General features: G+C 38.4%; 3 protein-coding genes, 2 long non-coding RNA genes and 1 pseudogene across 12 annotated transcripts; 4 read left to right on the top strand and 2 right to left on the bottom strand.

Moving 5' to 3' along the window:
* Positions 1 to 14,131: 14,131 nt before the first annotated feature.
* LOC311606769 lies at positions 14,132 to 75,527 on the bottom strand. Of its 2 annotated transcripts, XR_014782431.1 has the most exons (6): positions 74,718 to 75,527; positions 66,820 to 66,960; positions 64,104 to 64,202; positions 36,628 to 36,815; positions 21,252 to 21,340; positions 14,132 to 15,049 (listed from the first exon to the last, which is right to left on the bottom strand). It is a non-coding gene; the product is annotated as an uncharacterized lncRNA (long non-coding RNA). The 2 variants fall into 2 exon arrangements; XR_014782432.1 differs by lacking the exon at positions 21,252 to 21,340.
* A 21,406-nt stretch (positions 75,528 to 96,933) lies between these two features.
* Positions 96,934 to 185,431, top strand: SCN9A (sodium voltage-gated channel alpha subunit 9). Its single transcript, XM_084798168.1, has 26 exons — positions 96,934 to 97,938; positions 100,703 to 100,821; positions 101,134 to 101,223; positions 101,741 to 101,869; positions 103,208 to 103,299; positions 104,254 to 104,466; positions 111,545 to 111,608; positions 112,761 to 112,902; positions 114,010 to 114,216; positions 117,515 to 117,802; positions 121,459 to 121,830; positions 125,157 to 125,286; positions 126,203 to 126,441; positions 128,006 to 128,179; positions 128,521 to 128,877; positions 133,260 to 133,736; positions 145,199 to 145,319; positions 153,673 to 153,827; positions 156,861 to 157,034; positions 160,225 to 160,347; positions 170,594 to 170,875; positions 171,567 to 171,620; positions 172,390 to 172,527; positions 177,096 to 177,200; positions 177,438 to 177,708; positions 180,987 to 185,431. The coding sequence occupies exons 1-26, from the start codon at positions 97,681 to 97,683 to the stop codon at positions 182,177 to 182,179; spliced, it is 5,967 nt and encodes a 1,988-aa protein (XP_084654294.1). The 5' UTR covers positions 96,934 to 97,680; the 3' UTR covers positions 182,180 to 185,431.
* On the bottom strand, positions 99,914 to 222,015 carry LOC311606770. 2 transcript variants are annotated; one of them, XR_014782433.1, is made up of 6 exons: positions 221,878 to 222,015; positions 181,033 to 181,212; positions 114,037 to 114,148; positions 109,375 to 109,434; positions 104,246 to 104,375; positions 99,914 to 100,696 (listed from the first exon to the last, which is right to left on the bottom strand). It is a non-coding gene; the product is annotated as an uncharacterized lncRNA (long non-coding RNA). The 2 variants fall into 2 exon arrangements; XR_014782434.1 differs by lacking the exon at positions 109,375 to 109,434 and having other exon boundaries at positions 99,915 to 100,696.
* Positions 222,016 to 222,281: 266 nt separating this feature from the next.
* Positions 222,282 to 374,255, top strand: LOC311606763 (sodium channel protein type 1 subunit alpha). 5 transcript variants are annotated; one of them, XM_084798173.1, is made up of 28 exons: positions 222,282 to 222,410; positions 224,603 to 224,740; positions 292,810 to 293,122; positions 315,836 to 315,956; positions 318,237 to 318,324; positions 319,974 to 320,102; positions 321,962 to 322,053; positions 322,598 to 322,867; positions 326,173 to 326,236; positions 326,705 to 326,846; positions 327,427 to 327,633; positions 329,202 to 329,486; positions 330,384 to 330,731; positions 331,960 to 332,092; positions 332,855 to 333,093; positions 334,526 to 334,699; positions 335,786 to 336,142; positions 337,257 to 337,739; positions 346,369 to 346,489; positions 348,134 to 348,288; positions 350,649 to 350,822; positions 352,508 to 352,630; positions 360,242 to 360,523; positions 362,892 to 362,945; positions 364,419 to 364,556; positions 366,987 to 367,091; positions 368,427 to 368,697; positions 370,979 to 374,255. In XM_084798173.1, exons 3-28 carry the CDS (start codon positions 292,859 to 292,861, stop codon positions 372,154 to 372,156), a joined length of 5,997 nt encoding a protein of 1,998 aa, XP_084654299.1. In that variant the 5' UTR covers positions 222,282 to 222,410; positions 224,603 to 224,740; positions 292,810 to 292,858; the 3' UTR covers positions 372,157 to 374,255. The 5 variants fall into 5 exon arrangements, with proteins under 5 accessions (XP_084654299.1, XP_084654295.1, XP_084654298.1 ...); XM_084798169.1 differs by having other exon boundaries at positions 330,384 to 330,764; XM_084798171.1 differs by having other exon boundaries at positions 222,303 to 222,410; positions 224,606 to 224,740; positions 330,384 to 330,764.
* A 16,546-nt stretch (positions 374,256 to 390,801) lies between these two features.
* On the top strand, positions 390,802 to 466,735 carry TTC21B (tetratricopeptide repeat domain 21B). The gene is made up of 29 exons (XM_084798176.1): positions 390,802 to 390,933; positions 394,222 to 394,351; positions 394,431 to 394,541; positions 398,794 to 398,960; positions 399,387 to 399,509; positions 403,833 to 403,990; positions 406,368 to 406,452; positions 409,329 to 409,427; positions 410,812 to 411,004; positions 411,390 to 411,487; positions 411,818 to 412,018; positions 416,868 to 416,997; positions 419,221 to 419,378; positions 421,290 to 421,511; positions 422,137 to 422,375; positions 424,169 to 424,241; positions 424,421 to 424,531; positions 425,256 to 425,394; positions 429,728 to 429,834; positions 437,061 to 437,249; positions 438,422 to 438,532; positions 440,460 to 440,541; positions 446,203 to 446,353; positions 446,545 to 446,706; positions 449,749 to 449,944; positions 457,359 to 457,583; positions 461,287 to 461,407; positions 464,792 to 464,859; positions 466,232 to 466,735. Exons 1-29 carry the CDS (start codon positions 390,913 to 390,915, stop codon positions 466,307 to 466,309), a joined length of 3,948 nt encoding a protein of 1,315 aa, XP_084654302.1. The 5' UTR covers positions 390,802 to 390,912; the 3' UTR covers positions 466,310 to 466,735.
* On the top strand, positions 452,160 to 456,280 carry LOC311606768 (DNA-directed RNA polymerase II subunit GRINL1A-like; annotated as a pseudogene). The gene has a single exon. The product of its transcript is annotated as a DNA-directed RNA polymerase II subunit GRINL1A-like (transcript).
* Positions 466,736 to 481,369: the final 14,634 nt, after the last annotated feature.

The raw sequence follows: 481,369 nt of genomic DNA, 5'->3' as shown, positions 1-481,369 counted from the left end.
TTTCACTGTTTTTCTTGCTTCCTTCTCTCATTTTTGTTGATTTCTGCTACTATTAGTAGAATATCTTTCTTTATGCCCACTTTCTATTAGTCTGTTCTTCATCTTAAATTCTGTGCAGTAAAAAATTAAGTTATTTTTATACTTTCTTCATGACTAATATGTGTTAGGAAAAATATATGTATATTTAATTGCATCCTAACATGACAATGTGTTATGTTTGTTTTCATTCAATTCTATATCTTCTTTATAAAGACATATAAAAATATAAGACTTTATTAAACAAACTTAATTTGTATTACATAGACCGTTACCCAGTAAGTTCAGAACATGCATTCTTTTAGAACCTGTGGATAATATGTCAAAACTGAATATCTACTGGTCCATAACATAGATTTTCATGAATTTCAAAGAATAGGTATCACATAAATCATTTTCTTTGACCACAGTGAAATTTAGGTGAAAATAAACTTTAAAATGTAAGTAGAACACACACACACTTAAAATAACCAAAATAAAATATTTTATAAGTAGAACTAGCAATGTTTCACTTAAATATGTTTTTAAATGTCCTATTGTATATAGATTTACTCCACTAGCCTGTACTTCATTTACAGAAGTATAACAATACTATATCTTTTCAATTTTCTTTTAATGCTTCTCCTTTGATCCCTGAATTTGTTCTGTTTAATTTCTATGTTTAGAATTTTCCTGATTGTCTATATATGATTGAATTATAGTTTAGATACATTGTGGCCTGATAACACAGTGCGTGTGATTTCAATTTATTTAGTCACAGTTCATTTTTAGCCAAATATTGATCTATTTCAGAACCTGCTCATGGACACGCAATAGCATGTGTTTTGTCATTGTGGAGTGGAGTCTTCTGAGTGTGCCCAATTCCTGTTCACTCAAGATCAGCTGTGGTTTTGCTGATTTTGCTTTTGTTAATTTTGTTGGTTTCTGAGAGGGGAATATTAAAATTTTCATTCTCCTGTTCTTTTCAATGAATTTTACTTTGTTTTGAAGTGCTGTTGTTTGACACCGCCAGCAAGGCGTAAAGCTAGCTCTCCCACTCTCATGCCCTCAGGGCTGGCTCATCTTCGCCCACAGCATCAGGGCCAGTTCTACTGTGCTGCCCTGGAGATGTGCAGGGCCCGTGCTGCAGCAGGCAAGAGACATGGCCAGTTCTCCCACGTTCATGACCCCGGTGAGGCCTCAGTGGCATTATAAGCCAGGACTCCTCCATAGTCTCCAATGGAATCACTGGCTACTCACATTAGGCTCTTCTTTATTACCCTTAAGTCTCCAGTTCAGACTTTCTTCATCACTCCCACATCCTTCATTTTTTTTTTCTTCTATTCCATGTGTCCTTCACTTACTTGTCCCTCTTAGAGGTGCCTGGGGTCTCTGAGTGACTGAGATCATCTTAGGAGTCGTCTCAAGCATGCTAAGACCCAGCCATTTATTATGGCACAGGGCCATGGTATGTCCCTTAGGCCTTCAAGGTGTAGACCTTGTGGTCAGCTCAGGCTAGGTCTTCAGGTTCCAGGGCATCAAAATGGCGGCCATCTTGAGCTCACTCCTAGCCAAAGCCAGCCCTTGTGGGCCCATCAGGGGTCATCTGTTGTAGGCTCACTCCCAACAGGGGCTGAAGTCTCAGGCAGGATTCATCTCATCTCCAGCTTGCTTCCTGCCCTGGGAGCCCATCCAGGGATACATGGAACTGGACTGGTGGGATTCTCACCAGCTAGCTTTTCTCAAGGAGTCTCAGGCTACTAATCATTCAGATGTCCATAGGTCAGAACACTGAGCATAGACATAGCCTCTCCCCTCTCTGCCACCTAGGGACGCACAGGTGACACAGCAGCCACTCCTACAATGCCTCTAAGGGCAGGGTTGATGTTTATTTTTAAAGGTTTGTTTTTTATTTTAATTATTTTCCTTTTACTTAAAATAGATACTTTTCCACCTTTTCACGTGCCCTACTGTCCAAATTGACTCCATTTCTGGCAGTCTTTAGAAAACAATAGGCTTCTAAGGCATTACACTATACTATACTATATTATATTATACTGCACTGCATTGCACTATCCTATACTATACTATAATAATGATAAAGCAAAAAAAGTAGCACATCAGAGTTAGACAGAAGAAACTGAAGAAAAAGAGCCCAAGAGAAGCCACAATAATAATAGGCCCACCATTTTGCATACACTCAAGAATCCCATAAAAACACTTAGCAGCCAGCTATAATATATATGCAGAGGACCTGGTGCAGACCTGTGCAGGCCTCATGTATGTTGCCTCCATCTCTATGAATTCATATGAGCTTTGATAATTTTAATTTAGAGGTCCATATTTTACTGGTGTCCTCCATTCCTTCTAGCTCCTCTGCTCCTCTACTGGATTTTTATACTGATTTAAACCACCACAGTTAGAAAAACTATGAACCACAAATTTTCTCACCTCACAAAACTGCTATCCAGTAAGGCAAAAGTCCATGAAGAAAGTGATGTAATACTATTTCAACCTTAACTATGAATGGAATTAAATATACTATGGTTGCTAAGTTGAAAGCACATTGAACTTGACCCAGTTTTAACCACACCATAAACATCTATATACAAATAAAGTGCCAATATTTTTAACATTTTTTACACAAATGTTTTTCTTCTCTCACCCCAAATTCCAATTACTTGAATCCTTTTCTCAAAAAATCTCTTCCTTAGTGTCCAAGCCAAGACTGAGTACTTGACAATTTCTTATCAAGAATATTGATTGAGTCTTAATGCCCTCAAAGGTCCAACCTAGCAGAACTAGAGAAAAGATGCTTCTCAGCTAGGTAATATGCTGCTAGTTAATGAGCCAAGCTACCCCTACATGACAAACAGTTACAATTTATCAATAATTTGCATACAAACTGGCATTATGCTACTTGGGGTGATAACATTGCCCAAAGAAATGTAGACTATCTAGCTAACCCCCAAGTACCAGGCTTGTGAGCCTCCTTTGGAGTTGTTGGTGAAGGGAACCCAAGAGACTCCCAGACCATGTAGGCTATTGCTGTTTCCCTTTGTCACTTCCCAGAAGTTGAAAGTTAAGTTCCTATTGCTGAAGATAACCAGAACTTAGAGCAGTGAACTTGGAGGAATGGTGCTGGAGCTGACCCAAAGCAACATCCCTGAGCACTAGCATTTGCAGTGTTACAACTTCATATCCATGCCATCCGGGGAGGAAGGCAACCAGTATCCTTTAACTTTTTGTGATGCCTAGGAACCACCACAATGACAAGGATGAAGAGATATCCCTAAAGCACAACAGCATCACTTATGTCTTAGAGGTAACCAATAGCTCTCTGCTTGGATTTAGGGCCTGCTCAGCAGAAAGATAATCATTCCTGGTTCTATGAACAGAATCTGCCTCCTATAGCGACTGAGGTCATTGATTTTAGAAGAGAAACCACCACTGCCGTTTTCCAAAACCATTTTAATTCTGAACTGCATTATAAATACAAATCCCTATACCCTACAGTCAGTGCAGCTCTACCTCTCATCAAAGATTCTTCTTTCTACATCATCAAAGACCTTCACAGAATGCGACAAAATGCAAAAAGCAGTTGGTCTCAGCCCTGGTGGTACCTTTAGCAAACTATGCTTCCACCCAAGGCTCAGGAAACACTGCAGAAGGGATGAAATGGCTGCAAGAGCCAGAGGACCAGGAAGTCCACAGGGAGATTGTTTTCTAGATATGACAGGAAAGCTACACTGACGACGTTATCAACAACATGGATGCCACGAAAGGATCTGAACAATCACAACATCAATTGACATGTCAACATGGATGAGGGAGTTACCACAGGGTCTCAACCTTAGACAAAGTGCTATAGGCAATTAACAACTGTTGAGGGAAGAAGATAAGCCTTCCTCAGAGATGAGCCTAATGGTTATCTAATATCAAAGTGGCCAGTCCTAGAAACATATACATACAATCAAGACTAAATGAACTCAGACTGTTATATTTATGCTACATATATTATTGCAACATATCCAGGTGTAACAATGGGAATTAAAGAATTTGAGGCCATAAATTTGGGAGGGAGTTGAGGGTGACGTGAAAGGGGTTGGAGGGATGAAAGGGAGGGCAGAAATTATGTAAGTTCATTTTAGTTAAAAATTTAGAGAACAATTAAAATAAAACTTTACAGTTAAAAAAAAACTCAGCTGTATCTTCTGAGGAGAAAAGGAGGGCTGGGGGCAGAGGGTGGTGGGGAAGTGAGGTGACAGGGAGGAGACAGGAGGGTAAGGAAGCTGAGATCAGCATGTAAAATTAATTAATTAATTAATTAAAATAGTCTATGAAACTGAACAGAATTCTTACTGGGAGACAAAATTACTAAGAGAGTTATTTATTCTTTCAACTGAGTGATAGGTATTCAAATTAATGTAAGCTCTGACATATTTAGGACAAGTAAGATCCCTCAAGAAGAATGCTAGTTTAATTAAAGGAAATGCATTGTTTTAAGTCACAGGAAGTGGCAAAGATTTAGCTCTAAAATGCTGTATTTCTCCTTTCCATAGTTATTAAACACCTTGCAATGCCTTCACACCACTTTATGCTAAAGAAAGATATGAGTTTATCAAATTCATGCTAATATTCTATTGAAATATCCCCCCAAGTCCATTAAGCCAGCGTCTGTGTGGCTCTCCACTGCAGCAGCATTTGATGCACACAGAGACCCTCTCATAAATAATGTATAATTATAAACAGGTGGCCATTTCATGCTCTCTTCACTTAATGCTATTCCCAAATACACTCTGAGAGAAGTAACTGGATACCTTCATTAGCTATTGATCTACACAGGAAGAAAGTACGATTAAAACCCTTGCAGGAAGGCATGTGCATTAGCTTGAGTCGACCTGCATTATTTTCTTCAGAAGGCTGCTGTGTATTGTAGCAGTAATAAAAAATGCAACACTAAACAGAGATGTGAAAACATTTTGTAGTCGCAGGAATCAAAATCCAGAGTACTACTTCAGAGAAAGTGAGAAGCCAGAGCTGCTCTCACAAACTTACTTTATAATTGGATAAGCAATTCTGGGAGAAGCTTCAGAGCTGATGTGTATCTAATGAAACAGTGTAAAGGCTATGAATCCATTCTCATCTATTTTCTTAATGCCAATGACAAGAACCATCAAGTGACTCCAAGCACCTTCCTGGAATAACTACCTTGAATCTTCAGCATAATTATATTACATTTTTATTATGTAAGATGAAATAGAGAGCACTACTTTCCCAACCAGAGACTGTGTATTGGATTTCAAATATCACGTCCTTTGGATACATCTCAATGATCTCAGGTTGTTGGCACAATTATCTAAACTGAATTGCTACAACTGGCTAGGATGAAGACAGATATTTGCATGATTTGGTTGTATGATGAAGGTACAAAGCTCTTGACCCTTTATACACATATTCAACAAGAAAGGAAAATGTGGCATATTGTCCTAAGCATATCATCAATTATTAAATAGCACTTATAGGCATTTGTATGTCTGATTTCAATGTTGTCTCTCTGTGTACTTCATTTAGTTCTGTACTTTTGTGTGTTGATGACAATTGTATTTGATAACAATTTTTATCAATATTCCCTCTAAAACATTATATATGAGCTTATTATTTTCTCTTAAAGAGATTAGAAATAATGTTTTCTTCTAGAAATTCTGGTTCTACATTGCTAAAGACTTTTCTATAATAACTATCTTTGAGTTGTGTTCTCTACTTCTTAGTTATTTTTGTTCAGTTTTTTTGGTTTAATGCGTAAATAATAAACATACGAACATTAAAAAACAAAAAATCATACTCTCAGCTGTCAGAGTGAAGGACATCATCACTGGGGATTCATTTGTTCATTTAATGATAAAGTATGAATTTTTAATACTGCTTATGAAGGATTAGCTATAACAGACATGGATACATCCCAGGAAAAGGGAATAAAAATGGTTAGAAGAAGGAATAAAAAAATGTTTAGACACAAGAATACGAAATGGCAAGAGTGAGCAGGAGACAACAGAATTTAAGATTCTTTCTTGTACATTAAAGGATTCTATAGATTTGACTTATATGCTATTCTATACTATGCCCCAAAGGAAGGATCAACAAATAACACAATAACATGCTGAATTCAAGAGTGAAATGAAATAGAATACTCAATAATATAAAATTCACATTGTTCACAGAAAGTGTATGTTTTTGTGTATGTGTGTGTGTGTGTGCATACGTGTGCATATGTATGCACATCTACATGTTTGGGAATGGTTGAGAAGCTGCAAAGATCAAGTGTTTTCCTCGATTTCCATTTCTCTTTTAATTTTACGTTATATTTATGAATTAATTTACACTTTTGCATGTGTGTACACCTACGTGTGGACATGAACATACTACAGCACATGTGTGGATGTCAAAGGATACACTGAGTAAGTCAGTTCTTTCCTCCCATTATGTGGGACCTGAGGTTTGAACTCAGGTTGTCAAGTTTAGCAACAAGCACCTTTAAGACACTGAGCCACTTCATGGATATTCTCTCTCTCTCTCTTTCTCTCTCTCTCTCTCTCTCTCTCTCTCTCTCTCTCTCTCTCTCTCTCTCTCTCTCTCTCTCAAGCTGAAGCTTACCAACCAGTTTTGACAGGTTAGATGACAAGCCAGCAAGTACTAGGGATTCTCATTTCTCATCCTCTGCAAAGCTAGGATGACAGAGTGTGCATTATGCAAGCTACTTTTTACCTAGAAGGTAGACGTCAAACTCAGGTCCTTGTGCTTGTCCGGCAGGCAGTTTACCACCAGAGCTATCTTCCCAGGCTATGTCCAGCAGTTTGTTAAAACTAACATTCACAGTAGAAAAGAAGCAGGAATATAGCTCTTACCCACAACAATTCTAGCCAAAACACAAATGACAGAATCAGCCAATTATAACACTAAACTAGGTATTACAAATTAAATAACTGTGGGCATGAATTAAAGGATCCTAGAATATAAGAAGCACTTTCACAACCTTGTAACTTCCTAGAGATAAAATCATATTACTCAATATGAGAAAATGACCTTCATGGCTTTCAAGGATTAGAACATACAGAAGAGATCAATGAATTAGACTATAAAAGGAAAACACACATGAATTTAACAGAGCAAACCAGGAAAAAAAATCCCACTATCTCAGTGGTATAATGTGAAATAATCTAATGATACCATCAAAATGAAGATAAGCACTTTGCACACGAAGAAATGGTAACTGAATTCATTCCCAGTAGAGCTATGTTACAGGGAAGGTCAGAAAGAATCCATCTGGTGGAGAGCACAGGACAGAGGACTGAATCTGAACATAAACAAGGGCTAGTAAAATTGTGAACACATCTGTACATGTGAAAGACATGCTTTTCAGTATTTAGAAAGTACTTATTTTGCTTCCTCAAGACCTAGCTATTCCACTCCTTGGAATATACCCAGAAGATGCTCCAGCACACAACAAGAAAATTTGCTACACCATGTTCACAGCAGCCTTATTCATAATAGCCAGATCATGGAAACAGCCCTCAGTAGAAGAATGGATAAAGAAATTGTGGTACATTTAAATGATGGAATACTACTCAGCTATTAAAAACAAGGAATTCCTGAAATTTTTGGACAAATGGATTGAACAAATGAAATGACCATAATGAGTAAGTTAACACAGAAGCAGAAAGACTCAAATGGTATACACTCACTTATATCTGGACACTAGCCCAAGGGGCATGTCCCATGAAAGTCTTCACTAACCAGGAAACTGGGACAGAGGAGAGGACATCCAATTGGGACTTTAAGTGAGAGAAGCATGGGAAAATGGGGAAATAGAAGGATCCAAAGGGTCCTAGAAACCTACAAGAAGAACATTATGATAGGCAGATTTGGGCCCAGGGATCCCACTCAAACTATGGCACCTGCCAAGGACAATACAGGCAGTAAACTTCAAACCCCTACCCAGATCTACCCAATGGACAGGACATTCTCCACAGTTGAGTGGAGAGTGGGGTCTGAATTTCACATGTAATCTGGTGGCTTATATTTGACCACATCTCCTGGATGGGGAGACCTGGTGGCACTCAGAGGAAGGATAGCAGGCTACCAAGAAGAGACTTGATACTGGATGAGCATATACAGGGGGAAGAGGTCCCCCTCAGTCACAGTCATAGGGGAGGGGAGTAAGAGGGAAATGGGAGTATACAAGGGAGGGGATAACCATTGAGATGTAATATGAATAAATTAATAAAATAAAATTTTAAAAAATTTAACATTGGTGGCTATGGATATAGTAAAGTGACTGGCCTCACTTTGTGGCTTTTTTTTCCTCCGAGGACCTCAATTTGGTTCCCAGCACCTATGTGGCAGCTTACAACCATCTGCAATGCCAGTTCCATTGGATCTGACAATCTCTCTGCCCTCTACTAGCACCAGGCTTGCAGGTGAGAAACATATATATTTAGAAGAAAACTCTCATGCATGAATAAAAGTAAATCTTAAAATAAAAATATAACAATATGCAGTTCTATTTACATTTCTAATGTACACAGAGAGAGATGTTCACAGAGTGACACAGAGAGTGACAGATAGCCTGGGATCTATTCAAGTAAGATGTATGCTATACATGAAGTAAAAAAATATCATTTATTATCTGTCACAAATCAAAGAAATAAATGGATTTGTAGAGTACCATCTAAAAATACATTGGATACTATGCCAACATAAGGGATATGATAGACTCTTATCAATTAAAAAATTTTTAAATGGCACTTAACAAAACAGAAGAAATAGAAAACAAACATCAAGATGATAGATATGATGGTATATTATACATTAATTAAAAAGAACTAATTAAAGTCAGTGAAACTGATCCAAACCTTATATGATACAGATAGGTATGATGATTTGTGCCTGTAATCACTACACTTGGGAAGAAAATACACAAAGATTGTGATTTCAAGACCAGCTTGAAGCTATGCAGCTAGTCACAGTCTCAAGAATAATCAAGAATTTAAAAAAAAAATAGAAGTAGGATTAAAAATATATTAACAGAACAAAAGGTCAAATTTTAATATGCAAACAATAGTCTAAAGAAAGTGAACAAATAAGGATTTAAAAATAAGTGGAGGGGCTGAGGAGAGCACTTGGTCTATAAAGTGGTGCCACAAGAGCATGAAAGCTCGTGTTGAGGCGCAACATCCATGTGAAAGTAAGGCATGATGAGTCTGCAATTTATCCTAGTGCAAGGGAGGTAGAGACATGCTGGGAGCTCACACGCCAGCCAGTCAAACCAAATCAGCCATCTCCCAATTCAATGAGAAGGTGTGTTTTAAAATATAGAGGGAGGAGCAGTTGAAGAAGAGAAGAGACATCAACATTTGGCTGCAGTACACACACACACACACACACACACACACAGAGAGAGAGAGAGAGAGAGAGAGAGAGAGAGAGAGACAGAGACAGAGACAGAGACAGAGACAGAGACAGAGAGACAGAGACAGAGACAGAGACAGAGAGAGACAGAGACAGAGACAGAGACAGAGAGACATACACATCCATACATACACATGAAATTATATACAGCAAAACTGGTTATGTTTTAAGGAGAAATAGACAACTGAACAGAGTCTTGACAGTCCAGTCCTCCTCCAGTACTGAACAAGACCAGACAGTCTGAAATGATAGAAAGTGATAACTAAAGTGATGTTAGAATAGGGCCAGCAGCTGCAGGTCACACACCATGTCCAAGCACAGCTGAAGCCGTCTCTGAAGTTTGGTACATAACGCAAGTCTGAACACGTATTTTAAAAGACTGAAGAACCTAAAATGTGTCCTTTAGTTATTTCTTTATATAACTTCATGTCATCCACAAATATAAATGTTCTGTTCTTATGTGTATGATCATAGTTTCTTAGTGTTACCCACATACTGCCACTTAGAATCCCAATACTAAGTTAGATAGACATGACAAAAGTACAGTACTACATTCATGTAAATATTACAGTAAAAGCTCATGATTACTACCACCAGTTATAATGTTAGATTGTGTCCCCAGAGATCGTTGAATTGTGGTTAGATACATTCCCTCTGTAACAACACCACTGAGAATCTGTCATTAAGGGAATTTCTATTATGTGAAAATTTTTTATACCTACTAAGAAGTTGTGATGATTTTCATCATTCATTCTATTGGATTATCACAGTAATTAGTCATGTATACAATCATTCACGTTGACCCTCCTTACAGCCCCAGGATAAATTGTGTCTGATCAGGTACATGCTCCTTTAACATGTGGTTGAACTTAGTGTAGATTCATATGCTAGAAATCTAATCAGAATTTTTTATTCCTGTACATATGGAATACTGACCAGTAATATGAATTTCTCATTGTTCTTTTGTCTAAATTTAGTTTCTGACATCAAAAAACTAAGTGTATAAGTTATCACTGAAATTTTTGGAATAATTTGAACTAGATTGTTTTTAGATCTAAATTATTATTGTTATATTTCTTTTTAAAACATACACATTTATATTATTACATATAAATAAAAAACCACATAAAGCAGGAGGAACCAATGAACAATCAGGAATTACATAAATATTACATTCATAGTGATTTGGCTATTTGTATTTGGGCAACTTGAAGTAAACATCTTTCCTATCTTGTTGGCTCTAAAATTCTGAATGAAAGTTCATATTTATCATATCTCATCTCTACTTAAAACATCTATCTAGACCTAAGAACATCTTAACCCATAACCAACTAAGCTTAATTGTAAGTCTAAACTACCTGATCTTCAACCCCATCAGAGACTTGAGAAGAAATAAAATTAATTACCCGAGTGAACCAGAAGTGCAGGTTAGCAGCTTCCAAAATGAAAAAAAAAAATGACGTAGACAGCTTACTGCATGAAAAGTCACCCAAAATTTTCTATAATGTTGGAGCATCATCTTCAGCCATCTGGCCCAATAAAACTGACAGACATATTTGTGAGGCAGGAACTATTGAGTACTTGCTTACCTGTCCATCCAAGCTTGCCCATTTTTAGGCAGAATTCTGTCTGTGGCAGAAACAAGGCTATTTTGCCCAGTGGCTTGTTTGCCACATTTGAAGCCATCTCCATAGGGAGGTTCTTTGATGCTCATCATCTTCTTTGATGTAGGCTACATATTGCCAGGTGTTAACTTGTCAAAAAATTGTTAGAATAATATAAACATCTTTAAAGGCCATATTCTGTAGGTCTCTGAGGCTTTTGAAGACCTCACCCAACTATTTTATCTTATATATCTATAGAATCAATATGTATCTGTTAAACCAAGGATATATATTCTTGTGATACCAATAGATTCATAATTGACTATGTTTTCAGAACAAAAGAACTAGACACTGATGCTGGCTGAGACCTGATAGGATTCAATCCTCTCAGCAGGCTGGATACTGACATCCTACATCCTTCATGTCCCAGCCGCAGTCACTTCAGTCGCTGTTACCCATCAGAACTGGACAGCTTTGTAGAAAGCTTCTGATACCAATTGGTCCAGCATTTCAGACTGTCCCACACAGGACTCCTATTAAGCCTGGAATTTCTCAACCTTTAGAAACTGGACCACAAAGGCTATCCCTGGTTGTCTTAGCATTTTCCAAATTTTATTTGGGCCCTTTCAAAGATATTACTTGCCCTAAATTAGCCTGAAGAAACCTTAAGAGAATGATGTTCCATTTCCCTTAAGGGGGGTTTCTGTTTGCTCTCTTAGACTACAGATATTTATTCCCATCAGGAGTTGGTTATAAGTTATTACTGGTCTTATACAGAGAGAAAATTAGGTTGAACCTAGGGATGTCTCTCTTTTCCTTTATCTTTCTTTTGTTGGTAAGGAGATAAGAGCTGAAAAGAAAGAAGGGGGATATAGAAATATAAAGGGATGAAAGAACAAAAAGTAGATTGTTGAATCTACTCCTCAACTAAAGGCTTTAATTGTTACTCACAAATAAGATTATTTTTAACTCATTGGTATTGAATTTTGTATACTGATGCAAAATCAGGTTAATTTTGATATATTGGTATAGAATTCAATTTAAGAGTATATATATAATATATATATTACACACACACACACACACACACACACACACACACACATATATATATATATATATATATATATATATATATATATATATATATATACACACACACACACACACAAATAGGAGGTATTGTACCCGTCCAAATCATTATATCCAAACCTTGAAAGTGGTATTGCAGGCTGTTTTGGAAAATTAAGTAATACAAGCTAATTGTTAGTTGAGCAAATCATGGTCATGTCAATTACTATATCTAATTTTTAAACTTTTGTTTGTATTCATCCAGAAAACCTTCACTGGTGCAATTCTATTTCTTACTACATATGTTCTTCATTTCTTAACAGTTGAGCTATTTCTCTTTTCACAACATCTTTAACACTATGGAACAAAATGAACAGCATAGAGAGTCTCCCTTTTCAAGGAACTTTGGTCTATCTGGTTGTACTAAAAGATATTACACAGTGTATTATTTTTTAAAATGTATTAAGTGTGGTAGAAGTTCAGAATGTTATGATAATGAGTAGAAAATGTTGGACCTGACCTTGGAGCTGAGAGTTTGCTTCAACTGAGAAATAACTAGTGAAAAGAATAGGTAGACAAAGAGAGGAGTTGCCTTCTAAGCAGAATACACCTTGTGGATAAAGCCTCTGAAATGGAAACAAGTATTCCATGTTAAACGACTTCTCTGGAATTCTCTGCAGTCAAAGAATGCAGTCTCAGCAGTAGTAGCCAACATTAAAACCTCAGCTCTAGATACTATTAATTTTGCAGCACAGTTATTTTTTTTCTTTTCAAACATTAATTTTAAAGGTTTTTACATTTATTTAAGATAAGCCCATACCAATAATATTCAGTAAGATGATACAAATAGATAACACTTTCAATGTAATGAGCATTGATGGAATCCTGTGCCAATGTGTGCCAAGGTATAAACATTCAAAGAACATGGCTACATATTCATTGATCATTAACTACTAGTTCCATTAGCATTCTCTGATATTTACATGTATGTGGTTTTACTTAATCCTGATAGACTCATAGAGGTCAGGTGTTACTGTTCTCGTGGTTAGAGAACTAGAGCCTAGAAGGTTTAAATAACACTTAGGGTCCACACACTTGATGCACTTTCCCAGCCTCTAGAGTCTATTTCCAATATATTCTTTTTAAATTTTTATTTTGGAGGCCTAGAATTTACCTAAGTGGAATAGTATTTACTGTGCATTTTAAGGAATCTAAATTTCATTCCAAAAATTTTTATAATAAAAATAATAAATAATGAAAAATGCTCCTCAATGTAAACCATGAATATATTTCTCCTTGTGTACATACAGTAATTTTGAATTTACATGCTTAGAATAAACAAAGTAACATCACATTATCTTGCAGTTTGTCATTAGTTACAAACCTAATTTACTAAAAAAAAAAAAAACAAAACAAAAAACAAAAAAAGCTAAATGACTGAGAGAGAAAAATTAAAGAAAATAAGCAGTCAAAATTGAGACATTTTTATTTGAATTTCTGAGACCTAAATGTCCTTGTCAATTCAATGTGATGATGTGAATCATTTACTGGGAATGTGTAATGTGTAAGTCTTCCACAACTTATAAAGCTGATCAGCAAGGCTTCAGGGAGCCAGTGCCAATCATTTCAGCCTTCCATTACCATCTTCTCCCTTCTCCTCCTGAGGTTGCTGAGCAGGGTGTCATCCCTTAACAGAGGACAAAGTCTGAAGAGGTTAGTAAAAGCAATTGTGTTCACTAGGTCAGTCTGATGGAGCATATTAAATCGCAATATACCACAAGCCTTAATCACATGACAAAGTAATGTGTCACCTAAAGAGTAACAGGGTCTCTGGACGATATGGAGACAATGCTGGCCCAAGCTGGACACCAGTCTTTTAAAAAAAATACTTTATTAATTTATTCATATTACATCTCAATTGTTATTCCATCCCTTGGATCCTCCCATTCCTTCCTCCCTCCCGCTTTCCCCCTACTTCAGTCCCCTATGTCTGTTACTGAGGGGAACCTCCTCCCCCTGTATATGCTCAGGGTATCAAGTCTCTTCTTGGTAGTCTGATATCCTTCCTTTGAGTGCCACCAGCCTCCCCATCAAGGGGACGTGGTCAAATATGGGGCGCGAGAGTTAGTGTGAAAGTCAGTCTCCACTCTCTATTCAACTGTGGAGAATGTCCAGTCCATTGGTTAGATCTGAGTAGGGCTTCGAAGTTTACTGCACGGATTGCCCTTGGCTGGTGCTATAGTTTGAGCAGGACCCCTGGGACCAGATCTGCCCATCATACTGTTCTTCTTGTAGGTTTCTAGGACCCTTTGGGTCCTTCTTTTTCCACATTGCCCCATGCTTCTCTAACCTAAAGTCCCAATAGGATGTCCTCCCCTCTGACCCACTTTCCTGGTAAATGAAGACTTTCATGGGGCATATCCCTTGGGCTAGTGTCCAGATATAAGTGAGTATGTACCAACCTACCCAACCGGAGTGCTCACGTGCTGACCTGGACATCAGTCTTGTGAGATGTTTTCCTGGTTCTCAACTTCTGATTTCCCTTCAGTGAAGACCAATAGTCTAGAGACTTACTACAAACAGCTAGATCCATTGCTTGGTAGGCTCTTCCTGTCTCCTTCCAATGCTCCTAGGATACTGCCAATTAGCGAATCCATTCTTTGGCCTCCAATTCTTTATTTTCTCCCTTTAATTGAAGAGTCATAAATAATGCCAAACTCTAGAGACTGCAGACTCTTTTCCTCAAACTGCTTGCACTCTTCTCGTAATGATTTATCAGGAGGAAATTACTCTATTTGCTCATCATTGTTGTTCAATGAAGAGTTGCTTCTGTTGCAGAGATGTCAAGCCGAAAGGTCTCTGTAGTGTTTCGTTGGAATATACTCTCCAGCCTGAATAGAGAGAAGCTGGTAAGCAAAGGCAAGTGAATCTATGAGCTTGAGGCAAGCCTCTTATACACAGTAAGTTCCAGGACAGCCAAGGCTACACAGAGAAACTTTGTATTGGAAAAAAACAAAGAGAATGAAAGGAAAGAAGAAAATTATTGAAGATACATTGTGAGATTGCAATGTATGTTTGTGACTTGGTTTTTTTAAATAATGGGGAAAACCAGAAAGAAATTGACAATGGTTTTTTTCCTTTTAAAGATATAGTTATCATAAGATACTGTGTTCTATATATTCATTTGGGTTAGCATTTCATATTTTATAATATATAATATGAATTTAAAACATGATGTACACAAATTTTAATGGTATTATATACATATTTGAATTTTTGTAAATATTTGAACTTGGCTGTCAAATAACAACTCAAGCTCAGTATATATAAAACATTATTTATCATATTTCTTCATTAAATCTACTTTAATGAAGTAGATTTTGTTTTGTTTTGGATAAAGAAAGTTTTATATGTGAACCTATCAGCACCACTTTTACACTGGCTTGTCCTGGTTACCTCTGTCTGCTCTCGTATGTGAATCCTACAGGACCTTTTTTCTCTCCAGTATGCCTGAACAACCTATGGACCCTTACATGCTGTTTGATCTTCACATCACTGATTTCTTTGTCTTTAGTTTTCTTCACAGTGCTCTCATGAAACAATGTCTTTTTATTCCAGAAAAAGTCTCAGTTAAGACTGGTTCAGGACTCTGTGCAGCACAGATTAGTCTTAAACTCATTCACCTGTCCATCCCTGTTTCCTGAAGATTGCGTTGGCATGCATGCACTAGCACACATGGTCATAGTTTTCTTTCATAATAGGAGTGCTGCTTCTAAAAATAAAATCTGCTGGTGACAATATGCTTTGAAAACATTTGACATCTCTTTTTGAAGCAGTACTGACAATTTGGCAAGTAATACTCAAAGCCTTTTGGGACATCATTGCTTTGTCCTCTTGTCTCATCTTCCCAAGTGCATCCTGTCATGTGCACAGAGCTGAAGTGTTCTGAAAATTCACTAAAGAATTGTCACAGTGTTCTCTTTGCCTGGAATTCCTTATTCAAATTCAGCCACCAAATTCTTCCACAACCTCTTTGTCCCAGATTAAGCATCATTTTTTTTCTGAGAAGCCTCTGTTCATACTCAAATTAAAATTACAATAAAATATGACACATTGTTCAACAAGGGGAAACTCCAGGCATAATGGAATGTGCACAATGGGAATCTAAGACATCCTTTACAGAATGTAAAGGAAGCTTTAGAAAGTGTCGTATACACGGTCTTCAAATTGGGGTGGCCATGTGTGAGTTAAAAGGCCAAGTACTCCGTCCCAGGAAAGAGCAAGAGCAATGTGCACAATGTGCACACTATGGCCCTGACGAAAACCACTGAAGCTGTAACAGTAAGCGCAGAGTTAGATATAAGCAATGTGTGACATAGACTATTAGGAGCTGAGATAGAAATAAGGAATATATGTGTTAGGCTTTTGTGTAAATATTCCAACAGAAAGAAAGAAAAAGAAAAGGGAGGAGATGAAAAGAAGGAAAGATGTGGAGGGGGAGAGAGAAATTTTAGGGGAAAAAATACTTGTTCTGGTCTGCTTTCCTTTCTGTATGCTTAGCTAGGAACCACCGACCTACATTGTCTGCCATTCATCCAGATACCTTACTTTTAAATGTGTGTGCTGTGCTATTATTTCTTATATACTTGTGATGATAGGTAAAGTTGAGCAAAGAGGGAACATACAAATTTTGGCAACAGCACTCATTGCTAATTTCTAAAGCTCATCAAAAATACAGAGATTCTCTTCAATGCCCCTTTACAGCTCTCCGTTCACTTATGACTCAGTTTCTTTGGTTTCCCCCTGTCGTTCAAGAGCAGTAATGAACAGGGGTAAACTTAGGGATGGAATTTGATGTTTTCATTGTTTAGGGCAGGGGGAGACCAACATTTCAAATGGTCAAATTTGGAAATAATATTCAGAAACTCGCTCAGAAGGTAGCAAAGGCCTAAGCTTGGCAATCAGTTCTGAGACAGTGAGGGCACATCTCCAAAAAAACAAGCCTCTACCAAGGATGCTACTACCATTCCTTCTTGTCTTTCTCTTCAAACATTGATTCTATCCTGGGCATCCACTTTGCTGTATGCCATATCTACCTATCTGAGTCTACCTCATACCTGTCAAACCTCAATTTGCTTTTTCTCCCTTCTATTTTTGTTGTGGTAGAAGAAGGAAAGAAGTCTCCAGAAATTAAACATTTTTAATTTGAGATTCTTTACTTGAAAACTAATTTATAGTTCTTAGAATTTTTAATTATAATTAGAGCTTCAGATTGAAAATTTAAAAAGAAACACTTTCCCTTGGAGGGGAGGCTTAGTGGCACTCAGAGGAAAGGGAAGCAGAGTATCCAGATGACGTTGTGATCACATTTGTGGGGGAGAAGGTCCCCTTCTTTCACAGATCTGAGTGAAAGAGAATGAGTGAAAAAGGGAGGGAAGGGGGAACGGGAAGATACATGTGAGGGGATAACAATCAAGATGTAATCTGAATAAATTATTTTTAAAAATAAAAAAGAAACATATTCAACCACCTAGATTCATTCCTACTCTTCCCCAGTTTTCTTCCACCTTTAAAATGTATGCATATATATCTTTGATTTAGTGTTTTCTTTTAAATACAGAGAGACAAAGATGATTCTAAGGTTAGACAATCTATGACTCGAGGAAGCTTTATTTGTCTGGTGTGTGTGTGTGTGTGCATGTGTCTGTGTGCATGTGAGTATGAGTGTGTGTGTGCACGTGTGTGTGTGTGTGAGAGAGAGAGAGAGAGACAGAGATAGAGATAGAGACAGAGACAGAGACAGAGACAGAGACAAAGACAGAAACAGAGAGAGACAGAGAGACTCCTGATCATGTGAAAATGTTTAGAAAAAGCTTGTCAGTGCTAAAACATTCCATACAACAATTATACAATAATCACAAACTACTCTAAACATCTCACCGGGGCAGGGGGTGGGAGAATATTCAAATCAGATATGTGAAATAAATAAGCTGAAACTAACATCTTGAAACTAACTTCTTGAAACATCACTAATGTATATGGTCAGAAAGTTTGCCTTTATGCCATTTGAAGATGGATTGTAATATGCTTTTGTTAAAATTTTGGGGCAACATATTTTTATCATATTCATTCTCCTCCTTCAGCTCCTCCCACATCTTCTCACTCTACATATCCCCAGAACTGGGAAAGAGAAAATCAATTTTCTCCAATGGAAAGACATTGAATATATCAGCCACAGCCCAGGGAAGACCCCATCCCAGGTATTAGGGCCAACACTAAAAGAACTCCATATTCTTTTATGTGCTTTTGTTTGTTTTGGTGAAGATGAGTATAAGTTTGACTGCCAAACATTTCTGTCCAGGCTGTTAATCTAACCTATGCTAGTCACATCTTTTGAACACCAGGTGGCAGTAAGTGAAGCAATTATCAACAATGAGCAAGGGAAGTTTGAACAACCTAAATTCAAAATATATACAGTAGAATTTTTAGTTTGATACAATTATATACCATTGGAAAATGTTAGCTCTCAGTAACTTTTTGGAATATTTAAACAACACATAAGTGTGAGTTGCTGGGATTTCTGTTCTGTTTAAATTTTAATAGACAAGTAAGAATTGTAAGTCTATTTATGGAGGAGCAATGTAACATTTTGACCTGTTTACACAGTGGGATGTCAGAGTAATTAAACAATCTATTTAAACACACACACACACGTGCACATACACACATGCAGACACGCATACATATATATACATATATGTTGCTAGATTGTACATTATAAAGCAAATATTTCTGATCATGTGCTTTAAAGTCAAGGTCTTATTCATTTCTACGACCTTCATTCAACTTAGTATCCTTTGATGATGTCTTTTAACTTCTACCAGGTCACAGGTTTCAGTGGAATTATACTTAGTTTTACATTAACTTAGATTGTTCCATATATTCATGAAAATAAATAAAAGTGCTAACGAATAAAATACCTTGATAAAAATTTAGCACAAGTGTTCCCATTTGTATAGGAAAGAACTAAAATAAATAGACATTAAGGGACCTGTCAGAGACGACGGACAGACCAGGAAATGGCTTTGGTACTGTGCTCACCACACTCTGATGTGAGTTGTTTCCTTTAATATACTTAACCTAAGTCAACAGGTTTATTTGTGAATAAATGAGCTGATGACAGGCTTATGGACTTGGGGTTTATTTTTTCTTTTTTCTTTTACAGATATCTAATTCTATTTTCAATTCAGACAATATTTTCTGACTGTGTATACTGTCCTTATGAGGTAGAATAGCAAACTTTCCTATGGTGATAACATGGACGTATATTAAGCAGATGCGCCTCAATCAAGCTATGTAAGTCAATAGCTCTGCTCCTCATTGACTGTACCTTCAGGGGAGACAGACCTCTTCTGTTTTAAGAATGCTACATGGGGTAGAAAATGGATGGGGAGGATATGTGTACAAGCTCTATTGTATGGAGGATATTAATTAAAAAGCATTTATAAAATAATTTCAGTTACTAACTAGCAAAATGAAGTTACGCATGGTGGAGTTTACTTAGGAGAAGTTCTATGACTCTGTGCCCTCTGAGAAACAACTACCAAACTTCCCAAACAGACTAGTTTCAAAAGACATAATAGTTAAGTTCACTCTGAATGGATTGTGAAATAACCAGATCCTAACCATTCCTTGGTGTGTTTGTTTTATTCGCTCTTCTATCTCTCTGATATTGCCTTTATCAAGCTAATGAAATCAGCAATCTGCTTGGTTTAGTGTCTGCTTTTGTCATCACATTCATATATACGAGAGTCAAATGGTACATGCTCACTTATATCTGCATATTAGCCCAAGGGATATGTCCCATGAAAGTCTTCACTTACCAGGAAAGTGAGGCAGAGGGGAGGATCCTATTGGGACTCTAGGTGAGAGAAGCATGGGAGAATGGGAAAACAGAAGGATCCAGAGGGTCCTAGAAACCTACAAGAAGAACAGTATGATGGGCAGATCTGGAGCCAGGGGTTCTGCTCAAACTATGGCACCAGCCAAGGGCAGTCCATGCAGTAAACTTCCAACCCCTACCCAGATCTAGCCAATGGACAGGACATTCTCCACCGTTGAGTGGAGAGTGGGGTCTGACTTTCACATGAACTCTGGTGCCCCATATTTGACCACTTCCCCTGTGTGGGGAGACCTGATGGCACTCAGAGGAAGGATAACAGGCTACCAAGAAGAGACTTGATACCCTATGAGCATATACAGGGGGAGGAGGTCCTCCTTGGTCACAGTCATAGGGGAGGGGAGTAAGGGGAAAATGGGAGGGAGGGAGGAATGGGAGGATCCAAGGGATGGGCTAACAATTGAGATGTAATATGAATAAATTAATAAAATATATTTAGAAAAGCATACTTCACTGCCAAATCCTTGGAACACTGCCTCCATTTATGTGGACTGACTCTATGTTATACTAAACTGTTAGAACACTGACAGGAAGGCAGAATCGCAGAGGGGCTCTCACTCCTGTCATGCCTGATATACCTCAGTCGCCAGCCAATGGTTTTAGCTTTCTGGATACCAATGTCTCATTACCTGGTTAATTTAACCTTCAATAGCTTCAGCTAACTTCCTTGTATAAACTGCCAAAGCCATTAGAGTAATGTGTCTTAGCGTACATCTTCTTTTACATCATAGCTCTGGAACAGAAATAGCTAATGATCAAGTAACAGCCATGTGCTTTGTGCTGAGGAGTGCCATTTTGGCTGTCATTTTATAGCTGCTAATCCCCATCCCTCTCCTCTGCCCCTTTTTCTTCCATGCCTTGCTCATCAACCACACTACCACTGCAGTACAAAGGCTGTATACTAGATGAATGCAATCTGTGATCTTTCAGGTAGCCTCCTGACTTTGTTGCAAATAATCTCTTTTCATTGGGCCAACCTCAAGATGACTTTTCACATGATGGTTTCTATGAGCATGAATGGTCCAAAGGAACTCTTCTTTACTCTTCCTACACCACGGCTCTCTCCAGATTTGGCTCCTGGTACCTGTCCTATACATATACAATCCTCGGTGGTTTTCTATTTAGGAATTTACCTGGAGTACAGTGTAGGTTCTCTGGGCATCTTTCTCCTCGATTTTTGCAGAAACCATGCTTCATTCAGGCTGTGTTCTGCTTCTTCCCTCTGGAAATTAAGAGTAAACTCCATTCTCTGTCCTTGTTCGAAGATGGGCATCATGTACCATCCTCTTTGACGAAAGGGTTGAATCTCAAAGGGGGTCACTATTACATGTCAATGAGCAACCTAAAAAAAGATTTTATCTCAACCAGTTTAATATAAGAATATTTAAAAAGGAGAGTTGTTTCTTGATTTGTGATTGAGATCTGCCTTGACTGTGACCACTCAATTATAGGATGTCTGTAACAAGAATATGTGGGAGTAAATCACAGTTCAAAGAGGAGATACTCTTGCTTCTAGCTGGGTCACTGGAGCCTTAGTGGGGATGATGGACCTTGGTTCCTGAACAGGAGTTATGTGATAGGAGTTTCCTAGAGAAGACTATTTTACAGGGTTTTTTTTTTTAGCACATCTGGAAGGTGTGCATAAAGGCTATCATCTGTATCATCCCTCAGACCATATAATAATTAGCTTCTCAATATCAAAAACAAAAGCAGTTTCAACTCAGGAACTCACAAGGGGGCCTTTGGAAGCCAAAATGAAAGCCCAGTATTTTTATCATGAATCTCAGTGACCAAAGCTAAAAGTAATTTTTAAATCTTAATTTTTTTCTGTATTAAAAAATATTTTTATTCACTCAATGTGTATATGTGTGTGCACATGTACACACACACACACACACACACACACACACTATTGTGTACTAATTAGTGCATAAACATACATTCCACATTATAGGTAGGAAGGTCAGAGGACAAAATTTGGGATCCAGTCCTTTCCTTTCCTTCGTGAATTGTAGAGGACAAAACATAGGTCCTCAGGCTTGGTGAAGCCACCGTTATATGCTGAGCAATCTCAATAGCTCCACTTTTCTGAACAAATTTATGAAAACACTGTAACACTTATGTACTATTATGTTTAATATGATATATTAACTATTAATATAATGATGCATTCTTAGAAGATTTCAGTGGCAAATAAGTTTATATAAACATCACCAAAATGGGCCTCCAAGTTAAAATGTGTGATCTTCTATTCAAAGTATAAATACATTCCTTCTGAAGTCTCTGATGGGGTTGAAGACCAGATAGTTCAGTTTTACAGTTAGCTTAGTTGTTTAGGGGTTAAGATGTTTTTAGGTGGAGATAGATATTTTAAGTTGGTAATGATCAGATATGATAGATATTGATTTACATTTGGAATTTTAGATGCATCAAGATAGGAAAGATGTTTTCTTCAAGGCTGCCAAATACAAATAGCCAAAACATTATGAATGTAACATTTATATAATTCCTGATTGTTTCATGGTTCTTCTTGATGTAAGTAGTTTGTTGTATATATGTGTAATAATATAAATGTATATGTAAAAAAAATTAAAAAAAAAAGAAATCTGATATGTTGATAGAGTGTTTACTTCTGGATTTGATTCTCAGTCCCATGAAAGACTGAAGAGAGACAGAGACTATATTTATTTTTAATCCCTACTCCTAGCTATTTAAGTTTGATATTTATAAAAGTACAGAACATAACATATAGGTTTTTTATTACATAAGAACTAAATATATACCAAAATAAAACTCACAATCACAAAGGCCTACAAATTTGAAAAATTCATGATATTAAAGATGCCATTGCTTTTATTTACATCTCAGAAATTGTAGTGGGGGGGGTTCTTTAAAGGATAAACTTCATACTTAGCAATAAAATGACTCCTAATGACATACTGATACACCCACAAATCAGCGACTTGCTTCAACTCTCACACCAGAGAAACTTCTTCTGGCAATAGATGGTAATTAGCACAGAGACACACAACTGCAAACTGTGCAGAGGCTGATAGACATTGAAGGTGCCATTCCTAGATGAGTTGTCATCATCACAACCATCCAAGCCCTTCCCTCAAGACTCAGGAATAGATGTGAAAGATTGTAAGAGGCAGAAGTGGTAGATAGCAGTACCAAAAGTGGGAGTTAGATACAGGGTCTCACCCCTAAGCAAGAACACATTTACAATTCATATGCAGCGGCATAAAGAAAATCACTGGATATATCAACCATATTTTGGTGTAGGCTGCACATCCCCACATCTATGAATAGCTGGCCAAAACAAAATAAGTTTCAAGTATTTTTTTCCTATGGACTTTTTGTTTGTTTGCATCCTTAATTTTGCATTACTGTCCTTTTGTGTTTATTTGTTCTGATATTAGTGGGTTATATCGTTTTTTGCTCTTTGAAGGACAGAAAGATGGCAAAAGATCATATAGTTGGATGGGTAGGGAGGTGGGAGTGACCTGTGAGGAGTTGAGGAATGGAAAAAGAACGTGATCAAAATATGCTATATAAAAAGTTTAATTAGAAAGAAAAATAAATAAATTCAATACTTACTAAGTAACAACTATCAAACAAGCCCACATTCATACATATAGAAAATTGGATTACTAGGTGTGTGTTCATATTGTCAGTTTTACTTAAGTCTCAAGCTTCTGAAGAACTCTCGAACCACATGCTGGAAATATACAAATATTGAGAACATTGTATCCTGTTTCTCAAACATGCTTTGTTTTTGAGATGTATTGCATAGATCTGAGATTGATTGGAGGTCGTTATGTAGCCTAAGATGACCTTGAACATTTGATCTTCTGGCTACTAGCAGCCAAGTAGTGGAATTATGGGTGTTTTGTACCATGCCCACTTTCTGTAATGCTGAGGCCTGAACCCACATTTTATGCATACATGACAAGCATCAACCCTTGTTTCATTTTTATTTTCTTCTGTTTTCTTGTTCTCCTGTCACATTTATATTTTTTCTATTGTGAAAAGAGGACATATTGAAGAATTTTTTATGTCCTTATTTTGATAATCATATTTTGGTTTGTTTATTTCTCAGTCTACTCCTATTGATTTATATTTGTACTAGTCTTAGCTCATATTTGTTTCTCTGTACAGATGGAAAATTTTGTACATGATTGGATGCCAGCCAGTGTGAATTGTACATCGTTAGATGCATTATAAATGGTGGATATTATCCTAGCTACCAGGTAAGTAAATCAAAATGAGTTCCTTCTTTTTAAGACTTGCTTTTAAATGTGTATTTCAGAACATGAACTTGCAGCTATCCTTACTAGGTGTTCTCTGTTTTTCATAATTCAAACTTAACCCAAACTTTTCCTAAGGTTCTCTCCACAATATCTACGTGTGGCACCAAACCTTAGTATGGGATAAATTTTCAACATACACTGTAATATTCAAAATAATGTTTGAGGAGATTGTATGTTGAAATAGACAGAAGTGTATGGCTGGCAAAAAGTAACAATCACACAATATCATCTATTAGTAACATATTACAGAATATTGGAGAAACAGAAAATGGTAAATTAAATAATTAAAATGAATATAAGTAGTTAAAAGATGAAAAGAACTAGGAAAATAATGAATTATACCCATCATGCCTTTGTGAGAACTAATTAAAATATCCCATCAAAGTAGACAAACAAAAGAAGATTTTTGTTTTCAAAGAACTCTTTGAGAGCTGATGTGTCCTGGTAAGAGTCTGTGTTCTTAATGGATGATTTGAATAGAAATATTTGAAAGAAATAGGTAACCTATCCCATGTGACAATACTTCAGTTGTAAGAAAAAGTCGTAAAAAGATGAAAGAAGAAAATGGTAACTAATACCTGGTTTATATGAAGCTTTTCTACTCTCCAGAAGCTAGTGTTGGTACATATGATGAGACAAACCCACTGCCTGAACCAAAGACTTGAAAGAGATAACTATGAGAAGGGAACACTAGCTACAATGTACAGAGAGAGGCCATAAAACACAAGAGCAAATCAAACAAATTTATGAATGAAATGAAGGCACCACACCAAGGATATAGTAAGGACACAAACATAAGAAAAGAAGCACTGCATTATGAAAGGGCAGATTTAAAGCAAATACTTGTGTTGTTCACAGTATGAATGAGAGGCAAATACACATCTTTTAAGGCATAGTATTATCATAGAAATAGGCTGGTTGATCAATGGAATCAAACCTTGAATAAAGACCCAGAAATAAACTCACATACTTATGGACAATTGATTTTTAACAACGAAGCTAAAAACGTACTGTGAAAAAAAAAAAGATAGCATCTTCAACAAATGGTGCTGGTCTAACTGGATGTCTAATTGCAGAAAAATGCAAATAAATCCATATTTATCACCCTGCACAACACTGAAGTCCAAGTGGATTAAAGACCTTGCCATAAAACCAGATACACTAAATCAGTTAGAAGAGAAAGTGGGGAAGAGCCTAGAACTCATCAGCACAGAAGACAACTTATTGAACAGAACAGCAATAGATCAGGCTTTAAGGTTGACAATTAATAAATGAGACCTCATGAAGCTGAAAAGCTTCTCTAAGGAAAAGGACACTGTCCACAGAACAAAACAACAGCCTAGAGACTGGGAGAAGATCTTCACCAACTCTACATCTGCCAAAAGGCTAATGTCAAAAATTCATAAAGAACTCAAGAAATTAAACTTGACCAAACCAAATAACCCAATTAAAATGGAGTACAGAGCTAAACAGAGAATTCTCAACAAAGGAATATTGACTGGCTGAGAAAAAACACTTTAAAAAATGCTCAACATCCCTAGTTATCAGGGAAATGCAATTCAAAACGACACTGAGATTCCATCTTAAACCGATCCGAATGGCTAAGATCAAAAAGGCAAGTGACAGCACATGCTGGCAAAGATGCAGAGAAAGGGGAACACTCTTTCATTGCTGGTGGGAGGGCAAACTTGTACAGCCACTTTGGAAATCAATCTGGTGTTTTCTCTGGAAGTTAGGAGTAATTCTACCTCAAGTACCCCTCCTGAGAATATACCCAAAAGATGCTCCACCATACAACAAGGACATTTGCTCATCTATGTTCATAGCAGCCTTATTCATAATAGCCAGAATCTGGAATCAGCCTAGATATTCCTCAACCAAAGAATGAATAAAGAAACTGTGGTACATTTACACAAAGGAATACTACTCAGCCATTAAAAACAAGGAAATCTTGAAATTTGCAGGCAAATGGGTGGAACTAGCAAAGATCACCCTGAATGAGGTAACCAAGACCCAGAAAGACACACATGATATATACTCACTTATAAGTGGATATTAGCCCAACATAGATGTCCTCTGAGATACTCCACCCAGTGGGGGATCAGAACAGATGCTAGGACTTGCTGCTGAACTCTGGGTCGAATAGTGATAGTGGTATATAAGGATGGAGGGATAGAAGGACCCTCTGGGTTCAGGAGCCCCACAAGGAAACCATGAAGGCTGGAAGATGTAGACCCAGGGTGGCCTGCACAAATTGATGTGCCAACCACAGACAATGCATGCAGCAAACCTAGATCCCCTGTTTGGATCTAGCCAAGGAAGAGCTCATTCTCCATAGCAGGTCATGCCTCTAACATGAACACCGGTACCCCAAATTTGATCACTTCTCCTTGGTGGGGAGGCCTGAAGGCACACAGAGGAAGGGAAAGGAGGCTATCAGGATGAGGCCTGATATAATGTGGCCATATGGTGGGGGAAGGAGGTCCCCTCCCATTAGAGGTCTAGGGGAGGGGAAGAGGGGGAAGTGAGAGGGAGGGTGAGGAGGAGAAGATACAACTGAGGAGATAACATTCAGCATGTAATCTGAATAAATTATAATATTTTTAAATATAGAAAAAGAAAACAATGAAAAAGAAAAGCAGAAATCTGAAACACTGACCCCACCAACACCAGCAGGGACTGCATGGCTTGTGGGAATACAAGGGGTATGGCCTCATTGCAGCAGTTTGTCATTTTCTTACAAAATTAATCTCTCTTAAATTACAGTGTAATGGTAGTATTCTTGGTATTTACTGAAAGTGTAGAAATCTTATGTCTACACACACACACACACACACACTTCATGTATTTATAGATGATTTACTCAAAATTGTCAATGCTAGAGAGCAATGAAGAGTTAATAAACTTTGATAGATACAGACTATAAAATGCTCTTCAGAGCTATAAAGAAATGATCCGTTATGTGATATTAGCTTCATCAACTTTAGTACATGCATCATGTTGGTAAAAATGCCGGTAATGAAAATATTCTATGCATGTCTGGGAACAAGAGGTTTGGGGGAGGGGAAGATCTCTCCTAGGTGTTTCTGAGAACCTGGAATCGCTCTAAAATTAGAATTGCAAAAAAAGAGGAGTGTGACATTTCTATTGCAATTGAACTTTTCCTACATCTAAATCATCCAGGGAAAAGGTGATTTCTCCAGCATGTAGTTCTGAGAATCACTGTCAAGTTAACTAGTTCTCCAGAGAGCAATCTCAAAAAAAAAAAAAAAAAAAAAAAAAAAAGTAAGGTTTTGTACCATTTTAGTACATTTTTGTCTATCATGGATGTAGTATCCAATTCTCCCCTTCCTTCAATCGCTGGGTATTGAACTGAAGCTCCATTTACACTATAGAAGATGGGGGAACAAGGTGCAGTGCTGCAGAAAAAGCCTTACCCACAGGAACTCTTCTGGCCTGCCCTGAGCTTCCTGAAAGCTGGGTCCTGAAGTCCACCATGTCTCAAAGCCTACCATCCTGGTTTCTTCACTTGGTGGATTTTTGTTGTTGTTGTCATTGTTGTTACTGAGTCTCATGAGGAATACAAAACACAAGCACAGACACAACACACACACACACACACACACACACACACACACACACACACACACACACAAACGCGCACGCACGCGCACACACACACCACAGTCCCTGAACTCAGCTCTGAAATTCACAGTCCTTGAGGCAGATTGCGCATCCAGGTGAGTGCTCCTAACTCTGGGAGAAAAAAAAAAAAACTTGACTGTTTTCTTCCTCCTCACCTACAACAACATCTACAGCTTCCACGCCCCCCTCACAAAAAGAATATACGTTCTTTGCTTATCTAGAAGACTGTACCCCTGGCTTATAAAGCACAGGAAAAAGGGCACAGCCTAAAAATGGTTTTGAGTACCACCACCCAGCTCTAGCAAAGACTAACCCTATAAGAAGGGACAATTCCAGGCCTCAACTTAAGGCCAGGGAGGTGCTTCTCTGCACTCTCTCCCCAAGCTCCAGCCCTCTGAAATTCTTCTCCACCTTGGAGTTTTTCTCGAACTCAACCTGTCAAGCCACATAAAGTGGCTTCTCGGAAACATTAGCAGATTGCATTGAACTGGAGAGAAGGAAGGAGCTAGAGGAAGGAGGGGCGAAGTGATGAAAAGGTTCTTTTAGCTGCCTGCCAAACGGGTGAACACTCGCATACACCCCACCCAACAAGGCTGTCTGTGCGACGGTCCCTCCATCTAGAGCACAGTACAGAGGTTGCTGCATCCCCAGCATCACCGCGCCCAATCGCAAGATCTCCGCCCAACGCCGTCTGCAGGGTTGGGAGGAGGGAGCGAGGGGTGGGGACCCGAGACGCCAGGGAGCATCCAGGAGGCCCAGCGACTCTGCTGGCCACCGAGGGCGGGGTCCCTTGGTCCAGGGCAGATTGGCAACCGACTTCATGCAGGCATCTCTGGCTCTCCTGCTGTGACTGTTGGCTTTTCAATCCTGCCCGTTGCTCTGGCTGGGCTGGGCTAGCCTTAGTTTCCGTCGCTGGTTGTAGCAGGCACTCATAGCAACAGGATTTCAAAGAAAGAAGCAGAGGCAAGAAAGAAGTCTGGGGAGAGGCGAAGACTTCCCTTGGCTCAGACTCTCCGCAGGTGCACACACCGGGTGGGCATGATCCTTGGGGCCAGGTCGCAGGTCAGTGAAAGTCTTTTTTCCCCTTCCTCTCTTGCCCCTCCCTTGGGTGTGGCGGAAAGGGAACTTAAGGGTCTTCCTGGGCTCCCTTCAACCGCCACACCCACCTGTGTCCGTTTTCACGTAACTCGGATTTAGCTACCAAGTATTGCGCCACCAGGAACACAGGAAGGTTGAAAGGGGTGGGTGGTCCGCGGAGAACAACTAGTTCAGCTAGAAATCTCGCCCCCACACCCCTGCGGATTTTGATCCTACGGGTTCTGGATTAGTGCAAAGGAAAGGTAGCGATGTTTAATAGTCTTTTATTTCGCTCTGTCTACTCCAGCAGAGTTGCTACATGGGTCTCAGTACCAAAGCCAGCTTATACTTCTTGACTAGCTACTAAAAATAAATAAATAAAAGGCATATGCTATATAGCTTGTGACTACAAAGATGAGGATATAAACCCAGTTTAGCTGTCTTACCTAGGAAAGATCAGAAAAGCCTCGCATCCAGAAGCGCTCACAAGCAAAAAATGGACCAGCCCCTTTCTCAGTTTTAGTTCATTTTAACTTTATTTATAATAAAATTGAATGTCATGAACTCTTAGGATGAATTTTTTTCTCTGCATATATGTGTGGTGTGAATACATATATGTGAGGCTAAGAAAATTTACTAAACAAACAACAAACACTAATTCCGTCTTTTTTAAACATAGGAAAAAGCTTTATACGGCTTTTTGTTTTGTTTTAATATCCATAGTAAACCATCTGAATCCCAGCAGCAATTTTCATCAGAACAAAGCTTGGGGAGTTTTTTTCCCCCCAAAGCTAATTTAGAAAAGATAAAGACCAAATTAACATACACTTTTCAAAAATTATGAGATTTTTTTGTTGCTGAATGTGAGTTGGTGGTGAGGCAGGGGTCCTTTTCTACCTAGAAACATTTTCTTTTCTAGCTACCTTCCTGTGCACTGGAAAAAGACATATTTTTCTTTCTATTTTGGTCACTTTCATGTACTTACACTAGAGTTTTCAATCTTATAATTTAAAGTGATTGTAATTTATTCTTAAAATATAATTTAAAAGCTACTTGTATCTGACTGTCATGCATGACAGTCCCACAATTGTTAGACTAACTAACTCACTACAAGACGCCAGGCAAAATATGGCATTTGATCTAATGGATGATATAACAACCATATTGACCATTGATGCCAATTTTGTTCATGGTAAAAATTTAAAAACAGCTACAGTTGTTTAGAGGAGGATGTCCTTTTAGAAGTAAACCATTGTGTATTTGGTGCACAGTGATCCCGGAGTTCTGTGATGCAGAGCTGTGCTTTCAATGTACCTGATGCTGCTAAGGAGAGAGCTGAGTCAGGTTTGGATGTCTGCCAGAGAGATCCAATGCCTCCCTACCCACCCCCCAGGCCCCAGGGGAGACTCTGGTAAACATGGGAGCCATCTAGCCTTAATGCTTCTGGGGCGGGGGATATGTGCTACTTGTTGCTGAGCTGATTTCACTGCAAAGAAACTCAGAAGAGGAATCAGTACAGTTCATTCACTTTGTTTAATATGTTCAGCTCACTTTGTCCATGGCAAGGGAAAAATCATTTTGGTTGTTTGCATAGATAATAAAAACATAGTTGATATACTTGCATTATATATGCACATGACTGCAAAGTGTGGGAAGGATTTACGTGGTATTTTTCTAAAATTCGTCAAGACTCCTACAAAGGAGCTAATGTTTATTAATGTAAATAGACAGATTTAAATGGCCCAATGCTAATAATACTTATTTTACCTAAATCTCTGACAGAGATTTCTAATGGGTTTTCAGCTGTTTCTAATCTGAATAAGTGATTAGCCTTTCATTCAGTGTCAAAGTTGCCTTTGAGTGTTCAATCTCCCTCATGACCTCATTTGCTTCTGCCTGCCTCTAGAAAGATCTGCTAGTCTTCTCTTCCTAATGTGCCTCTATACCATAATATTTCTCTGATGTATCTCACCCACCTGAATTTCTGTCTACACAGCCACCAAGTTAGTTCATGTCAGCCTCATAATTTACTTGGAATCATATTTTAGACACTTCTCTCTGCACTTCAATGATTCTGTAATTTATTCTCCTTTCAAAACAATATCATCACATGTATTCTTAAAATAGTCACTGCTTCATGGGAGCAAAAAATTAGTTAAGCATGGAAACACTAAGTCTGGGTAATAGCAACTGCAAATCCCTTTGGCATGCTGTTTCCTCTCCAGCTTCTCTTATCTGGATCTTCATTCTAATTTCTACAAAACTCACCATCTTCCTTTCTTCTGTCTCTTCCTCCTCCCCTCCCCCCATTGCCTCCCTCCAAGAACACACTCTGTCTCTGTCTCTGTCTCTGTCTCTGTCTCTGTCTCTGTCTCTGTCTCTGTCTCTGTCTCTCTCTGTCTCTCTCTCTGTCTCTCTCTGTCTCTCTCTCTGTCTCTCTCTGTCTCTCTCTGTCTCTCTCTGTCTCTCTCTCTCTCTCTCTCTCTCTCTCTCTCTCTCTCTCTCTCTCTGTGTGTGTGTGTGTGTGTGTGTGTGTGTGTGTGTTCCTACTACACTGATATTTTGGTATTTTAGTATCTGGAACACTGGAAGCAATATCACTGCCAAAGGACCTCAAATACTGTTTCTGTTTTCTGTTGCCTGTTGTCTGTTTGTTTGTTTTTGTGGCCATTTTTTCCCTCAACTTAAAGATCCCTGTTTCCAGAAGATTATTGTTGACACCTTCTCAAAATAGGTTTACTTTTGATCCCTTATTCATGATTTAGAATTTTCTTTGTTCTCTCTATTGTATTTGCTATGCTCCTTAGATATTTTGTAGAGTTACACATTAAAACAAAAACATCTTTACTATTGACCCGGGTTCTAGAATAGAGCTGCCATGAACAGTAGAGGGATTTATATATTTATGTTAATAACAGTGCACAAATATATGAATAATTTTACCATAACATTCACCATTAATAGAAATGTCTCATCTTATATTTCAAAATTGTAAATAATCAAGTATCTAGGATGTTTATTACACTGTGCTGTGATTTTGAAGAGGTGTGATTTAAATACTCTGAAATGCAGTCCCATTTTCCTTCAGTGTTGGCAATGATGTGTTCAAAGATACATACATTATAATGTATCCTTAGGAAGGCCATGAAAAATGGATTAAAATATGAATTAAAGAAAAACTGGAATAAATAAACTAATATGACTTTTTTTTATAAGTGAAAACTAGTCGATAGTGATGATTCTATTAGACAAGGCTTTAAGGGTTTGAGACTCACTGAGGTCACTGTTTAAAATATTAAAATACTAGTTTTATAAAGTACAGAGACTTTGGTGAACTCGAGGCATGGAAATCTGCTGAGATGGTCCTGAGATTCCATATGATCTTAATGTTTGTTCCAGGTACTTGAGGAAATTCTCTTACAAATATATGGTACTTATTTAGGAAGGATCAGGGAGGGGGCAGAGTCATGGAGTTGCATCCCTAACATAGGAATCAAGGTAAATGCTTCAACAATGCTAATACTGGTTAATGATAATGTGATATATAAATAATTTTATCTATATACCAACATTTTTATATAAAACAAGCATCTCTACTCCTTCACTTTAAAGACTAAAAATTCCCTTTAAAATATTAAGTAGATAAGGATTATTGAGATGGCTCAGTGGTTAAGGCCACTTGCTGCTCTGGCACAGGAACCAAGTTTAGTACGAAGCACCTACATGGAAGCTCCCAGCTTTCAGTAACTCCATCCTAGAGAATCTGATACCCTGTTCTGGCATTTGAAGCACTGTATGTATATAGTGCACATACATATATGTAGGAAAATGCTTATACATATAAGATAAAGGTAAACTTTAAAAAAAAAAGCAAACAAGCTTTGGTGTTAGTATTTTTTGTGAATTTTGTTAGCTTTTAGTTGCGTGACTAGCTCTGATTAATGTGTGTGTGTGTGTGTGTGTGTGTGTGTGTGTGTGTGTGTGTAGTGAACAGTCACTTGGTCATTGGTTCGGGTTTTATTTTTCTCTGTTAAATTTTTGGCAATGTTTTATATTAAGGGAATACATATAGTCCATGAATTGTCACCAGGTATGTTGTGACATTTATCAATACTCCAATTTAGTTTTCTTGAATTGTTATGCTGAATATTTAAGCCAATATTTAAGATACCCATTGCTGTTATCACTGCCTCACAAGTATCTGATTCTCAAGTTTGTTTCTTTATTGTTCTTCTTATTCTCTGCACACTGTGTCTTCAACCTAATAAAACCTTATACTGGAAATAAGTAAATAAAGAAGACACACTGCCATAATAAAGGGTTAGAGTAGATCTGTGTGCTGACTGAAGAAGGTCTTCAACTTCATATATGACAAATGATCTAGCTTATTCTTACATAAGAATGTCTAGCATTTAAGAGTAAAGTACAGTCATACTCGCACTTGACCTGGCAAATGGATTTTATATAATTTTATAAAATACTATTTATGAAGATTTATGAGAGAGCATTGAAATATGTATGCCATACTTTTATGGGATCTCAGAGATCAATTTTTCAGTGTTGCTATTCTACAAAATGAAATTTCTTCACTGAAGATTTTATTTACTCTTTCTTCTTTGCATTACTGGAAGGAAATGGCCTTTAGCAACAAGAAAAGCTATCAGCCCTTGGCGGCTAAAAAAGTAATAAAATTTGGATGCTTGAAAGCCTTGTGGGTGGAAAGGATAACTGCCAGACCATAATAAAGAGGGAAGGAAGGGGAAGACCTTGAGTTGTGCCAGAAAACAGTCTGACAGATAAATGTGGATTTCCATAATGTATAGAACCAACGTCTTTCTATCTTTAAAGCCCTACTGAGCAAATGGTTGTTTTCTGGCTTTTTATTTATAATAATAATTCATTATAAATTAAACACGCTGTCTTTGCTTATTTAATATGGTAAATATAACTTTTTGGATTTTTAAAAATTATATAACAGAGACAAAAAATCATATATTGTTGTTTAAAAAACTTACCATTCATTGTAATTTTTTGAAAGTTATTTTGTCTGTAAGGGTTGATAGTACTGTGATTGTTCATGAATTTCTTTAAAATAACTACTTGGATTTTTAAAGACAAAGCTTTCTGACTCATTTATCAAAAATACAATAAAATTCAAGCATACTTATAAAATTTTTACTTGTATAATTTAGAGGAAATGAGTGCATATTTTAGCACCACATTCTGAAATAAAGAAATGCCTTGTTTAATTCTTTTTACCTTTTTATGCCATGTGCTACATTTCTTTTTTTTTCTCATATTGCTTTATTTGGTCAATTTTTTTTCTCCTTTATTAATTTATTCTTGTTACATCTCAATGGTTATCCCATCCCTTGTATCCTCCCATTCTTCCCTCCCTCCCCTTTTCCCCTTATTCCCCTCCCCTATGACTACATTTCTTATTATAAATATTTGACATACTACATACTCCATTTTCAGTTCAAATAATTCAAACAAAAAATTGAGTTTGTAAAGGAAGGTTAATAATATCAGACATTTTCATTCAGATATAAATGCAAGGACATTTCCACTGAGGTTTTTAATGAAATTTTTTGTGTATCACTATGCCAAGCTAGACATCATGGTGATTACATAGTGGCTTTTAAAAATTGGCATAATTTCACTGACTGTAGTCCGTAACAGTCTTGCTAGTTGCTCATGAAGTACACATTTTTAATCCAAATTAATTAGGATAAAATATAACATCATTGAGGGCCAATAGTTTAGAAAGTCAAAATGAAATAAATCTACACTGTTTCAATTAAATGTCAACAGATAAATCAGATAAAATAAATGTTTATCATATTTAATGCATTGATTCAAATTCTATTAAAAATTATCCTTTCAAGTCTATTGAATAGTACTTTCTTAAGAGCATGGAATAAGGATAATATTTTAAATATAAATATGTCCTAAGTAGGATAAATAGAATGTTTTGTTGACAAATTATGCTTTTACTTTCTCTGGTAACATAAAATTAACATTCCTTCTAGAGAAGTATAATGTGTCCAGTTTTTATTAATAATCCTTCCATGGAATGAAATGTTTCAAGGTAAAGAATTTGTTTTTCACTCAATATATTACATGTCTTTTATTATTTTTAATTTTTTTTTAATTTTTAGGACAATCCATTTGTGAAAAAAATCTATGACTATTTACGGTATATTATACTTAATAGCAGCAGATAAAAGGTAAAACAATCACAATATATTTCCTTTTTTGCATTCTTCTCTCATACATCCCTACCTCAGTTTCCCCTCTCTCCTTACCTCCCAACATGCTCCCCGATCTCCACTTTCCTACAGATCCACCCTTCTTCGATTTCCCTTCAGAAAAGGGCAGGCCTCCCAGGGTTATCAATCAAATATGACATATCACATTACAATTACTCTAGGTACATCTTCTCATATTAAGGCTGAACTAGGCAATCAAGCAGGCCAAAGTGATCCCAACCAAAAAGAGCCAAAAAAAAAAAAAAAAAAAATCAGAGACAGTCCTCCCACCCTCCCACAAGAATCCAAAGCTACACAACCACAACTTATATGCAGAGGACCTAGGGCCGAATTCTTTGGGCTCTCCGATTGTTGCATCAGTCTGAGCTCAGGTTAGTTGATTCATTGGGGTTTCTTGTGATGTCTTTCAAACTCTTTGGCTCCTACAATCCTTCTTCCCACCTCTTCTTGAGGATTCCCTAATGTTTGGCTGTGGATCTCTGAATCTGTTTCCATCAGTTACTGGATGAAGTCTTGCTGATGACAATTATGCTTTATCATTTCATTGGCTTTTTCTTTTTCTTTTTCTTTTTTCTTTTTGTAAGTCGCGTTTGGTTCTATCCTATCTCTGGGCTATCCAGCGTCTGGTTTCTCGTTCTCCAGGTATGGGTCCGGAGTGGGTTCCTTCTCATGGCATGGGTCTCAAGTTGAAGCAGTCACTGGTAAATCACTCCCACGAATTCTGAGTCACCTTTACTCCAGCACATCTTTCGGACATGACAAATTGTAGATCGAAGGTTTTGAAGCGGGGTTAGTGTCCCAGTCTCTCCAATGGAAGCCTTGCCAGAAGATGGCCATTTCAGGTTCCATATTCCCCATTACTAGGAATCTTGCTAAGATCATCCTAGATTTCTGGGAAATTCCATTGCAGTAGGTCTCTATCTTTCTTCACAAATGGCCCCCAATTCCAGTTGTCTCTCCCAGCACCCTCTCCCTCCATCCCCTAATACTTCATCTCTCCAGTTCCCATCCCAACAAGCCTCAAGTCCACCTGTAAAATCTAATTCCCTTTCCCAGGGAGATCCATGCAGCCCCCATCCCTTGAGCCCTCCCAGTTAATTAGCGTCTCTGCGTGCGTGGATTGTAGCATGGTTATCCTTATCTTTACAGCTAATATCGACTTATAAGTGAGAACATACTCTATCATTCTATGTCTGGGTTACCTCAATCAGGATGATTTTTTTTCTAGTTCCGTCCATTTGCAACATTCATGTAACGTGTTTTTAACAGCTGAGTAATAGTCCATTGTGTAAGTGTACCACATCTTTATCCATTCTTCTGTTGAGGGGCACATAGGATGTTTCCAGTTTTGGGGCTACAGGATGCATGTTTTCATGAGGTTTCTCAGCTCCTGATAATTCATGTAAGGAGAAAAGAAATAGCACTCTCAGGGATCAACTGGGATCAAATTCCTTTTGGTCCCATCATGTCGTCAGACAGAATTTAAAAAGAAAATTATTGGGAAGTCTATGCAAAGTGCCTCTGTAAATCCTGATTACATCCATTTTCTATTCCAGAATCATTGGATGCTAAAATTCCATTAAAAAAACTGTGTTTACTATAGTGACATGACTTTGTATTGATTTTTGTGTTACTTTCTATGTGATTTAAGTTAAATTTAATGTCTCAAACTCATTTTCACCCTCAGGAAAGTCATTAATATCTACTTTTAAGGACTGCTATTCAAACTAGTTATATATGTCTGTACATGGCTAGAGGATAGAAAAATATATATTCAGCCAGTTTACTGTATGTACATGGTAAATGGGCACTCAATAGTAATAATTATGCATTTGGTAAGCTAGTATATTATAATAAGGATGTATTATGATTATATTTGAAGTATAAATGATAATAGAGCTAAAGTTTAAATTTATATTTTCAATTTTAAGTAGATTCTGACAGTGGGGAGGCATTTCCCTAGCTATTTTAAAAGTCAATGACAACTTTTTAATTTCCAACTTAGTACTATTTTATTTTGAATACCTTTAAACTTTCAGTTGAATAAGTATTTGTGGATAGGTCATTGCTAAGCATTTTATAAGAAGTATCTAAAGATTTAGTAGGAAAAGATGGTTGATTATTGAAAATCAAGAACTTGACAAATGACCCTCATTTTCTGTTGTGCTTTAGAACAAGCACCATCATAACTCGGCATTCAGTGATCTGTCAGATGGTCTACTAGCATGTTTTGTAATAAATAACTACTTATTGATATTGCCCTTGTTTGTCACAATATGGTCTCACTGTGTAGTGTAGGATGGACTGACTCAAAATTACCCTGCTTCCACCTTCTCTGTGCTGGGATCACAGGGCAGTGTGTGTGTGTGTGTGTGTGTGTGTGTGTGTGTGTGTGTGTGTGTGTGTGTGCTGTATATAGTGGTGAGGGTGCATGTGTTGAATGTGTCTTCACAAGTCTGTGGAGGTCAGAGGTATACATTGCATATTTCCATTTGTCACTCCCTAGCTTAGTTAACTATTTGCAACAGTTTCTTTCACTGAACCTGGAGCCAACTGTTTCAGGAGGGCTACCTGGCCAACCAGCTCTGTCTGAGATCTGCTTGCCCTTGTCCTACTTACATGGCGGATATAGACTCTGCCGCCATGCCTGGCTTTTATATGGTTACAGGGAATCTGAACTCATGTCCTTGTGATTGCATAGGAGACATTTTATATAGGGAGGAGCCATCTCTCAAACTGTTATAACCACTTTTTAGATAAAAATGAAACTTATTTTTATGTGTTTGTGACTGCCTATGTTTATGTGTGAGTATAGTTATGTGTGTATCATCGTGCATGTGTGGAAGTCAGAAGACAAATTTTGGAAGCCAGTTTCCCACCATGGGTGGCAGGGGCGGAATTAAAGTCATCAGGCTTGCATGATAACTGCCTATATCTGCTGAGCTATTACATTATCTATAATATTTACTCTCTCCCTCTTAAGGGACATTTCTGAAATTTCTATATGGAAATTTCTCACCAATAAATGGCAGTCAGATTTACTCTACTAATTTTCTGTATGAAGTATAACTGAATTTTCAAAGAAGTAAATAAACTTGCTGGTCGTGGATATAAAAGTTGTCACAATGTCCATTCATATGATCCACAAATACAAATTAGAACCTTGAAATGTAATCATTAAATACAGCCAACAGTTGAACAGATAGCTTTCATTCACTGTTTTCTTCAGAAACCCACAATTATTCTTCAGTTACAGAAAATGATGGGCTATATACTGCAGGAAATGGGCTAGCACTACTACAAAGATATTAGGAAACAAGCACATAATAATAACCTTGTTGTTAGGGTAGACATGGGTGACAACATTTCCATGTTGCTGATATTCTGATAGTCACTGCATTGGTTTAGTAGTCTTACAAATGATCTTATTTACTCTGAGCAGAACATCTGAGAATTTGTAGCTGTTCCCTTCGGATGGACACAGCCATTCTTTTAGGTAATAAAAGTAAGATGTAGAAATTACTCAGCTCCAGTGGCTCACAGACTTCTAAATGTTAGTGATGTGAATATTTTTAAGGTAAAAAAATATGTGTGGGGTTAAAAAGTCAGCTCAGCTGATAGAGTCACCTTCCAACAATGAGGACATGAGATCAACCACTAGAACCCACCTAAAGTGAGCTGGTGGTGAAGGCCTGTGATTTAAATCTCAGCATGAGGCACATGAGGACCCTAGGTGTTACTGAAAATCCAGTCTACTCTAGTTGGTGAGTTTCAGTCCAGTGAGAGACTCTGTCTGAAAACAAACAAAACAACAAAAGACAAAACCCAATCTTTTAAAAGGCATAATACCTGATAAACCAACACTCAAGGCTTTATCCTAGTTTTTACATGCAGACACACACACACATACACACACACACATACAAACACATTTACATACAAATACACACACATTTATACATGCAGACATACACACACACAAATGCATACAACTGTGAGACATGTAAACAACCTTCCCTGTATGTATGTATGTATGTGTATATATATATATATATATATATATATATATATATATATATATATATATACATATATATGTGTGTATGTATACATATATATGTGTGTATGTATACATACATATAATGGATATATTCATCACAGAAACATAGAAACACATGAGACTGAAACTGATTATTCTATAACTATCATACTGAAGAAAAAGGAAAAACAGGGGTGATAAAAAAAATGGTTAATGTAGCCAGGCAGTGGTGGCACACACCTTTAATCCCAGCACTTGGGAGGCAGAAGCATGTGGATCTCTATGAGTTCAAGGCCATTCTGTCTACAAAGCGAGTCTAGGATGGCCAAGGCTACACAGAAAAGCCCTGTCTCAAAAAACAACTCAATTATAATACAGGGTTTACTTCCAATGCTTTGAAAGTGCTGTTGCAGGGTGTTTAGGATAAATAAGTTATAAAAGTTGATTGTTAGTTGATAATGTCATGGTCATGTCAATTGCTACTCTATTTTTATCATAAGAATATACATCTTAGGTGCAACAGATAGATATGATTCTTTAGAAAGATAAGGTAAAATAGATAAGGTCTTCAAAAACCTCAAAGGCATACAGAATATGGCATTTTAAAATGTCTATTGTTATTGTAAAGATTCACTGACAATGAGACAGGTTAACTTCCAGCAACACGAAGCCTACCTCAAAGATGATGATGAGTATCAAAGAACCTCCTTATGGAGATGGTTTCAAATGTGGCCAACACACTACTGAGTAAAATGTCCTCATCTATGCCACAGACAGAATTCTGCCTAAGAAAGGGCAAGCTTGGATGCAGACAGAGTCAATGGCCAAACCCTTCCATGACAGAGTAAACAAGTCCTCAATAGTTCCTGCCTCACAAATGTCTGTCAGATTTATTGGGCCAGAAGGCTGAAGATAATGCTCCAACATTAGAGAAAGTTTTCGTGACTATTCAGGTAGAAAACTGTCTCTATCATCTTCTCATTTGGAAAGCTACTAAGCTGTATTCCTGGTATAACCAGGTAATCAATTTTATTCCTTCTCAAATCTCTGATGGGGTTGAAGACCAGATAGTTTAGTTCTACAATTAAGCTTAGTTGTTTAGGGGTTAAGATGTTTTTAGGAAGAATGGGAGGTTACAAGAGATGGGATAACCATTGAGATGTAACAAGAATAAATTAATAATAAAAAATTTTTAAAGATGGTTTTAGGTATAGATAGATGTTTTAAGTAGACAATGATGAGATATGATAGATATTGATTTACATTTTAGATGCACCAAGATAGGAAAGATGCTTTCTTCAAGGTTGCCAAATACAAATAGCCAAAACACTATGAATGTAACATTTATATAACTCGTGATTGTGGTATGGTTCTTCATGCTGTAGGTAGCTTATTGTATATATGTGTAATAATATAAACATATATTTTAAAAATTAATAAAAAGAAAATTGGTTAATGTTCATCTTATACTTGAGGAATGCATTTGACTTAAGCTAAAATTGAAATGATAAAATTTGAAAGGAGTTGCTGTATACTTGACACGTTTTCATTTTACTCTACCACTCTTACAGAGCAGTGGCTCTCCACCTTCCTAACACTGTGACTCTTTAATACCATTCCTCATTTTGTGGTGACCCCAACCATAAAATTTTTTTCTGTTGCTACTTCATAACTGTAATTATGCTACTTTTATGAACTTTGAAAATATGTGTGTTTCCTGATGGTCTTTGGCAACCCCTGTGAAAGGATCATTCAACCCCCAAAAATGTCATGGCCCAAAGGAAAGAAAAGAACAGTTTCATTTAAAGAAATTTGTATCTTGAAAAGTAAGAATTTAGACATTTTAAATTAATGAAATATAAATATTTATAATACTAAAAATTTCTATACTCAAATGTAGCTGAAATCATAGTACTTATTCTCACACAATCAATTATTCATGTCAATTAGTGTTTCTTTAACATTAGTAATTCAAAATTACTCTTCAGAGATTTGAAAATATTTTTAGAAAATAAATTTATTGTACATCATGGTTATAATTGTGTTTGCAAATTTTTTTAAACATTTCTTATGAATAGAATTCAAGACAGCCTGGACCACATAGTGAGAATTTGTCTCTCACAAAACAACATAGAGTTTGACTCCAGAATTCTGTGATATATCTTATCCACTTAAGTAACATTGAATTTATATCTAGTCCACCCACATGTTTAAGGTTTATCAAACCTATAGTGAGACATAACTATTGGAAAGAATGTTAGAATAATGTAACCATTTTTAAAACAATATGGCTTCCCTAAAATATGTCTCTGACTCCTTTCCTTGCTCTTGGGACTCTTTTCCTCCTGTTTGCATTGCCTTTTTCGGTCTCAATATGAGACCTCAATATGAGGGCCTTGTCTTATTATGTCTTGTTTTGTTATGTTTGCTTTCTGTTTTGTGGAAGCCTGCTCTTTTCTGAAGGGAACTGGAAGAGGAATCTGTCTGGGGGACAGGTAAAGTGAGGTAGGGAAACTGAAAGGAGTGGAAGAAGAGAAAACTGTATTTGGGGTTTACTGTCTGAGATAAGACTATATTTTCAATAAAAATATGTATCACTCCAATCCTCGGTTTCTATCAAAGGAATTAACGTCAGAACGTCAAAGAGATATCACTCCTCTATGTTCATGAAGATCAAATGGTGAAGTACCAGAAAAGTCATTTCATCAAAGAAATTTGGCCTATGCTTCCAAGTGAGAACATTTAGCCTAAAAGAAATAAGAAATAAATCCTCCCACTTCTGGTAGTTTGGATAAACCTGGAAGTTATGCTAACTGAAATAACCGGGAGGGAATTAACCGCATGGCTCCATACACATGACTCTGCTGAGATGACTAGACTTCATAGGAACAGAAAATAGGGAATTAGTAAAGTGAGCCTTGGGGAAGTGCAAATTATGAGTTGTTTTCTGTAAGTCTATGCTTGGATTATTTTCTTGTAAATTTCTGAAAAGTTAGTCATAGGCAGATGACTCAGGAAGTAATGTGCTTACTACCAAGCCTGCCATGAACACTTGGACTAGTTCCCGAGGACCCACTGCTGGCAGTAGAGAACTGAGTTCCATGTGGACTGTCCCTTGGCCTCCACAAGGAAGCTGTGCCTTCTGCCTTCCCAGACAGAGCCACATTTCCTTTCAATGTTTGTCTTTTGAGGATGTCGTGCTTGTGTACAATGCAATATGATGATGATAGCTAACCTCATTCCCCCTCTCCAGACTCCTGCCACATCTCCCCCAATATACCCACCCTCTCTCAATAACCTACTATGCTAAGTTAGAGCTACCCTTTTGTGCCCAAGTTATAGGGCCATCAACTGCATCATGAAAAATATACTAGTGTCATATCCTTGGATATATATATTTTTTTTTCCTCAGCAACTATCCACCACCATGGCTTTTTATTAGGATATCTAGGCCAGTGGAGCAGGTCTCCAATGCAACAAGAAAGCAGTTAGCTATCCAATAGCAGTAGTGTTACCATTGTACCAATAAGTGCATCTTCTATGGTGGGTTAATATTTTAGCATATAGAGTCCAATGCTACATAAGACCAGTGAAGCCTTTTCCTCAAGCAGATTATGAAACATCTCCATGTACTATGGAATCTAGCCAGCAGCAAGGAACTTTCCTAACCGTTTTGAGATTAGTTCTTTATGTCCAGCAGCCAAGGTGTGTGGTATCTTCAGGAATACAGTAAGTGATGGCTAGTTTTTGCCCTAACATATCTGGGAAGATGAAACCTCTGTTAATAAATTGCTTTGATCCGATTGAGCCTGTAAGCATGTCTCTTGGACATTTTCTTGAAAATGATGACCTAGCTCACTGAAGACAGTATTGTTTGGCCTGAGTTATATAAGAAAGGTAACTGACATGAGCCTGGAAGCAAGTCAGGAATTAGTGCTCCTGCATGGCCTCTGCTTCAGTTCCTGCCTCCAATTTTCTTCTTGAGCTCCTACTATGGTACCATTTCCTTCAATAATAGACTATAGTTTGTAAGCTGAAATAAGCCCTTTCGTCATCACATTGCTTTTAATCATGGTATGTATGACAGCAACACAAAGAAAGCTAGAGCAAAGCCTTACCATGCAGTTATGGTGGGTAACAAAGGGCAACAGAATTAGCCTGTGTTATTCAGGAGACCTCTAGATGCCCCCTGGCCAATAACTCACAGGGAGGTATCCCCATGGCTTTTATTTAATAGCCCATGTTTTTGGGGAATGGCATTATCCACCCAAGCAAGGTAATTACATTCAACCTTCTGTACATTGTATTTTGGAATTCGCTCTACTACCCAACTTGTTCTACACTTAGAAAAGCCCAGCACTTTCTGGTTCATTTTAACCACAACTGGACTCCCTACACCAGGGTCATAGCATTAAGCTTTCTTTGAATGACTGAGTGCACATATTTTAACATGTACTAAAGTTGGTGCATTAAAAAAAAAACGCTGAAATGCAAATCTTTTCCTAAAAGTAAAATGTTCACCGAAAGTTACTAAAAAAACTGACCTACAGAAGGCAGCTGAAACCTCTTAGGGCTAGTGATCAATCATTCAGCACCATTTGGCTAGTCTCCAGAATGTGCAGGACAGAATTTGGCATCCAGTCTCATGCTGATGCCACTGAGGTTTGTGGGGAAGAGGCCCTGGCAGAGATCCCAAAGGCCTGGAGAGGGTATGCCCCAGGCGCCTCAGACTGGCTTTCAGAAGGCTTGTATCTGTTCTAAGCATTTTGGAGTTTAACACAGTCCTTTAATTTTTTTCCTAAATATGTCTGCATTGAAACGCTATTTGGGCATTATTGCAGACATTGTAGACTGCACTGGACAAAATGTGAAGATTCAATATTAGTTGTTAAATATAATAAATAAACCCCCTCCCCCATATTTGTATTATGAGAAACACATAAAGAAAAACAAAGCAAGAGAGAGAGGAAGTTAAGTTGGTCAGAAAGCAGAGTCAAAATTATTCTCAGCAGCTTGTTTGGTACTGAGGCACATCAAGGGACAAGCTTGAGGAACAGAGGAATGTGCCTCATTTTAATTCAATACCTTCTGGAGATTGGTAACATAATCAGAATAAATGGTTAATAAGCCCTTAATTCTCATGAAAAGTTGGATTTTGCCAGTTTGCTTTGTTGTATGCCAATATTGTGTATTCCCTTGCACCTCTAATGGGTTGAATTCTTGAAAGCTCTTGTTTCTGTTTGGGAAGCAAGAAATTAATGTGACAAAGGTGAGAATTGGGGTACCTTTAAGTTTCACACTCCAGACACTAAAACAGTGTAAGAGTATGGTAATGATTTATATGTTTTGAATAATTTTTCATGACTGTTCTGTAACATACACATCAAAGAATACTTCTAAACAATAACCCCCCCCCCAAATACCTGTGTCTCCCCAGGCTTGACTTATAGGAGTGACTTGGAATCCTAATTGCTCTTTATAAATGTCAGGAAATGTTTCTTATAGGAAAAATTAGTGAGTTGCATTTTCTTAATTGCTAGGAATAATGAATATTTTTGAGATATGTCTTGGACAGTTTTGTTTTTTCTTTTGAGAATTTTCTATTTGTATCCGCAAGTCCATTTTTTGAATCAGTTAGGGTTTGTGTGTGTGTGTGTGTGTGTGTGTGTGTGTGTGTGTGTGTGTATTTTGAGCTCTTTATATATTCTGTATATTACTCCTTTGTCAGATGGTAAAGATTCTCCCTCATTCAGTGGCTTTCTCTTCACTTGACTGATTGTTTCTTAATCTGTGAAGCTTTTCAGTTTTATGATGTCCAATTTGTCAATTGTTGGCCTCAATTTCTAGGCAAATGGAGTCTTACTAAGAAAGTCCTTTCCTAGACACACATGGTATATACTCACTAATAAGCGATGTTAACCATATAATATAAGATAACCATATTACAATCCACAGACCTAAGGGAGCTAAATAACAAGGAGGATTCTAAGAAGGATGCTCAATTCTCATTCAGAAAGGCAAATAAAACAGACACTGGAAGTGGTTGAACAGAAGGAACAGGATGGGACCCTACCATAGATGTCTCCTGAAAGACTCCACCCAGCAGTAGATTGAAGCAGGTGCTGAGACTCACAGCCAAATGTTGTGCAAAGCACAGGGAGTCTTTTGATAGAGTTGGGGGATAGAAGGGCTCAGAGGGGACAGGAGCTCCCTCTGAGCCAACAAATCTGAGTGGATACAGAGACTGAAGTACCAAACAAGGAGCATATATGAAGAGGCCCCCTGCTTAGATTTAGTAGCTAGGCAGCTCAGTCTCCATATGGGTCCCCTAATATGGGGAGCAGGAGCTACCACTAACATGGACTCTGATGCCCAGTCATTGATCACTTCCCCTGGTGGGATGGTCTTTCCAGGCCACAGAGGAAGAGGATACAGGCAACTCTGATGAGACTAGGGTCAGATGACAGGGGAGGAAGGTTCCCCCTTTCTGAAGACTAGGGCAAGGGGATCAATTGAGATATAGCATGAATAAAAATTTTAAAATAATTTACATATTTAAAAAGAAGATTTTCTTCTAGCAGTTTCAATGTTTCAGGTTTCACATTTAGGTCTTTCCTTCAGTTGGAGATAATTTAGATGCAAGATGATAGATACAGGTCTAGGTTTTATTCTTCTATATGTGGACTTCCAATTCTTTCAGCACTATTTGTTAAAGATGCTGTCTCGAATGTAGGTCTTTGTAGAATATTAGATGGTTGGAGTTATACATTCACTTGTTTGGTTCCTCAATTTTATTTATTGTTTTATACATGTCTGTTTTTATGCCAGTATCATGTTGTTGCTATTACTATAACTCTGTAAGATGTCTTGAATTCTGGAAGAGCAATCCCTCCAGCCTTGCTCTCTTTTCTCAGGATTGTGTTCATCCTTTTCTGAGTAGGATAAGAATTCATTGTCCTTTGTCTAATTAGTTAAGGTTAGGTACTCTATTTCCTAATCTGAGCTACTAAGGGTTCTGAGCAGGACTACTAAAGTTAAAATCTATAATGAGAAAAATCAAAAGGCTTTGCAGAAAATGGACTTTCAGTTATACTTTCATGAGTAACCATTTAAACAAATTAATGCAAAAAATGAACACTGTCTTCTTTCCTTAAGTGGTAAGAAACCTAGAGCTGCCTATCACTTATTGTCTTTGGCAACACAACATGTGATGGGTAGTCTTGGTTGTTGACCTGATACAACTAAAGAGAGAATGCCTTTGAGAAACTAATGGCCTTGGTCAGACAAACCTATAAGCATGTCTATGGGGCATGTTCTTGATTGTTAATTGAGATAGGAGGGCCTAAAAAAAAAAAGAGATAGGAGGGCCTAGTCTTAGGTTCATGTTAAGAAAACAAAATCAAATCTTCCTTTCTTTGGTTCTCTTAATTTTTAATAAAGTCACTATTTTTTCACTCCATTAATTTAGAAGTAACTTTCAGGGGGAAAAAATCTTACTAAAACTAAAACCTGAAGGTTTTTCCCACAGACACTTCTTATCTGCTAGTCTTTGTAGAGTTTAATTTCCCTGTCCATCAACATCCCATACAAGGGCTAGAAAAATGGTGACTGATAAAATGTTTATAGTGCAATGAAACATAATATATAAACACCATCTAAAATAAAGCATTCGAAGTGCTAATTAAAGTGGAGATTTTAGGATAGCTTAACATTTTTTTCTTAAGTGTTTAGGTGTTCACCTTACTTCAGGATTTAAGTCCCCTGATATTTTCTGGGGAATAAATTCAAGGAAAGGGGAATAAATTCAAGATGTTTTCTTCTTGTGGGCCTTTCTCCTCCAATCTTCCATATCTATTTGTGTCATCTTTGTTTAGCTCACATTCCAGTACACAAGGTGGTGAGACTTTATGGGTGCAGATTCTGATGTTACCAGGAGACACAATCTCACAGCAAACTCTGTGATCTTCTAGCCCTTACAACTTCTCAGGCCTCTTCCACTGTGGTTGTTCAACCTTAAAGCCTTACTTTTGAAAATAAAAAAGGTGATGTTTGCCAAATTAGCCATTTCTGATAAATAATTCTCATTTTGAGTTCATTAGTTTGAGAAGTACAATACTGATTATAAAGTCAAATGTCAACAATTAGAAACATTCAAATAAAATTTTTAAATGGTGATTATTGTAGTTAACCTACAGATGACATGCCTAAAAGTAGAGACTCTAATTTGGTACCTAGCAAGACTCAATTTTCATTCTATGATAATGTATTTTTATAATCAAAAAAGCAATAAAATTTTAAAGGAAATAGCAGTACATAAAGATGGCATCTCTATATGTCTTTTCCTCTTTGAAATTGTACAACTTGGACACTAGTTAGCTTAAAAAATGCCATATCTTGCAATGACCATATCTGATAGAAATAATCATTTTGATTATTGAATCAATTTATGAAACCAGAATAAATTAAATAGAGATTAAGCCTAATATTGTATATATCAATATACAATGTGCAATCAATATTATATATGGGAATAACAAAGATGGTATCTCAAATAAGTAGGCTGGAATATTAGTTAATAGGTATTATTAAGACACATGGGTAGCATGTCAGTAACGTTAAATTCAGATAACTATCTCACCAATTGTTATTCCAGTGTGTGTTTCAGAATTACCAAAATCATATGTCACACTGCTGAAGGCACAAACATCCCCTGACACATTATTCCTGGATGGTATGAATTGATAAGTGAAATTTTGCAAAATTTCTTATTTAGAATTTAAATACAAATACAGTTTTGATCTCACAGTTCCAGTCTTGGTTTTGGTTGTTGTTTGTTTATCTGTTGGTTGGTTGGTCTGTTTGGGGGGTTGAGTGATTTGTTTTACAAATGTCATGCCATGAAGTGAAATGATGCAGAAGAAGATAATGTAGCTCTGGAAAGCAGCCTGAGTGTTGTATAGTAAAGGACAAGAAACCATATTTCAGTACATTTATATAATAATAGGATATGAAGCTGCTGTGTAAAAAAATGACCCTGTATGTATTAATGCAGAGATATTTTTAGGTTATAGTTTGTTTCAAAGATCTATTTTATGTTTCCTTTTATGTATAGGAGTGTTGTCTTAAATTTTATCTGGGTACCTTGTGTGTTATTGATACCGATGGAAACCAGAAGAGGATGTCAGATCCTTTGGAACTGGAGTCACAGCTGTTTATGAGCCACCATGTGGGTGCAGAAAACAGGTTGGAATTAAAGACAATTAGACTCTATCTCTATGTGGGTTATGAGAATTAAACTACTCGGCAGCTATCCTTCCAGGCCCTGCAGTCTGTTTTTAAGTAGGTTCACATTTTTCTTAATTAATTACTGTCCTTAATTTTCCATCAAGTTTGATTCTTTTTTACTTTTCTCACTAGCTAGATCATACCCTGTGCGTGTGATACAGCAATTCCACGACAGTTGCACACCCACAGGACTCTTGTGTTGAAAAGATATTTACACTCATATAGAATGATAAGACATTAAAAATTCATTTTCTAATAATTAAATTTAACATAAGAGCACCTTTGAAGGTTTAGACATACCGATTCCACAGATTCCTCCTACCCATCCCCCAAACCTAAGAACTCCAATCATCTCGTCTTCTCCTGTCCATAGTAGAGACAAATAGATCAGCCAGGGAATTCTCCACCAGCATTGCTTCTCTGAAACCACAGAGTCGGGAAATGTAATGAGAGTGCTCAGCTGAAGCAGACCAAGAGCCTTCCTAATGGGTAGCTGTGACTTGAGAAATCACATCCATTAGATAAGGTGATTAAATATGCATCAGTCCTCTGGAAGACAGTCATGCAGATACCGCAGTAGCACAAGCCCATGTGCTCCATCTAAAAGGAACATGGTTTTCCCTTGATGTGTATCAGTTGTTGAAAGCTGCTTTTCATGACAAGTCACACAGCTGGCAGTTTTCTGTGAACTAGGAAGTGAATGTGACTGTGACTGTGTCTTAATAAAAAAAAAAAATCACAAGGGAAATGTTTCCGACTCATTCATCCCCAGCCTGACACGTGGGCTTTTGCTCTGAATTACTGTTGTTTAGTTTTGTGCTGTGTTTTAAGATAGGATCTCATGTAGACCAGGCTGACCTCAAATCTTGTGTAGTTGAGGCTAATATTGAACCACTGGCCCTCTTGCTTCTGTCTCACAGGTGCTAGGGACCCCCATGACATAAGCCACACCTAGCTCTGCTTTCTTTGTGTTTTAGGCACTTCTCATTTCAAGACATTTTGTGAAATGCTTTTCCCTGAAATCCTTTGTGTTCAAGAACTGAACTTTTGAAAAGCTTAGGATTGAATATCTGAATTATATGATTACAAAAAAAAAATAGAAGTATGCTGGATGCAAATTAACACTCCAAATAAACCCCTTTAAAATGTTTAAAAATTTAGCTATACAGAAATGTTGCTATCAAAATAGCACTTATATTTCCAGTAATTTCTCCCTTCTTCTCATGTTAGTCCACTTTCTGCTAAACCCTTTAAGAAGTAATGCATGCACTTAGACTTTTCTTTTTAATTAAATAACATTTTTTGCTCCTATTGTCTATCAGCAATCATCTGGAAAATGAAAGACAGAGAATATGTTTTCCAGTTAGAAATCACAGACAATCCCAGCATGTGAAAAAGTATACTCATAAAATATAGTTCTATATCCTCATCTAAGACAAGTTCCAGATAGATCAATTTAATGTCTTAGAAGATAATAAATTGCTTAGGGCAATTGTCATTTAACGTATTTTGTTAATGATTTCCTAAACATACCTCCATCCAGAGCAATTCTTTTCTTCAAAACAAAACACCTCCCTGTTATTTAATCTGTAAACCCTAAAGGTTATCAGGCATGACGGGGTAGACCGCTGAGCTCTGGCATTCTTTTGTGTGCTGGGTCAGTTGTAGTGATGCTTTCTTTTCCAGGACCAAGCACAGCACAGGGGCAGGAAGGTGGGAGATCTGACAGTCAGATGATTGACATGATATGGCCGGGGGTGGGGTTGGGGGTGGGGGAGCATCTTCACTGGCCTGTCTGATAAGATCCCTGTTTGCATAAAAATCTCAAGTCCTTCTTCAAAAATGTATAGCTAGAAAAGAGATAGAACCCACTCGCCATACTTCATACTGCAAGGAAATTTACAGATGCTGCAGCTGAAACTATGGTTGGGTAAAGGACTTTATGTTCAGTAATGCTTTAGCTTGTGGAAGAGCAGGTTGTGTGAAAAGCTGGGAACAGAATAGGAAATCTCTTGACTGAGGTACAAAGCAGACTGCTCATGCCACTTTAAAAAGTTCTTTCATCTTTGAAAGAATATATTCCCCTATATGCAACATAAGCTAACCTCAAGTCATCCCAGATTCCCAAGTGCTAGAATTTTGGGCATATTCTACCATGAAAGTCTGAAATATTTCCATAAATATGACTACCATAGGCTTATATATTATACTATCCCAATTGTCTGCATAGATTTTTCATAAAATTAAGTCCTAATTTGTGATGTACAGATGATGTTCTACTCTGTGCTGTTGGTGTCGTCTTTGACATTAGAAGTAACTTTTAAAAAATATGGTTGTTATAAGATAGTGAGAAAATCCTCAGAACACTAATAAAATACCCTATTCAATGCAGAAATTAAAGCAAATTGTAATGACATAGAAAATATTTAAACATAATAAAGCAAAGAAAGGAATTTCTGAATTGTGTGCCTTTTTTCTGTTAGTATTATTAGGGGATTTTGTTTTGAGTTATTTCTGATTCTTATGGTCCTTTCTTTATAAAGTAAGAACTATAGAGAGATAAATTAATAAATATGTATTGACCAGATCCTGTGTCCCATATCATCATGCAATATAAGGTTGAATAAGGTACCCATGGGCAGAAGAGAAGGTAAAAATGTTGAATCTCTTTGGAGACTTAAAAGGAAGGAGTCATGAATGGCATCTTGAAGGATCACCATGAATCCCGTCTGGGGCAAAGCTTATACCTCAGGTTTAAGGGTTTGGATGGGCTGGAGGGAGAGCGTAACTGTGAATGAGGCTGAGATCACAAGTTCAAGGCCTCTCTGGTTAGTCTCATACTCTTTGAGAACACCACGGCTGACTTGTAAATAGAGAACTGACACAGTTGCCCTCTTTAGTTGCCACTCTGATGGCAAAGTACAGCTAATTGATATGAGAAAAGGAGACTCAAAATCTACAGTCTGGGAGACTCTGATGATCATTCAGAGAACAGAAGGACCAGTGGAGAACCAAGTGGAATGATTTTGTGATGACTTAGAGAGTATAAGCCACAGGACTATTTAAAGATGTTGACTGAATCCTTGAGCCCCCAAGAAATGAATGGTATTGACCATTTCTAGAAGTGGCTATTGATAATAAAGGTAGTAAAAGTCTATAAAGAATCATAGCTTGCTGAACTTCAAGGTCACAGATAAGCTTGAAACTAGCTGCTTTCACACGTATATATTGGGTGGCTTTTTTCATTCCTGGTTTGTAGGAAACAATCCATACAGCAATCAATAAACAATTACATACAGACAAAGGTGACATATTGCTCACCTTCTGTGACTCATGACTGATTGCTGCCTGGGCTGCTTTCTGAGAGTCGCAGATTACCAGTTTAGAAGCAAGAAGAATTTTCTCTATGAACTTTTACAGAGCTTAGGTGCCCCTGATCTTTCTGGAATCTGTGGCTTAGTCCATATGAAATGTATTTGTGAAAAGTTATGAATGCACTATGTAGATTAAATGCTGGAATTTTGGTAGGCTAGAGGCCATGAATTCTGTTTGAAGACCTTACCCAAAGTTCATAAACGTTCTTTCTTTCTCGTGTTCTCATGACTCCATTATCCTTGCCTGATTCCCTCCGTCTGGAGCATATGCAGGATAGGCCAGGAGAAGGACTATCTGTTATTCAATTTGGGCATTTCAGACACTGATTCTGATGTTTATTTAACTTGTTTTCATGTATTAATTACTTCACATAAAGCCTTAATGGTTTGTAGCTCTAGAAAAAAAATGATAGAATAGTACCAATAGTGCCACAGGCATACTTGCTTTCAGTGTTAATTGGTTGGAGATTTTAACTCACACAGAATTCAAGGATTTTCATCTCAGCTGGGACCATCCTACATAGCAATTTAGTAAACCAGGGGAAACAAAAGCCACTTGTACATCAAGTGCATCTTCTACGAGGGAAACTGGCTTCCTAGACTTTGGGACCCAGTGTGATTGCCTACATGAAAAAAAATCTGTCTTTGGGTATCAAAGTCCTTCTGAGAGCAACCATTTGTTAACCCCTGGACTTAGCACAATGAATTAACATTATTCTCATCTATGTTTTTAAGGAGTCACTTGATTTGATAATGTATTTTATTTTTAAGCACTAGTTGGAAGTGTATATAGAAACCACAGAAGACTAAAAGTGAAAGTTCCTGGATGAGATAAAGCAGGGGGTCTGGGTGTATGGAAAGAGATAGAAAAGGGACAAAGAACACTACCTGAATATTTAGATTAGTTTGCAGTACTAGAACATCTTATGTTCTCAACTCAACATTGTAGTGCAAATTTTGTAGTGTTCCATACACGTGACAACACATTGACATAAAGAAAAGTGACAGAGACATGGATGACTTGGTCCTACTTAGCGTTCCTTACTTAGTTTTCAATTTAAAATACGCAGCATTTCACAAAAACAGAGTTCTACCCAATGTGAATATGACTAATGCTGTCTCAAAGCTACTATACAAGGACTAGAGGTGTAGCCCAGGGATAGAATAATTGACTGGCATAGACAAGGCCCTGGGTTTGAGCCACAGTACTGCTAAAACAATAAGAGCAAATTATGAAGCAGAAATCTTTCCCCCTGTATGTTCATGTCTGAGTTCTCCTCTGTTGGACTTTTAATGTATTATCAGAAATGACGTGCCCTATCACAAGGTCTTACGTATCCCATGCCTGTTCAGAGAGCAGATTCAGAACTTAAGCCATGCTACTGAAAGAACGAAGGTAGGTCTTCTTGCATCTGTACCATGTTTAGTAACTTTCCAGTTCCTTTAGGTGTTAAATAATAATGGGTGTCTCTGCAGTCCCTTAGGCCGCTAATATGCTTGGCTTTGTTGTCAGGGTAGCAGCTGAATAAGATCTCTCACAAACAGGTGATAATTTTTTTCCAGCCTGAGCGAGCATCTCACATTCATTAGAAGAAATGCCTCCAGAGGCCGTCGTCACTGCATGACATAGCTCAACAGGGACACGCCTCGCAGTGTGCAGTGCCGTTTCTGTAGCATGTCGCTGGATGGTTTTATAGCATTAAACACCCCAGTATTCCCCCCAGGACTTTCCTGAAATGCACAAAGGGTGTTTAGTTTTCCAGAGGCAGCAACGAATGGTCTATGAGAAATGCTAAGTCATAATGGAGGAGAAAATCCATGAAAGCAAGACCTTTACTATTAAACTATGAAACGAAGACTAGACCCGAGTGATGAAAAGATTCTTTCAATGAGCTATTCGGTTTTTAAATGTGCTCTGATGAAGCCCATGGACATTTAGGGCAGGAGAAAGAATATGAGACAGGTTATCAGTAACTTTGCTTTTCTGGTTTGTTTGTTTGGTTTTTCTTTACAAAGCAGCAAGACAAACTGCCTCCAGCGTGGCAGACTGTACTGCAAAGGCTCTGAGATGCAGGAATATGATATGCTTATTACTGCTGGCTATTGTAGGGTCCTGTTCTCCTCCCCTTGGGAATTTTCAAGACAGATGACAAAAGCTACCCCTTCTGCAAATCTCAGGAGCGAGGTCGTGCAGTATAGATCTTTCTGGCATTTCCTGAGAGCTGTTTGGTTCACAGCACTAAGAGGACTTGGTGAGGATGCTGGGATCCTGTGATCTGTTCAGTACTGTTGAGCAGTAGAATATTTCATGCGTATGTCTAACATGCTCTTTTCTTTCTAATGAGATGAAATGTTTAACGTCAGGAAGATATTCCCATGAGATAAGAACCAAAAGAAGACACAGAATAGATGTCATTGTGGTGGAGGGAGATTTGGTAGAGTTTGAAAATAAGACTGAAAAAAAATGAAAATAGGAACTATGAACAAAGTGTAGTGGCTCATCCATGTGACCCCATGTCTTAGTGCTATGTTCCTGTGACGAGTCATCATAAACAAGAAACTCTTACAAAGGAAATCAGTTAGCACTGTCTTGCTCTTAGTCTCCAAGGTTTAGTCTATTGTTATCATGGTGGGGAGTATGGCAGCAGTCTGCCAGGCAAGGTGCTGGAAAAGGAAACTCGTGCTTTATGTCTTGATCCTCAGGCAACAAGTAGAGGGAAAGCCTGGGCTTGCCATAAGCTTTCGAAAATTCAAAGCCCACTCCTAGCATCTCTTCCACAAAGACCACACCCACTCAAACGAGGCCACACCTCCTAATCTCTCCCAACAGTCCACCAACTGGGAATCAAGCATACAAATGTCTGAGCCTATGGTACCATTTGCTTCTACACCCAGCCTTAGATACCTCTTTAAACTATATAGTCTGTGGAAGAACCTGGAGAGAAAACAAAATTAAGGTATTTATTCTGTGGCAGTGGGCTGTCTGCTGTTCCCCTACTCTTCTAGACACCCATCTTACATAGAAGCTGTGATATTTTCGCTCCTGGAATAATTGGGGACATAGTCACAATAAAGGCAACTCGAACCTAATTTATCAACTTTATGGCATTTGAAATGTGGACAAAATTTGCTTTTGCCTGGAGAAAAAAAAAAAAGAAATGCTTACCAAGGTAACAAAGGCCATGACTCAAATGCTGTCAGACAGGAGCCTCTGCTCCACATCCAATTCAGAGAAAGCGGGCTTAGTGACCTCCTCTGACATATTTTGGACTTTATTATCACAAAGCACATCTATGACATTGGTTGATGGAAATTTCCATCTCTTGGCTTGTTTGAATTTGGTTTGTATTTTAAGTGGGGTTCTCAGAAAACACACATGAAAAATATACCCAAAAGGAGATTTAAAATAAATCAGATATTTTTAGAAGATTAAAAAAATTCAAGTAGCAAGAAATTCAATTTTTTTCTGTTGCACAAGATTTAACTAATAGTGACGAAGTGCTGACGTGATGACTCTTTAAGGAGCCGAGATGAACCTTAAAGCTTGTGCCCTGATTTCTTTTGAACAAGTGCAGGACTATTAAGTTCAAAGATCTTTAAAGTCAAATACCTTCAGGACCTTTCTAAACAATGTAGGAAGCTGCAGCTCTTAAGCTTTACAGGAGGCATCTCACCAATGGGCTTTATTTTGTGCTAACTCCTAGGTGACAGTTTATATATTTTCTTTACCAGTTTGATGTTCACCAGCTTCAGAACAAATAACGATTACTATCAAGCTCTGTAACTCCAAAACCATTTCAAAATGTGTTCGTTTCTTCTGTGCCACGCTGTAACAGGGTTAATAGATTTTGTTTCAGGTAGCTACTTCTCTGCGCCATGTTAGTTGTTGACTGGTAGAGGATGCTTCTGGAGATAACACATACAATGAATAGCTAAAGGAACACTTGTGATTTTTCCCCATGGGAAAATCATATTTTTCTACATGAATGGATATCAACCTGTGGCTTGAGACCCCTTTAGGGGTTGAAGAATCCTATCACAGATGCTGCTTAAGACCACTGGAAAACAAAGATATGATATGATTCATAACACTAGCAAGATTACAATTATGAAGAAGCAGTGAAAGTAATTTGACGGCTTGAGGCGGGTGATCACCATAACATGATGAGCTGTGTTAAAGGGTTCCAGTATTAAGAAGGTTGAGGACCACTCTTCTAGACATTTCTTCTGGACCTTAGGTAGTTGTATGACGCAAGCATAGCATTGACAGCATTTTAAAGTCTTCTGCATATGGAGTATATCTTGAGTTCTTCAACTAATTATATTACAAAGCACCCATAGTAAGTAGAACATTTATATGTAACAAACACAGTGATATCTGGAGAAGATGGGCACTGTTGTCATTTTCACTGTTCAGAAGAAGCTCAGGTTTAGAGATATAAAGATCCGCTACCTCACATGACCGGGAAGTTGGAAATCAAGTAAAGGTCTGCTTCATACTGCCTAACTCTGTATTGTAGCCCTGAAATTCAAAGACTTCCTCTTGGGTGACTTTCATTAAGGAAGAACCCCTTGAAAAATAAATAAAATGTTTCTTGTTTTAGAACATACATCTGACAGGTATTTTATACCTGTCAACCCTTTAATATAAGTCCTCATGTTGTGGTGACTCCTCAACCATAGAGTTATTTTTTGTTGCTACTTCATACCTGTAATCTTGCCACTGTTATGAACCATAACATATATATCCCTGTTTTTCAGTGGTCTTAGGAAACTTCTGTTAAAGAGTCTATACATTCAGGAACTTATATTTAATACACCAGACATTGCTAGTTTTATAAAACATTGGTGGGATGGGTAGATGGCTCAATAGTTTAGAGTATTACTGCTCTTGCAGAAGACCCAGGTTCAATTCCCAGTAATCACATGGCAGCTGCCAAACATCCATTACTTCAGTTCCACAGAATCTAATCTCATCTCCGTGGGCACCAGACATTCACGTGGTACATGCACATTCACATAGGCAAAACACTCGTACATATAAAATAAAATATAAAAAAAAGAATTTTAAAACATTGATGTATGAGCCAGGTGTGGTGGTGCAGCACTTGGGAAGGTAGAGGTAGGTAGATCTCTGTGAGTTTGAGGCCAGCCTGGTCTACAAAGTGAGTCCAAGACAGGCAATGCTACACAGAGAAATCCTGTCCCCAAAAACAAACAAAAACAAATCACAAAACCATTGGTGTATGTAAAGTGAATTAAGACTGTGGCACTTCTATGGGAGAGGGCTCCATGCTTTGTTTTCTTTTCATAATAAAAGATCATTTAGAAATATGAGCTGCCATTAAACAATAATTTTGTTCTATGAAACTAGGGAAACATATGACAAAAATGTGTGACTGTTTTCACTTCAACAACAACAAAATTACCTCATAATAATGTAACTTAAATAAGATGGGTTTTTTTCTACACTGTGCTACTTGGTCAATTTTATAGATTCCAGAATGTTTACACAGGAGAACATTCAAATTAATGTTATGTTGAAAACTGAATTCTAAAATCCAGTGTTCTCTGTTTACTAAAATCATTTTTGCAATGTAGAGATACAAGTCATTTGGGACATTTTCCCAAGAGTTTAGTGATGGATGCATTAGCTGAACCTATTAAATAATGTTTGATTTAAATATTTGTAAGTACAGTCTATTGTATCCATAGTTAAATATTCATACCCTAGATGAACCATAAAACAGTTTAATTTCTAATTTTTGTCTTTAAATTTTTCCATTTTGCGCATTATTTTTTATTTGTGTAATGGAGTCTTAATTTAGAGAATGTATGTGCTCCTTTTTTATTTTTGTTATTTTGTTTCTAAGAATGGATGGTTAGAAATTGATGGAGACTCCAAATATTGAACACACTGAGTGTAAAATCTCCACGGGCTCTAGTCAGTTTTGAGATTCATGATACTATAATTAAAGTTGCGAAGTTTGAGACCTTTAATGGCAAGTATTGAAAATATGACCATATGCTCATTATCATATTAAGACAGGGCAGGGAAACTAAACGCACTCATTGAGCATTGCTAACACACAGTGGGTACGGCCAAGTTTGTGCAGAAAGCCAACGCAGCTGAATCCATCTCTCTGCTGCTGGCTGAGCAGAACAATTTTGCTATTAACTGAAATGGCTTTCATTTCTTGCAAAAACATGAATTAATTTGATGATTGTACTGAATGACTTTAAAATGAGTGCAACCTGCTGTTATTCCTAGAAGGTTTATAAATGTTCACGTGGCTGTATATATTTTTCTTCTGTAGTTGAATGACATCATTGTTCTCCAATGTCAGGTACAATACCAACACAAATTACTTTGGAACAACACAAAACAAAACTATTACTCTGCTATTATCTGATAATTTTTATGGCGCACTAGAGTGAATGCCCGGGATACTTCCTGTTCTCTGGTCATGTTATGTGGCGAGAATGTTTACAAGGCAGTAAAACAAGCCCTAATATTCTCTTTGTAAAGGCCTAGACCTTCCTCACAGCTCCTGACTGAAATGACAAGTTAAAGTTGTTGATGAATGGTTATGGTTCAGCTTCCTTGAGACATAAACTGTTAGTGAAAAAAGCAGTAAGACAGTAATATGTGGAGGAAACAACAATTCCTGTCTGTGGCTATCCCCTGTTCTCCTCCTGGCATTGTACCATAAACAAAAGCAGTGCAACAGCCACTAACTATAGGAAACCTTCTAGACGTTTTGTAATTGGATCTATCATTTTCCCCATCACAGCTGTGAGTTACGAGTTGGTTCACAAACCAGAGCTCATCCACTCCCTGGAGCTTTTACCTTGTTCCTCTGTGGAATTTTAAAAGACACTCAAGCAGATATTTTTGTAGGCTTGTGACTTGGTGTTTCTTCCTTCTCCTTTCCCACTACCCCATCTCTTTCCCAGCCAACTACATGTCTGAAGTTTCTAATTATTTCATCTCATGCGTTATGAAGTGGAACTCAAGTCTCAAAACTTGACTTCAAGTCTGAGCTTCATTTTTACTGTAGCAGGACTTTCTGGCCAGGACCAAACTTTATAGATCTCAAGGCCCTGTGTCAACCTTTGTTCTTTTAAAGTGTGTGAGGGTTGTATTCATTTTCTCTTTCAGATCATTGGTGTATGTGAAGGAGTTATGGAAACATAAGTTAGTATACTGTCTTATATTTTTTATATTATAAGTCAGAATGTCCATTATTGTTAGAATTTCATGCCATTATATCGCATATATGCTCAATTATCTAAGTTTTAATAGTTTTCATAAAAAGACAAATTAATTAGGAAGTGTTTCCAAAGAAAATGATTCCACAGTCAATATATATATGTATATATATATGTATATATATAATACACATATGCATATATGTATATGCATACATATGATCCTTCAGGCTATATGTATACAGACAATATACATGTGTAGATATACATATACAGATATACAGACATATATATGAACGTCTATCAAATAATGAAAAGACAATTTAAAGAATAACAAATACACAGCTGGTATATTCATAGTAAACATGAGTATATCCAGAAATAAACATGTTATTATTGGAAAGCAACGTGTGTAAAACCAGAAACTTTTGTCTTATAACAGAGAAACAAAGAACCAGCAGTGGTTGAAAGAGGGATTAAGACTGAACCAGAAGGATTAGTGAAAACACTGTTTGGTAATGCACCTGCACTTGTGTTAACAAGCCAAGTTTAGATACCAGCGTTGGAAAAAAAAACATATATTTGACTAAATATATATTATACTTTCTTAGAGTATATCATATGAAGTTTAAGAATCTCAAAATTCTGTTCTGTTTCCTTCTTATTAATTAGAACATTTTGTCTTCATTTTCATTGTGCAGACATCTTTCTCGTTTGTTTTCTAGTCCGACAGCTGTGAAAGTATAGAATGAAAAAAATGGCTAGGTTCTTTCTCTTCTAAGTTGTAGAATACAAAGTTTACTTTATTTTTTTTCTCCTTTATTAATTTATTCTTGTTACATCTCAATGGTTATCCCATCCCTTGTATCCTCCCATTCTTCCCTCCCTCCCATTTCCCCCTTATTCCCCTCCCCTATGACTGTTCCTGAGGGGGATTACCTCCCCCTGTATATGCTCATAGGGTATCAAGTCTCTTCTTGGTAACCTGATATCCTTCCTCTGAGTGCCACCAGGTCTCCCCCTCCAGGGGACATGGTCAAAGGTGAGGCACGAGAGTACATGAGAAAGTAATATCCCACTCTCCACTCTACTGTGGAGAATGTTCTGACCATTGGCTAGATCTGGGTAGGGGTTTAAAGTTTACCGCCTGTATTGTCTTTGGCTGGTGCCTTAGTTTGAGCGGGACCCCTGGGCCCAAATCTGCCTATCATAATGTTCTACTTGTAGGTTTCTAGGACCCTCTGGATCCTTCTACTTTGCCATTCTCCCATGATTCTCTCATCTAGAGTCCCACTAGAATGTCCTCCCCTGTGTCGAATAGGGCTTCCTCAAGACCCAGCTATTCCACTCCTTGGAATATACCCAGAAGATGCTCCAGCACACAACAAGAAAATTTGCTACACCATGTTCATAGCAGCCTTATTCATAATAGCCAGAACAGAAACAGCCTAAGTGTCCCTCAATAGAAGAATGGATAAAGAAACTGTGGTACATATACACTATGGAATACTATTCAGCTATTAAAAACAAGGAATTCCCAAAATTTGTGGATAAATGGATTGAGCTAGAAATGATCATAATGAGTGAGTTAACCCAGAAGCAGAAAGACTTAAATGGTATATACTCACTTATATCTGCATATTAGCCCAAGGGGCATGTCCCACGAAAGCCTTCACTTACCAACAAAGTTTACTTTAATTAATGAATACAAAGCACATGAATACTGAAGAGACAGAAAAATGTGTATCTTAAAGAGAGCAGCTAGCTATTGTCAGAGTGTTGTTACAAGAAAGAAAGGCTATAGAAGAGAATTCTTATGGGCTGGAGCAATAGCTCAGTTGGTAAAATGGTTGCCTTGCAAGCACAGGGACCTGAACCATATTTTTTAATGTATATTTATTTACTATAACGTACTCACATTTCATCCCAATTGTTATCCCTTCACTCTTATCTTCCCATTCCCTCCCTCATCTGCCTATTCCTTTCCCCTAGACCTTTGATGGGGGTAGGCTCCAAGCACAACTGTCTGGCTACAGCCTATTAGTTATCATCAGGATAGCCTGTCTCCCCTTCCTCTGTGTGCCTGATAGCTCATCTTTCCAAGGGGCAGTGACCAAACATGGGCACTAGAGGGCATGTCAGAGGTCAACCGCCCCCCCCCTACATGTAGAGAATCAGCAGTCTATCTGTTACATGTGAACAGGGGGGGTTGGTTCTCTGCATGCACTGTCCTTGGTTGGTGCCTCAGCTTGTGCGCGCCACCCTGTTTCCAGATCCGCAGGCCTTGATGGTTTTCCTGTGGGAGCTCCTGCCCCCTCCAAGACTTTCCATAACCCAACTCTTCCCTATAACCTTCAGCACTCCCTCCCAGACTCCAGCTTTGAGTCCCAGTATCTGCCCTGATTCCACCACTGGATGAAGTGTCTCGGAGGAGATCTGTTTTGGGCTAATATTCATTTATAAAAGAGTATATACCATGTTTGTCTTTCTGGGTCTGGGTTACCTTACTTAGGATGATCTTTCTAGTTCCATCCACTTGCGTGCAAATTTCAAGATTTCCTTGTTTCAATAGCTGAATAGTATTCCATTGTGTAAAGGTACCACAGTTTCTTTATCCATTCTTTGGCTGAGGGACATCTTGGTTGTTTCCAGATTCTTTCTAATATGAATAAGGCTGCTATAAACTTAGTTCAACAACTGTCCTTGTTTTACAGTGGAACATCTTTTGGGTATATGCCCAGGGTCTCAGGTATATAGGTGGGTCCTAAGGTTGCACTATTCCCAATTTTCTGAGAAAGTGCCAGATTAATTTCCAAAGTGGTTGTACAAGTTTGCACTCCCACCAGCAATGGAGGAGTATTTCCTTTTCTCCCCATTGTCACCACCATGTACTCTTACTAGAGTTGTTGATCTTAGCCATTCTGGTAGGTGTAAGATGGCATCTCAGAGTCATTTTGATTTGCATTTCCTTGATGACTAAGTATGTTGAACATTTCTATGCATGTTTCTTGGCCATTCAATATTCTTCTGTTGAAAATTCTGTTTAGATCTGTATTCCATTTTTTAATTGGATTATTTGGTTTGGTGGTGTTTAATTTCTTGAGTTCTTTATATATTTCAGATATTAGCCCTTTGTCAGATGTAGGGTTGGTGAAGATCTTTTTCCAGTCTGTAGGCTGTTGCCTTTGTCTATTGATAGTGTCTTTCACCTTACAGCTTTTCAGTTTCTTGAGGTCTCATTTATTAATTGTTGTTCTTAGAGCCTGAGCTATTGGTGTTTTGTTCAGGAATTTGTCTCCTATGACAATGAGTTCTATGCTCTCCCCCACTTTTTCTTCTAACAGATTTAATGTGTCTGGGTTTTTTGTTGTTGTTATTGTTGTTGTTGTTAAGATTTTTAATCCACTCTTCACAAGAGCCACAAATAATATAAAGTGTCTTAGTGTAACTCTAACCAAGCAAATGAAAGACATATGTGAAAAAAAAAGTCAAGTCTCTGAAGAAGGAAATTGAAGGAGACATCAGAAAATGGAAAGACCTCCCATGCTTGTAGATTGAGAGAATAAACATAACCAAAAATAGCCACTTTAGCAAGAGCAATCTACAGACTCAATGCAATACTATCAAAATACCTATGCATTTTTTACGGACCTTGAAAGATCAATTCTCAACTTATAAAAAAAAAAACAGAATAGCTAAAAAAAAAAAAATACTGTACAATAAAAGATCTTCCAGGGGAAACTCATCCCAGATCTCAATTTTTAATATAGAGCAACAATAATATAAACAGCATGCCACTGGCATAGATAAAAACCCAATAGCCTTGCATGTTTTCAGCAAGAGTTCTGCCAGTGATCTGTCTTCAGCCTGTTAAAAGTGATTTTTTGTACTAATAATTAATTCGTCTTTGCAATGGCAAACTTTATGATAAATATATTTATGGATTGGGGACTAATTTAGATAGATGGAACCTGATCTTTTATTGTTAATAAACGTCTTGGTTTCTAACTAGAACCTTTTGTGTGAACGTTTATGGGCCTTCTCATTAATCTTTTTACATTCATTGCACTTGAGGGGCAGGCATATATGACAGTATAAGGACATAGAGATCAGTTATACTTTAACATAGATCTAAGAAATGTGATTTTGCATATTTTTTTAGTTAAAGTGAGGAGGATACAAGTTACAGATCAGGTCACTGTCACTAAAGGGCTATTATGAAGCTAATGAGTCTTTTCTATACCACAGTAGATATCTGAGGGTCTGTGATTACTTGCCCATGCCCTTAAGGAAGTTAGGAACAACTCGCCTGTCATGTTAAATTTGATTTTTAAAGAGCAGTGGGCCAGCAATTTGCTTTTAACAAACCAACAAAGTGTGGCTTCCAGCTTACTGGTGGGCAGGCATTATTGAATTAAATTTCTCGGGATTGTTTTATTTAATTACAAGAACAGCTCACCAAACAAGCTAGTCACTGATTGAATTTCTAAACTCAGGTCTGTCGACTCAAGCCAAATGAGTCATCAGGAAAAATCTTCAGTGATTCAGTGATGCCAAGACCTTCAATATTCCAAGCCATGGACCCCTGTACTGGAAGATTTTGTACACACATAAATCCCTTTCCCAGTGTTACATTTATATATTTTTCTATATTGGACTGGGGAACAAGTCTTAACCTCAGTTTTGCCTTGATTACCTATGACACGATCAGCTTAGACAAACCATCTGATGCTCTAAATGACACCTCAAAAGGACTGATTTCAATTACCTTAAGTTTCATTAAATACGGAAACAGTTTTCAGCGGGATCAGTGTGTTGTAGAGTGTAGATTTGATCTCACTGCCACATACCATTGTAAATGATGAAACTAGAATGAAGAAAGAAAACATGACCTATAAGCAGAGTTTCCACTACTTGTTGGCATCAAAAGTTATTGAACAGAACTTTTCTAGAATGTTCACCAGCTTTTCCATTATGTTCCTTCCCAAATGAAAACTTCATACATTGCATTTGTGCCCCATTTAAAAAATTTACTTGTTACAACCTTTAAAAAAGACTAAAATACCAAAGATCATCCTTAGCATGAATATGAAGCCAAGTCATTCATCCTTGAGATATAATCAATATGGAAAGAGTTCATTATCTAACTTACATTTGCTCATGGGAAATCACAAAAGGCTCTTAAAACAATGTTTAGTGTTTTCCCTTTAAATTGAATGATGCATTTTAAAAGATTTCCTCATCTAAAAAGGCCAATGGTTAAATTTTAATGTTGACTTTATTGAACATTGTCCCTTTCAGAACAGTGAGTTTGAAAATTGCAGGCTGAGATTTGCATATCAAATCAAGATGGTTAATAGCTGTTGAGGCTCAATGGGGAGTAATTAATGTAGTCTGAGAGTATTTGGATTTTCATTTCTAAGCCATAAAATAGATTTGAGTGGCACATTACTTATTTCATTACTGTGACAATGTACCTGGCAAAAACAGCTTAGTAAATTCTGTTTGGTTGACAATACTAAAGGACACATATCCATCATCCATCATGACAGCGAAGGAGAGGTGGGAGGACCAGGAGGTGGCGGTCATGTTGTGCCCACAGCCAGGAAACAAGCAGTGATTCATGCTTGTGCTCAGCTTGCTGTCTCCTTTTCATTTTAGGCCAGAAGCGTAGCTCAAAGTACCACCCATGTGAACATAGGAGTCCATCCACACTACAAGTAACCTAATCTAGCTAATTTTAGACAGACACACGAGAGATTAGTTTCATGGTAAGTCAAGATGACAACAAGGTTAACCATCACATGGGAGACTGAAAGAAAAGTGTCAATTTGGAAGATTCATTTGCTTTAATATAGATATTTGTATATATAAGACGTTGACTGCTGTCTCTAGGTGGTATGTGGAAACCTTATTTATTACCTTTAATGGGGGTACATACTTATAACTCATACATATATTATGAATATTTATGATAATGTATACTTATAATTCCAGGACTCATTATTCAGGAGTGAAGAGGAGGTGAGGGCACAAAGGAAAGGTTATGAGTTTGAAGCCTGTCTAAGCTACAAAGAGAGGCCAGAGGATAGTGTGGTCCTGGAAGTAGGTAGACTCTCTCTGGGTTCATAGGAATAATCCAAGGATTCTCTTCCAAGTAAAATTGCTGTTTTTCTGTGTCTCTGAGCATCCTTTAAGCAGTGCCGAAGTTATGATCCTCTCATGATTTATGACAGTATCACAGTTGTTCAAATATAAGGTTGTTTTATAGGCCTCTGCCTTATAAGCTTATTAAAATATGGCCAAGAAGCAGAGAAAAATTGATGATGGAGTACCTGACCCTAAGTAGAACAGATATATCACCCACTCTTAGTCACTGAAAACATTGCAGAACAGTGGACAGAAAGAATATAAGAACCAGGGGGAAGGGAAGAAACATAACAAAAAGACATGTGGACACAACACAGCCGCCACACACATGAATTCATTGCAGCTGGGATTATCTACACAGACCCTCATGTGATTGGATCAATGACCACTCATCATGAATGAGGGAGGAGCCTGTGAGACCTCACCCTTCCCTGAAGGACAAATGGCAGTAAATGGTTGTTGGGGAAGCAGCTCTCATTTTTGTCAGTGGTATGACTCTGATAGGATTCCTTTGCTGCGGTGCATAGCCTTCCACCCAGGCTTGTGCAAATATTGCCAATTAAACTCATTGTCCACACACAAATAAAACATGAAGGTGAGTGAGAGAGTCATGTTGGAAAGAAGTGGTTCAGTGAGTGATGGATGGATATGAAAGAGTAACAGGGTTATAATGATAAAGTTTGTTATAGATATGTGTGAAACATGGTATTATAAGTACAAGCAACATATTAAGTATCAAGTACCAAGTGGTAGAGCACTTGTCCAGTGTGCAGAACACCCTCGGTTCCTTCTCTACTACTTCATACACAGAAACTAAAAACATTTTTAATTATCATAGTTAAAAAGCATAATTTGTCTTTAATTTGTAATGTATTTATTTTTATTTATATATCAACCCTTCTCCCAACTAAATGGAGAGCAATTTACACTGGTTCTCCATCAATGTTTCCAGTGAATATCTGCAGTGGGTTGACTGATTTGAATTTGAGTGACTGCACAAAATCACTAGTACACACCTAATCTGTCTGTTTGATGTGTCATTTGTTCTCCAACCTGTCAGCCATCTTGTGGTATAAAATCATTATTAAGGTACTAATATTTAATCTGAGGCTAAAAAGGAAGGTGGGAAAGCATAATTTTCCGTTCTTCCTTTCTGGTATTATATGGAGATGTGATAGCCCATCTTACAGCTCTCTAGCCTGAGATAACTTCATCTCCGCTCATGAGGAATGCCAGACAATACCATTTCCTAATTTTGCTCAAATTATCAATCTACTGCCACAACAAAGTACTTGGACCTAAGGGCTTAAAGGGGGGCAGGGATTGTATCTTACAGTTGTAGATGCTGGAAGTTTAAGATAATCTGGTCCTGTCGATTGAATATCTGGCGGAGGCCCCTCCGGGATGCATCAGGCCAGCACCACGCAGCAGGAATACCAGGGGATGCACACAGAAGAGATGCAGTAAAATGAGACCTGGAAGTCAGGGATCAAGTTTGCTCTTGTTATAGTAATACATTTTTTTCCTTCTGATTATTCTTCTTGTGAGAACAAGTCTTGTTATGTAGCCCAGGCTAGCCTCAAAACTGTGATTCTCCTGCTGCAGTCTCCTGAGTGCTGGGATCATAATTGTATCATCCTGCATAATAAAGAAAGAGGCTCCTGCCAAGTACATTAATCTTATCTAAGGGCAGAATTCCCAGACTTGCTTACTATGTGCATCTCTTAAAAGTTTTGCCATTTTGTCCACCACCATGTTGGAGAGTGAGCCTTTGGCATATAAATGTTTCCAGAATAAACCACATGAAACTCATAAGAGACTAATTACCTAGAATTCACTCATAAAAAAAAATGGATGGGGGGTAAATATCAGAATATACATTTCCTGTTAGGTTTCAAATAAAGGACCAAGTATATAGATGTTTTTGTTTTTTATTTTCAAAAAATACTCTTATTATGAAATAATAATGATTTATTAAATAATTGTTTGTAGGTATCATTACTTTTGAGAACAAATTCTGATATATTAAAAACTTCAGAAAAGTAAGAGCAATTTTAGTGAATGCTTTAGACAAGAAAATTATGTTAGAGATTGTCATCAAAAAAATTCTTTTCTATATGAGGTTTTCTATATGAGGTTTTCTGTATGAGGTAACTGGCACCAGGGGCAGCTGGGTCACCTCCTCATGGTCTCAGGGGTAATAAAAGTGTGAGGCGAACCATAAATATGAATGCATGAGGCTCACACCACATTCTTTCTGCTACATTAAGATGCTCATTATTGACTAGAGGATCCTGTGTTCTGCACTTTGCTTCTCTGAAATGAACATTAAATAATAAATAGCTTAACATCCATACTAATTTGATGGTGTTTTCTTTTTCAGCTTTCTACATGGAAAGGAGAAGTCTTGTTAGGTTGTTGATTATTACACTGTAGAAGCATGTGTTCTGTGCCATTGTTAGGTTACTGATGAGTCAAACTGTAGGAGTGTGTTCAGAAGCCATTTGCTAGGAATTCAGAGGATATCCTCTAAGGATGGCGTAGTGTTTCCACAGTTGGCTCAGATGCCTACTTAACTCTCAATAAATGTGATATAGCATGCTAGTAACACTATCAGAAAGTTACTTCTTTGGAGTTTAATGTTTTAAATGGCGTCAACAACCTGTGTAGACCTTGGGCCGTATATAGGTTACAAAGTGGAGTTGGCACAACCTTGTCTGACAAAAGTGACAGACATTTAAAATGGTGCCATAGAAGATATTAAGGTCCCAATAAAGCATCTGAACTGAAAGAGGCATGAGTAAATATAATGTCCTGACGATAGAGAGAAACAAAAAGGTAAAATGTAAAGTGTCCTCCTTCCTTGTAAACTTAATTGACTTCAGATGTCGGTGTTAATGTCAAGAAAAAAAACTATTGACATAAAAGGGTTACTTTACCCAAGGAAGAAAAATTAGTGTCTCCTAGCGTTTGGTTTAGACCTGGCATTCCAAACCATCCTGTCTCTTTGTCCCATGAATAGATTTGTGTGCCACAACCCCTGCTTGGTAGATCAAGGATCTTCCAGTCTCTTGGAGAAAAATATTTACTGTGCCTTTTTCTTTTCCATGACAACTCAGTCCTCAGTTAATTTATCAGTTCTTTTCCCTTGGAAGTGGGTAATAATCACACACCAATATACTATTAAGTCGCCATGCTCATGCCCATAGTGGCTTCTAAGATATAGAGGACTGCTAGGAAGCAAACGCTACATCAATAAGCCTTGCTGATCACATCGACTACTGGTTCTAAAATCTGGATGAAAATATAAAGAAAAACTGAATTTCCACAGTCTCAGTCTATCGTTTCAAAGTGGAGCACCTTGTAACATAGAGAGTGAACACAGCCAGAATTTCCTAATTCTAATTAAACACAGTTACTAACATAAACATCTTCAGTAGTTTGGCTGATGGAGCTCAGGAGCTAGCTTATATAAAGCATATAAGATATGAATTTTTGCAATACTCCAAGCAAAATTTCAAAACTTTATTCCTAAGATGAAAAATAACTAGATAAATGTAGACTGAAGAATACTTCACAAAACCAATTATCTTCAAAAGAATCAAGGTGGTAAAAACAAAGACTTGTTAAGGAGGAGAAAGGCAGAGATAGAGGGCTGGGGAGGAAGGGGAGAGGGAGAGGGAGGGAGGAGGCTAGCAAGATAGAACAATTGAATTTTAAAAAACTGGAGAAGCTCAGGTTAAAAACTTCAACCTAAATAATAATGGTTTGCTGATATCAATTTTTACTCTTGATAATTAAGCTATTTTACATAAGTGGTAAGATTATAAGAAGAAGGTACATGGCATTATGAGAAATTTTTATACTATCTTTATCCTGCCTTGAATAGCTAAAGTTATTTCAAAGTAGAGATTGTTTTTTAAAAAAAAAAAGTGTGAAGACACACTGCCTAAGGACCTGGACTCAAGTCCCAGTTTACATATAGTGCAGTCAGCAACTGCCTATAACTCCAGTTTCAGGATATGCCCTCTTCTGGCCTCTATGGGTGCCACACAAACCCCATACACATACACACATAAAAAGGCATATGCATAATAAACTAGTTAAAAATTAAAAGTTTGGCATCTGAGGAGATCCTCAGTGAGCAAGAACAATTTCTGTTGAATGCAGAAGGAATGAAGTTCAGGTCCCTTCCCCTGAATAAAAAGACAGGAAAAAGGCACACATGTCCCAAATCCCAGCATTGTGTGGAAGAGACAGACTGATCAAAGAACTTATTGACCATTCCCCCTTGCCAAAACAGCAACCTTCACTTTTATTGAAAGACCTTAAGCCCAAAAATAATGTGGAAAACAACAGATACCCCTTCCGGCTTCCACATGTGCACATATGGGCATTTGCTCCAGATACATACATACATACATACATACATACATACATACATACATACACATATATGTATGTATATATGTATACATATATATTTTATTCCATACCATACATTAATAAATAAAATATTTAATGAAATAAAATCTTGTAGAAGAGCCAACAGATACTGGAAGGCTAGAAATTAATGTATACATGTGCAGCTGGTGGCCTGTGATACTAACTCCTATTATCATCTGCATATAATAGATATTGCATGATAAAAATCAGCTGAGAGTTCTAACTCTCTATGACCTGGGAGAGGTACAAATGCCTGGTGGCTCACAAATGTCCTATTCTTTCCATGGGGAGTTTTAAAGACTGATAGTGGCTCATGAGAATTATACCTATAAATCCTACAATTTTTATAGGCATACCCTTATATAGCTACAATTCCAACACCTACTCTTTGTGGTGTGCATCTCTTTATATAGGGATGGATGTCCTTTGCTTCTTGAATTACTGCATAATTGCTGAGACTATTTGGTTGAAGTAGTACATTTAAAGCATGCTAACAGCAAGCTCTGATGTGTGCTGGGCAGAGAGTTTCCCAGTACTCCACAGAACTCTGTCATCCCTTTGTGTTGCTCTGTGGGTTGTGATGCAATGATGCCTGTGTTCATTTTGTTCTCTCTGGTTAATAACATTTGTAGAAGTAATAATTAAAACAGCAACAACAACAATAATAATAATAATAAGTGCTTGTTGAGGTCTCCTTGGTCCAAATATAATTTTAAGTGATTTTGTGCTTAACATTTAATTCTCTGGATTATTTGTATACCCATTTTGCAGATGAGTAAACAGAAGCATACATTTAGGTAACTTGGTAGGGCAACAACTTTTTCATATTAGACACTAGATTAGTAAGTAGGCAACCCAGCTTGTGCTTTCCAGACTGAAGATATTTCAGCTCACCACATTCTCTTGTAATCCATCTTATCCTTGCTATATGCCAGGGAGCTATACCAAACAAGCACTGAGAATTGAATATGAGACTTTCAAGGTGTAAATGGTGTAAATGGCCCTCAGATGTAATTAGATTCTAAGCCTAACTTCTCAACCAGCAGGGTTGGAGCCTTCTAATTCTTTGCCAAGATGGAGACAGCCAGCCTTTTTATAGGGTCTTTAGCAGCCTTCCTGGCAGCTATCCAATTGGCATCCATACCAAGTGTCTTCTCCTTCCTCAATATCCCCACAGAAGTTGGTGAGATGTCTCATTTACATGATACAAGGCAAATAACATGATTCATTTAATGCATTTTCAGTATACCCTGAATTTCCTGTAGTCCCATATGAGTTCAATGAATTACAGAAGTGTGGCAGTTGTCTACTTTTCTGCCATAGTAATATTAACTTAAGTGACATTCATCACTATGAACACACACACACACACACACACACACACACACACACACACACACACTTACACACATTTGGCTGTCTAAAACTTATTATCTCTCCTACAGATTGGCTTAAGGTATCACTGAAAGCCTGAGTTAAGAGTCACTGGGCCCCGGGCTGGCCAAATAGCTCAGTGGGTAAAGAGACTAGCCTCTAGGCCAGAAGACCTGAGTCTGATCCCTAGAACCCATGTAGTGGGAAGATAGAGCTGACCCCTGCAAGTGGGGCTTTCAGTTGACATGACCTACAAGTCAGTTAAGCTCCTTCACCTTCACAAAGTTTTATTTCTTTTTTAAAATTTTATTTTATTAATTTATTCACATTACATCTCAATTGTTATCCCCTCGCTTTTATCTTCCCATTCCTCCCTCTCTCTATCTTTCACCCCGAGGTTTGTGACAGAAGAGGACCTTTTTCCCCACCTTAAGGTCACAGCCTATCAAGTCTCAGACTGGTAGCCTGCTTATCCTCTTTCTGAGTGCCACCAGGCCTCTCCACCAAGGGGAAGTGGTCAAATATGGGGCACCAGAGTTCATGTCAGAGTCAGTCCCTGCTCTCTTGAAACTGCTGAGAATGTCCTGTCCGTTGGCTGGATCTGAATAGGGGTTCAATGTTTACTGTATGTATTGTCCTTGGTTGATGCAGTAGGTTGAGCAGAACTCCCTGGGTTCAGATCTGCCCATCATGATGTTTTTCTTTTGAGTTTCTATGACCCTATACATCCTTCTATTTCCCAATTTTCCCATATTTCCCTCACCTAGAGTCCCAATAGAAAGGCCCTACATCTATCCTCATCTCCTGGTAAATGAAAACTTTCATAGGATTTGGGCTAGTGTCCTATTATAAGTGAGTATATACCATGTGAGTCTTTCTGAGTCTGGGTTAACTCACTCAGGATGATCATTTCTAGTTACACACATTTGCCCATAAACCTCAGGATTTCCTTGTTTTTAATAGCTGAGCAGTATTCCATAGTGTAAATGTACCACAGTTTCTTTATCCATTCTTTGACTGAGGAACATTTAGGTTGGTTCCAGGTTCTGGCTATTACAAATAAGGCTGCTATGAACATGGTTGAGTATATGACCTTGTTGTGTTGTGGAGTGTCTTCTGGGTATATTCTAAGGACTGGAATAGCTGGGTCTTGAGGTAGCCCTATTCTCAGTTTTCTGAGAAAGTATCAGATTGATTTCCAAAGTGGTTGTACAAGTTTGCACTCCCACCAGCAATGAAGGAGTGTTCTCCCTTTCTCCACATCCTCGCCAGCATGTGTTGTCACTTGAGTTTTTTATCTTAGCTATTCTGATGGGTGTAAGATGGACTCTCAGAGTCATTTTGATTTGCATTTCTCTGATGACTAAAGAGGTTGAGCATTTCTTTAAGTGTTCCTCGGCCATTCAATATTCCTCTGCTGAGAATTCTCTGTTTAATTCTGAGCCCCATTTCTTAAGCTGTACTATAGAGCAATAGTAATTAAAACAGCATGGTACTGGCATAGAAATAAGCTGGTTGACCAAGGTAATCAAATAGAAGACCCAGAAATAAATCCACACACATTTGGACACTTGATTTTTGACAAAGACGCTAAATCTATTCAATGGAAAAAAGATAGCATCTCTAACAAATGGTGCTGGCCTAACTGGATGTCTACATATAGAAAAATGCAAGCAGACCCATATTCATCACCATGCACAAAACTCAAGTCCAAGTGGATTAAAGACCTCAACCCATAACCAGAGACACTAAATCTGTTAGAAGAAAAAGTAGAGAAGAGCCTGGAACTCATTGGCACGGGAGACAACCTCCTGAACAGAACTCCAACAGCCCAGACCCTAAGGTCAACAGTTAATAAATGGGACCTCATGAGGCTGAGAAGCTTCTGTAAGGCAGGAGACACTGTCAGCAGAAGAAAGTGACAGCCTGCAGACTTGGAAAAGATCTTCACCAACGCTACATCTGAAAAAGGTCCAATATCCAAAAATATATAAAGAGCTCAAGTCTTATTTCTCTTATACATGTGAGTAGTCTGAGTTTACAGAAGCCTGAGAATAGAGTCTAAAGGCTCTCTGAGGCTGCACTTTTCATATCTCACGATCAGACAGTGCCCAGATGACTCGTGTGTGGTCTGGAAAATCGAGATCACTGAGGACAATTAGAGGAAAGACAAGCCTGAAAATGAAGGGGAAGCGTGAGACTCGCAGCAGATGTGGAATGATATCAGGAAGGAAGAGGTGTAGCGGGAGTTAGAGGGATGCAGGGGAAGGACCAGCTGATTGCTCACCTCCCCCACGCCCACCCACGACTAAGCCTCTGTCTAGAGTCCAGGTCAGGCGTCTTTTCTGGGTGCCAAGGCAGCTCCCAGGTGGCCAGATCTCTATGATTGTTTACCTGCCCATATTTCCCAATAGACTGCAAGCCCCAGGGGACAAGGACTAAAAAAGTTTCCTTTGTATTTGTGTCCCCAGCATCTGGCTTTGGTTTTGGTACATAGCAGATTTTTAAAAACATTTTTTTGCCACCTCCCAAAAAAAAAAAAAAAAAAAAAAAACGCAAGAAAAAGTAAAATGCATGTTAAACTTGATAAACTTGATATGATACTTTGAGATGTGATACTGAATTTTGATATATATCTTTGTATTCCAAACCTCTATGTATTATACCTTAAATATACACAGCAAATTGTTATTGTTGTTGTTTTTAATGTTGTTAGCAAGGCATAAAGACACTGAAGGCAATTTGGAGGCAGTGTCAGGAGGACCACGATGCATTCAACAGCATTCTATTCCATAAATAAACAAGTGTTTTCTGAAATACAAATAAAGTGAAACAAATGTTTCAAAGGAATCTGCAGAGTCACACAAGCTCCAACATTTTGTCATTCATTATAGGTAAAACTGAGTGGGCGTGGCTTTAAATCACAGTTTCTGTCACTTTGTGTTAGCAAGTTGTGGAACAAGGAACTGGCAATGTAAGCATCCAACTTCTTGTTATTCATTTTTGCTTTAGTGTTTGACTTTAATTTTAAAAAGTCTTCAAGGTGAATCCCATTAGTTTTACTAGCTGGCTACTATAATGGGATTTTAAAATAAATTTTAATGCCAATAATAACCCTGTGCAATTTAATATGTTACTACTTAATTTTCAGTTGCTAAATCCCTTTCAAAATAAGACTAATTTTTAAAGCCAGCATTTAATATAAATTACATAGTAAGGCAATTTGTGGACAGAGAAAGTTAAAAACCTTTCTACTTTTTTGAACCACACAGAAATTATATTAGCAATAAAACCGTGTCAATGTAAAAATAATTGAAGATAAAAATGAAGGGATATACACTTTGTTTATATGAGAAAATAGATAAACGCATTTATCTATTTTGTGCAATGTTATAATCCAAGTCATCACTACCTGTTTCTCCAGCTTTGCTTCCGTAACATCAGCTCATCTTTGCATACACACAGCGGCGTATGTGATCCAACCAATGCCTTCATTCCTTGCTGCATTTGCACTCTTTTGTTTGAGATCATTTCCTTCTGCAAGCAGAACTATGTTTAGTTCATTGTGTATTTTAGTGCAGGAATGAATGTAAGCTTAAAAGCAAACTGAAGTGTTATATTGAGGAACTCATGGGTTACTTATATACTGATTGATACAAGCTGGCCTAATTCTAGACTTCTTACTGCAAACTTAAGTTGGGGATAATTTTAGGTAAGGTTTGCGATGGTTGTTGAATTTATGACAACAAAATACATAATACAGCTGTTAATCTCTAAATAAAGTATATGAGAAATATTGATCATAGATGTGGCAAAGAGTAAAGTAACCATAAAGGCAATCAGTCTGAGGTATGAAAATGCATGTATTTAAACAAGCATAAACTCTTAGACAATATGCTGTTGGATCTGCCAAGATTACAGCTTGGCTCTCTCCATGTGGAGTAGATAATATGCTATTTATTTTGATAAAAAACAAAAAAGAAATTTTAAGAATGGATAAAGAAACTGTGGTACATATACACTATGGAATACTATTCAGCTATTAAAAACAAGAAATTCCCGAAATTTGTGGATAAATGGATTGAGCTAGAAATGATCATAATGAGTGAGTTAACCCAGAAGCAGAAAGACTTAAATGGTATATACTCACTTATATCTGCATATTAGCCCAAGGGGCATGTCCCACGAAAGCCTTCACTTACCAGGAAACTGAGACAGAGGGGAGGACATTCTAGTGGGACTCTAGATGAGAGAATCATGGGAGAATGGCAAAGTAGAAGGATCCAGAGGGTCCTAGAAGCCTACAAGTAGAACATTATGATAGGCAGATTTGGGCACAGGGGTCCCGCTCAAGCTAAGGCACCAGCCAAGGACAATACAGGCGGTAAACCTTAAACCCCTACCCAGATCTAGCCAATGGACAGAACATTCTCCACAGTAGAGTGGAGAGTGGGATATTACTTTCTCACATACTCTGGGGCCTCACTTTTGACCATGTCCCCTGGAGGGGGAGACCTGGTGGCACTCAGAGGAAGGACAGCAGGTTACCAAGAAGAGATTTGATACCCTATGAACATATACAGGGGGAGGTAATCCCCCTCAGGAACAGTCATAGGGGAGGGGAATAAGGGGAAAATGGGAGGGAGGGAAGAATGGGAGGATACAAGGGATGGGATAACCATTGAGATGTAACAAGAATAAACTAATAAAGGAGAAAAAAAAGAAATTTTAAGAGAGCGAAATAAAACATTAGTCAAGAGGTCTCACAGATCCTTTATTGGCTATTCAATGCAATGTTAATCAAATCATGGTTATAGCCACTAGTATTTGTAGCCTGAAGCTGAAAATCTCCAGTTACCCGAAGGGTTCCCAACTCTAAGAATCACTTATGATGCATTTTATTTACAGCTACAGTGTTCAAGCACTAGTGGCCCAAGAACTAGTTTCTACTAATGCTAAATTTAGCCTTTGTATAAAGTCACAAAAGATATATTGTAAAGAAGTACATGGTAACTGCATTATATCTTGATGAACAACAATCAAAATGATTAGTCTAATCTGTTTATATTAAAATTTAATTATTGATGCCTGGGATATAGCTCAGTAGGTAAGATAACTGAACTATAAGCAGGAAGACCCAAGAATGCCAGCATCTACATAAAAGCTACACATGGTTGATAGTGCCTGTACCATTGGAAAACAGATAGATCCTGAGAGCCCATTGGCCAGCCAGGTGGCTGAATGGGCAGCTTCTATTTCAAAGAAACAGCACGTCTTAACGAATCAAGCAGAGAACAATAGAAGAAGACTCAATATCTTACTCTGATCTCTTCATTTGCATACTTACACCAACGCATTACACATGCACACGCATGATGAAGTTATCACTAGCCAGCAGCAGCCTTTGGAAATTTTGAGGATGTATCTTTCAAACTCTGTAAAGAAAGAAGGACATATATTCATTCTCCTGACAATTTCCATTTGTACCTCCTGTCTTGGTACTCCAAATGAAGAATATGCAAATTATTGACAAACAATTCTTATTTTGAATAAGGGCACCATGGTTCTCTGGGATGAAGTCAGGTGTGGAAATGAAACCATGACAGCACAAGCAGTGGTCTCTCTTTCCTCAGGAGACGTCATCAAGTGTTCAGATCACAAAATGTAGCTATTTCCCTTATTTACAACTCCTAGAACAGATAAAATGTGCTCACACTTGGCTTCAGTGTTACCCACCTCCTCCCTACAATCTCCAGATTCAGTTAGACACTATCTTGGAATCTCTTATCTAAATAGCCCAACTAGTGAGTGGTTAAACTGCACTTACATTTTTATTTCAATATATTGATGTGATGGCTACCAAGATGTCAGATTTTTATACTTGAATATCTGTGTATATAGCTGCACTGCTCACAATAAGCAGGAGACGGACATAGAACCAGCCTAGAACTTGTTAACTGATTGACAAATAAGGAAAATATGGTGCAGACGCACAGTGGGATTTTTATACAACCGTTACAAAAAGAAGAAATAATGACATTCAGAAAAATAGATGACATGGAAATCATATTTGTAAGTGAATTTTAAAAGACTCAAAAAGATAAATACTCGATGATTTTTCTCATTTTCAGAATGCTTGTTTATTTGTTTGTTTGTTAAATGACTCCATGGGGAAGTGCTTTTATATTTCTTCCTATAATGTGACACCAGTGCATTATTGGTAACACAGAATTACTAACTCATGTGTGTAATCCACACTCATATCTATGCAATCACCTTGATCTTATATCTTTCTTTCCATCTGTTCAACAACACCTGTGCTTGTCACCACAAAAGGTCACATATCAGGTCAGTCCCAAAAGAGATTGCTCATTTCCTCACTTCAGCTTCTCCTGTAAATTTGCAACAAAACTAACCAAATAGTGTCATTTGTTCCTGCCTTTCCGTGAGGCATACATTTAAACTTACATGTGTGAAAGAGGATCATCAGCAGGGAGAGATGTTGGAGTTGGGAAACAGAAAGTCTAATGCAATATACCTAATGAGAAGGAAGAACTTGGGACTAACTGGAGAAGAAAGGTAACCAGCTGGCATCGGGAGGGGAGTGGGGGAAGTCAGTTGGGGAGGAGAAGGATTAGGAACAAAAGTGACTTATATAGTACATAGGCATATGCCATAATGAAACTCATTATTTGTATACTATCCTAAATTATTATTAATAAAAAATGAAAACACAGGGAGGGGGGAAAGGAGGGAAGGAGGGGGAGAGAGAGAGAGAGAGAGACAGAGAGACAGAGAGACAGAGAGACAGAGAGAGAGAGAGACAGAGAGAGGGAGAGGGAGGGAGAGGGAGACAGAGAGGGAGAGGGAGAGAAAGAGAGGAAAGGCTGGAATTCACAGAAACTGACATTCTGTGGTCACACAGGACAGTGTCATCAGTAATCTGATTGTAGCCACACTGTCTCTGTACTTTGTTCCTGGTGATTGCCTAAACATCTTGGCACGAATGGATTCGACATTTGTTGTAGAGCTATTGCCTTCCTTTCCAGGAGATTAGGGAGGAAACCATACTATATGAAGAGAAAAAAAAAAAACAATAATCTTGCAATCCCATGTGGGTGTGGAGGCTTGGTGAACAAAGGACCCAATACCACTATTTCCTTTGGTCCCAGTGTGCACAAGAGTGTCAAGCTTCACCTGAAAGTGGTTTTCCTTCTCATCCTTAATGTTACCAAATGGAACACCTCACTTCCAGCCTTCCACAATGATGCCTTTTCTATCACTGGATTTAGGAACTACACATAGAAAAGATGTGTAAGGATGGAGAAAAAAATTAACTGCAGTGCTGACAAATGAAGCTTTTGTGTTTATGCAGTATATCCTTGGCTGTCATACTATCTCTGTCACTTTGCTCTGATGATGTCAATAGGCACTTGGGTATCTGTAAAGTTACCATTTGAGTTTAATATGTTTCTTTCAACTGGGTTACCTCAGCTCCCAAAGTAACACAAAACCCAGAGTGACGTTTGTACTCTGACAGCAGAAATGTAATGGCTAGCCCAATAAGGATCTAATTTAGCAACTTAAAATTATTTAGTATATTTACCACAGATGAGTTAAGCTGTTCCCATTCTAAAAAGAAAAAGCAAAACAAAAGCAGAATCCCTTACCACGCACTCTTCAGCCCACTGAGCCGTACAACTCTCCAGTGTAATTAGGACTCAGACATTATGACTCCAGTCAAGTTCTGTTTATAAGATGAAAGCTCATTCCTGACCCAGGAGGGTGCACTTCTAGAAAAGTATCTTACCAAGTCTGAAGACTTAAAGCATTGATCAGCATTTATAATGGATCTCCTATTGATCAAAGCAATGCAACTTTATGACACAAAAATAAACGGTTTCTGTATTAATTGTAACTTTTCTTAGTGAAGAGTTTCAGTAATTGTGAGTTGTCACGTGCATGCTTTAAATAATGGTAATGTGATCACTGATAAACTGTACTGTTACAAACACGGTGCATTAACTACAACATCTTTTGTGTTTTGTTTGTCTCTTTGTTTGAGACAGGATTTTATGTAGAACAGGCTAACCTCCAACTTTCTATATGTTACAGGCTGCCCTTGAACTCATGATCTTCCTACCTTAGAGACATGTGCCGCCGTGTGACGCTATTAACTTTCATATATAAATTCCATTCTAGGATTTATTATTGCACAAAGTTTTTGCTTTAATTCTATATTGGAAAATATTTTGCCTGTTTATTTTACTAGGTCCTTAGGAATTTTGTACAATATATTTGACCTTATTCACTTCCTTCTCCTCACAGACACCTTTGTGCTATCTCCTCAAATTTGTGTCATCTTTGTTTTTTAGAACCTGTCAAGTGCAGTAGCATCTTCCCAGCATTATGAAATCAAGCCAGGAAGTATAACGTTCCTAGATTTGATTCTCCATGTTCTATGACTCATGTTTGACTTGTCTTGAGCAATAGGGTTTTAAGGTCAAGTTGTAGTGTTTAACCAATAGCATTGGCATTATCTTACAGTGTTTGGGGGCCAATACACAACAAATAAATAGCCCGTTTCAAGTACTGAGTTTTTTACTCCTTATGTTGTGGTACCTAGTAGAGGCATTGTCTGTTCATTATAGGGTAACTCCACTGTAACTATTTTGTATATGTGTGTTTTAGGAAGCTTATACCGTAGCTGGCATATGTATGTTTTTTTCCAAAGGTCTTCAGTGTTAGTTATGCCCTCCTGTGTTCACATCTGTGCTATGACCTCCTGTCTCACACCCAATTTTACCCTTCCTGGCTTGCCTCCGGTCACGTTTTTTTTCTTTTCTTTTTATTTTTATATTTTATTAATTTATTCATATTACATCTCAGTTGTTATCCCATCCCTTGTATCCTCCCATTCCTCCTTCCCTCCCATTTCCCCTTACTCCCCTCCCCTATGACTGTGACTGAGGGGGACCTCCTCCTTCTGTATATGCTCATAGGGTATCAAGTCTCTTCTTGGTAACCTGCTATCCTTCCTCTGAGTGCTGCCAGGCCTGTTGGCCCAGTGAAGAGTGCCAGTTTTCAGATTTGCTCATACAGCTTGCCTTGACCAAGTTCACATTTTTCTTATATTTTTTTTATTTATTTATTACATTTTATTATTCAGATTATATCCCAATTGTTATCCACTTACTTGTATCTTCCCATTCCCCCTCCCTCCCTCTTTTACTCTATTCCCTCCCCTCTCCTAGACCTGTAATAGAAGGGGACCTCCTTCCCCACCATATGGTCACAGCATATGAGGACAACTCTTGTCCCACATGTTATGTTCTCTCTCTCTCTCTCTCTCTCTCTCTCTCTCTCTCTCTCTCTCTCTCTCTCTCTCCTTCCCTTCCTCTCTCTCTCCCTCCTCCCCTCATTTTCCTCTCTCTTTCTAGACATGGATGAGAGAAATGAGAAGCAACCATGCCAAAGCCTGAATATTTTTTTTAATTCATTCACTTTAGATCTCAACTGTAGCCCCCTCCTTCATCTCCTCTGGGTCCCACCCTCCCTTGCTCATCCTCCTACCTCCTACCCTCATTCTCAGGATGGACCAGCCTTCTTCCCCTATCATCTGACGGAGGAAGTGATCAACAAGTGGCACCAGAATCCATGTCAGAGGTAGACCCTTCTCCCCATATTATAGGACCCACAAGGAGACTGTTCTGCCTATGGGCTACATCTGAGCGAGGGTTCTAGGTCTTCGTCATGCATGGTCCTTAGTTGAGCATCAGTCTCTCCAGCCACCACCCCCAGTGCCCCAAGCCCAGATTTGTTGGCTCCATTGATTTCCTTGTGGATCTCCTTTCCCCTCCAGGTCTTTATATCTCCCAACTCCTCCATAAGACTCCCTGTGCTCTACCCCAAGTTTTGGCTGTGAGTCTCAGCATTTGCTCCTATCCCCTGGTGGTTGGAGTCTTTATGGTAGGTTCCCATCCTGTTCCTTCTCTTCAACTGCTTCCAGTGTCTATTCTATTTGCCCTTCTGAATGACAATAAGCACTTCCCCCAGAGTCCTCCTTATTATTTAGCTTGTTTAAGTCTGTGTATTGTACTGTGGTTTTCCTGTATTATGTTGCCAATATCCGCTTATAAGTGAGAATATACCATGCGTGTCTTTCTGGGTCTGGGTTACGTCGCTCAGGATGATCTTTTTCTAGTTCTTTTCTAGATCTTTTCCCACTCTGTAGGCTCTCACTTTGTTCTGTCCTTTACCTTCCAGAAGATTTTAAGTTTCACAAGGCCCCGTTTATTAGTGGTTGATTTTAGTCTCCTATGTCAATGAGCTCAACCCGCATTTTCTTCTAACAGATTGTTTCTGGTTTCATGTTTAGCTCTTTAATATACTTGGACTTTCGTTTTGTGCAGGGTGGTAAATAAGGGCCTATTTGCGTTTTCTTCATGTAGACATCCAGTTAGACCAGCACCTCAAGAAGCAAAATAACAAGGACCATAGGGAGGACACTTAATTCTCACTCAGAAGGGCAAGTGGAATAGACACTGGAAGCAGTTGACGAGAAGGAACAGGATGGCAGACTACCATAGATGTCCTCTGAATGGCTCCAGTGGGGGATTGAAACAGATGCTGAGACTCACAGCCAAAATTTGAGGTGGAGCACAGGGAGTCTTATGGAAGAGTTGGGGGATATAAGGACCCAGAGAGGGCAGGGGATCCACAAGGAGACCAATGGAGCCAAAAGAAAATCTGGGATAGGGTAGTGGGGGCATTGCAGAGACTAATGCACCAATCAAGCACCATGCATGGAGAGAACCTAGACCCTCTCTTCAGATGTAGTAGATAGGCAGCATAGTCTCCTTGTGTGTCCCCTAATATAGAGAGTAAGGGCTATTTCTGACATGGGCTCTTTTGCCCACTTTTTGACACTTCCTCCTGGCAAGCAGCCTTGCCAGGCCACAGAGGAAGAGGATTCAGTTAGTCTAGATGAGACATGATAGACTAGGGCCAGATGAGAGGGGAAGAGGCAGCCTCCTTTCTGAAGACTAGGGGAGGAGGGAGGGGGAATAAGGGAGGGAAGGTGAGACCAGGAGGAGATAATGGAGGTGGCTGTAATTAGGATGTAAAGTGAACCAATTAAAAATAAAAGAAAATTTAAAATGAAGAAGAAATGAGATGTGGGTTTACAGACAAGAAAAAAAACAGAAACAAAAACAAACAAACAAAAAATTTGGTCGTGTCAGGAGATCCTAAGGCAGGGCAACACTGATTGATGAATTCCTCATTTTTATTTGTACTTGTATTAACTGTAATTAAAACATAAAATTAAATGTAAATAGAAAAGAAAAAGAAAGAAGACGTGGATCTGTAAAGTATGAGATTTGAATTTTGGGTTTACCAGTAGCTTTGAGACCTTAACATTCAAAATACACAACTTCTCTTCATTGAAAATAAAAGCCGAGGAACTTAGAATATTACCACTTACTTCATGAAATGCCACTGTAGACACTGCAAAATTGTCCTTACTACTGATTGCCCAGAGACTTAGTCTGTGGCTCCATTAGTTTCACTCATGTAAATTCTCATTAACTTGAAATATTATAAGCATGTGAAAATATAAGTATTTATTTGAAAATATTATAAGTATTGTTAATTAAAACAAATTAAGCGGCTCAGGAAATGCCATTATTATACTGACTCTTTTAAAAATCCTAATCAATATTTCTAAACTGAAAAGGAAGTGAATTCCAACACTTGGTTCCTCTTCTGAGAGGCATTTAAGTATCATTCATGGATACTCTGAGTAGAGTACAAGAGCAAGCCTTTCCTTCAGGCTTCAGGGACTCTGTGCCTGGAATGGATACTGCTCCTAAGACCCATCAGAAGGCAGCTATAAGTGCAGAAATTCTAACTTTTAAGGGATTTTTTTTTTAAAGATGCTGTAAAGTCTGTTTGTACAGAGAACATTTATGGGAGGATCCCACTAGAAATTGACAGTCCAAATTGTGAGTTTCACAAAAATTGTGAAAGTGAATTCCCATGTTAATTCTTACTCCGGTGAAGGAATAGGGAAAATGTGAGCTGTGCTTGCCCATTGGCATAGATAGCAAAGGTCCCACTGGACCCTGTGCTCTTTTGACTGCAAAGAGGGTGCCTGACGGTGGAAATTAAGATTGTAATTATCACATGATTTGTGACAACTCTACTGTGGTCCAGGTAGGCTAGATTCACAGTATATGCATATAACTGGTAATTGCCATTTTGTTTTGTAATTAATATTACATACAATATCTTATGTTTTCATATGGAGGTATCCTTTTAAAACCTTTCTCACAAATTTAAACAGCAAGTTTTGTTTGATAGTGTTCAACTATTTCTTGCCTCTGTAGTTACAACTTTAAGACCAAGACATGTCCTCTATATCAGGGGGGACAAAATAGTTACTACTTTATAACAGCTTTGTGACCCAGGCTATTTTATACACCACTCCCTGCCCTGCCCCATGAGTTTCTTACCTGTTATAACTTGAATTCCATTCATATAAAACTAATTCAACAAACCATAATTTTTTTAAAAAGTCTTTCAAAATCAGAACAAACTTAGTTCAGATTCAAATTATGAAAAACAGGGGGAAATGTAAAAATCTTTTATGTTGTTGCTCACTGTTGCCAAGTAAAAACTGCCCTGAAAATGTCATGTCTTTAGAAACAGTCATGCTTTTAAATAAGTAAAATTTTGACCGGACTTCATTTTTTGAAGCATTTTCAAAGCATCATGAAATCTTCAAAGCATTTTTTTAAAGGACTTTAAATTATGTCATGGTTAATATCAATGAAGACAGTCTAACTTGATAAAATATACCATTAATGCAATGTGAAGGTATTTACTTTATTAGTGTGGTATCCCACCCTGAACTTTTAATACGGATCTTTCAAGAGAAAAATATCAGGAAAGCCCAATCCCAGAATAGCTGGGATAGTATTCTATTTTGTAAACCTACCACAGTTTCTTTATCCTTTCTTTGCCTGAGGGACATTTAGGTTGTTTTCAGATTCAGGTTATTACAAATAAAGGTATTATGAAAATAATTGAGCAAATGTTCTGAGTTCCCAACAGAGGAATATCAAATCACCGAGAAACACTTAAAGAAATACTCAGTCCTTAGTCATCAGGGAAATGCAAACCAAAATGACTTGGACAGTCCATCTTACACCTGTAAGAATGGCTAAGATCAAAAACTCAAGGGACAGCACATGCGAAGATGAGAGAAAGGCGAACACTCCTCCATTACTGGTGGGAGTGCAAACTTGTACAACCTCTTTGGAAATCAATCTCGTGCTTTCTCAGAAAATTGGGAATAGTGCTCAAGACCCAGCAATACCACTTCTGCTCCATCAAATATCAAGCTCTTGGCACTGATTTTTCCCTCCATGATAGACTACACCATCCTCTGTGAGCCAGGATCAGTTCTTCTTTCCTGGATTTCCTTTTGATCGCAATGAGAAATTGGAGAAGTACAGAAAATTGCTACTGTGGTAAACCTGACCATATGAGTCTTAGGTCTTCAGCATTGGGTCACAGGGGGAATGTGGAACACTGCAGAGAAAAATGGACATTCTGGTGGAGGCTTAGAAGACGGGACTGCTGAGAGAAACTCAGGCAGTGGAGGCCTGGGTCCTGAGGTTGGCATTGGGGTGGGGGGGACTGCCTCTGCCTTGAATTCGGTTCAGTGGCACTAGTGTGATAATTCTGGCTAGGAAATGGATTTTGTTCTATCCCTAGTCCAATAAAACAAAGGAGGTTGAATTTAAAGGAAATTACTAGTTTGTTTGGCAGAGAAAATTTGTACACAGAAACATATTTAGTTTCATGAAGTCCGTTTATTTATTAACTGTTGACCTTGGAGCCTAAGCTGTTGATATTCTGTTCAGGAAGTTGTGTCCTGTATCACTGAGTTCAAGGCTCTTCCTCACTATTTCTTCTAACAGATTTAATGTCTCTGGCTTTATGTTGAGATATTTAATCCACATGGACTTTAGTTTGTGCAGGGTGATAAGTAAGGATATGTTTGCATTTTTCCACGTGTAGACATCCAGTTAAACTGGCACCATTTGTTGAAAATGCTGTCTTTTTTCCATTGTATGGTTTTGACGTCTTTGTCAAAAAGCAAGTGTCCAGAGGTGTGTGGGTTTATTTCTGGGTCTTCAACTTTATTCCATTGATCCACCTGTATGTTTCTATGCCAGTACCATGCAGTTTTTTTACTGTTGCTCTATAGTACAGCTTGAGATCAGGGGTGGAGACACCTCCAGAAGATCTTTTATTCAACAGCCTAGAAATTGGGAAAAGATCTTCATCAACCCTACATTTGACGGAGGGCTAAATTCCAAAATATATAAAGATCTCAAGAAGTTAAACACCAACAAACCAAATCATCTAATTTTTAAAATGGGGTACAGAACTAAACAAAAAATTCTCAACAGACGATTATTGAATGGCCAAGAAACAAAGAAATGCTCAGTGTCCTTAGATATCAGGGAAATGCAAATCAAAACAACTCTGAGATTCCATCTTACACCCATCAAAATAGCTAAGATAAAAAAGATAAAAAAATAAAAAAACCTTCAAATGACAGCACATGCTGGTAAGGATATGGAGAAAGGTGAACACTCCTCCATTGCTGGTAGAAGTGCAAACTTGTACAGCCACTTTGGAAATCAATCTGGTGCTTCCTCAAAAAATTAGGAATAATTCTACCTCAAGAAACAGCTATACAACTCCTTTATATTCGTAATAGCCAGAATCTGGAAGCAACCTAGGTGTCCCTCTACCAAAGAATGGATAAAGAAATTGTGGTACATTTACACAATGGAATATTTCTGAGCTATTAAAAACAAGACCATCTTGAAATTTGCAGGCAAATAGATGAAACTAAGAACGACCGTCCTGAGTGAGGTAACCCAGACCCAGAAAGATACACGTGGTATATATTCACTTACAAATGAATATTAGCCACATAATACAGGATAACCACACTCCAAAACCTCTTCTAAAATCAGGACATTAAATCATGATTTTGCTGCTTTAGAGATGTGAACCATTTTGTGTTTAATAGGCTAAGAAAGTATTGTAAATTAGTGTGATTAACATATTTTGGTAAGCGAAGCATAATTGACTACAGTGATAAATTAAAACAAAGACTTGAGATGAGGTCACAGCAGTAAGAGGCTCTTGCACACACGCCTGCAGGTAGCAACCACTCTTAGGTACTTTACACATTTTTCTGTCCCATATGAAACATGTGTTTGAGAGTGTTATCATTAATCCTATTTTTCTCATTAAGAAATTACAATATAGAGACTTGATACCCTATGAGCATATACAGGGGGAGGAAATCCCCCTCAGTCACAGTCATAGGGAGGGGAATAAGGGGAAAATGGGAGGGAGGGAAGAATGGGAGGATACAAGGGATGGGATAACCGTTGAGATGTAACAAGAATAAATTAATAAAAAAAAAGAAAGAAAGAAATTACAATGTAAAGTGATGACATCACCTGCAAAGAGCCACAGCTCAGAACTATAGGGCCAGGAACTGACCATACCGGTTATGATTATTCTTCATCTGTGATCTGTGACATATTGTAGACTTTTACTAATCTAATGCATTTGCACTTCAGGGTAAACAAAGACTGTTGTGAATAATTTTAATAGTTTTACATTGGATAAACAATAAATTGGGCCATATATTCAGGATTTTTAAGAATTCAGAATTTAGAAGAAATTACAGAAAACAATGTAAAGTGAAATACACACACACACACACACACACACACACACACACACACACACTACACATTTCTAAAGATACGATCAATTAACAACTGCTAGGAATGTCTGTTTTAGGGATGTGCCTCCTGATAGAGGATCCAATGCCAGCAGTCACAGCCCTAAACACTCTCTCTCTCTCTCTCTCTCTCTCTCTCTCTCTCTCTCTCTCTCTCTCTCTCTCTCTCTCACACACACACACACACACACACACACACACACGAAACACTAAGTGAGCTTAGCAGGTTATGTTCATAAATGCGTGCATGTGTATAAAACCATAATCATTAATGAATAAGAGACTATGAATTTGAGAAGTCAGGAGGGCATGAGAGGAGTTTAAAGAAGGAAAGATTAGGAGTTAATGGTGCAATACTTAAAGGTAAAATTTTGGGGGCTGGAGAGATTGCTCAGAGGTTAAGAGCCCTGACTGCTCTTCCAGAGGACCTGAGTTCAATTCCCAGCAACCACACGGTGGCTCACAACCATCTATAATGTGATCTAATGCCTTCTTCTGGTCAGCAGGTGTACATGCAGGCAGAACACTGTATACATAATAAATCTTAAAAACAAACACAAAAAAAGATAAAATTCTTAAAAATTAAAGGAATATATTAAAATAAATAAAAGAAAATAATCAATATCTTTCCTTCCAGAGCTTCTACAATAAATGTTTTTTAAAATGTTTTTGCTTTGTTAGGAAATTTGTCATCTAGTGCTGAAAGTTGGCAATATGGCTTTCTAAAATAAATTCTGGAAAGACTAAATGTACTTCCTGGTTAGTTTAACACAGCAGTGGTTCTCCCTTAGCCTTGCCCGTTGCCTAGCAACAGATTGTCTGAGGTTATTTTAGAGCTGACAGGTTTGAGCAATGATTGACTGTGTGGGTTACTCTGAGTAGAGGCATTATATGCCTACGATGGATTTATAGAGAGAAAAGATTCAAAGTGGCCTTGCTTATGGTGATGAAATCATGTCAGTGCCATGAATTGGGTCAAAACATAAAGAACTAAAAATGAAAATTAATGTGTTGAAAAGATTAGCTTCGTTTTCGGTTGTCTTATAGAAGAGGGAGACCATGAGCGTTTTGTTTCTCATTCACCCTTTTATTTTATTATTCTCTCATCTCCTTTTTGGTCATCTGCTATCTTCCTTCTCTCCTCTAAGCAGTCTTTCTCTCTCTCTCTCTCTCTCTCTCTCTCTCTCTCTCTCTCTCTCTCTCTCAAACACACACACACTCTCTCTCTCTCTCTCTCTCTCTCTCTCTCTCTCTCTCTCTCTCTCACTCACTCACTTCCTCCTTCTCTCTCTTCTCCAATCTCTTTTTTTTTTTTTTTTTTTGCCTAATGATAAAACAGATACAGAGTTTGAAAGAATTGTTTTGTCTTTGTGATGATTATTATAACCATTCATCTATGTTTAACAGGTTATTTTTACCCTTTCTAACTTTCAGATGGATTATTTAAGTTTCTATTTCTTGTGTGTTTTCTTTTTGTGTGTGTGTGGGTTTTTTTTTCAAATAAAATTCAAAAACGTATCTTTAAATTGAATTTCTTCTATTTTTGAGTAATAAAATATTTCTGCTAGTTTGTGCAGGCTCACATGAATAAATATGTATATTATTTTAAATATGTCTCTTAGTTCAGCAAGATGGCTTGGGCAACAAGCCTTAGGTACCCAGGACCTACATGGCGGGAGGAGAGAACTCACGTTATACAAGTAATTCTTTTTTTTTTTTTTAATTCATAGTGATTTAGCTATTTGTATTTGTCAAGCTTGAAGTAAACATCTTTCATGTCTTGTTGGGTCGAAATTTAATAGTTCTTGTGTACACTGTGGTCAAGAAGCAAAAGGGAGCTTGGTTAACTGTGACACATGTTATGGAAGCCACATTTAAATATTCTTTGATAATTGTATAACATAAATTTAAAAAATAAAATAGTAATATTTAGGAAAATATTAGGAGTTAAGACTCACTGATTCCAAACTATAAATTGTTAGATTTACATAAAGTAGAACGCTTGTGTACAGAAAATGATCCTGCGAGAATTAATAGCCAATACTAGGGCATTTGATACAATGGAAATACATACATCCCACTACCCAGCCACAGCTTACACCCTATAAAGTGTTCAGCACTCCCATAAGCAGAGACAGAGGAAGACATCATCTTCCCATGTATCACTTTGTTCTCTTGGGATATACTAATAAAATAAGTTTCAAATTACTGACAATATGCCCCAAAGTAGATTTCAATATTCTGAGTATTTGAGGTATATGATTCAACTGGTACTTCGGATGTCCAATAAAATGATGGGCATTTTCCACATAGAAATTGACTTGTTTGGCTCCATGTGCAGGTTCATTATCTCTCTTCAACTCAACCTATTTTGTTTCCTTTAATTAATATGTAAAATTAAGTGCTATGCATGGTAAAGACCTCAAAGTTTTGTCTCATGCCTCTACCCATTCCCTTCTCTACTTTTTGTTTCCTTTGTATCTAAAAGGACTATGTTGGTCTCATATTTTCATTAGCTTTAAATACCAATTTCTAATTTTCTAACTTGAATAATAAGGCACATATTGCTTGTGATTTCCTCTATTTACCCCATTTTCAAGCTCTCGGCCATTTGAAAAATATTTATCTTAATTCCACTTTCTGGATTCATATTTCCAATAGAAAATGCCTGAATCTCCCTTTATTTCCACTTTTACCTGAACATATCTATTCCCTTTTCTTTTCAGTTTTGGTGGTTTTGTTTGTTTGTTTGTTTTGTTTTTTGTTTTTTGTTTGTTTGGTTGGTTGGTTGGGTTTTTTTGGTCTATTGTAACAAAACACTATAACCAAGGACCAAAGTCCAGAGTTGCAGGGAGATGTGTCCAAATGTAGCACATGTGATTTTAGGGCTAGGATGCTAAAGCTCACATCTTAAACTGAAAGCAGGAAGCAGAATACAAACTAGAAAGGACAGAAGTCTTTAAACTCAACAGATCTATTTATACACGACATACTTCATGCAGCACAATGTTACACCTCCTAAACCCTCCGAAAACAGTGCCTCCAGCTGGGGATCAAGTAATCAGGTACCCAAGATTGTGTGGAATGTCTATCATTCAAACTACGATAACTTGAAAAATGATTAGGCCATCACCTCTACTGCTTTCTCTATACGTCATGCTCTTATGCTCACCATCTCGTTGTTTTTCCAGTGGCAACATGATATGTTCATATACACCTATTTGCTTGGTCAGTAACTACACATAAAGTAAATATAATGTAGTGCTTACATTTCTTGTAAGCATTAGTAATTAGCACAGTGACAAAATGATAAGCTGATACTCTTGCCAAATCATAAAAAAAAAAGGTTTTCCTCGAACATTGTTTGACAAAGAGAAAGAAGTAAAACAATTCATTTAAATTTTGTAACTTGAAGACTACATCATCGAGCTTAATTAAAGCTGCTCTTCTACAATTCCATTGGCTGATCAGACTCCATACCATATTTTTATTTGTTCTCTGTTTGGAAAAGTATTATGCTAAGATGTTGACAACACTTTGTGAAAGAACAAATTCCCTTCCCTTTATTCACACTATTTGCTAACCAGTGTAATCTAACCAGTTTCTTGTATTCTTGGTGCGTTTTGAAAGACTATTCAAACCTAAATAACTCTTTACAAAACAAGAAAGAAAGAAACAAACAGAGAAACAAAGAAAGAAAGAAAAAATAATTTTGGGTCTCTTTATAAATAAAAGTCTGTTAAATTTGCTAACAACTGTATGTGAGGCTGTGTGGAAACAGAGATTGATGCAAACTATTTCTCTCAGTAAGTTAGAGGGAAGAGGGTTGTTGGGGATTTTCTGTGGTGGTCTGATGGTCATGTATGTGGTTATGCTCTGATTCTTGGAACCTTTCAAACTTTCCAGTAATGTGTACTTGAATGGAAACTGCATTTCTAGCTTCTTTAATTAGCAGGCTATTGAGGTTTTATTTCGATCACCATGCCTTTAGTTATAAAGAACTAATGTCTTATTATTGTTGTTTTCTCTTATGTTATGTAGTAGATTTTCCCATCCCCTCAAACTTTTCAAGGAGCACTTAGTTTTATCCTTTTTAATATGTATAATATTTGTGCCTTTTCTGGATCTAAGTGTTCCATATACTCACTTGGGTCTGCAGCTTTCGGTTTGATAGTACTGGTGTATCAGTTCATCACAGTTGTCTAAGAAAGGGGGTGGGGGGAGAAAGTCATTGTTCAAAAGGGAGAAATGGCTGCAAGCTCTGTTTACGTCCCTGGCATTCTGATATCCAGGCCACATTTTAGCGTATATGTGCAAGGAGAAGCGAACAAGAGTTCCTCTTTCTCTGGACTCGAGCTTGCTTGTAGCTGCAGTGGAAATCAGCACCCTAGTAATCCAGCTTAACTTTTCCTAGTTTCATTTTTTCAGTTCAGTTTAGGGGTATATCACACAGACTCATAGTTGGATTGAAAAAAAAAAAACGGGTGATATCAGCAAGTATGTCCTGAAACACTGTTGATTAGACAATCCTTGGGTTAACCAACTTATTTTCTTTTTGTTCTGTCCATGTAGCGACTCTGATCTCTTCTCACCAAACATATTAGATAACTGCTGTGCGCTGCTCTTTCTGATCCCATCTCCTTTTATCATCTGAATCATGTTCTCCTCTGGCTTCCAGCAATTTCATGAAATTACCTGCACAACATCATTCTTGTTGCCACATGGGGAGTACAGGCACTAAGGTGTGATAACCCACAAGAAAAAGGCCACTGTTATTAATTGGAAGTTAGCCTTGTAATTAACTGTAGATGTGTATATAGAAAAAAATGAAAGACGGGTGGGTAGAAAGACTTAGATAATACATAAATATATACATTAGACATATAAATACTAAGTGTATGATTCTAGTGAAGAAAGAAAAGAATTCAGCATTCAGAATGCCTCTATATTTATTTAAACTTTTGAAAATACCCGGTACCAACATAACATTACTAAGTCTTCCTGTTGGCAATTACCTAATTAACCACTTACTGTAAGATTAAGGGAAAAGATTAAGGGAAAATAGTAATGAAATAAAAAATATTTATGAGTAATATTGTAATTTTACTCTAAAGAATATATGTTAATAGTAATGGCAACAGGTGTGGTAACCTTTTGGTTCAAAGTACCTGTTAAGCTTGGCAGCAATAAATATTGATTTATTTGCTAGATAAAAAACAGGTAAGGATGCTTTGCTATAAAGTATATATCATTTTATATGATTATATGGCATTTTGGGGCATGAAATATCTTTTTTAAAGTATGAATAAATTAATAGAAATAATCTATTAAAACAGTCCATAATGGTTTGGTAAGATTTCTCAGAGGGTTAAATTGCCCACCATCAAACCTGACAACATTTGACAGAAGGAGAAAACTGACTCTTGAAGGTTGATACCCACCCCATACCATGTGAGGTACAATATGATTTTAATATTTTACTAAGGGAACACTTGCCCACATAAATATATACAGTAAATTTTGTTAAAGAATAATTACTAATTCTAGACTACACATTACTTTTATTATATATTCTACATACCAAATGTATTTTTATACATTTAAATTTTTAGTTCAAAACATGTGTGAATGCAAATTGTATTCCACCAGTTATCCATTATAAGCTGTTTATAACCTATTAGTGTATGAAAGAACTCTTCAAAACCTGCTCAGATTTATTCTTAAATGTTCATTTTATTACTTAATAAATTCTGACTTTTGTATTGATTACAATTTTAGATAATATAAAAACATTTCAATAAACATCTTCATAATTGTTAGAAGAAATTTTCCATTATTGGCTTTGGACAAATTCCTAGAAGGGAAAGCATTTTTATTGACAAATGTATTCAACATCAGCCAATGTATTTAGGACTGTTGCTAAGTATGCAAAATATCCTTACAAACAGTTGTGTGCCTTGCTTATTCATATTGTCTAGACATCTTATCTCAAACATCACTATTATTTTAATACCTTTCAAGAATTAATAAACTATATTTGGCTTCACATATTTTGATTTTTATTTCATATGATATTTGACATAAGCAACTTGAAATGTTGACTATTTGTATATTTATGATCACTTTGTTCCTTGTTGAGTTTTATATTGTGATATCCTATTTTGTTAACACTTCATTAAGGAAACATTTTCATCTGTCATTTTTACTATGTTTTCTTTAAGCTTCTAGATGCCTTCCACTCTTCAAAATGATGTGGCTCTTGGCATTCTTTTTTCTGTCGACGGTGTCTTTCATTTAATATTTTAAAGAGTTTCTGGGGACAGGATATATGGCTCAGTAGTTAAGCACCGGCTGAGGGCAGGAGTTCACTCACATGGTGACTCACAACCATCTCTAACTCCATCTGAGGAAGCTGCACGCACATGGTGCACAGCATGCCTTCATGGAGAATACCAAAACACAGAGCATAAAAGAAACTTTAAAAGAGAGTATCCATACTTTTAGATTTTTGTTTTCATTGGATTTTTTTTCTTTTTTTGCTTTTTGTTTAAGTCTTTGCTCTGAAACATCCATTTTTAAACTGAAGGCCTTAGTGATGAAAACGCACATGGCTTAATTACTCATCTACCAGGAAGGAAAGTTGGAAGCAGCTGTGGTAATATACAAGCTCCATCTATCCCATTACTGGCGATTTTGTGTTGTAGTTACCTTTCCCATTAGAGCCTTGCCTCCCAACCATCTCTCCGGCCTGTGGAATTACAATTCCCAATGACATTCAGAGGACAACGAGATCTGCTCTTCTTGTTGCTAAAGCAAAATGAGACTTCACTTTCCCAGTGTACAGGAAAATGACAGACTCCAATCACTATTTCTATAATGTCATTTCCCAGAAAGATCACGTTATATTGGTACTTAATGTCTCCATTCATTTATCACAAAAAATGTTGTCTCTGCTCTTGCAAATGTTAATTCACCATACAAACACATACCTCCTCTGCTTGTATGGCATTTGGTGATTAAGGAGCTTGTGTGCTGAGGATGTGCAAGAAGAGTGTAACTGATGATGAAGATAGATAGATGAGAGAGAGAAAGAGGAGGTGGGGGAGGGAAGAAGATCAAAGAAGAGTGAAAGGAGGGAAGGAAAGGGGAGAGAATAAAACTAAGACTATAAAAACAACGGAACTCAGCATAGAAATCACAGGTCATGACCTGTATCTGTTTACCTGGGTTTTGAACAAGTATGTCTTGAGAGGGAACAAAAGAAGACTGTACCATCTACTTCTGCATGTGCATAAGCATTAGCTATCCAGCCATGTTCCCCCAGAGCTCACAGAAACTCTTTGGAGGCTGGGGGCCTCTGTCTGTATGAGTCCCAGAGATGTTGTGGCATGTCTCAGGCATTAGTGACAATTGTACTCATGGGCTTACTTCTCAAACTAAACGAATATAAATTCAATAAAGCTACCAACATCTGGATCCAGATCAGCAAGTTGTGGTGACAGTTCTATACACTGTATCAAACAAACAGATCAACTCAGAGCTAGTACAGTTAATTGATTATCCAGATTTCCTTCACAAACAATAATAATATTGACTTCCTGTGGCCATTTTTCTTCATTCGGGATTATGTACTTTCATAATTCTCAGTGTCTAAGTGTGGATGTCTTATTCCCAAATATGACACTGCACAGATTTCAATGTTTTCTATCTCGTGAAATTTGTCTCTGATTCTACTTTCAATGCTTTTCAGTTCTTCACTGTCGCAAGTGAATAGAGAAGTGGTAAAGAATGCAATGATTTATGTCAAAAATATCCAACTTTGTGCCACAACCAGATCAGGCTCCTTCTGTCAACTTGTTATTATTTCCTGACATGTGCGTCCATCTGTGCTTCTACATGAGAGAAGAAAGATGATGTGAGCTACTTATCCTCATCATATTTGCCTTTCCTATGATGGAACTGAGTCTGGCTTTGAAGTTTGTAGTGTGCCTATTTAGCACACAGTTTGTGTAAGCCAAAGCTAATTTCCTCTTAATTCCCACAACCATAAGTATTTGATGTAATGAAAGGTGCATATTTAGTCTTTAGTGAGACACTTCTTTTAAATAAAGATGCTGGCAGTTTAGAAAGTCAATATGAAGACATATGCTGTGACATGTCTACTACCTATAAACCATAAAAAGTGGCCCTCACAAAAGCTGAATTTGTTCCAAAAAATCTGAAAACACCACATTCAAAATTTCGTGTAGTGTTTTAAACTTTTTTTTTAAAGAAACGTGCAATTTCTACATGGCCTTAGCTAGTCATCCAACAGAGTGAGGGAAGCTGGAAGCAGCTAAGTCAGAGGTAAGCTGCACCCCATTTTTGACATCTCTGTGCATGTTGAATCCTCCACTTTTACTTATGTCACCTTAGGACTGTGCTACTCAGCCAGGTCAATTGCAGTCTGCTCAGGTGCCTGAGGAGAAGAAAAATAATATATTTTGCCCTAATTGAAGCTTATTTGGGTTGCCACATGAATAAGAGAAATCCTGGTAATAATAGTTTCAACAATATCTTTATGTATTTCTATTTATTTATTTTTTATTATAATTGCTTTCATATTACATCTCAATTGTTATCCCATCCCTTGTATCCTCCCATTCCTCCCTCCCTCCCGCTTTCCCCTTACTCCCCTCCCCTATGACTGTGACTGAGGGGGACCTCCTCCCCCTGTATATGCTCATAGGGTATCAAGTCTCTTCTTCCTAGCCTGTAATCCTTCCTCTGAGTGCCACCAGGCCTCCCCGTCCAGGGGACATGGTCAAATATGGGGCACTCGAGTTCATATAAAAGTCAGTTCCCACTCTCCACTCAACTGTGCAGACTGTCCTGTCCATTGGCTAGATCTGGTTTGGGGTTTGAAGTTTACTGCACATATCATCTTTGGCTGGTACCCTAGTTTGAGTAGGACCCCTGGGCCCAAATCTGCCCATCATAATGTTATTCTTGTAGGTTTCTAGGACCCTCTGGACCCTTCTATTTCCCCATTCTCCCATACTTCTCTCACCGAGAGTCTCAATATACCTGCTTTCGGGTGGAAAGCAGATTATATCAACCCTTCTTAACTTACCTTCTTTTGCATGTGATGAAGTCACTTAATATACAGCCAGTCAAGTTTGCTGTTTGATTTGATCTTATTTTTTAAGTCAGGATTTGCAATATAGCCCAGGCTGGTCTTCAACTCTCTCTCTCTCTCTCTCTCTCTCTCTCTCTCTCTCTCTCTCTCTCTCTCTCTCTCTCTCTCTCTCTCTCTTCTCTCTCTCTTTCTCTCTCTGCTTTCTGGTGTTCTGACATCATAGTCATGGTCTCATGGTCCACCAAACTGAGCCCAATGAGAAGTTTTCTGATTCCTAGTATGAATAAAAAAATCCAATGTTTATGTTCCCATTAAAGTCTTGAGAAAAGCATACTTCATAACTCAAGTAAACATTGCCAAACATTTCTTATACATTTCACTTTTCACCTTAAAATACAGAAATGTATTCTGGGAACAGTCATAAACATCAGCAACAATGCCTGAGTGAAAACCTGTTTACTTTGTAAATAACTTTGACCATATATGTATGACAACAGAAACGGTGTAATTTCATTTGACCAGCATTACATAACTTCAATGACTTTTTAATCTCTCTCTCTCTCTCTCTCTCTCTCTCTCTCTCTCTCTCTCTCTCTCTCTCTGTGTGTGTGTGTGTGTGTGTGTGTGTGTGTAAAGGTCATTTAAAAGATTTTACCTCAGGAAATTGGCATTTTCATTTCACTTTAGAACTGTGATGTGTTACATTCAAATATTATAGCAAACTAACATATACTGGTTAAACAGCAGTGGTTACTTCATACTTTGTTATACCTTTATATACACATTATCTCTTATACATTAATCTGTTGTTTTGTTATTTCTTTGGAGTTGCTAGTCAGAGCCAAAGCCCTTGTGAATGGGAAGAAAGTAGGTTATCATTGCATTAGTAACTTTCTTTTTGCTGTAACAAACATCCACCAAACTCAATTAAACGAAGGTCTATTTGGCTCTATTCAGGGGTAGAGTCCACCATGGTGAAAAAAATGTCAGGGCAGCATGACTTCGTTGGTCACAGTGTCCATAATGCAGAGCGTTGAGTTCTTTATTTCAGCTGGCTTTCTCCTTTGTATGCAGTCTTGGACCCCGTGGAACGATGCTGCCAACATTCAAGGAACATCTTCTCACTTCAGTTCATTTAGTCTAGATAGTCCCTAAATGTCACACTCATGGGCTAATCCCTCACAGCTGAGTCCAGGGTCTTGTGTCCTAGGGGGCTCTCTAGATCCGGCCAAGTTGGTAATCAGCAACAATCACTGCCACTGAGTAAACCGCTGGACTGGATATTTTTGTCATTGGTTTTAACATTGTCTTCTCTAGTAGTCATGTAGTTACATTGCCATCTATTTATTTATTTTTATTCCAGGCCTCTTAGGTAAGGAGCTAAAGGGGAAATAAAATATACAGGATGAAAAGATGGCGATGCTGCCTCCCCCAGGACCTCAGAGCTTTGTGCACTTCACCAAACAGTCTCTTGCGCTCATTGAGCAACGCATTTCTGAAGAAAAAGCCAAGGGACACAAAGACGAAAAGAAAGATGAAGATGAAGAAGGTCCGAAGCCCAGTAGTGACTTGGAAGCTGGTAAACAGCTGCCCTTCATCTATGGAGACATTCCCCCCGGAATGGTGTCAGAGCCCCTGGAAGACCTGGACTCATTCTATGCGGACAAAAAAGTAAGTTACTGAGACTTCAGTGGGGGAGTTCTGCTTGTTTCATACCACACAAAAGATGCATGAAACTCAATTACCTGATACCGTGAGCTTTATCTTGAATACATATTAGGATGTTGAGAATACATAATTTTCTTGTATTTCATTAAAAACTAGTAGTAATATTGGCAGGCTTATTTGATTTGATTAATTTTTCAAAATATTCAATAGAAAACTCTGTCTTTTTAGTTATGGTATGGTTAACACTTTTCTGTAGTTTTATCGCCATGAGTAGAATTCTTTACATTTATTTAGGATGTGGAATGTATGGGTGAAATCAGATCTCTGCCTCCAATATGTGAGGGTTAGCGATCAAATCCAAGTTATCATTGGGCTAAGGAAGAGAATGTCTCTACCTGCTGAGCCATCCTGCCAGCTATCCATGGTGATATTTAATTTCTCTGTGTGTAGATTGTAAATTTTCTTTAAGTTTTCATGCAAATGAATGGTGCTAACTTAAATTTTTATCCCTTGGTAGACTGCTTGTTTTCTAATGAAAGACAGAAAGGAAGCAGATCCAGATGAGGAAGGGGGTAGGGAAGACTGGGAGGAGTAGCAAGTATGGCAACTGTAATCATGACAAAATATGTGAGGAAAATAATTTTTTTAAAGATGTATTTATTATGTATACAATCTTTTGCCTGAGTGTTCACCTGCTAGCCTGAAGAGGGCACCAGAGTTTATTATAGATGGTTGTGAGCCACCTTGTGGTTTCTGGGAATTGAACTCAGGACCTTTGGATGAACAGGCAGTGCTCTTAACCTCTGAGCCATCTCTCCAGCCCATGGAAAATATTTTTAATAAAAGAAAAATATTTTTAAAAATGCCTCATTCATTCTTTTTTATTTTTAATTTCAAATACAATGTAATTTGATCTTGCAAGACTGTAGGAATAACGTAGTTTTCATGTTAGTTTTGACTCTTTGCTTTGCATTTTATGCCACAATTCCTCACTATGAACTTGTAGAGAGCCTGGTTTGTTGAGACAATGCCTATGTGAAAAAATAGATTTCCCATACAAATAAAAACACAGACTCGTGAACTAACCCTCTCTGGCCCCCCTCCCCCCATCTATGCCATTTGGTGAAAAGTATTTAATTTGGAATCCTGTTAATGACTTCTGTAACAGTCGGTAAACAAGAAAACAAAAGGACAAGCTCTCTGTTTTCCCTCCTATCTGCAGAATACAATGATGTGACAGGGACTTGCTGTTTCTGAGTTCTTAGCTTTGGATTGTTTCAATTTTTGTTTGTTTGGTTGGTTGGTTGGTTTTTTCCAAGACAAGTTTTCTCTGTGTAACAGCCTTGGCTGTCCTGGACTCACTTTGAAGACCAGGAACTCACAGCAATTCACCTGCCTTTGACTATTTTGTGTTTTAATATTTGACTTGTTTATTTGTTTAACTACATAAAAAATCATAGGAAATATCATGAACCTTACACTGGCTTAAAAGTCATTTTAAAGATATTTGTAGGTTTAATTTTAATAAACCTTTAAAAATGAATTTGGCCAATGAACTCCAAGGTTATTAATTTTTTAATTAATAAAGAATGGAGATTATACAAGTATATATTGTTTTTTTAATTTTCAGTGAATGTTAGCAAATACATTTTTTATTTTTAACCATTACAGATATATAACAAAAATACAAGAACTGAACTGAGTGGTTGGAAGGGTGTTCTTAAGCTGTGGCAATAGATCAGCTGTCAAAGTGCTTGTGTTGTAATGATGAAGACCTGAGTTTCAGCCCAGAACCCACATTAGAAAGAAAAAATGGACATTACGGGATTTGCTTATAATACTGGGAAGTGAGAGATGGGTGGGTTGTTGGAGCCCACTGGTCAACCAGCATAGAAAAATGTTAGAGTTATAGACTAGGAAGAGACTTTGTCTCATAAAAAGAAGGTTGATTACACCTGAGAAATAGCATTCGAGATTGTCCTCTGGCCTCCACACACACATGCACACACATTTGTTAGCATATCAGATCCCAGGAAAATACACACACACACACACACACACACACACACACACACACACACACACACACAGGACAGGGGGGATTCCTGCAATTCTGACATGCCTTAAATTTATGAAAGTATTTTTTAAAACTCATTTGGTATCAACAGTGACAATTCTCAGCAAATTTTAAAGCTTCCAAGATGTCTTAAAAGTCAGAGCTAGGTAGCTCCTACCCAATGTTAAAATCTGTGGAACAGAAGAAAGGAAATGTATGTTTAAAATTAAATGGCAAATGACAGTAATCATTGAAGCACCATGACAAGGAAAAGGCATAGTGTTCTGGAAGCTCCCTTGACCTATCCATCTCACTCCTCCTGGGCTGCAACGTAGCTGAGGAGAGCTATGAATGTTGTCCAACACATTGTCACAAATACATTTACACCATGAGACTTTTTTTTTTTTTTTTGCTAACTTTCTTTCAAGGTTTCCCAGTGTGGACTTTGTAGATGACTCTCACATTTTCTACAGAGTAGACACACCGATAAGTAATATATACTTGCATATAGTTCACTTCTTCATCTATTGAAAATAAACAGCCCTGGGGGCCATTGGCCAGAGACAGACAGCTGCTTCTGCTCACTGGAAGTGCCTGTGAAGTCCCAGGGCAGCACTGCTTCTACCATGTGGAGGTCTGAACCACTTGTAGGAATGCGCCGATTGCCATGTTGGGAGTTCAGCCTCATCTTGTTTCTTTTTCCTCCTGCAGACATTTATAGTATTGAATAAGGGAAAAGCAATCTTCCGTTTCAACGCTACGCCTGCCTTGTACATCCTGTCCCCGTTCAGCCCTCTAAGAAGAATATCTATTAAGATTTTAGTGCATTCATATCCTTTCCAAAGCCCAGCTTAAGCAGTACGTTAAGATGCTGGGTTTGTCTCTGTATTCAGAGTTAGATATTGGCTCTTCTGCACCTTCAAAGACCTTTTTAGATTTCAATATAAATTAGTCTCAAAAGTGAAGGAGAGGATGGTCTTGTTATAACTTTGTAATGTGATAATTTTACTCAAAGAGCCAAAAGAGTAATCTACGCATCCCACCTTCATTGTTTTCTAAAGAAAAGTTGTTCACAACTCTTGTCGTCAACCGATATCAGCATCAGCTCCTGTGGTGTTGCATATTCCTTGACTGGAAGCTACCTTCTTCAGCATGCTCATCATGTGCACGATTCTGACAAACTGCATATTCATGACCATGAGCAACCCTCCAGAATGGACCAAAAATGTCGAGTAAGTGTGCATTGTGTACATAAAGTTCATAAAAGTAGGGTTCAGTGATTATTTAACAGCTTTCATTTTCCTACCAGATGTTTAGTTTATAAAACAGTGTAGTTTATTCTCCCATGTACGCAATTTTCTTTCAGTTCTTTCTCTCCTCCATGTTAACTCACTGAGAATAGGTTTGAATCATTAGATGCTACAACGTTTCCTGTTCATAACTACAATATGTATCTCTTGGTAGTGGCTGTGTTGTTCTTAGGATCTCTATTGGGATTGCCTGGGCAGCTCTAATACCTATGCTCTTGGTATTTAAGTACCTGTGTCTTTGGTGAGTGCCTCTGATAAGGACATTTTAAGAGTTCCTGGAAATCCTTTGTGTAGTATACTCTATGAGGGAGTGATCCCTGCACTAACAGTAGCCTCCAGGAGATGCCTTCCTTTGATTAATCGTGATAATAAACCAGAGAGATTTTAATGTGCCATTATTCATTTAACACCTAATGTGTCAATGGATTCTTTCCTTTAGATATACTTTTACTGGGATATACACTTTTGAATCACTCATAAAGATCCTTGCAAGAGGCTTCTGTGTGGGAGAGTTCACCTTCCTCCGTGACCCTTGGAACTGGCTGGATTTTGTTGTCATTGTTTTTGCGTAAGTATTCTCACTTTTATTAAACTGAAAGATTTATGAAAGTCTCAGAATAACATTCCAGTAAGAGCAACATTTGGAGATGAGTTTTCTTACACATGACGGTTATATTTAAAGGTAAATTGAGTTGTATAAAAGCTAACTATTCAAGGTCATATTTTTTCAGAAAGCGTTTTCCACTCAGAACATGTTTAGCATAAAGATTATTTTCCTTCCTGCCTGGCACTTGAGTGGGCAGGTACTATATATGTATATATGCAGTGTTAATTAGGTACACACTTTTCTTAAGATTTTATTTAAAAACTACAAGTGTGTGAGAAGGACATGCAATGCTCATTAATGACTAACGTCTCTAATTGTAAGCATAGTGCCTGTACTCATGAGCTTGTAAGTATATTAAAACAGAATGTTAAACATTCCTAACCGAGCCCTCACCACCCAGTGCTCCTACCAACCGTGTGCTGTAGAGCTATTGCATGTGCACCAACCATATTCCTACTTTCAGTATAATTTTAAGTCATTTCCATATTTTTTAGAAACGTACTTGTCAGAAACCTTTTAAAAGTCTCAATCCTGGATAAATTCCTCTATCGTCTTGAATGATAAAGGGAATCTATGTCTATCTAAGACATTTAGGGAACTCAGGAAGGTCTTAGGTTTTCCTAGTCGCAAGTCCCCTTATCCCTCCGCATCTCCTTAGTCAACAGGTTTCTTCCAATAAAGATATCACAGCTCCACTGTCTCCCGGCGGTAAGACAGTGGCTGTGCAGGTGACCGTCCCACGGCTCCCATTCTCCACTGTTATAGTTCACCCACCACAGAGCTTGTCTTTTTGAATTAAGCACCTCAGTGTTCTCTAGTATAGCCACAGATTTTATAGACATCATTGCTGTCTGAGTTGCAAATATTTTCCTTACTATGAAAAGACATTCTTCACCAATCATTAGTCACCTCCATCCTTTCTTGTACAGACTCTTGGAAAACACTATGTTGCTTTGGCTGTATTGAAACCTCCTATGCAGGGCATTTTATATGTGAATGGAATTTAATATGTTTGGCTTCTTTTACATAGTATACTGCTCTCAGTATTTTATAGGAGTTTAAAACTCTATATTACCATACTAAGATGATAATAGAAGCATTGGATTTTTGAAGTGTATGAAGCACATTAAATTACAATATTTGTAGTTTTATCAAATGATTCAAATCATATACATTAGGTTATATTAGGATAGAAAAATACTTGCCAAACTCCATACAGAAAATACTTTGACTAACAGAGCACGGGTAAGTATTATAGACTCTACCTAGATTCTGAATAACTCTGATTTAATCCTACAGGTATTTAACAGAATTTGTAAACCTAGGCAATGTTTCAGCTCTTCGAACTTTCAGAGTCTTGAGAGCTTTGAAAACTATTTCTGTAATCCCAGGTAAGACGTGATTGGTGTGGAGCATCAGGCCACTCACCTCCAGCTGTTTGGGAGCTTTCCTTGTCTGTGTGTGTGTTGTCACTGTGTTTGTGTACAAACTCCCTATTACAGATATGTGACAGAGTTTGTGGACCTGGGCAATGTCTCAGCGTTGAGAACATTCAGAGTTCTCCGAGCATTGAAAACTATTTCGGTCATTCCAGGTGAGAGAGGAGTTAAACACAAGGGCTGGTTTTGACCTTTTGGAGAAAAGAATTTCCTTCCATGACTCTCACCAAACTGCATTCCTTCTGTTGTTATTGCAATCTTTGTTTAAAAATCAGCCATTGAGTTTAATCAGCTGCATGGGTCTTGGAGAAGGAAGATGACCACTTGGCTCACATCTCCACTTGAAATTCTTCCTCCTGCCAAAGGGCTGATTTTCCACTTCTGCAGGAAGGAAAATTTCAACTATTCAGAACCTCATATAATTAAGAAAATGAGAAATATCTGCATGTGGACATTGCATGACATTGTTTTATTGCTTTCAACGGGTTCTTACTTGAAAATCAGTTCAGTGTACATTGTCACTGTGTGCTTCATTTCAGTTTCTCAGTTTTGTTTGTTTGTTTCATTATGTAGAAGTGGATCCTTTGAGCATTGTTTACTGAATTAGCAGTTACAAAAGGTTATATTTGCAAGTGAGTGTGGCTATGGTTTCAGCAACCACTTTACTTAACAATTTAACATGATGTTTCTTTGGAAATATTTTACTAGTTTTAACCACTGGTCATTCATTAAAACAAGTTGTGCAGATGCACCTTTTTGAACCTGGAGACTTTCTCTAAGTTCAATTATTTAAGGTAATCGACTTCACATATGCATGCATTTCTAGTAAGGCTCCTGTTTTCATATGTTTCCCAGTCAGAGCCTTTCTAACATTATAAATACCTCTTTTTCTCCTTACTATTTAAGGACTGAAGACCATCGTGGGGGCCCTGATCCAGTCGGTGAAGAAGCTGTCTGACGTCATGATCCTCACTGTGTTCTGTCTCAGTGTGTTTGCATTAATTGGTCTCCAACTGTTCATGGGCAACCTGAGGAATAAATGTTTAAGGACGGATCTTGATAATGAAACAACAAAAAGCATCATGAATAACGCTGAAAGTTATTCTGAAGAACTGAAAAGTAAGAACATCCCTGTAGTTGCTTTCAGCTAGATATAACATCAAAAGCACAACCTTCTGCTAGCAATGCATGGATACTTGAATTTTAATAGAATTGAAGCTATTCAAATATACAACAAAAACTAGTCAGTGTGTAACATTTTTTTTTATCGTGCTAGAAGTGATTTTATACAGCTTTCTTTTTTTTTTTTTTTACTTTCTAGTTCCATAACAACAATTTTCTACAAGATGAAGATCTAAGCTGCTAGGGACCACTGCATTTGTGTATATGATATGGGTTTTGCTTTATAATTTTGTTTGTATAAAAATACCAAGATTACTTTTTATAATGTGATAATATAATTGTATTTTGTATTTAGACTAAGAACTCTAATATCTTATAGCTAAATTAATGGCCACAATGATAAAGCTATCACTGTTAAGATAATTGCCTATTGATAATATTTTATCAACACCAGTCTTATACACAATGGTAAATTTGATAGGCTTTACAGCTCTTTCCTGATAGTATCCATTTATGGTTGATGGAGTCAGCAAAGGCTGACTCAGTGGAATCTCCCCATTAGTACAAGAATATGATCCGCATGTATTGTCAGAAGCCTGCTGGATACACATGTATCTCCTAGACATCTCACATAACGCACACACTGCATACTCTCTAAGTGGCTTCCCCTTAGACTGTTTTGCACAGGAGATATTGATGAACAAGAAGCAAAAATGAAGTCAGGGCTGTGTCCATTGTGACACCTGGGCAATGTCTACATGACATTGCTTAATGAACTTAGGGCATAAGATTCCAATTGGGTGTAAGGCTGAGGCAGAAAATAAGAAACCTTACCAGATTATATCTTTTTACCAAACAGAAATGGGAATGTCCTTAGGTAGTAGGAAATTTGTACTTATTTTGTATGTTTTTTAAATACTCACTGGTGAAGTAAGAGCAAACCAAGCCTAAGTGAGGTAGCAAGGAGTACCCACAGGGCTGCTGAGAGGAAAGCTACAAGCTTCACAATAAAATACTATCACAGTTTGGTCACAAAGTAACATTTTTTTTTCTTGCTGTTATCATTCTAAAATCTTCCAGTTTCTGGCTTTTATAATCAAAATCTTCAGTTTTAAATTTCCAGAAAATATTATTTCCTGTGTGCTCTAGAAATAATAGACAGAATGAATAATTGTTCACATTGACATTCGTTTTTTTTAGAATTCTATTTTAATTCTTACTCAAATTTCACTTATTCTGAATTTTATTCTATTCTGAGTTCATAACTTGAATTCTTCTTCAGACTTTGGTTAGAATAAAACCTTCAAACAAAATTTTATTAGAATATCTTTGAGCACAGAATGATTAGTGAATCCAGCTGCCTTGGGAACAGAAGAGGCTCTGATAGTTCAGTCCGTCAATTAGGCGGGCACTATTTACAGACAGAAAAAGGGCTTGACTTAGAGAAACAGCTTATGGGTTACAGGTCTGCATTTGCCTTATATGGGCATGGTCTGATCAGTTGGCATGGGGATGAAGTCCAGGTGCTTTGTTTGGCTAAGATGCAGCTGCCTGTTGTAAGTGATAGCTTGTTTCTGTACATTTGGTTGCAGTTCTTTGTGTGTGGAGATAGCCTAATTTAATTTAACACTTACCTCTTTCAGTCAGCCCCTTAATTTTCAAGGTCTGACTGAAATCATGGGCACTGGGCCATCTTTCTGTCAGCATGACAACAGGATTTTTGGCCTCAATTTGGGATTCAGAATTCCCAACATCAGGCCACCTTAATATTTCTTATGCACTCAGTGTTTTCTCAGTATTTTAACTCCAGTGATATCATTTGGTTTATAATTAATCACTGTGTAGAGGCAATTAAATTTTTAGGAGACTATGGTACATAAAGGAAGTTATTTTTATGTCTTTAAGGAAATACTAGCAAGGCGTTGATGTATACTGCATAACAGAAGTTCCCGCAACTGAACTGATCGAAATCCAGTGTATAAAAGTGACCCCAAAATTAGACCATTTTCAACCAATAGCTTTCTTTTTAAATTTTCTTATAACTTCCCTTTATTATTTATTTACGTAGTTAGTTTTGTTCTGCTGGTGACTGGACCCCAGACCTCACGTATATTAAGTGAAAGCACTGTGACTATCACTCATCCGTATCCCACGCGCCACTGTGTTCTTTAGCTAGAAACTGAAGTTCTCCCATTCCAAGAGTATTTATTAACGTGCAGCGGATGTTAGTTACGTGCTTACCAGCACGTAGTTAAAAGCAACCTGGTTACATAGAGACGTTTGCTAGGTCATGGTAGCTCATGCAAGAAGTGGATTTGGCATTCCTGAGGAGATGACTTGTAATGAAGCCCACACAGTATTCCTCAAATGCTTTCTTGATCCTATAGCAAAGCAGTATCGGGAGATTTTCAAGATTTACCAAATACACAAACTCACTGAATAAAAAAACAGATTTTATAGATCTATGTTGAGGTTCACCAGACACCCTTTGCTGCTGCTATATATGAACATAAACTCCATGTAGTTCTGAGCTGAGTTTCTGTAACTCCAGAGCCTTGTGATCACGTCTGAGTTGAGTGAAAGTAGGATGTTGTTAGACACTTAAGAGTCATTTGAATAAGCCATATAGCACTTGGCTTCACCGCTACATGTCCTCATGTTCAGCTCTTTCATGGTACATCTGTACCACAGAGAACACAGAATATCATGTGTGATGCTTTCCCAGCTTTAGCCTGCTTACTTTTCTCAGAATTGGATCACTCCTCCTGGCTTGGGAAACATAAATGATGTCATCCAAGCCCAATCCATGTGCAGTGACGGCAGCTGTTTTTCTGAGCAAGAACAACTAGGCTTAACCACATAATTATGATTCTCTATACTGCATCTCTGGTCCTGATATTAACAGAACATTCATTTTAGATTGGTTACTTTACATTAATTTGGAACATTTGTTATATCTATTTTGTAATTTTGTAATTTTTTTACTGTATCCACATGTGTACTTTAGTGAAAAGTTAAAATTTTCCTCACCGCCATCCATAATCTTAGGAACCATGTTGCATTTACTTTATTACAAAGATAATTGACTTATAAGATCCCTTTTCAATATACAAGACTCCTCATCTTGTTTTTCTTGTTTCTGTCATTTTTCTACATTCACAGTTACACAGTCACCACCACTATCTAACTGAACTTTTTTTTCAACTCTTCCAAAAGGAACCCCTTGTCCATTAGTAGTCATTCCTCATTCTAAATACTATTTTCTAATTCCATGGACTCATCTACTCTGTCTGCTCAACAAAAAGGGGGAGAAAGGCAAGATATAAAAGGGTGGATCTCCAACTCCAATGACTTACATTCTTCAAACAAGCCTCATGAGCCATAGTTTAAAAACCGTTCTACAGTCAGTTCAAGATTTTAATACACAAATAGATTAAGCCAGACACTAGGTCAGGACTTCGTTATCTAATTGTCTTTGGAAACACATTACAATACACAAAGAAATGTAGTCTTTCTCTACATCTTACTTTAATCTCATAAGCATCCTTGGTCATGCAGTACTGTCATGAACATAAAGTGTTCTATGTGTTCATGGTTTTTTTTTTTTCGGTAGAATCTCATGTATCCCAGACTAGCACTAAATTCACTATGAAGACGACTTTGAACTTATCCCTGTGCCTCTACCTTCCAAGTACTGGGATTATAGGCATGCCCCCATCATACCCAGTTTATGCAGTGTTGTGTATCACACTTAGGGATTCATGTGTGCTGGGCAAGCGTTCTACCCCTTGAGCCATATTCCCAGGTCAGATATATAAATTTAATTCTCAGTATGTAACTGGTGGTTAAATTAATGAGTCAGGCCTACATCAGTTAACGAGGCACTTTCAGATTCATTTATTTTATACAATGATCACTTTCTCTTTCCAGTCCATTTCTCCTGTTCTTTAGATGTTAAAATAATATTCCCTTGGGGCCAATTAGCCTACAAATTCAATGCCTATCTGTTTAGAAAGGATTGTAAGGTACTGTGCAAGAGCAAGATGAGCTAGCCTCATTGCTATACCTTTCATCACCCCTGCTGAATTAAATGGAAATCTAGTGGTGTGAAAGTCAGGCAGTCTAACACCCCCTTCCATATCTCAACTGGTCAATGACTGCTGTATAGCCAATGTTAGTTTCCTGGATGGTCATTAGGTAACCTTATCTCAGTGAAATATCATGTAGGTTTATGTGTGAAAAAGGCCATCACAAGAGCCAGTTGATTAATCTCCTCTGAAATTAAATGATAGTTTAATAATATTATTGCTTGTCCTTAGGTGACTACTATAGGATGTAGTGGAACTCCATTATTTCTCTATATGCAAAGCCATACACGAATTATCCAAGAAGTCTGGAAGTATTTCTAACCACAGGTTACAGATGCAGCAGCTAAATCAGTTAGTTAACTTAATTGCATAAGAAGGAATAGGTGTGTTGCTATAAAGAATGAAAATCCCAACCATTTGATTTTACCAACAAAGACTCAGGAGCCAGATGCTGGGGTGAAAACCTGATGGCACAGAGAGGCAGAGAAAGAACCCAGCTGACCTTCCTACTCACCTCATGTTCCAGAGGAAAAGCTAGGAAGCCCAAAGCCCAAAGCCCAAAGCCAGGCTAGCTCAGCTGACAGCCCAGGAGGAAAAGCCAAAAAAACTAAAAGCCAAAGAGCTTGCTAGCTCAAAGCTGAAAAGCCTCTTCTTATCCATGCTGTCTTAAATACCCTTTAACTCAAAGTCCCTCCTACTCTTTAATCCCTGGCAGTTGGTTTCTTGATCTGCCTCTTGGCCTAGGGTTAACTTTATTAAACTCTGTATACAGAAGCTTTTACATTAAAGGTTTGTGGCAGGGTTGGCTGAAACATACCAAACAAGAAACAGGTTTTTACACTTCACAATCTCAGGGTCCACAATGGGTTCAAATATCCTGCAACATAGATGCAATACCCAAATATAAGAATATGCAACTTAAAAGTCTTAATTAAAATTTTTACTACAAATGTCTCATAACTCAATATTTATGTTGACTTGAGCCAAATAGGAGTCTGAGTCCCTATTTAAAAGAATGGAGTTATATTCATTTTTGGAAAAATCATAGTGAAACACATTATTTTATAAAATTAATACACACTAATAAAAAGACTAGTATTTGGGATCGATGATATAAGCTTCCTTAGTCCTTTATGCAATTTTGAAAGATTGAGTCATCTTCCAATCAAAGGAGGAAGTCTTAATACTGAATAATAAAGAGAACAGGAAATCCTTTACTATAAAAAAAATGTACACAAAAGGCACTAGGCAAAGTGTCAGGTGAAAAACATGCCTTGGTGTCATTATCAAATTCTCAACATTTGGAAATTCTCTTTCCTTCTTGGCTCTACCTTCTGTCTGGCAAGCTTTCTATGACCTGCCGCCTTGAATACCACTTTTATAACTATCAAAATGCACACGTGTCTATCCAGATCCCCAATCATAGTAATTGGTACTGTCTCACCACATCCTCTGTCTTAACACACACTTCACATATTCCCATCTACGTTGCTGATCACTACTTTCCATGCTCTTCTTTATCTCAGTGTTCCTGGACTTGTTACTATAGCCACATTTACTCTATCAACATGTTCCTAGCTGAGGAAAGATCAGTAAATGGCTTCTTCATCAAATGTCATCCCCCTAGGAAAAAAAACTCTCCTGGACACAGTTTTTCTTATTGTTCTAATATATTTTTATTAAAAAAATATAAATTTCATAAAATTTTCTATTTCTTTGAAAAGGGAAGAAGAAATCAGTTTAAAAAAGAAAAACATTTTAGCTCAAGTTTAGCTCAATCCTTTTATGTAAAGTTTTAGGTAGGTCCATGGCTACTTAACTCTCTTGTTTCTGAGTTCATGGTAAGGCACAACATTATGGCAATGAGTGTGGCTAAGCAAACGGCTTGCCTCATGGTGGCCAAGAGACAGAGAGAGAAAAGTGGAAATGGAGGAAGAGACCAATGAAGGGAGCCCATCTGTCGGGTCCCAGCCCGCGGGAAAAATCAAATCAGGGTTCACCTGAAAGAAGGAGTGGGGATTGAAAGTAGGATACAGAGACGCAAGAAATAATGAATCAAGTCAGGAAATTTCTGATCAAGATTCACTTTATTGCCGACTAGCAGGAACATTTATAGGGCAAGGTCAATAGGATCTATTCTTATCTCACTCACCCTAGCCCCCGGGCAAGAATGCAATAGCCTAAATCACTCCCTGTAGAACTTCCTAGTTCTCTGAGTAGTTCCTTATAAGAACTTCCTAGATCCTCTGGGTGGTTCCAAGTTGAGACTTCCCTACTTCTTTCAAAGGTAAATAGTCCAAGGATAGCCTAGAACACAAGACCTCGTGGTGAGGTAAAGGTCAGCAACTCGAAGGTCACAGCATACAGCCTAAGCACAGAATTTCTGACATGGCAGAATTTGGCATGGGTCCTCACGCCCATCAAAGGAATATTCCCTGGTGACTTACAGATTTGCTCCTACTATGCTTGTCCTTCATAGGTCTCTGTTACCTCTCACAATCCCACTGAGACTGGCTTCATAATACACTAGTCGGATCATGAGTTTAGAGTCCCTCTGAGTCAATCAATGGTATATCAAAGGCACTAACTAGCTCTGACTCTGTGCATTGAAGAAAAGCCTCAACACTGGAGCTTTCACAAAACAATGAAGACCCAAACCAGTCACTATCTGAAATTACTACACATATTTCTTCACTCGCGAATTGTTTTCCTAGATACACCAATATCAGTGTAGAGCAGATTGAGGAAACCCCCCCAATGCTAGTGATTTTATCATTTTTATCTTCATAATCACTAACTGTCCCATAAGATATTTTAAGTAGATGTTTTATGAACAGTAGATGAAAATATAAAAATGAATGGATGCTCACTGCCCAAAATCAGGCCTAAATGTTTGTATATATGTCTGTATTCATGAGCGTACTTGCTAGGTGATTCTTACAACTTACATTATTTAATGCTATATTCTTCAAATCCTGTCTAAACAGATTATTTTTATTACTTGGAGGGATCCAAAGATGCTCTCCTTTGTGGCTTCAGCACAGATTCGGGGTACGTAACATTTGCTTTACTTTCAGTTCAAATGTTGCAGAAGAAAAATCCCATGCTCAGTTAGCTTGCTGAAGAAATAATGTATATTAGTTTCATAAATTTCATGGCATTGACTTTGCTCAGCCTTAAAGCGTTTATAATTTATGCATACTCTGGAAAGCTAGATGGATCATGAGGTAAGGCTTCAATGAAAACAAAACACAGTCATGGGAATCTTGGGATATATAAAAATTTCTTCCTAAAAGCTCATTAAAAGTGGTTTGGCTAGCTTAAGGCCTTTCTTCTTGGAAAGAAGAATAACAAAAAAATCAATATTTCTTTCCATCTCAAGATTCTCCATTGCCTAACACAATATGACTCGTAGGTAACCAAGTGTGATGCTCTGGCCACTCTGCATAGAATCCTGTGGACCAAAGTACAGGTATTTTGAGAATGTTCTGTTTGCAAAAACGCCATTTTGCTACGTCTCCACGTGCCATCTTCAGTTGGCAGAGAAGCTTTACTCCCACTCTCCCTCCCACCAAGACATCTCTCCATCAGGCCCTGGCAACTCTGCTAACCTCAGAATCAAGTGTTGCCCCTTCTCCAAACCCTAAGAACACGATGCTCTCTAAGCAAGCTAAAAAGACCCATCTGCCAACTTGAAGGAGTAAAAAGGTTTAAAGCCAGAAATCTTTATGAACAGTCACAGATGTTCTATCCTGGCTGTTCTTGGCTTTATTTCACCTCAAGAGTAACCTTGAGAGAAGCCATTTTGCCAGAGGCCTTTATATCAAAGCCTATTGATTTGAGATGATGGACATAATGTTGTTTATGCAGTCTACCCTTTACCAAATGGTTCTACAGGCAGGGAGTAGACTGATCATGTTATTTAAATTCAATATCAATCTTAAGCTTTTGAGTTAAGTTATTTTGTGATTTCCACAGGAGGAAATGGTACCTTTGAGAATTAAAGTAATTTGGCAACATTGTCAACTAGTAAATGGTAGGATAGGATTTAATGCCCATTCTTTCTGATACCAGATTACATGCTCTCAGTTATTACACATTATAGAGCCTCTAAAATGAACCTTGCACTTAACACGGTGCTGCAGTACTCATGAGACACATGCTGAAGATATTCTGACCTGTAATTCTCTTGTTCTTCTGTAGTCAGTGTCCAGAGGGATACAAATGTGTGAAGGCAGGCAGAAACCCTGATTATGGCTACACAAGCTTTGACACTTTCAGCTGGGCCTTCTTGGCCTTGTTTCGGCTAATGACTCAGGACTACTGGGAGAACCTTTACCAACAGGTGAATGTCATGGTGTACATTGGTTCCTGCCTTATGGGCTGTTGTAGTTGCTGTGGTTTAACCTTATTTCACGTTCTTTTTCTTCACATGCCTGTAAGACTGCGTGTGTGAGTGACTGAGTGTATATAAAAGTACTATTTGTAAGAAGTTAAAAAGTAATAGAAATAACTTGGGGGTAGAAGTGAGCTGTTAGAATACTGTACTTCTGGGCTCCCATGATCCCCTTGCTTCCCCCTCCAGCATATCCTGGGCCATAGTCATGGACCGCCATAGCAGTCCCCAGCTTCATAAATATAGAAAAAGAGGTCATGTTAACTCACAATTAAAGACATGTAAATAAAAACATGGACACAACTGTTACAAAGGGAAGTCTAAAGATGGCCATATTTATGTTGAGAAATGGAGACTAGGCTCTCTCACACAGTGGCAGTAACCTTTGTAGTAAGTTAATGAAAATCAAGATAAATGTTTTTATCCACCTAATAATTCTACTCTTAGGAATTTTTTTTCAAGAGACAAACAATAATAATAACAGTGAGAGAACAGGGAATTGAGTAGCTAAACCTGAGAGATTTCAGATGTAGCTACTTTACATGGATACCTCTGCACTATTTTTAGTTAATTTAAAAATGCACTGCATGGCAGAAGATAAACTGCATTTAAAAATAGTGAATGTTTATGGTAGATGAAGATAAATATCTACAAGGTCAACAGATAAATTTCTTCAGTAGGGGAATCTGCCTACCTCAAGGTTTGAAACTAATAATTTATGCTTTGAAAAAGAAAAGACTCAGATTTTAACAACAAAAAGGACCTGTTTCAAAAAGTTAGCAGTAACCTTAATAATGTGGAAAATGAAGGATTGTTATAGTGTTACTAACGAAAAGTCAAACTTTAGTGCCAGTCTATTACATTACTATATCTTTTATACTAAAAGTTTTGTTTAATACTGATTTTCTTCAAAGATATTTTTTTCATTTATGTTTCCATAACATAAAATTATACAACAATGTTTGATTTACCTGTTCTTTATATACTAGCCACAATGAAAGATTTAGTAAAATTCTTGTGTTGCTAAAATAACAATTTCCCTTTCCCTCCCCCTAGACTCTGCGTGCTGCTGGCAAAACTTACATGATTTTCTTTGTTGTGGTGATTTTCCTGGGCTCCTTTTACCTGATAAACTTGATCCTGGCTGTGGTGGCCATGGCATATGAGGAACAGAACCAGGCCAACATCGAAGAGGCTAAACAGAAAGAGGCAGAGTTTCAGCAGATGTTAGACAGACTCAAAAAAGAGCAGGAAGAAGCTGAGGTAATGTTTTTATTACAAATATCAGGGTGCCGGGTTGGGGGTTGACAAAGGTCCTTTCCTTGTATCTTCTCCTACTCTCTGTAGACTACACTTGATCTTGGCCAAAGGGCCAAGAAGCAGTTCCTGTTTTCTATATAAATCACATCCTTTGGTCCTAGTGTGCTAGAAGGAATGAGCTCTAAACAGAGCCAGAACTGACGCCCCACATAGCAACCTCCCAGTTTCTTAACAGATGTTTTGAGATGTGGTTTATAAGTTTATCACCGAGAATGCTTTAGCATGCCAATGTACAGGGATATAAGAATTGTGCATACATTTTCAGCTATAGTAGCTTTTTCTGGCAACTTCATGCACAGTACATGCTGATTATTGCCACAGGAATGCTCTCTTCCCTCCCACCCCTATTTTCCTATAATCCCTCCCCTAAAAGACCCTTTCCCATAGCCATGCCTTTTTTTTTCCCCCAGCCCACTAGTAGATTTTCTACTATTCACTTGAGCCTGATGAGCTCATAAGTGGGTACAAGACTGAAGACAATGTCTGCTTCTCCCTCCCAGAGAATCCATCAGTAGCTCATACCTCAGCAGGGAAGATGGGGACACAGGAGCCCTCCCTACATATGAATGAACGCTGACCGGTCCAGTCAGTGTGTGCCCCCTCTGCTGGCAGCCTCTGCAGCCATGATAACGTGATTGCGTCGGTTGGGCATTCTTACGGGCACAAGATTTCATAGCTCTTAACCCTGCTTTCTGAGCTCTTATACTCTTCCTGTCCCCACTTTGCATTGTTTCTAGAGCCTTGGAGAGAGAGACATGAGCATCCTCTAGCGGACTGAGCACTCAGCAGTCGCTCTCAGTGTCTAGAGTGGCCATGCATCTCTTCATTCACCACCTTTCACTGCCAGGAGAAGTTTCTCTTGTTAACACATAACTATGGAGAAGGCAGTTTGTTTGTCATGTGTCAGTTTACCTAATTAGCATTAGTAAGTTCCCAGGGAGGGCTTAAGACCTCCTCCTCGGTCCTGGGGTTTTAAAAGTTGATAGTACCAGGCAGAGATTCCATCTTGTGAAGTGGCCCTCATGATCATAAGAACATGTTACTATAATGTTAGAGTTAGTCTACAGGGTAGAGAGAAAAATGTTTGCCAACTTTTGTTACTGTTATAAATCTTCAAATTAATCCAGGCACACACTGGTTGAGACTACCTATGAGCAAGACACAGGTGCCTAGTAACCCTCTCCAAAAGCATACTTCTGTACAAATTCTGGGAAGCCATATACAGAGACAAATAATCTCAAATATTCAGCAAAAACTTTGAACCTGGTCAGATGACTTGACCAGTTAATCTCTTAAATGATTTTCAAAATCACCCAGGGCAATAGTCTGTGATGTGGAGAGACACTGATGCATAAACATATGAAGTGCAGCATTTTCATAATATTAAAATTCAGAAATGTGATGCACTTTCAAGCAGTCCAAAAGCATGAAATAGGATTATGATGTCTTTGTGTCTTGACATTTTATCCATCCATAAAATTATGTGTTTTCCGAAAATTCTGTCATGAAGGAAAATTTGCTAAAACACACACATACACATACACACACACACACACACACACACACACACACACACACACACACACCAAAACAGTGAGTTAAATGATAGGATACAATCCCAATTTAAATATTACACAAATACATGAATGAACTGGAGAGGTATTTGCCTTACTCCTCTCTTGGTGGGTAAGATTGCAAGTACTGTTGTACTTTTCTTTTACATCTTATTTGTCAATCTTTTGCTTTTTTTGTTTTTTTTTTTTCTGGTTTTCTTAATTTTTCTTTAGTCCCAAGAATTTCATGCACATATACAATGAATTATGATCATTCATATTCATTTATTCTCCCTCCCCCCCTAGATCTTTCCCAGCCTACCTCTACCAATTTCATGATCCTTTTTCTGATATTGCACTAAGTCTAATTAGTGCTGCCCATAGGAGCGTGATTATGGGGCCATCCCCTGCACCATGGGAAGACAACCGATGGGTGGCCACACACAAAGAACAACAATGTCCCTCCCCCAGCTGCCATCAAATGCCAGTTGCTCCCAAGTAAAGGGCGGGGCTCAGAGACCACCTTCCCCATCTCTGCCTGATTTTGTTTGTCTTGATCTTGGACAGCTCTTGTGCACATAACCTCGGCTGCTGTGAGTTCTTGAGTGTGACAACCACTTCTTGCCCAGAACTCAACATTTCATAGCTCCCCATACTCTGGCTCTTACAATTTTTTTCTACCTTCTTTTCTTTGATGTTCCCTGAGCCTGGTTATGTGGGGGAGGGGGTTGATAGATGTCCCATTTAGGACTGAGTTTCTTATTCTTATCATTTAAACCAATTATGCATGTCTACATTGACTGTTTTTCCACTGCAAAAAAAAAAAAAAAAGAGCTTCTAGGCACAAGGCTGAGGCAGCCCCAGTCCCTGGGGAATAAACATAAATATTTGTGTTTGGAAAGCAACATTATATAATTTAGAAAAATAACTAAAGAATTCATAAACTCTAGGGTAGACCCTAATGCTGTTATTTTATTTGTTTGTTTGTTTGCTTGTTTACTTATTTTTATGTTTTGGTTTTTCAAAACAGAGTTTCTCTGGATAGCCTTGGCTGTCCTGGACTCTCTTTGTAAACCAGTCTGGCTTTGAACTCACATCAATCCACCTGCCTCTGCCTCCCGAGTGCTAGGATTAAAGGCATGTGCCACCATGCCTGGCTTGTTATTTTATTTTTAAAGAACATTCTTTCCCACTGAGGTGACACAGGTACCTACTATGTGAGGAGTAACTCAGTTTTGAGGTTTCACAAATATCTTCATGTAATCATTGGCCTTACAATTTTTCTTGACATTTTATTTCCTTAGTAACTTATTTACATTTTCAGATCTGCAGTTCTCATTATACTGTTGGGTTCCTGATTCTACTGGTTGCACTTAGTTTCTTACCTAATACACAAACCTAGACTTTATGTGAATTTTATATCGAAAAGTGCCTGTAAAACTTTAACACATAATACTTCCATTTGCTTAACTCTAAGGAAGCTCACAAGATGTAAGAATAGAGTCGCAAAGATACTGATATTATGTTATAATGTGCGAGAAGACAATATGCTTTTTATACTTGCTGGTCATGCAACACAACATTCATCACTTCCTATATATGTAACTGCACTCACAAGGTGGGTACTGTGGCTTGTTTTGTCAGAATTTGGTAATTTCTTAAATGCTTGGATTACCTTGGACCAACAGGCGATCGCTGCAGCTGCGGTTGAGTACACGAGTATTGGGAGGAGCAGGATTATCGGTCTCTCAGAGAGTACGTCAGAAACCTCCAGACTGAGCTCAAAGAGTGCCAAGGAGAGAAGAAACCGAAGAAAGAAAAAGAACCAGAAGAAGATCTCCAGTGGCGAGGAAAAGGGTGACAATGAGAAACTGTCCAAGTCAGAATCAGACGAAAGCATCCGAAGGAAAAGCTTCCATCTCGGCGTGGAAGGACACCACAGAGGCCGGGAGAAGAGACTGTCCACCCCCAACCAGGTACTGTGAGCCCCACCGAGCGGGCCTCCACAGCCAAAGGGATTGCAAGGTTTAACTCTGAGGTCAGGGCCCAGGAGAGAGGGGAGCTTCACGACATGCTTTACCTAAAGGAGGAAAGAAAAGGAGGGAGGGATGGAAGGAGAGAGGCAGGTAGGCAGGCAGGCGGACAGGGAGGTAAGCAGGCAGGCCGTTTCTAAGACTGGTGCTTCTACCTTCTTCAGTCCAGTAGGGCAGCGTGTACCACACAGCAATCAATTTGGAATTTTGCCCGTACCTTTGACATCCTCCTCCCCAAGCACAGAAGCTGCTGATTGGTTAATATACGCATTCCTCTCCTACGGAATTTCTCCCTCCGTGTTTTGTGTTTCACACTGAACCCTCCACAGGAAGAGCCAGGTCTTCCTGTAAGCCATGGCTCCAGAGCTGCTAAATGTTTACATGTTGCACACCCCCACTTCAGCTGTCCTCAAGACAGAAATGTGCAGATGGGTCACATTCTGAATAAACACTGAAGGCCAAGAGTCACATCACATCGTATGCCGATCCCAAATCATCTGTGCCCTCGCTTTCTCAGCTTCCTCTACCTCCCTGGACTCTGTTTCCCTAACTGTGATGTTTGCTATTACCGGAAGCTCCTGCTCCTTCCTTGCCTATATTGCTTAGTATACTTTCCCCCTGTTTATTTCTTTTTTTCCGAAAGACTGGACTCAAACTCTATATTGTCAAGAATTACATTGAACTCCCTCCTTCTACCTCTCCAGTGATGGGATTATAGGTATTTGTCACCATGCCCGATTTATACAGTTCTGGAAGTTGAACTGAGGGCCTTATGACTACTAGGCAAGCACACTAACATCTTAGCTATGCCCCCAGCCCAGTCCACTTCTCGCTGATTGCTCGTGTCACAGCTGCACCCTTTCTTCCCAACTCAGCTCAAGCACCCACCTCCTTAATCCTACAAGTGGTCCTCCTCTTCTGCATCCTCCCGACATGGTCTTCCCTGCATCTCCCCGCCTTGCTGCCATTGTTGGCCTTGCCATAGTTTCAAGTTCCCAGCCTCTCTGAGTTAGGTGTGCTAACTACCAGATAAGCACAGAGGTATATGACAGACTCCATCCTTGTCTGCAAACACTGCACTATCTGAAAGGGAATCAGAGCTTGACTCCATATGATCCTAACACAAGGAAAGTCAAGAGGGAGTCCAGGCTTGTTCTAAGGCACAGTTTGTGTCACATTACTTTTTTAATTGTTCCCAGGGCCTGCCTGCCACTTGTCCTTTATATAGCAAGCACTTATGTTTACTGAATTTAATACTTCTACTTCATTTTATGAAAACAGTTTGTCCTGGAGAGGAGTTGTATGATGGCGACAGTTTTCCCTTGTTCCCTTGGGAGCAACCACCCCCAGCCCCACCAGTACCACACCCCTCCCTGAAAATGTATTAGTTCCTGTCCCTTAGTTTCACTGGCTATCACAGCCTTTAAAGCACATCCAACTGGCCTCCAGCCTGTAAACTGGTGGGTTCCAGACCTTACCATGGAAGGAAACAACTGATCTCTAAGCTCATGCCATAACATGAGTCCACCCACCCAACAGTAAATGAAATTTTTAAATGTATATTTTATTTATTATAATTTATTCACATGACATCCTAATTATTATCCTGTCCCTCTTATCTTCCCATTCCCACCCTCCCTTCTTCTTCTGCCTATTCCCCTCCCCTCGATCTCTGATAGGGAGGGGCCCTTCTATGCCAACTGTATGGCTATAGCCTATTAAGTCTCATCAAGATAGCCTGCATCCCTTCTTCTGTGTGTGTGCTAGGGCATCTTGCCAAGGTGCAGTGACAAAATTGTGGGCACCACAGTGCATGTCAGAGGTACAAGAGCAGCCCCCCCCCCCAGTATCTGACCCAATCCTCCACTGGACAGAGTCTCTCAGAAGATATCCCAAACACCTATGGACATTTGATTTTTGACAAAGAAGCCAAAACTGTACAATGGAAAAAAGACAGCATCTTCAACAATTAGTGCAAGTCTAACTGGATGTCTTCATGTAGAAAAATGCAAATAGATACATATTTATCACCTTGCACAAAACTAAAGTCCAAGTAAAGACCTCAACGTAAAACTAGGCACACCAAATCTGTTAGAAGAAAAAGAGAGAAAGAGCCTAGAATTCATTGACATAGAAGACAACTTCCTGAATAGAACACCAATAGCTCAGGCTCTAAGATAAACAATTAATAAATGAGACTTCATGATATTGAAAGATTCTGTAAGGCAAAGGACACTGTCAACAGAACAAAGTGACAGCCTACAGGTTGGTAAATGATCTTCACCAACCCTACATGTGACAAAGGGCTATTATTTAAAATATATAAAGATCTCAAGAAATTAAACACCTCCAAACCGAATAATCCAATTTTTTAAAATGGGGTACAGAGCTAAACAGTAAATGAAAATTTAAAGTTTCGATTTCTTGTGGATCTTAGAAACTAATCATTTAAAAGGCTCAATGATAAGTTTTAGTATTGGGACTGGACAGATCCTTCTCCTGCTTCTGGGGTTGGATTCTTTCAAGCTATTATAGCCTTTATTTGTTAGAATTGATCTTTCATAAAAGTAAGTGTTGCCTTTATCTCCCTGGTGTAATTGTCTCCAAGGCTTGATGCCTCTGTGTACTAACCTAGGCCTAGTCCTGGGAGCTTCTATACCTAGGTATAGATCTAATCTATACCTAGAATGCTTCCAGCCTCTGGGACTTACTGCGGAATAAACTTACCCTTTCTTGTTCTTTCTGAGCTCTTGCTGGCTCTTCCAGCTCAGCTGTTCTGGCTCGAACTCATCACCAGAATGACTGATTCAAACGGGCTTCTTTCATCTTCTGACTTAATTGCTCTGCTTGGCCTCAGACTAACTTTGGCAATATGTTCTAGTCTTCTGGCTCCTTCTCGTTCTCTGGCTGGTCCTGTCTTCACCTGTGTCTAGCTTGCTCTCCCTGCAAACTCTGTCTCTGTAAAACTCTCTTGGTAAAAACGGCCTCCTCTCTGCCTCTGGGCTGCTCTCCTTCAGTAGAGTCTCTTCTCCCTCTCTGTTATCATGTGAGTTGGATGTCTCCTAACGCTGATTCATTCTGTCAGTTTCTTCTCTGATTTGTCACTTTGTCTGCCCCTCAACTAGACATCACTTTCAAACATCAGCGCTTTCCTTCTACAAATTTTACCTTCACTGTTTGAGATTAAAGGTGTGCCCTAAGGGTGTGTCTGCATTCCAGGCAGATCACACAGACCTGGAAAGTCTTTGGATGTGATCAGAGGAGCTATGTTGCTGGACTGGTGGCTCACGCCTTTAATCCCAGCACTCGGGAGGCAATGTGAGTTCGAGGCCAGCCTGGTCTACAAAAGTGAGTCCAGGACAGCCTAGGATACATAGAGAAACCCTGTCTCAAAAAAACCAAGAAATAATAATAATAAAAATAAAATAAAATTCCTCTACACTTGTTGTTGTTGAATTGCTTTTCTTTTAAATATGTCTCTTTTAAGAAAACACAGGATCATTGGTCACAGGCTAAAGATTTAATGGTTATGTCATGAAGTCTGATCCTATTTGTAGGAGCTCCAGCAGACACTTTTTGTCTTCTGTTTTTTTCCGTAGTCACCACTGAGCATTCGAGGCTCCTTGTTTTCTGCCAGACGCAGCAGCAGAACGAGTCTCTTCAGTTTTAAAGGGCGAGGAAGAGATCTGGGATCTGAGACTGAATTCGCTGATGACGAACATAGCATTTTTGGAGACAACGAAAGCAGAAGGGGTTCACTCTTTGTGCCCCACCGACCCCGGGAGCGGCGCAGCAGTAACATCAGCCAGGCCAGTAGGTCCCCACCAATGCTGCCGGTGAACGGGAAGATGCACAGTGCTGTGGACTGCAATGGCGTGGTGTCGCTTGTTGATGGACCCTCAACCCTTATGCTCCCCAATGGACAGCTTCTTCCAGAGGTGATAATAGATAAGGCAACTTCCGATGACAGCGTAAGGATGTTTTCCATAGCTCAGGCATGGCTGAGGTCTTCCTCATGCATCAGTCAGTCTGTCTGCTAGGGAGCCTGCTCTCTGGCCTGCGAATGGCGCTGCATTTGGTGATGCCTTCTCTGGGAAAACACAGCTTTAATCGATAGCTCTATCCTCATGTTAGGTGTTGTAATCACCTAATTCAAAGAAATGTTGTGGGACTTGAGAGAAGTGTTGGGGAATAAGGGCTGTAACACACAGCACCTAAGTCAGGCAGCTCACAAAAACAAGCACTGTTAACTCAAGCTCCAAGAGATGTGGCTCTCTCTTCTGGCTTCAGTGGATACTGCACACACATGGGCATAACAACACACAAAAATATTCACAATTAAAATTTAAAAATATATCTCAACTACACAAAGATATTTTATATCTAATACTAGTAAAAGGAAATGTTTATATTTATGTTATAATTTGCAGGGTTTTCTAAAAATCATCTCTTTTAGAAAACATTTATAAAATGTGTACATGGCATCGATCATGCAAAGGATTAGAATTTCATTTTTCTAAGGGCATGTGGTTCTTAATAACACAATTAAAATGAAATCTCCTTCAGGAACATGTGCAGTGAGAACTACAGTACTGACAACTGCCACACACACTACTACATCACATTCCAAGCAAAATATTTAGGTCCTGGTGGACAGGATGATCTTAGTTGATAAGATTTAAACTTTTCAACAGGTTTCAGATGAGAATATGTGTATATTTGCCTCATAGTTATATGTGTGAGGAGTTATTTTCTGTTGCCTCTATAAAATGATGTGAATTTCCTAAATATTTATGTAAGTTATTCTAAAACTTGAGACATAGTTTTTTTTTGTTTTTTTGTTTTTTGTTTTTTTTGTGGTCTACTGGTTATTTATTTAAAATGTCAGGAAAAGTAGACCTGGAGGCAAAAGCAAAAGTTTGATTCATTTTAAGACAATTCATATTTCTGTTGACACTGGGATATAAAATATGGCAGAATCTTCAAATAACACTGAGTAGTGTTGGAAAAAGAAACATGCCTACTGCATATTGCGTAGGCAGCAGACCTTTTTAGTAGGCAGGCCCTACTTCTGTCAAGAAATGCAGATCCCTTGCCATGTACTTGCGTTTATTTCGGGTTACTCAATATATGCTTATTCCAAGGGACTCTCGCTAGGCTTGCTTCCAAAAGCAGTAATAACAGCAAACACATTCTCAAACTTTGCACCATCTGTATGAGATCATATATCACCGTCCCTCCAAACAGGAGGCATAAAACCAGAGTGTGAACATGTAACCATAGTTCAAAAGCAGCTCTGACATTTCCACAAAGGCACTGAGTCCTCTTAGCCCCCATCCCCACTGCCTCTCCAAGGGGCTCTAGGCTTCAAATCTTGTACGTAATTTAGAATTTCTGTACTTATTTCTCTAAACAAATGAAGTGTACCACTTCGATTTAAAGTATATTTTGTATAGTCTTTTAATACAAAAAATATCTAAAGTACAAATATATACACTGAAACAAATAAACATAAAAATTTAAATATAGCAATTCTCACATAACAATTCCCATTACCTCTGAATCACTCAAAGCTTAGTCAATGTCTCATTAGGCTTGAAAATCAGACTCTTCTTGTTGCTGGAGTTTCTAGAAGACATGGTTCACCCACCTAGCATGTTAGGCTGCATTACCAAACATCAGCAAGGGCTGTCCTTAACCCAGCAAGTTTCCAACATATGTTATGCACCTATATGTTTGTACTGGCGAATGGTGTAGCAGTTCAAGTGAGAATAAAGTTCCATCAAAGTCATGGCCACACACACATTTCAGTTTGGGGAAAAAAAAAGTGCATGTGCTGCGGGGGATAGGGAGGGGGCCTGCAACTTGCAACCTCTCGGCTTGCATGATACAATGGTAGCCTTTCTGTTGCTGCTTTTCTTTGTCTTTCAATGCTGTTTGCAATATGCAAAATGTAATTTTGGACCCTCAGCCTTTATGCTCCCCAATTGACAGCTTCTTTGTATTTGTCATATTTGAAGCTTATTTCAATTTTTCCAGTTAACATTTTATCCAAGAGTTTACATTTTATCAGAGGAAAAAAATTAAAGCCATAAAACTAAAAAGCTAAAATCATAAAACCTAAAGAATAACAGATGTGATCATTATAAAAGTCTGGTATAATGCAGTTTACATGTACACATCTGTTATTGAATGGCAAATAACAAAGACTGTATACTACACACATGCCCATATGGGAAAGAGAATTTGTATAGTCAAATTCTTTTTGATTTATAACAAAAAAGTAAATTAGAGTATAGCAGAGAAAACATGTCACATGGCCATACACATATATACAAATGTGTTATATGTATACATGTCTGTATTTTGATATGTATACATTTATAATTATATACAACTTTGCAACTGTATATGTACATATTTCATGTGAACTATTAATATGTGTGTGCATAGGTAAAGTATCTACTAACTATCCCATAGCACATACATGTGAGTACATGACAGCTGTAGAGTTGTATAATTGTTTATGTATATTATGTGTTGAGGGTATGTACTTCAAAAGATCAATATAGGTTTTTTTTTCTAAGAAGTTAAATTGGCTTGAAATGCTTGAAAATGCATTTTTGCCTAAAGATGAATATGCTTGACATGCCTCAGTCCATATTCCTGCACGTCAATGACTTTCAGAGCTACACCGTGGTCACCTCTTTGAGATGGAGCCTATACTCTCCATGCTGCTACAGTCTGCATCAGTCTTAAATATCCTTTGCAAACTGAGCCACCTAGCCCTACAGACCCATCGTGTCACAAAGTATTTTTTTCAACTTAAGAAAAACGTATCTTAAGGTAGTTTTCATTAATGATGGTATCACAATAGACAATTGTGAAAATAACAATTACAGAAAATAGAGTGTTTGGCTCTACCACTTTATACACACAGCTCTGCAGCTCTTGTCTAGTTGTTTTTGTGTATGGCTTGTCCTTGGAAATGTTTGATTTAGTTGTGGATGCAGAGAGACCACAACGGTGCTATGATGATAAAAATCAGCTATTTTGTTTCATAACTCTGAAACAAGAAGAGGAGGCAAATCTTCTGTTGTGTGCATTTTACCCATTAGGAAGACACTGAGAAACTTTCCCCTTGGTTAAAACGAGTAAGGAGCAGAGTGACCATTTGAATCTATCTAACCTCTACTCTCAATTACTACACAGGCAGGATTTTATTTCTACCTATGTTATATTAGAATTTTGTTCTTGAGATTGGAATTAGTTGCCTTTTTTTTTTTAATCCCCTTAGGGCACGACTAATCAAATGCGCAAAAAAAGATTGTCTAGTTCTTACTTTTTGTCTGAGGACATGCTGAATGACCCGCAGCTCAGGCAAAGGGCGATGAGCAGAGCCAGCATTCTAACCAACACTGTGGAAGGTATGTGATGATAATTCTAGCTTATGGCTTCTTAAATAAAGTTAAAATAAACTGTGGTCACCTTGAAAGGGATATGTGAAATTATTTAGAAGACTTCAAAGCACATTAAAAGTGAAAATGAACAGGTAAAAAGAAATGTTGATTTTACAAAAGAAAAGATTAATGTCCCATTTTACTCCATTAAACGTCACCAACATGTATGCATATATAAGTGTAGAATGCATATGTTAAATGAGTAAAAAGATCCTACTTTGAAGGCATATATGCCACAAAACTTGAAAAATCTAAGGTAAATGGACAAATATTTTAATAAAATAATGGTAACTTTTACAAAAAAGTTTTATTAATAGTAATGATAACCATGTGTTGTGGGGTATGTGTACACATATGTATGTGTGCATTTGTGGGGTTAACATTGAAAGCTTTTCTTTTGTTGTTCCCTGTGTAATTTGGGGGATACAGAATCTCTCACTAAGCCTAGAGATCACTGACTCAATCAGACTAGCTGGCCACCGAGCCTAATGCTTCTCCTGTCTCCACCTCCCTATGCTGTGATTACAAGCATGAACCATAGTGCATTTTTACCTACATTCAAGGGATCATAAATCTGGTTCTCATTGCATGGATCATCTGAACCATCTCCTCAGCCCCATGCTAGTCAGCATTTTCTGAGAGGTGCTTATAAGTCTGCATTTGGTCATTGATGTCACTGTCTTTCTCTGCTTTGTCTCACCATTAAATAAGTGGTACAGGAATCTTAAATAATCTGCTGAGCTTTCAAAGAAATAGTCCTTTTATACAAAACTCAGACCATAAAGTTTGCTTGAACACTAGATTTTATTGCTGATTTCTACTTGGTAGCAGATAAATGATACCAGTGAATGATTTTATGTTTACTGTTGTTTTTTTTTTTCAGAACTTGAAGAGTCTAGACAAAAATGTCCACCATGGTGGTACAGATTTGCTCACACATTTTTAATCTGGAATTGCTCTCCATATTGGATAAAATTCAAAAAGTTCATCTACTTTATTGTAATGGACCCTTTTGTAGATCTTGCAATTACTATTTGCATTGTTTTAAACACATTATTTATGGCTATGGAGCATCACCCAATGACTAATGAATTCAGAAATGTCCTTGCAGTGGGTAACCTGGTGAGTTCTCTATAGGGACCTGTATCCCCTCGATTTTCTTCCTTTGGGTTCCATCTTGCCATCTTCTGGTTTTTAAGCCTGTAAGTCTACAGCTAGTTATGAAGATGTAGAATTTACCACATGACTCACACTATATACTATTTTAAGATACTTCTTCAGTACTGTGGATTCCCATGAATAACAATGCTACTTCTATATGCATTATCATTTTAGGAATTACAATGGCTTTCAACAGTCAAAATATCTACCAACATTTTAAAGTTTTAAACGTTTTAAAAATATATATTATATAATTATATTACACTTCCTGAATGAATACATACTCCACATATTTTTAGGAACAATATAGATGTATTATTCTAAATTAGTGGTGGTGAGGTAGCCAGACCTTTGTAATCTCAAAAATCACTGTTTGAACCCAGATTTAGTCTCTTATTGGTTATGACATTCAAGAAATATCCAGAGCTTTCTGCATTAGAACTATTTCCTCTTTCATTCTATTCCTCATTGGCAAAAGGCAGAGCTCTGTGCTTTTTAATTAGTGATGGAGTCTAGATTATTCAACTCAAAACCTTTTCTCTGAGTTTACCATAACACATAAACACAGAGGCCCCGCCTTGCTTCCTGTCTACCACCACAACTTGGAGAGCGTCCTGCTAATGTTTTCATGATTTTTTTTTCAAAAAAGACCTCAACACTTCCCTCTGAACCATCTTTGCTCAGCTAAATTCTCTAAGGCTAAGTGTGCCACCTAAAGTGGCAAGGTTATTTCTTACATCTTTGGGCCCTTTGATACCTTTGTCATGAATTATATTTTACAATATACTTTGTGAGTCAGTATCTTAGCTATCTAACTTTATCTGCCCCATGTTATTCAATAACTTTTTTTCTGTACGTTCAAATCTTCAAAAGTTGAATCAACATGTTCTTTAATACTCTATGAGGAGAAAGAATAGAAATGAGCACTGGATCAAATTTTCAATATCTGAGTAGATATATGATAGATAAAAAAATAGGCAATAGATGATCAGATAGATAAATGATAGGTAGATAGATAAATAGATTGTTAGATAGAAGGTGATAGATAGATAGATAGATAGATAGATAGATAGATAGATAGATAGATTATAGGTAGATAGGTGATAATAAATAAGTAGATGATATGTGATCAAATAGATTATAATATATGATCAAATAGATGATGATAAATAAATAGACAGATAAGAAAAAAGAAAGAAGTATTTACAAAGAATGATTGTTTAATTACCAAAAACTTATGTCTCTGGAATTTTAATAAGATTTTTAAAAATTCTGTCCCTAGTGATGAAAACTGACATGGTAATTAGAGCTTTTTAGTTATGATGTTTCTATGAAAACTATAAGAAATTTATGCCTTGTTTATAGGAAGATATGAGACCATAGACACGTTTGAAGTACATAACACCTTATGCGGGACACAGTTACCTTATGTGGGGCACAGTCACTCCTAAGTTAACTAGTCATTGTCACCATCGACTTGGCTCCGTAGTTTCCAATAACAAAAAATATGTTGTGTTTCCTTTAGATCTTTACAGGGATCTTCGCAGCTGAAATGGTCCTGAAGTTAATAGCCATGGATCCTTATGAGTATTTCCAAGTAGGGTGGAATATTTTTGACAGCTTGATTGTGACACTGAGTTTGGTAGAGCTTTTCCTAGCAGATGTGGAAGGATTATCAGTCCTGCGGTCTTTCAGATTGGTAAATAGAAGCTAAAGACACTGCTGTATTCTATAATGGAGGGGTGCCACATTTGTCTGGGGTTTCTTTTTTTACTCTACAGTATTATTATTTAAAACTTTTAGAGGTCACACTGAAGGCAATATCAAATCTTACGTTGTTCCATAGTAGGTATTGCCGTTATGGTGGTAATTATCAAACAGCAGGAATATTGAAATATAAATGAAAACAAAACATTTTTATGCTTTTATTTACATAATAGTGACATGGAACGTGAAGTATACTTCAAACTGAAAACAAAACAAAAATCGGGCGCAAACACTGAAAAACCATTCCAGATTAATTGTACACTTTGTTTTTAGCTGCGAGTCTTCAAATTGGCAAAATCCTGGCCCACACTGAACATGCTCATTAAGATCATCGGCAACTCTGTGGGCGCCCTGGGAAACCTGACCCTGGTGTTGGCCATCATCGTCTTCATTTTTGCCGTGGTCGGGATGCAGCTGTTTGGGAAGAGCTACAAGGAGTGTGTGTGCAAGATCAACGAGGACTGCAAACTCCCCCGCTGGCACATGCACGACTTCTTCCACTCCTTCCTGATCGTGTTCCGTGTGCTGTGTGGGGAGTGGATAGAGACCATGTGGGACTGCATGGAGGTCGCCGGCCAGGCCATGTGCCTTATTGTTTACATGATGGTCATGGTGATTGGGAACCTCGTGGTATGTAAGAGCTACTCATATATTTAAATTTTCGATCATAAGTATTTTCTGATGTTACTTTTGTAATTTTTAGAGCGAAATAATATCTTTAATCTCCTCAGCCAAAAAAAACACTTCGTATTTATATTTTTAAAAATTACCTCCTAGAAAAAGTCCTACATGATTCTCTCATTTTGATAGTTTTGTCATATGAATTAAAGCTGTGGTTTTAAAACCACTGAAAACATGAGCTGTCTTAGATAGGAAACTATGGTGGGAAATACCACACAATTAAATTAATGATCCCAAACTAACGAAGCAAGGCAAACGAAAACACTGGTTTGGTCCTTATAATCATGAAACTAGCAACTGGGCCAAGCTCAATTGAGTCCTTGCCTATTAGGACTCTTTGGGTTATGGGAGGTTTTCATGGTTTGTAATGGTTAAAAAGAATAAATGAAGAATATTTTATGACATGTACATCATGTGACATGCAAATTTTAGTGTCCTTACAAAGTTTTATGTAAACATGGATACATTCATTCATTTACATTTTACCTAGACTGCATTTATGCTCAAAGAGAGGAATTGCTTAAATACTCTATATCTTACAATGTTCCAAGTATTTATTATATGACCCTTTACAGAAAAGTTTAACACCCACTAGCATTTCTTTCAAATAGCAGTCTCCTCTATTTCCAATTAGTGTTTTCTTGGCTTCTGATTGCTTGTATATTTCTTATACTGGCTCGTAAAATCTCCCAGACTTACAAAAAGAGAAAAATAGATAAAAAGTGGTTCTATGAGCCATTCAACTTTCTTTTCAAATCTAATATGTTGGCTTGCCCTAGTAGTGGGACAAAATCATTTATCAGCCATGCCGTAAGTGCACTCACTTCCACTGGCTTCAGAACAAACTTACTAAATGTTTTTGGCCTTGTAACTTCCATTAAAGGAAGACGATTAAAGATGAGAACAGAAAATCTACACTCACCATTCATCAGATCACATACTAAATAAGAAGCTGCTAAAAAGCATACAGAGTAATTTATACAATGATAATTCTATACCCTTGCTGTGCAAAATTAATCATCATAAATTACCACTCTCTAATTCTCTATCAGGTCATGTAGCAATAAAACATTTTCTAGTGTGATGTAGGTGAACAAATCCTTCTAAAAATGCAAAAAATACATACTGTTTTCTTTTGGTCTAAAACTCATGATCCTCCTGCCTCAGCCACCTAACTGATGGGATTTCAAGAATGCTGGGTTTAGCTAAAGAGTTTAAGTTTTCCATCTTACTAGCAAGCTTTATTTGTATGCTTTAACTTACAAGATGTTGGCATCAAATAGTGAAGATAAAACCTCCCTGTGAAGCTGGGCATGCTGGCACATGCCCTCTAATTCCAGCACTCAGGGAGGAAGAGGCAGGAGGATCTTTGTGAGTTCGAGGCCAGCCTGGTATACAAAGTGAGTCCAGGACAGCCAAGGCTACACAGAGAAACCCTGTCTCAGAAGGAAAAAAAACCTACATGTGGTCTAACCCTCATCTTCAGTATCCTTGTGTTTTGTTGGGGCCAAGAAAAATGACACAGAAAGATCATCAGACAAGAGGTAGTGATGAGTATAAGCTGTGATACTAAAGAAAACGCTCTTCTCACAGCAAAGAAAGAGATGTCTAGACACTCTAGGAGAATGTGTGAAGCAAGTCTTTGAAGGGACATGATGTAATGTTTGGGTGTGAGAAGGGGTATGAGAGAAATGGTTTTCTTTGAGAGGAAAATCAGATGGATAGTAAAACATAAGTGGGCATCAAATCTACGTGGACCTCATTATGAATGACTCACATTTCACTCACAAAGTATTGATCAAGCATAGTAAACAGAAACGGAAGTCTGGCTCCTTTTTGTGGTGCCAGCTTTCCAGACTCCAGCCGTCAGAAACTCGTGCGTGGTGTGGACAATGAACACAGACTTCATACTTTCTGAGAAGCACATGTGCACAGAAGGATCTGTGGGTTCACTAAGTGGAGAGTGGAAGGGTTATGGAGTCCAAGTCAGTGGTGGGAAAGACAAACAAGGCTTTCCCAGGAAGTAAAGCGGCTTGACCTATGGTAGAGTGTGCTGCTGTTAAGTAAGGAGCATTCTTTTTATAGACTAATGAGAACTAGAGAGACAAACTGCAAGTCTGTTTCCAGGTGAATTGTGAATGACAATTGAGTGTTCTCAACTTGGTTATTGTAAAAAAAAAAAAAAAGATATTCATGGACTGACATATACTATGAGTAGAGCCCAAAAGTGCTAGCAGAATTGAAAAGTTTTCAATCTCTCTAAAATAATGATGCCCATCAATATATTGTCATAAAACCCCTAAACAAAGAAGGTAATAATGCCATAACTAAAGTCCCAAGATTCAATGTCTTGTTACTCCATGTGTCCTGGAATGCAAGCACAGATATATTGCTCTGAATTTTAAAAAAAATACGCTAAGGAAAACAAGGAAGTAGCTGTAGAATATGTTAAATGTTTGGCCAAATTAATGAAGGAAGCCAAACAAAAATGCCTGCAACAGATTGCCAAGAGACATAGGCTGTCCTGTCCCTGCTAAGAGCTTCTACTTCTGGGTATGACTCCAGCAAAAGCAAGTCTTTAACAAGCTTTTTAAAGCTTTAACAAGCTTTAAAAAAAAACAAGTTTAATTCACAAAATTGATAGTCAATTCTTGAATAGCAAGAAACTGCCACTAATGTAGGTTTAACATGAGAGAAATGTAAATTACGTTTTTGATATGGACCTTCACATTAATGTATATTCTAACCTGATCTAACGTTTTAAAGTTTTCTCATGGCTCTTGAGCTATGGTGAAGTGGGTAAGAATGCATTTAGTGCAAGGAAAGGACCTGATTTCAGTTCCCAGAAGCCATGTAAAGAGCCCAATAAGGTAATATGTTCCTTGTAAGCCTGGCACTGTGGGAGCAGAGACAAGGTCAGTAGGGTTGACTAGCAGCAGCCACTCTATCACCAATCTAAATCTGATGAGAGACCTTGTCCAATAGAACAAATATGAAAGAACTGGGGAGGACACCAAACCTCCTTCTTGTCTTTCCTAATGTGTTAATAGAGGATATATGAAATTGACTTTGTTTTAACTTATTATTTATTCAATCAATATAAATATTAGTTCTTGTCACCTTCAAATTGCAACAAATTATCAAAGCCTCTGTTCTCACTGAAGAAGCAATGTACCATAAGCATAGTGCTAGAAAGGATTCTGTCACTTGGACCTAGTGAGTAGACTACTAATTTAAAACACATCTTTCGGTGTTTTATTGGTATTCCCATCAAAACACAAGCATGTGTTCTTAATAAAATGCTAAAAAGACAACAGGTGCCCAAGGTTTCTTAGCAATTTTAAAAACCATTTCCTATGTTACTGTTAGTGTCAGACTTTTCATCCCTGTAACAAAGACCATCTTCGCAGTATCACTGCATCACGGAAGAGACCTCAGGTGACTCGGTTGGCAAGGCAACAAGATTTAAGTCTGGAGGTCCAGAGTTCAGGCCATCGGGTCAAGGAATACATGGTAGAACCTAGCAGCTCACAGGATTACATCCAGCAAGCAGAAAGCACATCTGTAATCTGTTTATTCCCCCCCACACACCTTTGATTCTATCCAAGCCCCCAGCCTATATAAAAATATGAGGTAAGATAACTTGGGCCTTGGAGACAGCTAGCTACATTTGTAGCTCAGTTATGTTTGTGGCTTTCATGAGAAACTTTTAAGTGTATGTATACAATTTGTATGTTTTCTGCCCTCTGTGAAAATCTTAACACCTCAAATTAGCTTGGACACTTAATCTGGAAAGGAAATACAGAACTGCTTTTCCTTTCAAATAAGACCTTGCTCCAAGACCTAAGTGTTACATGGTAAAGGCAGCAGGTCAGTTTCATTGTCCTCCATGAATCATGTTCAGTGTGTTTCAGTCAGGACCTGAATGGGCAGCATGGTGACAGTAGTCTAATTTGCTTATACTATTTGTTTCCCATGAAGGTAAGCTGTAATTTTGGTTGAGTGGAGGAAACCCTAGAGATTCATTAAAGAGAATTTGACTGGCTCGCATTATAAGACAAAGAGAAACTGATAAATGTCATGAAGATGGTGGTGAGGAACAAGGCTGCTTCCTGTGGTGAATCATTGAATGGCTCACACTCTGCTGGCCAAGTCCCCATTCCTGTGTGTGGAGAGAGTATTGAGACCCCCTCTGACCTTTTTCCTTACCAGTACATGAAAGAGTGCTTTGTCTTTTTGTCGTTGTGGGTGTGTACTGCAAGCTGCGTTTCTCACAGCTATGTTTCTTTGTATCCCCTGTTTCCTTCACCCCCCTCTGCCCTGATATATAGGTCCTGAATCTGTTTCTGGCTTTGTTGCTGAGCTCATTTAGTTCTGACAATCTCACAGCAATTGAAGAAGACACCGATGCAAACAACCTCCAGATTGCAGTGGCCAGAATTAAAAGAGGAATCAATTATGTGAAACAGACCCTACGCGAATTTATTCTGAAATCATTTTCCAAAAAGCCAAAGGGTTCCAAGGACACAAAGCGAGCCACGGATCCAAACAGCAAAAAAGAAAGCTATCTCTCAAACCGTACACTTGCCGAGATGAGCAAGGATCACAATTTCCACAAAGAGAAGGATCAGATCAGTGGTTTGGGGAGCAGCATAGACAGAAGCTTTGTGGATGACAATGATTACCAGTCCTTTATTCATAATCCCAGTCTCACAGTGACAGTGCCAATCGCACCTGGGGAATCCGATTTGGATATTATGAACACTGAAGAACTTAGCAGTGACTCAGATAGCGACTACAGCAAAGAGGTAAGGTCACTTTGCATATGTTGCTGCACTAATCATTTGTAGATGAACCAACATTTGAGATGCCTGGTGTTCCCAGGTCTAACATTGGATTTGCTAACAGAGAGGTTGTAGGCGCCATTTCCAACAGCTTGCTGACTGTTTGGATTAGATTTTCTTGCTGGTTCTTAACCATTGATCTCTCCCTGCTTAGCTCACAGGCTCTTCCCATCCTCCATCCCTTTCTTGCCGCCAGGGCTACAGTTAAACAGTCTTAGTCTACACCCTTTCGAATTCACTCATCATCTCCATCGCTTTTAACCTTTACACTCACTACTTGCCAATTCCAACTAGTCCCTGTGCCTCCATTTTTCGTCAACTCCATGTATTAAAACTAATTTCATTTCGGTTCATTCTAAATCATATGCTGACCATGATAGAGTCATACATGGCTTCCCGACTCTCCTTAAGTGTGCACCACATGCCAAGCTGCACACTAGAGACACAAACAGCTTTGGACACCTCTTCTTTCTGCTCTCTTTCCACCTGAATGACTTTGTTTGGGATTCCCTTCTGTGGGCAAATCCTGAATAAATCTCTAAAATTCGAATTTCAAATGCTTCTCCAAAGCCATTGGTCCCTAAGTCACAGCTTCCGTGATTATATGCAAAGTTCTCCAAACTAGAGTCAGCAGAAACTCATTTAACTTTGAGGCCTTTATAATTTTATGCCTCTCTCAATTTATTCCTTAGATTTAATTTTTTTTTTTGAGAAATGTGGGGATACATTAAATGGTACTGTGAGCTCAGAAGAGAAACTTTAAAGACACAATTCTGTTTTCTTTTCCCACCTCAGTCTATATATGTCTAAGTAAGTCAATGTATGTGCTAAACTATATTTCATATACATCAAATATAATAACCATTATTTATCATTAATTGTTGTTTGGAAATTATTTGCTGTAATTTTTAAATAATTTTCTGATTTTAGTAATATTGTTAGACATATATTTATTAAGTATCATCAATATGTTTAAGCCTATTAAGACATACCATCCATGAATTTAGAGACAATATATCAAAAAGGTTTTATGGCACAATAATGGGAAATTCACAGTCACAAACCTAGCCAGTGTAGTACATATACATGTCACAATAATCATTTGTTGAGTGAATAATTGATTAAATAAACAAATTACAAATATTTATCACTAAGTAAACAAAGACAATCCTTTCTGGTGGCCAAGTCAGGAAGAAAACACTTTATATATTTACAAATTTTTTACATGGAAGAATATTAAGAAAAATATACTAACTTCAGCTTATAGAAAACTCAGCTCCATAAACATAATTTTTAGTAGCATATCTATGAGTTTAGTCTCATATGGAAAAGGAAATTAACTCAATGACCAATTTTCCCCTAATAACAGTGAACGTTATCAATCCCCAATTGCTTGGAGGACGTTCTCTATAATAAGCCTAAAATTCTAGCTGTTAAAGAAATGTACAATACAGGAAAGTCAACAAAGCCATTTGAAGATGCTTAATAACATCCAGGAGGATTCTTTTTTTTTTTTTTTCACCTTTATTAATTTATTCTTGTTACACCTGGTGGCACTCAGAGGAAGGACAGCAGGGTACCAAGAAGAGACTTGATACCAGGAGGATTCTTATTCCCACAGTTTTAACCTCACCTTACCCGGACAAAATGCTGTCAGAGACTATTCCAAATAAAGACACATTCAAAGGTACCAGGATGACTAAACATAGTTTTATTTATTTACTTTTACTGGGGAGGAGTAGATTCACTCCATGCAAATGTATTTGACTTAGAAGAACTAATGTATATTTATGTTGTTAGGAACCAGGCAAGTTATAGACTATACTTTAGGATATCTCATCTGTATGCTTCACTGTGTCAATCATTGGAGGCATTCATATAGAGAAAACTCTGTGACTATCTGACGGAGAGTGTTGTCAGGGAAGATCTAACGTCTGCAAGATGTAAGAAATGCCACAGCACTGGACTGTTGGGCCTGTGAAACTACTGCATTACCTTACCTGCTGTGATACAACTGCTAGCATAGTTCTTGGAGTAGTCTCGACTTAAAGCAAGGCAGTATAGCCGCCATTTCCAGACTCTTTTTTTAAATTTTTTATTAATTTATTCTTGTTACACCTCAATGGTTATCCCATCCCTTGTATCCTCCCATTCTTCCCTCCCTCCCATTTTCCCCTTACTCCCCTCCCCTATGACTGTTCCTGAGGGGGACTTCCTCCTCCTACAGGATGCAGGCTCCCCCTCTGCCTTCCAGGAAGAGGAACATAACCTTGCACAAGGCAGCTCACTTGTGACATAGTACTTTACACAGAGGAACTAAACCTTTGACAGCTTGATCAATGAGTGATGTGATCTCCTATGACACCTGAGAGGTAGATGGAGAGAGAGAGAGAGAGACTAGTCAATCTAATTGATTTGGTGCACATTCCTCTTCACCCTAGATAATAGATGTAATGTCCATACTAGTAGATGACTGAACCTAAAAGATGAATAAAGTATGTTTGTTGTAGATGTTTCTGGAAACTTTTCCGTTTGGATGCCAAATTTATATCACATTTCCACATGCCCTAGAAAGGCAAAACAGTAAGTAGGAATAAGATGACCTTCGGTTATTCCCCTCCAGCAGTAAAATTTAGGATTAAATGTTCTGTTATGATGGAATTTGGCATTTGCTGATTCATTGTGACTCTAAAATTGCACTCCTAATTGCAGGCAGATCTTAATCCTGATTTAATAGCTTAGCTTGCATCTCCGTAATTATTCTCAAGCATTTGTTTTTGTTGGCTAAAATTTATTAACTTAGAACAGCCTTATTCCTTGATTTATTGAACTGATTTTTAGTTCTTAAATATATTCTTCTAAAAACAACAAAACTCTGCCTTTCTATTCATCTAGTATTATCAGTGTGCACTATTTAAAAGCATAACATGTGTGATTATATATTTGAATCAAGGATTATCATGTGCTATGATAATATATCTCTACTTTCATGTATTATTACTAATAAGTATGGCAAACTCCTCTCAAACAGATTCAGGCCCTCGTGGTCACTCCCTGATCAGTGTTCTGAGGTGAGCACTGCAGGGCACCCCTGGAGTTCTGAGCTTAACTTCTCAGGCTTATTGATGAAAGTGGCATGTAACACAGAGGCATCCCTGAAATACACAACATTGGCTTTGTAGCTTCTCCTTTGTCTTCACGAAGATTTGCATAATTACAGAAAAGTGTAACACTGATTTGTCCAAATAGTGTGCTCTAACAGACCTAGAGTGGATACTACTGGGAGACATGTATTTCCATAATCATGTCTTAATATACAAAAATATCACATAACACTACTAAGAAAATAAAAGTTATACTTCATGAATTTAAAAAGTACATAAAATAAGAATATATGAAGTTTAAGAATAAGGAATTGCAAATATTCAATTTTATATCCCCAAATTCAAAGTTTCCTATATTTCAATATAACTTAAAGGAAAAAGAAAGGCATTTTTAAAAGCCCTTTACAAATTCTATATTAATTTTAATTGCCTAAACATCATGCAACTAACTATAATTATTTCACCCATTGCTTGTGTTCATGCACAACAGGAGCATAGATTCCTATTTTCTATATGTGTTCTGCATTAAGACATAAATTATAAATCATACATTATAGTTATTAAACATTTCAAATCTTTAAGTTGACACTAAAAGTTCATGTAATAATTAAGTATATTCATCAATTAACTCTTAATTGATGAAAATAATGAAATAATTTTAACCTGACAGTTTACAAGTGAGATAAATATGCAGACCATTGTAACACAGGCAGAGTAAGCAAGAGCCTAACATGGTCCACTGAGGATCACCACAATAAGAAATTCATGTCTTATGGCTGGAAGGTGTGAACCTCAAGCAAACTCTGACACACAGAGGTAGATTCATTGGCCATCTGTGCCATGTCAATGCCTGGGCCTTCATAATGCTTACTTAATTTCACGCATTTATCTCTTCACTTCTACATAGCATTTAAGTCTGAAAGCTCTCATCCCTGAAGAAAATGAGGTGCATACCTGATGTGAAGTGCATTCATTTTATTGATTTGATAAAATGTTACTTAAATATGTACAATCATCAAACTTAAATATTTTATATCCACTTACTGGAATGTTTTCTGCATTGTTATTAAGTCTGTACCTCTTTAGATTTTATCAAAGCTTTTTTTCCTCATTCTTTCATTAATGGGCAGTTTATATTTTCACTTGATATTGAACTTTGTAAAATATAATCATCTGTACCTTAACTGCTCTCGACTGACCAGATTTCATTGTCAGTTCGTCTTAGCGGGGATCTTTCATGCACTAGTTCTCTTCTAGAAAATTTGACTTGCATCATTTCCATTTGTCAGACTGGTTCCAAACTTGCTGAAAAATCTTTCCATCCTTATTGAGCAATTAAATATTGGTCTGATATATCTAAATCAAAATTATATATTCTTATGCTGTGACAGGTTTGGGAGCACTACTTCCCTGCTGTGGTGTTTAAACTCTTGAAGCAATTAAACATGACAAATAGAAGTAAATTGGGAAATGCTTATTATAAGAGCACTTTCTCAAATTATATAGTATTACTGTCACCCAGGCCATGCTGTATATAATCTGTTTTTAAAATGTTGATTGTATTGAAGGGCAAGAACGAGTATTGCTTAGCACAGGGTAGTGTATATGTTTATTTGCTGAATAACACAATTATATAACTGGATAATTATTTTGAACTCCACTTGAATGACATTTTATATTTTCACTGTTTTTCAAATATGCTGCCTAACAGTGAATACATACCATGTATTTCAGATGGATACTTAGTTTCTACTTGCAGGTGTAAGACCTTACTACACACTGGAAGCCACAGTTGACTGCTTCTCATGCTGCCTTTCTCAGCTTCACAGCCTAACCTTCTCACTTCTGCAGGGGTAAAACCACAGTGGAACTCCTCGGGATACAGCTCTGTGCCACTTGTACACAGGTTACCTAAAACATCATACATATATGATAATTTTTCAGTGTCTTGCATGCTGTTCAGCTACAAAATCTTCCTGCCTGATCCATTTCAAGAAAGTAGGGGAAAACATAACGATTGTTCCATCAACGATTCGACGTCACAGCATGTCACTGGGGTTATTCCATTGTTTGTGTGACTTTCTTGATTACTCTCTTGGTATATCTTACGTGTCCTGAACTGATTTTGATGCATGATCTATATAATTTTATTGGATGGATTATAAAAGTAGGATACCGTAGTAAAATACTTTGAAATCATATCTCAAATAAAAACCACTCTCGTCTTTAAATTGAGTATATTAACATTTAATTGAACCCAAATTTACTGGGAAAAATACTTTAGATATAAACACTAAAGTCATAGTAGGAGAGGATCATTATATTCATAGCTCTGTATTCACAGATTAGAAAATTAAAACTCAGCATTTGGCTGCTTTCAGGGTCATTTTTAATATACGAAAGAGGCAGTGTACCCAAGTTCCAAGAGTAAAATTTGGGTAATTTTTAAGATAATTTAGCAATGACTAGCATTGCGCTTTTATAACCAATTCAAAACCGTAGATGTTTATTCATATTTAAACCATCAAGCAAATGTTAATAAGCTGTGCCTATCAAAGAGAAATAAGTGTTTGAAAAGTTTCATTTAATCTCAGAAGTAATATCACTCACCAATAAAGGTAGGCTCTGCTCTGTGCAGGTTCCCTTGCATCTAGTTTTAAGTGGAGATGAATACGTTCTACAGCTCTGACTCAGGAGGGTACAGACACTTTTGTTAAGATCACAAACAATAATATAAGCTGCTTTACCTAATATTTCTAAAACATATATAAGAAAAATATCTTTCTCTGATATCGAGTAACATTTATTTTAGTATGATCTTTCAAAGACAGGGTAGTAAAGTCATACTAAGAATCTGACCTTATTTTATAATCCAGCTCATAATTTTACTTTCTGTCATTGTTGAAATGTTTGTATTATTTGTTGTCCACTGTGCAAGGAGGAATGCAAAATGTTACCCTGAAATAGTCACACTCTGGGACCAATGATCTAATAATTTACAAGAAAAAAGAAAAGCAATCAACAAACAGATTAAAAAAAAAACCTGATGTTTCAGTGTTCTGTGTACAAGAAGTTATTGTTAAGAGTTAAAAATAGCATTTTTCTTATTCAATTGCTAGTTACTTGAATTCGATGATCTTGAACAAAACCATTTCACAATGTAATAAATATCCTTCAAGTAGATCATAAATAAAAGCATACATATATATGATAGCACTTACATAAATATAGTAAACCATACAATATTTCAACATTTTAACTTAACATGCATTTACATATGTACACAAAAATATATATGTTGTATACATATATGTTAAATTATGAACTCATACATTTTTTGCCTAAATCTTGTTAGAGGAAGCACAGTACATAATCACAAAATGATATCCCTGGGCCTGGAGAGGTGGCTCAGTGGTTAAGAGTACTTGCTTCTCTCTCAGAGGATCTTTGTTCAGTTCCAAGCACCTTTGTCAGATTTCTCACAACTACCTGTAGCTCCATCTTGGAGGATTTGATGCCCTTTTCTGGCTTCTGTAAACACTGGATTAACATGCTCAAACCTTGGCACACATATACATATAGATAGACTATTGATTATATTTTTTGACATAGTAAAAGCTGAGCCTTTCTGTTTTAAAGAGTGATTTGGAACGTGGTAATTTGACACAACCTGCCTGTACAAAGGATGGGAGAGAAGGCATTTTTCATACATGAAAACTTTGTATTGTGCATTGTGCCTTCAATATTTGAAACGCATGTGTCAAACACAGATAGTTATTCTAGTATTAGGAATTTTCCCCTGATAATCTTTATTTAGAGGAAAATGAAATTCCAAACAGATACAGATTTTTTTTTCTGATTTGTTTTGAATTTATGAGTGACATGTAAAGAAGTTGAGGCCTTGAACGTATACTTGGACCTTGTACTCTCTTCACATTGGCACCACTTAGGTCTTGCTAACCCACTTGGGATTTCTCAGCAGGTGTCCAATTGTGAAAAGCTTTTGGAGTAGCAATACTCACCATGGTCACCTTATGACCATGGCACACGGAAGCCTTGAAAGCCTCGTTAGGGAATGTCTCTTCTGTTTTAGTTAGAATAAAACTATAAGATTATACTGCAAAATCTAAACAAGGAAATATGCAGCCACTTTGCCGAAATAGTGCAGTTGGGAGAGTGTTAGAATGAATAAATATGCAGACTTCAAATTCCTATGTCCCCAATGTTGACTTTGTTTTTCATGTTTTTAGGCAAGGTCTTTATCTAATACACACATATGTACATACGTATTTGTGTATGTGTATATATAGTTTATTGCAACTAAAGATATAGATATTTATATATCTATAAAGCTACTGATGTGTATAGATTTATATAGACTTATATATAGATATAAAGATATATCTATATCTTTAGTTGCAAACAGATAAATGAGTCATATGGATACTCAGCTTAGTCATCTAGAAATTGAGGTTATGTCTAATAAATTGCTCTCCTTCATGTACACATAGTGGAGCTGATCTGATACTAATGCCCCCCACACTTGTTCTCTTAAATACCAATCCCTGCATTTCAATTTGCTTCTTTCAACCTCTTTGCTCCCCCTTACATCCCACTGTTTTCATGTTTGTGTGAGTAAGTTTGCCAGGCTCTGCTCCTTAAAGAATATTTCCTTTCTTCTGTGATGCAAATATATTTGCAATGTATATGCATTCTAAATGCAGCATAATTGGGATGTTTTCTGTATCAGACACACTATGAGAAATGTTGTTGAATTCTGTGTTTTCTATAGTTCATCATTTGTCTTTTATAACTTTCTGATTTGAGGGAAAGATTGATAGTCATACTTGATTTATGGCACAAGAAAGAACCAAATAGCATTGATTTCTGTCCATTTTCTAATCAAGAGCCTTTTGGTGCTCTTTGGTATTCAGGTATAAAATTAATAAATATGTCTTTGATCAACCTAGGGAGTTTTTTAAATATGGTACATATTTAACTGGTTTTTACTTGCTTCCAATAGGGAAAAACAAACTCAATGGCAATAAAAGAGAAAACCACAGAAAATAATAAACCTTTTGCTTTCATCATGGTTTCAATAATATAAGGGGTTACTTTTATAGCTATACATGTTTACAGTGATGATAAATATAGCTTTGCAACCACTGTTTTATTGATACACAGCAAAATAGAAAAAGAATATAGATAGGTGATAGGTAGATTTATAGACACATATATAGATAAGTAGATGATAGATGATAGAGATATGGATACTATAAATATAGATGTAGATATGAGTAAAGGAGAAAGTGGAGATGACTTTTATTTTTCTAAAATTTTGAATCAAATCCATTATTTTCATTGAAATAAAAGATATAATTATTAAAATACATTTATAGTCAACCTCATAGTTAGAAGAAAGGAAAGCCAACTTTGGAACATTTTCTGGTCTTCATAATTAGTAGTCAATCTTGATTCTGTCCTCTCTTCATTTAATATATATATATATATATATATATATATATAATTGCAAACAAATAAATTATTGAGAAAGTATATCATTCATATTATGTTAAAATAAAAGTAATTATCCTAATATTAAATTGCTAATATTATTTGATTCACTTTTCATATCTAACCCCAAAGAAAACTTTAAAAAGTGATAGAGTATTAAAATATAATAATTATAAGATTGTAGAAAATAGGGCAAAGGCTAGAATAATCTTTCTGAATCATAAAAATAAATATTACAGATTTATGTGTTAAAGTTAGAGGATCCTGCTGTATTCATTAAGTGATTTTTTTTACCTCAAAATAAAAATTTCATTATAGGTGTCACCTTTTGCTCATAAAGATGGTTTTAAAGGTCCCTATGAAATATCAAAGTTTGCAAAAGCTTACACATTACATATATGTATTTTTATATAGCAAACATAATTAGTCACTTGTGAATAAATAGTACATTAAATATTGGCCATAATTATCTGACTTGTTATATAAATTAATATAATTCATATTGGAGATAATGAAAATTTTTAAACTAGTGAACAATAATAAGGTGTAGTTATTATTTCTGAGCTAAACTCTAAATTTAATTGACATAAAATCATTATCTGTTAAAAGAGGTTTCAATAGAAAGAGACACTACATAAAATGGTCTAAAGTTTTACTTGTTTATAATGTAACATTGGATAAATATTTACTAATGCTCTTTTATTGAAATTAGTTTTCATACAATATAATCTGATCATGGTTTTCACTCTACCAACACCTCAGTAGGCTCCACACAGTGATAGTAAGTATGCTTTCACTATTTAGCCTCTCAGAATTCTGTCCAAATGCAAGTTAGATTAGTTCTATTTAAAAGCTGCTACCAGCTGAAGGAAAACTGTTCTAACTACACTATTGTTAATATTCTGACTTACCACAGGGAAGTTCTTTATATTCTTGTTGTCAGTAATTTTTCCCACTGCTTTGGGTCCAAATGAAAGCCATGGATTTCTATCACAGGGTGTAAGGATGCTGTCTTCTCCCTAGAATCACGGTCTTGTCTTTGGTTCCTCGGTAACAGTTCACTGAAGCTTTGAAGTAAAAACTGAGATCATCAGATAATTGTAATGTTTTATGTCTAGTAAAAAAGGTTTGTTTTGTAGAATTACCATGATATAAAATAGTAATCATTTTAAGTGTCTTCTGAGAACTATTATTTGGTATACCGGTATTTATTTTGAAGCCTTAACTCCTACAGAATATTTAATGTAGCTTGGGATAAGTCTTTATTAACACTGTTTTTTTTAAACTAATCTTTTCATACAATATAGTCTGCTCACAGTTTCCCATCTCCCATGCCTCAGTAAGATCAACATGGTAATACTAAATATACTTTCACTAATACTTATTTAATTAATAGTCCTCCATTTTAGTTTAAGGTACTTTAAATTAATTTACCCACTTTCTACAACCCACCTTTATAACTGATATTAATAATGGAAGCTTTCACTAGTAGAGATGGCACATCTACTGAAGCAGTCATTTAATAAGGTGTTATAAAAAGTACTTAACCAATATTCCATCTGTGCAGCATACCAATGCTTGTTTGGCTGATGGGTGATGTGTGATCATTATTAACACTAAGATTTCCATGTAGGTTCATAGGAACCTCAAAGTCCATTTTAAAATTAATACTTTAGACACAAACTTATTAACAAAGAATCATTGAAAATGAGCATTTTTTTTTATTAGCACCTGAATTTTCTTAAACTTACATTATAATCTTAATAAATGAAGCATTTTTATGATAAGCAGTAGCTTCCCATATTCACATGTTGTTTAGAAAGTAAGGATGATAAATGAGCCCTTCCGTTAGAGTGACGTTCCACCCCTCTGTAAACCAATATTAGGAACTTGGCTGAGTTTTGCTGCCGTTACCGTGCGTACTGTATCTGAGCCTCCTGTGTATGTGTGTATAGGTGCAGACATACTGCTTGATCATAAAGTTTGGGAGGGGAGCCTGTCTGCATTGTGATCAGCACAGTGATCATAATGACGAGTTCAACGCTGTCATGTCTGAGTCTGCCATGTTTACTTCTGTTGGATTTTTGTGTCAGCATTTGCATGTGATGCTCCCTTAAGTACCTTGAAAAATAATACTTTATGACCTTCTCTTTCGACAGTAAACTTTGATATTAAAATGGGTGGTGTTGGTACGGTCCTTAACATTTGGATTCCAATACAGTTTATTTTCTATTTGTCTTGTTTAAAGACTTTCTATCTATAGCATCCTGCTCCCTATTCTGTCCTGAAAGTAAACAGAACATATTTAGATATTATTGCACAATTTTGAAATCTCAACTAATTAAATTGCTTTTCTGGCAACTATCAGCTCTGTCCTTTTAGACACACAACATTGGAAACTTGACACTTGCTTAGTAATGTTCCCAGAGGTCAGCTCTCTCCCCCAAATTAACTGCACATAAGTGGGTATTAAGATAATAATGGTAAGTGTGGCCCATAACTTCCCAAATTATTCTTAACACAAAATGCTCCCTCTTGCGAGCTTTGCCCAAATGTTTACTTAATAGCATTCCAGAATTTATTTATTTATTTATTTATTTTTGGCAAGATGTGTAGATAGAAAGATTAATTGTAGATGTGCCATAGGGTAACTTGGCCTCAACATGTGTTTCTATGTTTCTATAGTCACCATGCTGTTAAACATTCTTTGTGACACTTTGCATGACTGCTCATTAAATGAGGCTTGCTGTCACACTTGAACATTCGCTAAATGACCTGTTCGGTGGGGGTTGGTGGATTCCTTTGTAGAGACGGCACGGATCGAGCTCCTCGGAGTGCAGCACAGTTGATAACCCTCTGCCAGGAGAAGGAGAAGAAGCAGAAGCCGAGCCTGTAAACGCAGACGAGCCGGAAGCGTGTTTTACAGATGGTAAGGGCAAAGCCAGAACTCTCACTTTTCGCTGGCGCTTTGAGTTTTGTCTTACTACATAATGCTATCTGGGAACTCTTTGCCTACAGAGGGTGTTTCTGATCTCCGAAGCGTGCTCTTTATCTAAGAGTCCCCAGCCATCTAATTTAATGGATTACTAGGTGTTGCTAGCATTTCTCTCTCTCTCTCTTTTTTTTTTCAAACATTAAAGTGATTCATTAAGACTAAATAATTCGAGCCGGGCGGGGTGGCGCATGCCTTTAATCCCAGCACTGGAGAGGCAGAGGCAAGAGGATCGCTGTGAGTTCGAGGCCAGCCTGATCTACAAAGTGAGTCCAAGATGGCCAAAGCTACACAGAGAAACCCTCTCTTGAAAAACAAAAAACAAAAAAGCAAAAAAACAAAAAGAAAAGAAAAGAAAGACTAAATAATTCTTTGGATTACATCAGTGTCTATTGTTATGTCTCCCTAAGGGAAATAATTTAATATGATTGACTGCTATGTCTCAAAAGGCATCCCTAGCCTAGTTTCAGAGGACGCAGAGCATCCCACCATTGTTTTTCTTCTACTTCTCTGAGAGTAATAAAGTCTTTTTCTGTTTCTTTAATGACAACTTTTAATGCGCCCTATAAGCAATGCCATACTGAAATGCTATGCTGGAAACCAGAGAGGTTTAAACCATGCCTGTGGCTTCAGTGAGCGTTCCTGGCCTATTATGCCTTTAAGTAAATATGTGTATCTTTGGCCTCACTCTTGAGAGCTAAATCTGCTTAACAAGAGCCTACTGGTCATATCAGATATTCCTTGAAGCATTCAAGTTTCACATATCCTATACCACTCCTGGCCATATACCCAGAGAAGACTCCATAATACAGATATTTGCAACCCCATATTTATTGCTTCTTTTTTCACTGTGCAAACATTGGCATGCTCACGCATACACATACATGCGTGTGCACACACACACATACACACACACACGTATACTAAGAAAATTTACATTTTTGCAGGAAAAATGGATGAACATATAATGTATAATATTAAGTGAGGTCATCCAGTCAAAGAATAAAAAAAGACAATAATATATGTATTAATGTAAATAAATGAGTATGTGGAGACAGCATAACATTGATATAGAGGACACAACCTCCATTCTGAATACCTATTCTAACTATGTAGAGGATGAATTATATAGACTTTGAGTCCACTTCATAATACTCTTAGAATTTTCCAGGAACTTCAATCAAATTAAAACAGTTGATAATGTTTTTAAAAAGTATGCAATTCTATCTAAATAAGCATTATACTACCTAAATAAAACCACAAATTGGGGTCCAGGCAAAAGTTCCATCTAATAATATAAGGCACAAATTTTGACCCTGGTAGACATGCATTTTAATTCATTCATCCTTAACTGCCTCTGAGAGAGAGCATAATTTTAAAACCTGGAATTTCAAATTTAAAACAAAGTGGAAATAACATGCCTTTCATATAAATATTGAAATTTTCACATGACATCATTTTATGTATTATTAAACAGACTACTTATCTTGTATTCTTCTTCACTTTTCTAAATGTTTGCAAGCATTTAACAATTCCACAATGGAAACTGTGCTAGCACCAAGGCCACCGACTCAGTCTACCCATTGGATTACCTACACCAATGCTCTGTTTAGAAATTACTAACTTGCTTTTAGCCTCCACAATTTCCTTAAAATTCTCCTATAATGGTCACATATTAGGCCATGTGACTGGAAAATAAAGTTATCTAGACTACAGTGATAAACCTGGATTCTTTTTAAATACACATTAGATTTATTTTATATGAGAAGCAAAGGAGCTTATGTTATTATCTGTCTATGTATTTTGTGTTTACAGGGATTAGTGCTGTTGGCAGAGCCATAGAGTTTTCTTTTTTTTTTTTTTTTTTTTTTTTTTTTATTCTTTTTTTTTTTTTTTTTATTATTAATTTATTCTTGTTACATCTCAATGGTTATCCCGTCCCTTGTATCCTCCCATTCTTCCCTCCCTCCCATTTTCCCCTTATTCCCCTCCCCTATGACAGTTCCTGAGGGGGATTACCTCCCCCTCTATATGATCATAGGGTATCAAGTCTCTTCTTGGTAACCTGTTGTCCTTCCTCTGAGTGCCATCAGGTCTCCCCATCCAGGGGACATGGTCAGAGGTGTGGCACCAGAGTGTGTGAGAACGTAATATCCCACTCTCCACTTTACTGTGGAGAGTGTTCTGTCCATTGTCTAGATCTGGGTAGGGGTTTAAGGTTTACCGCCTGTATTGTCCTTGTCTGGTGCCTAGTTTGAGTGGGACCCCTGTGCCCAAATCTGCCTATCATAATGTTCTACTTGTAGGCTCCTAGGACCCTCTGGGTCCTTCTACTTTGCCTTTCTCTCATGAATCTCACATCTAGAGTCCCACTAGAATGTCCTCTCCTCTGTCTCTGTTTCCTGGTAAGTGAAGGCTTTCGTGGGACATGCCCGTTGGGCTAATATGCAGATATAAGTGAGTATATACCATTTGAGTCTTTCTGCTTCTGAGTTAACTCACTCATTATGATCATTTCTAGCTCAATCCATTTATCCACAAATTTTGGGAATTCCTTGTTTTTAATCGCTGAATAGTATTCCATAGTGTATATGTACCACAGTTTCTTTATCCATTCTTCTACTGAGGGACACTTAGTTACTCTTACTAAACAAGTGAAGGACCTGTTTGAAAAAAATTTCAAATCCCTAAAGAAAGAGATTGAAGATGACATGAGAAGATGGAAGGATCTACCTTGCTCATGGATAGGGAGAATTAACATAATAAAAATGGCCATCCTACCAAAAGCAATCTACAGATTCAATGCAATCCCTATCAAAATACCTACACAATTTTTTAAAGACATTGAAAGTTCAATTCTGAACTTCATATGGAAAAACAAAAAACCCAGAATAGCTAAAACAATCCTGTACAATAAAAGGTTCTCTGGAGGAATCTCCATACCTGATCTCAAATTGTACTATAAAGCAATAGTAATTAAAACTGCATGGTACTGGCACAGCAACAGGCTGGTTGATCAGTGGAATCGAATCGAAGACCCAGATATGAATCCACACACATATGGTCATTTGATTTTTGACAAAGAAGCCAAATCCATTCGATGGAAAAGGGATAGCATCTTCAACAAATGGTGCTGGTCTAACTGGATGTCTAGAGTTTTCTTAAGAGGGGTTGGGTAAAAAAATATTGAAAGTTTTCCTTCTGTCAGAAAGGTGGCAAGTGCCTGCAATCCCAGTCATTAGGAGGTAGAAGCAGAAAGGCCAAGAGTTCAGAGCTTAGCTTCAAGTAGCTGGGCTCCAGGAGACCTTGTCTTAGAACAAACAAAAGGAATTTAATACAAACGTATGGCTTTTTTTCTCCGCAAGTTGTTTAACAGCCATGTAAAAATACATTTGTACAATTTTTGTCAAGATTTCTCCTGTCCAGTTTAGGACTAACATTACTTAGTTAATTACTTAGTTAAGTAAGTAAGACTAATTTACTTAACATTATAGTGTAACTAGAATGATATTGAGCTAATCAGTTTACCACTTTAAACCAGAGAAAAGTCTTAGAAAAACACATTTAAGCTCAATATAATGGATTAATTATGCTACTTCCAACTATAAGAATCATCTTACTCAGAACTTTATAGAGATTGTTTTTAATTCTACAAAACATCAATGAGAATAATTTTGGGTTAGTCTGAGAGTCTTAATACGTTCTAAACTTAGACTAGTTGTAGAAAAATATGTTCTGATGGCACATTTTCAAATCAGCTAGGTCTGGACCCATGAAAAGTGACCGAGACACAATATCTCTTAAGTAATACCATGGATTATATTCCTGGAGACTGTACACTGCTGCCAGGACCTGTTGTGGTTTCCACTGGAGAATCTATAGTGTTGCCAGGACATATTTCAGTATCAGGCTCAGCCTAGCAAACAGGGGAGCCACTTTTGCTCAGTCTCTGAACCACTGAGTCACTCACTCATTTATTTAACCAATAAACAACTAGTAAATTCTGTGTACATCATGGGCGCTTCTATGCACTAGAATATGATAGAGATGAATAAAACAATGCCCCTTTTGTAAATAAGCATCTACAAATAAGCAGATCAAAAGGGAAAGGAAACTACTAAGAAAGGGCCCATCCTGTAAGTACTGTGACTCCTGGAGGCCTTTTTTATAAAGGTAACTTTTGATCAAGCCTAGAAAAAAAAATTAAGTGGGCTATGCAAATAAATGAAGAAATTATTTTTGAAGGTCAACAGAGGCACTTCTCTCTGGTGAAATAGATCTAACATTTGAGGAAAATCAAGGAACCAGTATTTATTGAAAGACTGACAGGCAATGAGAGAGATAAAATTCGACATGGTAGACATAATAAACCCATCCCAGTGCCTGTCACAGACTTGAACGACAGCAAGGACCTAATTATAAAGTCTCATGGCATGCAATCTTAAGAGGGAACAGGTAGGTGACAACTGCACACTCTTAGTGATTTCTTGGAAGAAACCCAGATTACTGGGTCATGGCTTTGTAATTCAAGACTTCTGCCTCCTTCCTTAGGTGTCCTTAATAACTTAGAAAGGAAATAATGATGAGTATGACAAACCAATTATTTCTATATTGTACTCCTTTGGAGTTACTCAATTAGTAATTTATATAATCAGAATCTGATTTAAAGTGTAACCCTTTTTCTAAAAATCATAGATTTTCAGTTCATTGTGGAGGTGGGCCCAGTTTGTCTTCTCTTTAAAAATATACTGAGTTCATCAACTCTTTGTACAAACAACTAATAACCAATTCTCACCTTGATAATAGAATAAGCAACTCCATTCAGTCTTTTCCTTACTTTAAGAAGAAATTATGAATGAAATATTTGTTTCAGAACACATAGACACTTTTAATTAAAGGATTAAAAAGCTTGTTTTCCTATTGATTGTTTTACATTGATCATATTGATTACATTGTAATACTCAGTGGAATGCTGTCCTTAGATGGTTTCTTTGTTATTGGGCACATTGTTTTAACATGATGAAACCCTGCCTAGACTTTATGTAATGCATCACAAAAGCAAACTAATGAACCCGCCCAAAAGACAAAGACCTGACCCTCTGGGACTCATTAGGCTGTTTAGAGATACTGTAGTGTTTACGTTTAATTAATAGTCTTTCTAAAGAGAAGATATGATAAGCTTGCTAACCAGCTAGGTTGGAAATCCCTGAGGATTTGCCTTTGCATGAAAGTCAGGCAGGCGACTGAGCACTCCTGCCTCAAATAAGAGAGAAATTCTCCATGGTCTGGGAAACCCTAGAGGCAGTGTTTGTGAAGCTTTGCCTCAGACAAAACTTTCCTTACTTTTCTAATTGCAATGCATGGTGTTTTCCTTTCTGTAGTCATAAAAAAACCAGCATTTCTTTTCATTTTAAGACAATCAAAAATACATCTCAACTAGCAAAATCTTGATTAACATTAATTTCTCCTCCAACGATTCTTTTTAATAGTAATTCTGGTTGTTTTTTATTAAGTTGAACAATTTAATAAATGTTGTAAATTTGCAATGATGATTGTCTGGCCCATTGTGTTCACACTTCCGTTTGCCTGTCCATCACTGGCCCATCATTGCAGCATCCTGGCTTTCCATGAGCTACACTAGCCACTTCCACTGTGTCTCCTCCTTCCACTGGTCCCAGTGGTATTCAGGTCAGTGCTTAGCAACTGTCTGTCCAAGAAAAAAAAAATCTGCACACAGCATTTTAGTATAAGAATTTCTGAAGTTGATATGTACAAAATTAACAAATAATATTATATGTGACTACTTTACGACACTCTACATGTGTTAATGTGTCTTATAAAACGCTAATGTTGAATTCTGTGACTGCCTATAATTGCAGTTGAGTAAATTTAGTTCATGAGAACCAGTCAGTGTCTTAATATATATTAGTTACTGAAAGAAACAATTTCACTCCTGCATTAATGATTTGAACAATTTTTTAATAACCACATAATGGAGGTTGAGGAATGAGAAAGCTCTTCTCAATGACTTCTGCTGTGCATAAACATAAAGTAGACTTACTGTTTATCTATTTCATTAACATGGCCCCCATCATTTCATTACAGGTACACAAAGACACACACACACACACACACACACACACACACACACACACACACACAGGTCCCCACCAATTACGTATGATGGTTTTTACTGTTTAAAGGTTTCTGCCAAACTGGTTTCACACCATGGCTATGACCTTGCTGAATGTGTGATACACAGAAGCCAAACAGCATGACACATTCCACCATCCGAAAGGAAAAGCCACGTGCAGCCTCAAGAGTATGAGACAGAGAACAATAATTAGGAAAGGATGAACTCCTAACACTTTCTACTTAGAAAGAAAAGTCTTGAATTCTAAGTTTATTTAATTTAACCTCGTACAATGGTGACTTTAGCCAGCACATTTCAAAAGTTCCTGATAGTTTCCCAGGAAGTGATCATGAACCACTATGGTTCCAGCACGTGACTGAATCCTGTCCCCTAGTGGTATTGTCACAAGGTGTTCCAGATGTGAGCGATCCCATTCTTAAATATTTTGTTCCTTTGACTTTCATGAAATAGTCTTGATCTCTGGTACACTTATCCTAATCATTTCTAGCTCACATTTCCCCTCTGACTTTCCGATTCAGACTTCAAATATTTACCCCATACCTATGTTAGAAGATTTACTGAGATCATTAACTCATCAGTCACCGAGGAACCTCATATTTTTACGAGGTTCTAAAGCCATTTTTATGACCTTCAGTCACTAAATCCTGCTGATGATACAAGACAAATGTCTTGAATCTGCTGTTGCTCTAATTTCGCATTACTCTTTCCCCTGGGCAAGGATACAGTATTAGAACCTTATAAACTCTATGGCTTTGAGTTTCTCTTCCACACACCAGCACCATATACTACTGGGGATAACTAATTAAATTGCCTATAGCATTCTTCATAGCCATCACTCCTAAACCTTGATCTATTTGATATAATTCCTGAGGCAGAATAAAACTGTTTCATAATCTGTCCAATTACCGTAACCATGTATCTCTCACTTATATCGCTAAGAGCATTACTGCTCTAGTCCCTAAAAAATGACTTTATCTGATGCCCTTTGCAATGGATCTCCTTCCAAATTCTTGCTTTTACTGAACGAAAACTCTTTCTCATACTGATATATTAATTTATTTCAGGCTCTGCCTCTTCCAGGCAACCTCTGCTGACTTCTTTTTCAATATGCAGGCCAGGTTATGTAGAGTACTTCATTCTTCCTAAATGACCCCTATGTCTGTGGTTTTAGTTGACTTATTCACTTATAACATTAACTTCTGTGCCTACTCAACCTGAGTAAAATAAAAAACCAATCCCCTGCAGAGAAGAAACTATATACAAAGATACATTAAAACATTCGGTGTATAAAAAGAATGAATAAGCATAAACATTTGAAATAAAATTGTCCTCAGTATTTCTAGCAAGATAATTTAGCTATTTTGAGTTCCATTTTAGTTCTTTTAAACTTAGAACAGATAAAAATATATTTATTTGCATTATCTAATGACATTTCCCTTTTTATCTTACTTTCAAGACGTCTCATTACTTTTCTCAATATTGTCTAGAATATCGTTTCACAAAATGTTTTGTCTTCTGTTTGTGTTTACCCCATCAAATTTGATACGTTACCAAGGATGTCACTGAGCTTCTGATCCTCTTGCTTGGATTACAGGTGTGCAGGCTCACTGCCTCCACCTGAATGCATGATTGCAGGACCAAACAAGGCTTCGTGTTTGCTTTGCAAACATTCTACCAATTGAACCATACTTCTAGCCCCTCAGTGGTTCTTCTTGCTGTATGCAGTTTATTTCATTTATGTATAATAATATAAATATATGCTAAAAAGGAAATATAACAAAAAATTGGAAAAACAGACAAGTTTTGAATTCAGGAGTAGAACTGTGTCAAACTACATTATCTGTCAGCAAAGAAAGCTTTGAAATTAGTTTTACTTCACTCTTACATTTCTCCCATTCGTTCATTCATTTCTTCATTAAATAATTTAAATAGTGTGGAAGAAACCAATAAATCAGAAAATTGCACATGGCAAATATGTTCTGAGTTAAAGAAATAATTGGCAGATACTAAGAAATGCCATCAAAATTAGAAAATAAAAGAAGACGATGTGATTGTGTGAGAAAGCTGTCCCTTATTAATATATTCTAAGCTTCTTACCAGATTATCAAGGTATTCTATGCACGTTGTTCTTGCCAGGTTGTGTGAGGAGATTTCCGTGCTGCCAAGTTAACGTGGACTCTGGGAAAGGGAAAGTCTGGTGGACCATCAGGAAGACTTGCTACAGGATAGTTGAGCACAGCTGGTTTGAAAGCTTCATTGTTCTCATGATCCTGCTCAGCAGTGGAGCTCTGGTGAGTGAGTCGAAGACTGGACTCATAAGTTAGAATCTTTACACACGAAAAAATGAAAGGGAAGTAAGGCAGGCTTTGCTGAAGGATTAGTCATTTGGCTACTGTGAATGTGGTTCCTCCTGACTTCTTTCTTAGCACTAGAGCGGTTGTATATAAAAAGGCTACTGACTTGTTTAAGATTTATTTTATTGCTTAATTGTGTGTTGCAGGCATGTGAGAGTACAAAACATGCCCACAGATGCCAGGAAGGGGCATCTGATCATTGGAAGTGGAGTTATGCATGATGTGAGTCACCCACTGTGGGTGCTGTGAACCGAATTCAGGTCTTCTGCAAGAGCAATATGTCCTTAACCTTTGGGCCATCTGTATTTTGCCATGTTGTTTTTGAAATGCTTACCAGATCTGAGAGTTTTTTTTTTTTTAGGAGAGTCTGTAAGGTTACTTAGATATAAAATCAAACTCATGTGCAAGTAGTAATGCTTTTACCTTTTCTTCTTGCATCCGTAGCTCTTTTATTTCCTTCTTTTGTCATATTGCTTTAGAGTAGCATTCCAAACACTGTGCCGCATAGGGATGGAAAGAGTGGGCTGAGGTCTTCCTGATTATAGTAGGAGAAGCCTGAGTTTTTCTACATCTAGTGTGACACTGACTAAAGGTTTGTAACGCATAGCATTTGTCATGTTGAGGAATGTTTCCTCCGTTCCTAGCCTCTATGACCTTTACCATGGAAATTTGTCAAAGATCTTTTCATCATTTGTTGATGAATTTCCATGATTTATGTCTGAGCTGATTTATATGATGAAATATTTATTTATTTATTTATTTATTTATTTATTTATTTATTTACATATGTTGAACTAACCCTGCATCTGTGGAATGAAGCCAACTTGGTCATGATGATCTGTTTCATATAATTTTGAATCTCATTTGAAAATGATTTGTGGATAATTTTTGCATTTATATTTATCACCGAGAAAAGCCTGCAATTTCTCTCTGCGTGGTGTTTTTGGGAACCCTGCATTCTTCATATACTACATGAGAAGAGCCCGAAACTACTGAGTACTGATTTCTTAGCAAGTCTATCTGAGTCCTATCTAGTATATCTCAAGCCCATAATAACTAATAAAGTCTCTCACTTTGTCTTATTCTAAGTCATATATGGGTCCAACATATTATAACAATCACTTTTCTTAAAATGTGCACAAAGGAGAATGACATTCTGGAAGGAGGGATCTCCAATCAATTAAACAAATCACACAAAGCAAGGAAACAGGCTCTCAGTTTGTTGCTGTTTTTGCTCAAGTAGTTTTCCAAGTGAAACAGTTTTTTGAAACTCCTATCTGTCAAATAAATGCAAATGATAGTTATAATATGGCAAATAATTACCATATCTTATAATTTTAATAAATATTTTTCTCATTAATTTCTTAAAAATTTCTGAGAAGTATAAAACTCCATCACTTAACAAAGACACTAAACACAAAATTTAATATGTTTTTCCATATCTCAAATACAATAAATGTCAGTTATAACTTCAAAATCACTTCTTCTTTAACCGAGACAGAAAACACACCAAAAAGTAAAAGAAACAAACAAGTATTACCTGAAATGAGGAGTAATAAAGCCTAAAGCCTCAGTCTTTCCTTGACTTTACATTTCTACAACCGCAAAATTGGCTGGCCCTGGAAACTGAGACCATGAATCTGAGTTCAGGAGCCTGGCTCTGGGACAAGACACAGTGAAATCTCTCAAGAGGAGCATCTTTTTTCTAAAAGATTTATTTACATATACAGTGCTCTTCCTGCATGTACACCTACACGCCAGGAGAGGGCGCCAGATCTCATTATAGATGGTTGTGAGCCACCATGTGGTTGCTGGGAATTGAACTCAGTGTCTTCAGAAGAGCAGCTGGTGCTCTTAACCTTTAAGCCACCTCTCCAGCCCAAGCATCTTATCTTGTCACCAAGATTCACTGTTCCTCTCTTGGAACCTGTACCTTAATTCTAAGAGGAGCCTTCTTCTTTGGCACCACATTCCATCCTTGCTGTATTTTGGAGATATGGTTTCTGCTTAAACAGTTTACATGAGTCCTCTAGAACTTGGAGAAAGGCACATGAAAGTCTCCAGAGCTAGCCTTCTCCCCAACCGCCACCCCACCTCAATACTGCTTACTTTTAGAATATTAGCCAGTGTTGTGCATCTTAGCAGAACTGCCCGTTCTTTTTTACCTTGCTTCTCAGTTTGCTTCAGTACTGGAGTCAACAGTTGGAAAAAAAATGTGCTAAGGATCATTTTTTAAAAGTACTGACACAGATTTGGGGGGCGGGAGGCAAGAATGGGTGTAGTCTGTGACGTCTGTGAACATGGACAAGTTAATCAGCAAAGCAATCTTATCTAGCTCTCATTTCCTCCAACAGGGTGAGTAGCAAAAGAAAACGAATTCAGATGTGCTTTGATTAGCAGCCATTGTAAATACATCCATTAGTTCAAGTCTCTAAATCTATTTAAATTATCTCCAAGAGAATTCATGGCTATGACTGCCTTATCGTTGCCATTTTTAGAAGTTTATGAGGAGTGTAAATTCTACTCGCATGGAGCAAGAGAGCTGAAGGAGGTTCCTGACCTTGTAGGTGGCTATGAAGTAGAGTGCAGCTCCACAAAGGTCTATAAGAGAGACTGACCCTGGAATGAGGTTCAAAAGGATTAGGACACTTTCCATTTGAATGGAGGAAAAAAAAAAAAAAAAAAAGGACAGACAGGTGAAGTAAGAACTCTTTAGTTTTAGAGACCATCACTCTTTCAGAGGATCACATGTAATTTCATTCTTTTGCCATCTCTGTGCCGCTGGACACAATGAAAAGATTGTATAACTAAATTTTACACAGGAGCTGCAAGGCAGGGGAAAGCTAGCCAAGTGCTTTTCACACCGTTGTTTTCTGTGATGTCCTCACCAGAACTTATCTTTTCTGCTTCTCCACTGAATCACAAATATTAAACTGTACATGGATTGAAATTTGAATGATGTTTCTACAGGCCTTTGAAGATATATATATTGAAAAGAAAAAGACCATTAAGATTATCTTGGAGTACGCTGACAAGATATTCACCTACATCTTCATCCTGGAAATGCTTCTCAAATGGGTGGCCTATGGGTATAAAACATATTTCACCAATGCCTGGTGCTGGCTGGACTTCTTAATTGTTGATGTAAGTATTTTAGAAGAGAGTTTAATGAGTGATTTAAGTGGTTTGTTCTCACAAATGCTTTTCTATATTATTATTTTGTCATCTTCTTCTTTTTTAAGGCCAGAAGCGTATGTTTTTAGGAATATTAATTTAGCTTATAGGGATATGCTTTTAATGAATAGAGCAGAAAATTTTCAACCAGTGTCACTTCCCTTCCCCCCTTCTCTACCTAACACTTGGAACCTATCCTTGCATATGTTTCCCAAAAACGAAAGAAATGTAATTTTAAAACTACACATTATGTGAGACCAGAGAGATGGCTCAAAGGCTTCTCTTCCAGAGGACCCAGCTTTAATTCTCAGCACCCAAATGGTGACTCACAACCCTCTATAAATGCCTATCTCAGGTAATATGATTCTCTCTCCTGGACTACATGGGCACTACACACACACGGTGAACAGACATACATGTTGGAAAAATGCTTACACATGGCTCAAAAAACAATTTTCTTAAAAATTCACACGATTTTAATATCATTCCAGTTAACATTAACAAAATATTTAAATGCAAGAGAATCCTTGAGAGATAGAAACAGAAAATAGCAGATGAATGTTTCTAAGGGAGAAGATAATAATTTTCACAACCTTAATATCAGAGATGAAGGGGGGATATTCAAGTTGTCTGACATAGTAATTAAACTTTAAGTAAAAATTCAGAATTAAGGTAAATTCTATGATACAGATAAGAAAAGGCAAGGGAATATTTATCTCAATCATATTCACAGAGAAATAAAAAAATGAATCCCTTTTATCATTTTTCACTAATTATCAACTACCACCCCCTACAGAAGGGCAGCAAAGGATTAAAGTCATCATTAGTTACTTCAATAAATTCAGAGAACATTTTAGGACTTAGATGATGGAAAATGCATAAGAATAGTTTACATGTTATTTTTAAAAAATTGAAAAATGATTTGGGAGCTGGGGGCACCTACCATGTGTGAGGCATTAAATATTCAACAGAGAAAAGTAAATGATGAGGAGATGGTGAATTGTTGTCATTGCTTCCTTATTAGTTTGATTTGTTGACAATGTCATATACATATGCACTAACTACTGCACTTCCAGCTTCCCTCCAACACAGTCCACATTAGTCTATCTAGTGTTGTTTTTGTTCAGCTCAAAGGTAGAGGCAGTCATGTTAGTAAAACTTTCTGGTGTAGTTTCTGATATTCCTAGAAAGTTTATGTATTTAGGGATATACATGTGACAATAATTAATGAAAAAAGAGGCCATGAAGAAAAGGAGGAGGGGGTATATTCTTAATCCCATAAATCTGAGGGGAAAGGCCACTGCCCCAAATCATCATGGCTGTATTAATTATAGCAATCAGTTAGTTAGAGCAAGCTTTTTAAAAATTCATGTACATGGGTTGTCTCTCCCTAAAAGTGAGGCTCAAGAGATCATTATTAGACATGAGTAAGATAAGGGATTTTACAGTCGAAAAGTAGGGGGTTTCCAAATGGGGGATTTGGCAGGCAAATAGGTCAGGTTGTAGAAACAGAACACAGCAACCTCTTGAAACAAAGACATGCTTGCAAAATGATCGTAACAGCAGATGGTCAAACCTTTGGAAACAAAGGCATGGTTGCTATTTCCTGGAACATGTAATGTAGAACCATTTGAGGTTAAGGTTAAGGTTTCTCAATCCTTGAGAAACAGGTTTAATTATAAACAAGAATGAATCTAGTTTGTCTTTACTAAAAGATGATTTTCAAGTCTAAGGTGGATGTAGGTTGATTTATTAAAATGAGAGGAATTAAAGGAAGGAAATGAAGTGGGAAATTATAATAGTCCCCAAAGATATAAGAAATACTTTTAAAATTGAAAAAAAAGATATGTGTGGGGTCATGCACATATGTTCTAAGTTATGGACCGAGTTGCAATATGTCTCAAGATTATCACATATTTGCTATCAGAATATTCAGCAAATGTTTGAAGGAAAATTCTGCTATTAAAGAATGCTCTAATTTTAAGTAATATTTTTTTTAATATTTCTTATGAAAAAGAGAGCATACCTTTTTTTTCTTAAGTGGGAAATAATTGACGTGCATGACTGAATCAGTTTAGAAATGGAGTCATGGGCCCAACTTGCTGTAGGCTGTTATAAATGTATGTTCTATTTGGTAGGATATTCTGAAGTGACTGCACAAGGACATCTATTCCACAGAACAGTTTACCTATCACTAGCAGCAGCAGTGAACTTCTGACTAATGAAGCTTTTGCTCTCTAAACCATTAAGTAGAAACTGACCCAAATCTACTCCTCTCTAGAAATTCCAAGTCTCCTTGACATTGCATTTCTCTTATGTTGAAGACATCATTCTTAGATAAGTGCCTGCTATGGTAAATAATAAACAGAAATTACTCAGAGACGGAACTCACTCAGAGATAGATTTGTTCTTCACTGAGGAACTCACTGTGCTGTTCCAAAAGAGACGATGATTTCCTTTCTGCAGGTGTTCTTTCTTTTGAAATAACTCTTGAGAAGAGCACACATTCCTATAGTGTTGTCATGTGGTGGCTAGGCCATGCCGTGATGAAATTGTTGTATATTTAGGTAAACCGTTAAGCAGTGAGTCATCTAGTCTCAATATAACTTCAGTATAATTCACAATTCCTTTCCATAAATTATTATAAGCAGATCTTTGATGACAAACGTGGCAAATTGAAGACAATAAGTAATCTTGTTTGGAAATTGTCCTGATCTCAGTCATGAATCTTCAGGTGGCTTTCTAAATACAGGCTATACTCATGTTTGTATATATTTAACATACTTTTATTACAGCTTTGGAAGCACACTTAGGTGTGACATTAGTTTCATTTTAATAGATAATTTATTGGTTGTTGTTATTAAATGTTCAGACATAGTAAACAATTAGATAACCAGTAATTACTACATAGAAAAATTGTGTGTGCTGTTTCTATTTAGATGTTATAATAAGTAACCTTTCTTCCTTCCATTATTTTAACCTTCCATAAAACCTATTTTCTTTGAAAAGCTTCTTTCTTACCTGTTGGGGGGGGCTGACTAGATAGGTTTATATACAAAATTACATTCTTTTTGTTGTTTTATTTTAGTGCAGTTTATAACTGAATTTTCTGTGTCTGTTACTTCATTAAAATTGTTACTGAAAATGCCATTTTTTGCAGGTATCTCTGGTTACTTTAGTAGCCAACACTCTTGGATACTCAGAACTTGGTCCTATTAAATCCCTACGGACACTGAGGGCTCTAAGACCCCTAAGAGCCTTGTCTAGATTTGAAGGAATGAGGGTAAGAAAACACCAAACTCCCTAATGTAAAATCCTTATTGTTTGAGGTAGTTCTAAAACAAATGAAAAGTTATTATAGACTATCATAGCATACATACATATGCATATACATGTGATATGTTTGTATATAGTAAGTACATGTGGAATTATGTACCTACTATGCCACAAAGTAGTAAATGATACTATAATCTTCTTTTTATATAATATGGGTAGAAAACCATATGATCCTAATAAATTGCCTTTCTTTTCAAAATTAAGGTTTTCTGATGCTGCAGTTAAATGATGAGATCACTAATAGTCCTGATAGCACTTCTTATATACACATCAATGATTTGCCTCATCACATGCCCAAATGATTTTTGATTAAGGAACAAACTTTGGTAGGGACCATAATAAATGAAAAGAAGCTGAAGTAACATTAGCCATGATTAATAATGAGTGGTATTATATCAAAATTACATTTAAAGAATCTAAGCCCCAAGAGTTAAGTTCTTTTTGCTATATGCTGCATAATATCCCCCAAAGAGTGTTAATCTACAAAAACAAAGTGGTGAAACATTCACTACAGTCAACAAAGTTTTAGAGGCTTTATACATTAAATTGGCAACTTTTTCATACCACCCATAGAAGAAAATGCCTATATTTCTTGCATTTAGTACATCATTTGTTACTATTCATCTTTCTTTTTTACTATTTAATTATTTTATTCAGATTACATCTCAATTATTATCCCATCCCTTGTGTCCCCCTTTTCCTCCCTCTCTCCCTTTTTCACCCTATTCCCCTCCTCTATGTCTGTGATCAAGGGGGACCTCTTCTCCCACTATATGCTCATAGGCTATCATGTCTCATCTTGGTAGCCTGCTTATCATTCCTCTGAGTGCTGCCACCAAGCCTCCTCACTAAGGGAATGTGGTCAAATATGGGGCACTAGAGTTCGTGTCGGAGTCAGTACCTGCTTTCCACTCTACTGTGGAGAATGTCCTAGTCCATTGGCTAGATCTGGGTAGGGGTTCGAAGTTTACTGCACGTATTGTCATTGGCTGGTGCCGTAGTTTGAGCAGGACCCATGGGCCCAGATCTGCCCATCATAATGTTCTTGTAGGTTTCTAGGACCTTCTGGATCCTTCTATTTCCCCATTCTCCCATGCTTCTCTCACCTAGAGTCCCAATAGGATGTCCTCCCCTCTGTCTCACTTTCTTTGGGAAGTGAAGACTTTCATGGGACATGCCCCTTGGTCTAGTGTCCAGATATATGTGAATATACACCATTTGACTCTTTCTGCTTCTGGGTTAACTCACTCATTATGATCATTTCTAGTTCAATCCATTTGTCAAAATTTTCAGGATTACCTTGTATTTAATAGCTGAGTAGTGTTACATAGTGTAAATGTACCACAGTTTCTTCCTCCATTCTTCTACTGAGGGACACTTAGGCTGTTTCCAGGTTCTAGCCATTATAAATAAGACTGCTATGAACATGGTTGAACATATGTCTTTTTGTGTGGTGGAGAATCTTCTGGGTATATTCCAAGGAGTAGAATAGCTATATCTTGAGGAAATCCTATTCCCAGTTTTCTGAGAAAGCATGAGATAGATTTCCAAAGTGGTTGTACAAATTCGCATTCCCACCAGCAATGAAGGAGTGATCCCCTTTCTCTACATCCTCGCTAGCATGTGTTTCACTTGAGTTTTTTATCTTGGCCACTTTGATGGGAGTAAGATGGAAACTCAGAGTCATTTAATTTGCATTTCTCAGATGACTAGAGACGTTGAGCATCTCCTTAAGTGTTTTTTAGCCATTCGATATTCCTCTGTTGAGAATTCTCTGTTTAGTTCTGAGCCCCATTTCATAATTGGGTTGTTGAGTTTGCTGGTGTTTAGTTTTTTGAATTCTTTATATATTTTGGATATTATCCCTTTGTTAGATGTAGGGTTGGTGAAGATCTTTTCCTAGTCTGTGGGCTGTTGGTTTGTTCTGTTGACAGTGTCTTCTGCTTTACAGAAGCTTCTCAGCCTCACGAGATCCCATTTATTAATTGTGACCTTAAGGCCTGGGCTGTTGGAGTTCTGTTTAGGAAGTTGTCTCCTGTGCCAATGTGTTCCAGACTCTTCCTCACTTTATCTTCTAACAGATTTACTGTCTCTGGTTTTATATTGAAGTCTTTAATCCATTTGGACTTGAATTTTGTGCATGGATCTAATTGCATTTTTCTACATGTAGACATCCAGTTAGACCAGCACCATTGCTTAAATATGCTACTTTTTCCACTGAATAGATTTGGCTTCCTTGTCACAAATCAAGTGCCCATATATGTGTGGATTCATTTCTGGGTCTTCGATTTGATTCCATTGATCAACCAGCCTATTGCTGTGCCAGTACCATGTTGTTTTAGTTACTGTTGCTCTATAGTTCAGATTGAGATCAGATATGGAGATTCCTCCAGAGGATCTTTTATTGTACAGGATTGTTTTAGTTATTCTGGGTTTTTAGTTTTTCCATATGAAGTTGAGAATTGATCTTTCATTGTCTTTAAAAAATTGTGTAGGGTATTTTGACAGGGATTACATTGAATCTGTAAATTGCTTTTGGTAAGATGGCCATTTTTACTGCGTTAATTCTCCTTATCCACGAGCAAGGAAGATCATTCCATCTTATGATGTCATCTTCAATTTCTTTATTCAGAGTTTTGAATTTTTTTTTCAAGCAAGTCCTTCACCTGCTTGATAGAGTTACTCCCGGTAGTTAATATTGCTTGTGGCTAACGTGAAGGGTGTAGTTTCCCTAATTTCTTCCTCTGCACGGATGTCCTTTGTATATAGGAAGGCTACTGACATTTTTTAGTTAATTTGTATCCAGCCATTTTGCTGAAGGTGTTTATCAGCTGTAGGAGTTCTCTGGTGGAATTTTGGGGGTCATTTATGTACACTATCATATCATTTGCATATAAGGATAACTTGACTTTCTCCTTTCCCGTTTGGATCCCCTTGATCTCCATTTGTTGTCTTACTGCTCTAGCTAGAACTTCAAGTACTATATTGAAGACATATGGAGAGAGTGGGCAGCCTTGCCTGGTCCCCAATTTTAGAAGAATTTCCTTGAGTATATCCCCATTTAATTTGATGTTGGCTATTGGCTTGCTGTATATAGCCTTTATTATGTTGAGGTATGTGTCTTGTATCTCTGATCTCTCTAAAACTTTAAACATGAATAGGTGTTAGATTTTATCAAATGCTTTCTCTGTATCTAAGGAGATGATCATGTGGATTTTACTTTCAGTTAGTTTATATGGTGGGTTACATTTATGGATTTCCATATTTTAAACCATCCCTGTATGCCTAGTATGAAGCCTACCTGGTCATGATGGATGGTATCTCTGATGTGTTCCTGTATTCATTTTGTGAGTATTTTATTGAGTATTTTGCATCAGTGTTCATAAGAGAAATTGTTCTGAAATTCTCTTTCTTCATTGAGTCTTTATGAGGTTTAGGTATCAAAGTGACTGTGGCCTCATAGAATGAATTTGATAATGTTCCATTCATTTCTGCCTTTTGGAGTAGCTTGAAGAGTATTGGTATTAGTTCTTCCTTGAAGGTCTGGTAGAATTCTGCACTGAAACCGTCTGGCCCTGGGTTTTTTTGCTTGGGAGGCTATCAATGATTGCTTCTATTTCTGTAGGGGAAATGGGCCTATTTAGCTTGTTTATCTGTTCTTCACTCAATTTTGACAAGTGGAATTAAGCAAGAAAATTGTCCATTTCCCTTATATTTTCAAATTTTGTGGCATATATGACTTTGAAGTAGGATCTTATGATTCTTTGTATTTCTTCAGTGTCTGTTGTTATGTCTCCCTTTTCATTTCTGATTTTGCTAATTTGGATAGTGTCTTTCTGCTATTTAGTCAGTTTGTTAATGGTTTGTCTATCCTGTTGATTTTCTCAAAGAACCAGATCCTGTTTTTTTTTTATTGTTCTATTTGTTTCTAATTTATTGATTTCAACCTTGATTTTGATTGTTTCCAGATGTCTACTCCTCTTGGGTGTTTCTGCTTCTTTTTCCCCCATAGGGCTTCCAGATGTGTCATTAAGTTGCTTATGTAGGATGTTTCCGATTTCTTTCTAAAGGCACTTAGTGCTATGAATTTTCCTCTTAGCACTGCTTTCAATGTGTCCTAAAAATTTGCATATGTTGTTCCTTCATTTTCATTGAATTTCAGGAAATCCTTAATTTCTTTCTTTATTTCTTCCCTGCCCCAGGTGTCAATAAGTAGAGAGTTGTTTAGTTCCCATGTACCAGTAGGTTTTTTGTTATTTCTGTTGTTCTTGAAGAGCAGCCTAAGACCATGGTGATCTGATAGGATACAAAGTATTATTTCAATCTTCTTGTATCTGTTGAGGCTTGCTTTGTGACTTACTATGTGACCAATTTTGGAGAAGGTTCCATGGGGTGCCCTGAACATATTTCTTTGTGTTTGAGTGAAAAGTTCTATAGATACCCGTTAAATCCATTTGATTCATAATGTTGGTTAATCTCATTATTTATTGGCTTAGTTTCTGTTTTGATGACCTATCCTTCAGTGAGAGTTGGGTGTTGAATTCTCTCACTATTATTGTGTGGGGATCGAAGTGTGGGTTAAGCTTTGTTAATAGTTCTTTTACAAATGTGAGTGTCCTTGTATTAGGAGCATAGATGTTCAGAATTGTGCTATCATCTTGATTGGCTTTACCTTTGATGACTATGAAGTGTCCTTCCTCATCCCTTTTGATTAATTTTGGTTGAAAGTCTATTTTGTTAGATATTAAAATGGCTATGCCAGCTTGCTTCTTGTGACCATTTGCTTGGAATATTTTTTCCAGCCTTTTACCCTGAGGTAATGTCTATCTTATGGGTGAGATGTGTTTCTTGAATGCAGAAGAATGTTGGATCTTGTTTATGTATCCATTCAGTTGTACCGTGTCTTTTTATTGGAGAATTGAGACCACTGATGTTGAGAGATATTAATGACCAGTGACTGTTAAGTCTCTTAATTTTGATGTTGGTTACAGTAGAGAGTTGGTGTGGTTGTGCTTTTGCGATGGTGTAGTTTTGGTTGTAGCTTGTCCCTTTGGGGTGGAGTTTTCCTTCTAGTAACTTCTGTAAAGCTAGATTTGTGGATATGTACTGTTTGAATTTGTTTTTGTCATGGAATATTTTGTTTTCTCCCTCAATGGTTATTGATGGTTTCACTGGGTATAGTAGTCTAGCCTGGCATCTGTGGTATCTTAGGGTTTGCAAGACCTCTGACCAGGCCCTTCTGGCTTTTATGGTCTCTGCTGAGAAGTCAGGTGTGATTCTGATAGGTTTGCCATTAAATGTGACTTGGCCCTTCTCCCTTGCAGCTTTTAATATTTTTCCTTGCTCTGTATATTTTGTGTGTTGATTATTATGTGATGGAAAGTATTTCTTTTCTGGTCTGTTCTATTTGGTGTTCTGTAGGCCTCTTGTATATTTATAAGCATCTTTAAATTGGGGAAATTTTCTTCTATGATTTTCTTGAAAATGTATTCTGGGCCTTGGAGTCTGGCATCTTCTCTTTCCTTAATTCCTATTATCTTCAGGTTTCTTCTTTTCATGGTGTCCTTGATTTCGTGGATGTTTTGTGTTAGGAATTTTTCAGACTTAGCATTTCTTTAATGGGTGCTTCAAGATCTATGATGTCTCTTCTAGACCCGATATTCATTCCTTCCTGTCTTGGATTCTGTTAGAAAAGCTCGCTTCTGTGTTGCTTGTCTTCCTCTCTAAGCTCTCTCGTTCCTGTTTTTCTTCTGTCTGTGTCTTTATCATTGTATCCATTTTCATCTTCAGATCTTGAACTGTTGTATTGATTTCTTTCCTCTGATTGTTTGAATACTCTTGAGTTTCTGCCATTGCCTCCTTTTAGGCCTTCAGAGCTTGAACTATTTTATTGATTTCCTTCATCTGGTTGTTTGTATTTTCCTGAATTTCTTCCAGACCTCTCTGTAGGCCTTTTTTATGTGTTCCACCTGTTTGGATGCGTCTTCCTGCATTTGATTACTAATATTATTTGTTTCTTCCATTATCATCCTCATTACTAAGGATTTGAGATCATTTTCTTTTATTTCAGTTATGTTTGAGTTCTCCGCGTTGCTTTCTTTGGGATAGCTGTGATCTGGAGATGTCATATTGTTTTGGATTTTTTGTTTGTTTGTTTGTTTATGATTTTATGCTGGCCTTTAGTCATTTTGCCATCTCTGATTTTGGGAGGTAGCTTCCAGTGTCGGGTGGAGGGAGTCTGTGGACAGAGTCACCGTTTTCTCAAGATTTCCCTAAGCCAGGAGCTCTGATGCCTCACTGGTCTGGTTGCCAGGAAGCCAGACCCGTAGTGCAGGTCTCTCCCAGCCAGTCATCCCCAGCTACCCTGTACCATGGGTTCCAGAAGTGCCCTGGGTCTCAGATTGCATGCTGAGTCCAACCAAAGTGTCCACAGCCTCTGGGCACCCGTATGGCACCGGAGCTCTCTGGGGATGGGTGTGGGGCAGGTGGCGGCAGGGGGGTGGGGTGGGGGAATGATGGGAGCTGAGGACAGCTCCACTTCCTGTCTCCTGGAGACTTCCCTATGCCAGGAGCTCTGAGGCTCCACTGCCGTGTCTTGGGACCCAGACTGCATGCTGAGTCCAGTTAGCTTCTCAGGCCCCAAACCACGTGCTGAGGCTGGTCAGCTTCATGGGGCCCAAAATGCTCACTGAGTCCAGTTAGCGACTTGGGACCCAAACCCAAACCTCAAGCTGAGTCCAGTTAGGGTATCGGAGTCCAAACAAAGTGCTGAATCCAATTAGCATCTTGGGACCCAAACTGCTGCGCTGAGTCCAGTTAGTGACATGAGACCCAAACCCAAACCGTGAATCCAGTTAGCATCTCGGGACCCCAAACTGCCGCACTGAGTCTAGTTAGCGACTTGGGACCCAAACCCAAACCACGTGCTGAGTCCAGTTAGTTTCTTTGGACTCAGACCACCTGCTGAGTCCTTTTTCCCACGGCAATTCTTACCGGACCCCATGCCAATCACCTCTGCCATTGGGTTCCTGGTTGGCCATTCCCAGCTGCCAACCTCAGCAGCCACCAGTGCTGCCACTGCAGCAGCAGCCGCTGCCGCAATGATCTGCTCTCTAGGGGGTCTGTGCTCTTTGCTCATTCAGGGGTGTGTAGGTTTTTGCATAATTTGTTCCTTTCGAACTGTGGAGTTCTACTGCTGTGGTGGGGTGGGGAGCTTGGTGCTCCTGGTTAAGTAATCAGTCCAATTCCCTGACTCGATTACTCTGGCTTCTAAACAAGGTCCTATTCATCTTTATTATTATTATTATTATTATTATTATTATTATTATTATTATTATTATTATTATTATTAATGCCCGATTCCTCTGCCTATATTGTTCTCTCACCTTAGAGTGCTTCTATTTCCTGTTTTGAACCCCCAACTCACCAATTTCAATGCAGTAGCCATCAATACAAATACCTCTTACCATTAAATTGCGTTTGACTTTTGCTTGTCTGCCCAACAGAAGACATAACCAAACATCCTTTTTTCTATGACCACATACTCAAGACTTTCATCATATTTTACTCATTTGTTTCTATAATTGCAATCTATGAGCAATTTAACATAGAGACTAGTCTGGTTTATTCACTTTAGAGTCATGGATACCCACAAATCGTCAACAGAGATGGGGATTTTTAGAAATGCAGGCTTCTAACTCATCCTAGCTAGCTACCTCCAGAAACTGAGAAAAGAGGGTCATGATTTAGACACTAGCCTAGGCCATGCAATGAGACCCCATCTCAAAAGAAGCCAGGGACATAGCTCAGTGGTAGAATGTTTTGCCTTCATTAGAATCTGGCGCACTGATACCTGGTACATGTGTGTGTGCATAGAAACATAACACACACAAATTCCTGTAGACTCTAGATCTTGCCAAATGATATGGTCTTGATTTAACCATCCCTGTGTGAATATCAGAGAACCTGCTGATCTTTCATCCTTTGTACTGTTATCTCTGCTTGCTGAAGTATCACTGTAATCTTTTACTAGTTCATGCATAGAGTAGATGATTGACAAGTATATGAGAGGTCAATATTTCAAAAGAACTAATAAGCAAAATACAAACACCATAGAATACAAAGCTCCCATTCCATTTCATGCATATAGATGGTATTAAGATTCATTACTTTAAGCTAATTTTTTGAGCTTTGGTAGAATGTTGTGTTGTATTCATACTTATGATTGGCCTATGGATTTGAGCGTTGTCTATTGAGTTTTATAAACAGAGAACATGCTTGCCCCTAGAAGACTATTTCTTTTGCTTGGTAAAAAACAAGTCTACAAGTTACCAGCTTTTGTTGTGGCTGTTGTTGTTGTTGTTGTTGGTGGTGGTGGTGGTGGTGGTAATGAGTTTGATTCATTTTTTATATGACAAGTTGATCTGAATCAAAGTATTTTAATATATTTTGAGGATCCAAGTATTTATTTATGTTTGCCCTGAACATAGAAGTATTTCTTCAAGTTGCAGAGTTACTTTGGGGCAATAAAGAAACAGTACAAATGAGACATTTGACTGTAGTTTCCTCAGAGTCCTGAGGCTCTGCTCCTCTGCCACCCCATCACTCTGCCAGCTGTTGTGCTGGGAAAAAGGAAGAGTGTAATGGTAAATAGGGCACAGCTCCACACTTGTGAGTGGGGTGTGCCCCAAGTCAAGGAAACAGCATTCCGTGGATCATCCTATAATAGCTAGCACACAGTGCTTTAAGAATGCCACAGGAATGCCTGAGATATGATAAGAAGATCTCACAACGCCATAACACGACAACCATGACTATCAGAGACGGTCCAAAGCCACAAGTCATTAGGCACTACCGGCGTGGATGCTATACATTTGACGCAAAGAGTTGAGTATGTTAGGCTTTGGAGCTAAGGACTGCAAGATACAATGTGAGTCAGTGAGAAGCACAGAAGGTGAAGACTGAAGTGAGAATGAAGAGGTGAGTCTGGCGAGGAGCTGGTCACTCTAAACATCACTCTGGGCCTGTTTTCCTTGCCTTTTTGGAGATCATCTATCTAGTAATATCTGATAAAGTATGCCACGGAAAACAACCACGAAGCTCCCCTGGAATCCCTGCACAGGAATTCTTATTGTTCCAGTTGAGGGGTCAAAAAAAAAAAAATCACCATCTGTCCACTGACTGTCGCAGTGAAGGAGGTTCAACTGAAGCAGAGTCAGACCCTGGATTTGTCTGTCATTTATGGATGACAGATGCCTACAGTGTAACCCATACTGAAAAAAAAAATTAAACCTGCCTCTAATGTGTCCTCATGCGCAAGTGTCTTGACATCCTGCTTAATAAGTTGAAAGAGTGAACACTACGCTGTTTTCTAACAAACTAGCTCCAATACGTTTGTGCCCAGATGTGGATCAGGACTGAAGAGTCAGAAAAAAAAATATAGGTTTTTGAAGGATGAGATAATTAAGAAAACCTGGGGAGAGATAACTACTCCAGAAGGTGTGCTGTGGGAAAGGGAAGCAGTGACATCACAAGATCAATAGCAAAGACAAGGCTGAGCAGCAGTGATGAGGAAGGTCGTAAAGCAAGCTTCACGCCATATTAGCTTCCACTGTGGCCAGCGCTGCCTATATGTGGCCACCCACTTACATAAGAGTTCATTTAAGAGTTAGAAAAATAGCCTGAAGAAAATTTCCTTCATTGCGAAGAATAATCCCAATCTAAAGAAGTCAAACCACTAAAAGACTCTTAACGGTAACTCAATCTAATAGAAACAAGTATGTTCACTGTACGGGAGAATGGGTTTCTGAATGCTGGTGATTCCAGGATGGTGAGACTGTAAATATGTACTTCATTTTTTATCATTTATGTTTACGCATCTCTCTTCTGTAAAGTTTGTAGATTTATGAATTTGTCTTAGCAGTATCAGGACTTCGGGGTTTTTTTTTTTTTTCATTTATTTGAAGTGTAATATTATCTTGGCCATTTATGCTGGGAACTTTTCTGTCTTAATCATGAAACTTGTAAATCAAAAATACATGGTTTTGTGACACACTTTGTATTGCTTAGCCCACTACTGATGGTTATATATAAGCTGCTCAGTATAGCTTGTTGATTGGTTGGATTTACACCTTTGATCCTGCTTGACATTGTCCACTGATCCTAATTAGCCTTTTCTTTCTTTTGGGTACCAGGTGGTGGTCAACGCACTCATAGGAGCAATCCCTTCCATCATGAATGTGCTTCTTGTGTGTCTCATATTCTGGCTAATATTTAGCATCATGGGAGTCAATCTGTTTGCTGGCAAGTTCTATGAGTGTGTTAATACCACAGATGGAACACGATTTTCTACATCTCAAGTTGCGAACTATTCTGAGTGTGCAGCTCTTATGAATGTTAGTGGAAATGTACGATGGAAAAACCTGAAAGTGAACTTTGATAACGTTGGGCTTGGTTACCTGTCACTGCTTCAAGTTGTAAGTGGCCCCTTTCATGAGTACTTGGTATGGAGTGGAAGGTGTAAATTACTCTTTAAATACGCTACTAACTAGAATTTAAGATGCCACGTGATTTCTCAAATAGACTTGATTTTTTTTTCTTGGAGCATGTGTCCCATAAGTATGGCTAAAGAGGACAGTGTTCTTGACTTTTAGATTTATTCATCCAGAATTGACCATTTGTTTTAATTTGAACCCCTATCACAGTTGCAGATTATTACCCACCAAGTAGTTACTGAGGGACTTCTGTTTATCTTGCAAGGGAGTGAAAAGAATTTGCTAGAGGCATAGAGAAGCCTTGAAAAATGGAGATAAATTGTTTTTTAACCTTAAAGATAAAACTCTCTTCCACTTTTGGGAAGTAGAAGTTTGTATGTAAAAGGCACAAGGATTTATAACAATTTGGAAATGCCTAATTAGGAAAAAGGCTTAGAGAATGTCCTTTCAAAAAAAATTTACAGCAGATTTAACATGGTTTTAACATCTTAAATAAATGCATGTGATGCTCTGGTTTTAAAAGATCATAGCATTTTAATGTCAAATTGGTATTTTTAAACAGAACAAAACTAATTTGATGTTACTTGTAGATATTATAAGATTAAATAGACAAAAGTATAGGATAATTTTAGAGTCTGTGCTTCACATTCAATTTCTATAAATGTATTTACAGGCAACATTCAAGGGATGGATGGATATTATGTATGCAGCAGTTGATTCTGTTAATGTAAGTATTGATCAACCTAAGACTATTATTTTAGTTTAGCTTTAAAATTTGAACCACAGCTCTCTAGCACCCTAATTATGAACAAAAACAATGAAAAGCTTCACCCTGCTGTAGTCAAGTGTACCATTTGGAGATGGACCTTATGTAAATTCTGGGTCTGCTACATTCTTCAAATTTTGCAGCCAACTCTGAGCAGTGTGCTGGAAAAAAAATGCAATAACCCAGTGTCTCCATTACAGGTGTGTTGTGAGGATCCGCTAAGGAGCACTGAGAATAGGCTAGTGGCAACCAGTGAGCAGCAAATACTAGTTGATCAAACTAAAAGTGAAATGATTTTTATTCATAATTTTTATTGTTTTTATATTTTGAAACACTTTGAAAAAATTCCTTGCCAATAAACTTTAAAGATTACTGGCTAGTTTATGCTCCTGTGAGATCCAGAAAAGACATTTTAACAGCCAAGGGAAACATGATAAAATTAATGTGAATCTTGTGTCATCATTACTTTTACAGTTTCATCTAGAAATGAATTGTCTGCTTTCAGTCACCTAGCCAGTGACTTTTCCTGTGAGTCTGAGATCAAGTACAATCATTAAAAATAGTGCATATCTACAGTGTAAGCATCTACAACACTAGCTTACTGAATAGATGTGCTTCTACAATATTAACTTTTTCTAGGCTCGCAGTCTCCTCAGGGTTACCTTGTCAACCTATGTGAGACCAAAACTAACAGAATTTGTTGTCAATGTGCTATTACCTTTTTCTATAGGTAAATGAGCAGCCGAAATATGAATACAACCTCTACATGTATATTTACTTTGTCATCTTTATCATCTTTGGGTCATTCTTCACTTTGAACTTGTTTATTGGTGTTATCATAGATAATTTCAACCAACAGAAAAAGAAGATAAGTATTTTAAATGTTTGCTTTATTATACTGAGAAAGTATTAATTAACTTGATATGAATTAGTTATTTTGCATTTTATTTTTCAAAATAATTGCTCAAATATGCAATATGCCTATATTATAGTATTATAAATTTGTTGTGTAAAATGTTGTGTCATAGTTTTAAATGGTGCATTAAATTGTTCTGCTTTCTCTGCTATTGCTTGTAGAGGACTGGACAATAAACATATCACTAACTCAAACCAGTGAAGTACTTTGCTCAAAGTCGCTTTATTTATTTATTTATTTATTTATTTATTTATTTATTTCAGACATATCCTTTTTTTTTTTCCTGATAGCCATTTTTCTGTGGTGTGTCTTAGGATGGAGCTTAGGTGACAGTCACCTATGATGTGGCTGCTAAACTCATGTCACTAACATTATAAACAATATAGCTGATGAAAGTAAGATCCGCTAAGTACACATATCCGCTGCTCCCCTGAGCTTTTCAGCTCGTGAATGCTCATCAGCTGCAGGCTCTTACAACAGTCACAATGAAACAGGACAAAGAATAGGACTTAAAATGACAGTAATTTATTTCCCCCCCCCCAAACACACACATCTATGAGATAAAGAGATGGAGGCACTCTGCTCTTGTCCAGGCCTCTAGGAGAGGAGCCAATGTTGTATCCCCTGGCCCCCAGCACTCCAAGCTGTGATTTGTTTTCCACCCTCAATACTGTCTCCTCCTTTAATAAGTACCGGTCATACTGGTAGTGCAAATTATGAACCTGCACTACTCCACTTGAACCTTCTCTTAATTAAATGACTCTAGTCAACAACCATGTCCTCAACCAATGTCATATTCTGGGGTGCTAGGAATTATGATTTCTATGTATATTTAAAGGGATTGGAATTCTACTCGCAAAGTCAACCAACACAGTCCTAATTATTCTACTACAATGTTGTAGGAAAGAGAATGTGGAGGTGGGGTTTGACGTAGGTAAAGCACTTACCTGACAAGCAGAAAGCCCAGAATTTGGTCACAGCATAAAAATAAATAAGGAAATAAATAAATAACAAAAAAGAACAATTAGAAAATTTAAAAAGACAAAAGGCACAATGGGATAAGTAATTGACCCCATATCAGACATCCAAAAAGTAATACAAAAGACATCCAAAACTAAATAGAATCAGGACTACCTCGCCTATCTATTAAATATTTAAGCAACTCTTTTATTCCATTGGCTACACCACAGTTTCAGAAACTGCATCTATGAAATAGTGAACAGAGCAATGAGACAATTTCACAAAAATGGACATGGGCAGTCAGGAGACTTGATGCAGTTGTACATGGTATTTGATATGCCCTTTGAAGGTAGGTAAGAGGACATGCAGCAACTAGGAGGTCAAAGGATGGACAATCTTCATGAAGGAGATCAGAAAAATGTGAGAGTATGCCTAGCCCTAATAAAGGAGACAGCTGTTCTGGGTGAACATTAACTCACCCAGTTAATGTGCAGTTTAGATTTGAAGATAGAAATTAAAAACTGATGATGTCTGTAGCTTTGGGAAAGAAGATTTTAAAATCCTTGTAAAATATTGTTCAATGGGAACTAATACATCATTGGGTATTTCAAGCAAGGAATAACATGCAAGCAGGACACTGACATTATTGGAATTCTGTCATGTCTGATATTGCACAATATTCCTTGTGTGTTTGACATAGAGGAATGGTCTCTAGTTAACTTCTTGAGCAGGTTATATGACATGTATGCAGTCTGACCCTGGAGAGTAGCTTCCTCATAAACCAAAAGCCATAGAATATGAAACTGGGCTTTAGCAAAAGTGTGCATGACTGGGGAAACCCAGGTTAGTCCAGACTCTGTTTAATCTACTACCTGAGCTGCTGATAGAAGATGAAAAACGCCCTAGGTAGTAAGGAACATATTCAATTGAGACATTTTAACAAACAGTGTCTACATGGCCATTGGAGGTTGCAAGAGAACAGAATCTGTGTCTTAGATTTCTTGACAATGAACTGAGTTACAATGGTTAGGCTACCACCTGCAGGAAAAGAGACTCTTAGAGAATTAGGAGTAGGGTCACTAGAGAAAATGCTATCAGGTTCCTGCTTTGCATCTGCAGATACGTATGTGAATGCACTGATGTACAGATAGTGCACAGAATTCACTACCACAGGCACAAGAAGAGGTCTATTTGGTTCAAATCTCATGTTACCATATTCAGTGTAGCCTCTTAAATGTTTTAAGTGTAAATATTTTAATTTCAGTTTATGGCTCTGCTCACTTACTTTGAAATAACACTTCCACTTTACCAGTTTTCTCAACAACTCATCGCCTCTGTTAGTGCTGTCTCCATCCTTAATAAGTTCATGGGACATTTGAATTTCTATTGTTAATCATAAGCATATACCTGAAGGTGAGTAGGTAAGTTATGAATAGGTTTAAGTTATAGAATAGAAAAATAAGAAGACACAGATGCTGACTAGGGGTGTGGGCACCCACGTATAGATTCTAAGTAACAGCAACCCCTTTTAATACCTACATTCATATAAAGAGGATGAATCGCAACTACACAAAAATGTCCCTTGTTCGAAACTTCGAAGTCTCATATTTTTCAGATGTGATATTTTCTTGTATTTTTAAACACTAACATACCAGTTGAGCTATTAGGCCCAATCCTAAATAAAAAAGACAATCATTTATGTTTCACAGTCTTCCGGTGAAGGTAATTTGGTATAAAGTTTGACATGCACCTGCATTTTCACTAAGATCCAAGCCATTAGGCAAGGCATGGAATTCTCTACTTTGGATATCATGCCAAGTCTCACAGGTTTCAGAGTTTGGAAGTTTTCAAGTTTATATAGGCCATTTGTAAAGTATTTCTACTCTGTTTTACACTGTTAGGCAAGTATGATTTCAGTTAATCCTCTCAGCAAAAGAATGAGTATTTGCTCTATGAAAATATGTTAATAATGCTTTGGGTAAATCAATGAACTTATATATGGACAAGAGATTGTGAGATTTTACCAAAAATAATAAAACTCACGACCTAGTCTTAACTGATAGACAATATATATGTGACATCTAGTGAACTTTCAGATAGGACAGCCTGATCTACCAGATGACTACATGGCTTTTCCAGGAGGACATTTTGCACAAGGCCTGTATAGTCTGTAGTGAAAAAATAACAGTGGATAGTTCTGGCTTGGAACATTGCAAAAGCTCCTCAGGGTTTTACAACACCCATCAAAACATTGGCAATCAGAATCTCTTTCCCAGAAAACAAAGTCTGCAAGATTATTTGGATCTTCAAACTTCTTTTTAGCATGTTGCTACCAAGTTCCGTTGCGTTTCTAAAATGTGAGGCTAGTCAATCACTACTAGCAAGTGCCAAGGACCAAGGCTGCTCTTGACATGAGCATGAACTCTTTGACATTAGATGAGTACCAAATTGACATAAGGACTCCAGGACAACCAGGAAGGGTAAATAAAATCTCAGACAAAGAGAGTGTGGCTTCTGTTAGGTGTTTGCCTGGTAAGAAATGAGCCCCAAATAGAGCTGAATCCAGGAAAACAAGATGGAAGCCACAGCGAGGTCACCCTCAACCCCAAGACCATACAAGTTAAGGAGTTGGAGCTTTAGGGTCTTAGACATGATCCCTAACACACAAATTACTCTATATTATGCTATGACCTTAAAAGGACAGTAGCAAAGGCCAGAGCAGAGGCCACACTATTCTGTGAAGAGTGCAGATAACCTTAAGATGCATCAAGAAGAAACCAAAGTTTTTAGCCTTCCTGTCTGAGGTTTAGTTTTGTCAAGTGGATAAAGGGTTTAAAAATGTTTAATCTTGGTGACTGCTTTTCTTTTTGTTTAGTTATTTGACAGTCTTTCAGATTCCTAAGACTGATCACTGGTAGCTTCTTTAGTGCCTGAACTTTACAAATATAATGTTGACATCCAATAAAATATTGATATTAAAACTGAAGATTGGTATTAAAAACACCATTTCTTTAAATAAAGAGAGACACAGATGTGGATGATGACATAGATAAAGAACTGCACAAGGATTTCTAGATGTCTGCTAATTTTTTCTCCATCAATGAAATGGTGACCTGGAGAAATAAATATAAATTAATTGAAAATTAGTACTATGTTACTTGTTGTTTTAGAACCAACCCTATGCTTAATTACAGTCCTAAACATCAGCCAAAACATGAAAGATATTTTTGAAATTTCCTAATCTGTTATCTAGTGCACATATTTTCTAATAAGAAAAATATCAGGAGAAATAAAACATCAGCAAAAAGACTAAAACAGAACAGATTAGTATATCAAAAGGCAACTGAACAGTCATGCTTATATGTAATGTATATACTCTATATATGTGAATTACGTTATGCTCATATTTATTCATAGGTAACCCTTTTAGGTGTATAAGCTCCTCGGAATTTAACAATGTGAATTTCATTTTTATGTTTATATATTTAACCTTATATACATCAGAAGATAGAACTACATTTTGATCTGGTTTTAACAGCATTTCTCTTTTATTCCTTTACCTTGGAGGTCAAGACATCTTTATGACAGAAGAACAGAAGAAATACTATAATGCCATGAAGAAGCTGGGGTCCAAGAAACCACAAAAACCAATTCCTAGGCCAGGGGTAAATACATACATGCGTAAATTCTTTTCACTGTGTTCGTTTCTTAATTATTTTAAAATTGTAATGTATTTTTACTCTTTTTTTATAACATTTACATATTTGGGCTTTTGTACAATATACTTTGATCATGTTTTTTCCCCCTCCCAACGCCTCCCAGACTCTTTATATATTTTCATTTGCCAATACGACTTGAGGATATTATGCTGCATCTTGTCTCATATTTGGTGTGTTTTGCAGAACAAATTCCAAGGATGTATATTTGACTTAGTGACTAACCAAGCTTTCGATATCACTATCATGGTACTTATATGTCTCAACATGGTAACCATGATGGTAGAAAAGGAGGGGCAAAGTGAGTACACGGACGATGTTCTGTCCTGGATCAACCTGGTCTTCATTATCCTGTTCACTGGGGAGTGCGTGCTGAAGCTCATCTCCCTCAGACACTACTACTTCACTGTGGGATGGAACATTTTCGATTTTGTGGTAGTGATCCTCTCCATCGTAGGTAAGGCCACTTACTAACCAAACCTTCATTTTGATTAAAGTGCACACGTGCTCATAGAACTTTCTGCGTGCTTGAGATCTCTTTTTACTGTCAAGTGAGTTGTTAATGTGAAATAACAAAGGGAATGTAGAAAGAAAGCTAGTTCCATGTCAGACTTCTGAGTTCAAGCTCAAGCACCAAATGTCAAATGAATTGACTTTGTCAGAAGGAATTTCTGTTGAGAGTAGTTTCTTAATTTACTTCTGGAAGCATTCTTATAGATAGCTAGTCACAAATGTGTCTTAGAAGCCAATGAAGAATATGTAATTATATTTAGTTTGATCAGGGTGAAAGCTAGTCACATGGACACCAGCATATTTTGACTCTTAAATTCATCCTGAACCTAAGATGTCAAAAACTGCCATTTTCATCTCTAAAACTTAATACTTGGCCAGTTTACAAAATTCAGTTATTTTTTTCATGTAGCAGGTTGTGTTTGTGTAGCACACACACGATTTATATGCCTTTTCTTTTCACCATCATCTCTTTCCTGTTCTCTTTATGTGCACACATTTAATATTTAAGGTTGTGTTTCATTGTTAGCATTGACATTCCTTCATGAAAGCAATTTTTGGAATAAAACACATAGGTAATCAAACAAGGCCATTATAATCTAAAGGTTGTATAATCCCAAATCCCAATAAAGAATTCCAAATTACTTAAAATCAATTTTTAGATAACATTGCCACCATGTGTGCTATATCAAAGAAAATTAAAATTCAGGTAGTAATGTCATAATGACAAGATGAAATATAATGACAGCAGCTTTCCCATTCAGTCAGGAGGATAGAAGAAAATCCTTCTATCACTTGGGCTTAGCAATGCTGACCAGGGAATTAAAGTAAGAAAACAAAGAGGTGCATGCATTAAAACCCAGGAGTAATTCATCTTTATGCTCATCATTTCATGATACTCTTCTAAGTGGAGGAGTTGACTGTGGCTGTGTGCACTTGACTGACATTCTAGCATTAAGGATCCTGCGGCCCTGCACACCTGTAATCCCAATATTAAGGACACTTTGCCAAGAGGATATACGGAGTTCAAAACCATCCTAGGCTACCTAGTCAGGCAGTCTCAAACTTTACAAATCAAACAAATCAATAGGAGTTCAGAAAAGACAAATTATAAATTACTTATCAACATTGATAATTCTTCGAAATGTTGACCAAAATAAAATAAAATATAATATAATTGAAGAAAAGTTTAGCTCAAACTTATAATAAGAGTAAGATTAAAACTTTAGTAATGAATTTTACTGTATCAGACTTCTATGAAAAAAAATAAAGGACAAAAACCCTGAAATAATTGAAACAGTATTAATGAATTATGACTTTCTGAGGATTTTTAAATTCACATGTATGTGTATCTGTGTGAGTGTATGTCATGTGTGGGAGTGCTCACAGAAGCCAGAAGAGGGTCTTAGACCCTTTGGAGCTGAAGTTACAGGAAGTTGTGAACCACCAGATATAGAAGCTGGAAACCAAACTCGGGTCCTCTGCAAACAAAGCAGGAGCCGTTAACACCGAGAGACTTCTCCAACTTCAGTGACTACTTCTTATAGAAATTGATTTATAATTTCAATAAAACTATCAGTGAAACATTTTAGATGATGGTGTTATAGACTGAAAATACAACACTGATTACAGTGTTTAAGAATAAAAGTTCAAAGAATTTGGAGGACCTAAATATACAAATAGTAATTTAAGCAGTTTGATGGCCTTAATAAACAAAGGATGGTAATTAATCTATGTGGGGCAGCTGGAGTGGAGCACATCCTTACTCCCAGCACTGGGAAGACAAAGGCAGGCAGACCTCTGTGAAGTCCAGACCTGGTTTTTTATATAGCAAATTCCAGTGCCCCAAGGGCAAGAGCAACATAGTCAGACCCTATATAAAAAAAGTGGCTTAAAGCTAGAAAATTGTAAATTATTCTTATTTACAAGTATATATAATATATGTATATGTGTATATGTGTGTGTGTGTGTGTGTGTGTGCTCATGCTTTTTATTAGTAGGATTTAGTTTATGCATAGCTTTAGCACTGAGCTCCATTCTGAGGCCTGGAAATAGATTTTTAAAATTGTGATAAATGAAACAATTCTTTATATATATACATTTATGTTATTACATGTATATACAATAAACCACAGACAGCAAGAAGAACCATGAAACAATCAGAAATTATTTAACTATTATAGTCATAGTGTTTTGCCTATTTGTATTTAGCATCCTTGAATAAGACATCTTTCTTATCTTGGAGAGGCTAAAATTCTGAATGTAAATCAATATCTATCATATCTCATCTCTATCGACCTAAAAACATCTATCTGGACTTAACCCCTAAAGAGCTAAGCTTAATCGTAAAACTAAACTATCTGGTCTTCAACCTCAATCAGAGACTTGAGAAGGAGTAAAATAATTACCTAAGTTAACAGGAAGTGCACATTAGCAGCTTCCAAAATGGAAAAAATGTAGAGACAGTTTGCTGCCCCAACAGTCACCCAAAATTCTTTATAACTTGGAGCATCATCAGCCTTCTGGCCCAATATATCTAACAGACATATTTGTGAGGCAGGAACTATTTGTCCCACCATACAACAAGGACATTTGCTCAACTATGTTCACAGCAGCTTTATTCGTAATAGCCAGATTCTGGAAACAACCTAGATGTCCCTCAACCAAAGAATGGATAAAGAAACTGTGGTACATTTACACAATGGAATACTACTCAGCTTTTAAAATGAAGAAATCTTGAAATTTGCAGGCAAATCAATGGAACTAGAATCAATCATTTTAAGTGAGGTAACTCAGACCCAGAAAGACACACACACACACACACACACACACACACACACACACACATATGTGAGTATATACTCACTTATAAGTGGATAGTAGCCCAAAATAGATCTCCTCTGAGAGACTCCACCCAGTGGGGAATCAGGACAGATACCAGAAATAGATTTTTGAACATGAGTGTGCATAATCCTTTCTATCAGTGACACAAACTTTAGTCTGAGGAGAATAAAAAACGTTTTACAACACCAACAACAACAACAACAAAAATAGAGCGAAGTGAATTTAGTTAAGATGAAAAATGCACAAGCAGATATTTGCTAAAATACTGAATTCGGGATACAACAGAAATTCTTAATTTATGTCAGATGAAGCTATTTAGAGTCATGACATTGTGTGGCATGGATATTTAAACATTTCTGTCTATTATTCCTTCCAATATAGGAATGTTTCTCGCTGGGGTGATAGAGAAGTATTTTGTGTCCCCTACCCTGTTCCGAGTCATCCGCCTGGCCAGGATTGGCCGAATCCTACGCCTGATCAAAGGCGCCAAGGGCATCCGCACGCTGCTCTTTGCTCTGATGATGTCCCTTCCTGCGCTGTTCAACATCGGCCTCCTGCTTTTCTTAGTCATGTTCATCTACGCCATCTTTGGGATGTCCAACTTTGCCTACGTTAAAAAAGAAGCTGGGATTAATGACATGTTCAACTTTGAGACCTTCGGGAATAGCATGATCTGCTTGTTTCAAATCACCACCTCTGCTGGCTGGGATGGACTGCTGGCCCCCATCCTCAACAGTGCACCGCCCGACTGTGACCCAAAAAAAGTTCACCCAGGAAGTTTAGTGGAAGGGGACTGCGGAAATCCATCTGTGGGGATTTTCTACTTTGTCAGCTACATAATCATATCCTTCCTGGTTGTGGTGAACATGTACATCGCGGTCATCCTGGAGAACTTCAGCGTTGCCACTGAAGAAAGCACTGAGCCCCTGAGTGAGGACGACTTTGAGATGTTCTACGAGGTCTGGGAGAAGTTCGACCCTGACGCCACTCAGTTCATAGAGTTCTGCAAGCTCTCTGACTTCGCAGCTGCCCTGGATCCGCCCCTCCTCATCGCAAAGCCAAACAAAGTCCAGCTCATCGCCATGGACCTGCCCATGGTGAGTGGAGACCGCATCCACTGCCTGGACATCCTATTCGCTTTTACAAAGCGAGTCTTGGGTGAGAGTGGAGAGATGGATTCTCTTCGTTCACAGATGGAAGAAAGGTTTATGTCCGCCAACCCTTCTAAGGTGTCCTATGAACCCATCACGACCACACTAAAACGGAAACAGGAGGATGTATCTGCAACTATCATTCAGCGTGCTTACAGAAGGCACCGCCTTCGGCAGAACGTCAAGAATATATCAAGTATATACATAAAAGATGGAGACAGGGGTGACGATTTACCTAATAAAGAAGATACGGTGTTTGATAATGTTATAGAGAACTCAAGCCCAGATAAGACAGATGCAACTGCCTCTACCATCTCTCCACCTTCTTATGACAGTGTCACAAAGCCAGATCAGGAGAAATACGAAACAGACAAAACAGAAAAGGAGGACAAAGGGAAAGACGGGAAAGAAAGCAGGAAGTAGAGCTTTGTTTTGAGATACTGTTTACAGCCCGTGAAGGTGACTCACTTGTGTTTATAAGACTCTTTTATGGAGGTCTATGCCAAAGTCTTTTTATCAAAATATTCTCAAAGGCAGCGCCGCCACTAGCTCTGATCCAGTGAGACACAGGGCAGCATTGACACATGGCTATTTTTGCATTGGTAAATGATTCTATAAGATTTGTGAGTGTAACTCTGTAGGGAATAATCATTACTGAAATCAAGGGTGATTTAATCATTTAACAAATCAGAAAACCATGTAGAATGTTTTCTCATTTGCCTCCATATCTTTTCTCCAGATTCTAATTAAACATGTACCCCATATAAATATAGAAATTTGGGTATGTCCTCATACATGCAATCAGACACAAATAAAAACAGGGTTAGTTATTAGGTGGAATTCAATGCAAGTATTTTGCCTTTGGTTTGCAATGAAATTCCTTGTAAATGTCATAGGAATTAGTTGTGAAGGTTTTGTCAAAACATCTTGCTATTGGGAGTCAGAATCTTTATTCATAAATAGAGTTTGGGCTGGGGAGATGGCTTGGCCATTAAAGGCTAGGCTCAAAACCAATAATAGAGTTCAGTTTATATTTTGAGGTGCTGAAACTTATCCTACAATGCATTGGAAGCAATTTATAGGTATCTACAAGATGTCATGGGATTGAACATGTTTGTAGGCTGCTTATTTTAAAAATCACTTCCATTTACAGAAATTAGTATTCACCTTGATTTGTGGACATCTTTGGAATTTTGTGCTCACATGATTCTCCCATGTCAATTGCTGAGCTGGAACTTCAGGCACACATCACTGAGAACAACAAGTGTCCCTTTCTTATATCCTACTTTGTATGTACAATAACCACAGACCTTGAAGGTTATTTGAAATGTATACATCATATTTCTCAATAGAAAAAACATGAACATTATTTACAGAAATTATTTAAGTTGCAAAGTTTTATTTACTCCTATTTATTCAATCCGGTTTGCACAATAAGGTAGTTAATGACTCAACTCTTAAAGCCCAGTTGCCACATTCATCTTCTTATACGGTTTTGGTTTGTCATACTTTATCTCTAAGCAAATTTACCGTTTCCTTTTAATGAAATATATCCTGAAATGCAATTAGCTACTTGATACCTTAGCACTTGTTTGAGCAGATGACTGGAGCACAGTATGTACTGCATCTCTTAAATACAATCCTTAATGTGTTTGGCAGCTTCCCAAATTACAATGAACACCAGGCTTGTAATACCTGCTCACCAGGTGCTTAGTATGAATGAAACAGCATTTAAAGAGTAAGTCTCATCAGCTTGCTTTATTGCTACTAACTGCCCTAAGTGTAGAATTACTCCTCTAAACCTTGATTGTTTCCCCTGTAAATAACATAGATGTCACTTCCTCCCTAATATTCTAATCTATGATGTGAAATGTATTTTTGCATTGACCAGTAAGATAGCCCTCATTCAGCTATTAATAGACTTATCATTTTAAGAGCATGCTCATTTTGAGTTAGTTGTAGTTACCCTACCTAGGATTAGAAATCTACTTCATGTTTTTAAAGCACTTGTTTAAGAGTGCCCCAGACACATTCTCACATAATTTTATTTAATTTATAATGTGAAATCTTTCTTCCAATTCATTATTGTTGCAGAGAAGAAAAGATGAGCTAAGTAAGTACAAAGGGGGATTGATTTAGAAGATCCTGGGGGAAATGTTGAAGTAAATATGTAAAACATACTTCAACTTCCTTTTTGAGATTCAAAAATAACATAAAAATATTGATATAATAAGTAATTAAAACACATACTTTATTTCTTTCCCAGCTTGTTTAATAAAAGGTTTAAACATCCCTAGAGAGATGAAGAGCCATAGATAGAGAATGAGAAATAGAAAGAGGGAGAGAAAAAGAAACAAAAGTGTGAGAAGAAAAAAAAAAACAAAGAGATAATTATAAAGAACTTGTCCAAAATGTTTTCAGTACAATGTCCAACAGTTTTTGGAGCTACTTTTTAATTTCTATGGAAGAGGCAAAGCAATGATCAGATACCACATTGTGTGTCTGGTAAGCAGCTAAAATTGGTTTGGGTAATTTAATTAGGGAACCATACAAAGCCTTCCATTTGTAACAATTTTTAACACATTCAAATCAAGAAATCATTTTTTCATTATTTTGCACCTATAAAAATATCACTATATTGTTCACTTTTACGGCTATATTATGTGTGGATGTTTGGTATGGATTATCTGTAACTTACTATTAATGCTCTTACAGTGACTGATTTTTATGTAAATTTAAAATATGTTGGCAACTGGTTGCTCAACACATTTTTTTTTTAGCGTTGCAAAAATTAACAGGTATAAAGTTTCTCTTCATGATGACCATATTTCATTCTGAACTATATAATTTTAAATGTGATATTAAGTTTTATACATACATATATGTTGACCTTCAAAGTTGCTACTTGTGACATTGTTTCAATTAAAATGGTATTTGACACTAGAATAGCACTTAGTAAAAGCTTAAAGCAAGCTTGCACATTTTTCCTGTTGGTTACTATTTGCACCAACTATAAAATGTCAACTAATGGAAGCTACTAGTCACATAATTATTTTGCCTGTTGACATAGAATGGTGACTACCCAGATAATATAAATTAGCATTAAATAGAAGAAAGCATCTGTGAACACAAATCCATGCATATAATTTGGGTGAAAACAAGAGAATATCATTTCATTGTTTTGTCTGTTCTCACTGTGTAAAAAGTATAAAAAAAATCTTTGGGCTATTTGTAAATTCAAATTGTCACAATTTACAATCATAAATGTTTAGTGATAGTTTGTAGAATTTTGATAGTTTTGTAAAAGACTTAAAAAATGCATATGGGCTGCTTTATTTACATATGCATTTATATTTAGCAGCCCATAGTAGCAAATTCTTCAAATGCTAGTGGAAGTAATGAAAGGGGGCAGCTAAGTAAGGATGGTCAGTAATTGATCTAGATTTATAATTTGTGTTTGGAGCCACTAATTTTTATATGTTTCCACTATGTCATTAGTTTTCTGAGGAAAACAATTAAAAATGTTCCCAGAAAATTGAGTAAGTAGCCATAAATATATGAATGCTGTTTACAAAATCCGCAGACCACGAATGCTCAAAGTGTTTGAGTTTGTCAAAAATTACATTGTAGTTATACTTGAGGCTTAAAAATTGTTATATAGAAACTGAAATAAAAGGCATCAACAATAAACTTATGTTGTGTTTGTTTTGTTGTTCACTAGGAATAGCACTTTTAGGGGTAAATTCATTGCATCTCTAATAATAATTGTTTTTCTTTTTTTCCTCTCCCTTCTCTGTCTTTGCAACAAAGTATCTTGTGTAAAGGACTTTTACATGCAAAAGTTATGAAAACAAAGTCTGGAGTACCAACATAATTCATTCAACTCCACAGCCAGACTGTATAGTAGTAAATTGAGACAGAAAGACACTAAAGACAAACATTTAGCCACAGACTCAACAGCCAAGGAAAAAATAGGCAGTAAAAACCTTGAACCCCTACCCGGACTAGCCGATGGACATTCTCCACTGTTGAGTGGAGAAGAAGATCTAACTCTCACACAAACTCTGGTGCCCCATATTTGATCATGTCCCTTGGATGGAGATGCCTGGTGGCACTCAGAGGAAAGATAATAGGTCACCAAGGAGAGACTTGATACCGTATGAGCATATTCAGGGGGAGGAGGTCCCCCTCAGACACAGACATAGGGGAGGGGAGTAGGGGGGGGAAGTGGGAGGAAGGGAGGGATGGGAGGATACATGGGATGGGCTAACAACTGAGATGTAATATGTATAAATTAATAAAAATGTATTAAAAAAAACATTTAGCCACAGACTAATGTATGCTTGATCTTTTTATCCTAACATTGGGAAATTGCATAGTGTACATGACAGGTAATTGTGGGTGGGTGGGTGGGTGTGTGTATGTGTGTGTGAGCCCTATATGGATTCCAAATAAATCATAACCCTTTGTATATCCTGGATACATTATTGCACCTATATGGACCTTAGTTTCTTGCTGAAAATATGACAGGGCCATATGGTATGAAGGGTAAAATAGCAAAATTCATGTGAAGTAATTAGAGCCATTCTTGGCAATGCAGAATCAAAAACTGGTCTCAATAGTGGTACTAGAGCATCACTTAATGTGCTACCTAGGAGTCTAGCAGTCCAGGCTACATGTATGTTGTGCAGAACCACAATGCACCCCACATACTTGCTCAATAGCGACAATATTCCATGTTTCACAGGGATATGTATAAGTATATTCCCAGAAGGGTTTCATGCTTTCTACTGTAAAGAATGACTATTTAGTGAGCTGCTGTTTACACAAATAATTCAAGTTTTAGACACTTTATGATTTGTGAATTGAGCCAATATTTTAAGATCAGAAAACATAGACATTTATAAAACTTTACATCATTCTCAAAATGTAGATATTTGCAGTAACATTTAGCTATATAATTAATAAAAACCACTGTTTTATATTAGCTGTGAGCATCCAGTATTTTTTATAATCTTCATTTAACACACAGTAAAAAAAATAATAGCTGTTATTATTTCAATCTTAGAAACAATATAATAAGATGGAAAATAATTTCATAATACTCATAGGTACCCCTGTACTGGTGATAATATTTGCCATAGTCGCTCTGTAAAATAATATTATATTCATTGAATGATTTTATAATCTATCCAACATGGCTGACTGTCATGGAGAGAAATTTCCTCTTGCAAAAAAGCTCGAATCTTCCATGCTGTAAATGGCACTAATCCATAATGCACAGATGCCAAACCCACCACAGTTCCTCTCATAGGAGGAGGAGATTACATGTCAGCTAGAGCAGAAGGAAATTCCGCTGAGACAGCACCTCCTGAAAGCAACAGAGGAACATGAATAGTTAATTCACAGTTATGCTCAAGCAAGAAGGCAAACATCTTCACTTAACTTCGTTCTCTCTCACTCTGAGAGTTGTTCTTCTGGTAGTGATTGATCTGTCTAGGGAAAACTAATTTGAAAGATCTGAGTAACATCTGTAGTGTTCGTCCTATGTTCAAGCTGGATTATCAGAGATTCCTATATCAAAAAAATCTAGAAGAACTGAGCAAAAAATACCTCATTTGTTCCACTTGCTAAGATGTCCTAAATTTTATTGTATTCTTATAGAAACAGAGTATCTTTAAAGTTATATTCCTCTTATCAAAATATAATTCTCTAAAATGTCATTACAAATCATTTCTACTTCAGTAAAATATATAATATATAATTTATTAAAATATATCTTATTAAAATTAAGAACATTCTCCAATTAAACTGTAATTATTTTCAAATGCTTCTAAACTTAACCTATGTTTCTGTATGTTGGCTTAACAAAAACATTCTTTTACTTGCTGTTGTTTGTGTAAATCCTAAGACTTATTTTCTTCATTTTTAAGTATATATCTCATTCCTCTATCCACTAATAAACTTTAGTATTTGATTTTTTTCCAGCACTTGAGACTGGGAAGTATTTATATGAGAGTTTTGTCTTGCTAATATATGAAGTTTGAGACAACGGTAGCTCAGGAACTTCACCCTAAGGAAGCAAACTCAATATCCTTAGTTTTGATGACTTTACACTTCACCTGCTAACCTCCCTGTCCCCTCCCACCTTCCCTGCTTAGTCCTTTAATCCTTAGTCTTACTCCCTTTTCTTTCTTTTCACAAGTGTTCTACTCTATCCTTTTTCCAAATTGTCTTATGAGATAATGGGCTGTTTATATGACTGTTCATATCTTTTTAATTTCCCTCCGTGATTGAACAGTGTTGCTTCCATAGGACATGGGTTATTATTTGAAAGGAATACAAGGTACAGGGCATGGTGTATCATCCCTATGAGGTATTTATCAAGTAGACAACAAAGGTCTCCAAAACAACACAGGCTACTGCCATCAGCTTCTATTGCCCACTATAACTACATGCTAAGACCTTATTGCTGAAGACACTAAGCAATTTGGATTCTGGAAACAGAGAAATCAATCTCAAACCCACCAGAAAACTTCCTCTCTACTGGCTAGTGTTGGCCCTGCTTTCGTTTTTTGTTTGTTTGTTTTGTTTGTTTGTGGGGTTTTTTGGTTTTTTTTTTTCCGTTTTTTGAGACAGGGTTTCTCTGTGTTGCCTTAGCTGTCCTGGACTCACTTTGTAGACCAGGCTGGCCTCGAACTCACAGCGATCCGCCTGCCTCTGCCTCCCGAGTGCTGCGATTAAAGGCGTGTGCCTGCCTCACCCTGCTTTCATAATACTGTAAAGTGCTGTGTTGGATGCTGGTAAAGAAAATAAATAGGTGGTTTCACCCAGTGCTGGGCAATGCATGCTGTAAAGCCAACTGTACTGGTTAAGTTTTATGTCAGCTTAACACAAGCTAGAGTCATTTGGGAAGATAAATTTCAACTGAGAAGACATCGTCAGAAGACCAGCTTGTAGGCAAGTCTATAGGGCATTTTCTTAATAAGTGATTAATGTGAGAGGGCCCAGCCTCTTACAGGTGGTGCCACCCATTGGCAGGTAGACAAAAATGTGCCTAGTGTCAGTAGTGGCACCCCTGATAGAGTAACTAACTCCTTCTACTGGATTGGAAGCCTGCTCCACCTGAGACAATCATAAACCTAGTAATACTAGTCAAAAGCCTGTAGCTGCGGAGGTCACAGACCCCAGAATATAATGTATTCCTGTTGTTTTTATTAAATGGCTTGCTAGCAAAATGCCATCTAAACACTAATGTTTATGCACATAGACCTGGGTTGCTCTCAGCCGTAGTCAGAACAGCTCCTTTTCTGCAGCAGGTTGCAGAGATATGTGATCAAAGGGCGGAGATAAGAGACTCAAGTGCTCAGCCCTTAATGGATCATCTCTGTCGACCACAGCACCATCATGATGGCTCATCATGGAGGACAAAAGCAGAAGGAACACAAGGGCTGGAGGGTAGGGAGGAGCGCTGGGATGTGTCCTGTGGGACATTAACGTAGTTACTGCGATTATTATCACACAACAGCCTATATAAGATCATACCATCTCAGCATAGATGTGGTAGATGGTAGGTATCCCACCCTATACAAGTGGCAGTATATAGTTGCTCTGGAAGGGAGAATAATTCCCTATGGACAATATGGGCAATGGTTATTTTCCTGTGCTCCAGTAGATGGCGCCACAGCCGTGGAATATAATTATCTCGGCTGGACTTAGTTAAGATGAGCAGTCAGAAATAAAAGACATGAAATTGGCAAGAAGAATGCTGGGAGTTGTGAAAGGTAATTGTTAGGAGGATGGGGCTAGGTATGATCATATTCCATTGTATACGTGAATGAAATTCTCAAAAAATAGTTTTAAAAGAAAAGGGGGTGTGAGTCTCCACAGAGAAAACAGCCAGTAATTATAGCTAATCCCTACCTGAAAAAAAGATGAGCAACCAAAGGAAGTAAATGTAAGCTGCTAACGTTGGGGTTATTTGTTATGAGACACTGATGACAAATACCGCCCCCCCCCCTTAAATTTCAATGTGCTGGGTTGGTGCATCGAGACAGGTGAGCAAATGGCTACCAGAAAAGGTCCTTGTTTTGATTAAGCAAAACAGCTAATGGACTGTGGAAGTAAAAGCCAAAGAAAAGAAAGAGATAGCGAGATACATCAATCACACACACACACACACACACACACACACACACACACACACACACACAAAGTAAAGCAGGCATCAGTCAGTTTTAGACATTTAAAGGGGATTTTCATCCCTGGCTACCAAGCTTTTCATATCTAGCCTTTAGTGCTTTCTGCTCTTGGCTTTGAGGCATCTCATCAATTTATAATCAGAAGCTAAAGAAAGTGGTTGACTTTAAGTGCTATTTTCTCCAAGCTAATGAGAATATGACATACACCTGACAGCTCATGTGTTTAACATGTAAGCCAAAGGGAATTGCAGCAACATTTCCCCAAATGTCACTCGTGGGACAAAAACATGTTTCCAAGTCAATACATGTCAGAAAGGATGTAAAGAATATTTAACCCTTCAGGCCCAGGTTGAGCATATTATATGATGTAAAAAGATGTAAGACTCTTGAGTCAGAATCAAAGAATACAGTACTGCTTACAACAGAGGTAGCCAAGGTATTACTGTGTTTGTATTGGCTCCTGTTGAAGTTAGTTCAGAGTGTCACAGTAAAACACCAGATACTGCCTCCCTGAAAGAAAGGTGTAGGCTCAATTTTCTTAACCAATATATTTTATTGACAACTTAGTGACCGAGCATACGTCACTTACAACCCAACTAACCAAAACAATAGGAAATGAGGATTAATGGACACAATAACAAAGCCTTAAGGATATCAGTTCTGAGGAACGATTCTCCAGGCGTGAGCCGCAGAATTTCTTCTGCTGGAACCTGTGGTAACCAGAACCCAGAACCTCAGCAGGAGCTGGTGGTGCCCCAAAGCCTTCCCTTGAGTGGTTCTCTCTAGGAGCATCTTGAAGTTAAGTGATGAACGGCCAAATCTATCCCAAGTCTCCAAAAATAAAAAACCTGCCTCCAGTTCTGGCTCCTTTATATATCTCCTCCCAGAGTCTGTTCACAGGGATCTTTTCAGCTAGCAACAATTAAGCTCCTGCAGGAGGTGGTTGATCTTCTAGTGAATTAACCTCACCTGTTCTCTCAAGAGACCATTCCGATCCCACACTTGGAATTCTAAAAAAAAAAAAAACAGGTTTATCTCTCCTTCAGAAAAGATTTTATTTCTAATAGTTCTTGGGAAAAAGTCTAAGAGCAGGCACCTGGCTAGCTTGGCAATCAGGTTTATTTCTGCTCTGAGCTTTTGGGGCCTCCCTTCCCCTTTGGTCCTCATAGGAAAAGCAGATATCACTGTTCTCTTCTTCTAATAAGTAATGATAGTAATATGTCCATAATGATCATACCATATGTATGTGTAAGATATCACAGTAATGATGATAGCATATGCATGTATATTACAGTTGACATTTTCTTCTTGGTGAGTGACATCACCACTCACCTGCATGTTTTTGTAATAGCCCTCTTCCCTGCCTATCTATGATCCTTCACTAATATCTATTCATTTTACCTGATACTTGAAAAGTAAATCAACTGATTGATTCCAATTCCCAATGCCAATGCCTAAGCCATATACCTGTCCCCCTTTAAAAACACAATACAATAACTTCTCAATTCCAAATCGCACACTTTGAATCTTTTCTCAGCACACATAGTCAAAATGGTTTTTTTCTCAATAATGTTATTTATGTGCTTCAAATTTTGTATCATTTCCCCTTTGAAACTCAGTAACGTTTCTCTCTTACTATCATGATCAGTTCTAAAACTCTTTGCAATGCTTTTATGAAGTCTGTACTATTTTGCCAACAAACCATATTCCAACTGCAAGCCCTGCACCATACCTGCTTCCCTGGCCTTTATTTTGCCTATTTTACTCTCATATTCTATGCAGATCTATCTTAAAAATATTTCCTTTAGATAACCTTGTCTTTACACAATAAGATAATATGTGCCTATATCCACCTGGCAACAATCAGAGAGAGATTTTCCTTTGAATATTGATATTGATTTGGAGATCACAGTAGGGCTTGTATGCCATGGTGTTGTGAATATACACACAACTTTGAGGCCAAATAATTTTTTAAACGAAATCAGGAGGATTAAGTAATACATTTTAAAGTAAGAGGTCTTAGCTAGGAAGGATGATACATATGACACCACTGTGAGGATTACCAGAAAGTTCCTGAGTAAATATGTTTGCTTAAGATGCTTCTTGCATGTGGTCATGGTGGGCCCTCTATAAGACTGTGGTTTGAGAGACTTTCGGGACTGTTGTCATCAAATAACAAATAATTATGTAATAGAGCTTTTCTTTCATTTCCTCATGCCTGCATTTATTTACTTCTATTAAAACTGGCACCACGAATCCAGTTAGGTCCCGACAACTTTCGTACATAGATTGTTCATACAATACAGTCCTAGAAGAAGCTATAACAGAAATATTTATGAGGATCTGACTTGCAGTACTTTTAAAAAATGAGCAAACATAACTGATATAATGATAAAGACTATTTTTTAAGTCTTTAAGTCCAAATATTTTAAGTATATGTAAGAAATAAAAACAAATAATATCAAATGCAACAATTCTACACTAAATAATTCTACATTAAAGGAAAAATTGCTCTCCGTGACGGTTCCTCACTTGTCCCATGCTAATTTTTTTTCTTTTTTCTTTTTCTTTTTTCCAAGATATATATTATTTTATTAATTTGTTCTTGTTACATCTCAATGGTTATCCCATCCCTTGTATCCTCCCATTCTTCCCTCCCTCCCATTTTCCCCTTATTCCCCTCCCCTATGACTGTTCCTGAGGGGGATTACCTCCCCCTGTATATGCTCATAGGGTTTCAAGTCTCTTCTTGGTAACCTGCTGTCCTTCCTCTGAGTGCCACCAGGTCTCCCCCTCCAGGGAAAATGGTCAAATATGAGGCACCAGAGTACGTGAGAAAGTCATATCCAACTCTCCACTCCACTGTGGAGAACGTTCTGACCATTTGTCCCATGAAAGCCTTCAAGTACCAGGAAACTGGGACAGTGGGGAGGACATCCTATTGGGACTCTAGATGAGACAAACATGGGAGAATGGCAAAGTGGAAGGATCCAGAGGGTCCTAGAAACCTACAAGTAGAACATTATGATAGGCAGATTTGGGCCCAGGGGTCCCGCTCAAACTAAGGCACCAGCCAAGGACAATACAAGCGGTAAACTTTAAACCCCTACCCACGCTAATTTTTGAGTTAGTTAATTCTTTGTTGTGCGGCGCCACCTGGTGGATTGTGCTGTGGTTGGTCTCATCCCTTGTCTGTGACTAGTAAATGTGATAGACTGCTGTATGTCTCTAGACAGCTTTTTCGTGAGGACAGAAATCATCTCCATTTGCCAACAATTGCTCTAGGCTTAGTTTATCAATGAATGAATAATGAGTGACCTTTTCTACCCTTGCTAATAATTATGTGCAATAACCAAAGAAGTAGGGTTACTTTTTAGTTAGAGATTTTTTTTAATACTCTCTTAAAAAGAGCTTCTCAAAAAAAAAACAAAAAACAAAAAACAAAAAACCAAAAAAAACCATATTAAACTTGTAGTATTTCAAGTCAGTTTTTGAATCCTTAATGAATAAATAGGTACCTTGTTTCAGTACATATAGAAGTCTATATATGTAGTTATATCTTCTTGTACTTTAGGTGTCAAAATGCAAGTTCATCGACTTTTCCCATATGCCGTTTATTCTGCAGCATGGGGCTGCCCCTTCTTTAAGTGACTTTCCTTATTCAAATATCTGAAAGATTTCTCCTTAGGAAGGAAGACAGCCATGGACATCCCAGGGCCTCCTGTGACTTACCCAGTGTTCTAAGATAGAAATACTCTGTAGGCATTCAGTGCAATATTTTATATGCTTCTACAAAAAAAAATAATAACATGAAATTTCCCTGGCTATCCAGGCAATCTGTAGACTAGGTTGGCCTCAAACTCACAAAGATCTGACTTCCTCTGCCTCCTAAGTGCTGGCATTAAAGGTGAGTGGCACCACTCACTGCCCTGTCAAGCTTTTCAGTCTTAATAGTAACTTCTCACTCATAACTGAGTGATTTAAGAATAAGGATTATTCAATTTGACAGTGTAGGTTAGGGTTAGGGTTAGAAACAGACTTCTAGAAATTCTCTTCTATAAGTAGTGAAAATTATTGCAATGATTCAGACAAATATTTTTGGAACTCTAGGAATTATCCATGCAAAGATTTTAGGGAGGTTGTTGACTTTGGAGAAGATCAACAAATTACACATCAGCTTTACAATCACAGGACGAGAAAAACCTGAGGCCCACAGCCATCTGGAAGGACAGAACAAGCCAGGAACACCTCAAATATGTTGTTACTTGATCTATCAAGACATTCTCTGAAAAACAGATTTGCAAGGCTACCTGTTTCCACCTGTCTCACATATTAGCTAGGACAAATAAAATTATTATTTTTTAAAAATACCTTAACAAAAATCTTTTTAAAAATAAAAAAAAACTTAAAGCATTTGAGTGAACATATGATAAGAATAGGTACACATAAGTTGATTTTTTTTGTGTTTTTTTGAGACAGGGTTTCTCTGTGTAGCCTTAACTGTCCTGGACTCACTTTGTAGACCAGGCTGGCCTCGAACTCACAGTGATCCACCTGCCTCTGCCTCCCGAGTGCTGGGATTAAAGGCGTGCACCACCATGCCCGGCCCATAAATTGATATTTTTAAAGACAAATACATCTGTCAGATATATTGGGCTAGAAGGCTGAAAATGATGCTCCAGTGTTATAGAGAGTTTTGGATGACTGCTCAGGTAGAAAACTGTCATCTTCTCATTTGGGAAGCTACTAACCTGCATTCCCTGTATACTCAGGGAATCAATTTTATTCCTTCTCAAATATCTGATAGGGTTGAAGACTAGATAGTTTAGTTTTACAATTAAGCTTAGTTGTTTAGGGATTAAGATGATTTTAGCTCTAGATAGATATTTTAAGTTGATAGTGATGAGATATGATAGATATTGATTTACATTCAGAATTTTAGATGCACCAAGATAGGAAAGATGTTTTATTCAAGGCTGCCAAATACAAATAGCCAAAACACTAGTAATGTAACATTTATATAATTCCTGATTGTTTCATGGTTCTTCTTGCTGTAGGTAGTTTATTGTATATATGTACAATAATATAAATGTATATGTAAAAAATTTTTTAATTAAAGCTATGAAATGAGATGGATGTATTAGATTTTGTAAAATTCTAGCTCTTTCTGGAATCTATGAAGACAAATGCAAGCACTGAGTTGTCAGCACCCCAAAGCAATACACCTGTCCTTAGTTGTCACCTCTGATTGAACTGAGGCACTAAGGATATAGAGAAAAGGCAAGGGTGATTGATGATTTGACTTAGCCCTTGGAAGTCCCTGAACAAACAGCAGAAGGAATAAACACAATAGGAACAAAGACAAACAGCACAGACTCAGTGACAGCTGGCAAAACAGAACCCCAATGCTAATGAACTTTACTTTAGGTGTTGACCTTTTTAACAACAATACAACAACAAAAATTATGGAGTAGTTTACGAATGGTTTCACTACTGAAGGAAATGACCTCTGCACCCAAGAAACATTAACTGCCAGTAGTTCTCATGTGCACACAAAAATCAAAAGAAAAGCAGACAGCCAATGGTGATTCTTCCCCAGATAATCCCAGATTCTTTATACCCCAGATGATATTTTAAATGTATTCAAAAGTCTATGTTTGGGTTACCAGATTAAAATATGTTTTCAATGCATATTTAAAATGTGTTCTGCAAACAAACTGTAACTAGGTCGAAAATACTGAGGGAATATACAAAATTTATGACATGACTAAGGAGAGGCTCTTTGTCTAAGACTGAAAATTTCAATAGAGTGTGACTCAGGAGAACATGAGCTGGTTAAAGAGATACATTATATTAAAAGTAGGTCAGCTAGGATTCTCTAATTTGAGAAATAGATAGAGGGAAAAAAGTCATGAGAAATACTGAGCAAGTGTTGAGCACAATCAACACCTAAGAGGATAAAGAGAAGGGGACAGAAGAGAATAGGCAGAAAAACGCTGGGGAAAAATTATGGATAGAAGCTCCTTAAATCTGATGAATACATTCCAGAAGCTCAGAAATACATCAAATAGTAGAGGGCCATCTAGAATGTCATCATCAAGCTGCCAAAACTTGCACATAAAACCAAAACCAGAAAGAGAAAAGGATTTGTCACACACAGGGACATCTGATAACACTAGCAGCTTACTTACCACTAGACATCTTGAGGCCAGTAGTGGAGGCATACTCCTTTAATCCCAGCACTCAGGAGGCAGAGGCAGGCAGATCTCTGTGAGTCCAATACATGTTGGAGGTCAGAAGACAAAATGCTGGATGAATTCTCAGCTAGGGAATCTGTGCTCAGGAAAGTTAGATGCAAAACATAAGCACGAAGTGGCTTTAAATGTTTTTTAAAGTGGTTTTTAAATATCTAAAGACTAAAAGAGTTTGTGTCTGACATAGGTGTCTCCAAGATGAAAGGCAAGAGCACGCCATAGTAACTTCAAACCACATGAAGGAATAAGGATCTCTGGTAAAATTAATGGGGTGAGTAATAAAGAACGCAGATCAGGACATGATTGCTCATGCCTATAATCTCAGAGCTTGGAAGACAAAGGCAGGACTGGCACAAGTATGAAAATATTAACAGAGTTCCAGGACAGTTTAAGCTACAAGCCTCTGTGATTCAGCACATACACAGCTAAGACACAAAGCAAACAGGCTGAACAGAGACCTGCCTGGGCCTCAGTCCTCATTAACTGCTATCCTGCTAGCAGCTTCTGGCTCTGATCTCACCCTACCCACCTACAGCGTATTGGCCTGATTCATCTAGGTCACAAAGCAGATACTCAGAGCAGAGATCTGTGCAGGCCACACCCCTCTTTAGCTGCTGTTTACAACTTTGAGCTCTAATCTCTCTCCACAGGCTAACAGCATACCCGCCTAGCCAACCAGCGCACAGAGAAGATAAGCAGAGCCCTGTTACATCAAGAAGGCCTGAAGCTGAATGGTGGTGATACATGCCCTTAATCCCAGCACTCAGGAGGCAGAGGCAGGTGGAGCACTGTGAGTTGGGGGCTAGCCTGGTCTACAGTGTGGGTCCAGGTCAGCCAAGGCTACACAGAAAAACCCTGTCTTGAAAAACCAAAAATTAATTAATTAATTAATTAAATTAAAAAGAAGGCCTGTAGAACACGCTAGCAGCTTTGGGCTCTGGTCCCCCTCAGGCCCCCAGCTGCTTACCATCCTGACCTAATTGGGATACAGAACCGACAGACAGATCTGAGTCTGTTGCAGACCAAGACTCACATTTGCTGCCATTTCAAAAAGGTCTGTGGAGCACTTGAGCAGCTTCAAGCTTGAATCTCTCACCGTCCCCCAGCTGATTATTGACCTAGCCCATCTGGAACACAGCCAATAGACCGAGCCCTACATTCTCTAAAAGGACTGTCCAGCACCTGAGCAACTTTGGACTTGGAAATCTATCAAACCAATCCTCTTTTGCTGGACCAAACTGGGATGCAGTCAGGGAACTCAACTGAGTTGAGCTAGGTGCAGCTTCTTACACCCACTGTCCAACATCTTGAGGAGGCCTCTAGGAAGGCCTAGCAAACAGCCTCTGGCTTGGAGCCCTGTTTATTGCTCCCAACCTTCCCGGCTAATGTGGGACACGAACAGTGATTTGATTGGAGGGGCCTCTAAGCCTGCTAACACTAAACACAACCAGATGCCTAGACGACAGTGCGAGAAAACTAGCAACAAAACTCAGAGCCCTATATCAACACTGGAAACCAGTGATCCTACCACAGCAAGGCCTGGAGATATGAACACCCAGGAAGTGCAAAGAGAAGACTTTAAATCTGAGGTGATGAAAATGATAGAAGCTTTGAAAGAGTAAAATAAATCCCTCAAAGAAACACAGGAAAATAAATTTAAACAGATGAAGGAATTGAATAACTCCTATAAAGAATTACAGGAAAATTCAATCAAACAGGAGAAAGGAATGAATAAGACTATTCAAGACCTAAAGAAGGAATTAGAAGCAACAAGGAAACCACAAGCTGAGGCAATCTTCGAGTTGGAAAACAGAGGGAGGAGAACATGAATGATGGGCACAAGCCATGCTAGCCAAATACAAGAGATGGAAGAGAGACTCTCAAGCGTGGAAGATACAATTGAAGTTATCAATACATCAATCAAAAAAAATGTTAAAAGTAATACATTCCTGACACAGAACACCCAAAAAAATCTGAGACACTATAAAATAACAATTAAAAAAAAAACCAAATCTAAGAATAATAGGAATAAAAAAAGACTCCAATCTCCAAGGCCCAGAATACATTTTCAACAAAATCATAGAAGAAATCTTCCCCAACCTAAAGGAAGAAATGTCTATAAGCATACAAGAAGCCTAAAGAACTCCAAATAGATTAGACCAGAAAAGAAAATCCTCCTGCCACATAATAATAAAAACATTAAATGTACACAACAAAGAAAGAATATTAAAAACTACAAGAGAAAAAGGTCAAGTCAGATATAAAGGCTAACTCATCAGAATTATCTCCCATTCTTAGGTTTGGAGATAGGGGTTGAAAAAAAAAAGGGGGGGCAATATAGAAATATATAGGGAAGATAGAATGAAAAGTAGATTAGTGAGTCTACTCCTAAATTTTAAAAAACTTTTTTATATTTTTTATATTTTATTAATTCATTCATATTACATATCAATAGTTATCCCATCCCTTGTACCTTCCCATTCCTCCCTCCCTCCCGCTTTCCCCCTACTCCCCTCCCCTATGACTGTGCCTAAGAGGGACCGCCTCCTCCTGTATATGCTCATAGGGTATCAAGTCTCTTTTTGGTAGCCTGCTATCCTTCCTCTGAGTGCCACTAGGCCTCTCCATCAAGAGGACATGGTCAAATATGGGGCACCAGTCTTCTCTTAAACTTAATACCTCTATTGTCACTAACAAGGTTATTTCTAACTCACTGATATGGAATTTGTATATAGATCCAAAATAAGTTTAATTGAAGATACAGTTGTATAGAATTCAAATGTAAGATTATTTTTCACACTCTACTCTAATATGAGATATACTCATATAACTCAATTATAATGCAAGGGTTACTTACAATATTTTGAAAGTACTATTGCAGGCTGTTTAGAATAAATAAGTTATACAAGTTAGTTGTTAGTTGATCAAATCATGATCATGACAATTACTAGTCTACTTTCATGGTAAGAATATATATCTTAGGTGAAGCAGATAGATATGATTCTATAGATAAAGATAAGGTAGATAAGGTCTTCAAAACCTCAGAGACATGCAGAATATGGCATTTTAAAATATTTTTCTTATTTAAAGATTCACTGACAATGAGAAGGTTAATTCCTGGCAACACCCAGCCTATCTTGAAGAGGATGATGAGCATCAAAGAACCTGCTTATGGATATGGCATCAAATGTGCCAAATAAGCCACTGAGCAAAATGTCCTCATTTCTACCACAGACAGAATTCTGTCTGAAAAAGGGCAAGCTTGGATGCAGGCAGAGTCGATGGCCAAACTCTGCCAAGACAGGGTAAGCAAGTCCTCAGTAGTTCCTGCCTCACAAATATGTCTGTCAGTTATATTGGACCAGAAGGCTGAAGATGATATGGAGAGTTTTGGATGACTATTCAGGTAGCAAACTCTGTCATCTTCTCATTTGGAAGGCTACTAACCTACACTCCCAGCATACTCAAGTAATCAAGTTTATTCCTTCTCAAGTCTCTGATGGAGTTGAAGATCAGGTAGTTTAGTTTTAAATGAAGCTTAGTTGTTTAGTTGTTTAGGGGTTAGGATGTTTTTAGCTCTAGATAGATGTTATAATTGATACTGACAAGATGTGATGGAGATTGATTTACAGACCCAGATATGAATCCACACACATATGGTCACTTGATTTTTGACAGAAAAAGCCAAATCTATTCAATGGAAAAAGGATAGCATCTTCAACAAATGGTGCTGGTCTAACTGGATGTCTATATGTAAAAAAATGCAACTGGACCCATATTTGTCACCTTGCGCAAAACTCAAATCCAAGTGGATCAAAGGCCTCAACATAAAACCAGAGACACTAAGTCAGTTAGAAGAAAAAGTGGGGAAGAGCCTGGAACACATTTGCACAGGAGACAACTTTCTGAACAGAACTCCAACAGCCCAGGCCTTAATGTCAACATTCAGAATTTTAGACTCACCAAGATAAAAAAGATGTTTTCTTCAAGGCTGTGAAATACAAATACTTAAGACACTAAGAATATAACATTTATATAATTCCTGATCATGTCATGGTTCTTCTTGCTATAGGTAGTTTATTGTATATATGTGTAATAATATATATATATGTAAAAAATAATGTTTACTTAATAAAAAATAAATAAAAAGTGAACAAATAATTAAAATTTAAAAAGTTATCAGGGTATTATTCAAGCTGTATTGATATAAATTAAATTTCAGTGTCAATGCTCAAGTTAAACACTAAGAAAATAAATATAGTAAAATAAACTACATGGAGATTAAAATAGAATGATAAAAATATTGTACACAAAAGAAAGAACTATAGATGAATAAAGACATTTAAAAGACCCAACACATTAACAATAAAGAAATAAGAGAATCACCAACATACATATTGTCTTATCAATACATTGAGATACAAATAATTTTCTCTTTTTAATTTTTTTCTCAGAGAAAATCAATAAGATATTACCATAATAATCACTGTATTTGAAAAGCCTTCCAGACACTGAAAGATGTCTTCAAGGATATGGAAATAAAAGGAAGTCTTGGGCAGAAAAGATGGCTTCAGTTGCTACAAGCATTTCTAGAGAACCAGAGTATGATTCCCAGCATGTACCTACATAGGTATCTCACAACCACCTTTGTCTCCAACTCCAGGAAATCCAATACCTGCTCTGGTCCCCATGGGCATCTGTACACATATCATTGAATCACACAGAGAAATACACATATACTTAAAGATAATAAAATAAATCACTAAAGAAAAAAGAATTACAAAATATTATATGTAAGGCTATACACTTAGACAACTACTTTGATATATCTGCCAATACTAATGCTGTATATAGATAGATGATATATAGATGATAGATAGATAGATAGATAGATAGATAGATAGATAGATAGATTCTATAGCCATAAATTGTAATTATATGTGAGTATATGTATATATACATACATATAAAAATAGATGCTTATGGTTATCAAAAACCCTCTACACAAATGTTCTAGATCCTTCATTAATAAGTACCAAACAAGAAACAAACAAATTTCTATTAACATCAGAAAAGCCTGCAACTTACAGAACGTTGGATATATTCAACAGCTTGCAAGGATTCACAAGCATAATGAGAGCACAAGTTGCAGTGAAGATTGCATATTGTACAAAGTAATTAACAATGCCTAATGGTAAACAGATTACCTAGAGAAATAAAAGTCAGGAGAGTGATAACTTTTGAGTGGTTGGTTACTGATGAAGGAGCACAAGGGAGAGCTTTGGGGTACCTGAAAAGCTATGTATCTGCTTTGTGTGGTAAGTGTTGTGGTGGCTTGCCTGAGACTGGCTACCATAGGCTCAGATATTTGAGTGCTTGCTAAGTGGCAAATGGAACTGTTTGACAGAATTACAAAGATTAGGAGGTGTGACCTTACTGAAGATGACCTTGTTGGAGGAAGTGTGTCACTGAGGGTAAGCTTTGAGGTTTCAAAAGCCCATGCAAGGCTCATTTTCTCTGCCTGTCTGTCTGTCTGTCTGTCTGTCTGTCTGCCTGCCTGCCTGCCTGTCTCCTTTCTTCTTTATTTCCGTCTCTGTCTGTCTCTGTCTCTCTGTCTGTCTCTGTCTCTGTCTCTCTCTCTCTCTCTCTGTGTCTCTCTCTGTCTCTCTCTCTCTCTGTCTCTCTCTCTCTCTGTCTCTCTCTCTCTCTCTCTCTCTCTCTCTCTTTCTGCCTGCCTGCCTACAGATCAGCTCTCAACTACTGATGCAGCTCTACGCATGCTGCCATGCTCCCAACCATGATGATAATTGAAAAAATCTCTGAAACTGTAAGCAGTTTCTTCACAGCAATAGAACGGTAACTAAGACATGTACTTATTTGTTATCTGTCAGGGCAGTGGATTCTTATTATACCTTCATAAGATCCTAAGGGCAATAGCAACAAACACATCTCTAGGCAACTGAGAGCAGCAAAACCCCTGGGCACAGCTGCAAGGTCACCTTACCATGCTCTGAATTACTTCACCTTTGCTTTTGGTTCCTGAAAATCTTTAATTGCTTGAAAGTTTAGCCTTTCATGCAAAAGACTATTTATTAAATTTTAACCACAGATGTTTTGCCTTGCCCCAAGATATCCGATTATCTAGGTGCTGGATACTCAATGGGCACTAAATAATTTCCTGCCCAAGAATTTCCTGGAAGTCTGACTAACAGTCATAAAACTAAAACTATTACAGAAAAACTTGGGATTTCAAGTTTTCTTTTCTTTCTTCCTTCCTTCCTTCCTTTCTTTCTCTTTCTTTCTTTTTAATTTCCTAGGCCTCTAATGAGAAACTGAAAAAGGCTAAAATGAGGAAGGAAATAGAAAAGACTTAAGGAGACTCATTAAGACTAAGAATTACTCTGCCAAGACAGGGTAATCAAGTCCTCAATAGTTCCTGCCTTGCAAATATATCTTTCAGATATACTGGGCCAGAAGACTGAAGATGATACTCCAACATTATAGAGAATTTTGGATGACTGTTCAGGCAGCAAACATTCTCAGTCATTTCTTCATTTTAGAAGCTGCAAACCTGCACTTGATCTCCACCTAAGATGTTCTAAACATACAAACATATTTTTATAGTTCAGCTAGAAAGCTTTTCCCTTGGAGGCCTTTCCTAGTCAACCTACTAATGTTCCTAATTACTTTGTCATTGAAATGCTTTATTTTCATCTCACCATTTACTTTTATATAAATGCAGTGTACTTTGACTGGCATGACTCCAAGTTCTCTTATCAGAAATAAGTGTGGTGTCATGAGGTAGAGATTAGATATATCATAGCTAATTCCTTCCCAATCTGGTGAAACAGCCACAAAATGCTCAACATATAGTTGGATGGTATCTTAGTTAGAATTACTATTGCTATGATGAAACACTATGACAAAAGCCAGTTGAGGAGTATTTTAGTTAGAATTTTATTGCTGTGAAGAGACACCACCACCAAGGCAACTCTTATAAAGGACATTTCATTGGGGCTGGCTTACAGTTTCAGAGGTGTAGTCCATTATCATCATGGTGGGAAGCATGGCAGTATGAAGGCAGACATGGTGCTGGAGAAGGAGCTGAGAGTTCTCCATCTTGATCTGCAGTCAGCAGGAGACAGAATGTGTCTCACACTGGCAATAGCTTGAGCATTTAAGACATCAAAGGCTTGCCTCCACAGTGACACACTTCCTCTAAGAGGACCATACCTCCTCCAAAAACAATGCCCTAACTCCTAATAGTGTCCTTATGGCCAAGCATTCAAACACATGAGTCTATGAGGGCCAAACCTATTCAAACAACCACAGGAAGGAAAGCCTTTATTTCAATGACACTTCTATAGGACTGTTTATCATTGAAGGATATCAAGACAGGAACTCTAACAGGGAGGGAACTTGAAGCCAGTAGCCAACACAGAGGCCATGGAAAGGTGCTGCTTACTGGCTTGCTCCCATGACTTGCTCAGCCTGTTTTCATTTTCATTTTCTTTTCCTTTCTTTTTTTTTAAATTGATGTTTTTATTTTTTTCACTTTACATCCAGATCACAGGCCCCTCCCCCCCCCCATCCTGGTCCTACCCTGCCATTCTTTCCTCCCTTTCCCTCCTTCCCTTCTCTTCAGAAAAGGGAAGGCCCCTATCTCTCATACCAACCCATCCAGACACAAGACACATCAGAACTAAATGTATCCTCTTCCACTGAGGCCAGACAAGGCAGCCCAGCAAGGGGAAAGGGATCCAAAGGCAGACAATAGCGTCCATGTCAGAAACAGTCCCAGCCCCACTTGCTAGCAGACCCACAAGAAAACCAAGCTGTCCATTAGTTACATATGTGTCTGGGACCTAGATCCAGTCCATGCATGCTCTTTGGTTGCTGCTTCAGTCTCTGTGAACCCCATGGACATGTGTTAGTTGACTCTGTTGGTCTTCTTAATTCTTTTCCCCTCTGGGTCTTCCTATCCTTCCCCCAACTCTTCCACAAGACTCCCTGAGCTCTGCCTGATGTCTGGCTGTGGTTCTCAGCATCTGTTTTGCTCTGCTGCTCAGTGGAAGCTCTCAGAGGACAGTTATGCAAGGCTCCTTTCTTCAAGCATAGCAGAGTACCATGTGAATAGTGTCAGGGGTTGGCTCTCTCCCATGGGGTGGATCTGAGGTTGGGTCAGTCTTTGGTTGGATATTCCCTCCATCTCTGTTCCATCTTTGTCACCGGACATCTTGTAGGCAGGGTAAATTTTGGGTCAAAGGTCTTGTGAGCGAGTTGGTGTCTCCCTCCCTCCACTGGAAGTCCTGCCTAGTTGGAGGTGGCCACTTCAGTCTCCACGTGCCCTGCTGCTAGGAGTCTCAGCTAGAGTCACCCCCATGTGTTCCCAGGGTCATACCCCATGTCACAGATATCCAACTTGTTCCAGATGCCCACCGCCTTGGTTTCTGTTCTCTCTCTCAGCCTTCTTGCCTTATATCCCCACTCTCCCCATCCTGCTTTTTTTATAGAACCCAGACCCAGGAATAGCACCACCCACAATGGTCCAAACCTTCCCACATCAGCCATCAATTATGCAAATTCCCTACAAGCATGCTCACAGCCTGATCTTATGGAGGCTTTTTCTCAACTGAGGCTCCCTCCTCTCAAACGACCTTAGTTTGCATCACGCTGTTACAAAACTACCCAGCAAATATGGAGTTTTTAGAGCTGTGGACCAAAAGCAGTTGGCTATAACTGCTAAATCCTTCCTGGGTTGAACCCCAGACAAGGTTACAAGTAGCTGTCTGTACACAATCCACAAGTATACCTTTAGGACAGAAATTGTAGATGAACACAGTGCCTATCTTGTTGACAGACAGCCCCCGTGATGGCTTTCCTGTGCTTGTATTGATTGTATCACCTATCTGGGCTTAGGCTCTGCTAATTTTGTTTACTCCATGAGGCAAAAGCAAATGGTTTCCAAAGCTAGATTTATCAGCAGGCAATCACAAAAGGAATGACTCTCATAGGCTATGCTGGTAAATGTCTGCTACACAGTCATCCTGGAGACTAAAGCTTCAATTTGTATATTTCGTTAAATAAAGTTTTAGAGTACTAGTTGTCTAACCTGAGGCCTTCATCAGGTTCAGCAATTAAGCTCATGTTCTTTATACATTTTTCCTAATTCTATTTGTGTAAATACACCATGGCCAATTGCAAGAGGTCAACCCAGAGTTTGTGTGTGTGTGTGTGTGTGTGTGTGTGTGTGTGTGTGTGTGTATACACACACATTCACTGTCTTCTCATACCACAACCCTGCAAAACACTATCAGAAACTGGAAATAACTGTGGTAATTCACCCAAGAAAATGACTTGTGAAAAGGGAAAATTAAGAATTTATGCTCAGATATCACTGTCACTAAGAGATTGTACTTTTTAATGTATCAGGGGCAGTAATCCAAAGAGGAAACAGCAACAACAAAAGAATTTTGCAAAACAAAACAGTATTTTAAAAAGCAAACATTATATTAACTGTTAAGCCACTTCTAGTTGTCCTTTTCTTAAAAGCTTTTGATTGAGTCTATGTGGATTTCACATGGTGTACCCCAATCCCGCTCATTTCCCTGTTGTATATCTGCCCTCTGCTCTTGCAACCTCGCCCCAGCAGAAAAACAAACAAACATATCATCATGAAAGCTGCAATATGTCACAGTGTGTCCTACAATGTGCTATTTTTGTCAATGTTTCTTTATTTACAAATGTTCATTGCAATGGATCACTGGTCTGGTTTGAGGCCTCTGACTTCTTCTACACTACCAATACTGGATCCTCACCTGGAAGCCTCTCCTATACCCTGTTGTTGCTCTGTGTCATGGAGATCCCCCAGCTTTGGATCTGCAAGACTGGCCCCTTCACAGACTCTAGCAGTTTATATATGAGGTGGATGTTGAGGTGGGCCAAATGAAAGTCCTGGATCCAGGCCTGGGTGGTATCTGAGCTGGTCAGCCTGTCAGCTCTCCCACACCAACACCACCAGGGTGAGTGTCCATCACTGCCCCTTCTAATTCACCCAGTGCAGCAGCTGGCAAAGGGCAAAGCCAGATCTCTCATGTTCACCATCTCTGGCTGGCTCACATGTGCCCACCACACCTGGGCCAGCTCTACTGTGCTTCCCAGGTGAGGTGCTGCCTGCTCTTCTGAGTGATGCAGCTCTCTAACTCCTAGTCTCATGCTCTCTGTGCCAGCTCTTCAAAGATGCCCAGATGAGGGGTGAGACCAGCTTTGCATAGGTCTCAGACATCAACATGGCTCCCAGGCAGCCCACAATAGGGATGTCCATGGGGCCTTTGATGATAACAGAACCCCTGCTGCCACAGAGCCAAGGACCTAGACATGACCCTCAGCAGAAGGATGGCCAGGACCTCACCATGGCCTCAGGTGGCATCTCTGGCTACTCACATCAGGCTGCTCCTCACTACTTATGAGTCTCCATATCCATCTCCCTTCTTTGGGCACACACGGTTCTGCATCTCTTTTTCTCCCATTTCTCTACCACTTACTTGCTCATCATCATAGTGCTCAGGGTCTCTGGGTGTCTAGGGTTATCGCAGGAGTGCTATGCCCCACCCATACTGAGTGGCACTGGTCTGGATTGTCTCAGGTTTGCTCTGCCCTCCCAGGCCACATGATGCCAGACAAGGGCTAATCTGCTTCTTAATATCATGACAATTTTCTAAACATTCTGTCTTCCTCAGAGATTGTGCATAATTTATTCCCATCTGTGAGAGCATATGAATTTTTGGAATGAAATCCTTAAAATAGAAACTCAGAGAAAAAATATACCAAAAAAAAATCTTGGAGGTGCTCTGTGTAGTCTGTGTATTATTTGCTAGCTTCCATTTATAAAATCCATCTACAATTTTAATGCCTTAGATATCAAGGAGTCCAGGCTAAAGAAAATTATTGAGGAAAAATAGCTGAAGGTGATTCTCCTGTGATGCTGACTATAGTAACCAGAGGACATCATCCTCTGTCTGCCCTTTGTCCATAAGTACAGATTAGTATGAAGAGTAAATAAGAAACTGGGAAATATGCAGGGAAATTTAAAGTCGCAGAAAATTGGTAACGATGGGTATAATGACATTGGTGCTTAGATATGGTACTCAAAGGAGGAAAATATGTTATCTCCTGTTTCAAAATACATCCCTAGACTTCCTTCTTGTAGGAAAATTCCAATTAAGGAATGTTAAAGGAAGACCTTGCAGCTCAAGCTTGTAGTACCAACACTTGGGAAGTGGGGGTCCTCATAAGTTTTCCCATCATCCAAGGTAACCAAAGATATTGCGGGCTGGGCTACCTCCTCTTCTAGAACTCGCCACCCACAAACAGAAGCAATTGATCTTGTCTGTACATTCCCAACAGTCAGTTGTTAATTGTCCAATATCATAACAGTATATCAGTCTCTATGCACAAGTAATATATTACTACTCTTTAGGCAATAAGTCAGTACAGAAAGAAATCATGGTTCTAGTGTGACTCATGAGCTTCAAAATGCTTTGTCCAATGTCTCCATCTGCTGGCAGCAGAGGAAAACCACTCAAGACATTAGCTTCCTGGGGAGGCTTCAGACTTAACCAGTAACTTGTGTTATTCAACTACCATTCTTTTTCTGTTTAACTACCATTTTTCCCCACTCACGTCATTTGAGTAAGTTCATTACTGGTAAATATAGTTCCTGATACTGTGTAATAAATTATATTTGATCTGGGAGGAAAATGAAGTCAGTTTTCACATTACATAAAGAAAACAATATAACATGTCACAAAAAGAGTACAGTTGCTTTCACACTTTGTTAGACAAGGCTAATGTCTTTTTTTTCCCTTGGAAATTCTATTTGTTATCCAATTCTGTCACCTCATGCTTCTAATTCTGCCATGGGTACAGCGACTGTTTTGTCCCCTGTATTTCCCTTGTCACTCTCCCTACTCCTACGTCTTTGCACTCTTCCCAGGGCCTACAGGTACTCTGCTGCTGCTGCTGCCCCTGAAACTGTAAGCACACTTGCTTTATTCCCGGCTTTTTATACTTTCTTCCAAACTTTCATTCTCACGGGGGAGACGTTTTATGGAATTTTTGATAAAATAGAAATGAAAACTTATGGAAAGCTGTCATGATTGGATAATTAAAGTTACTGTCTAGAAATGCGAATGGAGAGTTCCCCCAGTATACTAGGACCTAGTAAGTATTTTAGAACTTTTAAGGCTTATACACCTCTCAATGATAAATCTCAACACATTATGAGCAGAAGAAACATTTCTCAGCAAAATAGAGGCAACGTAGAGTAAGGCCATGGCTAGCATCATCCTCAAGGAAGGAAGCTGGAGCATCTCCTCTAAACATTATCTGGCAAGCACATCAGGAGCTAGAATTGGACAAGCATGCTGAATATCATCACTCGCTTCTATTGAACATGAAACTAGGGATCCAATTGAGAATAATTAGTCAAGAGACTGAATCAAAAGCCACTGGCATGAGAAATGGCCAAGAAAAGGAATTTTAAGGGAACACTGTTTTTCACAACTAGTTTAAATGAAATTGCAAGCCACACGTTGGCTACTATGGTGACTTTCTCTGAAATCCACAGAGGAATCAGTCACTGGTAGCCCATTCTGTATGAGCCCAGCACAACAAAACACATTTGAGGGTCTAAATAACATCGTTATGCCATTCAGTGTTAGTTTGACTTCTATATTCACTGTCAACACCCCAGCCAAGGTTCTCATTTGTAGGAACCAGGCCCGACTGGGCTGCCTCCCTGTCTTGCTGTTTCATGTCCTGTTTCTAGCAGCTTCCGTGTCTGTGTTTATGTTGGTTAGCTAGTCATGTTTACTGCTATGAGAATGCACCTCTCCCCTCCTCGGAAATTTTCCTCCTGTGTGCAATCACCTCTTAAGAGATTTCACCTGCGAGTGGCATGCCTGTCTTGCTGCCTATAAGAAGGCTCTTTGAACACTGAATAAAGGTTGTTGAAACCGCTGTTGCTGCTGCTGCCGCTGCCGCCGCTCTCTTAGCATGAAGGACCAGCTGTGTGTGTGTGTGTGTGTGTGTGTGTGTGTGTGTGTGTGTGTTAAATCTGCAGTCCCTCGCCCTTGACTCGGTACCGAGGTGGAGTGGATGCCACACTCATTTCCTCACAGTTGGGTTACAGCACAACGTTCCTATTTTCAATGTATCGTACATAATGTTCACAAATCAATCTCTGTTATACTGAGTATGAGTATGGATGGTACTAATTGAAGATATTTAATCTGTTCCTATTTCAAAGAGGGTTAATCCAGGCTGATTATGGTGGTACTATTCACTTATAAACTAACTTCAGCTAGCCTTACCATTTCAGTCATCCACAACTCCCCCATTGAAGCCAGTGGTCTCGGTGGGTCCTGCTACCCTGTATGCCTCTCTGTGTCTGCACTTTGGCTGTGCTATATCACCAGTACCTTGTCGCTCTTGACACCTTTCCCACTGTCGATCCAAGCCTTGTCAGTAATTTGAGTACACCCTTTGGGGACTGTAATGAGGAGAAGCATGGTGTGCAGCCAGGACACGCTGCTTAAAAGGGCACTTTTCTATCACGAGAGAAGCTACTTGGAAGGCATGGCCAAAAGGATACTTATAGATCAATATCACGGAAAACAGACACTTCTCAGGTTGCACAAAAGTGGGAGAAACAAAACCTCCGAGATTTGCTCAAAAGAGACATTCAGTCAGGTGATCTGAGCAAACAAAAAGTCAAGAAACCAAGCTGAGAGTGAGTCAGGGAGTATGGCAGCATCTGTGCTTCAGAGTCCTGTTAAGTACTGTGATAACGTGTCCTCTACTACTGTCCTCTTCTTATAGTAGAGCACGCTTTGCAGGTTAGGGGGACATCAACTGTATGCCTTGTCTTTCTTGACTTGGTTCAACATAATGTGCTCCAGGACCTCCTCAGAATGGCTCAGCACATGGATGTTGTAGCTGCCTCTGACATCGCCATATCTGTATCCCTTGATTTGGCAATGTTCCAGGTGGTAGCCATATGAAGTATTTGTCTCATAGTTTTACTTTAACTCAGCCTCTATGCTTTTACTTAGCTATTTGTAGTTATGTCTAATGTGCCATTTTTGAGTTTGACATTAAAATGTTCTTCACTATACAGATTATAATATTTAATTATGTCAACCTCTGAATGTGACACAAAAAATATTTTCTTTGTAGGTATATAAACACTTGTAACATGAACATAAATTGTTGTGTTGCTCTATTTTTAATTTTTAATTTGGCCTAAAATATAAGATAGTATTGGGTTTTTGTTTTTGTTTTGTTTTGTTTTTGGTGGGGGAGGACAATTCCTGAAAATGTTCTTACTCCAAAAAGTCGTTTTAGAAAAAAATACTTATAGGATTCAATTAAAATACTGAATTATACTTAAGAAAATGATGTCCCTCAATTAAAATTATTCAGTGATAGGCTGAAGAGATGGATCAGTGGGTAAAAGCACTACCAATTCTTCCAGAGGACCCAGGTTCAATTCCGAGCATGCATTGGGTGGCTCATAATTGTCTGTAACTTTAATTCCAAGGGATCAGATGCCCATTTCTGATTTCCACAGGCACTAGACATGCACATGGTGATCAACGGAAACAAATAGAAGAACCAGAAATAAATCCATACACCTGTGGATACTTGATTTTTGACAAAGAATCCAAATCCATACAATGGAAAAAGATACCATATTCAATAAATGGTGCTGGTGTAACTGGATGGCTACATGTAGAAAAATGCAAATTGATCTATATTTACCTAAAGTCCAAGTGAATGAAAGACCTCAACATAAAACCAGACACACTAAATCTGTTAGAAGAAAAAGTGGGAAAGAGCCTTGAACTTATTGGCACAGGAGACACCAATAGCTTAGGCACTAAGGTCAACAATTAATAAATGGGACAGCATGAAGCTGAAAAGCTTCTGTAAGGCAAAGGACACTGTCAACAGAACAAAATGACAGCCTACAGACTAGGAGAGGATCTTCACCAACCCTACATCCAACAAAAGGTTATATATCTTTTAAACTTAAGAAATTAAACACCAACAAACCAAATAATCAAAGTAAAAATGGGGTACAGAGCTAAACAGAGAATTTTCAACAGAGAAATATCAAATTGGTGAGAAATACTTAAAGAAATGCTTAACTTCTTTAGTCATCAGGGGAATGCAAATGAAAATCACCCTGAGATTCCATCTTACACCTATCAGAATGAGTAATATCAAAAAGGCAAGCAAAGCACATGCTGGTGAAGATGTGGAGAAATAGGAACACTCCTCCATTGTAGATGGGAGTACAAACTTGTACAACCATTTTGGAAACCAGTCTGGTGCTATCTTAGAAAATTGGGAATACTACCTCAGGACCCAGCTATACTACTCCTGGGCATATACCCGAAAGATGTTCCAGCATGCAACAAGGACATCTGCTCAACTATGTTCATAGAAGCTTTATTCATAATATCCAGAGTCTGGAAAGAATCTAGATGTCCGTCAACCAAAGAATTGATAAAGAAACTGTGATACATTTACACAAGAAATCTTGAGATTTTCAGGCAGGTGAATGGAATTAGAAAAGATCATCTTAAGTGAGGTAACCCAGACCCAGAAAGACATGCATGGTATATGCTCACTTATAATGGATATTAGTCCAACATAGAAGTCCTCTGAGAAACTCCACCCAGTGAGGGTTTGGGACAGATACCAGGACTTGCAGCTGGATCTCGGGAGGCGATCTGAGAGTTCTATGGAAGAAAGGAGTATGGAAGGACCCAGGAGCCTACCATGGCCAGCAGATCTGCACTCAGGATGGCATGCACAAACTAATATACCAACCCAGGATAAAGCATGCAGGGTACCTGAACCCCATGTTCAGATGTAGCTGATGGACAGCTCATGCTCCATGTGTGTGGGGAAGGGAAGAAAGGGGACTTCCTTTGGTATGTACTCTGGTTCCTGCAGTTTGATCACTGCCCCTTGCCGAGGTGGGCTTGGTGGCACACAGAGGAAGGGGATGCAGGCTACCCTGATGAGACCTGATAGGCTGTGACCAAACAGTGATGGGGGGAGGAGACCACTCTCATCAGAGGTCTAGGGGAAAGGAATAGGGTGGAAGAGGAAGGGAGGGCGGGAACTGTAAGATAAGAGGGAGGGGATAACAATCAGAATGTAATGTGAATAAATTATAATAAAAATGAATAAAACAAGCTCTGTGAAGATAAGCTGCCTAGATACTTATCAGGTATCTCAAAAAATCTTAGAAATAAATATGCTTCATTTTTTAAAAATCTGAGTATGTTTGCAAGTCTACAACATATTTGCTAGCTGATTTTTACTCTAGAAGAAAATAAAAATACCTTAAGATAAAGAATGATAAAGTGAAAACTACATGTGGACACAGAATTTAGACTTTGTGTTTCTTGTGTTTACATAAGTTGTTTGCTTCTACTCTCCTAAAGAGTTCTGAAAACAAAACTTAGTCTGTAAAATTATTTCACTTACTCTGCCCTCACTAGTGAGACTTATATCTCTTGGGTATTCTTGGAAAAGGGGGAAATTTTTAAGTTACTGATAGAATTTAGCATTTTATAGACTATGCTTCTAAGATGTTATCCAGAACTGGGGGGAGAAATGCATATAATAAAGCTAAGAACATAATGTCAGGAAGACAGGAAATTTTGTCATTTAATTTTTCTACCCACACGTCTTAGTCAAAAAGTCAGGACTATTTTCTTACATATACAACAGAATCAATAAACAGTGGCCCTTATTTTTTACTCTCAACAGATACAAAGTCATGGATTTGTGCTCATCTCAAAGGCAAGGAGACTTCCTCACTGGAGGAACAAACATCACTATGTTGTAGCGCCATGCAAGTCAATGGATCATTATCACACTTACGGAGCTCAGGAGGAATATGGAGGCCACTTACCTATGAACACAGAAGATGACTGCTTGCCCTGGACACTGCCGTAAGAGCTAAACCGAATGCATATGTGCCTACTCCCCTGTGGCATACATTCTAGTCTTACACATGCTTAGTGAGTGCAGTGAGATATGCTTCCAAACCATTTAAATGCTAAAAGAATGAATGATTAAGTTGAATTTGACTAATGGTGTGTTCTCAGATGAGTATTATGAGAACAGGAAAGGGTTTGATTGAACTGGTCACTGGAGAAACACTTCATTAAAGGGATCGTATCCAATATAGATCAGACCAAAAAAGTCAGTGAAAGTATGGTCAATCTTCTCACATAGGCATGAGTATTATACTTGCTGTGAGAAAGAAGGCTGCTGTGAACAGTGAAAGACAACAGCAGAGGCAGGCTGGACTACATGAGCTTTGTGGTACACGACTAAGGCCATGCATTTTCTTCTAGGACTGTTGTCAAGTGGGATGAAATAATCCATCTATAATTCAGGCGATCACTCTGGGTACTAACTAGAGCAAAAATGGGGGCAGGTCTATAAGCAAGGATTGTAATCATGAAGCTTTTGCAATTGTCTAGACAAGAGAAGCTAAGGTTTGGACCAGGGTAGCAACTTAAGTAAGGAAGGGAGAAGAGAACAGTCGTTTTATATGATATGGTTGGTGTGCCAGAAGTATGCTCTTTAGTTGCTGTTTTATTTTGCATCCATGTGATTGCAGATCATCACCCACTTAGCAAGTGAGAACAAAGACATAAAACTAAACTCTAGAACTTACAGTACTCCAGGTGGCAGAGCCAGGAACCTGGTCACGATCTGCCTATGTCCTGTGACACTGACACAATACAACTGTCAGTTGTTACCTACCAAATACTATGCAATGGAGACTTACTAAAAATTAAGGGTTTTTTATAAGCATATTATTATTTTGAGTAATATATTTGACTAATCTTTAAATATGAAATAGTGATACTAGAAAATAGAACATTCAAATCTGCTTTGTGGAATACAGATAGCATCTCGTATATCCTCAAAACTTAAAGATGTAGCATATACAACTTTTCCAGCCAAATAGGGAAATGGAATAAAAGTGCTTACTTTTTTATTAATCATTATGTAAAGAAATATTTGGTATGTTCAGAAGTAATTTGAAAGGTATAAAAATAGGCATTTGGGGAAAATTGTCTCACAATAAAATATGTATGTACTATTAGCTCTGGTGGTATTCATTTATGTGTAGACAGAATCGCATGTCCATAAGGAACAGTCTTATGAAAATGCCTGAAAGAGTTTCACAGTTAGAAGGAACTGTAAAATTGTATAGCCCATACTGCCTTCTGTGCAGGGGTTGTAAGAAAGCCCTCAAGCGTTCTGTGATGAAGATGAATCAGCAAAACTCAGCCAACTGGAAATAACCTCCCTGACTCACTTCAACACAGTCTACCAGCTGGAGGACCAAGAAGACATGGTACCATTACAAGAGGGGATTTCTAGTTTACTTCTAAGCCTGCAGCAACCATCCCTTCAAATTTGACCTTCCATGGGATGCAGTGCTTGTTCTTTATAAGGTTGGTGCCGCTTTGCCAGTTACAGGGAAGAGCCTTATGTGCCTTACTATCCTTCACTGATGGTTACTTGGGTCAAACGTGATTGTGCCATGAAACACATTTCCGCACTCTGTTATGGATCTGTTCTTATCCATGCTTCAGGATGCTTCGCAAGCCCTGCCAGGAAAGCATCCTTCTCGAGTTTTCTTTATCTCATTAAGTTTCTTTGGGAAGTTGGTTTGGATAGTAAGGTTTAACTAGGCTAAAAGCTGACCTGCAGCTCCAGAAAAAAAAATCCCTTGCTGCCTGAAGGAGGAAATAACTTGAGATGTATGGCTCACAATCATCATGAAAATGCCTGTTTAAGGGATTAAAATGGGAAAAGATTACATTTAAAAAGTAGAACTAGAGACAATTAAAATATGTTTAAGTTCATTCTCACCATTTTTTTCTTTTTGAATGATTACACACACTCACAAACAGAAAATATATTCAAGGAAGTTACATGAGAAGAAGGTATTTAATGGCAAAAGCAGGATTATTTTAAAATTAGAATGTGTACTTCCATACCGCATTACCTCCTTCCATAATTTCTTGATAAATAATAAATATCAGCCCAAACACTAGCAATCAATACGCACTAAGTAAAAATGGCAAGTCATGTAATCAGGCGTTTCAAGGACATGGTGTGAACCCTTAACAAGACTAAATTCTCATAATTTTCTTGGAGCATTGATGTTGCTTAGTTATTAAAGATCATAAATAAATCGTTTCTTTAATGAACTTTGTCTTTTAAGCTTTACCTAAAAAAAGCAAACAAGTATCCTTTGTCACTGAAGATGCCAAATAAGATACATCAACAGAAATTAATAGGCAATAGGACCTGATGAGTTCTCCTGGAGAATATGTTCATGATGGAAGCTTGGCCGCGGTCCCTGAGATTGATCAGAACGCTGCACAAACCCTCAACTCTGCATAAGCTGCCCTCTTCCTTCTTTCTGGAATATTCCTTTCCTCCAAAGAGGACTAACTCCATGCTCCTGTATAATAGTACCTCCACCTCCATTTCTCTGTTCAAATTTCATTTTCCCAAAATCCCAGGCTTAGTCGTCCAAAGGGTGACCCAATCTCCTTCTTCAAACCGCAATCATTTTGTTCCTCTCACCCTGCATCTTCAATACGCAGTGCTGATATCGCCTGTTACTTAGATAAACTACCAAGAGCCCAAGTATTCCAAATGACTGAATCATATGCTTCTAGAACATAGACGTGGTTGCCTCTTAACAGACCATCCTTGCCTCTAGGTAGGAGGATGCACATTAGACAGCTTAGATCCAAGTTTAATCTCCAGCGTCCACATGGCAGCTCCAGTCCCAGGAAATGCAACATCTGTTTCTAGTCCTTGAGGGCACGGCAAGCATATGGCACGCACACATAAATGCAGGCAAAACACCCATACACACAAAAAAAGAACTGTAAAAAAATTAAATAAGATAATGTTCTTTGTTTAAAAAGGAAGTTACAAAGCTGATGGACAACACAGTAAGATACATTAAGACATGAGTTCAAATCTAAGAAACGACATAACGAAAGATAGGTTTCCTAGTTAGGGTTTTGCTGCTGTGAAGAGACACCATGACCATAGCAACTGCTTCGAAGGAAAACATTTAATTGGCAGTGGCTTACAGTTTCAGAGACTCATTTTGTTAGCATCATGGCCGGAAGCATGGTGGCATGCAGACAGACATGGTGCTGTGGAGGCAGGTGAGATTTCCTCATCTAGATCCGCAGGCAGCAGGAAGAGACTGAGAGTCATTATGCCTGGTTAGAGTTTCTCAGACCTCAAACCTCGCCGCATCCCAGTTAAACAACTCCTCCAACAAAGCCACATACCCCAATAGTGCCACTTTCTATTGGCCTATGAGGGCCATACTATTCAAATCAACACAATAGGCACGATGGTTCACACTTGTAAATTCTGTGCTTCGGAGGTGGAGACAGGCTAATCCCTGGGAATCGCTGGCCAGTCACCTTAGCATGTTTGTGAGCTCCAAATCAATGACAAATGATGTCTCAGGAAACAAGACAGAAGACACCAGAAGAAGGGCAGCCAGGGTTGATTTCTGGCCTCCACACATATGGGCATTCGTGCACATAAACCCACACCCATATGAGCAATGCACATATGCAAGCACATTTAACATATACATATACAATTTCATAGCTTAATGTTTTTGAACATTAGAGAACACTGTGTTTTACTATTATTTATTATATAAAACATAATTTATTAGGGCTCAAAGATTATACGTTAAACGACCGTTGTCTTAAAGATTAGCTTGCATCACTAAAGGAAGATTATGCATTTTAATGTGTTTTAAAAATACATTGTCTTTTAAAATGTTTGTTTTTTTAAAAAATTCATCTTTTTCATTATCTTACGTGTTAGGTGCATAGGACAATAACAAAACCAGGATTTCTTCAGTCTCTGGGTTCTATTACTGGTTAATATGTTATATACATTATCACTGAAATTAAGGGCAATTTTATAATACACAATTAAGTGTACTGACAGAATAGTTCCTTGTAGGTGCAAAATTGCTCACATTTGGAGTCTTTTTGCTAGTCTTGCAGAAAAAGCAATGCTTTCAAATCTTAAGATATTTGCAGCTGCTCATCTAGTTGGCAAATCACTTCTAAGATTACTATCCCCGAAATAAAAGGCATCTTGGGACTAATTGTTGCTCACAATAATGCCAGGGCATCACTTTGCTGAATATCTCTTCATCACCATTTCATGAGTCTGACCCCACCACTAAAATTATGAATGTCAATCAAAATTTCAAATCGTAGGCTTTAACCTCCCAGATTCTGTGCAGTACTTTTAATAGAATTTGGTAATCTCCATCCACATTTTCACTTCACATCCATTGGATTAGTAGCATTACACCATGTGACAAGGCAGACAAAACACACAAATGTCATGAAAGATACTATCTAGACTCTAACATCACAGAGATGTATGTAATCGAATTAGTAAGGGCTTTACATATGTCACACTGGTGGTGAGAACCCGAGTATCTAAGAGGCAGATAAATGAGGGTTTTGTAAAGAATTAAGTCCGTTCAAGTGAATATACATTATTACTAGCACTTTTTGGTCACTGCCCAATATTCTCACCATCTTTCTTTTCCACTTTATAAAAAAGTAAATAGTTGCAAGAGGTGACTGAAAGAGTGTAAAAGACACCAAGAGAACAAATGTCTCTAAATCAAAGGATCAAAGTACCTGTGAAATCACAGAGACTCAAGCAAGAAGCACGGGACTAGCACAGGTCTGGACCAGGTTATCTGTGTATAAGCTGTGGTTTCCAGATAAATATTTTTTATGAGATTCCTAGGTGTGTGAGTGACTGGGTCTGTGTTTTTCTTGTACCTTCTCTTGGGCTCTTTTCTTTCTTTGGACTTTCCTGTCCAACTTCGATGTGATAGTTTTTGTCTTATCTTATTTTAGTTTTAATATTTCGTAGAAACCTGTTCATTTTCTATGAGAGAGAAAGAGAGAAGGAGGAGGAGGGGAAGCAGGAGGTGGTGGAAGGGAGGGAAGGAGGGAGGGAGGGATGGATGGCAGAAATGGTGGGGTGGAACTGAGAGAAGCCAAAGGAAGGGAAACCATAACAGGATATATTAGTCTAGAAAAAAAAATCTGTTCTCAAAAGAAGAAAAAAATAAAACAATAAAAAACAAAGGGGCACAAAGAAAATGGGCCAACACACATGTTACCATATAGAAGATGATCAGAATTTTTGCTATATTAAATACATTTAAATAGCTTTTATAATCCATCTGTGCATACCAAAGAAACCTGGGTTGTTCATTTCAATCCCACTGAAATTTCATTTCTTTGATTCTATTCATAAGGATGTATTTGTTGGCCAAGGTTTAAAGCAGACTAGGTGTGTGACCTTAGACAAGCCACCTAATTTCTGCAGGACTTTTCTCTAAATGAAAAATTGGTGGATGGGACTGGGAAAGAGATCAGGCAAAAAGGGTAGACATCCTAGATGACCCAGGTCCTGCAATGGCACAGCCTTTGCTGTGTCTACATCCCCAGGACAGTGCTGGTCTTCAGCAGAGGGGGTGTGGCTGGTTTCCAGCTCACAGATCTCCATGTCAATATGCAAAGTTTGCTTGTGAGTCCTGAACTGTTCAAGACAGATTCAAAGTCACATGCTTTAATTTTGGACTCTGACCAAAAAATGATTTCACAGAAGCAAGGCTATAAGGCAAAGAGAAGGTAGCAAACTGAGATTTTGAAGAGACATACAACTCTTTCTCTTTTGTGTTTGATTTAAAGCATTATGAGATTAAATAAAAGGTAATACAATATGCTTCATAATCATTATAAGGGTATTATAGAAGTGAAACAATAAGCTGAATGTGATTGTTTGGAGGAACTAGAATGGTTCATAGGATTCAGAAACAAGTAATTAACTTAAAGAACGGTTTCATAAAGACACCATGAAGAATAAATTATTTCAATAATTTATAGGATATGTTTTTAAATGGACTGCCAATATTAAGCTTCTCGAAAGGAAGAACATTTAATTTTTATATAAAACCAAACAGAAATACGCATAAAACAGTCCTATTGGATCTGCTACCACAATTATATCACGTATATGTTTTTTAAAGATAAGCTTTCACCGTGTAGCCAGGCAGACCTAAGATGAGTACACTACCTGGCTAGCCTTAACTCTAGATTCTCCTGCCTCAATCTCCAAGTCGTGGGATTACAAGGATATGTTGCAAGACCCACAAGTGCTGCTCTTGGGACTCTTTTCCTCTTGTTCACTTGCTGTATGCACCTATAATATGATAGTTTAGTTTCACGTCCTCTTGTTGTTGCTGTTGTTTTTGAGACAGGGTTTCTCTGTGTAGCACTGGCTGTCCTTTGACTAACTTTGTAGACCAGGCTGGCCTCGAACTCACAGAGATCCGCCTGCCTCTGCCTCCCGAGTGCTAGGATTAAAGGCCCGCACCCACTTCTTTTTACTTACACTATAGTCAAGATGCCAGTGCTGAGGCAGCCATGCTGAGGCCATGAGGCAACACACAGGAGAATGAAAGCTCAGAGTACGACTCAGTGCTACAGGGATTGCTGAACATGTGTGCAGCTGAGTTTTACACCAAGCTCCCTAAGACCAAACAAGAGCAGATAGGAAGATGAAAGAATGGGCTGAGAATGGTCCAGAGGAGGAAAACTGAGCTCAAATCATTAGCTGTTTGCTGGGTTGACTCTGAAGTCCTACTTCCAGATAATTACATCACTGTGCAAGCCTCAAACTCCTTTGATTAAGCCAGTAAATACCATATTATATCTCACATGTGTCCAAACTCATGCTGCCTTGATCCAATAGAAGAATCTTTACTTTTAACATTATGAGACAGTTTGTAAACAAGAATCTCAAAAGTACCATTTGCATAGGTAATATTAAATTAACATATTAATAAATAATTTTATAGACAATTTAAAATTGCCCTCCAAAGAAGTCTAGTAAACAGTAATAGATTCTATTCCCCATACATGAATACATATTGTGAACTTGGCTCATCCCACTATTTATTCATCCAGTAAACATCTGGGGAAGTCCAGTAAGCACTGTCCTAATGACAGAGACACAAGTGTGAAAAATCATGGTTGCCAAGTACAAGAGGCTTAGTGTTTTTCAAAAGACGTAAAACAAAATATTTAAATGGTATGATGTATTTTCCAGATCCTTGCCTCCTATGTTGCATATTCTTGAGTCATTAATACTTCAAAATGTGGAGATGACTATTTCATAATTCGCATCAGCATCGTCTGTATCACTTAATATTCAGAATACAACTTAAGACATTGAAAATGTAACTCAACACTACACCGATATGCTCTTTATTGTTCTGGGGGAAGGAGGATCAGGAAATTTCTCATTCCATTTACTGTAGCACTTGCTTTTTCAAAATTATGCTACTGCAAGAAAAAAAAAAAGCAGACATGTAGTTACATTACAGTCTGTCAGGAGAGAGGGCAGGAGGGGAGTAAATCTCTGTAAATCCAGCCTGGGTTCTAATATAAAACAAACAAACCAACAACTGTTTACTCTGCTGTGGTAGCAAAATGCCAGGTGAACTTGGCGAAACCCATATTCCATTCACTTCCTTACCTGCACTAGCTTAGATACAACTAACTTCTTTTAATATATTTTTTTTTCTTACTCATTAACAGACAGAAGGAATTAGAGCACCATGTTCTTTCATAGGCCTACATTGTCTCATTTCCTCACCCTGGTCTTAATGTGGTAAATTAGTAGCAAACTTCTGCTAAGAACAGAACATTGTGATTGTTTGCAAATAGTGCATAGCTGCTTCTCTGTTTCCATCACCTCAAAAATTGTATCGTTTAGTCCACAACCCATATAAAATCATGCATGGTTTTAGACACAACTAAAAAGATATGATGTCATATTATGGTCATATGATATCATCACACTCAGAATCAGGATGAAAGGCTGGATTTACTGGTTGTAGATTTTAGGAATGTAACTTGTATTACATACATTTGAAATAATTGATTGGTTACTAGGCAGTGTACATATCTTTTAATCTATTACTTAAAAATTCCCCCAGGTATCAAGAAGTGAGTCTAGCAAGGACCATCTAAAAGTAAAAACAAAAACAAAACAAAACAACAACCAAAACAACGAAGAATTCCCCTGATGCATTCATAAAGATTTCTTTCAAAGTTGAAAAATGATTCACTATAGGCAAAATCTGATGAGAAAGCTCATAACCTGTTTTTTTCAGTACAGACAGTAAAATTAATCATCATATCTGACATTTATCTGCAAACCAGTGAGATGTGTGCCTGTTCTTAGTGCTCTGGTGAACATCAGGAGTTAAAAATGCATTGAACAGTTTAACCCAACAGTCTCAATTTCACCTAAAAGAGTAACTCTACAATCATCTTGCTTACAAAAAAATGTGTTTAAAGTATATGAACACTTGACAAATCTTCTGGCTATTATTATGCAGAGCAACCTACATCGCCAACTCTCATTTCACATTGCCACATCCCTGTTTACTCACCACAATGAGTTAAAGGCAAGACCAGAGCTCTCAAGCAGCATCCGTTGCGTTATTACACTGCCTCACCAGCCCCTTCACTCCAGATGTGACGGTTGAGGAGTTCACAGCAGGCAATTCCTCCTCTGGGGTTTACTGCACACTCCAAGAAAGGTTCCTTGCACTTGCTGGAAGATTTAGCTTTTATGTTTCTGGTCATTCTTCCCACCCACAAGATGAGACCCATTTCTGGGCTATTCTTAACTGTCCTTCCAAAACATTTTAAAAAAGAAAAGCAAGGAGGGTTCATGATTTCCATGCAAAATCTGAGCCTGCTCGCCTGCTCGCTGCTGCTGCCAATACTTCTTACTCTTGCTGGTGATGACATCGTGCGAGCTCCCCAGCACCGATGCTGCCTTATGTAAGTCTGTCTAGGTCAAGTGTAGGAGACTCACTACTGGCCTGTGGAAACTCATGGAACTGTTCCTTCAGATTAACACTTCAGGGACTATGGAGGCTGCAGGAAGCTGAGCTTTAACTACATACATCTTTTGGGGGTAAATATTTTTTTTGCATGATTTGGTGATTTTTTTTTTAATCCTTTGGTCCTGCAGGTTCCTGTCAGCCAGGCTGAGAGGTGCAGGTAGGCATTCCTAAGAGATCCCAGTTCTGTCAGTAGGCTTGAATAAGCATTGAGAGACTTGCTATGATCTTAGCATTAAGAAATGAGTAAAAAAAAATCATAAAATTAACATTTGCTTAATCTGGCATATTTTCTATGGTGTTGACTTGATGATTAAACCAAAGTGGGTCCGTCTGATCTGAGGCGTTGCAGGAGAGAATTGTTTGATGCTGCTATGAGCTCAAATAGATTTACTGCAGTTCTCCGCTGCTGCGACTGCTGCTGCTGCTGCCGCTGCCTCGCTGTCCTTGTCTCTAACTGTGAATTCGCTTGTTTCGGAAATGAGCTCTGTGTCTGCAGCACTTGTCTTTTGTCACGCTTGTTTGGAGCTTGAGTAACCTGGTAGTTAGGGGACTTCCGCACCTAATAAATCCTGCCTTCTTAGTCTCAGGACGAATACTGCAGCAGCGTGAGTGTCATTTGATACTAGCACCAAATGAGGTTGGGTTAACCGTGTTGGAGCAGGAGGGGCTGTGCTTAGGAAAGCTAGAGGGATGAGCTCCAGGTTTGTGTGAACTCATGTAAGACTCAAAGTAGAGACAGAACAGCACCGGTTTTGTTTCCAACTATCTCACTTTATGCCCTGCTGCAAGAACTAGTTAAAACAGCTAAAACAGCCGACTCAGAGTGCATGCTGCAGAAAAATGCAGGGCAATGCCGCAGAAGTGTGAGGGTTTTGTGGGGTTTTGTTGTTGTTGTTGTTGTTGTTGTTTTGTTTTGTTTTGTTTTTGCTTTTGTTTTTGGCACAATTAAACCAGAGGTGAGGACACAGCAGAGTGTATCTCATTTAAAAGGATAGATCGATTTTAAAAGTTGGAGGTAAATGCAGCACATTTGAGTGTTTGGTTTCCTATGTGTCTTTGGCAAACATTTCTGTGATTTGGACTCAGTGGGAGGCATTATGGGCATAGCAGTTCTGTAGACTGTTTCCGTGATCTCAAAGGACTGAATGGAAAGTTTACTGCCATTTGCTTGAGTGTCTCCGTTGGCGCAAGGAAAACTAACTGCAGCGGGTCTTCTGGGTAGACCATTGGCAACTGTCTGAAATTCTGTGCTTTGTTGAATTAAAAGAATGAAAATTCGTGTTATGGAAATTAATTTCCTAGGTGTCATGTTCACACTGATAGCCATGATTAACAAAAGGATATTGATCACTGACAATAAGAGAGAGTCTGCGTTTGTGCTGTATTTAATTGATTGAAGATATACACATTTTCTCAAATCATTTGAAGAGACAGTAACGGCTCCCTAAAGGCCAGGTTTTATATTACTGATGTCAATAGAAATGATCCCCATAGACACAGCTTGGCTTAGGAGCCCCAACATATCACGTCTTCTCTGTCTGGCAGAAATAAAATGTTAAAAAAAAAAAGAATACATGCATAATCATATTGATACATTTGGAATATAAATATATACAAATGTATATAAACACACATGTAGAGTAGCCCTCTCATCATCAAATTGCATATGGTTTGGCTTTAATGCTGTCTCCATTGGCTATTTCTTCCTTTTTAGATGTTTTGGAATTTGAATTAGGTCTAAGGTGGCTTTGGTCCTGTCATTTATATTATATTCTTTGGTGTGAATTAACTTTAATCACTCTGTGTTAAGGTGAGATTGCAGGAAGGGTGAGATTCAAGTTTCAATACCTATATTCTTTGTCCAACAGTTTTTGTTTGCCCACTAAATGTGAGGCCAGTGGTTGTCAGTGGTCTGAGAGTGCCAGCAGCATCAGCATCTGCATCAGCAGCCTTAAGAATGCAGACATCCAGGCCTCACTGCAGGCAAACCAAGTACAACTTTTCTATGTTGGCTCCAGCAATACATGTTCTTATAACCTCCAGGCAGTTGTGAGATGTGTGAAGATCCACTACTTTGGGCAGTAATTTGATCAAATATGAAAGTGGGTTTTGTGTTATATCTGAATGTGTGTTACATAATTAGATTCTCTGTTTTCCTTCTTGCTTGGTTAGCCTAATGTTAACCGTGCTGTGTTTTAAAGGTCTGTGCAGTTATGTACAGTATCTGAAATCTAATGTGCTCACAGAACTATTTATTTTTCAGCAGTTCCATGTAGAATGCTGGCTCTTTGAAGCTAAGTGGCATGATGAGAATGCACTAGAAGACTTAGCTCTCCTGTTGGCTCGGTGTGACTTGACACATATTACTGGCCCTCTTTGATGCTCAATTTCTCTCTGTGAAGTAAGTGGTTGTTCTAAGACCAGATTTAGTCTTGGCCTGATTGGAGTTTGGGGTCAGAAATTCTTAGCAGTGGGTCTACGCTGTGCTCAGCAGAACCATGAACGGTATCACCGACGCCTACTCACAGGTCATAGAAGCAGCCTTCCATTTTGGCCTGCAGATAGATACACTGGAAAAGACTAACAAATGTCTCTTAAAGGTGAAACTGTCCCTACAGCCCTATTTGAGTATCACCAACTTAGATTTATCTTTTCTATGAGAACTTATGCTATGGTATATTATATTAAATAAGGCAACAACGGTGTTGCTTCTCCAGTTGGCAAGGTCAACTGACATAAAAATAAATATACACCTATGTGTGTAATAGAATATATTAAGACCCCATTATGTTCGTGAAAACGCAAGTATAATTCAATCAAGTTCATACAAATGGTGGAAATCGAAACTTTTTCTGCGATTTCTCAGGGAACTCAGTCGGCCTCATCCTCTTTGTAAGGAAGTCTTTTGTTTGTTGGTTGCTTGGTTGGTTGTTTTTGTACCTCCCTGTTCTCCCAGATGGCCTAGGCTCCTACCAAATATTCAGCTTCTACCAAATATCCAGCTAAGCCAATGACTTTTAGATTCTATATATTTCACTGACAATAAGGATTTATATTCTCCTTTTTTTTTCCTGGGGGTTTTAGCCCTGCCCTCCCGGCCATCTCTGCAACATCCAAGAGTTCCACATTTTCCTCATGTACCATGCACAGTAGTCCGTCTGTCCATAGCATTTTTATCCAGATGTAGAAACACAGACTCATTAGAGGACTCTGGTGGCCAAAGACCTTCAGTTTAGAACGATGCCCCCAGAAGGAAATAGGTAGAATGTATCCTGTCGTAGAGCTGGGAGGATTATGAATTCAAGTTCATCTTTGCACCCAAGCTATACTGAAGCTCATGGTCTTTCAAATCACACATGGTCTGTGTAGGAGCTCCAGAAAGTCACGTGATCTCTTCACATGAATTACTATGTCAAAAGAAAAAAATGTAGCCATGTAGTCCAGATAGTTCCTGGAGTGAATATGTGTGGTAGAACTATACAAACTTTATAAAAGCACAGTCATATGCTGGCATGCACATCCGTTCATAAACACATGCATACACATATGCACAAAGGCACACACACATTTTTTTTTCTATTTGTGAGAATTCTTGTTTGGTACCCTGTTCTACAAATTTAAGCTGGTTTTCTGAGATATCAGTAAACTCAGGAATCTAGTCTAAGATGTATGTGGCCATATTTCTTTTAAGCAAAGTATTAGCTTCTAATTGTCATATCTCATCCACGTTTATAAGCAGATCCACACATTATAAGTTCTGAGACCCACAGAGTTATAACATGGGAGGTTCTCTTGATGCTATCATTTCTGATAAAGAAAATAAAATTTAGACCCAAATCTACTTCGCTTTCTTCGGTCCTACATAACAAGACACAGCAGTATGTATACTGTGAATTAAAAATAAAGCCACCACACGACGCAGTAATTCTAGGAATATAGCAAAAGAAACAGCTTTGATGTTTCCAACTGATTTTTACATGCCAACTTCAGTGTTTGTCATGGTAGCCACACTGTGGGCCAGCCTAGGGATTCACCAATGGGAACTTGTGAAGAGCAAAGGCCTGCAGGCCTACCCATGCCACTTCTGTTTGGCATGATGCTGGAAGTCTGACTTTCTCTAATAAAGTGGCAATGCACTCTTTCCTGACTTATATTGTATGTCAACAAGTAAAAACAAAAGAAATAGGACATCCAACAGCTGCCCAAATTCTGTTGAAACTGTCTCATTTGGGAGTATGTGAGAAGTAGACCAGGTGTCAGTCTTCCATGGACATTTCCTAAAGATAGTGTAATGGATACCAAATGCTGGGAAACAAGCAAGTAGCAATAATAGGAAAGGTGCTTTACTTTCTAGTAAAATTGTGAGAAGAACCTTTGTATTGATCAGTACAACTAAAATATTGGTTTGTCCTTCCAATTTGCTAAACATTGTCCTCCTGGAAGCAAACCCTTCCCCCCCCCCCCCCATATAACTTCTCCAACTTAGATTTAAGAAGACTTTAGCCAATCAGAAGAATGCTACCATTTGTTATTGCCCTGTGAGGAAATAGAAGGCTCCCTCTTACTGGTAGAAAGGAACAATGTATAGCTTCTCAGCACACAACTTTCTTCAGTTTGATGTGAGCATGGCTCCAGTTTTCTGTCTTTGGCAGAGACGCTCTGGGCCATGCATTCTGATCCTCCACCCTCCCGCCCTCCTCTAGCCACGTGCTTGATCCAACCCCCTTTTCTGTGTGTAAATGCCATCTCCAACTCTTAGAATACATTTTCTTCTTTCTCCTCCACCATTTGTGTGCTTCTATTAAATGCATCAGGTAAATTTATAAACAAAATCAATGCTTGACCTAAACTTCCCAGAAAAAAAAAAGTGTGAACGAAAGGTTATTGCTGCAGTATTAAATGGTTCCACACTTTAGGAGGGAGGTTGGTTGGAACCTACCGTGTTTAAAAGCACATCCTGAGACTGTGCCTTACAGAAAAAAAAATGTGTATAGTGGAAAGGTGTTGTAAGGTGATGCACGTTAACACTGTTTTAAATAGCATGCCTGTCCTTTGAGGACTAATTCAATAAGATATTTGTATTGTGAGAATATCTATAGCCATATACGATGAAGGTTCTTTTAGGTTAATTACAAGGATATACACTTGAGATACTCTAAACCAACTAGGTTTTGTAGCTATATATAGCATGTGTACTATTATTGAAAAAGCATGTTTTATATACTTGAGTATATACAGGAGGTTTCAGAAAATGAATTGCTCAATCTCTTGCCTATGTAGAAGGTGCTTAGACAAAGAGAAAGTGGAATGGTATTTTTTTCTCTTTTATTAACTTACTTTTCTCTCACATATTATATCAAGACCTCAGTTTACTCTTATCTTCTCCTCCTAGTTCTTCCCCCTAACCTCCCCTGCCCTGCCACACACACACACACACACACACACACACACACACACATCATCATCATCATCATCATCATCATCATCCCCTCCACCTCCATTTCTCTTCTAAAAAGGACAAGCCTCACAGGGATATCACTCAAACATGGCATATCAAGTTGCAGTAGGATAGGCACCTCCCCTTGTATTAAGGCTGGATGAGGCAATCCAGTGGGAGGAAAGGGATCCGAAAAGCAAGCAGAAGTGTCAGAGATAGTCCCCACTCCCACTCCTAGAACTCTCACAAGAACACCAAGCTACACAACCATAACACATAGACAGATGGCCTAGGTTAGACCCATGCTTGCTCCCTGGTTGTCAGTTCGGTCTTTGTGAACCCCTATGACACTGACTTGGTTGAATCTAAGGGTTTTCTTGTGGTGTCCTTGATACCTACGGTTCCTATAATCCTTCCTCCTCTTCTTCTGCAGGCTCACTGAGTTCTGCCTAATGTGTGGCTGTGGGTCTCTGAGCCTGTATCAGTTACTGCATGAAGCCTCTGTAGTGATGTTATGCTAGTCTCCTGTCTATGAGGGTCGCAGAATATCATTAAGAATCATCTTATTGATTTTTTTTCCAGCTGTGTTTGGTCCTACCCTAGGTGTCTGGCCTATCCAGTCTCTGGTTCCCGACCCTACAGGCAGTGTCAAGAGTGGTCTCCCTCTCATGGCATCAGCCTCAAGCTGAACCAGTCAGTCATTGGTTAGCCACTCCTCCAATTCTATGCCTCCTTTACCCCTGCCCATCTTGTGGGCAGGAAAAAATGTAGGTTGAAGGTTTGGAGGCTGTGTTGCTATCCTGGTCCCTCTACTGGAAGTCTTGCCTGGTTACAGGAAATAGCTAGTTCCAGCTCTGTATCTCTACTTCCTAGGAGTCTTAGCTAGGGCCACCCTTGTAGATTGCTGGGATTTTCCATTGTACTAGGTTTTTACTGGGTGTACTAGGTGTTCCCAGAATGCACTCCCCATTCCAGTTGTTTCTCCCAGTACTCTTTCCATTCACTTTCCCCCCAACCTGTTCCCTCTTGTGCCCACCCCAATTCTGTGCATAATGTCTATTCTATTTTGCCTTCCCAAAGAGATTTGTGTGTTTCCCCTTGAGGCCTCCTTGTTACTTAGCTTCTCCAGGTCTGTCAATTGTAGCATGATTATCCTTTAGAGCTAATATCCACTTATGAGTGAGTACATACCATGTTTGTCTTTCTGGGTCTGCATTACCTCACTAAAGATGTTTTTTTTTTGTAGTTTCATTCATTTGCCTGCAAATTGTATGATGTTATTCTTTTAATAGCTAAGTAATACTCCACTGTGTAATTATAACACATTTCCTTTATCCAGTCTTCTTCAGTCGAGGGACATCTAGGTTGTTTCCAGTTTCTGGCTATTGCGAATAAAGGTTCTTTGAACATAGCTGATCAAGTGTCTGCGTGGTAAGATGAGCGTCCTTTGGATAGATGCCCAGGAGTGGTATAACTGGGTCTTTTTTTCCTTTCTTTCTTTTTTTTTTTAATTATAATTTATTCAGATTGCATGCTGATTATTATCCCCTCACTTGTATCTTCCTGTTCCAACCCTCCTTCCTTCTTTTGCCCAATTCCCATCCTCTAGATCTCTGACAGAGAGGGACCTCTTCCACTACCATATCACCACAGCCTATCAGGACTCAGCTCATCAGGATATGCTGCTTCCTCTTCCTCTGTGTTCCTGCTGGACCTCCACACTGAGGGAAAGTGATCAAATTAGGGGCACCAGAGTTCATGTGAGAGGTAGTCCCCACTCCCCCCTCCCAACCATGGAGAATGAGCTGTTTATTGGCTAGATCTGAATTTGGGAATCTAGGTTTCCTGCCTGCATTGTCCTCTGTTGGTGCAATAGTTTGGGCAGGGCCCCCTGGGTCCAGATCCACCAACCTTGATGGTCTCCTTGTGGGACTCCGGAAGCTTCTGGGTCCTTCCATCTCCCCATTCTTTCATACCAGTATCACCTGGAGCCCAGCAGTGCGTCCCAGCATCTGTCCTGATCCCTCTGAGTGGAGTCTCTCAGAGGACATCTATGTTGGGCTAATATCCATTTATAAGTGAGTACATATCATATGCGTCTTTCTCGGTCTGGGTTACCTCACTCAAGATGATCATTTCTAGTTCCATCCATTTGTCTGCAAATTTCAAGATTTCCTTGTTTTTACCAGCTGAGTAGTATTCCATTGTGTAAATGTACTACACTTTCTTTATCCATTCTTCAGCTGAGGGACATCTGTGTTTTTTCCAGATACTGGCTACTATGAATACTATGAACATAGTTGAGCAAATTTGCTTGTTGTACAGTAGAGTGTCTTTTGGGTATATTCCCAGGAGTGGTATAGCTGGGTCTTGAGGTAGCACTATTCCAAATTTTCTGAGAAAGCACCAGATTGATTTCCAAAATGGTTGTAAAAATTTGTGCTCCCACCAGCAATAAAGGAGTATTCCCCTTTCTCTACATCCTTGCTAACATGTGCTGTCACTTGAGTTTTTTGTCTTAGGAATTCTAAGAGGTGTAAGATAGAATCCCAGAGTCGCTTTGATTTGCATTTCCCTGACGACTAAGGACATTGAGCTTTTCTTTAAGTGTTTCTCACCATTCAATATTTCTCTGTTGAGAATTCTCTATTTAGCTCTGAACCCTATTTCTTAACTAGGTTATTTGGCTTGTTGGTGTTTAATTTCTTGAGTTCTTTATATATTTGGATATTAGCCTTTTGTTGAATATTAGCCTTTTGTCAGTTGGTGAAGATCTTCCCCCAGTCTGTAGGTTGTCATTTTGTTTTGTGAACAGTGTCCTTTGCCTTATAGAAGCTTTTCAGTTTCATGAGGTCACATTTATTAATTGTTGTCTCCTGTGCCAATGAGTTCAAGAATCTTCCTCACTTTTTCTTCTAGCAGATTTAGTGAGATATTTAATCCACATGGACTTTATTTTTGTGTAGGTTGGTAAATATGGATCTACTTGCATTTTTCTACATGTATTCATCCAGTTAGACCAGCACCATTTGTTGAAGATGGTTTCTTTTTTCCATTGTATGGATTTGGCTTCTTTGTCAAAAATCAAAGTATCCATAGGTGTATGGATTTATTTCTGGGTCCTCTATTTGTTTCCATTGATCAACCAGCCTATAGCTGGGTCTTGAGGTAAATTTATTCCAAATTTTCTGAGATTTCCAAGGTGACTGTACAAGTGTTCCTCTTGCTCCACATCCTCATCAGCATGTGCTATCACTTGAGTTTCTGATCTTAGCTATACTGACAGGTGTAAGACAGAATTTAAGAGTCGTTTTAATTTTTACATCCCTGATATATAAGAATGTTGAACATTTTTAAATGCTTCTCGGCCATTAGAGTTTCCTCTGTTGAGAATTCTCTCTTTAGATCTGTGCCCCAGTTTTTAATTGGGTAATTTGGTTTGTGATGTATAGTTTCTTGAGTTCTTTATATATTTTGGAAATTGGCTTTCCGTCAGAGCAGATTTGGTGAATATGTTTTCCCATTCTGTAGGTTGTTGTTTTGCCCTATTGACAGCCTTATTACAGGAACTTTTCAGTTTTATTAGGTCCCATTTAGTGCCTGTGCTATTGGTTCAGGAAGTTGTCTCCTGTGCTAATACATTCAAGGCTATTGCCCACTTTCTCTTCTATCAGGTTCAGTGTATCCATTTTTTATGTTGATGTCTTTGATTCACTTGGATTTAAATTTGGTGAAGGATGATAGATATGAATCTATTTGCATTTGTATTCTTCTACTTGCCAACCTCCAATCAGACCAGCATCATTTGTTGAAGGTGCTTTCTTTATTGTCCTGTATAATTCTGGCTTCTTTATTTAAAAAAAAAAATCAGTTACCCATAGGTTTGTGGGTTTATTTCTGGCTTTTTGATTTTAATCCATTGATCAACCTGTCTGTTTTTAATGCCTTTACCATGTAGTTTTCATTAATATGTCTTTGTAATAGAGCTTGAAATCAGGGTTGGTGATACCTCCAGAAATTCTTTTATTTTCCAGAATGTTTTAGCTGTGCAGGATTTTTTTATTTTCCATATGAAGTTGCGCATGGCTCTTTCAAGGTCTATGAAGAATTGTGTTTTTATTTTGATGGGGATTGTGTTGAATTTGTAGATAACTTTTAGTAAAAAGGTAATTTTCACTATGTTAATTCTACTGATCTATGAGCATGATATGATCTGCTATCTTGTTCAGTTTGTTTATCAGAGACTTAAAATTTCTATCATACAAATATTTCACTTGCTTGGTTAGAGTTATCACCAAGAAATTGTATATTCTTTGTGGCTATTGTGATGGATATTGTTTGTCTGATTTCTTTCTCAATACATTTGTTATATGTAGAGCTACTAATTTTATTTTTATTTTTAGTTAATCTTGTATCCAGTCACTTTGCTGAAGGTGTTTATCAGCTGTCAGAGTGCCCTGGTAGAACTTTTGGGGTCACTTACATATACTAGCATATCATCTAAAAATAATACTTCAACTTCTTCCTTTCTGATTTGTTTTCCCCTTGATCTCCTTCAGTTCTCATGTTGCTCTAACTAGAATATCAAGTAATATATTGAATAAATACAGTGAGAGTGGACAGCCTTGTCTTGTTCCAGATTGTAAATTGTTTGAGTTCTTCTCCATTTAATTTGATGTTAGCTATTGGTTTATTGTATATTGCCTCTATTATGTTTAGGTATGCCTCTTGTATTTCTGATCTCTCCAAGACTTTTGTCATGAGTGTTGGATTCTGTTAAAAGCTGTTGCAACATCTGGTGAGGTGATCATGTGGGGTTTTTTCTTCTTTCATTTAGTTTACGTGGTGAATTACATTTACAGATTTTCATACGTTGAGCCATCCCTGCATCTCTTGGATGCTGCCTACTTGATCATGGTGGATGAACTTTTTGATGTGTTCTTGAATTTGGGTTGCAAGTATTTTATTGAGTTTTTTAAATCAATGTTCTGTAATTGGTCTGTAATTCTTTTTCTTTGTTGAGTCCTTATATGGTTTAAGTACTGGGGTGACTATGGCCTCAAAAATGAATTTGGGAATGTTCTTTCTTTTTTCATTTTGTGGAATAATTTAATGAGTATTGGTATTAGCTCTTGTTTGAAAATCTGGTAGATTTCTGTTCTAAAACTATTTATCTGATACTTTGGTAAGTGGTATCTATTGAAAAAGTTGTCCATTTATTTTAGGGTTTTTTTTTTAAGATAGGTGCTCTTTCTTTTTTAGGTATGTGCTCTACCTGCACCTATACTTACAGTCCAGAAGAGGGCATCAGATCACATTATAGATGGTTGTGAGCACTGTGTGGTTGCAGGGAATTGAACTCAGGACCTCTGAAAGAGCAGACAATGCTCTTAACCACTGAGCCATCTCTCCAGCCCTATATTAGGTTTTCTAATTTTTGAAGAGTACAAGTTTTTGAAGTATGACTTAATGACTCTTTGGATGTCCTTGGTGTCTATTATTATGTCCCACTTTTCATTTTATTACTCTAGATATTCTCTCTCTTTTTTCTCTCCTCCCTCCCCCTCTCATTCCCTCTCTCTGCCTTTTAGTTAGTTTAAATAAGTGTTTGTCTATAGAGTTGATTTTTTTCAAAGAATCAACTTTTGCTTCATTGATTCTTTGTGCTGTTTTCTTTGTTTCTATCTTATTAATTTCAGCCCTAAGTTTGATTATCTCCTGACATCTACTCTTCCTGCATGTGTTTGCTTCTTTTTGTTCAAGTGTTTGCAGGTGTGTTTTTAAGTTGCTAGTATAAATTTTTTTTATAAAGGTAGTTCATTCTGTGAACTTTCCTCTTAACACTGCTTCCATTGAGTCCTATAAGTTTGGTTATGTTGTGCATTCATTTTTATTGAATTCTAGAAAATCTTTGTTGTTTTTCCTTATTTCTTCCTTGACCCAGTAGTCATTCTGTAGAGAGTTGTTCAATTTCCATGAGTTTGTAGGCTTCCTGTTGTTTCTGTTGTTGCAACTCAACTGTAATCCATGGTGGCCTGATAAGATACAGGGGGTTGTTGCAATTTTCTTGTATCTGTTGAGACTTTCTTCGTGACAGATTATGTGGTCAATTTTGGAGAAAGTTACATGCAGTCCTGATAAGAAGGTATATTCTTTGTGTCTTGGGATATCTGTTAAGTCTATTTGAGTCATAATGTCTGTAAACTCCATTATTTCTCTGTTTAGTTTTTGTCTGGATGACCTGTCTTTTCGAATTTCTCTTTGTTTGTTGTGATATGTGGTGAAAAAGAAATGTGATTAGAGTGAGACATTGAAATCTCCCACTATTAATGTTTGAGGTTCAACGTGTTTTTAAAGCTTTAGTAATATTTCTGTTATGAATGAGGTTGTCCTTGCATTTGGGGCATAGATGTTCAGAATTATGATGTCATCTTGGTGGATTTTTTCTTTGATGAGTTTGAAATGAAAAAGTATCCTCAATCTCTTTTGATTCATTTTGTTTTAGGAAGTCTATTTTGTTATATATCAGAATGGTTACCCCAGTTTGCTCAATGGATCCACTTGCATGGACATTCCTTTTCCAGCCATAAACTCTTATGTAATGTCTATCTTTGATGTAGAGGGGTGTTTCTTGTGAATCCTGTTTTTACATCTACTCTGCTGGCCTGTCTTTTTTTTTTTTTTTTTTAGAATTAAGACCATTGATATTGAGAGATATTAAGGGTCAATTATTGTTAATTCCTACTATTATGCTGTTGATGATGGTAGTGATAGTGATAGTAAGTGTGTGTGTGTATGTGTGTGTGTTTGTGGGCGCAAGTGCGCACACGCCCTCTCATGCTTGTGTTTGACTTCTTTTTGTTTTGCTGTTGTGAGGTTGCTTATTTCCTGTATATCCATAGGTATATTTAACCAACTTGTCTTAGAATTTTCTTTCCAGTACCTTCAGTAGGCCTGGGTTTATGGAGGGATGTTGTTTAAATTTGACTTCATCATGGAATAGCTTGTTTTCTCTATCTATGGTGATTGAAAGATTTGCTGGGGATAGTAGTCTTGGCTAGCATCTGTGGTCTCTTAGATTGTATAAAACATCTGTCCTGGCCCTTCTGGCTTCTAGTTGGGTGTACTTCCAAAGGCACTTAGCCTTTTTCCCTTGCAGCTTTTAATATTCTTTCTTTGTTCTGAATGTTTAGTGTTTTGATTATTATGCGGCAGGGAGACTTTCTTTTCTGGTCCAATCTATTTGGTTGTCTGTAAGCTTCTTGTACTATTACAGGCATGTCCTTAAGGTTAGGAAATATTTGTCCTATAATTTTGTAAAAACTACTTTCTGGGCCTTTGAGTTGGGCAATGAGCTAGGTAGGGAATGGAGCACAGAAAGAGGTGCCTGCAAAGTGGCTCTTTGTTATCTAAGTCAAGCACATTAAGGGTGGGGGTTCTGAGTACAGGTGGGGCTTTCACTTGTTCTGACAGCTGTGCCTGCACCTGAGTGGTGGGTATCTACCTGAGTAGGGACAAGTGCAAGGAAGTGAGAGCAGGCAGCAGACAGGAGTGGGAGGTAGTAGGCGTGGTGTCAGTGGCCTGGGTCTTTGGGCTCTGAACCCTGGGGATGTGAGGGTTCAGACAATACGTTCTGACTGACATGGCCCCCACCTGAGCAGTGGATAAGACTGCTAATTAAAGAGCCGCCATGGTGAGCTGATTTTCAAACTGTTACTTACAAAGTAGATTATGAGATAGTATTCCTGATTTGGATTAAGAGTTTGGAGTAAGCATACCTAGGGAATGATGAGACGGTCAGAATGGTTGAATTGCATGTTCTGGAAAACAAAAGTAGGCACCCTTATAAACGTTAGGTCATGTGGGGCATAAAATAAGAAAGAAGGTCTATTAAGAAAGAGGGAGGAGCAGGGTAAAGCAATAATGGGGAAACAAGAACTATACACACACACACACACACACACACACACACACACACACACATACACACACACACAATGCCATAATAAAAAACCACTGCTTTGCATGCCAACTTAAAATTTAATTCAAATAAAAGAGCTTAGAAGAGGTGTGAAAGTACTGCTTAATGTGGTGGGGTATCCACCTGAGAAGACCGCGTAGACGTGCGTTTAAGGCAATAGAGAGTCATTATTAGCCAGCTAACGACTACACTGGATGTTCATGACCACACCTTTCTCAGGGTGAGCTTTTAAGCATAAAAACTGCATTCTGAATTGACACCTCAGTTAATAAGCAGAACTACAGAAGCCAAAGAGCAAGGTGAGTACATTGAGAGACTTTCCTAGAACTACGAACTTCGATGGATCTGGTCTTTGTCTTTGTTGTGGCAGGTGGTACTGTCTATGTGCTGAGCGTTACAGCCTAAATCAGTGGTTCCCAACCTGTGGGTCACAACCCCTTAGCACGAATGACCCTTGTACAGGGTTTGCCTAAGACTATAGTGCATATTGAAGATTCACATTACAATTCGTGACAGTAGCAACAGCACAGTTACGGTGTAGCAATGTTAATGATTTTATGGTTGGGGTTATGACAACATGAGGTGGTATTAAAGGATTGCAGCACTAGGGTGGTTGAAAACCACTGGCCTAAGTGGTGTTTCCATCATGGCGTCAGTTGTGCTAAGGTCTCGAATACTTGTTACCATGGTAACTCTACAGCACCACCTTTAAACAGCAGTGTCTACAGGCATCACATGGGGCATCTTGTCAAATGCACATTCTGATCTGGTGGATCATGGGCAAAAAGAAATGGTCCACGATTTCAAAAAGCTCCTTGAAGATAGAGATGCTGTTGGCTTACTGCCACACTCTGAGAAGAAGCAAAGCTTTAAAGCTTAGCAAGTGTTGTGTTCCATGTGGTCTGTGTCTTCACAAATATCCAGCAGAGCCAGAAAGCACTTGTGTTTTCGAAAATGTGCTGAGAAAAAGAAAAACACAGCATTCAGTGGAAATTCTGCTCTTTTAGTTTTCTTATTTAAAAAAAAATGTAGACTCCTGGGTACTAAGTCACTGACAGACTGAAAAGTAGTATTTCTCCCTTCAAGGTTCCTCTGGAATTTGGTCGATGTGCTCGTGTGGCAAGAGTATTTCCAAACACAATCATATCCCTCCACACGTGTAGAAGATCTGAGACTCCACACTCAATAAGAAGAAGTGTCATTTGCTTCTTTCCTTCCTAGCCACGTGCTCTATATCACATTTGACAGAACTCTGTCTACAGGTCTGCCTTGTACCTTAAACGCCCCCTTGGCTTGGCCAAGTGTAGAAATGTGTTTCCTCTATGGTGTCTGAGTGAGTGACATGTGATGTAACCCAGACCAGTGAGAACAGCTGTATCATCATCTACTTAGTCCTTGAACTTGGATCCCAGAGACTTGCCAATATCATAGCAATAACTTGGCACAACAAAGAGAATTATATAAAACATGAGTGTCAAGGCCCTGTTGTAACATTACTTTGAAGATAGGTTGTTAGTTTCCAAAACACACTTCATCTCCTCCTTGGCCAAAATGACTAATACTTCTGAGTCTTGGTTTTCTAATCAATATAATCATAGTGATAATATCAATTCACATGACATTTCTGTGAATGTTTAAGTTCACAGTATACACTGGGTTTAGGTTTTAGCAATAATTATCAAATTTGATCTGAAAAAAGAGATGCTTAAATATCAATTTTTTCTAAGAACCTATCTTTTTTAATTTATTAATTCATTCATATTACATCTCAGTTGTTATCCCATCCCTTCAATCCTTCCATTCCTACCTCCATCCCTCTTTCACCCTATTCCCCTCCCCTATGACTGTGACTGAGGGGGACTTGCTCTCCCTATATATGATCATAGGGTATCAAGTCTCTTCTTGGTAGCCTGCCATCCTTTCTCTGAGTGCCATCAGGTCTCCCCATCAAGGGAACATGATCAAATATGGGGCACCAGAGTTCATGTGAAAGTCAGTCCCCACTCTTCACTCATCTGTGGAGAATGCCCTGTCCATTGGCTAGATCTGGGTAGGGGTTCGATATTTACTGTATCCTTGGTTGGTGCCATAGCTTGAGCAGAACCCCTGGGCCCAGATCCTAAGAACCTATCTTACTATAGGATGGTACCAAGTATCAAGGTGCTAAGTAGAATCACTGACCATGGAACTTTTATCTCTATAAATTATGTTAAGCCCATGAATGATATTTATAATAATTAAAATTGTGTAGTTACAACATGCTCTCCTTTCCTTTCTTCCCTCCAAATCCTCCATGAACCCCTCCTTGGTCTCTCTCAAATTCATGCCATCTTTTTTCTTTAGTTGTATATAAATAGATACATAGATTGTATTCATGGATACATGAAAGACACAGCATTCAATATGATATTTGAAACATGAACCTGCACAGTCCATATAGCGTTACTTGCATGCATATGGTGCCAGGGATGACCGCTCGGTGGCAGATAACAATTGGGGAGCTCCTCCCTGGGGAAGACCATTTCTCCAGCTCTCATCACTTCCCTATTGTCCATGGTTCTTTTTCTAGAGTGAGCCTCCTGATTTTTCCTAGTTCCATGTTAGTATTCCATTGGTGTCCTCATTGTTCAGGTCGTAGTTAGGCAGTCCTGTTGATGCCTATAACTCCTCTGACATTTCTAGTAGGACCCAGTCACACAGAAAGCTTTCCTGTTCCTCTGGCCCTCACATTCTTCACACTGCCTCTTCCACAATGTTCCCTGAGCCTTTGGGACCTTTCTGTCCTTAAGCAAACAGAATGCAATGTCTAGGGAGATTCAGCGGAATATATTGCTCAGTCCTTTACATGTATTAGAACTTGAAGGTCACCCTCCCTGTGCTGGAGAACGAACAGTCACAGGGAAGGCTTAAGAGAGCTACACAGAAATAGTGGTACACACGTGCTGCAACAGTATGGGGGGCCACAGGTGCGCCTGGAGGGTCCGTGTTTCTAGGGCAATGAAGAGAAGGAACCCAAAAAGGAGCTGCTGCAGAATCTATAGGCACCAAGCTTCCAAACCAGAGGTAAGAGGATGATAACCTCAGATCCTGCCCCCCGAAGACATTCACCATGCACTCTTTACCAGAGGCTGGTGAGAACTCCCCATAACACTGTATTTCCAGCCTAAATATGTAGCTGCATTCCTCTTGGGCTTGGCCACACTCCCCTATGTGATTTTGAGGTGTTCTCCTTTGTTCTGAGATATGGATATTCTTCTTCTTCTCTTATTGCAACTCTAGCAAGGAAGGGTCTGGACTTCCCTATTGCTACTTCCTGAATCCTACCAAGTAGTTTCTCTTTTAAACTATTTCCCTTTAGTGCTTTTGAAAACTATGTAAAACATGTCTTCCCATTAAGTGACTATGAACTGAAAATTTAAAACAATGTATGTCACATAGAAGAGTAATTTTTGTTGTGAGGAGCAAGACAGGAGCCTGAACAGAGAAAGTCACAGAGGAACTGCCAGCCAAGAGATCAGAGCAGAGAGGGATGAGAAGATCAGGAGATAAAACATTAGCAAACAGCCATTTCTTTGGTGTAACACACACACACACACACACACACACACACACACACACACACACACACAGTCTTAGAAATAGCTGTCATGTGAACTAGGTCAACATGATCCCAAAGTTTCCTCATTGCTGAAACCACTGGGAAGCCCGCATTTTGCAGTTGCTTATGTGCAGAACTGTAGCTGGTCACACCACATGCATGCTAAGTGTGCCAACCAGAGTCCTCACTGGGTTTATTCAAACTGTTCTACAAAGATAGGAGGAACACAACTCACTTTAAATTCTTGACAACAGGCGATGTGTCAGAAGGACTTTTAAGCACCATAGCCAAGGAAACTTATCAAGAAAGCATGTAACTGGGGCTCCCATAAGGACTGTGGTGGCAGGGAGCACAGAAATGGGCAGGCGCTGGAGCAGGAGCTGATAGCTGACACCTTAACACATAATCGTGAGGCAGAGAGAGCAAACTCAAAAGGGGCAGCACTTTTGAACCCTCCAAGTTGGCCTCCAGTAACATGCCTCCTTCAATAAAACCACACCTCCTATTACTTCCCAAGCAGTCCCACCAACTGGGGAGCAAGTATGGAAATACAGAGGCTCTGGGGGCCGATCTCATTTAAACCACCACACTTGTCTATCAGCAGCCATGGGCCACACCGGCACAAAGTGCTTCTGTCGGTTTGACAGCCTGCATTGATGAGAAGAATCTGCCTCCTGTCCTGGCGCTGAGGAAAACAAGTAAGGGAGGCAACATCCAAGATTCGCCTGGGAGTGCAGCTGCCAACCTTCCTTCTCCCAGCCGCGCCCCAGGGACTCTGCATGGGGATAAGCTATTTTGCCGCTTCCTATATATGGTATAGACAATGGGCATAGGAACAACCCCAAAAAGTAGGGACACAGGTCATGGGCCCTAAACTCTCAAGAAGACTAAATGAAATGAAGCTATTGTTCAGTCCTTCACCAACCTTTACCCCATTTGCTTGTCAATCTCCACCAAATAACCAGAAACCCTACAATGCGCTGGAATGACCTCTGACAACCATTTGACCAAGGGGGACATGATTTTCCCAAAGTAAAAGGCTTAGGAGGAAATGAGGATCCCATGTGATCTGTGTGGACAGAATTCTGAAGATTAGAACAACACAGGAATACAAGAAAATACTTTCCGTGTGAAATATGATGGCGCTTGGCTCTAATGACAGCTGCACACAGGGAACGGGAAGTAAATATTTGCTTCCACTAGGCTGTGGCAAAGTTCAGTTTTATTCTGTAAAAAGGAGTTGTTTTCATAAACACCAGCTATTTCCCTTAATATCAAAAATACTCTGTGTACTTAAAATTGACTAGATAGGTAGGCAAGTCTTGTGATTGATTTTTAAAATATAGTCAAATGGAAAATTACTATTTCAAATCCACTAAGTAATCGGTGACATTTTTGTCATAGTTTTCGTCGTATAGTTTTGTTGTATAGTTTTATCTTTGCAAAGGAGGGGGGTTGCTGAGTGAAAGAGACCAGAGAAGAGACCCATGCAACATCATTTAAATAACTTGCTAACACCAGAGTGAGTATTTGTGAGCACAGAATAGAGCCCAGCATATTATTTGAGTTCCTTACCTCACTCCCATAAATATTCGTTTCTTGTTGTAGTTTCATTCTCTCTTCATCCTCCTGTGAGAGTGGATCTAAACAAACAGCTTGAAATACTGCAATGTACTTTGATCTTGCCTCAGAAGCAAAGGCCTAATGCTTCATCTGTTTGTCAGAGGGGTGTACCGCTTAGGCGTGGGCAACACAGCCTTCTATTTCCCAGCAGGTGTGTGGGTGCATGCTTTCAGTCCCAGCTCTTTCAAAGGATAGGGCAAAAGGACCATTTGAGCCCAGGGCTTTGAGGGTAGACTAGACAAGATAATGACTTTGTCTCAAAATGTTTCTTTGTTTCCCTGTGTGACCATGATTTACTAGCTAAAGAAACACAAAGCATGCCTTCACGTTGTGCTGCAGATTTTAATGAAATTACGGAACCTTGGAACAATTTGCTTCCAGGTATTTCCTAGGGCTCTCCTTGGGCCTGAATGAAAGTCGTGAATGTTGTCCTGTCACGTCCTTGGGTTTGAGAACTTTGTGGTCAATCTTTAAGAACTGTAGAGCTAGACACCAGGATGGTCACCGTCTTTATTCTTTCCTAAACCCAATATTGGTTTATTCTATCACCTTTTAAAATAGTAACCTCTATTATATCCTTTATTACATTCATCTCCATCAAAACATGAGTGAAAATCAATCATGCTATATCTAGAAATACTCCGCTCACTCCCATTTCACTTCTTATGTTCCTAGGTCTTTGTTCAACACTCATTTTCTTCATAGTTAAACTGTGATGAAAACTCAAATGAGTTTTTGCCACACCAAACTGTCTTCACAGCATTGAATAAGTCAGGCCATCTCTCTGGGTGTCATGTTTCTATTATGCAAAATGATAATCCTCTTCTAGGTGATCTGAGAAAACTTTCCAGCTCCACAATTCCTGAATGATTACCAAAAACTATATTCAAACAGTGGTGTTCACAATTCATAACAAATGACATTCTAAAAAGGGGTTGGTGTTTTTTCATATTAGGAGACTTTATGAGTTTCACTGTACAATTTTAGTGTTTTCTGGTCTTCAGAAAACTTGAACCTTTCAAGATGCTAATTAGAAGAGAGCCTCTTATTTATCTTAAAACTGACCTAGGAAAGCTCTTCCACCTGAAACCCAGATTCATTCTTTAATGCCAATGTTCTACTAACAGAGGCCACGGCATCTCATTGTAACCTCCCTTCTTTGGCCACTAAGCAGTCAGCTCCTTCTAGCAAGGGATGGAGCAGTAAAAAAAACAGTGGCGATGTCCTCCTGACAGAGACCGGACCATAAAAGCAAGAGATTGTATAGAAGAGGCATAGCCACAGCCCACAGCTGGCTCCTTGAGTTCCTGCATCTACAAAGTAGGGAAGTAGAGACAGGCAAGAAATAGCTGGCACATTCTTCTCTTTTCTGAATGAGATCACACACGGTCTCCAGGAAGAAGCGATCTTAGGGATGGAAAGAAGAAAACGGCCCTTTCAGTCTTTGCTGTTGGAAACTTACCAGGGAGAAAGAAAAAAAACCTTTCTTTATTAACTAAGATACCAAAAATAGTATATAAAATGCAAGCTCTACTGTAGTTTATAACATGTAAGGTAGAAAAAGATAGAAATGAGAAACTTTTCGCACAAGCCCAGAGAGGCAGGCAAGGACGACAACGGTGTGAGCAACATAAGTTTCCAGGCTTCTTTTCAGTTTGCATTTTCCCATTTAAAAGGTGAATTACATTTAAATCTTTAAAAGTGATTTAAATTTAAACATGTGGTTTTAGGAGCATTCTACACTAATTTCTTAAAATCTTGTCTTTTTCTTCGCATCAGGTCTTAGATGAGGAACAATTAAAGGAGCCAGTGTTGCTAGCACTCTGATGAATCATTTGTCTGCTACAAAATGCCGAGCTCTTCATCAAAAGCACTTTTGTACCATGAATGGGATGTTAACCCTTTTCAAAACCAGTGTGCAAAGAAACATTTATTCTCTCATACTTAACATTTTCAGTTTAATATATGACCCTTATTCCAAAAAAGGAATGCTACATTTATTTCGTAATTAACAAAAAGGGGCCTACTCAGTGAGAACACAGGGAAAGCATTAGAGAAAGATATTTGACCCAGACACCTGAGTCATGGATTAACACGCAGATGGGCGAAGGTCGGCCAAGGTGTACAAGTCATGAAAAAGACATAGGCAGGGAAGGAAGAGGGGTGTGTGCATTGACAGTAGCCAAATGTGTCAAAGAAAGGGTTTTGATTTGCTTGCCTGGATGGTGTAAATTAAGCCTGAAAAAAAAAAAGCCTTTGTTAGCAGGTACCTTTGAAATGAATAATTTCAGAGTCAGATACCTGAGATATGCCCAATATTTGATATCTTTAGTGCTTGATGCTTCCTGGCAGCAAATTGACTGCGTTTGAATACAGAGTGACAGCATAGGAGCTTGCTTAGGTACAGAGACTTTACTTTGAGGCAATCTTGTATACCTCAGTCAGGGAGGTATCAGATATTCTGAGATACTGGACCTTGAAACTGTGACATCACTGGCTCTTGATGTGTCCTTTCTTTTTCTTTATTACCTGTGCAACTTCTTTCTCTTGGAATCATTTCTGCCCTACCTGATGCTAAAGCTGCAGTGAGAGGCGGCTGGTCCCATGATGTCTGTCGTGTTATGCTCTTTAGATTAGCTCAATTGGGAGCAAACCAGTAGGCCAGCTTCATGCTGGCAATTACGAAGGAGAGCTATTGTTATGATTACTAAAAAAAACTGTACAATGTTGACTTCCAGAATATGATATTTGAAAGTACTAAAGTATATCTTTGTGATACTTTTATTTTTATATTATATTTTATATTTATATATGGCTATATATAAATTTTAAGTTCTGTTCATATGAAGGATATGGTCTTAGAGTTGAAAAATAAATACTACTTCTTAGTTTAAATGTTGCCAGCTGTCTTTTCATTTCTAACTTTTTGGCTATTAGTTACCAAATGTCAGCCACTTGTCCATCCATCTTCTTTCAATGTTACTCTGACTGAACCAGAGAAGGAGCAACATTGTTTTTAGAGGCTGAACAACTATGAATTATTGTGGGTTTAGAGCTGGAATAGGAAGTTATGGGGTTTTAAAAAATATTTATTTATTATTGTGTATACAGTGCTTTGCCTGCATGTACTCCTGCAGTCCAGAAGAGGGAATCAGATCACATTACAGATGGCTGTGAGCCACCACATGGTTGCTGGGAATTGAACTCAGAGCCTCTGGAAGAGCAGACAGTGCTCTTAACCACTGAGCCATCTCTCCAGTGAAGTTATGTTGTTGTTGTTGTTGTTGTTGTTGTTGTTGTTGTTGTTGTTGTTGTTTTTTAAGACAACTTCTCACTATGTATCTCAGGCTGTGACTGTGTCTGAGGCTGTGGATATACCTGAGGCTGAGGTTGTGACTGACTGTGACTGTGACTCTGGCTGTGGCTGTGACTGTGACTGTGGCTTAAGGTATAGCTGTGACTGTGGCTATGGCTGAAGCTGTGGCTGAGGCTGAGGCCGAGGCTGTGCCTTGCCTGAGGCTGAGGCTGAGGCTGTGGCTATGGCTGAGGCTGTGCCTGAGGCTGCGGCTGTGGCTAAGGCTGTGGCTGTGGCTAAGGCTGTGGCTGTGGCTGTGGCTGAGGCTGTGGCTGTGGCTGAGGCTGTGGTTGTGGCTGTGGCTGTGGCTGTGGCTGTGGCTAAGGCTGTGGCTGTGGCTAAGGCTGTGGCTGTGGCTGTGGCTGTGGCTGAGGCTGTGGCTAAGGCTGTGGCTATGGCTAAGGCTGTGGCTGTGGCTGTGGCTGAGGCTGTGCCTGAGGCTATGGCTGAGGCTGTGACTGAGGCCGTGGTTGAGGCTGAAGCTGTGGCTGAGGCAGAGGCTAAGGCTGTGGCTGTGGCTGAGGCTGTGGCAAGATTGGCTTGGGATTTCTTTCTTTCTTTTTTTTTTAAGATTTATTAAGTATACAGTGTTTTGCCTGCATGTGTGCCTGCAGGCCAGAAGAGGGCACCAGATCTCATTATAGATGGTTATGAGCCACCATGTGGTTGCTGGGAATTGAACTCAGGACCTCTGGAAGAGCAAGCAGTGCTCTTAGCCTCTGAGCCATCTCTCCAGCCTGGCATGGGATTTCTTAACCCGTACTAACTTTGAACTTATACTTGTGATCCTTCTGCCTCAGCATTTCCAGTCTGAAGTGCTTGAAGTATACAAGCATTCCACTGGGTTGAAACTCTATTTTTTGTTCACGCCTTAAGTGCTCTACCAAATGAGTCATATTTACAACTCCATGCCCAGAGTTTTAGTCAAGTGCTTCCTTTCAGAACTAAGAGTGGGGTCCATGAGACCGACTCATGAACCCATAACCAAGACTTTGTAAAAGTTTTGTAAAGACACAAATGAAGTTTTTACCCCCAGGGTTCTAGAATAGAGAAACTATTTGATATGTTCCAAAGAGTAATGAATTCTGGGTGCAAAGGTCATGTTTTTATTATTTATGTACTTATTTATGTATTTTTTTTTTATTTTGCTTTACAAGTTATATGGTCTTGAAAAGTCTCAGTAAGGTTCAGAATGTCTCATTATTTTCAATTATACAATCGAAATAGCTATAGGAATATTAACAGCATATGCCTCATTGTCCTGTAGTGGGGAACAGGAAAATTATAGAATGATAGGGATATATATATATATATATAACAAAACATGTGTGTTGACTTTCATTGGCATTAGCTGTGTTAAGTGACAAAGGAAATACACTCAGGATAAATATCTACTACTCATGTGTGTTTAGTTAGTTGTAACCTTATGCATGACCATTTGTGAAAGACTTATTATGCTTTAAATTACAATATATAGCTTAGAAAGCTCAATTCCTGTAGCTAAGCATAGTTCAGCATGGGAAGAGGTATCAGACATCATATTACTTACATTTGTTCTCTGATCCAGCAGTGGGTCATGTTTGGAAGATAAGTAGATATGTTACAATAAAAGACAGTGAAATCAGTCAGGCATGAGGGTACATGCCTTAAATTCCAGCACTCAGAGGCAGAGGCAGGCAGATCTCTGTGAATTCAAGGCCTACAAAGCAAGTTGCCAGGGCTACACAGAGGAAACCCTGTTTTGAACCCTACCCACCCCACAAAAAAAGACAGTGAAATCATGGAAAGTTGGGTATAAAGATAATCTTATAGCTAAGCAAAGGGAAAAATCTGAGCTGAGCAGTGGTGGCACAGGCTTTTAATCCCAGTAACTGGGAGGCAGAAGCAGGTGGTTCTCTGTGAGTTCGAGGCCAGCCTAGTCTACAAAGCGAGTCCAGGACAGCCAAGGCTACACAAAGAAACCCTGTCCCCCAAAACAAAAATTAATTAATTAGTTAAAATAAATAATAAAACCTGCTCATTTGTATTGAGTTTAAAGCTAAACTCACATCTGCCTCCTTCGGAGCTGTTCATTATAATATGGGAAGCACGCGGTGTTAAAGGACCACCCACTTTTCTCCCAGCAGAATAAAAGGACGAGTTTCATTCATGAGGTCCATCATCTGTAAAGGTAACAAAAATTTATTTATAGAAAGAATAAAGAAGCATTTGCAAACAAAAAATAACACATTTTTCTTAACTTAAAAGCAACTCTCTCCAAATCTGAATGCTTTAACCCTCAAGACAATAGTTTTACGATAGGCAGAGAGAAGAGGAATTAAAGAGAGGTTAGAGGAAGCAGTCAAACCAAAATAGAAAGCAGAAAGCTGAAGAGGTTAAGAACACACAAATCGAGGCTGTGAGAACATATTCATTATGTGGCCACTAGATGGCAGTGTAACGTTAGGTGCTGTCTCCACTTTTTCTTTCTTTCTTTTTTTTTTTTTAAACAAGCTATTTGCTGATTTGTATTAGGTACCATAGAGTGAGGCGAGGATGAAGCCGAGAGGATACTGCAGAGGTCTCTGGTGCATGTGTATGTGTGTGCGTGTGTGTGTGTGTTTGTGTATGTATGTTCTGCCTCTCTGAGACTGCAGCCCTTGTGAAATACTTGGTCACCTTTTGCAAGAAGGAATCTGAACCATTGCAACTGAAGGTGCCGGCTCGTCTTGGGGAGATGTGGTTGCTCACTGCAGATGGGTAATTTTCTTTTTTATCAGGTAAGCCGTCTGGTTGTCTCATTGTGCTATTCGGTGGTGAATTCCTACCTGGTAATCCTTGGGGAGAAGAGCCCACGGAAATAAGAGTTGGGGCAGGGCAGGAAGTCTATTTTTGCATGTGAATTCGGACCAACTGTCCCCCTCCTCCTTCCCTCCTCTTTCCCCTCCCCCCTCTTCCTCTCACAACCTTCCATGAACTGAAATCGGGTTCGTTTTGCAATTCAGCGTTTTGATAGAAGGACGAGATTCTCTAGCCTAAAATGACTTGGCATCGGGCCAGCTCTCGCCTTTGCTTGCCTGTAATCCTCATGTCCAAGGTCTTGTCTTGAAGCCCCCAACCCCCTCCCTTCTGTCATTGGCGCTTTGGAACTGGATTCGATGGCTGTGAATAGAGGTCATACTGTTCCTAAAGATGATGCAAATTTTAGACCTCAACTAGGAAGCAAAAAGGCAGCGGGCTGCTTCTGGTGCCTAGCATTGCAGGGGGGGGCAGTTTCTTTGGTCGGAGGCTGGACTGTTGGAAAGGAGTGCCTCATTGCCAGGACAAGGAGAATACGGCTGTATCTCCCCCGCCCCCGCCCTCCCCCCAACCCTCTCCACTCTTCCTTAACTACACTTGCAGAGGAACTTTAGGGAAGTGATAAAGAGTCTCCTATTCCATGCAATGACGGACAGGAAGGACTGACTTACTTTTAATTAGACAGAGGTCACCAACAGCAATGATACTACTGCAGACTGCGAAGCGTCTTGCTTTTCCGAACAGGGCAAAAGCTGATTCTGGGTGACTCTGAGGCTTTTTCGCACATATTCCTTACCTATCTCGGTTTCCTTCGCTTCTACTGTTAGAGGTCTGTGTTTAAGGACCCTCTGGCCACATCTACTGAGTGGCGGCTGCCCCCTCCTCTCAACAAACCAATCTAAATAAGCTTGTGAACAGATGTTTTTTCCTGTGTCTGACCAAATGACTGAATCAAGCTCGGATGTCTTTCTGTTCAGATGTGCATGTGACTAAATATTTCTAAGCTGCAGTAGCAAACTTGCAAATTGCCAAACGCTGTTGCTATCACACCTAGGAAATGTGGCTTTTCCCTGGGTATGGAGCTGCAGGTTTGCACCGTCTATCTGGTGCGCCAGTGTAGTAACAGAGCATATTTCTCCAAACAGCGCTTTAAATCATCCCAAGAGGAGGATGCCAAACAGGAATAGGAAAATTCCATGCTGAGCTTGATGGTTCCTGATTCTGTTCCTCTTGCCGGAGAGCAGAGGATGGCTTACCTCTCCCATTTGCTGCAATACCGGGCATGACAGGGTGATGCAACTAGGAGCTTCCACACATTAGCCTTGCTAGAGTCTGATACTTCCCTTTCCTTTCAGAATCAAAGTAACTGGTGAAAAACTCCTCTCAAACTCCCCTTTGTGGATGCTGATCGGTAATGCCACTGATCGAGCATTGCAGCTCCCTTCACTGGAGGAGTGTTGCAATTTAGGCCTTCCTCCACAAAGCTCCTTGAAGTGATTTTTAGACGGTGTCTATTTTAGGAACATAATGTGTAGACAGGAATGGAAGGCCACAGAGATTTACGGGAAAACAATTTCACAGAGAAGATGAGGTCGCATTATAAACCGCCAAGACCCAGCACAAGTGGCTGGTTATGTCACATGGACCTGGCAGTGGGATTCACTCTTGTTAAACTCATTGCCACTCACTTCCGTGGCTTTTTTTTTCCTTCTCCATTGCATTGTTTGTTTTGGGTTTTCAAATGTCTATTTGGAAGGCTAGAACCAGAGAGTTCACACTAGTAAAAATAACACATTGGATTTTGCTGTCAGTGCTAAGTCTCCATTTACATGACTCTGTCTTACTGGGAATGCTGGTTTATTATAGCAGGTCCTCTTTAAGACATGGCTGAGAGGGCTTCTCCATCTCTGGGGGCTGGGAAGGCATGGTTGGAGGCCTAATTAATTATACAGTATCCAAGAAGGCGCTGGGGAGAACAGCCTGCACTCTGCCTTCCTATCTGGAGGTATCAGGAGCAAGTGGACAGACTGAAGGACATAAGACATGGACCAGAAACTCGGCAAGCACTCCACTCCATTAGAATTCACACACACACACACACACACACACACACACACACACACACACGCAGATCAGAGCACATTTTCTGAGTGTTCTTGACAATGAAAGTTAGTTAACCTGGGTTGTTGGTTTGGTTTGGTTTGGTTTTTTGTTTCTGTTTTATGTTCTCTGTGGACAGCAGGGATCCAGGTAGGTCTTAGGGGACCACAGTAGCAAAGCGAGGGATACAAAGCTCCATCCAAGTTGCTGTTTCTCTCCAGGCTAGGTGGAGAGAGTGACTCTGCCAAGTACTCCTTGTATTTGCCAGCAGCAAAAAGGCCGGTTCTCTCTCAGCTACCTTGTGTGTGTGGGGGGGGGTGGGGGGGGAATGAGGGAAGAAAGATTGCAGGGAAACAAAGAGAAAAGCGGCAGCAATCAAAGGGCTGGGATTCGTCACCCTCTGCATCAGTGGGGACATGCTCAGTGAAGTAATCACTTCCCTTTGAAATTCTGAATTGTCAATTAAGCCGTACTTAAGGCTCAGTTTGTGTTTCTTTGGCTTAGGGTAGGCTGTGGGAAGAGATTCCCTCTTGGTGCGGTGTTCATGAAGAATCCAGATATCCACAAAGTCCCTCCAACTATGCTATTCCAGCTCTTCTCTTGTATCTATGGACCTAGATGCCAATTTGTTATTTTTTTTTTTAAAGAGATATAGTACTTACTTCATGCCGGGTACTTTTCTAAGCAGCACCTCACAAATGTACTTTTGAATCCCATGAAGTATGCACAATTGCTAAGTTCACAAGGGAAGAAATCAAGGCCAGGAAACTACATTAGCTTGTCAATTCTTACATGAGTAAGTGGCAGAGCAAAAACGTAAACTCAGTCTTGCCATAGCTTCTGCACTCTAGAACACCTGTGTCCTTGCAATGGTAGAGCCACGGGTTAGCCCTCAGAGTGTGGACTCAGAAAGGGAAGTCTGCCCTTGACAGCAGTAACCCCTCGCCTTTCTCCCTGACCAAGATGTCAAAAAAAAAAAAAAAAAAAACTGTCTTCCAAGTTTAAAACAAAATGAAAAATGTAAAGAGCTCTGGTCTCAGTCGTAGGTGTTGAAAGATGGAAATTACAACAAAGTTCCTGCCTATACGGTGCCTTCAGGCAATTGACAGAATTAGAGAGTAGAAAAATGTGAAGTTTCTTTAAAAAACAAATAACACAGCATAAGGAGATGATAAGGGAGGGGCCTTATTTACTAGTCATTCCTTATTTAGAAGAAAGAAAGAAGTGAGACCAACAACTGCCCTCACCCTTGATCTGTGGAGTGCTGGTGGCTGGACTGATAGACGTCTATTAAAAAACACCAAGGATTTATGCTGAGTAAATTTAATCCTTGTAGTTTATATTGGCAAGTTTCTAGGTTTGAAACTGTAATCTGTTCACACACGCAAGAAGCTTTTTAACAAATTGGTAAGTTCTGAGAGAAATTTTTATCATTCCTAGAAGGCAGTGATGTTGGCTAGGAAAATGTTACAGTGTTCATGCACTCACTCAGTCACTTACACATACACACACACACACACACACACACACACACACACACATACACACACACATACTTTGCTGAAAGACTCTGGGTGAGGTTATTGCTTAGAATGCTACAGACTATAAGATAAGAACAAGTCTGGTGGGGCTGGAGAAATGGCTCAGCCATTAAGAGCACTTGCTCATATAGAGGATCTGAGTTCAGTTCCCAGCACCCTCATAGAGGCTTCCAAGCATCACTTAGTCCAGTTCCACACGAATCAGTGCCCTCTTCTGACCTCGCTGGGTGCCGAGCATGCATGGGTGCACAGACATTCAAGCAAGACACTCACATACAAAAAAAAAAATGATTCTATAAAACAGCTCTGTCATCTTGTCGACCTTTCCTGCATACAAGGGCTTTCTCTCTGCAAGAAGAGACAGGGAGAGCAACATTTAATCACTCCTGCAGTTGGCATACAACAGCTGGCCAGCGGTGTTTGATTAAGTCATGTTGGTCGAGTAAATGAATACATGACTTCAAAATAATTTGGAAACACAGAGATCAGCTTGTATCTTTGTCTATGTTGAAATTACTGTTGTTATATCTTTGTTCATTCAGACCAACATTCCAAGGGATTATAAGATAAATGATAGATCATTTTAGACTTCCTAACTACCTGTTTTCTCTTAGTGCTCAGATCAGAGGGTAGAATCCTCCAGGATATGTGTATTTCCAACTTATAATAGACCTTGGTTTCGATTTGCTCTTGAGAGCCATCAGAAGCTGTTGCTGTTCCCCTGGCACTCTGGCACTCCCTTGGCTTTTAAAAAATAAATTTATTTATTTATCCACTTTACATCCTGATCATAGGCCCTTCTTTCCCTCTTCTCCCACTTCCCCTCCTCTATCCCTCAGAAAAGTAGCAACCACCCACTCCAGGTCATCAAGTTGTATCAGGACTGAGCACATCCTCTTCTCCCGAGGCCTGGCCCTGCCAGAAGAGAGTGGGAAAAAAAAAAAAAAGCAAACAACAGAGTCCTTGTTAGAGACAGTCCCACTCCCCTAATTAGGGGACCCACATGAAGCCTGAGCTACCCATTGGCTACATCTGTGACGGGGGCCTAGATCCAGTCCATGCATGGTTCTTGGTTGGTGCTTCAGTCTCCACAAGCCCTCTGGGCTCTGATTAGTTGGCTTCATTGATCTTCTGTCACCTCCGGGTCCTCCTATCCTTCCCCCACCTTTTCCACAGGATTCCCTATGCTTTACCCAGTGTTTTGCTGGTATTGGTCAGCATCTGTTTCTATCTGCTGCTGGATGGAGGCTCTCAGAGGACAGCTGTGCTAGGCTCCTCCTGTCTGTGAGCATAGTGGAATATCATTAATAGTGTCAGTGTTTGGCTCACTTTCATGGGGTGGGTCTCAGGTTGGGCCAGAAATTGGTTGGTCCTTCTCTCAATCTCTGCTCTATCTTTATCCCTGCACATCTCATAAGCAGGGTAAATTTTGGGTCAAAGATTTTATGGGTGGGTTGGTGCTACCCTCCCTCATTAGGAGTACTGTCTAGTTAAAGGGTGTCCCCTTCAGTCTCCATGACCCTGGCTACTGGGAGTCTCAGCTAGAGTCACCCTGACATCCTCCCAGAAGCCTACTCTGTCTTAGGTCTTCAGCTTGTCACAGGGATGTCCCCACTCACATTTTCCTTTCTTTCTGTAGGCCCTCTGTCCCCACTCTCCCCAGGTCTGATCTCCACCCTTAATTCTCTCTGCATTCCCTCGTCTCCACTGTTCCATCTCCTTAACTGCTTCCGCTACCTATTCTATTTCCCCTTCTCAGTGAGATTTAATCACCCTCCCTTGAGCCCTTCTTGTTATTTATCTCCTTTGGGTCTGCAAATTGTAGTATGTTTGTCTTGTACTATATGGCTAAAATCCACGAATAAATGAGTTCATATCATGTGTGTCTTTCTGGCTCTAACTTACCTTACTCAGGATGATCTTTTTTAATTCCATCCGTTTGTCTATAAATTGCACGATTTACTTGTTTTTTTAATGGCTGAGTAACATTCCATTGTGTAAATGTTCCACAATGTCTTTATCCATTCTTCTGTTGAGGAACATCTAGATTATGTCAACTTTTTAGTGTGTTTTAATAGCTAGCTTTTCATTTACATCTCTGGTCCATTTGAGTCAGTTTCTTGTATGCAATATGATGTGGGGCTGATGCTTCACCCTTTGACTTGTGAGCATCTAGTGAGCCCAAAACTCTTTCCTGGAAGGACTATTTTTCTCCACCTCAGTTGAACCTTCTTAGCAACCTTGCTAGTGATGCATCTGTGATATTACTATCATTTCTAGACATTATGGACATAATTTTAAAGGAAATGTCACCCAAAAGAAGTACCTTATTGAAAAACCTTACATAAGTTTAAAGTTTAAAGAAATTGATCTACATTCTCTTGTTACATACATTTTAATTGAGGTTTACCTTAAGATTTTTCTTCTCATTGGAAAAGTATTTGTTCCTGGAACTCCCAGAAAGCAAAGGTGATAATTATGTACAGCATTTTAATGAGCCTAATCTTTCTGAGAAGAAATGGCTAGTTATTTCCAAGAAAGATCCCTATTGCATTGCACATCCTCTGCTGAGCACGCATAAGTGATACTCAGGCCCTTCATTCTGTGTTGCATATTTGCTTTTGTCTCTCAAATGTCCTTATGGGCACTGCTGGACTCATAATTGAAATGTGCCTTTCAAATAGATTTGCATTTTATTTTAGATGCTTTGAGCATACATTACAAAACACTGATTATCGAGTGGTTTAAGCAACAGGCATATTTTTCTTATGGCTCTAGAGACTTAATGAGATAGAGGTATTGACAAGTATGGTTCCTCGTGGTGTCTCTCTGCTTGGCTTGCTGATGTCATGTTCTGTGTTCTAACATGTACTCTCTGTGTTCCTGAATTCACAATGCTTGCTTTGATGCCTAAATTCCCTATTATATGGAGAAAAGTCAGACTGTGTCTAACCAAAAGACCACATGGAATTTAACTATTTTAAAGGACTGTATATGCCTCCAACTATACACAGATATAGAGTAGTGAAATTTGGCCTTAAGCAAATGAACCTAGAGGTGGACACAGTTCAGTTTGTGATGGTTGTCTTTGGCTTGCTTGTGACTACTAAAATAAACAAGGAAGACTAAATTGATACCACTTTATTGTGGATAACAGGATTTAAATTGATGTGTTAATGATGGATTTCCATCATTTATACCTTCCTCTCACAAAAAGGAGTAGTGCAGGCATATGTTAATATTCTAATGAGGTAAATATCTAATTACCATTATATTTAAAGAAGAAATATGAATAACAAGATGTTCAAAAGTGAAACCATATTTAGAGCCACCATCTGTGGTAAGGATTAAGGTTTTTACTCATTTTAATTACAAGAAGATCCAAGAGGGATGCAAACCTAAGAGATTATGGACAAATGTATAAATAAAACAATCAATTTCAAAGTTTCTCTGTAAACAATAAAAACTGGGTCGGGCTCGTTTAAATAAAGCGCAATATCATGTAAAGATGTTGTAGCCCAAAGACTAACATTTGCACCAGAAAATGGCAGGAATAAGGGAAGCTGTTAAAGTAGATGGCCTGATGTCAGACTCTGTGATAAACCCAGCGGGATGCTGTAATCTGAAACAAGCCAGCTCACTGCTTTCAGGTTTTCTTGGTGCTTTTTGTACTTTTATATTTTTAACTACAGATGTAAGAAGTCAGCATCTGGCTGATTTATTTGGATTATCCATATGATTATATTAGTTAAGAGTAAGCTGGTCCTTTGATTGACACTTCCACCAAATGACTTCCACTGAGGAAAAAGCACTGCAACCCAGTAAAACTTAAAGCAGCTTCCATGTTAAATCTTGAGCTATGTAAACAATGAGGTATTACAGTGCAATTGAATGTAACATATCAAATAACATCTAAGTCTATGCAAAACTGCTCAGGATACAATACTATGAAATCCAGCAAAACATACATTTTTTTCATCCTAAAAAGAAGAAAATGAGTTAAGTCTGCTATATGACATTGTGATTTCTATTTTCTTCTTATAATTATTTTTTAAAGTCAGAATGATTTCTTCCTTTTAATAAAATAGAGTATGTTCATTATATGGACATAAAATAACAAAACTAAAGAAAAAACATAACTTAAGAATTTTAGACAGCAAACATCAGTATTAATAATTTAGTTGTTTTTGTAGTTTTTCCATTTTATTGATAGGTTGTCATGTTGTTTAGTTTTTAATAATAATAGATATTTTGAAATAAGAATGTACTGTTTTAAAAGTCAGAATAGGAGATAGAGATATGGTTCAATGGTGGAGCACTTGCCTAGCATGTAGGAGCCTTTAAGTTTGATTCTTAACACTAAAATATAAATGAAAATAGACATTAGAACAAATTATTTTAAATGGAATTTGGTAAATCAATTTGTAATGGTTAGCATTATATAATCAAAATAGTAGGTACCATAAGGTAAATGAGAAAAAAACCCCAAATGTATGAATATTTTATCAGCTAAGATATTAATTAAATCAGACCATCTATATTCAACAATAACAGCTTACTGTTTTAAAATTTTTGTAATAATAGAAAATATGGGAAGAGAATCTTTTACAAGATTAGATTTGAAATAAGAAGCTGAGAATTGTATAGTTTTGTAACATAATGTCTCCAGTAAGACTTTAGAAAAAAAATTTTGTATTTATGAAATGTCTATTATTGGCCACAGGTTTTAGGAGAGAGAAAAAAAATGACCATATACTAGAAAACTAAAGATCATAAAATGTTAAACTATGTAGACCCCAACAGATTAAATTGGCCAAGTCAATCATTGTGAAGGGTAGGATGAGGCAAGTGCAAGTTGAGCCAGAGGCACTGGCGGAGTAAGGACAGCAATGAGGAAGAGTCTGCCCTTGAAGATGTAAAATTACCTTACAGTAGCAGGGAAAGGAACCCTGTTAACAAGAAAAGACCACTAACGTCATGTGTTAATAGCCATATCTAGAATATTTTAAGGAAATGTATAGGATTTAAATACTACAGAAAGTCAAATAAAATAAAGCAGCCCTAAGTCAAGACTTCCAATTGCATACTCCAAGAGGAGAAACATATGAAGACATTCCCCCATATGAACATTTCTGCCCGAGAATTCGGTGAATTTGAAAATCCTGGAAAGTGTGACTTTGAGAGACTTGACAAATATTACCAGACAGCAGTTTTGATCTTCCCTGGAATGTGATACGCCATTTTAAAAAGGCGAGTGGTATTTCGAGCTATGTAAGTCAGTGTGTTGGTACAAAAAACCAAAGAGCCAGCAGGCTGTGTTCAGGTCTAGAATACCATAATCTCGGAGCCAGCTGACCCGACCGAGCAGGTCAGGTTTCACATAGCTTGAAGTGTCTGGAAGACTGAATACCAATATTTAGGGCATTAAAGACGAAGAGTGCAGCCTGCGTGGTGGAAGGCAAGGATGTCATTTGAAGGATTTCTAGATGGAAGTTTGGATACACATAAGAGCAAGCTGGGTAGGAATCATTGAGAGAAAAGAATGAAGTTAGCAAGGTGTCCTTCGTGCCACTATGGGATAATAAAGTATGGAATTTTAGCCATGTTTCCTCAGGAGAAAAGCCTTCCCACTCTCCCTTTCTCGCCTCTCTACATGTTACTATGATTTTGTTTACCCCCACCTCCCCTATTCTTGCACAGTTTTCGCTTGACCCCTGTCTCCATCCCGTGGGCTTTGCAAAAAATGTCATGTTTTACTCATGTTCTTAATTAAGTTTCTAGTCTTTGATGCCCTCAAAATGGACCCCGCGCCATTAAGACTGGAAAATTCTTAAAAATAAAATTTGCTGGTATTTTTCATCTTATCCATAACTTTTGTGCATTTCCTTAAAAAAAAAAAAAAAACCTCTTAGGGGGTTCTTCCTATCAGAGCCATCTTCCTAGTAGTATAAAAGCATTGTTTGTTTATTTCACTGTTGATGTTTAATTATATTCACAAGACCAATTTACATTTCTCATGCTAATCCTTGGTGAGGCAGGGGTGTGGAGCTGGAGGAATGACTGTTCGATTTTTCACAGCCGCTCACTACTAGAAAACATAAAAAACTAAAATGAGAAACCAATTTCCTTAAAGGAGTCTGATACCGCTACAAAATTATTTTATCTTGATCCTCAGGGCTCGCTGTTTGTAGTGCACTGTCATGTGGAACGTGGAGTGCAGTGTCACCCCCAGAACACACCTGCACCGCTATGTGTTACTAGTGGCACTGGCCACGTTTCCACTGCACACTTTTTATAACTTAGGAAAGGCAGCAGGTAGACAGATGCAGACTGCTCCAGCTTACATTTCCAAGTAAAATTTAAAGTTAATAAAATGATCCAGCCACCTTAAGGGGAAAAGATAATTGTAAATATTTGTTGCCTGTGACAAAAACGACTATTCAAGAGACAATCAGAACACTGAGAGATTTTACTCTGCCACTACGGACTGAGCAGTATCTCAGATCTGAAGGATTTCCAGATGTGATCTAGCAGTGATGTTGGCAGACAAATTATGAGAGGTTGTAAAATTTTAAACTTTTTACAGCATAGTCAGCTAATAGTCTATAAATGGACAAGGCAAATGGCATATATCTTTTGGGGACAATAAATCACCTAACTGTGCAAGATAAGCCAAGGGATTCCATATGGCTGAATACAGTGTATGGAAATAAATCTAACCCTATTTATCCGGTGTGGGTATACCAGTAAGGAGAAATAGTTATAATTATATGAAATTAAAGGCTTCCGAGCACCTCTCAGCAAGGCCAAATTTCTTCATATTCTTCATCTAACTATAAATTAAACTGTGTCAAATGTAAAGGAACCTAGGTATTAGGTCAGATATTTGCAAAATTAGAAAATTATAAAACCCATCCCATGTAATTCTTTTTCTTTAGAAACAATGGTTGTTTTCCATAAAAAAGTATTTGGTTAACATTTAATTACTGTTCACACAGTTTTAATATTTAATGTTTTAAGATTTCTCTAATTTTTAATAGGAATACATTTAATTTATAGAATCTAAGGCTTTATCACTTCTCCATTCATATTAAGAATATATATGCTGGGGATTGAGCTTGCTTATCATGTGCTGTGCAGCTCTGGGTTCTATCTTTGGCATCACAAATAGCAATAATAATATCAACTATAAACAACTTTGAAGATCAAAATTTTATAAGGCTGAGGTTGATGACTCATCTGCTTTTGTGATACAATTAATAGTGTGTTGTGAAGTAAGTCAGCAAACTATAAATATTGTTATATGCTCGTCTAAACTTTCCTCTTTCCTATCTTGAATGAATGAAAGCATTTTCTATTGATCTCACCCAAATCTTTTTGACCCTGAACCTCAGTTAGAGTCTGGCCTCTGTATCTCCACTAGCCTGAGCATGCATAGTTTACCTCTACTGTTGAGCCTAGTGTGATGATGCATACCTGTAAACCTAACACTCCATAAAGAGTGTCAATTTTTTATAAGGAATATATGGGCTATTTTTGAGTATTGGGATGCATCAGTAATTTTGGGTGTGTGTTGGAGTTTGTAGTCAAGACAGAGAGAGCAGATTTTATTGCTAGTGTGGTCTTGAGCCAGGGTCAAGAACTACTAAGGACATTTCCTGACTTTGAGTGGCTCCTAAGGACCCCTTTGAGGAAGAGTTGTCAACCCAAGCTCCATCCCCAAGAGGAGGACACAGTGGGTCTGAGGAGAAATCAGGAACATGTCGATGGGATTTTTAGATGGTTAGGAGCCGACACCTACCAAAAGTGAATGGAAAACTGCCAACCAAGCCGAACTGAATGACACGGAACGTGCCTAAAGGCTGTCCAAGGAAATCAACTTAGGCGGCAGGAAGCTGTGGTGGAGTGGGTTCTCACCACCCCAACAAGACAAAGCAGGAATGCTGGACATTCAACTGTCATCACCCCATGTCTTGAGGAATGTTTAAAATGGATAGTAGGAGAAAACTCCCCAATTAGCCACTGATAGGTGAAATGAATAGGCATTGGCTGTCCAGGAAGTGGGCAAACCAAGATGGGGGTCCCTGTAGACTGATCTATTCATGATCCAAGTCATAGCATCGCTGAAAGGGAGGTCCGCACCCCGGAATTGGTACAGGACATACCCACACACCCAATTCTCTGTACAAAGGAGATGTATTACCCGAGAGGGGCAAGGCAGGGGTGAGGAGTGGTGGGGGCTGTTAAGGCAACAGCAGCAGCAAGCAAAGGCAGCAAGCAAGAAAGCAAGAAAAGCAGGAGAGCAAGACAGGCGAAGGAAGTGGTCATAGAAGATGTTTCTGCAGGAGTGGGTTGTTAAGGGGAAACATGGGGAGTCTGTGCTGGGGTGAGTTGGTAAACCTTGGTTGGATGTGTTAGTCAAATTATGACTTTTGGTAGTTGGATGCTGGTGCTTTGTCGCAGGAATGAGTCAGTGGCCAAATACGGAAATAGACTTTGGGGCTAGCTTCAGGAATGTAATGACTTTTAAGAAAAAGGTGTAAAAGGGCAAAATTTGTCTGCAATGTTACTCATGCTCAGGCTTATGTTGTTCATGCTGGGATCTGTGTATTTCATGCTCAGGCCTGTGTGTGCCATGCAGGGGCCTGCTAAGAGCCCCTTTAGCAAGAGGAGTGCTGTGAATTTGGAGGCCACCCAGGGCTATACAGTGATATGCTATCTCAAAACAAACAACGACAACAACAATGAAAACCCTCCATTATTTAAAACCGGAGTCAGGGTTTAAAAGTCCAATTCAAGATGGCTGGCTTCTGTGAGCTCTCCAGGTTGAATTCTTAACCCTATAGCCTGTCTACCCTGCCATTAATCCTATAGAATTAAATGCATGTCAGCAAATAATTGAAGGAGTGCTTCCAAGCTTCTGAAACTGTTTCGTTCTCTGCTTTTGAAACCATGACCTCTCCTTCCCCCAAGTATGACTCCTTCTCCTTGTGAGATGGACCTGTGCCCAATGTAGACTTCTATCACAGCACCGACTGCACCTCACGGTGCCTGTTCCTCTCACCCTCCATACCTTCTTTGCAGTGTGATGTAGTGTCTTGTCTGATGTGACAAGGCATCACCACCTCTGCACTCAGTAGTTACCCAACAGAAGAAAGTTAAGTGAAATGAAACCAAAATAAGATGGTTTTATTATATCTTTACATGTTTACTAATTTGTTACTTTAAGGATATTACAAAACACTGTTATATAAAATATACATAATAAATATATAAATTAATATTTTTATATTTTATATAGATTCCAGAAGTAACACTATACTATGACTCAGATATATTACCACTAGTAGTGTAGCATTTTTCAAATTAATTTTTACTTTTTTTAAATAGTCATTTGCAGATCTTACGATTTTGATTCACTGTCCGAAAAAATTAATTTCTTCTTTTATACTTTTCAGGCATACATTGATGTTGGCACGGGGCAAATTTTTAATAACCTAATTGTTTTTATGGTTATAAATTTGCTATTCATAATGCTATTTAAAAAACAGAATATTTTAAGGGCATAAAGAAGAAAATTATATTTATGACCTCATAATTTCTTATTGTCCATATTAATCATGGGTATTGCTTTAGTATTTAATATTTTACTCTATATTGTTCTTTTTGCTTATGGTTTTATAATGTTTTCACTTAAATACCATGTGTTGTATAGTAAATATTTTAATGCCATCAGAAAGAATAATATAGTGTTAAAATATTTATTAACAGTTTTAAGTTTATAAAATTACTCTTATAGTCATGGAAAATTTGTTGGCTCTTTTGAGAAAAACTTAAATAACACCTTTAAAAATATTAAACATCAAGCAATAACTTTTTTGTCTAAACATAACTCTAAATTTGTGTTTTTGTTGAGGAGATAGAACCTCAACAAAGTACTTTTAACACATACAAAAAGCACATAAAGTCTAATATTTAAAGGGAAGGGAAGGGCCCTGGCATATGGGCAGGGCATTAAGACTGCTCTCCTGTTGGACACCTTTCTCTCCCCTGCTTGGTTCTCCTTGTAGGTGGGGATCACACACGGGGGTTGGCTTGGCACCTCTTTTCACTCCACCACCATTTGTCCAAACTATATTTCTTAGGTTAGCTCATTAAACTAACCCACCTTTTTTCTACTTTCAAGAATAGAGACAAAATTGTTTCTATGTCATCAATAATGACACACAGAGAGTGACAGTTATGGTGTCTAAGTGGTTTCTCATATTTTTAGCATTTTCTAGCAGCAACCAACACTGGACTCTTCAACAGAGAGTTTTTTTAAGAGATTTAAAATATCCATTATAATCTGTCTTTAATGACATATTGAATAATGTTAGATTTAGAGGAAGGGTAGTAAAGCATTTCTAAAATTGTCATTTATTCTTCAAGTATGTGTTGTTGAAAGTTTGCTTGCCTCTAAGGGAAGAGACCTTTAATATTTTTCTTGAGATCTAAGAACCACATTGTATTTTGTGAATAACATGTAATGCTTTTCCCTTGTATTAAAAATAGACTTTTTCCTCATGCATATGTCCTCATGACACTTTCCCCTCCATCTACTCCTCCCATTTTCCCCATATCCCCTCCCATCTGGATTCACTCCCTCTCTGTCATTAGAAAAAAAAAAAAACAGGTTTCTAAGAGATAAAAATGTGATAATGCAAAACCAAATCATCACATCAGAATTGGGCAAGAGCCGCAAGAAAAGATGTAAGAATCAGAGACCATTTGTTCACACACTCAGGAGTCCCATAGAAATACTAAACTGAAGGCCATGGTATATATGCACGTATAACATGTGTTATATACATATGCATATATAATATGTAAATTATATATAACGGATATTAGATATATTATAAAATGCAAAGTACCAGATCCAGATCTGTTCAGGCGCTCCCTCTGCTTATTGCTTGAGTCTCTATGAGTTCATATGAGCTTTGCTCAGATTTAGAGGACTGTGTTCTGTGGGTGTCCCTCATTCCCTCTGACTCTTATGCTTCCTCTACCTCCTCTTCCAAGGGGTTCCCCAAACTCTGAGGGAAGAGTTTGGACGGGGACATCCCATTTAGAGCAGGTAACACTATAACATTAAAAGCTACTTTAATTATTATTTTACCTGAAAGTGTAGTCCTTTATATCTTCCATCCATGGTGTATTTGCTTTATTAAATATACTTCTAATGCATAACTCTAAGTCACAGAAGATAATCTTAAATTTCATGGCTTTTAAAAATAATATTGTGTTCAAGCTAATTTATATGACCTTGAGTGTCAAGGTCATTCAAATGACCTTGCCTTCCTTTCCTACATTCAGTAATAGAATAGCCAGCTCCTGCCTGCTTGAACTGTGATTCTGTGTGGGTGACCTCTCCAGGATACACAGCTAGGGGGCTAAGGAAACTGGTTCATTTCATCAAAATTACAGGGTAGGGCTGGTTTGTGAGTTCATTGCTCTTGCCAGGGATTGAATCAGTATGGGGCTCCTGACCTCATTAATGAAATATGAGGACAGTCTGCAGCCAGGCTTCTGGAGGAACACTTTTCACCTGAGCAAAAGCCACAAGGGAAAGCAGACAATCTTCCTTCTTAATGCTGTAGCCTCTCTAGATGTCACAGCCTATAGCTGTAGCCATCTTGGTCAGAGATGTCAGAGCCTATAGCTGCAGGCATCTTGGTCAGCCCTCTAGATGTCACCGCCTATAGCTGCAGCCATACTGGTCAGCCCTTTATATGTCACAGCCTGTATCTGCAGCTATCTTGGTCAGCCATCACTAATGTTAGTGGAACCACAGAGCGTAAAACCTTGGAAAAAAATTTGAAGCACTCAGTCATCTCATTAGAGTCCTCATCTTCTGTACTTTCTTGGCTTGTGCTATTTGAAGTTGAGGACTCCTAGCCAATACTGGCTTGTATATAGAATGTAATATTATATAGGCCTCTCATGTTCTTATATCTATGATTCACATTTAAGCTAGTTAGTCATTTTAACAAATGAAGAAAGGCATTGAAGCAATAATGTTCTTTAAGCCACTATAATAACATTCATAGTCACTGAGCCTCCAAGTGAAACAGGAAGTTGGGTTTCTCAGCATCCATTCCTTTATTGTTGTTAACTAATTTAACCAAGTAAAAAGTGATCAAGACATTCTGATTCTAAAACAAGAAATAAGACCAGTAAGATGACTGAGCAATTGCTGCAATACAAGCCTAACACCTTGAGTGGAGTCACAGGAACCTATTCTATAAGGGTCTGAGAACGTGTCTCTGAAATTTGTCCTCTGGCTTTTACAAACACACATCGTGGCATGAGTGCACCTTCACTCACATATATACATCACACACACTAGTAATAATAAAAAGGAAATTAAAATAATGATGACCGATTATGTGAAAATCATTGCATTATCTTTGGTAGTTCAGTGCTTTTTAATATACTTAGAGTAGTGTAACCATAGTTACAATCATTTAAAATATTTTCATCGAGTTTCAAAGAAACCAAATGCCATCCAGGTGTGGTGGCACACACCTTTAATCCCAGGCGGGTGGATCTTCATGAGTTCAAGGCTAGCCTGGTCTACAGCATGAGTCCAGGACAACTAGGGCTACACAAAGAAATCCTGTCTCAAATAAATAAATAAATAAATAAACAAACAAACAAATAAATAAATATTTTTAAAATTAAAAATTAAAAAAAAAGAAAGCAAATGCCGTCAGGAGGTCCCTCTACTCCTATTCAATCCAAGGCAACGCGGATCTTACCTTTGGCCTGTGCACATTGGCTTTCTCTAGACATTTCACAAAAACAGAACCATAGACTATGTGACCTGATTCTTTTACCTCAAATGTTTTGAGATTCATCCACTTTGTGTCCAATACATCATTTTGCTCATTTTAATTTCTCATACATCTCTAGTCTTGGTATCTTTTTGCTTAACCTTCACCAGTTAATTGATACATTTGTGAGTTCTACATTTTGAATACTACAAATATCATTGCTAATACCATGTCCATGTTGGTTGGCCATAAGATAGTAACTATTTCTCTTAAGACTTGACTTGAGGTCATTGAAAACATCACACATAAACTGAGACATTTTCTCTCAGAAGTACTCTCCTACAAATAAAATCTTTGGAGTTGTTTTTATTCCCTGGGAAATATTTTCTTAGGATGGTGATGTTAACTGTTTCTATTCACACAAGCAGCCCTATATCTTTCTTATCCACAGGGCACTCTGACAAGAGTAAGTGGCCAACTCTTTTCAAAGGTTAAAAAGAAAGGAAGGAAGGAAGAAAAGGAGCGAGGAAGGAGGAAGGAGGAAGAAAGGAATAAAATAAGGGAGGAAGGAAAGAAAGAGAAGAAGGAAAAAGAAAGAGAGAGAGAAAGGAAAGAAAGAAACCTCTATAAGAACTGCTGACTGAGATTTGAAAGTCCATAAATATTATGTACCTTAATCTGCTTTTAAGTGGGAATATCATGAAGGGGAAAATATTAGATATAAAGAAGATATAGGAGCAGACTTGAACCTTAAAACTGATTGGATGGACCCAGACCTCTGTTTTATTAATGTTTCCTGTCATATCAAGTTTAAACCCTGTTTCATAGCTGAGGAACTGTTAGAACGGAGTCATGTCTCTGAGTTCTGGTCCAGTTCCTTTCCTACACAGGCTCCCCATCCCCCATCTTCATGTCCACGCTCTAGTCTCCAGGATCTTGATAAGTTTCTCAGCACTTTCCCCCCCAATACCTCTACCTGATAAAGCCTGATAAAGCCTCTCCTCTCCTTCTGGGCTCAGTAGCATCTCATGCTTCTACTCACAGACAAATTTCTTCAGTAGTGATTCCTTGGAGTCTCTATTTGTTCTCACGAATGTACCTTTTATGCCAGGCCAGTTGCCTTACATTTCAGGATGGCATGTTTAACACAATGATCAAGGGTGAACATTTGATACCTCAGCGTACTCTCTTCCATTTTTCCCAAACTAGATTATGCTATAACGTCACAGTGTTCGTTACCTCTTTTAAAAATTCTCTCTCCTTTGATTTTCTTGTCTAGAAGAAGGAGATCACTGCTTTTGCTTTCTACAAAGATTGGCTATTGAATTTTCAGAATGAAAAGATTTCCAATGTTTGAAGCCTGAGTCAAGAAGATTTTTACTTCAGGCCAGCCTAAGATATCCAAGGACTGTGCTGAAATTAGACCCCGTGTCCAAAGAAATGCCTTAAAAAAGGAAAGAAAGAAAGAAAGAAAGAAAGAAAGAAAGAAAGAAAGAAAGAAAGAAAGAGTTAGAAAGAGAACAATCATTTTGATCAATATCTAGTGTCATCATTTTCTTTAGAGAATTTCGAAAAATCTAGCCATGTCCCTGGAATTCTCTACTGCACTCCATAAATACCACCAATTAACTTAGCTAACTAAAGTGAGCTCTATTTCAATTGACTCACACATTCTTTCATTCAGCAGATATTTATAAACATGGTACCAGGCACTATGCCATGAGCAGAGATAAATTGCCAGCTAATATGATTCAGAGGAGTGACTTAAAAAGCCCAGGCTATGGTAAATCAGCAATCATAGTTCAACCCTGGCTGGACGTGGAATCATGTTGATAATGCTATTTTGTTTCCTGACTTTTGCTTCCTTATCTATAAAATAGTGATTACAATCTACATTTGCAAATCATATCATAGAGGCTAAAGTTATGTTTGCCAAGTACATAAAGTAATGCTTGGCACCAAGCAGACACTTTTTAACACTGTCATCATTCTGTTTTGCAATTTTCTCCTAAATATCAAAACATTATGTTAATTTTACATGGCTCACATATCCATGGCCCTTGCATTTCCTTCCTGGTGTGCCTTCTCCCATTTGAACTCTAACCAGCTGAGGAAGCTTCTTGACAACATGTCAATCAACTCAACAGCAAGAGGGAAATGTCAGCAAACTGTTAATAAGATCCCTTCCACCGAGTCTTCCTTTATCTTGGTGGTTACCAGACTCTGCTACCCACACTTGGGGTGAGTTTTCCTACATCATGTAAGGCAATCAGAACAATTCTTCAGTTGTGGCTCCCTACTCAAGTGATTCAAACTTGTGACAATTGGTGTCCAGTGTGTCTCTTCTAATAGACTATGCTTTCAAAGCAGAAGTGCTGTCTTACATATGCACAAGCACACACACATAAACACACACACTCACACACACATATTCCCATATATGCACTCATACACTCACATGTACACTCAAACACACACACTCACACAAACATACTCATGCACCCAGGCAATCCTACAAACACACTCACATGCACACACACACACACACACACACACACACATACACACACACACACATTTATATACATCAATATAACCTGCCAAGCAGTTGAAGAATTATTCATTTTTACACATTTCATAGTGTGTAAAAAAGTCTTGCATGATCTACAAAGTAAATAGCACTAAAGAAACATCACTGTTATAATTACATAACATCTATTTAAAATAGTACATTACATAAATAATCATGCATGTACTTAACAAACTTATCTTTGCAATTCAATGGATTTTCAATACTAAGAAATATTTTTACTATGAAAGATAAAATGCTTTAGATTACATAAATTATTATATCATGGTTCAAAATTCATCTTTCAATCACCAAGTATATGGCAAAGTATAATGCAATTCTTCAATCTTAAGCAACTTCATTCTTTATAAATATGCATTGACTCAATAACATCATTTTACCATATGTTCTACTTTTGAGAATGTAAATTTTTTATGTTATTGTTATAAATCACAACAATCCTTTTTTGTTTTGTTTGGGTTTTCTTTGATTTTTGGTTCTTTGTTTTTCAAGACAGGGTTTATGTAGCTCTGTAGCTCTGGCTGGACTGAAACTCAGTCTGTAGACTAGGGTAGCCTTTAACCCACACATCCACCTGTGTCTGCCTCGCAAGTGGTGGAATTAAAGACGTAGGCCACCAAGTTCGGCTCCAGCAACATCTAATTATCTGAATAAGTATGTCAATTAATGATTATTCAGGCTAAGTGACATAGGCATATGGTCATTCCCCTTTTTGCCATTATTACATTCTGCTTTTATTTTATAAGTAAGAACCTATAACACTGGTAAAATGCCGACTTCTTAGAATATATAATGAAAAGTTAATTAGGTGGTAAATGGTTTTAATAGTAAAATATGTAAACAAACATAGACATAGTGATAAGTGAGGAAAATATGCCTTTCATGCAGTTTTAGTGAATACAGAGTTTTACGAATAACAAAACACCAACTAAAATGATGTTATTCCTATTTTTATGATTAATCTACCATACTCCTTATTAACATATATATGTATATAGGAAAACTATGTAATTCATGCTATGAATTATTGTAAAAACAGTTGAAAGAAAAACAGTCTAAATAATGCAAACTGCACATAAATATTTCTACAGAATACTTCATTAGCTACATATATTTTCTAATTGCCTATTGCTCCAGAGGACCACATAAAATCATGAACTGAATGTAAGGGCTTTTGCATATCTTAAATAGTTTTTCATTGTCTGTATTTTTAGTTAAGGTTTAAATACCTCACATAAAAAAATTTTAAACAGGAGATATCCAAAGCTTACAAGCCTTAGTATTTAGAGGGAGCAAGTTGATAGGAATTAATGGATGAGACACAAACAGATTTCTAAAAATAGGCATTTCCTTTTAGGCAGGAAACAGAAAGAAGAATATCAAAATAGAAACAAGGTAATTTTCACTCATTTGCCAACTTCTAAAGAAGACATAAAAATATAATATGTTTAGATTTATACCTAAATGTTTAGTAGAATGTTTTTTATCCTATTATCTAATGCTATGAAAAGGCAAATTTAGAATTCTGTCTTGAGAAAAGTGGTTATGCAGCCTTAAGACTTTCATGTGCATTCAATATCTTAACATTTCTTCACAAGAAAACAAAATCAACAAAACCCTCATGTGTTCATATTGACAGTTATCCAGGACAGTGTAGAATAAAATCCAGTATAACATTGTTAATAAAAGTTATGTTGGATGAATTTAATTTTCTTGTGAGAAAATAACCATATTGACCAAGAGTGAAATAATAAATATTGCTTATCTATACTTCAGGAAGACTATTGTCTATCAATATATCATATATTTATCTATTCATCAACTATTATTTATCATATGTCTTCCTACGCTTTTTTAAAAAATATTTTTTATTAATTTATTCATGTTGTATCTCAGTTGTTATCCCCATCCCTTGTATCCTTCCATTCCTCCCTCCCTCCCTCCCATTTTCCCCTTATTCTCCTCCCCTATGACTGTGACTGAAGGAGACCTCCACCCCCTGTATATGCTAATATGGTATCAAGTCTCTTCTTGGTAGCCTGGTATCATACCTCTGAGTACCACCAGCCCTCCCCATCCAGGGGACGTGGTCAAATACGGGACACCAGAGTACATGTGAAAGTCAGACCCCACTCTCCACTCAACTCTGGAGAATGTCCTGTTCATTGGCTAGATCTGTATAGGGGTTCGAAGTTTACTGCATGTATTGTCCTTGGCTGGTGCTATAGTTTGAGCAGGACCCCTGAGCCCAGATCTGCCCATCATAATGTTCTTCTTGTAGGTTTCTAGGACTCTCTGGATCCTTCTATTTCCCCATTCTTCCATGCTTCTCTCACCTAGAGTGCCAATGTTTTTTAAAAGGCATAGTCTCTCATCCATTCACAGCTTTTATATCAGAGACATGGGGAAATGCCCCATGGAAAAAGTTGAATCCTCAGTGTTGCCTAATGGTAACAGTGCACACTGTCAACTTTTATTGGTTAGCACTGTATATATAATTCTTTAGGGGTTATGGTTGACTGTAAAGCATGTATTTCTAATGACTCCAAAGCTGGAGTGGGCAGTCTAGATTCTTAGTGCCTTTGTGATAAAGCTGAGTTTGATTTTCTGTAACTGTTGGTCCATGTGTGATGGTTGTCACAGGCTTGTCCTTGTGGTTCTGGATGGTTAGTACTGACTCTGTGGAATCCAGGAGAGATGTACTAACTATAGCCTTCTTACCTCAAACCAGACTGGGACTGTTCAAGGACTATCATTAGTCGGAATGTTGAAACAAACAAACAAATATGTGTGTGTGTATATGTATATATATACACATATATTAAAACACACACACACACACACATATATATATGGTTTAAATGTTGACAATTGTTTGAGTCACTGAATGTCATTTAATGACTAGTTTTTTTCCTCTACTGTTCCACAGTTCTGTTTTTCTAGCAGCTAATAAATCTTTATGTGGTAAAATTTCTAGTAATATGCCTTTAGAATATAAAATTTTGATATTTTTATCATACACTATTTTCTACATGTGGATCTACTTTCAAGCATTTAAAACACTACATAACTTTTTCTAAGATTCTTTGCATTTTGAATTGTGACATTCAGGAATGTTATTTTTTACTCTGTGAAAAGATTATATAACAACATACAAACCTGACCTAGGGAAAATTAAGACCCATTTTAAAACAATTAACATAACTGAGTGGGAACCAGGCCAAGACTTGCTCTGTCAGACAGAGCTCTTTGGAGTCTAAGTTGGTTAAAAACACATTGTGAACCAAACAAATTATTGAATGACTGTATGTGTGTAGGTCGTTCCAAAATATAAATATACTTCTCAAAATCAGTCAACTCTCCAAGACCCATTCTCTTTTATATTCATTCTTAAGGTACAGCAACAGTGGCTGCGTTGTTTTTGGTCAAACTTTCTGACATAGTTTGGAGACCAGAGCTTCAGTTTCTCAGCGATGCTGTTGGACCAAACGCTTGAGATTATGATAAAGGGTCTTCTCTTAATCCTTAACCCATAACTTAAAAATAGTTTTAATATAGCAAATTGGAACAATATAAAATTTGAAGGATATTTATGAAGCTCACCAATGTTTTAAAACATTTCCCTATTGATGTCTAGTTTGGTTCTTTTTTGTTATTTTATTTATAATGTTATGGCACTAGGGATCGGGCCCACTGCTTTGGGCATGTTAGACAAGCAATCTGTATTTATCAACATCACATTGAATTTCCAGTTTTCAAACATTCTCCAATTTATTTTATTTTATTAATTTTTAAGTTAATATACAAATGAGTTTCATCATGTCATACATATATATGTGACATTATTGTTTAAGTAAGTGTTGAAATTCTTTGACCCACAGGGCAAATCACTGCATTATGCGTGAGATTTCATTTTTAACAAAGTCTCATTATCCTCTATAATCTTGAAAGGGCAAGTAAAATCTTAAAAACTCATTGGCTATGTTCCACATGCTATTTAGATGGTAGTAGAGATGAATCATTTAGGGGCAAACAGTCAAAGTCACTTATTCTAAAGAAAAAGTTGATTATTTGTGAGTGTCTATATTAATCTTTTCCCACTACAAAATGAGGCTTTTCTAGCCAAGGTTGAGAGAAGCACTATCCATAAACGTAAATATTTGGAAAGTAGTTTAACAACGTGGCACTTAGCAAAACAACAGCTATAAGTTCCCCGCTAAGGCCCTGTCAATTCTCTAGCTATGGACTTAGGACGAGGGTTGCAGTGATAAACACGAACTCATCTTGTGGAGCAGGCTGCAAATATACTCAGAAAGTAGTTGGTTACCCCCATAGTAATCAGCCATGTCATTACTGCACAAGTAGGCACATTTTCCTCGTAGATTGGCCACAAATGATTTAGTCCATTGATTACTCTCTCTCCTTGCAGTTTGCAGATTTAATTCTGGCACAATAAATGCTAGACAGCAGGGAGAAAATTTCCAGGTTAGTTCCAGCTTGGTTTCTCTATATTCTGTAAGGAAAGTCTGTAATGTCTGCAGCAATAGGGTCCTTTCATCCATTTCAAATGCGCAAGCAAGGCCAGTGACAATAGCTCACATTATTTTAAGGGGCCTTGGGTCCTCCATGACCAGTAACTCCTAGGAAAGAAATCTAAAATCTAAGAGGGATGCTGTAAAACATTTTTCTAGGATGGAGCACTCATAAAGTTACAGCAGCTATGTGTAACTACACAAGATTGGAGGCACCATTCACAGTCCCACTTGGTGGGGACCCTACGCTTACCTGAGGGGACATGAGCAGGCAGCTAATTGCCACTGTGGGAAGAAAAGTAGTTTCATTCAGTTCTGAAGCCATTTGTTAGTTGTCCATGTTCCCCCGTAAGTACCCTCCCCCCACCACACCCATGTTTATGTGAATAGCTTTAGTTACACTCAGTCTGTGACCTTCCAAAAAAGAGACATGAGACTAGGGGAAAACCTTATTGTGAAGAAGAGGTTCACTGAGAGCGGATTAACGGGGTAATAGAAAGGATCAACACACACAATGGGCTTGTATAAGATTGTCACAGAAGAAATGTGAACGAAAGGAAAGAAATTAGGAACCTATCCAGGTGTGGTGGCCCATGCCTGAAGTCCCAGCACTGGGAGCACGAGGAAAGTGATGGTCATGAGTTCAAAAATCAGGTGGGACTATCTAATAAATTGCAGGGCCATCATAGCTTACAGAGTATGACTGTGTCTCACAAACGCAAATAAATAAAGACAGAATTATGAATAATTAAATAACGCGTAGAATGTCTTCACATTGTTTTTTTCACAAATGTGTATCAAGAACTAAAAGGACTTTCAACTTAATGTAAGTAATTGGTGCATTAATAGTAGGAGTTGAGTTGGAGAGCCAGGGGCCCAAACATACCTCAGGCGGAGGCAGAACTGCAACCGAGAGTTTGGCCACCTACTCAGATGAACCCACTCTTTATCTCGGTGACTCCACAATTGCTTCCTCTCCACTTGCCTCTCTTTTGCTGTTATGCCTTGGTGGCCTTTGCTGGCTCCAAGCTTAGCTTCCCCAAATTCGAGTTTAGATGACTTTAAGTTCATGTTTCCATGAACACTCTGACTCATTCTTACCCCAATTTAGCAATGCTCAGAAAGAGATCCCGATTTTCTCAGCCAAGCTTATTGGTTGGTTCCTTGTGTCCCATTTCTCCTCTGTACCTATGGCCACAGAAAGGGCTGAGAGTCACATGGTCTATGTATAGCGGTCTGTGTGCAAGTGACTCATGAGAGTCAGTGTTTTAAGGGGGAAGAGGGCTCTGTAGGCCTCTAAAGTTTGTTGGCGTCAGATACGGAAAGAATTCAGGCCAAGAGTAGTCAAGAAATTGTATCCAGATTCTGAACCCTAAGTATTCTAAGTTTGGTGGTCTCACCAAGAAAAATCCATAGCTAAGAAGCTAAGTCTCCAAGACAGAAATGCTCCCTTCTAATATGTAAATTAGTTTCAGGTTGCCTCCGTCTTTAACAACATACTTGCCACTAATGAGCTCACTCCCTTTGACTCAAGCTTTGGTTTTGATAGCACACAGCAGTAGTTCTCAGCCTTCCTAATGCTGTGATCCCTTAATATAGCTCCGCTCATTGTGGTGACCCCTAACCATAAAGTTATTTTGTTGCTGCTTCATAACTGTAATTTTCCTACGGTTATGAGTCATAATGTAAACACCTGTCTTTTCCATGGCCTTAGGTGACCCCTGTGAAGGTGTCATCCTACGTCCAAAGGGGTCGAGACGCCCAGGTTGAAAACAACTGCTATAAGGGATGTTGATTAGCGAATTTTTTATATATGGTTCTCAACATATGCTTATTCACTATGTATGAATTCTCAATACTAATTACTAAGACAGGTAGCTTTGAGATGGAGCATAGTCCCAAACTTATGTCTTTAAAAAAATCTTGGAATGGAAGCTTCAATTATGGATTTTCAAAGTTCCTTTAATTATTTTTTAAATGTGGTGGTTCATATTCCCAACTTTATTTTTCATTAAATAAAATGCAATATATGATATTCAGTTAGTCTCCCAAAATGTCTTCACTTACACAGGAGATGGAGCTCTCCTTTCTTACCTCTAGGTTTAATCTACAGAACAAATTCAGTAAGAAGTCTTTATTTGATTAGAATTTAGTGTGACAGTCTCAGCTTTCTTAAGAGGTGGAGTGTGCTAGCTAAATGAAGCTCTGTGAACTGCTTTGTGACACTGTGCGTGATTTCCTTTGATTTGGCAATGACACGCATGTTAGAGTTGACTCAGAATGATAAGGCATTGTCCTTTCTTTTAGTCTGTGTGACGAGTAGGTGACCACGGGGAAATAACGGATTATGAATACACTTAGTTATTAATATTCGATTGAAAGATTACTGAGCACAGTATGGAAAGCATTTTGGTTCGGGATGTCAGATAGAAGGTTCCTATTTGTAATTTTAGGGGAATTAGAAGAAAAAAAAATAGGACACGGGAGGAAGTTGGTGGATATTGTTGGAGATTTTCCTTATTCACTCTCTGCCCCATTGCTGATTTCTTCTCAGCCTTTCTTTTGGCAGAAAAATATACTGGAGCAGCAGCTGGAGGGTATGCTTTGTCTGCAGCCAGCCAAATACACAGGCTTCTGAAAAGGTGCTGAGTAATGCTTGCAGAGTCAGGAGGCCGGCCCTTTCTCTGCAGCCTGGTTCACAGCCTCGGCCAGTACTCTTTCATCCCTAATGTTTTTATATCACCCCACCTTTTAAAAAAATTCATCAGAATGAACTAAAACCAGAAGAAAGCATGAAATAAATTCATTAGAATTCCCTTTACTCATTTCAGCCGTGTCTAAGTCCTTTGTATGAGACCTTAAAATTTTGAAAATGTCCTAAGCATCTTTATTTTCTAAAACATGATCAATGACATCTCCAGTTAAATGCCTTTTCTCATACCCAGCACTCAATGAACTTTCTATGAGGCTATTTATCTGAGTTTTCAAAAGGGACATCTCTTTTCTGTGTCAGATGAAAGCAAGATTACCACCACAGAAAGAAATAGTTTAGTGCCGCCTTGCCCGTGTCCCCAGACTGCATTGGCACGTGGGTGTAACACTGCGTGTTGTATAACTTTGCTCTTCAGTAAGGAAGCCAAGCTGCTCCTTTTTCCTATAAAATATTGAAGATTAGTTCACTATATCATGATGTCTGTCTCATGTAGATTGTGGTTAAATAAAATGCTAGTGATTGAAATGCAATGTACCTGTAGTTTGAAATCATTTTGATAAGATGTGCTGTTGTTAAATATAAATCTTAGGGAAATGAAATTGTATGCTTTGGCTTATTTATTTGGGAATAACAAATTGCAGCATGGGCAAACCAGCATGTAATGTGCAATAATCAGCTGTTAGAAGTTGGTTAAAGTCTTAGGAAATTACTTTAAACAGACTTTAATTAAAATTATTCATTAAAAATTTGGAGCAGTTGCTAAGTGTATATCACTCTTCTGGGTTACATACAAGGGTTTGTAATGATGATAAAAGGTAACATATTAGTTACGTTTTATAATAAAATATCTCTTTTCTGTTAATGAATGTGATAAACTGTGGTAAACTGGGGAAGGCCTCAGGTCTGGTTAGTGTTCAGGTAGAAGTAAATACTATATTCATACTCACCATTTCACTTTGGCTACCAACATTTTTTTCATCATTTATAAATGCTTCCTTTTATGAGAATTGCCTTGGTCCTGGTGTCCCTTCATAGCCACAGAGCAGTGACTAAGGCAACCACTGAGGTAGAAATATCACCACAGAAGTCTTCTAGTCCCATAAAGCTTAATGAAAGTTCAGAAAAGCTTCACCAACCGGACTCAGAGCTGTGTTTGGAGAACCTATGTGAGATTCCTGCTAAAACTAGAATCCGGGTTTCAGAATACAACTTTTTAAAATATTTTCCAGTGATTCTTTAAATTTCACTGGGAACTGAAAAGTCCTTCCTTTTTCATTTATAATTTTACTAATCCAAATAGTCTGTTCTTTTGTCTGTGTCAATTTTATTTTTTACAATCAGTGCAGTTTTTAAAATTCTATGTATTGCTTTCAAGCTTCTCTTTAGTTTCCATGCTGATCATTATTCTTTCTTGTTGGAGAAAATTATTTGTTCTTGTTTTTCTAAGTGCTCAGTGTGTAACATTAGGATATTTGTTTGATGTCTATCTGATTTTTAAAAATAGTTCTTTAAGAGTTGCAAAGCAATGTGTTTGATCATATTGGACTTCTTTTTCGGCTCTTTGCCATTCAGCACTTCACTACCCTCCTAACTTTGTGCCCGCAGTTTTTGCTTTTTGGTTTTTGGGTTTTTTTTCAAACCTTGCAAAGTCTATTGATGTGTGGTCTTCTACTGAAGAGTGATCAACTAAGCAGAAGCAACACTACACTCTTAGGAAATATTGTCTCTCTTTCTCCAAGCCGTAACTACTGTCACAAACTCCACAGCTTGGACAGGATTGTGTCCACCTCCCCTCTCCCTGCTGGGACTTGGTCAGGCCTTGCACAGGTATTGTACACTCTGACGCAGCTGCTATAAGTTCGTATGTGCAGCTGCTCTATGTTCAGAAGGTAATATTCCATTGTCGTCATCCACTACCGGAAGATCTTATGCTCCGTTATTCCCATCTTCCACCTTGATCCCTAAGTCTTGAGGAGTGGGGAGTTACAGTAAATATATTCTCCTCTGGGCTGAGCACTCCTCAGTTTCTTCACCTCTATACCTTAGCCAGTTGTGAGTCACTGTGTCAATCACCATCTACTGCAGGGAGAGAGAGAGGCCTCTCTGATCTTTCGTGTAAACATCCACAGCTACCAACTTTCCTTCCAGAATCACTTTCTTTCTACCCCAGTGACTGTTTGGGGTTGTGTTTTTACTTATGACTCCAGCAACTTTTAAATTTGTGCTCTGACTCCTTCACTGTCCCACTTGTCATTCAAAGGCTAAGTTAATAATGTCTTAGAAGCATGAGGCCCTGGGTTCAGATCTACAGCACCCACATAATCCAGCCAATGGGGCAGCACATGCCTGTGATTGAAGCTTTGCAGAGGCAGCAACAGGAGGATGCTGGGGACCAGCTGTATTGGGCCAAATCATCATGCTACAGGCTTAGCGAGAGATTTGTCTAAAACAGTAAGATAGGGCCTGATTGAGGAATAGCTTCACATGAACACATTGACCTTCAGCATCCTCATGAGTGGACTTATTCACACACTCATATGAGAGTGCACATACACACACACATGAAAATGCGTACACATATACGCCACAAACAAACAATAGAGTATGCTGTTTAGTCTTCATGAACTTGTATTTTTCTGTAGTTTCTCATACTGTTGATTTCTAGCTTTATTACCCTGTGATCTGACTTGAGATCAAAAGTATTTTCATTCTTTTATATTGGTTAAGACTTGCTTTGTCACATAGCATATTTTCTATTTAAAGAAGTTTCCATAGTCTCCTGAGAAAAAAATATGTATCCTTTATATACATTTCTTGGATTGGATATTCTGTATATAGCTTATAAGTCCATTTGATCTATGTTATGGCTTAAATTTCAATATTGATCTTCAGTTTGGATAGTGTATCTAAAGATGATTGTGTGATATTGTAATTATACACTATTATTATTTAAGGATGTATCTGAATTTTTGTCTCCACTAATGTTTGTTTTATGAAATTGAGAACTCTAACATTCAGTGTGAATCTACAGTTGTTGTTTTTTTTTTTTTTTTTCTTCTCTTTGTTTTTGAGACAATCACTCTATGTAACCCTGTTTTGGAACTGTTGATCAGGCTGGCCTCTAATTCAGAGATTTACCTTTCTGTCTACCTAGTTCTGGGATTAAAGGTGTGTGCTACCATGCCTGCCTCAGTTATTGTATCTTCTTGATTAATTGTCCCACTTATCGCTCATTTGGACATCTTTACATCTTCTGACTAATTTGTTTTAAAGTCTACTGTCTCACATCTAGGACAGCTACCCCAGCTTATTTTCCGCTTTCACTCACTTGGCAGATTTTTCCATCCACTGATTCATTCTCCAACAGTGGCTGACTGTACCCAAAGGGTGTGTTTCTTGGGGACAGTAATGAGGTCAAGGTTTGTTGTAGTTGTTGCAGTTGTCTATCTGTCTGTTTTTATCTAGATCTCTAGCTGGCCAATCTGTGTTTACTGATGATTTTGGGCTATTTACAATAATGTTTTTCTTGAGAGATGTTTACTACTTCCTATAATTTGTTAATTGTTTCTCTTTTAGCTGGTGCAATTATTGTTTGTTTTCTCTCCTCTTAGTATTAGGGACTTGTTGACTCAGTAGTGTTCTTTCTTCTTGACTAAAGCATTTGTCATATTTTCCAATGGTTTGTTTGTTTTCTTCATTTCTACCACTTTAAAAAAACTTTTTGTCAAAAATCTCAATTTTCTTGCTGTATCTTTCTTTCATGTTACTTTTTAAATAATATATCTTGCTATTTTCTCATCAGTTTTTCTGACATTTTTTTCTGTATTGTTGACTTTTCCTCTTCAAATATTAGATTGAATTTATCTTCTTGTTTCTATCCTCTTGGGAATTCCTTGATCAAGTAAACTTGTGAAATCTTCATCTAGATGGTTTCCTATCTCTGTGTTTTTTTGGTTTTGGTTTTTTTTTTTTTGAGAAGTTGACACTATGTGGAGAAAAATATTCAACTGGAGATTTCCAAGGGAGCAAGGGGATCCTTGAGGAAGAGGAGCAGGAAAGACTGTAGGAGTCAGAGGCGATGGAAGCCATCAGGAGAACATGGCCCACCGTAATCAACTAAGCAGGGCTCACATGGGCTCAGAGAGATTAATGTGGGGATCAGCCTCGCATGGGTCTGCACTAGGTTCTCTGCTTATGTGTTATGACTGTTACCTCGGTGGTTCTGTGTGACCCCTTAACAGTTGAAGTGGGTGTGTTTCTGACTCTTTTGCCTTCTAAATCCCATTCTCATGGGATTTTTTTCCCACCTATTTGATTGCCCTGTCCAACCACCATAACAGGGCTTTGAGCTTTTGCCTTTTCTTATTGTATCTTGCTTTGTCCTGTTTGGCTGTTGTCTCTTGGGTGACTGCTCTTTTCTGAGAGCAGAATGGAGAAGAAATAGATTTACAGGAGAGAGGAGGTGGGGAGGAGTTGGGAGGAGTAGAGGGAGGGTAAACTGTGGCCAGGATGTATTTTATGAGAGAAGAATCTATTCTCAATAAATAAATAAATAAATAAATAAATAAATAAATAAATAAATAAAAGATGGCCCCAAGGCAACTGTTCGTAGGCTACCTGGATCAGCCACATTCCGGACTTTCCACAGTCATTAAAGTTTTCATCAGTCTAGCAACCGTTAGACTTGAGAAGTAATCAGGCCCTTTAAACCGCTTTAAATTAATCCACAACGACGCATGAGGAGCTCCTGTATGTCTCAGACACAGTGTATTCTAAAGGGAAATTTCTATTAAGCTGAAGGGCTAGTGTGAATTAACTGAATGCAGGCAACTCGCAGAGAGATTTTAGAACAGAAGACTTTCTTCAGATGTCGGAGTGCCAGATTGTCAAATAAATAAGCAAGTTAAACTTGAATTTCAAATAAACCGTGCTTAAATATTTATTATCACTATGTCTCAATGCCCTACCATGTTTACACTGAAGTACAAACACATGTCATTTATTTCAAATCTAAACTTAACTGCATTTTTTTTCTGTCAGTCCTCTTGAGATTTCTTTAAGATTTCTTACATTTAGTTATTTATTTCAGTGTGTGTGTCTGTGTGTGTGTTTTGTATGTGTGTATATGTGCACATGCGTGTGTGTGTGTGTGTGTGTGTGTGTGTGTGTGTGTGTGTGTGTTGAGGTCAGAGGATAACTAGCAGAAGTGAATTCTACTTCTCCATCATTGGGCTCCAGGACTAGAATTAGGTTTGATATCAAGTGTCATTTTTTACACATCAAGCCATCTTGCCAACCTTCTTTTGGGTTATCTTAACGCATTATGGTCATTCATATTCTCACTGATTCACTGACATAAATTCACCTTTGGCTTTGGCGATTTATATTTTCCAATCTCCGGTAGAGGTTGAGTCCCAGATGAAGAGCTGATATTCAGGAATCATGTTTTGTTTTGTTTTTTTCACACAGGGTTCTACCAAGAAAACAGCAGCAGTTTGCACAATATATACTCTTCTATGTTAGACTACCACTGCAACCTTTCAAAACCAAAAAAAAAAAAGTAGCACCCCACCTCACTTAGTAGCTTCAGCAATTTATTGTGCTGAGACTAGAGTAATAGGTGGGTAATTCTGAGTGAAGGGAAAATAATTTGAGTATGTTTTTCATTGTTGTTGAATGTTGTAATAATATGTAAACTATTTACAAACTTTCAAGAACACATACAATTACACTATGTCAACTGCCACCTGCTGTTGAGCATAACAAAATATTTTCTCATAGTTAATAAATGTTAGAAAGCATATTGAGTAGGAGAAAAGGCATGGATTAAAAACCATATTTCCTATAAAAAATTTTAACAATGCTGTTTTACAGCTTTCCATTGTTTGACCTTTGGAAAAAAGGAACAGAACCTCAAAACTAGTTAGAACTAAAAAAATGTGGGGCATACATTGAACTTTATGTTCTGTTATCTTAATGTTTATGGTTTTGAGTTTAATGTATCAAAAAGTTATTTAATTGAAATAAGAATTAAAATGTGCATCTCTTAGAAAAAAATCACTCTACGTGAGATTTATGAATACAGGTTATATGTTTATTCTTTTTCTTTTAAATGAGTTAATAGTAATTCAGGATTTTGTTGCTGTTTCTTGCGCTTTCACTCAGACAGACAGACAGACAGACAGACACACACACACACACACACACACACACAGACAGACACACACATACATATACACTGAGTTACAAAGTCAAAAGGGAGGTTTTCCGTGTTTGGAGTCAATGGCAAAATGTTTAATCTTTATTTCCATTTTTCTGTGGGAATACATACATGACTGTATTAAAGGCCTTAGCACCAAAATCCCAAACTAAATAAAAATCTTGGAGCCTATTTCATAGAGAAGCTTGTGAAGAAATTATGTTACTCTTAAGAACTCCCAATATAATTATCTTCCACACTCCCACCACCCAATGGTCTTCACTCTCCTGCCCAGCGTCTTGTCATAGCATGCATTAAATGAACACTTTCAGAATAATCAAAACTGATGATGCGTATTGTGTGTCATACATCAAGATAAGAATAGACTTGGCTCAGTGCCCCAGTGGCTATGACAGCTGTTCTAGCATCTGGACTGTGCCCTCTGTGCAAAGCTGAGAGTCATCTGCTGGTGGGCACACAGAAAGTTAAGAATCCCAGAAAGGTCTCCATAAACCAGGCCAGTATGTAATGAAAGAAAGACGGTGATCGACTTGACATTTGAGATTGAAATCTAACAAGTATAGTTTTAAATAATAAATTGACTGAAATTTTATATCACAAATGATAAATGTTGTGTAGAGGAAATTAATATAGTGAATTTTTTTAAATCAATAAATTATCTCATCTTTCATGACTTATTTCCAATAAATTCCTTCAGCATAGTCTGTACTTAAGAGTCTTCTTTGAACAGGAGTCTATCGTAGAACAGATAGAATTGTGCAGGGTTCAGATTTTATAGATAGAATGCTTATTAATCAACTTAGTGCGAGCTACACACTGCTGGGCTCAGGCTCTCCTAACTCAAAGGAATTTACTGTGTTTCTAGATCATTCTAAAGAGTGGAAGTGTGGAACACCAGAGTGCCATTGGCCAGGGCAGCTGATTTGTATTTAACGTTCTTCTCTCTGATCTCCTTTCACCCTCCTTATGTTTGCTGTGGCTCTTTACTGTTTCTCTCCAGCTGCCCCTGTGTTCTGTGTTATACTCCTTCATGCATCAACTATACCATGGACACTTTTGCTTTGTGATAAGCTGGCTTTATAAGGAAATATTAAGATAGAAGGGTATCTTGAAGTTAGCTTTATGCTAAAGAGAGATCCATACCCCTACTAAGAATTCTACACTTTGGGACATTTTCATGTGTTACATAATGTAAACATGTTGTTTTCTATAGCAACTCAAAGACTTGTCCTGAAAAATATTATACTCTGTGTTGTCCAGACAATAGCCACAAGAATGAAAGATGGAAGTCACAGAAAACTTAAAATAACTCTGAGCTTTTAGGACAATTAATGCCTTGGTATACCAGAAAGATTCTGCCACAGGAGTGAGCACAGTTTCTAAACTGCCATGTGACCCAGAAGTACTTTTGTATAGATCGAATACACTGTGTTATTTTAAGAAAGTCATAGTTAAGGTAGGGAGATATTTCCAAAGTTGGATTACAACATTTATTCCAACACCTCATGTAAAAATATTGGCTTTTTTTCCATCTGAGGGAATTATACATATAAGTTTACTTTTGTTTTTGCTTGTATTTGTTTCTGTCATTGTTTCACGGCAACAAAGAGACAAATGCTGACTGCAATAGAATTTCTTTGGGCTGCTAAGCACAGCTACATAATTTCCATATTCACCAGCCCCATTGGTAAAAAGAAAAATAATGACCTACATTGTTTGAGAAAGTAGCAAGAGTGTGACATTTATGTTGACTATAACTGTGCGGGGCTTATAGTAATGTGGTTTTCAAATAAAACTGAATTGATACCTCATATTTCTACAGAGAGAAGAATGGAGACAAAATATGAGAGAGCTGGACTGGGATGTACCAAAGCCTTCTTTTAGGAAGTGTGCACTTAATTTCCAGTCAGTGAGCTATAATGGCCATGTTAGATTTCCTGTTCCCATCAGGGAGCTCTTTCCTGTTATCTTAAAATTTACAGGATAGACACAATAATGAGCAATGAAATTTCTAGCAAATATATGTAGCTGGAGCATTTACTCATTGGTCCTTTTTAGGGGAAGAATTATTTACTTAAATATCTTCATATAACATATATCATTATGTACTCTTTGTGGGATGTTTGTAAATGTATCCCCAGGTAGGAGTGTAAGCATGTGTTTATGAGTGTGTGTGTGTGTGTGTGTGTGTGTGTGTGTGTGTGTGTGTGTGTGTATGTGTGTGTTCTTGTGCATGAAGAGACCAGAGGTAGATATCAGTTTTTTTCTCTGTCAATTTCTGCCTTAATTTTTGTGAAAAGATCTCTGCCACAGAATATCGGACATCATATTTGTGACACACTCAATATTCCTTGAAGGAAGAAGAGGGAATTCACTTTAAACTAAAACACCAAGATAATAAAGAGCACATCATAGAAATAATAGAGAAAAATAAAAATGTATGCCCACATTTACACATAAAAAGCAGAACTTACAGAAATTTATATTCTCGATATTGTCAATATATAATCAATTTTCTAATGGTTTAGGCTCTTGATCCAAGAACAAATATATCAGCACTTTATTCTGTCAAAACATTGTCTGAGGACGGGTGTGGAGATGCACACCTTTGATCACAGCACTAAGGAAGGCCTCTGTGAGTTCAAGGCCAGCCTGGTCTGCACATTGAGTTCCAGGACAGCCAAGGCTACATAGAGACCCTGTCTCAAAAACCATGAGTCGACAAAAGCCTTGTAGAACTAGCCAGCGCTTGAGAATCCCACGGAGAAGGCTCAGTGGCTAAAGACACTTCCTGTCTAACCTGCTGACTAGGACGAAGAACTCACACAAAAATAAAGAAAGAAAATCTACTCCTCAGATTGTTGTTTTACTTCTGGGTGCATGCCTGGCACAAATTTCCATTCACACACTTCATGCACACACACGCACAGCAACAATAAAAAGGTTTTAATTACTTTTGTGAGATCATAAAAGTAGGAATGATACTTTATCTGGTCTTTTTTTCCCCCCTTTTGCAGTGGAATTTTTGCAAAATAGGCCAAAACATTTTATCATGAAGTATGTCAACTAGATGCCTGATTTTCTCAAAATGGGGTGGGGCTTGTAGGCGCTGACTATGATGTTAGCAAGAACCTGGCTAATTCTGAGCATAAACACCAAGTAATTTTAGAAGACACTGAAGATATGATTTCTTCCCACGTAAAGTTATATAGCATAATATGGTCACGATGTATAGCTATCTGAAGTTCTAGCCAGAGCAAAGACAACAAAAGGAGATCAAGGGGATCCATATTAGAAAAGAGGAAGTCAAATTATCCCTATTTGCAGATGATATGATAGTGTACATAAGTGACCCCCAAAATTCCACCAGAAAACTCCTACAGCTGATAAACACCTTCAGCAAAATGGCTGGATAAAATATTAACTAAAAAAAAAAAAAGTCAATAGACTTCCTCTATACAAATGACAATCATGTAGAGGAAGAAATTAGGGAAACTACACCCTTCACAATAGCCACAAGCAACACAAAATATCTAGGAGTAACTCTAACCAAGCAAGTGAAAGACTTGTTAGAAAAAAACTTCAAATCTCTGAAGAAGGAGATTGAAGATGACATCAGAAGATGGAAAGACCTCCCTTGTTCGTGGATTGGAAGAATTAACATAGTAAAAATGGCCATCTTACCAAAAGCAATTTACAGATTCAATGCAATCCCTGTCAAAATACCTACAAAAATTTTAAAGACATTGAAAGATCAATTCTGAACTTCATATGGAAAAACAAAAAACCCGGAATAGCTAAAACAGTTCTGTACAATAGACGGTCCTCCGGAGGAATCTCCATGCCTGATCTCAAGCTATATTATAGAGCAACAGTAATTAAAACAGCATGGTACTGGCACAGCGATAGAATGGTTGATCAATGGAATCAAATTGAAGAACTAGAAATAAATCCACACACATATGGACACTTGAATTTTGACAAAGAAGCCAAATCTATTCAATGGAAAAAGAATAGCATCTTCAACAAATGGTGCTGGTCTAAGTGGATGTCTACATGTAGAATAATGCAAGTAGACCCATATATAGCACCACACACAAAACTCAAATACAAGTGGATTAAAGACCTCAACATAAAACCAGAGACACTAAATTGATTAGAAAAGAAGTGGGGAAGAGCCTGGAACACATTGGCACAGGAGACAACTTCCTGAAGAGAACTTCAATAGCCCAGGCCTTAAGGTCAACAACTAATAAATGGGACCTCATGAGGCTGAGAAACTTCTGTAAGTCAGAAGACACTGTCAACAGAATAAAGCGACAGCCTACAGACTGCGAAAAGATCTTCACCAATCCTATATCTGACAAAGGTCTAATATCCAAAATATATAAAGAGCTCAAGAAATTAAACACCACCAAACCAAATAACCCAATTAAGAAATGGGGCTCAGAACTAAACAGAGAATTCTCAACAGAGGAATATTGAATGGCTAAGAAACATTTAAATGTTCAAAGTCTTTAGTCATCCAAGAAATGCAAATCAAAACGACTCTGAGATTCCATCTTACACCCATCGGATTGGCCAAGATCAAAAACTCAAGTGACAGCACATGCTGGTGAGGATGTGGAAAAAGGGGAACACTCCTTCACTGCTGGTGGGAATGCAAACTTGTACAACCACTTTGGAAATCAATCTGGCCCTTTCTCAGAATACTGGGAATAGGGTTACCTCAAACCCAGCTATACCACTCCTTGGAATATACCCAGAAGCTGCTCCACCACACAACAAGGACATATGCTCAATCATGTTCATAGCAACCTTACTCATAATAGCTAGAACCTGGAAACAACCTAAATGTCCTTCAGTCAAAGAATGGATAAAGAAACTGTGGTACATTTACACTATGGAATACTACTGAGCCATTAAAAACAAGAAAATCCTGAAATTTGTGGGCAAATGGATGGAATGAGAAATGATTATATTCAGTGAGTTAACCCAGACTCAGAAAGACTCATTTGGTATATACTAACTTATAATTGGACACTAGCCCAACAAAAGATGTCCCCTGAAAGTCTTCACTTAGCAGGAGATTGGGGTATATGTGGAGACCTCCTATTGGGAACCTAGGTGAGAGAAGTATGGGAGAATAGGGAAATAGAAGGGTCCAGAGGGTCCTAGAAACCTATAAGAACATCATAATGGTAGTATCTGGACCCAGGAGGTTCTGCTCAAGCTACTGCACCATCCAAAGACAATACATGCAGTAAATATTGAAGCCCTACTCAAATCTAACCAAAGGAGAGGACATTATCCACAGTTGTTTAGAGAGCTGGGACTGACTCTGACATGAACTCTGGTGACCTATATTTGACCACTTCTCCTTACTGGGGAGGCCTGGTAGCACTCAGAGAAAGACTAAGAAGGCTACCAACATGAGAATCGATAGGCTGTGACCATATGGTGGGGAAGAAGGTCCTCTTCTGTCACAGACCTAGGGGATGGGAATAGTGTGAATGAGAGAGGGATGGAGGAATGGGTGAAAACAAGCAAGGGGATAAAAATTTAAATGTAATATGAATAAAATAATAAAAACAAAATGAAAAAATCAATAAAAAAGAACTATAGATATCGAATAACAATATCAACTGATAGATGAGATTCTCATATTTAGAAAAATGTTTAAAAGTTATGGAAATAAAGCATCATTAGATGTGAAGACAGGACAGAAGGTTCCAATTTCTATAAAGTAATTCTCATTTATTTTTTATCCTTTTTTCTTTCAGTGAATTATTATACTTTGATTTATTGCAGCTTAAAGAAAAGCAGTTCCTCACTTCCATCTCAGTTTCTTTCAGATTCTGTTCTTGTTATTGTCTTCTTTAGAATGCATTGTCTACTTATAATTTTCAAAAACATTTCCGAAAGAATTATTCTTTCATTTCATTCTTGCCAACTACTCTTGTTGTTGATAATGTATTTTTAAATTATTTTTAACTATGTTCATTTACATACTAAATGCATTTTCTTTCTTCTTAACTATGAGAATTAGTTCTCTTTTGTATTTTGAATAAGTTCTTGTCTTATGTGCCTTTAAAATGTGACTCTTTCTTTGAAGCTTTTCTCACTAAATTTTCTTGGCTTATTTCTTCTGAAAGGTACAGGGCCTTCTCTATCTAACCAATCACACTAATGTCAAGAGAACATTGCAAGCCCCAAACCATAGGTTATTCAAACATATTCCCTGTCCTTACTGAAGCATGTATTTCCACAAATTGGGACCATATTAAGTTTTCAGTTCAAAGGTCTTAGGTCAAAAAAATCAAAATTTTCTTTCTAGCCTAATGATTATCTCTGGATGGAGAAAGTAGAGGTTCAAACTAAAATTTAGAGATTTTGCCTATAACATTTACTTGAAATATTAATATTTAATGATATTTGACAGCTTCAGATATTTCATAGGTAGCCTTATAAAACAGGTCATCATGTTTTAAATTGTTATTTATTTATTTACTAAGCTACTTTGTGCGTGTGTGTGTGTGCGTGTGCGTGTGTGTGTGTGTGTGTGTATGTGTGTGTGTGTATGTGTGTGTGTGTGCGTGTGTATGTGTGTGTGTGTAAAGGAGAGAGAGAAGAAGACGGAGAGGGAGGGGCAGGGTAAACATGAGGAGCTTAGGAGACCACGTAGAGAAATCAGTTCTCTCCTTCCACCATGTGGAACAGAGATCAAGTTAAAAGTCATCAGGTTTTGTGGCAGGAGCCTTTACCCAGACCATCTCTGAGGCCCCAGATCACAATTTTAAAATAGCATCATTCTTATAATTAGTATAATATGGTTTACTTTTAGGTAGTATTTCAATACAAGAGTAAGAAATACTTTCCCCAGCCTAAATGTGGTGTCAATATAGTATTAATTAAATTGCTTACACATGAACTTAATTGTTGTGACTAAACCAGGTTATAACCATAAGAGTATATTTGAATTGATCATATTCTTCAGTAGTATCTGCCTCTAGTTTTGGCTGTTTGCCCAGTTGGTACCCACAGTCAATGGCCCTACATTTTTTCCTTATTGTGCTTTTCTAAGGTGTCTCATTTCTCCTGAACAGGAAAACTTGAGGTAGCCACTTCTGTTCCACACACATAACATGTAGAATAAACCCTGTTGTTGTACCCTTTCTGAAAGATGAAAGTCTACTAACAATAAGTATGTATTTAAAATATGCTGCCATCTAAAATCTAAATATTTTCATACCAAAGAAAGTGCTAAAGATATGAAACAGCAAAGATGAGACCAAATGGATAGACAAAGACACCAGATTAAATGCAAATGAGCAGAAAGTAGATGCTACCTTATTTGCTCCTAAATTTGTTCTCAGTAAAAAACAGAGAGACAAAATCCATCCTAGGCAAGATGTCAAGCATTGCACAATGGTACCTTGGTCACAGACATGATGATTGCCTTTTGTAGACGTCTTGGTCCTTATCCATGTACCTGTCCTAAATTCATGGCACAATTTGTTACATTTGTGGTGGTAGTGCTGTCAGTAGACCTCCTCTGCTGCCAGTCCTATGGAGCATGGCAACCTTTTAATTAAGTTTGTTCCATAACACTTTTTTTTTATTTGTTCATTTTTCAAGACAGGGTTTCTTTGTATAGCCTTGACTGTCCTGGACTTGCTTTGTAGATCAGGCTGGCCTCAAACTCACAGAGATCTGGATGCCTCTGCTTCCCAAGTCATGGAATTACAAGTGTGTGCCACTGTGCCCAGCTCTGTAAGACTTTATGATGATAACAGCAACTGTGTCACTAGTTTGTGGATTTTCTGTACTACATGTTTTTAAATCATTATTTTAGGATATATTTCTACTTATTTTAAAAGTTTACAGTAAAAGAATGGGCCACACCTTGCTGATAGCAGCTTTATACATCTAGTGCATACTGGGTTTTTGTGATGCATTAATGTTGAGTGATTTGCCTATACCATGTAAGTCTGTTTATATATTCTACTATGTTTCCACATTAAAATCATCATGTGACATTTTTCTGAGTGCATACCCATGCCTTTAAGTGACATATGGCTGTAAATGTCTCAGTTTGTCTTCAAACATTGATCACATCAAATGAATGAAATTAACATTAGAATTCTTAGAATGAAATTATACATGGTGGAAAAAGCCTGTAATCCAAGCAATTAGGAGAGTATGGCAGGAAAATTGTAATTTCAATGCCAGCCCAAGCCATGGAGTGAGTTCCAGGGCATGCTTGGTTGACAATGAGATCCTAACTCAACAACCATAAACAGCAACAAAGATAGAATTTATGAAATGAAATGACAGAGATTGTAAAAATCAGTAGTCATGCACTAAGATGGACTTTATTGCACCTTTGACTCATAAAAAATCAAGTAGGTGAAAAGTATGCACAGTCAAAGATGGTCTGAATGAGTAAGGTAAAAGACAGCGATTCCATTGAAACATTTTACACTGTATAAATTCTGCAGAAAGACAGACCTTCTGTTCATAATTTCAGGAAAGTCATTTTTTAAATCACAATAAATTCCAAGAATAGAAAATCTATAAATGATTTTACTAGGTCATGACACAAAAAAACTGAACAGCAATAAACAAACGAGGCAAAAACATTGAAACTTTTTCACACATCTATTAAAGTGCTATTATATTAGATAATTTGAAAAAAAATTATTTTAAGAATGTTTCAGAGAAGCTTATTTGCATGCTTATTTTAAGCTAACTCTAAAAAATTATCATATTTTGAAGGCTATTTCTAATGTATTACTCTGAGAAAATCTGGTATCTGAAGCCTTGGAGTCTTATGCAAGAATAAGGAATGACATTCAGCCTATCTTTATTTTGTCATCTGAATATTTTAAATGTCTTCACATTGCATTCAACAACGGTTCTTCAATTGTATTTTTTTCTGTAATTAATTTTTGGGGTTTTTTTTCCCTAGAAGTTTTAGATTTACAGCAACGTGGAATCCAAAACGAAATGCCCTAACATCCTTGATGTCTTCCGCTGCACAGACTCTCCTAACTCTAGTGTCATGCACCACAGTGGTACATTTGTTCCAAGAAAATTCTTACATCTTTTATTTAAAAAATTAATCTAGGGGAGAGGACGCTATGAAATCAATAAACCTGGCAATCTTTTAACGGTGTAGTATCTCAAAATCAAAGGGTTAACAACATTCCTAAGAGAAGCCACACACTTAAAATAAAAACAAGGGCAAAGAGATGGTTAAATAAAACTAAATAAACATGACAAACATATGAAAAGATTCCTCTTTTCTCATAGTAAGGCAAATATAATACAAATGTAATACTTGAAACTTTGCTCCTATGATATTAAAAACATTTGAAACCTAACACAGAATAGTGATGAAGATGTAGAGAAAAAGGTAGAATGTCACACAGCTCAGGAGACTTAACAGGAATTTGTCGATAATAAAAATTAAACTTATATTATTTAAACAGACATGTCAACTATTAGAAATTAGTACAATAGCTGGGTGGTGATGGTGCACGCCTTTAATCCCTAGGCACTAGGGAGGCAAAGACAGACAGATCTCTATGAGTTCGAGGCCAACCTGCTCTACAAAGCGAGTCCAGGACAGTCAAGGCTATATAGAGAAACCCTGTCTTGAAAAAAAAATTAGTATAATAGATATGTATGCATGTGAGTAAATACAATCATATACATACAGGCATTCATCTTGTTTTTAATCTCTACTATCATATATATAGCTATGATTAATATATTTTAAAATATTTACATAATGTACATATCTATTGTAACAAATATCATACAAGTTCTATAATATATGTTATATACTATATTATATGTTGATATATAATAAAAACTAGGATGCTGTTAAAAGGAATTATCAAATTCATAAAGACGGTTTTCTTTAAAAATTAAATATTGAAATTCAATATTACCTAGCCATCTCACTCCTAAGTATATAGTCAAAGGACTCCATATTCTGCCTTAAGGGCTTCTCATCCATGTTTGTTGTGGTTTTTTAATAATAGTAGGGAAAGAAAACAAGACCAGCTTAAATGACTATCAATAGATGAATGGATAAAGAAAGGATAATTCATACACACAATAGCATTTTATTCAACTGTAAAGAAAATAAAATGACAAAATCTGGATGAAAATGGAAGGCACTAGAAAGTACTATGTTGAAAGAAATAACAGCCTCAGAACTGCATATGTAGCAAGTTCTTTTTCATATGTGCATCCCAACTTTTAGCTGTTAATATATGACATAGGTGGTGATAAGTATGTATAGAGGCAAGTAAACTAGAAAGGGTCCAGTGAGAGAAGAGAGAGAAACTTTAAGAGATGGAGAAGGGCCATAGCACACATGATATGTGAAACTAGAAGGAGGAAGACTGGACAGAAAGGTAAACATGGGCGGGGCACAGAGATGGAGTGGGAATAAAGAGGAAGGAGTATAAAGCACAACTCAGCATTAAAAGTTACACACAATATTGTTATAAACTAGAAAAAATAACATAAAATACATGAAACTGAAATGGGAGTGTATTCTAATATGTTTTTAATAAAATTCAAAGCATCAAACAATTTAGTTGTACTATTTGTATATATAGCTTAAATGGGATATATGTGAAAATGCATATGCTCCTATAGCATATATGTATCCCCTACCTGGGAAAATATGCAGGAGACAGATAATAGTAGCTAATGCTGAGTAGGAGGACTGTGGTGGGAGGGAGACTTCATATTGCATTTTCTGTTACATGAACTTATATCATTTGCATGCATTGTTTCCTATTAACCAGTTAAAATAAAAACCGTGTGCATAAATAAGTATGTTAGAATTCTTCCTTAATGAGAAAATCATTTTCTCATGCAGTTCTCAGGTCATTGCTCCATCCGCTCACAAGTGGGACAGCAGTGACTGTCAGATTATGTGACTCTGACTGACTGCAGGGGACTCTACTACTCTGTCCTTTGTTTTGGTTATACTTAAACTTTTATTTCAAAAATAAATAAATGCCAGCATTTTCAGGCACCTTCTGAGGGAATTGCGGAAAACATTCTATTCTTCAGGCCCTCAGCTCATTGCAAGTAGACTTAAGAACCTCTGAAAAGTTCACTTAATTGATTGTGAAGGATAAATACTCATCTAAACCCTGTCTTCTCCCTGTTCACCCACTGAGTGTGTGTGTGTGTGTGTGTGTGTGTGTGTGTGTGTGTGTGTGTGTGTGTGTGTGTATATATATATATATTAGTCACAGACCTAGCAGAAATGGGTTCCTGTTTGTTCCTATGAACTCTGAGGTCTATGAAAAAAGCCTGACAAATGACTTTTACTGTCGATTTCTATTACAGACCTAGGCAGCAAAGCTGCAACTAATTGCATAAGAGCCGGCTGTTTTTTAATGAGCTAATGTACTATCCAAATAAAATCTGCACTAGGCAGAGCTTTGGCTCTGGGAAGTTTTGGCACAGCCATATGTGTGAAATCTGAGCTCTTATTAAACATACCTTAAAACCGTGCATCTGGGATTTGGCCTTGAGCTCTGCCTCGGAGATATGGAGTTGCATTTCGCCAAGGACCTCATAATACACGTAGCACTGCAGGACTGTAAACTCTGCAATGTATCAGAATTGCTTCAGTGAAGTAAAGCTCACTGTCTCTTGTACTGGGGGCATTCTGCCATCTCCTGTGCCTATAACTTTCTTTTTAGTTTAGTTTATTTTCATCCCAGCCATATCAATGGCATTCATCCCACCATGGACTGTCATTATCTAAGAGACTCTACTAAGGCCAATGCAGTTCTCAGGTCATAGCTCACAAGGAGGACAGTAATGACTATCAGATTATGTGACTCTGAACGACTGCAGCGAACTCTAACTACTTTGTCCTCACTTGTTGTGCCTCAAAGACTGCATTTTAAATCTTCTTGGAGACGAGCACCTTTTGAGGCAATACTTTTTAAAAATTAAATTTATTTCTAAAAGTTTTTCACTTTCTTTCCCTGTCATATTCTCCTTCCTCGTCTCCTCCCGGCTCCTCCCTCCCTCTTCTTCCTTGTGCATGCCCCTAGTCTATTAAGTCTCATCAGGACTGCCTATATCCTCTTCCTCTGAGGCCTGGTAAGGAACCTCTTCAGGGGAAAGTGGCAACAGAGGCCATGGAAGGGAAGGGGCAGTCCCTGCTCTCCTTACTAGGAGACCCCTCTAGAGACTGAGATGCATGCGTATCAGCTACATCTTAGCGAGGGGCATACGTTCTCTCTATGGATGGTCCTTGTATGTTGCATCACTCTCCACAGCCCCCTGATGAGCCCAGATTTGTTGGCTCTACTGGTTGTCTTGTGGCGCTCCTGTCTCCTGCGGGTCCTCCTATTTCTCAACTCTTCCACAAGACTCTCTGCCCTCTGCTGAAAGTTTGGCTGTGAGACTCAGCTTCTTCTTCAATCACCTGCTGGGTGGAGTCTTTCAGAGGACCTCTACAGTAGGCTCTGGCCCTATTCCATCTTTTTAACAGTTTCCAGTGTCTATTCTATCTGCCCTTCTGAAAGACAAATAAGCATCTTCCCTAGGGTCCTCCTTGTTACTTACGTTCTTAGGGTATGTGGATTGCAAAATGGTTATCCTGTATTATATGGCTAATGTTCACTTATAAGTAAGTATATACCATGTGTGTCCTTCTGGGTCTGGGTTACTTCACTCAAGATGATCTTTTCCAGCTCCATCCATTTGCCTGAACATTTCATGATGTCCTTGTTTTTGACAGCTGAGTAGGATTCCATTGTATAGATGTACCATGGTTTCCTTAGACTTTGAATTGATTGATCTATCATCCTATGTCTCTGCGGGCATAGTCTTTACCATACAGGTAGATCTCAGGGTTAAGTGTTCAACTGTAAACTGGAGACAATTATCATAATGTACATATAGCAGGATTGAACCAACTTTTAAACTCACAACCCAGTGCCTCTATTACTAAAGCCTCTATTGGTAAAATTCTACATAGAGAATGCATTTGTTTAAAAGTTTTATTTTTTTTTCCACTTCAATTTTAGAGGAGATAAAAATGACATATTCTGGTTCATATTTCTAGGTAAACATTTATAATATTAACAAACTTTTAATGTTCTCAATGGTTTTGGTTCCTCCTTCCTTAGGAATCTCACATGAAGAGTAAATGGTAATTAAAATGTGCAGGATGACAAGATGGAGCAAACAGTGCTTGTACCACCAGGACCTGACAGCTTCAACTTCTTCACCAGAGAATCCCTTGCAGCTATTGAAAGACGCATTGCAGAAGAAAAGGCTAAGAATCCCAAGCCAGACAAAAAAGATGATGATGAAAATGGCCCAAAGCCAAACAGTGACTTGGAAGCTGGGAAGAACCTTCCATTTATCTATGGAGACATTCCTCCAGAGATGGTGTCAGAGCCGCTGGAGGACCTGGACCCCTACTATATCAATAAGAAAGTAAGTGTCTTTATCAGGTGTATTTTGCCACTAACTGCATACATTGGACTGTTATGGAAACATCACACACTAAATTAGCACAGCCGTAACCGTCCTTCTGCTTTAGAAATAAGAACATGTTGTGGGTGTTAATGCATATTCATGAGAGGTAAATAAATTATATTATACCATATGGAGCTGCCCCAAGTGCCCCATGACAAAAATCTAAATATAAGTTTTTGTAGGCAGATAACTCAACAAATACACGTACTAAGCCATTTTACGTACTTTGCGTACCTTGAAATCTTGAAGTCACCCTGAGTTACAAAAGACCTCAAAATATACTGTGTAAATTTCTCATGGAAGAAAGTTTTACAACACAAAACATTTCAATTTCCTTGTCATATTATAAATAATAAATCAACTTCCTGAAGAAATTGTTTCCACATGGGATACAGTTATACAATATACAAGGATATTTTGTTGTTGTTGTTTTGTTGCTTGTTATTAGGGAAAAATTTTTTTGGCTCACAGTTTATAGATATAAGACTGTAGGGGGCATTTTGCAACCAAACAACATCAGTACTCATCAAAACATATGGGCGTCGTCTTAGCTGTGTTTTATCTGCAAAGACTCTGTTAGCAGCACAGGTACAGTTTCACACTGGTTTGAACCTTTGAAAGTCACTACGCAGCTGATTGCACTTGCCAGTTCTTAAAACAGACTGTATAATACGTTCTACTTTATTCATCGACCTTAAATCTATATAGCTGTGTTTATTCTAATCAGCAACGCCTTTTTAGTAATCACCAAACATATATACTCTTATTTTAAAGCTTTTATTAGTTCGTTGAGAGTTATGATCATCTTCATCCCCTCCCCCAACACTTCCCAGACCCACCCCCCACTTCCTACCCATAAAATTTGTGTTCTTTTTTTTTTTTTTTAACCTTTCAAGACCAATGTATGCTACTCAAATATTCTTGGTTGTGTGGTCTTTCTTTGAAGTACGGTTAGCCATCTTGAAAGACCCGCTCTTCCTCTCTTAGTCATTAACAATTGCCAATAGTTCCCGTCTCAAAGTTGGGGGTTTGGTTCTGCCTTTCACTTGCACAGGTTTTTGTCCATGATGTCACAACAGCAGTGAGTTAATCTGTGAAACTGCTCTATGGTGTCTTGCCATGGCACTTTTCTAGGTTTTCACAGCCCTTGGCTGTTTTCATAGCAACCTGCCTGGGCACTAATGGGGTGGCGGGGTTGGTATATATGTTACCTTTAGCGTGTGGATCCTCCAATATTTTATTTTCCCGAACCTTGGACAGTTTTAGGTCCCTGTGTAAATCACCATCTACTGCAAATAGAAGCTTTTCTGATAAGTACTGATCAATGTATTGTCTATGGGTACAATGATAAGCCATTGGGAGAGGGTTAATACTGTATCAGTTTAGCAGAATAACAGCAGTAGGCTCTCCCCTAGGGCTTACGACATAATTACTGCTCTCCCCTAGGGCTTATGACATAGCGAGGTATGTATGGGTATGATCTTGTGACTTAGCAATTAAATGCAATCAGAAAGTGGTTGGTTACTCCTGGGTTGCTTGTGCCACTACAGCACCAATAGTCATATCCTGTAAAATCACTAGCTCTCACGGGCCACAGCTCAGCAAGATTGATGAGTTTTGATGAATTCTTCTTCTCTGATGGAATGCACAGTACTTTGGCTCTATGATAACTAGCCAGTAGTGATGATTTCTAGCTTTTTGAGGAACCACTATACTGATTTCTACTCTGGCTACACCAGTTTGCATTCTTACCCGCAATAAATAATTGTTTCCCTTTCCCAACACCCCATTCCAGCATTTGTGCTCCTTTATTTTTGTTTGCTTTTCCTTAGCCATTGTGACTGGAGTGTAAAACCTCAAGGAAGCCTTCATTTCCATTTCCCTTAAGATGTTGAACATTTTTAAGTGTTTCTAAGCAACATATGTTTTCTCATTTGAGAACTCTATTTAGTATCATGCCTTATTTTTTAAATTGGTCTGTTTGCCATCTTCCTTCCATTTTTTTTGAGTTCTTTATATTTTCTGAATATTAACCCTTTATCTGAAGCATAGCCAATAAGGATTCTTTTCCCATTCTATAGGCTGCCTCTTCATTCAAGCAATGTTGTCTTTCACCAAAAATTACAGTTTTTAAAATTATTTGATCTTTTGTTAGGAATGTGTTAAAATTGCTGAGAACTAACAAAAATGATAAGCTGAAGGATATATATATATATATATAAAACTATTATATGAATGTGTGCAATTTTTAAATTCATTCTTTAAAGGAATAATTTATATGAGGTACATAAACTTTTATTATCACCCTGATTTCAACAATCATTCCCTCTAAAAAGGTACAAATGATATTAAAAAATTATTGTCTTTATATTTCTGACTGTAGTTAATTCTGACCACACAATGTATTTCGGATTTCTCAGTGGATATCTAGGAAACAAGAATCACAGTTAGTTAGTCAAGTAAAATCTTTCATTGACCATAAACCCTAAAATACTCAAAAAAATTTAAAGACAATTTACTGTTAGTCCAGTTCCTGTCAGGTCATAAGCTGCCAAGTATGACAATTTTGGATGAGAGAGATATCTTAGTTAGAGTTTCTATTGCTGTGACAAAACACCATGACCCAAGACAACTTGAGTGTGGGGAGGATTTCTTTCAGCTTACAGTTCCACATCACAGTCCATCATGAAGGAAGTTGGGGCAAAAAAATCAATGCAGGAACCTGGAATCACAAACTGAAGCAGAGGCCAAGGGAGAATGTGCTTACTGGCTTGCTCTGCCTGATTATTTTTTATGGCACCTAGGACCACTATGCCAGGGGTAGCACCACAAAAGGCTAGGCCCATATCAATTATCAATCAAGAAAATGTACTACAAGCTAGCCTAAAGGACAGTGTAAAAAGAGTATTTTCCCAATTGAGGTTCCCTTTTCCAAAGTAACTAACTTATGTCAAGGTGACATAAAACTAGCCACAACAAGAAAGTACTCATCCCATAATTGTTATTTATGAAAAGTAAATATGAGGAAATTATGAAATAAAGATTCAGATATGTTCTACACTGAAACTGGTCCATCCCATAAGTTGTGTTCATTTATTTATAGTTCCTAGAGACATGTAGTGTTTCAGAGGCTCCTGTGATAAATGTTGGAAAGCCTTTTCCTCATCCAGTGTTTACTTCCTCAAACATGGAGCCTCCAATTCATATGTAAAATCCACCACATCAAATTTATTTATTTGTTTGTTTACAAAAATATAAATAAATAACCATTCTTTATTAATAATAAAACTATTCAGAGGGGGCCCTATCAAAACACAAGTTTGAAATCTAGCATCCCAGGACCTATACTGTGTCCTTACTTATAGATCTAGAAATGAACAGTTTGAGAAAGACCAAATTGAAGCATGCTGAAAAGCATAGAAATCCATCATGTGGTAACTAGACTGTCTTAGTGTTGCATTACTGTAAAGAGACACCATGATCGTGGCAATGCTTGTGGAAGAAAGCACTTATTGGGGGCTTGCTAACATTCAGAGGTTTAGTCCATTATCATCATGGCAGGAAGCATAAGGTAAACGTGATGCTTGTGAAGTAGCTGAGAGTTCTACATTTGGATCTACTGGCAGCAGGAAGAATCATTGGGCCTGGCTTGGACTTTGGAAACCTCAAAGCCTTCCCCCAGTGATTCTTTCCTCCAACAAGGCCACACCTACTCCAAGCCACATCCAAATCTTCTCAACTACTGTCACTCCCCTGATGACTAAGCATTTAATTATTCAGGGACCATGGGAGCCATTTTTATTCAAACCACCATGCAGACTATCAAATCCATTTTTTTTCTTTTAAGTTAAAGAACTTTCAGACTATCAAGCTTGGTTGTACACACCTTTCCCGGTATTTGGGAGGCAGAGGCAAGAAAAAAAAAAAGAAAAGAAATAAGAAAGTATCTCTAGGCCTGGAGAGATGGCTCAGCGGTTAAGAGCACTGTCTGCTTCTCTAGAGGTCCTGAGTTAAATTCCCAGCAACCACATGGTGGCTCACAACCATCTATAATGAGATCTGGTGACAAGGAGGCAGAATACTATATATAATAAATAAATTTTAAAAAAAAAGAAAGTATCTCTATAAGTTCAAGGCCAGCCTGGTCTACATTGCAAGTTCTAGGCTATCCAAAGCTACATAGAGACACAGTGTCCTAAAAAAAAAAAAAAAAATATATATATATATATATATATATATATATATATATATATATATATACATGTTTTCAAAAACAAAGCACTTTCATATCAATGAAAGATACTGTCCTGAGGACAAGTTCTGCGCATAAATGGTCTCTGACTGGCTTATGTTGAACTTTAAATTTTAAAAAAATGAAATAAAGTAAAATTGAAAACAAAGTCACACAAGTCTGTGACTAATACTTAAAGCTTTTACAAGAAGCTCAAGATGCAAGTGCAGCTCTAATGGAAAGGTTTGGCAGCCAGATCAGCCTTGTCTGGTCCCCCTCTGCGCCTGCCTTTGGCATCAGCTGCCCTTATCTTCAAATGCACATTGTGTGAAGAAGAAGAAAACATTCTGACATTTTGGAACAAATCACATTGTGGAAGCAGAACAACCTGATAAGAGAATATTGTTATCAGGAGGGAGTTTCGTCCTTCACTTTCACTTTATGCCCCACCAAGCAGATCTCCAAGTGTGAGCCAGTAGACAGCAGAACAGAGAGAAACATTTGCACAGCAAAGCTCTGTAAAACAAACTTGCCATGTGCTTCATTTGCTCAGTTTTTTTAAGACAGCAATTCCCTATGTAGCCCATGCTGGCCTTGAACTCACACTTCTCCTGCTTCATTGTGTCAGCATGTCCAGCATGGAGTACATTAGAGCAGATGGCCAAGCTGCATTCCTATTTCTTTCTTTCCCAGAAAGTTTTATAACTTTTCTGTTAAGTTGTCTGTGTATTGTTCTACTGGTCTTAATTTTTCTTTCATAAATAGATTGTTTCATTATTGCGCAATATTCATAAACATTAAGTTTTCTCTGATTTATGTTACAGTTCCTTAGCCAAACCTCAATCTTTTAAAATAATATTTCTAATATATGGTCATTTAGTTTATATTAGTGATTCATATCTGTAAACATCAAAGCAGTCTTCATTAAAGCAATACAATACAAACACACAATCACACAATATATGTTTGTATATAGAGGGAATAGATGTGTGTATGTATATATATATGTATATGTGAAGAGAGAGAGAGAGAGAAGAGAGTATAAAGGAGGGAGGGAGGAAAGGAGGGAAGGAGGGAGAGAATGAATTAATTGGAACAGCAAAGGATCTACTGATCAAATATCTTAAAAGTGAGATTTTCCATCACTGAAGATACTTTGAATGTGAGTCTTCAACTGGTAAGCATTAATGAATTCTCTTACATTGTACTCAGATATAATTAATACATAAAATTTATATAAATCATCATGTCTCTTTCACAGTAAAATGTAGAATGATTTTTAAAAGCCAGCTCTCAACAAAAAGACCAACTCTCTAAGACCCTGTGGTCGGCTGTGATATTACATCCAACATTTATAATTGCAAAGAACAGAAATATGTTGGCTTCCTCTAATGGAGACCAGGGAGTCCAAAATCGAGGAACTCGCTGAACCATCATGTGGTAGAAAGCTATAAGCAAGGGAGAACAAGGAGGGCCTGATCTGATAATGGAAGGACACCAATTCTTGAAGGGGAAGACCTCATTGACCAACGACCTTTTAAATGTCCCACTTGCATTGCATATTATATCTATGAGTTTTGGGAAGGACAAACATTGGACAACAACATTTACCATGAAATTATTACAGAATGCATTCTTTATGCTGTCTCAAGATAAAGTACAATTGCATCCTATGTGCAGAAACTTGTGTGAATGCCCGCTAGCAGCCAAATCTCTCTGTGCTCTTTTTATAAAGACAATCAATGCCATCAGGCTTACAAAAATGTCACTGCCAATAGTTTATGTTTTGTGACATATGCCCACATATTTTTATCCTCTTTGCCCCAGTTCTCAATCTGTAAATTATATAATAGTCAAATGTTCTACCATAATTATTAAAGTGATTTAAACTCCGATCAGTGATATTATGTTAGGAATTGAAAAAAAAAATGGAAACAACCATGATGTGGCCATCCCTGGTGCAAGGAAGCATTAGCAGTCTTAAGTTCTTCCGATGGTTTAAAATTGTAGCACTTCAAAGAATACAGTCACAGATTTCCTATCTCATGCTTGCTGTCATCTGAGGACCTTCAAAATGTGACTCCAAGCTGAATACTTGTTTGCTTACTTTGTCTGTGTCACAAGGACATTTCCGTTTGTGAGTAAAGTTTTTTTCTTATGAGATTTTTTTCTCAGTTTCATAACTTGAATTGCTACTGTACCAACTGGCTATACATTCAACTTCACCCACTCTTTGTTCAGAAAATGTGTCCCCTCTTATGTTCTTAAAATTACAGATGACTCATTAGTGCCATGGGAAGAAATATCCTTTTGACAATGTGGCATTTTACTAGAAATAGAAAGATATTCTAGATCTGTAGTGAAAAATAGAAGCTTGTTATATTTTGGACTGTTGAAATGTGTTCGTTTAAAAGCTGTACCGTGTCCTTGAATGTCTCCTGATTGGAAAAAAAAGGAATGATTCTCTCTACCAACAGTCCTAAAATGATGCCATCGCTCTATGGGGGCTGTAGGAGAAGCTTCACATAAGAGGTTTCAAATTTATGCCTGATCTGTCATCTTCACAAGAGTGGCTGCGATTGAAGTAGCATTTTTTTTTTCAGTTAGGATGAGGAAGGTTTTTATCTTATTTTATTTTTTTCAGAAAAATTGGAAAAGCAGATAGTATTTAAGGCCTGTGATTCTGTAAATTTTTGTCTCTACAGTCTCTGACTTAAAATTCACCTTCCTACAGCATTAGTGTCTCTAGAACAGCTGTCACCAGGATACTCCGTCACCTCCCGCATATTGCAGTAGCTTCCTGAGTCTTTCTCCCACTCTTCCATTCCTTCTTCCATATTCCTCAACCCCTTATTTGTAAACCCTCAGCCTCTGCCTCCATAAAAGCCTTAGGGAAATTAAATTACCTTGGACATATAGTTCCTTCCACTCATATTAATTAAGATCCCCTTCAGATAAAAGTAGCCAAAAAACAGCTAAACTACTTTGAAGGTGAGACAAAAAGAAAAAAGGAAAAAAAAAAAAAACAAACTTAATGGGCCAAATGTTGAAGTTATTTTCATAAAACAGTGTTTGTTTCTCTTATTTCTTAACATGGCTATCACACAAATAGTTGAGACTCTTTTATAATCCAACGCTTTACAACACAATGTTAAGCAGTTTAATTCTGTTCTTACACTCTGTGCACTTTTGTCTTACTCCCAGCAAACATCTCAGCGATACTTGCTCCGGCTCCTTCCTCCTGATCTTCTTTGGACCTCTACCTGTGGCTGAATGCCCTGGCTCTATCCTCTAACTCCTCCTCCCCTGGCTGACAGATAGTCCAGCCTTATTCTCTACCCTGCTCATCAATTGGCTGTAAGCTGCTCTATGGACATATCAGGGGAACTGTTGGGGAGCAGAGTTGACACAACATTTAGACTGTAAATTCTCAGAACAAAGCTTACAATCAGACATGATGGGTACACAAATCAGCATTTAAACTACACAATAACCTTATGCCTATATTTCCCCCTTTTAGTCTAATAAAAAGCTCCTTTTATTACAATAACAAACTATATGTAATACAACAATTATGAAAATTATTAGGTATGATTTAACAGTTGTGTATTTGGGAATTTTGGGATAATGTATTTTACTATCAATTTCCATTATCCTAAACAATTTAAGCATAACTGTTAAACTATTACTATCTAGTCTTCAACCTCATTAGAGACTTAAGAAGGAATAAATATTATCTAAATATATAGGAAATGTAGGAAAGCTGCTTCCAAAAGTATAGAAATGACAGAGATATTTAGCTGTCTGGACAGTCCCTCAAATTTTTCTGAAGTGTTGGAGCATCATCTTCAGCCTTCTGGCCTAGAATATTTGATAGACTTTGCTCTGAAGCAGGAATTATAAAGGATTTGCCTACATCGTCCTTGCAAAACATGTCAACATTCCCGCATCTAGTTTGTCTGATTTGGACAATATTCTGTCTGTAATTGACACAAGGACATTTTCTTACCCACCTAGTGGCTATCTTGCCACATATGAAGCCTTTGGTGCTTTTTAAAGTAGAACAGGGACACTTCCAGGAGCAGACCAGTCTCATTGTCAAAATAAAGCCTTAAGGTATTAAAATGTTTAAATGCCGTATTCTGTAGATCTTTGAGGTTTTTAAAGACCATCCATCTATTTACCCTATCTGAGCTATTTTTAGGGTTTTTTAAATCTGTCGATCTAGGAAACATACTTTTGTAATGAACTAAACCAGTATCTAATATGACCACAAATTTAATTGTCTAACATGCGTTTCTTAGTTATTCTAGACAGTTGGTAATGGCAGCCTTCAAAAGGATTAGAATATAACATTGCAGTTTTAAGAATTACATAGGCACAGTGCCTTAGCATGTTGTAACCAAACATCACCTTAAATCTCTATTAACTTACAAAGATCTAAACCAATGTAATATTTTTTTGGTTTATTAATATTCTTTGGTCTAAAAGTAGGTTCAATAATCTACCCTTTTACTTATCATCCCTTTAGCCAACCCCTTTAAACAATAACAAACATCTATCACCCATACAGTAACACCAAACCATTCCCGCTGCCCATGGGAACGGGGCATAATTTTCTTAAATTGCTTCCTGCTGATTTAGGATATAATTTTTCTTTTGGGGGGCCCAAGAAAACTGGGATAGTATCCAGTCTTGAGAAAGCTAGTTGTAACTTTTGTGTTCTAATCTCTGCGTGCTGAGAAAGTTCAGAGCTTAACTGAAGCTCTGACTGCAACTGTCTGGGATGCTGTATGATCTAGCTAGTCATTTTAAAATTATCTCAGATGCACATTTTTTTGCAGTTTTTAATTATATTTCTTTTTTGCATATACATTTATATTATTGCACATAAATAAAATAAACTACATCAAGAAAAAAACCACAAAACAAGAAAGAATTATATAAATGTTCCATTCATAGTATTTTGGCTGTTTGTATTTGCCAGCCTTGAAGAAAACATCTTTCCACCTTGGTGAGTCTAATAGTCTGAATGATAATCAATATCTATCATGTATCATGCACATTTTTGGAGGAGTGTTATTGAGGCCATCTGTGAGGTAGAATCACCTGAGCTACTTATCGTTTTTTTATGTCTGGCCCTTCTTTCTCTGCAAAATATATAAACTTTCTAAAGGTATTATACATTTTGTATTAATATATGCATTATCTGTGCACTGAGCACGGTTCAGTTAAAGATGAATCTCTGCAAAACACAATTTTATCTATGCCATTGAAAAGGACGGCATGGTAAGTCCTGAGGACTCTGTAGCCAAAGATTTATTGGCCATGCAAAGCTGAAGTGCCAGCTGGAGACATTTTTGTGTCTCAGTCAGTCTCAGAGCGGTTCCCATGTAGAGGGATCAGGGAATTATGTTGCTTATTCTATTTGGTCTTCTTGTTTTCTTCTGTCTGTAGTCAAGATCTCCAGGTCTCCCCCCGCCAAATCTTATTTCCATCAATTTGGATGGAACATATAGCTTTTGTTTCCTGTTGAGACAACAGCACATTCTCCTCCCCAACACAACACATTTCCTGTTTTCCCTTTTGGAAGTAGGACCTTTATGAACTGATCTAATTCAGCAGTCCTTTCTAAAAATCCAGTGTATCTTACCAGGTGTGTTACTTGTCTCATTTAAAAATTTTAAATTTAATAAATCATTATTTAACCTATCTGGTTGAAGTATTATATTCCCCATCTGTTTTATGACCACCTTTTAAAAATTATGAAAATAGATTTTTTCATAATTCTATGACCTAAGCAGTTATAAGTTATATATATATAGCAGGTTTCATGTCATAATGCCTAAAAATGTATTCCAATGGATATACATGCTGAAACACCATCAGCCCTAATTTGCAAGGCAGTCACTATCTCTAACAAATGTAGTACCTTACAATCATGTTTCCCAGAATTTAAGGCAAAAGCCCACTAGAATTCTGAATATGAACCTATGGCATGGTGCATATGTTTTTAGCTTTCAAATTTCTGCAAAATGGAGCATACAAAGGGCTGTAAGACCTTGTTCAAAGACAACACTAAACAGGATCTACACTTCTACTTTAGCATATACACCTTCATCCAGTTATTGAACCCTGGCAATAAACACATAATATCCAGTCCGACCATGTTGGCCTAGAGCAGAAACCTTCCTGGCTAGCGTCTCAGTGAGCTGCCATTCTAAGATTTCTTCAAGCCTCTGTGGATTCTCCTCCTCCAGAACTACCTCTAGTTTCAGATTTTAAGTTCCAGATTGGATTTCTAAGTTCCCTGTTTTGATTCAGGGATTCCTCCAACCTTTCTCCTATAGCCTTTAATTTAGCATCTATCTTCCCAGTCTGTTCTTTCTCCAAGTCTGTCTTATTCTGAACTCTTCCAAAGAGGATACACAAAACTGCAATCATCATTGAAAAAAATTATTTGTATGCTGAGATAAACAAACTCAAATGGAAACCAGAAACTCTGTGTCACTGTGTCTTCCTCCATTTCCAATATAGAAAATAAACTTCTTTAATCTCAAAATCTCATCCTAAAGGACTTTACTATTTTAGGCCCAGCTACACATTTAGACCCCACCATTTCAAAGACTTGAACTTTTCCAGTCTGTCTCTGGCTCCTGCTTCCAGGGAGAGGCTTTTTTTTCCCTGCCTCCCTCATGAGATTCTAACCCCTCCCCCACTCTGGGAAGTAATTAGGTCTACAGGTGTTTGCTCTTCTGGCCAGCAAGAGTCCTTTCTTAAAAGGAATTAGCTTCCTGCCTTAGCTAGAAAAGTCTGGCTTTTTTGTTTGTTTGTTTGTTTGTTTGTTTGTTTTAGTTGTTTTTGTTTTTTTGGTTTTTGTTGTTGTTGTTGTTGTTGTTGTTGTTTTGTTTTTGCTTTGCCTCTCTGGGGTTTGTATGTATCCGTTTTGATTTTCTGCTGCCTGTTGGAGACTGTGCTGCTCTGCAGGAGGGTCTGTCTAACCAGGAGTCTGTGAGCTCCTGCCTTAGAAACTGTGGTTCTTCTCTTTTTAAACAGAAGAAACTGCGCTCTCTCTCTCTCTCTCTCTCTCTCTCTCTCTCTCTCTCTCTCGTTCATAAGTTCTTGCTAAGATTACTGTAAATTCTGCCCCTCATTGTTATGCCATTTGTTGAACTTATTTTTTTTTTTATAAAACAGTGTTTGTTTCTCATAGCTTATTTCTTAACCTGGTTATCACACAAATAATTGAGACTCTTTTATAATACAAGGTTTCACAACACAATCTTGAGCAGTTTAAGTCTATTCTGCATCCTCTATGCTATTTTTGTCTTACTCTCAGCAAACATTCCAGTGATACTTGCACTTTGGAGCTTTCCTGAGCTCCAGCTCCTTCCTCCTGATCTTCCTTGGGCCTCTGTCTGTGGCTGAGTCCCCCACTTCTTCTTGTAACTCCTCCTCCCCTGGCTGGCAGAAAGTCCAAGCCTATTCTTTCCCCTGCTCATCAACTGGGTGTAAACTGCTCTATTGCCATATCAGGGGGACAACTGGGGATCAGAGTTTACACAGCAATCTCTCAGAACAGTAAATTTAAGTCAGTAAATTCTCAGAACAAAGCTTGCAACCAGAAACAGGAGTGGAGTACAGATATCAGCACTTGAATTACACAATAACAATAATAACAATAATAATAATGCCTACGTCCAAACCTGGTTTGAATAACAAAAGACACAGTATCTAAAATGACACCACCAGGACAGTCTTTCCACAGCACAGGCTCTGCTTTTCTCAGTGCTGGCTTCATGTGTAGGTGGGCTCACCCACGAGGTGGCAAAAATAGCCATCAGTCACTAAGTTAACATGTATAGCAGAATAAGCTCAAGAAAGGTGCACGCATTTTCTGAACTCTGACAAAAGCTCTAGAATTCTTTCTAACTAGCTGGCGTGGTCTGCTTCTGTGAACAAGGGGATGTGATGGTCTACTGGACCAGGTGCATGTCACATGCTGAATTGTTTCCTAAAGGATGAGACACATCTATTCACACCACATGGATAGGCAGTGGGGCAAGAGATTTCCTCCATAACGCAGACAGAAATTTCTGGAGAAGTGATTCTAGATAGGTAAAAAATGAACACCGACTACCTCCCTAAATATTATTAATCAGCAGATTTAAATTCTCGTTGGTACCCTACAGGTCCTTTCAAGATAGTTTGGGTCACTATTTAAAAATAATAAAAAGAGAAGTTAAATAGTCTGCTCAAGATTTCAAAACTAATCAGCAAGTTAGCAGGGTCTCCCAAAGCCCCCTCTTTTTAAAAGCACATCTTTCAAACTCAGTATCAGGATCTATTATGATTCAACAACACCGTCTATTGGATCCTAAGTGCATGATATACATCTTTACGCATCTCAGAACTTAAATTATGTACCTCTTTAAGGAAATTACATCTAAATTTAATTGTGAAGACAAGTTCCAGTAAAAAGAGAAACATAAAAGAATATATCAGAGTGGCTGGGCTGCCCTATGAGGAGTAGGTTAGCTAACATGGTAGCATAGTACAGTGGGTCTGCTATCATATGGTGGCCCTGACATTAGCTAAAGGGATCATTTAGGAGATTTATAGAGTATCCCGTTTATTTTCAAGGCAAATAACTCCATAGAGTTCTCTCCATAAGTTCTGCTCTTTCTTCCAACCTGAGAAACCATGTAACTTAATAGGATCTTTCCTGGGTACCTAGGCCTCTGTTCTTGTACAAAAGCAAGGCCAAAATTAAAGTGAAAATAATTGTAAAGTATAGGTACCTGTGACTTTTATGTACGCTATCTGTATGGCTTAACTTTTGTATTATTTTTTTGAAAGTTTATAACTGTGGCGTGCCTGACTCTTGGGTCTTCATTCTCCTTTTCCAGTCTCTGGTCATTTTGGCTTGCAATCCGTGGTGTAAAGCCCTTACCCATAACTGGAAGAAGGGTTGTGCTAAGCGTGTTGGATGAGCTGGGTTTAGTGGGCTGCAGATACGCAAATGCTGTGACAGAAGCTGTGAGACAACTTCTCATTCCCCGTGAGCCAACAAGGAGGACAATCTTTGTCTGAAGCCACAGCACATACAAGGGCAGGAAGGAAGTGAGGCCATTTAAAGGTTCTCAGAGAAGGAAGGAGACTTAGACCCCTGGACTGGACCAGAATGGGAAATGTTTGCCGAGATGGGGACTAATAGGAATCTCTTGCTATCTGAAACACCCCAAACTTCAAAGCATTTCTCTCTTCTTGCTACATGACTCTCATTCTGTGCTCACACATTGCATGACTCTCACTCTATGCCCCCTACTCCCTGACAGAGTTAAGGCACAGTTTCCCAGTCTGGCTACCAGTATGGCAGGGAGTAGAGATGTGCATCTAAGCCCAACTAAAAGCTCTGTCGCTATTTCCAGAATGGCGTTTTCTTCTGTATAGCTATACAGTTCCAACTATCATTAGTTCCTAATAATATTTCGTTAGAAATTAAGTAAGGCCAGTGAATAACTCAGTGGAGGAATGCTTAATTAGCACTTGCTGGCTGGGCCTTGGCTTTGATCTCAGCACCTGGGGAGGAAAGTCTGAAATTTGAAAAAGACACATATTTATTTACTCTCTTATGTGAAAAATGCATCTGAATTCCAAAGGAATTGACTTTCAGGTACAGTTTTAGAACACAAATGATGCATATATTGAAAATTGCCTGTGATTTAAACTTCCAGGCAAAGAATAAATTCAGTCTGTTTATAATATACATGACTTACTTGGGTTTTTTTGAGACAGCGTCTTACTCCATCACCCAGTCTTTCTTCAAACTCCCAAGAATTTTCCTGCCCCAGCTGTGTGAGCTAGCATTACTCGAGAGTCTCCACATCTGGATGTGCTACCTTTAAAGCCTTTCTTGCCCTCTGGTTCACTTTCATATGTTATATCTTGCCTTTGCCTGAAGCTTAACTTTTAGAGAAGGCCAACGGAGTACATCTGGACTCATCTCTGTCTGTGACAGCTTTCTGTTAACATCTTGATGAAACACAAAATTAGAACTTAAATTTTAGCTGTGTGTGCTTTAAGGAATATGAACTGTAGATTGAAGTAGAGGTTACACCAATGGCTATACATTCAGAAAACAAAAATGAAAGTACATGACTTAGCAAATTCAAGTTTTATCCTTGACAGTGCTCACAGGAACAAGTCACTTTCTTTAAATGCGGATGTAAGAGAGGGTACTAGATTATCACAAATAAAAGGGCCCAATTCATATATTCTATATAATCATTAAGACATGGGGAATTACTAGTGATTATTCACTCTGCCATTGCAGAATCATCTTGGTGATTTCTTTTCACTTTATAGAATACCACATATCCAGTTCTGATGCCATGATTTGAAATCATAGCTTATGATTTAGCCATGTGCATATGTTTCCACTTCTCATGAAGTGACTTAGTCATAGAAAAGTAGGATTCAGAATCTCACAGGTATAAAGAACAGAGCTAAGATTGTAAATTATATTGAGTTATATATCCAATTCCAGAGTCTGTCCTCTTATCTTGAATTTTCTGGAGCATTAAACCATTAATTGTTAAGGGGTGCTTATCAGTTTTCTATCAAACCACATTGTGTTTTCTTTAGCACCAGAAAATAATGTCTGCTTGGCAAGGGTTGCTGACAAGTATGATTTGGTTTATCAATGAGTGGTTGAAGGTCAGGTCAAGTCTGTTCAGCACAGTAGGTATCATCCAGTGGGGCTCTTAGCAACTAAAACACAGTAAGGCCAGATAGAGAAGACCAAAGACAGTGTGAAAAACTCACATGAAATAGCTAAGTGATTTTTATATTATTTTATCCCCAAATGTCACTATTTCAGTCATGTTGGGTTAAAGAAAACAACACTAAGATGCATTTCAACTCTTCTTTTGTTTTTCATGTAGTACTTACACAATCTGAAATCTTTGGTTATAGTTCAGGTTTGTGTTTTACATTGTATTTGTACTGGTTAATGCTAGGCTATCTGTGCTTCCGGCTATTAATCTTCCAGATTCATTTGTGCTACTGTTGGTGGCTGAGCATTCCCTTGTCTATGCACAGCTAAGTGCCACAATGTAGCTACATATGCTTTCTTTTCACAATGCAGCCCAAAGCTTTGTGTAGAAAAAAACTAAGGGGTCAGCTTTTACACCTAAATTATGTCCATGTTGCATTTCAGGTGTCTGACATACTACTTAATTTTTTGATATATAGGTGTTACCCAAAAAATGATATTTAACTTTAGTGACTATAAATAAAAGTTGCATAACAGGAAAGAAAAGTCCTAAGTCAGGTAGAAAAACATCATTCCCATAAATACATCTATAAACCAGATTTTATATGTCAAGTTTAGATCTGAATTTACCCATGGTAACTTGTTTAAAAACTTGTTCCAAGGAAGAAAATTATTCTAGGATTAAAATGTTCTCACAAAGTGCCTATAATTCTATTGCATTGCAATGATGACAGTAAGACTTTTTTCCTTACAGTAAATAAATCAAGGGATAGGTTTAAAGAATAGACACAGATGTAGGTCACTTCTTTTAAAACACATATTCTTGGTGCTTGACACTGGACCACTCATATGAACACGCATATCAGCTGTAAGAGTGAAGTGTGGTTTCAGACCAGGGGCTACTGTTTGCGTTTTCTCCTCTACCCATAAGTTTGGAGTTTTCTTTTGAGTTGAAGTCACTTAATGCAATTAAAATATCTTGAGGAGCTATGTTAACCCTAAGTAGATTTAAAGGGTGGTGAAATATTATACTATATGATCACCTAACACATTCTTATAAAAAAAACAAGAAGGATATGCATTTGAACACTACATAAATCTTTTTTGGCTTAAAATCATATAGTATTTGTTCATTCAGCTAATAGTGTGCTGATGTTTTCACAAGATTAGGGTTTTTCCCTTTCAGGGCTGGATTGTATGTGTAAATAAAGAAGGCAAATGCCCAGATGGTTGGTAGCTTTGGGGTTAATTCTTTTTTTTTTTTTATTCTTCATTGTAAGTGAACATTGATCCCTTCAGATTCATTTCCTCATGCTGTACCTTCAACACAATGATTAGAAACTCATTCTTCTGAGAGTCTTTGCTATTGCAAACTGACTTCTCAACTATGTACAAAATATGAGGAGGGCAATTACAGGCATGTAAAGAGATAAATAGCAGACTAGTTGTAATAAGTAAACTTAAGTTCTAAATCAAATTTACTGACCTCATAATGATTAGAGCCATACACACAGTGGGGTGCTATCCCAGCCTGAATACTCTCTTTATTGCAAAGCTATTGAAAGTAAACCCATAAACACTTCAGAACAAGGTGTGCAAAGCTTGTACTTGAGCATATATGTTTCAGTCTGAGAAGAATGCATCCACAATAGGGGCAAAAACAATGAAAATGGTCTGCAAATGTTGATATTATTGTTATAATCCTTGACAGTGACGGGAGGAAATCTTATAAAAAATTAAAGCACAAAACACATGTTGTTCAGTCACACACCTAACTAGCCTCATTTTTCAACTCAACTACATGGATTCACAGACTGTGCATGGCATTCCTTATGAAATAAGTTACGAGTTATTTGCACTTAGCAAATAAATGTGTTGAATATATCTCAAAAGCTTTGAAAACTAAAGAATTATGTCCAGGTGGTAATTCATCCAGCAAACTTTCACATTTTTCAGCTACTTAGCAGCCCTGGGGGTGCTATGCTTTTAAAGCCACTTTGCCCAGCTCCAGTGTCTAGAAATCCTTCCTGGTTCTCCCTTGCTAGGCTAGGTTTCTGAGTTACTTCTGCCCTTCCTCACCCACCCACGAGTCTCTCTGTTGTGGTGACTCTTCCTGCTCTGTCTTGGTGACTTTTCTATTGCTGTGATAAAACACCATAACTGAGGCAACTTGTGAAAAAAATTTAATTTGGGGGTTTATATGAGTCCATGATCTTCATGGTGGAGATCATGGCAGTAGGCAGTCAAGCATGGTGCTAGAGCAGTAGCTGAGAGCTTTTATTGGATCCACAGATGAGAGATAAGGAGGGGAGTGGTAGAAGGGGAGGGAGAGAGAGAGAGAGAGAGAGAGAGAGAGAGAGAGCTGGGAATGATACGGATTTTTTATTTAATTAAATTTCATATTACATCTCAATTGTTATTGCATCCCTTGTATCCTCCCGTTCCTCCCTCCCTCTCACTTTCACCTTATTCCCCTCCCCGAGGTCTGTGACCAAGGGGGACTTCCTCCCCCATCATATGGTCATAGGCTACCAAGTCTCATCTGGTAGCCTGCTTATTCTTTCTCTAAGTGCCACCAGGCCTCCCCACCATGGGGAAGTGGTCAAATATGAGGCAACAGAGTTCATGTCCAAGTCAGTCCTCGTTCTCCACTCAGCTGTGGAGAATGTCCTGTCCATTGGCTAGATCTAAGTAGGAGTTCGATGTATACTGCATGTATTGTCCTTGGTTGGTGCAGTAGTTTGAGCAGAAGTCCTGGGCCCAGATCCACCCATCATGATGTTCTTCTTGCAGGTTTCTAGGACCTTCTGGATCCTCCTATTTCCCTATTCTCCCATACTTCTCTCACCTAGAGTCTCAATAGGATGTTCTCACATCTATCTTAATCTCCTGTTAAGTGAAGACTTTCATGGGACATGTCTCTTGGGCTAGTGTGTACAAACCATGTGAGTCTTTCTGCTTCTGGGTTAACTCACTCAGTATGATCATTTCTAGTTCCATCCATTTTTCCACAAATTTCATGATTTCCTTATTTTTAAAAACCTCAAAACTCACATCCATTGACATATACCCTCCAACAGAGCCACACCTCTTAATCCTTCCCAAAAAAGCTCTGCAACTGGAGGCTCAAATATTCAACTATATAAGCCTATCATGGCTGTTCTCTGAGATCCAAACCACCACAGTAAGCCACCGTACTTTCTCTTGTTCATCATTTAAACAGAAGATGGCCAAGGAATCCATGTCATGGCAATGTATTCAGATACATGTATTCTTGGGATGAGCCTGTGGATTTCCCTGCCTACTGACCTATCGTTGACCCTCCTGAAAGGCTTCTCATCCTCCAGCCTGTGACTGATGTCACAGTAGGCCTGAAACTCCTTTGTCATCTCTACCACCATATTCACTTCAAAATCAGCTTCTAATATTACTACCTGAGATAAGATTCTTGGTTAAACAGTGTATGTTATTACTAGTTACATATTTACTACTGTTCCTGCTCTAGTCCCAGGAATTCTATCATGTTGTTCTGAATGGTGTTTCTGGACAGGACGTCTAGGCAAAAGGTTTGAAGGATGATGACACTCAGTCCTAGTTTGGCCTTTCTGTGCCCTTGAATGCTCATGCTCCTTAAGGCAAGGCCACTTCCCTTGCTCAAGTCCATTCATGTTTCCTGATGCTTTCACAAGGTCATTTTGGGACAGTAATATGGAGTGAATGAGAGAGAATAAAGGGGGGCACGTATTGTCCACAAGTGATTGCCACTGGAATAAGCACCTGTGAAACACATTCCACCCACAAACAGACTTTTTTGAAAGAACTATTTCATTTATTTATTCACTTTACATCTTAGTCGTAACTTCCTACTTCCTCTCCTCACAGCTCCACCCTCCCTCCTCCACCTCCTTCCCTATTCCTTAGAAAATGGCCCCCACCCACCTACCTACCCCAGCTCATCAAGTCACATCAGGACTGACTTTGTCCTCTTCTCCTGCGGCCTAGCAAAGGAAGTGATCGAAAAGCAGCTTACAAAGTCCATGTTAGAGACAACCCCGACTCCCCTTACTAGGGGACCCACATGAAGCTGAGCTACTCATGGGCTACATCTATGTAGAGGACCTACTTCCAGTCCAGTTGGCACTGTTGGTCTTCTTGTGGAACTCTTGTCACCTCTAGGTCCATTTATCCTTCCTCCTACTTTTGCACTTGGCTCCCTATGCTTTGCCCATCATTTTGGCTGTGAGTCTCAGCATCTGTTTCTGGATCTGTCTGCTCCTGGGTGGAGCCTCTCAGAGGACAATTCTGATCGGCTCCTGTCTGCAAACAAGACAAGACTCCTAGTGGAGGGTGAAGAACACTAACCCACCAACAAAAACTATGATCTAAAACCTACCTCATAGACTTTTATTTTGCTTTTCTTTTTTTTAATTTAAGTAATTTATTCAGATTACATCTCAATTGTTATCCCCTCACTTTTATCTTCCTCTTCCCCCCTCCCTCCCTTTTTCGTTCTATTCCCCTCCCCTAGGTCTGTGACAGAAGAAGACCTCTTTCCCCACCATATGATCACAGTCTATTAGGTCTTATCCTGGTAACCTTCTTGCTCTTCCTCTGAGTACCCAAGGGAAGTGGTCAAATAGGGGGCACCAGAGTTCATGTTAGAGTCAGTCCCTGCTCTCCACACAACTGTGGAAAATGTGCTGTCCATTGACAAATCTGGATCAGGGTTCCAGGTTTACTTCATGTGTTGTCCTTGGTTGGCACAGTAGTTTGAGCAAACCCCCCTGGATCCAGATCTGCCAGCCTTAATGGTTTTCTTGTAGGATTCTAGGACCCTCTGGATCCTTCTATTTCCCTATTCTTCCTTACCTCTCTCACCTGGCACCCCAATAGGAAGTCCCAGTATCTATCCCAATCTCCTGTTAAGTGAAGACTTTCATGGGACATCTCTGTTGAACTAATGTTGAATTATAAGTGAGTATAAATGATGTGTATCTTTCTGGGTCTTGGTTAACTCATTCAGGATGATCATCTCTCGTTCCATCCATTTGCCTGCAGATTTCAGGATTTCCTTGGTTTTAATAGCTGAGTAGTATTCCATAGTGTAATTGTACCACAGTTTCTTTATGCATTCTTCAACTGAGGGACATCTAGGTTGTTTCCAGGTGCAGGCTATTATCAATAAGGCTGCTATGAACATGGTTGAGCATATGTCCTTTTTGTGTGGTGGAGCATCATTTGGGTATATTCTAAGGAGTGGAATAGCTGGGTCTTGAGATATCCCTATTCCCAGTTTTCTGAGAAAGCACCAGATTGATTTCCGAAGTGGCTGTACAAGTTTGTACTCTCACCAGAAATGAAGGAGTACTCCTCTTTCTCTACGTCCTCGCCAGCATATGCTGCCACTTGAATTTTTGTTCTTAGCCATTCTGATGGGTGTAAGATGGAATCTCAGAATCATTTTTATTTGCATTTCTCTGATAACTAATGACTTTGAGCGTTTCTTTGTTTCTCGGCCATTTGATATCCCTTTGTTGAGAATTCTCTACTTAGTTCTGAGCCTCATTTCTTAATTAGGCTATTTGGTTTGTTGGTATTTAATTTCTTGAGCTCTTTATATATTTTAGATATTAGTCCTTTGTCATATGTAGTGTTGATGAAGATCTTTTCCCAGTCCGTAGGCTGTTGCTTTGTTGTGTTGACAGTGTCTTCTACCTTACAGAAGCTTCTCAGCCTCATGTGGTCTTATTTATTAATTGTTGACCTTAGAGCCTGGGCTGTTGGTGTTATGTTCAGGAAGTTGTCTGCTGTGTCAATGATTTCTAGACTCTTCCCCACTTTTTCTTCTAACCGATTTAATGTCTCTGATTTTATGTTGAGGTCTTTAATCCATTTGGACTTGAGTTTTGTGTATAGTGATAAAAGTCTACTTAAGATAGTCTCCTTTATACTGGACTTAGCTCTTCACAGACGATAAGGAATGTGGTTAAAGACCAGGCTTAGAGCATCACTTTTCCCTGCCTGCTGATGAGGTCTCTGCTTCTATTTATCTATAATATGCAGTGGCATTAATTGCCAAACCATTCAAATGAAATGAGACAGCACAACCTATAGTCTCTTGTTTTATTTTATTACTATATTCAACAGAATGGAAATTGCCTGTAAAACTGCCTTACAACTTTCCAAACACATGTTTTACTCTCAGTAGTTGAAATTTCTTATGTTTCAGCCCAGAAGAGACAAAAAAAACAAAAAAACAAAAAAACAAAAAAAAACACTGGTTAAGGGATATTTTCACAGGACATTTCTCCCTAAATAACGGATAGAACATGGTATTTTCAAGCAACAACTCTGTGTCTGAAGATTGCTCTACTTGAAAATCTTGAAGTAAGAGTGAAAAATGAAGTGACAACCCCATTAAGTGTGGAGAAGAAATGCTACCAAAAATGCATAGGAGAAAACAAATAGCACATTCTAGAGCGTGCCAACTTAGTAGGGTACAGGCACACAGACATCAAAAGGCTAAAACAGGAGTTTTAAGGAATATTTTCATGAACGTTTAAAAAAAATGTTCTGGGACATCATTCAGTAGTGGAGCACTCATATAAGACTCTGGGTTACAGATTCAGCACACGTGTGCACGTGCACGTGTACATGAACCCTGAGCTGAAAATATATTCCCATGTAAAGCACTTGCTTACCATGCAGGAGGCCTTAATTCAATTCCCCATACTTAGGAATTTAAAAACAGTAATAAAAAAAATAAAACCCTCACTATTCTTTTTCTTTGGTATGTTATTCACAAGAATACCAGCTACTCCTTCCCGCCAAGGCACAGTCTATTCAGTAAATGCACTAGAAGAACTGTGTCAGAGTGTGCCATGCTGTGCCACTGCATGGTGAGTCTGCTTTCCTTCCCTCTGCACACTGGTCGTTGCTGTGGAGTAAGTCTAACTTTTGGGATGGACTCTTCATACGTATGGGTCCCGAGTTCTCTGGGGACTTTGGGCTTTTTCTCCAGGCAGGTGGGAGTCACTCAGGATTAGAATTCAATGTGTCAGCTACCTCAGCTATTCCAACAGAGTTTAGCACTCCTGGTCGACAGGATACTCTCCAGGGAGCCCTGCCTCCAGAAATCAATAACCGGATGAGATCCATCTTAGCCGAGTGGGGTCGATGGCAGCTGTTTTTGTTGTCTATTACCAGCGGAGTGATAATGTTTATTTTATAAGCACAGATAGTGAAGGAATATTTATTTTTAAAACATTTAGTTCTGGTGAATGATTTTGCATTCTACAGGATTAATTTTTCCAGCTCTTTGACCTAGGCAAACAAATCATTATGCAAAGGAACTCCTATGAATTTTAGAATGAAAATCAAATGTGTTTCCATCCCAAACTTTGGCCTAGCTAAGACTTTTAAAAATATTAAGAAGATAAGGACAGTCTCCTGACTGATGCACAGACTCAGGTAAGCATGTAGTAGAAGGTAAGAGCCATTGTAGGATTCCTCTGTAGGACACGAATGATCCAGAGAGAGCTGAAGTTTACCGTGCACATCAGAAGTGATTGTCCTGGTTGTACATTTTTGGAATTATTCACTGTAACACTATTGGAAAATAGAAAGTAGACCTTATACTTACATGTTTGTTCCTATCTTACAGACTTTTATAGTATTGAATAAAGGGAAGGCCATCTTCCGGTTCAGTGCCACCTCCGCCCTGTACATTTTAACTCCCTTCAATCCTCTTAGGAAAATAGCTATTAAGATTTTGGTACACTCATATCCTTTTGCAAGTGATTTGTATTAACTATTTGTTGCATTTTATAGTTATTTGTGTAATTAAGTTAAAATGTCCATACACGCTATAGCTTACATGTAGCGTCTTTCATTGGTCATACAAATCTCTTTTTCTACTCTGTACTGCTGAAAATTGAACCTTGGCCCTCCAATATGCCAGGCAAGCACTCTACCACTAAGGCTCACCTCCAGCCCTAAACCCTATTCTACACTCCAGGATCCCAGCCAGGGAATACTGCCAGCCACAGTGGATGGGTCTTTCCATCTGAATTAACAAAGCAATCAAAATAATTCCCAAGAGGCATGCAATGAGGTCTGTCTCCTAGATGATTCTAGATTCTGCCCTGTTGACAATTGGTACTGGCTCAGGTATGTATTGAATTCCCTAAGCTTTATACAAGACAATCGTATTTCTTGTTACCATCTTTGTACAGGGCTGCATAGAATTTTTAGCGAAATTATATACAAAAACAAAAACCTACTTTCAAAGTAAAATACAAGTTAGTCATAGGTATGGTAAAAACTATTTTAACAGACCTCAGAACTATTTTATAGGCATATAATCACAAGAGACTTCAGGCTTAGCTAATTTTTCAATTTTTCTAATCATTTTTATGAAGCACAGTAATATTAGACAACTATCAGATTTAAGCCACTGAATGTGACTCTGCAGTACACTTCTGACTGTTTCATACAGACTCAGGATGTTCATAACAGAAGCTGAAACTGCTCTAAAAGGCTGAAAGGGGCCTTGGCTCTGTGGTTCCCACTGAGCTCAAAGGTTTCTGAAACTGAGTTCTGATGTGGATATTGATTAATGAAAAATTTAATTTATGACACTTTTTGGTGGCCTTGGTCATAATTAAAATAAAAATACTATTATAAGTATCAGAAGGTCATACTAGCAAGATTTTAAAAAATCCTAAATTCTAAAATCTAAAGAGTTGAGTGAAGGCGAGGTTCTGGGTTTGATTAGTTCCCCATCACAACAAAAGTAATAACTAAGTAAGAAACAGACAACACCAAAAAGGTCCTACAGCAACAATAGGTGATACAAAGCAAAACAGCAAAAAGCAAAAAAAGGAAAATAACAACAGTAGAAAAAAGCAACAAAAGCAAAGGCAATTCAATTTTTGAGTCCAGTTGATTACAAGTAATTCCTTGATACTGTTAATAGGCTATTATTGAAAACAAAGATTTAACAAAAATTTATATGTTCACTGTTTTAACACATAAAAGCTTTTCTGGCTTAATTTGTATTTCTAGTGCCATCATGTGGTCATTTGGAGAAAACTTTTTTTTTTTTTTTTTTTACACCTAATGGAAATGTTTTGTGCAGTCTACCAACTGTAATAGAAAGAGCACCTGCTCTTATGGCAGAAAACATGTGTTTTAGGATCCTGGGCTAGCCATCTGTTTTCTCCAGGGCTTAGCCATGATTTCTGAGATTTCTAACATATTTAAGGTCACTTTCAGAGCCACAATTTTATTACATTCTCTTCATTTGACCTACCATTCGGTGCACAAACACTTCTATAGAGGCATTGATTCCAAGCATTTTTACATGCGTTATTTTCTTTACAAACAACAAAGTCTGCCCACAGTTAACATCCATGTTTGCATGTCAGTGGAGCTATAGAGAGGGTAAGCGACTGGCCCAAGAGTATCTTGCTGTGTGAAATTTCAGTTATGTTCAAGTATTGATGAGTCTTGACCTTCAAGAGTGTCCCCTTTTCGTCTAACCCAATGCTGTTTTTCTTGCATACACTCACTCAAAACACAGCAAGCCAGCACTTTGGACCATACTGTGCTTTCACCGTTATATTTGTTCATAAATTCTATCCATCAATATAGACATCTTGGTATTGCACAAATGCACCTTCCTCAACAATTTATTATTCTAATCATGTGAATTAATTCAAATGAATGCTTTTCTGCTCAAGAACATTGCAAATCCATATAACACAAAAATAGACTCCTCCCTAAAGCTCTCTGGAAGGCAATCATGCTGATTTAAAAATAGCTGCAATGGCAGATTGTGTTCTTCTATCCTCCCATACTCCCATCTAATCTGAAAGTGTAGAGGTCACATTATTATGCATATTTAACAGGGGGAAAAAGTGAAGTCTAAGGAGACTAGATAATACCATGCACACGGTTATTCATGAGTTCTGTTAAACTGCAGTTTGGGTTTTTAAGTGTTATTTTTTTTTAATATAATACATACACTTTTCTTTCATATCTTCCTTAACACTAATCTACATTATTCAGCATGTTAATTATGTGCACTATTTTGACAAACTGTGTGTTTATGACAATGAGTAATCCTCCTGACTGGACAAAGAATGTAGAGTAAGTTCAATGATATATTTTTAATTATATATTTATGTACAAATATTTGGAATTTAAGAACCTATTATCAACTAATCCTTTAAATAAAACTGGAGAGCATGTTTGATAATGCCATTTATCGACACAATTGTACATTAAGACAACACTCCTTGGGCCCCAAGCTTGCTGGTGATGCATTTAGGATTTCTCTTTACCCTTGCAGTTGGTATTTAGAGGAGGTCTACTAGAATATTCAGCCAGTTAGGATCTAGTATTTGAAAACAATAATGTAATGGATGTAATTGCCGAAAGATAGACAAGATATATGCTGGGATTTTATGCCGGATAACCTCTGTATCAATTCTGTTAGTTAAGAATCAAAAAGATTAAGCTGCAAATGTTATGCTAACACTACATTGAGTCTCTTTACCATCAGCTATTCATACTTTATCCAGGCTTATCCCTATTTTAAGTGTGACAATCAATGACATGGAGGTTAAACACATTGCAGTGAAAGTTCAGCTAGCATTTGCAAAAGCTAGAACCATTTCTAATGATATTGATCACCTCTTGAGGCTGGGGCACAAGTGGGGAGGAAAGGCACAGTTTGTTGTCACTGAACCTGTGGGTGTTCCAGCCCAGCAATGGTACCTGCTCACACGCCCACGATCTGACTCCTATATCACTGGCTGCTGACCTTAACACCCACACAGTGTTCTCCAAAGCCATGTCTTTAGTGCTTCTAAATGGAAGCACTAAGATGGACAGATTCTGGAAAGAAAAAAAAAAAAACCCTGTGTGCGTGATGAATTCAGAAAGTATTCAGGTTAACATGTAAGACACAAACACACAGCTAACTAAATAACACAAATCTCTTTCAAAAATATTGAGATTGAAAATTTTCCCTTCTCAAAGAAAATTATTTTATGCTTCTTCATATTGGTTGTCTATTCCAACATGTGAGCTCTCTGCCTAACTCCCGGGAGGTGCTGCTTCTGTCAATGCTAAGCCATTTCAGATAGCAGCGAGGCTGTGTATGGCATGCATTTCTCACACTGCTCAGATGGTACCTTTAAAACGACCTTTTATGTACTTTTATTCTAGTTTTATTTCTGTTGCTCTGATACAATAACCTGGCAAAGCAACTAAAGGGAAAAAGTGTTGCTTTAGTTCACAATTCTAGGTTTCACTCTGTTATTTCAGTAAAGTCAAGGCTGGAGCTTAAGGTAGCTAGTCACATCACACTCACAGGCAAGCCAGAGACAGAACAAACATGTGAGTCTAGTACTCAGCTAGCATTCTCTAGTTTTATTCAGCCCAGAGGCCCAAATCAAGGAGTGGTGCTGCCCAATTTCAAAATGGGTCTTCCCACATCAATTCAGGCAGTCAAGACAATCTCCTGACAAACAATTCTGTCCACCAGGCAGCCAGAGCTAGCCAATCACCCACTGAGGACTCTCCTTCTAATGATTCTCAAGTAGACTTTTAAAACTAACCACCACAGAAGTCAAGTTTAAATTAATGTGCTGTTTTATTTCTATGGACCTAAAATCAAATGGCATAATTTTCTTTGCTGGTACCACAGTTTGCAAAGACAAAAATGTAAAAAGCTGATGTACTCTGAATGAAAGCCACAACATCCTTAATTACTTTTGGCTACTTGTTCCTAGGTACACCTTCACAGGAATATATACTTTTGAATCACTAATAAAAATTATTGCAAGGGGTTTCTGTTTAGAAGATTTTACTTTCCTTCGGGACCCATGGAACTGGCTCGACTTCACTGTCATTACATTTGCGTAAGTGACCTTTTTGGGAAACTTCTAAAGATAATATAGTTTGGTTTCCCGTCTATGCTCAGGTTTTTAAATAGCTTGCTTTAATGGTAAAACATGCTGGTATGATTTAGGCAATTGAACTCCACGTTTTAACGGTTACCTCAGAAGGGTAAGCCTATTCCACCGCTCATGTGGAGTAGTTGCAACCATTTTAATATCAATTAAAATCTATTAGAAAGTTTTATATGTCTCAGTCTTCTCACACAAACGGCCATAACAAAGAAGTGTAAATTCTTTACCACCTGACCTGGAGGATGGTTTTGAAAATTCAAAGCAGCAAAATGTGTGCTGGTTCCATAAATTTGCACTGATCTTTCTTACTCATGCCGCATCCCACCTCCATGGCTTCTTTTGTTAAATTTGTAGAATGGTAGGAAACAAAGTGTCTCGTATCAAAATTGCTGGAAATAAGATCACAAGACAAAAAAAAAGCATTCGTTGCATTATATATTTTATTTATTTATTTATTTATATTTATATATATTTATTATAAATATATATTTATCTTTCTCACATACTCTGGTGCCTCACCTTTGACCATGTCCCCTGGACGGGGAGACCTGGTGGCAATCAGAGGAAGGACAGCAGGTTACCAAGAAGAGACTTGATACCCTATGATCATATAGAGGGGGAGGTAATCCCCCTCAGGAACAGTCATAGGGGAGGGGAATAAGGGGAAATTAGGAGGGAGGGAAGAATGGGAGGATACAAGGGATGGGATAACCATTGAGATGTAACAAGAATAAATTAATAAAGGAGGAAAAATAAATAAATAATATATATATTTATATATATTATATATTTTATAAATTGATATTTCTTGAGCAAATTTATATTTAGTGAATTTAAGCAGACACACCCCACTTCTATTTCTCTTCTGACTCAGCTTTTATTCTTCCCTTCCTCTCTTTCTCACTATATTGTCCTCCTTATTTTACTCAGCACAAACTTTTTCAATATACACTGACTTCTATGTTGAGTCCCCACAGTCGTATCTTGTCTTTTGCTAGTGATACTATGCCCCCTAGAAAGAGAAGCTGAAAATAACAGGAACACCTAGAAGTAGGCATGGAGGACAGTGGATTAACAGCACTTACCCCACCTGGCTATCTGACTTTCTGGCAGGAGGAAAGCTGGTACTGATATGTTCAGAGGTGTAAATACTGGCTGTCTGGTCTTTATTGTATAACTTTATATCAGCTCAGGATATCTGCCCCCCATGCTTTTCAGCCACAACTTACAGCATGGCATTTAGGGATTCTCTTTCTTGAGAATAAAATAATGCTACTGTTAATTTAACCAATTTTTATTCAAAAGTTATGTTAGGAAATGCTAATCTTGAATGGTAAGGCAAAAGGCAATCTATTATAATGGATAATTTCTGTTGGATGATTTCATGTATTATTTCTTTTTCTGACTGAAACCATAGCTCACGGCTTGTTTTCCCTTTGAATAACTTTCTTGCGTCACATACAACCTGACTACCTTGCTTTCTGAATGGCATCAGGGATGTATACTTTATGAAATTTACATTTATTAATGGCATTTATCATTTAAAAACAGCCTGCAGGCTTCATAAAATTGACAGATAAATATTAATGTCCTCCAATTCTTAAATTATTTTGATTTAACTCTACAGGTAGGGAACAGAGTTTGTAAATCCGGGTAATTTTTAGGTCTTCACACTTTTAGAGCATTGAGTCTAAAATTGTTTCATCAGTTGTAAGTAGAAGGGACTAGCATAAATGGTAAAGTGATTGTACCTACAAATCTTTCCTTGCATCCTGTTATTGTGTTTGTGTGTGAACTCCCTATTACAGATATGTGACGGAGTTTGTGGACCTGGGCAATGTCTCAGCGTTGAGAACGTTCAGAGTTCTCCGAGCATTGAAAACTATTTCGGTCATTCCAGGTGAGGGCTGAATGCAAGCATATAGTTTCATTCCTGAGTTAACTATGGGGCTTTTTCAATTGGGCATCCTTGCTTGACATTCAGCATAACAGAAAGCCAAGAGACATAAAACTGGATGTTTTGGATATTACTCTTATTGCCCCTACAGGCTTTATCAATCTTTATGTTGAGTATGTAGATAGTCCAATATACAATCCAAGCAATATCTACATAAAAATGTATTTTCGTAATGTCAATGTGATTAAGGATTTATTCCCTATTGCATGTATTAATTTTAAATTTTCATTCACTACACCTATTGATACCTATACAAAACAATCTTATTCTTTGCTAACTAAATACAACTTATAACATTATAAAGCATAGCCTACACAAGCATGGAAATTTTGTTTAAGATGAAAGAATACTCTAAAATATTTTTATAGCAAAAATTTTCCTGCCACGGGAAACATTTTGGGACTTATACATTGACCAGTATTTCCGATAGAATTGTGTGAAGGATTTACTTATTACTTCAAATGTGTAATACGCTTCTTTCTTTCAGGCCTGAAGACCATCGTGGGGGCCCTGATCCAGTCGGTGAAGAAGCTCTCTGACGTCATGATCCTCACTGTGTTCTGTCTCAGTGTGTTTGCGCTAATCGGGCTGCAGCTGTTCATGGGCAACCTGAGGAATAAATGTATACAGTGGCCAGCCACCAACGCTTCCCTTGAGGAGCATACAATAGAGAAGAATATAACCAGGGATGACAATGGCACCATTGTAAATGAAACTGTGTATGAATTTAACTGGGACTCATATGTTCAAGACTCAAGTAAGAATTACCACTATGTGTTCTTACCCTTTCAGAATTTGCCTGCCTCCTATCTACTCATGGGCTTAAAATGAGCACCAGAAAGTTGTAACTGCTTACAAAGTTATCTGATGAAACTTTATAAAATATCTAAACTTATGTTTTCATTCGCTGTTCCTTTCCCCTGGATTTTGTTTGTTTTCTTTGACAAGAATACTGATGACTTAACCTAGGACGTTGCCCAAGCTGGGTTGTTGCTGTACCACTGAGCTACATCCCTAGCCCTTTCTCTGAACTCTAAATGACAGGTCATTTACGTCTCTCTGAATGATTGTAAGAAAAAATTTGTTGAGCAGCTTATCCATGGTCTCCACTCATATAATGTTTAATTTGGTAACTATTCTAATTTTTACTGTTGGATACAATTTTCTGTTGTGTCATCATCTGTGCAAAGATACAGGGAAATAGAGGTGAGAATACATGGCTTAATACAGGATGACGCATTTTTATAGGCTATACTCCATGATTATTATAAAGAAATTAAGAGAGATCCATAGGAAATAATATTCAATGTGAATGGCAATATCAAAGAAGAAAACAGTAAGGTCAGTTAAACTCAAAAAATATCAAAAGAAAAGACAAATCAGGAATTTGCTATAGGAATTTGTCCGTTATTATTTTAAGAATTTGGATCGAATCATTGAACACTGAAAGAATCAATTCTGAAAGATTTTCTCTTTTTAAAGTGACAATGAAGCAAATGTTTTCTGCTTCTTTGCTTTAATTTTAATATTTGTCAATAGCAGTATCTTCAAAGCAAGGAAAGTTATAAACATGGTTCATCTAGAAAGGCAATATGCTGATAAAGAAAAGGTTTCTAAACATAGACCCTTGATATGCATGCAAATCACCAGGTTCTGATTCTTTAAGGTAATGAGTGATGTCCTGGAATAAACACAAGCCCCAATATACTACTCAGTGAGAGGGTAAGGGCAGAAAAACATACACTATCAAAGTCTCAGTGTGACTGGACCTGGAAAATGAATTTGTTTGGTAGTTTCCTCTCTGTGATGTTCATTTACATGCCAGCAAATGGTCTTTAAATAAATGTCAATCTCTCAACAAGAGATGCCTTTAAACAACATCAGAGCAGGAAACAAATGTACCTGATACATAAGATGTCCATAGGCCTCACTCTTACTAATGTCCTGAAAGCTGAAGATTGTTCAACTTTTGTTTAAGATCAGACACTGACTATGAAGATGTTTCTTAGGAGTTAGGCATTTTCTCTCCTGAAAATGTAACAAATATTATTTTTCTCATACTCCAAATGAATATAAGGTATCTGTTTGTTTTTAACTCTAAAATCTAGTTATCACCTTCACTAATAATTTTATTCTTGGTTTTTTGTTTTGTTTTGTTTTGAGGGGTTTTTTTTTTTTTGGTGGTTTTGTTTGTTTGTTTGTTTGTTTGTTGAGACAGAGTTTCTCTGTGTAGCCTTGGCTGTCCTGGACTCACTTTGTAGACCAGGCTGGCCTTGAACCCACAGTGATCTGCCTGCCTCCACCTCCTGAGTGCTGGGATTAAAGGCGTGTGCCACCACCGCCCAGCTTTATTCTTGTTTTTAAAAGATTATTTTAAATAAAATATAAGTAAAGTGAAATTATCCATCTTGGAACATGGTAGAAAAATAAATATTAAACATTATGCCAGATTATATTTTCTTTAGGTTAAATTATATTTTCTCTTGCACTTGGAAGATGGTTTAGTCAGCAAAGTGCTGGCCTCCCATTGGTGAGAATCTGAATGTGAGAATCTCATAACCTACATAATGTTAAGTGTAGTGGTGCATGTGTGTAACCCCACTGATGGAGACAGGGGCAAAGACTAGTGGATCTGCAGAACACGCCTGTCAGCCAATCCAGTGACGTCAGTGAGCTTCAGTGTTAGATAGACACTCTGTCACAAAAACTAGAGATCGCCTAAGGAAAGCAGGCCATTGGCCAGCAGCTCCTTGTGCAAATGTGTGCCCTTACCCACACATGGGCATCCATTCAAACGTGTGAGCCCACAAGAAAGATTTTATTTATAAACATGGGAATCAAAATTACAACCTGAAATTACCATAATCAGTTCTTTTTTATTCCAAACATTTGGAAATATAAATGGTGCTCTCTCTGTGTGATTCTGTGTCCTTTATAGTTCACATGGAAGGAATTCCTCTGGAAATTTCTCACCAAAAAAAAGAAAAAAATCTAACAATGATTACTTAATCCAGTGTGTTTTCCCTTCCTACCATCCCTATCTATTCATTCAGTAAACTTCACTGAAAAGCTACAAAATCCTGATACAAGTAATAGGGAATTATGAGTGTGGCTTTATTTCTAATACTGATAATACTTTTGGAAAGAGTTGTTATAATAGGATAATGAATGGACTGAGAATACTGTGTGTGTGCGTGTGTGTGTGTGTGTGTGTGTGCGTGTGCGTGTGTGTATGCGTGTGTGTGTGTGTGTGTGTGTGTGTGTGTGTGTGTGTGTGTGTGTAATCTACTTGACACAAAGAGAGGGGGTGTCCTTCATTGTCAGTCTCTGATGGTAAGGAACTGGATGGTCAAGGAGAGCCTTGCAGACATGGCTCCTCAAGTAGCTGTGAAAAGGAGGAAGGGACTCATTAGACCTAGGAAGCACTGATAGGATGTGATGCTCACCTACTTTAATTGTTTTAGCTTTAATATTTAAATTTTTCTAAAATTGTCATTTTTTAATATCATTTGTTTTATTCAACTCTGTAATACTCCATTTTATTAAAAATTTATACAGTTGATACAGTTTATGAATTGTTCACTGTAGGCTATTGACACATTCTAGGAACATATAAATGTAAATTATAATTAATTTGAACATTTTACCAATGGTAGTAAAATATGAAAGTGAAACACAAAAATATATTCTTCTTTATTTAGAAATATATAACTATTTTGAGATATCTGTTCTTCTCATCTTCTGATGATAATGAAATTTTTTATTTTACTAAAGTAGTAGAAAATTTACTGATAACTTTTCATAAATGTTCCATGAGTACCCATAGTTGTCACTAATTTTACATCAGTAATGAAGAAAACTTTGTACCATTGAGTATCAATACCTTTAATATAATAGTAAGATTTGAAAGAAGATAAGAGAAATTTCATGTGTTTGAGTAGGCAATATAGTATCCACAAAATCACTTAATGAACCTAAAAGTATTGCCTGACTTCCCCACACTCCTTTTAGTGTTTTTCACAATACAAGTGTGTATCACATGAATTTCTTTTTTTCAAACAGGGTATCATTATTTCCTGGAGGGGTTTCCAGATGCACTACTGTGTGGAAATAGCTCTGATGCAGGGTAAGCTCATCATTGTATGAGATGTATATATCTATCTATATCTATCTATATATATGTATATATACACATATATGTGTATCTCTTTCTCTAGAAATTCTCTGATAACAGCAACTAACATTATGCATATTAATTCTTGGTAATTATGATATAAGCAAGACATGAAATTATATAAATATTAAGGTTTCTTTGTAAAGCACGAAGCCATACTTTGATCTGTAATACTTTCTTCCTGATGTAAGTATCAAGCCTTTGCAGACTCCATAGTGAGGGAAAAGAATTACTTAGCACCATCAACACTTAGCAGCTAATAAGATACTATGATGTCAAAGGTGGGAAATGTATCAGTGAGTTGGATTCCATACTCTTGTGTGTTTTAAGTAGTGACCAGATTATTTGTAAGTATAGGCTTCTACCAGAATAAAAAGGCAGCAGGATGTCTTGTCATTCTTTCTTTTTCCCCATTTACAGCCAATGTCCAGAAGGCTTTATGTGTGTAAAAGCTGGTAGAAATCCAAATTATGGTTACACAAGCTTTGATACCTTCAGTTGGGCATTTTTGTCCCTGTTTCGACTGATGACTCAGGACTTCTGGGAAAATCTTTACCAACTGGTGAGAATCTGAAGAGATACTTACTGCATTTAAGTAAAAGCATATAAGAGTACCAACTGAGTCATGAAATGCAAAACACAGCGTGACGCAGTAGAGAGAGTTGTAACTTGAGATATGAGATGTGGGCTCCTCTCTCCAGTTGATTACTACACGGCTTAGATGGAGTAAAGCCAAGGAGAGCAAACCTCTTCTGTTTCTCCATGACTTGAATCCTATTTCTCATTTTTGTTAGACACGATTTCTCCTAAGCATAAGTCAAGTCTACCCTCAGCCCTCTCTCCTCACTCAAGTGTTAATCTCTTACTTTGGTCTCTTAATTACCATGAACGGTTTAGCTTTTCACGTAGGTTCCCTTTGTTCTCCATCAACTGTTTTATTCTTGGTGAATCCAAGAGTCCCCTCACTATGACTCTGAATACATAAGTCAAAGAAGAAAGAAGAGATAGGGGATAAAGAAATATGGAAGGGACGCACATGTTACTTTTTTTCAGAGTTCTACCAGGCACACAAGTAAATTGAAATGTGAAGTGACCCATTACTGACATAATTGTGAAAATGCTTCTGATATTTTTGTTTCTAGACATTGCGTGCTGCTGGGAAAACATACATGATTTTTTTTGTGTTGGTCATCTTCTTGGGTTCTTTCTACCTGATAAACTTGATCCTGGCTGTGGTGGCCATGGCCTATGAGGAACAGAATCAGGCCACATTGGAGGAGGCTGAACAGAAAGAGGCGGAGTTTCAGCAGATGCTGGAGCAACTTAAGAAACAGCAGGAGGCTGCACAGGTACTCAAAAGTTCAAACAGGTGGAGCTCACACCGTTATTTCTTTATTCTTCTGGTACCAACTCTTCTATTTCTTTGTTACAAAGGTGCTTTAATGAACGTGAAGGGCAAAATGTCTGCCAGTGTGTGTGGATGCTGGGGCCAGCAAGCTCCTATAAAGACTTCTGTGTGTGCATCATCTATTTAGTTTGAGTTAGCCTTGTCACAGCATTGAGTTGTACATAGATGTCTCTATACTAGCTACAGAAGACATTTCTCATGTTATTATTTTTCACTTTAAGTAAATCCAAAGTAAGGTAAACATTTTAACTTTGTTCTTTTTTTTCAAGTGAAATATTTTTTTACAGGATGAATCTACTGAAACTAGAAAATTATCATAATGGAACCATCTTTTCTTATACATAAATTAATTAGTTGTCATATAAAACCTGTTTATCCATTTCCCTAAAATAATTTCATATTTTCTTTATTCCAAAACACAATGTCTTTTAGTGGGGTTGCTTAATTTTTCTTTATAATAAAATGTTCTCTGGTGCCAAAGTATCAGGTATGCAAAGAAGCACCACTAGCAATATGGAATAACGGCTTACTTGATCTTGCTATGACATGTCAGTGTACTTGGTGCACTGGATGATAAAATGACCCCACTTACCATGTTTGCTTGTGGTTTCTAGATGGGACATACACATTCATTTTTGTTGTATCTTTAAAAAGACGAATGCAACTTTATCTTATTGAGTTTTATTTGGAACTATCTTGACCATAAAAAAAGAGTTATTTCAGGCATGTTAATTTACTTGTTGCTGTTCTATATTAAGGGTATTGTAGAAATAATGATTACTAAAAAGTGCTAGCTTCATAGGAGAACAAGCTGTGACCTCCACAGCATATCACCCCAACAACTAGTAAGAGCCACTGTTGAGATGAAGATTATTGGGGCATCTTTTGAATAATTGAACAACTTAACTTACTTAGAAGAAAGCTATCAGCTCTCTCTCTCTCCTTCTTATGGATAATAGCATCATGAAGGAGTGAGGAAGAACTTGAGATTCCTTTCATAACTTTGATAATGTGTGGAAACACAGAAACCAGAGAGGACCTCAGCTCACTATTTCATTTCTAACTTTGGGTAGGATCTTGAGTAACTCTTCAGTTTTTTTTTCCACATTCCAGTTTTTTTTTTTCAGAGAAATGAAGATAATGTTCTATACTAAAGTTTTTTTTTCAGAGAAATGAAAATAATGTTCTATACTAATTTTTAGAATACATTGAGTCCTACAATTCTTTTTATATTCACTTTGATGCCAATGAATCTTATGAAGATATGGTCTTTGTACCATCACACAGAATTAATAAATGATACTATGGGGGAAATAGATTATTTCTAAAAGTCATTATTAGCCAACAGAAAGAAAAAAATCTTCCCTCACACATGGAGAGCATTTTGTACATGATATGCACTTCAGTTAGCTGGCATTTTGTAAATGGCATGCAAAATTTGAGCAACTTAAAGAAAGATTTTAGCAGTCACCACTTGCACCACACTGAAACAGTTTTTCTTCTATACAGCAGGCTGCAGCTGCCACAGCTTCAGAACATTCCAGAGAGCCCAGTGCAGCAGGCAGGCTCTCAGATAGCTCTTCAGAAGCCTCCAAGTTGAGTTCAAAGAGTGCTAAAGAAAGACGGAATCGGAGGAAGAAGAGAAAACAGAAAGAGCAGTCTGGAGGGGAAGAGAAAGATGATGACGACTTCCACAAATCAGAGTCTGAAGACAGCATCAGGAGGAAAGGGTTTCGCTTCTCCATAGAAGGAAACAGACTGACATATGAAAAGAGGTACTCTTCCCCACACCAGGTATGCACTGCTGAGTTCTCTGCTGCATGGACTTAAGTGAGCCAGCTGAAGGGAGAAGAGTTGAAACAGACATAGGAAGGTTTCCATCAACTGAAATGACTGCAGTTGCATTATGTTTAAAACTTTTTTTCCCTCCAAAGAGTTACGGGAAAGTTCTCCACGTGTATGCAAAACTGCTCGTAGATTCTTTTGAAATAGTACAGGGTTGCAAGTCAGGAGAACTGAGTTTTTGTATTAAATGTGCCTTATAGTAATTGTCTGTAACTAATGGCATCTAATCTTTCAGCTTTTCTAGCAACGTCAAGGAAATGTAGAGTAGGGATAGCTACTCAGGATTGTGCCTTCAGTTTATTCATGGCACTATGTTAGTTCTTTTCCCATAACTATTGTTGAAATTATCTGAAAGAAAAGAGGAATGATAAACAGTTGCCACCTTGCTGTCCATGTTCACTGTGTATAGACGCAGCCACAGAAGGTTCTTTTTCTTTAATTTTCTTTTATTAATTTATTCATGTTACATGTCAATGGTTATCCCATTCCTTGTATCCTCCCATTCCTCCCTCCCTCCCCTCCCCTATGACTGTGACTGAAGGGGGACTTCCTCCCCCTTTATATGCTCATAGGGTATCAAGTCTCTTCGGTTTTTAAGGACGTTTCTGCTTAAACTTGAGAGATGGCAGCTGGGTCTTTCTCTCCCCATTTCATATCAATGGTTGGAAACCATGCTGTACAAAACTATTTAATTTTATCAGAATAGCTGTAAGTTATATTAACCAGAAGGAATGTGCAACGTTCTGTAACAAATGATGAGATATCCTTCAACTTAATCTTGCAAAACTATTTCAACGGGCTGTTTTAATATGGTTTTACTTTCTGTCATGTGTTTCAAACTTTCAGTCTCTGTTGAGCATCCGCGGTTCCCTGTTTTCCCCAAGACGCAACAGCAGAACCAGCCTTTTCAGCTTTCGAGGGCGAGCAAAGGATGTGGGTTCTGAGAATGACTTTGCTGATGATGAGCACAGCACGTTTGAGGATAATGAGAGCCGGAGAGACTCACTGTTTGTTCCCCAAAGACACGGAGAGCGCCGCAACAGTAACCTGAGTCAAACCAGCAGGTCGTCCCGAATGCTGGCGGTGTTCCCAGCAAATGGGAAGATGCACAGCACGGTGGATTGCAATGGTGTGGTTTCCCTGGTTGGTGGACCCTCAGTTCCTACGTCGCCAGTTGGACAGCTTCTGCCAGAGGTGATAATAGATAAGCCAGCTACTGATGACAATGTAAGAAAGTTTTACATAGTTCAGGCATGGCTGGCCCGTGATTGCTGCACCAGCCAGTGTTTCTACAGAATGGACCTCTTGAGAATGATCCCTGGTTGGTCGAGCTGAGAATGCATCTGCATCTTGTGGCACCTTTAATAGACTAACCGGCCACATGTTAGCGCCGCAGCACTCCCCTGCACAAACCGGAATGCATTACCTACTGTTTATGCTAAGGATTAATTGGACAATAACTACTGCCTTGAATGATTTGCTATGTGCCCATACTGGATTTAGAAACTAAGACATCACCTCTAATGCCCTACTACAAGAGTAACTGAATGGCTTCTAAGTGTAAAGGGTGGATAGTAAATCTTCTCACCAGACTTGAGTTTATCTGTGCTTTAGTTCAGAGTTTCAAAAACACTGTGCATAGATAGCTTCATCATTACCTAAATTTCCAGGGTTCATATTTATCTTACTAAAAAAATGCTGATATAGGTATTCTCAAAACCAACCTACACAGAGACACCAATAAATTATTAATACAGATAAAATATTTGTCTCTATAATGAAGGAGCATTGTGTGTTTCTGACTGTACATTCAGACAAGAACTTCCTAAACAAAGGCTGCTTCCTTTTAAACTCTTCACTCACATATATCAGCATGATGAAGCATGACTAAGTGTAAATTAGATGACTTATTGCTTTGATACCCTGGATGAAACTGTTGACCCTCCATCACATATATGGATTTTTAGCATGTACCTTATAATTGCAATGATAATTTATGTTCTATGCCTAGAAAGTGAGATGATAGCTACATGTGCTATGGTCTTTGGTATTTTCTTAAAATTAAATGGCTACGTTCTCAAAAGTTAAAAAGGGCTTGAACATATATATAATTTTTTAAAGTATTAGGATTTGTCAATTTGTTGTTTAATTGAAAATAAGTCGTATATGTCTATTACAAGCTTTACCAACTATGATGATCACATCATATTTCATAGAATTATAAAATCAAGGGGTCAAAATTTACACATGGCTGACAGTTTGAATATTCCAGGTTAATGATACAATAAGTCACCAGTACCCTCCATTGGCCATTAAATATGAAGATGCACGATGCATGCGTTTCATTAAAATCACTGTCTCCATTTGTGTGTGCGCCATATTGCTCAAGTTAACTGTTTAATGCTATGCGTTTGCTTTACAGGGAACGACCACTGAAACTGAGATGCGAAAAAGGAGGTCAAGTTCTTTTCATGTTTCCATGGACTTTCTAGAAGATCCTTCCCAGAGGCAAAGGGCAATGAGCATAGCCAGCATCTTAACAAATACAGTAGAAGGTTTGTAACAAACCCCACTATCATTATTTCAACATGTTTGCATGATCTTATTGGAGCCTAATATCTCTAATTATGTGTTAGCAACTGTGTTCCAAGAACAAAGGAAAAAGAAACGGCCCTACGATTAAAGGGATGGTCATGTATTCTGAGAGTATTGATGACTAAATTCAATGATCTGTACTCAGAACTTTTAATGTCTTAATAATATGTGGGGACTGTTAGAGATTTCTAATCCGTTAGTGAGAAATCCTCTGTTGTAATTTGCTTCATACTTCAGCAACATGGTTCCTTCTAACCATGATCCAAAACAATTGTAAGACTGGAGAGGAAAGCAAGTCACTTTCACAAAATAAAAGCATATTTAAAGGATGACTTTTTATATCAGATTAGTGCTTGTTTTAAATCTTACAATTGGGAGCCTGTCAGTAAGACAGAATTTTACAGAGTGCATTGCCCATTGCTATTATTTGTAGACATTTAGTCTATATGGCCAATCATTGAACTAGAGATCAAGTGTTAAGCAACAATGTCTGTGCAAAAAAGAAAGAAAGAAAGAAAGAAAGAAAGAAAGAAAGAAAGAAAGAGATTTATTTCCTGTCTCTATGTACATGTTTTATGATATCTATACCATTTTATCAAGTAATTATCTTTGCAGCAAACAGAAATGTCTTTGCTACTTAAAGTATGATTAGGGAATCTAAAATAAATGTATACTTAGAAAGTAATGAATTACTATTCTTCCTTCTTCTTTTTTAAATCTAGAACTAGAAGAATCCAGGCAAAAATGTCCACCATGTTGGTATAAATTTTCCAATATATTCTTAATTTGGGACTGTTCTCCATATTGGCTAAAAGTGAAACATATTGTTAACCTGGTAGTGATGGACCCATTTGTTGACCTGGCCATCACCATCTGCATTGTATTAAACACCCTCTTCATGGCCATGGAGCACTACCCCATGACGGACCATTTCAATAATGTGCTTACAGTAGGAAACTTGGTAAGCGTCCTAGAAGGTAAACGTATTCAGTCTTCAGATTTTCTATTTGAGAAACTGTTTACTACACTTAATAGCTCATTTTCACGATTCCAAGCACAATTCCTACATCCCTTAAGGCAATTATATCCAGTGGGCTAGGGACTGCTTTTTGCAAAATAACGGCCTTTAATGTCTGTGCAAGAACTGAGAAACAGGACATAGACCTATAATAATAATTAAAAGGTTAACAGTGGTCTTTTCAAAGGTTTCAAAATGGGAAGTGTTTCAGAATTGAGGGCCATATTTTTCTTGAAATGATAGCATCACTGTATCCTAGCTCAAGATGGTTCAAATAAGGCCGTGAATTCTCTTCCTTCTGCGTTCTTTCAGAAACGATCAACATCACAAAAATGTCTCCATTTTTCTCTCCTTCTAGGGTCTAGGGAATAAATGTTCTGTTTTGTAGATCTGTTCTAGATACAGACCATGAAATATTGAAAGTACCTAGTGCATTTTGTATATAATATGATTAGTAAGCCCATTTTTAGTGAAAGTTTCCTCTTATAGTCTCCTTTTTTACTTTAAAACATAAAATATTAAAACCTTTTCCAGATGACTCAACTTAGAAACCTCACTTTTTATTTGGAAGAAGAACTATCTAAAGAATGGCATGTATTTTATATAATATTTAGGAGGAGGTTTAGGATTTTTGCTGATATAGAAAATGCAAGTATGCATACCCTATAATGTAATTATATTTTTAAGTCTTACTATTTGTATCATGGGAATATATTTTTTTTAAGATTTTATTTATTTATTTTATGTATGAGTGCTCTATCTGCATATATACCTGCAGGCCAGAAGAGGGCATCAGATCACATTATAGATGTTTGTGAGCCACCATGTGGGTGTTGGGAATTGAACTCAGTACCTCTGGAAGGGCAGTCAGTGCTCATAGCCTCTGAGCTGTCTCTCCAGCTCCGGGAACATATTTTTAATGCATGCAACCAATAAAAATGATAGTGATGGAATACTATAACACAAGATACTATCTGATTTGCTACCTGATTTGAAGGAAATAAGGATAAACTTCTGTGTAAAACTGTTTATGGGTAAAATCTTGTCATTATCTAAGTTATGTGAGGTCTGGGAAGAAAGGCAGCTTAATGTAATGGAATGAACATTATCAAAATTTTACTTTGGTGCTCAAACTAGTTAGCTGATAAATAGATGGGCATTTTACATGCCTTGATATTGTTTCCTTCACCTGCAATGGTTATTGGGGCTTTTATGAGGATAATACAGTAAACTAACGCAAACAGCCCTATCAACTTGCATCTACACGTTGGGTAGTACTTGGATTAGTAACAAAAAGGTAGCATAAGACTTTTGCCCTAAAAAAATGTTATTACTATCATTATCTGATAAAATTTGAGTACTTTTTTTATCTTAGGTTTTCACTGGAATCTTCACAGCAGAAATGTTCCTGAAAATCATTGCCATGGACCCTTACTATTATTTCCAAGAAGGCTGGAATATCTTTGATGGTTTCATTGTGACACTCAGCCTGGTAGAACTTGGCCTTGCCAATGTAGAAGGATTATCAGTTCTCCGTTCATTTCGACTGGTAAACAAGACACTAGCAATAATAATTGTTTTCCTCACTTATTTTCTTCTATAGCACTTCTATAGACTTTTCCACATAACCATTAACATCTTAAATTTTCATATAACTGCATGCCCTTAAATGGGGAATAATATCTCTGGATATTTGTATTAAAAATTCAAATGTCTTCAAAAAGTATATTTATGTAAACTTTACTAATATTATCAGCTATTACTTTGAAGTGCTGGGTAACAACCCAGAACCTTGAGAGCATATTTAACCACTGAGCTGTCACTAGCCCTGACATGTGAACTCTAATATGTTTTTCTGTTGCAAAGTTGACAAAGTATTTTTTTCTAGTGACTTGTACAATTAATATTTTCAGACAAAAAGGTGTTTCATAGATATGACCAATATTTTAATGATAATATTAAAGGGTAAATCGCCCCTGGTAGCAGTGGATGATATTCACATAACAGGTATGTGTGTAATTCTGATTCTAGAAAATCTATTCCATCAAAAACTGAAACTTATTTAGGATTGTTAATAATATATATTAATTCATACGCATGCCCCTGAAGATTGAGGAAATCTTATAGTAAAAATTCCAGGTTTACAATGCATGTACATTTATTTATATCTTTACCCCAAAGATTGTTTTCCTGTTTACATCAGGGCTCAATGTGACGTCACTTAGGACCTTTTCGACAAATTAATCCTTTGTCAGAAATTATTTATATTCAGATATCAATATGACACTATAAAATTTGGTAGGTGATCTCAGAGAAGCAAATTAAAGAATATAGTTTCCAATATGCAAATAAAACTTCACTTTCAGGAAAGAGATCCACACAATTAAAGTCTGGCAATGCTAGATTCTCCCTAGGAGGAGCCAAATGTTAGCCATGAACCTGAGAAAGTGAAAGCAAGAAAACATAAGAAATTTCTTTAGGGATGTGTAGTGCTAGCTATGGACCTCACATCAAGTGTGTATACTTGGGAGGTGTTCTGTCACTCAGCTGCACCCTTTTGTTCTTCCATCAGCCCCAAGGTAGTTATTATTGTGAAGATCATAATAATGTATATTCATTTATTCTCATTTTCTAGCTCCGAGTGTTCAAATTGGCAAAATCCTGGCCGACTCTGAATATGCTAATTAAGATCATCGGCAACTCTGTCGGCGCGTTGGGCAACCTCACTCTGGTGCTGGCCATCATCGTGTTCATTTTTGCCGTGGTTGGCATGCAGCTGTTTGGCAAAAGTTACAAAGACTGTGTCTGCAAAATTGCTAGTGACTGCAAACTCCCCCGCTGGCACATGCACGACTTCTTCCACTCCTTCCTGATCGTGTTCCGTGTGCTATGTGGGGAGTGGATAGAGACCATGTGGGACTGCATGGAGGTCGCTGGCCAGGCCATGTGCCTTACTGTCTTCATGATGGTCATGGTGATTGGGAACCTTGTGGTATGTATCCAAGTTAGATGTGCATTTCAAAAGAGTTATTCAAAAATAAATTTTAAGATCACTAATTTTACATGCCTCTCTGATCTTAAAACATGTCTATATGCTCATTCTCAAAAAAAAATTGCAATATGGTAATGAATAGTATTACAATGTGCTATGGTAATGTAGAAATACATTTTAAAATGTATGTGCACTAATATTATCTATAAATGTTATTCTCAACATAATTTTTTGTTTGTTTTTTTTCAAGACAAGATTTCTCTATGTAGCCCTGGATGTCCTGGAATTCACTGTGTAGACCAGGCTGGCCCTGAATTCAGAGATCTCCCTGCCTCTGCCTCTGCCTCTGCCTCCTGAGTGCTAAGATTAAAGACATATAACGCCACTGCCCAGCTTCTCAACTCCGTTTTATGTCTGTCGTTTCATCACATTTATCTAGTAAATTGAATAGAATTGTCAAAATTTTTCACAAATCTGACACACATTTATACACACATACACACACACAGATACACACACACACACACACACACACACACACACACACACACACGCTGTGTCTGTGGGGGAGGGGGAGTTTCTGCTATAGCTTAGTGTTGACAAAAATGGTCCGTGCATATTTTGAGGACTTACGCTTTTAATCTTAAGTTTGGTCATGATCATATTTTTTCTCAGTTAACACTCAATAACATAAAACTATCATGAAACTCCAAATTATGTTTAAATGTGTAATTGAAAATATTAACGATTGAAGTTTAAAATTGTTACTGTATATCAGTAAATATGTTTCCTTTCACTCATATAATTTTAAATATAATGGTAACCTTAAATTCATTCAAATTGTTCATTTCGTGTATGGTAAGAATCCTTTTGTTATGTAGAGATAAAGCCTTATCACAAATCCAGTGCAACCTAACACTTTTCCAGGGATAGATGTTGGCCCAGGACCTCATGATGTATAGCTTGTCTTCTGACCTTAGCCCACCTGACTTCTAATGCCTGCTGTGCTGCCTTTTGCTCATACAGCATTAGATCACCTCCACGCCTCAGGAAATACACGATCATATGTTCTTCCTTGTGTTGTGGTGAATGCATGTCTATGTCTGTTTTCCAGGTCCTGAACCTCTTTCTGGCCTTGCTTCTGAGCTCATTTAGTGCAGACAACCTAGCAGCCACTGATGATGACAATGAAATGAACAATCTACAAATTGCTGTGGACAGGATGCACAAGGGGATAGCTTATGTGAAGAGAAAAATATACGAGTTTATTCAGCAATCCTTTGTTAGGAAACAGAAGATTTTAGATGAAATTAAGCCACTTGATGATCTAAACAACAGAAAGGACAATTGTATATCTAACCACACAACAGAAATTGTGAAAGATCTGGATTGTCTGAGAGATGTGAATGGAACCACAAGTGGCATAGGGACTGGCAGCAGTGTGGAAAAGTATATCATTGACGAGAGTGATTACATGTCATTCATAAACAATCCCAGCCTCACTGTGACTGTGCCCATCGCTGTGGGAGAGTCTGACTTTGAGAACTTAAACACAGAGGACTTCAGCAGTGAATCAGATCTAGAAGAAAGCAAAGAGGTAAGATTCTATAAATTGGGAGTGTAAAGTTTATATATAAATATTTACATATGGATGATATTATCTGTATTTATGGTTGTGTAGAGCCTTTTTGACATAATGTCAAATATTATTTTATTGAGAAAGATTTAACACCAGGGTGATGAATGACACATCAAAGTATAATATACTGATTGTGAGTTTTCTCATACTTATTAAAGATTAGTGAATGAAAAAAATAACATCATGATATGGCAATTTAATCCTTATAATGAACAGAGAAGAAACATGTTATTATAACTTTTCTAGTTAAAAAAAAAGTAGAAATAGCTTTGGGTGCTTAAGAGCATGTAACCAGTGAAGGGTGGACCCCATCTTTGAGCCTAGAGCCTTTGTCTATAAGTTTTTATATTTTTCTGCTAATCACCTCAGGCCCTGCAAAGAAAAGAACATTAGAAAGAAGGGATCCATACCAATAGTCACATTAAAGTTGCATAATGTTATAGTTCTATGTAGGCTATACATACCATACAATCCCATGGTATGAACTGGATGGGATGGCTTATACAAGCAAAATTTATTTATTTACATTTCTGGAAAGCAGACAATTCAGGACCATGGTACTGCAGGGCCAGTGTCTGGTGAGGGCCATCTCCTAAGGTTTTAGATGGCCACCTTCTACAGACTTTTCCACATAACCATTAACATCGTAAATTTTCATATAACTGCATGCCATTAAATGGGGAATAATATCTCTGGTTATTTGTATTATAAATTCAAATGTCATGTGTGTAATTCCCACTTTTAGAAGCAGGAGTTGATATTAAAACTAGAAATTACTGCATTGAGATTGTTTGGAGGTTTGTAGTGAAATAAAGGGAAAGACCATAGCACAGAGGCACAATAGTGGCAAAATCCTAACTACAATGTCCATAGAAATGGATTTGGAGTGTGGGAAGGGAGGTGTATTTTTTTTTAACATGCTGAATGAATTTTTTAAGGGTTTCTTTGTGAACGTTACTTTATTTAAGTTGTAGAAATAACTTGTAGAGGTTAAATGAAAACTAAATACTAGATGGACAAGGTCCTTTACACCTATAATCGCATCAATGGGTAGATCGAGACAGAAAGATCAGAAATTCAAACTCTCAGCTGTCCAATGAGCTCCAAGGCAAATTGGAACCCATGAGACCATGTTCAAAAGTAACTATAGCAATAAGACATCCTATTTAAAAAAATTATTTCTAAACATCTGATGAAATAAATTATTTTTAGTATGGATCTCTTCATCTTAAATCCTTGAATCTTTAGGCCTACTTTTAATAATTGATGAAGAATAGCAACTACTACTTATTATGTACTGAATAGAAATAGGTAAACTATTTTACTGCAAAGTCATCCATATAAAGAAATTTTCCTCCAAAAAATTAACACAGTTCATAATTGTACACCTTCTGTTTGTATTAATCAGGAATCGAAATAACCATCATCATCAATGACCGTCGACAGAACCATAGAGATAGTTCTCTTTCTCCGTGTTCTTGTAGCTTAGAAGACAGCTGAGCTGACATTTGTAGATATTAGAAGGGTAGAGAGACACTAGAGATGTGGTGCTTCTAGATTGCTAGCCATCGCCCAGTTAGAGTTTAAAAACCAATTTGTTACACCATTTTTAGTAAAGTAAAATAGATTTTGTCAATGCACTTTGCCTATTGTGAAAAAAGTCAAAGCACATTGCTGAAACACCCCTGGTTTTATATTTTGAGGTTGGGGTAGAGAAGAGTGACATTGGGCAAACAGGCATGATGGGAGACTAATGGCTGGTTTTGAAGTTCCCAGCTGCTTTGTAAAAACTACTGTCTCAACAGTGTCTTTTTCTTCGATGTTACATGGTTGCTTTGTTGAATGTGGTTCATAGAGATTATATTTACTTTTAATATGCACAATGTCCATTAGAAATATCTTCTAAGGCAGAATATATACAGTGACATATTAACAATCATATGTTTGTTGCTGTGGAGTGTGGTGGCATGTCTGTATTGTCTATTGGGTTAGATGAAGAATCACCTAGAAAACTGTGAGGTACACATCAGGGACAGACAGTTAAGATTGGAAATGGGTCATGTGCTGTTCACAGATAAGTACACATCATTTTATTGATAAGTTCCTTGCATGCTACTCTGTTGTCTCTCTCTCTCTCTCTCTCTCTCTCTCTCTCTCTCTCTCTCTCTCTCTCTCTCTCTCTCTGTGCATACAACAGTGCATTATATGCTCTTTCAATTATGAAATTCCAGATTGATTTATTTTGATCACTTATTAAAAATTAAACCCTAGTAATATCCATAAACAAGATCCTTATAATAAACCGGGTCTCAAAATAAAATATTCCATGTTTGAAGCAAATGCTGAACACAAGAACAAGCCATCTAATTGATTCCTCCCAAAGAAACAGCAAGCATGGTTTGCTTGCTATGTTCTGTGTTGTTTTGTCTTGAAGGGCAAAACTATTTTCCATACTAGAGAACATCTTCAAAATCATAAATCCACACGAAGGAAAAATGCCCTGACTTTCAGCACTGCAGGTAGCGAGTAATTTTGGTATGCTCCAGAGGACAAGACAAAAGTGGGTATTTCAAATGCAGTGTGGCTTCTGCATTCCTTCATCTCAACTCTGAAGTAAGCCTGCCAAGTACATATGGATTCCACACATCAGAGGAGATGTGTATAACTTAGCTCCTGGGGTTCATGTATAAAAATGTACCCAGTCTCTAATTAACTAGCCCATTTGAGATTTAACAAATTGAAAATTGACTAGTAGCACGAAAAGTGATAAAATAGACTTAAGGTAGTTTATTAACCTCAAAAGTGAGAAACAATACTTTAAATTCAAAGCAAAAGTTAATAACTATTTAAGAACATAAAAAAGGAGAGCTAATCTACCTCACTAAATTTTAAGTTAGCTAAATTCATGTTTTAAAACATGTGGGTTTCATTGTTACCTAGTATCTCTAGAACATTGCCTGAAACAGGTCTTGTGTGCAAAGTTGAAGTGAGCCCTTCCCTCGCAGCTCAAGAGCTCATCTCCTTACTTGAGTGGCAGTGCTATCTCAATCAAAACTGCACTCATTCTTTTAAATTTAACAATTTAAAAAACTGTATTTGTAAACATACACTTGCTTTAGAGTGCTGATACAATGATTTATTCTATGATTAAAATGTGAGTAACAAATTAAATGAAGACAATAAGATCCTTAATGACATAATAATGGAAGTGAAATATGAGATTTTTTTCTAAATTGACATTTGTCTTATTATTAAGTATTTGTATTTTTAATGTTAGAGTTATTTGCAAGTATCCATAAGTGCTTAAAAATATGAGCTGTGTATTGGCACTCAAAGTAAAGCTTAACAAATTCAAAATTGCAGACATTATACAGGATTGTCTGATCTCATGTCAATTAAACTGAAATTTATATAAATTAGAAGACAGAATTCTCTCTAACAACTAAAGAAGGACAGACCTATATGTAACCAACTTTTGGTAAACATGGTGTGTGTTTCCAGTTACACAGCAATGTTTATCTTGTTTTTATTTTTTAGTTTTTGTCCCTTTGTCCTGTTATAGCCTCATAACAAAGAATTGTTTCAATAACTCACAAGATTAAGGTACAAATAAAAGTAATGTAAAGCTCAGATTATCTTTATCAATTAGAATGCTGATCTACAAATAACGAAAACCCTGTCAGCCTGTGTGTATTCTTTTAAAATACTTTAAAAGAGTGAAACTTTATGTAAGTATCAAAAAAGCCAAAATATGAAACATGACTATAAATATAAATAAATCTTACTGAAGTAGGTGTCTATTTGCCTTCTACACAAAACGACATTTTGAAAATGGGTCAAAAATTAATATAATGTCTTTTGGGTACTTGCAATTTTTACTCAAGGCTTTTCTCAGACAAGTCTTTTTCTTTTTCCCCCTTTCCCCCTCTTTATTTACTTACTTTATCACTTTACAGCCTGATCCCAGCCCCCTCCCTCCTTTCCTCTCAGTCCCACCCTCATGCTCCCTCCCCCATTCCTTCTTATCAGAGAAGGGGGGACCCTCCCAAGGGGTACCAACCCACCCTGACATCTCAAGTAGTAGCAGAATCTTCTCCCACTGAGGCCAGACAAGGCAGCCCAGCTACAGGAAAGACATACAAAGGCAGGCAACGGAGTCAGAGACAGCCCCTACTTCCGTTGTTTGGGGACCCACGTGTTGACCAGACTGCACAGCTGCTACATATGTGTAGGGGGTCTAGGTCCAGCCCATGCACGTTCTTTAATTGCACAGGCCCAGGTTAGTTTACTCTGCATGCTTTGTGGCTTCCTTGATCCCATCAGTTCCTTCTATTCTTCCTCCCACTCTACCATAATATTGTCAGAGCTCGGCCTTTCGTTTGGCTGTGTATCTCTGCATCCGTTTCCATCAGCTGCTGGGTGAAGCCTCTCAGAAGACATTAAGCCAGGCTTCTGCTGCAAGCATAGCAGAATGTCATTAGAAGTGTCAGGAAGTGGCTCTCTACCATGGGGTGAGTCCCAAGTTGAGCTAGTCATTGGCTTGCTATTCCCTCAATCTCTGCTCCATCTTTATCCCTACACCTCCTGACCGTGTTACAGTGGGTTGGTGTCCCCCTTCCTCCACTGGAAGTCTCCCCTGGTGGTGGTGACTTCAGGCTCTTTAACCTTTGCTGCTAGGAGTCTCACCTAGGGCCAAACCCATAGACTCCCAGGAACTTCCTTTGTCCTAGAGATTCCTCTGCCCTCAAATTTCCATTCTCCCTCCTAGTTCTTTCCACAACCCTGATCCCCACCCCAGTTACCCATTACCTTTTCCACCCCCCCTTCCACTCAATTCCCTCCTTCTATCTTCATATATCTATTTTATTTCCTCTTCTGAATGAGATTCAAGCATCCTTCCTTGGACCAGCCTTGGCGTCTTTGTGTCTGTGGATTGTTTCATGGTTATCCTGTACTTTATGAATAGTACGCACTTATAAGTGACTACATACCATGCTTGCCTTTCTGGGCTTTTGTGACAAATCTTTTCCTTAGGACAAGAAAAGTAGTACTTAATTCCATCAAATAAATAATCATTAGGTTTTTTTTTTTAAGGCAGAATAAAAAGTCAGCACTTCACAGGTATCAGTGAAAACAGTGGTCCTGGTGGAAAAAAAAAAGATGCTATGGTTGGCAAGAAGTACAGTTAGCTATTGCCAGTATTTTACTAATAAATGTCATTGTTATACTGTGACACCATTGGTACAAGGAAATAATAACTGTTATGAGGCATTAAGATGCTTCCATTAGTAAGGACACTTGCAGCCTAGCCTAAAGATCTGACATTGATTGCTGAGACCCAGAAAGTAGAAAGAAAAAACTTGCTCCATTAAGTTGTCTTCTGACTTCCTTTTGTGTGCTATGACACACATGCACCTGTACACACACATACACACACACACTCTCTCTCTCTTTCTCTCTCTCTCTTTCTCTCTGTCTCTCTCTCTCACACACACATACACACACATGTACACATTCACTCATGCATGCATACACAAAATAATTAAACAAACATAATAAAAATAAAAATTTAAGTATATGTTCTTGCTAGCATCATTCACCTTATAATTTAATGGAGCAACTTTTAAATGGAAAATAGCTCACTTACAAAGAGGTTGAGAACAAGTTGCTTGACAACTATTTGTTCCATTTGTCACTGAAAAAATAATACCACTAAAAGAGAGGTTTTATTTAAATGATATCTGATATTGTGATTCTTGATAAAGACTAAAATATACTTAGAGATCTAGCAGATCACTCTTATATGTTCAGCAAGTTAAATTTGTTATTCAAATTGTTTCATCTGCCCCTCTGACACACATAAAATTTTCACAAGTGGAGATAAGATTTCTCATAATTAATGAATATTGATAAAGACCCTTTACTTGTCCAGTCAGTTCTCTTACCCTTCCATGAATGCTTTTTTTATATAGTGAAGAATACTGGATGATGATAAAATGGTACTCACAAAGTCTTTTGTAAAATAAGGAATACTTCTTTCAACACTGATAATGCCAGTAAATGCTATTGGTATGACATGACTTACTTACCAGAAGTGGCAAGTCTCAGTCTATAACTACCACTTTACAGCCAATGATAAATTCCAGTGATACTGAGGAAATGATGCAGGGGTGTCCAGAAGGCCACATCCTGACGGATGATGGCCATTGTGACTCAAGCCCACTGTCTAATCACTCTATTCATTTTTTTAGATGAGCAAATGCATGATTTATCCTTGGATAAGTTTCAAGTCAGAAGAAGTGGTAGAATCAAAGATAAGGTCATTCGAAGAAAGTACAGGCCAAATGTAGAGTTAAAAAATCTACCTGGTGTTTTATCCTGCATTGAACAGTGAAAGCTCCAGGAGCTCAATGCAGTAAACATGCTAACGTCATAATATTGGAGAGTTAAAATTAGTTTTAAGTGAAGAACCTGCATATAGTGTCAGAGGTAATCTTCAGGGTGGGTGCTCAGAACTGTGACTGATTGTTCGTGCCAGCACAGATCCCCATGACCTCTAATTTTCTATTCCACAAGAAATTTAAAAGGTAGGAAGGCAGTAACTGGGATACAGGCCCAGATGGAGAAGCCATCATCTTTTGAGCAAATACAGAGGAAGATCTGTTTTGTATATATGACATTCTTCTTAATAGTCTTAGCATGCTGCTGAAATTTTATTATTTAAAAATATGTGCTGAGTGGGCAGGTGGTGTGTTGCTTTTTAGGGTATACATAAATCTATAGTTTTAAAACTATCATACTCTATTTCAAATACCAAATAGGGTCATGGGTGTTTTGGCTGCCGATAAACACTAAGTATGTAACACACTGTAAGTATTCAGTGCATCTTTCTTGACTAAATTATCAAATGCATTAATTACTCTTAGCCGAATTTGAAAGGCAACATTCCATCTTTACAAAGACTACCCAGGGACAGATCCTATCTTAGGAATAAGTTGATATTTTCTGTGGTTTGTGCCATCCTTGTCTCCTGGGAAGTCAAAAAGAGAACCAAAGCCTGAGAAATGCCGTTCCTGTTTAATTAGCTTCACATGGCATATTAGTATAAATATTACTTGTTTGTATGCTACTTCTGGATTATCGCTCTAACACTGCTCCGTGAGAGTACATTCAGACAGTGAGACTGCATCTACTTCCATCTATGTGGAACTGCCCACACAGATGAGTGGCAGGACAACGGAGAGGTGGGCGGGCCATTGACAGGATCTCCAGGGAAACTACCCAGAAAGCACTCTGACAGGGGAGGTAATCTCAGACGCACATTACTTTGGTTAGCTTTCCGGACATTGTTCCGGATGCTTGGGTGCTTCGCTGAACAGGCATTAGTCCTCTGGTTTGTAGGGAGAGATACATGAGTACACACCGTAGCGAGTGTCATGGGATACCAATAGTATGTGTGTAGACTACAAGTTCCTAGACCGGAACAAGCGTGTTAGGAACTCCAGGTACAGGGTCAAGGGTGTTCCATTTTAATGTGTTGATTTCAGGCCTCTGAGAAAAGAATTGAAGGAGGTAACGGGGAAGCAGGACAGCGTTTTAATGGAGAGAATGGGCTCCTTAAGGCGGAAGTAAGAGAACACTCAGTGTATTACTCAAGTGCGATGGGAGTTGGTGGAGAAACACCCAGCCTTGGTTGGGTACCTCAGGAGCCCACTGACTAAAACCACAGACCTGGCTTGCTGTCCCACTTCCTCTGTCTTCTGTCACTTCCCAAGTAAACATCGTGCATCAGAAACAAAACTAAACAAAACAAAAACCCATCACTCGTTGAGGAGAAAGCTGACTTTTCCATGCATTTATTGGTCTATTATTTCTGCAATATTTTAGGTTCTAAAATATTTTCCAGGAATTGAACCTGTTTAATAGTCTAATGTTATTTGTTTATTGATGTAATATTTTACTCATTATAAGACATCTTTTCTCCAAAGGATATATGGAACATAAAAATATGAATACTTTTGTAATAAGTAATTTTGGTCTTCTTATCTACCCAGCAATGAATATTATACATGTAAGTAAAAGCAACAGACAGGTCACAATTGCTCAGAAGTAAGAGCTTTTAAAGAGACATATGTAAATGTTTATACACAAAATAACTTAATGATTTTTATTTCCTTCTAACGTAGACATTCTCTTAGTTTCATATTCTCTCTCTCTCTCTCTCTCTCTCTCTCTCTCTCTCTCTCTCTCTCTCTCTCTTTCTTCCTCACGCGTACAAATCATGACACCCATCCCCCTTCCTCACTCATGGGAAGCAGTTTCTTCACTACCTGACAGTGAAGGTCATTTGTAATATCCCAACACAACACAGCAGTCTGATCAGATACAAAAATCCGTGCCAAGGAATCAACAGTGTGGTTCTCCCATGCCCGCTTCTGAATCTCCATGTTGCTCTAAATTTACAGATCACCTTTCCCCAAGAAAAAAGGCAAAATAAGTTCATAATAATAATAATCTCCTCTTTGTATGCCACTCATGAAGGCATTGAAGTAAAGGGGTTTGCTTTCTATGCCCATCTTATGCACAGAAACTCAATGAAAGCAGTAGTTCCTCGGAAGGAAGCACAGTGGACATCGGGGCCCCCGCAGAGGAGCAACCTGTCATAGAACCCGAAGAAACCCTTGAGCCCGAAGCCTGCTTCACTGAAGGTAAAGATAAGAATGTCCCTGCTCCCACTTCACCTGCAGAGCTTGGGTGGTGGCCTTTTCAACTCTTGACCACCCACAGTGGGATGCTTAAATACAACAGAACTTGGTAACGGGCCCATTTTGACTGTTACAAGAATCTAAAGTTCTCATCATTTCCTTCCGTGCTATAGCAGAGATTATGGAGCTGGGGAAAAATACTTTAATTCCGTCCAAAATCATGAAAGAGAAAATAGGAATGGTGGTTTTTTGTTTTGTTTTGTTTTGTTTTGTTTAACAATAAGTTTGCACCTTAAACATCTGTCCAATGGTCACAAAGAGAATTGGTCTTTATAGTAAGTTTTCTGGCCATGAAAATTAAGGGAATTCCAAATTTAAAGCCAGTTGTTGTTGTTGTTGTTGTTGTTGTTGTTGTTGTTGTTTGGAAAAGCACAATTCCTAACTTGTGTTGCGAGAAGAGGACATACGCAGTGCTCTGGATCCCTGGCCCCTGCATGGTAGCTGGTTGAGGCTGCTGTCATACAGGCAGAAGTGTGAGACTTAGCTCACATAGCTAGTGTTTACTATGACTTGAGTTTGGAAAATGGTAGTTGTGTTTTCAACTGTCCATTTGTTGTTCTTTTCTTTAAAGGCCTGAATGCCATCAGTCTGTCTTTGTCCCCTATAGAAACTATACACATCATCACTCTAAACTTTTCTCAAAACTACCTTCCTATGTCCACCGGGAGGTTTCTTGTTTGGCTGACCAACTCTAACAAGAATACTCACTTAATTCGCCTGATGGTTCACTTAAGAAAACATTCTTCCTTTGGTGTTACTGCCAGTTTTCCTTCCTTTCTTCTCTCCCTCCTCTTTATTGCTCTGTTCCTCAGCTCTTTCTTGCAATCCTTTCTTCTTCTGTTCTTACCCTTTCTTTTTCTTTCTCTATTTTCTTCTGATATCCATCCTCTTTTCCCTGTTGTCCTTTCTTTTTTTTTTTTCCCCTGTGGAGCAGGGTTCCTGTGTTTATCTCTTTTCATTAAAAACTTAGAGTGAAGTGCTTAGGCACTTTCCCTTTTAATTTTCTTCCACAGTGTGCAGACAGGTAGTTAGGGATGCCCATCACACACCGGCTTGAATCAGTAAACAAAAGCAATGTGAGGAAGTCAAAGATACATCAAATGAGGGCTGTGCAAATCATCTGTTAGTGAACTCTGAGAAAACCAAGCTCACCCTTTCTGGAGCACCAGAGCGTATCCATGTGGTGAGGAAATCTATACTGCTACTCTACACACTTCTTAAGATGGAAAGTTTCTGTCCAGCTATTAAGTTCATTTTGAAGTTCTTTTCTACAGTAGTAGCCTCAATAGAATGCAGGAAGTTCACACAGTGGAGGCAACCTACTTGTCCCTCTTTGTAATTTGCAAAGTATTTTCTTTAAAGGCAACATTGTGTGAAAGAACAGGCGAGATAAGAAGATGGTGCATTGGTGTCCATTGATCTGCCACTGCTCATAAATTCCTACTTGTTACTTTAAGCTTAAAGTGTGATTGCAGCAAATGAGGGGAAAGCACTGATGGTGGAAGGCTGAGACTGGGCTTGAGGACATGTGTGCTGGGAGGCAGCAGAGCTGTCTTCTCTATTCCTATTGGAACCTCCTGCTTGCAGGCTGCGTACGGAGATTCAAGTGCTGTCAAATCAGTGTGGAAGAAGGAAGAGGGAAACAGTGGTGGAACCTGCGGAGAACGTGCTTCCGAATAGTTGAACACAACTGGTTCGAGACCTTCATTGTGTTCATGATTCTCCTGAGTAGTGGTGCCCTGGTGAGTGAACATTAACCCTAAGTACTACCGTAGCAACATAGAAAATGTCAACCAGTGGCCTTTTAACCCTTTGTGCTTAATTGTCTTAGTTGCCAATGAGTCTTCAAATAACTACACCTTTCTAGTTAATAAGTAACTTCCTCTGTGGGTTTGCTTTTATGTGTGCACACACATTTCTCATCACTCATCAATGTTTGCTCATTATGAAACAGCTCAGAAACCTTGGCCCATTCTAAACAAAGGAAATGAATTTTAAATTGCTCTTTCTTTGCTTAACTAAATATAACTATGATAGTCACAGCAACATTCATGTCAGTGCCATTACTGTGATTATTTACTCTGAGTTCTGATGAACTCTTTGTGGGCATACAGTAGGTCATTGACGACCACTTCTCTGTCTCTTTTCTTATGGGTTCACTATTCTTGGGCGACTCAGAAAACAAAGGCTACTGGTAACAATCAGCAGTGGGTACTTGACCTGAGTAATTCTTTAAGGACTGGATTCCCTTTACAGGAAGGTGTTCATTTCATCAGAGTCTATTTCAATTCAGCTGGAAATTATTTACATATGTACCACTATATTGATAGCATTTTAGAATTTTAGCTATAAGGAAATATTTAAGCCACAATTACTGACAAGTTTTAAAATCAGTTATATATGTTCCTGTAGATATGGGATAAATGTCTTCTACACATCACTTTAGATGAAAAATATCCTTTCATCATTGAAAGAAATATATATTTCAGGTAAAGTATCCACTGAGGTTTATATTATAATAGTACATAGTTGGATATAATTGAAAAATGAAATCACATTCCTATTAAGTAATGTCACACTATCTCTGCTAAAAAGTAAAATTGTTAGGCAGCCATTGTGGCACACACCTTTAATCCTAGCACTCTGGATCCAGAAGCAGGTGGATCTCTGAGTTCGAAGCCAGCCTGGCCTATAGAGTTAATTCCAGGATAGCTGGGCTTACACAGAGAAACCTTGTCTTGAAAAAGAAACAGAAAAACAAGAACCAGCAATAAGTTTGCAAATCATGGTGGTGCACACCTTTAATTCTAGCACTCATGAAAAAGAGATAGATCGTTGTGAGTTAGAGGCCAGCCTGGTCTACAAAAACAGCTGTTAAACAGAGTATTCCTGTCTAGAGGAGAGAAAGATAAAGAAAGGAAAAGAAGAGAAGAGAAGTAAAATTATCAACAAAAACAAAAAAAAAGCAGTTAATAAAATTGAATAGTATGTGGATAAATCCTAATTTCTGCTTTATAAAAACTAACATTTTTGACTCACATTGTATATACTCACTTATAATTTGGCACTAGCCCAAAAGGCATGTCCCACAAAAGTCTTCACTTACCAGGAGATGGGGATAGATGTGAGGACATTCTACTGAGACTCTAGGCAAGAGCAATATAGGAGATGATGAAATAAAAGGACCCAGAGGGTCCTAGAAACGTACAAGAAGAACACTATGATGAGTGGATCAGGGCCCAGGGGAGTTTGCTCAAACTATTGCACTAACCAAGGACAATACAATAGTAAACATCGAACCCCTACTCTGATCTACCCAATGGACAGGACATTCTCTACAGTTATATGGAGAGTAGAGACTGATTTTGACATGAACTCTGGTGCTCCATATTTGACCACTTCCCCTTGGTGGGGAGGCCTGGTGGCACTCAAAGAAAGAATAAGCAGGCTATCAAGATGAGACTTGATAGCCTATGACTGTATAATGGGGTAGGAGGTCCCCCTCTGTCTTAGACCTATGGGAGGGAAATAGGATGAAAGTGGGAGGGAGGGAGGAATGGGAGGATACAAGTGATGGGACAGCAATTGAGTTATAATCTGAATAAATTAATACAAATTTTAAAAACTAACATTTTTATTACTCAATTTCTTTCCTATGCAAAAAACATAAAAACATAATGAGATTTTTTTTTCTCCTCATGGTACTAAAGATCAAACTCTTGATCTCAGATACCTTAGAAAAAATGCTGTAGCCACTAAGTCACACCCAAAGCATGGAAAGAAAAGAAAGGAAACCCAATGGCTGCCATGCAATATGGTGTTAAGAAATACTTCCTGGCCTAGCTAGTTGACTCATGAAATTATAATTTCACTTCAGGAAGAGTGAAGTCATGAAGACCCCTTTCTGGTCTTAGAAGCTATCTAAAGTATACCTTTCCTCCTGGTTTATAACGAAAAGACCCGAAGAGTAACCAAGCAACAATAACACTGTGACTTTGCTCTCCAGTCCCGAGGAAACACCATGTGCAGTATAATCATAAACATCTAGCTTTATGACTCTAGTGGCATTTGAAAGCTAAAATGTGTAATGTGTTCTTTCTAGGCCTTCGAAGACATATACATTGATCAGAGAAAGACGATCAAAACCATGCTGGAGTATGCTGACAAGGTGTTCACTTACATCTTCATCCTGGAGATGCTTCTCAAATGGGTGGCCTATGGCTATCAAACATATTTCACCAATGCATGGTGCTGGCTGGACTTCTTAATTGTTGATGTAGGTATCTTCCATGGTGTGCCTTCTGTTTGAGGAAGTTTGTCTTGTCTGTATCCTACTTCTAAAAAGGTGAAACGCTGGCCACTGTTTTGTGATCACAAGACAGGCTACCCAGCCCTAAACTCTCTCACCAAATGATAGCATAGACCATGGAAGTTCCAGACTAACTTATTAACTAATTTAAAGGCAGGATATACGATCTAGTATGAATAACAAATTTTTAAAATCATATTGTAATATATAAGGTATGTGATGTAAAAGACATTTAAAGGCTATGATGTTTATTCTGCCATGTTATGAACCAGACAGACTCCAGTTTGGATATCCACCAATTCATTGATTGTTTTTCTTCCCCATGAGTAGAGAAAATCAATGAACAAAAGAAATAGTGAGTACTACTAGTACTAATGTAATTTTTCACTGGAAAGTTTTACGCAGAGATTTTAAACTCTATTACAAATAAGATTGCAGAAGGCAGGGAAAGACATGCTTACTTCATGACAGGGAGGAAATGTTCCTTGATATAAATGAGATTTACAAAAAGTCCTTCATGTACCAAAAATCCTTATAAATAATTCTGGTTATTAATAATCAACATTCCATTTACTTGAAACAAGTAATAACGCCACTCGGTCAGGTCAAAATGAATTGAGTAAATCGAAGGAAGTCTGAAAGAAATAATCAATTTTACAGTATAGAAAGACGAATTAATCATTAGAAACTACCTCATGTTTTCAATGAAACTTATACTTTGGTTAAGGTTTGGTATTTTGCAAAGTCTTTACTTTTAATACTCCTCTATGTCCTTTTTATTCTTATTACTCTTAATTTTTTCATACAGTATATTTTGATTATATTACTTCCGTTCCCCCAAATCCTCCCAGATCCTCCTGTCCTCCCTTCCCTGGCAATTTCAGTTATTTTTAAAGAAAAAAAATGAAAATAAGAGTAAAATAAAACAAAATAAAGCAAAACAAAACCCCACAAACCGTAACAACAACAACAACAACAAAAGGCACACAAACTAACTTACCAACTAACAAAAAACCTGAATCCATTTTATGCTGGTCAGCTACTTCTGACCACAAGGTTCATATACCCAGTGTCACTCCATTGAAGAACACTGATCTCTCTTCCAGTGGTATCAGTTGCAAATAGCTTGTGGGTTATGGTAGGACATACTGCTCTTGTCCCCTCCCCCAGGCTGGGATTTAGTCTGGTTACAGTTTCTTCAGGTCTTGTGTGGACCATCAGTATGTCTGTGAGCTCACATGCAACTCACCTCTGTTGTATCTGGAAGAAACTACTTCCTTGGAGTCATTTACCACTTCTGGCTCTCAGAATCTTTCTGCCTCCTCTTCCACAAAGCTCCCTAAGCCTTGAGAGGAGGGCTTTCCTGAAGACATCCCATTTAGAAAGAAGTGTTCCAAGGCCTCTCACTCAACACTGTCCAGTTGTGGCTCTCTATGTTAACTCCCGTCTACTGCAAAGAGACACTTCTCTGATGAGGGCTGAGTGAGGCACTGATCCATGGGTACAGCAATGTGTTATTAGGAGTCATTACTGATGTTCACTCAGTAGAATAACGAACAGCTACAAATAAAAACTGCATCTGTTATATTAGTTGATAACTGCAAACTGAATGAAATCGGTGTCATGTGTTCATTGTTATTTGTATTGCGCAGGTTTCGCTGGTCAGTTTAACAGCCAATGCCTTGGGTTACTCTGAACTTGGGGCCATCAAATCCCTAAGGACACTAAGAGCTCTGAGACCACTAAGAGCTTTATCACGATTTGAAGGGATGAGGGTAAGAAAATTAAAACTCTGGAGCATTGTGGATTGCCAAAGCTAGACTGAATTCAGTTTAACTAACCAGAAATATGTGCATGCAGAAGGAATGGCAGCCCTTTGCAAAATTGCTCCTTTGTCCTTTTCTCTGCTGCATATTTGCTTCTTGGTGATATGCAAGAGAAAATGGGCCTCTCTGAAAATGATTTAATATCATTTATCTGCTTTGCTAATTAAAATGACCTTATTTTCATAATTGATATTGGGAGTTTCCTTGTAATCCCTGATAAAAAAGGGGGGGGGGGGAAAGGCAGATACTCTCTTAGAGAAGTGAGTGGAGTTATGTAATAATCTCCTAAGGATAATTCTATGTCATGTCATTCTCCTTTGATAACATGTTTATACTTAAGGAATCTTATAGAAAATATAAGATCTTGTGAATCGCAAGTGTGTATGAGTACAGAGAAAAATGAAGAGATGTTGAATGTTTTGTCTTTAGAATGCCAAAACTTTCATTATTCAAGGGCAGATATTAACCACTGACTGAATTAACCCTAATGCTACCTCAGTTGTAATTGAATTAATCTTAATGAATAGGTAAGATATTAACCTAAATATTATATGTACCCACACATCTTATGCAAGAAAATAAAGCTGATAGGGAAAATAAACAGAACATGTACTTCTTACTCATTACCATAGATGACTCACTAATGAACCTTAAATTAAATTTCACATCTCAGTTACACAAAACATTATTCCCACCTCCATAATTGATCATAGGTTACAATTTTTACATTTATTGGCTTATTGTTATTATGGTTATTTAAATGCATAAAACAATCACTTATATAAGATGCATAATGTAAAAACTGATTTTATTTATTATTTAAGATCAAAATTTAAATTCTCTAAACAAAGAGTAAGCATTGTCCTGTCACTTCCTTAGGTTCACTTGTACTTAAAAACCACGTGGTTGTGCAGGCTCCTCTCTACCCCATGTAGATGGTATACAGCCTGTCTTCCCTTGTAAATAAAAAACAATTGTAAGTATTGTTTTGCCATGCTTTAAGAAACTTAACAGTCATTTCTAATTTCCCTAACATATATGAAGACTTCTCTTCATTTGACACAAGTTAGCACAAAGAAGCTTTGATTTCTCACATAAGTATTCACATTTGTAGTAAAAATGTATCATGAATTTTCTCCAGATTATGCAAAATTTAATTTTTTCCAATTAAAAGAGCACTTTTATTTCAGAATAGCAAATCCAGTTGTCAAGGAAAACATTATTTTCATACTTTTTATATAAAAATATGTTAGCTGAATTAATATCCACATTAAAAGGCTCTCCAATTCTGAATAAGGCTAAGTATATAAGACTGTTAGAAAACATTTCAAATTTGATCTTTTTGTGGATTATTAAATGCAGTCATTTATTTTTAATATGCAGTATTTACTTTCCATAACAAACGGGACTATTTTCCCTTTTTGCAGAAATAAATTTATTAATTTCTATTAATAATATTTTTATTTTTTTAACTGTAGTGACAGAGACAAAAAAAAATCTGTGTAGATCCTAAGAAGTTGGTTTCTGAGTATGTTCATGGCTCACAATGAGGCCATGAACACCACACAGCAATGACAACTCCCCACCACTAGTTTGGCATTGTAAAGTCAAAATTAACCTTTTATTGATCGTGTTTTTGTATTCCTAGTAAGAGAGTCCTTACACTTTGTCAAAATGTAATTGTGGGCAATGGTGAAGTTGGATGTGATGATGATTGTAACTTGGAAGGGAGATTAGAATACCTTCAGAAACTCTCATTTTATTATCCTTGCCAGCATAGAATTGCAGTAGCTGTGCCAAGGCGTAAACCAGGCAGTCATTTTGTTTTGGATTTTTTGTCACTCTTTGAAAGCATGTGCTTTTATGCAACACTACTGAATAAAGCATGCTGCATAGTGCTTGAGAAGGAGTTAGAAAGTAATAAATGAGTTATCATCACGTTGCTCTTTGTGTTTTGCATGTTTTATGCACATTTTTTTGGCTGACAGCTTTTGAACATTTATTGTATTTCAAATTTCCAGTCCAAATTTTCCAACATGTGAAACTGAACTGAGTGAACTGATGTCGTGAATACCTAGGGTCAAATAAAACTTGTATTTAAATTAGTATTTTTAATTTCCTAGTCTGGGAAATCATAAATACCTTTTCAAAAAGAACTCAAGTCGTGATTGCTAGGGAAACAGACAGTGAGCATCATATACAGAAAGTAACACCAAATGTTCTGTCATATCAGCTCTCTAACTAATAATAAACTATATATTTCTATTTTATATAGGATAATCTTGCTCCAACTTGGATGGGGTGGAGCGGTGGTCCCTCCCCTCAGCCCTTTATTATGGGTACTGTATTACCCCTTTTGCTACCTTTAATCCTTGCACTGTGACTTATGCGTAGTGGGATGAGGGAGGGAGTGGGAAGGGGACGACTTCTCCACAGTAGGGACCACACAGTATGTACTTCCAAATCCACTACTCTCAATGACCTTAAATTTCTTTGGGAGAGAAAAAAAAAAGAAGATATCTCTGGATTTACCTTCTGTGGATTATAACCCCAGTAGTGCATACCTTTGTTAAGTTTCACTGAATGTAATTTAGATACTGTATACTTCATTATCCATTTATGGGGCAATTACTTGATTGGTGAGGGAGGGTGGGGGCCCTGGTGTAGGATGAATTATGAAGACGTTAATTTGTCAAGGTCATGATAGTGACTGAGGCATATATTCCTTGTTTTTGGAAACACTGCTCTGGTCCCTCAGTGGACCAGCTTTACTCCATCAATTGTTTGTTGATGTGTGTGAGCAGAGACTAAAGTGCAACATATCAGGTATCGTAGGGAAGTTATTGAATACGATCATTCTCATTTGATTGCATAAAAATGTGTTATTTGCAAAAGGTAGCAAGGCAAGATATTTGTGAAAGAGTGAAATATGAAAACAATCTGTTTTAATTTGGAAAACCAAGAAATGTGAAAAATCAACCTCACTGAACTATATAGAATAGAGTATTCATGTAGAAACAAAAAAATCACGAGCAGTAAGAAATTAATGTATAAACCAACTCCTTATAAGCCAATACAATTAACTTCCAGGATCTTAGAAGATATCACAGTGAATCACCCCCCCCAAAAAAAAACCCAAATCTAGATTTTTTTCCTCTTAAAATTTAATAGTCTTATGTAAGAAAGATAATTTTTATTAGTTGGAAAAAGAAAAAAATGTTTGGATAGTTGACACATTCATCCTAATAAGATTTTATAACATTGATTTAGGTATCAAGTTTTTTTGAAAACTCGTTTTACTTTTCATATGCAGAAGTCATGATTTTTACTTTTTTACTTCTATATTCTTATTCTCATAATTTTTCTGTTTTTCGGAAACAACTATGAAACCCATAGGTTAGCATTTACTTGAAAAAATGAAAAAGTCTCGTCTTAGATGATGGTTTTAAATGCACTAAAATTTCTAATATCACCTCATTGATTTAATCAGAAGTATGAATCCTACAGAAGAAATAGACTCTAAGAACTAGCTGTGCTACAAATACAGAAATTCTACTGGGAGATTTTTTTTAAAACTTTGTTAGAAAAGGCAACCTCTATATTCAACCCATCAGGCATGCTCCTTTCTTAGACATCTGTCCTTTACATACATACCTTGTAGCCTCGATTTGTTCTTTCCAATTTATTTAGACCAGCTCTTTCCAGTACATGCCCACATGGGAGCCAATTATCGACTCTCCCTAGAGACGAGAAAGAATTAATACACCTCCCTCTCTGAAGAAACAAGGGATGGTTGGGCTCTTGGGAGAGGCAATCCCTTTGTGCTCCTTTGCTCTGTAAGTTAATGAAATCACAACTAAAGTGAATTTTGAGTGGCTAGTCCTCTGATGCTATGCCAAGTGTTTTTCGATACAAAGTTCCTTGTAAAACAAAATGTCTCACTCGGCCAAATCTGTGGCAAATTTGTCCATTTTCTCTTGAACTATATTCCCACACAGTACTTGACATCACCACAAATTCAGTAATGTGGGTTAATTTTAACTCAAAACCAGTCCCTGTGTCGAAGGAGACCTCTCACATTTATTATATTATGCAAACTTTTTTCTTATTCAAGTCTTTACTCAATTTTCTCACATCTTTTAGAAATAAAAGTTAAAATTATGCTGTCTTCAAAACATGCTAAGATAAATTTTACTTCACTTATTTGCTCAATCATTTTTCTATTCCTATTGTCAAAGCTCTCTGTCACAGTCAAGACAACCAAAGCCTTGATAATTCGTAAACGTATCTTTGTATCTTACATTTTTAGAACTATCTTAGTATCTCTCTGTGGAGATGGTTCAGTGGTTAAATCCCTAACCAGGCAAATGTGACTACTGGACTTTGGAGCTCCAGAACTCACATAAATGTCATATGGGCATAGTGGCTCACATGTAACTCCAGACCTATGAAGATGAAACTAGATCGCCACAGCACGCTGGCTATCCAGACCCGCCCTGTCACCAAGCTATGAGTTCAACTGACTGAAAGAATAACATGGAAAACAACCAAGAAAATCCACCCCAGAGCTCCTACATCTATTTAATGCCTCCACATATGTGGATGCACACCTCACACACATATGCAGTCTCAGGCAAACACACATATATTCACTCACCATATACACACTAACATACCATAATCTTGCAGTTATATAGGAAAAATAATTAACTTTCACACAGAGCAGTCAGAGAAATCCAGAAGTGATTGAAGCTCTTGGGAAAAAAATCACAGGGTGAGCAGGAAAGAGTATGAGATGTCAATTCTGGTCCACTTTCTGATACTAACTTGTTTTAACTTCATTAGTCTTGTTTTCCAAATGAAACACGAGCACCAAACTGTTTTTGTAGTTCTTTCCAGTACTAAAGTTATAATTCCTGAATTCAAAAGCTTGAACTGGTGTGTAGAATTAGATTCAATAAAAGATGTGCTTATTTGAGAAGGGAGATCATTTCAAGAGCAAATACTGGTCATGGAATTGCAAAGAAAGAAGAGGCCATCATTCTCGAGCAAAGACATTAGCACTTAGTGATCGCCTTAGAGGGCCACGAAGTGAAGCCACTTAGGGAAGCTGAAAGGAAAAATGTCTCCGGCTAGTGAGCTCCTTCAGCAGCCGAGTCTAGCGCTTGAGCACCATCCCCAGAACTGACCCCATGTAATAAAAAGGAGAGAACCACCTCACATGCATGCATGCACGTGCACACGCAGGCACTCCAAAAAAAAAAACAAACAAACAAACGTAATTTTAAAAATGTTTCAAGGAAAGTAAACACACTGACTATCACGTGATGCAGATGCTGAAGAGAGGGGAATGTTTTCTAATGGCTAGAGAACCATTGTGGGCACCAGAGTTCATGTCAGAGGCAGTCTCTGCTCTTCCCTCCCCTTCTCCACGTGGAGAGTGAGAATGGCTACGTGTGAACAGGAAGCGGAGGTTCTCTGCTTCCAACGCTCCTGATTGGCGCATCAGTTTGTGGGTCCAGATCCACCAGCCTTGACAATCTCCTCCTGGAGCTTCGGATAACCCCTCCACAAGCCTTTCACCCTTCATCTCCTCCACACAACCCGCAGCTAGCTCTCCTAATCAAGAGTCCGGCCTCGAGTCTCAGAAGATAAGAGCCAGGGGGATTACAATCCAGATGTGATGTAAATAATTATAATAAAAATAGTTTTAAAATAGAATTTTTAAAATGAGACTTGGGGTAGGTAAATTCACTCTATCTATACTGGAAGAAGGGGAGGGGAAAAAAATCTAGCAATAATGTAACACTAAAGTAACTGAGGGCAGAGCCAAAAAGGAGATCAGGAGGGTGGGCAAAAGACCAAGGTGAAAAAGTATGAAGTAAGCTGCATGAGACCTACAGACTAGTGTCAAAACGTTCAGTGCCACAAGCTTTAAAAGCAAACGCTCAGACTTTAGTATGGACTCTGTCCTCAGCAGACACAGAACTCCAGTGTGGACGGGAGATGAAGCATTCAGAAAAGAGAAACAATTATTCAATTTAGTGTTTACATCTCAAATTCAATAAAATATAACTTTATGGGTGCATTTATAATAATATATGAAAGTATTTTTAAAATTCCTTCTCCATAAATAACATAAAACTAAATTGAAGATAACATTAAATATATATAGGAAAGCTTATGTGTTAACTCTTTTAGACAGGCTATGAAGTGAGGTAGTAGCTATCAGTTTTTCCACATAGGCCTATCTTCTTCCTGGATAGCACGATATGAATTAACCCTTTCATGCCCATGCCTCATTTTTATTATTACTGGTTTCTTTATTTCCTTTGGCCTAACTTAATACACTATTTTTCAGCCCCAGATGGATATTGTCTCTTACCGAGTTCAAACAGGGCTCAAAAAATGCAAGGAATTGGCTCTTGTACTTACTTCTGTCAGACAGGCAAAAAGTTCATTCTAAAATTAAAGTATATCAAAAGCAAATAAAAGATATTCTGAATCAAATAGACAAGAGAAGTAGGTATTCCCACATGAGTGGAATTAATCTCAGTCATTCGTGTTCAAGTCTGAGACACACGTGCCATGTAAGAGCATATTAGGGCCGGTGTTTTCTCCCTCTTAGCTACTTGTGTGCAGCTCAGTGGAGAAGCCATAGAGAAGAAGGTTGGGACTACAGTGTATCAAATATAAAACTCCACACTTTTAATCTGTGGTCCTGAATCAAGGATAAGAGGGAGGTAAATTCCTTTTTCAAAAAAAAATGGAGAAAATAATTTAGCACAGGACTTTGCATAATCACATCAGAGTTGACAAGTACGTACGGTATCCCTCCTTTTCTTATTTTCCTAAGAAAAATATTCTCTCTAGTGTTTCATTTATAGTAAGTTTATTGGATTAAACTCAGTAAATGAAACAACTGACATGACTGGAGCTTGAAATAAACGATGTGATGATCTACTGAAATACATAATGCTAAATTGTCTTGCTTCTTATGCAAAAACTATTATTAGTTATAGCAATGCATGGATAATTAAGGCCAAAAATATGTTAGGTGTTTAAAATAGTCTTATATTTAATACATCTGAATTTTAATTTATTTTAAAAGTATATTGGTCAAATCAGTTCCAATCCAAATGTTTTAGTTCTGTTCTTTAACATATTGTTTTGTTTTGTTTTGTTTTGTTTTGTTTTTTAATGACCTAATCTTCTGTCTAGGAGTTCCTACTTCTCTTTCTTTCTTTTTTTTTTTCCCTAATAAACTACACATCTGTCTCCCTCTAGTAGCTATTTCCTCTGATTTTGCTTTTCCTTTAGCTCCTTTCTTATATTAAATTTCTTCTCTTTCTCCATTCCTTTGCTTATTGCCTATATTTATTTTCCTAAGCATAATGTTTTTAAAAGAATGAATTTTATTTTAAGATTTTTTTTTTGCTTCGCTCTTACACAAAGTCTTGATAGAAAAAATGAGTAAAGATCAAAGATTCCTAGGGGGTTGTCTTTCTGCTTTTAACGAATAAGAATTCTGACTTTTCTTTGTCTCCATTTGTGTATTAGGTGGTTGTGAATGCCCTGTTAGGAGCAATTCCATCCATCATGAATGTGCTTCTGGTTTGTCTTATATTCTGGCTAATTTTCAGCATCATGGGCGTAAATTTGTTTGCTGGAAAATTCTACCACTGTGTTAACACCACAACTGGTGACATATTTGAGATCACCGAAGTGAATAACCATTCTGATTGCGAAAAACTAATAGAAAGAAATGAGACTGCCCGATGGAAAAATGTGAAAGTAAACTTTGATAATGTAGGATTTGGGTATCTCTCTTTGCTTCAAGTTGTAAGTGAACACTATTTTTTTCTGAAAATTTTATCATTCAAAACAGTAGTGAAGTGATAGTTACAGCTGTCATTTAGTTAAGAAGAAACATAAATTTTTTTCAGTGGTGTTACTTGTTAGTACAAATTTGTGAGTCCGGATGAGTAGGAACATTCTTACATGAACAGACGTAGTCAACAGAGTCCAGGCATTGCAGTTTTCCCCAAAGGTCTTATTTTTTTTTCATATTTTTGTCATTTATTAAAAAGTCATTACTAATTAAATAAGGTCACGGATTTTTTTCTATTTCAATTGAAAAGCTTGGGTTTTTTTCTTTCAGAGTGTCCTCCCTCAGGCATGCCCTCTCTCTCTGTCTCGATCTCTTTCTATCTTCCTGTCTCTGTTTCTCTGTCTTCTTCTGTGTCTCCCTATTTTTCTGTCTCTCTCTGTCTCTCTGTCTCTGTCTCTCTGTCTCTCTCAGTCTCTCTCTCTGTCTCTGTCTCTGTCTCTCTCTCTCTCTCTCTCTCTCTCTCTCTCTCTCTCTCTCTCTCTCTCACACACACACACACACACACACACACACACACACACACACACACACACACCACTTTCACATGTGCCTGGGACAGTAACTGATGTGTAGAAGTTCACTGACGCTTAGTATACCAATCTGGATTGGAAACTTGGTAAAGATGGTTGGGTGTGAAGATTTTACTTTCACAGTGAAATGAAAATAACAGAGCCTTGGCATGCAGAATTCAAATGCAGGCAATTCTAGTCTCCTATAAGATGAACTTTCGTCACCATTACTGAGTTCTATTTTACCCCAAACATCCTATTAGTTTCCTAAGGATAGTTTATAACTTATTTTTAAAACCCACAAAGGTTGGTGATGCCTTACACATACTTATCCAGTGGCACTTCTATCTGCGACAAAGCAGTGAGTGTAAACAAAGGCCAGATCATTTTAAAAGTACATCTCGATTTGATCTGACTTTCAAACTGCTATATAATTTCTCCCTCTCTGCTTCTTCGGGGTATTTGGAGCCTAAGTTTACTTTACTCAGCAGGATAAGGTTTCTGTTACTCAGCCAGACTAAGCAAACAAGCCCATACTGTTCCCAACCTTCTTCCAGTTTTCACAAACATTCCTACTATGATTATTTTATAAATCTGTCTTTTTTTTTTTTTTTTTTTTGGAATCCTTCTCCGTTCCAGAATCTGTATCTCACTCTGAATGTTTATAGCTTAACATAATGATTTTTTTAATGTAGCAAGAATAATTTCTTAAATATTACACTAGATTCACTAGCTTTCCCTTGTCCTTCACTCTAGTCTGCACTGATAATTGTAGTTATAAGCACCTCTAAACTTATCCCTCTCTTTATAAAACTACAGAAAGAAAATTGGATATTTTCTTTCTGCACACAGCTCTTAATCAGGTGCTGCTAATAAGTAAACAAATTCTAAAGTGCCATTTCACACTAGACTGCACAGAAGCACCTCTCACGCCTCTGTTGACTAATAATTCCACAGAAATTGCTCAAATGACTTCTTTGTTCCTGAATGAAGTGTATGATAAACAGGTTCTGTAATTGACCTAAGCCAAGGGTTCGTCCCCCATCTCTCTCTCCTTGATATGAAAGGCATTTCTGGTATCTGACTAAGAAGCCTTCCTCTGTTGTCACACTCACTTCATCCACCACTCCCCAAGAATCAGTGACTTATAAGCAAAGACGTGTCACAAGAATCATGTCAGGCTTCCCCACTAAGGAAAATTCATTTTATGTCCTTAAATTTTGTGTTCTAAGACACAGAAAATGCCTGTAACACATTAGAAGAGGGATCCGTCCCTCTTCGATGTGCAGATGACAAGTGCCAGTCCTATTTGTCACACTTTTATTATTTATGTTAACTCGTTCTCTTCAACAATTATACCACAGAAAGTGAACATAGGCTTATGTCTGAAATTTTCTTAAAAGGGCAGCTTCAACTTATTATATATACTCATATGATTCAGGGACTGTTACAGTAAAGGAAAACTTTAAGTGCTGTCAATTTGATCATCTGGAAGAAAAGGTTTCTGCAGCATATGCTCAAATCTAACTTGTCATTGCTGTAGATATTGCCAAGACTGCTTACATTTCTTAAATTTCAAACAAATTATAATAGCATGTTAATTTTGAGAATTGTTTTAGAGCTAGTTATAAAATATGAAAATATATCAGATGGCCATTTTGTCTGCTTTCTATCTTGACTCAAAAATCCTTGGAAAATTTGTTTTGAAATGACTTTAAAATACTTTTAAAAACATGTACATTAAGAATATTTAGTAAGTGTCAGTTTTGAATTTTAACCCAAAGTAAGACATACATGTCCTTTCCAATAGGCCACATTTAAGGGATGGATGGATATCATGTATGCAGCAGTTGATTCCAGAAATGTAAGTATTTTTTATTAGCTACATCTTCTGGAACATATATATATATATATATATATATATATATATATATATATATATATATATATTCAGGTTAAAAGTGTGTTCAGTTTGTACTTAAGGACAGCAGTATTGATCAGAGAGATTGTATTAGGCTCAACCAAAACCTGAAGTCAAAGAAAAGAAGAAAAACTCAACTCATTCATTTAATAACAAAAGATATTCCTTTAAGTGTTTCTATTTGTTGCACAAGAGTAAATAGAAAAGAGAATAAGGAAACAGAAAAAGTATACGACTGTCATGTAGGTAGCCCCCATACTGGGAAGCCTGAAAAGCTAAAGAGACCTGGAAGTCTTAGACATGTGTCATAGTCTTTTTCAAGTCCATTTTTATATGAAGAGTATCTGTGCATTTACTTGCGCCTATAACCAAGTGGTCATCACTTCTACATTATTTGATTCCACACTTTTTCCAACCTCCGGATGTACTCTAAAACCTCAGGCTTCCTCTAAGATTGACCTCCTCCAGGGCTGTAAAATTTAGTGTTGTCTTCTACTCAGTTATTTTTCTTGTTTTTGCTTTTCCTTGGCAGCCCAGCCTTCCAGTTAACTTTGGGACCCTTCTAATTGCCCTGTATACATCTTGATCACCTGAGAATTGTGCCATTTCACTTTGTTGCATAAACTTTGTCTTACATATTCTGTTAGTTTTAATTCTGTTGTCTTCAGAAAGAGAAGGATGCATCGGGAAGCCTATGTATAGTAAATCTTGACTCCTTTGCTGTGCAGTGAGTGACAGGCTGGTGTCTATTTTTATAACCACAAGTTTGAGAGTCAGTTATCAATGGAGTGTGACAACATGTCTATTCAACCTAAGAATTTTAATGACTGTGTTAATGGGAGGGCAAGATTCCAGCACCCAAATTAATGATTCTGTTTTTGTTTGTTTGTTTTGTTATATACCTTCATGCACTAATGAATCTTGATTCTAAAGTGTTCTTTATATAGTTTTAAGAGCTGCTTTTCACTAACAATCTTCTTTGGTTGTTTTGAAGATAGGGTGTTACATTGTGTAGCCCAGGCTAGCCTGGTAATCCTAGAAAGTCTCTGGCCTCAGCCTCTTAAATTCTGGGACTGCACAGACATGAGACATCACATGAGTTCACTAATATTTTCAAATTTCTGAAATCCTATTAACTTAAAACTTTTCAAATTTAAAATCTAAAGCTAAAATTACAAATTATTAGTTACATTAAAAGTTATATAAATAGTTTTAGATTGTCACACTACGTTACTTTTTACACAAAACCTTTTTGGTGTCTACTTTCAGAGGGGTTTTTTTTGAGGCTGTTGAAATGAGAATAAAATATACTGAATTATTATTAAGAATATAATCATCTGGTCTTGCAGAAAAGCATTAATGTGTTCCCAACATTTAAGCCTGCTCTAGCAGTTAACAAAATGCTCTCCTTGGCAGGTTGAACTACAGCCTAAATATGAGGAAAGTCTGTACATGTATCTCTATTTTGTCATCTTCATCATCTTTGGCTCCTTCTTCACCTTGAACCTGTTTATTGGTGTCATCATAGACAACTTCAACCAGCAAAAGAAGAAGATAAGTATTTTTAAAAACATTTTCTTACACAAAGCAATAGAATGTTTAACATGCAATCTGAATTTCAAATCAAGGTGAGATCTTGAATGCAGAAACCAAATAGTTTATGGCCTTCTCCCCGTATTCTATTCTTAGCAACTCCTCACTCCCCCTTACAAGGTACTTGCAGCTGAAAGATCACTAGACGCTGGAAAAGCATGTGGAAGGGTGGAGAAAAAGAGATTTGGCTTGATCAGAGAACACTGTCCACATGTATATACTAAAATAGCACACTAAATCCCATTAAAATACATAGTCAATAAACACCCATCAAAACTTTAAAATTGTGTTCAGTGCATATACTACTTCTGTGCCCTTTTCCATCACTTTTATAATTTGTATTTCTTTTTTCTACTTATTTAATTAAAAGCAATCATTTCCAGTTTTAGTTTGAGGAATTTTTGCTTTGTCTATTATCACGTTTAATAGGCATACTTGATTGCTCTAATTACGTATGTGCATTAAAGAAAGCATGCAAATAAATATTACCACTCCCTAGTAACCACGGTTCACGTTTCATGTTTCCCTGCTCAAACTGTTTCCATGAGCATTTTCTTTTTTGAACTACTTCTCATTTCTTCTTCTTTTTTTTTTTCTTTTGAACAGCCTCACTTTACAATTCAGGCTAGGCTGGCCTCATTATCTAGCCTTAAATGGCCTGAAACCAGGAGCAATCCTGAATCAGTCTCAAAAATGATGGAACCATAGACACACATCACTTTGTCTGACCCTGTAAAACTCTGTGTGCATGTGTTGCTCTCTATCTATCTATCTATCTATCTATCTATCTATCTATCTATCTCTATTTCTATCTGTGTGTGTGTTCATGTATGTGTGTGCAAGTGTCTGCGAAGCTGAGTGTGCACATGCATGTAAAGGCCAGTGGTAGACATTAGTTACCTTCCTCAATCACTACCCACCATAATTTTTAAGACACAGTCCCTCTTTGAACCCCCAGCCCTTCAATTCAGATAGATCAGTGGCTTCATCAATCCCTGCATCCCCAGCACTGTGATTATGAGCACACGTTGCCACGCCCACTTTAATATGGGTGTTGGGATCTGAGCTTAGGTACTCATGCCAATATGTAAAGCATTTACCACTTGATCCATCTCTAAAATACTTTTTAAAAGTACATTCATTTGCTTAGGAGAGTTGGGTGGACATCCCACAGTAAGTGTGTGGTAGTCAGAGGGCAGCTTACAGGAGTGGTTCCCCTCCCTCAACTATGTGGGTACCAGGAATTGAATCTGAGTGGATAGTCTTGTCAGCTACATGCACTGAGCCATGGCCCTAGTCCTGAAATGCTTTATACTGTACATTTTCAAATACTTTTTTGACAGAATTTTCTGTTTCTTAAAAGTGTTCTTATGCATTTATTATAACTTGGCCAATTTTGTTCTTCCTAATCTTTAATGGATTAAGTCAAATTTTTCCTGCAAAATATTTGAGTGCTTAAATATTTTCTTAGAATAAATGTCCAGAGTGAAGTATTTTGCCGTCTGGGAGTAATGTAGCCAGTCAACTGAATAAATGGTTTGAGCATGACCTTGTTCCAGCTCTCTCCCGGACATTAAATCTTCTCTTTAGTTTTTAATATTTGATATTTATCAGATGGAAACAAAATTTAACTTTAATTTTTGTGTATTTTATGGATCGTGTATTTGAATGTGTTTAAATATGTCACAGCCACTTGTGTTTCTTTATGTACGAGGACTTCATGGTATTTGTTCAGTATATTTGCTTATTGATACTGAGGATTCTTATACTACAAAGTATTATCTTTAACACTGATAGACTCCGGTTAGTAACAGGATACCCTGCTCCACTTGTGTTTATCAGCTGGTGTTCAATTCTCTGCCTTCCATCCTGCCCCACACTTGTCAGTCTTCTTACGTTCACTCTTTTCTTAGATCCTCCAGGTTTGTTTCAGTCCCTTCTCTAGAACTCTGGACAGATTGAGGGAGACGTTTTATAGTCAACTTCAATATATGTAGTGTGTGTGTATGTGTGTGTGTGTGTGTGTGTGTGTGTGTGTTATTCAATTCTTTTCTACATCTGAATAGAAAAATCATTATATTGCATTCATCAAGGTAACTTGCTTAATGTAAGGACATAAATATTTAGTGCCCCAATGAAGCAAGATTTACTACCCATGTATATGGTCTTGAGTAACCACTTGAGAGTTTCTGGGCTTTGGTTTTTTTTTTTTCAATGTTGCAATAATGGCAGTTTTGAACCATCTTAAAAATTAGACATTATAGTCACTGCAGTGTACTTTTAGTTTTTTTAATTAAAAATCATGTCAATTTCTTGAAATCTCTCATATAATATTGAAAATTATGTAGAAACAGACACAATTTTAACCAGTTTTGATTTCCTTTTCTATACTTTGGAGGCCAAGACATATTTATGACAGAAGAACAGAAGAAATACTACAATGCCATGAAGAAGCTGGGTTCAAAAAAGCCACAAAAGCCTATCCCTCGACCTGGAGTAAGAATTATCAAGTGAAAATTATAAAAAGCAACAACCTTAAATGAATTTTGTTACACAGGGAAAATCAATTACTATTTCTGGCACCCTCAATGCCCCCCCTCAAAAAAACCTTGTACTTTTTGAGTATCTTTAGTTCATATCTTTCTAATAGATTTTTTTCAAAACACCAAAATAATAAGAATATACAGGGAAAAAACACAGGAAATGCAAATTTGTCTTCAAATGACTTAAAATTATACACCTAGAACTCAAACTCTATATCCATTCTCATATTTCCAGGAAGTATTCTATAAACTATAGAGAATTATGGTGATTTTATGACAGTGATCTTTAAGTTTAAAATATTTCCAAGGATGAATTAGAGAATAGAATCTTAATAAACATTCCTAGCGTATTAGCCACGCTTGTTTGTTTATTTGTTTGAGACTGTGTTTCTCTCTGTAGCCTTTGCTGCCTGGAACTCACTCTTTAGACCAGGCTGTCCTTAAACTCCGAGATCTTCCTGCCTCTGCCTCCCAAGTGCTGACATTAAGGGCATGCCTGCATTGCCATTGGCCGGCTCAAGCATTACTTTCTTAATGACAATATTTTCCTCATTGAGAAGTAGCACTGCACAAGAGCAAAAATATTTGTAGTAAAATATCTTTAGGATACAGTGACCCAAAGGAATAAGCAGCCAGTGTCTTGCTGGGTCTACACTGCAGCTGGCTCGGGATCAGAACCACAAAGTGCATCTGTTCACCTTGTTACAAAATAAAAAGGAATGTCTTTCTAGTCTGATTACCCCTGTAGGGACACATCATTGTGTGTCTGACAACACCGACAAGGGCCACTCGCTGGGGACAAATCAGTGTTGCCAAGGTAAATGTATGATGTTTCAGGTGCATCCTTGAAGTCACAAAGCCCCTTTGATAATTCTCTAGGAATAAAGCAAATGTAATATTAATATTTAGTACATTTTTAAATGGCCACATGGTCTAACTGATCACTGGAAAGTACTGCAGCCAGTACAGCTTAGGTTTGGTAACACCAAATCAAATAGGTTTTTCAGGTTCCTTTAACCTTGATGTGTTAAAAATTCAATGTGTGCTTCTGTACAGAGTGTATAGGGAGAAAGAATCCAGCTAGGGATTGATGTTCTCAGGAATACACATGATTAAAAAAACCATTTAAATAACTATATAAAATGCACTACAAGGCATGCTTTACAAATAGCTGTGCCAATAGGTAGATACAATACTAGAAAGTGGGTAATATAGGAAGAACTTAACATACATGCTGTGTCTACCAGGAAACTCCCCCGTTGCTAAAAGTGTCTTCGTTTCTCTGCAGAACAAATTTCAAGGGATGGTCTTTGACTTTGTAACCAGACAAGTCTTTGACATCAGCATCATGATCCTCATCTGTCTGAACATGGTCACCATGATGGTGGAAACAGACGACCAGAGTGACCATGTGACTGATATTCTGTACCGCATCAACCTGGTATTCATTGTGCTATTCACTGGCGAGTGTGTGCTCAAACTCATCTCCCTCCGGCATTATTATTTCACCATTGGATGGAATATTTTCGATTTTGTGGTTGTCATTCTCTCCATTGTAGGTAAGATCTGGGCACAGTGTGACAAATTTCACCTGATAAAGGAGGGAGTTGGAACCACAGATTTAGAATGGAGGCCACCTCACTATTCAAAGTGACTATGTTGATACGTGGTTTTGAGATGTATTTATTTCTCTTCTAAAACTAGGCTTCTAATTCATATCAATATTGTACCCCATTGTATCTATTTAATACACTAATTATGTATTTGTAAATTATTAAAATCTCCTTTATTGAGATAGATTGTCCTATATAGATCTGTGCTGCAAACCAAAATAAAAAAGGCTTTTAGATAGTTGAGATTGGATATTCTATACATTTTTCTAGATCAGCAGTTCTCAATCTGTGGGTTGTAAACCTTTGGGCATTGAAAGGCCCTTTCACAGGGGTCAACCAAGACCAACAAAAATCACAAGTATTTGCATGATGATTCATAAAAGTAGCAAAATTATAGCTATGAAGTAGCAGTAGAAATAATTTTATGGCTGGGAGTCAGAACAGTATGAGAAACTACATCAAAGGTTCTCAGCATTTGAAAGCAGTTGAAAACCACTGGTCTAGATGATTCTGATGCAAGGGTCTGAGGGCTAGGAAAGACATTGCATTAGAAATGTAGGTATGGGGTCTCCAGTAAACAGAGTGGAGCGTGGATACAAGATCACAGAAAAAGGGAAATAAGCCACCAAAACCCAAGTGTTAACAAAGACTAACAGTAGTTTCTTGTGGTCATCATATAGAAAATTGCAATGTTGCTAGAAGGAAACTAGCAGCATGAGACATCTCTTCCTTAGTCATATTCTTGAAACTAATCAGTGGTTATAATCATGTAAACATCATGTCAAGAGAGACAGAGAAGACAGGGAATGAGGCCTTGGTAGTTAAAAGCATTTTGGGTTTTTTTTATTTGTTTGCTTGGTTGGTTGGGTTTCTTTGATTATATTATTATTATTATTATTATTATTATTATATTATTATTATTATTATTATTTTGGTTTGGATGGGCTGTGTGTGCGTGTGTGTTGGAAGTACTCTTTAGTGAAGTCTTTATCTAAAAGGCAGAGGGAAGGGCTGAGAAATGTCCTGCACGTAGAACACTTGCTATGCAGGTCAAAGAACTAGAGATCGGACCTCCAAGCACCCATCAAAATTCTGGTCAAGTGTGACACCCCACAAATAACTTTAGCCCTGAGAAGGCTCTTGGATCACCCTCCAATTATCTAGCTAGCTAGTCTATCCATACCAGAGAGCTCTGTGTTCAGGCCCTGCCTCAGTAACACACACACACACACACACACACACACACACACACACACACACACACAAATATGTGCATACACACATGCATATCACATGAACAGACATGCACCAAGAAAACAAACAAACAAACTAAAACTAAAAAAAAAAATCACACGGAGAAAGAAGCTGTAAAAATTTTAAATTTGAGATGCTACAGGAGACCAAAAGAGCATCAGCCTTTATAAATACACAGGCACGTACATAGACAATATTGTATGAATATTTAGTTTGAGACACAGGGAAGCATCAAGTTTATAGGAAGATGAAAACAGTACTAAACACTCCATGATTTATGATTATGGGGTGTGAAAAAAATAGTTTAGAGAAAATCATCATATTCATATACATTTGTACTTGTTATAATGGAAGCAAACATTAGTTTTATTTCTGACGTGATTTTAAATTAACTATAGCATATGAACACCTCAGAAAAAGCCAGTACTGTGATTTTTATATTTTAATTTAATGCTGAGTCAAAATTAAGGTCGATCTGTATTATACATTGTATAATTCTGTATACATTCAGTCTTCTGTAAGTATGAATTCAGTATTCATGAATTTGAACACAGATCATAAGTATTTTTAAGGACTGCCCCTCTGCTGACCATCCATAGACATTTCCTTGCTGTTGTTTTCTATATAATAAGCTGAGCGATTCTTTAAATGGTGTTTTACATTGTTAAATATGATAAACATTTGAAATGTAATTTAAAACCCTCAGAAGGGTGTAGACAGGTTATATGAAACGTGATGCCATATGTGACATGGGAGGCTTTAGATCCTTGAATGTTGACGTTCTAGGGAGGTCAGGTGGATCCTGGTACAAATCTGCTGCAGATACTGAAAGACGATTGAATTATGTATGCACCATACCCAGGATTACGTAATTGAATCTCAATACTCTGAACTTCACCTTGGAACTTTAATAAGTCAAATATTTTAATGGATGACTTCTCCACTGATTCATATTCTAATTATTTTCCCACAGGAATGTTTCTTGCGGAGCTGATCGAGAAGTATTTTGTGTCCCCTACCCTGTTCCGAGTCATCCGCCTGGCCAGGATTGGCCGAATCCTACGCCTGATCAAAGGCGCCAAGGGCATCCGCACGCTGCTCTTTGCTCTGATGATGTCCCTTCCTGCGTTGTTCAACATCGGCCTCCTGCTTTTCCTGGTCATGTTCATCTACGCCATCTTTGGGATGTCCAACTTTGCCTACGTCAAGAGGGAAGTTGGGATTGATGACATGTTCAACTTTGAGACCTTCGGCAACAGCATGATCTGCCTGTTTCAAATCACCACCTCCGCGGGCTGGGATGGACTGCTGGCCCCTATACTAAATAGTGGACCTCCAGACTGTGACCCTAATAAAATTAACCCCGGAAGCCCAGTGAAGGGAGACTGTGGGAACCCATCCGTGGGGATTTTCTTTTTTGTCAGCTACATCATCATATCCTTCCTGGTTGTGGTGAACATGTACATCGCCGTCATCCTGGAGAACTTCAGCGTTGCCACTGAAGAAAGTGCAGAGCCCCTGAGTGAGGACGACTTTGAGATGTTCTACGAGGTCTGGGAGAAGTTCGACCCTGACGCCACTCAGTTCATGGAATTTGAAAAATTATCTCAGTTTGCAGCTGCTCTTGAACCCCCTCTCAATTTGCCACAACCAAACAAACTTCAGCTCATCGCCATGGACCTGCCCATGGTGAGTGGAGACCGCATCCACTGCCTGGACATCCTATTCGCTTTTACAAAGCGGGTCTTGGGTGAGAGTGGAGAGATGGACGCCCTTCGAATCCAGATGGAAGAGCGGTTCATGGCTTCCAACCCCTCCAAAGTCTCGTATCAGCCAATCACGACCACTTTAAAGCGAAAACAAGAGGAGGTATCAGCTGTTATCATTCAGCGTGCTTATAGGCGCCATCTTTTGAAGCGGACAGTAAAACAAGCTTCATTTACATACAATAAGAACAAACTTAAAGGCGGGGCTAATCTTCTTGTAAAAGAAGACATGATCATTGACAGGATAAATGAAAACTCTATTACAGAGAAAACTGACCTGACAATGTCCACGGCAGCTTGTCCGCCCTCCTATGATCGGGTGACAAAGCCAATTGTGGAAAAACACGAACAGGAAGGAAAAGATGAAAAAGCGAAAGGGAAATGAACAATAATAATAAATTCGGTGACAAATTGTTTACAGCCTGTGAGGGTGAAGTCAAAAGGACTCCTTTAGGAGGTCAATGCCAAACTGACTGTTTTTACACAAATTCACTTTAAGGTCAGTGCCTCAATAAGACAGTGACCCCCCCTTGTCAGCAAACTCTGTGACTCTGTATGAAGGGGAGACAACCTTGATAGGAGGTTGCTATTCTCACTACCAGCTGACACTGCTGAAGACAAGAGACAAATGGCTATGCAAACTGTAGGGACCAGTCTAAAGGGGTGCAGAGCTAATTTGGGGGTTAACGTGAAACACTTTAGTGTAGTAACTGTATCCACCGTTTGCATTTCAACTGCCACATTTGTCACGTTTTTTACAAACTCTGTTAGTGGATTCATCTTTTTTTTTTTAATCCATATGTTGTTTGTTACATGTGACTATTTTTGTAAACAGGGTTTCTGTTGGGAAATTGACTAAAGGAACTCTTTTCCAGGTGTGTCACCTGGGCGTATTGACATCCATATGGCCCTCCCATCTGCCCAAAGATGTGGTATTGCATGAAGGCATGCTGCACCTTAGGATCATGCATGAGACTAAGTCATGAGGAAAGCAAAGGCAGTTCTTCAACAGTTCTATGTTATCTGTGTTTCTGGGGCGGGGGGCGGGGGGAGGTACTGAGGTGACCATCAGATCATGGGCTTTGCTGAGTTGGTTTTGTCAAATCGAGCCCTTAGTCCAAGGAGATTGTTTGGCTAGGTCATTAAGTCTTAGTAGGTGCAAACTTCATTCAAAGGACTGGAGTCATGTTGTTTCTGTTCATTGTCTCTTAAAAGTCTCTAAGTAATGGCCAGGACTCCCTACCCCAATCCTAGAAGAGTGAATTGACCAAAAGAACCCTTTATAAATTCCCGCTTAATCCTGCACTTTGTTTAGCCATCTTCAGCTCTCAGCGAGGTTGACACTGTATGTGTTAATGAAATGCTATTTATTATGTAAATAGTCATTTTACTCTGTGGTGCACGTTTGAGCAAACAAATAATGACCTAAGCACAGTATTTATTGCATCAAATATGTACCACGAGAAATGTAGAGTGCAAGCTTTCCACAGGTAATATACTGTATTCTGTACCATTATAGATAGTGTGGATGCTGTCAATGCATGTTGATATTACCATGTTGCAGTATCTAGTTTCTCCCACCAGTCAGAATCTTATTCACGAGAAACCATAGGTCAGTGGCTAAGTCAAGGAAACTGTTCAGCAGATTTCATTCCTTTAAGTCATTAAGCAATAGTTTGCAGCACTTTAACAGTGTTTGGGTTATTTTTAAATTTTAAGTGGATAACATTCAGTGTATAGACAGACTGTACATATGTGTTTGAATAAACAACAACACTGCTTAACCTGTTAAAACATGTTTAGAATTTTATAAGCCAATATAAATACTGTACAAAGTCACTTTATTTTATTTTTCAGCATTATGTACATATGAAGAGGAAATTATCTTCAGGTTGATATCACAATCACTTTTCTTACTTTCTGTCCATAGCAGTTTTTCATGGAAGATATTTGCTAACTAAGAAATGAAAACATGACTGGGTAGTGGTAGATCTCTGCTTTTTTATTACATTTGTTAATTTTAGATCATTTTATAATTTTAAGGGGCAAAATACATTCACAACTTCACATCAAAATTATGATTTGCAATTGGAAAAGTATAACATTTAATTTATGTTTATCATAGTGTCTATGCTAACAGCTCACCATAGTGCTTATTTCTCACTTTTGTCCTTTATTCCCTAATTTACGTTTAATTATTTTTCTTTGCTTTGCAAACATCCTTCTCTAGATTATTCTAAATATAAATGTGGGCTTCATCATTTCTTTTCCTCAAAAAACAGAGAGGATTATACTTCTATAGTCAATTACATCAAGATATTTTCTGTTTCTTATGGAAGCAAACCATAGGCACCTCTTTTTCTTAAAAATACTTAGACAAACCGTATTCATGAACTGCATGTTGGAAAATGCTACTATTACCCAAAATGATGCTAATCACAATTAAAAATGTGCAAAACTAATAAAAATTAATTTTTTATTTTATCACTTGCCTGGTTACTGTTTGTTAACATAATTTTATAAGAACATGGAGGTGCTTTTATCTACTTTTGGTAGGGAGAGCTGCACACACACATGGATGTACACACAAACACTTGCACACAGGCACACACACATGCAAGTACACATGCACACACACGCACGCACTCATGCACACACTGTATGGAACAGAAAACATGGAGTGAAACTGGGGATTCTTAGAATGATCCCTCAGCAGCTAGCAGCAGCTAGATGTGATCTGTAGGAGAACAAAAAGCCAGCGCTAACACAGAAACTGGTATCCATGGGAGTCAGGGGCAGGGAGTCATGGAAGCCAACGTGATAGGGATGGCCACCTGAGATACCAAAAGAAGCCTTCACAGCCTTGTTGAGACCCTCAAAGTTGCTATGTGTGGGCTACTATGCTCCTCTAGATTCTCCCTGCACTGCCTGTGTGTTTCTCTTGAGAACAATGACCTCTGTGTGTGTACATATGTTCCCTTGTCCTTGAGTTTCCAGTTTCTTTGGCCAATGAGAAGCCTATGCTGGACAACAATACAAAAGTGTGAGATAAGACTATTTGTCCTCCTGTTCCTCATAGGCCTTACCCTCAGAAGGTCAGAAAGGCCCCTCCTACAACTGGAGCAACTTTCTGTGGATCCTAATACCCTCCTTCTCTTACTTTCTTGGTTTGGGGAATGCTTCCTTATTTTGTATGACTTCCCTCTAAAACTTCTGACATCCTTGTAAACTATTTATTTATGAAAACCTCTCTATTCCTGCCAGGTGTTCCCTGCCAGGCTGATGCAGAATGAGGAAATAGCTCCTCAAAGTCAGCAAGAAGCAATGGTTTGCCTTAGGTTGGCTTAGACACTTCAAATATAACTGACTTTCATAAAAACAAAACCTGTCACTGAGGAAAGCACAGCATGGTCAAGCAGAGAATTCACAGATGTGGACAGGTTACTCAAGCGGTCCATGGAGCAAAACCGACCATCAGAATTATCTGCATCTATGAGGAAAGAGAAACCTTCATTTAACTAAGTATTGCGCCATCTTAGTCATCAAACCAGAAAAGCCAATCACAGGCTTGACCAGAAAAGAAAGAGTAGCTCAGTGCTTTTTCCATCTTTCTACATCTTATTGGCCATGCTTGTTTGCAATACAACATCCAACTTAATAGAGAAGTTCCAATTTAGAAGTGACTGAAAAAAATGTTTCCTTTCCAAAGAAAGATAATTAGGAAAATGAGCTTACTCCAGGTATTTTCAATACTTTTACCCCAAAAGAAAGAAAAGGAAAAAAAGAGCAAATGAAAAAAGAAAAATATATACAAATCCCACTACTTTGGTATGTGTTCTTTGGAAATATATGCTTAAAATAACCGATGTAATTATGAGATCTTGTCTGTAGGATAGAAGCACCTAGAATATTCATGCTATAGGCCATGTCTGGAGCAAGCTGAGTACCCAAAAACAAACTAATAGAACACAACACATGAAACAAATATAAATACCATGTATGTAATGGATTTATTTATGTAAGTAAGTATAAAAAAGGAAAATCATCTTTCTTGTGTTAGGTCACTTATGAATAAATATAGAAGCAAGAGTTAGAAAACTGCCAGCAGACAATCATTACATTTAATTCACACAATAATCATCAAAGAATTCTAAAACTCATGCACAAAAGGTTGGAGAGGGGCAGAAATCTTACATTGCTTCAAACTATCTCTTCTTTATTAATTAAAAAAATTAAAGAAGAAAATTAGCAGTGGATAAACTAACAGATACGCTCATCAAAAGCATTATCATCCTTGAGAACAAATGATAACCATATATCTCTTCTTAAGTTAAACAGAGCAAGCCACATCCCTTCTAAGTCACCATTAGGATTTCCTAACTGTAATCTCAATATTTGCAAAATAAAATCAAAGGCACTTTATTAAAGAAGTGGGTTTACTCTCAAAACATCAGTGTCATGGAAAAAATGCTCAAAGAAATACTTGAAGATGAAGGGCAATGGGAGCTACACACCGTGGAATAATAGACAGGGAAATAAACATAACGATTATTATTAGAAACACTGGCCAAATCTTAGTATGAACCATTACTTAGCTATTAGTACTTTAATGGGGTTAAATGTCTTAGTTTTTAAGGCTAGTTTACCTATTATACATAAATAGAAATTTTCATTATTCTTGCTTCTTCCTCCTCCTCCTCTTTTCTTTAACTCTTAATTTGTCTGCCTTGCCTCTCACTTTGATTCATTTCTCCTTTCTTTCTTCTTGCCTCATTTCTCCTTACTTTTTGCAGTGGAAATTCATTTTGTCCAGTCATGTCACAGTCTCTCTTGTCACTGTCTCTTGCATCTTCACTCTCTCCCTTTTGACTGATCCCTTTTATCAGTCTTCAGACTTTCTAAGTATGAATTCCCTGATTCAGAAAAGAAAAAAAAATAACTCTACTTGACCATGATTCATCTTTATCCACTCTTCCATTTTTTAAAATGAAACCTGGGTTCCATACTTATCCTCTCACTTGCTTATAATTAAAAGAAATAGATGAGAAAATCTGTTTAAGAGTCAACTTGTTGATATAACAACTTCAAGCTCATCAAATGCTGTGCTACATGTCATACTTACTATACTCTTTATTTGTGGCACTATTAAGACATGAAACTTCTAAACAAAACTGCACAGGAAACTATAACCCTTATGGTAAACACCTCACGCAAATACTGCTATAAAAGAATTGATCTGCCTACTAACATGTCAATGAACTAGTTTCCCTCACATTAAAGTTGCCATTGCAAATATGTGTGTATTTTACTGGAAAACAGCAAGACACACATGTAATATTCCTCCTTTGAGTTAAGGGAAATAAGCCTGAAAGTCAGGAAACCTGATTGTGTGACCAGACAGTTTAAGATATCCTGAAGTGAAAACGAATATTGCCAGTGGCTATGAAACAAGCTCCTATGACAGAAGGCCTTAACTGCATGGTACGAGGCTGGCATTTGACATCACACATAACGTAAAGTAAAATGCTCAACTTTCTCTCTCTCTCTCTCTCTCTCTCTCTCTCTCTCTCTCTCTCTCTCTCTCTCTCATGCTCCAGTGTATGACTTCTATTCTACCAGTTTGCAGTCAGGTAGATTCAGTGGTCTTTATTCAGTCTTCATCAAATATGAAATGTTTTTGACAATTTGATGGTCATGGTAACTCCTGTCTCTTTCTTTCTTTCTTTCTTTCTTTCTTTCTTTCTTTCTTTTTTTCTTTCTTTCTTTCTTTCAAGACATTATATTTACTAAAAAAGACAGATCAAAGACAAATATTCCACAATTCCTATTATATGGGTAACCCAGTTATAAAATTATACATAATACATATAAAATATATGCATATAAATTGTGTCTTTTAGGAAACCAGAGCACCCAAGGCTTCCTCCCATGTCTCTGCTTATTTGTTTTTGCCTTAAGCTTTCCCTCTCTAGATTTATGCTGCAGTCAGTATTGGCCATTTGCTGAGCTGGTGCAGTAATTCCGACTGCCTACTGGTGTTTTGTGCTAATAAATTCAGCTGCCATGTTCAATTTAGCATGTCCAGCACCAATTTCTTCACATTCTATCCCTCTCCATCACTAATGAGACTGTCCAGGAGCTGGCAATATGGCTTAGAGGGTCAAGATGCTTGCTGCCAAACCTAATAACCTGAGTTCAATCCCAGGTCCCACAGAGTAGGAGGAGAGAATTGACACCCGAATGTTGTCCTCTGGCTTCCACAGGACTGCCATGGTTCATGTGTGTGCGCGCACGTGCGCGCACACACACACACACACCACCATACCACCACCACCACCACCACCACTACTATCAACAGCAACAAATAAATAAATAATAAAGAAACAAAAAAATAATCCCTAAGTAAACCAACTTTCCTAATACCTGTTAACTGAGTTACTGTTCTCCGGAAAGAGAAAAGAAAATGAAACAACTATAAATTACAGTATCTAAGGGATAGATGAGTGACTCAACGTGAACTGTCTGGTAACTTCTGATCTTGATTCTACTGAGTAAAGGAGGTAGGAAATACTTAACATAAAAACATTTGGAATCATAATCAAAAATCATACTCTCTAGTGTTAGACTAAATTTAAGTGTCAGCTGTACCAAACTGCTTGCTCCATGGCTTCTGGGACTCCCTTAATGTCTCTTTGATTCCATTTTATCACCAGCAGAAGATTAATAATTACTCTCTTGAAGACAAAATGATCCTTACAGATCACTAATGCCAGACACACAGTCATTGCTATAGTCATCAGACCTGAAAATGAGGAGCAGTGTGCTACAATGGTAGTATTTGCAAAATGTCAACACTCACTAAGTGAAAAGTGAGTACTGTCACTGACTGAGAGACAAGCAGGGGCCACAAAATAAAATAACTTAACTGCATGTTGTACAGGAATTTTAATCCAGCAACATGGCTGCTCTGGCAAGAGATCACATCCCTTCTGGATCTATGTGATTTGGCTGAAAATCAGATATGCTCCGGAGTGCAGCATGATGCGGCTGGAATACAGACATGTCCTTGGCACACACCTTTATATTTTAATTTTTATTTATTATAATTCATTCACATTATATCCCAATTGTTATCCCCTTGTTCTCATCTTCCCATCCTGCCCTCCCTCCTTCCCCTCCCTATCCCCTTCCCCTAGACCACCAAAAGGGGGACCCTCCTCCCCCCCTGTTTGTCCACAGCATATCAGGTCTCGTCAAGATAGTCTGTATGCCCTTCCTCTGTGTGCCCCCAAGGCCATCCTGCCAAGGGGCAGTGATCAAATCATGGGCACCAGAGTGTATGTCAGAGGTTCAGCAGCAGCCACACCCGTGGAGAATTAGCTGTCCATCGGCTATATCTGAACAGGGGGGTCTAGGTTTTCTGCATGCATTTAATCCCAAACAATGCAGGTAAAGTTAGTTTGTAGAAGGAGGCAGCCATGTTTGAAAGCGATGCCTAATTGAGCGGCAGACAAGTGACAGCTCAGAGAAATATTTGACCGAATGAGTCAGAGATAGGATATGCCCAAATCTCACAACAGAGAGGAAAGAGAGGCATGCCTTCAGAGAGCAGGATACAGTAGAGAGAGTAGAGAAGACAGTACAGTACAGGCAGTTTGGTGCAGTTCAGTTGAGTTCGTGACATTCGGTGCGGTTCAGTTCATAGAGTTCAGAAGCAGAGGAATTCCGCGGAGAAGCCGAGAGAAGCTAATTTGAATCCGTCAGCTTGGACAGGAGTTTTGAGCCAGAACAGCTGAGTTGAGCCAGCCAACAAAGTTCAGAAAGAACTAGAAGGAGTGAGCACATTCAATATGCTCTGAGACAGCAATTACATCAGGAGAATAAAAGTTACTTTTGCAGCATGCAGGCATGCTGTAATGAAGACTTGTTACAAGATCTGTGAACGGAATGTAGGCCCCTCAGGAACAATCAGGTTTTAACCTGAAGACAGAAAAACAAAAGGCAAGAAAACATAATTTTAAGAAGCTCCTCAGAGAATAAATACAGTCAGGAAGTAGTAAAGCATAGGATTGAGTACCTCCTCTTTTAGGATTCTGTGGCCTGTTTGTCGAGTGGAAGAAGTTTGGGTTTTATCTAAGAAAATGGATACTCAGACCTAATGTTGAGTGGTGTCTAAGGCATCTTATATTGTGGCAAAAAGGAGTCAAGTTTGTGAGACCAATTACTTCAAAATCAATGACATTAAATGTTTCTAGATGGTAAGTAGAAATAGGGAAAATGGGAGTTCTAAGAAACCTGATAACATATAAAATTAGCAAAAACTAGATATACTTTGTATTTCACTGCATTTATCCATTTTAAACTTTTAATAAACATTATAGAGAGATAATATACCACACAGAAAAATATTGGTAGAGTTTATTCAAGAAACGAAAGATTCTTCTTAAAATATTTCCTTCAGTACTTGTTCTACCAGATAAAACCAAGCCTATATGTCAAGAGTGATGTTACTTAAAATTGGAAAACAAGTGTTTCCCTTGGTGCACTTCTGTGAGAGTTCATGAACATGTCAAGCCCATCACCTCTGAAAAAGGAAAAAGTACTAATGGTTATGCTAACACAGCTCACACTGGTGCTAGCCCTTGCAGACCAGGACAGAAGTATGGTGTCTTCATCTTCTCCACACTGTGGCTCTCCATGTGATTTGGAATTCAGATATTCTCCCATTAGCTTCCCCTTCCACTCTGACACAGGAAAACATACACCTGATGCTTAATAATCCTTTGTTGTTAGTGAGCAACATGATAATCTTTTAGCATTGCTTTAGATAGTTCTTTTAAGTATTTCGCTGGGAGTATGGTTTCATGCCTGAAATCCCAAATCTCAGGAGGCAGAAGAAGATGGTTGAAATGAGCTTAAGGAAAGCCTGGGCTACATAATGAGTTATAGTCTGGGCTACAGAATAAGACTTTCCTCAGCAAAGTGGGAGTGGCCTGAAGAATCTGGCAAACTTTTCTTGTTTCCATCAGCATCTGGCATATATCCAATACACAAGAAGGTACACAGGCTCTCACACATACACATCAAGTAAATAAATATATTAAAGAAAGAAAAAATTGAAAAGTTATCTATTCATCTAAGGTATCCTTTCCTATACTTATAAACTTTATCAGAGGTTCAGAATTATATGCAACATGTGTGAGAGAATATATCAAAAAGTTACAAATTTGTATATATACTGTATATATACATATACATGTATATATTTTAACATGTGTATATATACATATATACACATATGTTTAAAAGAACATATATTAACATTACTTGTAAACAAATACAGATAAAAGTAAATACATGGCTACAGAAATATATACATATTCTTCAAGATATTAGTCCATAAAGATTTGTAATTCTTTAGAACCTAAGAATTATATAATACTCTGTCCTTTGTTATGTTGGAACTATTATGTTTCCCATAGTAAATTTATTCTTATGAAAAGTACTGGGGCTATTTTCCCAGACTACTTGGCTTCATTCTAATCTGCATTATTAATGTTCATCTTTCATCAGGGATGGTAAAGCAATACCTTGTTCAGCAGTACTCTGTGCAGTCATAGAAAATAAAACAAAATCTAAAAGCAAATACATTGTTCCTTTGATCATCCTATGTTGCAACAGCATTGAGTTGGTCTGCTTAGGCAAAGTAGCTACTGGAATACACTGACTAATAACCCGAAGCAGGCGATATACTAGAACACAGTGTAGTGAGGATAAGGGCGGTGACAGTAAATAAACAAGGAATTGATAGCAGGACTTGGGATGGTTCAAGTACTCAGGCATAAGCATTTCACCGAATAACATACATGACATCATTAACTTACAAACATCAGAGACTGTCTTAATATGTCACATGCTATGACATATAACAAAAATCTCAGTGCACTATAAAAATTTAGAGTGAATTTTATAGAGGAATATGGGTACTCTGGCAAAGGATCACCATCTAAAGACCTAGGTCTGTGTGATCTGGCTGGAATATACGCATGCTCTTAGTACACACCTTTAATCCCTCTGGCTCGAATACAGACACATTGTTAGTACACGCCTTAAGTGCCAAACAACGTGGTCTAATTGAGGAGCAGACAAAGTGACAAATCAGAAAAAGTTTTGACAGAGTGAGTAGAAGATAAGGTCAACTTTCAGGAGAATAGACAGGAAAGAGGGGCTACTTAAGTACGGTACAGTGGAGGAATGTACTGTTACAGGAATACAGCAGAGTTTGTGGAGACAGTATAGTAGAGTTCAGAACAGTTAGGTGCAGTCGAGTACATGTAATTTAGTTCCTGCCATTCAGAGGCATTGTTTTTGCAAGCAGAGCAATTCAGTGAGAAGCAGAGAGGAGCCAAATTGAATCAGTCATTTTGTAGAGAAATTTAGGCCAGACCAGTTGAGTTGAACCAGCTGGAAAGAGTTCAGAATGGGCTAGAAAGTCATGATCTTATTCATCAGTAAGTCTTGGAGGCTGGAAGCTGAAGCCTTCAAGGTCCAGGCTTGCTGGAGATCTGAGTGTACAGAGGCTAGAAACGTCCATGCTTAGGCTGAGGAATAATTAAATAGAAATGCTTTGGAGTCAGCCCAAAGCATGTATTCGTAAACCTTGAGTATGGCTCTCATCTCATGTCCTCATCTAAGGAATTAAAAAGAGCATTTCCAGAATGTTCCCAGGTGTGCCTTAGATTATCGTGCCACTCCCCTTTCCCCACACCAGAACCCAAATATTTCCATGGCCTTATCCTTGGACTATACTACGTACAGCTAAGTACATCCGCACTAGGAGACACTGAGCACGGAGGCTATGAAGTCCCCAGGCCTATTGTATAGCATCTGTCACCGTTCAGTATCTTCCAGCTCTTCCCTTGATAAAACATACCAGGACACAAGTTTAAGATAAAGTCCCACACCTCATCTCAAATCAGAACCACAAAGAAGAGGCCACATGTGTGACGTATGTGTATTGCACCCGTGCACTGAGCTTTGTTACCAGTTAGAATGAGGCAGAAGGACATTAAGCACAGGCTCCTCGGTATCCATGATCACACAGGTCAGAAAACTTCTGGGGTTTGGGTATGTAGCCTCATAAGCGTCAAAACCTCAGGAACTCATCCATGGCTGTAGTGTGTGTAGCCAACAAAACACAGAAGGTGCTGGCACCACTGAGCAGCACCTCTGAACTACAGAGTAACTCATCAAATTGACACATTTTCTCAGATTTCCCTGCAATATTGGAGTAAATATTGTATCACTTTCTCCTTAGTAAGTACATGAGTTTACCAAAAGAAACCCTGTTGTAACAGCAGAAACATGGGGAGCTGTTACAGGGCTTTGGGAAATTGGGAAATTGTGCCTGTTTTTCTCTGAGCAAAGGCTAAGCACAAGGACAAAGGGATCCACATCAGGAGCAAGTTCAGGACGTCTGGATGGTTCTGAGGACACTTAAGATAAAAACTGCCAATACCAAAGCAGGAAAGGTCACCACCTCAGACAACTATTGTTATGATGTTTTGAGAACACAGAGTCTTTTTTATTTTTACATCAAAGTATTTTATGATAAACACAAAAACTAAGCACCACTTATTGGGAATGGGGCCAGTGTTCACAGGCCGTTGTGCCAGGTCTGTAAACTTTATTAAAAATTTATATTATTTCATGATTAAGCTCCAAAATATAATGCATGTAAATAATTTATAGGGGAAAAAGAAATCACCTCAAAGCAGTACAGACAAATATAAAATACTATTATCCTATTCTTGAATAATTATCATAAGACATCTTATGTACATATATGCAAAGATTTTATTATAAATACAATAATATTTTTATGATTTGCTGTATCAGCATATCAATGACTATATCTTGGACATTTTTCATGTAACACATGCATCAAGTTCATTCTTCTTAAATGGTGAAAATATTATATTACATAATTTAATAATCACTTATTGATGAACATTGAAGGTGGGCCTTTTCAGTTTTTCTTTATAGCTGGTAAGAGTGTAATAAGTATTTTTATCCTTCTTTTTTAGAGATTCATGAGAGTGTCTATTGAATAAACTCACAAATTTGATTTGCTAGATTTAAAAGTATATATATTTGCTTTTTAATTTTAGATGTGGGCAGTTCTCCTGGAAGCAAGGCCATCACATCACTCCACAATTTTCTGTTGCCAAATATTTCTTTTAGGACAAATAATTCTGCAAGTACAACATCTACAAAGGCAGATCTGTCCGCACAGTACAGTATGTGCCCTGTATTATACTATTTTAAAAACTGAATAAGGTGGAGAAGGACAGAGCAGAACACCAATATCTTACACACACACACACACACACACACACACACACACACACACACACACACATTCACACACACTATTTTGTTATTTAAAAAATAAATCTTTTTTTTTTTTAAAGAAAATATGCTCAGTTGTTAAGGTGTGTGCTATCCTGCATGAGGTATACATCTGAAATCCTGGTGTTAAGGGTGGGGTGCATATCCCTGGGGCTCGGCTCAAATCAGTAAAATCTTCCAGTACAGTAAGAGGCTCTCTCAAAAACTAATGTGGAGACTGACTGAGGAACACACCTAATGCTGTTGATGTCCACCTGCTACACATGTATTCACATATATGCACTCAAATCATACGCATATGTGCAAACACATACAACATAGAAAGAGAAAGAAAGGAAGAGGGGATAGAGGGAGGGATGGAGAGAGTAAAGAAAGAAAGAAGGAAGGAAGGAAGGTAGGAAGGAAGGAAGGAAGGAAGGAAGGAAAGAAGGAAGGAAGGAAAGAAGGAAGGAAGGAAGGAAGGAAGAAGTAAGCAATTTTTCCAGAGGAAAAAAGTAACTGTTCCGTATTTGTTGGTTTTGGCATAACTATTGGGAAAGAGGAAGTACAAAAGTTTTTAAACTGTCTTCTAGGTCTTAGAAATTGATAGAAGATAGCATTTATGGACACTTATCTGGAAGGTTATGTATTGCCAGAACATTCAAGCCTCAGTGTTCAATTTATTCTTCAAATTGGATCAAACTCTGGATCCCCGCGGCAAACATGGTCTCCCAATATTGCCTAGATTATTATCTGGAAACGAATGGTTTATTCTATAGCATCTTCTACATTCAGGGACGAACCTTTAAATTTTTTTCCTCTACCCATAGTCTGGGGACCTGGTGGTGAACTGAAGCTAGTTTGGTTTTTAGAAGTCACTGAAGTTTCTGTGGGTTAGCAGTTCTGTGGATAAGCAGCTTCTCATGTAAGTGGTGTTTGATCCCTGTTACATGAAAACCGATGGTTGAAATATACTCCACATAGTTGTCCTCTGATTTCTTCATATGTGCTGTGCACATGCACATAATAAAAATATTGTTGTACTCCATACATACACAACTTCAACTTCATAGAAATTGTGACTTTATATATCCTCTTACTATTGACATAGAAAAACGCTTACACACGCACCACCTCATGCAAGGCAAAAAACAACTACATTGATGTTTTATGCCCAGCAAAATAATGTTATGATGGAGAAGTGTTGGTCAGCACATGGGGCTAATACTACATGTAAACAAAAATGCTGGTTCTCAAGGTGTGCCTCTCAGACAGGAAGCAGCAGCAGTACTTGGAAATGGGTTATAAACATATGTTTTGTCTACCTGGTTATGCCCACTAACCCGGACTCCCATCATTGGCTCACCAAGCCCCTCCCCACCCTGCGCACACTGTTTATTATGTGAGGCCAAGCTTGGCGGTCATTGTTCACAAAGCCTTCTTTGTCTTACCCATGGGACAACAATATCCTCCAGGGGCCAAAAACATGAATACTATTTTAAGTAAATATATTTGCACAACATATCTTAAATGATGTACAAATCGATAGACAATAGTCTCTACGAAGCATGAACCTCTGTCTTCAAATTAATGTATACGCAAGACATCTTTATTTCTTTTTCTTCTGGATTTAATTAACTTCAAGACTGATTACCAGTCCCAGTTCTCCGACAAGAACATTTTGGTTGTTTTAAAGATGGTGTATCTTTCTAGCTGCCTATCATGAACTCATGGGCCATCCTGCCTCAGTTTCCCCTGTGACCAGGGCTACAGACACTAATTCTCACCTAGTTTCATGATGTCTTCTCTCTCCTGAGACTTCAGTAAAACCCAAAAGGCTTATATAATGCTCAAAAAATATGAAAATTGATAACTGGACAGTATGGTACAATGTGGTACTTCAGTACACACATAGCGTGTGAACTGTGTGCAGTGATCATATTGGGGTGATTAGTCTCCTTGTCATTTTATCATGACTTTGAGCACCACTCTTCTTGATATGATAAACCTCTAGAACTCTCTATATCTTCCTGCCTGTATTTTTTTTATTGAAATAGATTCTTCACTCATACAATAGATCCCAACCACAGTTTCCCCTCCCTCCACTTTCCCCCAGATCCACCCCACTCTGTTCCTTCTTCAGAAAAGAGCAGGCTTCCAGGAGACAGCAGCCAAACAGGACAGAACAAGATATAATAAGACAAAGCAAAAACCCTCATATTGAGGCTGGACAAGACAACCCAACACATGGAAAAATATCTGACGAGCACGCAAAAGAATCAGAGATATACCCACCCCCACTATCAGGAGTCCCACAAACACACCAAGCTAACAGCCACATAGATATGCAGAGGAGCTGGTGCAGCCCCATGCAGGCCCCCTGCTTGCCTCTTAGGGTCTCTAAGCCCATGTGAAACCCGCTTAGTTTATTCAGTGGCCATGTTCTCCTGGTGTCTTCCATCCCCTCTGATTGCTACAGTTTTTCCTGCCTGTTCCACAGGTTTCCCTGATATCTGAGGGGAGGAACCCAAATGGGGACCTTCCAACTTAAATACTTTCTCTGCATATTGCCTGGTTTGGGGGGGTCTCTGCACCTGCTCCCATCTGATTCCAGAGGAAACCTCTGACCTGATGACAAAAAGACAAAACACTGATCTATTAGTATAATACCATTAAGAATCAATTTGTTGAACACATACCTTTTTTTTTTCTTTTCTTTTTTTTTTTTTTTTTTTTTTTTTGCTAGTCATGTTTGGTTCTACCCTAGGTCTCTGGGCTATCTACTCTCTGGTTCCTAGCCATCCAACCAGTGCAAGACTTGGGCTCCCTCTTGTGGCGTGGGCCTCAAGTTAAAGCAAACATCAACTGGCCACCCGCACAACTTCTGCACCGCCATTGCACCAGCACCTCTTGCAGACAGGACAGATTTCAGGTAAGAGGGTTTTGTGGCTGGGTTGCTGGTCAGGTTTCTCTTTTAATAGCCTGCAGAGTCCCTTCTTGCACTGGAGAGCCTAGAACCTTGGGTGAGATTTCTAGGTTGTCCTTGGCAATGGCGCCCCAGTCGGTTTTCAGAGGCTGACCATCTGCCCTAGCATCAGCCCCACTTGCTATGGGATCTCCTCACTTCTGCCTGTTTTTTTTTGTTGTTGTTTTGGTTTGGTTTTTTTCTGGGGGTGGGGGAGGGTACCAGCATCTGATCTTCCTCTCTACTCCCACCCTTCCCAGCCTGTGCTTATAAGCATTCTCCATTCAAGTTAACTTCATGTTGTCTGCAGTAAGAACTCATAAAATCATCTTAGCACTGATCATCTTGGGTGTATCATTTTTTTTCAGCCTTAGACTGTCAGTCCCCAAACTGTGAGCTCTCTACATTTATTTTCTTGACATATTACCTAGCCTCAAGTAGATGATAGAAAATGTACTAATGCAATTGGTTGCTTTTTCAATTCAAACAATTTAAACAGTCTCGTGCTGATAGTGGCTACCCTATCCTGCAGCACCATTATGAAAGCTCTTGGCCCCACCTTGCTACAAAGGCACTAACGGTCTAAGCTGAGTACTTGGGAGACAGAAGAAGGAGGCTTCAGAGTCCAAAGTCAGCTGGGCCACATAGCAAGCTCCATGCCAGCCTGGTCTATAGCTTAAGTCTCTGTGCAAATAAAGCAAAGCAACAAGAAAAAACTTAGAAATAGCCCAATTGTGTGTTTCAAAAAATGAAAATGAGGAATACTCAGAAGAATCCAAAATGGCATTTTGAAATGTTTTCTGGTGGCGAGTAGATGACTATTCATTTTCCATGTGATTAGCAGCTCTGGAGAAGAGTTTCTGAGGGGGCAATGAGGCAACCATACTGTCACACGTTAAAACTCAGTTGCAAATAGATTCATGAGCAAGGATGTTTAGCTGTTTTCATTCAGCCGCTTAGACAGTAGGAAGGCTGCTAAAGGGGTCTTTGCATATGAGGAACTAGGAGTAAAATTTGATGGGAAAAAACGTGCACACTTAAGGGTGAGGAAAGAGTCCTCCTAGCTGTTGCATGAGATGTGGCTAGTTTACCATGGTCAGAAAGGCTCTTGTCCTGAGGAAGTCTGGGGGACACACTAGAGAATAGTGCACACTTCGGGGTACAGGGATACTTTGATGACCACTTGTCCTAAATGTTACTAAGCAGAGCATTCAGACTTACCAGGAAACTGTAATAGCAAGCTACAAAGAGAACAGGAAGGGCAGCAGAGAGTGCCAACTCTATAAGCATGCCACTTGGGCACAAGCAGATATCAGAACAGCCGATGACAGAAGGACATTCTAATTTCCCCTCTTCTTCCAGGAAAATAGGAAGACGTCTTCCCTGTATAGGCAGAAAACGCATACTTTCCCAACAGAAGCAATAGCTACAAGAATTGTGTGAAAACAGGTTTTGTTAAAATTATGTCACTTTCCTTTAGCCTCCTCGCACAGTTTAAGTTCTCTTCTATGACCGTTTTACTTCACCATAACCATTCACGTTTCCTCCATGTTTTTTTAACTTGATGCACGATGATAAAGCTCAGATACAATTGGTCAGTATAAGAACTACAGAGAGAGAGAGAGAGAGAGGGGGGGGGGGCAAATAGACATGACTGAATGGATACATTGATGCCATCCCATGTACTAGATGCTATGGACCAAGATGCTGCCAAAAACCTATACCGCTTCCTATGACTTCCCTTTGCAAGTCACAGGAGTTAAGTCTCATAGATCAACTCCATCTCAGAGTCTCGAGACCAGATTTTTGTCCCTATGCTTTTTTTCCGTAGGGACATCCAATTATGGTGATCGTCACAGGTTTCACAGAGAATGGATTAGAGCTCTCTCTAGAGAAAGAGTAGGTTTGGTAAGTGGTAAACATAGCTTGGGGCATAGAAGAAAAAGGCAATCTACAAAAAACAAACAAACAAACAAAAAACCAAAAACACTTAAAAACAAAAAAAACAAAAACAAAAACAAAAACAAAAACCCAAACCTCTCTTCTGTATGGAGTAAAGACTCTCTGAGGGGAAAGCTGGATAGTCGGGCAAGTCATGAAGGTAGGCTTAGCTGCCGGGCTCAGACGTTTGTACCTAGCAATAGAGACACAATAGAAATATGTGTGTTAGAAAACAGAGCAGTGTTTCAAGACAGATAGAATTTTAAGGACCTCCCTGCATTAGACCGTATGTTAAGTTACCAGGAGTAACTAATGCTCGGCAATAAAAAATTCAACATTAGAAACTCGACAAGGAGTTAAGTTAATATGTTCCAGTGTGTAGCTTCCCACTGGTCTTAGCTCACTTGGGGCTTACAGATTTCAGGCTGGTCACCTGTCCCCTTCACTGTGATCCTCAGATAGACTTTCTGTCTTGGATTCAGGTTTGCCATCTCAAAACTATACACTTTATTGAGCTGAGCACCTTAGCCTGAGGTTTTCTGTGCTGCATGCTTTGAAAGCCAAATCAGTAGGTATTACTAACTGCCCATTACCAGAGCAATTAGCTGGACTATGAATTTTAGAAACAATCCCCACAACGACAATATGTGCCCCATGAGGTACGGTGTACTTTAAAGAAAAACCAATGGAAAAAAAAAAAAAGCTACCCCTCTCGAAAGAATGCCCTCATATAATCTACAAGCAGAAACGAGTTAATGTGTCTAGACTCCCATGGTAGTCAGCTTACTGCCTCTCACGATAAAAACACTGGTAACATCCTCTAAAGAAGACAAGGCCTTGGTGAGTCTGCCTCCTTTCTGGCCTGAGAAGTCACGGTAGGAGCTCACTGTGGAGGAGGCCCAGTCATTCCTGGGGCTGCCAAGAAGCAAACTGAAAGAGGGCCAGGACCATGGTTCCAATATTCTCTTCAAGGGCAGTCAATCTTCTAAAGTCCTTTCATAGGCCTCACTTGTCAAAAGTTTTCCGGCTCCCCGCAGCACCAGAGGCTGGGGAAATAAGCATTCAGCACATGTGTGTCTTTGAGGCACAGTTTAGATACAAACTATAGCAAATCCTTAGAAAATAAAAACCTGAAAGAAGCACACATTTCAAATAAGACTTTAAGGCGGAAATCTGGTGGATCCGTTTAATAAGCACTCGAAGAACAAAATTACGGCAGTGCCTGCAAAGATTTAAAACAAGCCCAAACCAGATTTCACATTTTTGCCAAACTGTGATTTTTCTGCGCCACCTTGTGGCCTCGACAGCATTACTACACGCGTCAGGTAAATCATTTTCCGTGGTCAAGCGCGCCACTAAGTCGCATTGCGCAAATCGGCTTGCTTACACACACACACACAACACACACACACACACACACACACACACACACACACACACACACACACACACATTGCTGAGAAAATGGAGTCTGTCTTTGTTTGCAGGGATGAAAAGCAACATTGCCCTTCTTCCTATTTCCTGCTCCATTCTCTTTATTCTTTAATCTCATACCTCTAGCTCCACCCATCCCCTCTTCCTTGAGCGGCTTTCAGGCTGGACCTCCCTCCCGCCGCCCCACTACTCCTCCGCACTCATTTCCTGGCAGATACCAGCCGTAGTCGAGCTCGCGATCCTCCCTTGGGGTTCCCTCTGCGCCTGCTCCCGGAGTGCTGCGGTCAGGACCCGCCCCCCTCACGCCGGCAGCCAATGGAGAGCGGGCCACGCCCACCACACGGCCCACCGCGTCTCTTAGGGTTTGAAGGTGGCGGGCAGTGGTGGGCTCCCTCCGGGTAGCCGGGGTCCATGGATTCCTATGAGTTGAAGGTGAGCGGGCGGCACTGGGCGTGGGCAGGGAGAGTGGGCACTGCAAGGTGGTTTGGTAGCTTTCCAGGATGGCATGGGCAGCGCCCGCTGATGGTGAGGGCACTGCGGCCTTGGCCAAGATGCCGCCGCCCCCCCCCCCCCCGCCCCCAGGATGATCCCAAGGCCTGAGCGTAGCCCCCTGCCTTGCGGTTAACGGCCATCCCCCAGCCTGTTGCTTTGGACTTACTCTGGGGAAGCTTGCTTAGGCTCCAAGTGACTTAACAGCCATCCGAATGTCTTACCCTGCATTCGCTTGTAAAAGAGGGGGACAAAATATGCAAGCATTTAAAGGCAGTTAAAGAGGAGTGTTTAGTTTACAAAAAAAAATGGTTTCTGATTGATGCGTTTAGCAAATATTTACGAAATAGTAAAACAAGGGCGAGGTTTGGAAATGCAAGAACTTTCCTTCTCAGATGATGGCTTTTGGGTGTTTTGTTTTGTTTTTTTGTCCCCTCTATTCACTCTGGGACTTGTTTGGTATTTGTGGAACACGTCTTCCGGATGACTCCTGAAGTTGGAGCTAGCAGAACAGACTCCTGGACATAATATTCACCCATTTACAGTCTAATACTGAAAAAAAAAAATCCCTAGTGCATTTAACAGGCGCTGGCTGACTGCCCTCTGTGTGTCTTTCACTATTTTCTAAGCACTTAGAATACTGTAGTAAGCTTACCTGGTCTTGCAGCTTACACTTGACTTACAAGGACTCAACCCACGAGCTGTTAAATGTATGTATGTCGTGTAAACTACTAATAGTAGACAGAGGAAAACAGCCTCTAAAAGTTAGGAAAGATGGGGCTGGAGAGATGGCTCAGTGGTTAAGAGCACTGTCTGTTCTTCCAAAGGACTTGGGTTCAATTCCCAGCTCCCACATGGCAGCTCACAACTGTCTGTAATTCCAGTTCCCAGGGATCTGACACCGATGCATATAAAATAAAGTTTAATCAATTATTTTTTTAAGTTAAGAAAGACTGAAATGTTTGGCTTTTTAAAAATTAATTTCTACATTACCTTTCAAGTTTTCCCTCCAACTCTTTTACATTTTTTTTCATCCCTTCAAATTTATCCTTCAGGTTGCCCAAATGTGTTCTGCAATAAAACCACTCTGTCTTTAGATAGAAACCATTATTCAATTTCTCATCACTTTGCACAGGGCTAAGTCATGTCCTTAAAATGAGACTGCTGACCCTGCCTTCTCTTTCCAGCTTGATCAGTCCAATGTTCTATTGAATATTGGGTCTGTTTAATAACAGGGTTTTTGAACAAGGAGTGGCAAACATCCTCCACAAAATGCCAGATGGTACCTATTTTAGGATCTCTGTCCATCTACAGTGTAGTTGGGAAGCAGCTGTGGATGTACTTCAGTGAACAAGCATCTTCATGAGCTCTGAAATTTGTCCATGAAATGTTTTTCCTGGCCTTTCTTCTCCAGCCAGGTTTTGTTTTGTTTTTTGTTTCTTTGTTTTTGTTTTGTTTGTTTTGTTTTTTTCAGCTCTGTAGCCATACAAAAACCAAGCTGGACTGCTGGGCTTTTTCACTATGTTGTGGAGTCAGGACTGGCTTTTTCCCCCCTGCCCATCCCCACACCCACTGCAGGGGTACCGCCCTCTTCATCTCCGTGGCTGTTTCTTTGCTGTATACACAGCTGGGCCTTTCTCAAGAACCATCAACGTGAAATGCAGCGTTAGATGTGGGAGGAGGAGAAGTAATGGACTTATCATTGAAGGATGGGCTCTAACGTCTTCTGCAGGAGTGGGTTCTCTGGTCACCACAGTTACCAAGCTGGCCATAGTCCCCTGTTTTCCTAACAGCAATGGACTGACCTTTTCCCTATGTTAATTAGAGCAGTGTGTCTCAGCTGGTGTTCGGATTACAAATTCACCCTAAGGTTTAAGGTTTTTCCAGGGCAGTGACCACGCTTTCTACCATTTCTCAGTCTCTTGTCTACTGTCACTCCCTTCTCAGCATCCCACCCAGTACCTACTACTAGAAAGTAGACAGTGAGCAAATGTTCGTTAGACTGTTGAGCATGGGAATAGCACATGGCTATTCCCAGCACTCTGGAAACAGAGGCAGGAAGAGAGCAAGTCTGAGCCAGCCTGAGCTACATAACAAGATCCTAGCTCAAAAGTCAAAATGAAGTCTGTTGGCCTAACTTAACTGGTCTACCTTGAACCACATGAGTAACAATAGAAATGCAGAGTGATATGAAAGCCAGAGAAATGGATGGCCTTAAAGACTGCTTTGATTAGCAGGGTTGGGAAAATGGGAAAGGGGGGGGGGGGTTCATAGTTGATTTGATGGTTTAGGCAGCAGGTGGTAAAAATAGGAAAGCGGAGCTGTGAAGAGAGGTGTTGGCCAGACAGCAGCAGCATTCGGCAGAACTTAGCTTCTGTTTTGCCAGACTCTTCCTTTTACTACAGTATCAGTGCTCGTCATAGCCACCTCTGCGCTAGCTTTAGTAACTATAATTTTTATACGAGCAAAAGTGTAACATAGTCAAAGACTTGAGGCCATGTCTTTACACCTTGGAGTCCATTAAATGCAGCATAGATGTCAAGTAGGATAATGTTGTTACCAAAAACGTTCATTTGTGACCCTGGGGTATGAGGAACTTGGGGAAAACAAACTGAACTTTGCTGAGGGGTGTAAGATATGGAATATGGGCCACTCTCTCCAGACATGAGGCGGAGAAGAAGGAGGAGCACTAAACACAGGAGGGGAGCAGAGCAGAAGGTCTCGAGAACACTGTGTGACTGGGATCTGTTGTTGTGTGCGTTGTATGGGGGTGGCAGCCTGACTTCCAGTACTCAGCTGGAACGATGTCCACAACTCTGAGAGCTAGAAAGGTATGCCAGCCCTGAGGTGGGGTGGGACAGTGTCTCAAGGGTATCCTGAGGCACGGGAGCCCAGGAATCTCACAGCCTCCTCAACAGAGATGATGCAGCTCCCAGGAGAGGATTGCTTCTTTACCCTGAAGATCTGAGGAGCCTGAACCCCACTCCTTAGCCAGCTGACACAGCTCCTAGGAAAAGATTCCTTCTATACCCTGAGGAACTGAGGAGCCTCGGAACCTGAGTTCCACTCCTCCTTTGAGTGTCAGTTTTTAATGGCTTTTATTTATTTTTAATGGTTTTTAAAGAATAGAATAGAAAATGTATTAAGTTCTGGGTTATCCAGCTTGATGTCTACTTCTGAATATTTCTCAGAATAGCAGACTGTTAATCGTTAGCCATTATTTCCTTTTAGACGCTGATTAATTACTATTGCCAAGAGCGATACTATCACCATGTGCTACTCGTTGCCAGTGAAGGGATGAAGAAGTATAGCAGTGACCCAGTCTTCCGGTTTTACCATGCTTTCGGTACGCTGATGGAAGGTATGTGCTAACCATCCAGTGTCTTCCACGCTCTCTGAAGCCTGGATTTGACCTAAGAATACTTTGCCTTGATTTCCAGGTAAAGCTCAAGAAGCCCTTCGGGAATTTGAGGCCATTAAGAATAAACAAGATGTGTCCCTGTGTTCTCTGATTGCACTGATGTATGTCCATAAAATGAGCCCCAATCCAGGTAGAGTATTTAAGTGCAACGTTCAGATCGATTTTCTGTACTCAGCTCTGTATTTTGACGTAATGATTGTAGCGGCTTATCCATGGTGTTATTGATATGTTTTATCTTCCTGACCAGAGCATATGTCTCATGCTGCTTTTATGTGTCCTATGGCAGATGTTTCAGTGGTTCATAACAATAATCTGAGTTAACAAAGTCTACTATATGTGTATATGTTAGCAGCTGCTTTACAAAATAGTAAAAGCACCACTATAAAATAGCATCATACAAGATTGGTTATGTGCAGATATGTATCAGTGTGCAGTTTCTCTCCTTAGACAACATATTAAACCTCTTGAAGGCCTTGATAGCTCCCATGGGGGCATAGCTATTGGATGAAGTTCAGTAAATTTTCATTGTGTAGTGGTTGAGACATTTGGCTATATTATGGAAATAACATGATTTTCATTGTGTAGTAGTTGGGACAGATGACTATATTATGGAAGGAACTTTGTCCCATGTAGTAGTTGGGACATACAGCTGTATTGTGAAAGGAAAGTTATTCTGGGTAATAGTAGGACATATGAATATATTATGGAAGAAATGTTGCTCTTAAGATGGTCTTTAAAAATGGGTTGCATTGTGTTAGCAAGTAGTGGAACCTATGGTTAAGCAGAAGAGAATCCAAGTTACTTAAAAATGTGTATGTGTGCATGCCCAGTAACAATTATACATATTTCAAGTAATTCAACAAATTGCATGTTACAGAATGAGTTTTTAAACATCTTTCATGTTACTCATGCAGACAGAGATTACAAAAACAAAATGAATAAAACATTGCTTGACGAGTAAACAGTTACGTACTTTCTGTTAGGACTGTGCAAAAAGAGTTGTAGTGAGTGACCCAGACATTCATGCTTCAGATTTGGATTGCAGAGTCAGGCATTAGAACCCATCATGACACCATCCCTGGCATTTGTTTCATTTTAGAGCCATTACAGTTCTTTATAAATTTCATTAATAAAAATACTATAATATTGTTCTCTATTTTGGGAATGACATAAGCTGGTCGGGTGTCAGCTGTACTTCATAACTGTGCCTTTTGAACATGAAAGGTGGATAGTCTGATTGTGCGACAGAACTTGCATAATTTTTATTTACTTAAATTTTAAAACTTATTATATTTGTGTATCTGTGTGTGTGTGTGCGTGCGTGTATGTGTGTGTGTAGTGTGTACTTATACATCATGTTCAACTTTTTCTCCTCTACCATTTGAGGCAGTTTCTCATGTTTCTGCCACATTGGGAGCGCCAGTTTATCTGACCCACAAGCTTTCAAGTGATATTTCCTCTGTCCATGTCTTAATTAGTTTTCTGTTGCTGTGACAAAACACCATGACTGAAAGCAACTTGGAAAGAAAAGGGTTATTTCATTTTTCAGACTATAGTCCCTCATCTGGGGAAGTCAGGGCTTAAACTCAGGGCAGAAATTGATGCAGAGGCCAGGAAGTAGTGCTGCTTATTTACTTGTTCCTCCTGGGTTGTTCAGCCTGCTTTCTTTTACTATGCATAAGCACCTGCATGGGGTACCACCACTCACAATGGGCTGGACCCTCCCACATCAATCATCAATCAAGAAAATATCCCACAGGCTTTCCCACAGTGCAGTTTGGTGGGGGCATTTTCTCAATTAAGTTTTCTTCTTCCTACGTGACTCTAGCTAGAGTCAGGTTGACATAAAAACTAACCAGGACCCCTTGTCAACATGACATATAAATGTATCACTATTCAATTAGAACCTTTTCTTTCCCATTTGTCCACATATGGTATGTTAATATTATCACAGTGCAAAAACATTCCAACTTGTAAAAGTTCCTCATTCATTAAAAATTTAAACACTTTAAAAGTATTTAAAATACTCAAGGTCTCTAAAACATTAAAACTCCAAAGTCTCTGTCAAATTTCAGTGTCTCTAGAATTCTAAAGTTACTTTAAAATAGCCAAAGTGCTCATAACTGCGGCTTTCGGTGAATTAAAAAAAACAAGTTAATTACTTTCTTACTACAAGATGTAAGCACCAAATTTCAACAGTGTATATCGTTTAGTGTCCAGTGTCTGGGACTCACTCATGACTCATGATCTTCTGGGCTCCAGAGGGCTCAGACATTTGCACTTCTCTGGCTCTGCCATTTCACAATCCATTTAGCTTGTCTCATAGGCTCAGCCCAGCTTCACCCGCTCCTGCTGCTCTTATTGGTTGTCATCCCATGGCACTGGGATCTCAGAATGCTGGGGTCTTCACTGCACCTAGGCTGCATCTTCACCAGTCGCCTCTCCTGGGCTCTCTTCAGGGACTGACCACCTTGAGCTTCACCTTCCTCTCCATGACCCTATTATACCTTCAAAACCATTACCACCTGGGAGACTGCCACACAGTACCAAGTTCACCTTCCAGCACAAGGTACAACTATAGCCTCAGTTTTCTGTGTGCTGACTCCAAGGAAACACTTCCCAGAAGATCTTGCCTCAGTGATGCTGGTCTCTTCTTACTTAATCATCACTGATTTCTAGGTCCAGCTAACCAGCAGCTATTGTCCCAGCAAAACAAAAGTTTAACTTTACTGGTGCTTGGCTATTGTCGATCATCCCTGTTTTTTTTTCAGCCGCAGCTAACCAGAATCACAGGTCCTTAATGTAAGATATTAAGCTGTCATGATAGAGACCTTGAGGGACTCTAACCTCCCTGTGAAATTTCATCAGCTCTCACCACTATCTTCTGAATTCCCACAGAATAGCCTACTGAGCTCTGAGCACTCAATGGCTTTTCCAGCCCAGAGTTCCAAAGCCTTGCACAGTACTCCCCCAAACACCACAATTAGGCCAGTCACAGCAATACCTCATGACCAGGTATCAGTTTCTGTTATACTTAGGGTTTTCATTGCTATGACAAAACACCAGTTCCCAAAGCAACTTTGGGGAGAAAGGGTTTTACTGCATCTTACACTTTATTTCCATTATCCAAGGAAATCAGGGCAGGAACCTGAAGGCAGCAAAGGGGTGAGGGGAGTTGTAAGGATGCCGCTTACTAGATTGCTCCTCATGGCTTGCTTAGCCTGCTTTATTAGAATATCTGGGAGTACCAGACCAGGTTTGGCACCAGACACTATCAACTTGGCCCTCAGATATCAATAATTAGTCAAGAAAATGGCCCCTAGGCTATTCTTATAGGGACATTTTCTGAATTGAGGTTCCCAAAATGTCTTTAGTTAGTGTCAAGTTGACATACAACAAAGCAGCATAGTGTCTCTCCCATCTCACAGGAGAGCTGAGTTTATACATGCATGCCACCACAGCTCGTCTTGCATGAGTCTGGTAAGGTTACACATGCAGGCCACCACATCTAGCCTTTGACATGGGTCTGGTAAGGTTACACATGCAGGCCACCACATCTAGTCTTACATGGGTCTGGTAAGGTCAAACATGCGTGCCGCCACATCATCTAGTCTTGCATGGGTCTGGTAAGGTTACACATGCATGCCGCCACATCCAGTCTTGCATGGGTCTGGTAAGGTTACACATACGTGTCACCACATCTAGCCTTTGACATGGATTTGTGGCACAAACTGGTGTATGATACCAGGCTTATGCTGAAGATATTTTACACACTGAGCCATCTTAACCAGCCCAAATTTTAATTTGCTTTTTAAATTTTAATCTAACATATGATCCAGTTATTAGACAATTTATGTATGGAACAGGTTGTGTGTATGGATCTACTTTTCAACTCTGTTTGATGGCTTGTGCACATTCATTCTTTTCTGAAGGAATGTAATAAGCCCATTTCAAAGATTTGGTTTAAGAACCAGCAAACTCATTACTTTTATATCCATTTTGCACTTTTTGTTTGTTTGTTTTTTTGAGACAGGGTTCCTCTGTGTAGCCTTGGCTGTCCTGGACTTGCTTAGTACACCAGGCTGGCCTCGAACTCAGAGCGATCCACCTGCCTCTGCCTCCCGAGCACCACCTGGCTTGCATTTCTGCATTTCTATTTTTAACTTACTGGGTTAAGTAAGACATTACTAAGGTTCGTTTTGCTCATCTTAAATGAAGCAGCAAGGCTATGGGTACTGAGATGGTGTTAGAGTGTGTATTTTGTTTCTAACCATGCTGCCTTGAGAGAATAACTAAATTCCATCCCTGGCTCCTCATCTGACCCTACCGTAAGCACTTGGTCTGGAATTTAATTTAGATTTCATGTTATTTCCCTCTCTCAGATAGAGAAGCGATCCTGGAATTAGATACCAAAATGAAGGAGCAACGTAAGGAAGCCGGACGCAAAGCCTTGTACCATGCAGGCCTGTTTCTATGGCACATTGGTCGCCATGATAAGGCGAGAGAATATGTTGACAGAATGTCAAAAATGTCACATGATAGCAATGAGGTGACCACTTTTCTTACTTTAAACAGTAATATTAAAGGAAGCTTGGCTTATTTTGTAGTAGTATCTTTGGTTTAACTTACAAATATCTTTACTATATATGAAATATTCCATAAATAGCGTGGTTGGACTAACATTTCTTGCTTCTGTACTAGTAACTCTGGAATAGAGACTGTATTCTGCCTTGCTCTCTTTTCTTTCTGTTCCCCTCTCTCATGTCTCATGTCTCTTTCTAGCCCTAGCTCATTGAGGCTGTATTCAAAGAGAAGCAACACATTCTCAAAGAGTGAGCCACATGACTATGTTATAATCATGCTGTTATCATAATGATCGTTTCCTGTCAAGGGCTCAGAGAAGGTCAGCAGTAGTGTAATGGCCGACAAGCTTCTTGCTCTGCATATTGACTCCAATAGGAACTTTCTTTTGCAGGGGCCAATTTTGAAAGCATGGCTTGATCTTACAAGAGGGAAGGAGCCTTATGCTAAAAAAGCCCTCAGGTATTTTGAGGAGGGATTACAAGACGGAAATGATATTTTTGCTCTGCTGGGTAAGGTGAGTTGGAACCAAGTTGAAGAAATCACGTTTTAAAACTGAAAACACCCGAAATCTAATGAAACTAAGTACATCACAAAAGGTGATACTGTGGTCCTGTTATGGGCTTTCAGAGGGACTTGCATCTGTGAAGGACACAGACAGAGACGTTAGTTCCCTACCAAACGACCTGACTTTTGGATTAATGTTATGTCTGTTGTGGTTGGTTCCTGAGATCATTCCTGTCCAATGTTTCTCTTACATCTGTTATGTGTGAGGTGTCACTAGCGAAGAAACATGACATGGAAAAGGCAGACACCTCACGTTGTGGGGTTCCTCTTCTATTAGGGAGACGAGCAATGAGTAAAATGGGTAAGTTAATTACCTAGTGTATAACTAGATGGTAAGTGAGACGTCCAATAAAAAATAAAGCCAAGGTGGGAGATGGGAGCCAAGGCATAAATTTGCAGTTGGAAATGAGGTGGCCAGCACATTTGACTTTTTAAAAAGACTTATAGATGATGAGTGCCAAAGCCCTGATAGCATGGTGGCGGAAACATTAAAAATTGATTCAGATGCCTTCAATCACACGAAGGGCATAGCAAGAAATACATGTCACGGGAGAATGAGTGAGACATTACAGGCTAGAGAAAGAAGGGAGTGTGGACCTAAAAGGCAAGCCTCTGGCTGTGACTTGGCATCTGAGAGGCAGCTAGTGCAAAGCTTGAACAGATAAACTATATCATCTGACCTGCGTTTTGAGGATAGACGTTTGACAATCCTTAGAAATCTGTGTTGTGTTGGATTGTTTAAGTTACATTCTTGCGGGCAACTCCACTAATGTCTTCTGAACACTTTCAAAGTTTATCACTGGTGTGGACCTAGACCCTCTGCTCTGATGTAGTAGACAGGCAGCACAGTCACCTTGTAGGTCCCACAATATGGGGAGTAGGGATGACTTCTGACATGGATTCTGTTGCCCCTACGTTGATCACTTCCCTCTGGCATGGCGGCCTTGCCAGGCCACAGAGGAAGAGGGTACAGGTAGTACAGATGAGACTTGACAGGCTGAGATCCGGTGTTAGGGGAGGAGGGCTCCCTTTTTTGAGGACTAGGGGAGGGAGGGAGAGGGCATGAGGGAGGGAGGGTGGGATCAGGAGGTGACGAGGGGGCTACAATGGGGATGTAACGTGAACAAATTTTTAAAAAAGAAAAGAAAATTACATTATTATTTTTGTTGTCAAAAAACTGTATCACTGTGAGTGAGATGGCCTAGAGAGGAAAGCAGCTTGCTGTGAGGCCTGCAGACTCCTCGAGCTGTATTCTAACTTAAGTCTGTGTGTCCTTGTACTCACCTGCAGGCACATGCATAATAGGTAAATACAGTACAATGAAACTAAATTATTGAGACTGGTGAGATGAATTAATGTGTAAAAATACTTTCCATGCAAACATAATGACTTGAAGTTTATTCCTTAAAGCCACAAAAGTAAGTTGGATACAATGGCTCAAGCCCATAATCCCAGCCCTATCTGGTTAGATTTGTGGAGGGGACAGGAGACTGACTCAGAAGCTTGTACGCTAGTTACCCTGTTGTATACAGGTGGGGAGAGACGGTAGGAGAGACCATGCCTCAACCAGACAGGAGGAGAGAATTGACTCTTCACATTTATCTTCTCACTGCCACACATGTGCTGCGGCCCATGCGTACCTGCAATCAACCCCACCATAAATAAAACTAAGGGAAAAAATGTTTCATTGCCATTTGGGGAGCTGGGAAGATGACTCAGCACTTAAGACCTCTCGAACTCTTGCAGAAGATCTGAGTTCTGTTCCCAGCACTCATGACAGAAGGCTCACAACTTCCTGAGACTTCAACTCCAAGGCATCCAGTGCCCTTTTCTGGTCTCCATGGGCAACACTGCTCATGTGTACATACTTATACAAAGACAAATACACATACACATAGTTAAAAATAAATCTTAAAGCAGCAAGGTGTTGATGTTTGTTTTAGCAGTGCTGTGGGCCTCATACAAAGGGCTAAGCAAGTGTTCTACCTTTCATCTATATTCCTAGCGTTTAAAAAATTTTTTTAAATTGAGAATAAACAAACAAACAAACTGGGCATTCCAAGCTGGGCATGGTGGCAGACTCTTGTCATCTATTGTGGTGCTCATGATTGAATTAAATTATCTCTCTGAGTTATCGTGGTATGATCTGTCTTACGTTGTTATGACAAAGACACCAGAGACATTACAGGCATGATGAACTCGCACTTGTAATCCCAGTATTTGGGAGGTCAGAGAACTATCGTGAGCTTAAGGTCAGTCTAGGCTACATAGAACACTATTTTAGAACCTTCTACCCATGAGAGAAAACTAAAACAAAGAAGTCTGAGGCTAGGTACTTTATATGGAACAGAAAGTTATTTCTCAAGCTGAGAAATCCAAAATTAAGGCTCTGACAAGTGTGATATCTGCTAAGTGTACCGACTCTTCCAAGATAGCCCCTTGAGCAGTCTGTCCTTCTGTTCCACACATGGCAGAAGACCAGAAGGGTGGACACCATCACCACAGGCCCTTTTACAGTGGCATTGCCATTTTCCTGATTTTCCTGGTGAGGCCCAACCTCCCAGCCCTGTTGATTTGGGAATTAAGTCATTGTTAATTGTGGAAGAAACAAAAAAATTGAAGCTGTGGCAGATTCGTTGTTATTATGTACTTTTCTGTAAATTCAGCAGAAGGGCCACGTTGATATTCCAGCTAGGAATTAAATGCAGGCTGGTTTGCTGTGGGTGAAGATGCTGCTTTGTGCTCCTGTGGGAAGGGCAAAGGAAGAGAGTAGAGATATTGACACATCAGCTCTTTGTGGAGGGCTTCATGATTTTCAGTATTAGCTACATAGGTAGATTCCAAGAGAAAATGTATATGAAAATTTCCTAATCTTTCTGTTTTTATTGTCAACTATTGGAAAATTTTAATATTTTATTTTGCCATAATGGCATGCCAGGTGACTGTACTGTCCTATACTGATATGAAAATGGTATGCATATGCATACACATATTACACTTTTATATAAAATACTGAGAGAAAGTGTTAATTTTTCATTGAGATGTGTTGAGGCAAAATAGAAATAATATAGAAGAAAAAGGGAAAGCACGATTTATGAATGTACACTATTCGTTTTAGTGTCTGTGTGTATTTGTGCACGTGTATGCATATGGAAGTCAGAGGACAACTTACAGAAGTCAGTCCTCTCCTGCTACCATGTGGGTTCTGGACACTGACCTCAGGTCATCAGGTGTGGCAGCAGATGCCCGACTCCACTGAGTCATCTTGTAGGCCCCAGCACATAGTTTTATTACACTAACTATGCTTACGGCTTATTTTCCCCTGGAAGAAACAATGCATACAATACATAGATAATGTGTAACTGCTTTCAGAAAAGAAAATAGTGACACTTGAGTAAGAAAATAACTATCCCTGCCTAAGGAAGCCAGCTTCAGCGTGCAGCAGGCATTCTCTGTGTCTGTAAATAGAAGTCGCACGTTTCTGCCGTCCTTCTTAAGACCACCGGCATAGTTAATGACTTATTTGTGGACATTGTGGGTTCATTTTTATTTTTCTCTTAAACACCAACAGTTTGGCAATAACCACCATCAATGTGCCTCTTTGTGATGCCCTTAAGTTATTACTTCCTTAAGATAATCCCTAGAACTGAAGTGAGCTCAAGGCAGCTGGTGAAACTTTACTTTGCTTACTTTCAGCCTAAAGGAGCATTTTGAAATTCAGTGTAAAATATGTAAAATCCCTTTAGTTTTATATGCTATTTAAAAATCTCCCAGGAACACTTTATTCTATAAAGGCAATTTTCCCATTCTAAGTAGAATAATCCTTGAATTTCTTTACCATTTTGCTTGCTTGATGTTTGAGACAGGGCCTCCCTCTGTACCATTTCCCAGGCTAGCCAGTGTTCACCATGTAGAAGACAGACTGACCTTCAATGTTGGCCATCTTCCTTTCTCAGCTTCCTAAGCCCTTCTGCATTTTATTTTAAGTTTTATCCTGTTATCAGGTTAAATGGTACGCTAAGAGTATTTTAGAGCAAAATTGCTGATGTAATGTGTGTTAATTTTTCTGTGATATTTTAAGATGTGGTTTTGATTAAAAAAAAAACTTTACTTTTTTCTACACAAAAATGATGTGCTCCTGTTGAAAACAATGCCAGAAAATGTGAGGAGCCACAGGTCAAGCTGATCTGGAACTTAGTCTGTAGCCCAAGCTGGCCTGTGAGGGCCTGACGTACAAGGCCATAGCTTTGATATCACTTCCTCCTCCCATTAGGTACTTTGCCTTGAGATGCGCCAGAATTACTCTGGAGCCCTGGAGACTGTGAGCCGGATAATTGGAAACTTCCCAAGTTTCCTTCCTGCTTTTGAGAAGAAAATGAAATTGCAGCTGGCCTTGCAGGATTGGGATCAGACGGTGGAGACAGCACAAAGGTTACATGCAAACTGATATCACTGCCTTTGGGTTTGGTTATGCATGAGAGAAAAGAAAGTCTGATTTTGTTCTCCCCCGTTACAAGATTTGCATAATCAGCTTAAAATTTCATTTTCCAAGTGATGTAGAGTGGTTTTATTAAAAACAGCATAGAATTGGGGAAAAAAACACTTAAAAATTTATTGATTTTTAAAGCAGATGTGGTGCTGGAGAGCTGACTCCATGGCTATAGTGTTTGCTGTCAGGCCTGTTGAGTTCTGAACTCCTTGGTAAAGCTGGGTGGGCGTTCACTCGAGTTATAATCTTCATGTGTGGGAGCATAGGCAGGGAGTCCCCAAACAAAAGGCACTGCCTCAGTATCTCAGGTGAAGAGGGATTGGGGAATACACAGGATGTCAACTTTGGGCCTCTGCATGCATGTGCATTTATACATGGCCAAAACATGCTAACATACACATAGCATGCCATACATCCCTATGCAAAATGCCCACAGTTTGTTGATTTATGTTAATATCTGCATATCTGTTTTAAGATAGAGACTCCTTTAATCAACAAGGCTGTCTGCCATTAGGAAGCTAGTATTAAAGTAAGAGCAACAGTATTTTAAGCAGCAGATAAATTATGCAGTATATTAAACATAGGTGCTAAGGAGGGGGAAAAAAGTGAAATATGGTAGGCTGGGGGTGGAAAGTTAGGAGGTGGCCATGGAAGGCCTCCCCGAAGAATGGCATTTGAGCAAAACCCTGGAGAAGGTTGTAGAAGCAAGCCACAGAGATGCCTGAGAAAAGGCTTGCACAGGGAGGAGCCTGTGCGGAGAGCCTGAGGCTGTACCAGGGGAAGGGCCTGACGTTTCTTCCGACATGCAAAGCCAGGACTGTTTTGAATACCTAAGTATTATGGCCTGAATTACATTTAATAGAATCCTTGCTGTTTTGAGGTCTGTGTGTGAGGAAGGGAGCAAGGGCAAAAGCGGGGGACCATGTTCGTGCTGTTGCCATAATCTGAAAGAGAAATACTGGTGAGGAACCAGGCCGGTCACCCTTAGGGGGCTTTGAGAAGTGACTAGAATTTGGGTATGTTTTAGCTTAGGAAGGCAAGAGACTGGGAAGATGCCCCCAGCCTGCTTGCTCTGACCCTCTCCAGTGGAAGTAAGCCATGAGGGCCTAATGTTAAGTGCTCAGAGGGCTGGCCGATGGGAAGGGGGCTTGTAAGGGGTAGATATTATCAGTATTCCCACTTGGCAGCTGAACAAAGTTAGGGACAAACCTGGTGTTTCATCCAACACTACCAAGAGATTACTGGGAGAAAACTGGGAGATACTGCCCACCTGAGCAATATCTCATCAGACAGCAAGTGGTGTGAAACAAACAACTAAACAGCTCAAGGAGTGAAACAGTCCACATTGGTTTCTCATTTGAATATCAATAATCTCCAGTGGCTGGTCTCAGGCGCGATTTGATTTGCTGGGAGGAAATAGCCAGGTCTGTAGTCACAGTACCTTAGAGTGCACCCCAGCTTCTGCAGGGGGGATGTGCACAGTTGCATGGCAGAAGGCATACTCAGAATGCAGAAAAAGTGAATCCGAAATTCATCATTCCATACCCTCAGGAGAGGTTGCCTTATCTGCGAATCACTTTTGAACAGTTGCTTTTACAATGACCTTTAGAAAAAATTTCATTAGAATTCTTATAGCATAGATCATGTCTTGCTATATGTATGCCTTTTGTATTTTTCTGGTGATTAATAAATGTTTTCACAGTATTTTCTAATTTGTGTCTTATCACATAGGAATCTATTTTAAATTTATGAATAATACTAAAATGCATATTTAAATATTTAATTTTGGTATTCTTAGAATCCTTTTAATAAAACCTGCTTGAGGTAAATTCAACGTCTTAAAATTTTTGTTTATTCACTTATTTTTATTTTATGTGTATGAATGTTTTGCCTGCTTGTATGTAAGTGCTTCACATGCATGTGACTAGGTGCACAGAGCCTAGGTGAGAGTGTCAGATGCCCTGGGACTGCTGGGAACTTAGAACTGAAGCCAGGTCCTCTGCGTGAGCAGCAGCAAGTGCTCCTAATCCCTGAGCCATGTCTTCAGCTCATGGACTCACCTTTCAATACGCTGTGCTGTATAGTTAAATTTCTAATACTTTAAGTAGCATTACCACAGTATTAAATGAAGCAGGCACAATTTCTATCCATATTTTGAAACAGTAGAAATTAAATTCAGATGCGTTTTTCACCTTACTCATTATGGTTTTCTGATTAAAACCTCTTATCTTATTAGAGTCGTAGAAGAACCAAGCCCTCAAACAAGCCCGCGAACAAAAACATGTTTGTTTTATTATTAATCGGCATGTTTTCCTGCAGGTTGCTGCTTCAGGACAGCCACAACGTGGAAGCGCTGAGGATGCTGGCTCTGTACTATCTGTGTAGGGAAGGGGACATAGAAAAGGTAACATGTATGTACTGTGTGATTAGGTCGCCTGGGTGGAGATGACTTTCACCACACACCATTGTAAATGGAGGTGTGCATATCATTAGAAGCTCGACGTTCTGTTTCAGAATTTTATAGATTTTAATTGGTTGCCAGAAATAAAGCATTACAAAGAATTTAGCTCTTGTACCAACTACTGAAGCGAAAGTATGTATGGAAATTCCTCTCCAATGTTTTTAGATTGTTTATAGCGTCTGTGCATCTTTATATAAAATGCTGGCACATAGCATTGTCTATGATCTAGATATGAGTGTGCATATGCAAAGTAGAAGTCATAGTATGTCTGCAGCTTAGTTGTGTCTGCGTGAGTCAGATGAGCTAAGGATGAAACCCTTATGCTAACGTACACCTGTTTCAGTACTACTGCACACACTCACTAGTCACTGGCAAAGAAGTGCAAATCCAGTCGTTGTCAGTCATGCTCTAAGAGGTCTGTGTGTTTAACTCGGGTAATGGGCCACCACCTAACAAATACTTTAGGCTGGTGACTTCCACGTTCCTAATGCTATAACCCTTTACTACAGTTCCTCATGTTGTGGTGACCCCAAATCATAAAATTATTTTTGTTGCTACTTCTTAACTCTAACTTTGCCACTTTTATAAATTGTAATCTAAGTATCTGTGCTTTCTGATGATCTTGGGTGACCCCTGTGAGAAGGTCGTTTGACCCCCAAATGTCATGACCCACAGGTTGAGAACCACTGCTTTGTAGACACTTAGAAGAATCTTAGCGGTTCAAATTGTTTGCGATCTTTTTCCTTTATTACTTGTGTGGTTCTCCTCTTCCCTGGGGGCTGCTGGCCATCAGCCCACAAAGACAAGGGGAGCAGAAGAGGAGGCATAGGGTCTGGAAGGCCGTAAGCATGACAGAGATCAAACACTCCAGGAACCACTTGAGGAGCCAGTTTAGCTTTACTCAGGGAGAACAAAGGCTATATAGCCCATGGGGAGTGGGTGGGAGGCTTCCAGGATAGGTGTTCATAATTGGTTGAAACTACCCTCTTCAAAAAGCACTGTTGTAAATCTTTCCTAAAACACAACTTAACCATACTTGCATCATATGAACAGGAGCACAGTACCTAATTACAATTATCCTATAGGCGAAGGGAGGGGAGAGCTAGCAGGGAGCTGTGTCAAGGGCCATGCATTAAATGTGGTTAGGGGCATCTGTGTCTAAAGACACTGCAGATGGAGTCAGGCAGAGAGCTGGAGGCCCTGCTGAGGAGAGGGAGTCCTGCTCCTTCCTAATACTGAGCTCAGAATGGCTATCTGGAGTGGAAGGACTGCAACCTTGAAGAGCAAGGTCCTTCCAGTGACTTGGAGCTCAGGCTACAGCTCAATGGGAGAGATGTTTGCCTAACATGTGCAAGGCTGATTCTTAGCCCCCAAACTAACAAACCAGAAACACCAACAAACATTATTTATACTAACCACTTTCATGATTTTTCTATTGTGGAAACCATTTCAAATATGTTAGGCTATCTATGCGGTTCAAAGGCTCATCCAACATTTTCATAAATATATTATCATTCAAACAGCCCTTTGGCATGACTTCACTATAGCAATCTTTACTATCCAGAGACTTCTATTCAATAATGAGTATTAACAAGAAATAATTGTGTGTAATTACCGGAGATTTATAAAAAGATCTGGAGCTTTAAGTTGATTGTAGTTATCTTACAATCTCGAAGATTCCCTGAGGGGTCTGGGAGATACCCAGTATGTGGAGTGCTTTCTGCATAAACATGAGGATTTGAGTTTGGACCTCCAGTTTGCATAAGATGTCAAGCGTGGTGGCACAGGCTTACATTCCTAGCATCGAGGATATAGACACAGGAGGGCCCCTGAGCTCACTTACCAGCTGGTGTTGTAGAAGGGATAAGCTCCAGATTCAGTGAGAGACCCTGGCTCAAAGGTAAGAGGAAGTAGGAGCCAACTGTAGCTTCTATACAAGCACATGCACACTAACATTTGCTTATTTGTACAGCACACCACAGCACACATGAATATACCACACCAGAACATACATGCATACACCATACTACAGCACATATACATATGCCACACCATGGCACACATACATATGCCATACCATTGCACACATACATACACCACAACATGGCACACATGTATACACCACACCATGGCACACATGCATACACCACACCAGAGGACACATGTATATACCACACCAAAGCACACATGCATATGCTATACCATGGCACACATGCATACCCCACACCAGAAGACACATGTATACACCACACCATGGCACACATGTATACACCACACAGTACACATGCATATTCCATACAACAGTACACATGCATAAACCACACCAGGGCAGACATGCATACACCACATCGCAGCATACATGCATACAGCACACATGCATACTCTACCAAAGCACACAAACATATGCCACACCATAGCATACATACATACGTACATACATATTAGAAAGAAGAAATTTGTAAAAGAAAAAAAAAACAAGGTCTCTTAAAAATGTCAGAAATAAGGGGCTGGAGAGATGCTCAGTGGTGATGAGTGCATGCTGCTCTTGCAGAAGACTGGGTTCGGTTTCCAGCATCCTCATGCAGCTTACGACCATCTGTACCTCCACTTCCAGGGGATGTAACACCCCCTTGTAGCTTTTACAGAGCAGGCATATACATGGTGTGCATACATACACATAAGTTACAAATAAGTAAATCCTTATTATATGTATATACATATATATGATACATATCAGTAATAGTATATTAGAGTACAATTTTATGTATTAGTCTTTTTCTTAGCACATTTTAATATTAATTCCGTTTACTTTGTTTTAGGCTGTTACCAAGCTGGAAAATTTAGGAAACGCACTGGACATCATGGAACCACAAAATGCTCAGCTCTTTTATAAGATTACAATCGCCTTCAGCAGAACCGTAAGACTGCCTACTAGCCAGGCTCTACTATTTAGCGTTCGCAGTTCATCAGTAGATAGAGCGCTGAGGAACATAAAGCCAGGGGTGAAAGCGATATGATCTAAATATGTCATCTGTTCCCAAGAAAGGAGACGTGGGAGATTATAGCTGCCACTTTCCAGCCTGCAGGGGCCGTGAGGAAGGGGCTCCTGGTGCTAGGGTGCCTTCCAGGCAGAGGAAGCCAGGCCAATGTCTGGAGTTAGGGTGCTCTGCACTTCGGTTCCGTTATAAACCCTTTGCGGAAATCCATTCAAGTGTATAAGTGAGTGTTTCCGTGGAGGAAAAGGCCCGTGTCTTGCTTTGTTGTTGTTATAATAAAGGCGTGCTTCCATTGTGAGCATTCGGTAAAGGCAAGATGACAGGACGAGAGGAAAAACACAGCAGTCAGACAAAGACAGTGAAAGGAATAAGAGCTTTAAACAGTTCAGTGAACTATCAGAAAATATGTGGGTGAAAATGACCACAAGTAAAGGAATTATCAAGCCAACAAAAGAAAAACGTAAGGATATTAATTACTAAATTGTAGAAATTATCTTATTTTGAAACACGTAGGCTGAGTGAATGTGGTGGCGCACACCTTTAATGCCAGCACTCTGTAGGCAGAGGCAGGCCGATCTCTGTGAGTTCAAGGCCAGCCTGGTCTGCAAAGTCTAAGACATCAAGAGCAGCACAGAGAAACCCTGTCTTAACAAACAACAACGAAAAACCAAACATGTAGGATGTATTAAATTTAGAGAAAGAAAATAATCTAAAAGTATGAATTAATGTAATTTTCATTGTTATTTGTGTTACTACCAGACACAATTTCACTTATTTTTAGAACAATTTAAAGTCTATTGAAATATTCAGAGGAATGTTTTACTCTTAAAAGTTGCATGTTCAATGGTTATTTTACAACATTGGCATCAACAGTTTTTGGTGAATTTTTTTTCCCAAAAAGATGTAAGCTATGTCTTTTTAAAATATATTTCCTATTAGTACAGGTTGTATTTAAGGGGGAAAGGGATTATAATTTAATTGTGTACATATATTTAGAAACCTTAAAATAGAAAATTTCCTATCTAATTTGTAAAAGAATCGTGAAAATCATATTGTTTTCGCACAACAAAATACGCACCAAGATGGTGATGTCATAAAACAGGGTTTATTATCCACCTGTGGTGGATCATACCCGCTTCCTTGATGTAGTATCTCCGTGACAGAAGCTTTCCCTTCCTGAATAACCCTTCTTCCCCTTCCTTCCATCCTGCATTTCAAGCTCGAGTAAGTGTAGAGAAAAATAGGTCTTTTATTCTAAGTCCAGGTGGACTTTTGTCTACATTTGTCCTTGTTTTTCTCTTTTCAGTGTGGACGTAATCAACTCATTCTACAAAAAGTTCAAAGTTTCCTAGAAAAAGCATTTAGTTTAACCCCCCAGCAAGCAGAAATTGCTACAGAGCTTGGCTACCAAATGATTCTCCAAGGCAAAGCGAAAGAGGCCTGGAAGTGGTACAGGACTGCCATGACGCTGAGTGAAAGCAACATCTCTGCGGTCACCGGTACGTGATGGCGCACCAATGACTTCCTCTAGGGAACTCACTGTAAGGACCAGCCCACTGAAGCAGAGAATATATATTTAATTTTTAAAAATTAAACTTTCTATCATGCACAGAAGGAAAAATTGTGTATCTTTAAAAATAACAATTTACCTCACAAATGCTATCTTGAAAGAATGGGTCCTATTTGGTCCTTCTATCAAGTTGTGAATTGTGTAGTAAAAATTTCACTTAGTCCCTGGCTACCGTATGTCTTGCCCAACTGAACCTGCTGTGCTCTTATTGTATTTTTTCAGTCTAAAGCACGATTGTTGTAATGGGAGAAAATGTTTTGCTAACTTCGGTTAGTTGGTTGAACTAAGCCTTGATTGGTTTTGTTTGATTTCAGGACTTATTCGGTGTCAGTTAATAGACGGGCAATTGCAAGATGCAGACCAGCAGTTGGAGTTCTTCAGTGAATTTCAGCAGTCAATGGGAAAATCTGCGGTATGGCATTTTATCTGATGGCAGGTCATAGCTGCTATTCATAAAACATGAAACCTCAAATGACCATTCATCCTTAGCTTTAAATGGTGAATGAGCACTAACTTTAATGTGTAATTGCATTTGCTAGTCTACCTCTGTGCAACTTGACAGTAAATGGTTTTCTCAATGATCCTAAAACTTGGTTCTGCTAATACTGAGATTTGAATAATTTCATATCAAATGTTTGAATAATTTCATATATATAACACTTTATATACACCTGAAATCTCAGCAGAAATAAATGGCATTATAGCCAAAAGGAATAACCTATGAAATCTACTTATTTTTCAGGAATTAATGTATTTACATGCAGTCCTTGCTACAAAAAAAAATCATCGACAGGAAGACATTATAAATGTGTTAAATGACGTTGTGAACACTCACTTTTCACAGTTAGAAGACTTACCTCTTGGCATACAGTATTTTGAGAAGCTCAATCCTGACTTCTTACTAGAAGTTGTTACTGAGTATTTAAATTTCTGTCCGATTCAGGTAGGTAACTCTGTCTCTTATCCCCAAGGCTGGGTCCCTGTGTCCCACAGCAGTGCTAACAAGTGCTCATTAGTGTGTTCAACTCTATCTGCACCTCTAATTAGCATTTGTAATTCTGTTAATTGAAATCATTTTAAATCAATCTTTATAGAAAGGATTACTACCAAATAATGAAGGTATTGATTTGTAAAAAAAAATCATTTATAATATTTTAAATCCTGAAACTCTTCGTTTAAAAATATTTAAAGTGAAGTGCTTAATTCTCATGCTTGCTGCATATTTGAACCTGATTGGTAACCTCACTAAGTGCCATCTCACCTTGGGCAAGGCAAACTCAAACCTGGAGTTCTTTTGTAAAACTAATGAAGACTTTCCCATATGAAATCAAACTCTGCTTTGCGTTAAAAGTAGACCACTGGCTCTTCCTCCTGTTCCTCGGAATGACACATCTAGTTATTTAGTACAAAGAAGAATCCTTTTCCTTCATAAAGTAGATGGTAGATTTGGCTTATATCCTCCTGTTGTGAGAAATTCCCTGTGCTTGTTCTGTATACACATGGGAATCCATTCACACACACACACACACACACACACACGCACGCACGCACGCACACACACACGCATGCTGAGTCAAGAGTTAACAAAGACAATGATCTACCACTCATACCTCTGAGATCAAGAGTAGGACTCCACATTTATTTCTTGCCATTTATCTTCTCGTGTTCATCGTATACTTTTCAATTATCATATTCCTGTTAGCTCTTGTCCTATATATTATATGGAAGATCATTGGCAGTTGGCATCTGCTTGGTCTAGCTTAGAGATAATGATGGTCCTTTGTAAGCATTAGTATTTTTGAGTTGTACCACTAGAAACCTGTTTGGCACTCCCGGGGATGCTTTCCAAAGTGACATGCACACACGAGGCTCAACTGTTACTTCAATACAGGTTTTTCAGCTAAGGCTATCCAATACTCATCACTAAAACCAAAGTTATTACGATCCCTCTGATTTATAGCTCTAGATGCTATATTAATGATCAAAATAAGAAAAATGGTCTTCTCTTAGGAAGCTGCCATTCCTGGCCTGGCTTCCCCGCCTATAACAGCATAACCACCTGCCTTCACAGCTGGTGGATTCTGGGAAGGGGAGCAAGGCAGGAGCGGTGGAGATGGAGATGTCAAGTATCCAGTGAGCACAGACTAGAACAGACTCTCAGGAGAAAGGCTTCTGTGAGACAGCTCATTTACTTGGGAGAACAAAGGCTATTTAAACCTTTAGGGAGTGGATAGGTGTCTTGAGAGAGAGTTTGCATCATTGGCCCGGGCCAGGGTGCTGAGGATACCTCAGATCCATAAAGAGGAATTTCAGATATTGCTGTACATAACCTTATAAGGAGAGGAAGTCCACCCTGGCTGCCGGGTTAAGTGACTTTCTCCGAGGGGCAAGGGTGGGAGCCCAGGGCAGGGGGTGGGGGAGTGATCCTGCTCCTGCCAATCTCAGGACGTGATTTCTGGGGCTTGAACATGTCTTGACCCCAGGTCTTACAGCTCCCTAGACCCACAGCGAGCTCTGCATATTGTTCAGTATCACGTCATTTCCCAAACATCGCTCTCCCAGACTCCCACTGGATGATTAATTCAGGCTGACTTAAGTTACTCTCCCAAGTCAGCATCGATGCAAGTTGCTTGGTAGTTTGAATGCATATTTCAACATACATTCATCATCTAGGCCTCTTTCTGCAGATGTTTTATAGCATTTTCAGCACACCACGTGGAGCCGGGAGAATGTGCTTGGGGAAAAACAAGTTAGAACTCTTGCTTCAAGAAACATATTCTAAAAGGACACAGCAGATACCATAAGAAGACGGGATAGTATAGTGGTGAAGGGGATAAGGAAGTAATAGAACAGGGTAAGATGATGAATTGTGTAAGTGAAAGGGTCAGAGTAGGCCTTAGTATAAAAACAAGAACTGAAGGTGGCCTGTGGAAATAGCTTGTTTCAGACAAAGGGAACAGTTGATGCAGATGCTCACAGGCGCACAGGGGAGTGAGTGGACTAGACTGAGTGGGAGGAGAGCAGTCACAGGGGAGGCAAGGACAGGCAAAGCTTCAGTGCTGAGTATTTCAAAGGATTGCCTTGTTCGCCGAGCTAAGAGTGAACCCCAAACCGTAGGTAGTTTACAAAATAGCACAGTACTTGGTAGCTAGGTCTCTAATCCAACTGCACAGCTTGTTTCCCATAATACAATTTTGTTTTGTTTTGTTTCCAAGACAGGGTTCTCAGTGTAGCCTTGGCTGTTCTGGACTCCCTTTGTAGACCAGGCTGGCTTCAAACTCACAGAGATCCACCTGCCTCTGCCTCCCTGAGTGCTGGGATTAAAGGCATACACCACCACCTGACCTACGTAATTTTTATGTGCATGTTGTAACTTGGTCTTCTTCATAATACTGTTTTCATTGGAGAAAGGCAGCGCTGGCCTCAGCTCCACTCCTTGTCTGTTGGTCTCTTTTCTTTTTCTTTTCAGTTTTCTTTTCATTTTTAACCTAACAAGCATAATATCCAAGATTGTCTCTAGAGTCTGCTTTTAATCTTTGATTGTACAAGGAAACCCCAGTACAATAATGGCTGTTTTTCTTTGGGTGAGGCAGCCTGCACTTTAGTTCTAGCTCTTAAGTAACAGAGGCAAGAGGATCATGAGGTTGAGGCCAGCCTGGGCTGCACAGTGAGGCCTTGTCTCAAAATATAACTAACATCAAATAGAAGAAAAAGAAGTGAAAGTTGTTCTCAGCATTTCCTAACAAATGGCAAGATACTTACCATCATTTTTACTTTAACTATTTTTTTGCTGAAAAATATTTGTGTTAGTGACTTGCGTTGTTGCTGTGATAAAATACCCAACAAAAGCAAGCGAGGGAAGGGGGGGGGAGGAGGATGGGTTTATTTTGGTGCATAATTATGTACAGTCCAACATGATGGGGAAGGTATGGCAGCAGGAATGCGAGGCTCTGTCTACATCACATCGGGAAGCCGAGAGAGATGAATGCTGGCACTCGGCTCCTTCTTCCTTTGTATTCAGCCCAGGGCTCCAGTCCAGAGAAACGACTTAGCCACATTTAAGGTGGGTCTTCCCACTTCAGTTATCTGAGTCTAGGGACTCCCTCACAGCACTACCAGAGGCTTGTCTCCTTGGTGGTTGTGGATCCTGGCAAGTAAACAGTCATTAGTAACCATCACAACTGTTTTAAAGAATTTACCTAGCTTCAGTTCAAAGCAATATAAAGCTCTGATCTTGAAGATGAATAAAGACCCTTAACCCCATATGCTGGAGTCCAGCTATGGTGGGTTCAAAGGCCCCAAGACCGAGATGTGGGGTCATCACAGTGAGGGACATAAACACCAGCTTGCCCTTGTGGAAATGGCTCCAAGGAGCTGGAGCCTCTCCATGTATTTCATTTCAAAGTCACAGAGCATACACTTTCAGCTTTTCTTCCTCAAATACATTTTAAGAAACTACACCATGATTCTCTAAATGTTTTCTTGTTTCCTTCCCATATGCTTTATTTTCCCTTGGCAGATCTTTAACCTAATGGCCTCATAGTGTAAGCACATCTCCATGGTCATTGTGGTCAGCACACTCTACTTTAAACACCTAATACAAGTTTTATCTAAAGCTGCTGTAACAGTATCTATAATTCTCTTCTGTACAATTGTAGCAAGGCAAGGAAATTTATTCTGTTGGTACAAGAGCTAGTTGACTCCTGTTTTCCACCTACTATTCAGATGAGTTCCCTGTTCTTGAACTAATATTCTGGTGTTTATGTGCACTCACTAACTTCTTTGCAAGAGCTCCCTCTGCATCTGAGTATACTGTGGGCTTTTCTGAGAATAATTATGTGCCTCAAAACTTTTCAGGGTTCTGAATTGCTACTGGAGTCATCATCTTAATCGTGTCACATATTTTTAATTCATCCACCTAATAATGGAGTTATTAGGAGATGTCTGTTGTGTTATTGCTGTACCCATTACAGACAAAGTGAAAGAAAAAGCTTGTCTAGAGCATCCATACTCTTGTGCTAGAGAAAAGGGATCACCCCATAGTCCCTGGAAAAATAGCCAAGGCTGCAGAGTCCGTCACACTTCCTACAAGGAGAGCTATTCACAGAGCACACGGATGCCATTCCCTGGAACAGAGCCATGGTTCCCACCACCCATAAAAGAAGCAGCACTTAGCAGGAAACTACTGTAGAATGTGTGCTGTGGAGATTCGAAGAAGTTGGGGTGATGTAGGCGATAGTCATATCTTGAGTATCTTTCTGAGAACATGTTCTGTGCCTTGGCATAGGGCAGCTTACTGTCAGCTACGTGGCCCATATGCACAGTGATCTTCTGTAAGAGCATGCAGTCACTGGCCTGAAGGATGGCACACATTGTACATCAGGTGAAGGGCATGGGGAAGATCATCACTCAGGTCTGAGGACAGCATCAGTGGAGCAATGCAGGGGATCTAAGCAAGAAATCCTTCTCAGTTGTCTTTTCTTTAGACAGATGTGTCTTTGATAAATGTTGAACTGGTAACTGTCTTAATGTATTATTAAAATATTAAGTAAATAACAATTCCCTAATTATTTAACAGCATAAAACCCAACAATAGTTTGTAAGTCTATTTGTAGATGACTAGGGAGATAGTTTAGTATTTGTGCAATTATATAGCAAAGGTAATATGAAAAAAATAAGAATAATTTTCTAGGAAGTACTACTTTCTTCTAGTCACAATAAGATTAATGTGTGTTCAGTCCTTGTTAAATATGGCTATGAACTTAGAAAGTGAACTTATTTGCTTTGTTTAGCCTGCAGGTCCTGGGCAGCCTCTTTCTCCAATTCTCAGGCGTTGTTCTTCCGTCCTGGAGACAATTATTAGAAGTGTACCAGGTCTTCCACAAGCGGTCTTCTTAATGGCCAAAGTGAAATATTTGTCAGGTAATATATACCTTAGCACTTAAAATAATGTAGGAGTTTGATTGTGGTGTTGGGAGTGGCAGGTGTAAATAGGTTCGGTGCTCCACTCTGGGGAGAACAGTCACATACAAGCATATTTTGTCTGCGAATATGTATGTTCAATCCAAAACTACAACAGATGCAAAACCTACTATTTTAGGTTCATTTCATACCCATGTTCATGCCAGCTACCTCAATTCCTTGCTATTAATCTTTCTTATTTAACAGTTTTCACTTAAAAACCTGATTACAAGTAGAAGAAACTGTCCAAAATATTAAAAAATGTATTTAAGAATGAACACAAACACAGTGTACGATGTGAAGCAAGTGCATATTGGAAACTCATCAAACAGAGACGTAAAATGAAGCTGCAGTCTCTTAGATGTCTTGGAATAGCAGCTATTCAAGGACCCAGTAGAGTGTGGGATGGTTCACAGCATCAGCACTACACACGTACACATGAAGGCCTTCTTTAACCACTCATCTCTTTTATTTTGTTACATTTTATTTTTGCAGTATATTGGGGTTGGGGGCTACAGATTGGTCTAAGCACGCCATTTTAAGTCTGGCTTAGCATTTCCATTGCCTTTTGCCCTCACGGTTCTAGGTATCACGCATTACGATTATAAAGATCCCAGAGTTACTGAATTTGCTGCTGGGTGATTGCCAGACTTTGACACTATGTTTAATAAGTTACTGTGCTATCTCTGTCAATAATTTGCCCATTACTTCTCTAGCTCTGAGGGGTAAATGGCTACTGTGGGATTTCAGTGAGTAGGCTGAGCTCTTATGAACTAGGAAACTGAATTCGACCCTGGATATTCTATTGCCAACAAGTAAAGGTGAGGTGCATTTAAACCAGGAATAACTTAGGACCTATTCTTCCCCATTCTAGAAAGGCTGGGTGTGAAGTGGGCCTTGATATGTCCACTTAAGCCAGCATTTGGGAATGCCACCTACAAGTCCGCGTGGACTGCATCGCAAGGAAGGTGTAGTACCTAAAGTCTGTGCTGAGGATGCTATGAGAAGCCTCTGCCAGCCCAAGATAGAGTCGCATCCCTCTGGAACTCCAGCATTCTTATACCATTAATCTTAACCAATGTTGTAAGATTAAGTAGGTTTTTAAGATTTCTAGATACATAGCAAATGTTTTATAACGTTTTGATATACTTCAGTTGGTGGTAAGGTATTTTGATTTATATCTTATGTTTTAGAATTTCAGGAATGTATCCTTGAACTTTTTATGTTTATTGCATATAGTCATGTAGCCCAGTTTTAGAATGTGTCCTCTTTGTTAGTGCAGATGACACTGCAGCATTGTAGGTTTATAAATGTCAGTCTTTGTCCTGGTCACTTGTGTTGCTGTGATAAAACATCAAGATCACCTTGATTTATAGAAGATAGAGTTTATCTGGGCTATTGGTGTCAGAGGGATATGGCTCTCTCGTGGCAGGGAAGCCTGGCAGCAAGTGCAGGCGTGGTGGCTGGAAAAGAAGCAGAGATCTCACATCTTCAAATGCAAACATGAAGCACAGAGAGTAAACTAGAAGTGGACTGAGGTTAAACTCTCAGCACACACCCCACTGGCGTATTTCATCTAGTAAGACCATCGCTGCTGCTACTGCCGCTGCTGCTACTGCTGCTGCTGCTGCTGCTGCTGCTGCCGCTGCTGCTACTTCCTCCTCCTTCCTCCTCTTCTTTTTGTTTTGTTTTTGGAGACAGGGTTTCTTTTTGGAGCCTTGGCTGTCCTGGACTCACTTTGTAGACCAGGCTGGCCTCGAACGCCTAGAGATCTGCTTGTCTCTGCCTCCAGAGTGCTGGGATTAAAGGAGTGCACTACCATACCCAGCTAAGGCCATCACTACTTTTTGTTTTTAAGGCCATCACTTCTAACCCTCCCCAAACAGTGCCACCAAGACTTCAGATGCACAAGCCTGTGGGAGACAAAAAGAGGCTCAAAACCCATTTTAACGCAAAGCTTCTTTAGATTCATAGTCTTGCCAGTGAGCAATAATAGGGACCAGCTCATGCTTTATATTTCCCCTGTTGTCCTGACACATAGGTCTGTTCTTCAAGTGACTACAAGGAAGCTAGCTAGCGCAAGTAGAAACAGAGGTGTTAAACCGCGGCACTTATACTCTGGGTCCTCGCTGCGGGCTCCACCTCTAAGCGCTGAAGCCTCACAGGCCTTCTTTCCCTCCTTAGGTGACACTGAAGCCGCATACAACAACCTGCAGCATTGCCTGGAGCACAGCCCCTCATATGCAGAGGCCCACCTCCTGATGGCGCAAGTGTACCTGTCTCAAGACAGAGTCAAACTGTGTTCCCAGTCGCTGGAGCTCTGTCTGAGCTATAATTTTAATGTAAGTATTCCAGAGTCAAGGGGCTAAGACATACCACTCTCCTTGGACTTTCAGTGAATGTGTACATGTGCAATTATTTTACAAGGGAATCTAAAATACTTTGCCAATAAATATTTTAATAGCATGTTAAAATAACAAGAAATAGGAGGGAAAAGTTCAGATGTCTTTGATATAGATGCAAATCGGTATGAATTTCCCCCAACACAATATCAAACTATCTCGGCAGTGGGTGCCTGTAATCCTAGCTACTTAGGAGGCGGGTGGCAGGGAGCTCCAGGGTAGCCTGGACAATATGGAAAGCCCATCACAAAACACACACACACACACACACACACACACACACACACACACACACACACACACACCAATTCAACAACAAAATAAATTAGTGTTATACTTATTTCTAAGCCTCAGTTTTCTTTTCTATAAAACTTGTAGAATAACAGTTATTATAATTAAAATTAAATGTAACAATTACGTATGTATATATACAACATTTTTAAACCACTAAGAAATGTGCCAAATATTTCTATAGATAAAGTTAGTAAAGCTTATTGACCATTTTCTTCTTGGACTCTTCTTTTCTTTCTTTCTTTTTTCTTCTGTCTCTTCTCTTTTCAAAGCAGTGTCTTTCTTTGTGAGTCAGGCCTATGATTCACTTTGTAAATCAGGCTGTCAACAAACTTAGAGCAGTCCTCCTGCCTCAGCCGCCCAAGGGTTAGGAGTACAAGTAAGAGCTACTACAACTTTTTAGAGTTGTTTTTCCATAATCTCTTTTTAGATTCACTGTCAAAGAATACACAGTAAGTGTATTGAAAATGAATGTTACATGGTTTGAAGTGTCTATAAAGACACTTCTTACAATGCAGGAAATCTCAGTTATTTTCTCTAAACATTAGACATTAGATGCTTCCAGCACTTCTTAAGGCTCATGGAAGGAAGCCTCAAACTCTTGATTCACTCACATTCTCATGGAAAAACCATTAAATGAGCTAGAGAAATCAAGGACCGATTAAGAGTTGCAGTGTTGTGCCTGCTTTTTCTTAGGACAGTAGATCTCTAGATTAGAGAGGCACCTAGTGCTCCGCCCAGGCCCTGTGAATCTCTCTGCACCCAGGGAAGGAATTAGGTATGAATGCAGTTCCCCAAGTGCACAGCCTCTAGCAAGAAGGACTAAGGCTCCTCCTTGCCTTCCTCCTTTGGTGGTTTCCACCGCACCTTCTGGGCGGGGAGCCACCTCCTTAGGCTTCTCTATCTTTACCGTTCTGTCATTCTCCATGTTCTGTATGTACTGTTTACAGCTGAAATACGATAGAAGATGCTTTACTCTGTGTTTCGGGGTAGTCTAAAAGGAGAAGGCCAATGTTTAATGAAAGCGCCTCGAAACATTTATTAAAAGTCAAAAGAATAGAAATGCAAAACCTTTCTTCTAGATGTCTAAGAGGCATATCACTACTAGAGGAGGCTCAAATAAAGACATCCCCTTACTGAGAATTCTAATTTTAGGTTGTATTTTCTTGCCTATAAAAAAAACAATCAATTGTTTGACCCATTTGACATTCAAAAGGATACGGGAGTGACAGTTCCCTGAATGTTAGAGTTAACATAACTAGGCTTCTAACTCGATGCCTCATTGAAATGTACAGTGTCTGAGTCTGGTTAATTTTAGTATGTGAGTGGTTTTTTTGTTTGTTTGTTTTATGGTTTTTGTTTGTTTGTTTGTTTGATTTTTTTATTTTTTTCTGCAAGTCCTTCTAATAAAATTTTAATTGAAAATTATGACTAGCAAGTAAAAAAAAATTAAGAGGTCAGAAACACACTTTGAGGATATGATCACAAATGAGCAATACTCGTAAGTTCCGTTGTTGCATTGTGTACACTCCAAAGAACTATTGTTAATTTACTTCTCAGGTGAGAGACTACCCATTATATCACTTAATCAAAGCACAGTCACAAAAGAAGATGGGAGAAGTGGCAGAAGCAATTAAAACTCTGCACATGGCGATGAACCTGCCAGGAATGAGGAGAAGTAGAGCCTCCTCAAAATCAAAGCTCAAGACTGAGATTGATGCCAGCCACCGACTGTCCATCTTTCTTGAGTTGGTGGAGGTTCACCGCTTAAATGGAGAACAGGTAAGTTAACTCAGATTGGAGCTTTGGAGTGTGTGTGTGTGTGTGTGTGTGTGTGTGTGTGTGTGTGTGTACAAATTTCCTACTCTTCTGTGTAATATGAAATATATAGGTACATATTTCTAGTTGAATCATTTTCTACTTATATGTATGTAATATACATATAGAAATTTAAAATGCGAAAATTAGCCCCTTGGCCAACTGTCAAAATTGAGCAACTTGGTTTTTTCATACTCTTTAGGAAAACCTGTACATTCTGAAAGTGCCTGGAAGGTGCTTGTGATTTGCTGCTGGATGACTTTCTCAGTGTGCCTATGCTGGCCGCCATGAAATGCTGTCATGTGGGTTATGATTCTGTTCCAGAATATAGCAGGGACTCTATAACAATGGCTGTCATCCTGGCTATAAAAACAAACAAATAAACAAACCAGCCACTTACCTAAGATTTATAGCCTCCACTGGTTTTGGTCTCTTTAAATTTGCAGACTTTTCATAAAAACCTATCAATTTATTTTGTAAATGCCATGAATGCACTGACATCTGTTAGTTGCTGTGTTTTGGTTGATAAGTCTCCTGTCTGGCGTAATTTGTTGTCTATTTTGAAGGAGTCGTTAATTTTTCTTTGCAGCATGAGGCAGCAAAGGTTTTACAAGACGCCATCCATGAGTTTTCTGGAACTTGTGAAGAATTACGTGTCACTATTGCTAACGCAGACCTGGCTCTGGCCCAAGGGGATACAGAGCGTGCGTTAAGCATGCTTCGAAATGTCACAACTGAGCAGCCTTATTTCACAGAGGCCAAAGAAAAAATGGCAGACATTTATCTGAAGCATAGAAAAGAGAAAATGTTATATATCACTTGTTACAGGTAAATAGTGACTTGCATCACACATTTTTGCCTTGGAACCTACACTCCCATTTACTTTCTGTCTTTGTCACATATGTCACAGATTGTTTACAGATTTTTTCCTGGGAGCCATCTTCTTTCTTCCCAGGAACACTCTCATGAGGATGTTTACCCTGAAACAGAACTGTGGTTGTTTCAATGTGTGGTCTGGTAGTTTCTCAAATCTCCTCAAGAAATGTTCCTTTTAGATCCGACTCTTTTGATTGGGAAAAGAAAAAGCAAGAGTTATATATACATTATACAGCAGCTATCCAGGGAATAGACAGGCATATTTACTACATGGCAGACCTATCATAGAAGAGTAAAATTATAAGTTAATGTGCTCCAAACTCCAAGATGTGAAGTCACCTTTTCTTTTGTGAATGATCATTAACTTTTATAGCTTTGTCACATCAAGGCCCTAAAAGGTCCTGGGACACACATGCATAGATGTTGCCATTCTTCACCACAAACAAAACAGTAAGCACACAAACACACTCCATGAATAGACTAAGCCAGTCCTTGATCGTCAGTATCATCCACTGATCTAACCAAAAAATTTGCTTAAATTCTTGCCAAGTATTGAGTATTCAGAGAAACTAGCACCTTCTGTGGTTGGTGGAGGAGCTTAAGTGCACTAAGCAACCTGAGGCAGGAGGATTGCTGTGAGTTTGAGATCATCCTGCCTTATGTAAGAGTTTCAGACCAGTGGGGCTCTATAGCTAGACTGTGTCTCCAAAAAGCAAAATAAGGACCGTGGTGGTGCACACCTTCAATCACGGCACTCTGGAGGTAGAAGCAGGCAGATCTCCAAGTTCAATGCCAGCCTGGTCTACAGAGTCAGTTCCAGGACACAGGGCTATACAGAGAAAGCCTGTCTCAAAAGCAAACAATCAAAAGAAGAGGGAGGGAGGAAGGGGGGGAGGGAAGAAGGGGGGAACACATCTTTTGGATGTGTTGTGATATAATAACGAAAATCATGGTTTGGTTTCAGGCAAATCTGGCATGTTAGCTATGGGCATGCATTCTTACATTGTGTGTAAAGTTGGAATAATAATTACATTTGTCAGAGACGTTCTAAGCAGCTAGATTTTTTTTTAAAGATTCATTTATTTATGATTATATATACAGTGCTCTGCCTGGGTGTACACCTGTGGGCCAGAAGAGGGCATCAGATCACTTTATAGATGACAACATGTGGTTGCTGGGAATTGAACTCAGAACCTCTGGAAGAGCAGTCAGTGCTCTTAACCTCTGAGCCATCTCTCCAGCCCAGCAGCTAGATATGTTTAAAGCTTAGCAATAAGCAAGTTATGGTGTTGCAAACTTGTAATTATAGCACTTTGGAGGGGGAAGCAGGAAAATTTTTAGTAACCTAATTGTTGCGGAGAAATAAGCTGCAGCTACTGAAGCAGAAGACTTGGTGTTTTTAAGGTACTTCATCACATACTTCTTACCTGGGAGATGAGGGCTTGAGTTGTATATAGGACAATAAAGTGCTTTCCTCCTGCTAAGGAGTCCTGGACAGTGAGAGTTTGCATGTTCACTTTCTCCCTTTACTTTGTTCCATGCCTGTCAGAATATGGCAAGAGTCAATTAAAAGTGTATCTTGATATAGCATGAAGTGTATATATACACACACAATGTGTGGCTTTTAACAAGCTTATACTGCTGGCTACACTTTGTAGTTGAGGTAAATGAGCTGACATTTCATCTTCCTGGTTTGTAACTGTTACCTATATTCAATATACTAAGCAGAGTTGATCTAATTCCAGAGAAATTGCTGAAAGAATGCCCAGTCCCCGATCTTTCCTGCTCCTTGGTGATGCATATATGAATATTCAAGAGGTAATATTGGCCTATTTTCAATCATCTATCTGGGATTGTTTACTTTTATGTTCTTCAATATATACTTTGTTAAAACAAAGTATTACAAGTTGGGAGGACTTAGTTATAGAAATGTTGCCTTTTAATGGATTCATTTAAGTTGTTTGTTAACGTTTGTCCTTTGTGTCTAACAACATCAGCCTGAAGAAGCCATAGTGGCCTATGAACAAGCATTAAATCAGAACCCAAAAGATGGAACACTGGCAAGAAAAATTGGGAAAGCACTTGTCAAAACTCACAATTACTCAAAGGTAAGTGCTTCATAGTGTCAGATAATCTATTAGATCAAGGTGACTCAGACCTGTAGAGAAGTCGGCAACAGCTCTGCATCTTTGGTGATTTTAAGTTCCACGTTTGTGTGAGCAAACCGGCATTTGTGTCATGTCAGATTTTCCCAGTGACTCACTTTCTTCAGTGCTACATTTTATGGAGATCGATCTAGCATTACTTTAAGCTTCTTACATCTCAGTCTTCACAGCCAAGTAACGGCCATAAAGTCAGAAATATTGAATCTCCTTTGTTATATAATCAAGTATAAACACTTTGCTTCCTTCTGTATCAGTTTGACCAAGCTATGTGCTTCAAGGTGGTGGCAGCTGCTGCTGCGGCTGCTGCTGTTTCTAGTAAGGATAAAGGGTTTTCTTGACTAAGGTATCCTTGTGCTGTTCCTGGTCATTGTTAAATATATGTGTATCAACTAGGAAAGCAGATACATTTGGGAAGGCTTGCTGATCTTAGAATAATCTCTGCAAAAATGTTTCTGCCAAGTACTGTTCATCATCCTTTATTTAAAAAAAAAAAAGCTAGTTGCGGTGTGATCAATACTTCTCTCAGAAAAGCGGCATACTTCATTGGCAGCACTGATATATGCCTAAAAGTCTGTATATATTATTTCTAGTTACAGCTATGCTTTCTGCCTTGGTTGTATGAGATCTCTGTGCTTTCTAAAGACTAACTGAAATGGACTCTGTGCAGGCAATCACCTACTACGAAGCTGCCCTGAAAAGCGGACAGCAGAATTACCTTTGCTACGATCTGGCCGAGCTCCTGCTGAGACTGAAGATGTACGAGAAGGCAGAGAAAGTCCTCCAGCATTCTCTAGCTCATGAACCTGGTATGTAAGTCTAGCTGATTGGGGGAAAAGTTTACTTGATAAACCTGGTCTGTTTATTTTTATAATGCACAACTATGTATCACCTTTCTCAATATTTTTGTTTGTGGTTGTTCATATGGATTCATGTGTATTTTTCTTCTTTTAGAACTCAATTCTACAAAATGGTTGTACTTTAAATTTAATAACAGGTTTAACAAATGGTTTGTTGTATTATAAGAGAACTTAATTCCAAAATGATATAAATAAGATATATATATATGTATGTATATATATATATTTCACGATTACTGGTATTTAAGCACATCAACACTTTTATACATTTTAACTTTTAAAAATAGTACATTTTTAAAAAAGAATTCAAGCTTCTTGAGAGGCTGCAAAGGCAGCTCCATTGGTAAAATATCTCCTTGAAGACCTGACTTTAGATTCCCAGCACTGACAGGAAACATACTTTAAGAAGCCTATAATCTCAGAGACGAGGAAGCAGAGACAGCACTCCTGTTTGATACTGGCCAGACTCTGACCAAGCTGCTCAGCTCCAGGTTCAGTGAGACCCTATCTCAAAGGTAGGGTAGGCCTGGCATTGACTATGGCCTCTATGTCACACACACACACACACACACACACACACACACAAAATTCAGTTATTATAAAAGTATATGTCAGTTATTTTCTCCATACACAATGTGAGGAAATGTATGTTGTTACCAGTACATTATACCATTTGATCAAATAGCATTAATGTTTTATAACTTGGTAATATTTTTAATTTTACTGGTATTATTGAACATTTGTTTTCAGGTATTGCTACCATAAACCACCTTACAACTAATATGCTTATATTTTAATCCTTGATGTACACTTTGTTTTAAAATGTTTTACATTCTCTACTTGCTGGGTTTATAATGTGTGTTGCAGGTGCACACACATGCCATTGCATAGTTGTTGAGGTCAGAGGACAACTTGCGGAAGTATGCCCAGGGGTTGAACTTGGTTTGTCAGGCTTGGCAGCATCTTTATCACTTAGCCATCTCCCCTCGTATTTGCTTATATTTCTTAAGAATAAAGTACTGGGAAAGTACTTGTGCATTTATACTTTTTCCAGTATTTTCATGTTGCCTTTTTATAAATGTACAGGGTTAATTTGTAATGTTTGATTTTTTTTAGTAAAATATACCAGTTGCTCATCTCAGAATTTAAAGATTGCTGAAGTAAGTGGAAGCCTTACTTTCTCCCACTTATCACAGAAAACTCTAATTTAATCAACTGCATCATTTCATAAGCCAGCCTACTGCTGTCTCTGTTCTGATACACATATGGTCACAGCTGATGCTCTGGAATCCACAGACCCAGCCAACCGTGGGCCATAAATATTTCAAAGAAAGCTGTCCCTGTTCTGACCATACTCTTCTTGTCATTGCTTCCTAGCTAGCGTGGTAGAAGAGCTATTTGTGTGACATTGCCTTGTGTTGGGTATTATCCGTAATCTAGGGATGATGTAAATGATACCAGATGACATGTGCATGTTGTGTGCAAATCCTGCATCACTTATGTAACAGATTTGGGTATTGGCTGAATGTGCTTGAAACCAGTCACCCAGGATGCTGAGGGATGACTATGCATACTAGGCCATGTATAAACGACTATACATATATGTATATATGTGTAATTCTGTAGTGTTGAGTTTTCATTGTATAATTTCTTTCCTTATTTGCAAATACAGCCCTCTGTTTCAGACATATGCATACTAGTCTGTCATACTAGTAATATCACAGGGTATTATATATGTCACTTACTGATTAGTATTTGAAGAAAAATAAGAAAAAACTGAGATGATTTTGGTTTGTATACCTCTGTGTACTTACTAGAATTGAATATTGCTTTGTTTTGTGTGTGTGTGTGTGTGTGTGTGTGTGTGTGTGTGTGTGTGTGTGTGTGTGTTGTTTTGCTTTGTGGGAAAGGTGACCTCACTCTAGGACCAGGCTGGGCTAGAATCCATGCCAGTTCTCCTGTTTCAACTGCGACTATGCCTAAAAGATCATACCTTCTCAAGGGTGAAACTCCCAAGTGCTGCGCAGTATCCATTGTGAGAATAAGACATAACCCTGCTCTAATCTGCACCCCTTGATGACTGTTCACAGATCACAATCTGTTTTTAATAGTCACCTTTGCCGTTAATCCTTTGCCTGGTTTTCTTGTACATAGTGTTTCTGGGGCTGGTATTTATTTATTATGTCTCATCATATACTGTATCTGACCATGTTCCTTTGATTTCTAAATTACTTTATTTGAAGAACCCTTTTTCTAATCAGTTTTATGAAAGTCTTTGGAAATGTTACCTAGTCTTCTTGTTTTTATTTTTTAATTATGAACTTTAAACTACGTAGTTTTTGTAGCATCTTCAAAATGGTTAGTCAATCTTCTTTTTTTCAAATGTTGCCTTTAGTTAATAATAAATATCATATATATGACTCTAAAGGAAACTTAATTTCATTCCATTGGTTTTCTTTTGCTAGCACCATGTACGATTCCATCTGTAAGAGGATTTTACCCTAAGCTTTCTAATACTCCCAAATGGTCTTAGTTTAACTTTAATGAACTTGACCCATAAATCCTCCCAATTAGGGATACATTTACTGTGTGATTTCTTCCTCGAGCTAAACAGTGTACATGAGTCTATCAGATCTCCCTATTAAACACAAAGGGGCCTGAGGGTATAGGGGAAGCTACAAGTACATATTTTATATAAATTAGCTGTGTTGTGTTTGTGTAGGAAGTGCTTACTGAGTGCTTGCTGAACACAGCCTGGGCCATACTCAGATACCTTCACACACATTTCATGCGCTATTGCATTAATTAGCTTTTAACTGTCCCTGTTTTTTAAATCAGCATTCTACACCTCACTTTCCTTCATGTATACAGGTTTCTACAGGTGATAAATACTAGTACCTGGCTTTTTACATACATCTTTCTTATGTCTTGTCATTTAAGTGTATCTGGCTAAACCTGAGTTCCTAATGCCCCTCTCCACTGTGTTCTGCATGGAACCCTCCTCACAGTCATTGCAATTTAACTCTTCCTTTATAGCTGGTAAGAGCCAGTATCTTGGCTTCTGTCTTCTCATTGCGTTTAAATAGCTGATGACTCACTTCTCATCCACACTGCTCCCACTACTCAGTTTCTGCTACTTTCTTTTCTCTTTGCCTTCCTTGGATTAGGATGCTAGCTGGCTGGTCTTCCTCCCTCATTTCACCGCCAACTGGACACCCCTGCTACAGCCTCTCTGAGTCCAGAAGTGATCTGACTCTTCTCAGTATAAATCCAGATACATTACCTGTACAGCCCCCTCTGTCCCTCTGATTGGGCCAGAGCAAAGCCTTGGCTTACATGGCCTTTAGCACTGTCCCTGACTACTTGTTACTTACTCCCACTGCACAGTTTTTCGTACCTGCCCCTTTTGGAAACTTCCTCATGGTAGACTGGGTGTTTGTTACCCAGATTTGTTAATTAAGTGAATTATAAAACAAAACACTACTTTGCAGGTTGAAATGTTAAACAGTGATTGAGCCAGCAAGATGGCTCCCAGCTGCCAAAGGTGCTGGATGCCAAGCCTGACAACCTCAGAGCGCCAACTCCTTCACATAGTGCTCTGACCTCCACTGGTGTAAGGTGCATAGGAAAGTTTGTAGCAAAACGTGGCCTCCATTGTACATTCCATAAATGGTGCAACAAACTAACTTTGTTTGCAGTTAGGGGTGTGACACAACCTTTCACTCACAAAGTAGTCCATAGATCGCCACATGCCACTTTGTCTGGGTTATTTAGCACAAGCTGGCTTGCTTGAAATTCTATCCTCAACATGCTAACTAGGTAGTATTATTCTATAAGTGTAAGGGAGATTGCATAGCTAGCTAGAGATGAGTCTAGACTAGAAACCTGATCTGTTGGCACTGCCATTTGTGCTCTTAATTATGGTAATTTATTAAGGTTTGAAAAAAGCAATTTCCTCCTTAATTGTCAGCAGATACTATTCTATTTTAATGGCTTCAACAAACTCTTTACAGAGTTAAAAATGAAAATCGCAGTCTTAATGAGATGACCTGCTAATAAAACCAAATGCTAGTTACTGTTCAATTCTCTATATTTTCTTCCTGTTAGTTACAATTCTAAACCCTCCCCCTCCCCTTTTTTAAAGGTTTAGCTACTACACTTTAACTATCTAAAATTTTAGGTTATTATTCACTGTCAAAATCTTTTTAAGGCCTTTTGTAAATATAGAGAAATACAGACATTTATTTAAGATGACATTATCCTCTTTGCATTCTATTCTTAGTAAATGAATTGTCAGCTCTCATGGAGGATGGGCGTTCCCAAGTCCTTCTAGCAAAAGTTTACTCTAAAATGGAAAGACCGGGCGATGCGATCGCTGCCTTACAACAGGTACAGTGTATGTGACTGTGGCAGAGGGCTGGGAGACCGCCTGAAAATGCTCTCTGTTGACCCAGTAATTACAGAAGATTGATCAAAACAAATAACAATTCAGTGCATGAAGATGGTTAATGTTGAGAACACTTTAGTTTTAAACCATTGAAGCTTCAATACTTCTTTATAGAAATTATTTTTTAATTCAACAACTTTAATAGATTTCCCACTGATTATTTTAAATTTCCTTTTGTCAATTTTAAGGGTCATGTTTTAATTTATTTTAATTTTTATTTAATTATTTAATTATCAAGTAAAATACATCTTCTGAATGCCTATATCTACTATAAAAATGTATCTTTCATAGTCTTGATATTTTTTTTTTTTTGCCTTACTTTTTAAATAATCATGCAGGGGCTTGTTCTTGTTAATAATATTAATGAATCTCCCCTTTTTTCTCTGGCTCCCTTGAATGCTTGACTTTTACCACATGGTGGAACCTTATTAGGATAAAAAAGTAGTTTTCTTCTTAATTGTATGTACATATTTTAATTATTTATTATAATTTATTCACATTACATCTCAATTGTTATTCCTCCCTCTTATCTTCCCATTCCCACCTTTCCTCCCTCTTCTGCCCTATTCCCCTCCCCTGGGCCTCTGACAGGGGTATGTACATATTTTTAATGGCTTTAATAAACAAATTTTTACAGACCTATAAAAAACTGAAATGGCAATCATTGGGACTGTTAGGCTTGGGGATACTTTCCTAGCTTCCGTACTTTGAGTGGCTCAGTACTATGAGTGTTGTTGAAGTTTGCCTTATGTCTGTATGATGATCAGTTGGGGAATTAGTTTCTGCATTGATCCGTGATGTGTTTTTGGCACTGTGGAGTGCTTGCCATGGCGCCACTGTGGCTTGTCAGCTGACGTGGTAGGTGTGGCTTATGCCATGGCTGACATGGGACAGTCAGAGGGAAGATTGAGGAGCACATTTTTTTTTCTTTTACCTTAATGTGTGTCCCACGGATGGGATCAAATTCAGCCTGACAGAGTTGTTCGGCAAGTGCTTTTACCATGACCTCATCTCCCCACCTGACTCTGGCTTCCTCTTGGTTAGTGTTTTTAGAATGTTTTTACTTTCAACTTTTCATTCCTTTATAATGAGGATCTGATGGCCTATAATGAGTATTTTATCTGCTCTGATAATTTTGTTCTGTCAATCTGTTCATTAGAAGATTTATTTACTGCCAGGCCTAGTAATACAAGTTTGTAATCCCAGCTACTTGTGAGAATGGAGAAAGAAGAAAAGTCTAGTTCAAGGCCTGCTTGGGGTACAGAGTAAGATTAAGACCGGCCTGAACAACATACAGAGATGTTCTCTCAAAGTGGGAAATAAAAAAGGGGCTGAGTGCATGTAGTGCAGTCCCCAGTACAGTTTTTTTAAAGTGTTATTTCTGGATGGTGGTGGCAGTGCACACCTTTAATCCCAGCACTCAGAGGCAGAGGCAGATGGATCTCTGTAAGTTCAAGACCAGTTTTAGGACAGCCAGAGCTACATAGAGAAAACCTATCTTGAAAAAAACAAAGTGGCTATTTTAATTGCAAGCAGTGTAATTATGGGTTATATTTGGACTTCTATCTGCCATCTTACAATTTGTATTCATTTTGAGCTTTTAAAACTTCATGTTCTATTTTTTTGACTTGCTTTTTGTTTTGTTTTGTTTTTTTAGTTTACTTTCAGTCCATTTCGCCCCCTATTGGTCTGTTATTCCTGCCTTGGTTTAATATTCTGTGGGTGTTGTGTGGACCACAGTGCATGTTTTTGGCTCACCCTTCTCTTTGCTCCAGCTTTGCCTGTAGCATCTGGTTCTCATCCTTTCAAACTGGCTGCTTAAAATTTTACTTATAGTTGCCAGGCGTGGTGGTGCATGCCTTTAATCCCAGCACTCAGGAGGCAGAGGCAGGTGGATCGCTGTGAGTTCGAGGCTAGCCTGGTCTACAAAGTGAGTCCAGGGCAGCCAAGGCTAACACAGAGAGACCCTGACTCGAAAAAAAAATACTTATAGTTAATACTACTGCATGATGCATTTCCCTATAATGCCAAATGAAGACTCCTTTGTATAATTAGGTAATTATATAATACCTCAGCAAGCTATGTAAACATTACTATGCATACATGTCTTCTAGCACCTGTATTTTATTTAGTATTTTGTAGTTTATTTCCTATTCTACCCATCGTCCACTTCTCCCTCTAATCTCTAATTATTTCTTAGTTAATTGTTTTCTACTGTGTGCATGTGCATATGCCTGCTTGTCTATACATGCACCATGAGCATGCAGGTTCTGGGAGTTCCTGGAACTGGAGTCACGTGATGTGCATGCTCTGCAAGAGGAACAGTGCTCTTAATCGTTGAGCCTGCTCTCCAGCATCTGATTCCTACGAATTTATGTATCTAAACACATTCTTGAATATTACAGAATTACCATAGGAAGAGGTTCAAATTTTGCAAAACCCATTATCACTAGTCAACATTTCATTTGCTTATACGACCTGATTATAACCTAGCATAGAGGACACTGCGGCATGACTCAGCAATGTTAGCCTACCTACTGTAGCTACCTTATTTAGAATGTATCCACAGCCATGGAGTCTCAAAGCCTTAAGCTCTTAATTGGCACAGATCATTGAAGTGTCATGACAAAGGTGTTCTGGGATCCCAATTTAGGACTTTATAGTGATTAAGCAAATGGCGTCCTCCATGGTATGACCTCTGCTTCTGACACTTTACTGCATGCAAAATGAAATGACTAGAAAACTAGAGTCAAGAAACAGCAAGGTGGCTTAGCAAGTGAGTAAAGAGACTGAGCTGCCAAGGCTCACCAACTACCTCAGCACTTTGATCCCCAGAGGCCACATGGTGGAGGAGAGAACTAACACCCACGTGTGCACCATTCCCACCCACAGAAAATGAGTCAGTAGCTCTAATAAAGCAAACCTTAAGATGGCCACCCGAGACTTAGCCATTTGTAAGTTTGGCAACTTCTGTATGTCAGCCCAAAGGTGTACACAGGGCATCTCTCGTTCCTAGTTTCTTCTTGCTTAGCTGCTGCCATACTTTAGCAGCTATCTGTCCCTTTCTTCCCTTCCCTTCCCTGATACTTCCCATTCCCTTATATGTCAACCATTATTCCTAAACTCTTAACACATCTGTATTTGCAGAGTATATAGGCTCAGTGGGTTCTTATTTAGCTGACTTTTGCCTCTCTACCTAGTATATGTTGATTTCATAGCTTAATTCTGGATGAGTTTTTTAATACTGGTAGATTATATTTGTTTATATTTCTTACATTCTACATTTGTATTTCTCCAATGTGCATAGCTTCTCCACGTATATTTTTCTAAGGCATGTAGTATATTCAACATGTAAAAATTAATGTTATATTCAGTGTAATGGTGCATTTTATTTTGAAGCATTCATAAGCTATGCAACATAAAGCTACAAAAACAGAAAGGGAAAATTAGAAGCCATTGTTACAGCTCTCCTGACCTCCAAAAATCGAACTAGTGTCCTATTTTCTGCTCTGGTGGAAACCATTGTGTAACTGAGTTGGTTGGTTGGACATATAAATAAAAGGCAATTATGTTTCTACTCTTAAATAAATACAAAATAATATAATATCATTTTAAAGAATGTATTGTTGGAGCTGTAGAGATGGCTCAGTGGTTAAGAGCACATGGTGCTCTTCCATAGCTCCCAAGTTTGGTTTGAAGCACCCACATCAGGCAGCTTACAACCATCTGTAACTTCAGCCCTAGGGAATGTCTGGGTTCCTCTAGTCTCCTCAGGACCTGTACTCATGTGCATTCACCAACATGCAGACACACACCCCTACACATAATTCAGGATAAATAAAAATAAGTCTTTAAAAGAAATGTGTATTGCTCATATAAGTTCTATAGAAAATATTTCTTAATAATGATTGTACTTATTCTTAATAGCCACTTAACATTTTTGTGTAATGTTTTAGATACAAAATGCAGAATTATTTTATGCAAGTATCTTCTAGTTGTTTATTCTTATAAAAATAGCAAGCTCTCACTTTCTCTCTCTCTGATATGTCTTCTCCATCTCTATAACACACACACACACACATACAACACACACACACACATACAACAAACACACACACACATACAACACACACACACACACACTTATAAATGTGTTTCTCTGGATAGCTAAGTAAATGAGATACGCACCAACATAATGTTTGCCTTCCTAGAAGTTTAGCTGATGCAAAGATAAAATTCAGATTATATAGATTAAGAATCTTGTACAATTCTTTTATTTCATAAAATTTATTATTCAAATCACAGTGCTTCTGAACAGGGAGCCACACTAAAGAGACTCAACAGCTGTATTTATATATTTGTGTGTTTATACATATATGCAACAATAATAGCAAAAGAAAAAGAAGCTACCAGTTTGAGAGGGATTGAGGAGGTTGGTACAGAGAAGGAGCTGGAGAGAGGAAAGGGAAGGGAAGTGATGTAATCATTTTAATTTTAAACATTTTAATAAAAATATCTTAAAATAGATATAAAAGATATATTCCCTAGTTACTTTATAATAAAGATGCAGGAATGACTACTAACTGTGCTGGGTTTTACAATTAATAAAAGAGAGCTAAAATAGTAATAGTATTTCCTGAGTCTGTCTATATACCGAGCTCTGAACTGACAGCTTTACATTCATAATCTCATTTAGCATGTGGACCCCTGTGCGATGTGAAGTGGGTTTCACCAGTTACTCAGCTGACTTGCTGTGCTCACCACCTGTGTGTGTCTCCTTCTCTGTAAAGTGCAGCAGTGGGTACTGCGCTGGGTGGAATGCTTGAGGGATCTCTAGCCATCTGCAGGCATGGTTTCTGTTGGTATCAGTATCACCTGGGAATTTACAAATAAACATTTTCAGAGCCAGGCATGGTGGTGCACCCCTGTAATCCCAGCAGTCAGGGAGACAGAGGCAGGCAGATCTCTGTGAGCTCAAAGCCAGCCTGGTCTACAACACAGAGAAACCCTGTCACAAAACTCCAAAGTATAAAACAATAAATAAATGAAAATAAACATATTTGGACTCAAATGGCAAACTCTTCAGATGGCATCAGAATTCTCATTTTCAAGCTCCCTCCTAGTAATTCTGATACTGAAGTTTTCAGAGTATGTCCTTAGAGCATAGCTTTTACAGATACAAAGTAGAAGCTTCTAGACAATCACATGATACCCAAATCATAAACCAAGGCAATATTGCATCATTGGGTATTGGTCATCGGAATAATGGCCCAAAGACTTAAAACCTACGTTTATTTGGGGAAACTGCTATGGTTTTACCTGCATCTCTCAGAAAGTGTGTGTTTGGAATCTAATTCTCAGTAAACAGAGTTGGGAGTTCTACCTGTGAGTAGTGTTTAAAATACTCACCCTCATGAATGGATCAGTGTAGACTAAGGGAGAAGTTAGAGTTTCATATCAACCTCCTGTTCTCTGACCCTCTTGCCCTCTGCCATAAGATGGCACAGAGAGAGAAGGCCCTTGCTTGATGCTGCAGCTTCATAGTGAGGTTCCCAGCCTCTGCAACACAGATTAGTTTCTTTTTAACAAAATGAAGGAAGAAGGAAATGTTAATAGTAAGATTGGTAAGCAGCTGTAAACTGAGGCTGTCTCCAAGGTTCAAACCATTTCAGGTCTCTCTGTGATGGGTAAAGGAAGAGGAGGCAGAGGCAGGTGATTCACTGTGAGTTTGAGGCCAATCTGGTCTCCAAAGCGAGTCCAGGACAGCTAAGGTTACAAAGAGAAACCCTGTCTTGAAGAAAAAGAAAGAAAGTAGGAGCTATTTTCAGGATGTTGCTGTGAGCCTCTGTTGCACCATTTATAAGCAGAATACTGTTTATACTTCCTTTTCATTTTGCTTTTTTTACTGTGGGCAAAATAAGGTAAGGCCAGAAAGATGCAATGTGCTTCAGTAAAGTAAAAAATAAATACATATGTGTGTATGTGTGTGTGTGTATACACATACATACCTAGGTGCATAACAAAAACAGAAACATACACATGCATGCATGCATATATACATATTTATGTAATCAAAATTAAAATTTCATGAAAGAGAATTAATCTTTGCTGTATATGATGTCGATTTATGCTTTATCATTTCATTTCCAAAAGCCTGTTATAACTCTCTAAACTGGTGATTCGAAAATGAAAATTTTAAGATGTTGTAAGTCATATTCATCAAATATAAATTGTCAGCCAACATCTTGGCAGGTGTCCTTGAAACGGTGCCCTGTGTGCAGCCTGATGTGTGAGGATGGCAGGTGCTCACTATTTCCTGAATGTGTCACGGTGACTGATTGTCAACAACTCATGGTTAGATTCTATTGTTCAGTACAATGAAAGGCATTCTCACTTACTAATGTGCTATAAACCAGAAGTATGGATTAAACGTGCCATTCCAGTCTAGCAATCTGTTTATATTCTTATGCAGAGTAGGATGTCGTTCTTGGGTACCTGTGCATAGCATAGGTCCATGTTAATACATATTGTCAGTCGACTACCCATCACTAGACCTCTAGGTTGCCTGAAAAAGTTTTTGGTTGTTGCTGTCATTTCTTTGTTAACTTTTGTATCTTACAATGCCTATATTTCTTCTTTACAATGGATAACTAGCTGTCATGTTTTGTTTCCATCCCTTTCAAATAAATTGTTGATGCCTTCCCAAGATTGGAAAAGCTAGGGTCAATAGCCTGCTTGGGTTTCAGTATTCCTGTGTTTTACAAAAATATCTGATAAATTCATAAGCTACAACATATAATGTACTTGTAATATGATTGTATTATTGTATAACATTTAGCATTTATAGTTATGTATCGGTAACATCTAGTAATCTTCCTGATTATTCCATTGCTGCCTTTCCTTTTTTTTTTTTTTACTCATCCCTGTAACATAGAAAAAGACTCACTAGTACAGTACTTCGGTTAGACAGATACTGCCTGCTGGCTTATTTGCAAGTAGCTGCATGTTTGAGATCTTAATGCTGGGGGCAAGGAGATTAGTTTATTATATCACAGACCATCAATACCCATGTAAATTTCATAGTAAAGTTACAGTGTTATACAAACTTGAAAATTGCTTCTTTTCCTTTCCTGCTCCGTTCTCATTTTTTAATGCTTACTGTTTGTAGGCTCGAGAACTGCAGACTCGGATATTGAAGCGAGTTCAGATGGAGCAGCCAGATGCAGTTCCCTCACAGAAACACTTCGCAGCCGAAATTTGTGCAGAGATTGCAAAACACTCCGCGGCTCAGCGAGACTATGAAAAAGCAATTATGTTTTATAGAGAGGCCCTGGTTCATTGTGAAACAGACAGTAAGGTCAGTACTGGCGTAACAATTGTAAGTACCATTCTAATTTACTCAGATGTAGAAGCCTTATTAGATTGCTAATAAAGGAGATTTGAAAATAAATGTAGCAAAAAGAAGTTTAAAAATACCAATACTGTTTTTGGAAAACGTTCAGCATGAATATGGGGCTAGGAGTGTAACACCACAGTATATTGCTTGTCCAGCATGTGCCAAGCTCTGAGTTCAATCCCCAGTAATGCAAAATTAAGAAAAAAAAAACCTTGATGATGCCTTACATTGGAGAGACTGCAGAGTTGGCACAGTCGGTGAATAGTCGTCACACAAGCATATGGACCCCAGTTTGACCTCCTGCACTCACCAAAAGCTGTGTAAAAAGTCCTAGAACTGGTGAGTCACAGACAGGAAGATCACTGGGGGTCGCTGCACAGTCAGCCACTGAATTGGTGAGCTCCAGTTCAGTGAAAGACCCTATCTCAAACCATGCAGTGGGGAGTGACAGGACAGTATACCTGATGTTGACCTCTCACCCCCATCCCTCCCACACACTCACAAACATACACACCTTGTAGTGGAATAAATAATATAAACTAAATCTGCAATTTCTTTATTCTAAATATCCATCTATGGTTTAATAGTCAGCCTAGGACTATGTTTTAGTCACAGTTACCTCAATGTAGGTGGTGGGAATCCATTGGGTAAGCTGTGCTGTGCACTTCAGCATTGTATTTCAGTTGTTCCTCGATGCTGGGACTATGAAGGTGACTTTCGTGGCTTTGGTCACTGATGGAACAGCCTTTGCTAAGGCATACAGAGGCAGGCACCTTTTCAGTGGTGCCTAAGAACAGGAACAGTAGTTCTGCTCAGAAGCGTCTTAGCAACTGTGTACCTACTTGAACCTCTTTCGTTTTACTAATGAGAAAATACGTCTAAAGAGGTTTGCCCTGGGCCTTTCAGAGAAGTTTGTACTGAAACCTTGTATCCTGTATTTATCAAATGAGTTATCACCTGCCTTTCTGTCTGTTCCTGGAGAGACAGAGATGAGCGCACATATCATTTATCTTGTCTGTTGGACATGACGTTTTTATGATAACTTTCAGACAAGTGATGTTTAATCTTATCAAACACTGCATTCATTTTATTTTTGAAACCAGTTTCTGGCTATTCTTGATTTTGCTGCCTAGATCATGTTGGAACTGGCACAGCTGTACCTGGCCCAAGAAGACCTTGATGCCTCCTTGCGGCACTGCGCACTGCTCCTCCAGAAGGACCAGGACAGTGAACCTGCCACCATGGTCAGTCTAGGGGCCTCTGCTGCTCAGCCACCTGCGTGTTATGTCCTATGAGGAATGTTCAGATTTTATCCACAGAACTGTTACTAGATGGTGCGGTGTAGAGGAATGTTAGTTTACAACATGGCTGTTCTGGCAAGAGATCACATCTAAAGACCTTCTGGGTCTGTGTGATCCAGCTAGAATACAAACACACCTTTAATCCAGGAGACAGAGGCCAACAGATCTGAGTTCAAGGCCAGCCTGGTATAGAGCAAGCATCAGGTAAAGAAAAGCTTAGGTCTAGGCATAATGGTACATGCCTCTAATCCCATGTTTGAAAGTGATGTCTAATTGAGTGGCAGAAAAGGTGACGAATCAGGAAAGATTTGACAGAATAGGATACACCCAACTCTCACAAGAAGAGAGAGGAAATGGAAGCTACTTAAGAGGCAATTTTACAGAGAGAGGAGGCAGTTTTACTAGGACAGTAATAGAGAGATGGGTTGCAGAGAGAGAACTCAGGTGAAGATGGAATGAGCCAGAAAATGAGAAAAAGCCAGAAGATTAGAGAAGATAGCTGAGTTAGTTTGAAGCCGAACATAGCAATTCCGGGCTGAGAGAAGGTAGATTAACTAAGTCCTATGGGAAAGGAGTTTGAGCCAGAACAGCTGAGTTCAGCCAGCCAGCCCAGAGCCCAGAAAGAACAAGTAAGGGTGAGCTCATTAAGCAGTAAGTCTCAGAGGATGAAAACACTCTAGGCCTAGGTTAGATTATACACAGGCTAGACACTTCCAGGACTAGGCCTATAATACCAGACAGAGACAGTAAGCATCTGAGACAACAATTCAAACAGGAAAATAAAAGATAATTTTACAGTGCGGCATTGCTCTTATTTGCTTTTGGAAGAATAATACATTTCTAATATGGGCACATTTATCAGTGAAAAATCAAAGATTATTTATTAGCCATGCAGTTACAGGAGTGACAACAAATTAAAATTACTCTTTGCTTTTCCTCTTGAGCTGGGTAACTTCTGTTTATGCCTAAGGGACATGTGGGACAGGTGTGGTTCTGTGGTCAACCGTCACATGGTTTGCTAAGCCCTGGCTTTGACGCGCTTACACAGACATTTGGGACTAATGTAAGATAGCAGTAGAACACCAACAACAAACAAAACAACAAAAACCAGTACATGCCTCCCTGTATCACTGAACCCTCTGACGGCCTGTTTCACAGAGTTTTTCTTTTCTACATGGGTGAAAGCTTTTTTCAGGTTTTAAATATACTGCATGGCTGACACTGAGGCTCGTTCAAGCTTACCATTATAACTAAACAGATTATATCTTGCTTTTAAACACATGGAAAATCTCTGCAGGTCTCGGAAGTTTTACACTTGAAATATGTGTGACTTCAGGTTTTGTTTTTGTTTTTTTGTTTTTTTTTAATCTTTTCATTGTCACTGTAGTGCAGAGAGGCATGTTTCTACAGTAGCATAATGGAATATACTTAATAACCCTCAAATGGTTTTTAAGGGCTTATGTTTATAATTTGTGTTTATATTGTAAAGGGAACAGGGGCATTCACCTACCTCAGTGCAGTGCCCTCAGAAGTCAGGGCATTGGATCTCTCTCGAGCTGGACTTACGAGTCATTGTGAGCTGCCTGTGGTGGCGGCTAGGAATTGAACGTGGGCCCTCTGCAGGACAGCACATGCTTATAAATACTGGGCATCTCTCCAGACCCTCCTATTTGTGAAACTCTTTTTTTTTTTCTTTTGCTTAAAAAAAAAATATGTGAACAGAGCATCTGGTTTGCATGCTTGATTAATCTTTGTAAATCTCTGTCCCTCCTGTTTTTCCTAGATATTATTATAGTGCTAAATCTTCATTAAGAGAATATGCATTGTGAAAATATGTGGTACTATTTTTAGAACCAATTTATCTTTGCAGTTGATGGCTGACCTCATGTTCAGAAAGCAGGACTATGAACAAGCAGTGTTTCACTTGCAGCAGCTTTTAGAACGAAAACCAGGTAAATACACACTGACTGTGTTCAAATGTATCATCTTCCTGTCTCTTTAGGTTCTGCTTGTTTATTTTGCTTTTTTAGCTTGTAAACTGTTGGGGAAGGGGTAGTTAGTTGACTTCTACTCTGCTAACCCCACACTTGGGTCTACAGAGCTCAAGCAGCTATGTTTGCAGGTTTATGTATATTTACAGGTCTCTGTACATTGAGCACAACCTGGCTAGGCTGTCCTGCAGTCCCTCTGTGTCACTTTAAAGGCTTCAGCACTGTAGCTGCTTCTTACACTTCGTTCTGTCTCCTCAAACTTCCTTCCAGCAGTCCTGCGACCCTCCTCCCCCTTGCCTTGAACCCCACCAGTACTAGAGAGAAAACTAGAGTTGAGAGAGAATTCCAGTCCCAGTCACCAGCACCTCACTCCAACCCTCAACCTTCCTCATTTCGATTGGCTGCCAGCTTTCCCCTGTGTGCACGGCACACAGGCCCTCTGGCTACACAAGGGCTTAACTCTATGGTTTCTTCTCTCTGTTATCATTTTCCCTAATCAGCACACAGCCCTGCAGGGATAACTCCCAGGCACAAATCACGTCATAGTCTCCCTACTCACTTTGCCCAAACCTACCTTTATTTCCTGTAGGCTTCCATCATAGTTTTCCTGCCGTTTCTCTTTCCCACTCAAATTCTGTTTTTATTCTACCTCAAGCTGTTCCCCCTTCTTAGGAAGGAATTAGCTAACCTTATTTCTTTAAAATACAGACCATTTTTCTCCTCATGAGTAGATTTAAGCTCTTCTTGGCCACATCACCCTCACGCATTAGAGTTTCTTTCACAAGCTTTAGAGAAGCCCTCTTGTGTCACATTGGTTTCTATTACTCAACACTAGCATTTCTTGCAAACAGCTGAATGTTAATTGAGTAAGTCAACTTGCTCCTTTGGAGCATTTGTAAACAAATACATTTTTTCTTTTTTACAAGTGGGTATTAATTGTACAAAGAAAAAGGTTTCATTATGACACTTTAACATATGTATATAACATGAGTTCATCTTGTTCGTTTATACTAACCTCTTCTGTTACTCTGATCCCCTTCCTCTCTCAAATAGTACCACTTGTATTTTCATGATTTAAACGTGTTTCCATGCTTTTTGTGTGAGGACGATGGGGATGGGGTGCAGTGGACACGAGACAACAACACTGAGATTTAGGCTCTGTAGAGACGAGGTGTCTCATTGGGCTAGAACTCATGCATCAGGCTAGACTGACAAGCCAATAAGGCCTAGGGATCCTCCTGTTTGTCTCCTTAGCACTGAGGTTGCAGGCCCATGCCATAACTTCTCGCTTTTTTATATGAGTTTTAGAGGTCAGAGATAACTCCCTGCCCCCTAATTTTGTGTCTTTAAAAAAAGAAAAAAGGTTCATAACTTCAATATAATGACAGTGTAGTCCAGCAGTACTGAAAGACCTGAACCCACACCCCTGAGGCCTTGTGTAGATTTACCCCCTCTTGCCTATAATACATTTTGTGTTCCTTCCTTCTCTTTCTCACTATGTATTCTAAAATATATCACCCTTGAGAGTGCATTAAGTGCCTTGATTTCTGCTTTGTCCAAGACATTGATCCAGAACATTCCATGCTAAAGGAAATTACAAGTTAAAATGGGATGAACTGATCACCCTAATCCATATCATATACTGTCAATAAACACCTCTTAGTTACATAAGAGTATTTGCTAATATACATATGAATATATATTTTCTATATATTTGGCTTCTCTGTTAGAACATATGATTTTCAAGGTCAGCAATAATGTACTCATCTTAAATCCTTGACAGACACAAGCCAGTCACATAGTGCAAAGTCAGGGAGTATTGATTGAATGGATCTGTGAATGACAGACTGGGAGTAGACAGGCAACAAAATTCTCTTCTGGTTGCTCATATTTTCCTACTCAGGTAACGGTGAGGTTTGTAGATCAGAATAGGATATGTTGAAGGGGTATTAGAGATTGGAAAAAATAGAAGAAAATTTGCAAAGTAGTTTGAATGAGTGAATTGACTACAGAAACATTGTATCATTCATCTAGTAATTAATGAATGGGTCAGCTTCAGTACTTAAACTTACCAAATTTAAATGAAAATTTTTGTCCACATGACCTTTTTCATAATATATGCTTTATTCCTAATAGGACTTTACCTACTTGTCTACAGATTTGTTCCCTGTGATTTCTCCTAAAACATACCCATGCACAGTGATTTTATATGTGCATTGTTGATCATGCCCAGTAGTAGAACTTAACTTGTGGCTCTCTTTAGCTTTTTTTTTTTTTAGAAATAGACTGTCCAAGAGCTGGAACAATGGTGTAGTTGTTAAAGGCATTTGGTTCCTAGAACACATATTACATAGCTAACCACCTGCAGCTTTAGTTTCAGGGAACCTAATGTCTCTGGCCTGAAAGACATCTGCCTTACATATGTATACACACACACACACACACACACACACACATGCATACATGCACGCATGCGCGCGCACACACACATACATACACACAGAGTTAAAAATAAAATCTTTTTTAAAAAGAAGTATACTGTTTAATTTTGTTTCTAATTAAAATGACCAGTCATAGCTGTCACTCTGCTCTCAACATAGTGTATCTTGTCTCAAATTTTTCTAGTCATTTTGAGTTTTCTGCTTTTCCATTTTAACTAATTAACAGCACCCTAGTTCTGTCTGCTCAGTTGCTAAGCAACATAGTCAGCCAGTAGTGGTCTTCTGACCCACTTGCTGTCCTTAGTACCCTTGTCACCTCTCCTGTTCTTCCAGCCCTGGGCACTTGCTACCTCTGGATGTCATGTCCTCCGACCAATACTCTAACTCCTAAGCTAGCCCTTCAGTCCAATTTGCTTCGTGCTTCAGAGTAAAGCCCGAAATTATAGCATGTTTTTAATGATATCATGGCCTAGGTTAGCCTTTTGCTTAGATTGCATTCCTCTTTCTGCTTTCAGTAGCATCAAGGTTGTCATACTCCCCAGGCTGTCCCCTGCTCTGTGTATGCAGGTGCCATCAGCTTCTGGGAATGCCTTTGTCAGTCTGGAAATCTCTGGCCCCATCCCTGGGGTTATTCAAAGGTCAGCTGTTTGAGAAAAGCACCTCTGACCTCTCTGGTGCTCTATATTTCCACAGCACTATACTCCTGCACTCCACGTCTCACTGTCATTTTGATATTGTTGTACTATCCAGCAATAAAAATATACCAGCTACTATTTTTATCTTATGATATATTGCCATTTTACAAAATGAAAATACCTCACTCTCTCAAATGTCATGGCTAGTGAAAAGATAAGTCAATGTAGTTTAGTCTCTCTGTGATCACTAATAATGAATATATCTCAGCAGTACTAGAAGGAGAGAATTTTTCAATAAACTGGATTCCCAGTGTTGAATGTAGATATTTGCCAAATATGCCTCACACATGTTAGCAATAACATACAAAAAGCTTAGCCAGCTATTTTAACATTTAGTCCTTGCTTAGTTCAGTTCTACTTTTCGCCTCTTTGGTTTTATGGTGGATTGTGCCTCCTGTTCGCTAAAGACTTGTAAATGTAGCCAATCATGCTGGAAGCTTATAAAGTAAATCTCATTCATACCTTCATTTGATTTAACTTCTGCAGAGCTCTGACAGTTGATATTACAGTTACTTTAAGAAAAATGAGTCATTTTAAGTACATTTCACACTGCTAAAAGAAAAGGCTGGTTTTGGATTATAGTTTTCTGAATTCCTGGGTTTTTTTGTAGTGGTTCTAAAAGGCTAGATAAATAAAATCTGTAGACTCAAAATTAGGCTTCAGAGAGAGCAAAGGATTTGGTTGTTTTCACAATGTAACTGAATAAATAAAAATCTTCCAAAGTTATTTTCTTAATTTTTTATTCTGATAAAATGTGTAACATAAAACGTATCATCTTAACCATTTCTGAGCATGCGGTACAATGGCATTAAGTATGTTCATATGGTTGTGCAAGCCATGGTTACCAATTCCCAGAGCTTGTGTAGTCTTTCTAAACTGTAACCCTCTGCCCCGGTTCCCTTCCACCTCTTTCCTCACCTGACAGTCTCCATATTGCTTTGTGCTTCTATGATTCCTAGCAAGTCCAGGTGGCTGATGGGATATGCAGCCTTGTCCATGTGTCTGGCTCGTTTCATCTACTGTAGTCTTTAGAGCTCATCCCTGTTGTCGTGTTTTATGTGTGCACGTATCACATTTATCTGTCATCTGTAATGGGCATACAGGTGGTTCCCCCTCCTGATTTTTGGGGGTAACACTGATGTGCATATGTACACAAATATCTGGTTAAGGCCTTATCCATTGCTGTACTCACATCTTCATACGTGGACTGATGTATCATGTAATACATCTCTTTATTTTTAAAAATGAGAAGCAAGGATAATTTGTTTTGAAAATTGGGGCTATGTTTGTTTGCTCATGAAGATACCTTAATCATATGAATTCTTGCTAAGAATGCCCTCCCAGTAGTGCGTATAGAGTTTTAACACATTCTCTATGGTTCTATGATACTTGATATACAAGAGCCCTAAGACCTAAAAACGGACTCCCAGAGAAATTAACTATTAATGTAATAGTATGTTAGTCATCTGTTAAAATCATAGCATTGAAGACTGTCTAATGACAGCTGGTAAATATTTATTGTTTGATATTCAATCAAAATCAAAATTTTATTTACAAGTAATTGGCCATTAGTCATGAATATGTGACTTTACTAATCACTGTGTTATGAGACTGGGTCATTTTTTTTCTTCTTCACACAATTTTATGTATTTTTTCTTCTTTCGGTATTCATGAATCATGGTCAAGTCATGTTCAAATCATAATACATTACTAATAGAGGAAAACTCGAAGGAACTTCGTAGGAAGTTACACTGGAAACCAGAGAACTAAATTAATTATTACGTGTAAGAAAATGTGAAAGAAGATTAAAATACTGGGACTAATGTAGCAAGGCTGCAATATAGTCATCTGATTCTAGTCTTTAAATTCACGCACATTAAATAAGTTCTGGAGGCCTGGAGAGATGGCTCAGAGCTTAAGAACCCTGAACGTTTTTGCAGAGGTCCTGAGTTCAATCCCAAGCAACCACATGGTGGTTCACAACCATCTATAATGTGATCTCATGTGCACTGTACACATAATAAATAAACAAATCTTTTTAAAAAAATAAATTCTGCAATAAAACTTGTGATTGCCCAACTCAGTTACCATCATGCACTCTCTTCTCCACCCTCCATTCTACGTAGGAAAAGAGTCTCAGGAATACTTGCCAATCCATCTTCCTGGGTTTTAGAGTCTAGGTGACCTGGATGAAGGGCATTTCTAGAAGGTCTGGCTCCAGGAAAATTGAAAAGTAGCAACAACCGGACCTTTTCTAGACATGCCTTGGCTCGCCTTCTTCCACAGTAGCTGGCCCAACGAAACAGGTATCATTCAAAACGTGATCCAGGCCACAGATCTCATTAGGAAGTAATTGCACATAAAGCAGTCCTTTGCTTGTATTTCTGTTGCATTTCATTTGAAGTACTGGACATTAATAAAGAATGATAATCATCAGAACAAAATTTTAACATGTTATCTATATCTTAAGTATTGCTTCTTTCTAGATAATTTTATGACTTTGTCTCGTTTAATTGATCTCCTGAGAAGATGTGGGAAACTTGAGGATGTTCCAAGATTTTTCTCAATGGCTGAGAAGCACAACTCCAGAACAAAATTGGAGCCAGGATATCAGTACTGTAAAGGATTACATTTTTGGTAAACTTATTGGCCAAAATATCCTATATCATAATGATTTGTTTCCCTCATTGTGCAGAAAAAAGAAAAGGCTTTTCTTCATATTAAAAATATCTGCACTTTGAAATGTTTTAATAAATTTATTTATGAAGCATAATATGATCTTGTATAAAATTTATAATGAGTGATTGAAATTGTTTTCAATTAATAAGGTATACTGGAGAACCAAATGATGCCCTTCGACATTTTAATAAAGCCCGGAAAGATAGTGATTGGGGCCAAAATGCACTTTATAATATGATAGAAATCTGCTTGAACCCAGACAATGAAACTATTGGAGGTGAAGTGTTTGAAAACCTGGATGGGGACCTAGGGTGAGTAGCATTTGACACATTTCCTTTGGAACAGTTTTTAGAACATATGTGAGGGATAACAAGCAGGAGTGTAAGAGAAAACCAACTTCTACTATAATACGTAGGAAAAGGCGATTAAATGTGTGTGTATGTTTGTGTATGAATATACATATTTAATATACAGAGATGAAAATAACGATGCTTCATCTCAGTGCAGTAGTTTGAATGATAATACACACACACAGCCAAATACCCTGTGACATGAATCTTGTCACTAACACATATACACGTATAATAGTAAGATTTAAAGTTAGCATGTCATACACTTATATTTTTAAATATTCGGTCCCCAGTTGGTAGATCTGTTTGGGAAGGATTAGGAGGTGTGTCACCACAGCTGGGCTTTGAGGTTTCAGGGGACTTGGGAGATTCCCAGCGCTTTCTCTGCTTTGTGGTTGTAAATAAGATGTGAGCTCTTGGCTTTCCTTTGCTGTGCCATCATAGACTCTAACACTCTGAAAACATTAGCCAGGTTAAACAATTTATTTTTTAAGTTGTCCTGATCATAGTGTTTTATCACAACAACAACAACAAAAATAAATAAATGAAGCAATTAGTCAAGAAGTACTTTCCATTTCCTAAGTCATGCTAGAAGGATTACAAAGGGATTCCCCTAATTACTCTATCACAAATAAAATAAAAACTGTCCACATAATAGTAGGAATGACTGGCACTGGGGAAATGCCTCAGTAGATAGAGTGCTTGCTGCACAAGTATGAGTACTTGAGTTCAAATCCCCAGACCCTACCTAAATACTCAGTGGGCTTAGTGGCTAGACTGTAACTCAGTCACTCCGTAGCCAGAGAAAGAGCAAGGAGGCTAGATTGGCTGTACAGGCAAACTCTAGGTTGAGAGAGTCTACCTTAATAAGCACGGTAAAGAGTGACTAAAGAACATTCCTGATGTTAACCTCAGCCTTCCACATAAGCACATACAAAATGTACACACAAACCTACACACACTGCTAAGTCAATTCAAAGAAAAATAATAGTACCAACTTAACACATAGTAGCTTCATGCCAGCCCTGTGCTTTTATCTTTATGTGCTCGATCTCACTGATTGTGTGCACAGCATTGTGAAGTAAGTTCATAGTCTCTTATCTAAGGCAATGACCAGAAAAGACAGAACAAGGCACCGAGTGGTAGCTGACTCCACAGCATTGCAGTGTTCACTGTGGGTTACTGCTGGGAAATGGTGGCATCCGCTCAAGCTCTGTCTGTTGTTCGTCTCTAGAAGGCATGGTGATGGACACAGAGGTAAAGGTTGTGTAACAGGTGGTTGCTGCCTTCGCCGCCTTTCATTGGCATGTAATCCATTTTTAATGCGAGACAATATCTGAGCATTGAGTGGACCACATCACACATAGTGAAATGAAAGGATGCTTGTGTTGAGTGCTGCAGGAGGGCATAGTCGTGCCGTGCAGAGCGGTCAGCAGATGGCGCATTGAGGAGTGGAGGAAATTAGAACAAGGAAGGACAGATCTCAAGGCTGGATTAGAAAGACAGTAAAACTTCAAAGCAGACAAATGGCTAGTTTGTTTTAGGAAAGTTACGATAATAAATATGCTATTACAGAACTGTAGTCACCCAAATGGAGACCCTTAAACACATGAAAATACAATATAGAATTCAAAGGAGGAGTTGCTAGTGTGCATAGAGGTTTGAGAGACAATCTGAAGGGTTGGATCTGTGTGAAGGACCATTTTGCAAGCTGTTACATATAGCTACAGGAAACAGACTAGATTTGGGGCATGCTGAGGCTAGCAGTCTCAAGGTCAAAGACAAAAACCAAATTGTACAGTTATAGGAGCTGTAGAGGAGATGACAAGAACAGGAGATAGACGCAGTAAGAGTCAAGTTGCCAGGGCCAGCCACGTGTGGTGGCACACGCCTTTAATCCCAGCACTCGAGAGGCAGAGACAGGCGGATTGCTGTGAGTTCGAGGCCAGCCTGGTCTACAAAGTGAGTCCAGGACAGCCAAGGCTACACAGAGAAACTCTGTCTCAAAAAAAAAAAAAAAGAAGAAGAAGAAAGAAAGAAAGAAAGAAAGAAAGAAAGAAAGATAACTAAGGCCTGTGCCGGAGAGATGAGCCAGAGGTTAAGATCATGTATTGTTCCTGCAAAGGGTCTGAGTTTGGTTCATAGCACCCAAATTAGCAGCATCACATCTGCCTGTAACTTCAGCTCCATGGGGCATCTATTTCCTCTCCACTGTACTTGTATGCGCGCGCGTGCACACACGCACACACACACACACACACACACACAGAGGGGGGGGTGAGGGGAGAGGGAGAGCAAATACAGTAAAAGAATTCATAAAAAGCTTCAAGAATAAGGAAAAGGGTGGGTGGTTTTACAGATACACGAGTGAGCGAGAGAGCGGCCATGCGTGCCTGCGTGTGTGTATAGGGAATTTGCTATCAAATATTTACTATGCCTGGAACTTGCTACCTTTTATCACGTATGATTTCCTTTCTGAGTGTCTGGTAAATAACAAGATGAGTGACTTTGTATGTTTGATAAACTTAAGACACTGGTGGAAGTTTTACCATTTGTGATCTTTGAGAAGTTGTTCTACTCTCTGAGTCTCAGTTTCCCCAAATAGAAGACACATCCAGCACATACTGAAGGAACAGAGTTGGATGAAATCAGGACATCACCTAAACTAGCCTATGAATATTCAGTTTTTATTCTAGTTAGATATTAGCTAAAATTAACATATTTATGATGTATAGATATTGTCTGATATATAGATATTATCTGACAATATAGATATTGTCTGATTTTTATTTTAGAGTGATTTGAGATTTAATGTTGTCTTACTGAAAACATTACTTTTGGTTAAAATTCATTTATGCTGCATTCCTTGGTATTAGAAGACAATGAATGATACTCTTAATCAGGAATTCTTTAAGTACATGAATAAAGAGCAGCCAGTGCCTGGAGTTCTGATCAGTCAATTTCGAGTAACAGACATATGTGATTTATTCTTCATTTCCACAGTTCTTCAACTGAGAAGCAGGAGTCTGTGCAGTTAGCAGTGAGGACAGCAGAAAAGCTCCTTAAAGAACTAAAGCCTCAGACCCACCAGGGCCGCTTGCAACTCCGCGTAATGGAAAACTGCTGCTTAATGGCCACCAAACAGAAGTCTAGCGTGGAGCAGGCACTGAACACCTTCACCGAAATAGCAGGCTCCGAGGTCAGTGGTTCTCCTTCTTGGCTTTGTCTGCCTTGACTTGGTAAGATAAAATGCTGTTCTGGATAGTTGATTGTTTCCTGAACATGGCCTAATAGCTCACTCTTAATACAAAGTAGGTATGTAGTTTTGTGTAGCCTTACTTGGCATGTCTTCCATTTTCGTATGTTAGTGTGTGTTATTCTCTGAGGGAACATGAAATTAATTCTACAGAAAAGAAATTCTTGAGAAGAGCATAAGATAGATAATTCTGAAGAGAAGAGATTTATGTTCTGGAGGAGTTTCAGGCCATAGGTGTGGCTGTGACTGGCCTACTAAGTAAAAGCGAATGCCCAGCTGCCTAGATGACTCACCTTCTTGCTCAGGTGTACTTGGCATCTTTCCAGCTGGAGAACGAAATAGGATCAGTAATGACAGTGTGTAATTCAGTCATGCAGATAACAGTTTCTCTTTAGCCACACTTAAGTGACCTCCTGGAACCCTTTTATCAGTTACTTGCTTTTTCTTTTCCCGCCCTACACAACTCTAGTCCCTCTCGCTCACGCAGTTAGACCTTCCCGTACACAGTATGACTAGGGGACAAATAGTCCCAGTTAGTAATGCTGACTTCTGACCATTGTCACTGATCTGTTTGCTTGTCTACTGAAAACTCAAAAATATGTGCCTCTCAAAGGATACCAAAAGTTTTTCTGTTTTGTTTGTCTTGGGAGTAGCAGTGGTAGATAGGCTACCAAAACCTTCTTAGTGTGGTCCCATTGCCCACTTTCAGGACCCTGAAAGAATATAATGTTATGGATTTGTGTAGAGATGCCTTAGATGGCAGCTTCAGCTTACCGTAAGCCACTGTGGGACAAAACAGCAAGCTAGCCTCAACATCAGCACCACACAGAGCCGAGCCTTTCTGCAAACACTAAGATAATGTTCTCAAAAGTATCACCTCAAACAGCAGAATGGAATAGGAGAAAAGTCAGATATGCCTTCCAGGATTGCCTCAGTTTCCTTCTCAGAGTAAGAATGTGATATTGTTAATGTCAGGCCTGGCTTAAAATCCAGGAAAAGACATTTGTGAAAACCAGATTGTTCTCACTAAAAATAAATTACAAAGCTAAAAATAGTCCAAAGACCTCCTGTGACGTGATGTTAAGTAATTCACTCGATGGAAGAGAGAATAATCCTTTGGCAACATAAAGCATCTAGTGACAGTGAAGAAAGTACCAAGGACTATTTAGTCAATTTCTGTATTATCGGTCAGATCATAGTTTTTGAAGGGTATATAATAAACATATCTTGCTGCAGAATTTATAAGACACTCTACAGTACTGCTTAATTTTCATAACATGGCTCCTGGGAGGTGTTATGATTGTTGTTCTTCTCCTAAAGATAAGAAGTCTAACTTCAAAATCTGCAATAAATTCACTGACTCATGTTATATACCTTTTATAAAGAAATACATATTCAAACACTATTTCTACGATATTTTTTTAAAAAGAAAGAAAAAAGTAGGACTCCCCTGAATTGGCATTCTGTAACAGATAGGTGTTAGCTACTAAAACGGGGGAAATGGAATGTTCATGTAAGACTAAAAAATTATTAAAATGTAATTTACAGCTAGGTGTCACAGCCACCAACTACTATAAGGTAGTATTGTATCACAAAATTCAGAGTTTATATCAAGTAATTCCATTATTCCTTCTGTAAAATTTGAAAGAAATAAAACCGGGATGCAGTGAATGACATTGCAGCTCTCTGCTAGAAAGGCCAAGCAAGGTTTTCTGTGGAGATGCTTGTCTGTGCTGTGCAGGCATCACCCTCAGTCTGTTTACTAACTGTATCAGCCAAGTGATGATGGGTGAGCTGAATTTCACGAACACTGTATTTGTGTTGCTTTTTTTTTTTTCACTTAACTCATAGACTCATGAGTACATTCAATACCATGAATATTCATTAAACAGCCAGTAAACATTCATTATAGTGGGAATCAAGAACTAATGTATTCACTTTGGATGGTTAAGCACCAGAGTCTGGATCTGCTGGCCTGGGGAGACCCCAGGAAAATGGGTGGATCTGACCTCAGACTACCCTGCCAGTCCACAGAAGGCCCTGGGGGCCGTCGACCAAGCAAGCACAGTATCCAAAGCCCAACACAGCCTGTTGTGCCGGGCCGGGCCTGCACTCTTACTCTCTCCCTCTAAGACAGATCTGTGGGCTACAGAGAAACAGCTTCAGTGGCTGCTGGCCAACGGGTGCTGAGAGTGTGGATCTAGAATAGATCTGACCTCAGATCATCCCTCCAGTCCACAGAGGGACCCACAGCCCACACGGGGGCCCAGGCGGCTGTGCACACGTTCTCCAGCTACAGCTCCATAACCGGACTCTCTGGTTGACTGATCTAAGGTGGCACAGCCTGGATGGATTAGACAGAAACTAAGCCAGCCACCCCAGCGGACTGTTCCCACACACTTGGGCAGAAATGAACCAGCCTGAAGGGATCGGGTGAAACCCTGGCCAACCTCCATGAGCCAGAAGGCAGTATTTGCTCTCTCAGGCAGGACTGAGCCTAGGCCCCCAAGTCCCAGTGCCCAAGGACAGGGTTTTCAAAGCCCAGCCAAAGGCAGGATGCCTACACTACCTCGAACCGATCCTTGGGTTGCAGAGCACCAGCACCAGCCTCTGCTAACCCAGTGTGGAGCCCAGGGTGTGGAGCAAGTCCCCTGGAGCTGAAACCAGTCACCTGCCTGATCCAGGGAAGGGTTCCCTGATCCCACAGGTGAAGGTTCTCAACCTATAGACACTCACCAACAAAGTGCTCTTACTGACCAGTGAAGGACACCAGAACCTACCTCCCAACATAAGAGACAGCAAAATGAGTAAAGGCCAGTGTAAAAAAACAAACATCAAAAACCAAACCAATGTGGCATCCCCAGATCCCAGCTATCCCAAAGAATTCAACCCTGAGAACTCAAACACAAATGAAGCACAAGAAAATAAACTTAGATCCTTTGTAATGAAGATGATAATGGAGGAAACTAATAGAATCCATAGGCAAATGCAGGAAGATCCAGCCAAAGAGATTGAGGACATTAAAGAGGCCCATAGAGAGGAAATGAAGAAATCACTGGAAGAAATTTAGGAAAATACAATCAATCAGATGAAGGAAATTAATAAAACAGTTCACAATCTGAAGAAAATGGAAACAATGATAAAAGCAAAGACAAAAGCAAGCTGGGAACAAGAGAACTTACAGAAGAAAGCAAGAAATGCAGAGGTAAGCTTCTCTAACAGAATTCAAGAGATGAAGAAAGGAATTTTGGTGGTAGAAGATACAATTGTAGAATTTGATGCAACCATCAAAGAAAATGTTAAACCTGAATAATTCCTGACACAGAACATCCAAGGAAATCAAGGAAACATGAAAAGACGAAATCTGAGGATAATAGGAATTGAGGAAAGAGAACAAGCCTGGCTCCAAGGCCCAGAAAACATTTTCAACAAAGTCAACAATGAAAATTTCCCCAATTTAAAGAAGGAGATATCTATAAGCATACAAGAGGTCTACAGAACACCAAATAGACCAGAAAAGAAAATCCTCCCGCCACATAATAATCAAAACACCAAATGTACAAAACAAATAAAAAATACTAAAAGCTACAAAGGAAAAAGGCCAAGTCACATATAATGGCAAACCTTTCAGAATTACACCCAACTTCTCAGCAGAGACCATAAAATCCAGAAGGGCCTGGGCAGAGGCCCTGCAAACCCTAAAATGCCAGTCCAGACTACTATACTCAGCAAAACTTTCAATAACCATTGATGGAGAAAACAATATACTCCATGACAAAAACAAATTCAAACAGTACCTATCCACAAATCCAGTCCTACAGAAGTTACTAGAAGGAAAACTCCACCCCAAAGAGACAAGTTACAACCAAAACTACACAGGAAATAGATAACTACATCATCGCAAAAACACAACCAGACAAACTCTCTACTGTAACCAACATAAAAAAATTAAGGGACTTAGCAGTCACTGGTCATTAATATCTCTCAACATCAGTGGTCTCAATTCTCTGATAAAAAGGCACAGACTAACTATATGGATGCATAAACAAGAACCAACATTCGTCTGCATTCAGGAAACACATCTCGACTCAGTTCGGCTCAAAGAAGCCGTGCTCTTCCAGGAAAATGGCGACTCCTGCTCACGTGCCTGAGTCGCCACTGAGGAACCCTGCCCGCCGTGCCAGCCACAGCCCGTGCACAATGTGCTTGCTGCCCCACGGCTTCGAGGCCCCAGCTCCCGAGGACTTGGGGCACCAGAGTTCAGCAGAGCTGCGGGAGAGGTTGAGGCGCCAGGAGAGACTTTTGCGCAACGAATAAATTCATTTGCAAATTGCTTAGCAACGATAAAAAGATCTCAGACATCATCGCCAAACTGAAAGCTGCCATTGCAGAATGTGAAGAGGTTGGAGGGAGAAGTGAGCTGTTTAACCCTGTTAGTGTAGACTGTAAGCTAAGGCAAAAAGTTGATACGGACATAGACAAAGCCCAGAATTCTGACCTGATGCTTGATACTTCGTCATTAGTTCCTGAATGTTCCTCTGTAGATATTAAATCCTCTAAAGCAACCTCAGAAACCTCGGGACCTGCACGTCTCACTCACGGAGGCAATGAGGAGACTTTGGAGGCTGCCTGTCCAGTGAGCACAGGCCCAGCTCCCAGCAGCAGAGCCAGGGCACTCTCGTCTGAAATGAACCAACATCTTGCCCAGCGCCATTTCAAGTCAAGCAGAAGATACTTTCCAGCAGCATTGACAGTCTATTTATCACTAAATTGCAAAAGATCACAATCTCAGACCAGACTGAACCCTCAGAAGAAAACACCAGCGCTGACGACCTTCCAGGGTTCCAGAGCGAGACTCCTAAGAAGCCGCATTACATGGAAGTGCAAGAAATGCGAGCCAGAAACCCAGTGCCCCCTCCTCATAAGTTTAAGACCAATGTGTTACCCACACAACAGTCACTCACCAAGTCATTGTCAGAGGGGTGAGTCTCCTGCCTCCTCAGAAGAGTGGCAACGCAAGGCCAGGCAGCATCTTGATGACATCACAGCAGCGCGCCTCCTTCCGCTCCACCACCTGCCTGCACAGCTGCTCTCTATAGAAGAGTCGCTGGCCCTGCAGAAAGAGCAGAAGCAGAGTTACAAGGAGATGCAGGCAAAGCTCGCAGCACAGAAATTAGCCGAGAGACTGAATATTAAAATGCAGAGCTACAATCCAGAAGGGGCGTCTTCAGGGAGAGACCGAGAAGTGAGGGATGAAGATGATGCCCAGTTTAAATGAATGCTGAAGATGAGCGAGCGTGGGGAGACCTCCAAAGCTGACTGTTGAGCTGTTACTGTCCCCTGTCAAACTTCCTAACAAGCATCAAGATCAGTGTCAGACTTTGCTGAGGGACAGCGTGTTTTAAAGTTACACAAAAGTAGCTACAGAATAAGAACCTGGTTTGTCATTGAGAAGATGATCTTCATGTGCTTGAACAGTTGAATATTTGAACATTGTGTTTGACTATATTGTATTACAGTTTGGCAGTATGTTGTGCATTGGTCTGATAGTTTAGTGTGCTAGAGCACACTTTTTCTTTACGCTAACTGCTTTTTCCTTATTCTTACTCTTATCAAATAGCATTGCTTACATCCCTTCTGGCGAAATACTTTGTTACCCCAGGCACCCACAGTGAATTAGGAAGACCTGGGTCCCTCTCCTGAGATGAAGGGAACAGACTAAAGCATGGGAGGCATGGGTGCATGGAGTTCCTGAGGTGCTGGATGTGTGAAGTGCTGTGTAAGACACTCAGAAATGGTACAGAAGGGTATATTTGCTGCTCCTGTCCTGGGGTGACAGCTGTCTTCCTGAAATGAGGATATGGAGCCCTTTGAAGAGGTGCTGGGTAGGGGAGGATCTGCGCTGGTTTGTGAGCTACTCTTAGCTTCCGGTGTCTTGAGCTCCTTGCTGTCCTGGATGATAGGTCCCTGTACTGAACACTTAGGTGTGGTAAGGAAACTGGCGTTTTTCTAAGAGTTACAGTTGAATTGTCAGTATACTGCTTTTTTTTTTCCATTTTAAACCCAAAGAGGTGTTTATAGGTTGCAGAAACCTCAGTCTCATGTATGTACACATTTGTGTTGTTTAAAAAGATTATATGATCATTTCCAGCAAAGATAACAATGTTACCAAAAAAGCCCTTTGTCTATTATGTGGAACTTGTAAAGGAGAAATAAAATACCAATCAGAGCACAAAAAAAAAAAAAGAAAGAAAAGAAAAGAAAAAAGAAAGAAAGAAACATATCTCAACCAAAAGGATATACATTACCTAAGGGTAAAAGGCTAGAAAAAGGTATTCCAAGCAAACGGGCATAAGAAGCAAGCTGGTGTAGCCATTTTAATATCTATCTAATAAAATAGGCTTTCAACCAAAATTAATCAAAAGAGATGAGGGAAGGACACTTTATACTGACTTCCAACACAGGCACAAACGGATGATCTTTTCATGTTCCATTTTGGATATTTGCCATTAGTTGCTCAAATCTGTAGCCTTCCAGACAACCATTGTTATAGCCACAACATTGCAGTTTCTTGCCACATTTCTAATTCAAGACATTAAGCTGAGACCCTCCTCCGGAAACTATCATGATCCCTCTGCCAAGCTTAGTTGGGGACTTGTACACTGTTGCTTAAGTCTACTTTCTGGATACATTCCTGTGGTTTCCATCATATGCCAGTTCTAACTAACTGCTTAGCTTTACAGAAGACTGATTTGGGGGCTTTACCTCTGTCGAAGGGAATATTGTGCTGCATAGACCATATCAGGAGACTGCAGGCTTTACGTCTAAATGTCTGCTTCAAACCATGAGTCCATTCCATGGACTGTGCAAGTGACGAAGGGGCATTTCATAGGCCGAACTTCACTGAGAAAAAGTGTTTCTTGGCTTTTGTTTTGTTTTGTTTTAAAGAAAAGTGAGGAGCAATAGCAGTAGGGTGAATTTGGAGGTGAATATGTCCCTCCTGTTTGCCAGTTGAAAAGAACCAAGGAGGCAAAACTTTAAATCTGAAAGAAAAACTGCTCAGGAACCGTTACAGTAAGTCAGATTTCATTCTTTCTGTTTCTGGACAAAATCAAATCAGCCAGTCACTCTCACTACAAATTAAGTTGCACTAAGTGCTGGAACTGTGCTTTAGTGTCCGCATAGTTTGTGAATTCACACCCATTTACTGATTTCCTCGCCATGGCTTGGGATTACTTGCTGTATTAAACAGTAATAGTCACATTTACCCAGCACGGAGCTGGAGGGAAGGCACGGGTGAGTGCTTGCTGCTTCCCGCGTGGTGCGTCTTGTGGTCTGAAGTTTGGTTTCTCCACAGAAGGATCATATCCCGGCTCTCTTGGGAATGGCAACAGCTTATATGATCTTGAAGCAGACGCCAAAAGCCAGAAACCAGCTGAAGCGCATTGCCAAGATGACTTGGAATCCCATCGAAGCCGAGGATCTGGAGAAGAGCTGGCTGCTGCTTGCTGATATTTATATTCAGTCAGCAAAATATGACATGGCAGAAGAATTACTGAAGCGTTGCCTGTGCCATAACCGGGTAAGTGACTAAAAAACAATAGTTAACTGTGTTGCATAAGCTTCCTGTAGTACAGCCCTGGGTCCGTTTTCTGATGTTTTTCCTTTGTGTCTTGAATTTTAAATGTTTATTCCAACTATAATCAGGAAATGAACATTAATGATTTCAAAAAGAAGAAGCTGTGTTCCCTTGAAGGTAAAGGAAAGACAGATTTATGTAGCTTCAAGTTTTAGCTGGAGATGCCCCGCTTACAGAAAATGCTTTAGGAATACCAAGCTTTCGCCATGATTACCCATCTCACCCCAGAACTAGTGAGAATTTGCAGGATATTCATTGTGGCTGTCTGTCCCTCCCTTTAGGACGTGTTCATGATAAAGTTACTGCAGCTATATGTCATTTCTAATTCAATTTAATAAAAGTCCTTATTTTCAGGTATAAGAGCAATTCTTCAACTCTATACTAAGTAAGCCCTTTCTACTTATAATCTGCTGTTCAGACACAGAAATAAGATATCTTATAACTTTTTTAAAGTTTACGTGTGAATTAGTATTTGCTGAGAAACAATTCTATTTAACTTAGAAAGTTTAAGCTACTTATATACACAGCTTTATACCAATTAGCTAAAAATGTTAATTACAGTAAATGTTTTTTTATTCTCTTTAAGCATATTTAAATGAGTTATTTACTTTTTAATGAGGAGTTACGATTACCTAGTAGTAGTAGTAAGATAATTTCTTAGGCATTAAAAACCTAAAATGCACGACCCTTATCAATTGGTAGACTATGCATTGTTAATTCACATCCAAAGACTTTCTAGGTCTTTGTGATCCAGCTGGCAAGAGATCACATTCAAAGATCTTCTAGGTCTGTGATCCAGCTGGATACAAACACGCCTTTAATCGAGGAGACAGAGGCAAACAGATCAGAATTCAAGGCCAGCCTGGTATAGAGCAAGTATCAGGTGAAGAAAAGCTTAGATCTAGGTGTGGTGATACATGCCTTTAATCCCAAACAAAGGTAAAGTTAGTTTGTAGAAGGAAGCGCCCATGTTTGAAAGTGATGTCTAATTGAGTGGCAGAAAAGGTGATAAATCAGAGAAGACTTGACAGAATAGGATACCCCCAACTCTCACAAGATGAGAGAGGAAAGGGAAGCTACTTAAGGGGCAATTTTACAGAAAGAGGAGGCAGTTTTACCAGGACAGTAATAGAGAGATGGGTTGCAGAGAAAGAACTCAGGTGAAGATGGAATGAGCCAGAAAATGAGGAGCCAGAATATTAGAGCAGAGTGCTGAGTTAGTTTGAAGCCAAGCAGAGCAATTCGGGCCAAGAGAAGCTAGATTAACTAAGTCAGCTGGGAGAAGAGTTTGAGCCAGAACAGCTGAGTTGAAGCAGCCAGCCCAGAGCTCAGTGACAACAAGAAAGGGTGAGCTTATTAAGCAGTAAGTCTCAGAGGCTGAAAACGTTCTAGGCCTAACTAGGTTAGATTGTACAGAGGCTAGAAGCTTCCACGACTAGGTCTAGGTTCGCAGAAGGAGGCAGTAAACCTCCAAGACAATAATTGAGCCAGGAGAATAAAAGTTACTTTTACAAGACCAGTTTCATTAATTTTATCTTATATTGGCCCCAAAACCGGAATCCTCACTGATAGGCTTTAAAATGTAAGCTTCTGTATAGATGAACACAGTGCGCCTGGTCTGAGATTAAGTGAGTAGGAAGTAAGGCTTTGACGTGGATAGAATCCCAGCTCCGGTCAGCCCTGACCAGAAGGCAGCGCCTGGTGTGACTGAGTGTGCTTGCCCCTGCAGAATCTCCATCCAGCCCTATTGCTTTGGGATGCCGATTTGAAAGCTGGAGACTCAGGAATCAAAGCCTAGGAACCTTGAATTACATAATCTTAAAATGAAAACCACTGATATTTGACCAAGAAAGCATAAAAGAACACTAGGGCATCGTATCATACCAGATGGCAGGAAAGCTTTCAGTGTTGGTAAGCATCATGCCAGGCACTCAGGAGCCACACTGAAGACAGCGCAACAGTTAGAATTGGGACACCAAGTACCAAAAGGAATGAGAACTGCACGAGATTAAAACCTGTCCAATATGTCAAACAGATGACTGCGTAAAATTACAACAACAACAACAACAAAAACAAAACCCAGAATCAGTCAACACTGCAGTGTGCTAATAAGCTGGCTGTCTCTGTCAGACAATGGGAAATCCAACGCCTGTCCTGGGTTTTCTGTATAAACTGTACTGTTAAGTAGCCGAATCTTTGATAAGACTTCTCAATGTAGAGATGTTTCCAGGTAATTAATAAGCAATGATAAGTATCACTGTTTTTCAATATTGGTGAGTTTATGAATGGACAGAATATTACAAAATGTCTATGACAGAGATGGAGCTAGGATGAAAAACTACACAGTATCAAGATGAGTACAACAGTACACTATATTTTCAATCATTTGAAATAAAAAAATAAAATCTAAACATTTAAGACTGTACTGTGCTGAGCTATGGGGCATCCGAGTGGTAAATAGGGGCTTTCCCAGGCTCACATTTTTGTCTGTGTTTTAATGAAAACTGATTGTAGTGAAAATAGTGATCAAATATCTTAGAATAAGGAAAAATGTTATAATACATTCTGTTGGCATATAAAAAACATTCATACTGAGTCTCTAACACAGTGGTTCTCAACCTGTGGCTTGTGATTCTTTGGGGATCAAATGACACTTTCACAGGGGTCACATATCAGATACCCAGCAGATCGGGCATTTACATCATTCATAACAGTAGCAAAATTGTGGTTATGAATAGCAATGAAAATAATTTTATGATCGGGGGTTCACCATAAGATGAGGAATTATATCAAAGGGTTATAGCATTAGGAAGATTAAAAACCAATGCAAAAAGCAGGAAATATCAATGGTATCAGACTATATTATAGAAACAACACAAAGATGTGTTCAACTAAATCCATGTGAAGAGAAATGCTGTTGTTAAGATTCTTTATACTACTTTTATTTAAGATAATAGAGGCAGAAGAGAAATTCTCTAGATCAAAACCAACTCGAGCTATTTCAAATCACTCACAAGCTATGATATGATGTGGATTGGATTCTCAGTCTAACAAATTCTTAAAAATAAATTATATTTTAACAAATTGAAATACGCCTAATGTCTGAGCAGATGAGTGACTAAGAATTGGTACTTTCTGTGTGGGTTATGTTAAATGAAGTCTTTATGTTTTAGAAAAGCATTCTGGCATATATGTTATATATATGATTATATATATGATTAAAATTATGTAGTATCTGAGGATATTTTTCTTGGTAGTATGGAAGTGTAAGTATAGGGCAGGAAACAAGTCAGTGTTGATTTTTAAAGGAAAATCATGTGTCTATTGGGTTCATTATACTCCTAAACCTATGTGTTTAAATTAGTAACAATATAACAGGTACCTACCTGTATATGAGTAAAATATGCATACTCTTATGTGTATTTCTTGTTCTGTGAAAAGGAGTTCTACTTCTGATGGTTATGAGCTGGCTTTTGGTATAAGAATCATCTATTGCATCCTGCACATACTTTGATGGAATTCTCAGATTTGAAAACCATTAACACCATTTAGATGGGTTAATATAACTGGTGTCCATGTTGTGCACATCCCATAAGATTGTATTGGTATGGAGTTTAATCTATTCATGTCTTCCATTGCCCCTAAGTCCTGCTGCAAAGCTTATGAATATATGGGATACATTATGGAGAAAGAGCAAGCTTATACAGATGCGGCCTTCAACTATGAGATGGCATGGAAACACAGTAACCAGACAAATCCTGCAGTGGGTGAGTTTGGCAAACTGGGCCCAGTGTGTTAACAAGAAATAGTATATTATTTTTAAATCTTCTTTGAAATGCATTTTAGGATAATATATATACTAAATGCCACCTTCCACTATGGATGTTTTAAATTCGTAATGACTCGATTACCTGTAAATAGTTCTATATAATTTCCTGAAGATCCAGCTTGTCTTCAGTCTGGAAACTAGACTTATTCTGCCTTTTCTTCTCCCTTCACTCTGCTATTTGAAAAAAGTGTCCCGCTTTCAAAGAAATTATGCAAGTGTTCCATTACATCATCACCTAAGTTTCTTTTGCTGTGGGTCTTCTAAAGCCTTTAGCACTCAAGTACAGTTGTTGGGGTGTTACAAAGGGCTGCATTTCTCCTAAAACCCTCATCAGTTGTGTGTGCAGACTCTTACGTGGGGATTGTTAATCTCCAGTGTCTGAACAGTTGGGTGGCATAAATAGTGACTAACCTCAGCCTCCTGGGGATGGAGCTCCTCCCACTGAGCTGAGTCTGATTCCCTGGAGCAGTGAGAGGAAGGCCCTTCCATGGACACTTCCTCCTGAGGTGACCCTCAGGTACTTCCTGCTGTTCTAGAGAGAACTATGATCTTCCCCTACTTGGCACTGTCCCACAAAACTGCTAAAAATGGCCTAAACTCTCCCTTTGAACATTGGCAAGATTTTTATAGTTGAGATAAAGACGGAGTGTGTCCATGGCCGCAGCACATGAAAAATTACTTTGTTTGCTGTGTCCCTCCTGAACTATTTCACTGCATGTGAATATGTTTGTAAATATGGCTTGCCTCACTGTGAGCATACAGGCGTTGATGTTTTTATTAGGTTAGGCCATTCCATGCTATGAACGTAGCCTAAGACAACACCAGTCTTTAGCAGCTGTGTCACAATGTTTGATTGCAGTCAGTCAGTACTCCTTATAATCACTGTCACATGTGCAGCCTGGCCCCTGACTTGTGCTTCTTTAGGATATATTAAATTACTAGATTGGACAAAGTAAAGGTACTTATAATTGTTATATCATTCCCAGGAATTATACATCATATGAAATAGTCATCTTGTAAAACGGAAATTTCTTAAATACCCATAAAATGTAAATAATTTTGACAATTTAGTCCTTCAGAGTAATATGTTTCAAAGTTATTTACATATTCTGTTCCTTGGAAAGCTTCAGAAAACACAGAGACTCCAACTCACCAGCTTTTCCCGTATTTTATTGTAGTCTACAAATGATCTTGGCAGCTCTCCCAGTGTTCATTTCATAGGTGTTTCTCTGACATTTTCAATTATTTAGTTTCTCCCTTAAGCTTGTCACTATATCCACTACTCCAATCTGGCTGGCCAAATTAACAGTGTATTTCACTTTCACCTGTCAAGAAACCCTTTAAAATCCCCATACTGTTTCCATAGAATTCTGAATAAGATGCTGTCATTGCAAATGGCACCAAGATAGATATGCCAATAATATGTATCATATATATATAGTTATAGTCCTTGTATAAATATGCCCAAGAACACATTTTAAATGAGAAACACTTTAAAATAGAAGAACACTGGGAACTGAGAGCCAGTGAGGGAAGAACCTACTTACACCTCCACTTAGGTTGCATGGCAGTCACTAGACTTCTTGCTTCACTTTCTCCTTTTCTACTGCTCGCCCTGTATTTGAGTGTGTATGCTTTGGACAGATGTGGTGTGCCTGTCCTGTACTGTCCATGTTCCTTGTGCTCCCTAGCCCTTTATTGCTTTACTTTGTTTTGTTCAAGATGACCTTATTGACTTCCAACAGTAAAGTTATGATTTAAATATGAGTTTTTTTAACCAGGAAAATTACTATTTTATATATGGTACTCCAAAGTTTTTAAAAACATATCATAATAAGACTACTATTTTGAACATTAAAATTGTAGTAAGAGGGACTGGAGAGATGGCTCAGCAGTTAAGAGCACTGGCTGCACTTCCAGAGGACCAATGCTCCACTCCCAGTACCCACATGATGGTTCACAGCCATCTGTAAATCCAGGTCCAGGGAATCTGACTTCCTCTTCTGGTCTCTACAAGTGGTGTGTGTGTGTGTGTGTGTCTGTGTGTCTCTGTGTCTCTATGTGTGTGTGTCTGTGTGTCTGTGTGTCTGTATATGCAAACAAATCACTCATAGACACAAATAAAAACAAATATAAATATAATTATACTGTAAGAGGTAAGAATTGTTTCCCTAACAGTTAAGGAAACTGAAAACCAAAAATACAGATAGTGTCCTTATGGTTTCAAAGTTAATCAGCAAGCCAGAAACTCAAAATTACACATTTGAAAGGTTTCAGTAGTTTGATGAGAAAAGTTACCAATTTTACCCAGCTGTGAGACCTGGGAGACACAATAATGACTTGCCTGGCAAGACATTTCAGCTGGTGTGGTAGTGGCTGGCACAAATGGCCAGGAGTAACCACCCACATCATATTTGGATTTAATTCTTGTTCCATGAGGTAAAACCCATACTTGGCACCATTGTTGGGCCAAGAACCTGTGGTTAGACATTACATAGGCCCTAGAGGAGGATGTATTAGTATTGTTCTGTTAAATGGGCAAGTACTAAACTGACTCCTAATGGATGACTTATTGTTATCCCCATAGATTAGTGCACATTTGAACCATCATCAGAGAAGCTTCTGTTTGCAATAGATGGTGATTAACATAGAAAACCACAAGGTGGCCAAGGTTCAGAGAATAAGAGCATAAAAATGCTCAGCTCTAAATTGGGCATCTACACTACACCTTCTCCTCCCAAAACTTGGAGTTCATTGTGGAAGAGGAGGTGGAAAGATTGTAATCTTTTCTTAGTCTTGGAGTAGTCTTATAGGAGAGCAATGGGCATTTTAATTGTCTTAAAACTTCTAATTGTCAGCACTAGAAGAATGACATGCACTAGAAGAATTCTATATGCATAATTGTGACAATCTTGCTATTCATTGATTTAGACATCTGATGAGTAATCTACCCACCTATGCTGCTCTCTGATTTGCTGTCTACTCAGCAAGTGGTTTGGTTTCTTACATGTCTTACCATTGGGTATGTTGTTTTCTGCCTTGTGAGTTTTTATTGTAACCTGAAATCAGGGAGACCTGTTTAGTAAGTTAAAGAAACCACACTTGTGGACTAGCAGTTCTGACACCAACCAGTTATCCACTGTGGTCCTTTTAAACTCTGTTCTTTTCTGTTTGTTCTCTTAATTTCACTTTGCTGTCTATTGTCATGTCACTTTTTTCTGTACTAGTTTGGCCAACAGCCTCCCTTAAGGCTTCTCTAATAAGTCAACAAAAGAGGAAGAAAAAACATGTACCACTGTATCATATTTTTTTGTCTTAACAGGATACAAATTGGCATTTAATTACTTAAAAGCAAAACGATATGTGGATGCAATTGACGTATGTCACCAGGTAAATACTTAAATTACAATTTCTTAAAATAGTACAGACAGAGGTTGGAAAGATGTCTCAGCTCCTAAAGTCTAAGGCTCATAACCAAAAGTACAGATACACAATTTTCTTTTACTCCCAAGATGTCATTGAATAGAAAGAAATAAAAGATGCAGTTTTTAGCTAAGTAGTTTATTAAATAAATTATGAAAAAATTATCAGTATTTAGTTAAAAATAAGAAAATAAATTTATTTAAAACAAGGATTGTTTTTTATTTAAAATTAGGGTTACAATGGTAAAAAAAAATGTTTGTGTTAATTTAAAGACATAGGCTGGTAGGGAAAAGATGTTAAACAAAACCCAACTTGGAAGGTATTTGAAGGCCTGGAGAGATGGTTCAGCAGTTGGGAGCATCCAGTGCTTCTGCAGAGGACCCTGGAGTGGTTGCCAACAACAGTGTGCAGATCTGAATCATCTGTAACCCCTGTTCCAGGGGCTCCCCCATCACCCTTTTCTGGCCTCTGCAGCCACCAGGGACACATTTGATGTCAGAGGTCATATTTTTTAAGTGGAACTTTTTGTGAAAATATCTAAATTCTATATATCTAAATAGAATAAATCTAAATTAGAGACTTTTGATTTGTAAGTTATAGAATATACGCCATAATTTAGAAAGTATTTCTGCATTTCATCTCATTAAAACCCTGAAATTAAAATGACATAGTTAAGTTTCTTCTAGAATTCTACAGCTCTTCGTGTCTGTCATGTTCCAGTAGTCCGCCAAGCCAGGCAGTAGTTTGAGAATGAGTCCCTTACAGTTTTTCATGGCCCTTATCGCAGATAGTTATGTACCAACATTATGGTATAAACACCTGGCTAGGGGATTGCTGTTGGTTGCTTAATCCCATCAGGTAGTGCTTCTCACTAAGATAAGGGTGAGCACAGAGAAGGCTTATGCGTTAGAATCTCTTGTAGAGTTAGTTCGGTCTTCTTAAATGAATAGCTCTTCACTCTTAGACTTGTATTCCTGGGAATTGGAACATTCCAAAATCAGCCAAGATAAATCTGATGTATGTTCCCAGTTAGTATCACTCTCCCAGAGTGTATCAGACACAACAGGTACCTAAGTTACAGTATTATAAGTTGCCTTCTGTATCATCTGTTAAGGAAGCTTATATGGGATGTTTCCATTTGTGGTTCCATATTCTGACGTTCTTATCTGCCTGTCTAAATGAGTCACTACTTTACAGCTAAGATTCTCACCTTTGAAAAGTATGATAGTTACAATGTTAATATAGGGAACTCTTGACCACAGTTCCCATTTATATTAAGAGTCATAGCTCCCTTGTTCTCAACAGTTTATTACAAGTTGTTTTGGTTTTGTTTTCCCAGGTTCTTAAAGCACATCCAACTTACCCCAAAATCAGAAAGGATATACTCGATAAGGCCCGTGCCTCTTTAAGACCTTGAAAATGATTGTTTTAACTGAAGTGTCCAGCAGAGAGATGACAGGGATCGCCCTGCCTTTGCAGCCGGGCAGCAGGCACTCCAGCTGACAGCGTCACAGAAGCATGTCCCGCCTTCTCCAGCAGAGGCTGCTGCTGTCCATGGACAAACCGTGGTCTGCGATGTCACTGATGGAGTGCTGGCTGAGATCTGATCTTTCTCTCTTCCACTAGGCGCAATCATGATTAAGGCTAGCACTTCCACCAGAGGATGTTTTTGTTAAAGTCTTGGTGATCTTTTCTGAAGACTATTAGATTTTTTTAGCAATCTTATTTAAAGTCTACTGTTATCTGTTCATTTTTATTACAGTTTATGATATAATCTCATGTAATTTATGAAAAAAAGAATAAATATTTTAAATGTATATTTTAATAAAGATTTTGTAAATGGCTGGTTTACATTTTTCTTAGAATTCAAAAGATATGTTGTTTTGTAAAAATAAAGGTAAGCTCACAGGGTACTCTGCAGTTAGGTGATAATATTGAAGGAAATGACATTTATTAGAAAATCTTTCCTGGAAAAGTATAAAAATGTATTTTGGCTCTCTTCATCATGTCTGTGCTTCTTCCTCAAAGCAACTGTGATCTTAAGAAAGGGTCATTTTTCTGAAACCCGTTTACATAGGTTCAGCATTATCCAATCAGAAGCCACAGACTGAGTCTAACATATCCCAGACCCTGGTCTGGTGAAGAAAGGTGAAAATTGCTTTCAAAGCATAAAGTGGGCGGTGGATGCCCTGGCACATGGCACTCTTCAACATTGGGCCTCAGACTTTTTCACACCAAATTACCCTAATCCTAACAAGCTGCCTCCTTTGCATTCTTTTCAGTGTTTTACAGCATCTTCTTAAGTTTGTTAAAAATAAAACCATCTTCAGTTTTATTTTCACTTGCAATAAAATATTTTTAATAATTTGTTTTTCTTTAAACTAGATTACTTTGGGAGTCACATCTCCATGATTTTAGTGTCCTTTTATTTCCAATTATGTGCTATAAAATTCTAATCAGTCTTCACTAAAATTGCATTTATAGCATTTCATAAAACTCTGATATTAACGTTTAGGAACTATTTCATATCTAATAAAAAACACTTTTGCATTTCTTACTGCATTTGTTCATCACAAGCTTAGGAAAATGTATTCTTCCTGTTCTAAAGACTCCAAGCTGTCCAATCCCTAGGTGAAGAGCTGTAGGCAATTAACAACTGCTAAGAGAGACACACTTATTCTTCCTCCTAATTAGCTATGCTGCACCTCCCCCACCCCACCCCTGCACCCCCAGCTTCCAAACCCTGCCTGTTCCTTCCATAACAGGATGAACATGTGCATGTGGTGATTTGAATGAGAAATGTCTGCACCACAGGCTCATGTATTTGAGCATGGTGTCCCCAGTTAGTATTGCTGTTTGGGAACACTGTGAAACCCTGAGGAGGTGCGGCCATCACTGAGAATGGAATTGAGGTTTACAGTGCCTTGGGTGGTGTACTCCTCCCATTGAGGATTTTTGTTATCACTTTAGAAAAGCCACTCATATCCAGGCTCAGTTTAAAGTCCCCACCCTCCTCTCCAAGCTCCTACCACCCTATTTAAGCTCTACAGCATTAACTGCCCCAGGGTTTTTTGTTTCTTTGTTTGTTTGTTTTGGGTTTGTTTTTTTTTTTTTCTTCACTGAGTTGATTGTTGTGACATCTCTAAATCAGAAATATGTGATGTTTGGAGCTCATCAGCCCATGCGGTTACAACTATATAACACACCATCGTTAACAGCATAATTTTTTCTTTGCCATAATGAAAGTTAACTATAATAAACATTTTACATTAAAAATGGGACATTTAGGTTAGGCAGAATTCTGTCTCTGGCAGAAACGACATTTTGTCCAGTGGCCGGTTTGACACATTTGAAGCCATCTCCATAAGGAGGTTCTTTAATGCTCATCATTATCTTTGAGGTAGCCTGGGTGTTGCCAGGAGTTGTCTTGTCAAAGAATCTTTAGAATAATAAAAACATCTTTAAATGCCATATTTTCTAGATCTCTGAGGCTTTTGAAGACCTTATTTAACTATTTTACCTTACATATCTATAGAATCATATATATCTGTTAGACTTTATATATATATATATATATATATATATATATATATATATTCTTGTAATAAAATTAGACTAGTATTTGATATAACCATGATTTGTTCAACTAACAATTAGCTTCTATTACTTAATTATCCTAAATAGGGTACAGCACCACTTTTTTTTTTTGTCTTTTTTTGAAAAGTGAAATCATACATATTACATTTCATTTGCTATGCCATCCCATGCATCCTCCCATTCCTCCCTCCCTCCTGCTTTCACACCATTCCCCTTCCCTATGACGGTGGCTGAGGGGACCTCCTCCCCCTGAATATGATACTAGGGTATCAAGTCTCTTCTTGGTAGTCTGCTATCCTTCCTCTGTGTGCCATCGGGCCTCTCCATCAAGGGGACATGGCCAAATATGGGGCACCAGAGTTCGTGTGAAAGTCAGTCTCCAGTCTCCACTTAACTGTGGAGAATGTTCTGTCCCTTGGCTAGATCTGGGTAGAGGTTTGATGATGACTGCATGTATTGTCCTTGGTTGGTGCAGTACCACTTTTAAGGTATTGGAAGTAAACCTTATATTATAATTGAGTTGGATGGGTATAATACCTCAGAGTAGAGTAGAATATATATATATATATATATATATATTATGTGAAGAATAATTTGAATTTGAATTCCATACCAGTGTATCAGAATTACACTTATTTTGTATCAATATACAAAATTCTATACCAATGTATTAAAAAATAATCTTAGATGCAGGCAGCCAAACTCGGCCAAGACAGGGTAAGCACAGGAATCAATAGTTCCTGCCTTGCAAATAGTGTCTGTCAAATATATTGGGCCAGAAGGCTGAAGATGATGCTCCAAAGTTATAGAGAGTATTGGGTGACTGTTCAGGCAGTAAACTGTTTCAGTCATTTCTTCATTTTGGAAGCTGCTAACCTGCACTTCCAGTTCACTCAGGTAATTAATTTTATTCCTTCTCAAGTCCCTGATGGGGTTGAAGACCAGATAGTTTACTTTTACAATTAAGCTTAGTTGGTTAGGGGTTAAGATGATTTTAGATCAAGATAGATGTTTTAAGTTAATAGAGATGAGATATGATAGATACTCATTTTCATTCAGAAATTTAGATCCAACAAGATAGGAAAGATGTTTTCTTCAAGTTTGCCAAATACGAATAGCCAAATCACTATGAATGTAACATTTATATAATTCCTGATTGTCTCATAGTTCTTCTTGCTGTATGTAATTTATTATATTCATGTGTAATAATATGAATGTATATGTTTAAGAAAGAAACATAATAAACAAATACATAAATGGGACATTTAAAATTTAACTTTTAGAGGGCAAACTTTACAAATTTCCTTTTCACTGCTTAAAGATCTTGGCAAAGATGAGTAGGAAAAAAAAACTGATGTTCAATTCTCTTTTTAAAAATGATTTGTTTATTTATTATGTACACAATGTTCTGCCTGCATGTGTGCCTGCCTGCCAGAAGAAGGCACCCAATCTCATTATAGATGGCTGCTGGGAATTGAACTGAGGAACTTTGGAAGAGCAGCCTCTTAACCTCTGAGCCATTTCTCCAGCCCTGACACTCAGTTCTCAACTCAAATTTTTCTAATTGTTTAAAATGTATCCTAATTCCCTGTGATTGCCAGAGATCCGGAGTGAGAAGGTAGAGAAGAGACTTCCAGGAAATGGCATGAGGACGGTAACAACTGCAGAAGAGAACACAGGGGCCCTTGCAGAGCGACACAAAGAATGCCTCAGGTAAAGGGGCAGCATCTTAAGGAGCCCAGAAGGACCCAGGAGCAAGCCAGTTGGAGAAATACAAGTAGGAAAACAGTGTGAGTCTTGGAACTTTAGAAGAACGAATCTGAAGATTGCACAATTTTTGTAAAGGAAATGAAGAAAGAAAACTTCAGAAAGACAGTGCATACACCAGTGGCTAGAGGAGCCCTTATGCTAACGGGCTGCAGCTGCTTTATAATAAAATAGCCTTTGACCAAAGGTCAGCCCCTTGTTCTGCATAAACACGGAGTTTTGCCTTTCTTTGGCTTGGACTGGAGGAATTTTTCACTTATTTCCATGTTCCTGGTTGTGGTTGCTGGAAGTTGTTGGCCTGCTAGGTTTGAGCTGGGGGGTGGAAGGGTGTGGCAGTGTGACATGATAAATCATATTTATGAGCAATAATGTGCCTCCTACCTCCTAATCCTTTTCTCAGAAAAAATGCTTTACTTTACAATTTGCCTTACCATGCACATCAGTGGACTTGGCACAGTGCCGGTGGATGCAATCCGAGCCCATCAGTGAGGAAAGCTGGGTAATGAGAGGGTTCCTGAATCATCATCCCAAGGGGATAACCTTCGGAGAGAAGGCAGTCGTTAAGGCAGCCCACTTTCAGATAGTTGCGCATTCTCCTGGCAATCTTAAAGAAGCTGTTTTTAAGAAAACAATATTTTGAGAAAGTAATTACTACTTCCGTTTCCGGCCTAGGCAGCCTAGTTTTATTTTTAATGGGGGAAATGATGTAAGAACCTGAGAAAACACTTTCAGCAGGACAGGTGCCAAGGCATAGGCAGCACACCACACTCAGCTGCAGCTCACTAAGCTTACCTGCTTTCAAAACAAATGGTGAGCCAAAATACTGACCTGCAAAAGTGTTTTTTAATGCAGTTAAAGTGGGATCATTGGAACGAATCGATTCAATATATGAAAACTGCTGATAACTATTTACTGAAATTTTCTGTCCATTTCCTACCAGGACCAAAAATCACAACATGTAGAAAATACTGGAGAGACACAAGAATCACAGAGTAGAGGAAAGGCGGGGGGGGGGGGGGGGGCGCGGGCGGGGGGACATATATATAAGGCAGAGGCTGGTGGATCGATGTGAGTTCAAGGCCAGCCTGGTCTACAAAGCAAGTCCAGAACAACCAATGCTACACAGAGAAACCATGTCTTGAAAAACTAAAAAACCAAAACCGAAACAAAACAAAAAACAAAAAAAATGTTGCAATATATATATTGCAATTTCTTTGTTTTTGTTTTTTTGAGACAGGGTCTCTCTATGTAGCCCTGGTTGTCCTGGAATCACTTTGTAGACCAGGCTGGCCTTGAACTCACAGAAATCAACCTGCCTCTGCCTCCTGAGTGCTGGGATTTAATATGTGTGTACCATGCCTGGCTCAAAATTGTGCAAATTTTAAAAGACTGAACTCAGGCCACATAAGAGATAGGACACAGGTCTGTCTCCTGGTCTAATTCTTCTGCAATCAAAACATAAATCTCATAACTCATTAAGTTGCATTGGATGTTAGCTATTTACATATTTCTCAGTTTCTCTCAGTCTCTTTGTTCCTGTATGTGTATGCACATGTGTGTTGGATGTGTGAACATATGTATGCATGCCCATATGTGTGTTTAGGCACATAGAGTCCGGAGAAAACATTGGCTGCCATGCCTAGAGACCACCAGCATTGCTTGTTTGTTTGTTTGTTTGTTTGTTTGTTTTAGGCAGATTGTCTCATTGCAGTGGAACTTGCCAGGGTGCTAAACTAGTTGACCAGCCCCATGAATTGACCTGTCTCATCCTGCCCAGACATGGGTAGCAAGCATGATATGGCTCCTCGTTTTCTTTATGTGAATTCTAGGGGATCGAATTCAAGTCCTCATGCCTCATAAATACCATACTCACTGAGCTATCACCCCATCCCTTCATAAGTTTCTTTAAATGTTAAGCATCCATTTGCATACTTATTTTGGGGTTGTCTGACGATTCCATTTGAGACCATAAGCATCCATGGTCATAACACATGACTGATGTGTCCTCAGGGAATCACACCTCAAAACGTACATGTCCATTTGCCCTGCCGGCACATTAGCTTTCATTACTCCGAGTTCTCTGAATAGCTTTATTTCTCCTTGCAACTATCATCTATGAAGAAATACTGAGATCACTTGGACATCCTGCTATTCTTCTAAAATCCCTGTTCGCTGTATTGAATCTTGCCTGGTCTTCCTTTCTTTATGATGCTCATAGAGGATAGTGTTCTTCCTACACTGGCTTACAACAGTCAGTAACCAGCAGTTTACCATATGTAAAAATATTATTTCTATTTTAATTTGTAAATTAACATAGGGGTTCATGGTTTTGGAGATGCTTCATAATTTGTTAATGTGTTTAATAATTCTGATGCTCAAGTGTTTTCAGGTTTGGTCAGTTGGAGACCCTTCAGCTGATTCCTGTGTCCTCGTGAAATACTGCATCATTCATGGTGTGTGTGTGTGTGTGTGTGTGTGTGTGTGTGTGTTTGTGTGTATGTGTGTGTGTGTGTGTGGTTTGTGTGTGTATGTGTATGGTGTGTGTGTGGTATGTGTATGTGGTATGTGTGTGTGTGTGGTGTGTGTGTGTGATGTGTGTGTGGTGTGTGTGTGTGTGGTGTGTGTGTGGTGTGTGTGTATGTGTGTGGTGTGTGTGTGGTATGTGTATGTGGTATGTGTGTGTGTGGTGTGTGTGTATGTGTGTGGTGTGTGGTGTGTGTGTCTGATTTATGTATGTATGGTGTATGTGTGTGTGTGTGTGTGTGTGTGTGTGTGTGTGTGTGGTATGTGTATGTGGTGTGTATGTGGTGTGTGTGTGTGTGTGTGTGTGTGTGGTATGTGTATGTGGTGTGTGTGTGTGTGTGTGTGTGTGTGTGTGTGTGGTATGTGTATGTGGTGTGTGTGTGTGTGTGTGTGTGTGTGTGTGTGTGTGTGGTGTGAATGTGTGTTTCCTTAGATCCAGCACGAGGAGGTGCTCTAGATTCAGTGTCTAATTACCCTGCTTTGACCTTGGACTCCAACCATTTCCATTCTGTGGCATTTAAACAAGACTGAAAAAACATGATTCCCTTTACTGTAGTTGGTGTTTGAGATTAAAACCCCAGACAGGAGAAGAGAAAGCTAGCTCAGCAGCATGAAAGCATTCTCTACCAAACCTGATGGCCTAAGTTTGATCGTTAGAACCAACAGAACGGAGAGAAGACCCAACTCCCACAAGTCCTCCATTTTCCTCACGCTCAGAGAGAATCCCTTGTACCTACACATGCATATATAAAATAAATAAATGTAAAAATAATTGAAATTTGTGTATAAAAATATGTTCCTTAATTCCAGGGTATATTACTGTGCCTTTCCTCCACTTAGTAAACATGTGTACGTGCATGAATACACATATATGTGGATCACAGAGGTGCCCTTCTGTGCAAGGATATGTACATATTTTAAGAATCACAAAAAATCCAAATCATTCAATAGAGCTCCTTCTTGCTACCTTCAGCATTATGTACACGAGTGTACACACTGAAATTCTGACCCTAACGCATTTATTTCTCATTAATTCAACTAACATGTTTCAGAATTACCTCACCCAAACATCCATCACAAACACAAACCCATGAAGCCCATGTGTTGCAGTCCTCCTTGCCCACCACACACGACCAACTTTGATGTTCAGTACTGACAAATGCAACCTGTCTTAAAATGTCCCCACATCCACATCCTAGTGGCATGAAGCACTTAAAAAGTCACACTGAAGAACTTCTGGCTGATAGGAATGTATGCTGTTCTCCAGGGCACAGCTTTGCTGTTTCCTTCTAAATGTTTCTCCCCTGGCAAAAGGAATCCCATCTCTTCCCATGCCACTAGTATCATATTAACAATGTAGTGACAGAAAGGGGAGCAGGAGACTCTGGAGCTCTAAGCATTTTTGTTAGGGATGTGTAGAGAAATGGCGTTATTAGAACCTGATTTATCTTTCCACAGACCTTGAGTATTTTCAGAATCTGCTGTGATGCTCTACATGGCATCTATAAATATCTACAAAAGAACACTGAGGAGAATATTATCTCCTATATTATTAAAACTGAGTTTCTGATTCATAGCAGCCAACACTACTTCCCCCCTCAACCTACCCTTTCAGACTGCTACCTAGTTCATTGAGTGAATCTTGGTCTTTACTTGAAAAGGATTTATTTCCCCCATTCTTTGTTTTGTATTTACATTTTATATCTACTTTCTCGAGTCCTACAGACTCATAAAATGGTTTTGAATAGCATAGCTGCAGAGATGATGGGGAGGTCAGCTATGTTAATTTCAAAGCGCCCCAGACTTCGGTGTGAGGTTGCCTAGCAACCCATCTCTCAGGCCTCCTTTGTCGGGGAGAGAAGAGAAAGCAATTCCTTTGTATACTCTCAAGCTGAGATGGCTTTATAAAGTGAAAAACCCTTTGCAAAAGGTCCAGCATAACCCCTGTTTCTCTTCTCCTGCCCACTTTGTGCACTTCACACATGACGAGAGAAAGACCCCAGTCTTTGATGCTTGAGATCTGATACAGACATAAAATAGAACTAGTTGCAGCATGGTCAAACAGTGCAAGTGATGACCTGTTTCCTTACATTAGACTGAGACACATTAATTAAACTGCTCAGCTTCTCCTTTCTCTTATATGAAAGCATACTTTCCCCCCTCAAGTTCTTAAAGCCAGTAGTGTTAAATGAAACAGCAACGGCCTGCTGAGCATCGGTTACCATAGCGACCTGAGCCAGGAGTGGTGTTTTTCTCCTTAGGCACAGGATGGCTGAAATATGTTCAACCAGGGAACCCAAGAGGCATGCTGACTGGAAATCAGCAACTGAGAATAACCCGGTCTGTTCCCTCTTATCCACACTAACTTGAAAAAAAAATAATGAACCCCTCTGCTATTCCCTCAACAGCCGAGAACTGAACTTCAGTGGGTGGCAGAAGGGCCCTACCGAAGGATACAGGGGAAAGATACAGACTAGTAAAACCCAGATCAATGGCTTAGACATCTAGGCAAGATATGCTGCCCTTTCAAGCAGCACTAAGAACGCAAAATGAAAGGGGACAGCTGGAGATCCATATTGTAAAAATACCTATGTATATTTTTAAACCATTTATAATCCATCCTCTATCGTTATTTTCTAGGCAGACAGCACAATAGAGGAGCACATTTTGGTCCAGATCAATATAACTTTAATAGACAGTCTTTCTGACTTAGAACAGTGTGAGCCCCACTGCTTTGTACTTGCCTGCCTCTAATGGATGAGAACAGAAAGACCACACAGCATCTTATGCTTTGGAATCAGACAACCTGGATTTTCATCCTCCGCCCCTTCTTAGCAGTGTGACTTGGGGCAAAAATTCTCTCTCTTGGCTTTTGAAGTCTCTGTGTTGTGGTGTTTAAGATGGTACTTAAGAGTAGATTGTTGACATGCAAACAAGCCAGAGCTGTGAAGCAGCTGGGTCAACACTGACCTGGTGTTAGGAATTTGGCTTGAGCAGGAAGTGCTCACACAGCAGGTGGTAAATGCCCTGTGCTGTGCTCACTATGGAAGTGATAATGCAATCCCAGCCAAAAGGACACACCTACACAAAAACCTGATTCCAGATCACTCAGCTTTTCACTCCTTGGTTTCTTTTTTTTAAAATATATTTTATTAATTTATTCATATTACATCTCAATTATTATCCCATCCCTTGTATCCTCCCATTCCTCCCTCCCTCCCATTTTCCCCTTACTCCCCTCCCCCATGACTATGACTGATGGGGACCTCTTCTCCCTGTATATGCTCATAGAGTATCAAGTCTCTTCTTGGTAGCCTGCTATCCTTCCTCGGAGTGCCACCAGGCCTCCCCATCCAGGGGACGCACCCCTTGGTTTCTATGTCATCTTTTGTGCATACTGACATGGCGTCTTATATTTTACAGCTCAATCTGTTTCTGTGCCCAAATGAGTGGTCCTAGCACAGCTGTCAACATAGGATGCTGAATAACTTGCCTTTGTGGATGCAGGGGAAAGAATGGGGATCTGCATCCGATTGCAACTCACTAGTGGAGGGCCCAATGTTGCTGGCAGCGGGAGTATAAAATGCAACATGTATAAATTCCGCAAATGTCTTTTCTGGGTACTTACTTTTCAACAGCAGTGTGCTTTCTGGTGATTAGCAAGTCATCAACATAATTTATGAAATGCATATCCCTCTTAACATTTCAGATTACTGAACCCAGTCCTTTTGTTTCAGACATGAGGGGCGGGAGCTCAGATCATAATTGATTTACCACATCCACTCACTGATGTGCATAAATTATGTATGTATATTCATATAAACAATTTTATATAGGGACACGCAACACACACACACACACACACACACACACACACACACACACCCAGCAAGGGTTCATGTGCTCAAGGCATGTTCTCTAGTGTGCTGGCACTACCAAATAGTGAAAACTTGAAAATGTGAGACCTAGTAAAAAGTGATTGAGTCACCTAACACTCCCCTCTGAAGAGATTATGCTTCTTTCAAGAAACATTTAGCGCCTCCAAGACTATAGATTATTATTTTTTAAAAAGGGGAGTTGCTTCCGTGGCCTACGGCTTCCCATTTTACTCTATGAATTCTCCTTCCTTTATATACGTCATCCAACCATGAGACTGTCACTGAAGGGCAGATCAATGGGGCCGTCTTTCCAACACTGTATTCTGAATAAGCCTTATTTGTTCATAAGGTATCTATCCTCAGGTATCTCATTATAGAAGCAGAAATTAGATTAATGCATATATAAGTATGCATCTACACATACTGTAAACACGCACTTCCAAGTAAACAGAAAATCAGGTTCACAGATGTATAAAGTTTATCACTGTTATCTCAAAGTAGACTCAAAGCTACCCCAAACTAGGGGACAGGGCTACATTTTCCTTCATGCTTGTATTCATTCACCTATCTAGCTATTTATTAATTGATGTAAAGACCTCTTCCATGTTAAGCACTGTGCCAAGCAGAGGGCCCTTACACACGACAAAGCCATCCTCTCCAGTGCTCACAGACACAGCATTGCTTGCTTTTTGCAAAGTTAACAACTATACCATATACAATCCATGGGTTCCCAGTAGACAGAAGCAAAGGAAAGAGTTTACCTAGGTCTACAGTAATAGATAAGAATGTTTCCAGGTCCCAAAGTGTCCTATGGGTCGTATAGCTGATCACCTACATTTTAAAAGCTGATTTTAATTATAGAAAATATTCAACTTTCATTGAAATAGCAATTTGAAATTGCTATGATAAATTGTTTATTTTGTAATTTTAAGTGAGTTTTCCTTTTTTATTAATGTGCTTATTTTTATGTACACGGGTGTTCTGCCTGCACTTACCTCTGTGCACCATGGGTGTGCTTATTGACCTCTGAAGCCAGAAGAAGACACTAGATCCCTTGGATCTGAAGTTATCAATTGTTGTGAGCTGCCATATGGGTGCTGAGAATTGAACCTGGTTACACTAGAAGAGCAGCCACTGCTCTTAATTGCTGAACTATCTCTCTGGCCCTTTTTGTCCTCTTTCAAGACAGGGTACCATTAAATTGGCCAGGAGGGCCTCAAGTGTGTGATGCTCTTGCCATGGGCCCCAAGCGAGCCAGCACACTTGCCTCAACATCACAATTCCATTTGTTTTCTTTCTCCTAGATGTCTGGTATAGTAGGGTTATTGCAAGGCTTTCTTTCTACTCTCTAACTTTCCAAACAGAGGACAGTCATAAAGACATATGTGCATGCATTTTGGTATTGTGTTTACATAGAGCTAAGTGTTTTAATTTTATATTGCTCTTACTGTTATGAGTTTTATGTTTATGCATTGTTTAATCACCCTGTAAAAATGCAACTTAACTACCATCTCAACTGTTTTGAAAAATGAGGAGAAACTTGAAGAGGATCAAATCAGGTTTGCTCCCTTGAGCCCTAAGGATTCCCTTTATACCATTCACGAAGTGTGTATAATAGCACATCCATCTTCTTGGGATCATATGTCTGTCCTGGGGCAGTGCGCACTAGCATCAGTCAAACAAAGAAACACAACTCAGGGAAATGGATGAGCATCACTCCTTCAGGTCAGCACAAACAAGATGCTATCTGGTGAAGTGAACTCATTTGGAGAGGCAGAAGCAAGTGAAGATGCTGAGCCCTTGGGGAGTAAGATGACCCTCTGGATGGATTCTAGAGCTCTGCCTAGTGATGGCTCCACTGTAGAACTGCACCTTGCTGGCATATGATGCTTAGGGCAAAAATATCATTGCAAGTCTATTCAACATCCTTCTATTTAACTATAAAACTATAACCACCAGTGTTTTTGTCCCTCAGCTCATATACACAGGATACTATCCGCCCTCTTCACCTGTTTCCACAGAAGATCCCTTACTTGATTGATGTGAAGTCAACTCTCTTTTGTTTATGTTTATGATATTTCATTGCGGCTCCAAATCTTCCTGTTGTGACTCTTAAAGAAATTCTATCATTTTTATAAAAACTAATAAAGAAATTCTCCAATACTCAGTATCTGTTTAATAAACCTTGATGTCCTTTAGACCCAAATGTGTAAAAATGTGAACCACAGCCAGTCTTTTTTTTTTTTTTTTTCTCAACTGCAAGAGAATCTGGAACCAGACTTTTTTTTTCCAATGCAGCAAGGAACAAGAGAAAAACAGAACCATTGGTTTCATATGAAAATAATAGGAATGTTTGTCTTCCACTACCGCACACTGAGTAGTTCTGAAGAATCAGCATTCTTAGTACTAGAAAAAATATTACAGAATCAGAAAAGTTAAAAAAAAATATGCCTGTAAAATATTACTTTAAAAAATCAGGATGGTATTACTGAAGAATCAAGAAAAAATATTACTGAGAAATCAGAAAAGTAAAAAAAAAAAATGCCCTTGTATAAAGAGTTCCTGGATCATGCTTGCCTTCCTATGTCAATCATCCTTCCGCCTCATGTCCCGCCTCTCCTAGACTTCCATCTGTCGGAAGAACATGACCATCTGTATCGTTACTGATAATCAATCCTACACAGCCAAGCTCCTTTTAAAAACGTCTAATATAGGACTACAGAGAAGGCTTCATTAACCGTGTCTCTGGTTCATCTTATATGAGAGTTCCCCTCAAATTAAGAATCAAGTCGGAGTGACTTGAGAAGTCCTGAGGGCAGAAAGAAAAGCACTGCCGATAGGGGATCTGTGTAGGTTTCCTACTGCTCTTCTTAGTGTAGAATTACTGACTCCCAACAGCACAAATTTAGTTCCCTCTGTTTTAGGTCAGAAGTCTGAAGTGGGTCTTATATGGCTACAATCAGGGTGATGCCAAGCAGCCTCACTTTGGGGCTCCAGGGAAGAGGTTGTTCTTTGAATTCCTTGGATTCCAGAATCCCCCCCCCCCTTTTTTTCCCTCATGGTCACGACATTCAAACTCATTTCTGCCATTCTATCTGTCTTAACTTCTCTGTCCCCTGCTTTCCCTTGGTATGACCCCTGTGGCTACAGTGGTTCCCTGTGGACACAGCGAGGTCTTCTCACTGATAAGCTATGGAATGCAGTCACAGCTGCAGTCTCTCTTCCTGTCAGGGAGCACACTCACTGCTCTAGAGACTGGGAGGCAGACATCTTTGGGAAAGAGAGTTTCTCTGCTTCTCACAAGGTTACAAGCATCTCAGGCTTATAACTTGGAAATCACAGAGCCTCACTAACAGTGCATTGGGATGCTGTGAGGATTGCTGAGTTCTTTACTTTTGATGTCTTGGACCATGTCCATTCTTCTAGCCCTAGGCTATAGGCCAGTATGATGACTTTAAATCAGGTAAACCTGGGTTCTCAGTGCATCCGGACTGTGGGAACTTGGACACTTTCTCAGACCCTTGGGGCTTCCATATCCATTTCTCTTGTCTGACACATGTAGGGGTAACAGACAGATGTTCACCTGAAGAAGCAACTTGGAAAATAACACTAATGAGGAAAAGAGGGGTGTTTCCTGCTGCTATGGTGGCTGTTCAAGGCTGGACTTTTGAAATCAAAGGAGGCAAGCCTTTGTCCCAGATGAAGCCAACCCAGTAGGGCAACGGTAAAGTGGGTGAATGAGGCACTTGCCTGGAGGCTAAATTTAGACCCACCCAAATACTCAGTAGCCAAAATAGTGAATGTATTAACACATTATTGTGAAAAATTTTAAATAATGAAAAATATCAAGGTACAAGATTTATAAAAATATATTTTAGATGTAAAATCTGTAAATAGATGTGAGGTCACTGTTATGTGTAGACATCTTCAAGTCTCGCGCAAGAAAGGAAAAACCAACCCATGTTGATGATCTTGGTATGTGGAACTGTGGTATTTTGATCTTCACAGAACCTGACTTTCAACATTCAGCTGAGAAGGCCAGCTCCTCAGGTACCCTGTCCATCCCCCACCCCGCCATACCCCGCCCCCCATGCTCCTTATACATGTGATACACCGAGGACAATTCCCGGAGAGGTTTGGCTGTGAAGCATCAGCAGCCAACACTCATGGCATCTGGTGGAGGCTGGCCTTGATCCTGTCCTCTGGCCTAGTCAGGGAACACCACAGCATGCACCATGGGATGAAACTCCCTTGCCAGAAGAATACCCTTATGCCATATAGTCATTTACTTTTTTCTTTCTTTCTTTTTCTTTCTTTTATTTTTCCTTTTCTTTCCAGGTTTTTAAAAGTAATTTATTCATATTACATCCCAATTGTTATCCCATCCCTTGTATCCTCCCATTCCTCCCTCCCTCCTGCTTTCATCCTATTCCCCTCCCCTATGTCTGTGACTGAGGGCGACTTCCTCCCCACCTATATGATCATGACCATAGGGTATCAAGTCTCTTCTTGATAGCCTGTTGTCCTTCCTCTGAGTGTCACCGGGCCTCCCCATCAAGGGGACGTGGCCAAATATGGGGCACCAGAGTTCTTGTCTGAGGTGGGTGAAGCACTTGCAGACTCCGCAGCCCCCAAGGCTGACTGACTGTCTCAGTGCTGGGGAATGCTGTCTCAGCCCAGCAGGAACCTGACCTCTCCTTTCCCTTTTCCTG

The sequence above is a fragment of the Acomys minous genome (assembly GCF_964271855.1).
Source record: "Acomys minous genome assembly, chromosome: 10".
In the NCBI taxonomy this organism is placed as follows: domain Eukaryota; kingdom Metazoa; phylum Chordata; class Mammalia; order Rodentia; family Muridae; genus Acomys; species Acomys minous.
Note: the sequence above shows the minus strand (reverse complement) of the source record. Positions and strands in the feature narration are given on the sequence as shown.

Coding starts and splice junctions, on each gene's coding strand:
- SCN9A (XM_084798168.1), top strand. CDS start 97,681: ATGGCGATGCTGCCTCCCCCAGGACCTCAGAGCTTTGTGCACTTCACC. Junction 125,287..126,202: donor TCTAACCAACACTGTGGAAG/GTATGTGATGAT, acceptor TTTTTTTTTCAG/AACTTGAAGAGTCTAGACAA. Junction 133,737..145,198: donor ATAGCGACTACAGCAAAGAG/GTAAGGTCACTT, acceptor ATTCCTTTGTAG/AGACGGCACGGATCGAGCTC.
- LOC311606763 (XM_084798169.1), top strand. CDS start 292,859: ATGGAGCAAACAGTGCTTGTACCACCAGGACCTGACAGCTTCAACTTC. Junction 318,325..319,973: donor GACTGGACAAAGAATGTAGA/GTAAGTTCAATG, acceptor ACTTGTTCCTAG/GTACACCTTCACAGGAATAT. Junction 362,946..364,418: donor CAGCAGTTGATTCCAGAAAT/GTAAGTATTTTT, acceptor TCTCCTTGGCAG/GTTGAACTACAGCCTAAATA.
- TTC21B (XM_084798176.1), top strand. CDS start 390,913: ATGGATTCCTATGAGTTGAAG. Junction 416,998..419,220: donor CAAAGTGAAATATTTGTCAG/GTAATATATACC, acceptor TTCCCTCCTTAG/GTGACACTGAAGCCGCATAC. Junction 424,532..425,255: donor AAACTCACAATTACTCAAAG/GTAAGTGCTTCA, acceptor GACTCTGTGCAG/GCAATCACCTACTACGAAGC.